This window comes from Haemaphysalis longicornis, unplaced genomic scaffold (genome assembly GCF_048455015.1).
Source record: "Haemaphysalis longicornis isolate Haplotype H1 unplaced genomic scaffold, Haemaphysalis longicornis Haplotype H1 scaffold_11, whole genome shotgun sequence".
Classification (NCBI taxonomy): Eukaryota; Metazoa; Arthropoda; class Arachnida; order Ixodida; family Ixodidae; genus Haemaphysalis; species Haemaphysalis longicornis.
The window spans coordinates 42,300,159-42,876,874 of NW_027526214.1; the positions used below are offsets into that span (position 1 = coordinate 42,300,159).

General features: G+C 46.4%; 1 protein-coding gene and 1 long non-coding RNA gene across 2 annotated transcripts; one reads left to right on the forward strand and one right to left on the reverse strand.

Annotated features, from left to right (window-relative positions):
- Positions 1-116,162: 116,162 nt before the first annotated feature.
- On the forward strand, positions 116,163-127,391 carry LOC144160845 (uncharacterized). Its single transcript, XR_013320407.1, has 4 exons — positions 116,163-116,354; positions 117,166-117,217; positions 121,154-121,290; positions 127,312-127,391. It is a non-coding gene; the product is annotated as an uncharacterized LOC144160845 (long non-coding RNA).
- A 240,694-nt stretch (positions 127,392-368,085) lies between these two features.
- Positions 368,086-368,538, reverse strand: LOC144160627 (uncharacterized). The gene has a single exon (XM_077691860.1). It carries the CDS (start codon positions 368,536-368,538, stop codon positions 368,086-368,088), a length of 453 nt encoding a protein of 150 aa, XP_077547986.1.
- Positions 368,539-576,716: the final 208,178 nt, after the last annotated feature.

The following is a 576,716-nucleotide window of genomic DNA, read 5'->3' on the forward strand; positions in this document are numbered from 1 at the left end:
CCTTGTTTCGTGCTACGTAAGCCTCTGAGAATGATAGCGAACCTGCAAGCGAGAAATGAGCAATCTTTCTATTTTCTGTTGCCCATATACAGTGGTTCAATGCATTGAGTGAGGGAGCATGAGTCCCCAGGTTCTATTGCTGGTTTGAGTGGCGTCTTTTCTTCTGGAGTCGGAAAAACAACAATGTCTGAGTTTCGCTTGTTAACTACCGTGGCCATGGTCTTAATTAATCCGTAGTCTTATACTCAGTGCAATTCACAGGCCACATTTGGCTGCACTACATAAAGCGTTGGTTTTGCTTCTTTTTGCTTTTTGAGGTACTTTTTACAGATGCTTGTTAGGGCTGCTGGAAACTGTGTTTTTCTCAATTTTGGGTCCTACCATGAATAACACTTGTTTTGTTGCCCTATTTATTTCCTGCAGGAGCGTGACGACATACGCCCGTTGCCGACAGCGTCACGGAGGATGGCTGTCTCCTCTCAACGGACAAGTACCTCAAGACAAGTGGAGCACGCTTGCGCCAAGGACAGCAGCCATGTATACCCGGAATAGCCCAATACTGGGCGCATCGCCTCAATAAGGTGTGCCGTACAGGCCTTCGAAATAGAGACTCCAACGTCACGAGTAGAGTACGGTTTACTTTTGTTGTGTATGTTGCTCACACAGTGTTGCAATAAAAAGCTTGAAAGTAACATTTTCTTTGTCGTGAGTACTTTGTCGTGAACAACTGGCCAAGAAATACTGCTTCTGGTCTCTTGTGTTTACTCCTGTCTTCTGAATTGTCGGTCTAATGGAACGACAGTCACTCATGGAGTACTTGCACTAGCCAGCACATCGTCTTTTAGTATGCACGGTTAATCCAGAGGGGAGCATTTGCAGGGATGAACATTTAGTCTTGAAAGCATCAATTGGTCTAGGGAGAGTAATGGGAAAGATTAACGATTGATAGTCAGAGGACCAACGGTTGGTCTCCAGTCGACTAACAGGGGTGACTAACAGTTGATCTGCAAGGGACCAATAGTTAGTCTTTATGGCGGACCTACAGTTGAACCATCAAGGGACTAAGTGTAGAGGGACTACCAGTTGGTACCCTTGCCGTAAGTCCCAAAAAGGACTAATTCTAGTGGCAACGGAGTTAGTCCCCAAAAGGACTAACGCCGATGCCCCGTTAGTCCTTTTTGGCTAAGAGTGTGAGTGCGCGTTTCTTTGGGAGCTCGCGCTGGGTTCAATTCTTCAGGCTTATTTTGAGTTTTCCCAAGCTCCACGGTTTTTGATTCCTAATCACGGCTCCCTTTCCCGCATTCCTTTGTGTATCTTGCTGCTACAGTGTGTATAGGGTGCCGTGACATGTTACTGTTACGTCCCAAATTATGATCTCTAAAATGGGGGAAGGATGAACAAGTGTGGTGGTCGCCAATTTTAGTGTAAAATTTTATTTCCGACAGCACCATTTTTTATTGAAAGTACTCACCTCGAGAAGGTATTTTTCATGGCAAATGCAGTAAGTGTATAAGTTAGCATGCTGTACTTCTTCCCCAGATTTTGTTAAGTACGTCTTGTGGGTCCGAATGCACACTTGTTATCTGTGTTCATTCACGTATCAGATATTCACGCCAGATTTCAATTTGTCAAGCAGCGAGCAACATCGAAATAATAATTGAATACCAGTTGTTTGAAAATATACAGATTATTCTGGCAAGCAATCAACAGTTCTGAACAGAGATGTACCCGAAACGCTGGAGGGTGAGGTGATGATGGGAATATTTAGATTTAGTGAGGCGCTTTTCGAGTGCGGTGTCTGGACATCACGCCATTTTCTGTGTCCGTATACAAGCTGTTGCACGTTTTTGCTGCATTAGCAATGCCACCGCACTTCAGTTTCGTGTGGTTTGTTCTAGGACCCCATAGAAAAAAAGGTACATTCGCAAGTTTTGCGTACGTGTTCTAAAGAGGGCCATTGTTTGTAGTGAGATCAGTAAGAGCAATGGGGGCAGCTGGTTGAAGGAGAGGTGATGGCGAATGGATCAGTGCCGAAGTTGCCTGCTGCCATTTGAACCCTTAATGCTCTCACAAAGGCTTCCTTGTCTTTTCGCTGGATTTCTTGGCATTAGTGCTAGCGGTAGGGTGCGAAAGTCAGATGCCTGCTTCAAATTGCCGATCAGTAGGGGATGACTTCGTTATTAGCAGCTAGGTTTCGGCGCGTGTTCAAGAAACAATGAGGCTCTTTTGGTATAGTGGGGGTACAATGGTGTCTGCAGTTGTATGGTTCAATAAAGGCAGCCATGTTAATAAAAGTAGTTTTATGTGTTCGCCAAAACTTGCTCTACTAATAGAATGCACTTCAGGTATCCCCTACTACTCCTAATGCTGTGTATATTGGACCCGTTTGTCAGGAGCGTTGGTTTTGTGCGGTTGCTGAGATTGCTACCAAAAATTATACCGTGCTGTTGTGATTGTTTTATGTCTATTTCACCTTTGTCGGAATTAGGGTTGCTTTGATGATTGTACGTTAAGTATTGCAGTCATTTTATTAGGTAGTACAACTCACTTTCTTTTGTTGATATTTCCACCGAAACGTTTCAGGTGGTATGTTGGTCACACCTACACTCATGGTAACATCCGCAAGGCATTTATGGTGCAATAAATAAACAAACCCTAAGGTGGTTTTACATGCCAGCCGTGCTTATTTTGAATTGCTATGTTTCCAGCATTGTGTTAATACTAGCTAAAAACCTAGCCTGCTACACTTTCTATAAGCACAGCGTCATATTGTAAAGTAGCCAAGTACGACCGAGACTCTTTACAGGGAACACAACTTTTGTGGAACGAAATTTTTCCCCACTAAGTCAAAATATTACACACAGGCGACGAAGCTTTCAACGCTCTGAGATACACAGGTGAGTATCGGCGAACGAATTGCTGCGGTGTTTGCCTGGGGTACATTTATATTTCGCAGTATTCTTTCTATAACAATGAAAACAGTTTAAAACATTGGCGACATATAAAACAGTCCAAAACTTCTAACTAAGAACAGCTGGGCCTTGCAATATCTTGTCAATACAACACAAAAAGAAACACACCAGAAGGCAATGATCGTGACATTGCATCTCTTAACAAATTCATTGCCTCGGTAGCAAAATAAAGAGCACATAAAATAAAGAGCAAATTTTGCTATGCAAAAAAAAATTTTGCATAGCAAAGACTGAGACGAACCACATGGATAATATCGAGCCACTTGCTTGGTAAGCAAGTGCGTAGGCTGCTTCCGGGACGTCATCGTTGTTATGTTGGCTAACACAACACTGGATCCGGAAAAGTCCTCAATACCGCCAAATTAGCTTCCCGCTAAATCTATGTAGTCAATTTTCTCCCAAACCCATTCAACGTCATCTGGGTGATACTCGGTGTGTCGCCAATAGAGGCAGTAGCAGCCGGAATTCACCAGCTGCTGCTCCGCTATCCGTACGCGAGCAAGCTGGTTGGCCTGCACCGCCTGTTGTCAGTATCCTCCGACGTCGGCTTGGATATAGTCGTCTGTAACGTGTGGCAGGACGCCGTGAAGCTTTCTGGTTGGCTGTGGACAGTGGACCAGTTCAAATAGGGTCATTTGCCTTGTTATGGTTGGAGCTGCATTGTACACAACCAAAACAGAAAAAAAATTTTGTCTCGGGTCTTAATTTTAGCGTCAAAATAGGTAGACAGCATGTTCGCGATCATTTCAAATCTCTTTGTAGTGGGGCAAGCAGTCTGTTGCGAACATTTTTCTTTTTGTGGCCGCTCTTTACGTCAAGGTATGAGCCGTCCAACAGTTGACACTGGCTTGTGATTGACCGCCAAGCCTACGAAAACAAAGTTCGATACCTCTTTGATTGCTCAACGTACAAAAAACTGAAAAAGGACCCAACCCCGCATCTTCAAAGGGAGCTTGACAAACTCCTGGCCAAAACTTTCAAGAAGTACCCCGATTTCCGAAGCCTATATCTGCGACAGATCTGCCGGAATGGCTCAGCGCCTCGTTTATGGGCTACCAAAAATTCATAAACCGGATGTGCCCCTCCGGCCTATTGTGGACTTCACAACTTCACCACTTCGAGCCCTGCCCACCTTCCTTCATCAGGTTCTCTCCCCTCTCGTCGGCAAAACGTCCAGCCACGTCAACAACGCCAGCGACTTCGCCGAACTTGTTTCCGAGATGCCGATTGCCCGTGAGGACAGACTTGTCTCCTTTGACGTCATGTCGCTATTCACCAGCGTCCCTGTTTCCCTGGCCGCCGTAACCGCCACAAGTGCCCTCGAGAGCGACGACAGCCTGCGCTCCAGGACCTGCCTCAGCTTCGGCGAGATAACGCAACTTCTGCAGTTCTGCCTGCAAAGCAAATATTTCTGCTACAAGCACGAATATTTCAGGCACGTAGGTGGAACTGCGATGGGGGCAGTTATTTCCGTGACCACAGCCAACCTTGTAATGAAAAAAATTGAAAAGACCGCTCTGGAAAATTTCCCCGAAAAGCCCCCCCCCCCCCACCCCGAAAATGTCCCCCAAAAAACAGCACACAACTTCCTGTCGCAGCTAAATTCTATTGAACCATGTATCCAATTCACCATGGAAAAAGAAACGAACAGCCCCTTACCATTCCAGTACCGTTTGATAAAAAGACAGCCAGACGGACTAAATTTCACAGTATATAGGAAACCCACCCATAGCGGCCGCTACCTGCAATTTGATTCCTGCCACCCAAATTCTCACAAATCATCTGTGGTCTCAGCTCTCTTACTTAGAGCCAGAACAATATGCTCAACAGAAGAGGACCGGAAGAAAGAAGAAAAAGCCGTAATCGCTGACCTGCAAAAAAATGGATACACGAGCAACTTCATATGACGCGTTTAACGCCGCCTCCCTCAGCTGGGCTGCAACCAAGGAAATTCCTCTGCACTGACGCCGCTAGTCAACAACCCCTCTCCTGTCTCCGCCATCTGCCCCCACACCCCCTCCGCACGCCGACCCACCCGTATTTCCGTCCCCTATGTTAAAGAAAAGAGTGAAACTTTATCCCGCATTCTTCGCAAGGAAGGCATTGTCATCTCCCAGAAGCCAGTGTCAACTCTTGGACGGCTCATACCTCGACCTAAAGAGCGGCAGCCAAAAGAAAAATCGCAAGGGGTAGTCTACAAAATTGCTGCGCACAATGCCCCACTAGTTATGTTGGGGAGACAATGAACTTCCCGGAACGCCCCCGCCAACACAAAAACGACGTTCGCAAGTCCGACACTCAGCACAGTGCATTGGCCGAGCACTGCGAAAAAGCTGACCACAGGATTAACTTTGACGGCGCGCAGGTGATTGGCCCCGAAACTAATTACTCACAAAGACTACTGCTACAAAGAAAACTAAGAAAAAGAAGACACCTATATAACCACTGCTTCTTGTTTGTACATAGTCACTCCTGATGAACGAGCCGAGTTGGCTCCGAAACGTTGGGACCGCTTTGAATACACGCTCTTGGTTGGTGTATTTGCCTCTTAAGTTTAACCCAACCAGACAGAGTTACGTTCAAGATGTTCACACAATACTTCTAGGCACCTTTTTTTAAAATTTTGTTGCAGAGGTCTTCGGAGATGGCGACGAGTTGCTCTGTTTTTTTTTCAGGTTCGATGGTTTTCTCTATAACTGAACTATTAATTAGGCGCCACGGTGGCGCAGTGACGCCTAAACGTCTTAGGCTTGTCCTGCAGTTCCCAGGTCTGGGTCGGTGTGCTATAGTGTATCTAGCAAGCTAATCTGCCTCGATAAAGAGGAGTCATGCATCTTAGTTGGAGTCCTGACGTGGTCGGTCGACCGGAGGGCATGACAGGCAACTGGAATTGGAATGTTGCCTTCACAATTTTAAACAATGGTCACGTGAAATTCCCGAAGGCCCAGGCTCCTCAGGGACATCTGGTATGACAGTCTCAGGGCTCGTTGTGTTTGCTGACCAAGACATTGTGTTACCAACTCAAAACGTTTGTCAGAAACAAACGGCCGAAACTTAGAAGTGACCCTCATTATGGCAATGCACTCTTTTTGAGATTTTGACAAGTTCTTGTTCTCTTTTCACAGACCTCGGCCGCATAAGCGATTACATTTGCGGAGCCGTTTTTATTTTGTATGAGGGCACTCCCCAAGACTACGGCACTGGCATCTTTGTGCATTTCTATTTCAGCTTACTCGTCAAAATTCACAATGACAGACGGTCTTTGTAGCCAATTTTAACCGCGCGAAAATCATTCTGCGGCTCTTCCTTCAAGAAGAACTAAACACTGTCTTTCTTCGGCCTCGTTAGAAGTTCAGGTATAGATTGAGAGCGCCTATAGCATTTTCACAACATAAGGTACCTTCGCAAGTGATTTTTTTTCGCGCCTGAGAAAGTTCGGGATCTGAAGTTTTAACACTATCAGGCGGGACATCCTCTGCATTAACGAAGTTGTCGAAAAACGGACAATTTTCTTACTCGAAGGGGCACATTTCAGGCTTCAGCATTAATACAGTTGTTTAGATTGCCCCAAATAAAGACTCAAACCAGATTAGATGGTCCTCAAAGCTCAGGGAAATATCACAACGTCGTGGAGGTACACGAGGCAAGTGCGTTTTTCACTTAAGCTAGCACAGTGCCAATGACTTATTAAACGTTTCTTCTGCTGCATACACTCCCAACAGCATCACGCTCGACTCGAACAGCTCATCGGGTGGTGTAAACGCTGTCTTCTGTATCAGCGCCAAACGCCCAATTTCTTTTGCGGAATTGCGCAATTCGCGCAAACACGATGTTCCAGATGCAAGCTTTGGTGCCTCTGCACAATTGATGTGCTTCAGAAGCACAATATCGATTGTAGACTGCGATTATTAATCTTGCACGGGGACCTAGGAGGACGTGTTAGTTGGCGATTCTTTGAATAGGCTCACTGTTCTGGGATTTGTTTCGAAGTGACCGCGTGATTAGGAAAGGCAGTAATTGACTTGGCCTGCAAATGAATATTTACCCTTCTGCCGGTGAAAACATTCAATCCCAGAGTCACTTCACGGGAGTAAGGCAGTATGGCCAAAAAAGCAGATTACCTGGCGCCATTTAATGTGATGCCGTTGTGCACAATCCACTTGACATGTCATTATGACCTCCTTTTGTGCGGATCTGCAGAAGATCCGAGCTGGCCATACTTTCTTGGGGTTTGTTGCCCGGGATACGCACTATATAGAGTATGCAGCACCTCTTTCTACAAGTGAAAAGACATTACTGCCGTAAACAAACAACTGGAAGTTTTGAGTGCTTTTAGGCATCGTATCACCGCTGATTCGCGTCGACTGTCGTCGCGCTTCACTCACCTAAATTTTTAACGCACGTTATCGTGTTCGGGAGGCGTCTAGCTATGCTGCTGTTGGTGTGTCCGGGCTGCACCTGCGTTTTCCAACTGGTAGTCGGGTGGCCTATTCATTTATCTGCGTCTTATCAGCGTCATTGCGTATTTGCAGTTGTATTTTGTTTTTCGAAGTTGTGCAACCTCAGTTTCTTTACTTTCGGATTTTAACTACCCGTTTCTGCTCTGCGGAACTTCCACGTGGAAACTCAGCGTTCTTCCGCTGGCTCGGTGATCCGTAATGATAGTGCGACGACAAACGGTTGCAACGCGCTTGGCCTTGAATACTGCGGTTAATGTAATCATGAATCTTGTTAGGACGCTCTCCGGGCAATGCACTATGTATGTAGACATGGAGAACTCGCAGTCCAAATCGCATTTAAGGGCAGCATCAGTATATCTGGCCGTCTTCTTCGCATTGGTAACACAGCAGACGAGAGTCGGTAGTTCTCCGCAAGTTGCCTTCCCTCAAGTGGTAGTATCCATCGCAGGTGGTCGTGCGGGCGACAAAAAAAAAAACAGCGGCACTGTCGGTGATCCTTACGAACTTTTCTAGATGGCCAGGGGCGACGAAAAGATGCTGAGAAGCCCATCGCTTTCGAATCCTCGGGTGCTACCCGCGGCGTAGGAGTCTCCAGCACTTGTGGCACTACTTCAACAATAACGTCATTCATGTAGGTGACTTTAAATTTAGGCATGTTTGGAAGACGTTTCGGAAGTTCCTACCGGACGACTGTATGGATCTTCTTACTGAGAGTGTCATTGCCAATATCCCCATCGGCGGACTTTGCTACATCACATTTTTAGGCGGTCGAAATGCTGTGTACGAATCTCAAGCGTCTTCCCCACTTCCGCTGCTTCGTATGGGAATTCCGCCAGTGTTTTGGGGGTTCTCGAACAAGGCAAGTGAAAAGCCCTCGCTTTACGCAAAGCGTTCAGAACAGAGCTCTTATCTTCTGTCTAACGGTGAAGCAATCTGTTTATCTCTTCGGCGAGAAGACCGACACCTTGTGTTCGTGTTGCGTTCCCGTTCTAATCCGTTGCGAATCAGTCTAACGTGCTCTAACGGTGAAGCAATCTGCTTATCTCTACGGCGAGAAGAACGACACCTCGTGTACGTGTTGCATTTCCGTTCAAAGCAAAACCGCAACTCGTCCAATTCTGAGCACGGTAGTGAAAGTCTCAGGAATTAAGGAACTTGCATTTCAACACGGTTTAGCTGGTCAAAGAGCTTTTGTTGTTCTAGAACCTGAATCAAGGTGCGTCTAGCATTTAAATAAACATGCCGTGGTATTTATGCATCATCCCACCTGTTGAGAATCCGCCTTCGTTCTGTCTGCTCAAGCCATTCTTCTCAGTGTTTAGTTGAAGCTCCCTGGTACGGTGGAGGTTTCAGTGGCTGCGGGAGCTGGAATAAATAAGTTGCTTTTTGCGCCATGGTAGTCTTGCATCTGTAGTTTTCATGGGCCCTTCTGGCAGGAGACAAATCTTGAGCAGCAAACCTTGCAATCAGCGGCTGGCTCAAGACACACTGGGTTAGCAGCCTCAGGAGGACGCAGAAAGCAAATGGGTCTGAATCCCGAACATCCACCAGTTTTCACGTAGCAAAGGGCGCAGGATTGTCTGGAGAACATAACTTTATTTTCGGCAACATGTGCACCGCGGAGTGCACAGAGGCAACAAAGTTGTCAATAACTTGACGGACACTGGCGAGTGCCGGTGAATTGAATATGGCGGTGTTTCCCTTGCGAACATTCATTGTTCAGCATTAATTCTTCAGGAACTATAAAATGAGATGTATCACATTTTGACAAAGGTCAAAGATTTTATTTCAGTGACGCAGGTGATACATTCTTTCTAAAAAATAAATTACCTGGGAGGCGTAGAAAAAAAGATGGAAACAGGGCATTTACTTCAAACCGAAATAGGATAGCTGGGCATGGTTACGCGCTGTCAACATGACCCAAAACTAAACAAACCAGATGGTATAGTTGGCGGCAATGCAATTGATATTGTCTGTTTACCCTTGTAGATAAATCTCTTTAAGACGACGTTTACCATCAATTTTTGAAGTTGGTGTATTAGTTGAGTTATGTGCCCTTCAGCTCTGTCCGTGAAGTTCTTAAACCGGAAATTCTGCTTGGCGATGTGGAGTGACACTAAGGCTAGGCCAAAAAGCGTGAGAAAAAATTCCAAGGAGACAAGGAGGCGACGACCAGGTGTTGGGAGTGCCCGCTTTAAGAACCAAAATGCTTCATGTGGTCGCAATAAAACGTGGGTTTCTCGCATTAGGAACCATTTTTTTGCGATTGTGGTATTATTGTATTCATGGCGCACAGCATTTCTTTTGGAAAAAACACTGCAAAAAGGGCAAAGACTTAAAGAGAGTCACGTGGCAAGGACTGCCCTCACTTATGAAATGGTTTTATTTCACAAGAGCTACAATATATAGATGGTCGTCAAACCTAAGAATAATATGATCATACGCAGAACAATTAGCTTTTTCTCAGGCAAGGGGATAGAGGACATGCTGACGCATGCCTTAGCAAGGGTAAAACTCGTTCTTATTAAGCAATTTTGCTAACCCTCACGCATTTTCCCCATTGTTCGCCTGCTTCCTCAGCCTATCTTTTAAGTATCTCCTATTTTGATAAATGTACACTTGGCCGCACGTTAAAAGAATTTGGTGACTTAGCCTTCTATTATTTCAAAAAAAAGGTCGCCGATGGTTTATGCCGCAGACAATTGGCAGGGATGCCTTAGTCTCGGTCCTTCTGAGTGGTTAGAATGCTTGTGAGGGGCAGAGAAGACCATATCCACTTCACACCTCTGGGCCACAATTTTCAGGTTGTGTGATATCGTGTTTACGTAGGGTATCACAGATTCCCTCATGCCAAACTCGCCGCAGGCATTACAAGTTTGAAGATTGGTTGGAACTCCCTCAATAGGGCTCTCTGCCACTAAAACCAAAAGTTCATGATGGTATCCGCCACTCAGCGGTCTTTGGGGTTGTTGACTGCATGTATCTGTTATACGCGGTGGCCATAATTTGCCAAGAGCATTTTTTAGGCAAATAAAGGCTTATACTTCGTTTAACAACCGTTCAGTGCGCTGAGGGTGCAGCAGAAGTGATTTGTTACCTCTGGGACCACAGCTCCAAAAGATACGGAAATCCATGAACCAAAATCGAAACGAAGGACAAATTATTTATTATTGACTTCTAAAATACGATTATATGTTCACAATCTTGGGTACCGTAATATAATAGCGACCATCTTCCTTTATTTTGTTCGCATTTGATATGAAGCATCTACTCGTCCATCTCCTTCGCAGCATGCATCTGTATTGCATAAATATTTAAGGAGATGTTTAAAATTATGGGCGTTTTTGTGCAGGTCCTTTTACATTCTATTTATTTTGTGCACAGGCATGGACAATTGAAAGGAGAACACAGAATTATCTACAAACCATTTGTACGCCCAAAAATAGTCCTCCTAGGGGGTAAATTATGGACGGCTAACGGTATTTTGTACAGCCGAATTTCCCAAAATCTTAGTGTAAACATGCCTTTTCTAGTTTGAAAAGAAACCACTGCAGTGGCGTGTTCTTGTTTTAGTTTTCGTGAATGCCTTAGACTTTGCTTTAGCGTACGGTACTGCTTTGAGTAGCTACCCCCATATAGTCATTTTGTGTGTGCAAGTCATTCATACTTGCGTTACCTGTTGTTGTGGTGCCATACCGTAATGATTTGTTCATTTACCTATTTATTCAGAATACCATACAGACCCATGGAAGGGCATAGCTTAAAAGGAATCACATAATTTTTAAAGAGGAACTAACCACAAGAAAACAAAAAAGAGGCACAAGGCAAAAACCATAAACACAGGTAAGGAGTCAAAACGCAGCAAATATAATATTTGAAGAATGAAATACACAACTAAAGAATATAAACTAAAGTAACAAAAAATGGTATAATACGTACTGGAAGTAGGAATGTATACAATGAAACGTAGATTAATCCTGAATGACACAGCCAACATGAACACTTCAAAGATCATGAATATCGCCAAAGGTCAGAAACATACGAAATTAAAAGTACACAAAAATGGAAGTTCAGGTTAAAAACAACGGTGCGTAATAAGATTTATTTTTTTTTAACACTAAAGGCCCTCCGGGGAGGGTATTTCGTAGGGTAAAGGTTGTTGCACTGGTGTCATAAACAACTACAAAATAACCAAAATATACACAAGAATAAAAAGGCAAGAAATATAAATTTGCTAGAGTGGAAACAAGTAGGAAAAATTCAGTAGAAACAGTAAGAACAGCTATTGGTGCAGTAACTGAAATGAACTACGCCGAGTAATACTTTACGAAATATAGCTACCCGTCATTTGACAGCGCAAGAACTGAGGCAAAGAAAGCAGAGAAATGATAAATATGTGTCTCCCGTTTCCTCAAATTGCGTGCTCTGCTAGAAGATGTGGGGAGTCGACTCAAGCGAGCAAACAACCCAACCGAATCTACACGCCACAGGTGACGAAGGGGGTGGACCTCTGATGTGCGGCTTTCGCCGACCAGAGCGGCAAGATTGAGTCAGAGCTTTGAACGAAAACAGCAGAAAGATTTATTATTAGACGGGTAAAACACTGCTCAAGCACGAGGTAATGTAAAGGTAATGAGCGCCAGCTTAGATCGAATTCAAATGTAAGAAACAGTTCAAAATCTCACAAACAGGAGCGTTACAAATGGCTATCACGAAGTAGAGCATTTAGTAAAAAAACAAAAAAGAACAGTGCGATGCATATGAGAGATGGAGTCCCACAATATTCACCGGCCAAACCGGACGATGCACCACAGTGGGAGGCGATTCGGCTACTTGGAAAGCGTGGCTTCCTTGAAGGCCGGGGCGTCCGAGACGATCACGGTAATTCGAGGCCCGGGATTATGTTTGAGTCTTCCAGGGTGCGAGTTGCCGCGTGTTTGATGCCCAAAGTGGCAGAAGCCGTTGTCAGAACACGACTTCCAAACGCAGCTGGTTTGCTTAGGCGCGGCTTCTCTTTTTATAACTATACCGGTGCGGAGAAACAGCGCGCAACACACAATGCGCCCGCCTTTGTCGACCGAACAGCTCCCCTGCTTCTCCCTTCTGGAATCACGGGCGCGTTTTACACAGGCAAGGCCATGAGTGTCCCCTCAAAAGCACTCGAATCTTCGGTGAAAGCTGAGCGGTGGAGCTTTAATTTTGGTGTTTTCTTGCCGGCGAGCCAGCGAGTGGTCGTGTTACCGCCTCTTCGTTCGAGAGAGTTTCAGCTTTCCCCGTGGCGAATAGAACCGAACGGAATGAATCGGACTACTTTAACAAGAATTAGGCGCTGTAAAATGAAAGGAAAAGATATACGGTACTTTTAGGGGTCGTACGCTCGAGTTTGTGATACAGCCCCCCGGTATTGAGAATATTTTGCACTTTATTCTCAAAACTCAGCAAGACTTGCGTACGCGCCATTTACACTTAGCCAACAATGTTGCAGTTTGTACAAACGCAGAATCAAGTACAGTACAATATCTTAAAACACATAATTGACACGTACTTATCTCGCGTACGGTCCAAGTGGTTATCATAGATTCTCAGCAAATACACATCCTAGGGACAACTGATAAGTTTGAGGACAATACAGTTCTAGTATTGAAAATAAGCTAGTGACCATAATAAATGTCTGCACAGTAGCCATTACAATTGTGAAACTCATAAAAATGCAGGCTGCGCTACAGTGCGAAAGTCTCGTAGGCCTAAATAAAATGAGTGGACGTCAGTTCCCAGAAATACATACAATGCGCTAGTACAACGAAACTCATAAGAACTATAACTAATATGCTATTCACAAACAAGAGGATGCAACCGCAAAATTTACGAATGTCACAAAAGTAATGCCAGTAATACACAGCAAATGTACTGTACAAGAGTGAACGTCAAGTTTACGCAGAACGAACTTAGTACGTGAATGCCCACCGTATACCGATTTCCTAACGGTATTCACAACCGGAATGCTATCGCCATTCCCAATCTCTGAGTCACGATCCGTAGGATCATCGCCCTTCGATATCTAAATGGTGCGCGTTTGCCCAATTCTGGAGGTGTTTCTTCTGTGCAGATTGCGGATACACCCGCCTCTTCGTTCCCGGCTGTATACTTGCCTTCTTTTGACTCCTCAGTGTTAGCACGTAGGCCACTAATCTCTTCTCTGGAATTTTCATCATCGAGTTCATTGTTCCCTTTTACCTCATTTTGCCCTATCTCTGAGCTCCTATTTGTATCTTGCGACATGGCAGCAACAGCTGCCTCTCCAGTTGACATATCGGGGCGTGGTTCCTCAATGAAGGGCTGTTCCACAGCCACGGCGGTTGGCTCTTTTTGGACGGTTAAAGCTATCGGGTCGTCGGGCTCCCTGATTTCGTCGATGTTGCCAAGGATGAGGTTCTACATGGACCCCTAAATACACGGCGGTCGCACTTCCGCTAAAGAAGGGATTTTCCATCTAGATCTGGGCTACCGGCAGCTCTCTCAGTGAGCCGTCAATAAAGTACACTGTTTTGCACCAGTGAACTCCTTCTCTCGAACTCAGTCCGTTCGCACAATACCTGTGCTGGTACCGGTGGAGCGCAAAACGCTAACGGCTTTGCCTGACAATTTTGCCTCAGCCACCGGCACTGACTTCGAACCGACTGTCAGAATGGCACCCACGACATAAATTTTCTTGCCCCCATTTTCCTCTTCACAGCCATCGGTACTATCGTGCTGCTTGGGGGCCCGGGGATGTGCGGATTTACGCAAATCCTGGCGCCTTTCTTCTTTGCTCTTTCTGCATGTCGCAGCATGTTCAGCCCGCCCGCACTTAAAACACCTAGAAGCACGATTTCTCTTAAAATTGCTCCAGCAGTTTTTGGCGATATGCCCAACCTTGTTACACGCATAACAATTGAGCGGGGGTTTTTGGATGGCCCTCCTTCGGCCCGCTGCCGCGTTTTCGAAATCTCTCTTGACCTCTTCAAGATTGGTACTGAGACACAGGCGCCTATTCTCACTTCTCAGGCTCCGATCTGCTGACTGCACCTTGCGATCCTACTATTTCAAGGTCCTCTTTGTGTGCTTTCTGATTCCGCTTTGCATTCTCTCGTTGCCATCGAAGTTGTCTCCGAAATTCTTCCTATCTTTTACTCTCAGCTCTTTCGGCCTCTCCTCGTGCTGCCTGTCGTGCTCTCTTAACTTTCTCGTTATCTTCCTTTTCTTTCTGGGCCACCCTCTTTCGCAGTTCGGCTCCTGACATGCCCAGCTGGCAGCCCAACGCTGCATTTTTCTCTAGATACATGACTGCAAATTTTTACCCTAATCTAGGCAGATTACTCTAGCCTACAGTTAAGTATATGTACTCATAGAAAGTAGAGAGAGCACCAACTTAAAAGACAGAAGCAGCCTAAGCCGTTAAAGTTCCAGTCTTTTTCTCTTCCTTACCGCTCACATCAGACGTCCCGCCATGGACGCCAGAAATTGTCACCGTTTCCATGAATTGGGTGCTCTGCAAGAAGATGTGGGGAGTCGACTCAAGCGAGAAAACAACCCCAATGCACCTACAGGGCACAGGTGACGAAGGGGGTGGCCGTCTGTTGTGCTGCTTTCGCCGAACACAGTGGCAAGAATGAGTCAGAGCCTTGAACGGAAGCAGCCAAAATACTTATAATTAGACAGGCAAAACACTGCACAAGCACAGGGTAATGTAACGTAATCAGAGGCAACTTAGATGGAATTCAAATTCAAGAACCAGTTAAAAATGATAGTATTAGGAGCGTTAACAAATGGATAATATGAAGTGGAGCAGTTAACTACAAAATAAAAACGAACAGTTGGATGCCCATGAGATACACAGTACCACAATATTCACCGACTGGGACGGACGATGCACCGCTGTTGGAGGAAATTCAGCTACCTGAGAAACGCGACTTCGTTGTAGGCCAGGCCGTCCGAGACGATCACGCTGATTCGAGGCCCGGGAGTATGTTGGAGTCCTCCATGGCGTGGTTCACCGATGGTGTGGTGCACAAACTGGCAGAAGCCGTTGTCACATCTCGACGTCCAAACGTAGCTGGTTTGCTTAGGCGCGGCTTCTCTTTTTATACCTATGCCGGTGCGGAGAAAGAGTTGTCCTTGGGCACAATACACGACGCACCCGCCGCTGTCAACCGAACAGCTTTCCTATTTATCCCGTCTAGAATATTCGGCGTGCTTTAGCACTGGCAAGACTGTGAGCACCCCCTCGAAAGAACTCGAAGCTTCGGCGAAAGCTGGGCGGCGGAGCTCTTAATTTGGTATTTTCTTGTCCGCAAGCCGGCAAGTGGTCCTGTTTTCGTCTCTCCGTTCGAGAGAGTTCCAGCATTTTCTCAGGGCGAATAGAACGGAGCTGAATGAATTGGACTACTCTAACAAGAATTAGCACCGTATAATAAAATGAAAAAAAAAATACGGTACTTTTAGACGTAGTACGCTAGAGTTTGTGACAACATCATACATTGGTATTTTTGCTCAAAGCAATAGTAAATTTCATGGTATTCGATTCAGTACAATGTTTGATGACAGATTTGTCCAGTTCATTCTGCTACTTGGAACAAATGATTCGGAAAAAGCAAGGGTGCGACATGTGATGCGTTTGATTTTGCATGAATGATATGGAGGCGGAAAAATCGCTGCGGGTTCAGCGATAAATTTGTTACGAAGGAAAACATGGTAGTATAGCCTATGAAATAATGTTAAGCGAGATATGTTGCGACGATGCGATAAGGCTTCGAGTTCCGCACGATTTTAATGCTGTTGTGCTAGTATAAGGTGAGTAATCATAAAATATAAAGCAGACACCGCGGTTTTGCAAGGCTTCTAAGTTTACCTATTAAATATGCCTAAAGGGGGTCCCAAATTGATGATACATACTCTAGGTTAGGGCGTATTAGGGTAATATAAGCTAACTTACCTAAACGCGTGGGGGCATGTCTTAGGTGACGTTTGAGGAAACCAAGTGTACGGTTAGCAGAAGCGACGGTATGTTATACGTGAGTATTTCATGTCCAGTTACTTGTTAGATGTACGCCATGGTATTTACAGGCAGAAGTTCTCTCAACGAGGCTGTAGTTTAATATATCAGATGCGGAATTTTGGGAGCCTTGATTAGTAAAAGACTCTACTTTTGTTTTAGCAAAGTTTAGAGGCATTACCCAAGTTGAGCACTGTGTTAATAGCGTTTGGGACTGATTTAAGAATGCCGGAGTCATGGTTGTCTTGAATGTTACGGTAATGTAGGCAGTCGTCTGAAAAAGCTCTGATGTTATATTTAACGCATTCTGGTAGATCATTAAAATAAACTAGAAAGATCAAGGGCCTGAGTACGCTTCCTTGAGGGACACCAGATGTTACAGGGACTAAAGATGAGTTGTGATTGTAACTGATGTAAACTGCACCCTGGTAAAAAGAAAGTTTGTTATCCACGTGACAACAGTAGGGTCGATGTTGAGTAGTTTAAGCCTATGAATTAGCCGATCGTGAGCTAATGATCAAGTGCTTTTAAGAAGTCTGGAAAAATTGCGTAGACTCTAGTTCCGCGTCTACAGGTAAATGTAATGTCTGAGTGAAGTCAGCTGGTTTGATTTCACATAAATGCCTTTACGAAAATTGCGCTGATGCCGAAAAAAAGGTTTTTATTTTTGATGTAGCTACTGATCTAGGAGTGTATATTATGTTCGATGAGTTTCCGTACAGTACTAGTTAGGGAAACGTGGTGATAGTTTAGTGAGGAGGTACGATCACAAGATTAAGAAAAGGAAACAACCTTCGCATTTTTCCAGTCATGGCGTATAATGCCGTCTGGTAAAGATTGCTGAAATAGGGCGGATAATAATGGAAAGATGCTTTGTGCTATATTTTTAAAAGAGTTTTGTTTAAACCAGTGTTGTCAGCGGAAGAAGAAATGTTGAGATTAGTCAAAAACGAATATATGGCAGTGCCGGGTATTGTTATTTCTGGCTTAAATACATCAGTGTGACCGCGTATGGGTATTTGTGGGTGGAAAGATTCAACTGTAAGCACCAAGCAAAATGTTTTGTTTAGTAGTACCGAACAGTCCCTGCCTGTAATACTACTCCGTTCTGATGAACAAAGACAATGTCAGGATTATGCTTGGTATTGAACAAATGCCAGAAACGCCGAAGGTTATTTGTTCGCACCGATAATAAGTCATGTTGTAAAAACTGAAAGCGCGTGGTTTTGAGGAATTTTTGATATTCTCTGTCGCTTGCCTTATACCGATGCCAGGAAACCGCTAATTGTTTTGTCACTTGCCCGAGTAGTCTTTTCTTCTCCCTGTATAGGTGGCGAAGTTTCTGCGAAAACAGAAGAACAGTATTATCAGATATTATAGAGATTACCGGGATGTATTTATCTATCAGGTGAGGACATTTTTTAGTAGTACCAGTTTTCGCTGACGGTCTGCGACCGGTTATCTTCTAGAAATTCAACGGCAAAAACTGATAGTTCGTGGTTTAAATTGTCGAAGTTATCTTTCTTGTAGCAACGAATGAACTTGCCGAATATTTACCCTTTGATAAAAGGTGGAACTATGCGACCGGTTAATGCGTTGTGATCAGATAAACCATATAGACCGGTTGTATCAGAGCATTAAACTGCGTTGTTAGTAAAGACCAAGTCAAGAATATTGGAACAGTGGGTTAAACGTCGTGTTTGGCTTGTGAATAATTTTGTGAGGTTGAACTCAATACAACATTGTAAAACACATTTGATTCAGACTGTGTGCTAGAAGTTAAGTGAGTAAATCACGCTATGACACGGAAATAAAGTCTCCGAAAATTATTATATTTTAATGGGGAAACTAATGAGCATATACGGCAAGAGTACGTACGAATATTGCAGTGAAACCATACAAGAATAAGATGGAATTTAGCAGTGAAACCATGTGTACAATCAGGCGGGCGATAAAAATACTCATAATAAATTACCCGATTTGAATTTTAAAGACAAAACTCAAAATTCTCGAAAAGTGCGGAAGATCACTGGCACAACCAAGTACTGTCTGCTTACAGCAAGAAGGACACGCGCACCTCGGCGGTTTTGCCTGTCACAACAAAAAATATTGAAATCTGATTCACAAGTGAATATGCTATTGCTAGGAATAGAATCGTTTACCCGAGTTTCAGTTAAAGCTATGTCGGTTGCAGATGTCGAGTCTATTAGTGAAGACAATGGGACATTTTTACTAGTCACACTCTTAACGTTGGCGAATAAAAAGTGAAACTATCATCAATACTAATATAACTATTTGATATTTCTTGTACCAGTTAGCTGAGGATGAAGGGCTGACGTCGGGTCAATTTCCAGAAACCACAGTGGAAACAAACTTCGAACAGTTGGCTTCGGTATCCCATATGTAAACATCACTATTAATTTTCAGCTTCTTAAACAGAAGGTCGATGTGGTCTTTTTCTTCCTTTATTGTGCTTGAAAATTGCCATACTTCCTAATTTTTTCACGAGTGGCCGCACAGTAATCTCGTGAAATGCTGAATTCGGTATCTTTCAACTGGTGGCCATTACTTAATTATTGTGTCAATTTCTTTTTCATTGAAAAACTTCACGTATATGGGTAGAGTGCGCTCGCTCGAAATCGACCAAGGCGATGCACACGTGTAATTGATGCTTCTGTTACTCACAGCTGGTCCTCCCAGAACTTTTTGACTATTTGATCGGACGTTTCCCAGACTTCTGAATCGCCCGTGTCTTGAATTCAATAAAAAGACAATTAGAGTTTCTGGAGCAGTTTTCTAAGTCCTCTATCTTGTCCTGCATCAAAAAAATGCCACGCTGTTGCTGCTGGATGGGTGAGTAGAAGCTCCTGATGCACACTTTGATTTTAAATCTTTGATTTGAGTTTGCATTTTTGTTAAACTAGCTTCCGTCCGTACTCGATAGTAATCTCTGTGCTGAAAACGATTCCAATTTACGTTCTATTTCAGCGACACGTTTGGTCAGCGATTCTAGGCCGTTTTTCTGTTCAATGTGAGAGCATACCGCTTTGTTCGCCGTTTCCAGTAGGTAAAATTACTGGCTTCCCAACCTTGCTTGACAGTAAACACCATATCAATTTTTTCCTCTTGCCTTTTGGTCATGAGCCCCAGATTGATTTCAATGTCGCCCCCAAGCAACAAAACGCGCCAAATGTACACTGCTCTACATGCCAACCCATTGAAGCGGTTGGACAGCTCATAGGGCCACGACACCGCAATGAGGCAAACATTGTTGCTACAGTAACATGAAGTTTCAAGGTAACAATCCAGTGCAACTGCAAGCGGTGAGTGCAACATTTCAACTGTGGTGGCGCGGCCCGAAGTGCCGAAGAACGATGCTTGATTAACTATAGCCCGGTCACCTGACATGATTCCGGGTTGCCAACCGACTGAATGAAAATCCACCAGGCTGGCTGGCACGACATCCGGTGGGACTGATTCGTTTAGTATAGTCCGTGGGTCGCCGCTTGCAAATCTGAAGTCGCACCATCTGCCCAGACGACAACCAGGCTGTGGTGCAGGTGATGCTGAGGACGGAGGACCGAGTATCCACACGAGCAGGAACTGTGCAAGCGCATGCGGCGAGTGCAACTTTCATCCTGTGGTGGCATGGCGTCGGAAGGTTTTATGGCGTGAAACAGACGCGACAACGTCGGAGAGATCATTTCATAGGTTTATTGCACTTGGGAGGGCGGTTCAATTAAAGGCAAGCGTGGTACCATAAATGCGTGAGACGCAGAACTGGTTCTACAGTCCACGTGAAATGTATTACTCGAAAATTTCATTAAACTAAATTTCAAAATTTTATTTCACCTTAATAGCTAGTGGTTGAAAACTTTTTCTCCGAAGTAATATCTCCAGTTTATTCACTGTTGTATTAAACGCCATTTCAGCACGATGTGATGACGAGGGTGTCCTAAATATGCAAGGTGCTGATTGTTTTTGTATGGGGAAGGAGACAGTTGCGCCCAACGGGCATGTAAAATGTGCGGGGAGTGCTTCTATGGTTTTGTGGCGGCGCCCCAGCAGCTTGCGTCGTCTGCAGCCGCAAACGGGCACGCTCCAGGAACGATGATGCTGGGGCTGAGCCACGAGTGGCGAGTGCTGACCACGCGCTTGCGGTGGCGCGCTGCGCACGAGCGTGGAATAAAGCGGGGCCCCCAGTTTGGGTCCATGGCGCTGCAGCGTGCAGACGTGTGTCTTCGCATCTCTCTGTCGTCGTCGCGACATTGGTGACCCGGACGTTGCAGCGGAGCCACGTATTCAGAATGGACCCTCCCCGCGACGCCAGCGGTCCTTCTGTGTCCTCCGCTGCCTCTTCACCTGGCATCTCCGCCGTCGCTTGCCGTTTGCCCCCCTTCAGCGCTAAGCACCCCGACGTGTGGTTCCTTCCAGCCGAGGCAAGCTTCTGAGTGAGTCACATCACGTCGCAAGAGACCCGCTTCAACCATCTACAACAGTCACTGCCTATTGAGATCGCGGTTGAGGTTCGTGACATCCTTGCCAAACCGCCTACCACGAACCCTTACGACACGTTGAAGGCTGCCATCTTGAGCCGCACGAGCCCTTCGGAACGGCAGCGTTTCCAGGGGCTGCTTTCTGCAGAGGAGTTGGGTGACCGTCGACCTTCGCAGCTCCTTCACGAACTGCAAACCCTGCTCGACGACGCACCTTCTGCCGCGGACTCCCGTTTGTTGAAGGAACTTCTCCTGCGACGGCTTCCCTCTTCTGTGCAGATGATCCTCGCGACTGCTTCTGACCTTCCCTTATCCGCGTTGGCCGCGCATGCTGACAAGATAATGGAAGTCGCCCCGTTGCATCTGCCTTTGTCCACGGTGGCATCCGCTCAATCTTCCGACCATACCACCGTGGCGGCGCCTGCTACTCCTTTGCCCTCACCGCTATCCGACGACCTCGCCGCTCTCCGAGAGCGCATGCAAAACTTGGAGGAGCTTGTCGCCTCGGCTGGTTACAGCTCGCCGCCGCCTCGCAACCCTCGAGCTCGCCGTTTTTGCCCTTCTCGCCCTACCCCTTTCCGCAAGTATTTCGCCAGGAAGGCACAACGCGCCAGCCACCTCAACACCCTGATTCATTGTGCTGGTACCATCGCCGCTTCGGTGCAGCGGCGCAACGTTGCACCCGTCCTTGCGGCTGGCCGGGAAACGGGACGAGGGATCGTTAGCGGCGGCGACCGATTCCCAAGCCAGCGACAGTCGCCTCTTCTACATCACAGATGAAACCAGTGGTCAACGTTTCCTAGTTGACACTGGTGCTGAAGTGAGTGTGCTCCCCGCTAATTCCTGTGACCGCACTCAAGCACCCCTGTGCCATCTCCAAGCTATTAACAAGTCCAGCATTCCCGTGTATCAGAAAAAATCCCTGACGGTAAACATCGGCCTACGCCGTGCGTTCCGCTGGATTTTCCTCGTGGCCAACGTGAGTCACGCCATTCTAGGAGCCGATTTCCTTTTTCACTTCGGCCTCCTGGTTGACATGGCTCGAAAAAGAATCCTGGAAGCCACAACCGGCCTTTCTGTCATCGGCAAATCGTCTCCAGTCCATCCGTTCGCATTTACGCTTCTTTGCGACCTACCTTCTCCGTACCGGGAATTGCTGAACGAGTTTCCTTCCCTGACTGCCCCTCCTGACTGGAAAGAGCCAGTGAAGCATGACGTCGTTCATCAGATCATCACCACCGGTCCACCTACGCACGCCGTGGCGCGTCGACTGGCTCCAGAGAAACATAAAATCGCGGAACAGGAATTTCACCACATGGTTGAAATCGGCATTGCTCACCCGTCATCGAGCAACTGGTCCTCGTCGTTACACATGGTCCCGAAGAAATCAGGAGCCTGGCAACCCTGTGGTGATTACCGCTCCTTGAACGTGGCCACGGTACCCGACAGGTACCCCCTACCTAATATACAGGACTTCACCAATAACCTCAGTGGATGTACCATCTTTTCAAAGCTTGACCTCCAAAAAGCCTACCACCAAATCCCCGTAGCCCCGGATGACGTCAAGAAAACTGCCATCATTACACCGTTTGGCCTCTTCGAATTCACTCGGATGCCTTTCGGGTTACGCAACACAGCTCACACTTTTCAGCGCTTCATAGACGTCGTCCTCCGTGGTCTACCTTTTGTTTTCGCCTACATAGATGGCGTTCTTGTCGCCAGTTCATCGCTATCTGAGCACCTGCACCATCTGCGGACAGTTTTCGAACGCCTAGCAGAGCATGGCCTCATCCTTAGTAGCGAAAAGTGTGCGTTTGGTTTGCCGTCGTTGGAGTTTCTCGGCCATTTCGTTGACTGCAATGGAATTCGCCCTCTGCCAGACAAAGTGAAGGCCATAATCGATTTTCCCTGACCTGAGTCCTAGCGCCAACTGCGCCGTTTCCTAGGGCTGGTGAATTATTACCAACGGTTCATCCCGCAATGTGCGGCCATTGTTCAACCTTTCGAAACTTTCCTTCCAACTTCCAAGTCTCCCGAGTGCAGTCTTGAATGGTCGGGAGCTGCTGATCGCGCATTCACTACCACCAAGGAGCGCCTGGCCTCTTCTACCCTCCTCGTGCACCCGCTCCACAACGCTCCTACATGCCTGATGGTAGATGCTTCCCACTGTGCGGATGGAGGTGTACTTCAGCAGCACATCCGCGGCAGCTGGCACCCGCTCGGTTTCTTTTCGAAGAAGCTTTCTCCCACTGAGCAACGGTACAGCACTTTCGGACGGGAACTCGTGGCGGCATACCTCGCTGTGAAGCATTTCCGCTTTTTCTCAAAGGCCACAGGTTCGTGATCTTCACCGATCACAAGCCTCTTACGAACGCCTTCAAGTCATCGAAGACTACATATTCTCCCCGAGAGACGCGACATTTGGCTTATCTTGCAGAGTTTACGACGGAGATTCGGCATGTCAAGGGAGTTAACAACATTCCAGCCGATGCCCTTAGCCGTATTTCCGCCATACAGCGCTCCAGTGTCAGTTCTCAGGAATTGGCCCAAGCCCAAAGCGATGACGAGGAGCTCCGAACACTACGTTCTTTAAACAGGTCCTCTCTGCAACTCGAGGACATTCTATGCCCTGATTCGGGAATCAACATCGTTTGCGACATTGACCCGGTCTCAGGCCGCAGACGGCCATACCTTCCTGCGTCTCTCAGGCGCATTGCCTTCAACTCTATTCACCGCCTCTCTCATCCTAGAGTTCGTGCCTCACGGCGTTTGATTGCCGTGAGATACGTCTGGCCGGGCATGAATACTGACATACGCGCCTGGGCCCGTTCCTGCCTCGCCTGCCAACAATGCAAGGTCTCTCGGCATACCACATCGCCTCTGGCTACTTTCCCACTACCGGACTCAAGGTTCTCCACAATTCACGTGGACCTTGTTGGCCCACTACCACCAGCTAAGGGCTGCTGCTACATCTTGACAGTGATCGACTGTTTTACCCGCTGGCCAGAGGCTTTTCCAATCGACGATATTACGGCTCAGACTGTTGCTTCCACGCTTATGTCGACGTGGATTGCCCGTTTTGGCGTGCCGTCGGAAATTATCACAGACCATGGCCGCCAATTTGAGTCCACACTCTTTCGCCGCTTAACATGCCTAGTCGGTGTTACTCACCTAAAAACAACGGCCTATCATCCTCAAGCCAACAGCATGGTCGAGAGGTTTCATCGTCAGCTCAAGGCCTCGCTGATGGCTCACGAATCACCTGAGCAGTGGGCAGTTCACCTTCCTCTTGTGCTGCTAAGATTACGCACCGTCATCAAGATGATCTGGGTTGTGCCGCATCCCAAATGGTCTACGGCACGGCTTTGCGATTACCGGCAGACATCCTGGTCCTTCCACAGCCTCAAGATAACCCTTCCTCTCGTGGCCCATCCTACGTAAAAGGTTTAACCCGGTTTTTCCGCTATATCCGTCCCCAACCGCCACGGCCGTATTCCACAAAACCCACTTTCATTCACCCAAGTCTTTCTGTCAGCCAATACGTTTTCATCCGTGTCGACAGTGCCCGCCGGCCACTTCAACCGCCCTACACCGGCCCTCATCTCGTCATTTCACGCGGCGAAAAGACGTTTACAGCTCACGTTAACGGCCGCGGCACTGTCGTTTCCATTGATCGCCTCAAGCCCGCTTTCACCGAGGCCGAACCGCCTGCCTTCGACACCACCCCCCACCACTCCACCCTAAACACCACCGCTCTCCCCTCAATTCGCAGGCCCACCCGCGAACATCCCAGCACAAAGACTGTCCGTTTTGCCGACACTCCGTCTGAAGAGGGGGGGGCTATGTGGCGGCGCCCCAGCAGCTTGCGTCGTCTGCTGCCGCAAACGGGCACGCTCCAGGAACGATGATGCTGGGGCTGAGCCACGAGTGGCGAGTGCTGACCACGCGCTTGCGGTGGCGCGCTGGGCACGAGCGTGGAATAAAGCGGGGCCCCCAGTTTGGGTCCACAGCGCTGCAGCGTGCAGACGTGTGTCTTCGCATCTCTCTGTCGCCGTCGCGACAGGTAATTACCACAGATGCTAATAAAATAGAATAATAATAAAGAAAAGTTCCGTTCTTGTGACTGCAAAATTTTTAATTCAAGCACCCGCTGCTCTGAGCCCTTGTGTCGGTGCAGATTAATTGTGCAAACTTTCTCAAATCGGGTTGAACTTTCTGATAGTATAAAAGGTGAGAGAGCACGCCACGGGAACTTTCCGTTGTATAGAAACAACCGGTATACGCGTGCTGAATTCAAATCCTTCTCGCGCTATATATATATATCCTGTGGTTTGCATACTCGGCACTTGTAAGATTGCGCTGAGATGTCTGCGCAACAAGACAGCAGCTAATAATATAGGAGCTGGTGGCTGTTGCGTACCACAGTACAGATATTGTATAAAAGTATAACACAATTATGTTTGCCAATATCGAATTGAATGCAGACTTGAAGTTTGGACTGCCTCTACTACAATGTCAATAATAGGGCTCCCGTACCCCCCTTCCGACTCTTCAGTCGTTAGGCTACACATACACATCTGCACATAAACAATTACAACAAAGCTGATGTGTGAATGTTGCTCACAAGATGTGTGCACTTCGGGCCATGTAGTCTACAGCTCTATCGGAACTTTATTCTGTGTACAGTAACGATTCAATAACTTTCTGTGTATAGGTAAGAAGTCTCTAAAAAATTTAAAATTTAAACCTTTGGCCTAAAAATCCTACTGCTTTACAACAGCTTCTCCACAATATTAGTCCCAAATTGGGAAAGTAAATCGGTTTACGTGAAGGTCAGCGGTGACATGCCTTGATCACACCTGTTTTCAGTGACAGCAATACATCCCGCTGCACTTACAAATACAGCTTATCCATTTGCTGCCTGGACTAGCACCTTACCAGAGATATACCAAGCTTGGTGCAGAATAATAAATACACCAACGTAATAAAAATCCTTTATTTTATCTCTTTATTACAAAGACAATGAGCATCGTGTACTAGGAATGTGTTAAAATACAATTACAGCAAAACTTCAAATTTTTGCTTTGACTTTTTGGTAATCTTTTCAGTATAAACCCAAATTTTACAATAGGGAAAGTTTCTTTGTTACCGTAAGAAAGTTGTGAAATTTTTTCTTATTTCCTTAGGAGACAATCTGGGGATTGTGCGATGGTAATATTGTTGACTGAAAGAAGCTGTTGCAATTGCTTTTTTTCATTAGGTTCGTCCCAATAGGGATGCAGGCAGTTCAACATTTTGCCTGGGTTCCTCTAAACATGCTTATTCGTTTTCGTTACGTGCATAGCATTATGTACACAGTTTTATTTCCAGTAGCCTAAGTCAGCGTAGCTCAAGCAGAACTTGTAAATCTAAACGAACAAAATTTGGTATAGTAAACCCGGATTCTTATCAATGACCACTGATATTAAACTGTACCGAATACATTTTTAAATCTGTGACGAGGGTATGCCAGCGCATAGTAACAAAAATAAGAATCCTGAAAGCAAGCATATGGAATAAAATATCCAGAGCTGATGCTTTTGTTGACGGCTCCGCTTTATTATATTATCACTTTTAAAAGTTACGCCAGACACGCAAGCACGAAAGTAGATTCCGAAACGTAGATTCACACTTCTTCTCTTGGTGTTTTATGTATTTATGATTGTATATGTGAATTTGTCTAACAAGCAGTATACATGAAAAAATGACGGTGTTAAAAATTAGCGTGTTTTTACTCTGTTCATCACAGCGTTATGGTTAAATTAAACAATAGAACTTCTTGTTCAACACATTGGGCCAACGCTATGGCAATTAAAACAGTGTGCAGTCAATTTTTGCATTTGCTGTTACTCTTCAAAATGTGTTTATATTTATGATGATAAAATTACTGATCATAGAGTTTAAATTTCTGATTATATTTAACCTGTACACTTGACATATTTTGGGCAGAGTAATGTAATGAATATCAAGTTAAGGTAAGCATAGCTTTGTGTATTTTCGCAGGTTTTGCTCAAGAGAGACCCCATGATATTTGCAGACGGCGTAGTAAACACCTCCGCTTAACGTCCATCGCGCTGAGATCAACACCCAAACAACAAAGAGTGAATGTGAACTTGTGAAAATAACATTTTTCAAGAGCATGCAATATTTCACGAACAGCAGTTGTTGCTGTCTCGTACATGTGTGTATAGCCAAGGCCTTGCGCAGAAACTATCAAATAATTAAGAGAGGAAAGTCTGCGCGAGTGTACAAGCTGTTTTAACGCCCGCAAATTTCAACCCTCAGACTCCGAAATTTAATATATATGAGAGAAGGACCTTACACTTACCAATATATTTAACTGCCGAGAAAATCGCGCACGCGAGTTCATACCGTCTATGAACATCAAAAACAAAAAAAATATAAAGTCCTTCATCTGTTTTACGGGTACAGTGCGGGTCAGGCTTGTCTAGGACCAGCGAGCGAATGGCTCCGGAGTGCCCGTCGCGGCCTTTGTTCGTGGTGGCGTCTGCAAACTTTCGAGGCCCGAGTAGAACGACTACCGGCCAGAACCTGTCAGCAATAAACGCAATGCAAAGGCGCGATATCTCTAACCCGGCCTCTATCAGCAGATGTCGCCAGCACGCTCAGGAGCCATGCGCAAGCTTGCCCTATACAAGCGTGACGGGCACTGTGGAGGAACAATACCCCAAACGCTGAAAAGGCATTAGCACTTCAAGTTTACAAGTACCCTCTTAAGACCCCACTTCATTATTATCCAACTGTCGTCAAAGCGACAGAGACATGAGCGAGGACACGTCCTAACGCTGTGCCATGCACTAAAAACTGCGGCCACGTTTTATTCCCCACTCGTGGTGTTCGTGGCGGCTTTCGCACTGGCAGCGAATGGCCCGCAGTCCTAGCTTTTCAATCAGCCCCCGCGCAATCACTCTTGCAGCACCTGGTTGTGGCCGCAGACGACCCGAGCCACTGGGGTGGCCCCAAAACGCCCCCTCACCTTGAGACGGAGTCACGAGGAGAAGTCCTTGTGGAAAGTGGCTTTGAGAAGTTCACGGGTGGTTGTGCGAACGAAAGGGATAGTGGTGGTCTTCAGCGTTAAATGGTGGATGGTGGAGTCGAACGCAGGTAGGGCAGCTTTGGTGAACGCGCGCTTGAGGCGATCGATAAAAACAATGGTGTCGCACACGTTGACGCGAACTGTAGGTGTCTTGTCAGAGCGTGAAATGACGAGATTCAGGCAGGTGTATCACGGTTCAAGTGACCTTCAAATGTCCTCCCTTTAAGGAATCTTTGGATGAATACAAGTGTGCTTAGTGGGACACGACCATGGCAGTTAGGGACGGATATAGCAGAAAAACCGCAATAAACCATTTACGTAGGTCGGGCCAGCAGAAGAAAGTTTATCTTGCGGCTGTGGAGGGCCCAGGCAGTCTGCCGGTAATCGCAAAGACGTGCCATATACCATTTGAGAGGCGACAAAACCCAGACAGTGCAATGACAGTGACAGTGCGTAATCCTAGCACCACTACAGAAGGCGACCTGTCCTCTCTTCAGGCGATTCGTATGCCCTTCAGTGTGGCCTTTAGCTAACGACGAAACCTCTCGACCATGATGTTGGCTTGAGGATGTTGGGCCATAGTTTTTAGGGGAGGAACACCGAGCAGGCATGCTAATCGGTAAAATAGCTAGGACTCAAATTTGCGGCCAAGCTCTGTGATAATTTCCGAAGGCAAACAAAAACGGGCGATCCACGTGGACTTAAGGGTGGAAGCAACAGTCTCAGCCATATTATCGTCGATTGTAACTGCCTCAGGCCAGCGAATAAAACACGATCACTCTCAAGAACAAAAGGTAACCCTTAGATGGTGGTAGTGGCCAACAAGGTCGACGTGAATGGTGGAGAACCGAGATTCAGGAAAGGAAAAAGGGGCCCAACGTGATGTTGTATGCCGAGAGACCTTGTATTGCTGGCAGGCGAGGCAGGAACGAACCCATGCGCGTGCGTCAGTATTCATGCCAGGCCAGACGTACCTCTCGGCAACCAAATGCCGTGAGGCACGAACTCCAGGTTGAGGCTATCCTGAAAAGTTCCATATATACGAAAATGTGAAAATACGGAGTAGTTTCCTAGAATGACACAAAGCCGCAACAAAACACGTAATATTTCTGAGAAACATACGTGAATAAAATAGTCAATATTTATCCAAATATTTTACACCGATTTTATGTCTGTACGTTTACTAGAACTGCCAAAATTATGTCCGTATGAATTTCGTATATACCGAGCATACCAAAAACATACGAAGCGTCATTTTGTGTATTTTAGAGCATAGAAACACTAAACCTGTGCGAAACGATTTTATTGCGGACAATAATGAGATTCCTTGTTTTTTATACTAACATCTACTTTCGGTGTGCTTGGCGGCGGCATAATTTGAATGAACTTCGTATTCTTAATATTCCGTATATACAGAATATTTCACTAGGGGGGAGTAGGTGAATACAGTTGAATGCATTGCGCCTTAGAGAAGCAGAAAGGTACGGACGTCTGCGGCTTGAAACCGGGTCAATGTCGCAAATGATGCTCTTTACCGAATCAGGGCAGACATTGTCCTGGAGTTGCAGAGAGAACCTATTTGAAGAACGCAGAGTGGAGAGCTCCTCGTCATCTCAATGGCCTTCAACCAACTCCTGAGTAATGAAACCGTGATGTTGTATTGCCTAATATTGGCTAAGAGCATCGGCTGAGATGTTGATAACTGCCTTGACATGATAAATGTCCGTCGTGAACTGTGCAAGATACGCCAAGTGTCGTATCTCTTGGGGAAAATATATAGCCTTCGATAACTTGATGGCGTCTTTAAGAGACTTGTGATGGGTGAAAATCACGAAGCTGCTGCCCTCAACAAAAAAAACGGAAATCCTTAACACCGGGTGTGCCCCCAGGAGTGGGTGCCACGTGCCGCGAATGTTTTGCTGCAGTACACTTCCAACCGCACAGTGAGCTGTGTCTACTATCAGGCTCATTGGAGCGTTTTGCACGGGTGCACAAGGAGAGTAGCAGAGGCCAGGCGTTGCTTGATGGTAGTGAATGCGCGATTGGCAGTTTCAGGCCATTCAAGCCTGCACTCGGGAGACTTGGAAGGTTGAAGGAAAATTTCGAGAGGTTGCAGAATGGCCGCACAGCTTGGGATGAAACATGGGTAATAATTTACCAGTACTAGGAAACTGCGCAGTTGGACAACGACTCGGGCCGAAATATGTCGATTTCAACGTTGACTTTCTCGGGGAGAGGTTTAATTCTTTTCCGTTCAAGGAGCTGACCGAGAAACTACAACGACGGCAACCCAAATGCGCACTTTTCACGGAAAGTCGGAGGCCATGCTGTGCAAGGCGTTCGAAAACTATCCATAGATTGTGCAGATACTCTGATGAATATGAACTGTCGACAAAAACATCATCTATGTAGGCGAAAAATAACGTATGCCACGGAGGACGACATCTATAGCGTTGAAAAGTCTTAGCTGCGTTGCACAACCCTGGCATCTGGGTGAATTCGAAAAGTCCGAACGGTGTAATGATGGCAGTTTTTTTATATCATCCCGAGCTACAGGGATTTCTTGGTAGGCTTTTAGGAGATCAAGCTTTGAAAACATGGTACATTTGCTGAGTATATTAGGGATGCGGTAGTTGTCGGGTACAGTGTATAAATACAAGGAGTGGTAATCACCGCAGGGTCTCCAGTCACCTCATTTCTTGGAGACCATGTGTAGCGACGAGGACCAATTACTCGAGGACGGGCCAGCAATGCCGATCTGGACCATTGCATAAAATCCCTGCTCCGAGGTTTGATGTTTCTCCGGATGCAGGCCACGCGCTGTGGCATGCGTTTGGGTCTGGTTTAAATGTTCCGATGAACAATGTCATGCTTCTGTGACTTTGCCCAGTCAGAAGATGCAGTCATGGAAGGAAACTCATTCAGGAGATCCCAGTACGGGGAAGGCACGTCGCACAGAAGCGGAAACGCGAACGGGTAGACGGTTGACTATTGGCCTGTGACAGAAAGGACGGCTCTGCAAGGTAGAGACTCTGTTTGTAATTGACGCCAGAGGCGTTCTTGTTCTAGAGTGAGGGATGAGTGCGTGGGAGAAGTTTGCGGGGGGAGAGGTGGTAATTCTGCGTGAGCTGTCTCAAGGACGAAGTGCTAAAGAAAATGGGCTCCTAGAATGGCGTGACTCACATTGGCCAGAAGGAAAATTATGCGGAGCGCACGGCGGCAGCCGATGTTTACAATCAGAGATTTTTTTCCATTACACACGGATGCTTGACTTGTAATAGCTTGGAGATGACGCTATGGTGTTTGAGTTCTGTCATAGAAATTAGCCGGAAGCACACTCACTTCAGCACCAGTGCCAACAAGAAAACGTCCACTCATTGCGTCCGCAATGTAGAATAGGCGACTTTCCCTTGTTGGGGAATCGGTCGTCGGCGCGAACGATCCGTTGTCGCCTTTCCCGACCAGCCACAGAAACGGGTGGAAAGTGGCGCCGCTGCATCGAAGCCTTGATGGTACCAGCACAAAGAATAAGTGTGCCGAGGCTGATTGTGCGTTGTATATTTCTGTCGGTAAACGTGCGGCGACGAGAGACGAGGAGAACGACAAAACCGACGAGTGTCGCACCCTTCTGACGAGCGGTAGCCCCCCGACGCAAGAAGGTCCTCGCGGTTTTGCTTGCCCTCTTGTACAGCGATCCCGTCATTGGATACTTGTGAGCGAAAGGGGGCAGGAGTTACAACGGTGGTACCTTCGGAAGATCGAGGGGATCCACCCTGGTTGGAGACGAATGTAATGTGGTGACTTCAATTACCTTGTTGGCGTGCGCCCCCAAATGTGGCAAGGGAAGGTAAGAAATCGTCGCGACGATCATCGGCACGAAACGAGGGAAGCTGTTGCAGGAAACTGTCCTTCAGTGTCCGGAGTCCGTGGCAGAAGATGTGTCGCTGAGCAGCATTTGCAGTTCGCAAGGGAGCTGCCAAGGTCAACGATCACTCAACTCCTTCTCAGAAAGCAGCCACTGGAAACGCCGCCATTCTGAAGGCCTCGCGGGGGTCACGATGGCAGCTGCTAATGTGTCGTAAGGATTTGTGGTAGGCAGGTTTGCGAGGATGTCTCGAAACTCGACCCCAATCTCAATGAGTAGTCACAGTTGCACATTGTTGAAGCGGGTCTCTTGCGACGTGATGGGGCCATTTTGGAAACTTGTCTCGCCTTGAAGAAACCACACATTGGGGTGCTGAGCCCTGAAGGGGGAAAACCGCTGGCGACGGTGGAGATGCCATTTGAAGGGGCAGCGGTGGGCGCAGAATTACTACCGCTGCCGCGAGGAGGGTATATGCTGGCTCCTTGACTCCGCCGCAGTGTCCGGGGTTCCGTAGGCACGAACGCGACAGAGAGATGAGCCCAGATATGTCCGAACAATATGCCGTGCACCCAAAAACCGGGGCCCCGTTTTATTACACGCTCGTGACGACATGGCTGTTTGTGCGAAAGCGGCGTTTCGCGCGCACACCTTGCTTGTGACTCTGTCCTAGCGTCACCGTTGTTGCAGCCCATGGCGGCGGTAGCCCACAACCTGAGCCGCTTGGGCGCCGGGAAAAACAAATAGTTCCGGCTCCAAGTAGGCCCTAAAATATCGACAATAAACCGCGACCAAGGATATTGTCACGAAGCCAAGGACGACGCAGTTGTCTTGAAGAAGAAACAAGTTTATTGGAGCAAACTTGCGCTCTCCTAACAAGTCAAAAGAATACAGAGGTTGCGAAGCAGCGGTCAACAAAGGGACTGGCGTCGGCGAGGGTCGCAGAATCGAATGCCGAGGCGTCTGCTCTACAGGCTTTTTATCTTTCGGCGCGAGTGTTTCTAGAACCGTCGATTCGAATCCAGAACATTGTAGATCACCGACGATTATTCTGGGCTAGCGACGTTAGGGCGAAATAGTTTGCTTATGTGAATTTGATAGCCCGTGCGGCATAAAAATAAAGAATGGACGACGCGCTATGCTTGGAACGCAGATAACACAGCCGGGCTTGGCCCGGCAGTAAAAACAAACTATAGATACGCAAGCCCATACATGGTTCGCAGCATTACCCCCCTCTAATAGTGCATCGACCCGATGCTAAAATAAAAGACAGTCCGAACAAACAACAACAAAAAAGTCCATCATCTTGCAAAGTAAGGTTTCAAGCGAAACACGTGGACGACTTCGGGCCGCGTCCGTCGTTGTGACGTTCCGAAATCACCTTCAGGGATCACCTCGTAGGTAAGTTGGCGGACACGTCGTAGAATTCGGTAGGGTCCAAAATATCGTCGCAGAAGCTTCTCACTGAGTCCGTGTCGTCGGATGGGAGTCGAAACCCAAACACGGTCCCCTGTGTGGTACTCGGCGCCTCGGCGTCGGAGGTTGTAGAACCCGGCAACCACGAGCTGCTTTCGCGTTGTACTAACTCGAGCCAGCTGGCGGGCCTCCTCCGCACGCTGAAGGTATCCTTGGACGTCGGCGTTGAGGCCATCGTCTTCTACGTGCGGAAGCATGGCGTCGAGCATCGTAGTTGGCCGTCTTCCGTAGACAAGATGGAACGACGTCAGCTGCGTCGTCTCCTGGATAGCCGTGTTTTACGCAAACGTGACGTACGGGAGCACTTCGTCCCCAGTCTTATGTTCAACATTAACGTACATGGACAGCATATCTGCGATTGTCTTGCTCAGACGTTTGTTAGTCCGTTCGTTTGGGGGTGGTACGCCGTCGTTCTTCTTTCATCCGTGTTGCTGTAGCGTAATATTCCAGAATCAGCTCCGCAGTAAAGGCCATTCCGGGGTACGCGATTAGGACTTCCGGGGCTCCATGTCGCAGCACAACTATGCTTATGAAGAACTTTGCGACTTCCTGTGCAGTCCCCCTCGGAAAACGGCGGCCTCTGCGTAGCGCGTCATGTAGTCTGTCGCTACAACAATCCACTTCTTCTGGGATAGTGCCGTAGGGAATGGGTCCAAAAGGTCCATTCCAATCTGCTCGAAAGGCCTCGACGGGACGGAGATCGGCTGCAGAAGTCCGGCGGGTCCCGTCGGCGGGGTTTTTCGTCGCTGGCAGTCTTGGTCGCTCCGGACGTAGTGGGTGACGTCGGATGTAAGGCGGGGCCAGAAGTACTTCCCCTTAATTTTTGCAATAGTGCGAGCTTTGCCGAGATGTCAGGAAGACGGGTCATCGTGGCACGCTTCCAAAATTTCGTCACGGAGCTCTCCAGGGATGACAAGTAGGTAATGTGTTATCGTTCCGGGGCTGATATTCTTCACGAGGACAGAGTTTTTGAGACTGAATACTTCTGCTTGAACGCCCTAGACACGGCGACATTTCGTCCTTCGAAGTATTCGATCATGACGCGCAAGTCGGGGTCGGCACGCTGCTGGGCGGCTAGGTCGCTCTCCGTAACGACTCCGAAGAACGGGCTGTCTTCACCGGAGTCTAGTGGTTGCGGGTCGACGGGGGCGCGGGACGGGCAGTCGGCGTCGGAGTGTTTCCTGCCGGATTTTTAGACGATTGTAACGTTGAACTCTTGCAGGCGCAAGCTCCACCGCCAAAGACCGCCAATGGGGTCCTTCAAATTGGCGAGCCTACACAGCGCATGGTGGTCTGTGACAACCTTCAATAGTCTACCATATACGTATGGGCGAAATTTTGAAATGGCCCAAATATTTGCGATGCAGTCGTTTTCAGAGGCTGAGTAATTTCTCTCCTCCTTAGACAGACTACGGCTGGCAAAGGCGATTACTTTTTCGCTACCGCTTTGCTTTTGGACGAGAACGGCTCCCAAGCATATATCGCTGGCATTGGTGTGCATTTCTGTTTCGGCGTTTTCGTCGAAATGAGTGAGCACGGGAGGGCTTTACATGCGTTTCTGCAGCTCCCAGAATGCCTTTTCTTGGTCGTTTCCTCAGCTAAAAGGCGTGCTATGTTACGTCAACTGTGTGAGTGGCTCTGCAATGCGGGCGAAGTTTGCGACGAAGCGCCGGTGGTATGCGCACTGTCCGAGAATTCTTCGCACTCCCTTCTGTCTTTCGGCCTTGGGAAGTTCGCAATGGCCGAAGTTTTCGCTGGGTCAGGTTGGACTCCCGCAACGTTGACGACGTGGCCCAAGAACTTCAGCTCCTCATACGCGAAACGACACTTTTCCGGCTTCAGCGTTCACCCCGATGTATGAATGGCCTCGAGTACAGACCCAAACCTTGCAAGGTGTTCGTCAAAATTCTGGGCGAATACCACAACGTCGTCGAGGTATGCGAGGCAAGCGTGCCACTTCAGGCCAGCTAGCACAGTGCCCATGACTCTTTGAAATGTTGCTGGCACCGTGCACAGCCCAAAAGGCATCACCTTGAACTCGTATAGGCCGTCCGGGGTTATAAACGCAGTCTTTTCCCGGTCTCTCTCATCCAATTCAATTTGACAGTAGCTGGTCTTCAAATCCATCGATGAGAAGTACTTAGCATAGCAGAGGTTTTCAAGGGCGTCATCTATTTGTGGCAGGGGATACACGTCCTTTTTGGTGATTTTGCTTATTGGCCGGTAGTCAATGCAGAACCTTAATCTGCTGTCTTTTTTTTACGAATACGATCGGCGCAGCACAGGGGCTTTTCGATGGCTGTATAATGTCGTCGCTGAGCATGTCGTCGCCTTGAGTCCGGATTGCTCCCCGCTCAGGGGAAGACACGCGGTATGGTGACTGTCGGGTAAGTCGGGCTCCATCTTCAGTTATATTACGGTGCTTCGCTAGGGGTGTCTGACGTAATTTTGAACTCGACGAAAAACACTCGCTGTAGCGAAGCAGCAAAGCCAATAATTTGTTTCGTTGTTCTTGGGGTAGCGGCGGATTGTCGTCGAAGTGCTGCGGAAGCTTGAAGGTGTCATCGGGTGTTTGTTCAAAGTCGGTGACCGCGATCACGTCTCTTGCTTCTTGCGTTTCTTCGAGGAACGCAATTGCAGCTCCCTTGTATAAATGCTGGTACTCTTCGGTGAAATTAGTGATCAAACGTGAGGTTGGTGTTGCTTAAAGTGCGCAATGCCTCTGGCGACGGAGACACCACGGTCAAGAAGCAACCTTCGATCACTCGCTACGATAGCGTCGATGTCAGAAGCAGCATCCTCACAGTACACGGCGATCATCAAGCTTGCGTGGGGTGGCAGGGTGATGTGATCGTCGGCGATCCTGACAGCAGCCCGGTGATCGGGGTTCGGCTGCGGCGTCGTGGAGTGATCGGAGAAAAAAGTTATCGACTTGGTCTGCAGATCAATTATTGCGGCGTTGTCCGTCAAAAAGTCCATTCCGAGAATTACATCACCGGAGCAGTTAGGCCAAATAATGAACTCAATAGGGTACGTGGTGCCGCCTATGGTTACGCGTGATGTGCACGTTCCACTTGGCGTTACGAGATGGCCTCCTGCTGTGCGTTTATGCGGACCTTCCCATGTTGTCGTAACTTTCTTCAGCTTCGACGCGAATGAGCCGCTCATTACCGAGTAGTCGGCTCCCGTGTCGATGAGGGCGACTACGTCGAAGCCGACGATGGACAACTGGACGTCGGACGGCGCTTTCCTTGAGTTTCTGGTGCGTCTGGGCGTTGTATCTCGGCTTGTGTGTGTTGACGGTCGGGCACCATGCGTCGTCATTCTCGTCATCTTCTCAGCGGCAAGCTCTGTCGTTTCGGGTAAGCCTCGCGTCATGCCGTCATCGGATTCGGGAGTCACGTCGGGGTTAGATCGAGTCATAGGGCTGCGGGTACGGTGTTTGGTGCGGCCATGCGTCGTTGGAGGGTTTTCGTTTTTTCGCCGTTCTGCAACTTCACCTTCAGAAGTTGCTGCTTTTAGATTCCCCCGCGTGGGCTGGGGGACCTTCCACGTGAGAAGTCAGCGGTGTTCTGGCGGTTCGGCGACTGGTACCGGTAGGGCGACGGCGAACGGTTGAAGCGGGCAGGTCGTCGGTTCGTGTTGGACAGGTATTCGTCGATCTCAGTAGGGTGTTTGCCGGGTCGTGGGCGTGGTGCGTCGACGGAGAATCCTTGCAGACCGAGCCTCTTGTAAGTGCAGCGATGGTAGATGTGGTCGGCCTCTCCGCAGTGGTAGCACAGCGGGCGATTATCGGGCGTTCGCCACACGTCGGTCTTCCTTGGCGTCTGGTATTGGTCTACAGGGCGTCGGGTGGGCGGCATTGGACGGCGGTATGGCTGGGCCTCTTGACGATGGGTTGGAGCAGGGCGGGGTTGACGAAGAGCTGCGGAGTATGTCATCGCTTGGGGCTGACGGGGTGCTTCGTAAGGCATAGAAGTTCCCAGCGCCTGTTAAACCTCTTCATGGATGACATCAGTCAGAGAAGCCACTTGAGGTTGCGGCGTTGTTGGAAAAAGCTTCTGAAGCTCCTCCTTGACTACTGCTCGAATAGTCTCGCGCAACGTGTCGGAGCTTCCAGTTGTGGCACCGATGGTCTCCGAGAACAGCGCGTTCACAAGGCGGTCGTACTGCCTCATTCGAATTTCTAGCGTCTTCTCCATCGCGACCGCCTCAGACGCGAATTCAGCCACCGTCTTCGGCGGGTTACGGACTAGACAAGCAAAAAGCTCTTGCTTCGCTCCTCCAAATGAAAACCTGAGCTTCTTTTCTTCGGTCATTTCGGGGTCCGCACGGCGAAAAAGTCGCTTCATCTCCTCAACGAAGATCACGACACCTTCGCTGGGGTGCTGCGTTCGAGTTTCAAGCAAAAGCGCAGCTCGCTCTTTTCTCACAACGGTAGTGAAGGTCTTAAGAAACTTCTTTTTGAATTGAGTTCACTCGGTCAACGAACTGTCATGGTTCTCGAACCAAGTTCGAGCAGCATCTTCTAAGTTAAAGAAGACATGCCGGAAAGTTTCTTCATCGTCCCACCTGTTGAAGATGCGGACGCACTCTAGCTTCTCCAACCATTCTTCAGGGTCTTCAGCGGAACTCCTCGGAACGATGGCGGTTCCCGGGGCTGCTGCAGGACGATTGGCGACGTTATTTCTTGCACCATAGTGGTGGTTGCAGCGTTCCTTCTCTTCGGCCCTTCTGGAATGAGACCGCACTCGGGTAGCAATCCTTGCAGTCGGTGGCTTTCTCTGTTGGGCTGGCTTGGCGGCTTACAGATGTCGTAGAGAGCATAAAGGGTGAGTACCCCGCACCTTCACCAGATGTCACGAAGCCAAGCACGACGCAGTTGTCTTGAAGGAGAAACAAGTCTATTGGAGCGAACTTGTGCTCCCCTAACTCAAAAGAATACAGATGCAGCGAGCAGCGGTCAACAAAGTGACTTGCGTCGGCGAGCATCGATGAATCGAATGCCGAGGCGTCTGCTCTGCAGGCTTTTTATCTTTCGGTGCGAGTGTTTCTGGAACCGTCGATTCACATCCAGAACATTGTAGATCAGAGACGAATATTCTGGGCTAGTGACGTTAGGGCGAAACAGTTTGCTTATCTGAATGTGATAGCCCGTGTGGCATAAAAATAAAGAATGGAAGACGCTCTTTGCTTGGAACGCAGATAACACAGCAGGGCTTGGCCCGGCAGTAAAAACAAACAATAAATAAATGTGTGGCTTTTGTTATTTTAATAAAGCCATGTCAAACTAACACCAGAGTCCTTCAATGCTTTACTGGTCACGAAACTGCTCCGTCACTCAATGGGAGAGCTTCATATGCTGCGTTTGGCCACCGCGCGGTGGCGCCACCCTCTCACTGAGGTCACTCCTCGGGCGGCGTTTCGCTGGCTCGAACGGCGGAGCCGCGGCGAGTTGTGTTTGTTTTGTGCGGGAAAAAAATGTAACGTGCATATCGCGCTCTCGTGATCCGACTTAAGTAGTTCAATGACGTTGCCGAACATGTGTTGCGTCCCGGGATGTCGTTCCTTGTACAACGATACCACAGAAAATGTTTCCTTGTTCTGTTGACCGAGCGACGGGCAGCTGCGTGAGAAGTGGAGGGGCGCCATTCCAATGCAAGCAACAGGAGATTTCAGCTTTGATAATAAGTGTGCGACAGTGTGTGGAAATGCACTGTGTGTGAGAATGGAAAAAGCAATGTGCAATTTTGAGAGCATCGTGGACCTAGAATTGTACAAGGCTAACTTAAAGCCGGATTTGTGTCATATAAGTCAGGTTGTAGCGGTGCTTCATTACCTGTTGGCAAACTTGTATTACCTTGCGCTCAGGCTCGCGTATAAAAAAAGCTTTGTGACGTCCTTGGGCTTTTACTTTTCATATTTCCGCGAATTATCCCTTAAGGTTCGATTTGTTTGTTCTGTAACCGCGCGTGGGCGATTCTGGTTTCTAATCTTGCGTTTCAACTGGAGCGCCCGTTTGCTCTGTCGTACGTCCAGTCGGGCAATATTGTTTGATATGGAAAGGGTGCCACCTTGTCGCTAACTTGATTTTTTGTTTCTTGGACAATGTTCTCGATTCTATTTCCATGGATCTGAAATTATAACGTTCCGAGAGTAATGCATGCATAGCAAACGCCGCGCAACTCACTTTATCGACGTTGATCTGTGCACGTCACACTGCGGACTGCTTCTTCGCCGTTTGTGTTTCATTCTAGTCTTTTGTAGTGCAGGAGATCGCTAGCTTGCTGCGTTCAGAAAAGCTTTGCTTCGTTCTTGGCTACGTGGAAAAATTCTGTTTCCTCCATGTGCTGCACATCGCTGCGCGAAAAAATAAATTTTTGCACGCTGGACCACGCTCTTTTGTCTCCCTTCGTAACATTGAATTTTTTTGATGCATGTGATATAATCAGTTTTATTGTTCTTTTTTCGCTACCTGTTTTTGCAAGTATTGCAAAGTGTGGATGCAGAAAGACACATTGCTGCAACATATGTTTCTGCAGCGTTTTTAGATGTTCTCAAGTATGTACCCACTCATCGAAACGACAATGCTATTGGGCTATCTCTTTTATCGTTCTGTGCATACCAGAGCAATCGACGGATTCATTAAGCGTAGTCGGAACGACGCGTACTTGGTTTCTTTCAGTTTTTTTATTGTATTATCGATAGGCCCGCAGCTATCCGTGATCACACAGCTACTGTATATGTGATAATTACAACTTTGCTTTAAGAAAACAAGCAAAGTAGATTTAAAAATCCGTAAACACGACGGCGCAGCGCTTGTGCCAGAGCACACAGAAGCCGTTGCCGTTCGCGGCCGAAGTCTACGGTAATTTACTTCGACAAATTTAAACCCCATTGAAGGCAGGTGATATACACAATGACTGGACTATTCATCGCTAACTACTACCAAAAAAACACACTTAATCAGCGCGCAAACACCAAAAGCAGCAAGCGTTTGCATGCCAAGAGCTGGCCAATACGCCGCACGCGCGGCAGCTGGATGACCTTCGTGCGGCGGTGGCGCCTGTAGTGGCGCGCGCGGTCCCTATATGAAACGAGCGCCGAAGTTTCGTGACCAGTAAAGCATTGAAGGACTCTGCTAACACCTAAGCATATTTTTCTATAACCGTTGCGTTGGTAACGTAAAACGCACATATATAGATAAAGACCCAGCATGCGTAGTTCTGATTTGCAATAAAGTGTTCGCCTAAGGTTTATTTTAAATGTAGATAATCTAAGTGGATCATTTAGGCCTCCCAATGTTATTGACATTCTCATCCGAATAAACATTCCTTTATCATATATGTACTTTATTTTGTGAATATGAGTAAAGTGTACTCACCGTATCACTCTTTCGCTAGAAAAGGTATAGTAGTTGAAAATTGATGTATCAAAGCTGCATGTACTTATAAAAACCGAAATTTGGTTGCATTTGCTGTCGACGCTTTGCATATGGAAGGGCAACTTTTAACCACTGTTTCGTTAATGCAAAAATATATTTATTTCCTGTGACGGTTTTTGTACAGCCAATGCATTACGCTCGAGGAACAATGGGATTGATTGACAACGTTTTGGTGTGCTGGGCACCAATATTTTCAATCGTTCATACACCCATCGATAATAGAACTTTACCGTTTTCTTGAGTAAGCTCCAAAATTGAGAATATTTATTTACCCTGCCAGATGTATCGAATAGGAAGGTAGGCAAAGCGCAACAAGGTATCCTCGAGTATATTTTGTGTAATTCCTGAGATATGTTTGTTCCCGAACGGCTTATTGACGTCTAGACATAATGGTTTGTTGTAGAAAACACGTAAAAGTAATAAATACTATTTGTATTTTCAAACACGGACAGGACGCCTGGGCAGTTCCCGTGACAACCAAATAGAAACAGCATGCTGAATGTTGATGTATGGGCATATAATCAGTTACGCGTTTTGGAAATGCAAAACGTGTAACATGAGGGTTTGGCATAAAATGAGGGGGCACATACGCTCGCCCGAGCAACTATTTACCGTGAATCTGACCAGCTCTGATCAACTTTAAGTGATCGACAGCCGTCTTTTAGTCCGCGCGAATACCTCGAGTCCTTTCGCGCGCTGCGGAAAGTACATTCCTCCCCGCATCGTAAACTCAAAAGGCGTTAGTCCGCCCTCCTCCGACGGTACAGACTAAAACATTACCCACTAAATAACTCACAAATCGCTTTCGAAATTTACGCGCCACCCCTACTCGCTGGTTCGGTGAAGGTTATCCAAACATATTCCACACAATATGGGCCTGTGGTGGACATCCAAAATGGACCTGCATCCAGAATCAAATTCTGGTATCTTTGGAGGCAAATCTGGCAGACCCAAGCGCTGCGACAAAGCTCCTGTGGATGTCCAGAGCGAAAGAAGCCAAGGCGGCAGCTCGCAATACGGCGCGCTGGACTAACTGTTATAGGAAAATAAAGTTTGCTTCTGTCCTTCCTCCCTTTCTCCATTAGGAGCATCCAACTATATAAGGGAGACACACCAAAACGTCTTTTTCATTGACAAGTGTAGCGCCAATCTGGACAGTATACGGATTTAAATAACTCTGAACTTTGCTGCGGTTTACTTAAACACGGTGATCATCTTACAATCAAGGATCTTTAAAAGAGTCTCGCATTGGACATTTATTTTAATTATGGTAGACACTTTATCTGCCTTATCAAGGTGTCTGGGCAACCCTGGAAAACTAGACGGTAACACAGACACTTCTGTACCTAAATCCACCTAAGCAACAATGGGTACTGCGTTTATCCCACTTCTGACACCATGTCGAGACACAGCCCGCTAGTTCGAAGCGTCTGCGAAAGCAAGAGGGAAATCCTCCAGCCGCGCTGAAGGTTCCGAACTAAAGAATGCCTCGTTTATTCCGTTGGATAATAATATGCACCTTCAAACATCCCCTGACATACAGCTTGGCGGATGCAGCTTGCGCCCGCTATCTGTTGTGACGGTACACTTGGAACACCGGCGGGTGACAACAGCACATCTTCACAAAGTCCTTGCAATGATCTACCCTCCCCAGTGGTTGGAAGGCGGGAAAGGGGGTGCTAATGCCCAAGCAAGGTAACACTTCTGACCCCTTGAACTACAGTCCCATTTCATAATTTGTATATCGGGCAAAATTCCCAACTCAGCACTTTCCTTGAATTTACCAACTTCTTCCTTTAATTCCAACATCGGTTGTGAAAGCGCTACTCTTGCGAAACACAGGTACTACTTATCACTAATGATCTGTACTCGACCTTTGATCAGGCTTCTGTCACCGACCGCATCTTTATTGACTTCCGGAAGGCATTCGATTCTGTGTCACACCTCCTTCTTTTTTATAAACTGAGCAAGCTAAGCCTTCACTACAGCCTACCTAAATAAATAAAAGCTATTCTAACAAATCGGACGCAGTATGTCACCGCAAATAACTGCAATTCACACGTGCGCCATGTACAATCCGGGTTTCCCCAAGGCGATGTGTTGGGCCCCTTGCTTTTCCTTATTTGTAATATTGATCTTGCTGACCACGTTTCCTCTTCAATTCGACTTTCCGCGTATGTCTGTGTAATCTATCGTAGAATAACCAACCCCGTAGACGCTTCTTTACTATAATCTGACCTCTATAACGTATCCCCGTGGTGCAACAACTGGCTCAATAAACTTACCCAAACAAGTGCAAAAATATAAGGTTCTCTAACACCAATATTGGCCGTAACCTGCCTGGATGCTTTCTTAACTCAAGACAATGATACACAGTTCTCTCCTACAAATACCCAGGGGTTCACATAAGTAACAACGTATCATGTGACAAGCATACCGATTACATCCCTAACAACGCTAAACGCATGCTTTGCTTCACCCGTCCTAATTTTGCTCTAGCTGTTCTCTTTAAAACAACTTCTTTATAAGACTATTGTAAGAAGTAAGCTCCAGTACGCTTCAGCGATTTAGGACCATCATCAACTATCTCTGTCTTCCTTAATTGAATTGATCCAGTACCTCTTAGCTCGTTTTATTGTTTCCAACTACTCCCGCACCGCGAGCGTATCCATTATAAATCTAAACTTGGGCTTCCTGACCTTTCTTTTGGAAGAAAAGTGTCTCGCACCAATCCGGATATTAAACACGACCTCTGCTCACCACCTTCTTACATTTCCGAACGTATTGATCACAGATTTAAAGCTAGCGTGCCCAGCTCTCGAACAAACGTGCACTTCAATTCATTCTTACTAAGGACAGCCACCGACTGGAAACACCTTCCCGCCTTCATCGCCAGCAACCCTGACCCATCATCGTTCAAGACGGCCATTATAAACTTTCTATATACTTCACCCACCCCTGCTGTCGAACGCCCTTCGAGGCCTGGAGAGTGTAGTAATTATAAATAATGTAAATATATAAATAAATAAAACAAATAAATAAATTAGGGAGGCATGACAATCCCATTTAGAACGACACTGAGAAAAGTTTTGTTTAAATCCAACAGTTCGTCAATAAATTTCAAAATACTACTGGAAAAAAATTGGCCGCGTATCTGCTCCTTTTGTTGCAAATGTCGTCAAAAGACGTTAGTCTTGGTAGAAAATTACCAGGAAATGCCCCCCTTTGCTTTCTCTCTCACCTTTAATGCTGTTCCTGTACCGTCCAGCTCATTCTAGTGCAAACACAATAAATGTTTCCGCAAGGCGATTTGAATTTGCCGCGTTCCAATGCAACAGGCCGTGTTCCTCGATGCCAACGCTGCAGTACGGCGGAGACGCGCGTGAACGGAGGTGGCCGACTAGAAGCTTTATAGAGCCACATGGCCCTGCTCCACGTGCATTCCAAGTAGAACGTGGAACCCAGCTTGAGGAACCTTTCCTTGCTGTTGCCGCGTGATTTTCCATATGCCGCCAGGAAGCGGCCGTTTTCTGCAGTAGATGTAGAATATCATTTGCTATCGAAAAACCCAGCATCGATAAATTTTAAGTAAAGGAACACTGTAAATATCCATTTTGTACTAATTTCCTGTCTTATAATTACGTAATGTCTTGTTCTTGCTCAACAAAGTTGAAGAGTATCAACATATAAACTGGGCTAAGACGTTTACATTTGGCTGTGAGTATATAAGACTACTGTGCAATGTCGGTTTTACTTTGGCCGGGTGGCTCAATCGAGTCACAGACAGACAGATGGACAGACATACGGAGAGACAGACATACAGACAGACCAAAATTTCTTGGGTTAAGTAGCCCAAGAAAGACTATCGTCTTTAAAAAAATTTCAAGGGGGGTTATTCCAGTCGGTTATACCTCTAAGATAATCTGAAGAGTTAAATGTGTTGGTGCGCACTGAGGTACGCGCGAACTTTGAACAGGTATAATGCCTCGTAGGACGCGATGATAACGTAGCGAGTAAAGCCGATGCCACAGGTTATATACTTCCTTGGGCTTAATGAAAAAGTAATTTTAGCTAGGGTATTTTTTTCAAGATTACAGGGTTGGGGTTAAGTTTTATTTGTTAATTTTTATTGGGTTGTTTGGGGAGTCAAGACGGCGATATCGATTATATAAATAAGGGAAAGCTCATTTTCTGAATTTTTAAAGTATTATGCCTTTTTGTATGCGGGTCTCAAACTTCTGATGGTAATTCTGAACTCTGCCATAATATTGTGTTATTAACAAGGAGCTTTATGTTGGAAAATGAGCGTTTCGCTTTATGTTTTTGTAAACCTTGTTTTCTCCTACCTGACGCGTCAACTTTACGGATGTATGTACACCAAGTAAAATTCACTGTGTATCATAACCCCAAGGGGTTTAAAACTGTCGCTTTAAGACATCAGAAGGCCAATAATTTTGGTTAGTATCACACAGAATCCGGTTTTGTCAGGGTCTATTTTCATGTCACAACGGTCGCACAATTTATTCATTGTTTCAAGACTGTAGATCAAAACTTGGTGACATTTTTTGAAATTGATAGTTCAGGAGAACAAAAAATCGCCCGCGAATAATCTTCTTGTAACACGTTCGTTACGCAGTTTCTTGACTCATTGAAGTAAAAAAAAAATCAACGAAAAAATGTTTTGTTATGCTTCTTATGGAAACACTACGCCAGACTGAGGTCAAATTATCTCCGAAAAAATTATACGCGTTCCGTGAGTCATTTTTAGCAAAAGTATTTTAGCCGAAACTTCTGCGCAGTTTTGGAAGATTGTAACAAAGAGCCATTTCCGTTGGCTACGGGGGCATGGCAGAGCTCGCGTGATAATGACGAGTGTTGCGCAGATACTCAGTTGGCCAGATTGGCAAGAAAACGAGAGTTTACTGTGAAGGGGTGCTTGATTCGTGTTTTTGAAAACTCATTGCATATGTTGAATTTTCCGCACGGAGATATGGGCGTAAGCATTCGGATTTAAAACTATTATGTAGGACCAACGACAATGTTTTTAGCCCAGAGAAAGCTTAGCTTTGAGTGAACTTGAGCTTCACTAAACTAATCCTCTTCGGAAAGAAAGTTGACTTTCCTGCAGTATTTTTTTGGGTGGTTACGGCTGCAAACCAGGATGCAATGGAACCTTCGCTTAAAAACAAACTCCTTGCACCATACAGAAATGGCGAAACTGGACAAACGTCAGCAATAAAAAGCGAGGGCTCAGAATCGATTACAACTTCTGGATGCGTGTTTAACAGCCAAGCTGTTTACACCGAGATTTGTCAGTCCCGCCACACCAAAAGCCTCGAAGCTTAAACAGCAAAAATTCGATAAGGATATTCCGACAATCTACCCCGAACACTTTACGGCACTACCTCGCGTTATAAAATCCGCGTCTACCCGATTGTGCTATCATTGATATTTTATTTATTGCTGTTTTTAGGAGTAAAATAAAACACCAAGATAAAGAAAAAAAGAAACAATCAATAATGAGACCGCCATGCCACGGTGACCTGTCATTGTCTTTCAATATTTTCTTCTGCCGCTTAGGGTTCCAACCCTTGGCTCCAACTCAGACACAGAACACTTTCCGCTCTGTGCTTCAGTAAACAGGAAACTGCTTCGCGGAAATACTGTGGAGTAGGTCCCGCGTGTATGTCACTTTTAAGGGACACTGAAGTGATTTGTAAACATTGCGGGACTACGAGTCTAAATTGTAGTCCGGAGTCTTTACGCATTGCTTCGTACACTCTGATTGCGTTTACGCGAGTTCATTTAGTTGAAAAATCAATTCGGAAATGCTCTCCTCCTCACTGCACCATCGCCCATTTTTTGTGGCGTTTTCGTGTGACTTCAGGGGGAGATGAGCTGGCAATTGGCGGCGCTACTGCACGGCTCACCGACCTACCGACAGAGTCAGTCGGCCAAGCGTTTCGGCGCCGGCAGCCGAGGGGTCGTCGACATTCGTTCGCTCAGTTGAAACGCAGCCAGGACACGTTTGCGAATAAAAGAATGTACCTTTCTTTACGTTGTTAGTTTGTACAGTGTATTTAGCTCCAAGTCAAGGTCGCTTCACATAAGCGCTGCAGAAGCGCGCATGCGACACTTCGCTGGCTGGTACACCAGTAGGAAAATATAAGGCGACTTGAAAACGGCAGAAGAGACAAAGAAGTCAGTACAGGTACCAAGGAAATAAAATCGACTGATACTTTAACCATACATCGTAAAATTAGTTTGCAGGAAGCACTTTTTTTGCGCTAGCCGAACAAGCACAGCGGTCAGTAGCATGACAACGCATCTGCGAACGCTTTTCCGTGTGAGAAATGCAATCGCTAGACGTGAGGTACTGTGAAAACTTGGGGGACGCTTGCTGCACGAGCGCAATCCAACAAATAGTCACATAAGCTGCTTGAAATGCTAAAATAAACAAAAATGTAAATTGCTTATACATTATATACGTTGTATTTCAGGTCAGAAGCGCTCGCCCGTGGACGAGTATTCAACTTCCGGCCACCGAAGCGTGCTGAAGCGGGATCATGAGCTCCGTCAGAGCGCTGACAGCGGCCCAGTCTGGCCACGGACACAGGTTTTCTGACGCCGAAAACGGTAACCAGGATTATCAAGTGAGTCTTCCACAACTGCCAACCGGAAAATATGTGACCAACACAGTGTTTTTACGCGGTGATTAGCGTGCCAAGCCCTACCGGGTAGAAGATTTCCGACACGCCCTCACGAGTTTGGCGCTGCTCCCAGAAGTGATTTCTCTGGGGCCGTACCAAATCAACCACGTGTGAGACATCGCCTTCAGCAGCGCGGACGCTGTGAAGATGCTGGCTGCCGGAGACGTGAAGGTGAAGGAGCGAAAGTGCCTCGTAATTGTTCCGAATAACCAGGATCTGCGGTTGAAGCTGCACTAGTTGCTGCGCGGTGTCCCGGATGACGAGGTGCGTTCGGAGTTTGCTCAGCATGGCAGGGTGAGCGACGTGTCTAGAAAGCGTTAGCTTGTGCCAGGTTGCGTAAAAAAAGGCTGCACGACGCGGCACGTGACTATTCGTCGGAAGGCCGGCGTCGTGCTGAACAATTTACCGCACCAGCTACGTGTGGGCTGGGAATTGACGCTTTTGCTGGTTCAGGGCAAAGCGCCAGTTTGCCTGCGTTGCCACAGGCAGGGTCACGTCAGGCGTGAGTGGCGCGTGCTGCGTTGCTCAGTTTTTCGGCGCTTCGGACATCCATACAACGAATGCGTGAAGACGTACGCAACAGTTGCTGGTCGTACTGTGGTGGAGGAGAAGTCCGAACACCTCATGGATGAGGCTTTCGCAGAGGAGGCCGCGAGCGGAGAAGGTGCTGGGGCCTTGTTTGAACCCGAGCCAACTGCTACCTCTGAGGATAAAGAAAATATCGCAAAGGTGACTGAACCGCACCGGTTGACGAAGGGTTACCCTCTGCTGCATCTTCTGTTGCAAATAAAGAACACAGCCCGGAATGCCATGACATTGCCGATGAGATGGAGGTGCCAGAAACTGTTGAAGACAGCTGATCCGGTGCTGTGCTGGCAAAACAGCCACGACACAGCGACGACGGCAGTGAAGAAGAAGTGAAGGGAGCGGCAATGGGTGAATGCCGCTTAGGTTAGCGCCGTCAAAGATAGCTGTGTTACGCCGAGCTACCTTGAAACTAAAGCCCAACTATCAGAAGGATCGGAAAGCTAGCGATACATCACCGCCGTAGAAACGTGGATCGTGTGGAGAGTACCGATCTTGGTCGCATCGAACATGTTTACAAAAATGCTTTCGTTTGGAAGGGCGGCCTTGGCCCCACAAAACTGTGAGACTCTCGTTGACCCGTTGATACAAAGTGTAAACATTATGGTTTTCGTTTCCTCCTGATGGTTTTCAATTAACAGCAAATTTATGCGTAAGCATGATTAACGTAAGAGAGCTGGCCTCGAAGAAAAAACAGTAGCAGCTTTCGCGCGTATTCATGAAAAAACCTTGATGTGAATGCTGTTCAGGTGACAAAAATAGAAAGTGAGGAACAAACAAATCGCATCATGCAACCTTTCCTGGAGCGTTATAGTGTTTATGTCTCTCATGCTTTGGGTACATCGTCGGGATGTGTAATATTTGTGCGGAATATTAACGGCATTATTGTGGATTGAAGTGATTACTTGTGAAACAGGGCGCGTGCTTTTTTGCGACTTTAAGTTTTCAGGTATTGATTGGCGTGTTATCTGTGTTTATGCCCCTAACATGCAAAGTGAACAAAACATGTTTCTTGATCACCATGGCCGGTACCTCAAGAGCGAGAGACATTTTGGTATGTTAGGCGACTTTAGTGGCGTATGTTGTCCTTGCGATAGCGTTGGGAAAATATCTGAACATAACGCAAGTGCTCTACTACTAAACACAATTATTCATGAACGCAGTTTAGAAGACGTGGCGCTCCTAATAGCGAAAGATAAACACACCCAGTTCACTCATTTTTAGGGCGGAAGTCATGCTCGTTTCGACCGCGCATATGTAGATACAGAGCTAGTTATCTTGTGCTGAATTTACCAGGTGGAACACGTTGCGTTTATTGACCACAGTCCTTAATTATTTGATATTGAATCTCAACCAAGAGCTGGAAGGTTTCAGTGGGATCAGTGGAAGTTAAATACGAAACTTCTGCAGGATGAGGCATTAGTCTATAAAGTAAACAACAAGTATAATAACATTATCGAGGGAAAGGTCGAAGATGTCATCTTTTTATGGGAACGCTTTAGAGAAGAGGCCAAAATCGCAGCAATTGATAGGTCCTGCGCAATAAAAGTTAAATACTAAAACAAGGAGAACGAAATGAAATGTCAGTTAGACTATTTGGTATTTGTAGACAGCCTACAGCCAGGAACCCACCCACGCAGTTTTAGAGAGGTAAAGATAAAACTAGAGACGCTTGAAACCGAAAAATATAAGGGAGCGGTAATACTGCCCTGCGCTGAAAGATCGGGGTTAGGTGACATGCCTACGAAATGCTCTCTCGGAGATGAAACGCGATACGCAGCCAAGAACAATATAGTGGCGATTTCATACGCTGGTGCTGTCACTCGAGATAAACAAAAGATTGAACGCGCATTTGTGAAGCACTATAGACATGTCCTGAGCCAACTTCAGCCATACAAAGACGATTTAAGGAGCAGTTTTTACCACTCGTGCCGAAACTGGAAGAAGACGTTAAAGCAAACTTGGAGGCTCTTATTAGTGTTCGGGAAATATAACAGGCCATAGATGAGCTAAGTCGAGGAAAAGCGCCTGAGCCGGATGGTCTCAGAGCTTCCTTTTACAAAGCGTTTATATGTGCAGTCGCAGAGACGCTTTGCAAAGTTATATGGTTTGTGCATATAGAAAAGACGTTGCCCCCATTCTTCCGTAGATCACATCTAATCCTTATCCCAAAAACAGATGATGAAACACAACTGTTATCAGTCGAAGCATGTAGACCAATTACACGTGCAAATTTAGATTATAAGGTATTTATGAAAGTACTGGAAAATGTTTACAATGTGTTGTTCAGTCTCTTGTTGGCCAACACCAAACCTGCGACCTTAAAGGTCACTTAACAACAACAAACATCCACGTGTACGGAGTCTTTTAGAAACCATTTATTTATTGGGAGGACGAGTTCCTATCTTGCAGTTAGATCTGGCTAAGGCCTTCGATCGTGTAACACATATTATCCTCTTTGCAGTTCTTAAACAGGCGAACGTTGGCTCGAATATTTTAGAGGGGGTGAGGATGAGTTAGGCAAACACTTTCAGAAGCCTGATAGTAAATAAAAAAGTTAGCGAGAGCTTTAGGGTGTGTAGGGCGTGAAGCAAGGATGTCCTTTGTGTGCCCTGCTGTTTGCCATTTACCCGGAACCATTTTGTCTGAAATTGGTAGATAGTAACCAGACAAGATATTTTACGCTACACGAGAGTGAGGTAAAAATTCTTTGCTATGCTGATGATGTTTCGGTCGTGTGTTGTGACCAAGAGCAACAGTACAGCGGTTCGAGTAGCGGCGGAAGTTTGTGAGCAGACAGGAAGCGCTATCAGTTTGAGCAAGTGCATAGGCACTTGGCATGGAGACTAGGAGGGCATGCCAAAGTTAATTTGCAAAGGTCAACTGGAACACCTCCATGCAGGCTAACACTGGCGGGCTAGTGTGTCCTTTTTGGCCTGCTGTTGCCATAAGCACCGACTGCTTGCGGGCAGTAGGCCCAGGCCAGAATCAGCAGACCCTTGACCTTGTGCGAACATGCTTTTTACGATACAGGCGTGAGTGAGGCAAGGTCCAAATATGGGGGAAAAGCACATGGCGGCTTATCTTATACAGTTTACAGGCGAAAACATGGCAGATGCGCCGTACGACGATTTCTGAGACATAGAGAATGTCCATCCAACGATGCCGTCGGATGTGAAGAAAGTTGTTTTACAGAACCGAAACCCCAACTTGTTTGAATGCTAACCTTTGACATCATCCAATCGCGGTGCGTCTCGTCCCGTCGTCACAGCCTTTAGTTGGTGCGGCCGCCGCAAACCGCGCATAGTAATTTTTCTTCTTTCACGCTTTGTAAAACCATTACCGACTTGTCAATCAGATAAACCATGAAAAGTGTATTCATTTGAGCCAGTGTACGCAGTGAAACCAAAAAAGGGGAGCTTGACAAGTTCACCTCAGTGTCCCTTTAAGCAAGGCCTTGCACTACCGCCAAATACTGTATAGACCCAAAAACATCACATATTCTTATGGTACCTCGTCCTCTCTATGTTTGTACAAAAGGCGTACTCAGGGGAGGCTCAGAGAAACGCTCTTTCAAAGTGTGAAGTGTGCTTTGTAGAAAATTGTATAAAAAGCATTGGTCCCCAATATTACAGAAAGACATGGTCACAACTTCAGATTGTTCGGAAAGGTAACAGTCACTTTGTAAGGGCATAGAAAGCGCAATATATTTATTTATTTATTTATTTATTTATTTATTTATTTATTTATTTATTTATTTATTTATTAGTTAGCTTTGCCCTTACGAAGACACAATATGACCGACTGGAGACATTACACCGCGAAAGCCTCAGAGTAATTATTGGTTTACCTCGGCACACCCGCGTGGAAGAACTCTACCGCTATTCCCAGCTGCCCCCCCTCCGCGCTATCATAACGGAGAGGGTCGAAGGCCACAACAGGAGACGCGCCGCAACCCGCGCGGGGCAGCTTGTCCAAAAATTGGCTTCCGGTCAGAGCGATTCGCTTTTCCCGCAACTGCCGGCTGTTCGAGCCCCTTGGGAAGATGTCTTGGTTCGTGTGTCAAAGCCTCTATCTCGCCTGCGTGGCCGAAACCATAACCACCATGAGCGCGCCGCTATTGCTGCACGCGCAGACCGCCGAGCCGGCGCCATCTTTACAACAGCAGTCCTAAATGAAACAACATCTCGCGCTTCACTTTCCTGTATTGACGGCCAAATGCGCATTTCCCGCACAATTCAATTTCTTCACCCTCCAAGCCCATGTCAGACCCGTCTTGCGGCAGTTCTTCTCGCTGCGGAGCACATTGAGGCAACTTACGGCGCCGGTGACAACCACCACTTCACAATATTTACGGACAGCCCCCAAGCCCTCGATCGACTTGGCAAAACCCCATACGTCGGAACTACCTGCGACCTCATCAAGACCATTTGTCGCAGACTGCGAGACACACGCAATATAGTCGTTCGGGTAGACTGCGTCCCGGGACACGCAGGCGGAATCGGCAGCGAGACCGCTTACGCGTGCGCGAGCGAGCACTTTGAACTCCGCTCCAACCCGGCGTTGCCCGTCCCATTTGCACAACACGACCCCGACCCCTCAGAAGCAAAAGCGGCAGCACGGCACGCGTCCAAACAGTCGTTGCGAAACTTGGTTCCACCAGACCCCGCCCCCCTGCCCGCTGGATTGCCCCGTGGCGCACAAGTACTTCTGCACAAGGCACGGGCTGGTGCCGCGCTAACCGATGATGTGTTGGCCAAGTGGCGTGCGTATGAGCCAAAACGTCACCACCGTGCCGTCGAGGTTGCGCAATCTGTGGCCACAGTTGCCTGCACCTCTTGCTCCACAGGAGCCACGCCCACTGTCCACCACATGTTGTGGGACTGTCCCGGCCTTCAAACGCTCCGTTTACAGAATCTTCCGCCCGGCGTCCAGCGGCTTGTGGAATAGACAACCCCGCTGCAACCCGCCACTGCAAGGCAGACGCTGCTTTCTCTGTGGGAGTTCGCGCGCTCTTCAGGCGTCGACCGCAGAATGTAACATTTAAACTCTCCTCCCCCCCACCTTCCATTCTTCCCCATGCTGACCGACGCGTCCACCTTCTCAAATAAAGTTTTGTTATGTTATGTTATTTATTTATTTATTTATTATACCTCAAAGGCCCCTGTACAAGGGTTTTACATGACGGGGGGGCATACATTAATAATACAGTGGTGTAAAGTCAGTACAAAATTTCTTCGATGGCTTGGTGAAAACGGATGGGACTGGAGTGGACCACGGCGTCGGCGTCAAGGTCATTCCAGTCTTTGGCTGATTTTATAAAAAAAGAATTGTGATGGGCAGAGGTGAGGGTCTCTCCTGGGTAAACATCCAATGGGTGTTGGACGCGCTCATAGTGACGCTGTACTTCTTTAATGACGTTGGGAGCTGTTCGATAATGATAAAACTTATGAAACAAGCAGAGCCACCTAACTATGTGCCTTGTTTCTAGTAGAGGAAGATTTGCTTGACTTTTTAGATTAGTGACGCTCGTGTGATAGGAATATTCCGAAAAAATAAACCTTGCCGCACGGTTTTGCGCAGATTCAAGCGTATTAGATAAGTTAGAAAGGTGGGGATCGCAAATTGCACATCCGTATTCGAGTTTCGGTCGTATAAGTGTTTGATAGGTTAGCAATTTGACGGATGTAGAACAGAAACGTCAATTTCGGTGCAAGTACCCAAGAACGCGATTGGTATCATTGGTCACGTTAGTAATGTGAGTTGTCCAAGTAAGATCCTGGGTTAAAGTTACACCTAGATACTTATAGGTTTTTACGGACGAAACATTACAATTGCCAATTACATAGCAGTGCGAAATGTAGGCCGGCATGCGATGGAATGACACTGATGTGAGTTTAGTAACGTTTAAAGACATTAACCGTGTATCGCACCAATTTTTAAGACTAATAAGGTCGCGCTGGAGAATTATATTATCATTGCTATTGTAGATGGGACGATATAGGACGCAATCATCAGCGAAAAGACGTATGTTAGACTGGATATTAGTTGGCAAGTCGTTGGTGTAAATTAGGAATAGCAAGGGTCCCAAAACTGTTTTTGAGGCACTCCTGAGAGAACGGGAGAGAGGCTAGAAGAGTGTGAGTTTGCGAATACAAACTGCTTATGGTTAGTTAGAAAATTTTGCAGCCAAGCGAATACAGCGGGTTCAAGGTTTAGACGAGATAACTTTAGAAATATTCTGGTATATGGGACATTATCAAATGCCCTCTCGAAATCTAGAAATAAGGAGTCTACAGGTACATTAACGTCTAGGTTAGTATTTATGTCGTTAATAAATAAAGCTAACTGGGTGTCGCATGATAGTCCTTTAGGAAGCCATGTTGATTGGGGTGGAAAAAGTTAAGGGACGTTAAGATTTTTGTAATGTGGGAATAAATAACATGTTCCATGAGTTTACACGAGATCCTAGTAAGCGAAATGGGACGGTAGCTGTTTTGTTACGATGGATTACCTTTTCTTGGTACTGGAATGATCTTGCCCACCTTACAGTCCTGCGGGACCACTCCAGATAATAGCGACTGTTGGGAAATGAGCGATAGTATAATACTGGATATGTGTTTAGTATTTTTGAGGATTTTGGAATTGATGCCATGCACGCCTGATGAAGAAGAGAGCTTGAGCGATTCAATCAGTTTCAAGATACCGTTAGCCTCAAAGGTAATGCCGGGCATGATTGGGTGATCTTAGAAAGGAAAGTTCGATAATTCTGTGTCGGGCTCCTTCGTGAACGCCGAGCAAAAGGTAAAATTTAATTTTCGGGCAACATCAGATACTGGAATCGGACAATTATGTTCGTCATACAAGCAGATGGGTTTCCAAAGGTTCCGATTTATTGCTTTCCAGAATTGTGTAGGGTTATTCAGTAGCATGGTGGGCAGAGATGTAGCGAAGAAAGACCGTTTAGCTTTAGCCGAAAGTGATAGGAAAAGTTTCTCAGATTGCCGATACCTGTCCCAAACACTAGCATTGTATTTTATTTTAGCTGCTTTATATTGCCGCTTCTTTTTGTTCTTAAGGCGTTTCAGTGATTTATTAAAGCAAGGAGACGTTGATCGTTCAATCACAGAAATATCGGGGATGTATTTTTATTAGAGTGTCTAATTTATTTATGAAGAGTGACCAGTTACTTTCAACAGAACGGTGAAAAACGTTTGGAACAAATTCTGCATAAAAATCCTGAAGTTCCGCATTCATACTACAGTAATCGCCTTTGTTGTATAAGGTTATCGTTTCTCTAATTCGCGCCTGACGGGCACATCGCCTTCAACTGAAACGTGGATGATAGAGTGGTCCGATAGTCCTGTGTGATATGTAATAGACGAAACGCTATCGGGGTAATGAAAGCACAAGGTCAAGGATCGATGAAGTGTGGTCCGTGTGTCTTGTCGGATTTGTGACGAGTTGAGTTAAACCAAAAGTGAGGCGCGTGTTAACAATGTCAGCTTCTACGTTATGCCTCAGAGTTGACGCTGAAAGATTTGACCAATTGATTGCTCGAAGGTTAAAATCACCGAACAAAAGAAAAGAAGCCTGGCGATGGGAAGAAATTAAAGAGCGAAGCGCTTCATACAGATAAATGACAAAGGAATGGTCAGCTTCGGGCGGGCGGTAACAAACGCCAATGGTAATTAGGGGATAGGACGAATTGCAGCGCACAAATAGCAGTTCAAGTGGGGAACGAACGTTTATTACGGAGCACTGTAAGCTGCTGTGAGCAGCTATCAGTACGCCGCCGCCACGTTTACGAGAACGATCGCAGCGAAAAATGTCAAAGTTAGGAAATACAGATTCAATTTCGGAGTCGCTCATTGAAGCATTGAGCCACGTTTTGGTTAGAGCAACGAGAATATATTCCATGGTATCAATGAGGGCATGAAGCGAATCACATTTGGGTAAAACAGTCCTGATATTAGTATAAAGACACGACAGGGCAGTAGCATTCGAGGGTTTTTTGCTCTTGATTAGTGGCTATACTTGGCGAGGAACAACACTGTTAGAGCTGTGGTCAAATACATAAGTTGTGTCGCTGATCGTAAGCTTGTAGTACGAAGTTTAAAAGATTTCTATTGAGGGTTAGCAAACTGCAGCAAATTTTACGCGGTGCAAGTAAGGCAAAGCGAATATTTACCTGCGTGAAAAGAAAGCGGGAACTCGTTAGAGCGGCGCATCCTGTGCATGCTGCCGAGGCCAACAAACGGTGCCTTTACTGTGGCTAGCTTTATCCAGTGGTGGTCTGGTGTCGTTGACGAATCAGTCACACGTGATGCTGACGTCGACGAAGACATGCTGGGTGCTGACTCGTGGAAACGACCAGGAATGGAGCAGAATTGGTCAAACCATGTAGCGGGAGATGAAACGTTGAACTGCCACACCGCTGGGTCCACAAGGGGGGAACATCGGTACGGCACAGGGAAAGGAAGCAAGGTTTCGCCAGCTGCGTGCGACACTCCGACCAAGGAATGCGTGGAGCAGAAAAATGCTGCAACCTGCGTGAAAAGTAGCGGGAACTTGCAAGAGCGGCGCATCGCGTGCGTGCTGCCGAGCCCAACCAAACACCAAACTGATGGTAGAGCTATCATTGACTTCTTCCTCGGTCCGTAAAGTGAGTTTTATCTGCAGTTCCAACACCACCATGCCCGCATCACCGAAGCCTGGGTTGCTTATGGCCCGTAGTCGAAGTTGGGAGGGCGGACATGCTACCACTTCCGCTCCATGCTTGGAGTCTAGGGCACTTGGATTTGTAGTGTGGCTGTAACTGATGCGTGTCACTGTCACTGCTGTCACAGATCTAGGCCGAGCAGGGTTCTTAGGGCACGTCGGATGTTTTAGATGCACATGCTGCAATCAAGCACCTATGAATGTGGCGCGCCTATATGGAACGGCCTGAAGGCTCGAACACCGGGAAGACGAAGGTATCGCTAAAGCGGAAATGGCGTCGCAGACGCCTTACTCGGCGCTCTGGGTCTGGCAATAACGGGCTTGCCCTGCGGAACAAATCCAGAGAACATCGAACGTGCTGAACACGCCTGAAATTAACAAAAATCATACCAAAAAATTTGATCCCCCCAGAATAAATAGTTTTTACGCTGTGGAAACCACCTGTTTCCGGGAAGGTTTTGGTTTATATTCCGAATCTGGAAATGGGACTGCAAGGGCCAGCAACATTCTAGTGATGCTTGAAATTCTGCATAGGAACGTAATTCAGCATATGGTTCTTCAACGCTTCCAATGCTGATTTTACGTGTCCAGGTGTCCCGAAATGTGCGGAACGCTTGTCGGGTCGTTGTAGCCACCCCTCTAATAGAACTTCGGCATGCGGCTAAACCGTCATATTTTCGAACAGCAACAAGCTGTCAGAGGTGACGTGGCAAAGGCTGGCCGCATTCGGAAGTGCGGCAGCTCTACTCCCAGTCGCTGCTAAGAAAGAAAAAACGTGTCATTCCGGCCTGTTGAAGTGGTTGTAAAGCAAAGCTGTAAATACACCCAGAAAAATTACCCGTGCGACCTTATTTTTATTAAAACGCCCTGGAAAAAGTGAAACCAAAGACAAGAAAAATATACTGAACAAAACAATTTTTCTTCCGATATATTCTTCCCGAAGGTTAAACCAATGCATGATTCATGAATAGTGGTTGGTGGAGTTGTATTGGTGAAGCACATGAGTGGAAACGTTTTTTTAGTTTCAAAAGAATATCAACGCCGGTGTTAGACAATCTCACTCCTCGTTCATCTCTTCTACAGCCAAAAGTGGCGACGACATCGTCTGTAGAGACAGACGAGAAGCGAGATTCCACGGGTTGGTGACAGGTTCCTTTATTTTTACTAACAGAGTATGCGCAAGGGGCGCACACTGCCGCTACACGTGCCCTTGATGGAGACCACAGTGGCGCGAGAGGCGGCGTAACGCTATCATGTGGCATTAAGCGAGGGCGCAGGGGGTTAAGCCGCAGCTGTGCTCGGTAAGTACACAGTAGGTTTACCCATCTTCTGCGTGTGCTCGTAGTTTATTCGGCAAACGACGGGCCCTTGCTCTGTTTTTGTGTTTGTTCCAGGGTAGGATCCTTGCAGAGCTAGTAACTTCTTTTATTTGTTCGCGGGAGTTTTCTGTTGTGACCAGTCGCAACATATTCGTGGGAGTTGGAGGTTAAACCACTTTGCTTGAAAAATTCACAGCAGCGAAAATTAAACATTACGTACAATCATGGACAACCGCTGAAGGTCAATGCAATGCGAAGTTGTGGGTCACTGATGCAGGTATTCCTGCCTAGAATACTGTTTAGGCTAGAATGTTGTCAAAACAATACTACAATGACCTCTCTTATAAATTCTGGATCATCCTTAGCAGCCTAAAGACATAGAGAGGGAGCCAAAAGAACAAAGAAAAGGGTACAGGAGTGACCAATAAAGTGCACTGTTGTACGACGGGTCCGCGTGATTTCGCTGGACCTTGCCAGCTGGCGAAATCCGTGGTTCATGACTGTCCCGGTAACAATCGCTGTACTGACCACTTCCTACCAAAACCATAGTTGCGCTTTTGTTGCGGCGAATATAACAGTTCCCCTCCTACAATAACTTCATTTCAGCTTACCAGCAATAGATAGAGCTGGTAGCAGGAGCGTGGTTGTTTTAACGTGGTCTTGTTTATATTCGAGGTTCTAATATTAGGTACAATGTTATACTTGAGCCTGGCTCATCTAATAATTTATGTAATATATATTGGCAACCACCTATTGATGGGAAAATGGGGAGTTGGTGATACTTGCATACTAGCACCAATCTTACACAGCAGGGACCATGGCATCGTCTTTGTGGCCTTTTGTGTGGTTTTTAAATGGGCAATTCAATATTAAAAACCGAATATTTTGCACTACGGAATGACGTGGCATTTACTGGTTAGTTCAGTGGTTTACTTGAACAATTTCATCCCGATGATGTGCGTGTACATTGAAACACATTCAAAATATGTGCAAGTTTTGTTTACATTGTTTTATACTCCACGAAATTACGAAAACGAACACATCCACCTCTTCAATCAGTGCAAAGAAAAAATGACTAATGTTTAAAGCCAAAAGGCTACGAAATAAGCACCCCGCTTCTTTACAAATTCATAAAATTTCCTCGGCACTTCCCCAGACATCTGCAAGCCGCAAGTAGTTGTTTCAATACTTGGCTTCACTAATATATAATAAAGAAATATGAAGAAATTTGAAGGTTGGTCATCGAGTGTAAGAAGACTATTAATACTGATTCACACAGTGCCACTTTAGTCCCAATATCACGGCGTATTTTCAAGCTGAGGAGTTCCCCCTCAAAATATTCCCAGTAACCAAGGTAATTATTTATTCCCTCACAATTGCGCCATCAGCGCGCACCTCAATTTGATTTAAAATGTTCTGCTGTTTAAACATTTTTTTAGAGCCGGACCATTTGCCTATTACCTATAGCAACAAAGAATGCTTGGTGACCGGGGGAGGTGTGCATGGTGAAACAAAGCGCTAATAAAGGACAACCCGGATGAACAAATACAAGAGAGAGCATTAGGTCTAGTAATATATGTTCCTCTCGGTCGCCGGTTGTTCACTCCGAGTGTCAGCATGCAGGCTATAATCTCCCTCTCCATTTTCATCCTTCGACAGGGTTTGTCCCCGCACGTAAGGACGTGAAAAACAGGCAGGTTGCTCCTATTTCTAAACACAGTGACTCTGTTTCTTTCCGCTATTGCCCAGTCTTTTCTGGTTTTCCTAACAAAAACGTATTGAATATATGGAAGGAATGCTTAGCTCAAATTTTCTCGATAAGGGCAAGATTTTATCTTGCTTGCAATATGAAGAGCCAGGGGTTCCTACCAACCTAATTGTGTGGATTTTTTAAATTTTTTGCACCAACACTGGCTGTTATCAAGCAGGTCGATGTATTTATGAAAGTGCACGAGACGGTTAGCTACGGTTTCGAACTCATAAAGAATTAAGAAATTTTATCTTATCCTCTGATTTTCAGTCTTTCTTGCATGCGTTTTCGATTGTTTTTTGAATCAAAGCCCATGTATGAATATTCATTGTTGTCATCTAGAGCTCTTTCTTCCACATCAGTAGTCCTTCAGGGCTTTAGAATTCTAAATAACGGTTTATGATTTAGTTTATGATTAGCTGATGAGTGCGTCATAATTAATAATTCTCACTCCAGTAGTGGCCAAGGAACTCAGACCTTGGCAATCTCTGACATCCACCCCTGAAGACAATTCTTCCAATACTTTTTCTATGTTCTATATAAAAACTTTTTCTATAAAATAGAAAGCCTAACTGGGAGAACAACATCCGCTACAGCAACCGTACGGTAGGTTTGCAGCCAATCAAAAATAAATAGTGGTTATAACCCAAGCTCACTTTTTGCAGAAAAAGCAAATTTCTAGAATCCAAAATAAATGCACCGACATAGTGGTACACTTTCAGCCAGTTCAGAACAGTTTGGCCATTTCGTACCCGCACGGTCACGCACGTCCATCGGCCCTACCACACGCGTACGAAACGTGAGCGTACACCACACGAGAACACATTTCCACATGCCGCTAGAATACGAGAGGGTCCCCAGTCCTGCCGTGACCAACTGTATGCTCGGGAAACCTAGTCTCAAATCACGAACGACGCACACTGTTTGACCACATGACAGCAAGAGCACAGCACAAAGGATAAGCGCCCTGAAAAAGTACGCAGCGGATGACTGCACCGACACAGTTGACCAAACGAATGTCACAGAAGCAGTAAAAGACCTTGAGTTCCCTCTTCATCACAGGCTTTGCGTTTTAGCTTCGCTCAAAGGTCGTAGAGTAAGGCATATGTCATGTGCTGAGCAAACAGATACCGCCTACTTGAAGGCCAGACTCACTGTCGCGAAATGTCCGGCATGCTATTACCGACAAACTACACCAGTCCTATTAAACTCTTCACCGCTTCTGCGCGGTCTAGTTGCTGGCGAACGGCGCGTCTTAATCGGGACACAAGGGGAACTGTTTTTTGCACAATCCAGAAGATAGTGGCTGACGCAAGCAGCAATATTTCAGTCAACCATGTGTTGTTATGCAGCAGATCAACACAGTGCAAATATTGGGGAAAGGTCGGTGTCCTGTTGAAAGATGGGTGAGTCTTCGGTAAGAAGAAAATAATGGAGGTATTGCAAGAACACTTCGTACTCTTCGAAACAACTCAGTGTCTGTGTTCTTCGAGCTCTACCTCTGTCACTACTCCAGCCGAGCTGCCTTCAAGAACCATACTCTTACAATTTCCTTTGAAGTACCCCTATCCGCTTCTGCACACCTAGTTCCCCACTTGTAGCGACGAGATCGGCGAGCGCGTTGCCCCACACCCCGCAGTGGCTTGGAACGTGGAAGAGGGAGACTCGAACGGAAGAAGGCAGCGATTGTGTCACCGGCTTCTTTAAATTAGGGTGCACTGCCAGATAATATGGAGAGTCGACTCAAGAGAGCCAACAAACCCCACCGAATCCGCAGAGCACAGGTGACAAAGGGGGTGGCCGTCTGATGTGCGGCTTTCGCCGACCAGAGCGGCAAGAATGAGCAAGAGCCCTAAACGAAAAACAGCACAAAGACATATTTAGACAGGCAAGTTACAAACACAAGCACGAGGTAACGGATCAATAATGATAGACAACTTAGATGGAATTCAAATACAAGAAACAGTCCAAAATTAGTCAAAATGATACAAACATGAGCGTTAACAAACGAATATTACGAATCGGAGCAGTTAACAAAAGAAAACGAACAGTCCGATGCTTAAGAGAGACAGAGTCCCAGCATATTCACTGACCGGGCCAGACTATGCACCGCTGTCGGAGGTGATTCGGCTACCTGAGAAGCGTGGCTTCGTTGTAGGCCAGGCCATCCGAGACGTTCACAGTGATTCGAGGCCCGGTAGTACGTTTGGAGTCCTCCAGGGCGCGGGTCGCCGATGGTGTGATGTACAAACTGGCAGGTGCCGTTGTCAATCACGACGTCCAAACGTAGCTGGGTTGCTTAGGCGCGGCTTTTATTTTTATAACCGCGCCGGCGCGGAGAGAGAGCGCAACACACAACCCGACCGCCGCCGTCAGCGAATAACTTCACTCTTCTCCCTTCTAGAATCATCGACGCTCTTTTGCACTGGCAAGGCCACCGGTGCCTCCTCGAGAGTGGTCGAAGCTTCGGTGTAAGTTGAGCGGCGGAGCTTTTCATTTTGGTATTTTCTTGCCGGCGAGACCGCGAGTGGTCGTGTTACGGCCCCTTCGTTCGCGAAAGTCCCAGCCATGTCTCCGGCGAATAGAACCGAACTGAATGAATCGGACGACTGAAGAAGAGTTAGGCGCTGTACAAAAAAATGAAAAATGTATACGATACTTTTAGACGTCTTACGCTCGAGTTTGTGACACAGCCCCCCAGTTTCAGATTATGCAATAATATTCTCAAAACTAAGAAAGTCATGCGTTTGCGTCGTTCACACTTAGTGAACAAAAGAGGCTGAGCCTGCTGACAGAAAATCAAGCACAGCCCGATGTTCTTCATAACAATAATGGCAGATACAGAATTTGCGTACGGAACAGTGGTTTGGCGCAGATTTCTCCACAAATACACATCCTAGGGACAACTCATAAGTTTAGGAACAATACAGTTCTAGCATTCCAATTAGGCCAGTGCCCATAATAAATGTCTGGCCAAAAGTCATTACAAGTGCGAAACTCATGAAAATACAGCGTGCCCTCACACAGCGAAGGTCTCGTAGGCTGAAATACAATGAGTGTACGTCAGTACTTAGAAATACATACAATGCACTGGTACAATAGAACTCATAAGAAACATAACAAATATGTTGTTCACAAACAATAACATGCAACCGCAACGTTCAGAAAAGCCACCACTAGTAACGCCAACAATACACAACAAACAGAAAACGTTCTGTACAATAAGTAATGCGAAAGCTCACGCAAGAAGGAACTATTACGTGAATATACACTGTACAGCCAGAGTGACAAAGTAAGTACAAGTTTCGCGTACATTACGACCGAGAAACAAGGAATAATGTTGAGGTATACAGTACTCGACGTGAAAAAAGAACTCTGTCTTACACAATTCCATTCATATCCCACGTGTATACCTAAATTTGCATTCTTTATGCTTAGCCCGTGTCTATCGGGCGCTTGCATAACTGCGCCTGCTGAATTCTTCTCTTCAGAGAAGATCCTTTCCAAATGTCGCGCGAAGCGACGAACTTTTTCGCCGTGATACCGGGCCCGTGAAAAAGCTTCGGTGTCTTAGACTTCGTCTGGCGAACATCAGAGCGCCTAACAACTTGGCCTCCCCTTACTTTTCCTCGTGTAGTAACTGACCGGTGCTTCTTTACACCTGTCTGCTTTCTGCAATGCGGGCGCACACGTTTGCTCCTAAGCCTGGGCACAAACCTGCACTCTTTATTTCGGCCGCCCGGCTGTTTGCCGAGTTTCTGAAGGCCGGTTTTCGAACGTTTGTTCTTTCCACGACCTTCGGCACTTATTTTTCTTCTGTGCGGCTCCATTGCAGGGGCCGCAGACTTTGAGCACCAGGAAATGTGCCAGCTTTCCCTTTGCCGGTGCTCGCGTTACGACGAGCACGGCATCGCCTCTCTCCGAGGCATCGAAGCGGGGTTCTTTCGAAACAGCGGGTGGTTTCTCTCCCACCACTGAAGTCACAGGATTGTCGCCACGTTTATGTACGGTGCCTTCCCTCCGCGGAGTGCGGCTCCGCCTGCACGGGGCTTCAAACTTGACCTAGAGTCAGTCTCTTTGCTCCTCGAGCTGTCAGTTTCGAAAGCGACGCTAGTCTGCCCAGCGAATTCGCAGTCTCGAGCTGGGTCTTCTTGCACAACGAGCGCGCAACTACCCGTGTCTTTCGGAAAGACAACGGTTTCCTCGGACACTCTCGATGCAATATCGGGTACCCCTTCGTCTAGGGGGTTCGGCCCCGACGTCATGACGGCATCCACAACCGTGATGTTATCTCCATCCTCAATCTCCGCATCACCTGTAGGATCATCGTCCTTCCAGGTCTGAAGTGGTGCGCTTTTACACAATTGTGGAGGTGTTTTCTTTGGCCACTATTCTCGTCTCTCAATTTTTTATCATTGAGTTCATCTTTCCGATGGAAGTCATTTCGCACAATCTCTGTGCTCCTATTCATATCTTCAGACACGGCAGCCACAGCTGCCTCTCCAGCCGACTTATCGGGGTGTGGCTCCTCAATAAGTGGCTCTTTCACCTCCACGGGTGGCGGTTCTTTTCGGGCAGTTAGAGTTATCGGTTCGTCGGGATCCCTGACTCCGTCGATGTTGCCGAGGATGAGGTCATACATGGACCTCTCCATGCAAAGGGCGGTTATTCTTCCCGTGTAGTAGGGAGTCTCCACCTTGATGTGAGCTACCGGCAACTCTCGCATTGAGCCATCCATAAAGTACACTGGGTTTGTTTCCCCAGTTCACTCCTGTTCTCTGACTAAGTCCGTTCGCACAATAACTGTGCTGGTGCCGGTGGAGCGCAAAAGGGTAAGATTTTTGCCTGACAATTTTTCTTCAGCCACCGGCGCTGTCTTCGACCCGAATGCCGTAATGGCACCCACGACGTGACTTTTATTGCCCCCTTTTCGCTCCTCCGAGCTATCAGTAGCATCGTATTGCTTGGGTGCCCTGAGAGGTGCGCATTTGCCCAAATCCTGGCGCCTTTCATCGTTGCTGCTCCTGCATGTCGCAGCCTTATGTCCAGCCCACCCGCACATAAAAGATCTCGAAGCACTATTTCTCTTAAAGCTGCTCCAGCAGTCCTTGGCAATGTGCCCTAACTTGTTACAAGAGTAACATTTCAGCGGGGCTTTTCGGCTGGGCCTCCTTCGGTCCACTGCCTCGTGTCCGATATCTCCCTCACCCTTTTCTAGGTTAGTACTGAGACATGGGCGCCTTTTCTCTCCTCTCATGCTCCGACCAGTTGATGAGACAGTCGAGCTTCAATCGTTGAGCATCCGCATGTGCTCCTGCTTTCTCTAGCTCATCTTTGCTTGCTTTCTCCTCTCGCTCCAACCGAACTAGTCTCTGAAATTTTTTCTCTCCTTTCCTTTCAGCCCTCTGAGCCTCTTCACGTGCTGCCTGTCTTGCTCGCTCAGCCTCTTCTTGTGCTGCCAGTCTTGCTCTCTCAGCCTCTCTCAACCTCGGGGGCAGCCACCGGCGCTGTCTTCGACCCGAATGCCGTAATGGGACCCACGACGTGAATTTTGTTTGCCCCCTTTTCGCTCCTCAGAGCTATCAGTAGCATCGTATTGGTTGGGTGCCCTGAGAGGTGCGCATTTGCGCAAATCCTCGCGCCTTTCATCGTTGCTGCTCCTGCATGTCGCAGCCTTATGTCCAACCCGTCCGCACATAAAAGATCTCGAAGCACTATTTCTCTTAAAGCTGCTCCAGCAGTCCTTGGCAATGTGCCCAAACTTGTTACAAGAGTAACATTTCAGCGGGGCTTTTCGGCTGGGCCTCCTTCGGTCCACTGCCTCGTGTCCGATATCTCCCTTAACCTTTTCTAGGTTGGTACTGAGACATGGGCGCCTATTCTCTCCTCTCATGCTCCGACCTGTTGATGAGAAGTCGAGCTTCAATCGTTGAGAATCCGCATGTGCTCCTGTTTTCTCTAGCTCATCTTTGCTTGCTTTCTCCTCTCGCTCCAACCGAACTAGCCTCTGAAATTTTTTCTCTCTTCCTTTCAGCCCTCTGAGCCTCTTCACATGCTGTCTGTCTTGCTCGCTCAGCCTCTTCTTGTGCTGCCTGTCTTGCTCTCGCAGCCTCTTCTCATGCTGCCTGTCTTGCTCTCTCAGCTTTCTCGTTGTCCTCTTTCCTTTCTGCGCGATCCACTTTCGTAATTCAACCCTGACAGGCCCAGCTGACAGCCCAACGCTACAATTTTTTCTAAATCCATGATTGCAAATGTATCGCAATCTAGCCCCAATACTCTAGACTCTAGCTAGGTATGTCTACGCAGAGAAAGTGAACAAGAGCACCCGCCTATAAAGGCAGTAGCAACCTAAGTCAAAAAAGTTCCAGGCTCTTTCTCCTCCCTACCGCTGACATCAAACGTCCTGTCGCGGAGGCCAGAAATTGTCACCGGCTTCCTTAAATTAGGGTGCACTGTCAGATGATATGGGGAGTCGACTCAAGACAGCCAACAAACCCCACCGAATCCGCAGGGCACAGCTGACAAAGGGGGTGGCCGTCTGATGTGCGGCTTTCGCCGACCAGAGCGGCAAGAATGAGCAAGAGCCCTGAACGAAAAACAGCACAAAACCTTATATTTAAACAGGCAAGTTACAAACACAAGCACGAGGTAACGGATCGATAATGACAGACAACTTAGATGGAATTCAAATACAAGAAACAGTCCAAAATTAGTCAAAATGATACAAACACGAGCGTTAACAAATGAATATTACGAATCGGATTGATTGATTGAAGAAACCTTATTCCAAACAGCAAGCGCGATTTTAGGGCGCCCGCCCAGTGAAATGCGTCCTCAGTCCAGGATGCCTTGGAAGTGACCTTCTCGCGTTGCCCTCTGTGCCCGCATGCGCTGGGTAGAGGGGTCGGAGCTGGCCAGTACCTCTACCACTGCTGTGTGGTGATGTTGGGGAGTGGCGGTTGGGTAGGGGTGTTGGGGCATTCTACGGCTATGTGGTAGAGAGTTCCCATGTTTGGACAAAAGTGACACGTGGCTGGGTATTGGGTAGGGAACATGGCGTGGTACAGTGTATTGGGGGGGAAGATGTTTGTCTGCAGCTTGCGTAGTGTAACTGCGTCGGTCCTGGAGAGAGTATGGTGAGGAGGTGGGTATTTCTGTCGTTGTAGCCTATAGTGGGCGAGGATATCGGTGTATGTGAGGAGAGGCGTGGACAGGGTTGGGGGCGGGGCGAAGGGAAGGGAGTTATTAGGGCAGTTGGCAACGGCCCGGAGTACATGTTCGCGGGCCGCGGCATGAGCCGCTTGATTGCCCTCTAATCCCATGTGACCTGGAGTCCATACGATATGTGCGAGGGGCAGATGGAGATTCTGACGTAAAATTCGCAGGGCTTGATGAGAGATGCGGCCGGTGAGGTAGTTGCGGCAGGCTGATTGGGCGTCTGTTAGGATCGTGATATATTCTTCTGTTTGTAACGCGAGGGCAAGAGCGACTTCTTCCACTGTGGTGGGCTGTGAGGTGCGAATCGTAACGGCGGTGAGTTCTTATCCCTGGTGATTGGTGACGCTGGAAACAAAAGCTTGGGGATTGTATGCCGTAGCATCTACGTACCGATTGGTAGATTGTTGGGCGTATGCAGTCGAATGGTGGTGAGCTCTGGCTTGATGGTGGGTGGTGTGGTACTCTGGATGCATATTGCGTGGTATGGGGGCGATGCGCAATTGCTGGCGGATTAAGAGAGGGATTCGTTCCTTTTGGTCATGGCGAGCTTGAGCTGAGTAGCCGGGTGTGGTGAGTAGGTTCCGGCCAGTGGGTGTAAGGGTGAGCCGACGTAGTTGTGTGGCTTTGTTGGCTTCGATAAGTTCTTGCCATGTATTGTGGTGTGAGCCAGCGCACCGACTACTAGCGACACCTGCCCGACACATCAGAAGCCAGCGCCGCAAGCGCACAGACTACGGCGACACCTGCCTGCCACATCGAAAGCGAGCACGAAGCCGAGGAGAGCGAGTGTGCGGCGCGCGGCCGGCGGTTAGTAGCTTGAGGGGCTCGTCGAGGCTTTTTGCCTCGCTAATAAAGTTAGTTTTCTGCCTTCGAGTGCCTTGGTCGCGTCTCGGGCCCTCGCTGGCCCGCGTCGCCCCTCACAACTGGCGCAGTCGACCCCGAACCGTGCCTGGAGCATCGCCCCGTGAAGTTTCGTCGCCCAGCGCTCCCTCCGTGTGCAGGTGCTACCGCCCACTTCGCCGGAGCCATTTCGCGCTTCGCCCTGTGTTTCGCCGAGTGTCGTGTTGGCGCCTGCCCGCCCGATGAAGTAACCTGCCTTCAGTGCCCAAACCGTTCGCCCTACTCGCCCTCTCGTCTCGTAACCAGTTTGCTGCCTTGTACCGCCATGCCGCTCGTGAATTGGAACGAAGCTACGCCAGAGGACCTCGCAGGCTTTACAGCAGAGTATCTCCGTGAAGAGTTGGCTCGCCGAAATCTGGACGCTAAAGGGGCGAAGGAAGAAGTAATAAACCGCCTTATCGCCGACATCGCTCAAAACCGCTCAGCCACGCCCACTTCCCCAGACTCCGCGGCGTCCACCCAGCGCCCTGACACAGCACCGCCTCCGCCGAGCTCCGATGCAGCACAAACTACCGAGTTGCTGACAGGTTTACTTCAGCAGCTCTTTCATGTGTCGCAACGCGCTGCAGTCCCTGTTCAAGTCACAACTCTTCCAGACCTGTCCGCATCGCTTCCTACTTACAGTGGGGACGGCGGCATTTCAGCGTCCCACTGGATTGAAGAGTTGGAGCGAACTCAAATCCTTGCTTCGTGGCAGCCTTCAACACTACTCGCCGTCGCCATGGGCAAACTTCGTGGAGCGGCCGCTGATTAGAAAGCCGTCATTGGCCGTCAATGCCCGACATGGGAAACGTTCTGGCAAGCGTTCCTAAATCAATTCCGCGCCAAGCAGACTTTGCTACAGTGGCAACAAGCAGTTACTTGTCGCGTGCAAGCACACGAAGAGAATCTTGTCAACTACTCTCTGGCAAAGCTGAAGCTCATCTCTGGATGCCCAGTCACTCTCTCGGACACTCAGCGCATAGAGTACGCCCTTCAAGGCATTGCCGACTCGAACCTGGCCACTACTATAGCAGCACAACGCCCAGCGACCTTCGCAGCATATATGGACATTGTCACTGAGCTTGATCAAACACTGAGCCATTCGGCCATTCCATTTTCACGCCCAGGGTATCTAAACACCACACCACCCACTCCAAGCCTACAGCCGCCTTCCCGCAACTCAGCGTACATGAATCCTCAGGCTGTGTCAGACAGAACGATCCGGCCACAGCGAATTTCAGCCCTGCCACCAGACCAACAAGACTTCCGATACCACACCATCTCCGCTAAACATGGTGCTCCTGCCTACCCTCCTGGACAGAACTTGGCCGAAGCTGTGTGCTTCCAATGCCGCCAAAAAGGACATCTCGCATCCAAGTGTCCATCTAGAGCTACCGCTCCAACGTCTAGTACACATTCTTCCCCAGCTCTCCACAGTACCCCTTCGGAAACCCTCGATGGATCACTGGTCCAGTGTGCCCTTGTTACCACCACAATTGCTGGGATTGGTCAAGTGGATGCATTTCCCGACAGTGGGTCGAAAGTGACGCTTGTTTCCCGCTGCCTGGTCAGCTCTTTGCCCCTTTTGCCCTGGACTACACCCCCTCTAGTCGTCGTCGGTGGAGAAACAGTAGCTCCAGCTGGTGCCGTATGTTTGAAGGTTTCTGTCGGACGTATCACCGCCTTGGTTGAAGCAGCCGCCCTCCATATTAATGCTGTGCCACTTATATTAGGTGAAGACTGGTTTTCTGCAAGCCATGCACAAATGGTGTTTCAGCCACCCATGGCAACTGAAATTCGCCACGCACCCACAGGAACGATTGTTCGGTGCCATGAACGACTGTTGCCCAGGATGTCGAACGCTGTTATGATCCAGGGGTCCTTGTTCAATCGCCATATGCCTGGACACCACATCTCAGCAGGACTCCAGTGTTTGCCACTCCCAGGACCAGATGAGCCGCCGTGGATATCACTATCTTGCCAAGACGATGTTCCCAACAACTACAGCCCCTCTTCTGAATGCAAGCAAGCTGCTTCTCCAACAGTTGAGAAAACTAAGAAGATACCGAAATCGAAGGAAGATCTCATGCAAAACATCCTGCACAGCAGCTCTGAGCAAAGCAGTGGAGGAGAGGACTCTGCCTCGCCGAAGAAGAAGAAGCCCAAGAAGAAGGCATCAGAGGGCAAGAAGTCAGACGAGGAGCCAAAGAAGCGAAAAGCCACAAAGAAGAAAATTATCTACAGTGATGATGAAGACCTTGTCAAGGACAAGTCGGAGAGCCGCGCGACATCGAGCGACCAGAGCTTATCGGAAGCCAGTTCCTAGGATGCGAGCTTTAAGGCTGCTTCCAAAAAGAAAAAGAACAAGAAGGGCGCCAAGCTCGGATCGCATGACTCCGACTATGTGGCAACCAAGTCCAAAAGGGGCTATTCGTCCGCTTCAGATGCGAACAAGCTAAAGAAAAAGCGAAAGCGGATCAAAGTAGCTTGCTCTACAGCTGAAGAGGACAACGACAGTGACTGCATTGCGCTCGACGAGGAAGGGGAAGATGCCACCAGTCGAAAGAAGATTCGCAAGCCAGTCGAAAGAAGATTCGCAAGCTCATCTCGACCCCAGCGCCAAAGGCGCCTACCCGAGCGCTTGAAGGACTATTCCCTCTCGCAATGAAGGCAGCAAGCAGTGCCACTTCCGTGACCAAAGCGACTTGGTCCAACAGAGAGGAGCCGGATGTGAGCCAGCGCACCGACTACTAGCGACACCTGCCCGACACATCAGAAGCCAGCGCCGCAAGCGCACAGACTACGGCGACACCTGCCTGCCACATCGAAAGCGAGCACGAAGCCGAGGAGAGAGAATGTGCGGCGCGCGGCCGGCGGTTAGTAGCTTGAGGGGCTCCTCGAGGCGTCTTGCCTCGCTAATAAAGTTAGTTTTCTGCCTTCGAGTGCCTTGGTCGCGTCTCGGGCCCTCGCTGGCCCGCGTCGCCCCTCACAGTGGAGGCCCAGTTGGAGTAATTTCTTCGTTGCTGTAGTAGAAGGAAGGCCGAGTGCTGTCTTGTAAGTTTTGCGGATTAGAATGTCGAGCTTCTTGATTTCTGCAGTTTTGAGGAGTAGGTACGGTGTGCCGTACGTGATGCGACTTCTTAGTAGTGCTTGGACGAGTCTCGTGGTGTCATGTTCTTGAAGGCCGTGTCGCCTTCGTGCTACTCGATGTAGGAGGTGTGTTAGCTGGGTTACGGTGCGCTGTAATGGTAGGATTGTTTGTGACCCGGAAACGTCTTGTGCGATATTGAGAACTAATATGCGAAGTTGCGAAGCATGGGAGATTGCTTGTCGTTCAAGGTAACTATCGGGGGAGGAATGTTGTCCTTGACGCGATGAGAGGTCCGTTTTGTGAGAGTCAGAATCGATGATTTTTCTTGTGCACTTGGCAGACATCTGCGTTGCATGTAGTGTTGAATGATGTGGAGAGCTTTCTGATTGCGGATACTTCCTCCTCTTCACCTCCGGAGCAATCCTGGCATTCTTTTACTTTATCACGGTTAGTACTTTGGCCACTATTCTCGTCTCTCAATTTTTCATCATTGAGTTCATCTTTCCGATGGAAGTCATTTCGCACAATCTCTGTGCTCCTATTCATGCCTTGAGACACGACAGCCACAGCTGCCTCTCCAGCCGACTTATCGGGGTGTGGCTCCTCAATAAGTGGCTCTTCCACCTCTACGGGTGGCGGTTCTTTTCGGGCAGTTAGAGTTATCGGGTCGTCGGGATCCCTGACTCCGTCGATGTTGCCGAGGATGAGGTCATACATGGACCTCTGCATGCAAAGGGCGGTTATTCTTCCCGTGTAGTAGGGAGTCTATACCTCGATGTGAGCTACCGGCAACTCTCGCATTGAGCCATCCATAAGGTACACTGGGTTTGTTTCCCCAGTTCACTCCTGTTCTCTGACTAAGTCCGTTCGCACAATAACTGTGCTGGTGCCGGTGGAGCGCAAACGGGTAATGGTTTTGCCTGACAAGACAGCCACCGGCGCTGTCTTCGACCCAAATGCCGTAATGTTACCCACGACGTGAATTTTATTGCCCCCTTTTCGCTCCTCAGAGCTATCAGTAGCATCCTATTGCTTGCGTGCCCTGAGAGATGCGCATTTGCGCAACACCTCGTGCCTTTCATCGTTGCTGCTCCTGCATGTCGCAGGCTTATGTCCAACCCGCCCGCACATAAAAGATCTCGAAGCACTATTTCTCTTAAAGCTGCTCCAGCAGTCCTTGGCAATGTGCCCAAACTTCTTACAAGAGTAACATTTCAGCGGGGCTTTTCGGCTGGGCCTCCTTCGGTCCACTGCCTCGTGGCCGATATCTTTTCGGGTGCACTTGGTAAACATCTTCGTTGCATGTAGTGTTGAATGATGTGGACAGCTTGCTGTAAGGTGTCTTGTTGTTCTCCAATAGAGCCAGTGGAGGTCCACAGTGTCAGATCATTCGCATAGATGGCCTGTTTGAGGTGCGGAAGAGCTTGTAGCAGCGGAGGTAGGTCTTTCATTGCCGGGGTAAATAAAAGAGGGGAAATTACCAATCCTTTCGGCGTGCCTTGTGGTCGTGTAGGAAAAGGGGCAGTGCGGAGGGGGCGTAACCCCACTGTGGCTGTACGATTTGTCAATAATGCTTTAACGTAGTTGTATGTATGTTGTCCACAGTTTGTCGAATTTAGTCCGGCGAGTATGGCTTCATGGGACACATTGTCAAATGCGCCTTTATTATCAAATGCCAGGATTGTATAGCGATTGCGAGAAGTAAGGTGGTCGAGGAGGTCTTCTTTTAGGTATAAGTGTATGTCTTGCGTTGTGAGGTGGGGACGGAAGCCAAATATGGTGTCGGGGAAGTGGTTATCATCTTCTAGGTATCCAGAGATGCGGTTCTGAACGAGGTGTTCAAAGTGCTTTCCCAGGCAGGAGGTCAGGGAGATGGGACGGAGATGGTCCAACTTGAGGGGTTTGTTGGGCTTAAGGATAAGGGTGATGTCTGCATGTTTCCATTCTGGTTGGATAGTGCCTTGCGCCAATTGTTCATTGAGATAGTCTAGAAGGTGATCAAGTCTAGCATGGTCCAGGTTTCTGAGGAGCTTATTTTGTATCTTGTCTTTGCCAGGTGTTGTATTGCGTGTAAGTTTGTGAAGGACGGCTTCGAGTTCGAATAGCGTGAAGGGGGCGTCCAATTCTGGGTTAGGTTGTCCTGTGTACATGGGAAGGGGGGGGAAGGAAGTCAGAGTGGGAGCTTGCATAGTGTTGCATGAGGTCGTGAAGTATCGCTTGTTCCGAGCCCGGGTAGTTATGGATGAGGCGACGAAGTTGATGAGTTGTAGTTGCTTTCGTTTCTCGTGTGCCCATCAGCGTGCGGAGGATATGCCATGTTTTTCGGGTCCCAAGTGTACCTTGTAGCTTGTCACAAAATTGATTCCAGTTCAGCCGGCTTAGGTATGCGGCGTACTCGACTGCTTCCTTTGTTATGCGTTCGATGCGTTGTTTGAGCTTTCGATTAGTGCGGTGTTTTTTCCAGCGTTTAAGTAGTACTGCGCGGGCATCCCCAGATGTTGCAAATGAGTATCTATTGCAGGGTAGTCAGGGGTAAGGGAGATTTCCGTGGTTTACTTGCCGAGTCTGGTAATTAAATCTTGGCTCCATTGTCCTATGTCTGTAATTGGTACATCTTATTGATGATCGCGGAACTTCTTCCAATTGGTTAATCTGGCAGTGCCAAAACGGAGTTGTGCGCATTTCGGATTGGTGATCATCAGCGCAAGGAGGTAGTAGTCACTGCCCAGAGTGTGTGTCGTACATTCCCGATGGGCGTCCTTGATATTCTCGGTAAGCGTGATGTCAGGGGTGGTGTCTCGGGATACGCTATTCTCTATTTGAGTTGTTGTTTAAGGGTGGTTTTAATCGTACAATTTAATTGCTGGATGGCCTCTTGCAGTTTGGTGCCTTTGATCCAGGCCATGTGTGGCACATAAAATCACCCAGGACAATCAGCGGGCAGTTTTTCGCACTGATCGTGGCGCGTTTTAGTAGGTCCCAAATTCCGGTAAGCATATGCTTTGGAGGACTTTAAATGTTAAGTACGAACAAGCTGGGTTGGGACTTGTGGGCAGGGAGAACTTCTATAAACGTGGGGTCTATTGTGCTTGGTAGGGTTAGAATCTGCGCAGTAAGGATCATGCGGACAAGGATTGCAGTGCGGGAGTTTGAAATTGACAAATAAGCCGTGTAGTCGCGGAGCTGAACATGGGGAGTGCGAGTTTCTTGTAATGCGATGATGTCTGGTCTGCCCTGTTGAGCGAGCGGAAGAAGTTGGTTGCGTTTATTGGTATACGAGCGACAATTCCATTGTCATACAAGCAGTTTGTTTGGAGCCATGGTGGTCTTCTGGTCGGGGGGGAAATTACAGGGAGTCCTCATCGTCGAAATCAGGTAGTTCCATTTGTTCAGGGTCAGGAGACAGGGGATTTTGCTTGGACTTCTTGTGCTTTTTGCCCAGGGGGTGTTCTAGTCGCTCTAATCGTTCTTCGCAGTTTTGGAAGCAGTGTTCTATTCGGTCTATGCGGGAGTTTATGATTTTGACAGCGTCTGACAGAAAGGGCTTGATGCTCTCTGTGGCGAAGTCTATCAATTCTTGTACTTGCGGTACGGTGGGGGGATAGGTGTAGTCATCGGGTCATTTCGGATAACATCACCATGGGAGGGGGCCGAGAATGAGGGTTGTGAGTTCTGCACTGCCTTGGAGGTGTTGTTCGCCGTGATGAGTTGTTTCAGTTCAGTGATTTGGGCTTGCAATGCATTAATGTGGTGTGTTTGGTGAGAGAGCTGATTTTTGAGGCGTGCATTTTTTTCTCGGAGGAGGGTTACTGTTTCAGGTTCTGGGGAGGTAGTGTTGGTTGTGTGGAGGGTGGTTGGAGCAGTATTTTGTGGCGGGGCAGCAGTGGGTGGAGGAGAGAAATTTGCTGACCAGCTCACCTTTGTTGAGTCAGCGGGAGCCAGTCTTGGGTAGTTAGCTTGCGTCAACGAAGGGGGCGTAGGCAGGTCTTGGCTGATGACGTTTCAGAAAGCAGGTGGGGGTGATCCCTTCAGCTTGCGTTTGCACTCCTTGCTGGTGGTAGTGTGAGTGTGTCCACAGAGTTTGCAGCAGGGCACACAGTCATGGGTCGGAGTGGGGTTGGGGGTGTGGCAATGTGCGCTAGTGTTTCTGTGGGGATCAGGGCAGGTGTCTTGACGGTGACCAAGTTCGCCGCACTGAGCACAGCACTGATATGTATGGCGGTAAGGGCGACAGCGAGTTAAGGCACTGTACGCCCTCAAAGAATGGAACGTGAGGTCCGTCGAAAGTAATAAGTGCTGCATGCGACTTCCCGAGCAATCTGATGCCCAAGATTGGTGGTCCGGTGGTATGGATGGCCATGCGGAGTTCATGCGGGTTGGTGCCTGGGGTGATGCCCTGAATAACGCTCTGGGAAGTACCCGGGGGCGGCTTCATGTAGGCCGTAACTTCCTATGCAGTAGAGCCGAGTTGGATAGCTGTAAGGAAACGGATGGCGTCAACGATGGCTTCATTGGGAGTGCTTACCGCAATGAGGTGGTCTTGGGCTTGGGGTTGTACCGTGACTTGGGAGTAGAACTGTGCGGCTGGTATATTGTTGGCGACTTGCAGGCTGTTGGTTATTTGGTTGGTGGTCCAAGCTCCGACCCGAAGGCCCGAGCGCGGGTGTATAATTATCTTGTAGTCTGTGGCAGGCAGTCGGGGAACAGGCGGTGCACGGGAAGCGGCAGGGGGAACGCTGCGTTCAGGGCCTACTTGAGGCGTACTCGGATGGTAGTGGTTCTTGAGGGCTTGTCTTTGGTGTAGTACGTGTCTCCAGGGGTCGTCGCGTGGCAACCACCGTCCGCTCAGGGGGTCAAATGCTGGTGCGTCGGATGCTGATGCCATAGTGCTTGAAGAGGGCTGCATACGAGGCGCTGGATGTGCTGCTCGCGCAGCTGCCGGGAGCCGAGCGCGTGCCAAGAGCGCGGCGCCGCTGGGGCTTGCGAGCTAGTCCTGACAGGCCTAGGGAAGTGAGCGGCGTGGTCCGATTTCGAAGGGCGATTTCTGACCAGTGGTAGTACGGATCCTGTTGTGGGTGGTGTCCAGGTGATCCGCGTGATGTAGCGATCCTCGTGGTGTAGGTTTTACCGCGATAACTGGAAATTACCGGTCGATAGAGCAATCAAGGCGGGAGCCGATGGGGCGCATGTGTACATAACGCGGCCCCGTTAACAAAAGAAAACGAACAGTTCGATGCTTATGAGAGACAGAGTCCCAGCATATTCACCGACCGGGCCGGATAATGCCCCGCTGTTGGAGGCGATTCGGCTGCCTGAGAAGCGTGGCTCCGTTGTAGGCCAGGCCGTCCGAGACGATCACGGTGATTCGAGGCCCGGGAGTACGTTTGGAGTCCTCAAGGGCGCGGGTTGCCGATAGTGTGATGTACAAACTGGCCGGTGCCGTCGTCAATCACGACGTCCAAATGTAGCTGGTTTGCTTAGGCGCGGCTTTTCTTTTTCTAACCGCGCCGGTGCGGAGAGAGAGCACACAACACACAACACTCCCGCCGCCGTCAGCGAATAAATTCACTCTTCTCCCTTCTTGAATCATCGACGCTCTTTAGAACTGGCAAGGGCACCCGTGCCTCCTCGAGAGTGCTCAAAGCTTCGGTGTAAGTTGAGGGGCGGAGCTTTTCATTTTTGTATTTTCTTGTCGGCGAGCCGGCGAGTGGCCGTGTTACCGCCCCTTCGTTCGAGAAAGTTCCAGCCTTGTCTCGGGCGAATAGAACCGAACTGAATGAATCGGACGACTGAAGAAGAGTTAGGCGCTGTACAATAAAATGAAAAATATATAGGATACTTTTAGACGACGTACGCTCGAGTTTGTGACAGATTGGTAGGTTACTTTGATTTTATTGAGTTCCTGAGGGGCTCGATAGATTTCCTAACCCCAAAACAAAGACAGACAGTCAGAATAAATGAAAACGGGACAGGAGTGCCGGTTGGTGTCGAGTTAGAGGAACAATTGGTGTGAGGCAATAGCTTCTGTGCCAGAGGAACTGGTCGGCGCAAAATTCGAAACCTTTGGTAATGAAAACCTCATCACGCGAGATGAGCAAAACGAACGCTGCACCGGCAGATGTCGTGGTAAAAGAACCGTCCATGTACACTTGTAGTCCAGAGCTCAAATTTAGCCTCGCAGTAGTAGGGGAGCATATCCCGCGGTGTGGAATCGCCAAGTGCACAGTGTTATGGCAGCAGTCCAACGAAGAGGTTGTTCCACCTCACCCTGGGAAATGCGTGTTCTATGCAGCTCAATGAACTGTCGCAGGTGTGACAAGTCGAAAAGACCTGTCTCGATCTCTAAGACGATCGACAGCAGCAGAGAGTTTGCCGATACTTCCTGCGCCATGGTTGGGATTTTGGTGTAAGCTCTGGTCACTAAAATCAGTAATGAACAATTCAAGGAATCAATTTTACCTTTTATTATGTGGTGCTAATGATCGCCGCACCATGCCGCTATAGCATAAGTTAAAGTCGGCACAACTGCTCTGTTGTAAAGAAGGCAATGGTGGCTGCGGTCTAGAAAGAAATGACGACGTACAAAACCTGCTCGTGACTCCTGGAGCAACAAAAAGGTATGGTTTAAACGCGACTACGCCGCCTGACTTTTCCTCACAAAAACCTAATACAAACCGACATTTCTACTTGCTTGCCGGCAATTTTGCACTACGGAGTGGCATACAAATATTTCATATAATTTTTGGTATACCTTAGAAATAACCAAAACATAAAGAGCACGTTGACAATGCTTCTTCGTGTGCATTTGGGAAATTTTCTTTTCTTATGCGTGGGCACTGACACGTCTCGCTTAAACTTCGTTTAAATTAGGCTAATAACGTTTATTAGGGTTATGCTTGGCTGCTTTTAACCGTTACACATCAAAGAAGATGTTAGAGAAAATTGTAAGAGCTGTTGGAATTGTTTAGTAAAAACATCGTGAAAAACATTCCGTTTCCAACCTAATGGGACAAACAACAATAATATACTGGAGTCCGATAAAAATTTTCAACCCGTGAAATGCTTGTATAAATTTTTGACAGGGTCTATATTCACAGCAGCTGGGAAAATTTCCGCGAGAAATTTTTCAAGGCAGCCTACCTTCACAGGATAAACTCGCCACCGGAGATTCAGAGGGGAATATTCGCCTTCAGCTGCTCTAGTGGAGCTTGGGTATAGCACCTGATTACAAACCAGGTGGCTCACCTTCTAGTCCATCACGGGGAGGTCTGGCTTTACTTTTTTTGCTAATCGTAATTTTGTTGTTTTTGTCAAGATAATTATAACTGTATCAAACTATCGATACACAAAACTTCCAGGGCGTGTTTTATTGGATTTATACAGCTTGTTCTCCGTTTCTTGAAGCTGGGATTTTAGTTCTATTGCATTTAGGCTAGATTAGGGGACGTTAATAAACGTTGAGTCTGTGGAAATATTTGAGTAAAGTAAGTTGGGTTACGGAAGGTTAAAGCGATGAGGGTAGCATGTGTAAGGGTAATTTGGGATGTTATATTATTAAGCAAATATTGTGCAAGCCAGCTTTTATTGAAAGAGATTTGAGAATTTTCTGCAGGTAATTTTTGCGGCTGACGAGAGTACACAGCCCTAGTAAATCTATGGAAACTTGGATCTGACACGAGTTTCTATCTATACCGTTTTCCTCCTCAGTGAATAGTTCATTAAAACTCCTATTTTTTACACCATTCTTCACTGCCACAAATAGGTGTAAATTTTCTTTGCCCCCTCGCCAACACCATTTGGAACAATTCATCAAAGACAATTTTAAACGCTATGGGCCTATTATAACCCAATATTTTTTTTGTGGTGAAAGCTTTTAGGTTCTTTTTTCCTTGTTTTGTTTGGTTATTTTTTCCAATTGAGTTCTGTACAGTATGTTATGTTAGATTAGATTTTGTTAGAACTTTGTGGCCCTCTTTTTTGGTTCACTGGCCAGCAGTGCGTTCCTAAATGAATCAGTCAATTTCCATTTTTATCAACTGTAGGCCCAATGTCTTGTTTATTTCAATTTATGTATACGGGTATGTTCCCTAACCTCAACGTCATCTTGCCCAATTCGACCAGGGTATCTCCATGACTGTTGCAGCGGCCTGTTCCAAAGATCCCCATTGGGCTTTATCTGATTTTCTTCTCACCCACATATCAATAAAATATGCATTTACGCTCACGAAATTCCTTGTTCCCGTATTCGCAAACGTTTCAACGTAATCGTAGGAGCTGCCTACGGCTTCATCAGGTAAAGTTGCCCTTAGAGCAAAATTTTTTAACAAGTATGCCTTGTTGCGCAGAATCACAGCGACTGTGTACTTTTTTATACTGAACACTCCCTCCAATTTTCCTACTACATCCACGCGGAATACAAGAACACCTCGTCTGCGATTTGTTTTCGAGGCCGTTGCAGGAACAGACTGTTCTCACAGCAAAGCTGCATGATGCCTTCTCCTGCTGTTCTGGCAGTAAATATTTTTATAATATTTCAGTAATTGTACGTTACTGCCTTAGTATAGCTGAGCTTCCCTCGGTAGGCAGAGTTACGCGTTTAAAGCTGTCCGAACGAAGATTCTTATGTGTTCTGTCAGACACAGAGATCCTCAGAAACCTCTGTTGTACCACTGGCCCGGCCATGGTCGGAATATGAAGGGGGGGCTCTACCGGCGCCTTCGACAGCTGTCCAGTAGTTCCATTGGTCAGTCATTGGAAATACGCCACAACTACTGGACGCAAACGGAAGAAAAATATAGGTTAGCCAAATGCGCAAATAATTTATAAATAACAGAATATCAGTTAACCGAGCTTTTAATAAGGGGAGGCAGTAGAGTAGTTTATGGAATAGTGGAAATAAATACAAATTCACCTGGGTGGCCCACTTAGTGGGAAGAACTGACAATCAGCGGACCTACAGGGTAACAGAGTGGATACCATACAATGGGACTGAAAGAAACAGAAAAGAAATATCTTCATCGAAGACGTAGCAACAAACTTGGTGGAAACCGTGCGCTCGACCAGCGCAGGATTGCACCAGTTGTTGGAATTGGGAGAGGCCTTTATCGCGCAGTTGGCTAATGAATGCTGCTGAGGATAATAGAGTGGAAGAATACCGCGATGACATAAGCACCTATGAAGATTATGTCGGAACGCCAATCTTTTGCAAAACATTTGCATTTAAACCAAACGTAGGATGATATCTTCATCTTAAATATTATACATCGCTGTATTTAAAATTTTTGCTGTGCTATTTCTGTAAATCTCTACATGTGAGATCATTAAAGACATTCTAGTAAACGTCTGTTGTAAAAGGCTACAGCGAAAATTGATAGTGCCAGGGCGTACGTACGAATATAGCTCTTTTAAATGTATAATTCAAAGCTAAAGCCATACCATAAAAGCTGTAGTGATAGTTTTCAGTGTAAAAATTTTTTATCAAGCAAGCAGATTGCTATATACTAAAGTCAACCAGAAATTTAAAAGTGACAGGTTCTGGCAATGTATTTGAAACGTTTTCTTCAAAGGGGTGTTAGCACGCTCTAGAAAATTTTGCTTTTATGAATACAGGTTTTGCGTACTTAGATAACCACTTCTTATTCGAAAATTGAGTATCTACAAAACTAATATTTGTTAGGACTGTTCTAGACATTTGGTATTCCTTAGTTAGCCCAATAACTGCCAGACGCGATTTACGTCCATCTTTGAAATGATCGATATACTTGTTTATTTATTTGAAAAATCACATCTCTTAATTGACAAAACATTGTGCAAATAACCAAAACTTGTGACAGTTTCTGACATCTGTCCTAGGCAAAATATTGAAGTTATATTACTGTAGTTAAAAAGCAATAGTACTGTCAGGAAGATTTGATCTTGTGAAATTTTAACATGAAAGAGTTTTATGCCCGGCTACACAAAGATTTTGGTAACGTGATATCCGTCACGGAAATGATGTCGCCAAAAAAGTGCCAACGTCGCGGCGCCACCCGGTTTACATCTCACGACTCTCTGGCTGCACCGGCTGGTGCGTAGCGCTCTTTCCACTGCGCTACGAACCGAGACGTCAGCATAAGCTACGAACGTTCGTTATGGCATTCCTTATGACTCATTCAGAAAATGCGCGAGGGGAAGCGAAGTTGCGCAGCATGACGCTAATGTGTTGGCTCTATTGTGTTGGAGAGTTGGCGCATTGATTCATGCGTCTTAGGCGCCTTCGTGTGTTGGGGACGCGCGTGAATTGAGGCACCCTCCCCTGTTTCTTGTGGCGTGAGTGTCGGTTACACTTCGTCTGGTGGGGTCAGGCTCGTGGGGTCAGGCTCGCAAACCCTTCGCCCAAGGAACTTTTTTTAACATTCAACTGCCCTTGTTAAGGCCCCTTTCACTTTCGTGTTTTGCCGATTCTTTTAAAAGAGGGATGAACGAATTTTAAATTTTGGTACTACAAAAATGTTTGTCACAGATACGTTCGTTTTCGCAGAGTAAAACTTCAGTGTTTGGAACAAACATAAGGTCACGTAGCTAAGTACAACACAGATAACTTCAAAAATAACCGTTTTTTGAGCACACTTGTTCCCACATTAAACTCAAAGAATACAGGAGCAGCGAAACAGAAGTCAACAAATTCAAGTGCGTGGGCGAGACTAGAAGAAGCGTGTGCCACATCGTCGGCCCAGCGAGCTTTGCTTTTGGTGCACTCATTTCAAGAATGGTAACATGAGATCGATAATAGGAGCGATAAAATTACTGCAGTCATATCCAGTGACATTACGGCGATCCAATCTCCGAATAAAAAGTGGAATTGCATAGACATAAATACAAATAAAAGGAAAGGATACACGATTTGCTTCTGACAAGATTAGATGCAGCGTCTCCGACATCCACAACGTCATGTCACCAGCATATAAACTATAAACTATGTAAAGGCCTGGCAAGGCATTGAGTAGCTGCGCAAGTTTAATCATGGCCACGTTGAACCCTACTGCCAATCGAAATAATGTCTGATTCCAATCCGCCAACGACGAGCCGGGCTGTGCGGTTGCAAAGAACGTCTTTAATGTAAGTATAAGCACGTTGACCCACGGAGAGGTCAGCAAGGTGGACCAGGTTAGTTTCGCATCAAACATTTTCAAAGGCCTTAGTTTGATCTAGCGTGAGAACGGCGCTAGTGTCCAGCGGAGAGAGCCGCAGCCATCGATTGTCTCGTGCTTCAGGCGTAACACGACGTCTTGCGGCGAAATTCCGGCACGAAAGCGCCGCACTCTGCTTTAGGTTTAAGGAGGGATACAGAAAAGGATTCAAGAGACGCTCCACCAAGCTGTTGACAGCATGCATGATTACTGAACCTCTCGAGGTTTTGCGTGTTCTTCGCAAAAGTGCAAAGTGCGACTCGATTAACCTTCAGTTTGCGGGCGCAGACGCTCTTGAGCTACCCAAGATATTCACCTTCAAGTACAAGGTCACACTATTTCTTCATTTACGTGCATCAGGGTACTAGGCCTCAGAATAAAAACTGCTGGCTGCAACTCAAAAACCATGCGATCACTACTCTCGGGCGCGACCCAAATAAGTTCTATCATCTCTCGGATTGCAAATAGGCATCATTGCCTCGAAGAAGTAAACCTCGTACGGCTTCTGCATGCATTTAATGACAGCTAAAAGTCTTATGTCGCGCCATTTCTAGCTCTCAAAAAAGCTGAACAAGATAAACTTACCGGCATTATTCGGAAGGCTTTCAAACAGGTGGTTGGAATTCTCATCACCGCATCTACTGAACATTTCGAAGCATTGGGTATGCATTAGAGCCCTCAAGAGCTTATTGAAGAGCAGAGAATAGCAGAACTTATGCGGCTCTGCGGTAAAGAAGCAGGGCGCAATTTCCTTCAACAACTCCACATTACTTACGCCACCAAGCATGGGGAAAAGCGATGCTTACTCACACCGGGCGCATATCCGTACATGTGCCCTTTCTCGACATATGCACCCGGTACACAACGTTGAGCGACTCATAGCCAGGCTGGCCGCTCTCCACCACCGCTTTCGAGAGGAGGAACAAGTTGTATACGTAGACGCCGCGGAATACCTAGACAGAGCGGCCATGAGCGTAGTGGCAGTAGATCAGCTGTGTAATTCAACGGCCTCTGGTTCACTTTGTACAATTCACCCATAGACCGGACAGAAATCAGCCATGTCACTTGCATATCATCCACAAAAATAAAAATAATTGTGACTGACTCGAATACAGCCATTACAAACGTTGAGTAGGGCAGAATTTCACCCCAATTGCAGCGCCTTCTTCAACTCCTTACTGCGACAAAACAACGCGACGTCCTTCTTTTATGGACGCCAGCACATTTGTCCTTGCCAAATGAGCATGCTCACGAAGCGGTCCGTGGTTTCAGCTACCAGGACCGCCTCGATCTTGAGCAGTTGGTACAAACGGGGCAGGGACAGGCCTTTGACATATAGGGACATCGGCGCTCATTATCGCTTAAGCAGACTGAAATACCCGGCGGCGCATCCCTTCCTTATTCGGTGGCAGTCTGTGACCTGGCGATTTGCAGGCCAAAACCTTTCCCAACCCTGAAGCCTACAGCCACCTTTACCTAGACCTTTACAAACAGCAATGTAGATGGTTCTATGAACGAGCTAACCTGCAGCACATCGTATGGGCCTGCCCCGATAAACCACAACACACGTCACATACATATAAGCATTATGGAGCATTGGGAGGCCGTGTTGCTGAGCTCCGACCAATACACTCGAGGCAGCCTTGTCCAGCTGACCGAAGATGCCTCTAAGGGTCACGGGCTCCTGGCCGCCATCAGACGGGGAAGGACCGTCGAACGCTCCCCTCCGCCCTCTTTCCTTCGCCCGTTTGCCTAAAATAAAGTTTTCTCATCATTATCATCAACGGATGGACAGACGCTCTGCTAGGGCGCCGCATTACAGCAGAGTTGTCTGGGGATTGCCGTTCAGAAAAAAATAACCACTATTTTCTGGGTGTTTGCTGATGAGGTCTGCTGTTACAATTAGTTTATGAGGGTTGGTCTTGCAAATAAAAGAGTGTACACAACCCCTATGACATCTATAGGTGGGGTTAATGCTTACCTTTACTAGCGACGAAGACACCCTATCGGAAGTCTCTGCGAGAAAGAAAAGGCTCAGAAATTGATGATAGCGAGACCACTTAAAATAAAGTAGACGATATACAGTGCCATTATTACAGCGGCTTAGTTTAGCAAATGTCCCGATGAGTGGCCTGGCGACCGAGCATAATTTTTTGGTGGGGCTGTTTCTATTTGTTGACTTGAAGATCAAGTTATTCAATCCTAAACCTATTGAGGAGCAAGACTTGCTTGAAATAGAGCACTGCCAAAATGCCTAATGTACAGTCGGTTCGTAGAATGTATTGTTCATGTCAATGCGAAGGAGAAATTGGCTGAGTGTGTTGAGGAACAACTTTTTCTTTTCTCCCATTTTTGTTCCTTTCTGATCGATGTCAGCGGTAGTCGCACAGTTGTTTGCAGCAGCGTCGTGGGGCGAGTGACCCCAAATTGAGACATATGCATATCCATGACTATTGAATGGCTAGGCAGGACTATGACAACTAGTGAAGGTTGCTGAACCAGGAATGCCTTACAAGCCGCGGTGGCTCAGTGGCTCAGGCGCTGCGCTGCTGAGCACGAGGCCGCGGGTTCGATTCCCAGCCTCGGCGGCCGCCTTTCTGGAGAAGGCAAAAAGCAAAAACGCTCGTACGTACGAGATTTCGGCGCAGGTACAGACCGTCAGGTGGTCAAAACTAACCATGAGCCCTCCCATACGGCGCGCCTCATCGCCTGCGTTGCGTCGGCGCGTTAAACCCTACAATCAACCAAATCACACAATGAATGCCTTGCACAATTTTTGGGGGTCGCATGTCCCCTGTCCAAACGAAAGCAAAAGTCATAAAGGAGTTCACACATCTTTTGGGGGCTAGACGTAGGTGTAACAAACGACCTACGGGGGATTTGGTACAAGTAGTTGGAGCGAGAATAGGTCGTTGAAGCTGATGCAATGATCCAAGTCAGAATGTAAGAGCCGACAGAAGGGCCATTTGTATCGAGTATTTCTAAAGCCGGAGTACTGCTTCAAGGTATATTGTCCAAAAAGTACTAAGAGAACAGTAAGTAGAGGCTCTCAAGTTGACTAAAACACTGAAACCTACCCTGTTACCATTTGTGAATATTTAACGAGTATGTTTGGGGTATTTTCATATCACTTGCTAAAGAAAGAATTTCAAACAATGCACGCCTAAAAACATACTTAGCTTGACATAGTGAAGTATTGAACTACTAGGCAGGCTGCTCAAAACATATATTGACTGAATTAGATCTAAAATGTTGCATATTGCTGCTAAAAACAAGTATATTTGACTGAAGTAGATTTAAAATACTGCAGATTACGCGTTACAAACTATGGTGCGTAAAGCAGATGAGACAAAGTCGCAAAGCTTAAAAATATTTTAATTTACGTTTCATAACTTTTATTGTTAGAGCAACCTCTGATGTGCCCATCCCGCTTTATGCTAAGAACATCTTTGCTCAAACGTTTCCCCAATTTCTCGTTCAGCATATGCAAAACTGAAAGCAGCAATAACATAATTCTTTTAGCACCCACCCCACATATGTCAAATACATGCGAATTCAAAATTATGATGATGGTTTGAGTTTAATTGCGCAAGGCCGACATGGCAAAGAGCACCAAACACAAAGTTACTTGGTGGGCAGTAAACCCTACTAAAATCATTTAAAGACTTTGAGGACGGCTGCTGTAAAGGGCCAAGGTTAAGAACAACAATGGTTAAAAGATAAATAAGGTGGCTGGTGTAAAAGACCACGGATAAAAGTAGGTGTGATATGAGATGACTTGTAAGAAGTTAACTTCTAAAAGGAACCCAAAGGTGGGCTGAACAGAAAACATGGCATTGTCTCATATGACGTGTGTGTAGTTGTGGGAAGTGTTTGCGTCGTGTAATTTCGAGTACGTTACATTATGTGAGGATGTGGATAACGGATAGGGCATCTCCGCACCTGCTGCACAGAGGTCGTGGGTATCCAGTAACAAGGTGCGAGTGCGTTGCATATGTGTGCCCAATCCGTAATCTAGGCAGGCCGACTTTATTGTATCTATTGCGTGTGTCGGTGGTGTATTGTCCCAAGTGTGGTTTATTACGTGTAACTTGTATGTTTGTTCACTCCAGTGTGTTTTCAATGTTTTGCAAAGTTGTTGTCTGATGGGTGGTTTCACGTCGTTGCAGGGTAATGTGGTTATGTCTAGTGCATTCAAGAGTGTAGCAGCAGCAGCCATTCGATCCGCTGCTTCGTTTTCGGCTGTACCAAAGTGGCCAGGGACCCAGCCAAGGTCCAGCTCAAATTTATGGACATACAAGGACATAATATCCTTGACTATCAGATTGACAACATGGTTTTTGGAAGACTTTGTTGAGGAATATGCCCGCACAACACTCAGAGAATCTGTATAGATAATTGAGAGTGGGTTGTGGCTTTGAAGTATATGATTAACAAGAAGTACACCATACGCGTCTGCCGTAAAGATACTTGCATCACTCTTCACTGTCCCAGTGGCATTAGGGTGAGCCCATGCACCGTGCAGGACACCGAGGTGGAAGTTTTGGGGTCATCCGTATAGAATTCAGAACAGTGATACTTCTGCTGAAAATACAAGAAGTGCTTCAGAATTACACACGTGGTAGCTCAGTTTTGATCTATATATGTAAAGATGGGTCGCATTATACATGGCGGAGATGCCTTGGTGCTATAAAATCTGTTACAGAAGTTTCGATGGTGTCTAAAAATAAGACAGCAAGCTCTGACGCTTCCTCTCCAACTTTCTAAGTGAAGGGCGCAGAGAACGATGATCGATTTAAAAGGAGTTCAGTCATGAATGTATTATGACAAACTGATTGAACAGGATGGTGTGGGATGGATGAAATTTTAAAAGCATGAAAGAGATCTTTGTATACTCACTGACCTTGTAGGTTACTTTTGTTGCACTCCACATAAAGGCTTTCAACCAGGCTAGTGTGGAAGGCGCCACGCGCCAGGCATAGCCCCAGATGAAATACCGGGTCCAGAATTTGAGGAATGTTTTACTTGTTGACCCATAAACAATGCTACCATACTCCAATCGTGAACCTATCTGGCTGGTAGAAACAGTTAAAAGACAGTGTGTGTCAGCGCCAAAAGAAATGTGCGAGAAAACTTTCAGGATAGTCATTGTTTTTAAGCATTTATGTTTTATTGTTTTATATGTGGCATAAATGCGAGCTTTTTGTAAAAGATTATACCTAAAAACTTGTGTTACGTTTGGACAGAATTCCAGACACCATTGATTTGAATGTCTAGATCTGGCCGGATGCCATGCCTCTTGGAAAACAAAACACCAGTGCACTTCTCGGGATTAAATTTAAAACCTTTGCTATCCGCCCAGCCAGCTAACTTGTTAACACCAAGTTGGACTTGGCGCTCGCAGATAGACAGGTTACGAGACTTAAAGGATAATTGTACGTCGTCTACATAGATTGAGCAGAAATTCAATGGTGGCAATGCCTTCCTAAGGGAATTTTTTTTCACAATAAAATGTGCGCAACTGAGAACTCCACCTTGCGGCACTCCATTTTTGTGCTTATGGACCCTAGAGAGTGCTGTTAAAACTCGCACGCGAAACGTTCTTTTCGACATGTAACTGGCAAGCGTGTTCATCATGTTACCCGACTTGCCAAACGACATTAAATCGCTTAGGATACATACCTCCAAGCAGCGTCGTACGCCTTTTCAAGATAAAGGATACTGTGATACAGAGTTGCTTGTGGAGGAAAGCATCTTTTATATACCCCTCTAATGCAACGAGTTGATCGTTTGTAGATCGCCCCGACCTGAAGCTTGCCTGGAAGCTCTCGAAAAGACTATTGTACTCTAAGAAGTACACGATTATCTGGTTTATGATCTTCTCAAAGAGCTTACACAGGCAGCTTGTCAGGGCAATGGGACGATAACTGGCCGGGGAGGAAGGGTCCTTCCCTTCCTATAGGCAAGCCACAACTAAGGCCTCCCTCCAAGATCGTGGAATATGCCCCGAAAGCCATATTCTGTTGTATAGGTGTATGAGTGTTTCAAGGGTGTCTGAGGTTATGTGTTGTATCATGGTGTATGTATTAATATCTGCACGTGGACCTGAAGGTTTACATGTGGTCAGAGCAGCCTTCAGCTGATGAACTGAAAATGCCGAATTGTAGGAAGTTTGGTACTCCTTGGTATCACGGAGGGACTTCTTTTCGGCAGATGTTTTGTTTCCTGAAAGTGTTTGTGTAGTGTGCTGAACTGGAGACGTGTTCGAAGTGTTCTGAAAGTGTGTAGGCCTGGTTTGGAAGTGTGTCCCCTGTTGTGGTAACCAGGGAAGGCTCAGTGTCTTGTCTTTTGAGCTTACGTATATGAGTCCAGACATTGTGTGTGTGTGTGTGTATGAATAATGGATGTCAAGAAGGTGTGCCAAGTCTCGATTTGCCTCACGGCGCGCACGTTTTCCTAACGCCTTGTCCCGTTTGAACAAAATGAGGTTACCCGATTTGACATACCGACGAAGGATATCCCACGCGTTCTTGTAGGCCTCTCACGCCCGCCTACAGTCCTTATTCCACCACGGCCTCCTCTGGTTGAGCGAACACCAGAGGCGTGGTAAATAAACTTTTCGGCTGCGTCGAGGATGTGTACCATGAGGAGTTGGGTAGCTTCTTCAACGTGTACGGGTGCTATAAATGTGTAGTGTAGTTTGGACGTCTGTCAATATTTGTTGAAAAGTGCCAGCGTAGATTTCGGCGTCTCAGCGTCCATGTTTTGTAGTATTTTAATTGTAATTCTGGTCTTGTTTGCGTGGTAAAGTTCTGTCGGGCAAGGGTCTCTTGTATATATTGAATTGTAAAAGAACGTGCTTGCTCGCGTTAGGTTCGCCTTTGCACGGAAGGTGATTCTGTTGCCAGTATTCATTGGTGAATTATTTATTTTGTATTGTTTGCAATAGTTGGTCCACAGGGTCGGCGTGGGTGTGCTGCAGGGGTTGGATCTGCGATTGCGTAGTTGTCTTGTATGGTTTTGAGAGCAGTGCGTGTCGTAGTACTTTCCATGTTCTTTGGCTACTGAACATGTAGCAAAGTTCACAACAATATGATCACCGATTTATTTTGCGGTGGCAGCTCATACTACGCCCCGTTTTAGTAAATCGAGCAGGTTTTAATATGCAATTTTGTTTTTTTCTCTTTCGTTTTGAACGCAAACACAATCTTGACACAAGCCATCGACCGAACAGGAAAAGTGGTTCACCGTTCACACAAAAGTTCATGAAGAGCAGCCACGAGCAAAACTTGTCGAGCCCCCCCCCCCATGTTGCATTCCATCCTCGGCCGCGGCCGTGGATGGAATGCAACTATTGAGCGACATGACTATCTTGGTGCAGGGCAAAAAAAAGAACACCGAACTCCCGACTAGCTTGCACGTAACGCCAGCGCAAAGTTTACCTAGCTACAGACGCCTTTCCCGAAACCATACCTCTCCATTTACAGAGAGGCACAACGGTACCAGTTTTTGACAGCAGCCAGGTATTTTTTCCCCTAGTCGTTGTTTTCATACTTGAGAAGAGGGGTTTCGTCAATTATGCTTATCAGCCTGGAATAGTAGTGAGCTTTGATGTTGTCGAGAACGAACGCCTCATTGAGGCACGCCAGCTATGCCACATTCACCACCTTGTTACATTTTGGAGAGTTGATCTTCTGAACGTATTCTCTCACGACAAAGCACTCACCCCTCTTTAACACCTCCAGTTAGAGATCATCGCTGCGCTCCTCCTTTATTGTGGCCGCGACGAAGCCCTGTTATTCATGAAAAACCTAAATGAGCTTCGTGGCCGTGGATTCCGACGACTTCGTAGGGTCGTACACGTGGCCCGTGCCCACGATCAGGGACTTCAGTTTGGGGCTGTTGAATGTATCCATATCCGCGGGGTACGTAATGTTCGCTGCCGACTGGGGATTAGCTCGAAAAGTCCTAGTCTGCACGATGGCCCCGGAGTTGTTCTTTGATGGGCGATGTATTTCCACGTTCAGCCAAGCGTCGGCATGGAAATCAGAACCAAAATGCCTAAGGTAGAACAATACCTGCTAGAGGCATGCCTGCTCAAGAACAAGTAAGCCCATTACAGAGAAATCCTGAAGCGTCTGCCGTATTAGAAACTTCCGAGGCTACAAATTGAGAGAATCTGTGACTGCATAGGTACACGAGTATCTCTCTCTGAGACAGCAGCCGCTCGTTATCAACGGTTGCTCTTCTGTATGAGTTCCCGCGTCTTCAGGAGTAGGTCATGGCTTTGTTATGGGCCCTCTTTTGCTTTGTTATATATAATTATGCTAATATTGCCGTCAAATATTTCATCTGAATGTTCGTGAAGGACTGTGTTGTTTAGAGTAATTTTAAAAAAAAGCTAATTCCGTATACCTGGTGCATTATTTGAACGTACTATAGCGTCCTTTTCTGTCCATTCAGAAATGTCGTTGATTATTAAACAGTGTGTTTACGTAACCTTTGTATAGTAACGTTCATACAACTTAAATACGTTTAGACTGAATCTTTATTTTAGGTGTGGCCAGGGAGTTTAAACTCCTAGGAGTTTATACTTCATGTGGTTGTTTATACACTTTGTGTTTGCCTGTGTTTTTTACGTTTTCGAAGAATAAAGTTCAAACAACTTACACCTAACTCAAAAGACGGACCGTATTCTACTGAAGTGCCCTCTTTCTTAAGTACGTCTGTGTTTGCCCGGATTCACATACCAAAGAGCTTGCCGATATGCTTGAAAATACAAAGTAGAGCAGTGAAATTTATTATACGTAATTGGGATCCCCAACTTTGTAGGAGTGGAATCAAAACTAAGCCTAAATGGGAAGGCCTCAAGAATAGCAGACGAAACATCAAGTAGGATTTTTTTTAATATCTGCAATTATAAAATTCGAATCGATAAGAAAAAGTATATCCAAGCGCCATCCTACATTACCGAAGGATGGGTGCACAACGTTATTGAATTTTTTTTAAGGATCACCTCTTGCCTTATTCATTTTCTGTTAGGTGAATACGCTTGCGCCTAGGATTGTATTCATTGTTTCTCATGATAATTTTTACGGCACTTTCTGCAATAATATTATTGGTATTTGGTCTGATATTTGATACTTTTATCTGCATACCCTCTTGTTAAGTCTGCTAAGGCGCATCAGATATCAAATAAACTAATAAAATATATTGGTTACTCGTCCGTCTACATCAATGTTCAAGAAGAGATAGGTGATATCAGAAGAAAAAAGTCTGGGGGAGGATCGTACTACTATAGTTGGTGCAACGGTGGTGGGATGACTTTGCAGGGCTATCTGCTTTGTGTTGCACTACAAGAGAAGCAGAGCAAGAAACGCTCCACAAAACAAAACAACGGCTTCAACAGAGCCATGGCTGGGGAAAGCTAGCCGTGCATCGTCATATTTGGCTATGGCGGTGTTGTGCACCACGTAAAGGTGTGGGGCTTGATGCGGTGCTGCAAATGAATTGATATGGAAAACAAAGGTATATATGAGAAATTGATGAATGTAAAACGGTAAAGAACACAGTAGAAGTATCGGGTGGGTGGGGTTAGAGAGGGACGTCTTCGTCTTTCTACTCGTGCATCAACCCCCCACCACAGCCAGTCTCAATCTTTTCATTGCTCCTCTATTTGGGGGCCAATGTCTCGGTGTCTACTTTCCCATCAGATGATCCTTAGGAGTCCGGTGACATGTTGCCCACCGAATGACATTTATAAATAATGGTATATTATAACATTGTCCACTTAGCAATATGGTGATTGAATGCAAAGTGAGGCTGCATAACAAAGAGAAAAAGAAAACTAGCTAAAAGAAGTAAAAATAGCATAAAATCAGTACAGCGTTGGGGCAGATGTGAAAAATACCCCTTAAAACGACTTCGAGTTTCTAGAAGTCGAGGGTGCCAAACAAGCAAAGCTACCGCAATGTTTTTTTTTTCTGAGAGATAAACTAAATACTTAAGAGACACATACCCTTTACGTTTTTAAGGAAGTGATTTTTGTGTCGTTGAAGAACTCAGTGTAGGTCTACATTTTTCTCAAACCTTACACGGTATTCTAAGGTAGAAAATCTTTCGAAATTCCTATCTCCAACACGCCATTGTGTCCTTGTCCTGTCATAAACCTGGGAAATATCAAAACACACAATTTATACCTTGTTTGTAGCCTCAAAAAACTAGCACAGTTTTTCAGTTATATATAAATAATTTACAAACAAGATATTTTTTTTTTCAAAAAATAATACGTAATATCAGTAATCCTAAAACTTGACGCCTATAGTTACATATTTTTGTATATAAAGCTACAGCTGATATGATGTACAATCAACTCAACTAAATATATTTCTTAGGCCTTCCCCATAGTTGCACCATTCTCAGTCCGATCTTTTAATATGGCGTGATAACCATCTTGCAAACATGCCATCGACACGTTTTTCAACCGTAATTCTTGCAGTAATTTGACATATCATTTCTCCTAAAAATATATGAAAATTATGCAACTCTGGACAAAATAGGTTGGTGAAATATTTGCGAGAACATAGTGGTGAAGTTTTCTTTCTTTTACAGTATTTGCTTTTTCCCATCATGATTGTACACGTTCGTGTTTTTTTTTTGTTCTATCTCACTTCGCCTTTGTTTCCCGGATGTTGTCGCTTTTTACGGATAATTTATGTGCTGCATCATTTGTACCTTTGTAGAGCTATTTATGAGAAAAGGCTACTTCTATTTGTCAAGGGACACAGTGCACTGGTTGCACTGTTTTCTTCTTCTTCGGTTCCCAGGGGTGGTAACACAGTAGACGGCGTTAGCGGGATCCCAACACATCAGTCTTTTCTGTTATCGTGATTTGAACCGCGGAGAAGGTGTCATGGTGGCCCTTTTGATTAAAAGTTACAGCTAGCTGGTGGGGATGAACCCTGCGGCATAGGCCCTACCTTGGGGCTGGCAGCGCACTCAAGGGGGGAGTCGAAGTCCATTGTGCCTTTTGAACCTCTTCACGTGTCATGTCAGTAAGACAAGAGAATTGGTTGTTGGCTGACCATGAAAAAGGTCTTAGAAGGTTCTTTCTGACTCTAAAGCGAATGGTGTATAGGGACATAGACACTGGTCGTCGGCTGTCACCGACGCCCCGCCTCTACAAAGCCGTCGTATTTCAATCTGGAAGTTTCAAACATCGTCCCCTTCGCGACCGCCTTAGTAGTAAAATAAGCTTCCGTGTCCGGTGGTTACAGACAACGCCACGGAAGAGCTTTAATCGGATCTGTCCAATAAAAAGTTCGCAGTTTCTTTTGCTGAACCATTTCTGGTCTGAACTAAGAAGCAATATCTACGCCTCCTCGACAAAGATCACAAAACCTTCGCGGGGGCCCTTCGTTGTTGTTTCCATAAATTGCGCTGCTCGTCCCTTTTGCAGAACGGTCGTAAACCCCTCGCGAAAGTGGTTCTTAAAGGGAATTGATGGTCAGGAAGGTCTGGAGGACTTTCGTGAAATTGAACGATACGTTATAACCGAAAAGAACACGCCGAAAGGTGTAGTCGTAACTTGAGCGGTTAAGCATATAGGCGTGCTTTATCTTCTTCAAACTCTGTCCTGGTTCCTTACAAAAAGATTCCGGATACATGCTGTTATAGTTGCTTTTAAGAAATAAACGGGGATAAACCAGCTAAAATGGTGAGTGTAGCTAGCCCTAATAATAATGCAGCAATTTCATTGAGGCAGTACTTTGAAAAATCACCACGCAGGCTTTACGATCTGGATTCACGCACCATTCTCGTCTACCAGACACTACAGGGCCCATTTATGCCATCAATAATGTTTGCTGTAGTGTAGGTGGTCTTCGCAAAGAATGAGAATAAATATTGTGTCATCAAAAAGGCAGTAACTGAAGCCGGTTGCACCAATGAAAAGAATGCCGCGACGTGTGGTGTGCCAGCAATTATCTTTATCATTTTCTATCCTGAAACCTCCAATTAGGCTATGAGCACTGGCGATCAAGGCAGACCGTTTTAGAATCGCGACAGCGGGCGAAACAATTTTTTTTGTTAATCAAATATGCACAAAGAGTACAAAAGAAACAAAATAAAGCCGCGATTTGCAGCCTCTGGCTTTCCCATGCGGTGCTAACTATATACACAGGCGAACACTGCAAAATGAAAGGTTTTCAATAAAAGGATAGGCATTGCACAGTGTTTTCGAAGTGTGCCTCGAGATAAATGCTTAAACAGAACTTACCAGTGCACACTTTGTTTCCTAAAGAAATGGTGGAAAAATAGTGAAATGAAATACGATATCTGACAAAGAAAAATCTTGATATGGCTCAAAGGTTTACGTTTAAAAAGTGGTGCCCCATGGAGATCAAGTATATTTAGAGTGTGTCATATAAGATTAGGTCTAACAATAAAAAAAAAAACTTCAGTCGCTACTCCAAGCGTGTGCTACCATGCTTAGGTATTTTGCTTACATTTTTCGTCAAAACTAGCTGGAACTATTTATTAAAGCTCGCCAGCGGATGCGCATATCTAACCAGTCAATGCTTTTCAAATCGACGGCGTTTCAAGAAATAAGGCACACGAAACAGTTCTTGCGCTTTATTAAGAAATACCATCGGAATTGTTTCAGTCACACAAAAAACGCTTTTTCTTGAACAACCCGCAACTTGTGCACGTTAAACTTACAACGCAAAAAGCGCTCTGAAAACAGTGCTCGAATAGATTACACAAAAATACTAAAAGCTTTTTTTTTAATTTAACCACGAGACTAGAGATTTTGCTTTGGTCTCTTCACTTGCTGCGAATTCGAGCAAACCTTTGAGGCAACGTTTTTGCGCTAGGTCACTCACTACTATTTCTATATTTAGGTCACTCGCTACTATTTCTACCAAGATACTTCGGTTGTTCCATGGATCACAAGCGTGTCTATGAAGCGATTTATTCATTCAGTTATGCAAGTTTGGCAGCTTAAGGAGCAGCGCTGTATTGAAAAACTCATGAAGGAATGAGGCCAATAACTTTCCAGATGCTCCTCGCGAAGTCAAGAGTAGCACCATTGCGGAAGGTGACCTATCCACGCTGAGAGCTGATTGAAGCCCTTGTAGCAGCAAGACTTGCATGACTCGAAAAGTTTTAAAACGTCACTTCGGTGGAATCGACCGCATTTTTTTGCGTCAGCAGCAACCGACATCTGCGATATCCAGAATTTTGAACACTATGAACATATTGAGAGTACAGGGGAAGAAAGTACATTACCTTCAACCAACATAGGTCCCCTCTGTGCTGTTCCCAATATCAAATCATGCAGCTGATACAACCGTTTCGTACGAGTAACTGCTTGACTGAAGAGGTTCATTGATAACTGCAGAAACCCAATGTTTAAGTGTACTAAAAATCTCCAAACAAGTGAACCACAAACAGCTGAATTGCACGGAATATGGTGAAATCGACAGGATGTATTTGGATCAACTCTCACTGGAAAGACCTCGTCTCTAAACGCTTGGACGCCTATTTGGACAAGTAAGGAATACTAAGGGGAGAGTGGCGACTTTAATTCAGTAACATAAGAGAAAACTCTAAGCCCCAAGTCTTGCTACCTCCTACATGCCCTTTCACAAGACTCCTGGTTGTTAAGGAACAACGCGGGCATTTACATGTAGGTGTCAGCCTTGTGCTTGCTTAACTGGGCGAAGTTTTTTTCTGATAATCAGGGCAGGGCAGGTAGCGAAGAAGGTCATTCCCGAATGTAGACGATACTCTGCCAAGCCCTACCGTGAAAGACTTGCGCCCCTACCAGCCAACAGAACTGTGCCTTCTTCCGATTTTGCGATAACATTTATAGACTTCGGCGGGCCTGTAGTGCACAAGCGGAACGGAATGATGTAGTTCCACATACTGATTTTTACCTGTGCAGTCATCCAAGCTGTTCATTTTAAACTACTTACTAACTCGCTAGCGCAAAAATTCCTTCGCGCCATCCGAAGATTTGTTTCTCCCGACGATTTGTTAATTAACTATGCATGCATACAGAAACATATTGCAGGCGTAGACATCAATACATACACAATGATTCCACACTTACACGCACACCCACTGAGTAACACTCCTTCCCCTCTACAACCAAATATCTCTTTTGGGGCGTGGTACAGGGTCTTGGAGCGAGTCGATCATATTGGCATTTCTGAAGGAGGGAAAGAACCATTCCTCTCCCGCAAGTTGCCGTCCCATCGCCCTGACAAGCTGCCTGAGTAAGCTGCTGGACAAGATGATAAAGAAGACACTCATGTACTTCTTAGAGTACAGTGGTCTTCTTGAGAGCTGTCATTCTGGCTTCATGGCACGAACATCCACCAATGACCAACTCGGTTGATCGGAATCGTATATAAAAGATGCCTTCATCAATAACTTGTTTTGCGTAAGTCGTCTTCGATATGGGAAAGGCTTATGACACGGCCTGGTGAGGCGGCTTCTTGAGTGACCTCAAATCTTTTTGCGTTTCCGGCATCTTATAACCAACCTCTCTAAGGACATTTCTCATATAACCTTTCGAGTGAGGGTTTGCAGGGCACTTTCCAATGTACATGTGCAGAAAAATAGCGTCCCTCAATGTGGGTGGTTGAGGTGTACACTATTTATTTTTAAGATGATTTCGCTGCGGAAGAGATTGCCACCAACCATTCCGGGTTCCTTATATATGTGTGATGAAAGGCAACGTGAGAGAGCGGCCGTGAACCTGAGCCAGCTAGAATAACCGCAATGACGGCAATGAAGAGAGGAGGTGCGAAACAGTGACCGAAGAAGCTCGAACGAACACGGCGGAAGCGAAGCGGTAGAAGAGGGCGCTGATTCTTCGAACTGACCCCGCGGGACGGGCGGTCATCGGGACTACCTGAACACCACTGTCGCCTGTCTCCGCGAAGGCTCGGGAGCGCGTCTGGGCGCCGTCATAATGGATCTAGTGCGCCGAGTGCTGACAATCCATTCTTGCTTTTGGGGCTGCCGCTCTAAGCTCGAAGCTTCCGCAGGCTACACGCTTGGAGCTTCCGCAGGCTACATGCTTCATCGCTATCTGTTTAATCATCCAGAGTGCTAGAAACGTAACCCAATGGAAATTCAACGGTTCGTTGACTTTCCATGTACCAGACTATGTTCCCCTCCCTCGTCTTTCATAGTCATCACGTCTTGTGCTTGTCATTCATCCGGTGAAACATAGAATTCAGTGTGTTAAACAGGGCTCATCTCTCTGCCTGCGTGGTCTTTGGCCCATTCCTTACAAAAATGAAGATCACAGTGCTGGCTGAGCGGGCGCCCACCACCGAAATCCAGGTGTTGCTGGAGACATATGGTTCGTGTGGATTTGAACTACCCTGTCTGCTGCCTGGGGCACCATCAAATTTTCGAGCTCAATAATGTTTTCTCTCTCTGTGTGCCCACAACCGCTATGGTGTGGCCAGACAAAGGCCGAAAGCCAGCGCCGACCGACAACGCTAATCCATCGTCTGTATTGTGCAATCCTCCTTTCCTGATCCAGGCCTTCCCAGACACCACCACTAGGCAGTTGCGGGCAAAGAGAGAGAAAACGTTATTGAGCTCGAAACTTTGATGGTGCGCGCAGGCACCAGACAGGGTAGTTCCATTTCACGGGAACCATATGTGTCCAGCAACACCTGGTCCCTGCCCGTCAGTGCAGGCTGAGTTGGCAGGGGGGGCTGGACAACAAGGTCGCCCTTCGCTCGGGAGGTTGGGGATTGGAGTGTTGGGGTGAACTGGAGGGGGGGGGGTTCTTGGGGTCTTTGCACTCGACTAATGTGTACCAGAGGGGCTTTTTCCGTTTTGCAGAAAGGGCAGAGTGTGTCGTGCTCCGCCGGGTATTTTCGGTGTAGCCCAAAGAGATGCGCTTGCGATCCCACCAGCGTGTGCCGCAGGATCGTCTGCTGTTAATCGTTTCCCGGGTTAAGTGCGGGTGCGTTTAAAGAAGTTTGCACCTTGCGTCTCTGTACATCTGCGTAATGTCGTCAAAGCTGGTCACGGAATACGCTAGCTAAGCCGGCTCATCTTCGGCCTGCATGTACAGTTATCGGGTGTGCTGGTCGGCCAGGGCGTTTCCTTCCACCTTCGAGTGAGCCGGTACCAACACGAGCTCGATGGCTCACCCTGGAGGCTTGTGATTGGAGAGAATGGCTCTCGCTGGGGAAGGATCACTCCCCTTCGGAAGCTTCCGTAGGCTGACATCGACTTTGTGATTATGGAGGCCATGCTCGGTTACATGAGGGCGAATGTCATGACTGCTTCTTCCGCAACGGCTGGGTCTGTCGTCCTCGGCGACGCATTGACCATAAACTTTTCGATGGATGCGGCTACCGCCGTTCTTGGGAAGTCGTGCTATTGGAGCGAGGCCCTAGGGTTCTCCTTCAGCTGTCGGGCCAAGGCCTTGTCTCGCGCGATGGTTTTATCTGCCATTCTATTTCCGTAGGACGACCCCGCCATCCTCTGCTTGGCTTAGCCGTACCATTTGGGGGGACAGGTGAGCTTAGATCAGCTGATTCACCGTGTTGTGGACGCCCATGTCCAGCAGTTTCTGCATAGACGAGTAGATCAGCAGGTCCACCGCCTGCTTGGTTGCTTCCCGCAGCATCGGTTTCAGAGCATCGCCGTTTGCCTTCGTTAACTCGATGTAGAGTAGGTCACCCTCGATACGAGAAAAGCCAGCACTAGGCGCATTGTGTCGTCTTTATTTAGGCTTCATTTTCGGTTAGAGACCCTTCGGATCATGCCTAATACTGTTGCGAGGTATTATATATCTTCGGGACGGCAGCGTACCCTCGGCCGTCGCTTTGCAGCAGCAGACCCAGAACTGTGATCTGGTGTCTTGGTTTAACTGCCGTGCAGTAGATGGTGATCGTTATGTTCGGAGGCAGTTCCTTCTTCCGTCGTCCGGGATAAACCATGAGCACCTCCGATTTCAGCGGAGCGCTGCTCATCCCGGAGGCATTTGGATATTCGTGTACGGTCGTTGGCACCACCTGCAATGCTTCCGGCGCCCAGGCATCGGAACCGGCTCGGTTCGTCCACACCCGAGTATCGTCGGCATACAGCGCGTGGTCCACGCCTTCGATATGCTGAAGTAGATTGTGCCGGGGCAAGAGGGCCACATCGAAGAGCAGGGGCGACAAGATTGACTCCTCAGGGGTGCCTTTGTCATCGAGCTAGCCATGTTACGAGTTCTAGTCCCGTATCCTGATGGTCTCTGTTCTTCTCTTTAAGAAGTTACTAACGTAGCCCAAGATCTTCAGACCGCATCCGGTTTTGTTTGGATTTTGCAGCACGATCGCGTGGGAAATGTTGTCAAAGGCCCCTTTTAGGCCTAGGGCGAGTATCTCCCGCGGCACATTCGCCGTTGCCTTCTGGACGAAGAGTTCTTGCAGTTGGATCAGGACGTCCTGGGTGCCCAGGTGTTGTCTGAACCCATAAATGGTATCAAAAATTTGGTTTGTTTTTCCAAGTGTTTTTCAAGTATCCGAAAGATCATACGTTGCATCACCTTCCTTACGCACGACTTGAGGGACACGGACCGCATTTTGTGGTCTATCGTCAGTGCTTTGCCGGGTTTCGTAAGTAATTGAACCTCGGGCTATTTTCATTCTTTCGGCAGTCGCGAGCTCTGCAATTTTTCGTCGATGTACACCACTAGGCCGCAGGCCACCACTTCACTCATGTTTTCGAGCATGTACATGGTCGCGTCCCTGCCATGGGCACTCTTTCTGTTGCTTTCGTCAATGGCCGACCAGAGGTCTGTCATGTGGAACAGTCTGTCCAGCTCTTTGTTTTCGGGCCCTCCGTACCTCTAGGATATCGGGTACTGGCCTCACTCGGTCGCGAGTATTTTGCCTTTTGGCCTCCCAGTAGCCTGCGGCCGTCCTGATTCTTCTGGTTGAAAACCTTAGTTAAGTGGCGGTTGGTTGAGGTATTTCTGCTCAGCCTGTCCATTAGTTGCCTAAGTTATCACCGCGTCTTCCGTGCCGATAGCTTACCCTGCAAGCCGTGGCACGTGCTCAGCCAGTTTTCCCGGCGTAGCTTGGCTGAGTACTCTGTGGTCTGTTTGCTAAGGACCGCGATACATTTGACGAGCTTCTTGTTGTGACGTTGGCGCTTTCACGTTCGCGTTATTGAGTGCCGGGCCGCCCACATGTGAGCCAGCCTGGCGTCAACGAAAGGTGTCTGTGGCGTCATCATTATTTTAGGGGCGAAGCTCTTTAAGGCGTGGGTCTGTCCATTCTCGACGTACGTATGTAGCCACCTCTAGTTTAGTTCTTGGATTGTTTACTAGATGGCGTGGCTACCTCTAGTTTAGTTCTTGGATTGTTTACTAGATGGCGGTACTTGTATATGATGAAAAGATGCGCTTGGATTGTTTACTAGACGGCGTGGCTATTTGTAGTTTAGTTCTTCGATTGTTTACTAGATGGCGGGGAGTGTTGTAATAAAAAGCCGTTCGCTGTTGGCGCGCGCTCGGAGTCGCCCGATGGATAAGCTTGCAGATGTGCGAGCCCGCGAGGCAGAAGCGCTCCGTGAAGCTGCGCGACGCCGCCGCCAAAATCCTGCCGTACGAGAGCGGGAGGCCGAAGCGTGTCGTCTGGCTGCGCGACGACGCCGCCAAGAACCCAGCGTTCGAGAACGAGAGGCCCAAGCGTCACGGCAACGGCACGAGGACCCTGCCGTACGTGAAGTGGCATGGCTGCGGCGCGAAGAGGATCTCCAAAACCTCAGAGAACGGGAAGCGGGGAGAAAGCGCGCGTATCGGCAGGCAGACCCCGATGCAGTGAGAGCTCGTGAGGCGTCTGCAAAACGCATCAGGCGAGCTCAGCCCCAAGGGGCCGACGCGTGGTTTAAGCGAGACTTTCTAGACGTTACGTTCGGACACAGATGTAGTGGGCGAACTTTCACTGAAGAGTCACGGTTTTACCGATGATTTCCCCTCAGGAGCTTCGCCCACTCATCATCATTCACCCCGTGGATATGCTGTGAATTTTTTTGCGTGAGCTACTCGAGGGCCTTTCTGTGAGCCCTTGCTCATTTGGCGTACGTTTGCTTTCTGTCGGCTTTCTCAGGGTTCTCCGAAGACTCTTCTACTGCTTCTGTGTATTTTCGGATGTTATCATATTCCCTTACCCGTGCCATTGCCAGCATTGCGCGGTATTGGGGTCCCCTGATGGTAATGGTGATCACGCTGTGGTCAGAGCCCAGGTCCACGTCTTCGTTTCTCCAGGCCACGTCAAGTGTTCCCGATAGCGACGAGAGGTCCGGAGTTGTGTCCCTATTGGTATTGTTGCCCCTTCTGGTGGCCACGTCCGTATCCTTTGACAGGGCCATCTCATGGTCCTCCATAATGTTGGCTAGAGCTTTGCCCCTCTTCGCCTAGTACTTGTATCCCCACGTTGTGTAAGGGTGTTGAAGTCGCCGAGTGTCAGAATCGGCCGGCTCCCCACCAACGTTTTCGCTTAGCTCACCACTCGAATAAAGTCGCATTGCGCCTGCGACGGGCGGCAGTACCCGCTCATGACATGTAAATGTCCCCATTTGCTCATTGTTTTCGCGTGAACCTCGACGATCGTGGGCTGGCATCTGCCCTGCGCCGTGACGTTTGGAGTAGCCGCCACGTTGCGGCAGACGAGCACCGCCGTCCCTTCCTCCATCGAGTCCGTGTACGTGACGTATCCCGGGAGTCTGGACTTGCTATTCGTTTCTTGTAGTGCTATTACATCAGGCTTGTGTTCGAGCAGGTCAATGTGGAGTAACAGTTCTGCCTCCTTGTCGCAGATTCCTTGGGAGTTCCATTGATAAATTACTGTGACGACCCCCGCTTTGGTCTTCTTGTTCTCATTTGGTTCCTGCTTCATCTTCAGATGTTTCTATAAGCCACGCCTACAGGCGATCGATTCTTTAGTTTTTCCGGTCGTTCACTCTTCAGCCATGGGAAGCGGTTCCTTACGGTAGGGCTGCTACTTTGGTCGCTAGCCGTTCACGTTTGATCGACAGCGTCCACACTTTGCCTTCGAGGGCCTCGCATCTTGCTTCTATCGCGCTCAGTTTCTTGTTGATTTGGATCATGGCCGTTAAGATAGCAGTTAGCTCTCCTCCTTCTGGAATCTGTCCGAGGCTGCCACCGTCTCGTGGTTGATGGTGCTTTCTGCGGCGTCCATTGCTTCTTGGTGGCTCGGCGCCTGTTGCGTGGGCCGTGCCGTTTCCCAGATCCTGCAATAAGCGGGCTTACTGTGGATCCCTCCACGACACGTCGCGCATTTTCCCGGCGTTCTTCACCGTGCTGTTATCGCCTTGGGGCCTCGTGTTTGGTGAGCTACCCCTAGCTAGCGCATCGATTTAGCCCAATAAAGCCCTGATTTGGGCGTTCTGCTTTGGTATCCGAGCGTTCTGTCGCTCTATGATTTTCTTAAGTTCAGTTACATATTTGCTATCTTGTTGTGGGCCAGGTCTTGGGTTAAGGGGTTGGGAGCGAGTGAGGGGTGGGAATTCAGTTTCGCTAACCCGAGTTACACAAGACCTGCCGGTCCAGCCCACCTTTTTCACGGTGGTTGCACCTCGTCGTTCGGTAGACGCGGCCTTACATCTCTCTCCAGCCTGGGGTCTCCGTGATCCGTCCCGGGGTCTCAAACCCGCCCTGGATTTCGAACGGGCCTGGATGTGCCACTCAACCCTTTCCCCGCCTCCGGATTGTAACTTCGATAGAGAGCTGCTCTGGTGGCTGCCGCCGTTAGTTCTGAGGACCGGTGTCAGGAACCGGCCCCGTTGCGAAGAGGTGCCACTGTGTAGGACCTCTTTTGCCTTGCTTTTTGTCCTCGTTGTCTGCTTCCGCCCGGCACGGTTTCCAGCGCCGCCGACAGACGACGTAAGGCGTTTCGAATCTTGCCCTGGAGGCCTTGTCGGTGGCGAGTTGTCCCCCCCCCACAGGCAACACTTTGGTATGTACTTGTGGTCTTCTCCAGGGTTGGCGATGCCGCAGCTCCGGCTAATCTTGTATTGAGGTTTTGGCACACGTTCCTCCTGTGCCAAACTCGGCTGCATGTGTAGAACATGTCAAACTGATTCCTATGCACGGTGCACTCTACTAGCTGGTTCCCATACCCGAGGTAGTTGGGCACAGTTTCCATGGAAGTCGGTGACCACCAGCCTGGTCTTCCCGATGCGGTCCACCTACAATGCCGTGCGACTGTGCTTTTGCATGACCAAATCTTGTATATATTGGGCGGTGTCCTCGAGTGGGATGCCCCATATTTCTCCTTTCACGTTTACGTGACGGGCCGACTCCTGCGCTCTGACTTCGAGGAACGTTCCCCGAATGTTGATTTGCTCCACCATGGCGTATCTATTGGCTTGCCCCCTCTTCGAGGTACTCATTACTATGATATTCTGTTGGTGGTTGAGGCATAACACGTCATCTCTTGCAGCAATTGCGTCGACTTGAGCCGCCGCCTTTATAGCTCGGCTTGTTTCCATGCGGGCCACGTCGCTTACGCGGAGCCCTCCTCGTGGCCGCATGACGATCTTATCTGCCCGCGGGAGCTCTGGCGTGCACGTGCCCTTCAGCTGCTTGCCCTTGTTTACTCGTTTCATCGTTGTACTCTGACGTATATTTTCCGGTTGCGCCACCTAAGTCGTTACACTGACCGTTGATGTCACTCGTTGCCTTGGCGCCATCTTGGCTCGCTTTGAGTACGGGCGTTAGGCTTAGAAAATCTACACCACCTTGCTTCACGTATTTGCCAGCGGTTTTCCACCCCTGCGCTCTAGTGATCTGATCCAGCGAATTGACGCCGTCCACTTCTACTTGCGTGGCGGTAGACTTCTTGGGTCGTTGCACGCTAGCGTTGCAACCAATAAATTGATGTTCCAATTTCGGCATCGGCGGAGCTCGGGCTAGGCCTTCCGCTTCCCTAGGCCGGGGCCAAAGCTGGTTAGGCTTAGCGCTCGCGGGCACACAAACAGTCCTCAAATTTCCAAAGTGGTCCGTACCTCGGAACTTGGGTTCCCGGTGGTCTATGCAACTTCACACATCCGTTTGATGAACTTTGATATGGCTGCGGCTCAATTACCTGCGCAAACAGTGAAAAATGACGGAACGCTTGCCAAGCTCTCCCAAAGTGGAACGTGTCCGACGGGCTAGAGCCGCTGCTGGCACAGCGAGGAGAGAATATTCGGCAGGAGGAGGGCGTGCAGGAAGCTGCTCAGGCAGTCGAACCTACTTCCCGCTGCGAGCGAAGCTGGTGCCACTCTCTCACGTGGCCTTTCATCCGAATATGTACACGACATTTGAATATATTTGAAGTGTTGTAACTTCGGTATTTGTAAACGCAAACTCCAGCTTGGAGTCAACAAACCCGTAGCTGGGTCGGCACAAACGGCTTTGAACAGAACCTTTGAAAAAGATAGTGTGCTTTGTCGTCCGAAACCCCAGGATTCATGCGCACCCTAATATCTGTCATATTGGTGTCCTATTTCGTGCCAAAAAGAAACAGAAGTTTTTAAGCGTTAAAATCGATAGTAAACTCTCTATAAACCCTGACTTGAAACCGGTCAACACAAATGCCTAAAAACAATGAACATTCCTTAAGTGCTTTCCCACTTATCTCACTGTGCGGATTAAAAACTCCTTCAACGTCTGTGTAATGCTCTAGTCGTATCCCCACTGAACAATGGCAGTGTTGCCTATTGGTCCGTGACTAAAACATTCCTGAAAATGCTGAACTGAGTGCTGCACCCTAGCCTCCGGCTAGCATGTTGGGCTTTTCGTACTAAACCAGTTGAAAGCCGGTACGTAGAATGCCTTAAGTGAAGCTTCGAACATTCGAGAATTGCATGAACCTTATTTATGCTTTTCAATTCTCATCGATTCGTAACAATTAGTTTAAGTCGGTCTTTTATTATAAAGCAAGATTCCAGATTCTGGTAAACCAGCCATCTATTTCTTCTCTCTTCTAAAACAGATCTAGAGCGGAAGCATCAGAACTCTCAGACTCCTTTTTGGATACCATGAAAACTACTGTTACTTATTCTATAGCTCCATGGCATCGCTCTCCTATACCATGTAAAATATATTTCATTGATATTGACAAAAAAGTAGTGCCAAGAAGTGTTCTCCTAGAAAACCTCTCTCTTCACGAGAAATACAAGTGTGCCAAATTTTATACTTACCCCTCAAAAACTGTCAGCACTCACTCACCAAGCTTCAAGATTAGTAAAACCATCAATGTGGATACCAGTATCTTTACGGCCATGTACCAAGGTATGCTTCCTGTCGTTAAAAATATCATCCAAGCTAAAATGCCACAATTCGAAGTCTATACTCTTTCCCTAAAGGTCTAAGTGCAGCACAAACATGTTCTAAAAACCACGTATTAAATGTTCTGATTAGCACAAGTATGTCTTTATATGTTTTGGACCTCTTAGTGACTCTGTGCTGGGTGCTGCCAGGTCACTCTTGGATCGCAAGAAACGAGACCGCATATAAAATGGCCGCTGCTGTTGCACTAAGTGCAAGCTGATATAGCCACAGTACCCTACACAGAGCTGAAGCCACACATCAGCAAACGACATCGAAAAACGTAGAAAACACACTGGAGTTAACAGATAGACAACAAATTACTCGTATTAAAACCACCCTTGAGACCCTGAACTACTGACACACCCCACAGAAACAGATAAGTTGCTTTTGCCAGGCTATGGATAGGGCGCACACATGCAACACTCTCGTATCTGCTCACGGGGTCTTCAATACATCTGTGTAGCAGTTGCGGAGAGGCTATATCCGTAGTCCAAATACTCCTTCAATGCAAAGCACTCTACACAACATGATGAAAACACTTCCCAGAACTATACAGAGTACACATACAGAGTACAGAGTGCACCGAGCTGTTCTCCTCTCTGGCAATCCCATGTTTTCTGTCCACTGTGTTTTTATATATTTAGCAGACGCAACATGTTCAGACCTAAGTTTATACAACGCATAATCACAACCTGGTCTTCTACACCAATTAGGCTGGTTGCCTTTTACTGATTCTACTTTCCATCTTTTTGAGTAAGTTTAGTTCTGAGATCTTAACCCCTCATAGTAACCAGTTTTGACGCTCTTTGCCACTGTTTACCTTGCGCCATTAATTACAATCATCATTATCATCACCATCACCCACCTTCCACCTTGTTGCCTCGATGGAACTTTCGAAAACAGTTCAGAGTCCCGATTGCAGCGTTATAACCCAGGTAGCACGGAAAGTCCGTTTCTTGACCGGCCAACCTATGGCTGTTCTCCGGAGTGCTCGGCAAGAGGCAACAAATTGGCTGCCGTTGATAATAAAATGGACGGTACGAGTCCGGCTGCCGTCACCTCGGAACGTTTTCGGCAGCCAATGCTCATCATATGTTGGTCGCCTTTCACTGGTTTGCCGTAACCACGGTTTCTCCCCGGCGAGGGTTGCTTATAAATTCTCTGGTAAGTCACCCGCCGCCGAGGAACGGCGCTTGCTCCCGCAACATTGATCACAAGACGTGCGGCAAGCTTGCGGCTGCCGAGTACTCTTTTTTTCTTTGAAAGCCGGTCATCAAAAGATGAGCAGCAAGTACCCGTCTTCCGAGCGGCCAACCTCTTTTCGCCTGCCGGAGTATAAAAGATGAACGGCTATGATGCCGTAGTTGAGTACTCGTTTTTCCTATGGCAGGTAATGTTCAAAAGTCGACAAGAAAACGTCTGGCTCCCGATCGCATTTATCCATTCGAAACCAAATATATTATTCACGCTCCTGCTCTTCGAAAGGTGAACGGCTGATGTCTGTCACAGGTCTAGCACCGCCCCTGCCCAATCACCGGAATTCCGAAGGTCATGCGTGGGCTAGCGCTTATCCATGGAACACAGTGTGCTGTGTATACATGTACACTCATGGACGAATGAATGAAAACACGAAAATATTAAACGGAACGCTCTAGAGGAAAGAATATGGATAGTGAATGCAAAATAATGGCTCGCTATTGGTATATTTGGAAAGACACAGTTTCAATCTTTGTTACTGTTATATAGCGGCGCGATTATTTCACTTGCATGGAAAGAAATCGCGCTATTTGTGTGTTCCGGTTCATATTTTCGTGATCGCGAAATAAATGTCACTTTTTTGGACTAAAGAAGAAGTGCGCGTAAAACAATTCGTGCTTTGCGATCCTGCATAGACACTGACCGCATTGGTACAGACGCTGACCTCATTGGTATTGCAATTTTTGATACAAGTTAAAAACGTAAGGTTTGGGACGAACCGCGACGCCGAGGGGGTTAAGGATCAATGCTCCGGTAGCACAACGCATATTACCTAGAGTAAAAAAGACCGCCCTTTTGGCGTTCTCTTGGCATTCTTTTTTCCTTGGGACGTCAAAATTGATTGTTTGATTGTGGGGTTTTAACGCGCCGACGCTACGCAGGCGATGAGGCGCGCCGTAGTGGAGGGCTCCGGATTAATTTTGACCACCTGGGGATCTTTAACGTGCGCCGAAATCTCGTACACACGGGCGTTTTTCCTTTTCGCCTCCATCAGAAAAGCGGCCGCCGCGGCCGGGAATCTAACCCACGACCTCGTGCTCAGCAGCGCAGCGCCTTAGCCACTGAGCCACCACGGCGGGTTGGGACGTCAAAATCACTGTACGCAGAACGTTTGTCAGCAAGCTTCCTTGCTCGTACAAGCGACCTAATACTACTATGCGGAAATATGTGTTCTGTAGAATCTGTATTTTTGAGCAGTCATCGCGATAGCAGTAATTACATGCAACTGGCCCATGTCGTGCCATCAAGCAACCCTTTTCATTCGCCGTCTGTGTTGATGGGAAGAAGCAAAAATCGTATGTGCTATTGAACGAGCTCCAGGCTTTAGCACCTAAGTAGCAGTCAAAAAATGCACTAACATGAGCCCGAACAGCGGCGAAAGCTCGTGGCTTCCTGGACTGAGAAAAGGCCAGCAGCTATATGCAAACAAATGTGCCGCTCGGCGGACGCTAAACCGGCTAAAGATGACAGCAGATCAATGTACCGATAAGAACTCCCGCTAAAAAAATTGCCGAAATTCAGGTTAGAGATAACTTTTCTTTTTTCACGTGTCAAGAAAACGAGGATTTCACCCACCGAAGCCATAATAGCAGTCTAAATATGAAGGCAACGATTCATTATTAGACCACGTGGGCATCCTAAATTTTAGTTCCCTCATTGTTTCTGTGGAAGGCGAAGTGGTCCCAATCTTATGTTTACAACCCCTCAGACGTGACCAGTAAGAACGGTGCATAATTTGAGCTTATTTTGTTACAGCCCTGAAAAAAAATAAACTGGTACGTAAATTTCTGATTGGTTGATTTATTATTGATTATGTGGCTTAACGCGCCGACGCTATAGATACGCAAGCGACGAGGCGCGCTGTAGTGGAGGGCTCCGGATTAATTTCGGTCACCTGGGGATCTTTCAACGTGCGCCGAAATCTCGAACACACGGGCGTTTTCGTTTTTGGCCTCCATCAGAAGTATAGTTGTATGACGGCGTCAGCAATGCATGCACGTTTCAGAAGAGCTAGCTCTTTATATTTGATTTCTAATATTTTTGATTGACGGTATATAACTTCGTTTATACACAAAACAAGCTTTAACCAAAGGTAATTGTTTAGAGGAACTCGTTCGTATGGGGTCTATTACCTAATATGCGCAATTACGGGGTGATTAAGCTGTCATGCACACACAAAAAGCCACAGCTAGCCGCCGCTGCAGCTACAACTGCCAACCGACCACTACAGAAATGACCCCGTCTGGGTTTCCCGAATGCTGCATGGACCAGTTCCAGTTACTTCAGCATGACCTACGGAAACGCGAGGAAGCCTCAACATCGCTTTCGCCAAGGACTACCTGCATGCATAAGAGGAGACGAGTATCACCTCTCTGTCACTCTTGTAGTGTTCGTTAGGACATTGAACCTGCCCTGTGTGCTGAAACTCAGCGTTAGCATAGGCTCACAGCATACGACTGCGTCTGCGACAAGGGCTGCGAAGGCCTTGCCTTTCTCCGTGACCGCGCTTTGAGGAAATTCTGTGAACGTTTGCACTGTGTGCGCGTTTGTGCGTCTTTCAGATTTGCGTTTCTAGAGTACTGATAGTGTATGTGCTTTTTTTTTGTTCTGGTGTATGCATTCCTTGTCGTCATTTTCATTCATCAAGGTTTCCAGGCTGACTTCTCCGTATCATAAAGGTATTCCTCCCTCCCAGTTTTCCTCGCAGAAGTTACGAAGAAAACACCCGACAAAAAAAGAAATGCTGGTGAATAGTCCTGTGCGAGTACAGTAAAGACTCACATAAACGCTGTACCTTTTACGAGAAGTTATAGATTTACCAACCAAGTGGTTGAAAAAGCGTAAGGCGAGAGACACCTGCGACAAAGATTTCCCTCGGTAATGATTACGCACCCTGAAGTCTCAGATCACACCTTCAAATGATTGATGCAACATCACGATCTGCAAACGCGCAAGCCGAATGATTCAGGACTCCCTGACTCCCGTGCTAGCCTGCGCTGAAGCAGGCCGAACGCCAAATTTTGTCCGAGCTGAAAAGCATTGTAAGGCACACGTGAATTTTCATTTGTCTGGTTATGACCGAGACAAGTCCACGAGACCGCGTACGGCGCAGGGAATCAGAGCCAGAGATAGCGGCAGGTGAAACGGAACATGCCGCCACCCCGATTCAAAGACTTTTACTCGCCATCATCATCCGCGTTCGAGGTTTTTTCAGGGCGCTGCCATGCGCCAAAAATACAGCCTGATTGACTTAGATCTTCTGGCGGAAAGGGGGGCGCTGTGAGCGCTGTGAGCGTGTGGACGTGTCTCTGTGCTGCTCCCTTTTGCATTGACTTTCCTGCGCCCATACAACTCCTGGTGCACGAGAACGGACACCATCAACGTTCTGAGTGCTCCTGGCTTCGAAACCGGTACCTCGGAGGGCGCTTCGGCGCCCACCGCCTTCTGCAACGAATGCCTTGCCGGTCGCTCGGCGGCTAGGCCTAACTCGCCTCTTCAAGATCCGCGAACGCCGCCCGATGTCTGCCGCTGCTGCACGTGCTACCAGTTCTCGAGCTGGCTGCTCTGGCACGCGGGCGGGCGCACGTGGGCTTGCGCCGCCCTTGTTGACTCCTCCACCGGCGGAACACGGCTCGCCTATGGACCATGACTCATCGACGCCGGGCGTGGCCCCGGAGTCCTCGACAGCAATGGATTGTGTCTCGTTGAATTCCGGTCAGCTACGAGGTACGCCTACGGTTCCTGCTACTACGCCGCCTCCCAAGAGGGCGATGCAACGCCCTTCGGTACCAGCATCTGACCTGACACCCCAAGATTGCAGCGCCAAGCGCCAGTGTCCGACTCTCCCATCAACTGGTCTCCTGACATCGACATCTGCAGGGTCGTACAAGGTGGTTGTCAAGCCACGCTGCGCCTACGACATGTCAAAACTGCCCAATCAAGTCATGCAACGCACTCTTGATGGTTGTCTCGGCACCACAGGGTTTAGTGGCTACACTTACCACCGCCCCACCAACACGATCTCTGTGTGGGTGCCTACCCTGGAAGCCACCGCCAAACTGCAGACCCTCCAATCGATACCGGTCACAGGAACATTTACCCTCCCAGTCCAAGCCTACCTCACCTCCGGAACCGACCTCAAAAGGTACGTCGTGAGTGGAGTAGATGTCGGGCAGGATCAAGCGACTCTAAGTGCGGACCTCACCTGTCCAACTCATAAGGTGGTGTCGGCGCGATACCTAGGGCGCAGCCGTACATGCCTCGTCACCTTAAGTGGGCCTTCGGAACCACCTTCCTGCCTTTACTACTTTGGGTGTATCCTTCGGGTTCGCCCGTACCGGCCGTCCGCGATATTCTGCTACCAGTGTTTACGTCCTGGACATATGAAGGCCTCTTGTCCGACTCCTCCAAAGGACGCCGACATGGAAGCCCCGACAACGCCAGAATATCGCTGCTCATTGTGTCGCAGCAACGACCACGACATAACGTCTGCGAAGTGCCCAACAAAGTGCCGCGCAACAGAGAAACTGCGGGAAAACCGTCGACAAACGCGCCAAATCAAAGCTGCGGCAGACACTGGCAATATGTTAGCACTGTCGAACAGGTATGAAGTATTAGCAGAGGAACAGGAATGTGACGAATCTACGGAGCCAAATGGGAGCCAACCGCTCGGCGACCACACCTACGCTACTGCGGTGAAGCGGCGACGTCAACCACCAGGCAATACCCGCAAGGAACCATTGCCTTCAACTACGGATTGCGCGGATAGCGTGGCTGCTTTGGACCACCGTTTGGCGGAGCTAGAAGCAGAAATGACGCGTATCCGGCAACGTCGTGCAACCTTAGCGCAACGGGCGAAGCACCAGGAAACACCTGTTTCAACAACTGCCACATCAGTGCAACGTCGCGCGACCTTTGCGCAACGGGGACAGCACCACGATGCACCTGCTCCTCCACCTGCCACTTCAGCGCCGCTTCGGGAATTACATCCTGATTCTTCTAACCTTACGGCCACAGAACTTCTCACTTTGGTAGCGGAGCAACTGCAACATCTGGCGACGGTTCTCGTGGCGCACCTACGTCCATGATGGCTTCAGTGGCCCCTCAAGGTGCGAATGCTTCCCCAAGCCCGCTACAACACAAGTGTGTACTCCAGTGGAACTGCAGAGGTCTCGCGACCAAGGTAGGGGAGCTGCAGTCTCGTCTCCGCATGGGCACACTTCAAGCGTGGGCTCTGCTCTTGCAGGAGACAAACTCAATGCCACGCATTAAGGGATTCACTGCGTACTCTTCACCTACCATTCCGGACCGCCGTTGTAGCAATGCATCTGGTCCACCTGGTAAAGTGGCTGTGTACGTAGCCACCTGTTACCCCCAGACTCAAGTGCCGTTGGTGCCTTGGTGCAGTGCGTGGCAGGAAGTGGTTGCTGTATTGGTTCGCCTACCCCGCACAGACGTGATCCTGGTGTCGTGCTACGTGCGTCCGTACAGTGGCAGTGCACCCCGACTGCGAATGGGCTGGCTTGCTCACCTTCGCCGCACGTACCCCGGACGACCTGTGCTAGTCGGTGGGGATTTTAATGCGCCTCATGAGGCATGGGGTTACCCTTCGTCCAGTGCGCGTGGTGTGGCAGTCTTAGATACATTTACAAGCCAGCAGTTTGTGCTACTCAATGCTCCGCACATATCGACACGTCGCTGGGATCATCCTCGCGCGCCCCCCTATGCCCCGGACCTTTCCTGGTGGACAGGCGTAACTCCGGTCTCATGGGACCGTGAGCCGGACTGTTGGGGCAGTGACCACTATCCCTTACGTCATGGTTTAGCTCCAGGGTCGCAACGATGCCTACGGCGCCGCTGTCGTGTGACTGACTGGGACTTGTTTAGGAGGGTGTTAGACAGCTCCCTACCTGGAACCCTATGCGATGCAGTGCCTATTTTATGCGCCGCCCTTAAGGACGCAACGCGGACAGCTTGGGTGGACGAGTCTAGGCCAGTTCCTGACCTGCATCTCCTTCGATTATGGGCAGCTCGTCGTCGTGCTGAACGGGCTGTGAACCGGTATCCAGGATCTCCAGAATTGCGAGCTTCTTTAAATCGTGCCACAGCCGCTGCCCGCCGCCACGAGAAGCGCCTTTCTGGACAAAGGTGGTTAGATTGGTGTGCGTCCATTGGGCCGTCCTCAACGACATCTTCCATCTGGCGGACATTCCGCAGCATGGAAGCTGGTGCACGACCACCGGACCCTACCACTAGTGCGTGCCTTGCCTCTGGGAAAACGCCAAAACAATTTGCCCCAGAGTTAGCCAAAGCATTCTTCCCGGCGTTCGACCAGGCTCCACCACAATTCATCGGCCAACTTTACCTCCCTCCTGAAGCAGGTGCGTGCCCAACTCAGGTGGACATTGATGGCATACAAGGGCCCTTTACAATGGCGGAATTTGTGGCCGCCATCGACCAGGCCAAGTTGCGCACAGCTCCGGGACCAGATGGTATCACCTATGAAGTGTTCAAGAACGCTGATGGCCCAGCTCTTCAGTGGATGCTTGACTCACTCAACGCCATCTGGGCCTCAGGGGAGCTCCCAGCTTCCTGGAAACATGCGGAAGTGGTTCCGATACCAAAACCAGGCAAGCCAGTGGACCGCATGAGTAACCTTAGGCCGATTGCATTGACATGCACTATCTGCAAGCTGCTGGAGCGTATGCTCGCTACTCGCCTGTCCTGGTGGCTTGAGCGCTACCTGTGGTATCATCCAGCTCAGATAGGCTTCCGCCAACACCTCGGTACAGAAGATGGCCTGGAACATCTTTCGAACATGGTACTTTTGGGTGGCAGAGCTCGCAGCATACGAACGCTCCTAACCATGGACGTCCTAAAGGCTTATGACCATGTCAGTCACTCAGCGATCCTTACCATCTTACGTCAGCTGAAAGTTCCAGTCATGGTCTGCAACTTGGTGCGGTCTTTCCTCGACAGTCGTACCTTTTCTATACGAATCGGCAAGGAAAGTGTAGGGCATTTCACCTCAGAGCGGGGAGTACCCCAGGGCTCTGTGTTGGCACCACCAGTGTTGTTTAATGTGGCACTCCTTCCCCTCGCGTGGCAGTTAGCTACCATTCCGGACATTTTCTTTCTAATCTACGCCGACGACATTACAGTCTGGTCAGTACATGCAGATTTGAACAGACAGCAAGCAGGCCTCCAGGCGGCCCTAGACAAAACGGCGCATTGGTGTGCCAAGATTGGATTGACACTTTCGGCTGCAAAGACGACCTTCATGTCGATCACAAATAGGTGGGGCCGACGTCGTCTTTCCCAGACGCCCCTCTCCTTGGCCTTAAACGGCCGTGCCCTCAATCCCGCATCGTCAATGCGAGTGCTTGGCGTAGAAATAGACGCCTCTGGGTCCGCTGCTCCATGGATCCGCTGCGTGCGCGGCAAAGCCTCCAAGACGCTTCATCTCTTCCGACGGATCTCACAAAAGACCGGCGGTGCCTGTAGTCGCATGGCACGTATCCTAGTTCGATCTGTCTTGCAACCCCGGCTGATATACCAAGCTCAGTTTCAGCATCTCACACGAAGGGACTGGGACCTACTGGAAAGTGTAAACCGAGAGGCTATGCGAGTTATCACAGGCCTGCCTCGTATGACCCCAATTCCGACGCTACAAGCGGAGGCCCAGCTGAACACCCTCGACGAGCTTGTTGAACAGCGGAGGAGGGCACGTCACCTGAAAACTCAAACAATTCCCGTTGCTGCGGCATTGGCCCACTACTTCGATTCCAAGTCACCTGTTATATTACGAAAATCACCTGACCTTCCCCCTTGGAGCCGAAGCCAATCCACAGACAACCGGCCACTGACCCGGATACGCCGTTTTCATAATCAGTCCCTGCAGCCCAACCCTTTTCCCTCGGAGTCGGATGGCGCAGCCGAGGCAATGCAAGTGTACGTCGACGCAGGCATGGCCCCAAATCTCCTACACACCAGCCTTGTGTGCCCCACTCATCCAGAACTGCAGCAGACCTGCTCATACCTCACCGAGGCACCTCTTCCCTCAATCATGGCAGAACTTCTGGCGATCCGGGATGGGTTATCCTCATTAGAGCCTCGATTACGCATAAACCCGCCGTCGTGCCTTCACCTGTACACAGACTCCACACAGGCAGTCCGGGAACTCCGACGCGTCGCCAAGTCGCTCGACTTGACCTGCGATGTGCATCGCATTGTGAACTCTTTTCCGTGTCCCGTGCGAGTTCTGTGGAATAGACGTTCAACACCTGCCCACACTGACGCTGACGCGGCCTGCCATCCCCAGAGGGTAACTGGGCCGCTACCCCTGCTCCAGTTGTCGCAGAGTGACACCCTCATCATTCACAAGGAGTCTCTCCGGCGCTCCACGCGTGCCCTTCTTCCCCCGCGTGGGTCGGACCTTCCTGGCGGTTTAACCCGCCGCGAGGAGGTGGCGCTTCGGAGAATCCGCGGGGGCGCAGCTTTGACCCCGGCGATAAAGGCCTCATGGAGGACGCAAGTTCCCCCAGAAACATGCCCTTTCTGTAAAACCCCTGCCACTGAAGCGACCCTGGACCACCTCCTTGGTTCATGCTCGGGCCTCCAGGCAGCACGAGTTCGTCACATGAGGGCCCTTGGGTACCACCCAGGACGACCACCTGACCTTCGCCGCTGGACGCACGGTCCCCAATACCGGCCCCTCCTCGACTTCATTGTGGAGACGGGACTGCTGGACTACATCTAGTTTATGCCAAAGGGCGTACTTGCGTAAATAAAAAAAAAAAAAAAAGATCTTCTGGCCAAAACTGGCAGCCAATCGGAAAAGACCGGGAGCAAGAAGGCAGCGATCGGGAAAGTTGCAGTCAGGAGCCTAATTAAACGGAAATACTTGTGAACACAAAAAGCAATAATAATTTTGAATGAATGATTCCTTAAATATTGACAAATTTTGCAACGTTGTGTCATCACTTTGCATGCAAATACAAAGAGTGAACTCTGCTATTTAATTCGGCGCTGCAGTCACTTCCGATCAGGATTCTATTTAAACTGGAATACTTGCGAACACCGAAAGTAATAACAATTTTCAATAAATATTTCTTTGAAGATTGAAAAATTTGGCAATGTTGTATGATCACTTTGAATTAAAATATATAGTCGTAACTCTGCTCATGTATTTGGCCGTTTCGGCGCTGTGGTCGTTTCCGATGTAATTTTTCCATGGAGTGCTGGCGGAGAGGTCGACCGTGGTTGCGCATTGTCCGTGTTGTTATTCATGTTTTTTGTGCGATATACCGTCGTAAATTGTGTTCGCCCTTTGTGGATAAAGCCTGCTTGCCACGTTGGAAACACGTGAGGTTAAGGATAAGCTGAAATACAGCGGCAAACGATCGAAGAACGGCGGCGTTTTCCTGTGCCCGGACAAAGAAGTTCGGTAAGTTCTTTTTTGCTGGACCTTTTCTAGCGCGAGTAAGGTTCGGTGCCAGAAACGTGTTATTGGCTTAATTTCTCGTTTCCGCGTCAGTCTCACGCTGTGGTTCGTGCAAGCTACATGCAATTTGCTGGTGCTGCTCGATATGTCTAGCGTTGCTGACGGACAGGTGGTGGGCGCAGCGGAGGGCCTTAGGAAGCTTCAAATAATTGCCGGTGCTCTTGATAACATCGTGAGGAATCGATGTGTTTTGTTTCGTATGCGGTTTTTTATCGCATAAGGTCTATTTCTATATGCGGCCGTGCGGTTTCACCGCGCTTATGTTTTATTTCGATAGCTGTGCCACTTTGAACAAAGCAAAATATCATGTGCGACTGCTTAACTTATCGGACGTAAAACTTCCCTTGAGAAAAATTAAAACCGGAAATAGTTTGAAAAGCTTAACTTGGCAATGAAAGTTTTGATATTTTTTTATTGTCTTGTTACTGGCTGAAAACCTTTCCTGACCCTTTTTCGCGTTCTCTTGCTTTGGAAACTATTTGTTTTCTTCAAACAGTTTGTAGTTCAGGAGCACCTAGGCGGAGTATATTTCACATTGCTGTAAACGCTATCTACGCTTACATAGCATTGGTTTTAAGCACCTTTCATCAATTCTGTGGTTAGGTCTTTTGACATAACTGTCTTGATAATAAAACAATCATTGAGTGAGTGTTCTTACTTCTCGAAATGTGTAGTGTACTGTGAGCTTTTAACTTTGGCAGGTAACGACGTTTGTGCTTATGTAACTTTTCTTTGCAACCTTTTCATTTAAAAGTGGCTGGAGCTTCAGGACGGGGGCTGTCTGGCAAGATGAAAAGCAATAGCAGGTACGTACTGCATTTATGTGACTGATATAGGAACCCAGAAATGGAAACTGGACCTAGAAGTATGCGTTTGAGTGATGTGGGGCCTTTACAGCAGGATTTATGGCCAGCTAACTTGTGGGAGTTGTTTATTGTTGCATTACCACAGGAATAATAGTAGTAGGTAGCCCTTTCAGCGGTAGGGTGCTCTGCATGTTTAGGACATTTGAATTATGTTGAATGTAGCTTTTTATACAAGCAGAAAGTGAATTCCTGTTTTAAATTTCTTTTGCACACGATGTAGTGCCTGTGCAAACCAGGTTTTCTGGGTGAAGAGTCCTTCAACATCTGCTTGAAGCTGGGCAGCTGTTAAGTCATAATGCTTGTAATGTGAGTAAGCACAAGGTCTTGCAGGTGCAGTCCCAGTGCCGCAAGAAGTAATTGGAATGCTGGAGCTGGGGCCAAACTCGGGTCTGTGTAGCTGCACCAGTGGTAACTGACAGCAGCATATCATATATGCATGCATATCGGCCACAATATCCCCTCTATACCTATGGACCCTTCTGTATTACCGTGTCACTGAGCACTATGCATTGGATGTTGGATGCCGCGCCAGTGGAGTGATGGTGCTCTCAGCAGACACTTCTGGCAGCATAGCCTGCATGCTTCCAGTGAATGTGAGCTAGTCAAGTTTAATCTCTTGCAGATACAGGAACGCAATGTTCTTTTCTGTGAATACAGACTCCTGACATTTTTTGGCGATATCTATGCACTGAATTTACATGGCTTCCTTGTCAGTGGTCAGTGAATCAGCCGGCTGTTTTGCGATGGGTTAAGCAAAATAAAAAAAAACTGGGGAAATTATCGTGGGTGTGCGTGCAAGGTCCCGAAGTTATTTGTGAACTTGAGTTGTAAGTTGATCTGTCGAATGAATTTCTTTCGCTTTTTTGCATTCAAGCTCACCCACCCATTTCTCTGAAATAAGATCATGTCTATGCTACTGAGCTGCACTGTTGGTGGCACCGGGAGTGAGGCATCTTTATGCTTCATTTCTTTATGTCGACTGCATACTGTGACTGCTCAAAATGCTGTGAGCAAAGTGCTTACATTATGCGCACAGGCTCAGTTGTTGTGTGAGTTCAAATTCATTTCAACCAAATAACCTGCCGCGGTGGCTCAGTGGCAAGGCGTTGCGCTGCAGAGCACAAGGTCGCGGGTTCAATTCCCGGCTGCGGCGGCCGCTTTTCTGATGGAGGCGAAAAGCAAAAATGCCCGTGTGTATGAGATTTCAGCGCACGTTAAAGATCCTCAGGTGGTCGAAATTAATCCGGAGCCCTCCACTACGGCGCGCCTCATCGCCTGCGTTGCGTCGGCGCGTTAAACCCTACAATCAATCAATCATTTCAACCAAATAGATTTTTGTCGAAGCAAAACTAACCGTTGTGTTTTCTTAGCCATATTTTGTTTATTCTTGCTCATTAATTAAAAAAAAATATTTTTTTCATCTATATAAAATAGCTTTAGTTCCTCTAAATATGTGCAGACAAAAGTTTACATGCTGGGTTCTGTTTTTAAATGAGGCATAGCCCCATGCTACTCAAGATCATGAGTTCGCTTTCTCAAATCATAAGAATTGACGATTTAGATTCTTTCGGGCCAGTAAAGTGACCGCACATGCTGATGGGGTGGTAATTCTGGCGAGGCATCAACCGCCTGGTCATCATATTGAACATATATTTGGCTAGATAGTGTGCGAAGGATGTGAAAAAAAAAACAAATTGTACCAAAACAATGTAAATTAGGTGCAGTCAAAAGTTTGGTTCTTTGCACTATAGGGTAATGTTAGTACCTAAGCAGCATTTACTGTATTCGAAAGTTTGAGACACTGACAGCATAATGCACCCACAGCTAGGCTCAGTGGCTAAGGTGTGGTGCTGAGCAGCATATGCAGGTTTGATTTTGGCCGTGGTGGCGGCTTTTCTGGTGGAGGCGAAAGGCGATGACTCCCTTGTCTCGAGATTTAGCATAAGTTAAAGTTTCCCAGGTGCTCAAAATTAATCTTGAGCCCTCCACTACTGCACGCCTCATAGCCCATGTGCAGCTTGAGCGTGTTAAACCCTGCAATCAGTCAATCCGACGGCCTAACGTAATCACGTGATTTTTATCAGAGCCTTTTGGTGGGATGAGGGGGCAAATGTTGATAGCCCTGGCAAATAAAATGCATCAATGGTACGGATGGGTAGATGATGATGATTGATTGATTGTGGGGTTTAACGCGTTGACGCAACGCCGGCGATTAGGCGCGCGCCGTAGTGAAGGGCTCCGGATTAATTTTGGCCACCTGGGGATCTTTAACGTGCGCCGAAATCTCGTACACGTGCGGGTTTTTGGTTTTCGCCTCCATCAGAAAAGCGGCCGCAGCAGCCGGGAGTCGAACCCGCAACCTCGTGCTCAGCAGCGCAATGCCTCAGCCACTGCGGCAGGTACGGATGGGTAGGTTTACCTAAAGTAGCCCATGCTGGCTTGTGCTACTGCATGGTCTACTATAGGTAGATATTGGGGCAGCAAGGCAGTGCTCCCTAATGATTTGGCCGCAACCCCCTGTGTACCAAGGGGTACCTGAAACAGTCCATCATTTTTTAATACCTCAAAAGCTTCTCTCATTGATGATCGGGCACAAATAAGATTTCATTTTGTTGTTGGTTATAGTCTTGCTCTTCTGATCAAGATCGGTCTAAAAAAAGCACAGAGAACATAGTGTATGCTAATATTGAATTTTGCCCTTCCAATAATAATGCCAAAAACAACCACGTACCGTGTTTACTGAATTGTAATGTGACCACTATTGTAGTGTGAGGGGTGACTTCATCGCATCCAGAAAGAAACATTAAAACCACTAAAGTAACTCAAGGGGTAACTTTCTGTCGTGCCAAAAAAAAAAAAAGAAGGGCCGCCAAAGTACTCACGTGAGGCCAGTGGAATTATGGAAAAGCACATTTATTTTTCAAACACTTGGGCTAGGCGCCCACCTTTGACACTTATAACTTCGCAGGAAGCCCATCTGTCGAGCGATATCACTTGTTTTGAGCTGTATCAGCTCAACACTGACCGCCAAAAGGCGGTTACACTGTTTGGTGACAAAATCAGCAACACCCTTTTGTAATTCGACGTGGCAGCTGTAGCAAGGCCCTCGGAAACTTTTTGGGCAGGGGTCTCATGTAAAAAGGCGCTCCCGCAGCAGCTGCCATCCACAGACGGTCGATGTTGACTCTTCGGGGAGCTGCCGAATTCCCGATTTCTTGAGCCATTAAAATAGCATGGGTCATACTGAGTGCAACACGATGCCGTAACAAGGGGAGCTGAAGAGGTGTTTATGAAACACTTGAGGGCAATGAAAGTTACTTATGCCTGAATACAAACGTACGGCGCAAAAACAAAGGAAAAACGGTGCGCACGCTGTCAACCACCACAGAAAAAAAGCAAGGAAACGGAAAAAGTCGGTCTTAGCTTGTTGTGGACCCGAACAACTCTGACACATCTTGCTGACATAGATTGCGAAATGGTCAAAACTGTAGCCATTGATGACAATTGGGTGCATCATTGCAATTTTAGGCAACTTCAGTTGTGGTGTTAGATTGCAACGCGCGGGTTGACTTCAGGTTGCAAAAATAAAACGCGTTATAATCGACTAAATACAGTAACATTCGTATTTGTATTTAAATATTTACATTCAATTTAAGAAATGTATGATATTTGTTCACCTCCTCTATTGTTTTGATCAGCATACTTGATCATGACAGCATCATGTGACGTTTTCAGACTGCCTAGAGATGGATGAACTCATGTTGCTCATGGCAATTCGCTGAAGCACTGATTGAAATTTTGAAAAACTAGGAAAATTTTGACGCATCAGTTTGGTAGGCGCCCTGACTATAGACCCCAATTTTCCAACCTTCTCAGGGTGGCGCCATTTGCCCGGGATTGGTGTGGAGCTGTGCAGGCATTTCCCGGGGGACAGCGGGAGTAGCCACGGCCCCAGCCGCATTGGACTGCGTATCGTATGGCTGATTCGGACACCTAATCTGATTTGAAAATTGGTAAGTTCATATTCAACAGTTTGCAACCCACAGTATAACAGTGTAGTAGAAAGTGGGTTAAAGGCGAGTGAAAGCTAGTTGCAGGCGAGGATTGCGTATGCTGTACACAGGCTGCAAAGTGGACCATGCTGTGCATGGTTCTCACCGAAATCGCGGTTTGTGGAGCTATATTTCTCTGTGCCACACTTTTTCCAGTCAATTGCTGCACCCGACTCCTATACCCTACGAATTAGCTGTGCGTCTCACCGTCCCCGCAGAGCTGAGCTGTAGCACTAGAAAATGGTTGAATTTTGTTTGTTTCTCGTCTATAAAATGAACACTGCTAACCTGTAGGGAACAAACATTAGCTATAGATAATGGGATTGGAATCAATAACTGGGCTCTAAAAACAGCGTACGACAGCGCGTATTGTTGCAAAGGTGCTACATTCAAATATGTTCAATTGGGCGTGGTAATCTATTGGCGTAAGCACTCAGGGACCCCCAAAATCTTAGTTATGGTTTTTAATGCAAAACGATCTTGCGTTTGTTATTTTTTTATGTACTCAACAACTGTGCAGTGACGCTCGAACAAGCAGCCTTTGCACATTTTCACTCATTGCATGCCGACCTGCATGCTGGAGGAAAAAAAAAGTGAAAAATGTGGGTACAGCTGTTATATTCAAGAGGACTTCCAAGACAAAATATACCACTCAGAGTCTTATCATGCGACACGGTGCATTTGCAGCCTGTGTACAGCATGGGCAAACCCGCCGTGCAGTTAGTTCTCGCTCACCATGAGTGCGCTCTTTAGTGCACTGTTAAGCTGTAGGGTGCTGACTCATTGAATAAAATTATACTTGCCAAAACCTTGGTGCTGAGACAAATCGTCTGGAATGCAATTGAGTAAGCACTGTTTGATGGTAATGGCACTATCTAACCTCATCGGTGCTTTATTTTTAGAAAGTTCATAGCATTATCGAAAACCATGAAAGATGCAGCTTCTCGCACAAGTTCACGATGTGTGCTCTGAAATCGAGTCTGCGCTTAAAAACTTCCTTACTTGGGGGCAGCTGGATGAAACATAAATTATAATCGTACAAAGAAATAAATATTCCCAATGTAAATTCAACATAAATTCGTCTTTATTGTCTTTTAAGCAGCATTTATTTATGCTTCCTCAGAAACTTCACTGCAGCAACCAAGCACAAGTTCAGAAGTTCTTGTACTGTATAGACAAGGCTTGCTCAGTTTTTTCAGTATCCTGTGCAAGTTTCTAACCTCTGTTGTTGGCTAGAAGCTTACTGTGTTAATAACCGTGGAATAGAACAAGCTGACAATGTTCCTGTCACTGCTGCGGCACTAGCTCAAGAGGCAGCTGCTTTTTTGCCATTTACTATGCCGATGTGGAATAAGCCATCTGTGCATTTCTCCTGGCAGGTCCCTGGAGACAGGGGTGCCTGAAGTAATGAATGAGTGCTGAGGTAGATAACGTTAAGCAATTATCACAACACAGACCTCAATCAAGGGCTTCTAAGATGTCGAGGTAGGTATCGGTTTGTAAAGGTCCAGTTAAGATAGTAGGAAATTGTAGTGCATTTTCTTGCACGAAAGGAAAAAAGTATTTTTAGATGTGATGACATTTCTCAGAAGATTTTGCTCCAGGAGCTTGTAGGTATTTTGCTTGCACACGGTGGTGCGTGCATGCTTCCCAGCTTTGGGCTAGTGCATGGGCCGCCGCTATCCTGTAAGTACCGCCGCAAAGACGTGAATATTGTCGACTGTTTTTTTTTTTCCATTGTGAACACAGTACACTGGTAACCTTTAAATGGAGGTTGCAAACCTTCCTTAGAAAGCTGATATAAAAAAAGAAACATTCGCGGAAGCCGTTTCTGCAGTACAAATAAACCACTGTTTTGAAAGCAGTAAATATGATGCCGAGTGAAGCACTGCGGCAAATAATTTGTTCTTTGCAAAACAGTATTTCTGGTAGAAAAGTTCAGAATGCAGCCTGGCTGTAATTTTAGAGCAGACGTAGTTATTAAGAAAGAAGCCGTGGCTTTTTACAGTGCTGTAAACCTCTTATAAATAAGTCGTCAGTGAACAGTGGAAAGTTCTGTACGGCTAAACAGTGAGTAGTCAAATGCATTCGCACATTTTATTTTTTGAAGAAAATAGTTTTTCTACCTTTAGTTTCAAGACAACCGCTGGTGGCTTTACTGAGCAACTACTGATGCCGCCTCCTCACCCAACCCCGCCCCCCCCCTACACACACTTACGCACCTTTTTTGGCATCTTTCTTTGTCAACTGCGACTGCACACTGCAATTTCTGTGGCTGCAAAGCTCGTGCGAGCGTACTGAGTTTGTTACCTGCCATTTCCGTGGACTCAACAATATTGGGGCAGCCGAGTTTTACAATCTAGGCAACTGACCATTCATAGCCGTGGTGTAAAAAAATTGGGCCTGTTTGTTTTCTTTTTTTTTTTTGAGGTTCAACACTGCGAGGACACCTATGCGCAGAATTTTGCGGTGTGTGCTTCTTGCAATATCCTCGCTTTATTACACAAGACTAAAGAGGAAATGCGGTACTATGCCGTAATTGAGACAACTGAAATAAAGCCAATGATATGTAGGCTGTAAAAAGTGCAATAATGTAAGTACGAGGTCCAGGTTTTGTATTTTCATGATAGAAGCATTCCTTTCCCGTCATTCGCACAAGCATTTTTACTCAGTGGCTGCTATGAGGCTTTTTGATCTTAGTGATTATTCGAATAAATGCTAATGTACTGCAGCAAGGCTGAGATGCACTGCTTTAATTTGATAAAGTTACAGGGGGGGAAATGTAGTATGATGCTTAATGATGACAGAACTGTATCAGTAAGTGTTCTCAAAATACACATTTCATGGGCTTTGTTTTTCCAAATGAGAGATTGAAATGGCCTATTTTAACACACACTTCAGTTGGTTATGTAATGAGTGAAACTCGCCTGATAGTTTCCCGCAGTGGACTGGGACACTTATACCCTAGTTACACGGGCACAGTTACCCCGCTAACCATGGTTAACACAATCTGAGCTTGGCCACCTCAGTTCGGTTACGCTAACCGCAGTTGCCGCTGCCGCAGTGTTCAAAAATCGCACAAGTTAGTTTGCACACAAGTGACGGCGCATCAGCGTAGGCGAAAAAAATCACCTGGCGTTCGCAGAAGACGAAGGCCTCAAATAGCGGGAGCCCCTGAAGCTGCCCCTAAGAGGAGCTTGTGCTCTTTGCGTCGCTCTCGCAGTCGGCACGACCGCGCGTGAGCAGCAGCTCGTTTCCCGGACCACCCGATCAACTATGAGAAAAGCCTAAATTTGTAAATTCCGCTGATCGTTTGCCAAAAAAAATAGACAAAGCAGGCAATCATGAAGCGTTTTGAGCGCTCAGAAACGATCCGTGCGCACGTCGGCCGTTCCTGCAAACATGCCGGCTTGTCTGTCCGCACGGCACTGAAAGCGGCTCGAACCAGCCCAGACCACGGCAGCAACAGCTTGTCGCCCCTCTTCGAAATCAATCTGATCGCGGAAAAGAAGTTCCACATGCGACAAAGTGGATATTATAAAGGTTAAAAATTGTGCTATGTATTGTAATTCGCAGTTGTAAAGATAGCGCCGGTCAAATATCGACCGCGGTCCCAAGTTCCCAACATCAAACCGACCCGAGAACAAGCCGGTCGCGAGCTGATGGGGAAGCCCCTTTTTCGCCGTGGGCGAGTGCGTCGCGTTTGGGTCTGAAGCGACTGTTTAACGATATTTTATGTCTACACTGCTTCGCCTTTGGTTTTTATCGTAAGGTTAAAAGTTTGTTACTTTATTTTTGTTATGCTCGCAACCAAGTGACCGCTGTCAACACACTTGGAATTTCCCATGTAACAGCCAAAACTGCAGTTTGCGATAACCGCAGTTAAAATTTAGTAACCACCGTTAAACGCAACTACAGTTACTTCCGCCATGTAACTAGGGTATTAATCTCAATTAAGGGATGGTGTGGGGACAACCAAAATATTTGAATATTAAAACAGTTGTGTTGACTTTTTGCTAGAACTTCTAGGGCTCCATGTCAAAATTAACAATATTTTCTGATGATAAGATGACGGACAACAGCTGCAATGCAGTTGCATAAGGAGAGCAGCATAAAATGAAAGAAAGCTGTTTTGCAAATGGTAGGATGTTGCACCATTCTTTGGATGGCTCTTCAATTGCATGGCAGCTTTTAAAGTTGAAAGAATTTTCAGCAAATCATGTAAATAATGCCTGGCATTCTCTTGGAACTCCCTGAGGGTTCAGGTGAGCTTCAGTTGCCTGCTTCTACTCAGAGTGAGCACCTAAAGCAAGAACGAACACCATGGCTATATCATTTTGCACTTAAAACACTGATAAGCTCTGCAAGGTTGTTTGATCAGTGATTCCAAAGATTTGGTTTCATCACAATGGTGAGGAATCTAGTTTGCTGACTGCCCATTTTTTTGCTGCTGCCTTCCAGTGTGTCACAGGGCCCTTGCCACATTATAGTGTGGGGAATAATGAAAACTTCAATCCTCCCCTTAAAGGAGTGCTGGCACAAAATTTCAAAGCACAGATGACTACATAAAAAAGCTTTCGTTTTAAATAGAGATACCCCTCAGGAAGGTTAACCTGTAAGTGTTCGGAAGAACATATTTCAAGTCAATTTTAATATGTGCAATATGTGCATGCTCGAAAAAGTTAAGGAAGGATTTCCTTTCGACATCGAGATCAGTGTGATGCCATGTGTGCCTCTCCTCAAACTGCCTATGTCAGGGCTCCCATGACGTATCCAAGGTGGCCTACTCTGCCTGATCCTTCTGAGAAAACGCAGATCCTTCAGTGATGGTGCCAGTGTTTTCTATTGAACACAATTGTCGAGAGCCATAAGCTACAGCCCAGTCTTAAAAAAAATGTCTGCTGTCGTCTTAGGTGAAAAGGAAGGAAATGCCCAAAACAGGCGACACAAAAGACGAAGAAATAAGTAGAAACAACAGCACTTGTGTTTTTTCTCATTTCTTTGTCTGATGTATCTCGCCCATTTTGCAGTCTCGTCTTTTTCAACTTAGAATCAACTTGGCCTAGCCTCAACCCTAGCAAGACTTCATGGGCCCTTCATTGAAATTACGAAGAGTTTAATGGGTTTGTATGCTCGCGTGATGCATACAAAGGAGAGATCTTACTTATTTTCATTCACTTCGAATTGAACAAGCAGTGACAGGTTAAAAATTTGCAAATTTTGCTGAATAGCAGGGGTCAGCAAGCTTTTAAGGCGGAGAGCCGGGTTTAATGTAATGGACACGGAGGGGGCCGGAGGGCACATTGGTTGGGAGGAGAGGGGGGCTTTGCAGGCAAATAAATTTTGGGGAGGAAATTGAAAGCAGTGTACAAAACTAGAATAGCAATCCTTATCATGTTTATTTCCAGCACGAATGTCACGAGCTTTCATGCCAGTTGAGGTCAAAACTGCCATGTCGGCCTTCAGGTAGAAAGTGACAGAGGAGAAGGGGTCTACCATTGTGCCGGGGGCCACATAATACTCCCCCTTGGGCTGCGGGTTGCCAACCCCTGATTTATAGCATTTTCGTATATCGTCTGAACATGAAGCACTGGACAACCTTAGGTTGTCAGTTCTAGATGCTTTCATTTGTGACAGAGATGGGTGGCATCTAGGAAACTTTCTGGGTGTTGCGAACAACTCAAGGCAGGTTTTCGTGGGAAGATTGACAAGCATGCTCTCATTACGTTGCAACACTTGTGGGAGGAAACCCCTGTGTCAGAGGACCTGTTTACAGACTAATTTCCTGGTGCTAACAAATTCCAAAATTTTTATGGCTGCTGCAAAGATCTTAAGAAAGAATTGTTTTTACAATTTCGTAACAGTTTGTGACCCCGCTCAAGCATTCAAAATGCTTGCCCGGTTTTCTATTCGTTTTGGTTGCTTGTCCATTTTTCATTTTCAAAGTACCATAAATTATGTGTGGTCTTGTTTTTTTTTCAGTGCCTGGCATGAGCTCCTTGCTACTGATCCTGCCACAAACGCTGTGGATGAGAGTGGGCGAAACATGTGCGTCACTGCTGCTAATCTCACAAGGTTTGTGGGATTTCTGCATATTAAAATCGAGGATATTGACATGCAGTTTATTAGGCTTTAGACAATACCTGCTGTTAATAGTTACTGGTGGGTTCTTTAGCATAGCCGTGAAGCACAGTGTGATTGCTTTGTGTTTTAGGTTATTTCATCCCTTCTTTCAAGCTTAGAAAGACGTGTTTGGCGAGTTGGTGCATCTTAACGATACTTGAACTTGGCGTGAAATATTGACAATCACAGAAAGTAGCCGGTGAGAACAGGCAATGACTAGCAACTAACTTTTAGGCAGCGTAAGAACACATAATTGCAGGCCACAGGTATGTGGCTCCACTTGCATGCAAAAAATAATTGTGATATGGAAAGTTCACAGCCTAATAAATACGCTCTTTCATATGAAGACCCGTTGAAATGTCACTGACACAATCGAATCCGTTCTTTCCTACGTGGTAAGCTTCCTGTATCTCACTGCACCTGGACAATTTTCACTTGCTTTTTAAGAGCGTCATGTATGCGCTTGCAGAGCTATGGATGGGGTTATGCCCACTTGTGCAGTTCTCAACTGAGAGGTTATGTTGATGTTCACGCAATCGCACGTTCACACACCTTCCAGTGTGCCCAATGCAGACCTTTCCACATGAAAGAGGTATCTCATCAGCAATGTCCCTACACAGCATCTTGCGTAGGCATTGGTGGGCTTTTTCTCGCACCCTTGCCTATCGAAGGGACCCGCAGCACTTTCCCTCGACTACTCGTAATGTATTTTTGGGTAAAGTCTATCGTCCCAGCAATCACCTCCTACAAGAATCATGAAAATATGTTCGCTCTGATGGAAGGTATGTGCGATGCAAGGTCGCACATAATCATTCCCTCTCAACTCATTGCGCAGGGTGCTCTTTAAACCTTTAATTAAGGCAACGCCCCAATTGCCTATATAAGACATTTTGCAGGAAAGTGGAATCTTTCTATCACTCATGATTAAAATTCAATTGGTAGTCCGTCAAATCTCATTTTGTCTGCTTCCTTTTTGTGTGTGTGGATTTGCCCCTCGTGAATTTCTCGAGCAGAGCACATTTCTTTCCGGTACTTTTTGGGCACTACATCTGTTCTTTGTGTCGTGCAGAGATAGATGCAAAAAAAATGCCAAGATCCGTGTAGAAATAAAAAAGTTGTTTAATTTTAAATTTAAAAATACAAGCAAATAGAGCACTGCCCTCTTCTAGAAAACTGGAAATCCGCTGCTCACTTTCTCACTGACCCTGATGTCATATGGCGGGACAAATGAGGGCGGCAAAAAATACGTCCTCGAAGTTTTAAGCCCATGGTGGCCTGACCTGGGAAGCTCCTTTCTGCGCTTCTTGACGCTGTCGTTCGGTGGTACCGTGCCGGCAAGTAGGAGAGGACAAGCAGCCACACGAGACCAGCAAAGTGACGTGCCTGCCGCTGCGTCGAAGGGTGTTGCTATGCCTCTTTGTCTGAACTCTGTGCCATCTTTACCTCTCTTTATTTAGTGTGAAGCCATGTTCAGTGCTGCCTTGCTATTGAGGTTTCATGTGAACGTCACTTGTGGGTTCAAAGAAAGGTTAAAGAAACAGCTGCATATCTGGTAAAAAAAACCTTATAGAACGCTCACAGCAAAAACAAAAAAAAAAACGCGGGATTAGAACCACTGACTTGCAAAACAGTACTCCAGCTTCTTACCTCTCGACCGTATACACAAGCTGTGAGGCTTGCAAAAATTGAGCACAGAGCTATATAGTCAACAAATATTGCCAGGTGTGTCTGTTTCTTGTCATGTTTGAGAAATTCTGGCAGTGAGAATGCTTGTGTCTCACGCACCAATCTTGCAGACAACCCCCATCTTGCTAATACTAGAAGCAATATAGCTAGAGCTTCCATATTTACCTCATGACAAGCATCACGCGATCGCAATCTCTACGACGCAAGCAAAGGTAGCGAAGTACAGAATGTGCCACTAGAATTATATCTGTCTCCAAGAGATAATAGCTTGCCAACAAAAACAGTTTGGTTCAATTTGTCTCAAGGCAGCCAATCACTGCTAGAGAAAAAAAATGTTGGTATTTTTTAGTGAACGGAACAGCATTTCCCAGTGCTAAAACATGTCCCCAGACTTAGAGACGGACTGATAACCTGGGACCTGCCGTCCACTTTTGCTATGCTCCCTGACCACGCCTCCTCTACCATCGATGCCAATATCTGCCGTGAATAGACATCAGCATACGGCGCGCGAAGGAACGAGTTCGCGTGTATTTCGGCGATGCGCGCTGACGCCAGGCGATGTCAACAGTGGTGCATCGTAACACGCCATGGAAAGGCACACGTGCTCGAAGCGGAGCCATAGGCTCTCTGTTACTGTCTCTATAGATTTTTGTATTCTTTGAGCCCACGGTTAAGCTTTTATGCTTACTTTAAAAAAAAACAAGCAGTAAGGCAACATTTAGGCTCGTTTGGTCAAAATAATGGCATATACACTTTCAAGCTGAGCCAACTGTAGGGCCGCCGCTCTTTGTCGTCATATCCGGAGGCCTCAAGTGTGACGTTGCCAGTACTGCATGTGCTTGTATTTTTAGACTAAAAAATAGAACTTTCTCATCTGCACCGCTTTGATCATTCTTTTTCCGCATGAGGAATTTTTTTCATAGAATGTGGACTTAAAAACCATTATGAACAAAATTGAGGCGTGGCTTTGCTATTGCAAACAGCAGTGACCAGTGCAGCTGAGGGGAAGCCTCAGAAAATGGCACACCTTCCTAGTCTACCTCGACGACGCCGTAGTATTTGCCCGGAACTGCGATGAGCAAGTTTAACTTGAGCGCGGCCCGACGAAGCGCGTTCCGAGAGGGAAACGAATGTCCCGGGGTTTTTCATCCCTGCGGACTCGCCATCCAAATAGTCTGCTGCGGGAAACTTGGTGTAGACCCACGAAAACGATCTGAAGCCAAGAAAAGGCGTGGCTTTGCTGTCGCAAACAGCCTCGCGAAAGTTATGCGCGGAACGCTGATGTCCTTGCTAACGTCATACCATTGCATTAAGCAAGCTTGTAATACTTTTTTTTTCACCCGCCGCGGTAGCTGAGTGGCTAAGGCGTTGTGCTGCTGTGCTGAAGGTCACGGGTTCAATCCCAGCCACGGTGGCCGTTTTTCTGACGGAGGCGAAAAACAAAGACGCCCATTTGTTGACATTTCGGCATGTGGAAGATCCCCAGGTGGTCGAAATTAATCCGGAGCCCTCCGCTACGGCGCACCTCATAACCTGCGTAGTTTCGGCGTGTTAAACCTCATATTCAATCAATTGAATTTTTTTTTTCAGGAAGGGCATTGTGGATATTTTTACAGTGTAGTATATTACTTATTTGTCTGTTTTCAATTTTCTTTCAGTGTCAATACAGCCCAGGTACCCCGACGCAAACAAGGTCTCTGTGGTAGGTGTTATTAAGAAATGGCTATACTCCGCCAGTGACCGGGATGGTGACCGGGATGGCGGCCCCACGAAGCGGAAGACACTGGACACTATGAACTGAGCAAAATAAATTAAGTCAAAAAACCTAATCACCACAGGCTTTGTAAATCATTACATTTGTCCCTGAAAAGGGCAAACAGTGCTCTTTAAAAGGGCACAAATGCTTATGCATGCAGTACGAACTTACAGCATGTCCCGTTTTTAGGAACCCATGTGCGCAATTCGAGCTGCTGGGGTTGCACAGCCGGGATGTAAATGGCAGAATGTCTACTATGGTTGAACGGATAGTATATACCTAAAGTTGAACAGCCAGGCACCAGAATATGTTCAAGAGCCGCTCACCAGGAGAAGCTGACTGGCCGTACTTCGGCAAAAGCTTATGGGCCATTGATTAGACTCATTTCAACGGCCGACCATCGGCATAAGGTCAACTGCTGACCTCCTGCAATAGTTAAACAGCCGGCCTTGGGCAAAGGTTCATCAGCCAGCCATCGGCAAAAGTTAACGGCTGATCTGCGGCAAAGTTGTACGGCTGGAGACTGTTGTGGACCCCTCTGCAATGAATTGGTAAAAGGAGAGTGGCCATTGGGTGTACAGCAGTAACTTTAAACACACGGCAGAGGCCCACCTTTGAGTGCGCGCTTTACACTTTGACTGGAGAAAGGCCGGGCAGAAATTACCCGGCTGAAGTTCTTAGGCTGATTATAAGCCATACAGGCTTGTGCTGCTTGGGAAACGACGCGGTTTCTATTTCTTTCGTCGCCCGACTATCGTTTGTCTTTTGACCTCTAGAAAATTGAGTTGAAATAACGTCAGAAATCAAGCATTTAAGAAATCAAGAAATCAGAAATCACTTCAAGAAGAAATCACGTTGCGTTTGCCGCAAGTGTGACAAGGGCTTTAAACTTTGCATCCTCAATGAAGAAGTTGGAAAAACCTGTTGGCTTTGGGAACGAAACATCATTCATGTCACATTTAGGTTTAGCATCATTCGTAAAAAAATCACATGGGCATTTGTTTCGCGAAAAAGCATGATAGTGAATTAAATGCAATGAAAACGTATCCCATTTTGTCTTTATTGTTTTTTTTTATTTTTATTTCAAAGTGCTTTCATTTCTTCACTATTGGCTGTCGGCTTGGTTGCAAAGGTGTTGTGCTGCTGGGTTTAAAACTGCGGTTTCACCGATTACTCCAATTTAGATGCACACCTCTTACATCTGTGAGAGTCCCTAAGAGCGCTAACTAAGCGATGGAGAAAGCACAAAACAAATCGAAAAATGCGTATCAGAAAAGCTAAACTAACGCACGAAGCAGCTGAATATGCTAAAACACTAAGCCAACAAAACTGGGCTCAATTCTGTACACAATTGCAGGGTACACTGGGTACCCGTAGAATATGGCATCTGCTTCGATCCCTTATGAGAAACAAGGAATCTAAATCATTCATAGCCAATCAATGTAAGAGACTTATTCATAATTATCCTGGAAAAGAGGCGGAACTCCTCGAGGAGCTACAAAAGCCATTGAAAGACAGCGCCCAACTTTCGCTCCCTCTCCCACCGTACAAGGGCGCCCCTAACCCCGAACTGGATGTCCCCTTCACCCGTGCCGAAATAGAAGCCGCTGCACGAAACCTCACTCGGAACACTACACCTGGAAAGGACAAAATTCCAAACAAGCTCCTCTGACATCTCGACTCTGAAGCATTAGAAGCCCTTCTAGACTATGTAAATAATAACTGGGTAACAGGACAAATCCCTCCGCAGTGTAAACATGCCGATGTAACACTATTACTAAACCTGAAAAGCCACTAACAACAGGAAACTTGACACCCATATCGCTTACATCCTGCGTAGGAAAATGTTTGAACATAAGGTGCAAAATTGTCTGTCCCCATTCATTGAAGACCATCACCGATTTCTCAACGCTATGTATGGCTTTCGACCACACATCCCCTCAGGACGTACTCATTGAAATTAAAGAAGACATTCTTGACCGGCTTCCCACGAACCATAAGCGCTGCATCCTGGCTCTAGACATAAAAGGTGCTTTCGACAACATCAGTCAGCACGCTATCCTTCAGGGCCTTTCATTCATTGATTGTGGGCAGAGAGTGTACAATTACATCTCGGTCTTCCTTCGAAAACGCACCGCGACCATTGGAATTGGACAATTACGGTCTGCTCCTTTCAAGACGATCGCTCGTGGCACCCCACAGGGGTCAGTCATCTTTCCACTTTTGTTTCACCTTGCCATGAAGGACCTGCCACCATTATTGCAAGATAATCCCCAACTTTATCACCCTATCTAGGCAGATGATCTGACATTTTGGACACATACAGGATCCATGGATGAGTAACAAGAAGCACTTCAATCCGCTATAGACAAGGCGCAAAAATAACTTCGAGACGAGGTCTTGAATGTGCCCCAGATAAATCGGCACTTTTGACACTTAGCGCTGGTACCCCGAAACAAAACAAGTCCACCGTCCCAGACCCGGACCTATTCACAAACGAGCAAAGCATCCCAATTGTGCCTCACTTGAGATTTCTTGTACTTGTTGTCTCTAAAAAAGGCTCTGGGCACCACACAATCGCTCCCCTCCAGAAGACTGTCACCCAGCTGGCACACAAAATTCAGCGCATGGCACATCGTCGATATAGCCTCAAGGAACCTGACACGCTCAAAATATAACAAGCAGTACTTGTAAGTAGAATCACCTATGGCACACCGTACTTGGCCCTTAAAGGGAACCAAAAAGCCAGTACAAATATAATCATTCGCCACGCATACACGACTGCACTCGGGCTACCCTCGAAGGTATCGACATCAATATATTAGAATTTGGCATACATAACAGTTGGGAGGAATTACAAGAAGCGCACCACACTTCTCAGATAGAGCGCCTGAAGAAAAAAACTACGGGGCGCCCAACTATTCACCGATTAGGTTATACCACTCCATAGGGGAAAGATCAGAAAACAAGCATACCTTTAAAGATTGGACAGCACATACGAGTGGCCCCAATACCAAGAAATATGCATCCAGAGTACAACAAGGCCAGAAGAATTGCCCGAGCACGAGCTATGTCTGCCAGATATGCAAACGACCGAAATACCTGTTATGTGGATGCATCCCCTTATCCGCACCATCCCGCCCACGTAACATGTGTAGTGAATGGACGGGGCCAAGAAATCACATCCTGCACCGTCAATACCATAGCGATTGATACTGCCGAAGAAACCGCTATAGGCCCCGCAATCATCACAGCCCAATACCTAATCACCATACGTACCGATTCTCACGCAGCGTGCAGAAATTACCCACAAGGTGGACTTTCTAAAACGGCACTTCGTCTTCTTTTAACAAGACAGAGCATTCCCGAAATTTATAAAGTTTGGGTGCCAGGACACGAATCCCTTGAGGGGAATGAGGTGGCTCACGCCGTGGCCGTGATTACATACACCGGCCCGTTTCTCTCACGGGGCAGTCACTACCTCTTCCACCTAATCCGCAACCTCTCTTGCGCTACACAGATATCTTGGGGGACTAGCGACACAAACGGCCAATTTCCCCATTCCACACCACCAACTCACAAGGGATGAAGCAACAACGTTCAGGCGGCTTCAAACTAACACGTATCCACACCATACCATTTTTCATGCCATTTATCGGACAGACTATCCAGCCACCTGCCACTACTGCCCAGCGCCCGGTACCCTATACCATCAGGTGTGGGAGTATATTTCAGTATATTTCAGGGCAATGATTGTGCGTTTTGTTTGTTTTGTCCTCTTCAGTCTTGGGCGTCGCAACTCATTCCATGTGATACGGCGCTGTCTGAATCGGGGTGGCATCAATGTTGCCATCGAATGTGGTTAGGAGTGGTCTAACAAATCGGGCTGCTTTGACCATGAAGCTTGCTGGGGGCCCTTTGCGAAAGCCGGCACGAGAGTCCATCGACAGTGCCACAGGTGTGTATCACGTAATGCGGAGGTTAGGGTGGTGCAGGGCCCTATACCTTTGCTTCAAGAGTGTCCACCAGTGCACTGAGGGCTGAAGAAGTTCAGGCCTAACGAGCAGCGTCGACTCCGTTGGGGTATGTTGGCACCGCAGCCATTACGGGAGTGCCCTTGGTGTTGTCGCGGGTTGCAGCCAGAGGACACCCAGTGTTGGGAGATACCCCATTATTCCTGCAGACCTTGGCTGCTGCCGACCCCAGGCCCTTTTCTGACCACGGAGCGCTGTGTGAGCGTGCTTCTCGATTGGTAACAAATGCACATCTTTGGTCCCACAGCTAATGGCGATGATCTTGCTTACCTGGATGTTTTAGTGCTGAAGCTCCTCTTGCTCGGGCCCTGTATCGGCCGTACACGGCCATTAATGGTGATTGTGGCAGGATTATCCTAGGAATTGGCCACCCAAAACTTGACCGAGAAGTGAAGACGTTCAACTTGTTCGTTGCCACCCAACAAAAAGGAGAGGAAGAAGAGGGTGTCGTTCGTCGCCTGCAAGCTGAAGACACGTAACGGGGGCACGCGAGACAGGACGCTCTGCAGAAGGCAACGGCAAAGGTGGCTAAAATGTCGCACACCGAATTCGCCAACTTACACATGGAGATTCTAATCATCCCAGACAAGGCCTACATAATCACCCCAAACATCGACGTCGTCGACGGGCTTGTCCACAGAGTGGTTGAAAGGTTGACGTGTCGAGTCTTTATATGATGTGTGGACGAATGTTTCACGGTTTACCGATAAGCATTTTAGCTTCGCCCATCCCATTATCATTCACTTCGTGGAGATGGCGGGATTTTATTTATCTTCATTGCTGAAATTTTCACATGTTCCTAGATAATTGGGGTAAGGTGTTTTGAGGGTTGACGTGTATAACGTTTTGCGAGTGACAAGCACCAGTAGGAAGATTGCGTGTCTCATCCTTAGGGCAAGTTATTTGGGGTCAACATAAGATTGTTATCTCCCCAAACATTTGAAGCAACTACGCTCGTTAGATATATGAGGCCGGACTGTGGATTTGAATAAAAACTTTGTTGATGTATTCTGGTAGTCTGCAGTTGTTGAAAGTAAGATAGACGTGTTTACAGGCTATACGTCTTTTTATCGAGTAACGTGTTTTTGCGCCTCACTTATCTTACGGCTTTGTGTTTTAAGCCTGCGAACATATTATATCTGATTCGTATAGAAGACCTGTATTTGACAACAAACCGTAGTAGCTGTTGCAGTTCTCCTGCAGTGTGACTTTGATAAAAAAAATCCACGCGAGACTTGCTAGCCCGCTTCTCGTTATTCACCAGTACCAGGACCTTGCCGGTCCTGGGATATTTCACGCTATATGATTTCTCTAATGCGCATTCCATAAACTCTGAAATAATGAAGGTTGACTGAAAAATAACAAGACGTTTCACGTTAGACGGTTGCATCATAAGAAATTTATTACATGTATCTGTGTTCTAGATTAAGAACTTTTTGATTGGTAGATATATTAGAGCACAGCGAGACTGTGAAGCTGCCCTGCATTGGATTTTTAAAATATAAAAGCGATACGCCTGAAAACGGCAGGGAAGCAGAGTAGCTTGGTAATTGTCTACAGCCTTATGTACAATTCAGTCCTGGAGCTAAACGCCTGCTAAACAGACACTGCACTTGCTTTGGGAGCTTTACCAGCACTCTGACCACAACCATTATAGCCTTTTACCCCTTCCATGAAAAGTCGCTCACAAGGTCAGTTACAGAGTGAGAGTGAGGGCTCAAGGTTCGCATTGTTGGTAATACCGTCGCCATGAATACACAGGGCTCCCTGAGTGTGGCGGGCCCTGTGAAAATTAGGGGTGAAACCGGTAGGGGTGGCGATGTGCTTCGAATATGCTTTTTTTAATTTAGCGTTCTTGTTGCCATAATGTGGGCATGCGTAAAAAAGTACTAGGGATCAAGTTGGTGTTAAGGGCTGCAGTGAGAGGTGTGACCTGCAAATTATGTTAGAAAAGAAGAGGTTGTTTCGTCCAAGTTTCAAGGAAATCTGCTACGAAGCAACAAAAACTATGGTGACTCAGCGAAACCTTCTCGTGGCACGTTTCCACAAGGTGTAGACACTCAATAATGTAGTAGGAGTGTTTGCACAGTAAACGCTCTACATGCTTCACACAGCAAACGCTCCAGTTTGCTGTGTGAAGTGATCCAAACTTAATATGTCGCCTCTGTCCTCTTCAATCCGCGTTGATATGCCCAAATTCTGGTTTCTGCCGAGAAGGGTTATATTATTCGAACGCCGGGCTTTTATTGAAAGGTCGTGGTATTGGGCTGTGCTACCAAAGCCATAAAAGCGTACTCCAAGTGAATTGGGCGTAGCCTCACCTTCACCAGAAAATTTCACTAAAGAAACTTCTGTCGTCGAAATGGCGAGTCTACAAATAATATTAACAGCTGTAAACTTCAAACTGTAGTCGAGATTCACGATGCCAAATGCTTGCTCAGGAGTTCTTGTCTGTTTGCTCGCTTTCTTCTGAAAACATTGGCTGCTATAGTTCCCCCTCCACTCTTTTTATGGATAAATACTTTTTGTGTAAACAGTTATTTCTGAAAAGAGCGAACAAATCATACAAACGAAATGGTCTTGCCTTGAAGTTATTGGTGTGCAGAACAGCTAAACTTTTTACCGACTGCAAATTGCTTGTGCCAGTGTGTAACATTATTCACTTACTATCCCGTAAAGAAAATAAATATGAGTTGGTGGTTCCTTTGGTTCTATGAAAAAAAGTGTATTGCTTTTATAGTCGTTCGTAGTACACGTCTCTGGAGACACAATTTTGGTTATTTTTTGCTGCATTGCCGCAGCAAAAACCGCCACAATTCTTTGCTGAACCTTACGTATATCTCCTGAAGTGTGATATCATGGACGTGTCCAAGGCGATTATGTACATCGCACGTAATTCTCAACATATTCATAACTACCCTCTATGTCCGTTTTGGCTTGTGTAACGTTTCAAAATTAACACAATTATTTGTCACATTTGTTTTCGGTGTTTCTCTCCCTTATATCTTATCACTTCTGTGCCTGGATCACAACAAAGCGGTTTTTTTTGTGGAAGGTTAAATTTTGGTAACGCCATTTCCTACCCCCGGGCTTGCGTGAGCACTCGTACTAATTCATTGCAGATTTTTATTAAATATTCATTTCTACAGAATATTTTGCAACTTTTTAAAACATTTTTCTTGATGTTTGTTTTCAGAATTGTCTCAGAGAATATGTGATCTTTTACTCGTTCAATGTGTACCGTTCAACTTTGCTGTTCAGTATCGAGGAAATGAGCAGTTCAAAGCTATTTATTTCGTCAAACCTTGTTGGGGCATGCTTCGGGAAGAACGTATGTTCAATTCAAGCAAGAGAAAATGCATAATCTGGTTTTTACGACTACCTAAGTTCAGTGTGTAACTTTGGAATACTTATACGTGAACAAAATCTAGCCAGGAAAGAATAGCTTTCAAGGAAGGCAAACAAATTGTTTACTCACGCTTGTTACCTGAATGTGAAGCAGCACAAAACTTGTTATATTGCACTGCTATTGCTTCAATTACACCCATGCGTTTTGCTATCATGACCGACATGCACCATTTCTGTAATTCGTGTTGAAAGAACCAATCAGATTGTGTATTCAAGGTGGCAGTAGTCGAATAACCGCGCCCTCCGTGTACGCACACTCACGCTGTTTTCACACGCGGCAATGAGTTGTAAGGTGATGAGGAGAAGGACCTAACGGTGGCCGTTCAAATCGTTATCAAGCTCCAGCTGATGGGCTCCCTTTGAGTCTCCTAAACCGAGAACTCCTTGACCCCTCACGCCATAAGGGTAAAGCCAGGGAACAAGAAACCCCCGTCCTCGGCTTTATAATATATCATGCCGTATTTTGTTAACACCCTCGAACAAAATCGGCTCCTGAAAAAGGGGCAACATCATTTTCCTTTCCATCCTTTCTAACCGTCACACTTCCGAGACCTGAAAACTATCATAGCTTGTTTGTTATTGAGGCCGCTGACAGCTAAAGGCCTTTTTCTTCCCAGTCTGTACTCCTAAGCACTAAATTTTTTAATCAGCTTCGAAATGTGATTTGATGACAAGAAACGCCATTCCGGTGAAGTACCAGTGAATGTCAACAGTCAGCAACAAGCCACAACCCTCCTGAACCAGGCCCCGTGGTAGATGTAGAAATCAGAGGCAAACCCCACAGTATCTTCAACGCCTAAGAGGGTGTGAACACTAATACACATTTAATAAACGAGAAGGATGCCGATCTACACGAAGTCTCCAAGATTCGTAGTGACAGTAGTGGGGTGTTTCACCACAAGGAGAGATAATACCCCAATGTCAACAGTCCATATTGTTGGCCTTTTCCCGCTGGACCCCTTCGGTGTTTACTGTAACGGGATTCTTCCGGTGCTCAGTCCGAGCGTACATCCAGAATCCACTGTTCTGTTTGAACTGGCAATGGATCGCACATAACCCGACATCGCGTGATGGCAACAAGTCCGCGCCATGTGTACCCAACAGGATCACCGGCAGATAACACCAGTACACAACAATTTCTTTACAGGAATCTGAATAGCGCACACGTGGCCTACTCCAGGATATGCGAAAAGTTTCTACTAGCAAAAAAACAATTAAGTATCAAAATCAAGGTAAACATCTTGTTCTCAGAGGCGTACAAAGGTCGCCTCCATGATCCCTATTTGATTTGGTATGCTTCTCCGAGACATTGAAAGGAGGGTAATCGTTTTTTTAGGTCAAAGCATGAAGATTAGAGCGAGCAGCCAACCAGGGTTCACGAACCTCTACTGATGTGAACATGACCCTAGCTGCCAAGGTCCGCTCTTGCACTTCGGGGGCCCAGGTTTGCGCATACCTGATATGGCCAAAAGGAAGAAATCTGGAGTTCACGGTTCAAGTTTCACAAAAATACGGCGAGGTTTTTGTCAGCGGTAGCGGGGAGGCCGTATATTTCTAGATTTGACGACGTGATTTACTGCATTGTGTCATTGAGGTGCGATTGCACACTTAGTATAGTTTAAGAATGTGATAATATGAAGCCTCCAAGTGAATCAACAGGCTCTGTCAGTGCATTTAAGAGCGGCATCATGGGCCTCCGCGTCGGGCACTTAATGGTCGCATTTTTGGGGCAACGCAATAAAGAACTGAAACCCACCGACGACTTTCAGTTTTTCTACTCCTGGCTTCAACGTGCCAAGGTAGTCTACCTTCATATCAAATGATTGGACGGATAGAATTCGATTTTCAATAGTTTCAAGCATAGAAAGCTTGTGATCAATCTCAGGAAGAAGGGCTGCGGCGTTCTCATAATCAGGCTGGGAAGAAAGCGAGTTAGACAAAGCTTACAGCGCCATCTCTCTCGTATAATTCTGTAGCAGCAAAAGTAGATCCTAGCACTCCTGATCTTCGATGGTGTAAACAGTACTTGCGAGGCCAATCCGAACATACCTTTCATGGCGGTACAAATGAGTGGGCAGTATGCAGTAGGCGGCAACATAAATACATGTTACAACTTAACGCGAGAACACTCACCTACTGGGACAGAAAGGACGTCTTCAGCGCAGGCCCGAAATGCGGCGCCAACTGCATCTTGGGTGCTGGCTTTCATAAATGTTGAAGTGTTCGACGGCACAACGAAGCAGGGTGTGCTCCAATACCAACAGGGTATGATATGGTAGGGCGTGCTCCAATATCAACACGGTATGACAAATGCGAACTTGCATGGCGCAGACTATCCAAAGTAATCAACATTGACTGAAAGAACGAGCTCAGTGCAGGTTCGAAATGCTTTGCAAAGTGGCCTGCTTTCCAAAGATTTCGAAACAAAGATCCTTATTTTTCTTCCTAACGCGCAGAAGAGTTCTCACCATTCTGCATTCAGGCGCTTTGTTTCTACAGTGTGTATGTCTCTTTGTAGAAGCGCGTCACGAACATTTTCAGAAGGAGTGCGAGCGGAATCTTGTTACCCGAATTACTTGCGGTGGGGCGAATTACAACGAAAGTCGTGGTGGTGCCTCATGATATTCCAGTTTTTTCCCGAGGCATCCATACCTTCAAATTTTTGTCGGCCATCTATATCCACACAATGGTCTCTTCAGTACATATACTACTGAGGCGTTTGAACGGTTTGTCTCTTTGCACGTGCGTCGCACACCTCCTCGATCAAAGGAGACTACCCTATATCCCTAGTGAAGTTCGATTGATCATTAGATTGTGGCGTTTAACGTGCCGATGCAACGTAGGCGATGAGGCGTGCTATTTTGGAGGACTCCCTAATATTTTGACCAACTGGGGCTCTTCAACGTGTGCCCAAATTTCGTACACATGGTCGTGTTTGCTTCTCGCCTCCATCAGAAAAGTGGCCGCCTCGGCCGGGAATCGACCCCGGGTCTTCGTTCTCAGCATCTCAATGCGTTATCCCCTGGGCCTGCACAATGCGTAGAGAACTTGCGGCGATAGTATAAATTTTAAAGCAATAGGTAGTATAACATCAATTTTATTGCTTTTCCGAAGAAGCGAACCCTAACTCCTTGTCGCGCTTCCATACACGCACAAGAGGTCTCAGCTTTCCGCATTCGGGCATTTCTTGTGTACAGAATGTAGGATACTTTGTGCATGCGCGCCGCAAACTGTTGTGCTACTAGTGTGGGCGTAACACATGTCTATAGAAAAGCCGCAGCGCAAAAACGTAAAATAAAACGCGTTCTCTAACACTACAGTTGTACCGTGCTCGCTAAATGTCTGTCTTTCTTGTTTCGTTTGATTTCCTGCGTGCAGTTCTTGTGATCCGGAATTAGGTCCGGTAATTCTAGAATTTTTTTTGCCACTTTAGGCATGGAAGTTGCACAGAATTGTCTGAGATGTACGAGTCAAACCTTTTTTATGAGGACCGACGGATGGCAAAAGGTTGAGAACCTGCGCACTCACATGGTATCATTTTATTGTGATTTGTTGACTTCGTTATTGGCAAAACTTCTTATGTGACTTTTATTTGTGCACAGAGTCTCAACTTTACGCATACGGTCATTTTGTGTTGTCTCAGAGATATTATTAGTAATAGTTAGAGCGTAATCTTTTTTGCCGAAGAAACGCTTCACAAATGGATAATAAGAAAACGCGTCGTTTTCCCCCATCTAGAGCCGGTGTTTTCCCGAGGTCGTCAAACGGCGAACCTTCTTGTCGCACATCTATTTCCAAGAAAGATGTTTTTTATTCACCAGTGCAGGCTGCAGTTTCAGAGTACTTTACGCCGCTGTGTGAATACAAGTCACACACTTTGGTCGTACGAGTCCAAGTGTAAGTTATTTTGTATTAACATCGCGGCGGATAATGGTAATGTTGACGCGCATAATCAACTAGATCAAGCCAGTGTTCTCACGAGGTTACTATACTGCTCACCTTCTTGTCAATCTTCCAAGAAGCCAAAAGAGTCCCAAGGTTGTGCAGTTGAAACGGTAATATTTATAGTAGGTTTATTTCTTTGTGCTTGCTTGTCGTACGAATTGTTAGAAAGAGTGCGACCGTAGCCTTTTTTCATAAAACAGCTTTGATTTCCCAAGATAGCTAAATGATGAAACTTCTTGGCGAGGTTTTACACCCACAAAAAATTCTCACCAATTTACATTGTGATGCCTATAGTTAACCATATTGTTATGTCCAATATGAGTTGCGAATTTCTTGTAGTAAAGATGTGAATGTAATCTATTTTCGAATAGACAGTTGGCGGATCAAAATATTGTAAAAAGGTCTTTGTATCACACCAATAGGTACTGTTTCGTCGTGGTCATTTAAATGCGAGCCTTCTCGTCGTTCTTTCATACCCGTGCCGCAATCTTCATATTTTCTATCCCACCAGTATGCGGACAGCATACGTCTTTTTGTACAGCATTTTCACACACAATATTACAAGGTGTGCAACCATAAGCTGTCTGAGTAAAACCGTTCCAGGCGCGCTTGTGATAATTACAACACGTGGTCGCATACATGCCTGGCAGTGTTCTCGATGGTGCGGACTGGAAAATGTTGTTATCACTCAGCCGTACCGGCAGGTGAGGACTCTACATTTAACAGTCCACGAAATTTTATTTCCAATACATGTGTTCTAATTCATGCGCTTAGAATATATACGTTAGCAGAGTGCGGCTATAATCTATTTACGTGGAATAGCCACAGTAGTGGGTGAAAATAAACACTTAAAAAATTCCGTCAATTACCATTGTTTTCGGGACGTCGCATTAAGCGAACTTCTTCGTTTTTAATACATGTACAGGAGTACCATAGGCTGCATTCGTATTTGTGTGTTTTTTTCAGTATCTCTGTTCACGTGCGTAACACACAGTTGTATGACAAGCGCTAACGCAACCCATATTTAAAATGGTCACAGCGGAGCATGTAATAATAAGACCCATGGCCGTTTACACCACTTGGCGCAGTGTGTACGACGGTGTTTTATGACGAATCTTCTGATCGGTCTTGGGTAGCAAGAGAAGTCTTCTTCACACTCCGAAATTGGTGCGGTAATTTGTAGTTTGTTTCTGTTCGTGGGCTGTACACACACAGACGTAAAACGAATGCGATCGTAATTTATTTTCTCAAAGTCGCTGCAGGGCAATTTGTGAAATAAATCCTATTTTGTGCACATAATGGCAGACTTTTCTTTATGTCACTTAACAGCACACGTTCTAGCCTCCCGTCAATACTAGCAAATTGCACATTTTCCTACATTTCACATTCCGATCTTTTTTCAGTATGTAATACAACTGTTTACGCGGGGCGCCCACATTGGCAGGACGAGTGCCAGAGCGAGCTATATTTGTAGAGGCAAAGTTGCAGACCATTTATTAACAAAACACTCTTTTGCGTGACGGTTTATCGGTAAGCGTCCTCGTTCAATAAATTGGAGCTTGTTTTATTCGACAAATAACGAACCACTGGGCAGGAGAGGCTGTTTTACATGTTCTAACACATGCACCCAAGTAGAGGTTTGTGTTGGGTGCGATGTGGTGCCTGTGGCATCCGTTGCGGGACGCTATTGGACACGAGGCCACATCGTGCAGTACATTCGTTTAGGAAATTCGTATCCGAAATGGTCTCAGGGCAGCATTGATTCAAACAGACAAATTTTACAGGGCATTCCTCTCCGAGAATTTCTACCAATGTGTTGCCCAGTCCACCATGTGTTCCTAGTTGTCCATCGGCGTTAATCATATGGTGGCTGTTCCACTTCGTTGTACTTTGCAGGGGTGGCGGAAAAGTTTTCCATTTAAAGCTAAGTAGGCTGCAACACTTTCAGTTAGCCCTGTTCTCTCTTCCTGTATACGCTGACGGAGAGGTTGTTCCACAAACACGAGTTAGCGAAACAGGCCTGCAGGCGTCGGCATGCCCACCTCAATGCGTGTTGTGGAGGTTGTTGACTGGTTTAGCCGTCGGCACTACCACGTCCAAGGACACGCCGTACTCTCTGTAGCTCTAGAGAAAGGCTTCGTCAGGGAGATGATCGAAGAAGTGAAGTTGTTGGACAGTGAGAATGACATATGAGGGTAAGAGTAACAAGCCCAACTTAGTCATAGAAGGTCATGTATAACTGTTATGTTGGTTAATAAACATAGCTGACATAAATTGGAGGCGCAAATGAAATGGCTCGTGTATACTAACAGAATGCTCTGATAATGCACGAAAACAATTTTTGTAACAATATTTTTCTCAAAAAACCGAGAAATGAGCTTGAGATAAATCTTAAGATGCAATTGTATAAATGGTCGGGAATGTAGTGGTGGGTGTTGTGTTTAAGTATCTGGAGGCAGTTGCAAAGCCAGGGCGATTTTTTGGCGTTGTTATACACTACCCAAATAACCTAAAAGGAAAGTTTCCCTTGGCGAATTACCTTTTATGTTATTTTGTAATAGCATTTATTTTCATTTACGTTTGGAACTGGCTTTTGTTTTACATATAATTCAACCATGCGAACTGTGATTAGCGTCGGTAAACGGGGCAGAACAAAGGCGACCGAGGAGGAAAGGCCCAAATCAGAAAATTTTAGCCGGTGTTCTGACAAATAATTTTTCTCTTGGCTACGCCCTCGCTAGGTTTGTTAGGGTCACTTTAAGTGCTTTGCATTGTGTTAAAATTTCAAATATGGATCAGTTATCTCCATACGTTTTACATAGTGGTCAAAAAGATTTCGTCAAAAAGATTGGAATAAATACATTGTTTTAAAGATAAAGTAGAGTGTAATGCATTGACGTTATACAATCAGTCTATGTAAATAATGATGTTTGATTATGATGTTGAACGATATGACATTCAATAAGAAAACTTTATTCTGTTCCCACACCACAATGCTAGTAGTATATATAACCCTGGTTGTAAAACTATGCAAAATTTGTCCGCTCGCTGCATAAGACGTCACGGTGGAAGTTTGTAACCAAAAAAATTCCTGCAGGCTGGTATCCTGGCTGACCAACATAAATTTCTGCAAAACATGTATGGTGCCCTTATTGTGGAAATAATGGAACACTAATGGCACGCAATGCCGAAGAATGATCGTTGATACTAAATTCTAAATATAAGCGGCTTTATGATGCCACTAAAGACAGAGAGCTAGAAATCCTTGTCTCTCACTCTCATTGAGTAAACAGAAAGAGACGCCCGGTGAGTCAATGACAAAACTCTGTAACAACGTAACAAGTCAAGGCGCTTTCGCTTGCTGCCCTAGGCATCGTTGGGCCCCAGGCACGGACCTATTGAGTTTGCACCGGGTTAGCGCCAAAGCAAGACGGAAGAAGCTGCCCAAACTTGCAGGGCTGGTTCGAATGTTTTAAGGTTGCGTCTCTTGCCTACCCAGAAAGCACTCCCACAGCAAACTTCAGCCCCACCAAGCTAGTAAGAACGCGCTTCAGAAATTGTCGGTTACTAGAGTACTGTCGGCATGAAAGGAATTTATAATATTGATGTTTCAGCCACCCTTTTTGGACTGTTCAAAATGCGAGATGATTGTAAGTGTTTCGTGAAGCCCTACGCCCAAAAACATCTGATTTTGGGTGGTATGCGCACGCAGTTCAGAGTACAGCCTGGATAATGCCGCCTCCCACGCCGGTTTGAGAACCTAACACAAGCACTTATACCTGTGTTGCGCCTTAATCTATTCATGTTCACCTAGCAGACAAATATTTTTACACCAAGCTTGCGTTCACCTACGGGCAGATTACATTACCTAAACACCTCTAAGAATCGCCTGGACACAATTTACATCAATTTGCCGTTTCACTGCCTTACCTAGCGAGTTCATTTTGATATACATTGTACATCTAGCAACCCCACCTTAAAGAACGCCACGTTCCTGAACGGGAATTTTTGGGAGTGCTCATGCGATTCGGCGCGAGATGTTTGTTCCTACATCTAGCAAGTGCTTGCTTCAACATGTTGGATTTAACGACGAATTACCTAAGGTCGCTAAGATCCCGCAGTGCCAAGCATGGTCCTCTGCCCTAGCAGAATCCTCGCCCAAATTCCTGAGGCTGAACTCACCGCTACACACAACTGTTCATAAACGCAAATATCATTGATATTCGACTAAAAAGAAGCAAATTCATCGTTTGTGGATCATGCCGCCCTAAAGGCAGCGTGCACGTTCTCCAGGAAACAATTGTATCTAAGTCTCTGACCACTTTCTGGAGAAGCTTGCACAGACAAATTGTGAAAGAGACGAGACTCCGACTTAAGACAGAACGAGAGTCTTCCTTCTCGTTCAGGTGTAGCCACTACGTTTGCCTGCCATACAATTGTATAACTGTATTGGCTGGTGTTGAAGTGTCTTCTGTTCAAGCAACCTGAAGCCGGCACGATTTCGCGTATGCTTTGAGTTTTCTTATTCATGTCTATAACTACTGGTTATCTGTCTAACTTTTTTGGATAGAAAGTTGCTCCAATCTACCGTTTTGCCTCTTGTTGCACATGTTTCCCCAAAATTGTCAAACTTTTTATATAATATGAGGCACTCCATAGTGATCAATCTCGCAAGTCTGGCTCTGGGCCTCGCTATCATTGTCCTCCTTTGTCTCGTTGGGTTCTGTGGGACACCGGATGCCGGTGGAATAACGTTTTTGATGGCGGAGTAGGCAGTTCATAATGGTTTTTTCTTGGTTGTATGGTTGAGTGAGTGAGTGAATTAAGCGAATAATATTTACTTAGATGAGCATAAGGCGAGGATGGTTGTGCGTCTGGCCGGTGCGGAAGCCGCTCTAGACTGGGAAGCCCTGGTCAGTGCTGTCTGCCATGGCCTCTCTAAAATGCTACGCTGGTTGGGGATGGCTGGCTGGCCCACCCACTGCTGTTTATTTATTAGGTGTATGGGAAGGTGAATTGTTTATCTATTTGTTTAAAAATGCTAAGGTATTAGGGAAGGGATCGTTAAAATATTGGTTTGTGTCTACTTTCCACTGAAGGTATTAAAAAAGAAGAGCATTGCCAATGGGCAAGACACCTTTCGAATAAGGGTTGTGTGCGATGTTATCTTTTGTAGGCAGTTTTTTGTTCTATACGCATGCTCAGGATGTTGTTCGACACGTTTCTATAAGGCAACCTCACGCATTCATTTAGAAAAAGCGAGGCAGAGCGTTATTAGAATTCGAGACAAGACGAGGGTAATTTTTAAGTAGCTTTCACATCTCGGAATAGGATTGATAGAGCGGGAAGTCAGGAAGTATTTAAACAAAGCCTAAAAGTATTTTTAGAAAAATATTAGTGAACGACTCGCTACCATGTCATGCACAGTGTGTAAAATTATGCAGTGACATGTGAAGGCTATGACGTGCCCAATACCATTGAACTATTCTGGAAGATTGATGCCTCCCTATAGAGGTGAAAGTCTTGTAGACACAAGAAACTTGGCTAATAGCATACGCTAGGTCAGAGGGCCAGATACAGCGTGAGTGTGGGGGCTCGAAATTTGTGGTGTCGCCAATGCTATCACCATCAATACACAGTGTGACTGGGCGACGGCCAATGGTGTGCATTAGGTGCAACCTGTAGGAGCGGCGATTAATTTCGACTCTGTTTTTCTTTGAGCGCGTCGATGGCAGTAATGTGGTCATGCTGAGAAAGATGATGAAGTTCCACTTCTTGTAACGGCAGCGGTGAAAGCTGTGATCTGGGAAATGATGCTGGAAACACAGCACGCACTTTTTTCAAGTTTCCCAAAATTTTGCATTTTCTACACGCAGCTGCTGTTTACCAAGCAATAAAATTGATGGTGACTCAATGAAATCGTGTCGGGGCGTGTTTGCGCAAGGCGCCGTCACTAAAATGCAGTAGGAGTGTTTGCACGGCAAACGTTTCGAACGAACGTTCGGAGACAACTTCAACAGGAATTCCTGTTGCAACTGTCTTGAGAACTTTTTTCGCACTGCTTGCCGAATCAATATTCTTGCAGCACTTCTGCAGCTGGGAACAACTTTTGTAGCCTTTCCTGAAATATAGCATAGAGGGTCTGCCACTGGCACCTCTGATTGGTGCAGTCCCGGTCGATTTGATTGCGTATAAGAATTTAGGCATTCTGTACGCCGTTACTGCTGATTTAGTTTTGTGCGTACTACATCGTGTCCACAAAAATACTGAATATTACAATGCGCAATGGGACGGTGTATAATTTTAGACCACTAGCACCAGTTTATTGTTCGTCATCAACTGAACTTCACATCTCGGCTGCGACCTCTTGAATCCGTGATTAGATGCCCTCAATGCGGTTTTTGGCCGTCGAAAGGTCAGCTTATGCGAATTCTGGGTTGTTATTGGCCGGTCGTGGTATCGGGGTGGGCTACCACGATTATCACAGAATACTCAGAGTGAATTACACATAGCCGCTCCTTCACCACAAAATTTCACTGATGAAACTTGTGACGTCGTAAACGGTAGTCTATGTATACTCTTAATAGCTGTACACTTGCTCGTGAGTTCTCGTTCTCTTCGCTCGCTTTCGTCTGGAAACCGTCGGGAGTATATTTCCCCCCCACCCTTTTTAGTGGATAAAGACTTTTTTTGTGTAAACGTTATTTCTGAAAAGAGCGAAGAAATCTTACAAACTAAAGTATATTGCCTTCGAATTACTGGTGGGGAGAACAGGTAAATTTATTACTGAGTGCAAGTATCTTGAGCTTGTGTGTCACATGGTTCGTCTACTATCCTGTAAAGAAAATGGGAAATAATTGGTGGTTTTTTTTTTATTCTCAGAAAGAAGCTAAGCATTCGTCGTAAACGGTAGTCTATGTATACTCTTAATAGCTGTACACTTGCTCGTGAGTTCTCGTTCTCTTCGCTCGCTTTCGTCTGGAAACCGTCGGGAGTATATTTCCCCCCCACCGTTTTTAGTGGATAAAGACTTTTTTTGTGTAAACGTTATTTCTGAAAAGAGTGAAGAAATCTTACAAACTAAAGTATATTGCCTTCGAATTACTGGTGGGGAGAACAGGTAAATTTATTACTGAGTGCAAGTATCTTGAGCTTGTGTGTCACATGGTTCGTCTACTATCCTGTAAAGAAAATGGGAAATAATTGGTGGTTTTTTTTTATTCTCAGAAGGAAGCTAAGCATTCGTTTATTCTCGTTTTTAGTAGACGTCTCTTTAGACACATTTGTGCTTGTGCGTTTGCTCAATTTCTGCAGCAAAAAAATGCAACAACTTTTTTTTTTCAAACACACATATATATCCTGATGTCACTGATGTGCCACAGCCGATGACGTACATAACACGTAAATCACAAGACTGATAACTATCCTGTATGTTCTTATTGGCTAGGGTAATGTTTCCAAAATAAACACAATCATTTGGCATATTTTTTGTTCGTTTCTCACCGCGTATGTGATAACCGCTGTGCCTGCATCCTAACCTGAACGGTTTTTTCGTGGAAAGTAATAGTTTGTTCAAGGCATCTCTGAAATCCTCCCTTGTGCGAGTACGTTTAGAGCTTCATTGATGATTTTATTGTGCAGTTATATTTCTGCAAACTTTTTGCAAATTTTCTTCAATTATTTTATTTCTTTGTTTTGACAAATCTCTCAGGAGAATAGGTGGTTCTTTACTCAGACAATCTCAACCGTTCAAAGTTGCTGTTCAATAGAGAACAAATGAGCGGTACCAATTTGTTTGTTTCGTCAGATCTCGCATGGGTATGTAGGGGCAAGTACACACCTGTAATACAAAAGTTAGCAGTTGCACGGTCTGGTATTTACTACTACATAAGTTGTGTGTGTAATGTTAGTATACGCATATAAAAAAAATCAGGTCCGGACAGAATAAATTCCAAACCAGGTAAAAAAAAAATTACTCACTCCATTTAACTGAATTGAAAGCCGAAAACAGGTATTATTTTGCGCTGTGAGGCACTTCAATTACACCAGTATATTTTGCTGTCGTGAGCAAAACGCACCAATCTTGTATTTTCTCTTAAAAGTACGAAGCACATTGTCTACTCCAGGAGACGGTCGTGACAAAACCGCGCACCCCGAGTGCCCACACTCAAGTTTTTTTTTAACCGTGGCAATGAGTTGTTACGCGAAGAGTAGTACAAAGCTCTAACATTGCCCGCTGCAATCCTCATCCAGCTCCGGCAGATGATATCCCTCTCTGTCTTCCAGGCAGAGAGCTCCCGGACCCTCATGACATCTGCGTAAAGCAATGGAAGAAGAAACCCCCGTCCTGTGTTTATAATATAATAATATATTTTTGTTAACCCTCGTCGATAAGATCGGCCCCTTGCTAGGGCCGCACTTGTTTTTAGTGCATCACCTCTACCACCTATATTTCGAAACCTGAGGACTGTAAGCGCTTTTTTGTTTTCGTGGCCGCTTACGAATCAATCCCTGTTTCTTCCCGGTATGTATTGTCGATTACTAAATGTATGGAAGGCGTTCTCGAAATGTGATTTGATGCAAATAGCCCCCCCCCCTCCGGTTGTATACTAGTGAAAGTCAGCAGTCAGCAAATACCAGTCAACAATGCCACATCTCGAAATCAGAGGGGCACCCCATCATAGCCTCAAGAGTTAGCAGGATGGTATTATGAAAAAATGTTCAATAAACGATATGGAAGACATTATTATAAGTGAGAGAGAAGCGTATCTGCTAGAACGCCTTAAAGATTCAAGATCCGGACGTGATGGTAGTTAGGCGTTTCACCCCACGGCGAGATAATGAGGGAATGACCACAAGGCATATATCCTCGACTTCTTCCCGCTCTGAATGTTTGTAATGCATTCTAACATGCTTCATTCGGCGCTCCGTCCGAACGTACATCCCGAATCCGCGGCGCGGTTCAAGTGGCAATGCTTCTGGCGGCATACTCTAGGATCTGCGAAAAGGTCCAACGACAAAAGAAAGCATTTAACGTCCAAATGGACGAGCAAATCTTCTCGGAGGCGCAGAAAAGGTTCGCCTCTTTCCACACGAAAAAGTACGCCGACGCCGCTAGCCAGGTGTATCAGTGCCTTGTTTTCGCGGGGGCCTTAGTCTTTGAGCCTCACTTAGGCTGACTGCACCTGCGGCTGGCTTTTCTCCGCAGCCTAACCAGGCGCAACACCACCTGCATCGCCTCTACATGTTGCGGTGGATAAAAACGATTCTGGGAGCAATTACAATCTGCCAGCCCACCACGCACCTCAGGGCACAGCAGAGATGGGCACGGGAAAGCCCACAGCATCTCCAGCCTTCGCGCTACCACATTCCCAACCCGAGGCGCTCCGAATGCTTATGGTGGGGAAGGCGAAGAGATAGGCACTGAAAAGACTGCTCATACTAGTTGGTGTAGCTGGCCAAGCACCCACCTGATATCTGATGATTAGAGGTTTGTGGGACCATTGCTATCTCCTTTGCAGCGGAAATAACGGGTTCCTTCATCGTAACTTTATGAGAAGATGAAAAAAAAAACAGCCAATGTTAGCAGGCCCGCAAACCTTAGACAAATATTCACCATCCAGTAGGTCAGAACAAAAAAATGGAAGATAGCACATATTTCAAAAGAACTTTAGAAGGCTTTCTGAGATTTTATACAATGTGTACAAAATACTTCATACTAAGAAGTTAGTGCAATTTGCATCCAAGAAGCACATTTGAGCACAAAGCTACCATCCCAATTGTAATTAAAAGTTTCCAAATTTGTTCAATAATTTTATGGTTTGGAGAAATGACTGAAATGGCTGCACACCCTCTTCGAGCGCTGTAGCCTTAATTCCTCAGAAGTACTTGGTGTGCATTCAAATCACCTTGAAAAGTGGCCTTCAGTCTGCAGCAAATCGCACAATACGTTTTGGTATGTTAAAGGTCAGCTTTCATAAACTTTCTTCTGGTTGTGCACTTTTGAGATCAGAATTCCAGGTGTTGGTTGTCCAGCTGCCACAACCATACATCTTCATAAGCTACCTGGAACGCACAGTGCTTTTCTGGGCTTGTTCCAAGACAGATGCCAAACTCGCCAAATGCAGACGTTTTTCACATGCTCGGGGTTATTCGTTTCCAGTGAAAACAGCCTACATTCCATAATATAGGACACGATGCATACTCACATTTTCAATTTGCCATTGTGTCTGCAGTTCTCGTTCCATAACTTCAGTGGGGTGTGGGCGCGAAACCACACGGCAATGACCACTTCCCTACTGATGATGATGACGACGAATCTCCTGCCCCTTTGGTATTGTTGGAAGGTTGTGGTAGACGCATAATACTTGGCCAAATAAAATACAGTGTTCAGTGCAAATATTCGCAAACTTCCGATAGACCTCTACAGTTTTAATGGGGGATGTATTTCACTTCCCATTAATATATAATTAGATACACTGCATCGTGTATCTTGCCGTGTTGTCTTTCAGCACAGTGTCGTGCACTACGCAACTCGTTCTATCTGATGCGCCGCAGTCTTGAACGGGCTGGCGTCTATGTTGTTATCAGAAGCAGTAAGAGTTAATAGAGAAATTCTGGTCCTTGGACCAAAACCGAGTTTGTCGATGGAGCCACAGGTCCACCAGCCGTGCTGCGGAGGTTGAGGCGCTGCCGGTCCGTGTATTTTAAGTTCATTAGTGCGACGAGTGCAGTGCGTGCTGGTAAAATTCAGAAGAAATGAGCAGCATCGGCTCCGTTGGTGTTTGTTGGCACCGCAGTCATTGCAGGCTATACCTAGATGCAGTCGTGGGTTTGGTGCCACGGGCAACTCAGTGGAGAGCGTTAACCAAATATTCTCGCCGACGCGGGTTGCCACTGTTATCAGACACTGTTCCGCCTCGCCCGCCCTCCGGACGGGGGTGACAACGTCATTCTCTGAGGATTGCAGACAAACCTATTTCGGCCCACCGGAAAGTTCACAATCCTAGATTTGTTAGGAAAACCAAGGTCATCTTAAAATTGTAAAATGTAGATTTGTTGTTGTTCAAACTTCTCAGCGGTGACTGAGAAATCCGGATTAGGCCTTTTGATGGTTTCTACTGATAAAGTTGTACTAGTGACAGTTTTTAGTAGGATGGTACAATTGCACTAATTTTGTGGTAAATATTTGGCATCGAAAAATGCTTTTTATGGTCAAACAGGTGACATTCAAAGCAAGGCTGCCAGTTATGTTTATGAGGCGTGAGTGCGCAATGACAGAAACTTCAGTTGATGCATTCTGGTATTCGTCATTGTGGAAATTGAGGACGATGTGTTTACTTTGTATTTTTGGTATCAGTTTCCATGATTTTGCTCCTTACTTTGGCAACGCCTTGATGTTTTATGCCTTTAACCGGATGGGTGTCTGGTTCGCTTAGAAGATGTGGATAAGCAACACACTGTGGTAGCAGTTGTTTGTTTTTTGTGTGAGCTTGACCATACGACGTGACCACTTTCCTTCCTCACCTACATACATTGCTGAAGGCCTAAAAGTTCAACTATTCCTAACAGGCTCAATCAAGCAAGAGCGAAGTGGAATACATTTACAATTTCAATAAGCAGCCCAACTCCTCACGGATAGAACCTTGATGGTGCCTAAAAGTCAGTTACCCTGGTCTGCTCTGCCCCGCGCAAGCGAAGGAGGCAGTTCAAAAATCAGGATTGTAGGCTATCGCTAGAGGGCCTGACCAAGGCGTTGGTCATCTTAGAGCGTAACGTAAACAGCGGGAGTGGAGACGTCTTCCTCATATCTACAAACTCTTAGACAACCAAGGTATGGCAAGTATTCCAAAAACTGAAAGGACAACAGACACAATGGTCACCCGTTGTGACCGCAACATAGGAAGCCATCGAAGACCCAGCTAACACGCTCGCACAACACAGAAAACGCGTGTCCAATTCCGCACACTTCGCAAACACTGCCCTACAAAACAAAACAGCCCCAGAAAAGAAGCTATTATATCACAACTGCAAATATACTCATCATGAGTAAAATGCTACCATGACCAAAAGTAAGCTTTCATCGTCGGCTGGAGGCAATATTACATACCCTGTGATGCAACACCTACTCGCCTACACTCTTCTTCACGTATGCAACAAAATATGGCTCTCAGGGCGACTTCGCATATATTGTAAAGAAGCATTATTAAACTTCCCTAGTAGAAAAATGACCCAAAAATACCCGCGAGCTATCGTTCCCCCGAACTGACACTCTGCCTGTGCAGACCTGTTGCGATGATTAACAGGATACCCGTTACCATTTTTGCAGTACAAAGGTATTCTTGGTAACCGCCAGGCAGGCTGCAGGGTGAGGCGATCCACCAATGACCAATTTGTGGGCTTCTAATATTATATTAAAGATGGGAATCATCACAAACGTTAGTGCATGGCCATAGTTTCTGATATGAAAAACATGCGTATGCCAGGGCACGGGGCTTCGGTATCCTCAGAGATTTGCAATACCCTAAATATTACGAAACCTTTTGAATACTCTTGAAGGCTTCATGTCTCAGAGGGCGGTTCAGGTGAGGGTCAGTTCTTCCCTATTTTACAGTTCATGTACAAAAAACAGTGTGCCTCAGGGCGGAGTAATGAGCAGCACATTGTTTATTGTAAAAATAAACTCAGAGAGAAAAGCTCTGCGTGGAGCAATAGCGTGCTATATGTATGTAAACGTTGTGCAAATGCCTTTCCAATCCTGTTGTCTGCAAATGTGCGAATGCTAATTCTAGCGCGGCATTAAAAACCTTTCTTGTTTGGCATTTTTAAATATGTTTAAACTTATAACAGCAAAAAGCACTCGCGTGGTGTTTCTGTAGAGGCATGTGATCAACGCAGACCCTGAAATGAATTTAATGCTGTCTCCATCCCTGTAAATGAGAAACAAATGTTTTACGAGTAGTGTTGCACGAGAAATACAGTTACACCTCACAACACAACCAAACAGACTTACGTTAAACCGATGAACATACAGAAGGTCCTGTAGCAGCAATACTACGGGGCGCAGAAACAGCTACTGCCTCTAGATTTTACTGGATTCGTAAGCTCTCACTTGGAATATGCCAGTGTCGCCTATGGGTCTGCAACAAAAACAGCAGTTAAAATGCTTGAACCAGTGCTGGACTTTAGGATTCGCCTGAAGTTACGTGCATTTAGCCATAGCCATTTTACAGAGCGTTATTGCCCAATTGCGACAAATGATGGTTAGGTCAGCAGCGAATATTCATTGGCAATTTATACTCTTTTAGGGTTACAGAATCGGACCACCATCCTTTCAATCCTCTCATCTGTAATATGACCCCATCTCAAGCTCTTCTATGCCACCGAATAAATTCTTCTCTGTTGCCACATTCGGTGAGATATGAAGAATCTAGAATAGCGGACAATTTAGCAGACACCTGCAAATCCTCTCTTTCCTACTTTATACGGCTAATGCAGATTCACGCCGTGTAGTGCGACTTGTCGTTTGTAGAAGTGCATAAAATACGTGCCAAACACTGCAATTCTGTCGCACCTCTTACTTCATCCATAAAAATATGACTGACGACGCTTTTAGCCACGCATCAAAACCCGCCCTTACCATGTCGTATGCCGCTCACGAACCGGACTTGAGGGTTTATAAGACCCTTAACTGAAAAAGCAGCATTTTGCTGCGGAAGCCTATGAAAGTTTTGTTGTTTGAAATGACCTAAAACAATATAAAATATTCGTCTATGATTTTCGAGGGTATGCAAAGTGGTGCGCATTCATTATCATGGAACACGTCATAAAAAAAATTGTTCCTTATAAAGTACGTAAAACAATATTGTCAGCGTATGCAATCACCTTTGTACTCACAATCAGCTGGGTGCAAGCTCAACCTCGGATCGCAAGAAATGCGACCGCAGATCACATACCCGCTGCTTCTGCATTTTCAAATACAGTTAACTTCATTATCCTGCCTCTACCTCAAGGCATTCATAGCGCAACACTTCCAGAAAACCCGGCAAGCAAAATAAATTGAACGGACAACATACTACACGCTATAAAGCAATCCTTACGACCCTGAACCACCGACACTTGCAGTAGACATACTGAGGTTACCTTGGCTAGAGAACAAATAGGACACGCAGATGTACCTCACCCGCACCTTTTCCAGGATCTCCTACACCCTGTGTTGCATGTGGGGAAACCGCCTATCCTATACCCACGTACTACTCAAATGCGAAATACTCAAAACAACATGACACAAACACTTGTTTTTTCTGTCTACGGATGCAATGTTTTCTGTAAATGGCATTTTAAAATATTCAACAGAAATAAAATATCCAGACCTAATTTCATGCCACGCATAACACCACTTGGCCTTCTTCACCAGCCATCCTCATTGTCGGTGATTGATTTTACTTTCGTTCTTGAGTACCAATTTTAGTGTTTACGTCCCAATATCTGATAGATAACTACGGTTTTGGCACTCTTCGCCTTAGTTGCCATTGCATAATTACTAACCAACCATGATCCACTTAAACGCAGATGAAGCAATAAATCCGTGAAAAATATTAACATCGGGAAAAAAGGCCTGGAGACCTAGCATCGGTTTAAATTTAAGAGATTATGACTCTCCTACAGCGATTTTTTATTCTTTTTTGACGCAACTGTATACGCGGATCTATCACACATTCATTAAAAATATCTTAGTAAAAAAAATGAACATACACCGTATTAAGAGAATCCTGGGTAGGTAGTAGGCCTGTATTTATGCAGCGACATTTAGGTTCTTGTGTACAGCCTATACTTAATATCCCTGTGAAACTAGGCACTTGTCAGAGGCAATTTTTAGCAATGCTTTTAATGGCATCTTAAAGGGCTCTGAAATAGGGCTGAGAATGAATCGGTAATCTCCGCTACGCCGCCCTAATTCCATCGAACAGGTCAATTAGAAACCCACCCTTGCGCCGAAAAAGGGATCATATTAAAACTCCATCAGCAGGGCATTCGCTGGCTTGACGGGTTCCTGGATACGTTTGGCTGGTCTTCATACCAATACAGCAACGATGCGCTGAGCCGGACTAAATCCCGAACTCTTCAAGCAGCCCCACACCACATTCTATGAAGATAGCTGTTGCCACAAAAAGTGCAACTTTTCTGTGCTAGGTGCAGATTTTTGTACCGTTAGAGCCGATTCTAAGTGTTTCGGCGTTATTAGTTGGTGTTGTTTGCTGCCACCTTGCCATTTTTAGAAGGTCATTTTCACGGCATTTTTCTTGGTGGTCACTTGTCAATATAAAAAAAACTAAACCTTAAAAATATACAAGACATACAATGACCATGGCTATGCCCCGAACAAAGTCATAGGCAAGCATAGCCGAAAAGTAACTCAACACAATACCGCGGAAACAATGGCTCTGCTATCACAATTTTATACACCAAACAGCAACCACTTACTTAAATATTCACAAGATGAACCTCGAATGCGGTATGATGATAGGTATTCCTTGAACCGTTTGGCGCTTTTATCCAACTAAATCGACCAAGAAATGCGTATACCACACATTTTATGGTCGAAAAGCCCCACCTAAAAGTCTCCGACACGAATATGAAATCTGCGTGCATTCAAAGACAAGCTGACCATAAAACGCGACCTACTGAATATTTAGTGGGCTTGCAACAGGCTCGCAAAGCGCAAAGACAAGTGAGGCGATATAGAAAAGTTAAACCAGCACCGTTGGCGTGATTTCTTATCAAAATAAGATGTCCACAATCCAATATCTAGGATATGCCGCAAATAAAAGGTAGGCACAACCACAACCGGCCAATGTATTCTTTAAAGGCGCTGTCCTTCACAAAGATATATCAGAAAAAGCTTCCCGGAAAACTGATGCGACATTGACAACAATACCGCTCTCGTAGTTTCTCTGTACGAACTACAAAGTAGAGATATACCGACTGCAGTGTTTCTTGACGTAAAGTCAGCATTTCATTCAGTCAGCCACGCAGTAATGCTACAGTCACCAGCGGTCTTTGGTCTAGGTAGAAGGATGTACGCCTGCATCGCGAGGTATCTCAAAGCAGTGCTGTACAGAACGATGTTCCTGGATTTCGTTCTTTTTTTGAGGAGCGCAGGAATGCCCTTGTGCCATGAAGGGTCGGTGGAACTGTAGCGGTGACTCGTTAAGTTTATGAAGGAACGACAGGAACGGCGTTCCGTCTTCAAGCGTTACATCACTTGGATTTGGCTGTTTTTGCTGCAAGGCCGGAGTACAAAAATAAACAAGTCACTACTGTGTTTTCCTTCCTATGGGCTGGCCAATTGTCCCGCCCTTCAGCGGAACTTGCTTCTGTCAAGGTGAACGGCAGAATTAAAACCACGCAACGGGCCGCAGCTTCAGCTTTCTTTCTTGCCTCTTCAGCTTACACGGCTTCGTTCGACCGGTGAATAGGCAAACCACGAGAATGCTTTTCACCTTTCATCATTTGTATCGGCAGGCAGAGCAGGATGCGTGTCTAGCCGATAGAATTGTTCCCTGCCGGGGAAAGGTCGTGTAAAACCCTAGGAGCGCTGCAGGTCCCTCCTTAATAATTACCGCATTAGTGTTGTTGAGGAGCGGGAGCGTTGTTGTCTAGGGTATGGCGCTCGCTGTGACGTGATTCGGAGGATCACTGACTATCAAAGAGCCAAGGGCACAGCGCAGTATCTCGGGATGCTGTACGGCTTTACGTTACACAGTACGCGCGCAGTTCACCACTGCGCGGTCTATCACGAATCTGTAGGGAATGTGTGGACGGGAGTGCCACGTCCGCGCGGGTCCTGTTGAGGAAGGACAGGAATTATGTCATTCTTGGGCATAATTTTGCCGCGCGTCGTATGGACAATACCTGAGAGAGGCCGGAAAAAGATCGATGGCCAGCGTTCACAGGTACTTTAGTTTGTCGGTTTCAACGTCTGTTATACTTGTGCTCTATTGAACACCTACAAGTGAGAGTGAGAGTGTGGATCGCGGGATTGTTTGGGTACAAATTGTTTTTTTTTTGTTGACGTGGTCACTTTGCGGCCCAGTTTGCTTTAGTTAGTAAGTCCTCGAGGCGTGGTTTTATGTAATAATACTGAAGTTTTTGGTGTTCTTTGATAGTACGAGCGTGAGCTAGAAAGTCTATCTAAGGAAGCTTCAGTATGGTTAGTTGACCGAACGATAGTGAACAAGCAGCCCATCGTGTGTTAGATATGTTTAGCTGATATGATTTAAGCATTTCTCTGTTTTTATTTCAACCCAGTATATCAGATGCGCAGTTAAACATGTCGGGCGTTTGTCTGGTACTCCATGCAAAAATTTATACAGGACCGTTTCTTTGACTTTTTTTATCTCCACACAATCTACTGTCGCCGGTGTTCATATTGGTATAATAAACGTAGTTCGGTGTGAGTTTTAATTTTCTTTCTTTATTTCGCCTCACGTTTACCTGACACCATATTTTATTTTTAAAAATGATGCGTAACGCCAATGTAACTACACGTTCCAATGTTCGAAGTGGAATGGGAACATGTTCCTTTCGCGATAAATAAACTTGTAACATGAACTCGTTTCGGAATAGCGAAGGAACGAGGAGCGACATGTCATTCCAGTTTTAGAGGAACATGTAAAACGCTGCCTCAATGGACGTGAAATTTTCATGTGCACGCCTGAAGGCCCTACTTCTTATCACAGCATACTGGAAGGAGTGCCTCAAGCAGCCGTCCTAAAGAGGCCCTAAAGAGGCTTGTCAAAGTCGCCATTTTAATCGCGCAATCGCTAGAGCACCCCTTCACGACAATTTATACTAAATATTACCCTTCTGCGTAAAGCAGGTGCCGCACAAATACGCCAAAAAAATGCTTTCATTCTTTCTTGCTCCCATATCGCTTTGTTACCGCCACATGCCGCGCTCTGAGGTGCAACAGACCGCTTGAGGCGCACCACCGTGACGCACGAAGCCCTCAACAGTACGGCTGCGCTATTGGAGGGCCCCGTTAAAAGCTGTAGCCAATGAGCGTTGCCAGCTCTAGGGAAAACGCGGTTCGGAGCAGCACTTCAGCACCGGCGCCACGCCGTTTTCGTCCTGCACCTTTGGCACTGACGAATGTAGATCGTCGCCATGTGTTACACGTGCTTAGCAGAGTTTCTTGATATAGCACGTCGTTTACAAGGTATGAATAACGCTGAAAAGCACGGAGCATCTGCGTGCACAAACGACCTCTACACGCGTGACCGGGGCAAGCATCTGCCTGCACGGTCGACAAGCAGCCCACTGTGCGGTGTATGCACGATACGGCATACACCACCTCAGATAAAAATTGTCACCGCCCGCCAAAGCGTGGCTATTGCTGAAAATCAGTTTGCATATACGCGAAAGGGTGATAGTGTAGTGAAAGATTGCGCTGCAGATCGTCGTCGTCGGGGCCTCGCAAAGCAGTGTCTGGGTAACTGGGGCGATGTTAAGCCTTTTCCAAGAACTGGGTGGGACGAGTTCACTGGGACAGAGCCGCATGCTGAAACGCTAGCGAGCCGCTATAGTCGTCGTTGGCAATCTTCAAATATTGTCGTTAGCGAGCATGTTGTGTATGGAAGCCCCCTATATTGCTTTCAAACGCTCATTTCCGCCTTTTTCCGTTCATTTGAGCCCACTTAGGCACCGCCGGCAAGACGAGCCATTCGTTGAGACCTGGCCAACGACCGGCCCCGCTGAGCAGTAGCGGATGTGGTAGGCGGAGCTTGGCCGTCGCGTGCTAAAAATGAAGCGTGACGTACCGCCGAGCGGAGCCAATGTCTGCGCGCTTCTCGAACCGACACTGTTTCTCTAGGTAGTCGCGCGCCTTTTCCTTGACATTTCCGCTTCCACAGTGCTTTATAGGCGCGGTGAAAGATGATATGAGCGAGGCCTTTTTACGGCCCTTTTTATGACCAATACCACGGCTTATGCTGAACGCTTTTAAACCATTTTTGCGGAAGGACGTTCTTTGGTTACTACTCCTACAATTGCGCACGTAAATCGCAACATTTAGGGCCCTGTTCAGGGCCCCTTTGACTCCTCTGTTATTCAACCTTATGCTTATCCACTAAAGCGTGTTCTCCCTCTCGCCGTCAAGGTCACACTTTATACGCATGACATCTGCCTTTAGTGTGCGGCAAAGTCACGTCGTACAACGCAACAGCGAATGCAGATAGCTTTGAGAAATGTGTCTGCGTAACTTGCGTCCACGAGTCTCCGCCTTTCTTCCAAGTGAAGCATTTCTTTTACGTTCACCCGCAAGCGGATGACCCTATACTGTAATTGTTTTGGTCGTTGACTCCAATACGTTCGAACCTGAAAATACCTTGGAAGCTTCGTGGATCAAAGCCTTTCCTGGGTGCCGTTGTCAAGTGATTAAGTACTCGTATCTCTGCGGTGGCACACATTAAAGGGTACCTTTCCGGAAGTCGACGGGGTAGCGGCTGTAGATTTATTGTTCTACTCTGCCAAACCTCTGTAGACAGCTTGCTGCAATACAGTTTGCCTGTTCTGGAACGGCTGTCGCCAACAAGTAAAAACAAGCTCAATGCGGCCAGCAATATCTGTGCGTACCTGTCTCGGCCCCCCTAAGGGCTCATCCTGTTTTGGCAGTGTCACAGAGGCTGGTTGCTTGTCTTTAGATATTCCTAGATTGCAGAAAACCTCTCGGACATACATGAGGCATACGCCAGATGCAAAATCCAAGTTCTTCGGAAATATTTTAAAATGAAACAAGACCTCGAGCTTCGCATCAACTATAAGTATTATAAACATCCCTGCACCTAAACAACTACGACAAATCATGTCATGTAAATTGCTGCCTAGGACTCTAGCACCCCTATGTATAAAATGTAACTATCTTGACTCACCTCAAAAAAGGGTATGCCTCAAGTTTGTCTCCTTCACTTAACACTAGCCCACATAACTAGCCAATTCTCACATATGATCCACATTTTTACTGACGGATCATACACGCCTAACTGCCATTTTTTGCGCTCTTCATTTCATCAACCAGTTGATTACCCTCATACCGTCTTGAGCGTTAAACGTCATTCACATCTGCTAAGCTTCATGCCATTAAACAAGCACTTCGCTATATTCTTCTCCAGCAGCCAGCACAGTTGGTTCTCTTTACAGATTCGAAGACAGCGCTACTAAGTCTTATTCATGCCAGCTCCTTCAACTTTGACGAACATATATCCCCTGATGTCTGCTATCTAAATCTGCTTGTCTGCGTCGTCGAGCACCGCGTGGTACTGCTGTGGAGCCTTGCACACTGAGGCACAATAGGAAAAGAAAAAGTAGATGAGGCTGCCAAGAGAGGGTAACGACTGTAGAACCGGAGGGACATCTTGTGCACGAAGTATAATCCAAAGGAGCTTCTTTTCAGTGAACGAAGCACCTTCTAGTCTCTCTAGACCAGCACTCATTCCTGCATTACGTTTATTTTACTTTGGCACTGATGTTACCGGAGCTACTTCCACGTCAGGTAGAGTCTTTGGTTGATCGATTACGTCTCAACGTATCGCTCCCAAATACCTACCCGTATTGCCTTGGCATAACCTCTACCCCACACTGCGACAACTGCGGTTCACCGAAAACAGTCGAGCATATTTTACAGGAGTTGCCTAATTTAGTGAAGCACGGAACGACCTCGCCCAGAAGATTGAGTTCCTCAAACACGGTGGCCTAAATTTAAAAGTACTTCTGGTCCCACGGCTACCTCCCTCTTCTTTGCGTAAAGTGCTAACCGCAATATCTTAATACCTTAATGACAGTGGTGTCAATGAGATGATATAGAATCGGGACATACTTGCGTGTGCAACCGTCTATAGACGTTTCTCGTATTAGACTGACGGTCCCCAACACACAAGCTACCTGTTTATGCTGCAGAGCTGTCTATATCTAACCCTTCCGCCACATTTTTCATTCATGTGTAACCAATTTACTTGGCGCCACTCCGAGGCACCTCCTCACAACCGCTGGCGCCTCTTTCACAACTATTTTCTCCCTCACCTCCACTGCTGCCCTTCGAGCATTTCCGCAGATGGCAAATAAAGACGCTATGCGGTTATCAGATGATTTCGAAAAAAAAGCTGATGCACAAATGGGCGTAAAAAGTGCACATACGATTACTACATTCCCTAATATGAAATTTGTGTGACGCGAGGTGCACTATTCTCGGTCAAGGCTCATTTTTACTGCGTCTCAGGAAGTGTCCGCGTGATCAGCGAACGTACGCCGGCGTCCGCCGTGAGACGGTCCCGCGCAAAGGTCACGTGGTTCGGATTAGCCGAGCACAAGGGAGCAGCGAGCATATTGTTACATATCTTGTTTTAACCTGCTGCTCAAGGGCACGTCTTTTGGATTATCGGAAAATGAAACAGCACCAGGGGAATGTGTCAGTGGGAGGCCGCTCCTTGGTGGTGACGCATGAGACATGTGTGAAGAAAAGGCAGTGAGAGAGAAGACGCCGTAGCCGGACGTGTCGTGCTCAATTTCACCCTTCGCTAGACGGTCCTTTCTGTTTTATTTTTTTCATCGCTGCTGCGTTCGCTAACTAGGTTAGCCGGACACAAACAGACGTCCGTCTCCCAAAGCCCAGGTAACGGCTGCCAAAGGTCTGGCCTCTGAAACGACCGACACCCAGTCGCCGTTTTCGCTGAAATTCACTTCGCCAAGTAGCTGCGAACCCCTCCCGTAGAAAACCAACTTCCCCAGTTAAAACATCGGCTTAAGCCCATATTTGTTTCAGCTTGAAAGGCCCTCAGAGCGCGAGTTTCGCCGGTGTCTTTCACGCCTAAGTGTGCTCCAACACCGGTTGCGGGTTTTCCGCATATGGTTTGCGGCTAGAAAATAGGGGGCGTACACGCACAGCTAGGTTACAGCCCACTACCGATAAAATGCTGGTTGTGCTGTTGGGAGATTTAAATGTCAAAATTAAATGGCTTCGATTGTTCAGCCGTCCTCCTTAAACTACTGGTTCGGCTTAGGTTGATGTGTTACACAGGTATGTTACACACACAGTAAGACACTTACGAGAGGGAGGAAAACAGACGGCCAGATGTTTGTCGACGGGTATAGAGCTCAAGGGCTTCCAGGCTTGAAATATTTATGGGAGGCATGCATGCCGTTCATTTGGAGGAAGAAGAGCACGAATTGAAGAGTTTGCCCAAACAAAAGCGCGAATGGGTACAAAAACAACGGAATGCTCCTGGCGCCATTGTTACCGCCTCACAATCAGCTCTTCGATTAGCGGCGATGCCGTCCCAGATGAACCGCAACTTGTCCGCTTCGCGCGCCGGCGTTAGCAAATATCACCTATTCACAGGGCTTTTAGGGAATATTTTCGATGGGATCCTTGTTATGATTTCGCGGAAATGACTTGTTACCAGATTATCCGTGCGCAGATTTGTAGTGCATAATATGGGGATTCAAAAGGATCGTGCACGCGCAGCTATAGGTTTTGTGCGCGTAGTGATGAATAGCATGTGCTTTGTGCTTGTAGGAGGTTTAAACCCTGACTCTAAAAGGCCCAATGGAACCGGTCTGGAGTCTTTATTGGTAGAGCGGATTGGGTTTTTGAGTTAGGCTACCGACGCAAAAGCCGTATCGTGATTTATAGACGTAAAAAAGCATGTCTCGGAGTTAGGTTGGCTGATACGTGAAATGACGTCATTCTTTAGAGGTATTACGATATCTGTGGCAACAGTCTGAGCCGGACCTCACACAAACAGTAAAAGGCTTATGACGCAGAAGGGACACATGCAGTTTCATGTTTATCTGCAAGAACGAAGCTTGGATCCATCAGAAGATCATGCAGCTAATTGGCTAGTGAGTATGCTTATCGCAAATCGCGACAAACGTGTTTTGTTTCGTGCACTCAGTGGACTGCGTAAAGCTTTGCAGGTCATCCTTTATCACCCAGTGTAAGAGCACTAAATTTTTACTGTTTTCTTTCCTTCTTTCTTCTCCGTCTTCAACCTTACTTCTTATTGCAACTTTATTTCCTTCTCCAAAACCCAATAGAGTAGGACGTAGGCATTAACACGCCTGCGGACCCCTCTTCTCTCCCCACATAAATAGCTTCCTCTATCTCTCTCTCCGTCCTACTGTGACCACAAAAACGATAAATTTATATAGACAGAATTATTCTCATTGTACAAAATTTACTGGAACGCGGTAGAGTCAGTGCCCAGCCGTGTCACAGCAGGGTCGCCGCATTTGGCTCGTTCGAGGGCAATTCTTTTTCAATGTGTGCCTGCAATGTGTGCCTTCATGGTGTATGAAACACCCTTTTATAAATGTCTTCCTCTCTATTATACCGCACGTTCCCTGTAAAAACGAATTAGGTAAAGATACAAAGGCAGTTCATAAGAGTTGTGGATAGAATAACGTGTATTTGAAACCGCAAGACCATGTGCTTCGGCCCAACGCCTGCGTTCCTGAATGGTTGCTTCCTTGTGACTTGAAACAATTTTCTTCATTGTATGCTTCCGCATTTCGGTTTGCAAGGGTGTAGGACCATTTTATAGCCGCTCTTGCAACCGCACGTTACTTAACTATATACGGAGATATTGTATGCCTCATTGGTTACCCACGCTGAATAAAATAATCAGGTGGGGATATCAACAATTGTGTGAAATGCAGGCCTAACATATGGCTAAATAAATAGTCCTGATAAGATTGGCTAACTTTTTTTCAAGGCTGATGAGGATAGTACCTTAAGAGAACAGAAAAAACAATGGCATCCATATAGTTAGATTTGCCAGCAGGGGCACCTTTTTATACAAGCTGATGGTAGTGGCGACACAGCGGACTCCGAGCCCATGTGGATTGAACTCACGAACGCCCTCGGCTGTGTGTGGCTTTGCCGTGTCCGGGGAAAAGGGAATACTGGTGGATGAGCCAAAGCCAGGGTTATTTGGGACCTTCATGGCCCGCTGGCAGAGGCAACTGACCACTTTGGCCCACGCTTCATGTAGGCGGTGCCCCCAGTCTGACCCGACATGGGGGGAATCAGCCTTTTCCAGTCTTCTCAGACTTTCCCATTCTTCTTCATTCTCTTCCTTTCTTATTTTCTTTCATAACCCTGTCAAGTCATCTTCTATCTTCCTCATTTCTTCGTTTTTTTCTCCAGGCGGCGAGGTTTCACCCTGTGCGAAGGCTTCAATTCACCCTAGATTCCTTGCAGAGCGTTATATCGGCAACGTAGAGTTAGCATGGCCTGAAAAGCCACGCTCCTTGTTGGGCTCCGTGGTGGGTGACTCGCCTTGCCACCGAATTAATTCCATATTTTATGGCATTCTTCTCCATTCCTCCCAAAACGTCTCATTGGCCCCCAAAAAGAGGTAGCATCGAAGAACTGTTGAAACCAATTTCTAACCTCGTTTTCAAGAACCTTGACAACTTCCCACGCTTTCTAATCATGCCGTCAGCTTATAAGGCAACCCCCGTCACAAGCAAATCTGTGTTTTAGTTGCAAAATTTATTAAACGTTTCCGAGGGAAAAACTATGAAGCGAAAAAGCTCACTTCTGGGGACCTGCTGGTCGATGCCAAGAGTAGAGAGCAGTCCATCACCCTTTCGATAACAGTGACTCCCCACCGTACCTTTAACAGCTGCCAAAGTGCCATCTGACTCCGACTTGTTTGACGGTTTTTGCGAGCAGGGAGTAACGGCTGTGCGATGAATCACCATGAGACGCGACAGAAACGAAATTGAGACGAAGCACGTATTATGACTTGTGATCGCTTCACTTCGCCTGAGTACATAAATGCAGGATTTCTGCACTGCAACACCAGAGCATACATCCCGAACCCGCGACGTTGTTTCATCTGTCAAACGAATGGGCACGGCAGCAACTCGTGCCGAGAAAAACAAACTCGTGCTCCCCTAACAACACAAAGAATACACAGGAGGCAAAGGAGCAGGCGACAAAGTGATGTGCGAAAGCGACTGTGGAGAATTGAAGGCCGCGGGTTCTGGTCTTCGATCATATATCTTTGGCAGAGGGTGTTTCTCGAACCGTCGTATTACATCGAGAACACTAGATAAAAGAAGGCTATTCTATACTAGTGGCGTGAAGGCGAAACATTCTTCTTATGAAATGAGATAACCGTGTAGCATAAGAAACAAAGAATGAACACGCGCTTCACTCGGGACAGAGATAACACAGCTCGGAACAGCCGGGCGCCGTATACGAAAGCATAAATAAACAAATCCAATGCATAAACTTACCGACTAACACTGCATCGACACGATACTAAAATAAAACGACAGTTCGAGCGAACAACAAACAAAGTCTGTCATCTTGCATAGTAAGGTTTTACGTGAACCATGTGGACGTCTTCGGGCCGAGTAAGTCATCGTAATGTTCTGAAATCACCATCGGGGACCCCTCGTAGGTAAGTTGGCCAACACTTTCAAGGATATGGTGTGGTCCGAAATACCGTAGCAGAAACTTCTGTCTCAGTCCACGTCGTAGGATTTGAGTCAAAGGTTACACATGGTCCCCTGGTTAGTATTCGGTGTCACGGCGTCGGAGATTGTCGCGTACGGCATCTACCAGTTGCTGCTTCGTTGTACGAACTCGAGCTAGCTAGCGTGCCTCCCTCCCATGGTGAAAGGCTGTACCATAGGATTCCTTGCATAGGCTCCGCAGTAAAGGCGATTCGGCAGACCCTGATCAGGACTTCAGGGGTTCCACGTCGCAGCATAGCATTGTTTATAAAATCTTCGCGATTTTTTGTGCACATCCTTCGGAAGATTGGTGATCTCTTTGTAGCTCGTCATGTAGTCTTTCGCTACGGCAATCCACTTGTACTCGCATCGTGCCGCAGAGAACGGACAGAAGAGGTCGTTTCCACTCACTTGGAAGGACCTTGATTGGACGGCGATCGGCTGCAGAAGTCCGGAGGGTCTCGTGGGTGGCTTTTGTTGTCGTTGGCAGTCAGTACAGCTCCGGACGCAGGGGGTGAAGTCAGGTATAAGGCTGGGCAAGTAGTACTTCGTGTTATTTTCCCAATAGTGAAGTTGTGTTGAGATGTCTGGAAGACGGGTCGTCGTGCCAGGTTTTCTAAATTTCATCCAGAACGTCTGCACTAATAAAAAAAAAGAATTCGCTCTCGTTCCGGGGGCGGAAATTCTTCGCGAGGATGGAGAATTCATGCTGAATCCTGGCAAGTTCCGCTTAAACAGTGTAGCGACGGCGATGTTACGTCCTTCGAGTTACTCGATCATGGCTCGTAAGTCGGAGTCCGCACGCTGCTTTCCGGCTAGGTCGCTTTCCATCAAAACTCTGAAAAACGCGTGTCGTCATCGCAGTCCTGTGGCGGTGGTTAGACGGGGGTTCGAAACAGGCAGTCGGCGTCAATCCGTTTCGTGCGGGATTTATAGACGATAATAACGCCGAACTCTTGCAGTCGAAAGCTCCACCGGCCAAGACATTAAGAGGGGCACTTCAAAATAGCGAGCCCACAGAGCGCATGGTGGTCTGCCACAATGTTGAATGGTTTACCATATATATATGGTCGAAATTTTGAAATGACCCATATAATAGCGAGGCACTCTTTCTCGGAGGCTGAGTAGTTTTTCTGTTACTTCGACAGGCCACGGCTGGCAAAGGCGATTACTTTTTCATAACAGCTTTGTTTTTGTACGAGGATGGCACCCAAGCCTATATCAGTGGCCTCCGTGAGCATTTTCGTTTCGGCATTTTCGTAGAAATGAACGAGCATGGTTGGGTTTCGCAGGTATTAACGCAACTTGCAAAATGCTTTTTCTTGGGCGCTTTCACACTTGAAAGCGAACCTATCTTTCTTCTAGCATTTAGGTGGCTCAGCAATTCGTGCGAAGATTTGCCGGTAGTAGGCGCCGAGTTCAATAAATTTTCGGAAGCCCTTCTTGTCTTTCGGTTAGGGAAGTTGGCTGTGGCTGAAGTTAACGCGGGGCAAAGCAGGACTCTCGTGGCATTGACGACATGGGCCTAAAACTTCAGTTCCTCTGTACGCAGACTGCCACTTTTCAGGCTTCAGCATTAACTCGAGGTGCGAATTAGCTAGAGTACACACTCACCCCTCGCATGGTTGTTCATCGAAAGTTCGCGCGAATTACAAAACGTCCTCGTGGTATACGAGAGAGGTGTGCCATAATAGGCCAGCTAGGACTGTGTCTATGACTCTTTGAAACGTTGCTAGGGCTGTGCACAGCACGATTGGCATCACCTTGAACTCGTAAAGACGGATTAAGGGTTATGATAACAGTCTTCTCTCGGTCGCTCTAGTCCATTTGTATTTGCCATAGCCTGTATTTGCATCCATTCATGAGACGTAGTTCTCGCGGCAGATGGGGTCCAGGGCGTCGTTGATTCGTTGCAGGGGTGGACGTCCGTTTTTGTGATTTTGGTGAGTCACTGGTAGTCAATGCAAAACTCTACAGTGCCATCTTTTTCTTCACCTGTTCGACCGATGCAGAACGAGAGCTTTTCGACTGCTCTATAATGCCGTCGCTGAGCTTGTCTTCCACTTGTGCCAGGATGGCCTCCCGCTGACGTGAAAACATGCAGTACCGTAACTGTCGGGCAGGTCGGGGTTTATCTTCGGGTATTATTCGGTACTTCGCTAAAGATGCCCGGCGTAACTTGAATTTAACGAAGCCCTCGCTGTAGCGTCTCAGGAAAGCCCAAAATTTGTTCTGTTGTTTTGCGGTAGCGCCGGTCATACGTCGAAGGGATGCGGAAGCTTGAAGGCTTCTTCAGATGCGAGTTGAAAGCCACCAACCGCGATCACGTCACTTGCTCCTTGCGTTTCATGAAGGTACGCAATATCAGTGCCCTTGTTTAAATGCTGGTACTTTACCTTAAAATTAATTAGCAAAACGCGAGGTTCGCGTTGATAAAAGCGCGCAATGCCTCAACAAACGGAGACACCGTGGTTGAGAAGCAACCTTTGGTCACTCTCTACTATAGCGTCCACATAAGGAGCAGCATCTTCGCAGTAGACCGCCATCAGCAAGCAAGCAACCATCATCAGCATGGTGACATGATCATCCGCGATCCTTAACGCAGCACGGTATTCCGGGTTCAGTTCCGGAGTGAAGGAGTGATTGAAGAAAAACGTTAGCGACTTGGTCGGCAGATGGATGATTGCACTGATGTTGGTCAAAAAGTCTATTCCAAATCTTATGTCACGGGAGCACATAGGCAAACTGGCCAACGCAGAACTGTATGTCATTCTCTGAATCGTCAAGCATGATACGAACGTTACACTTGGCGTCACAAGATGGCCTCTTTCGGTGCGTGTGTGTAGACCGTCTCATGTGATCGCAATTTTCTCCAGCTTAGATGCGAATAATCCGCCAATTACTCAGTAGTCGGCTCCCGTGCTTATGAGGGGTAATACATCAAAGCCGTCAATGGGGAAGTGGACGTTGGATGGTTCCTTTCACGAGTTCGGGTCTGCGCCGGGGCGTCTTTTCTCAGCTTGTGCGTCTTGATTATTGGGGATTATGCGTTGTTTTTGTCGTCTTCTCAGCGGCAGGCTTGGTCATGTCGGCTGTCCGTCGCACCGTTTCATTGTCACCGCGGAGTCATGTAAGGGTTACATTGGGTCCTCGGGTTGAGGGCATGTCGTGAAGTCTGGTATTCGCCTAGTGGTTGAGTCGTCAGAGGGTTTTCATTTTTCGGTCTTCATGCAACTTTACCGCCTGAAGTTGCTGATTTTAGTTTTCCTACGTGAATGAGGACCTCGCACGCGTGAAGTCTGCCTTGGTTCGACCACTTGGCGGGCCGTATAGGTAGGGAGATGGCTGATGGTTGAAATTCGCTGTACCTCTGTAGGTGGTGGATAGAAATGCTTCAATCTCAGTGGGGCGCAGGCTAGATCGGCGCGGCGTGTCGGCATTGGGGCGTGGTTCGTCGACGGAGAACCATCGAAAACCGAGGCTCTTGTAGGGCAGCGACAGTATATGTGGTCGGGCTCTCCGCAGTTGTAGCACAATGGATGATATTCAGCCATTCGCCACACGTCGGTCTTTCTTGGGCTGGGAGTTGCACTGGAAGTTGTCAGGCCGGCTACAGGAGACGACGGTACGGAGCCGCTTAACCATTGGGTGGAGCTGGGCAAGGCCGATGGCCAGCAGCCGAGTGGGGCATCGCTTGCGGCTCGCAGGGTGCTTCTGGCATCGTTGAAGTTCCCAGCGCTTGCTGCACTTCTTCCGTAGTGAAGTCTGTAAGGGTAGCGACTTGGGGCTGCGGCAGTGTCGGGAGATGTTTCGACAGCTCGTCCCACACAACTGTCCGGATAGTATCTGCCGGAATCCGAATGCTGTCGAAGCAGTTCGCATTGGCCGCGCAAACAACGTCGTGGCCATACTGGTTTACACGCATATTGATGACCTTCTCAATCCTGCTAGCTTCGCTCACAAATTTGGCGACAATTTTGGGCGGATTGTGGACAAGTATAGCAAAGAGTTCCTCCTTCACACTGCACATTAGGAAGTGCAACTTCTTTTCATCCGCCATGCGAGGGTCAGCACGCCTGAAAGGGATCTTCATCTCTTTGGCAAACACATCTCCTTTATAAGAATGTTGTCTCCACGTTTGCAGAGAGAATTAAGGCCTCTTTTTCGCACAACCGTAATGAAAATCATCAAAGATTGTGAGGGAGATCCATGCTGAATCTTCAGGGTTGAGGAACACTTTTCTGAGTGTCTCTGCGTCGTCCCATCGGGTAAACAGCCTGATCCGTTTCACATGCTCCAAGCTCTCTGCGTGATCTTCCGAAGGTGACGCACGGAATGATAGGGCCTTCCTGGGTTGTTAAAGAATGAGGGCAGGTTTTGAAGTGCTGGTCACGGTGCTTGCGTTGATCAAGGTGTTTTTCACGACCTTTTTTTCACGTTATCCGGAAGAAGCCGAAACTCTCGCTGAATACCGTGCTGTCGGCGAGTGACACTAGTTGGGCTTCCTTGTCGGCTTGACGATGACTTATGGTGCATGTCCCTGAACGAGATATCAGGTTGCCAATGACGACACAGTCATCTTGACGAAAAAATTAAGTTTATTTAGCCTACTTTTGCTCACCTAACTACTCAAAGAATAGAGAGGCGGCAAAGCAGCAGTCAACAAAGTGACTTGCTCAGGCGAACGTTGGGAATTGAATGCCGCGGAGTGTGCTCTGGGGGAATTCACATTTGGCAGTGGGTGTTTCAGCTACCTTAAATTTACACCGAGAACACTGTAGACAAAAGAGGAATATTCTGAGCTACTGTAGTTTGGGTGAAAATTTCTTCCTACCGAACCCTAGTATTCTGCTGAGAATAAAAAATATTCCGTGGAGCATAAGAAACAAAGAATTTACCATGCGCTTCTGTCGGGACAGAGATAAGACAGCCCGGTGAATGCGGACGGTAAAAGCAAAAGCTTAAATGAAGAATTCGAAAGCACGATACGCCAATTTATTATATGTTCTGTTATATATTGATTTAATTTCAACGCTCTCTACCATTCCTGGTTAACGGGGGGATACAACAGCCAACCACAAATTAAGGTTACGAATTTGCTTCAAATAATTTACACTATTTGTAGTTTGAAAAAAAAACATATGCTGTTCAAGTTATAGGCCTTAAAATTTGTTGTGATAATGTAGGAGTGCTTCACTTCATAAATTGTAGGTCCATATGCGTGATTGTTGAAGTCTGAACAGGTCGCGAGGGAACTCTTCAAGGCGGCTGAAAAAAAAAAACTAGAATTTAGGCTCCGCGGTGCTTTGTAAAGTGAGAACAGCAGCCTAATAGGTGTGATCATTTGCTATATACCCAACATGAGTTGACGATCCCTGGCAAGCATCAGTGGTGTATCATGATTTTTTTAATAAGAATATAAACCTCGCCACCTTACACTGAATATATTCTGTTAAATCCTCTGCGAACTCGGTATGAGGTTCTCGAAATATGCAAGCGCCCTCGAAGGTTGATTTATAATGGATAGTATAGGTTTTATGCTTGATCTGAATCCCCATGTACTTCTTTATGGCGTAGGAACTCAAGCTGGCTCTTGGCTGATCCGCTTGTTTTGAAAATGATGAGTTTTGCTTACGTTACTAGCAATTATTTTGCCAAAAGGTTTTATAATGCAAAACGCATAAATACATTGTAAGGCGCAGCGTAGGAAAAACTTTTTGGGGTAGTCGTCAAGAATAAACATGATTTATTTTTATTCCGGACATGAAGTAGTTCTCGGTCACAAGTGATTTATGGTTTGGCTTTATTGGCGCTAGTCCGAAAAGGGCAAAGAGTGCCAAACAGGAGCGTGATGTCAAAGATGTAAAAGTGACAATAAATTATCTCAGCAAATACGAAAGTGGAACTACTCAAAATTCATTTAGCTGGCTAGGGTATAGAGCCACGACGATTATACATGTCATAGAAGGACCTGTAAAAACTTTACGCCTGCTAGAAACTGAACCACTCGTTTATAGCAAACAATCAGTCGCCGACCAACAAATGTGATGGGTGTAGGGGGGTGGGTTGTCTGTATAGTTGAAAACACTTTTCCGTCGTATAGTGTTGAGTGATTTGTGTTAATTGAGTACGTCAACTACGGATACGGCCCCTACGCACTCGCTTCTTTGGGGTCTTGAAGAACCCTTGACCTGATACCAGTGCGTTTATTACGCATACCCTGTCCGTACCATAACAATTGCAACGTTTCTGTCTGTGTTGTGTTTGTCAGTGTTCTATGGTTCCAAGTTTGGTTTTATCATGTGTAACTTCTTCTATATCGGTAAGCTGCCCTCTGCTTGTCATGTTTTACAAAGGCGTTGTTTAATGTGTAGCTTAAGTTCACTGTGGGGTACAGCTGTTATGTGTCCGGTTTTCATGAATGTAGCAGCAGCGACAATTTTATTGGCGGTCTAATTGCCGGCAATCGCAGAGTGTTTGAAAACCCAAGAGAACTTTATTTCAATGTTTGATGCTTGTGCAGACATAATAGCCGTAAAACAATATTGATGGCAGTATCTGGTGCGCTTCTCGGGTGCAACCGCGGACGATTCTAAGAGAGTCCATGAATAAGGTTGACTTTGAAGTTGGAATTCCTGCAATATGTAACAAGACTATTAAATACCGTTTGCGTCAGCTGTGAATATATCTGGATAACATTTATTGTTTTACTACAATGAAAGTTTTGCCTTTGCGCACCACGAGATACAGCAGTGGCAGACTTAGATGCATCACATAAAACAAGCACACCCGTAGTCATCAAGAAGAAACAAGAAATTCTGTAAAATTTGTATTCTTGGTGACCCGTTTTTAAAAAGTTGCGTGAGAGTTAGGTTACACAACACATGGTGCAGCTGCCATGGTGGACAGAAATCAATGGCGTCTGTCTTCTGGATGTATGGAAACGAGAATCCTTGCTCTGAAGATTCTTCTCTCACTTTGAATGGGTCGATTCATTTTGCTGAACTCACAACAACGCTCCATCAAGGGAAGCCTAAATCGGCTCATGGCAACAATAGAATTCAATGTATCCACTTACGCTATCTTCCTGAACCAACCCAGCTACGCCTCCTCGAAAACTTCAATCACTCGTGGGAAACCGGACTCGCAGCCAAACACGTGAAACTGTCGCTGATATTTGCAATACCAAAAACAAACATGAAGCAACAAACTCCAGAAGACTTCTCCCATCTCCTACCAATATTCCTTACTCCCGTTATCTGCAAACTAATAGAACGCCTTATTCATAAACGAATAGAGCGCTATCATGTATTCGTAAGGCGCTATTTTCTCTCCTCACAAGCAGGTTTTTGCCCTCTCCGCAACACTGCTGACCACGTCTGGCTCTTCAGACAGGTGATTAACCGGAAATACTCCCGACAACCCCCCTTCAACATTCTCGCACTAGACTTACAGAACAAATTAGACTGCGTTAGGCAACAAGTAATCCTTCAAGAACTTGCTGAGGCATTTGCCAGGGAGAAGGCTCGAAACCGGATACGAAACTTTCTGGAAGCACGCCCCATTCAATTTCACAGAACCTACCCAGGCTGGGCTCCCCGAGTCTTTTGCCTTGACAGGGGTGTACCACAAGGCTCCAAAATTCGCCAATGCTTTTCAAATTAGCTATCACCAGAATGGCAAGAGGGATCACCACGAAGTCGATAGACCGCTCTACTATCTACCCTGATGATGTAACTTTTTTAGAAGAAGACTTCAATTTTCCGCAGACGTTTTTACAATTCCTGCTACAGGGGCAGGACCTTAAGCCATTGAGTGCCTGACGAGGGCTCCTGATACTCTGGAGTTCAGCACACAGGCGTTCACAGCAGAGGACATGTTCAAATCTAATATACGAGCTTAACAATAGGATCCAGCAATACAGAGAGACAAAAATAAGTATAGTAGGCAAAATACAAAAATTGTACTTTTCAAATAATGAGAATCCCAATTTACAATACACATAAAACTTTTTTCTGCAATGCTTGTTACCAGATATTAAATAAAACACGACGCATTTCTTGACTGATTGTTCGTCATGTGTGTGAAAAAATCACGTCTTTACAAAATAGGGTTTATTTCTCTAGAATGAGACACCCCTAGTGATTGTCATATCGAACTTTCTTTTATATACACATCACCTTGGTTTCAGTCTTAATTACGGTTGCACTAGTGTTAAATTTAAATTATCCCATAGGATGTTCAAGACATGTGGTACCTAATACTTCACCGATTGCTTGACGTAATTAGTTTATGTTTTAGAAGTACGTCATATTGGATGACGTACACAGTAACGACGGTTTTCTGCATCACCATCCACATATACCTTGTTTTTGTGTACCATCTGGAGAAGTTTAAAGTATTGCAGCTAATCAGCTCTAAGTATTGAGTGTTTTGAAAACATAGGTGTAGCTGGCAGGTCTTGGAATTATCCTTGAAAATTTTGAAAACACCGTAATAACTTTTTGCAGGACGCAAGCTTATAGTAAATATTTTGTGAGGTTTTCTCCCACAACAAGATTCCTTACGTTAGTTTTGAATAGAAGAGGAAATACTACATGTTTCTTTTCAGCCATTGCAGTACTAAGTGTTATATTTTATAAATTCCTCCAACTGTTCATCCCAAAACCGTAACTAAATAATTTACGTGTACTGACCAGTTTAGGTTTTCTTAGAACCAAACACCAATGAACTTTTGCTCATGTACCCGTTCAGTACCATGACCTTCGTATTTGAGTTTGATGTCTTTGTTTAAGGGCTCATTGATTAGGCGGAAACTTATATAGGTTGTCGTTTTGGCATTATTCGCAGCTTGTATATATTGTAAGCAGTTTGAAAGATGCCCTAGATATTGGTTTAGAAGATATTCTAGAAATGTTAAACTGTTCGGTGAGAAAAAACATTCGTGTCATCTGTATACATATTAATATCAGAAGAACCTGGTATTTTAACAATGCCAGTTATGTACACACAAAATATTAACGGGCCAAGGAGGGAACCTTGTGGGACACTTTGTTCCAATTTCATTTCGGCAGATACGTCATTGATGCCAAATATTTGATATTGATCATGCAATTAGTTATCCAGAAATTGTAATGCGCTACCACGAATTCCACAGCTACATATGTTTCAACGGCATATCAAAATACATTGACTCAAATGCCTTTTGAATATCTAAGAAAGACCGAGTGTGTAAGACTGAGTGTGTATTTTCTGTTTTCCATATTTACGATTACCTTTTCCTTGATATATGCCAGAGCTTGCACAGTTGACCTATGCTTTCGGAATCTGTAATGATCGGTTGCTATTATTTGACGCTTGTCAAAAAAAGAAGTGAGTGGCTCATGAATTACGCCTTCGAATATTTTAAATAGAGTTTGAAGCACCGATATAGGGCGATGGTTGGACAGGTTGGTACGCTCATAACCTTCGAATATAGCAGTGACTTTGGGAAGTTTTAACGGTGTCGGAAAAAATGCCTGTGGTCAAGGTGAAATTGCTAATGAAGGATAAAACTTCACATATCAATGGTAATATCAGTTTTAACTCTGCGGGCGCTATTTCATCTACGCCAGATGCTACATTGGTTTTAAGCTTGCAGAATTAAGTTTCCAACCTTAACTACGTCTGTTGCTCGCACAAAGATGAACTGAGGCCCACCCGGGCCATCTGTTAACGCGTTGTCTGCGCTAATGTGTGTGTTTTGTACGAGCCCACATTTATAAAGTGGGCGTTGAAAGCATCGGGTAATCTCTTTCCTGTGAGAGCTTCATCGTTTACTGTTAATTCTCCGATACATCCACTACTTGCACGTTTGCTGTCAGAGCGTTCACTACCTTCCAGATTTTGCGTTGGTTATCATAGATCCTTTCAAAGATCTTTTGGTAATTATTTTTCTTTGCCTTTTTCAGGTCTGTCGTCAGCGTATTTCTGTATTTTTGGTACTTCGAAAAATCTGCAGGTTCCCGTGAATATACAGAGGTGAAGCAACCTATTTTTATATTTATTTCTCTCGTAAAGAATAGTGGTTATCCGTGCCTTTGGGCAACTTTTAATGGTCCGGTGGGAGAGCCTCTACAAAGGGAAAGCTTCATTGTAGCTTCTACGCAAGAACCCGAGAAATATATTATATGCATAATCAGGATCGGTTTCGTTATGAACGCAGTTCCAGTCATGCGCTTCTGCTAATCTATAAAATTGTTCGTGGGCCTTGGTATTCTTTTTGCGTCCAAGGCGAGTCCGAGTTCGGACTTCACTTTGATTATGTGCTGACGGAAGAACACAGACTACCGGAAGGTGGTCACTTAACTCATACAAAATTATGACGCTTGTAACGCTATCCGAGATATTTGTTGCACAAATTTTAAGGAGAGTGGCACTTAGATTGGAGGGCCTCATAAGCTATTTCAACTGTTGAATATTCTTGGCTCTAAGGGTCACCCGACTTCATATCGATATTTATGTCGGCAATAATCATGTAAGGAGCATTGCAGCAAGTGACCGATGCTAGATTTTTGTTTAAAAACTATAGAAAATTGGCTTTATGTCCATGCGGTGGTCTGTACTCCATACTGATTGTGGTCTTTCCAGAACGCATCGTCAAGATGTCAGTGTCTTCATTGATAAGAGAGAAAATATTCTACTATTTTATAGTTTAGAGTATCCTTAAAATAAATATGAGCCCCCCACCTTTCTTTTTTTGTCGACAGAGGAGTTCGAAACGGTAGCCTGGAAAATAACGCCCATCCGCTTTATCCCTAATACTGGTTTCAAAGAAAGATATTACATCAAAATTTAGTGATACTGACTGCAAAAAAAAAATTGTGATGTTGTCACCTTTTTCTTATTATACTTTTAGTTTACATTTTGTAAGCACGACGTCTTGGTAGGTGATATTTTAGAGTTTAATTCGGGAATAGTGCAATACTTGCAAGAGTCATTCAAATCCATCAGAGCAAATTCTAGTAGCTATTGTTATTCCTATGCTACCAATTTAGTATCGAATCAGGGCCAGGTTCCCTTCATGAGCTATGTGAATCACAGGCGCGTCTTCGTCTTTTCGAACCAGCACCATTTCATTCGTTGTCCATGCAAATTTGCACCCTACGTCTTTCTTTTTTGAAGACGATAGTCTTTCTTTGGCTACTTAAACCCAGAAATTTTGGTCTGTCTGTATGTGTGGCCGTCTGTCTGTCTGTGACTCGATTCAGCCACCCGGCTAAAGTAAAACAATGCTGGTGCAATAGTCTTATATGGTCACAACTAAATCTACCCGCGTAAGTCTGGTGCAATATTCATGCTTGTCAACATTGTTGAAGAAGAAGACATTACGGAAATATAAGACAACAAATTAATACACAAGTGTATTTTCAGTGTTGCTTTATAAAAAGTCATAAATGCTTGATTTTTGTGAAATTAAATACTTCATCAACTACAGGAAAAAAATTCACTCCGCCGTCGCCTGCGGTCGCCCAGGCCAATATTGCTTCTAGCGGCATTTTAAGGAATCAACCAGCAATAGTTACGAAAGGTTCCCCTAGATAGTTTCCACGTTCGGTTTGCAACGCACGTGGAGTAGGGAAACTCGGTTCAATAAACGTTGAAGATAGGGCGCCTAGACTCACGCGCGTCTTCGCTGTACGGCAGCTTTGGTACGAGACACCCGGCCTGGAGCTGTCGAACGGAGGAAATATAAAATATTTTAAGCAAACCTTTGGCGTCTTTACCTTCAGAGGAGCGCGACGCAGAGGAACAAAATGAGAAGCGAGAAGGAAAGCGAAGGGAGGGAACGAAAGGAGCAGATACGCGGCCAATTTTTATTGGCAGCCGAAAGCAAAGCTTTATTTTTTTTTTGTCAGATGTTCTTTCACAAAGAGCGGCGTTTTTGCGTGCATTTGAGGACAAAGCAGTCAACTCTCTTTTTTCTGCACTTTGCCAGCACGTCATTGCGCTTGCTCCATCGAAGAAAGCACACAATTACGTTTTTCACGTACCGCTTTGGGGTGCTAACCCTGTGACATATGCCGATTTGAGTAGCATCTATGCTCTTGCCACTGCCACTCCTATTTTTTTCAGGACGATCGCGGGGTGACTTTTTGTGGGCGCGCCCTTTTCCTCGAGATTCTTCAGGCGCTGATATTGCTCGAGTTCATCACATCTTTCGGATAGACCTTCGTTCTCCTCTCTCAGCTCAATGTTCTGCCTGAGAAGCTTTTGATTTCCAGCCTCAGGTTCTTTATATCTGTGGCAGTGTTCATGACGTCATTGCAAATATCACTGCAGAAAGATATACTGTCATAAAGTTTATGCATCTCGGCAGGAAAATCCTTCCTAAAATCCTCAAAAGTATTTACCACGTCACACAGTTTGTGTACATCTGTCACCTGCTTTTCAGCATCCTTTCCAGCGTGCTTGCCAGTATCCTTCTTAGCATCCTTGCAAGCACCCTTGCCACTATTTTTCCCCATCACAAAAAAAAAAAAAACAGTTTACGCTTTGTTCGGCCGCAGTGCTCAACAACAGCCAACATAAATCACTTATGCTTTTTCTCAACTGAAAACAGATAAACATGATCGGCCAAATATAACAATCAAGACAGCATTTATTACCGACCCTTAGTGTGCAGTGACAGGACTCGAAAAGGTCCTCCGCGACCTTAGCCTGTCCCTCGCACCTCACAAAACGGAATTCCTCACCACGTTCTTCCGTTAATCCCCCATTATTTACGTGCCTCCCTAAATCAGTGTCGCATGCACATCGGTCTCAGGCAGACTGAAACCAATTAACTCGTCGGTGTGTACATTGGAACCAAGTACAGCCCTGCAATGGGGCTCAATCGCCTTAACCAAACATAGACGTTCGTACAGCATACTCTCCGATGGTTCGCGAACAAACATTGGGGAGCCAAACAAAACACCATCACATTCCTCGGCAGAACAGTAGCGGTGGACATTCTTTTGAAAGAAGGGACACATTATGACACAATCTGCACTCTACGGCGCATGCTACAAGTTCTTCACAATTCCACCCTATGCACCATCACTGGCCTCTCACGTCATGCAAAAATTGCGAACCTCTCTCAAGCAGCAACTCTCCCAGGAATCGACTGCATCGTTCAGGAACAAAAATGGATCAATACGATTTTTAAAGGTAACTCACGCCCCAAAGCGTGCTCCTCAGACGTGGTACCAACCAACTCATTTTTCCTATCAAATTTTCCCGCCCAAACACCCCCCTGGAAGCGGCCCCACTTCACTCAATCTGTCACCTCGCTACCCGTCGCACGCAGGAAGCACAGAAGCAATGCTGCCGAGGCTTAGCCTCAAATTGATGTTTACCCAGACGCTACCCACATAAACCCGCACCTCAGAACAGCATGGAGAATGCAGCCAATTCCATCATTATGGGAGCCCTTTATAACCGTATTCCCGTTATTGCCTTAACAGACGCGGTGCTCGTCGCTATTCATGATTCTGTCTTCCACTTCCTGTATGATTACAATCTCCCCATTCCCCCAACCACCCCATTTTAATGGACTCATATGAAGCTCTTCAAGAACTTTCTCGTGCCAGGTCCAACCAACTTCTATCCACCCCACTATTATTCAAATCACTGCGCTCCTACCATCAGCCTGCCAAGTACGAATCGACCGGGCCCACGGTCATGAAGCAGCCGCTTCTGTGAAATAATCCGCTCAACTGGTTGCACAGGAGGCTGTTTTAACAATAGCCTCAGATGTACGCCCGCCGCCCCCCTTCTCGCAACAACCCCGTGTCCAACTGCCCTGTCTAGAACCCAACACTCGCTCCCGCCATTCGGCTGTGTAGATTCACGCAACTGAAAGAACAACGCCTTAAGGAATTCACCCCTGCAGGCCAATAAAGTCCTTCTCCACCGTAACCCGAGCATAAAAAATCTTTTTGAACAACTTCCTACCCAACACCTATTTAGCACCAGAGACCGTTCTACAATTGTATTATACACAGCACGTCCCCTGGTGTCCGTATTGCCACAATTTCATCGCAGCCGATCTCCACCGCATCATGTGCACTGCCCCAAGATTTCTCGCTTTCGTACATTAACACCTTCTCACCACGACCACTCAACTCACATCTACCCAACTCGCCTTTCACACGAGACCTCTGCGGAATCATCTTTTATGAAACATAAAGCGGCCTAGTGTGGGCAATGTAGCAGTGGTCTGCTCAAAGTAGGAAGAGATCCCTTGAAGACGACGTCATAAGGACTGTATTCCTTCCTACCCATTCCCATCTTACCCCCATGGCGTTTGCCCTTATTTCTAATAAAGTCAACAACAAAACTAACAAGCGCTGCCCTGCTGCGGTGGCGCCAGCTCCCTCGGCTGACACTGCCGAGGTGCTACAAACGTTTCGGTGGCAGGGAGGATGTGCACCGTGTTGAATTCGGTTGCCTGTTCAACATCGCGTAGTTGGGCTATGGATATGTAGTAAAGTTAAAATGTGTCAGTAAATATATGCCACTTCGCTCTTCACTCAACCTCTTATAAGACGGTGGACTGCTTGGTCCTGAACATACATATGTTAGTTAATTTACGAAATGGTCACTGCAATACGGCAGTGGCCCCGCTCAAGACGAGGAAAAAGAACTGCAGAACCAATAGCTTGTCAGTATAACAGAATGTGTTGTGTCCAATGTTATGCTATGAAGGCGGTGTTGTTGAAAAAGTTTGCTCCACATGACGTTACCAATTTCTCAATAAGACTACCACGGGCGTCCATGCAAGCTGAGACACAAAGAGAAATATGTGCATTCTGGCCGCTTATGAAGATGTATGGTTTGAATAGGTTATCTACGGAGCCCTAGAAATCTGAGCTTCACAGCTTGAAGTCAATGGGGAGAGAAAGAGAAACATTGATTGACCATTTACCAAACTAAAATTCTGTCAGCTAAGCGATGGAGGTTGAGCAGTCACTGTCTTCAGAGAAGTCCAGAATATTCTTGTAGATACCCTCCACATGAAGGCAGAGGGCCTCCTGGACGGGCCGAACGTAAGGTGTGGCCCGGCTAGGCTACCAAGTGCCCCGTGAGGTAGTACGGAAGAAATAGGGGAAGGTTCGAGAATGTAAGACCCAGTACGAGTGTGGAATAAAGGGGCATGGGCCGCAAAAGAGCAGGCTGGGGGACCGGAGTACTTGCACATGCGTTGTAGAATGTGATGAGAAGGGAGGTAGCGGGTATGAGCCCGGCAAAAAAGAACGTGTTGGGCGCGAGTGAGACGCGGGTTTAAATAACGGCAGGCTTGGCGGGCGAGAAAATAGGAAAGTTAAATGAGTGTACGGGTCGCACGGCCGTGAAGACAACAAGAAAGAGGATGGTATGAGGTTGGCCAGAGCATAGACGGAACCGGGGATATATCTTGGGAAAGCGCGTTTACTCTTGTGTTTGCGTCCATGTTAGTGAGGTCCGGGACGGATGTAAAGAGAGCATAGTGTTCTAAGCCTTCTGAAGAATATAGTTCGAATGGCGAGAGCCTTAAGGATGGTCAGTAGTTGTACCGTGGGACACGCCAATGATTTCTAGGCAATGATTGCCACAACACCTGTGGATGCACCACCACCCCTTCTGTCGTTCTCAACACCAATATTTTATTCAAGAAATGTGTCTGTATGGGGAATAACTATGTTTCATGAAGGCACGTCACACTAGCTGATTGGAATGTAAAATTTATAGACATAACCAATAATTTAAAAGACGCTTTTTCAGTTATACTGAATTATATTTTCTCTTCCTATTATAGACATATAAGTGCACCAGAATATATGTGTGTGTGTTTATGTTTTGACTTTCGGCGCTTCTACTCTGAGAGAGGGTTTTTTGGACATTTCCATCGCCTTAGAGGTCGGAGCACGTTCCTCGCAATGCGTTGCAGGGAGCTATGCCCAGACGTTCATTTTATCGCCAAATTTCCAGCGTGAGCCACAAAACCTGGGCTTTCAGGACGTGGTTTTGGCACCCTTTGGGTTCTTTTTGGTTCAGCCACCATCGCCGAGGGCGTCGCAAGCACCACCGACAGTATAGCTGGTGGAGCGAAGATTCGAGAGTTTGTGGTTTGTTACGTGTTCATATTCAAAAAACTCTTGTTTGTAATTGAAGCCTGCGAGGGGCATGCATATTACACTGGTAGTAGCGGAGTCCCTCAAGCACCACCGGTTCGGGAGGTAGATTGTCAGCTGATCCAACAGCCGCCATTTATTTATTTCTGCCCTTCCCCTTTAAACTCGTTACGACGGCTGCTTACAGAGTGAGTATGGGGGCTCAGGGTCCGCGCTTTCGCACATACCGTGACTATGAATACTGAAGTTGCATTCGCGCGGGGCTTGATCACAAGCTCTTTTGAGCTTCCGAAACCGGCAACAAATATTGGCCAACAACCGCTGTGAAATCATCGAATACACAAAACTTGCGACTTTATTATTTCACAGGAGAAACAAAATTTGGCCCAAAGGCGGACACTTGAGCAACATTGGATATTATGGGAAACAATGAGGAAGAACCATTTTCTTCGACAAACGGTTTTCTATTATGTGAACGGCACGTTTTATTCGCTTTATATTGATATACTGAGCAAGCTTGTTCAGAACCTCTTTGTTCAAGCTGAAAAAAATTCTGAAGAAGCTTGTTTAGGCTAACCTTTTCACATGCTTTTGATGAATGAAATGCGATGACATCGTTAGGTTTACGAACACTATGTGCCTCAGTAAAACAGTGAATGATAGTCATATTTTTGCGTTACATTTCACCGGTACCTTTGAAAACCATTGTTTCTTGTCACGAATATTATTTTCAATATATTCACTGTTTACAAAATATCTGCTTCAAGGTTTCGCGAACCGTACATTTGTTGGAAATAGTAATGTATATTCCGATATTCAACCTGTCTTCAGAAATAGAAAACATTAAAATTCTCCCTAAAACTAACAAATTTGCTGTGATCGATTTTTTATTCATAAATATTTCGAGGCGCCCTGATCGTTTAAAGTGGTTAAATTATATGCCCGCCTATTTCCACTTTGCGGAAGACTTCAATGAACACAAGGGAGCGCCACGCGAGGCACTTTGATATGAGATATTTATCATCCGGTACCTGTTACTTTTTCATTTATGTGGCGCCCCCTACTTGTAGAAGACACAACCATCAGGTATTTTGATGCTTTTAAGTTCTAAGCGATCTGAGGGCGGACAAGGATTTACGGTTTTAAAGAGCGTGCGCAAGCGCGCACCGTTTGCCGACAAAAAATGAATTACAGAAAAAAGTACAGTGCCAGTGTCCGAATAAGCGAAAAAGTTGCATATTTTGCAACACCCATCGACCGCATGTTTGGTGTCATCTACTCTAAAATGGTGCAGTGAAAGTTGTGGTATTGCTTTTAAATCCCTCAACGTCCAAGGGTGCGAATATTGCTTTGTTCTTTTTTACATAGAAAGTGCTAACGTGGGCTGCTTGCGAACATGTTTAAGGAGCATAAAGAAGCACAAAGCGAGGCACTTTTTTAGACAAATTGGCATGTACGGAATACTAACTTTTTTATTTCATTGATGTCACCTACCAGAAAAAGATACTTGGAAATTCTATATTTTAAAGTCGAAAAGAGCTTAGGGCGCGAAGACTGGTGATGGCTGCTACTACGAAGTGCACGGCTTGTCATCTCGGGAAAGATGATGTCAAGTCAAACGCAGGTGCAGCGCGACTCACTTTCATGCCAAATGGGTAAGGTGTTGTGGCTCCTAAATATTTTATTTTGGCACCATCGCATACTATCAAGTGAAATGGCGACAGTTGTTTTGGCGTCGCTTTTAAATTCTAGAAGACCTTAGGGTGCCAATGCTCCTTATAGTTGTAAATACAGGCTGCGCACGCTTGGTCAGGTGACGAAAAAGGTGAAGGTAAAGGAGTAGTGCAGTGCGGGTCGCTTTGCTTTTGAACAATAAGCAGGTGGTGCCTACTACTACCTACTACTTCGCTACTACCAAGGGATAAATGGAAGGTGGTTATAGCATTGCTTTATGGCTCTAAAATATCTAAGCGTACGAATGCTCTTCCTAGTTGATAAATATGATGGGCGCAACTGGCCTGCTTGCGAATAAGAAAAATGACAGAAAACAGGGTCCAAACCAGTAGCCCATATATAGAAAAATCGGTGTAGGGTATCGTTACTTTTTCTACTCTGGCAACTTCTCCTACTAATAAGATATACAACAAACGTTACATTGGTATTCCTTTCGAATGGTAATTTGTATCGGTGTGCAAAAGGTGTTGATAGAACATGCAATATGGTCGAGCTGTCCGCACGTGAAAAATGCTAAGATAAAAACACGTGCAGCACGAACCTGTTTTATCACGTGCAGCATGAACAATCGGCAAGTGGTTAATTTTATTTCTTCTTTTTTGACAGAATCACCATGTAGTAAGCAATGTTGCGAAGGTTGTATCATTTATTTGAACATTTCATTAAATTGAGACTTCAAATGGTATTGATGCCGGTTAAGATGATGGGCAGGGGTGTTCGCGTCATCAAATATTAAAAATAAATAAGCAAGGACTGTACGTGTCGCCAATATATTATAAACAGCATGTAAGGTTTGGTACTCCCTTCATCTTGGTGGCCTTCCACACTACAAAAAAATACGCTTAAGGCTGGACTATTTGATTACCATTGCAAGTGATCTGAATGAGCGAAACAGCTGTATTGTGGGTAAATAATGCACCAACGCGGTGCCAGGTAACAAATAGGTTTAAAAGTCAAGCACAAACATAGCAAGGGTCAGTTTTAAATTGAACATTTAACACTTGGTGCACATTATTCCTTCAATTTTGTGACGTTGTCTATTAATAGAGATATTGCAAAGACCGTGTTCGTATTGCTTTTGAATCATCATCATCATCATCATCATCATCATCATCATCATCACCAGCCTATCTACGCCCACTGCAGGGCAAAGGCTTCTCCCATTATTCTCCAATTGCCTCGGTCCTGTGCGAACTGTGACCAATTTATCCCCGCAAACTTCTTGATCTCATCTGCCCATCTAACTTTCTGCCGCCCCCTGCAACGCTTGCCTTCTCTAGGGATCCACTCGGTAACTCTGCTTTTGAATATTCCAATATTAATCAGGTCGACAGCTGTGTTTGCAGCTCGTATTAGGAATAGGACGTTTGACCACAGAACAAGTGAAGGGTCACAAGCGGTCACTCTGAATTGACTACAAATGAGATCGCTGGTCAAAGATCCGTGTCTTCTACACCTGATTATGCAGTAAAAATAAGGACCTTATCTTCACGCACCAACACACAATCCACATTCTAATTCAAATTAAGGCACGTGACACAACACGGCACAAACACCTCCTTCAACTGTACGGACAGCATACCCGACTAGTACCAAATTGTTTTGTATTTGGAGACCCCATGATATACGTTGGCGGGTTTTTATATACCCCCCAAGAGTTAATTTTTCCAGCTGATTTCTTGTCAGGCGTAGTCAAAAATCTGCATTCTACACTAGCCATTTAGGTCGCTTTCAAGTGCTTTCACCGTTATTTTTTTTAATTTATTTTGTAAAGACCATCTCGTGTTTATTATTTATCACTTTGGTTTTGTTTCTTTGGTTTGGCGGGGGGGGTGGGAAGGGTGGCATTTTGCACCGACCAATTCAAGCCACGAAAATTCCAGTCATATAGCAATTGAGAAACGTGTACACCTTCAATAACTGTACATGTAGCCCTTATGGTTGAAAGAAACGGCTATCTCTAGTTGTTTCGGAAACTATCTAAAATCAAATTCTATTCCAGTTTCCGTCAACACAATTTTACCTTAAAATACAATTTGCTTCAATGTACAACATTCTACAGAAAGTGAAAAGAGAAAGACAGAGAGAGAGACTTTTTTCCTGGCCAGACTAAGGTGCCTTGTTCTTTCGCTTTTTACATACGAAGGATATTATTGATTTTTATTTTCCATTAGAACATTACTTTTTTCTGCACACATGCTATCACACCTAAGTGACATTAGGAACCATATTCACAATTTTCTCGCACAGATGGACCTATCAACTGTTTTATCGTGAATTGATAGTTTTTGTCTTTCCGGGTGACAAATAGTGACAACGAAGGGAAGATCCTGGTAAACTTAAAACGAACTATGTGCTTACACTACAAATAGCCGTTTTGTCTCGCCGAGAACGTATATCTGATCCTTCGTGTTTGACACGTAACCACAAAAATTTTATATTTTTTTTTAGACTGGTTGTACAAGTCGTAAATTCCCCATTGCTGCAGCGAATACGAATAAAAGTCTGATCGCTGTGAGCGCAAGCCTCGTAGCGACCACCAAGCGTCCTCGGAACGCGCATTGGCTGCAGAAAAAAAACACAAAAACTGGTAGAAACGACAAGGTGCGAGAAATTGACGACCAATTGTGAACGCGTACCTAGGGGTGGTCGCCGAGACCCGGATAGGGCAGCGGCTTTAGCAACAAGCAGGTCCAGTGCATTCGTCAAACCTTACCGGCGAAGTAAGAAAATACTCAAGATTTATAGCTAACAAGAAAAAGGTCATGCTTGTGAAAGGCCGCCGCATGCACCGTATTCTTTTGAAACCATTCTCGATAAGTTAGGACGTGACTGCGAGTGTTCGAATTCTTTCCGAATCGACTTGGATCCTGCAACCGCTGCCTCCAGTCCTTCAGGGGTATGTGCTGAAAGGCTACAACGCTGCAAATGAAAGTACATCAACCAATACCCGTGAAGAACAACATTACTTCTTTTACGTATAAATCGACGATTACTAGCGCCGCAACTACACAAATACATCAGGATACTAAAACGAATTGTTTTACACGACAGTGCAAGCTTTTCTGAATTTTATTACCATTTTATGACAATTCAAGTCTCTTTCACCATCTACGTAACACAAGTGATAATATTAGAAGTAAAACGTATTCTTTGCCCCTTTTTGCAGCAATAACTGCAAACCAAACACGTCTGTAAAAGGAGAAAAAATTATTCATTTACTTACATTCCATTGCTGCACATAAATAATTACACACATAGCTATTCCCTTCAATTTAACCTAATGAGTACATAAATTTGGTGAGTTGGTATTGATTCATTATATAACTGAGCGGCAAATCGAGGACACAGAAAGTGGCACGTGCAATACAGGACGCAATGCAGAATAACAGCTGATTTCATTCGAGAAACATGTAATTATTAAAAACAGGCAAATTCTCCATCGTCCGAGCACTCACCGCGTCCAACTATCAAATAAAAATCAAACAGTTCAAAAGTTTATGCTTAACCAAGCTGTCTTCTTTTTACACTTGCGCGACGCCTGCTTTTATCTTCCCTCCCCAATTCCGGTTTAACCAAAATCAAGAAGTCCAATCTAGTTCTTGTGTAGGCAGATGGCCGGATACCTTACACACTTGGCCTGGTATTTGTACATTTAAAAGGCCTGCATTATTTATCTTAACAAGGGGTCTTTCTTTCGAAACAGCACAGTTGTCTGGTCGAGCAATAGACTGAAAGTGCTGTCCCAGCAATTCTTGCAGTACGCCGCTAAGAGCGAGTTTACGATGACTGGTTTCTGATTTTACTGCTGGTTGCTCATACTTTTGTTTAAACCTATCGTGGTCTGTCCGACATACATTAGTTGCATGCGAGGGCAATCTTGTACAAGACACCAAATGCACAGTTGACGAAATATTCACATGTTTTACCATGCACGCTTACCGCAGGTGATGGTTTTCTCCTTTGAACCACTTTTGAAAAAGTTAACAGATAATGGTGAGCCTGTTTTTACCAGGAAAACCACCATGGTCCTCTACCGAATTCCAACCTTCTTATGCCAGTGCGAAAGGCCAGCGACGGCCATTTTTCTGCGTTGTTCGTCCTCGCACCTCGTTGTGTCTGTTTGTGTGCTTGTTTATATCGTTTCAGGTTATGCTTTGCTTTCATCTGCACATTTCAGATCGGGTTCATGGGTTCAATCAGTATTTTTAACGGCTGCAAAATACTTTCCTCTCTGTTGTGCATGCAGCTCTTATTAGGCTTTGTCACAATGCACGAATTGTTTATGCCATTCCTTTCAATCTTGGAGTGTGCCGATTTTTAATCGAGAAGCGCTTTTCTGATCTCTGCGCTACACTTACAGCACAGATGTGCGTCCATGAATTCCAGCTTGCTATCCAGGATATGGATCCTTGTTACTTTGCGGGACTCAAAGGCGAAGTTCGCTCCGAAATCTTGATCCTTGAACAGTCGCATAACCGTTTCCAGGGTCTTGTTGAACTCGATTCCATCCACCAGAACAAGATAGTCGTCCATGTACCTTAAGGCTTAGTTCACTTCGTCCATGGGTCGCTGTATTCTTGCGTCCACCTTTCTGGGGAAGATGGAGCTAAGCGACATAGCACCCCTGGACCGAATAAACACAATGAAGAGTTGGAAAAACGCCGTACCGTTCCAGTTGATTGCGGGAATTTTAAATAGGATTCTGGGACTTCCAAGACACATCCCACGACAATTCCGCACTGGTAATGAAGGTGTGTTTGTCGTTGTCCTTGCATGTGCAGTCCCAGCAGTTACGAATTCGTAGTTCTACGGCATAGAATAATAGAGGTCCTCGACATCAAAACTGAACGCCTGAATACCCGGAGGGGACACCAGGTGCAGGAAGAAGCACGAAGAAAAGATAAGAGTGTGTTCAATCACTACAGAGTTTTCGTGGAACAATTTGCGACCAACTTTGCATAAAAAAAGATGAACATAAGCGGAAAATTGATGAATATTGGGGATATTCAAATGATGCAATACCACAAAATTCTAATCAAACGGGAACCAAGTTGTGTTTAGAGCCTACGCCGAAGGTATTAGAGACTGACGACGTCGAGGGAAATCACACGACGGCCGCCAGATGACCACATGATAAGGTGCGCTTGGGAGCGCGTTGGTGTGGTTGCTAAGGCACTGACTGCACCAAGCGAGGAAAAAGCCTACACACAGCAATAAAGCATCTTGCCAAAGAAGGGTTGCTCCTGTTGGTGTCGGATAAAAAAGGGCAGTCTGTCTTTCTTCCAGATGGAAAGTTCCAGGAGGTTGCAGAAACTTCGATACAGAAAAACTTCATGGAAATTTAAGACAAATCCGCAAAACTGAAATCCCTAGCCTTGGAATTGCTTCGCCTTGGCTTGGCTTTCGGACCTCGAAAAGGCAGGTGGAACTTGGTTGATGGCATTTCCGGCGGCAAAGACGCTCAAGACAAGAGAATAAATGGTTGTGGTTTGTTTCCCCGAAGTCCGGTGTCGATCAGGAACCCGATTGCCCGGGCTCCGGTTGATTTGGCAGGAGGCTGGCAGGCTGATGGTGTTGAAGGATTAGAGATGGCGGTCGAATTGATGAACTCGAGGCGTTGAGCTTGATTAAGTGAAACGAAAGTTTATATACATCTTTTTACAGTAGGATAAATGGGTACATGAGTAGAAAAAAGAAAAACCTCAAACTTCAGCTAGACACTAGCTTCGCGTGCGCACAAATCACTCGAGCTCCTCAACTTCGTCTAAGTCTCCTCTTCTCGGAGCGTACATAAACCGCTTGAGAAACGACGGCCGAGTTTCCAGGTACAGCGCTGTACCCTACACTTCCGACGCGATCTTAACCTGTAGCCTAGGGGACTCAAAAATCCCAACCTAGCTTTAACAGTCGAGACTCCTTGTCCCGCCGGGAACTGCAACGATCTCCAACGGCAATGTTCGGGCTTATAACACCTCGAAATCACCTTCTCTCGGGAACGCCCCTGTAGCGTTCGTACACGCGAAAGAAAGTGCCCAAATTCACATATACAGTGTCACTCGGCACGCTACGGAATATTCAGTGAGGCGCCGCCATCTCTGGGTCAACGGCACGCTCGCGAACGAGCAGGTGGGGGCGACCCCGCGGGGTGAGAGCGAAAGGCGGCGACAGTGCACCGTGCCACCCGCGACGCGATAAGAATGGTGTCTCGCGCGGCGCGCGCTTCGACGTCGGTAATTCCACCACCTCTGCGCGTCACGTCGACGGTTCTCGGAATTCGGCTGCGCCTTCTACTTTCTCAATAGCGGATTAACCCCGTGGTATTCCGTTGACCAGACAATCCGTCCCCCGTGCGCTCCGTAAAGAATTGGCGATGGCTGCAGCGTCGAGTCCACAGTGCTGCGCCTCCAGACAGAGTGGCGGGTTCTCACGCGCAGCCCGGGCGCCTGGCCGCTGATCTCATAGATGGACCTTACAACTCACCCCTTTAAGAGGTTTACTGGACCTCATGGTTTAGTCAATTCGAAAAGAATTTAAATGTGTCACTCGTTTCATCTCTCCGTCAGCAATAACAGCGGAACAAACAAACAAAAAAAAACACGTGGAAGCAGCTTGCTATAACCACAAATGAACCCCTATCATTTCAGCAGTTCAGCTTATCTGAACTCTCTCTCACCTAAGCTATAAACACAACCTATTCACTAGCCGTTCAAAGAGGACGGAATACTCTAGCAAGCCGAAAACGCAAAAAATGCTGAAAACACTAAGTGCAAGTAAACAGAAATTGGGTCGTGTCTCCGGGGCGCGTAAACGCCATGAACAACGAGACAAATCAACCTATAACACTGATGCGTGCTATAACAGAAACCACGCACAGACAATGCGGTACCCGACAACAAGAACAAAATGAATAAAAACTGCCAAAGAACACGGGAAATTTGGCAGCAAACAAAAATCAAACGTCAAGAAAGTTTGCATTGTCACTATGCGAACGCACGCAAATGTCCTCCTTGACGGCGTAGCCTGATAACGTTCCTTGAAGATTTTTCGGCTGTGATTTCGCTCACTTGCGGTGCACACAAAGTTCGGTTCGGTGTGCGGATGGGTCAATTCTGTGCACGGATCGAGCACAAAAGGAATCTCGTCGCGCACAGCCACGGTACACACACACACCACCAACGAGAAAAGACGGGTGAACGGGAACGTTCACGTCCGTTCTGGCGGTGTTAAGGCTAGGAGGCAATTCAATGGTGGCCCCCCAAGCAACATTGTGAAGGCGTGAAAGTGCGTCCGCGTTCGCGTTGTTTGCTCCCTTCCAGTGGGAAACCACAACGTTGTAGCATTGCAAGGCTAATGCCCGCCTTGACAATTTAGCCCATGAGGCGTACAGGCCGTCAGGTAAGACAGACGGTTATGGTCGGACACGACATTGACTTCTGCCAAAAAAAAAAAACCCTAACCAAACTTTTTAAATGCCCAAATGATGGCAAACGCCTCGCGCTCGATGGTTCACCAGCGGGTTTCGGTTGGAGTGAAACGATGGCTGGCAAAAGCGATGAGCTTCTCGCGGCCCGCTTTCCCCATCTGCGCCAGGCATGCCCCGGCTTCCACCTCAGACGCGTCAGTAAACAGCCAATAAGGCTGGTGCGGGTCAGAGGTGTTTAGCGGCGCGGCTAAGCAAAGGGACTCCTTTAGCTGCTCGAACACCCAATCGGCCTCGCTACTTCAAGGAATCGGGTTCGGTACACCCGGCTTTGTCAGGGATGTTAGCGGCTCAGCAACCTCCGCGTAGTTGTTGGCGTACACTCGGTAATACCCGCGAAGGCCAAGGAGGCTTCGAAGCTGCTTCTTAGACTTTGGTTGTACGAGACCTCTTACTTACGCCAGATTTTCCGGGTCAGGACAGTGCGTTCCGCTGCCCACTACGTGGCCGAGGTACCTAATGTTGCCCTGAGCTACCTGGCACTTCTCAACGCTCGCCTTTAACCTCGCTTCCGTCAACAAGTTGAGGATAGTGTTCTCGTGCCTAAGGTGTTCTTCCCACGAAGAGGAGAAGACGGCAATGTCATCCAGATAGGCCGTGTCGTAGGACCGGTGTTTGGCGAGCAACGTGTTCATCATCCTCTGAAATATTGCTGCCGCATTTCTGAGACACAACGGCATCACGCGCCACGCGTACTGCTCTCGTGCTTGACATAGGCGGTTAGGTGCTGGCTTTCCGGCATTACCGGCACCTGCCAGTAGCCCCTCCGTAAGTTTATGAGTGTGACAAACCACGAGTGACCGACTTTGAGGATCAGCTCCTGCGGTGGAGACATAGGAAATGCATCGGCGCGAGTCACCGCGCTTAACCTGAGGTAGTCGATGCACATTCTCCACGACCCGTCTTTGTTTCGGACGAAAAGGACCGGGTGGGCGTGCTCACTTTCAACTGGGTAGATTAGGCCCAACTCCAAAAGTTCGTCCACCTGGTGTGTGACTTCCTCTGAGCAGCTCTTGAACGCGGTAACGAAAAGCCCTCTTCTTCTCAGATGTTCCTTGCAGCTCGATTCGGTGTTGCCCCACCGCGCTGAGTCCTTGCGTTCCATTGAACAGGTCAGCGTGTTTTGCAAATACGCTTGAAATCCCAGAGCCCTCTTGCTCGCTTAAGTGTGAGAACTTCTTGATCGGTAAGGGGAGGGTACTGCAACGCGGCGGCATAAAGCATGGGGCACACTCTGCATCCCAAAACTCGCTATCTTCATCAAACACTACTCTACGTGACTGACGCGACAGTAGTAAGATCGCAGGAAGTTCGTGTGCACCAGCGAAGTTCTCTTTTCCTCCATGTCGAGACGGTATGAATGCTGCCTCTCCTGTGCAACAACAGTGAATGGGCCCAACCACCTCGGGGCCGTCTTACGTTTACCCTCCGTGTCGAACAAAAGGACCAGTTCGCCCACGCTGAACGTTTTGTTATGCGTGGCTCTTTTTTACGCCTGCGCGTAGCTGCCCTGGTGCGCGCTCGTCGTGAACCCCGTCACTTCCGCCGCTACCTCTAGTATCTCGCGCAGCTGCCTTAGGTATTTCGCAGGCTCCTCTTTTAATGTTCTCGGTACGAGCAGTTCCCCTGTCCAACTGTGCTGGAGGATCGCCAGCGGTCCTGTGGGGTTCCTGCCATAAAGCATGCGAAACGGTTCGACTCCGGTTGTGTCCTGCGGAACCTCTCGGTAGGCCCACAACACGGATGGCACTAACCTATCCCAGTTCTTTGGATTCTTCTCGATGACGTGAAACAGCATGTTCTTAAGTACCCTATCCTAACGCTCCACCGTGCCATTGCTCTCCGGGTGTTCCGGTGTCGAGAAGCGCGGCGCGCAGCCCAACCTTTTCAAAAAGCTTTGTGTCAGTTGTGACTTAAAGTTAGTACCATGGTCAGAGCATATTCACTCAGGGATGGCAGTCCTGCTAAATATTGTCGGGAGAGCCTCGCAAGTTGCTTTCGCCGTAAGTGACCACCAGCACGCGACTTCGGGCCAGCGTGTGCAGAGGTCCACCAGACAAAGCGCATACTTGTGGTCCCGACCCGACGGTACGTCCAGGGAACCGATGATGTCAACGTTTACTACCTGGAAGGGGTGGGCTGGCCTTGTTAGCGGAACAATAGGGACCCGGTCGCTGAGCCGTCTATGTGCCCGTATTTGGCAGCCATGACAATTTTGGCAGGGATTGGATATGTCTGCCTCTAGGCCAGGCCAGAAAAAGCTATATTTTATCCTAGCCTTCATCTTTTTGAGGCCTAAAGGGCTTCCCAATAGTCAATTGTGGGCCAAAAAGAGTAGCTCCTCGCGTCTCTCTTAGAGTAGCACAAGTTGCGTCACCTTTGCGCCGGCTATAGAGTCCCTGTGAAACAGCAACCCGTCAGAGAGAAACATGCCGGCTGTCCCTCTTTTCGCGTCGGCCAAACCTTTATTTGGGCTGTCATCAGCCAGCTGAGACGCCAGCAGCCTTGCCCGTGGGCCATCAACTTGGACTGCCTCATCAATATCCTCAGCCGGTGCTTCGGGTGCCGTCTCTTCCGCAATGTCCCACATGGCAGCCGCCGGTTCCGACATCGCCACGGTGCCGACCTCGCGGTCCCCACTTGAGGAGGCGAAAGTTTCAGCCTTGCTGTTCGCTTCCCCGTTGGGGTGATATTTCGTCAGCAGCTCCCAATCCTCTCTCGAAAGCAAACAGTCTAATCCTTCGTCAAGATTGTTGGTGACAGCACAGATTAGCTGCACGTCGGGGCACCCAACCCCCGACACAGCCTGCCTCAAACTCAAAAGCAGGCTGACCACTCTCGCATTAACCGACTCGCCAAATGCTGGAACTAGCCTTATAGTGCCCGATGGCTGTATAGCGTCCTCTGGGACCAGACTTTCTCGTACCACTGTAACTTCACTTCCCGTCTCAACCGTCGCGGTAACTGTCTTGCCTGCACAGTCGAGTTCCACGTGCTGTAGTCTAGACTTTATCAGCCCATTATTGCATCCGAGCGCATTAACTTCGGCCACGAGAATTCGCTGCCCCCCGCTTGTCAGGCTGGCATCCTGAGCCTGCACTGCACTTGCGCCCTTTACTATCACTCTCTGCAGGCGCGCGCTGCGCCATGCGTTTACTGACTTCTCAGCAATTTTCGGGCAGAGCCGGAAATGTTGACCCTCTCCCTTACAGACGCTAAGCATCCATTATCGCTTGCCACTGTTGGTATTAGGTGGAAGTACTTGATCTCTATGGCTAACAGAGAAGCCTCTTCTCTTGGCCTGCTCGAAGTCTTGCAGCACGTTTGCTATCTGTGGCGGCTTCAGCCACGCCTCTGCTTTACGCAGGCAAACGTACTTCAGTCCCTTAGCGCTCAAACTGTTCTTAGTTCTATAGGCCACCATGAGGGCCCCTATCTCCCCTTTTGTTTTGACCTTCCTCGATTTCAGGTAGTAGTCAAGCTGGGTGCCAACGCGGGAGGCAAATTGCTTCCAGGTTTTGTCGTTACGTTTCGCTGCCTTTGCAAATTGGTCGAGGTATTCTGCGGGGCATAGCGTAAGCTCCAGCAGCACGGCCTTTTTTACACTTCGTAGTCATTGCACTCACTGTCCCCGAGTCCACGTAACATGTACCTCACCCGTTCCGAGAAGGCCGGTACAAGTAAATGAACTCGACTCGACTCCCGTTCACCGTCGTCACAAACAACCTTTCAACTTCGTCGAACCACAACGGAATGTCCGCATCGCACGGCAGCTTAAGCCCTTTCAGGACCTTTGCACACGGAGTGACCGGGTCTAAGCCCGGCCGCATACCCTCGTCTGACTCCGACGCCGTAGGAGTTTGCATGCCAACCCTCCTCTCCAGCTCTAACCTTCGCAGCCGCTCATCTGACTCGAGCTTCAGTTTTTGTATGCGTTCTTCCTATTCTGGAGCCTCTCTAATCTCCCTGTCTTCCACTTCGCGAGATTCTCATCTCTCTCGCTCCGCCGCCTCTCGCGCTCTTTCCTCCGCTGCGCGAGCTTCTTTTCTCTCTCGCTCCGTCGCCTCATGCGCTCTTTCCTCCGCTTCGCGCGCTCTTTCCTCGCTTCGCTCTTGAAACTCCAACTGCATTCGTCTAAGAATAATTTCCTCAGACTCCGCTTGGACTACCCCTCCTGCCACCGTTCCTCCTTGAGGTGGCACCTCATGTGTCTGACCCATTCCGTCTCCTTCCCACATGTTCGCCAGCATACTCCACGCGACTACCATGCAACCCCAGACTCAGCCTACACCGCCACAACGAAGCGCGAGAAATCCCACTCACCCGCACCATCAGTAGTCGGCTGTCGCGTCATTGCCCCGTGCGCTGACTTAGCTCTGCCGCTCCACTCCGCGCGGAGCGCGGCTGGTGCCGACGAAGGTGGGCTTGCGTCCGCTTGCAGCACTTGGCTGTGGCCTGGTGTTCTCTTCTGCCAAATTCTGTTGGCTGCGCCAGTGAAGATGGTTGTGGTTCGTGTCCCCGAAGTCCGGTGTCGATCAGGAACCCAATCGCCCTTTGCTCGGGTTGAATTGGCAGGCGGTGGGAAGGGAGACGGTGTTGAAGGCTTAAAGATGGCGGTCGGATTGACGAACTAGAGTCCTGTTGTTGATTACGTGAAACGGAAGTTTATACTCAGCTGTGTACAGTAGGATAACTGGGTACATGAGTAGTAAAAGGAAAAACTTCAAACTTCAGGCAGACGCTAGCTCCGAGTGCGCACAAATCACTCGAGCTCCAAAACTTTGTCTAACTCTCCTATTCTCGTAGAGTACACAAACCGTTCGAGAAACGACGGCCAAGACTCTGTCTCGCCGCAACATCCGTCTGGTTGGAACGGCGCTGTACCCTAAACCTCCGACGCGATCTTAACCTCTAGACTAGGGGGCTCACAAATCCCAACCTAGCTTTAACGGTCGAGCCACCTTGTCCCGCCAAGAACTGAGCAGCTCGGCGCTCAGACGAGAACGATTTCCAACGGCCATGTTCGGCCTTATAACACCTAAAGTTCACCCTCTCTCGGGAACGCCCCTGTAGCGTTCGTACACGCGTAAGGGAGTGCCCAAATTCACGTAGACATCTGTCACTCAGCGCGCTGGGAATATTCACTGAGGCGCCGCCATCTTTGGGTATACGGTGCGCTCGCGGACGAGCAGGTGCGCGCAACCCCGCGGGGTGAGAGCGAAAGGCGGCGACAGTGCACCGTGCCGCCCGGGGAGCGTTAACAATGGTTTCTCCCGCGGCGCGCGCTTCGACGCCGGTAATTCCATCACGTGCGCGCGTCACGTCGACGGTTATCTTAATCCGGCGGGGCCGTCTGCTTTCTCAATGGGGGATTATCCCCGTGGCATTCGGTGGGCCATACAATGCATCTCCCGTAAGCGTCGTGACGAATTGGCGACGGCTGCGGCGTGGAGTCCACAGTGCTGAGCCCCCAGACAGAGTGGCGGCCTCTCATCTCATAAGTGGATCTTAAAACAAGGATACCATGAAGAAACAACGTATCTGAGCACCAGTTGGCAGGACGCGGTTTCGGGGTATCCTAAGACGCACTTACAGTCACTAACAGTCGTCTACTCGTTTGTGGTTCCAGTTGGCAGCGGTAACGTTTTCAAAAAGATCAATTCACGTTTAGGAGCACGGAATCATACTTGCGTCTTCAAAGTACACAAAGTGCGATACTTATAAAACTAAAAAAACAATGGCTGCTTCAAACTCCTAGTAAACATGTCAAAAGCCTAATAAATTGCTTCCAAACCCTTTTTCTGCATACAATGAGATCGCGACACCTAATATTGCAGTACTGATTTTTCTTTCTACTCTACGCAAGGCGAAATTTCTTTATTGTGACCCAATTTTGCTGGATTTGTAAACCCATGCGCGCGCCTTGCTATCACGAACCAGAAACATTCGCTTGCTAAATAGTAGAATACGGCGGAGGTTTCGGACGAAGAGTTGGTTATCTTACCAAGCACTTGAAATGATAGGCGCAAGATTAGGAGTAGTTGGTAAGCAGCTTCTTAGTCCCAGTGGATTCCTATTGCGAGACCCAACGCAATATTGAGAAATTCACCCGTTGGGAAAGAACATTAGAGGCATTGTTTTCGGTGACCGGCAATGAGTCCAGGCGAGATCATGCAAGCTAACACGCTCAACAGACACGGAAATTGTGTGCACATTTACTGTTTTAATGGGGACAAGGAATGACCTATTTAACCCACTCAACATGAGGCCCACGGTATAAAAACCAGCGCACGAGTGGGTACGAAATCGTATTTTTAACAGGCCACTCATAGGAGGATCGCAGAGAAAGGAGGAGAGTCTACCCACCGACCATCCTTAGTTCAATGACATTCTTTTGACAGGTATTGCGAAATAAGAAACTTTTCCTAAATACAATAAAACTAGAAGGAAGACTGATTGAAGTGGAGTTACAGCTCTAAAAAAAATCGCAATAAGTGCTCGCGACGTTTTTGGTTGGTGTTGTTCGAGAATTCAGACAGGGAACATGCAGCATTCACTATAACCTCCTAATAGATTTAAAAACTTTACAGCATTGCAAGGGAGGCTTTAACGTTCGTAAGCAAGTACACAAAATCCTCATCTAAACACACAAACCAGAATGACCGACATCCTGTGTCCAAACCCGAATTTTATGTTTTTACGCCACATCCCGCGAGTAGCACTGTTTTTCTTTCTCCGCAGCGCAATGCCTAACCTACACAGGGGGGGGCGGGGGGGGGGGGCAGAAATAGCCCTTTGAGTGTAAAGCGGGCAAAGCATTCACGACTGTTTCAGCGATAACTGGGGTCTGATTGAAAAACAAGACTACTTGTGATACCTAGTAGAATACCTTGGGGGCAGCAGAACTCAGCAACGTTTTCTTTTTTGTGAGAGAAAGAAGCGGCCCATATAAATCACTGAAATTTGCGACAAATATAAAAGTAAGAGGTCAAGAAAATGAACATTCATAAGAAAATATTGGTGAGTAGTGACCACTAAATTGCCTGACTGCGTTTTTCTTGAAAGTTGGTTCAGACTCAGTAGAACGAAAATTGTGGCATAGAATGGTGACCTGGGAAATACAATGAGAAAGTTCTACCAGTTATGCTTGAGGTACACCCCGCATAGTGCCGATAGAGCAAGAGAGAGGCAGTCACAGTGGCATTTGAAGGAGAGGTAGAAATCAATTTGTTAGTTTAAATAGAAAAATAAGGAAGTTATGGAAGTGAAGTTTTATGGTTGTCCTCCTATTTATGGGCACATCAAAGCGGTGAACGTTATTTTGATCTTTTAATTGCTGTGTTTCCGTCAATCCACGCAATTTTTTTTTCAAATTGCATAGAATGCATATGCGTAGATTTCTGGGAGAGGTTGGAAGTCCTCTTGAAGTAAAAAGAACAACGAAATACCTCAGTGGCTATTATTTGTCGGGAGTAAAATTCATGGGCGCATTTGTGTTTTTGTCAGCCTAAAATAAGACTGATTCATAGCTTCATCAAAAACTGCAAGGGGAGGGAGAAAGATTCTTATTTCAGTACCAGAGGATGACAATCCGGACAGCCTTTGTTCAGGCTGCCTACTTAAATGCAGACATACAAAGGCTTCTTGATGTGTGTTACCAGAATGACGTGGATTGAAAAACATGTTACCAAGGGAGTGGGCGGACGGTCGGAAGTTTGCTCTGCTTTGTTGATGGGTGGACTGACGATATTTTGGAAGTTATAGAGCGGCATTTCCCAAGTGCTAGGCCAGCATTCGGTAGAATCTTATGAAAGGTCAAATGAATGTCAGCAATATGCCATCTGCCAGGAGTGAGTAGAATGTTTACCCTGTGAAATAGTAGTGTTGACGACGATAATGATTAAAATAGGCAGAGCTGCACGGGCAGTGAGTAGGGGCCTAGCTCGTGCCTCGTGCTGTTGGCAGTTGGGTTCCTGATCAGGGCAGCGAAAGGGCGACAGCCTCTCGGGCTCCCTTCTTGCGTCGCTATCCGCGGCATTCTGGTGCCGTTAAACCAGGAAGTCAACCCACGAGCCGACGTGAGCTGATGGGGCGCATCTTCGAAGACGCTAAGTCCTTTGTCCGCTGGAAGCTACCGAATTCGGAAGCCTCGTCATCAAACGCTGTCGGCCGCTCGGGCTCGTGCCTAGGACACCCGGTCACCCGCTTTCCTGCTGTCTGCCATTGAGTAGCACGGTGCATTGTGAGGGAAGCCATCACAAGGGGTGTAGCTGCTATTCAGTCATTCCTACAGGATCCACTTACGTTGACCGGCCAGATGCGCTCGCACCTGCGCGCCGTCAAAAGCAGGTTCGAGAAACTGAAGTCCCTCGATACGCGCATACATAATACCATTGATTGAGGCCAGTTTTTGTTATTGCTACGAGTACGACGAAAAGGATGTCACGATCAGTACATAGGTGTACTTCGCCAGAATATCTGGGGTTCCTTCGCTTGTCGCTGCTTGGAGCACCTGAGCACCAGACCATTACTCAGCCGCCATCCGTCACGGCAACACCGCGGCACCCCGTCAATACCAGGTGCGCTTCGCCGCTTGCGGCATCGATCCAGGGCGGCCCGCAGCTCCCAGAGTTTGATGTCACCACTGCAAATGGGCCCCACTTGCGGGTCCTGAGGAGCCACCAGAAACACGTGCACCTGGACTTCAGCGGCGGGTACAGCCGGGGGGAACGGGTTGGCTAGCCGCTCTGCCAAGGCCTCCTCAGTGATGCGCAAGGAAATGGCGGAGGCCAGCAGGGGGTGCCGGTTGGTGACGGAAGGGACCAGGGCGGGTGAAGGTGGGGCCGCCTGTGTTGGCCACGAGCAATCCGCAGGCTGTGGTAGCATCGAGTAACTCTCGTCCCCTGCGGGTGGTGCGGGGGCTGCCGCAGGCTGGGTTGTGCGCGTCAAAATCCCCGCACACGACAACGTCCTGGCCCAGGTGGGCCCGCAGCCGTCCCACTGCTGTGGCATCCCAGGGCCGCGTTGGACGGACGTAGACGCTGGCCACAGTGGTGTCCGTGGACCCCATGCGCACTGTGACAGCGGGACATTCCATGGGGCCATCCACGATCGATTCCAGGTTCACTGGAGCACTGTTGAGCACAGACCTAACGTAGACAGCTGCCTGGGACTTGCTTGGTGGGTGGGTGGCGTCTTGGCACGGATGGCTGGTGCAAGAGCGCAGGCTGCAGCTGGTTGCGCTGGGGTGGCACACGTACCCTGGAAGCTGCAGGGTGCTGCCACAGACGTTGGTCTCCCGCAGCGCCAGTACGTCGAAGTGCTCCCGCAGCAGCTGCTCTGCCAATTCCGCGTGGCGAGGCCCCAAGTGGTTGCAGTTCCACTGCAAGATGCGTGGCCGCTGGCCGGTCCTACAGGTATCCTCTAGTATTCTTACATATTGCTCATCTACCCCCTGGTTCCCTAATGCCTGAATGACTGCTAGAGTTTTGACCGAGTCAAATGCTTTCTCATAATCTATGAAGGCTATATATAGGGGTTCAGTATACTCAGCGCACTTCTCTATCACCTGATTGATCGTGTGAATATGGTCCATTGTTGAATAACATTTAAGGAGCCCTGCTTTTTCTTTAGGTTGACTTAAATCTAAGGTAGGAGAAATTCTGTTAGCGATTACCATAGTAAGTACCTTGTAGACGACTGGCAGTAAGTTGATGGTCCTGTAATTTTTCAAGCACTTCATGTCGCCTTTCTTATGGATGAGGATTATGTTCGCGTTATTCCAAGAATCCGGTACCATTGCGGTCCTTAGGCATTCCGTATACAGGTTTGCCAGTTTTTCAAGTACAATCCCTCCGCCATCCTTCAAGAGGTCTGCTGTTATCTGATCCTCACCAGCCTCTTTGATCCCTTTCATTTATATGAAAGCCTTCCTAACTTCTTCGGTCATTACTGGTGGCATGTCTCTCTCTTCTGAGCTACTGTCTCGTTCGCCATTATCCTGGATGTCCCGGCTACTGTACAGATCCCTGTAGAACTCCTCGGCCACTGTGACTATTTTATCTCTATTTGTGATGGCATTGCATTGTTTATCTGTAAGTGCAGGCATCCAATTTTTTCCCCTCGCCAGGACACCTCTTCACAGTTTTCAGGCTACCTCCGTTCTTTACGGCGTATTCGACCCTCTCCATATTATACTTCCATATGTCAGCTGTCTTACGCTCATTGATTAACTTCGAAAGCTCCGCTAGTTCTATTCTGTGAGCTTCGGTGGAGATTGTCATGGTTTGCCGTTTCCTAATTAGATATTTTGTCTCCTGTGAGAGTGTGCCAGTATCTTGTGTAGACATTGTGCCCCTGACTTGTACTGCACATTCCATGATAATTCGTGTAAGGTTGACGCTGGCTACCGGTGTCGTAAGCTCGGCTTCCTCGTTAAGAACTGAATATCGGTTCTGCAGCGCGATCCTTAATTCTTCTACCTTGCGTATTACTGTTAGCTCATTTATCGGCTTCTTTCGTACTAGCTTGTTGCGGTACCTCCTCAAATCTAGCCTAATTCGAGATCTGACCATACGGTCGTCATTACATCTTACCCTTCCGAGTACTTCCACATCCTGCACGACGCCAGGGTTATCGCATATTATGAAGTCTATTTCATTTTTATGGTCCCCATTTGGGCTCCTCCAGGTCCACTTCCGACTCTCCCGTTTACAGAAGAAGGTATTCATTATGCGTACGTTATTCCGTTCTGCAAACTCTACTAGTAGGTCCCCCTGCTATTTCTACAGCCCAGGCCATAGTTTCCCAACTGTCTTGTCTCACGCCTGATGCTTGCCTACTTTAGCATTTAGGTCTCCCATAACTACGGTATACTGTTTTTACTTTAGCCATTGCCGATTCCACATTTTCATAGAAGCGTTCCACTACCTGGTCGTCATGGTTGGATATGGGGGCATAGGTACCACCTTGAGGTTGTACCTCTTATTGAGCCTCATTACAAGACCTGCGGGCCTTTCGTTAATGCTATAGTATTTTTCTATGTTGCCAGCTATGCTTTTATTGACAAGAAATCCAACTCCCAGTTCTCTTCTGTCCTCTAGACCCCGGTAACATAAGACGTGTTCATTTTTCAGCACCGTAGAGGCTTCGCCTGCTCTCCTAACCTCGATAAGCCCTATTACATCCCATTTATTGCCCTCTAATTCCTCGAAAAACACCTCGAGACTTGCTTCGCTAGATAAGGTTCGCGCCTTAAATGTTGCCAGGTTCAGATTGCATTGGCGGCCTGTCCGGATCCTGGGATTGTTAGCACCCTCTGCTGCATCACCGGTCTCGCCGCCGCCGTGGTCACTTGCTCTGCAGCCACTGGGGATTGAGGGCCGTGAGTTAATTGGCGTATTCATGGGAGGTTGTGGCCGTCACGGCACCCGGGTGACAATGGTCGCCGGGGTCAGGCCGCACTCCAAGACCCTTTTTTGCAATTCCATTAATACGCGGATTTTTTTTATATCCGGTGGGAATTGTCCGGCCCCGGGATTTGAACCACGGTCTTTCTGCACGCGAAGCGGATGCTCTACCTTAACTCCATCGCTGCATATTTCACATTTATCGCTGGCTAAATTGAGCCAGGAAACTGTTTTGATGCCTCAAGGCTACAAAGTAGATTACGCAGCACCGCCGCGCCTTACCTCATTTGCGGCGACTTTAGAGCACACCAAGAGATCTGGAGCAGTGCAAATACAAGTTTCGACGGAATGAAACTACCCAAGGTAATGATGAGACATTCTATTGAGCCACTTAACAATGGCAGCATCACATATGTAAATAATACCACCATTAGCAGCTGCATCTACGTTTCATTTGTCTGAAGCATCACCACTCAAACATTTTCGTGGTGCACAGACTGAGAAACTAGGGGTGCCGACCACTACCCTCTTCTACTATCTTACCCGGGTAAAGATGCGCCCTGACTGGGAATTAATATGAATTGCACCAGTTGAGACACCCATGAATACACTGTAGACCAACTGATTACTTCTGCAACTACAGATGATGACCTCATTCTAACCATAGCTTGCTGCCGTAAGGAAACGTCGTATTTGATGCAAAGGCATTTGAACATCGAGACGGATGAGGAATACGACAGAGTACCAGCCATTCATTGTCGCTGAAGAAGAAAGTGTATGACAGCTGCATCTTACCGGTACTCGCCTACGGGGCAGAAACTTGGAGGCTCAATAAGAGGGTTAAACTTAAATTGAGAACGACTCAGCGGGCAATGGAGCGGAAAATGATAGGTGTAACATTAAGGGACAAGAAGAGAGCGCAGTGGGTCACGGAGCAAACTGGTGTTAAAGACATATTAGTAGAAATTAAGAAGAAGAAATGGACGTCGGCAGGGCATGTAATGCGAAGGCATGATAACCGCTGGTGATTAAGGGTAACAGAGTGGATCCCTAGAGAAGGCAAGCGTTGCAGGCGTCGGCAGAAAGTTAGATGGGCAGATGAGATCCAGAAGTTTGCTGGGATAAATTGCTCACAGTTGGCACAGGACCGAGGTAATTGGAGAATAATGGGAGATGCCTTTGCCCTGCAGTGGGCGTAGATAGGCTGTGATGATGATGATGATGATGATTATGATGATGATGATGATGATGACCAGCCATTTGCAGGCGTGCGGAGTGGAAGGCGCAGCACAGCTGAACTTTAGAAGACCTGCAACAAGCCCGCAAGGCACAGAGGCATGTGAGACACCATTCGTAGAAGTTACAAATGCAGCGATGGCGAGACTTTTGCGCAATTTTATATATTCCCAATGCTTAGTCGCACGTCTGGCGTTTTTAAAGGGCGTGCGCAACTATACCTCGCAGATACACCCAATCAGTGCGGTATCGCTGCATGAAAAGATTTCCCAGATGGAAGCATCTGAACAGCATTGCCAGCTCTAGCCGGCAAGCTCCTCGACGTAGATGGGATCACCGACGCAGATGCGATATCGTTCCTCCACCAGATGCTGGACCTGCCTTGGACGTAGCCTTTACAGCAGATGAACTTAAATCAGCAATTTTTGACACCAGAAAACGCTCCCCTCTGGGTTATAAGGAAATTACATACGACGCAGTCTCTCACCTCTCTCAGCAATACCATCTACGTCTTCTAAAATATTATACATGACCATAGCTACATGGCATCCTCCCCTCTGGTTGAGAACTGTCAACAATCACCGCTGTCTTAAAACCTGGAAAACCATTGCCAATTTAGAACTCCTTTCGACCAATGGTTGTGCTCAGTTGCGTTGGGAAATAAATAGAAAACATGGTTTTTAAGAGTATGAGATGCTACAAGAAACCAAAAACCTTTTTCCACCTCAATTGAATAGATTTCATCAAAAAGGATCGGCTATTGACAACATCATTTCTCTCGTATCGTATGTGTTAGATGAACTACATTCTTAACATGTGCCAGTTGCAGTGTTTCTAGACTTTAAATCAGCTTTCGGCTCAGTTTATCACGATGCCTTACTAGCATCGCTTTTGCACTTGGACTGGGCGGAATATTATACGCATGGATTTCAAATTGCCTTCAAAGTAGCAGAAATTACAAAATAATATCACAAAATAAAAAGAGGAGTACCTCAAGGAGCTGTATGAAGACCTCTACTGTTTAATCTAACGCTTAACCACCTGAAGCGTGTCCTCCCCGTGGCGTCAAGATCAATGTCTATGCGGACGAAATCAGTATTTGAAGGGCATCAAAATCTCCGAGGATAACGCAAAGTTGAGAAGGCGCTTGTAATAATACCTGCATATCTAGTGCCTACAAAACCCCATCTTTCCTCAGAAAAAAGCGTCGCCATGGCATTCACTCGCAAATGCATGAATAATATCCTATATTCCTGGGTTGCCGGCCTCAGCATTACAGACAGACCCAAAGATATCTTGCTATTCTCTTAGACAGAAACATCTTCCGGGCCTCTGATATTCAGAGAATACGGAACCGAATCACCCCAGCATCACAACTTATTGCATATTTTGTTTGCAACCACTGGGGCAGTGATTCCCGCTCTATGGTTTTGCTTTTCAAGGCGTATGTGTATGGCATTATGTGGTATAGCCTCCCTCTCTTGTAGCAACCGACACTCCAAAGCAAAACACAGCTGGAGGTGGTGCAGAATAACTGTCCCAGAAATTGTCTCGGACTCCTAAAGGAGAGTCGCGTTCTGGGACAACCGCGGAAGCAGGTTGCCTCCCGTTGGACGTGCTACGTCTTCACGCCCAGTCCATAGCACATAGCCGTATATCCTCTTCTGGAAACATATATTGTTTTCCCCTTGGACGCGCTTCGGCTCCAAGAAACGCTCCGCGTTCATATGAGGCATACGATACATGCACGAACCCATTGCGTCTCCTGTATTGCTGTTCAAAATCAGAATTCTAGCTTTGGACAAACAACAAAAAGTGTTACTACTTTAATGTTAATTTAAGTGCTACGGACCATGCCAAGGAACTTCCCCGCCGGAAATCTGACGCCTCTACACATAAAATCACTCATACCTACAATTGGTTAAAAAATTATATACCTGAAATTGGCTGCTGCAGATGACGCCCGCACATATTACGAAATCTTACTCTACATCTACTCGTATTTATAAAGATGGATTGGCAACACCTGCGTGCAGCTCCTCGGGATCTTTTATTACATAAAATGAAAAAGCATTGTCATATCTGCTGGAGAGAGCGACTTCACGGCGTCGGCGGAGCTATAGCCGATCAGAGAAGCACTTCATTACATACGGCGCCAGGTGCCGATATGTTAGACCATTTTCTGTTTTTCAAGGGCAGCACTTCACAGTTTACAACGCGGTAAATGCTGCAGCTTTCAAGAACGTGTCCAGGGCCACGTCAAGTATTTGCACGCCTTAGATTCTAGTGGCCTGCAGGCCACAGCGGCTACGTGGGAAACGACAAAGCGGACGAGGCTGCCTATAGAGACCTACAATTAAGAAGAAAAAAGAAGATTTTATTTACGAAGCACGATGCCCCCACAATGACAAAGGCATTACCCCGTCGCGAAGCCACCGTTCATGGTCTTTGGAGCAGCATCATTACGGTTTTTTACATTCCATAGACCCATATCTGAGAATGCGGCTGCGAAAACGTCTACCTCGCCATATGGAGACTTTTTTTCCATAGGCTTAGTCTTAATGCAGCACTAACAAATTTTTATCTACATCGAATTGGCCAGACATCTAGCCAAATTGCGAGAATTGGGGTTCAATGTAAACTGTTGCAGATATGTTACTGAAGTTCTCTGCCTAAGCAGACTCAAGCTGCCGTTTGCAACATAAAATTGATTGTTTCCACCCTGGACCATTGACACTGAGATTTGCACGTGGACCATGGCCATCTCCCTCAGCTCAGCGCAAAATCTTGTTGACGCCATTCGAATTCCTCCAGGGCATTAGTGTGTCCACGAAAGTGTAATCGTCCCTTTATCTCAGGAATCATTTAACTCCATGCCTTCACGAAGGACCATGATTTATTTTATTGTTTTCTCTACTATTACTTTCCTCTCCTTGGCTACACATAATACTTTTTCCCCTCTCCTCCTTTCCCCGCCGATTAGAATGCCAGCGCACTGATGTCGGCAATCCGCTCTGCCACTTCCTATTTATTAAAAAGTTTCTTTCTCTCTCTTTCTATCTCTCTCTGTGTCGGTGTGTGTGTGCCTGTGAGCATGGTGGATCGGACTGGATTTGAGACGCTTGTGCAGGAAACACCCAAAGTACAGCGCAGTCAACAACACGATGGAAGGCCAAATGACAGGAGTTATCTTTGTTTTTCTAAAGTACTATCACTGTTTCATCAAACGGAATTGTAGATAGGAGCAACGTTTCCTCCACGAGTGCGAATTGTGCAGAAACAGAGGAGCCGGTATTGGCAGGCTGGCGGCAACCTTTCAGAGACTGGAAGTTCACTCAAACGCCACTCGGTGCGGTATGTACGTGCTTGAAGCTGACTCAGGTAGGTATGACAAATTATCGGTGCATATCTGTCTAGTGGCACCTCGCCATGCACCCAGGCGCGCGAGCCCAGGCACCCTGCTGGACGACTTGAGCATCATCTTAGAAGAACTTCTGTTGTCGCTGGAACGAAAGCACTGTCGTGGGCCGAGAGTGGACGCGTAGGGCCGAGGTAGCATCGTTCTTCACGATCGTCGCACGCCAACTTTTCATTTGGCTACCGTGTTATTTGGCAATTTCGGTTAATCAGTGACCCAGTCACGCAGAGCCAGGGTCATTTACATAGCTGCGGCGAAGCAGGCGTTGTAAAACCAGGTAAAACCACCCCCCGTCATTGTCTAAAGCTACAATATCGAATGCCTTCTGCCCATTGGGCAAAATGTGGAGGGTTTTTTATTGGTAATAGTTTTATCCGTTGGCGATCGGAGCTGTTTAAATCGTTCATTCCACGACGTGGTTTGCAACGGCAACAGTACCGTACAATGCTACCATACTCGCTCAGGTGATTCGCTCACCGCGCTTGTCGATATTATAAACCAAATAACGTCAATCATCAGTCCTAAATTTGCCGGAAGCGAGCAGTCGTTAAGTTGCCGTACTCGACTGGGTGTCTGTATTGCATTGAAACTACAAAAAGCACTTACTAAATTCACATCGTTCATTAGCGTGGACTTCGCGGCCCAGAATATTGTGTACGCAGCAGAAGAGGGAGATTGAAAATCGTTTTACATGCTGTTATTTGTGTTGTCTCGAGAAGCACCCAGCTAGCATCTGGTCAACGCATACAGTGCTGTTGGTTCGTGCCCGCCCACGAATACGGAGATTTCACGACACTAGATTTCTTTCTAGACCTTCACGAGTACGGCACGCATATCACAGCGCCCGTCATTGGCTGGCGAGATAGAAGATTACGGCATGCATATCCAAATGCACTTCTCGCGGCAAAGCGGGCGGTCGCTATGGCGAGAAAATAAAGCAAACGACGCCCGTCTGCACAGAATTGTTTTGTGCAAGACGCTTTGTGCGTAAAAAGTGAACCGATGACATGGTGTGGCTGCTAGCGACACACATATACATCACCAATAAAAACATCGCAAAAGGCCGAAACTTATTGGTAGAATGGAGAGAATGCTGGTTGGCAACACTGAGTCTTCAGTGGGAAACGCTGCAGTTCTCGATGGGGAGTGATTGAACGTTGCCTGCTAGGCTCAACCTATTCACAATAGCACTCGCTGTGGTATGTATGCACGGTGAGCTGATCCACGAACATGTGCTAGCTTCATGATGCGTCTATGTTATTGGCACGTGAGCACCTAGTTGTCTTATACCCCGCGCGTGCTGGTGGCTGTGCATTATAAGAGAGCAGCGAACACCGTGGAGCCGAAAATATGCACCACGGCATTAAACTCAGCACACGTGCAAGTGAAACTGATATTTAAGAAAGGCGGTATTCCTGGGAGTGTACGAAAAGAGACCACGTCATTCAAACCTTCAACAGCCACGGGCCGTGGGATAGTGCGATAGGGTAAAGGCGGCGAGGCAACACAGAACGGCCCGACAGCGATGAGTAAACAACTTCTACGTCGTATGAGCATCACCAAATGATGCTCAAGGAATTGAAGACACCGTTTTCAGGAAACAGCCTTATTCCTTGTATTGATGTACAAGCAGTAAATCGTTCGGCACACTGTTTGAAGTACACGCGTAATACTGCCTCCCAAGTTTCCTTCTCGCATCTTTATTCTTGGATTTGACCTGAATAAACCGGTGATTTATTTCATGCCAGTTAGATTGACTTTTAGATGCGACGCATCTCTTTAACTGGCCTTGTCCCTCTATGCATGCATCCGGCGTCCATCCGCACGCCTCTCCTCCATTGTCCTCGCCACGCCAGCTGCGCGGTAACGCCGCTCTCACTGCAGCGCCATCTTGCGTTAGCGCTCGCTCCCCTCGCCATGCCAGCTGTGCGTCAGCGCGCGTTAGCGCTCGGTCAACACATGCGCATGCGCTAATTTCTCTCATTCGCCTCACCGTAACGCGCGGTACACAAAAATGCAATAACTGCGCCGCTCCGTTCAGTCGCCCTACCGCCGCCTCTTCGATGACATCCGATGACCACCGATGATTTGAATGGAGACTAACAGTTCTGCTACCGCGATGGTCGGCGCAACCGTAACAAGCACCGCCCAAATGCGTCGCATCCCCCCATGGTTTCCCCACGCCGAAAGATGTGGTAAATTTTTTCGCGAGGGTGCTGCCTAAAACGACTCTTCCCGCTTGAATAACGTGCCCTCAATATGTAGTGCCAGCGCGGCGCATTCCCCTGCAAACGAGTTCATGTAGGAACTAACTAAGGCTTGGACCGTGGCCTCCGCGATCAGCTACCGGCGGCGCGCCATTGCTCCGGCCGTTCCAATCGCCCGGAGAGAGCGTAATTCCGAAGAGGCTGTTTCGCCGTTTTCCGCCGCACCGCGGCGCGCGTAGCCTATGGTCGTTTTTCCTGTCTTTGGCGGGTGCAGAGGACGAAAACTCGGCCTTTGCAGCCAGTGTGCGACGTTTAATAAAAAAGTTACCGCACACCAATGCAGTTGAAAGGTAGGTACTTGTGTCATTAGGGTAGTTACTGCTGCTTTGAATTTTTGACGTAGACTATGCCCAGGTCGATGTATGAATCCATTGCACAGCAGTATTCTTTTTTGTAGTCACGCATGGTTCCAAAACACAACACCGTTTCCGGTTTTGTTTATAAAAATCTCGTACATTTTGTTTGGAACGCACGGAACGCATATTCCGTGCGTTCCAAGCAAAAAGAAAATTATGGGAATTCAACCGACCGAAATCCAACCATTAGTAAACACGAAAACACCCCCAATGTCGTTTACGTTTTTCTCCATTAAACGTGCGGTCTTTGACAGATGAAGTAGATGACATGGCAACACTACTTGAAACGTTTGGCGTAACTTTTACCGCGATACTATTAACAGAGACGTCGTATACTTCAGCATCTCAAGTGTATACTGTCCAAATGGCTATCGGTATTTCTTCCGCAATAGGAGGGTAAACATGCTGGTGCCATTTATTGGCATGCATGCTTGCATATACAAACGTACAGAGATACTTCCAGTCTACCATAAATGGACGTGGTCTAAGTAATGTAATAAAAATCTTTACCAGATTTACGCTTGTTATAGTTCTCCACTTGATGTGTTTATTCACTAATATTCCAAACAACTTACTTACAGCCGATGTTGTGCATACAGATATTTGTGATCAGCTTAACTGCTTACCGGAAAAACTAATGCCCTTATTATGTCATGACACCAAATTAGCACATCTACCAATTCAGAGCAGTCTTTCGAAAAAATACATATGTAGAGTCGATAGCGATATAAAGGCATCGCGGAATATTATGACTTTCTCACTCACGGCAAATAATTTGGTAGCGTGATTGCAGTAGGTACTTGAAAACCCTAAGCATAATAAATAAATCGTAAAAATATGATTTATTCGTACCCGTCGAAGCCTAACAGATTATTTGACTATCGTAGTTGCCTGCCTATAAACAATACACGAGAGCTTATCGGTATTACGTTGTTTTCGTGCACGCCCGCACATACGCTCGCACACACACACACAACGGATATGCAGAGCGTTCGAAACAACTTAAAAGGCAAAAAATGCATATTTTCGCGCAGCGATACCGCGCGAAAATGATGTAACAGCGCAAAAAAGAATTCAGCACGCTGGCATTCAATCTGCCCGAGATGACAGAACCCTTCTCGGCATTCGCCTTTTAAGCAAACGACCACTAAAGCTGCGTGCAAAGGCAATCGTGGGTGTTAAACAACGTACGTTAAACAACTTTGTACATGTAGGATATAGTCAAAATACATGGACCATATATTCAAGTTTTCAATCCCAAAAACGCGACAACTAAGGCTGATTTACAACTCAAAGCGCAGGCAGCGTCGGCCAGACGAGCCTGGCTTCAACCTTGTGCTAACGGCGCCGCCTGGCGGCGTGTGTCGGAGTTAGCAAAATTACACCGCTCCCCTTGCGTCCGCGCCGAATGGCACGGCCGGAGCAACGGCGCGCCGCCGGCAGCAAATCGTGGAGGCCACGCTTGGACTTACGCTGTTTGGCTATTTATAAATTGAACAAACAGCCTTGCTTTTCCTTTTCTTGTTTATTGATCGCGGAGATCTCACATCACCTGTGTTTTTGTATATATCGCAGGTCACAATAAAATACATTCAGTTGGTAGTCAGCAATTGTTTTGTCTTTTCTCATTGTTTCGTCCGCGTCCTCGATATGTTTGTTCAAAGAGATTGAGCACTTGAAGGCATCCGCATTGTCCGAATAGCGCTTGTATTCCCGCGGTAGTGGGCCAAATAGTGTGCCGGTGGTTGGCACATGCTGCCGAAAGAGAATGGCTCATCGTCATCGCGTACGGCAAGCTGTCGGTTGAGTACACCAAAGGAATTTGGTGATTGAGGACGCGTGTTGTAACCTCCTTAAGGTAGGATGGTTGCCCTCAATGCCACTCACCCGGCCGGTACCCATTCTCAGCTCACCTACGTAGGTCTAGTAGTTTGTCGGTGCGGACTTAGGGAGTTTATTACTGACCACCTAGGGCCCATGTTCGAAGCTTGCAATCGCACACTGGACGAATTTGAGGTGGTGGCACCACTTGTCGGCTCCAGCCGGTGCCTTCGTCTGGCGTGACGGGTATCATAGACGGCAATTGCGGTTTCGAAAAGATCATCACTGTTGTTACACCGTTTGTAGAGGTAAAACAATGATAAATATTCATCTCTTTAGGAACAATATCCAAACCTGATGAGCGTCGCCACGATTTTCTATATACGGAAAGAGAGAGAAGGCGAGGGGAGGCGCAATGGTGCTCGGCTGGCTTTGGTGTGGAGGGGCAAGTGCCCTTTTGCACCACCTGCCAACACCAATGCCGTACCTTGAACACTTTCCGAAAATGGGGCACAATGTTAGTTCAGCACACATAACTCCTCTAATTCAATTTAAATTTGCTTGTTTATTTTAGAATGTTCAGAAAACCCTACCCTTACTATTATTATAAATACGACCACTGTCTTTGATCCACCATTCCGAGTCCCCATGCCGAGTGAAGGGCTTTACAAAGATATAAAGATAATGCTTACGGCTTGATCCTGAAGAAGAACAGGCTCCCAAATATTCAATCGAAACTACGAAACACAGAAAACACTATACAATTTTAAAATTGGCAGAGGTGAGGCTTCTTAAATGCAATATTGCAATGAGAACCAAAAGTATTGTTACGTTTTTGTTTTAGTGCTTCTTTTCTTGCCCTGCATTTGAAGCAACGTGAAATGTAGCGCGTCAACATTTTTCGAATAGTGCAGGGGTCAATCTTTTGTGGTTAGCTCGTCCCAAGCGGTCACTGGGCAATAGGTAAGAGCTTCATTGTATTTTCTAAGCATAATACCCCTGCTGTGTACTCATTTCGCGGATAAAATTGAATTTCCTGCTAATTCGGGTAAAACTGTTTGTAAAAAATTATCTGTTAGCTGGTGAAGCGTTTTGCCCAGAATGCCGCCAATAAACTTTAGAATATGCATACTTTCAGAGCATAGTCAGGTAGGCTCGCCCCACTAGTGCACTGATCTAGCTCCATGGTTGAAAAAGTGCACAGCGAAGAAAGGGCACAGCAATAAAAGACCAAGCCACCGATCAGAGCATTAAGACAGAATCAGAAAACCATGTGCCTTTAAAAACCTGAAGCGCAGGCTATAAGAGTGCCGCGGGCCAGTATGGGTATACAAGCGCCTATTTCCACAGAACGCCAAGACCATGCCGTGCTAAGCATAGCCCTATGAGCAGGCTGCCCCCAAATGGTACAGTTGTGTTAATGTAGGTGTTCGCTAGTACCATGGGAATACGCAAGAGTATGTACACTTTTTCACAGCCTTTATCACATTATTCCAGAATTACTATACCTGCAGTCACAACTTAAGGCAGCGATGAAGTATTGCTGGCCCCTGAATTTTTTTGTCTTATACCTAGTTGTGATAACTATATTGGTAAAATCAAGATACGAAGGCTGTTTTGTACCCAAACAGAACCCTATCACCAGAGAAAGATCTATCCATCTTGGTATGGTACTTGGTCTCATCTTTCAACTCTCTGTCCTCAGTCTCCAGAACCTGGAAAGCACCCGCCTACGGTGGCCATGAGTCCGGCGCTGAAACCCAATTTGCTAAGAATCTCTAGGTCCGCAAAGTAGCCTTCCGAGGTTGAACCACACTATATCGCTGCCCTTCTCTTTCCAGTAAGGGTAATATGGGTGTTATTTGGAGAAGTTGTCGAACACTATGTGGTCATTAAAAAAAATACGCGAAAATATAAAAATAAGAGAAAATTTCTTTCAGCAGACTGCAGCATTTCTATTGACAATCAAGGTGTTGTGCAGGACTGTGAGCTTCGAAGCGAAATTTGGAAACCAGTGAAATAATGGCTAGGGGCTATGTAGGGCTGAATTTCAGAAAAAAAAATAAAACTCGTAAAGAGTAATATACATCAAATGAAGTGACAGCCACGACTCTACAAATAAAAATACCTAATCGACACAATTTGGCTCTACTAAAAGGGGAGAACAAGGGCCATTTATATTGTATAAAAGACAACATAATAACCCCCATCATAGAATCAGCTGCAGCAATGGGAGATGCCACATGTGAAAAGAAACTCAAAATCAAACGCTGAAACAAGGCGAATATTTCCGAAACAAAAGATCATAGAAGTTCCGAGTGCTGTGAACCAGATACAATGAGCAGAGCCGTCGACATTGATAACAAAAAAAAAAACTAACCACGTTCGTGGAAGTTGTCAATAGAATGATGGAACTAGGAGGAACCTAAAAAGCAACCGAGACGAAACTAGCTATCGGCAAAGACAGACTGCAGCCTAGACAGGAGCACGGTAACTTAGCACTCAATATGAAAACGATAAAAAAGCAGCATATATATTCTAAACCAGGCTACGAGCCAGCAATGACAGACCGTGGTCTCATACTTATTGTACAAGCTTAGTTTGTATCGTTAGACTAACTACAAAAGATTAAGCTTGATTACGTTTAAAGAGAATTAGAAGAAAAAAAAGGTGCAGGTGGCAATGTTAACACCCTGAGTATTTTAAAACTAAAGAGGGTATTGTAAAGAAATAATCGGCGGCACAATTTTTGGTTTTTAAGGATGGACAATAAAAGTGCCCAGAACGGAGCCGGCTGATATATTTCGGATTCACAAGAACAGCGGTTTCAAAGACATCCCTAACTACAAACCCTCAAGCCTATTCTTAGTTGTAGAAAAGCTGTGTAGCAAAGTATTATATAACCGCATAATCGAAGGCCTAGATTTCGACAACCTAGATAGCAAACTAGGTACAAATGGATAGTAAGTAGTCGAGCATATTTATCCAGTCAGTATAGTAATAGCAAAATTTGTGGAGAACAAAAACGTTTTATTTGATGTGTAGAGACAAAACAAAAGCATTGGACTTACACGTCCCGTGTAGTGATGAAAGAACCACAAGACTAGGCAACACAGGAAACCTATATAAATATGTATATTGGAATTGATAATAAATGTGAGAAAGGGTGCTTCTTCAGCAGCATAGCGACCAATTCTCGATCAGATAGTGCGTAGGACAGACAGCTACCATCTCGCATAAACTTTTCACAGCAGGTGTGTAGGGGTTATTCAGGAATATTTTCTCGACAAATGCAAGCTTGGGGAAAAATGGAGACTGCATAAGCCTCCGTCAACACATACTCTTTTTATGTGATTCTGGAGAACAACGACAAAAAGTCTCAACAAACCATTGGGGTAAAAATATATATAATACATTTTTATACGATAAACTACCATACCCAATGGGCCCTGTGTAGAATACATAAACACATGATAAAACAAGATGAAGGATTTACCTACCTCGCACAAAAGGTAAGAGCTGATTCCAAACCGCGAAACAGAAATACGGTGCATAATTGTGTGCAGCGAATACGTGCTTCCGGTAATGACACTGTGAACGCAAACGTGGTATTGAGCATTTGGAAAGCAAACACATCATTGGGTCTTACTGCCACCATCATCCTCATCCGCGAACTTTCAAAATCATAATCACTGATTCGTGAACATGCGCGTCATCTGTATCACGCGACATAAACGTTTGAACTCATCCATGTGCCTAGATCGTCCCCTCTTGGGTTCACTCTTCCAGTACTACCCACACTTCCTCACCAATAATAAATGCAAGAATCCACCGAATAACCGTGTGTACGGTTCCTTCCTGCAAATTGTTACGTGGAAGTTCCGCGACTGGGACTCGGAAACGGCACAGCGGCATGCCATAGTGGGACCCGAGAAACTGGACTTTGAGGCACGCTACCTCAAAGATTGGCCCTTCGAGATTGAGCGTACATTGTAGGTCAACAACTAACAACACATACACTCCAACACTCAATGTTACAGAAAACGCTTCCATTCGAGCTCCACTGCGTACTCATCACACCATAGGCGAGTGAAACCCCCTAGGAACACCTTCGCGCTAACGTGTTCCCACAATACGGCTTCAGAGATGGCCTGCCTTTCTTGCAGCGGGACAGAAGGTACCCGCACAATACGCGCGAGCTTTGCTGCTACACATTGTACCCTCTGAAGCTACGGCACCGTCGCGTGCCACAATGGTCTGCCCCTTGCACCCTATCTAAAGCACAGCGACCGCTCCTACACAGACGGAAGATACCGCCGACGACCTCACAGATGCCCAACAATCACAACTTATCACGTTTTCTTGTAGGAAACTGTGCGTCAGCTACTGTGAGTGACTTTGCTCTGTGACCGTGCAGATTATGGTCACGCACGTCGAACCTCTCATGCACCGTAGTAAAGATCTGGTCATAAGAAGCGCATCAAAACTCCTTTTGGAACCTTTAAAATCCCCTACAGCTCCCAATTTATGCACATTTTTACAACTATGCACACAAAATGCACCCCGACGCCATTGACAGAGGCTGCGGAGCTTTCCTACACAAAAAGTAGCCCCATATTCCCGAAGGGAACGCTGAGTAGATGCGGAGCATCTCTAGAGTTCCGATGTGTTTCCGTTGTGTTCGTAGAACTTCATCAGAAGAACGCAATGAAGTGGAGGCAACCGCAGCAAGCGCTGAACAGAACGCGCGCAGAGCGCTACCCGATGTACATGCAAGGTTGAAGGAGAGGGGACGAAAGGAGGAGAGATAAGCAATCACCGAGCATTCGCGCCGACGACGCTCGAGGTCCACCGCTCGGTTCAAGCGTTTGCGCTCAGCGTCGCGTGCCCTTCGCTGCGCAGCTTTGTCTTCAGTGGACATAGCGTTGCTGTTAGTTTGTGGGGTGGTGCAGAGGCTTGCTTGCGCCAACTCACTAACTATGGGACTGTTGCTTCCATCACGCTCCATCGGAAGAACGGTGTGAAGTGGAATCAACCGCAGCAAGCGCTGAACTGAACGCGCGCAGCGCGCCACCCGATTGTTATTTAAGGTTGAAGGACAGGAGACGAGAGGAGGAGAAATGCGCAAGCGTCGAGCATGCGCCGCGAAAGCAGAAGCGAGAACGCGGGAGAAGCGAAAGCGAAGTGCATGCAGCTGGTACGAGAGAACAAGTGGCGGGGGTATCGCGCAGCTGTGGGAGAGAGGGTAGGAGGAGAGTTGCGCATGCGCAGTGTGAGTGCGGACGCGGACGCGGGACATGCCCAGAAAATAAGATTCTCCGCATCTGAAAAAGACCTCCGGGAAAACCCACTCACTTACACTAGCAATGGGTTACGCTGTTAAGAGAAATAGATCTTTTTGGCGTGCGAAAACGTGCATCGGCATGTGGTGGGTCATTTCTTTGTTTCGCTCGTAAGTAGATGGCATTCAAATAAATGTGGTAACGGCTCGGAAACGTGTTGTCTGGGTTGGCTGGGTCAGTCAGGTCTGCTCCTGCGGTATTTTGATGACACCATCATTTAAAAATCAGGCTCAAACTCTCAGAATCCGAATCGCCATCACCCCCCTCTGTCCTCCTCCGCCATAGAACTCACACGAACACGCCGCAGTCATTGACCTCTTGACGGAATGCGACCTGGCCAACTAGCACCAAGGAGACTCCGAGTTTGTCGTTATGATTGCGTACGCAGAGGTTTTCGGCGTAATGTGGCTATATTCTGCCTGATACATTCTGTGAAAGTGAAGAAAAACTGTTGCCACACAACAACAGGGATTTCATTTTTTCTGCGCCACCCCCTCCCTTCGAGTCACAACCATGTAAAACCAAAAAGCCAAAGACACAAAGCCAAAGACTACATGACACCTGACACAGTGATCGCTTGCCGCCTTCGGGTACTAATAAAAAGCCTAAAAAAACTTATGCCCGAGGCTTTGCTGAAAAATGGGGTCCCTGACGTCCTTATTCCTGATCGCTTTACGACATTGATGGCAAAGCTCATGCAAGGCATGCCCCCCTTTCTTTCATGTTTTTTCGCCAGCGGACGGCACCACGAAGCGGTTCCGTCAGTATTCGAAGCAAAACGTGCATTTTCTGCCTTTTCTTCGTTAAGCCACACAGGCTATGTAATTTTGATAGGGGCAATACTTCGACCTGTTGTTGCTGGACATAACCTCTATAACATAACCTGGACATAACCTCTAAACTGTCAAGGTGGCAGAGCAGATGAGACTAACAACGAGGGATGGGAACAATAAGTTTACAGTATTTACATGGCGGCGATCAAAGAGCCAGCGCCGGGTTTTACAGCACTTTCTTATTCGTCCTTGTCACTTGTATTTTGTGATTACGCTGTAGGGTATATCCCACATATAATTCTTGTGACAACACCCCCCGGTCGAAGGCGACCGTCCCGGTTGAAGCTGCGGCGCGATAAGGATGTTGATGCCGGTATGGTATGCGACAAAATGCAAGCCAAACAGCGTGTCCTACCCGCCTTCCTCGTCGTCGCACATGCTCGTGCGTGACACTACACGCCGCTGCCATCTTCCTCGCTTTCGATGGGTAACGTAACCTTCTCCTTGAAGGCGACAGTCCCGGTCGAGGCCGGAGTAGGATGATGAGCTCGGCGAAGATTAACGGCGTGATGAGAATATACAGTGAAGAAGCTTTTGCCATAACTTATGTAAGTTATGGGTTTGTTGAGCAATGTTTTGCAGCAGCCACGTAAGCAAAGCAGCGATGAACCCGTGAGGGCTTGTAACCACGTCGGACCACTGGGCAGGGGACAATTCATTCGTCATCTCGTCACAGTTCGTCGGGTCTTGGCGACTCTGGATCGGTTGTTTCGGGCTGGGAACATGGGGAGGGGGGACGAAGTCCAGTGCTTTTAGCGGTGGGGATTGGGCTGCACGACACGGTTCACGCACCCTCGTAAGTTCGCCGATGCGGATGAGGTGCGAAGCTGCGGGCAGGACGGAGGTGACGAACAAGGAGACTCCACCAAGTGTCACGGGGTGGCAAAGCAAATGAGACCAGCAATGAGCAATGTGAAAAATCCATTTACAGTATTACATGGCGGCGATAAGACAGCTAGCGCCGGGTCCACCAGCACTTTCTTCGTCGTCCTCGTCGTCTCCTTCGCTGGTATTTTGTGATGGCGCTTTGGGGTTTATCCAACAGATGTGTCCCTTGACAATATATTTACACAGTTAAAGAATGAGTTCTTCGCGAATATAAGCGATCGACGGGAAAGCGCTGCGGTATATGATTCGTCTACATTCGCCTGGGAAAGCAGTGTTTTTGGCTGCTTTGTCACTGCTCGTTTAATCATACAGTTTTTAGCACAGCAAAACTTCGCATCAATACGCCTTTGTTTCTTTTACAGCGAAGATGTATACCTCTTGTAGGTGGGAAAATGGCGTGGCGTAAACACAACATCCATGGCAGGAAAGTCAACTCTCACTGGCGATGGTGATGATTGTGGCTGAATTGAAAAAAAAACGGTTCCCGTTTTTCAATTCGAACTTGGGTCCCTCGCGATATGTAGCCTACGTCAGTACGATTACCCCATTCCGACGTGGTCGAAGTAGTTCGGATTTGGAGAGGGGTACATGGACGTATCAAGTAAATAAACACAAATATGCACCCCTCCGTCCAACCACGACGATGGTTTAAAATTCATTTCAATAAGCATCAAACAGCATATGATGGTTGATATGGTCCTGTGAACAACTGGAACACCCTCGCACGCGTTCCTTGTAAAGGTTAGGTTGCAGCTGCTTTCGAAAGGACCCTTTGACGTCATTCGAAAGTCTCGTGTGAAGTCCAAACTGCATAATGGTTTGTAGCCGCGTCTGCGGCAATGAGATCACGTTTCTATACCCCGCAAATGTTTTCCGGTTGCATAAGAGTGTAGAAAATTGGTCGCGGAACCAATCACGGTCTACTACAGCTACCACACAGCGATTAACACAACCATTACTTTAAAGTTTAATAAAACTTACCCACTTCAGCATGTGCGATGTTTGATACAGCTTCGCTGCACATTCACGTTCGCAGGGCGAGATGGAGGCCAATTTTTTGACAAGTATGTCGTCATTCGCTTCTGTACAGTACAATTCACCATTGCCTTCCTGGATGAAAATGAAAATACTTCAGTTCGTTCGGGGGAAACACACTTCATGTGTTACATAAAGATGGCAAAATGTAAATGGTAAATTATTTCCAGCAGTTGTGGTAGGAAGTAAATTTTGTTGTAGCAATAATAACACAAAAAGAAAGGAATACTACAGTTAGGTAATAGGACCCGTTCAGTAGAACCCTAAGAAGCCAGGAGGCGCAGTCGTGGTCAGGTCGAGAGAAAGTTTCAAAAGGCAAAAACAAGCAGTGCCAGGGGCACTTTCGTATAAATAAATTCGATTTTGTGGCTGATGCTTCCTCTATTTTCGCAGCGCGACGTACGAACATAACATATTGTGAACGCTGCGTTGCTATCACTTTTGAATTCCAATTTGTGTAAGGTGCGAGTATAGGTGATGGCGGATACTGTACTCCAAACGTGGGTTCAGCCCATTTACAACTTGTAGGAACACACAAGTACACCGCTGGCAGCATTTGATATAATAACTACGCATGGTATCTGTTGCGTGGTCTATAGCGGTGAAATAGTAGACTAAATATTTGCCACCTGCAAAAAAGTTGAATGGACAAAAACAATAGCCCCACAAGTCGCCTTTATATCTAAAACTGAGCGTATGGTATCTATTACGCCCTCCAGTTTGTTACCATCAGCTACCAGCAATAAAAAGAAGTAAGGATATTGTGCAATCACATTATATTCTCAAAATAAACAAGGTATTCCGGCCCTGAAAGCATTCGTAGCAGATAAATAGGCCGGGCAGACGCGGTCACGTCACGAACAAATTGATTATTTACAAAAACGTTAGCCTGGTATTGGGCGACTGGTACTTTATTTTTGTGGCGTCACCTCCTACCAAGGAATATATTGACAGCGTTGGCAATATTTTTGAGATTTTACGACTTGCTAGTGCGATGCTATAGATATCGGTTTATTTTGTGCACACGCGTGGTCAGGTTGTAAGTACGGCCGGAGACACACACCAGCGCAGCAGGAGCATCTTTTAAATGAATAATATTGAGAATGTGGTGCCTGGTATATCTTCCATTTTTAAGGCGGTGCCTACGTAGAAAAGTAACGTAATGGTATTGAGAAACCATTTTTAAATTCCAAAAATCTCCGGAACGAATTTTGAACTCAAATGTTAGATATGATGTGCATGCTTATCCAATCGCGACCTAGGTAAAGCGTCACAAACAAGCAGGACGCGCTTGCATAAGATATTGAATATTTATCGTGTGGCACTTGTTAATTCTCCCATTTCTTTGGCACCGCCTGCAAAGATAATACATTGAAAATGTGATTGTATTTTCCATCCCAATATTAAAACATCTTATAGCGAGAATAGCGTTGATAGCGAAAAATAAAATTTTCATGCTGGCCACGTCGTCAATGATATGACGAGATCAAAGCAAATGTAGCGCCGATTTTTTTTATATTGCAAATTGGGCGTGCATTACGTGGTACTTCCTTCATTTGGGCAGCGTAACCTTCTAGAAAGTCATTTAGAGATGTTTGATATATTGATTTTCCATTCCAGGGGACCGCATGACAAGGCGTGATTTTATTGCTAACAATGAGATGTGCACCCCTTGCCCAATCGGAACAATATAAAGGAACGCAAATATGCCCCGCGAAGCCGCGTTGTCTTGAAATATTATCAAGTCGGACCTGCGACATTTTTTATTGCTCTCGCAAGACCTATTAGATAAGATGGAATATTGATTGTATTTTATACGATTTCAGGGTAGATTAGTTGTTAAAGTAGTTAGACCCTATGCGTACGCGATGTCATCTTGTGATCAATTAAAGGTACTAAAAAAACCGCAGTGTTAGCAACTTTGATAGTAAACTTTTTGCATGTTGTATCTGCTCTCTAAAAATATATGCTCCCTAGAGGTTTTATATTGCATGTCCTCCAGTGATCCCCTTCAAGGAGTTTTTTTATAAATGGGCCATGGAGGTTTACTCCATCAAAACAGGATGTTTTATGAGAAAAAAGGGTGGTATCTAGGGAGTTATAAAAATGCTTGGTGAATTAGAGGAGGTAAAATGGAGTGTTTATGAATTCTTCAAGAGCGCTTATAATTAATGTTTATGATATATTTATGTTCGTTAGTAGAATGTAAAAGCTTCTTTGGGGAGCATTTGGAGGTGCGTGTAAAAGGGTTTCTGGGGACCATTTTATTTTTTTAAGTTTTTACCTAGGTTTGGGAGCTTATCAGAACATTTTAAAGCTGTCTTGGGGAGCTTTTAGAAACCCAGAAAGGCGGTTTTTGTCCCCCGAGAAAGAATTGAGCGTTCCGAAGTGCTTTTCCTTTCGCACTCACAAAACGCTTTGGAGCCGCTACTGAGATAAAGGCCAGTTTATTCACCAATAAAGAGCTTTACTGAAAGGTGCATATTGGGGATGATACTTCGAAGGATATTGCCCGCTTTGAAAGCTTTAAATTGGGTACTTGCCTTCTTTTCTTTATTGGACTACACCATCGGTGCGGTTTGGAGAATAAAATACATGCTCGATATCTACCCTTGTACTTTGGTAGTTATGAAATATAGAATTATCATGCAAGAATAAAAAATCGTTTTGACGTTATTAATGAAATTTATTTTGGCATAACGGACAAATACAAAGTCGAAAATATTGTTGTTTCACACAAAAGCATAGGGGCTAATAAAATAAAATAGACCCTTACTAAATTAAGTACAGAGATTTTTTTAATTATAAAACATCACTTTACAGCCCTAAAGAGTACCTGCATGGCTGATGCGACCAAAACTAATTAGATCTATCGTCTTCCCGCAGGGCTCGGTAAATATAAGTGCTAAAGTATGCTAAAAAGTCTGAGAACTGCCTGTCCTCCTTGGGTAATTCACATTATAATTACAATCAATTCGCAAAAACACTACAGCCGTGTAAACAGTTAGGCTGCAAAAAACAAATCTGTGCACATCTTTCCACGCAAACAGCGTCATTGGACAACTTCCGGCAGGGTGCGAGGATAACTTTCCTTCTGAAAAAGCAACAAAACCGAAAAATGAGCCAGATCCACAAATAGTTATGTAAAACATGCTCAAACATTTAAGAGCCACGCAAACAAAACACAATACAGATACCACGAATAAAGCTAACTAAAATGACTGCAACGATTTAGTGTAGTAACCAAAGTTATTAAACTTGGTTTGCTATAAAGCTTAGCAGAATCAAGAATTCAGCAGTGCTGAAATCAATTATGAGAAAATTGAGAGCTCGAGGCCTTTAGTTTAAGCTTGGGCCTGCAATGAAGACAATGACGCTGCTGCTGATTATGATAATGATGATAATAAAGAAATACAGTAGAAGCTCATTATTTCGAACATGAAGAAGACGAAAACTAGATGAAGTTAAGTGAACTTCCAATAAGGAAGCTGGAAATATAACAGTGAGTTAAGCTTTTTTTGGCCTCTTCTGCACCTGTAGCTGGTCACAAGCCAAACGATCAGATACTGCAAAAACCTGAAACAGCTTGAGGGGAACGATGATAGCACCCATTGTGGTCGTCAAACAAAGCTACGCATGCAACTAGCTGCACAGAGCAATGGCGGGCTGGCTCTCCCAATTCAGAGAACTTTGAACTAAGTGACCACCTGCTTCTGCTTCTCAGTAATTTTATTGATGTTTACTAGATTTCGTTTTGTTTTGCAGTGCACGGTGCTCACTATGGGCCAGTGTTGCACTGGAAACTAAAGATGGGGTATTACGGTTTTGTCTGGACCACAGAAAACTCAACTAGGTAACAAAAAATTATGTTTGCCCGTGGCCTCGAATTTACGAGTCCCTCTACAGACTGCGACGTGCCCCCTGTTTTTTATCTATGGACCAAAAAAGCGGGTATTGGCCAATCAAAGTCGATGAGCACAACGGTGAGAAAACCGCTTTTGTGACGCCTAATAGACGAGGAATTTACGATGTCTCCTTTCGTGTTGTGTTCAACTCAATCTAATTTTCAGACTGATGGACACATCGCTGTTGGGTTAAAAGCGGCAAACTTCTTTAGTGTATCTGGAAGACATGCTCGTGTTTTCCACCACGTTTAAAGAACACCTTAAAATGTCACTTCCATCCTCCAGGCAATACAATCAACCGCATAAAGATATAGACTGGAAAGGCTCATTTTCGGCACAAAAAATTCCAGTTCTTTGGAAATTTAGTTAGCAGCGCCTGAGTTCGACACAATTTTGATCTGACTGAAGTGGCATTCAAGTTCCCCGTGCCGACCAACAAGAAATCGGTCCACCGTGTTTTCTGTACATACTCATATTGCCGACTATTTATAAAGCACTCCACCCGCATCCCAGCTCTGCTAACCAACTTTACACGGAATGATGCCGCATTCCCTTCTAATGACGAGCAACAAAAAGTGTTCGAAGAGCAGCAGGAACGTTTGCAAACACCACCAGTCGGGACCAAGTTCGATGAAAACGCCACCAACATACTGAATCCCGCCGCTGGTAACGTCCGACTCTGAGCTGTTCTTATGAAACGGGCAGACGGCACCGAAAGCGCGATAGCGTTTGCATGCCGAAAGTTGTACTCTGTAACTAAACTATTCGGCAACCAAAAACAAGTGCCTCACCGTCCGCTGGACAGTAGGGTAATTTTGACCACACCTGTACGGCCGGCCGTTTAGAGTGGTCAGTGATAACCAGTCACTCTGCTGGTTGATGAGTCTAAAACACCCGTCTGGACGGCTAGCAAGGTGGAGGCTTCGACTTCAATAATTTTACGTCAAACTCTTCCGCTATTTCGGCCAAGAGCATGTAGATACCGAATGCTTCTTGAGAGAACCAGCTTTGCCTACGCCAGTGAAAGCGCACACCGATGACGACGGTTTCCTTGGCGTGATGTACGCATCCTCCTTGTCGGAACAGCAACGAGCCTACTAGAACTACGGCCGCTGGTTGATTTCTTAGATTGGACTTTCCCCCACAGTGCCGTGCCAATTTTTAAGCCCGCTCTACCTTTTCTCTTTCGGTGGTGGTGTCCTCTATAAAGCGAACTTATCTCCCCCTGCCCCAAGCTATCTGTCTGTTGTTTGCGAAATACTTCGTGACAAGGCTCTGCAGGGATAACACAATGAGCCGCCGGCAGGTCCTCTCAGCATCAACGAAACTCTGACTAGAATCTAGCAGTCATATTACTAACTCAAACCCTCACCTGCCAGGCGAAATTACGTGTACACGTGTCATAAATGCCAATGACGCCAACCACCACCACTCTAGACAGCGGAACTAGTGAGCCCCATCCAAATCTCTTAGAAACCGTTATGGGTGGGGATAGACATCCTTGGACAATTACCAAAGTCGTCCGTTGTAAAAAAGAAAACTATACTGACCATTGACTACCTCTCTCTTTACGCGAAACCAAAAACTCTCCAAGAAGGAACCACATTCGAGGTTAGCGGCTGTTTTATTATCATTGTTCTCCACCACCGTGTCCCGGCCATTGTTATTACAGACCGAGGAAATCGTTAGTGCTGGGGTTGTCGATGCAGCGATGCAACTCAGCGGTAATTAACACTGGACGCCAACAGCGTACAACCCGCTGACGAACCGGTGGACTTAATGTCTCAACAAGACAATAGCGGATATGCTGGGCATGTAAATCGACGCGGAGCTTATGACTTGGGACTCCGAATTTGCATACGTTGCATTCACGTACCATATTGGTAAACAAGACAAAACCCGACGACACCAGCCTCTTTTTAATGGCCATTTGCGACCCCTGTGCTGCACTCAATTCTGCTTTTTGACCCTAGAGACGGCAACAAGAAACTAAATCAGTTTACAGACAAAGTGGAAGAGGTGCGCCAACTATCGCGTTCCAGAACAAGGCAACAATAGCGCTATGACACGCACCGTTACAACCTCCGGCACTGGACAGCCACTTTCAAACCCGACAAACCAGTCTAGGTATCGGCGCCTGTCCGACATCGATAACTCTCCGAAAAGCTTCTCAAACGTTACTTTCGCGCTTATAGAGTCTCGCGCCAGGTCAGCTACGCGACCTACGGTTTTGTGGATGATGGAGTCGTTTATCAATGCCATTGTAACCGCCGCCATTTTGTCGTGCATGTCGTGCGTAGGAAGCTCTACTTCACACTTTGACGGGGAACGCTGATGGCGGATTCAATTTATTAACGGCTTTGCAAGTGTCGGGACGATGCTATCTCAACCTGCGTGGGTGCAACTATCGCGGGGATATCGGTCAAGCCGCACTCCCCTGTTTGTGGTGTGTCATCACCATGCAGTGTACAATCTCTAGTGAAGCATACGTGCCGTGCTTCTTGCACAGCTAATTTTTCAAAAACGGCTGCGCAAAGGGGTGGGCGATGCGCTCGCGCACATGACTGATTCAGCCATCGTCGCTGATAGTCGGCGTCAGAATACCTTTCCGGCCTGTGCACTTCTGTGTAGCGGTTTCCTATAAAATAGGTACACAGCCATCCTGATGGCTACCTTTCGCCTTGTAAGCCACAACCTTTCTGATGAGCTTCCATCCCTTCTCGGAGAATAACGTTTTTAAATTAACGCAGTAATAAGAGTAGTCACAAATTTTCACTCGGCAACAGCAACTTGCATTGCTCTAAAGTGGTTTTACACGTATGTGTGCATGCCGGAATTAGTAGTAAATTTCTCTTGTCCACCAGTTACTCACTTCTTTTCGGACATTTAGCCCAAACCACTTGAGCGCATAAAAATACCTTCATCATCATGATGGAGAAAACAGGTAAATGGTGTAAACATTTTAATGGAGCCAATAGGGTTAAAGAAAACGGGTGTAACAGTAGTTTTAACAGAACTGCCACGAAACATTAAATGAAAATTACCTGGTCAGAAGATTTTACCATAATGCAGCAACGCAACGCAAGAATGCATTTTCTGCACGCCTTTTTCTAGTGTTATACATAGTTGAATTTTATCATCAATTTTTAGTATTTTAGGTACATATGCTACAACACCTAAATGAGAAAACAAAAAGCCTCGGTCAAGCCTTGAGGGACAAAAAAGATTAAGAGGGGTTACCTTAACTGGTATTTTACATCTTGAGAGAAAACAAATAGACAGGATTAACGGAAGATCCTGTATATGCATATCTAACTTCTATACCTACACTACTGGGTAGCCCTTTTGTCTATCCGAGGAAAAATTTGTAAGTTTCGGCGATGGAAACGCAGCCCTAAATGTTTATTTTTTTATACCCTGTTGACTGCACTTGTAGAACTTTTCGGTGTTAGATGACACCCATGATTATCAATAAAAAAAGATATATCTTGGAGCCAGATTATTCAGTAATAGGGACTATACCAACATGTTTTTGAAACAAAGAACTTTAATAATTTACTCACATAAAGATTCTGCAAAGAAATAACTACAAACTTCGCCATTCTATTCAATTTACGTGTTAATTCGAATATAGACTGTAGAAGAAATACATGGCATTTGCCAATACTTAGCGTATCTAACCACAAAGAGCAAATGCGAATGTCAAGCATAGTTGCTTGCAAGCCGTTGCGACCCAATATTACAGACCAGGAGTATAGGAACCATGACTGTTAATGTGATGACTGTGCCTAAATATGAATGAAACCACCTTCTGAACACGCTCTATTATTTTACTACGAGATTTGGATATGCTGATACAGGAAACAAAAGCATTGTCTAACTGAGGCTTACAAAATGTATAATATAGGAATACAATGGGTCTACAGAAGAGAATTGCATTCATATCATACACATATTTCTAAGAATGCGGAAGCCTCACCAGTTGATGAGTCTAATATGAGAACAAAAAGAGACGGTATTGTCTAAAAGCAACCTAAGGTTTCTAATCTCAACCCTTGAATAGGAGCTCCCTCAATACTGTAGAAAAACAGTACGCGATGGGTTTTTCGGCTCTACGTAATAACCTTTGTTTTGGCAAGGTTCAAAATTACAGTTTTTACTGCGCCAGACCGATAACTCAGATACATTGCTCTGCAAGGCTCACCAGTGATAAATACCGCTAATGTGCCTAAATTGTTTGACATCATCAGACTAGAGAAGAAATCAAATTTTGCTAAGGCTTTTTGCGCATGGTTGATAATGATAGAAAAGAATAGTGCACCCAGCACGGAACCTTGGGGTACCACCTGTTGCACTGTACACCAGACGTTTTTTTTTCTACATCTAATAAAAGGGCCGGTCAAGGAGATGGTTGGACAACAAGGCAACAAGGGCTGCATTTACAATGGACGCAGTAACGTTGTTAATATTTATTTGATGGTTAACCACAAGAAACACCTTACTGAGGTCAACATAAATGACGTATAACTGGTCCATTTTACAAACTGCAGCTGATGCCTGTGTAAGAAAGCTGGAAAGATTTGCAGCTTTCCACAGACCGCAGAAAAGCCGTGCTTATTTGGTATTAGAACGTTTTTGCCGTAGGCAGCAACAATATTGTTTAGTGCTGACTCAAACAGTTTTGACGCGACACAAAGGTGTGAGTGCGGGTATGGTTTGTATTGGCTGACATATCGCGATACTTAACAATAGAAAAAAATTCGGGGATCTTCAATGCACGAGTAAGATTGGCAAACGTAAACAGAATAGCAGTTGAAACAGGAACAAAAATGTTGCCGCGAGCTTTCTTGAGTGCTGCTGGAATTCCATCTGCACGACGAGAAAATGATGGTTCTATCTGTCTTAAGTGTATTCATCGGTCATAGGTGTATTAAAAGTAGACGTGGTATTGAACGATAGGCGTTAATCGTTAGCATCAGCAAGCGGAAAGACTAAATGAAAGTGCTGAGCAAAGCTGGTCGCAACATCACCAAACTGTTTAATATCGCAATTGGGCCGGGTAATCTGTTCTTTACGCGCCTGACAAATTATGCGTACATTCCTCCAGAAGTCTGCATTTTCTAAAATGCTGCAGCCTCCAAGGACTCTATAAAGAGCTCGTGGTCACGAACGCAGAGCTTTTACATAGTAGGTCATAACGACTAAACTTCTCCTTCCACTTCTCAAGCGCAGAACGCTTCGCTTTTTTAAGGCGCTGTACTTAACTATAGGTGAAATTTGATATTCTTGAGAGAACAGGTGTAGAAGTTTAGAATAAACAGGCCTATGAAGACTGATGTACTTACGCCCCTTCTGAATATTTCGGTAAAATGTCGAACCTGTTCATCAACATCACTGTCATCAAACCCGAAACACTTGATCATTCAGCTGATGAATAAAATTCATACAGGCCAGTTCAATCTTCAACCTTGAAAGAATATCGCACGAGTGCACAATTACCAACACCACCCTAGCGATGGTGGTTAGCGATAGACAAAGATAATAACAGAGGGGTGAAACCTGATGGGGGTGTACAAGAGATATATCAGAGGAACACACTTCAACGTTTTCGTGTTTGAAAAGACCACATCTCGGACACTACCACAAACGCATTCTATGCTGCAGAACTGCTGCATGGAAGTGAAAGATTCGACCTCTTATAACATGCTGGATTTCTGAAACCGTACATCTCTCCGAAAACAAAAATACGAGCAGCAACAAAAGACAAAAAACACCCGTGAAACATAAGGAAAGCTTGATCTATGGACGTGGTGAATTCTATGGTCTATATCAACATATAATAAAAAAACTTCTACAAAGTACTTATGTTCCCTTATCCTGGCTGGCAAGTGTAGTTACCAATGGTTATACATACCGCATAAATCAGCAAACGTTAGCAACAGTGGGAAACGGAAGAGGTAAAAGTCCATATACTAGATTACACAGTGCATTTTGGGTAGAAAGAAAAGCACGTAGATTAATATTCCAACTACAGCACTATCCGCTAATATAAAACGCTTCATGGCAGAAGACATTTGTGTGCTGCTTTCACATCTTCCGATAAAGCAATCCCAAGAACAGCACCATGAAATTTATTTACCCGGCGGCCGTATATATTTCTACCAACGGGTAATTTCAAACAATTATGCCTCGCCGCTCTTCTACTAAGCACCGGTAACTCAAAAATACTTTTTGGTAGAAGGTCGCTACGTTTTATAATTCTGCCTATTATATCGGCAACGCTTATTCCGTCCAGAGAGTGCTACGGAACTACGCGCATGTGTTGGAAAAGAGGTTTTCTGGTATCAATCCTGTTTGAAATTGTAATAATTACTATTTCCCTCTTTTTTATTTTAACGTTTCACAGCAAGAATATATGGTTTGTACAAATGTCAAAATATTTACACCCCGCACGGGGCACCTTGAGCAGTCATGGTGACGGTACTGGCGATACCGCAGACCCCGAGCACCCAAACATAAGCTGCATCCAACCGTGGCGATGTGTTTATAGGTGGAGGGTTAAAAACCCCGAACGGTGGCCGTCGGAGCCCAGGTCAAGCTCCGGCGGATGGGCTCCCTGTCGGTTTACCAGGCAGAGAGCTCCGGGACCTCTTTGACTACCAGGGTAAGGTCAAAGAAAAAAGTACACCAGTCTCCATGCTTTTATACTATGCCCTATGGTAATTAGAAAACACCCCCCCAAACGTGATCGGTCCCTGAAAAGGGGCCGCACCGAAGTATCTTTTCCTTCATTGGCATCTTTGACATTTCCTGAACCAGATCATTACTCTCGATTTCTTGTCATGGAGTCCCTCAATCCAACCCACCCTCTTGCATCTCAGTCAGTCTACTTGATCGCAAAATATCTTGAAGCCATAATAGGAAAATCATATAAGTGCAAGAAACAACGGTCTGGTGAACTACTAATCGAGGTAAATGACAAGCAGCAGTCCACGAAGCTTCTAGCTCAGACTAGACTGGCTGATCTAGACATCAGGACTGGCTGATCTAGACCCCATCGGAGCCTCAACAGCTCGCAAGGTGTGATATCCGAGACGGATCTCTTGAGCGAAACGAATGCGGATCTCCTTGCCGGCTTGAAGGATCAGGGCGTCACTGCCGTGAGATGCATCACTATCCGCAGAGACGACAAGGACATTCCCACCAAACACATTATCTTAACTTTCGACCGCGCAGTTCTTCCACAACACATAAATGCAGGTTTTATCCGTTGCTTCATCCGTCCCTACATCCCGAACCCGCGGCGCTGTTTTAAGTGCTAGCGGTTCGGGCACGGTACAAACTCCTGCCGTGGCCGAACGACGTGTGCAAAATGCGCGTCGCATGACCATCCGAGCGACAACTGTCCATCCGACACCCTCTCTTGTGTAAACTGCGGGGGGTGCATGCAGCCTACTCCCGCAAAGGCGAAAAATTTCAAACTGAAAAAAAGATAATCAACATCAAGGTAACTGAGAACATCACCTTCCCAGAGGCGCGAAAGAGGTTCGCCTCTTTCCCCCTGGGGAGCTACGCCGACGCAGCTCGCCGGGGGGCGGAGCGGCGTCTGGTTTCCACAGGGACCCAGTTCAGCGAGTCTGACCTGGTCCCTTCCCTACCCCCCACCCTGGGTTGCCTCAGGCAGCCCAACCCGACACCACGCCGCTTGCTAAGGCAGCAGCGGTTGTGGTTCCAACCTCTTCCGTTGGGACCGGTGCCGCTCACGCCGCTTCCTCCACGTCCTCCAGTGCGTTGGGCGGTGTCGAGGGGATGGACATCGGGGGCCCCGCATCGGATCCCACCGTCACCGCACCGCCCGTGCCACTTCTGGAGTCCCCGACGCCCGCGGCGGTGGCGGATCTAACGAAGGGCTCCCGAATGGGGACCATGTCTGGGGGGGCCCGGTTCGACGAGCACCCCCTGGACATCTGATGACGAAATGGACGTCGCGCCGTTCCTGCCTGCAACGCAGCGCAAGGAGCGGCCGGCGACAGCCAAGCCAGTAGAAAGGCATAAAAAGCCTAATCCAAGAGTAACAGCCCCGAAAGACGACACATGAACACACACAAACACATGCACTCCAGTCATTCTTAAATTTAAATAATGGGAACAGAAAACATCATCCAATGAAACTGCAGAGGCCTCCATAAAAATCTTCACGATGTGTATGAAATTCTGCATGCCAGTCAGCCAAGTATCATGTGCCTCCAGGAAACCCACCTCAATTAAAAACAAACAAATTTTAAATAAGTACATGGTATTCAGAAAGGACAGGGTTGGCTGCACCCACTCTTCAGGAGGTGCGGCCATTATCGGCCGGAAATCATTAGCATGCCACCCTGTCACTCAGAACACTGTCCTCGAGGCTGTAGCAATTCGAACAATAATATTAATTAGGTTGGTAACGGTACGCTCCATTTACATTCCCCCTGATCATGCACTTCTGAGCTCTGATTTCGAGGCACTGGTTGACCAGCCGCCCGAACCATACATACTAACAGGCGACCTTAATGCGCACAACTCTCTTTGGGGCTCCTCCAGAACGGATGCCCGAGGTCGCCTGATAGAGACGTTTCTTACATCATCCGGAGCATCCCTTTTCAACAAAAAACAGCCTACATACCATAACTTAGGACACAATACACACTCGCATCTTGACTTGGCTATTGGTTCCGCAGTTCTCTTTCCATGTCTTGAGTGGGGTGTGGGCACAGACCCATATGGTAGTGACCATTTCCCCACTACATTAACGTATATAGGTAGAGGCCCGAGCAGTCCATCTTTCCATAAAAGGTTTAATGAATCACAAGCAAACTGGAGCACATTCACACAAACATCTCAACTACAGCACACATCCAGAAAACTATTACACGTGGAGGAAGCCCCCCAACTCGTAACGGCGCACATCCTCGACGCCGCCGAAAAGTCTATTCCCCAGGCCTCCAGTGGGTCCCGCACACCAAGGAAGCCCTGGTGGAACGAGGACTGTAGGCGAGCGCGAGAGGCCCAGAACAAGGCGTGGGGTGTCCTTCGCCGGTACCCCACGTCAGATAACCTCATTTCTTTTAAACGGGCAAAGGCTTTTGCGAAGCGAGTGCGTCGTGAGGCGAAAAGGGAGAGTTGGCGCAACTTCCTCACTTCCATCAACTCAAACACTGACACACACAAAGTCTGGACACCAATACGAAAACTAAAAGGACAACAGACACACAGCCTGCCCCTGGTTAGTACAACAGGGGACACACTGGAAGACCAGGCTAACACACTTGCACAACACTTCGAACACGTGTCCAGTTCAGCACACTACACAAACACTTTCATGAAACACAAAACATCTGTAGAAAAGAAGTCCCTGCGTGATAACAAGTCGCACACCTCTTACAATTCTCCTTTTTCAATTAATGAGCTGAAGGTTGCTCTGAGCACATGTAAGCCTTCAGCTCCAGGTGCAGACAAAATCACATACACCATGATACAACACCTACACCAGACACTCTTGAAACAGTCCGACATCTATACAACAACATATGGCTTCCGCGGCACATTCCTCGCTCTTGGAGGGAGGCCATAGTGGTGGCTTTCCTGAAGGAAGGTGTGGTAATCCGGCAATAGTGGCGGTGGACAATCCCGCGCGATGGACATGTTCCGGCGGAGTATGAAGATGTGGCGCGAGATGGGATGGGATGGAACATGGCGGACTCGGCTGGGCTACGTGTGTGCAGCCGGATCGGCTGAGCAGTGGACCTTGGCAGAGCGGGACTCCAAGTGAAGGTGTGATTGAGGGGGCTCAGTGTCTTTCTGGGGAACCGCGGCCGGGTGCAAGAACCCCGGTACCACATTTGGCGCCCAACGTGGGGAGAGTGTGGTAATCCGGCAATAGTGGCGGTGGACAATCCCGCGCGATGGACATGTTCCGGCGGAGTATGAAGATGTGGCGCGAGAAGGGATGGCATGGAACATGGCGGACTCGGCTGGGCTACGTGTGTGCAGCCGGATCGGCTGAGCAGTGGACCTTGGCGGAGCGGGACTCCAATTAAAGGTGTGATTGAGGGGGCTCAGTGTCTTTCTGGGGAACCGCGGCCGGGTGCAAGAACCCTGGTACCACAAAGGAAAGGACCCGTTCTCTCCCGCTAGCTATCGGCCCATCGCCCCCAAAAGCTGCCTGTGCAAACTCCTCGAGAAGATTACAAACAGGAGACTCGTGTACTTTCTTGAGTACAATGGTCTTCTCGAGAGTTGCCAGGCAGGCTTCAGGGCGGGGCGGTCCACCAACGACCTACTCGTCGCGCTCGAGTCCTATATAAGGGATGCTTTCCTCCACAATCAATATTGTATGACGGTATTCTTTGATCTGGAAAAATCGTAGAATACGCGTGGCGGTATGGCATCCTAAGTGACCTCAAGTCCTTTGGCATAACAGGTAACATGATGAACCCACTTGCCACCTACTTGTCTCAAAGAACCTTTCGTGTGCGAGTTGGAACTGCACTCTCTAGGGTTCATGTGCAGGAAAACGGCGTGTCGCAAGGTGGAGTTTTAAGTTGCACCCTTTTTATTGTGAAAATTAATTCTCTTCGGAAGGCGCTACCACTCTCGATTTTATGTTCAAGTTATGTAGACGACGTACAGTTATCTTTTAAGTCTTGTAACTTGTCTATCTGCGAGCGGCAAGTCAAGCTTGGTGTGAACAAGCTTGCCGGCTGGGCAGATAGCAACGGTTTTAAATTTAATCCAGGAAAGTGCACTTGTGTTTTGTTTTTCAAGAGGCGTGGCGTTCGGCCGGATCTAGGCAGTCAACTACACGGTGTCTCTATTCCTGTAAAAAAGGAACACAAGTTCTTAGGTATTATCTTTGACGAAAAGCTCACATTCATCCCAAATATAAAACAACTAAAACATAAATGCCTAAAGACAATGAATATCCTGAAGGTTCTGTCACACATCTTTTTTTGTGCTGACAAACAATTTCTTTTACGTGTTTTTACCAGCTTGATAGCTTCACGATTGGACTATGGTAGCGTTGTTTATGGGTCAGCAAGTAAAACATCCCTCAAAATGCTGGACCCAGTGCTTCATCTCGGGATCCGCCTGGCGTGTGGCGCTTTCCGCACTAGCCCGGTCGAAAGCCTCTATGTGGAGTGCAACAAATGGAACCTACAACATCAGCGAGCATACACAGATCTCCTTTATGCTTTTAAAATTTCATCCATGCCTCACCATCCTTTTAAATCAGTTTTTCATGGTACGTCCATGACTGAACGTCTTTTAAATCGACCATCGTTCTCTGCGCCCTTCTCTTACAGAGTTAGAGAGGAAGCGTCAGAGCTTGCTGTCTCCTTTTTAGATAGAATCCAAAGTTCTCTAACGGATTTTATAGCACCATGGCATCTCCGCCCTGTATCATTCGACACATCGTTCACACATTTATATAAAAACTGGGCTCCAACATGAGCAATTCTGCAGCATTTCTTGTATTTGCAGCAGAAGTATGAGTGTTCTGAATTTTATACGGACGCTTCTAGAACTGCCACCTCTGTGTCCTGCGCGGCGCATGGGCCTGGCCTTAGTGTCATTAGAACTCTGAATAGTCATACTAGTATCTTTACGGTAGAGGCTTACGGTGTACTTCTTGTTGTCAGTCATATACTTCAAAGCCACATCCCAGAATTCATTATCTATACAGATTCCCTCAGTGTTGTGCGGACACTGTCGTCAACAATGCCTTCAAAAAACCACGTTGTCAATCTGATCGTCAAGGGTATTATGTCTGTGCATGTACGCAAATTTGAACTGGTTCTTAGCTGGGTCTGTGGCCACTGTGGTATAGCCGGGAAAGAAGCAGCGGGCCGAATGGCTGCTGCTGCTACACTCTTGAATACAGTAGACATAACCACATTACCCTTCACCGACGTGAAACCACACATCAGACAACAACTTCGCAAAACATGGCAAACACACTGGAGTGAACAAACAGACAACAAGTTACACGTAATAAAACCTCACTTGGGACCATACACCACCGACACACGCCATAGATACTCTGAAGTCGCCTTGGCCAGATTACGGATAGGGCACACACATGCAACGCACTCGCACCTTCTTACTGCATCTCCAAGACCTCTGTGCAGCAGGTGCGGAGGGGCCCTATCCGTAGTGCACATACTAATCACATGCAAGGCACTTCACACAACACGACACAAACACTTCTACCTCTACAGACAACATATCCCACTACATCCATCGCTGTTTCTAGGTGACGATGCCAGTGTTTCTGTGAAACGTGTGTTTGATTATTTGTCAGATGTTAAGTTTTTAAACCTTATCTCATATCACGCATAATCAAATCTGGCCCTATAACCAGCCATCACCATTACCTTTAATTGATTTTACTATGTTTGGTTTACATGTTTTTATACCTACCTTTTTGTGGTAATCACTTCGCTTCATTATATAACTTATTTTCTGGCGCTCTTTGCCCTCGTTAGCGTTGCGCCATGAAACACCAACCATCATCATCACCATCAAAATATATACACATGTGTTTTCCTAAAATTTCATTTTTTTGCTTCCTTTTATATTTTAACAGTTTTATATTTTTCCTTTTAACAGTTGTATATTCAAAATGGATATTTATTGTCCAATGTAACTTCGCAGAATTGTTGCTTCCGTCCTTGATTGTACAATTACAAAGAATTCTCTGCAACACACGACCTGTTTTGATGTACTTATGACTGATTTCAAAAAACGCATACAAAAATACCACTTTCTGGGTTCTATGTATTTTCACCCTACCTTGATTACCATATAGCCGATGGTACGATCTTAGTTTGTCGCACAACACCATTTTTTGCTACCTCTTCTGAAAAGTTCGCGCTTCTTGCAAACCATTCAATAGTTAAGAATTTTACCATAATGGCCAAACTTGAGGTATATTTCACAAGCACATGCTTTAATATTTTATTTTCTAATTTTTACTTTTTAGTATCATACAAGATGGTCCATTTTAACGTTGATATAAAATAATCACTTACCCGTTGAAACTAATAAAATTGAAAAGTGGGGACACAAAAAGTCTTTTAAGACACAAAGTATGGTCTAAACATAAATTGGCATCCCCAGAAAATAAATAGAGTAGAGCTATTTGCGGTAACATTAAAATGTAATAGAAAATATATGAGAATAAGTATCTGAGTTCTTCAGCGGAGATGACAAAAAGGGCAAACTGCGGATATGCCACGAGCCACGAAGCGCCCACGCAGAGTCCCGGAAAATGCTTCTTTGCAACTTATACTCATGATTAATAAAAGATTACAAATAAATAGGTATAACTCAAGCCATGGAGAAATTCCGAAGCAGCCAAGCTGCGATGCCGGTGGTGGTTGCGATGGTTATGGTATGTTCGGTGTAGAAACCTGCTTGTTGCCTCAAACTCTGCATATACCAATGTTGTTCTGATCGAGATAACCTATCGAACAGTAAATTTCAATAGTGAGTTTCAGCGTAAGCATACGCACGCAAAGAAGTAGCGTACGTTATTTTTGTGTTCATCGCGAGTATGCTAGGAGCATTGCGTATTTTCTTGTTTTCACCATTGCCCGTCAGCTCTTCATGATTGGACTGCTTTGTGGAGAGTAATTCGCGTATGATAGCACAAGATCGTTGCCCGGGTGGTTTTTAATGCGTCGCGTGATTTGCACATTTGCCCCTAATACGCAGAAAATATGTGCTACCCTTACCACAGGCAAGAAGCAATAGATTGTCTGTTATTTCGCGAACAAGCCTTGAAGCGCATGACCAGCCATTGTGTTCGTTCGAAACGCAGTTATGGATTTTTTGATGTTGAATAAAAAGTATGCGTGCAACCCTTTTTTTGTTCATGGCACTCTGTGGTGGCATGCTTCCACTGCGGCGCATACATAGTTTAGGATTTACGGCCTGGGACCCGTCTCGCCTGGAGGAGTATATCCATAGATAAATGCGCTTGGTTCAGGGCCTTGTGTGGCGCTACAGTTCCACTGCTCTGCATATCTAAGTAAAATATTATTTGCATCATGTTGTGCATGTTTTTCTTTCAATACCGGTGCGAAAGCGTTTGTTAATTCTGGTTTGTGTGCTAGTAAACACTCCGCGTACTCTTCTTCCAGCAGATATATAAACGACCTTGCTGCATAAAACCTTCAAATACAAGCCGCATTAGGCTTTACCTTATTATTGTAAACTGATCAAATTTTCCGGTAAACTCACGTTGCGGTGTCGACGCAGAAGACCCCTAATATCTAGCGTTGCACGATCGTAAACGCCGCAAGCGTAACCTAAAATACGCTGATTTGTTTTGCAGATTTTGGATGAGCATGGACACGTACGCTTGCTAGTAATAGCGGACAAATGCAAAGTTACTATCCTTCAAGTGCTCGAAGACAAGGACACGTTGGGTAGTTTCCATACTAGGTGTTTCCTGCCGTTACCATAAAACAACAGATGGCGCCCCGTAGTAACCCATGTGCTATGAAGTCACTAAAATGCTACTATTCACAACGAGGATGCGCAGCCAAGAGTGCACTAGATGTCACTTTCTGCGCAATTGCGCCGTCCACTAGACAGTTTTTGGGGAGGGGTTGAAGTAAATGGCCGCGAGGAACATTGAGATTGTGTAACACTCGTCTCACGTGTCTTGCGGTCCCCAGATCGATGCACAAAACGTCACGGGCATGTTGTTTTGTCGCATGCGCCAGGAGAGCTAGAAGTGTTTTCTTCGGCCGCGATGGTTAGCTAAAGAAGTTTTAGTTTTCTTGCTGCACCACACCACTTACGCACTCGCTTTTGGCCGCATTTTTCGGTCACGCTAAGTGCATGAATTGGCGACAGGGAAGGTACCCCTTTTTAATAAGTAATTTCTTGGCAATAAAATATTCTGTCGCCACATAATAAACCTTGATAGGTCCACGGGACAGCTGAGCAGTCGACTGAGTCCCACTTGCCAGTTCCCTTGTGTGCCCCTTAAAATATTATTGCAAGTTGCTACAGCCGCAAGAGAGGTATAAAAATTGATGGGACGCCGGCCAAGTATTTGGCGTGAACGATTGCCAGTCCGCCCAATATTTTTAAAGTAATGCCGGCATTTGTAACTATGTAACCATTAGGAATGTATGTCGGTTGAATAATTAGATGAGCTCATCTCCGAACACAGACACTTGGCACGAAGAATCCAATTTGTTCTAATAAGCATAAAGAGTTTTCATAGGGCCTGTACGGTTTCTTTGTATCATATGTTTTTTTTTGCAATTGAAGGATATTTATGTTATTGCAGCATATTTTTATATATGGTTGTTTGGCACAGTTTTTTCTTCGTTTTTGGTTTTTCTGAAAGCTTGTACGAGGGAAACCGTTCTTTGCGCTGCTACGCAGGAAGGAGCGGTCTGATGTGTATGTCATCGTTGGACGCAACGGGCTCCTCCAACTGCACATTCTTTGTGTTGCTGTTTGCTGGCACCGAAAACCACAATGGTGTCAAGTATGCCATGAGTGCTGACGCGGTGACGAAGGGGTTGGAGCTAATGTGGGTCCTTAGGTATTTCTCTGTTCCGGCCCTCAGCCGAATTGGGGTCCGGTGGGGCAGACATGGAGCAATTAGCATCGATTTAAAAAGAGTCGGGTTTAACCCCCACCACATCCGACAAATTAAGCTGAGCGGTGAAGAGTTTGCCTGGTGAAGGCGATGCTGACCGGGTGAAACCGGTAATACAGCGGTCAGGTATACGTGGGTAGCTGCTAAGCCAGGCGCTACTCCGCAAACCGGCGGTCTACGTCGGCGTACTTCTTGGGGGGAAATTGTGAAACACCCTTTTCACCTTTTGGAATTCCATGTTGGTTTTTACTTTATTTTTTATTGTTTCTTTTAATATTTTACATTTCTCCTACGTCAGTTAATATTGGTGGCGCCACTTTGGGAGTTCATAGAGCTGAAATTCCGCTTGGTCCTGTTAACAGACCTTGTTTGTATTGGAAGCACCTTGAACGTTTTAGTCGGCCGATCTAGAAGTGTGCTCCATGGTCGAGTAGGAACCATACCAAACAGGGCATTAAATAAAATCTGCGTTTATACATTTGGAGTGTGTTGAGCCGTTTAGTTGAAATGAGATATTTGTACAGATTTCTTTATATTCTCTTGGCGTCGTTAAGCGCATTACTTCTGCATGGCCCTGGCCACACAGGCCTTCCAGTTGGCAGGCTCCACAGTGGTACAGTAGATCCCGATTGCCGTGATGTCAAGATAAAGGATGTATGTTTCGCTCAATAGTTTTTCAGCGCGGTAATTGCTGTTAGCTTGCCAAGGCAATTCCCCTGGATTTTGGGTTTAGATTTCAAGTATTCAAAGATAGTGTTGTTCAAAAAGCCTGAGGATAATACCGCGGGCTATGAAGCAAAGGGCTTTTTTTCAGTAGTTTTACTATGAAGAAGCAGGGGTAGTTATCGGGTTTTGCAGAAGTCATTGTATGGAGGAATGAGGAGACACTGGCGCGAACCTTTTCAGGGTCCGATCGTGTTTGTGGAGCCTCCAACTAACCTTGTCTAACGTAATAGAGAAGGAAACGATGGTTCTTTTCATCGACTTCTACCATCGTGAACAATGGCGCCTCACAGCTTCCTCTCTCTAACACAGGCTGGGTGGCTTTAAGCAAGAGCTTGACCGTGGCTTGGATGGCCAGTGTTCTAGTTTAATACTATGCACCTATACACTCATTGCCATGGTGGTATAGCGTAAGTGAAGGTGTCAGGGTCTACAGTGTGTCCAATCCCACCTTCTTTCAAACACAGGTTGACCCATGCGGGCCTGTAACATTGTATGTATCTCAGAATTAGTATTGCATGGTAAACGTTGTATAGGATGGACGTTCTAACCAGTAAACCTAGGTCTGAACGGTCAGTGGAGAGACACTCCTATACAAAGCTGAATAGAGTGCATGTAAATTTTAGCCTACCCGGTTAGTTTCGATTCAGTGAAATCATGCATACTTCAGTGAACAAGTAAGGCCTCTCAAGGATATAACCCACAAGAAATCCTACAAATTTCCAAATTCAACAGTCTGCAGACAAGTCTACATAAATCTTTTAAACACTACAAATATTCTTTGCGATAACACCAGCAAATATAGCAATTGTCATTTACAGCAATAACAAACAAACATGGCAGCGATAAACATTGACCGCAATAACCAAAGCAAATTTCTCCTATCCACATGTCTCCAGTTTCCTGTTTTAAAGAACCTCCAATTTTTTTTCTTTCTATTTGCGCAAGAAAGGGCAGCCTTTGAGCCAAGTGCCCTGAATATTGTTTTTTACCCCGCACGGGGCACCATGAGTAATCTCGGCGACGGGGTTGGGGACACCGCGGACCACTAGCTCCAAAACCCACGCTGTAACCGAAAGTGGTAATCGGTTTTTAGGTGAAGTGTAGAGACCTCAAACGGTACCCGTCGGAGCCCAGGTCAAACGCCAGCGAATGGGCTCTCCGTCTGTTTACCAAGCAGAGAGCTCCGAGACCTCTTCAGCTATCAGGGTAATGCGGACAAAGAAAGTACCCCCATCCTCCTGCTTTTATACATTTGCTGTAGTATATTCTCTTGGCTCCCCCTCCAATGATCGGCCTCCAAAAATAGGGGGCACCGAAGTACTTGCTAAAAAGAAGACAGAACATTTCTATAACATCTTGTAGTTCATTCCACAGTGGATACCCCTGTTGGTAAGAAGTTAGTCATTGTTTTGGCCAAATGTAGTGTGTCTGATGTTGGCTCAGACTATGATGCTAAGAAGCTTTCATATGGTGACCTACTTGTTCAAGTACAAAGAAAAAATAAACGCGAAAACCCCCTGAAACAGACCACGTTGGCTGACCTGTCAGTTACTTTGACTCTACAAAGAACGCTAAACTTCTCTCAAGGTGTAATCTCAGAAAAGGAATCACAGTCTGGGACAGAGGTGGAACTGCTTCAGGCGTTTGAATTTCAAGGAGTAACTACTGTGAAACAAATTGTAATCCGTAGAGCAAATGAAGAAATCCCAACAAAGCATCTTGTCCTAACATTTGATTTCACAACCCTACCCGAAAAGGTCAAAGTGAGCTACCTAAGCTGCAGTGTACGACCATTCGTACCAAATCCCAGGCGATGCTTTAAACTCCAACAATACGGCAATGGAACCCTATCATGTCAATCAAAGCTGACTTGTCCTAAATGTTCAGACACTGATCATTCGTCGGATGACTGTCAAAACCACATAGTGAAATGCCCGAATTGCAGTGGTCCACACGCTTTTTATTCGCAAACCTGACCGAAATTCAAAGCAGGAAAAGAAATTTTGTAAACTAAAGTAACAGAAAACCTCAGCTTCGCTAAGGCATGCCAAAAGCACAAGATTCTTTCGGCCACATCTTATGAAGACGCTGCCCGCCGGAGCCTGGGGCGGCGTTTAGACAGCACAGCGACACAGTGCAGCCTTGTTGCTGATGTGTTGTTGTCCCAGCGCACAGGTGAGCAGCCACCTGCTGCCTCTACAAAACCTGTAGAGGCTGCGGGGGCCCCGACGCTTGCTGGACTGCCGTCGGTTGTCCAGCGGTGTCAGGAATCGCCCAGTGTGGCGACTAAAGCGAATGCGGTGGTTGTGATAGCCGCTGGAAGCTCTGCCGCTCTCACTTTTTTCTCTCCACCGGTCCTAGGGACACCTTAGATCACGGAGATGAAAACGGGAGGGCCCAGAGCAGCGCCCATCGAAGCTCCACCGCCTGCCAAGCCCACGGCGCTGTCAAAGAACACCCCAAATGGGTACCAAGTCAAGGGGGCCCAGTCCGCTAGGCACCCTCTTACCTTCAGATGACGACATAAACGTCGAGCCCTTCCCGCTTTCATCGCCGCGTAAAGAACAGGCTGCGACACCCAGGTGAGTAGAGAAGGTCAGAAAACCCGATTCATGAGTCCAATCCCCGAAAGACCCTACATAAATAGTCACACTCCAGTAGCTCGAAACACATCATAATGGGAAGCGAAAACCTAACACAATAGATCTTCAGAGGCCTTCTGAATAATCTTGGCGATGTGCACGAAATACTGCATGCTTATCAGCCAAGTGCAATGTGTGTTCAGGAAACATTTGAATTATAAACATACAAATTTCTTGAGCAGACACTGGTGTACCGAACTGACAGGGATGGCTGCACGCACTCTTCTGGCGGTGTGGCCATAATCGCCCGGCATTCCTTAGCATGATCCCTTTCACTCTGAACACTGTCCTTGAGGCTGTTGCAATTCGAAGAATAATTTTTAATGGGTTGGTAACGGTATGCTCCCTATACATTCCTCCTGATGTTGGACTTTCAAGCTCTCACTTCGAGGTGCTGGTCGACCAGCTGCCCGAACAATATATCCTCACAGGCAACCTTAATGCTCAGAACTCTCTTTGGGGCTCATCTAGCAGGGATACCTAAGGTGGCCTGATATAGAAATTTCATACCTCTTCAGGAGCATGCCTTTTCAACAGTAAACAGCCTACATACCATACCATTGGACACAGCACATACTTATATCTCGACTTGGCGATTGGCTCCGCAGTTCTCTGTACTCTTCTCGAGTGGGTTGTGGGCACTGACCCATATGGCAGTGACCCATATGAAAGTGAACATATATGGGTAAAGGCCCATGCAGTCCATCTTCAACAAAGCCGGTTCAATGAAGCAAGAGCTAACTCGAATACATTTACAGACATTCAAACTACACCACACATCCATTGGACACCTACACGTCAGAGACGCTAACCAACTCCTCACGGCGCACATCCTCGATGCCGCTTAAAAGTTTATTCCCACCGCCTCTGGTGCACCTCGCAACCAGAGGAGGCCGTGGTAGAATGAGGACTGTAGGTGAGCGCGAGAGGCTCAGAACAAGGCGTGGGGTATCCTCCATTGATACCCCACGTCAGGTAACCATTCTTTGTTCAATAGGGCCAAGGCGTTCGCAAAACGTGTGCGCCGTGATGCAAAACGAGAGAGTTGGCACTCATTAATAACATCCATAACCTCATAGAGAGACACACGAAAAGTATGGAGACGTATACGCAAACTCAAAGGACAAGAGACACACAGCCTGCCCCTGGTCTGTACAAAAGGGGACAAGCTGGAAGACCATGCTAACACACTCGCACAACACTTCCAACACAAACACAAAACGTCTGTAGAAAAAAGTCCCTGCGTGATGAAAATCGCACACTTCTTACAATTCTCCTTTTTCAATTCATGAGCTGAAAGCAGCCCTGACTACATGCAAGCCTTCAGCGCTAGGTGCAGATAAATTCACATACAACATGATACAACACCTACAATCAGACACCCTGGCAACATTTCTATATCTATACAATAACCTATGGCTTTCGGGGAAACTCCTCGCTCTGGAGGGAGGCAATAGTAGTGGCTTTCCAGAAACAAGGGAATGCCTTCTCCGCTCTTGGAAGTTACCAGCCCATTGCTTTGACAAGCTTCCTGTGCAAGCTCCTCGAGAAGTTGGTAAACCGTAGGCTCGTGTACCTTCTTGATTACATTGTTCTTCTCGAGAGCTGCCAGGCAGGCTTCCGGGCAGGGAGATTCACAAAAGATCAATTATTGCACTGGATTCTTACATTAAGGTTGCCTTTACACACAACCAGTACCGCATGACCATACTTTTTTATATCGAGAAAGCCCATGATACGGCATGGCGTTATGGCATTCTTGCAGACCGAAAATCCTATGGTGTAAACGATAACATGCTGAATACTCCTCTCCTTCCAGTTACCTGTCTGAACGAACATTTCGTGTCAGAGTCGGTTCGGTACTTTAAAACGTGCACGTGCTAGAGAATGGCGTGCTTCAAGGTAGTGTATTGAGCTGCACATTGTTTATAGTTAAGATGAAGTTTCTCCGATAGGCACTGCCGCCAACCATATCCTGCTTAATTTATGTAGATGATGTTCAAATACCTTCCAAATCACGTCACATATCAATTTGTGAACGTCACGTCCAGCATGGAGTAAACAAACTTTCCCGCTGGGCATTTGAAAATTGATTTAACCTAATCCTTCTAAAAGAACCTGCGTTGTATTCTTAACAGGCGGGGCATCCTGCCAGATCCTGACGTAAAGCTCTTGTGATTCAATTCCACTAAAAAACGAACACGAGTTTTCGGTTCTGGTGTTTGCACAAAAACTTACATCCAACCCTCCCATAAAACGACATAAAAAATGCCTCAAAACAATGTATATTATGAAAGTCTTATATAACCAATCATCCGGTGCAGACAAACAACTTTTGCTTCGACTTTATGCCACGTTGGTGTGGTCACGGTTGGACTACGGAAGTGTTGTGTATGGGTCAGCCACAAAAACAGCACTTAAAATACTCGAACCAGTGCTTCACTTGAGGCTTCGCCTGTCTTGTGGGGCATTCCATACAATTCCTGTCCACAGTCTTTATGTTGAGCGCGACAAATGGCGCTTAGCGTACCAGCAAATTTATGTTGATCTTCTATATGCCTACAAATTCTCATCAGTGAATAACCCTCCCTTTAAACCGTTTTTTATTGATACGTCCACAACTAAACACTTTTTAAACCGCCACTCAGTTTCGGTCCCTTTCTCGAAGAGAGTGAGGGACAAGGTGATTATAAAGAGGTCTCCTTCTAAGATACATTCAAGTTCTCACACTGATCTTGTAGCCACAGGGCATCTCCGTCCTGGGTCATGTGATCTGCATTTCATACGATTCATTGGGAACAAGACACCAAGAAGTGCGATTTTGCAGCATTTCCTGTATCTGCAGGATATATACAGGCCTGCAGAGATTTTCAGTGATGTATCTAAAACATTCACTGCGGTATCTTGTCATGCGCATAGACCCAATTTTGAAGCATAAAGAAATACGAATGTTAATACAATTTTTTTACGGCAGAAGCATATGGCATTTTTCTCATTGTAAGTCAGATAGTTGAACATCATATTCCTAAACCCGCCATCTATGAAGATTCACCAAGCGTCGTCCGTGCATTGTCATCCGGAAAGTCATCAGTCATGCTCGCGTATTCTTCAATCCTTGAGGTGACTGTGCATTGGGTGTCAGGCCACTGTGGCATCGCAGGAATTGAACTGGCGGATGTAGTGGTCCCCAATGCTGCACTCCGAAACACAGTCAAAATAACAACACTAGCTTACACAGACCTCAAGCCACACATAAGGCAGCAACTCCGTAAAACTTGGCAAGCAGACTGGAGCGAACAGACAACCAACTACACGTAATAAAACCACACTTGGAACAATACACTACAGACTCACACGACAGGTACAAAGTTACGCTAGCTAGATTACGGATAGGCCATACACATGTAACGCACTCGCACCTGCTCACGGTATCTCCAAGACCCCTGTGTAGCAGGAGTGGGGAGGGCCTATCCTTGGTCCACATACTAATACAATGCAAGGCACTTCACACAACACGACACAAGTTTTATAAAACTCTACAGAAAACATATTCCCCTACACCCATCGTTGTTTGTGATTCACGATGCCTTGGTTTCTGTGAAACGCGTGATTAGTACTGGTCAGAGGTTAAGTTTTTGAACCTCATTTCGTATCACGCATAATCAAATATGGCCCTATGCACCATCCATCACTATTATCTAATTGATCTTACTATGTCTGGTTTACACGTTTCATACATACCTTTTGTGGTAATCGCCTGTTTTGAATAAATAACTTCTGTGGCGCTCTTTGCCCTCGTTGGCCTGGCGCCATTAAACACCAACCATCATCATCATGATAATTATTTTTTAGCTGAATCCCAAGCCTCCGGCATTCCGTGAACGTGATTTTTTCGTGTTAATGTACAGAGAAATTGCTCTTTAGAAATTTTTCTATTAAAGATACGTGCAAAACGTGAGGTATGGTTTAGCCTGCGCCCTCAGACAACTGTTAATAAACAATTCCTCGTACAACTTCTTCGACTTTCTGCATTCTCGAGCACTTTGATTATAGTTTGGCGTGCCCTCGCGTAGGGCCAAACATAATCGTCTACCCTCTCCCATAATTGCCACAAAATTTCATCAAACCCATACCTTCCTTTTATCGATTCCACGTAAACACTGTCCTAGGTTTTTTTGTCCTCAACGTCGCTCTTGTCTTACATCAAACCAATACTGTTTCTACAGTTCTGTTATTTTCTTTCACTCGATTTTAAACTTTGCTACCTACCCTATTATTGTGTACAAATGATGAGCAGGTTAGGATTGACAAATTTCAGTTTCTTGAAGAAGCATTTGCCATGTTCCTATGTCAGTATCTGGTCCAACTTTTTTTTTAAATTATCCTCCTTTTCAAGTTTGACTTTTTTAAAGTATTTTACGACCAAAAGAAACATAACAATGTATATCCTAACGTTTCAGCAGGGACAGGCATTTCTCTAAAATACAGGTAGTGAACAAAAATTGCATTTTATTTCGTTTCTCTTGTGGGTGCAGAAAAAAAATGTCTTCTTGCCCAATACACCATGTACCCAGAAGCATAAAAAACGGGATACCTAGGGAAGGGGAGAAGGAAAGATGGTGTAGTTTCAAGTGCGTCCCCAAAACAGAGGCTAATAGGCGTACACAAGAAAGGTAAGGCTTGGGGGCAAGGGACACGTCTTTGGGCACCGCGTGAACGCAAGAGCGTGTGAATCCTAGAAGTGGGTTGTGAATTCAGTGTTCGATTGCAATGAGCTGGATAGGCTTATGGGCGTGCAGTACGACCATGTGCGGTTCTTTTCAAGAAAACACTATTGCCTCTATGTAACGTTGAAATCGTTACAGATTGCAAGAAGCCCAAACATACAAAAAAACAGAAGAGGTTTTTTGAGAACAATATCATTGGAAGGGTCACCGGAAAAAACGGAGGTGAAGGGTAATTCTATATCACAAATGTTAGGCACTCCCCAAAGGCATGCAGATTTACTTTTCTCCCACCACCTCCAGTATGCCACTTATGTTGATGCTTGTTGCGTTCCATTTTAGGGAAGCACCTAACCACATATTAAATGTTGTTACAGAGTGCGATACCTAATATCCACAGAACATTCTTTGTGGGAAATTAGATATAACAATAAAAACTCCTCGGCACACCTAGATTAATAACTCTGGAACGTTTTTGATGGAAACTAAGCGCGCCAAGTAAGCAATGCAAACAAATAATGCTGCTTCGGGGCATTTTAGCACTGCCTGCTGATGAAGTTAACGTGTGTTTTTAATCTCTCGCAAACCTCGAAGGCGTTGCTGTGGAAATCGCATCACTTATTACAGAATGCAATGAATGAACCTTTTCGACGCCGTACTGACCGATGATGAGAGCGCTTGATTGAAATGATTTATTTTGGTTGCTGCGACCTGTAGATGAGAATAATTTTAAGTCTATACGGATATCTAAAACTCATCTGGGACACCTATGCGAAGCAAACAAAAATTTTGCAAATTACAAGTTCTAAAACACACACTGAATTGCTTTGTTATGGCCTTAGACCCGTCTCTCACAAATGGATAAATGCTTACACATAATATTTATAGCGTGAAAACTGGATTACCCATCTGAGCACAGAAATCGGTCTCCGAACCAAAAAATATTAAACAGTAAAATTCAAGGCATTGCAAGATTTAGGTGGATGCTCGACTTCGTCATAAGAGAGCGTGGTTTTCATTGCGCATAAAGGGGACTATGACAATGTGGCAAAACATCAGCTTGGCAATAAAGCATTATATACTACAAGTGATAAAAATATTGTCACAGAATGCCCCATCAAATTGCGCTTATATCAGTGATGCTGGTCGGATACAAGAAAAACTACCAAAAATGTAGTATCTACCTAAATGCTTAGTACGATTTTTTATCATCTTAAATGTTACTTAAATACATCCGAAGGAAATACAGGCAGAACCAACATCATCGGCATTTGGACTGTAACGTAAACGAGAGCAAGTTTTCTCGATAGCCTATTTTTTAGTTATTAAACCATATCAGCACAATACAATGAAGAAGCTCATATTCCAATGGTGGCCTGTGAAGATATCATCTACGTGTAATAGCATGTGATATCATCACTGGCCCGTAGGCCCGCTGCACACGTCACACAACATCACAGCAGTTCAAAGTGGTGTATATAGTACATAGAATATATGAATATTATAATACACACCAGATGCTATAATAACAAGCTATAGTGAAATTAAAATACAAAAAAAACAAGAAGTGCTGCCGCAGTTTTTGTCAAACCTCATTTGAAGATAGAGAGAAGCTCGTAAAGAAGCTCCAACTGAGAAGCCACAAGTAAACGTTTCATACCTACCTCATTGGTTTAAAACCTGACAGACATGTGGAAAGGTAATGCCATAACGTGGAAGTGTCGTATACACTGGAGAAACGTAACAATGTTTTTGTTTCTGAGGAGAGGCATGGATGGGGATTTGTATATAAGGTTGATTACTTCCGGTTCTTGGCTGAGAAAAATTAGCAATTCTAAGCTAAAGTTCCTATGGTACATTTAGCTCTTTTGGTCAGTTTTTCAAACCTAATATGTAATGCGATATAGTGACATTCTCTATTGAAGTACTTTAACAAGAATGAATCAGGGTCACTTCTTGTTTATGACAACACAATTAGCAGGTTACGTAGCTTCTACGTCATGATGTGGGCGGATCCCAACTGTCCAAATAAGGAGACGTACGCACATATATATCCTGGATTGAGAGGAAACAGGTTTCTTTTTTCTACATGATGTTAAGACTGCCAATGTTGTATTATTTTGAGTTCATTTATTCACCTTTATTCACTTTTGTTTTACATAGTTTTTTTTCTGGTCTGCTAAGCAGCGAATTCTTGTTGGCTTTCCAGGCAGTTGATGTAAACATACACAAAACAGACTAAGCACGGTCTCAAATTTGAATGACAAATATTAATAACAGAAATTCACATAGCAGAATTATGCATTGCAACACAATATAAACAGCAAAAACGTACTTGTAGACAGCACAAATGTATTGTACTCTTCACCCATATCAGCTACCTGAGACACAATATTCGCGAATTTCCTTAAACATATTTCTCGGTGTTTTTATATGATATAAATAGTTTCGGAGAGCGTTGAAAAATTCTGGCACGTAATATTTCCGTATTTTTTCCCATACTTTGTGGACACTCGCGGCTTCACGAACCTTTCTGTTTTTCCTAGTGTTCTACTTTTACTAATGGGAACTTTGAAGTGGTTGTAGAAGTAATATCGAGTTAGTACCTCACACCAAAAAAGCTGACGCACCTGAAGTATACCTAAATAAGAATACGTGTCCTATATTTTTGCATATAAAAACTTTGTTCCTTACGCAATACTTTTTGCTATTCGCTTAATTACTTGGTTTATACATTGTTGTTTACGATCTGAGCAGGAACCATACATGGTATTTCCATATTTCGAAATTCCTTCCGCCAGTAATTTATATATAGTTTTTCTTAATTTCAAAGCGGCCTTGCCAGTCAAGTTGTGAATCATAGCTGCTACACCCCTTATTTTATTTCTTATATACAAACAACAGATGTTTATTCAACGTGAAATGTCGGTCAAAGAAAAGGCCTTAATATTTTACTTCGGGCTCTGATTCAAGGGGCCTACATTTAAAAGAGCTGCACTGCGACGTATGCAAATACATAGGCATATCGAGACAAAAAACATTATTTGAGGTCCTGAAGCATACCAATTTCGTTGTCTGTAGATTCGCAAAAATTGAGTTTTCTTTGAACCATTCCATCACTTTGGGAATGTGATTTTGAAAAGTGTTTGTTCCGCAAGAGGAGTCGGTTGTTTTCATAGACAGAGTAGTGTCATCTGCATACTGAAACACGTTAGACTTCGGTGGGACTAAGCTAACATAGGTAACGTATATATTGAAAGGTATGGGCCCTAGCATGCTGCCCTGAGGCACTCCACATTGTATTTCTTTTTGTCCACTGTTTACTCAATGGATTTTAACGCATTGAATTCGTTGTGTGAAATAACCCTTTAGGAACTTATGAAATTGCCCACGAATCCTCAAAGAGCTGAGTTTTTGTAACATCAATTTTTGGTTAACTGTATCGAATGCTTTCGATAGGTCTAAAAATACAACCAAAACGGATTCGTTATTTTCAACACAGGCGTTAACAAGGTCCGAAAATTCCTCTAATAGTAAAATACTCTTTCTATTTTTGGTGAAACGAAACTGTGCAGGGTTAATTAACTGTACTTTTCGCAAAAGGATCGCAATACAGACGCTATATGCTTCTGCACAACTTGAGGCAACACTGATAATATTACAATTTTTCTGTTGTTACCGACCTCGTCTTTTTTCCGTATTTGTAAATCGGTCTCGCAATGGAAACTTTTATTTCTTTGGGTATGTTTTCCGTTTCAAATATTTCATTAAAGTCTTTAAAAGCACATGTTTTAATCTGGTGTAGTGACGCAACAGGTCTTTTAGTCAAGTGTTGCCAAATTCTGGAAATTTAAACGGTTTCATTCCGCAGATGATGTTCCATAGCACTGCTTCGGTATTCAGCGCCGGTTAAACTGTGCTAGCGCACGCGCGTAGTGGCTTGTACTCTTCTGTGCGCGTTCCACCGTCGCCCCTCTTTTCCGGCAACGCCTCCGCTGTTTGTAGAAACGTGTCGTTATATTAATTGCACAACTCACGCGTGTTTCCCTTCGGAAAGTTATTTCTGATGGTGTCCTCTACGCTAGCTCTTTTATTTCTTTGTTATAATGCATTCGCCATCCTACACGTTTTCTTACTGTTTTCTTATGTTAGAAAAATTGGAACAAGTTCCCCTATACTAAGACCCCGTAGTCAAAGGGATTTACCTATTGTGAAATAAATTCTGCAATTTGGATTTGCAGGTAGCAGGGAAGTGAGAGAGTGAGAAACATTTTGTTGAGCCAGTGAAGTTGGAGTGGTTCCTTATTCCAGAAAGCCATGCAATGATCCGGCAGCCTTCACTCTGGAGGCCAAACGTGTCTGGACGTCCAGATCGCTGCTGGTCACCAGGTTCTCCCACAGCTCAGGGGTTGGAAGGGGGGATGGAAGAGGGGGGAGGTTGGGTTTGTGCTTGCACTCTAATATAAAGTTGGGAAGAGTACCGGTTTGTAAGCAGAACTTGCATGTGGCCGAGAATTGCGTGGGAAACGTGCGATGGAGGCGGACTGGGTGAGGGAAGGTATTGCTCTGCAGTCGGCGAAGTACGGATTGTTTTTCTTTTGAGAGTGTAGGATACGGAGGAGGGAGGTGCTGTCGTTCGAACCGGTAATATTGAGTGATGTCTGGAAAATTCAGCAGAGGGACGGACGGTTCGGTATCCTCAGTAGCCTGGAGGGACAGGGCCCAGGCTTGCTGTTGAGCAAAGTTATTCCCCGTCAGTGAGGACTGGCCAGTAGTCCAAACGAGGGTGACCTTCCTGCAGGGTTGATGCAAAGACAGTAGTTTTAAAGTTGAGCGGGCCACCCTTCCGGCTAGAAAGCTTCTGTAGGCTGCTTGAGAATCTGTGATGATTACGGGGTTTTTCGTATGAATGAGGGCTAATGCGATGGCGAACTCTTCGGCAATCGATGTTGACGTCTCGATTGTCGCTGAAGCTATGAGGGTGGTCTTGATGGTGACTACAGCTACTTAATGCTTTCCGTGGGGGAAGGTGCTAGAGTCCGTGTAAGAGACATCTGCATGTTTTCTATACATGGTCTCGTGCAGTTGACTTCGCGTTTTTCGGCGGCCGGGTTGTAGGTCCTGGTGCATATTTTTTGGCAAAGGGCGAACCCGGATAACACTTCTCCAGTTATGAGGAAGAGGCTTAGATGCTCTGGATTGGCATGGGACGGGAAGACTTTTCAGGAGGGCTAAGCCCGCCGGTGTTTGGGTGAGACGGAGGCGTTGACTAGTGAAAGGCCCTTCAGTAAGTTCTGAAACAGTGTTGTGGAGGGCCAGTTGTGAAAGACGGGCCGTGGCGCTGTTCATAGGAAGATTTAGTACTTGTTTGAATGCGTTCCTTATAAGCCTGTCAACGGTGTCCGTGTCACTTTCGGCGAGGATAAGGTACAGTGCGACATACGTGACACGTGAAATAAGGAGTGACTGGACCAGTCAGACTATGTCTTTTTCCTTCAGGCCACGGCTGTGGTTAGAAACACGTCGAAGCATGTGGGAGATTTGGTTAAAGGCCTTGGAGGACTGAAAGTTTCATTGTTCCGTGTAATGGCCTGGTTGGTGAGCCGTAAAATCTTAAGGGAGGAGCTGGGCTGTACAGTATGGCCGTCGAGGTGGATGCAGACTGGTTCTTTCTTTAGAGCAGGTGGATGTTTACGGATTATGACAAGCTCAGATTTTGGGGGGAGCATTGAAGTCCTACAGAGGAGGCATAGTTGTGAACGACGTCGGTAGCCTGTTGGAGGTAGTCTTGGATGTTTCCCATGTAGTCTGTGTCTGTCTATATGGTGATGTCGTCTGCGTAAAGTTCGTGATGTATGTGAGGGATGGCGTCAAGCTTCTGGGGCAACTCCAGGAGGGCGAGATTGAAAAGGAGTGGAGAAAGAACTGAACCTTGAGGTGGGCCCTGGTCCCCCACAGCAATAGGCAGGGACTAAATGTCACCGACACGAATAATAGCTTGCCGGTGAGTAAGAACATCTGCAATGTGTGAGTACGTATGGTGGCCGCAGCCTGTTTGATTGGGGCGGGATAAAATGGAGGAATGCCAAACATGATCAAATGCCCCTTTTAAGTCCAAGACGAGAATTGCCCGAGGTGAGCAACCAGTCGCTGGAGGTACTTCTTTAATTCGAAGGAGAATATCTTGTGTGCTGAGATGCTTCCTGAAGCCGCACATGGTGTCGGATATCAGGCCTTTTTTTCAAGGAAGGGTTGGAGGCGCTTCAGTATCATTCTTTCCACTAACTTGCCCACGCAGGAGGTCAGAGAAATCGGTCGTAGGTTATCAAGATGAGGGGACTTATTTGGTTGGGGATGAATCGTATTTGAGCCGTCTTTTACTGGGGAGGGAGGTAACCTGAGCTCCACTGCGAATTGCTGTGGTATAGAAGGTGGTCCAGCGAGCCGCCATCCAGGTTGTCAAAAAGCCGGTAAGTGGCTTGGTCTGGTCGCGGGGCGCTATTTTTATTGTATTCGAACAAAGCTGCTTTCATTTCGTAAAATTGAAAGTCCTTATCTAGGTCACTGTTTGTCGATCCCGTGTAAGCAGAACTTGCATGTGTCCGGGAATTGCGTGGGAAACATGTATTTACCCGTGAGTTTTTGGTTGAGATCTTGGGGAGATCATTTGAAGGAGCTTAAGGTCCGGGTCAAATTGCGTTGGGTCTCACTCTTGCTTGAGAGCGGGTCAAATAGATGCCTAAGAAAATACCATGATTTTCGAGTGGTAAGAGAACCCTGGAGGCTGTCACATATTTGAAGCCAATTCTCTTTGTATAGGTGAATGGCGTATTCACTTGCTTTTTTATTAAGCGCTGCAATTCTGAGCCGGAGATTGCGGTTTCGTCTTTGGCGTTTCCATCGCGCTGTGAGGCTCCTACGGGCCTCCCAAAGGTGGAGAAGTTTATCATCCACGCTGGGGGTCTGGAAGGAAGTGATTATGGATTTTGTGTTTACCCTCACTGTTTCAATAATGTCATCGATCTAGTCGGATAGACGTTGGTTGGGGTCTATAGGGCGAGAGGAATTGGTCTTGCGGAACGCATCCCAATGAGTGAGACGGGCGACTCCTGTCTTGACGTTGTATTCGAGATTACGAATTGTTAGTTCATTAATATCATGGTGGGATCTAAGGTTCGCGCCAGTCGATGACCAAAGCACATCCAGGGTTACCAGTAATAAAAACAGGTCTGAGGAAGTGTCCCTGGCTTTGATCATTCCCATTCGTGTTGTTAAGCAGGAATGGTTTACAAGCAGGAGGTGAAAATCTTCAATCGCTTGCGCCAGAAAAGTGCCGCCTTTCCTTTTGTAAGGATAACCCCATTGATGATGACCAGCGTTAAAATCCTCAAGAATAAGCAGCGGTTTCGTTCCAGCCATAATAATAGTGTCACGAAGTGTTGATGAAATCTCGGGATCCTTCTGGGTTGGGCGGCAATAGATATTGAGGATGTAAAGGCTTAGCTTGTTATTAGGAGATCGAGATAGGAGCTCTGTCAGGATGTGATTACATATCTCTGTGGGGTGGCATAATTAACAGCAGCTATAGTGCTACGAATAGGCGTGAGCGTTGATTAGTTGTCCGAGGAACCGTAGGCGATGTATCCAGGGAGTTTCGTATGACTGTTCATTTCCTTGAGGGCAATGACCACTGGTTTCGAATCAAGGGTGGTGAGGAATTGAGTAAGGAATGCAGCTTTTTTTTAGGCCTTTACAATTCCATTGGAGGAGCGTCGTAGAAGTTGGATTAGGTTGCTTTTGGTTCATCAGGTAACGAGGCAGAGATGGCGTAGTCTGTGTTTTGATCGTTTGGGACGGCACGGGTGTGGTTCCTTAAGGAGCCATTTCAAGTTCTGTCTTGTCGGATGGGGCCGAGGTCATTGCTGCGGCCGAGGGAAGTGGGTGAAGTTTTCACAGAGATTGCTTCCTGCCTGAATGTGTGATATCCCGTGCGGAGGGACTTATATCTTGTTGTTGTTTCTGGTCTTCTTGCCGAATATTCTGGAGGTCTTGGTTTATGGAAGCAAGCTGCTTAGCTAGGTAAGTAAACATTTTTTCGATCTGCGGTGGGCCGACGGCGGCTGGGTCTGTTTCTGCGGCGTCCAATTAGGCAGTTCGGGGGTCTAAGCGGGGGGTTAGGTTTTTTGCGTTTTTCGCCAGCTGTAGATTCGTTGTGCTCTAGTGCATCGAGACGAGCATTGCGTGATGCTATAAAAGCATTTTATTGTTCCAGAATTAGGGTAATATGCTTAAATTCTATGGCGGGAGTTGTATTCTGGGACTGTTGTGAAGGCGGGGGCGGAAGGGAATTAGTTTGGGCTCCCGGAAACTTGTCACTTGTTTTGGCTGGGTGATCTCGATGTCGGGTGACAGCTGCTGATCCTGCGGATCCTGGGATTGCGTTGGTGGTTTGCTTCGACAATGGCTGCGTTTTCTTGACGAAGGAGTCATTGAACGGTCCCGTCCACGCCCACGAACCGGTATGGAGACCCGGGCTGTTTCAGGAGCGCTTGCGGGGGCTTGTCTGAGCCACCTTTGCTGGAGAATAAACAGTTCGACATAACGCTTTGGGCAGCCTGGTGCTCCGGAAAGGTGGGAACCACCGCAGAGGCCGCAGGTGGACGAGCACGTGTGGTTTAATGTAGGTTGCTTGATCCAACATTCATTGCAGACCGGAGTGGTAGGGTTTGGGCAAGCCGTGGACCTGTGACCTACGGTATGACATGTAGCACACACGGCAATGGTTTTCTTGTAGATGGAGCATGGATATTCTGCGCCGTAAAGTCGGACGGTGTAAGGCACCTTGGGTCCCGCGAAAGTAAAAACGAGTGTAGATCACGTGCCAAGTCTTCTACCTGTGTACACTTCATCCGTAGTCTGATCAGTGTTGTTAAGAATGTCTGCTTCAGACAGTCTAGCTGGGACACCACTGACGACGCCTTTAACCGAGTACTCAGGTGCCAGGCCGTAAAGTTGGACGGGGTACTGCTTTTTATGAAGTTGTACCTATTGGACTTGACCAAGAGCTCGTGCGGTCTCGGAGGATTGAGTACTGACAGCGGCCGTGTTTTGTGTTACATGTTGTGTTTTGTGTTACACCACGTGACCTTGATGGCGGTCAGTAGCGTCAGGGACAGCTTAGCGTACTCGATGTTGCCGAGTGCCAGCCCGCCCTGTGGACGCAATACTAGTTTGAAGTCGTTCTTCGGCAGTGGCTTAGGCTTGAGAAATTGTTTACTTGCGGGCGGCAAGGCTTGCTTGGCTTGTTGTAGAGTCGTGGTTGTGGCAGTGTTGGCCGCGCCGGGACTGCGCTGTCGGCGACGTTGGGCTCGGGAGACTACCTCAAAGAAGTCTTGATGGTGGTCTTGATTTACGGCACAGTGATCTTCTGTGATAATTTAGTCCATTTCGGTGTCTGCTGAGGGTTGGATAATTGCTGCTGGTCTTGATTTGCAGTCGAGTGACCTTCTTGTATGATATCAGCATCCATATCTGCATCCGAAGAGGTGTTGCTTGTAGGCCGGCCAAGTGCCGGCACTCAAGGTGCTCGAGGTGTCTTGCATGACGGGGTCCTTGGCTGCGCCTAGCGCTCGGCGACAGGCATGGTGCGGGAGTCGTGAACAAAAGTAAATCAAGGAATATTTCACCCACAGGGTCGAGGCGGGTGCTCCGGGGATCGGTAAAGCTTGTAGAATTCAGTATCTGGGGATAAAGGGTGGAACAAAACAAAATTTTTACACATTGCTGCGCGAAATTCTCCGGAGCCGATGAAGGACACGTCTGATCAGCGCAGCACTTCTTTTTCTTCCTAGCAGGTAACGAAGGTTGTTGAATGGAGCGATAGAATGGGTTTTATTAGGCTGTGGAAAATTCATATAAACTGTACACTTATGATTTGCATCAAATCGCACAGCCAGGAATTTATCAAAATGCGTTCCAGTACCTGTGTTTGAAACGCCACGTTGTCAATGTCAACGGCTTTGTTAATGGAACAGAACAGCATATTTTTGTTGCATATTTGAAGCTGCTTCACAAGTAGCCAATTTGACAATACTTGAAGAAACACGTCAGCTTTATTTTCAAAGAGACCATCCTCTGTATAGAACCCAGCTGTATCATTGGCATACAGAACAATGCGTTGTACCAACATTAGCTGCAGTACCATTACATAGAAGATAAAAAAAAATAAACCTGAAAGAGATCGCTTTCGTACACCAAAGGTATTTTTACATCAGATTTTGTGTTAACAAGAACATCAAAAGAATGGTTTTATAAGTATTTCTGCAGCCGATTGGCGGAGATATCTAATATGCCATACTTAGGTGTGTTTGCTGAGATATGTCATGCCTAACGTAGGTCATCTTATTCAAAAACCCTCAAAGCCCTAACGAAGGCGGTCAATACAACATAAACAGATATGCACAGTGATAAATGAACCACTGTAAAACAGCCCACGCACGAACACAAACACGACAAGGTAATATTAGCTCCAAAGAAGACGTAAAATAAACATAAAAGGTACATCAGCAAACCAATCGCAGTTGAAAAAGAAGAATTGGCCAGATTTATACGATAAAACGCGATAGTTCTGTTTTCAATTTTGCAACTTGTGTATCTATTAGTTGATGAACTTAAACTGCACCAAAGATAGTGGCAATGTATGATGGTAGTGCGTTCCAGTAACCTATTGTACGTGGAAAGACTGACAACGAATAATTTAAAGTATCAGATGCTGAACTCTTCACTTTACAACTATTGTGGCGTCTAGGAAGGATGGGTGCCAGTTAGGAAAGAAGTCATAAATTAATGGGTGCTGGAGAAGATTAATAAAGTGATTACGTGGAGCCTATGCATAGTAAAGAAACGTTGAGCTGTTCTGTACAAATGGTCAAGTCTTTGACACTGCAGTGCGGGAGTAGACAAAAACGATGAGGCGCACTCCGCGCTTTCGCAGAGATTCGTTGTTTTTAACTAAGTAAATTTGATTAGGGTCCAAAATTGCTAATGAATATTCCATTTTTGTCGTAATAGTGTGATGTCAGCAAGTTTACTTCGGCGTCGTGGGGTTTCTTCCACGTATGCTTTAGGAGACCTGGCGACTTGTTAGGTAATGCAAGTACGACGCTATTGTGGTAATTCCAGGCTCAGTCCAAGCAAAGGTACGTACCAAACTTCTTGTAAATACTTGCACCTTCACCTGCAGTATTATTTATACAGTACAAGGTTCAAATTCCAGATTCGCGTTTAGTGAAGGATATCAACTTTCGTTTGGAATTTTTAAGGCGAATTATTCGTTTAGAACACGAAGTGGTTATACAGAAAAGCCCGCCTGGATACCTGGTCATCTTTTTTCCACAAAATTTTGCGACACATCACGCAGTCGTCTGTGAAAAGCCAGATTTGAGAAAAATCCTCTAGGAAAATATTATTCAACATTAAACAAAACCAACGGGCGCTGCAGGCTGCCCTGGGGGACATTTGAGCACACTTCCAGAAAAGAACAGAAACTGTTATTCGTGATTAGAACTAAACTGGTTTTGAAAGGAAATATTTATATATAAGTAGGTACAAGTGGGTGATAAAAAGTTTTTAATTGAACTAGTAACCTGTTTTGAAGTACCTAGTAAAGACTTTGAAAACATTATAAAAAGCGTCAGTTTGTACTCCTGCATTAACATAAGAATATAAATCATGAACGAACCCCACGGGTCGAGTGTCCCACGAGTAGCCCTTGCATAACCTGTGCAGTTATTTGAAAGTCATGTTATTTTCTTCTAGGTAATAAACTAACTGCTATTTAGAAACGTTTTAACTTGCAAATCGTGCTTGGTAACAATATTAATGGATAATTAAGTGGGGAATAACGACCGCAGGACTCAAAGTTGGGAATTACTTTACCTCTTGGGCAGTAATTGGGGATTTAACCAGATGAAAAGCATTGTTTTAAAAGATCACGTAAGATGTAGTTAGTCCCCTTAGGAACATTTTTATTATCTTGTTATTCAATCGAAGCTGATAACATGCTGAAGTTGTATTATGTTTGGTGATTCAAAGAACTACACTGGTCTCGCTAATAACAATTTCGGGGCATGTGATAATGGTCGAATTGATAAAAGCTGGCGTAGCTGTGACATCCTCTTGGCTAAACACTGAATAAAGGTTCCAATATGGAACTGCACGCACTTGGCCAAGGGGATCGTGTCGCCGGGTACAGTTTAAAGGGCGACGTCGGTATGATTACAAGGGTTCATTGAGCCCCCGGGGTTCTCTGGGTTGTTGCCTAGCGTTGTCGCCTAGGTGCTGAAAAAGAATGGGAGGCTCAGGGGCGGGGGGGGGGGGGGTCTTGTTTTCGCGCCTTTCAAACCGAAGGCGGAGTATCAACTGCAAGGGACTCAGTAAAGTTACCAGCCCACCTAAGGAGGAAAATTTGTAGTGAGGGACGGGAAGCGGTCCAAAGTAGGTTACGAAAGCAGCAGTCATAAATTATCATTTCAAGTACATACCCAGAACCCTCCCCAAATAAAAAGGGAGTGATGTATCTTAGAACGCGGAACTGACCGATACATTTAGTTTGCTGGTGTTCATGGTCACTGTTGCTTTAAGTGGTTCAAACAGAGCCCCAGAGGTCACAAAAAAGGTTGATATTCACCACAAGCTCGATTCTTGCAGTTAAGGCCTTGTATTTTGGGAAAGCTTGGCGGAAAATTAAATGTACAATAGACTCCACCACGCAGCTTCAGAGCAGAATATTTTGCAAAAGAAAAATGCGCAGGATCCATCCTTTAAAAACTGTTGCCACGGCCCTTGAGTGGCTCAGGTTAGACGAGAGGGTCGTTCCCAGAGAGTCCAGGTGTGGTGAATCCGTTTACGGAGAACCTATGTATAGAATTCATCTAATGAAAAAGCTTAAGATTTTCAAAAAATGCAAAAGGTAGTATTAGCACTGTAAATGCTACTAGTGGAGCCTTGCTTACATCTTTGTATATGGTGGCTAGTTGTGTGGACGTCCTCCCCCCCTCGTTTTTTGACACTTCGTCACAACGGACATTCTAAAAAGTGTCTGATCATCAATCTGAGCGGGAAAATTGGCAATGAGCAGAGGAGAACACGCGCTGAGGAAGAGGAAGGAAAAACGCGGGAAGTTCTTGGGCGGTGTGATGAATACACCAACTAACCCTCGGCCCTCAGTCCCCAGCGGCTGCGAAGCAACTGACCACGGCGGCGGTCAGACCTGTGACGCAGCAGAGGGTGCTAAGAATCACTGGATCCGTACAGGCCGCCAATGGAATCTGAACCTGGCAACGTTTAACGTGCGAACCTTATCTAGCGAAGCAAGTCTCGAGGTGTTATTCGAGGAATGAGAGGGCATTAAATGGGATGTAATAGGGCTTAGCGAGGTTAGGAGGGCAGGCGAAGCTTTCACGGTGCTGAAAAATGGACACGTCTTATGTTACCGTGGTCTAGAGGACAGAAGAGAACTGGGAGTGGGATTTCTAGTCAATAAAAGCATAGCTGGCAACATAGACGAATACTACAGCATTAACGAAAGGGTAGCTGCTCTTGTAATTAGGCTCAATAAGAGGTACAAGCTCAAGGTGGTGCAGGGCTACGCGCCCATATCCAGCCACGACGACCAAGCAGTGGAACGCTTCTATGAAGATGTGGAATCGGCAATGGCTAAAGTAAAAACGCAGTATACTGTAGTTATGGGGGACTTCAATGCTAAAGTAGGCAAGAATCAGGCTGGAGACAAGGCAGTTGGGAACTATGGTCTGGGCTGTAGAAACAGCAGGGGGGACCTACTAGTTGAGTTTGCAGAACGGAATAACCTACGCACATTGAACACCTTCTTCTGTAAACGGGAGAGTCGGAAGTGGACCTGGAGGAGCCCGAATGGGGAGCACAAAAATGAAACAGACTTCATATTATGCGATAACCCTGGCGTCGTGCAGGATGTGGAAGTACTCGGAAGGGTAAGGTGTAGTGACCACCGTATGGTAAGATCTCGAATTAGGCTAGAGTTGAGGAGGGACCGCAACAAGCTAGTACGAAAGAAGCCGATAAATGAGCAAACAGTAAGACGTAAAGTAGAAGAATTCAGGATCGCGCTGCAGAACCGATATTCCGCCCTTAACGAGGAAGCCGAGCTACGACACAGGAAGCCAGCGACAACCTTACACGCATTCTCACGGATTCTGCAGTAGAAGTGGGGGGCACTATGGCTAGACAGGATACTGGTAAACTTTCACAGGGGACGAAAGATCTAATCAGGAAACGGCAAACCATGAGAATCTCTACCGCAGCTGACAGAATAGAACTAGCAGAGCTCTCGAAGTTAATCAATAAGCGCAAGACAGCTGACATACTGAAGTATAATATGGAGAGGATCGAATACGCTGTAAAGAACGGAGGTAGCCTGAAAGCAGTAAAGAGACGTCTTGGCGTGGGGAAAAATCAGATGTATGCACTTAAAGATAAGCATGGCAATGTCATCACAAATAGGGATAAAATAGTCACAGTGGCCGAGGAGTTCTATAGGGATCTGTACAGTAGCCGGGACATACAGGATAATGCCGAACGAGACAGTAGTTCAGAGGAGATAGACATCCCACCAGTAACGACCGGAGAAGTAAGGAAGGCTTTGAAAGAAATGAAAAGGGGAAAAGCACCTATTGAGGATCAGATAACAGCAGACCTCTTGAAGGATGGCGGAGAAATTGTACTTGAAAAACTGGCAAACCTGTATACGCAATGCCTAATGACGGCAATGGTACCGATATCTTGGAAGAACGCGAACATTATCCTAATCCATAAGAAAGGCGACATGAAGGACTTGAAAAACAACAGGCCGATCAGCTTACTGTCACTCCTCTACAAGGTATTTACCAAGGGAATCGCTAACCGAATTTCTGCAACCTTAGATTTCAGTCAACCTAAAGAAAAAGCAGGGTTCCGTAAAGGTTATTCAACAATGGACCATATTCACACGATCAATCAGGTTATAGAGAAGTGCGCTGAGTATACTCAACCCCTATATATAGCCTTCATAGATTATGAGAAAGCATTTGACTCGGTCCAAACTCTAGTCATTCAGGCATTACGGAACCACGGGGTAGATGAGCATTATGTAAGAATACTAGAGGATATCTATAATGGGTCTACAGCTACTATCATCCTCCACAAGGAGAGCAGTAAAATACCTATAAGGAAGGGTGTCAGACAAGGAGACACAATCTCTCCAATGTTATTCACAGCATGCTTACAAGAAGTATTCAGAACGTTGGATTGGGAACAGGTGGGAGTAAGGGTTAATGGAGAATACCTCAGTAACCTCAGATTTGCTGATGACGTTGCCTTGCTAAGTAACTCGGGGGACGAATTGCAAAGCTTGCTTTCCGCACTGGGCGAACAGAGTAGAACCGTGGGCCTGAAAATTAATGTGCAGAAAACTAAAGTAATGATCAATAACCTCGGGACAGCACAGCAGTTTGAGATAGATGGCGAAGCAGTGGAAGTGGTAAGCGAATATTTATACTTAGGCCAAGTTGTTACTCCAGATCCCAACCATGAGGCAGAGATAATTAGAAGGATCAGAATAGGGTGGGGTGCATATGGCAGACATTATCAGATAATGAATAGCAGCCTATCATTGTCGTTGAAGAAGAAAGTGTATGACAGCTGCATCTTACCGGTACTCACCTACGGGGCAGAAACTTGGAGGTTCACTAAGAGGGTTCAACTTAAATTGAGAACTACTCAGCGGGCAATGGAGCGGAAAATGATAGGTGTAACATTAAGGGACAAGAAGAGAGCGGAGTGGGTCAGGGAGCAAACTGGTGTTAAAGACATATTAGTAGAAATTAAGAAGAAGAAATGGACTTGGGCAGGGCATGTAATGCGAAGGCAAGATAACCGCTGGTCATTAAGGGTAACAGAGTGGATCCCTAGAGAAGGCAAGCGCTGCAGTGGGCGGAGAAAGTTAGATGGGCAGATGAGATCAAGAAGTTTGCGGGGATAAATTGGTCACAGTTGGCACAGGACCGAGGTAGTTGGAGAATAATGGGAGAGGCCTTTGCCCTGCAGTGGGCGTAGACAGGCTGGTGGTGGTGATGATGATGATGATGATTATGATGATATGAGGTGTTGGCGCAGGTTTTGCACATTTCTGCCGACGTCAAGAAAAACATGGTTTACGCTTTTTTTCAGGGTTCAATTTCAATCTTGCGGTTTTACATCATTACTACGGCACATCCGGCCGTAATATAACGTAATGGTAATCTCTACTCATCTTGTGCCCCTGAAAGGTCATCAGTGCTCAGAAAAACCCTATATCCTCGCCGTACTGCACTTTTGTAGAAAAGGCAAACCTATGCTGCCTTTTGACAAAAAAACTAACAAGATATATGTCTCTACGTTATTCAAGAGCTTCGAATGAAGTTTGAGACTGTGGCACTAAGTGTAAAAGATTCGTGGTGTTGTGGCGGTGGTGATGGTTTTTTGTGGTCCATGTTTAATGATTCATCCGCGTTGCTGGAGCGCCGTTCCATTGGGCTTTTTTTGCTGGTTACACTCTAATTGAAGAAAAAGCGTGTTCAATTCATTGTTTGGTGTGTTTAACACTGCGCCCATTTTGTCATAAAAAGCCGGCTGTGTCAGCGCAGGCGTTTGAATGGTTTTCTAGGACAGCCCGAAAATATCTTGTAGGAGTGATCCACTCCTAGCCTTTGCCGGCAACGAGTATGTTATCATACTGACGGCTCACCCGCCGCCTCTTGTGTTCACTCGGCTGAGAAATCTTGTTGCACGAAAAAACAATGGCTGGTAATTATTTTGAAACAAGGCGAGCATTCATGACTCTTTTTTGGATGGGACCGTAGGCCTATACTATAAATCGTACACATCATACATTGCTTAGCGTTGTTTTAATAAGAAGCTTTCTTTTACGTGCAACGCCATACAAGGTTTCGGCATTACATTTTTATTTCTAAAAAGTTAGCATTGTAAATTTTCTGAATTTTACACATTTGAACAAAAAACAAGCACCTCTATTGGGTGTACGCCATCCACTCATGTTCGTAAGGCAAACAACATTTCACGGGATAGCTTGCTTAGATTTCGGAGCTCGAAAACCTGCTCTTCCCGACTGACATGTTCTTTTAATCACAGGGCAGACTTCGATGTTTAAATGCAAACATTTTTCGACACGGTAACATCATTCAGGATTCACTTCACCAGACAGAAATGATTTGTCTGGTGTGACGTACTGTTATTGCGGGAGACCGCATTCGGCGTAAGAGGACGTTTTAAAGGCACAACATTGCACCCGTTTGACGCAAAAATCGAAGAAACCGATTCTACGGTCCCTACATCTGATGCTTAAGATCTGATGGTCTTTGAGAATGACGCCATATGCCTGGGAAAGGTTGCATTTGAGCATTGCTCAGCCCTGAGCAAGTTTATTACCGGTGTTCAACGACAGCTTCTGACACAGTAGCCAGATAGAAAGGGCAGGTGTCCGAAAACGGGGCATGAAATCGGGCAAGGCAACATTAACTAAGTGGTAGGAATACCGCCACACCAACTTGAAGCGTCCGGAGCAGGGCCTCCTCCTAGCGAGCGAGCCCACTGGGGACGTCAGTTCACGCGGTGTAAGTAGAGCACGCGTGGCGCGGAAGAGGTTCTCCTTTTACCCAAACAGTTCTACGGTGGGTACAGGAAGATGATATATGCAGTTCGCTTGCATAAACTGTGTTGACCCTACCGAGCAAAGCGTGGCGTCAACGTCGTCATTCTTACATGTATACATGCAATGTGAGGTACAATCATGAGGCGAACCCAAAAAAACAAGGTGTGCTCTTGTGCGTGTGCTCATTACCCGCCCCGCAATTTCTTTAGCAGTGTAACATTCTTACTAGTTGGTTGCAATGGCATAATGAGACGTTATGCTTGTGCCTAAGTGAGCATCTAAAAAGTCGTAACCAGTCCTCGCACCCTTTGGACCAAAGAATGTGATGGTATAGTTGAAACGCGAGGCCACAAATTGGTACGAACTTTAGATATTTACAGGCTCACGTTTATTAACATTGTTTTAGTGTCAGCCACGTAGGGATTTTTTTCTCTGACCTTCAAGGTATGACAACAAAGAAAGTCGTAAGGATTGTGTCATGCATACACTTCAGCCCAAAGCAACTGAGGCTGAACGTTTTGTTAACCTACCAAAAACGTCTGTTCTATTAGAGCCAGTCTTTAAGGGTTTTATAACGCTGCATATATGTAGCTTACGTAATGCTGGAACTCCAATTTTTTACTGAGCCTGTTGTATGGCATCGATATGTATGAAGTTAGCGAGAACATAATTGGGTAGCTCTTGTGTTCTTCTATCCTGCGCAACCTCAAAAGTGACAAAAAGTTTCTTACGCCGATGACATGTAAAAAACCTCAGTTTTGAATGGTCTCTGATAATGAAAACCTAATGAAGACGACTGCGGCATGCCTGCGTTAAGTTCACAGTAATATTAAAATACAGGAACAATGCAAAGAATAGGAAAAAAAGAAACAGATCAGCGTATTACACATACGCATCGCTTTCTTATTTCTACTCAGGTGTCTACGATTTTCTTACTGAGGTTTCTACAGTCGCGGGGCTACAAAAACGACAAGGTGACTTTTCTTGGGAAGCGAAATAAATCAAAACTAGCTTTTAAGACTTTTACTTAAAGTTGGCATACGGGTTATATTGGTTGCTCAATTCCATACGCAAAATAATTAGATAAATTTTCTGAAGTACTTCACGAGAAACTTTGCATAAATATCAGTGTATAGCGTGACTTTTTTAAGCCTTTGTTCAAGTGTAATGAGTCTCACTGTTTGTTGAACCTGTTTAAAACGCCTAGTAAGAATCCCACAGCTACCTAATGTAGCAAATATGATCCTGATCGTACACTCGTAATAGGCAACTAAGAAATCCTTTGGCAGTTGCGATATGTGTATCCCAATTTCTTTGCAATATTTGCATGTAGCCTTGGACACATCGGGGTTTTTGCAGATATCTATTTGAGACGAGTAAACTTGTGCTCCGCAAGAAAGCCTTAAAACACCAGCGTAGAAACACTGGTTACCAAAGGAAAGAGCGCATACTAGCGTTGGTGAATTTGCTCCATAGCCTTTCTTTTGCCCTGAACATTTCCGAGAATTGTGAACACCCGCACTCTCGACTCGGTACGCTGTTAGCTCTCGGATATCCGCTCGGCCCTTCAACGACATCGCGGTAATCATGCGCTTTAGGAGGGGGAACGCACGTAACTCTGCCCGTGAGCGGATGTAATATCGGCTCCGCAGTTAGTAGAAAATGAAAAGTGTCAATTCGTGGGAAGACATAATCTTTTATTGCCGAGGTGTTCGGGATGGCGGAAGGCATCGACTGACACCAACATCGACTAAGGCAAGTGTTTGTTCGTGAATTGGTTGCACTAAGTCAAGTGTTTTTTTGTCTATTTGTTGAAATTTGAAGGCTTCGAATGGCGGAAGGCCGCTAAGCCAGGCGTGGTCACCGAGGTTAGGCCCTGCGCCATTCTGGTCGGGGTTGGCAGAAACTAGAAGCTGACAATTTTATATGCAGAAATGTAGCCGCCCATTCCGTCTACTAGCAATTTCGGCAAAATGACCGTGCAAGTGGAGGGCGAAGACATTTCGCCAGAGACAATGAATGAAACAGGGTAGAAAGTTGCCAGTGTCTGAGTCTCCCGCAGCCAGCAACGAGAGACCACGTTGAGAGTAGACAAGAACGCTACTGAAGCTAGAAAAACTGCGAACATTGCAAGAACAAGGTCATCAGCAATCAAAGTGGCAAGAATGCCAGCGTTACGGAGGGATAATATCAAAATCGTCATGAGGTCTAGAGGCGGAGCCAACGTGACCAAGTTAGGCCTCGTCGATGTGACCGCGGCCATTCTCGCGGCGGCGATAACCGCCAATGAAGGCGAATACAAAGACACCCTTTGCATGAACGCGCAGCAGAAAACCATCGTGGTATGCACAGAAGAAAAAGGAAGAGCCAGCCGCCACAGCCAAATCAACGAGATCACAGTGAGAGGGCAGAAGTACGAGGTGTCGTCCTACAGAACCGTCCCGCACTTAACGGCGACGACCACCATCAGAGGAATCCCGACAAATGAAACTCCCGAGGACATCGACGAAAGGATGCTCGGATGCTCAACCGACGCAACCCGTTGGTGCTAGGAGCCAAGAGAATCGGAGACACGACGATGGTAATCGTTATCTTCAAAGTAACGAAGGTGTCAAACTATGTTACTTACGGATCGGCACTGCTGCGATGCTCTTGCTAGTTCAAGATTGTTGACGTGCGGTATCAATGAGGTAGAGTAGTCCAAGAAATCAATTGTGCCAGAACCTGAACGAAAAAAGATGTCTGCGCTGCGACAAACTTGACCCGTGGAAGAACACCCGTGCAAGCCGAAATGCAAGGCATGCGGTGGAGGACACGTGACCCGCGACAGGGCCTACAAGGAACGCTTCAAAACGCCCTATGTGGTCAGGAAAAGACAGTGGGAGCGGCGCCTCGTGTCCGCAGAAGGTAATAAGCTGCCGATGGAGCTACAGTTTCTGGAACTGAACTCTGCAAGCAACAAAAGGTCCCCATCCAGGGGGCCCTCGCAATCCACGGGCAGATCGCCCTCGAGTGGCGGCATTCTACGGAGGCAGACTCAGATTCCTACCGTCAAGCGGAATGGAAGGTCTCCATCGAGAGAGCACGTGAGCTGGGTGGACACGGCCAAGTGTACCAAGAGGACCGGCGAAAACAGCCTAAGCAGCAACAGCGAAAGTAGAGGAAAGAGAACGAAGCCATGGAGGCCCTTCGAGGCGAGAACCGAGAACTACGTAAAAGGTGGAAAAGTTGAAAAACATACGGAGCATTAGGTAAACCAAGAGCGGGGATGTTACCCCTAGCCCGCCGGTTGCGACGACGGCGGAACCCCACCAAATGTGCAGCCAATAGATATTACCAACGACGTTAAGGAACCCAGAGAGCCTGCCCTAAAAAAAGAAGAGAACCATGGAAAACCGCGGCAACCAGGAGATTAGTAGCTTCAACACCAGCTGCGAAGAAAGATTGAGCGGCATAGAGACGCGCATGGACGACCCGTGCAACAAGTTTGAAGCGAAAATGAAACGGATGTTCGTGAAAATAAAGGCGGTCATCCCAGACAAGAGCAGGCTGGACCAAGAGCGGCTCCGTCCCACACTCACAGAGCCACATGGCAGCAGTTATTTAATATCAGTACCCGCGCATCGCGTCGCAGGGAGGCATCGCTAGAACGGAACAAGCATGGACAAAGAACCAACAGTCACCATGTGGCCGTAGAACTGCCGCGTCCTAAAAAGAAAATGAGCGGCACTACTGCAACGTGTCGAGAACAGCAAGTAGAAACCGCACGTGACCTTACTACATGAAACACTGGCGACGCATCGGCCGCTCCACGATACAGAGCGATCAAGTGCGGTGATTAAGATAGCCCGGGATTGTGTATGATAATCAAAAAGGAGCACACAATGCTAGAAATTCAACTCAAAAACGTCGCAGTCAATCACGTACATGCTGACGTGGTAATTGGCAAGAAGGGGAAGGAGAGCGTGTACATCTTCAATGTGTACAGCAACCCAGCAAGCGAATTTACCACTTCAGGGCGCTCTTGCACAGGGCGAGCTCGCAGGAAAACAGCTTCAAGCGGCTGGTCTGTGGCCACCTAAATGATGAAGACCAGTCTGGGGGTACGCCAAGCGCCACGCCAAAGGTAGGAACCAGGCGCAACACGCGATCGAAAGCGGATACGTCCTCCTCACGAGTACATTTCAGCACAAGACGTCGTGTGGAGAAACGCCAGGACGAACTTGGGCAGCGACCACATATTCGCGGATTCTACGATTCGAATGAAGAGGGTAGAAGTGGCGCACACGCGAAAATCCCACGTGGATCTACTTGGAAGCGTTCAGGAACCATAGAAAGGAAAGCGCGGAGGCAGATCAACACGACAAACGATATCAGGATTTGGTTGGAAAGAATCCCCTTCGACGTCAGGGCAACCAAGGGAGAGATCAAATTGCTCGACTACGTAGACGGCGCAGACAGCAGGCCGGTCCGCCTTATCGAAGCGAAAAAGTCATACAGGAGAGGTGTAGGACGCAAAGGCTTAATAGGAGGCTACGAAAGAAGGTCGCTGAACTCAACCGCAATATAGAGGAGCACTGGCACATGCTCGGCACCCAAAAGTGGACGAGACCAAGTCTGGACAAGACCAAGTCTCCCCAGAGGAACAGGTACGCGGAAATCAAGCAGAAGAAAACGGTGGTGGTGGAACAGAAGCTGCTGGAGTACATCCCCACCATGCAGAAAATCTTTTATGGAGAATACCTCGGGAGGCTCAACTTGAAGCTAGATTGAGACAATAACAGAGAAGTGCGGACTGCCCTGCAGGAGCTAACCCACAGGTCGGCGCTGGGTCTGGACCGCGTACCGATTAGAGCACTCAAGAACATCCATGACGCATCAATAAATGCACTGACGAAACGGGAGTCCTGCCATAGGAGTGGATGCACTCGGACATGATTCGGATCCCCAGGCCAGGCAAGCCGCTGGGCAACCTCCGTTCTATTTGGCTCAGGTCGTGCGTGAACAAAGCATTGAAGCATATATTGATGTCGCGATTGCAGGACAACCTGGGGACAATGACCTCTATTCCAAGTCCATTAGTGGTTTCCGAAGACACGTATGCACACAGGACGCTATGATCCAGCGGCCGTGATACAGCCGGCCGCGAAGGCCCTCATGGTTAGCGATCTGCAGGAAGCATTCGAGAACGTCAACCGTTCGGCGATTCTTAGTCAAGTATTGAAGCTTAGGGTTGGACACAGAACCCATGAACATCGATGCTTCGGACAGGTCGAACAGCGGAGAGAACCACTGGTTGTATTGCAACAGAAGTGAAAGCGTTCAGGAGCCGAGGCACCAAGCAAACGTCGGTGATCTCGCCGCTCCTATTATACCTAGTCATGGTCAAATTCGCCAAAATATTCGCAGAGGTGGAGAACAGCGGTTACACTATATATGCCGATGATATCATGCTGTGGGTCGAGGGCGGCAATGATGCCCGAGGGGTAGAGGCCCTGCAGCAGGCGCTAAGGGTGGTCGAGGATAGCCTGGAGGGCGCAGGCCTGAAATGCTCACCGAAGAAGTCCGAGCTGTTGTTGTCGAGACCCAAAGAAGGCTCGCGTGCGGGAAGGAGATGGGAACGAGACGTATTCGACACCTAAACAAAAATCTGCTCGCCGATCCCCAGTGTGTCAGATATCCGCTTCCTGGGCATGCAGGAAGACATCAGGCACACTGTCGCTCCAGGAGCCGTTGAAAAGGAAGCGTCCTCGTATAATGCCGGTCCATCAAGAGACCGACCAAACTGTCGCTCTAGGAGCCATTGAAGGGTAAGACAGCACCGAGCGTTCAGGAAGCCGAGCATGCCCAGTGGGGGTGTGGACGGTGCAACAAGGGAGGGACATAGCCCCGATCATAAGATGCTTCGCATCTAAAAGAGAGGGCTACGCTGGGAAAACATCACAAGACTCGTGCACTCTAGCTATTTATTGGTATGCTATGTACCGGAATAGGGTGCACGTGTCCATGAATGGCAGAAGACGAAGTCCCGGCGCACCAGAGCGTGCAGCTGACAGGACGCCGGTTTTTAGCTGCAGCCAGCGGCTGACCTATTTCTGGTTCCTGCAATAAACGGCATCGAGACGTGATACTGGCGACGAAGATGACCAGTTTTTGGAACTTACGCATCGTACCACAGCGACAATGTGACGCACGGCCCCATCAAATAGTTTTCGAGTACGGGCTGGGCTTCATGGTCGGAGCGGCTTCAATTCTACTTCGAAGCCAATGGCATCTCGGAGGACGCTCGGAAACGTGCTATTTTGCTGACGCTTTGCGGACCATGTAAGTACGAGACGGTAAAAGCACTGGTGGCGCCTGAAAGACAAAGTAAAGTTTCTTCAGAGAAATTCGTCTCCCGCTTGCGAGACCACTTCTACTCGAGGCCTTCGGAACTCTGCAGTCGCTGTCGTTTCCAAGAATGCGGCCAGCTAAGAGGCGAATCAATCACGGCTTACGTCGCCACCCTTAAGATTTTAGCGTCGCAGTGCAATTTTGGCACAACTGTGTTGGCGGACGCATCGCAAGCAGACGGATCGCGGCCGCAGGCAACCATTTTCTCCCTAATGTCATGTTACGCGACAGATTCATTTGCGCTTTGCAAGATGCTTATCTGGAACAACGTCTTTTTGCCGAGAAAGATGTGACGTTCCTAAAGGCGCTGGACATATTGCTACGCGCAGAAAGCGCGAAGGTGCAACAGCAGAGCATCAAAGGCCGCGTCTCAGAGGTGAACAAACCGTGCGCAAAGGCGCCTGGGATGAACTCAGTGGCACCCCTGACATCGGACAAGGGCTGCTACCGCGGCGACGAGCTGCAAAGTCCAGATTCCTGCTGTAATCCATCGACGCGTTGCCGTTTTTGCAGGAAGGTTGGAAAGCTAGACCTCACAGTGGTAAGCTACACGCCTGTTTTTACACCTAAAACGTGCGATACAGAACCGTGTTATCAAGCCCGGTGCTGCTACCTTCAACCACGTCTTCGCTGCGTTTATGCCTCAAAAGAACCTGGTCGAACTTGAAGTACACGGTGTGAACCTGGTTTTCGAACTGGATTCGGGAGCATCGCCATCCATCTTCAGTGAAAAACATTCCGCGACGCATGGACAAACAAGCCACCCTCTCTTCTGGACACACCTGTGGCTCTACGCACGTGGTCGAAAGAAGGCCACCAAGCACTGGAAACGGCTGTTGTCGAGGTGCAGTAACAGAATACGAACCACAGCTTACTTTTCTTAGTATTAAGACAGCTGGATACAATCTTTTAGACCGCAACTGGCTCGAGCCGCTGGACGTCAGCATCCGTGACATTAACCTACTAACCTGTGACACCAGCATCAAGGCCATCCTGGAGCGGTTTGGTCCCGTTTTCTACGACAACCTGAATATGTACAATGAGCCATTGGTTAAGCTGGAGCTCAAGGACCCAGCGTCACCGAAGTTCGCCCGTGTTTCTCTTGTGCCGTTTGCCCCTAAAGAGCGTGTCGAGAAAGAAATCGATCGGCTAACCAGGCAAGCCATCGTCGATCCAATACAACACTCCGAATAGGCCACTCCCGTTGTCATCATTCTGTAGCAGGAAGGGAGCATTCGTTTTTGGGGTGACTATCGAAGCACTGTCAACAAGGCGTAGACAAAAGCTTCGCATCGGTTAACCATTGTAAGTGAGGTGCTGGCAATGTTTAAAGGCGGGAAGATTTTGTCGTCATTGGACCTGGACCAAGGCTACCAGCAGCTCAAGAGTACCATTGAAGCGGCCAAAATTTAAGGACCGGTACGAACCTGTAAAAGGGATGAAAACGGCAAGACATAATAGGCAGCCGGCTGAATGTGCACCCCAATTGTGTAACCAAAATAGCTACGTATGTGCGACGGGTTTCAGCGAACCTTCTCTGCGAAAATAAACTCGAGCCTTCCACTACCCTCTTAACACCAAATGTACTCGCCAAAAAATGTAACACGCACGCCTAAAAACTTTTAGGACAGCAAATACCTGATGAAGGTCCCCGAAACCAAATATTTGAAAACCAAAAAGTCGCGAACACCAATTCCCGGATATGAAAGAAATGAAATTCCTAGCTTCGACTGATCCTTCGCCTGTGGGGAGGGGGTAGAAGAAATCAATGCGAGCAACCAAGCTAGCACCTCAGGGAAGGACACCATAACCTACAAACTACTGAGGGATCTGATTGAAGACAGCTGAAGCGACCTCCTAGGATTCGAAAACAAGTTGGGGAATTATGGGTCAGTGCTCAACGAATGGTAGGATGGAAACGCAGGCTTCATACCAAACCATCACAATAGTACACTCCTCGATAACAAGAGGCCGATCTTCCTGAAGTCACGCTCGGCAAAATGTGGTCAATCCTATGATACCGAAAAGGTTGCAGAGACGCGTTTATGGTACGGTCAGATGCCGTCGTTCATGTACAGTTTAAGGAAACACATCTTCACCTCAGATGTCATCATTTAAACTAATGAATTATTCATGCAAAATAAAACAAACACAAGCCAGAGAGCAACAGTAGCCTTGGACCTCAGGAGAGCCTTTAACATTGTGAAACCGGAGAGCACGGACTGTGGGGAAAAAATCTCCAGTCACTTCAAAGACTTTCTCAGCTAGAACCTTGTTATAATCAAGATTACAGAGGAGAAGTCATAACCTGTAGCTCTAGGAGAGAGGAGAGCTGCACAAGGGTCGCTTCTGTCTCCGCTGCTTGTTAACCCGGCGCTTACACCTCTACCAGCAATACTTGAAACATTGAAGGAAGAGAGGTTGCCGTTTGGAATCTCAGCAACTCCTGCCATTTTCCAGCGTTGTATCGCAACCACCTTGGCTGTAATCAAAGGCTTTTCGTGTACCTAGATGACATCACAGTTACCGGTTCGACGCAGGAGAAGCACAATGAGCGCCTGGGTTTAGTCCTTGCAAGACTACAGGCTCAGAGACTACGAGCGAGAATGCCGATGTGCTGTTTCGAGCTGCCGGATGTTGTTTACATCGCACGCAGGTTTGACGCCAAGGGGATTTCTGTGACAGACGAGAAGATTAAGAGTAATAAAGAGTTGCCGGAACCTAAATAAAAAGCTACACTGCAATCGTTTCTTGCTATGGTTTTCCTTTATGCCCGGTTCCTGGAGCATCGCCCCACCATTGCAAAAAATCTCTACCAGTTACTCACCAAGGAGATGGAAATCTAAGCATGCCGCAGCTTCCGAACGGCTGAAATAGCTTGTGATGCAGAGAACTGTGCAGGCTCACTACGATTCATTGAAACCGTTGATCCTCTCATGCGACCCTTCTCCGTATGGCATTGGCGCAGTGCTTGCACAGAAAGAAAGCCAAGGCCGGGAAGCCCTCTTTTATTTAGCGTTCAGGAGTCGAGGGACAGCAGAGAGGAACTATTCGCAATTGGATAGACAAGGCCTTGCTGTCGTTATTAGGGCCATTCACTTCAACCAGTACCTGGCAGGCCGGCACGTCATTATCTACATGGATCATAAGCCTCTAATTGTGCTTCTGATTCCCAGGAAACTGGTACCGGCGGTTGTGTTTGTTGACGACGTAGATGACGGGAGCACTAGGGTGTTTTGAGAATAAATCCCATGGGATGCTGCCGTCGGCTGCATTTATCTTTTGCCTGCTTCCCACGTTGGCGTCGTTTACACAGCAGCAGCATTGGGAGGACAGCCCCAGTGATACCTAAACCACACAAAAAAATCGTTAACATTTTCAGTAAAAAAAGCCAGAATATTGAACACGAATAATCAAAATTTTGCTATCAATTAACGCTGCTCGGTGCTGACAAAGTAAAATAAAAATAACGCTCCGTTAAAAAAAAATGTATGGTTCCAAGGTTTGTTCACGTGCTTGTAACAATACAGTAAATAAACAGAAGTAAAAGCCGTGGTTGGGGACACTATCAAGATGCATATATATATAAAAAACTGCATTATTGCCCAACAGTATAAACTGGCTTTCGTTTAGTCATTGGAGTGCGTGATGCGAAGTAGTGGGTTCAGTTAGTTCGTTATTCGCATTATGTAGACGGCCAACTCCATCAAATCTTGTGGGTTAGTCACCCACTATCCAAGGAATTAAAACGGCAAGACATAATAAGCAGCCTGATGAATGTGCACCTCAATTGTGTAACAAAAATAGCTACGTAAGTGCGGCGGGTTTCAGCGAACCCTCTCTGCGAAAATAAAATCCAGCCTTCCACTACACTCTTAACACCAAATGTGTTCGCCAAAAAATCTAACACGCACGCCTAAAAATTTTTAAGACAGCAAATACCTGATGCAGGTCCCCGAAACCAAATATTTGAAAACCAAAAAGTCGCGAACACCAATTCCCGGATATGAAGGAAATGAAATCCCGGACTTCAACTGATCCTTCACCTTGGGGAGGGGGTAGAAGAAATCAATGGGAGCAACCAAGCTAGCACCTAAGGGAAGGACACCATAACCTACAAACTACTGAGGGATCTGAGTGATGACAGCTAAAAAGACCTCCTAGGATTCGAAAACAACTTCTGGAATTATGGGTCAGTGCTCAACCAATGGCAGGATGGACAGGCAGGTTTCATACCTAAACAGCACAATAGTACACTCCTCGATAACAAGAGGCCGATCTTCCTGAAGTCGTGCTGGGCAAAAGGTTGTCAATCCTATGATACCGAAAAGGTTGCAGAGACACGCATATGGCACGGTCAGATGCCGTCGTTCATGTACAGTTTAAGGAAACACATGTTCACCTCAGATATCATTTAAACTAATGAATTAGTCATGCAAAATGAAACAAACACCAGCCAGAGAGCAACAGTAGCCTTGGACCTCAAAAGAGCCTTTAACATTGTGACACCAGAGAGCACGGACTGCGGGGAAAAATCTCCGGTCTCTTCAAAGACTTTCTCAGCTAGAACCTTGTTATAATCAAGATTATGGAGGAGAAGTCATAACCTGTAGCTCTAAGAGAGAGAGGAGCTCCACAAGGGTCGGTTCTGCCTCCGCTGCTTTTTATCCGCCGCTTACACCTCTACCAGCATTACTTGAAAAATTGAAGGAAGAGATTACGCTTCATATGCTGACCACATTACCATCAGGACAGCAGAAGCAGGCTAAAAACGTTGGATGCAGGTACCCCTCCAAAGTGTCGCGGTCACAGTCCACGAATACCAAACATACGCGGTCTCAGCTGCTCACCTAAAAAATCATAGCTGTTGGTGATTCATTGAAGACACAAAAAAGAAATAGAACAATCATAAGGAGAATAATAAACGACTCGAGCGTGAAGCCCCCGACTTGCGTCAAAAGCCTTAGCTTAATAATGAAGGAGAATGGTAACGCTGGAATCTCGACAATCATCTGCAAAGCTCGCTATTTCCTCATTTGAAAAACAAAAAGGTCTGGAGGGACACATGAAAAAAAGGCAGGCTTGCGCTTTGCATTCCGATCAACAAACCTTGGAGATGGTACTGGGTATGGCTAAGGTTTATACAGCCGCAGGGCTGACCGAAGCGGGCATTTCAACTCAAAGGGTGCGACTTTACCAAACAAAGGAAGTAACAACAGTCGTTGCTAAAATTGAATGGAATCAATGTTATCGCTAAAAAAAGGCGATACACCATCCGCATGGGCCTAGACAGCGAATAGCCTACCGCTACCGATGTACTTGGTCCTCGCCCTTCTCCTTCTCGGTAGTATTCTGGGTGTACATTTGTCGGTTAGGGGCTCACGCGTATGTTTGCGCGCGTTTCTGGGTCGAGTTCTTGCAGTTGTCTTCCCATAGTTTGGTGTACTTGACCCAGTGTCTGGAGAATGGTTCTGCGGTCTTGGTTGACGATAGCCGCTGTCGCTGCGCCACAAGTTGCGCCTTGATGAGCTATTTGACCGTGTTGTGGGTGCCTAGTTTCAGGAGTCTTCTTGTACTCGTTGACTCGCTCAAGCCCAGCTCTGGCCTGTACATCCTCTGTATCATGACGTCGATTTCAGGCCTTTTCCGTCTGTGTCCACTGGTCGTACGCGACCGTGTAGGTGACGTGGCTTATTGCGAAATACTGTACCAGTCTCGTTAATCCGGATACCCGGAAACTCTTACTAAAAATGCACCGCTACAATTGCTTACGCATTGCGCTAGTGAGCTTCGTAGTTCATTGAACTTTTACAGTATATATTTATACCTATACCCCCAACGGTTTCAGCTCCGTTGGCAAAAACTCCAAAGCACCAAGAATACACTTATGCACTGCAAGCTTCGCCCTAGCCATGGTTGCACGTAAGTGGATGCGGCCGGGATTTTTTTTTACGTTTAGTCCCTCTTTTGTTCCTTTGTTCTCACAATGGGAGTGGAATAATTGCAACTGTTTGATATTCGTGGAGACTGTATGAATACCCCTGATACCTAGCTGAAAAGTCAAAACAATGTTTAGTTCGGGGTGACGATGCCTTTGTAACAGTATTTCGTATTTGATGTTGTTCAGCTCATTATAACTATTTTGATCTATACTGTATGGCTAAGATTACCACCAAGAAGTTGCAGGTTCTTTATCAGTCTACCTGGTTCAGTTCTGTATGAGAACACTCTCTCATGGTCAAACGAATAAACATTATATTACCTACATACGTGCATTTTACCCCTGATGAGCAACCATTGTGTTTATCATTTCAGGTTCAAGAGTGTGCAGCGCCCATCCAATCCTGTGAAGGGGGAAGATGGGGAGACTTCTGGAGTTACATCTGGCGGTACTATTTATGCATCAAATCAGATCAAAATCGGGAGCTTCACACGAGCTGTATGTTTTTCATGATTTTTGTGAGGTTGCTCTTAAAAAATTGAACCACACATCATCATCCTCATTTAAATACCCCCAAGGGCCCTGTCTTGGGCATTACATAAGAGGGGGGCAGAAACTACAGCTTCCGATGGTCATGATAAAACAAGGGGGAAACACAAAGGCAATATCAATGCCCCGTAAACACGACAACAGCAAGAACAATGAGACTACATAAACATGACAACAGCAATAACAGGAGTATTGCAGAAATGGGGGGAAGCAAAAAACATGAAAGCGTATACATGTTCGGAGAAACAAAAGAAAAAAAACAAGACAGGAGGAAAACCAAATGGAACACCAAAGAGAAAGATCAGGCAACATTTGAAGCAGGGAAGACTTTTGGGGGAGAAACAAGAAGGGACTCATCCCAGCAGCCGTTTGACTCCATTTGGTAACAATGGCTTAGGAAAAAAAACGAGGTAACAATGGGGTAACAATGGCTTAAGAAAAATAAACGAGGGAGAAAATACAACCGATTTAACATCATTCATGAAACGGTGAGCCAGAAGTATGGAGCACACACAAGCAAAAATGGCACACAACAGGCTTGTTGTGATCTCTTCAGTAGTTTCAGCACATGTAGTCACAAGAGGAAATAACGAGGACACGACACGTGGGGCGCCGTTAGGAGGAAGATGTGTCAACAAGAATCAGATTAGCGCATGAGTAACAGCGACAAAAAAGAGCAAAATGAACACCATACATGGAAACTAGACACTAACACCTGAGATTGGTCGTACTACATGCTGTTCGGACATGGGGTCTAGTTGTATACGAGTACTGTTAATGACATCTTGAATTTGTTAGGGTCGCGTTCAGTTGCTATAGATTCAGGCAGGTTATTCCACTCGTCTATGGCGATAGGAAGAAAAGATTTGTTGAACGCATCTGTGGAGCCATGCACGCGGTCCTTGATCATTGAGTTACGTGGGCGGCGTGAGGTGCGCAGTTGGACTAGCAATAATGAAGGTGAATGTCGGGAAATGTATAATATATTTCATGAAAAAGACAGAGCCTCGCTATTTTCCGCCTAGAAAGAAGTGTGGGGAGACCGAGGGACCACTTTATAGCTGAAATGTTTGAAGGAAAGCCTTACTTAGAAGAATTAAAGCGGGCTGCACGATTTTTAATAGACTCAAGAGAATTAATCAATTAAGTTTGATAGTGGTGCCAAATAGCTGAAGCGTAACCAAGCTTTGCGCGTACAAAGGTAGTGTATGCCAATTGGCGGACTCGAGCAGGTGAGCATGATCGCGATCTTTGGATGTACACGAGGATCTTAGAGGCATCGGCACAAGTTTTTGGATGTGGTCAGACAAGGTTAGATAGCTGTTTAAAAGCACACCGAGGTACCAGTAGGTCTCCACCCGTGATAAGTCAGTTTAGGTAGCCGAGTATGTAAAGCGATCGGGAGAGTGTTGGCGGGTGACGTGCATAAATTTACACTTCGAAACATTTAGTTGCATCATCCATAGTCAGCAGCAGTTTTCTAAGTGGATTAGGTCGTTTTGGAGAAGCAGCTGATCATTTTTACTAGAAATTTTCTTGTACCGAACACAGTCTGCGAAAGGCCGGGTGGAGGAATAGATGCCTTACGGCAAATCAATAATATAGATTAAAAATAAAAGGGGGCTGAGGACTGAGCCTTGCCCTACCCCAGACGTTACCGTGGTTGTGCGGGACTGACGTCCGGCGACAGTGGTGAACTTGGAGCGATCTGTTAAAAAGCATCTATTCCACGATAATATCAGTGGGTGCAGGCAAAGGCACGAGAGTTTACTAATGAGTCTTTAGTGAGAGACACGTTCGAAAGCTTTTAAAAGTCAATAAAGATAACATCTGTTTGAAAACAATATTCTAGATTGAGGTTGAGGTAAGTAGTGATGTGGAAAACCTGAGTTTCACATAAACAACCCCGGCGGAACCCGTGCTGGTTGTGAAAGTGGAAATTGTTAATGTCCAGGTGAGCAGCGTTATGGGAATAAATTATGCGCTCAAGTAGCTTGATAGTGATGCAGGTTAGCGCGATGGGGCGATAGTTGGATGGGTCGGATTTATGGCCGGATTTAAAGACTGGGGTAACTTTGCTCAGTTTCCAATCGTCCGGTATGGTGCCTTCAGAAATGAACTGAGTGAAAATAATTTGGAGAAAGCGGCTTGATGCTTTGTTGGTAGCTTTATATCTTTGCTGGAATATTGGCTTGACCGGGAGCACTAGAGGACTGAAGGTTGTTGATGAGTTTTATGATACCCTCTGTAGTTATTTCAATGTGAGAAATCACGCTATAGTCCGAGCGTCGTAAATTGGGACTATCGAGGCTAGGTTCACAGTGAATACAGATATAAAATAGGAGTTAAGGACATTAGGACACTGATCCTACGGTGTTGGCGAGCCATGCGAGTCAAGTAGAGGGACGCTGTTGAAGTGGGCATTTTTCGTGCCAAGTAATCTCCAAAAATTCTTCGGTTTTGTGCGTAGGATATCCCGGAGGTCATTGTGGGAGTATTTTTTTTAGGGCGCCTGAGCTTTGCAGTGTATTCGTGTCAGCTGTGAAGGTATTTTTCCCATTTAGAGAGAGAGGGAGATTTGTTTGCCGCCCGAATGAGGCGTTTTTTTACGTGATAATTTTCTTGTGGTGTTGAAGTACCAGGGCTTATCCTTATCAATGAAGACGAGGGGGACGTAGCGGTTAACTAGGGTTAGGATTTTATTTTTAAACAACAGCCAGTTATCATTTTCTGATCTGACAAACGCACTCCGGTTGAATGTTAGGCAGAATTGTTCAAGTTCTTCGTTAATAAGAGAGAAGTCAGCTTTATTGTAGTCACGGATGTACTTATTAAGAGGTTGGCACCTTGGTATCTGACTCTAAATATTGAACAGTACAATGCTATGATCACTTAGGCCGTTAGCACACGACACAGATTGGATAAGTGCCGAATTTGAAGTGAGGATAAGGTCCAGCGTGTTCAAACCTCTAGTTCGTTCATTGACTGATTCTGTAAATTTATAAAGAAGGGTGAATTTAAGAAGTCCCTAGACTGCTGTGTGTGGGCCGTGAAATTAGTCCATTCAATATCAGAGAAAAAATAAGATCTCCGCAAAGTATTAAGTTTGCGCGCGGGAAGCGGGTAACTAAATCGAGCACGACGAAAGAAATATCTTCAATGAAAAAACGGTCGCAGTCGGGGGCCCGGTAGCAGGCAATCAGGATGTTCGTGCATGTAAAGAGAGATATACGGATGCAGAGAATTTCATGTTCACAGCTCGTAGTGAGGTAGTTGGATTCTATACTGGATTTCACAAACACCAGAACACCTCCACCTCTCCGACCAACTCTGTCGCGTCGGTACGTGGTAAACAACGAAGTGCTGTGAAGAAGCTCGTGATTGTCGATATCGGGGGTCAACCAGGATTCAGTGAAAACAGCGAGTTCTGTGCAGTTATCCTCAAGAAAGGCCTCCACAGCCTCCTTTTTCGGCAAAAAGCTGCATACGTTTGTGAGGATGGTAGACATAGTATAAGAGCTGGGGTTGCAGCTAGGAATAGTCGGACATGATGACTGGGGATCGCAGAGGTAAAGGCTTGGAGGCACTTTTGAACCGCTATGATTTCAAGTCAACAATGCTATCGGACTCGGCATTGTACATGAAATGTTTGTCCACTACCATTGCACTGCCTGACTTTTTCTACGCGTAGTTGGCTGTAGGGAGCTATTATTTGACAGCAGGCAACAGAACTGAAACGGTTTGAGCTGCTTCCGGCCTTTCGGTGACTAGCCACATGAAGAATGGAAACAAACTGTAAAATCGAAGAATGCCGAAATTTTGTGGCCAAACTGTAACACAGAGGACATATACAGGACATACACAGTGTATCCCCTTAGGGACACATGTTGTATCCTGACTTGATATAGAAACCTTATAAGGAGCAACAGCACTTCAGGAAGTCATTGGTCCTTTAGACAACCTGTGGTTAACTTGGCAAAGAAGAAATTGTTCAACCGACTTCCTGTTGTTGCGAGGCAATCAAAGAAAATTTATGTCCTTGTTTTTTTTAAACAAATCGTAATCAGTTCCTTTAATGCCTCATTTTGACAGAGACAAGCACTTGTTTAATATATTTGTCGCTGTTCTTTGAACTCCCAAATGATGAACACAGCGTCAATGTCACCAAATTCTTGGAACAACTCAAACCAAGCTAGAAAATAAACTTCCAATTTGGGAACATATTTCCTCAATGGCGTGGCTTTCTCGCATTCATGCAGAAAGTATTGTGCTAATATGGTGAATCTGGCAATCTCACGGCAAACAGCAAAACGACACATTATTTCACACTACATAAATTTTTATTTTACAGTTAGAATATTTTCCTCTAATTGCAGAAACTGTATTCACTAGGTAAAACACTTGAAGAATATTTTCTGCAAACAATATTTATATTATCCCGAAACCAAACATCGTATTTTTCATAACTGGATGAGAGTTACCAGAGGCAACCACTAAAACCATGAACATGTCTATTGTTTGTCATCACTGATGTTATTTGACATAGAAATATGTATATTTGTATTTAGAACACTCTATTTCAGTTTAGAAAAGCCGAATTCACTTTTGAGACAAAAGGAGCGCCAAATGTGCGAACTTCGTGTATCAACTTTGCGTTGCGGAAGATCTCAGCATTGAAGAGTTATGCACTCGCATGCGGGTTCAAACTCCGCCAGGTTTCACGAAGGCCAGATGCTGGGAAATTTTTTTTAGGTTTATATGTAATGACGTTGCAGGCAGTCAATACACGCTGTGGGACAACCTTTACACTCAAATATTGAGCGAAATTCCAGACATTTGATAAGGAACCGGTATTTCTTAGAAATGCCATTATTAGCAGCGAATGACCCTTCAAAAACTCAAAAACTGCATGTTTTCCGCCTCTTTTTTGTGTTGACCCCGTATTTAAATAGTGAAAGACTGTTAAATATGTCTACTCCAAAGTAGACATGTTGAAGCAAAATGTGAACCAGAGGAGACCACCTTTAGCGATTCTGTAAAATTTACCTCTTTCTTGCTCCATTGATTCGGTGCTCATTTAACACAACTAGATTATATTTATCGGTTCCCAAGTAATGTTTGCTTCCATTTTATTGTTAATTTGATCTTTGTAATTCAGGTGCCGGCGCACAAGTGCACGGCTGGAGTTCAGGCTGTGCAAGAAATTTTTTTTTTACAAAAAAAAATTTTCAATAATTACCCTAGTCCGAGTGGTGTCTTGTGACGAAATAGAAGAAAAAAATGCAGTCGAAAAATTTTTTTCTTTTTTCAAATTGTTTTGAAGTTGTAACTTTCTATGTTCTAGGGACATGAAGGAGATATGAAAGAGAGCCCGGAGTGCTGAGCAGAAAGCACCCCCGTGCTTTTCGTGTAAGAGCTTGTAATGTTTACACAAATCGAGTTCTTCTTTAATTATGATTCGAGAAATATGTGAAGATGAAAGCTGACCTGGTTTTATTGTTTAATTAATGAAATTGAACAAAAACAATGAAATGGTTTTGGCGGTCTTTACTGAGGGCAAGTGTTTTAAAACTGTTTTTGGGAAATATTATTCAGAGGTGTTGTCATCTCAGTGCAACTTGAGTAGCATCAAGGCAAGCAGTTCTTTTTTCCTTTGCTGAATAAACAAAACATTTATAAGATTTGTTTCGGTGAAACAAGATTTTTAGGGAGCATAACAGGTATACACTGTCTAGTAGGTACAGCTGAAAAAAAAACACAAATGACTTAAAATATTAGAGAAAAAATTTCAAAGCTGATCTCACCATTTTTATATGTTGGAAGCTGACACAATAAATTAAATATAAGCATCTAGAGACATCTTATACTTGCTGTTCCTCGGTCAACTTGTGCCTGGCGTACGGCGAAAACGCGCAGTCAGTAGAGAGTGGCCAGTATGGAGAACGGCGATGCTTCAAATCGTCACCCTGACGGAAGCTGTTAGCCTTTGCGCATTTTTTTCTAAAATATAAAAATACACATCACACGACGCTATTGGGAAAACGAGTTCATCTTCATCTCATTTTCTCCAACGAAGCAAAGGAAGGCTGAACTCATTCGGCAAAAATGTGGGGTTTACTCAGCAACCTAGAGGACAGGACGGTGGTGGTGTGCAGAAAATTCAGACCGGGATTTTATATAATCGAATTAGTGCGCTACGTACGTGAACGTTTTCTCGCCCTAGTGTCGCTGCTATCTTGCTCCACAAATGAACCTGAGTAGAAACTTTCACGACTGCTGTGTGAGAAGATATAGGTCTGAATGGCGAATGATTTGCAACTGGTGGACCATCTCGTATCCGAATGACACTACACATTTTGTGCCTAAAAGTAATAAATGACCCCCTCTTCGTTCTGCACAACTGTTTTCACTATTTTATTACTGTGGCTGATTCCCATAACAATATTTATTGCCAGTCATTGACCAGCCTTTTCATAGCTTCAGCTGTAAAGTGGGCGACATTGTGAGCGTCCACCATGAATTGCGTTTGTCGTTGCTAGAGTTTGGTGTTGGTGTGCTTGGGAGAATTCTACCGCTAATTCCCACCTAAAGTTATGTGCAGAATAACACTGCTACCATCTTGCTGATCTAACCTCACAAGTTAGTGCAATATATTCATCAGGTAAGTGTTAGCATTAGAGGAGAAAAATTTTTCGAAGATCCGGTATTCACGATGGCAGTGCTTTGCATAATTAGATTTTGAGTGCGTGTAAGACAGATTCAAACTTTATTCTCTTGTGCCCGTAGATTTCTCCCATTAGGAAAGCGCTGTCAGCCAGTGAGGAAACAATCTACCGAGCATGGATATGCGAATAGAAAGTTTCCTTTGTTAATTCTGAAAAATTGTACGCTTGCTTTTACACGCGTATTATATCAGGACCGATTATTGCAATATATTGCTTAACTATTTCAATGTTTTTCAAAACGTACAAGTTTGGGAATCCCTTGGAAAAAGTTGCAACGCTGAAGGCTTAGTGCGGAGTCCGCGCCGATGGCTGCTATATTGTATTATTTTAAATTAGAATTCACTGACAAATATAAGATGGGAAGATTGGTATACAACGCAAGTTAGCAATACGAGGGAATTTATCTCATTATTGTAGCTAGCTGCCCTGTTCCACACAAAAAGGTCTTCTCACGCAGCGTGCAATTGAAGAATGCCGCATCGATAACATATTCAGGAACATTTCTAAAGGGTGTCGATTTATGGTTTAGGGTAACAGACAATTTCGTTCATTTTTGTAGTATAGCCCTTTCTTGTGCGTTCAAATTGCTGTTCTGAAGTTTCTCGTTTCGGGCTTCTATGCGGGCATAATTTTCGCCCATTTCTTCCTTTTGTTAAAACATTAAAAAAACCGTATTATCATGTAGAAAAGTTGATGACATAACACATGTCTCATCTGCCTGTCTTGGAGTTTTTGACTGCCTAGACCCATTTCTTTCTTCACTAAATGAGTTGCTCGTTTTTATGTAGTAGATATATATGTATGCACACGCACTCACACAAATACACACACACACACACACACACACATATATATATATATATATATATCAGAAAATATGGACACCAGGGTGGCGATCGACCTGTTTACCTGTGTATTATATGTATGTAGACGATCAGCAAAAGCTGCGAAAGCAAGGGTATTTGGAAGGATAGTATAAGCGAGGATGGCTGACTAAGTCTTCCGCGCTAGCGCAGGCGCACATATTCAAATCGTCATTTTCGAACTACAGGGCTGGCAAAGAAGCACTGCACGTATCATTCACTGCGAATCGTGCACAGCACAGCGATCATGCACACCAGAGCGGAAGCCTGCGGCTCGGCTGACATCGATGCGACAATTTCGCACCCTTCAAAAGAGCAGCGTCCCAATACCGGCCAAGCTGTTGAGAAAATGAACACGCTTGTGGCATTGTTTTTCAACGCGTTATCCAGAGCTCCGGACGCAGACATGGACGACACCAGAGTGGCAGTTATGATGGCATTGCGATACTACATTGTGCACAACTTCGTGGTTTATGTCAATAAACTTGCGCAAGACTGTACAAGTACCAAAGTTACCTTTGAGGAGGTTTTCGAGAGCAGCCAACGTCAGACGGGAGCACATACTCAGACATGTTAGCCGGGTTTTAAATATTGCCGCGAACCATACATTGGGTTTGTTTATTTGTGTTTTGCTTTTACCGCCCGGCTGCGCCGGTCTGTGTTATCTCTGCGCCAAGGGAAGCGCGTGTTCCATTTTCTCTTTCTGTGCTGCATGTGTTATCTGTCGTGATAGGGAGAGCATCCCGATCTAACGTGAACAGCCCAAAATAATCTTCTTGGATCTACTATGTTCTCGATGTGAATCGACGTTTCGAGAACCACGCGCGCCGAAAGATAAAAAGCCTGCAGTGCGGTCGCCGGAGCATTCGATTCGACGACACTCGCCTGTGCTAGTCACTCTGTTGACCGCTGCTTCGCCGCCTCTGTATTCTTTTGAGTTGTGAGGGGAGCACAAGTTCGCTCCTATAAACGTGTTTCTCATTCAAGACAACTGCATCATCCTTGTCTTCGCGACATCTGGTGGAGGTGCTGGGTACTAAGCCTTTATGCTCTCTACGACATCTCGAAGCCGCCAAGCCAGTCCAACCAGAGAAAGCACCCGACAGCAAGGATTGCTACCCGAGTTCGGTCTTCTGCCAGAAGTGCCCAAGAGAAGGAACGCTGCAACCAACACCATGGTGCAAGAAACAACGTCGCCAATCATCCTGCAGCAGCCCCGAGAACCGCCATCGTTCCGGGGAGCCCCCGCTGAAGACCCCGAAGAATGGTTGGAGAAGCTGGAGCGCGTCCGCATCTTCAACAGGTGGGACGACGAAGAAACTTTCCGGCATGTCTTCTTTTACTTAGAAGATGCTGCTCGAACTTGGTTCGAGAACCATGAGAGCTATTTGACCGACTGGACTCAATTCAAGAGGGAGTTCCTTAAGACCTTCACTACCGTGGTGAGAAAAGAGCGAGCTGCGCTTTTGCTTAAAACTCGAACGCAGCACCCCAACGAAGGAGTCAAGATTTTCGTTGAGGAGATGAAGCGACTCTTTCGTCGTGCGGACACTGAAATGACCGAGGAAAAGAAGCTCAGGTTTGTAATGCGAGGACTGAAGCCAGAGCTTTTTGCTTGTCTAGTCCGTAACCCTCCGAAGACAGTGGCGGAATTCGCGTCTGAGGCGGCCGCGATGGAGAAGACGCTAGAAATTCGAACGAGGCAGTACGACCGCCCTGTCAACGCGCTGTTCTCGGAGACCATCGGTGCCGCAAATGGAAGCTCCGATACATTGCGAGAGACCATCCGAGCAGTGCTCAGGGAGGAGCTTCGGAAGCTTTTTCCAGTGACGCCGCAACCTCAAGTGGCTTCCCTGACCGACGTAATCCGAGAAGAAGTCCAAAACGCACTGGGAACTTCTACGCCGTCGGAAGAACCCCGCGAACCAAAAGCCATGACCTACTCCTCGGCTGTTCGTCAACCCCGCCCTGCTCCAACCCGTAGTCAAGAGGTCGAGCCATACCACCGTCCAATGCCGCCCGCCCGACGCCCTGTAGACCAATACCAGACGCCAAGGAAGACCGACGTGTGGCGAACGCCCGATAATCGCCCGCTGTGCTACAACTGCGGAGAGGCCGACCACATCTACCATCGCTGTCCCTACAAGAGGCTCAGTTTGCGAGGGTTCTCCGTCGACGCCCCACGCCCTCGATACTGCCAGCGCCCTGCTGAGATCGAAGAATACCTCTCCAACACCAACCGAGGACCAGCCCGCTTCAACCGTTCACCGTCGCCCTACCCGTCTCAGTCACCGAACCGCCGCTGCACTGCTGACTTCTCACGTGGAAGGTCCCCCAGCCACGCGGGGGAAAGTAAAAGCAGCAACTTCGGGAGGTAAAGTTGCACAACGGCTGAAAAATGAACACCCTCCAACAACGCAGCGACTCGCTGAAGACCATCATTCACGACATGCCCTCATCCCGACGACCCGACCCAGCCCTGACGAGACTCCTGAACACGACGACAGCTACAGGGTGCGACGCGTACCCGACCTGACCGAGACGTCCGTTGAGAAGACGACGACAATGACGATGCACACTGCCCGAACGTCAACACGTACAAGCAGAGATACGACGCCCCGACGAACCCGGAACTCGAGGAAGACTGCATCTGACGTCAAGGTGTCCATCGACGGCTTTGACGTACTCGCCCTGATAAACACGGGAGCTGACTATTCGGTAATGAGCGGACCATTTGCGTCTAAACTGAAGAAAGTTATGACCAGATGGAACGGTCCGCACATACGCACAGCAGGAGGCCACCTCGTGACGCCAAGTGGAACGTGCACATCGCGCGTCACCATAGACGGCACAACGTACCCTGCGGCGTTCGTCATTCTGCCTAACTGCTCCGGCGACGTAATTCTTGGAATGGACTTTCTGATGGACAACGGTGCAATAATCGATCTGCAGACCAAGTCAATAACATTTTCCCCCGGTCACTCCATGACGCCGGAACCGAACCCCGAACGACGGGCTGCTGTAAGGATTGCCGATGATCATGTCACCCTGCCACCCCGCGCAAGCTTGATGGTCGCAGTCTACTGTGAAGATGCTTTTCCCGACGTCGACGCTATCGTAGACACTGATCAAAGGGTGCTTCTCGACCGTGGTGTGTCGGTTGCAAGAGGCATTCCGCGCTTCAAGAAACACCAATCCTACATTTTGGTTACTAATTTAACCGGGGAGTAACAGCATTTAAACAAGGGCGCGGCAATTGCATTCCTCGAAGAAGCGCAAGAAGCAAGTGACGTGATCGCGGTCGCCGAGTTTGAACGCACACCCGTAGAAACCTTCAAGCTCCCGCAGCCCTTCGACGTGAATCCGGCGCTACCGCAAGAACAACGAAACAAATTATTGGGTTTGCTGCGTCGCTATAGCGAATGTTTTTCGTCGAGCGCAAAACTACATCAGACCCCTCTGGCGAAGCACCGAATAATAACCGAAGATGGAGCCCAACCTACCCGACAGTCACTGTACCTCGTCTCTTCACACGAACGGGAAGCCATCCGGACTCAAGTTGACGACATGCTCAGCGACGACATTATGCAGCCATCGAAAAGCTCCTGGGCTGCGCCCGTCGTACTCGTAAAGAAAAAAGACGGCACATTAAGGTTTTGTGTTGACTACCGGCGACTGAACAAAATCACGAAAAAGGACGTGTACCCCCTCCCCCGAATCGACGACGCCCTCGACTACCTCTGCCACGCGAAGTACTTCTCATCGATGGACCTGAAGACTGGCTACTGGCAAATTGAAGTGGACGAGAGAGACCGAGAGAAGACTGCATTTATAACCCCAGACGGCCTATACGAGTTCGAGGTGATGCCGTTTGGGCTGTGCACAGCACCAGCGACATTTCAAAGAGTCATGGACACTGTTCTAGCTGGCCTTAAGTGGCACACCTGCCTCGTATACCTCGACGACGTAGTGGCATTCGCCCGGACTTTCGACGAACACCTTACAAGGTTGGAGTCTGTACTCGAGGCCATTCGTACGTCGGCGTTGACGCTGAAGCCTGAAAAGTGCCGTTTCGCATACGGGGCGCTCACGTTCTTGGGCCACGTCGTCAACGCCGCGGGAGTCCTACCTCACCCGGCAAAAACCTCAGCGATTGCGGACTTCCCAAGGCCGAAAGACAAGAAGGGCGTGCGAAGATTTCTCGGGCTGTGCGCCTACTACTGGCGCTTCGTCGCAAACTTCGCACGCATTGCAGAGCCACTCACGCGCTTGACAAAAGATAGCACCCCTTTCAGCTGGGAAAACGACCAAGAAAAAGCATTCTGCGAGCTGCAAAAACGCCTGCAAAGCCCGCCCGTGCTCGCTCATTTCTACGAAAATCCCGAAACGGAAATGCACACGGACGCCAGTGATATAGGCTTGGGTGCCGTCCTTGTCCAAAAGCAAAGTGGCTGCGAAAGGGTAATCACCTATGCCAGCCGTGGTCTGTCAAAAGAGGAGAAAAACTATTCTGCCTCTGAGAAAGAGTGCCTGGCTATTATATGGGCGATTTCAAAATTTTTCCCCCACGTGTATGGAAGGCCATTCGAGGTTGTAACAGACCACCATGCGCTGTGTTGGCTCGCCAATTTGAAGGACCCCTCTGGACGACTTGGGCTGTGGAGCTTGCGCCTGCAGGAGTTCGACGTTACAGTCGTTTATAAATCCGACAGGAAACACTCCGACGCCGACTGCCTGTCCCGCGCCCCCGTCGACCCACCACCACAACACGCTGATGAAGACAGCGCGTTCTTCGAGATCGTGAAGGAGAGCGACCTAGCCGCCCAGCAGCGTGCCTACCCCGACTTACGCGTCATAATCGAGTACCTCGAGGGATGCAACGTTGCCATTCCTAGGACCTTCATACGCAGCTTACCAGCATTCAGCCTCAGAAACTCCGTCCTCATGAAGAAGAATTTCAACCCCGGAACAAGAGCAACAAGAACCTTCTCGTCATCCCGGCGAACCTTCGTGACGAAATTTTTGAAGCGTGCCACGACGACCCGTCTTCCGGACATCTCGGTACAGCCCGCACTATTGGAAAAATCAAGGCGAAGTACCACTGGCCCGGCCTTACCTCTGACGTCACCCACTACGTCCGGAGCTGCCGTGACTGCCAGCGACGAAAAACTCCGCCGACAAGACCCACCGGACTTCTGCAACCGATCGCCGTCCCTTCGAGACCATTTCAACAGATTGGAATGGACCTTTTAGGCCCGTTTCCTACGTCACGATCACAGACCAAGTGGATTGTCGTAGCGACAGACTACATGACGCGCTACGCAGAGACCGCCGCTCTTCCGAGGGGGACTGCACAAGAAGTGGCAAAGTTCTTTATAAGCCAACTTGTGCTGCGACATGGAGCCCCGGAAGTGCTAATCACCGACCGAGGAACGGCATTTACTCCGGAGCTGATGCAAGGAGTATTACGCTACAACAACACGGATCACCTAAGAACGACGGCGTACCACCCCCGAACGAACGGACTAACAGAACGTCTGAACAAGACAATCGCAGATATGCTGTCAATGTACGTGGACGTTGAACATAAGACTTGGGAGGAAGTGTTCCCGTATGTCACGTTTGCGTACAACACGGCTATCCAGGAGACGACGCAGCTGACGCTTTTCGAGCTTGTCTACGGTAGAAGGCCGACTACGATGCTCGACGCCATGCTTCCGCATGTAGAAGACGACGATCTCAACGCCGACATCCACGGATATCTTCAACGTGCGGAGGAGGCCCGCCAGCTCGCTCGAGTTCGTATAACGTACCAGCAGCTGGTGGATGCGGGCCGCTACAACATCCGACGCCGAGACGGCGAGTACCAACCAGGGGCTCGTGTGTGGGTTTGGACTCCCATCCGACAACGCGGACTCAGTAAGAAGCTCCTGCGACGGTATTTCGGACCCACCAGATTCTACGACGTGTCGGCCAACTTACCTACGAGGTGATCCCCGATGGTGATTCCGGAACATCACGACGACGCACGCGGCCCGAAGTCGTCCACGTGGTTCGCTTAAAAGCTTTCTACGTTCAATAACAAATTTTATTTTTATTTTAGGACTGTCGCTTATGTTAGCATCGGGTCGATGCACTCTTAGAGGGGGGGTAATGCCGCGAACCATACATCTGGTTTGTTTATTTGTGTTTTGCTTTTACCGCCCGACTGCGCCGGTCTGTGTTATCTCTGCGCCAAGGGAAGCGCGTGTTCCATTATTTCTTTCTGTGCTGCATGTGTTATCTGTCGTGATAGGGAGAGCATTCCGATCTAACGTGAACAGCCCAGAATAATCTTCTTGGACCTACTATGTTCTCGATGTGAATCGACGTTTCGAGAACCACGCGCGCCGAAAGATAAAAAGCCTGCAGTGCTGACGCCGGAGCATTCGATTCGACGACACACGCCTGTGCAAGTCACTTTGTTGACCGCTGCTTCGCCGCCTCTGTATTCTTTTGAGTTGTTAGGGGAGCGCAAGTTCGCTCCAAAAAACGTGTTTGTCATTCAAGACATCTGCATCGTCCTTGTCTTCGCGACAATATAGCAGTCTTGTGGCGAATATTGTAATGAAGTGGGTCCTAGCACTGTTGCTGCCTTCTGTGAGCTCAATCAGTTGCATGTTGTCGTTCTGGTATTATGAGGCAGCGTAGCGTAAAACATAGTACTCATGGGTCAGCCATAATGAACAAAGAATGGCGTCATACCGTTCGTGTCTGGTTGAGCCATTATTAAGTCAATCCTAGGTATTATGTTACGGCGTCCCAGGTCTTGCAATCGGCGACGGACTAGATGCTCAGCATATCCGCTGTTGCCTGTTTGAGACATTCAGTAACCTTCTTTCTATGACGGTGTTACGCTGTTGAGGTATGAAGGGAAGTACTACTAAGTTGCATAGTGATGTCGACAACCAGAGCCGAAAACGCCTTCTCAATGCAAGTAATAACAAATACAGGGGAACTGGGTCGTAGGACAATTTTGGCAATGCAAAACCCGAACACCTCGGATGCGGTTCCTCGTTTCAGATCTTTTGTTTCCGCGTATCAAGGAAGTTAGTCCGTGGCCACAATATTGCTCCTGTTCCCACCAACGACGAAGGAAATGCTTCCAAGTATTATATACCGAAGTGTAATGGTTTCTCGGACGTTTGAACGGGGTGCAGTAGTCCCGCTGGCCGGTGTCGTGTCGCTTTGCGTCGTTCGCATTCATTACACGTGCGCATGTAATGCCGGCCGGCCGGTAAAAGTGCGGGCCAGTAGTAAGACGGCTAGATCTTAGCCAAAGTACGGGTGAAGCTGAGTTTACCTGCAGGTGCTCATTGTGGCAACCAGCAGAACCTTCTCATTAAGTACTGCGGGAACAACGAGCCTGTAGCTTCGGCCACGCCAAGAAAAAAATTTATTTAAAGAGAACACCACCGCGGAGCCAGAAGGGTGACAGCGCTTTTGAAAGCGCTTTCCCCACACTGAGCGAACATCCCTCCGAGAAATCAAGCACCGGCTTCAGCTCGGAGCCTCCTCGTTGCTTCTTCTACATGGAGTATTTGTGCAGGGCGGCCACAAAAGCAACGTTATAAGCGTTGTAATTTGCCCGTGCAGGGAACGAAGGTGCTCGCGAACAGCAATCGGTTTCGGGATGCTTTTGGGCAGTCTGGTCTTTTGGCGGTCTTGTCTCCATCATACTAATCGCACAGACAGGTATTTTAAGCGCATCGGCAGCACAATATGTGATGGTCACTGACCACTGTAAATCAATGGCCATACAGGTAACGTCGAAATTTAGGTACTGCCCAAACGACGGTCACACAGTCGTTTTTCGTGGCCAAATTGTGGACTTCGAAAGAGGACAAATTTCGACTGCATAAGCCATCACTCTTTCGGTGCGGTCTTGCCCTTCCAGAAGAATCGCAACGACTCCAAGGTTGTTTGGGCCGCTATGAGGTGTACTGGTGGCATTTGCATCCTAATGTACCAAGATCGGTGATATTTGCACCGGTTATATGCGCACTGCAGCTTGTCATTCCGAAGGAATGGTTCATCATTTCGTGTAAGGTTTGTCAGTGAAGCTAGGATGCGACCGTAGTTCTTTAATATTCGTCAATAATGCGAATATCGACTCAAAATGCGGCTATCGGCTTCCTTGGTATGCAGGGTAAACTTGGAGACCGCTACAGTCTTACCAGGATTAGATCAACCTCCAGCACTGCTGAACACATGGCCTCACAGCAGGACTACTTTTCTCCTTAAATTGCACTTCTCAGGATGTATTGCAAGTCCGGCGGATCGTATTGCCTCGAGGAGCGACGTGGTGCGTTGGATATTTCTTCAAACGCAGTGCAAAACACGACATCATGGTGTGGGTACACCGAGGAAGTTTCCCAATTTATGCCAAATCGCGTGGTGTGCACCATTCGCAGATATGTGGTTAGAAGGGAACACAATACGAACGCAAATCTTTAAATTCGTGGAGCACATTAGGATTTAAAAAACTGCTTCCCGCGTGGTCCTGTTCATCGGCCTCGATATGCCCATACCCAGTTATAAATCCACGTGCAAAAAATACCGCACGTGGCGTAGTCCGTCTAGGGAGTCGTCAAAGCTAAGCAACGAATCAACATCCTTTTGTTGGCCTGGTTGATTTACTGGCAGTTCAAACACAGCCGTAATGTCCCATCCCTCTTTTTCACTAAAATGTCTAATGAGGCCGAGAGGCTTTCGGTGGTGCGATGATGTCGTCTTCCACCATTTGCTGTCCTTTTCACCACATTGCATCGAGCTCGTTGGGGCCACGTAGTAAGTGTCGTGAGGTAGTTTTAGGGGCGACAGATGCATTTGCGCTTTGCAAGATGCTTATCTGGAACAACGTCTTTTTTCCGATAAAGATGTGAGGTTCCTAAAGGCGCTGGACATATTGCTACACGCAGAAAGCGCGAAGGTGCAACAGCAGAGCATCAAAGGCAGCGTCTCAGAGGTGAACAAACCGTGCGCAAAGGCGCCTGTGATGAACTCAGTGGCACCCCTGACATCGGACAAGGGCTGCTACCGCGGCGACGAGCTGCAAAGTCCAGATTCCTGCTGTAATCCATCGACGCGTTGCCGTTTTTGCAGGAAGGTTGGAAAGCTAGACCTCACAGTGGTAAGCTACACGCCTGTTTTTACACCTAAAACTTGCGATACAGAACCGTGTTATCAAGCTTGGTGCTGCTACCTTCAACCACGTCTTCGCTGCGTTTATGCCTCAAATTAACCTGGTCGAACTTGAAGTACACGGTGTGAACCTGGTTTTCGAACTGGATTCGGGAGCATCGCCATCCATCTTCAGTGAAAAACATTCCGCGACGCATGGACAAACAAGCCACCCTCTCTTCTGGACACACCTGTGGCTCTACGCACGTGGTCGAAAGAAGGCCAGCAAGCGCTGGAAACGGCTGTTGTCGAGGTGCAGTAACAGAATACGACCCACAGCTTACTTTTCTTATTATTAAGACAGCTGGATGCAATCTTTTAGACCGCAACTGGCTCGAGCCGCTGGACATCAGCATCCGTGACGTTAACCTACTAGCCTGTGACACCAGCATCAAGGCCATCCTGGAGCGGTTTGGTCCCGTTTTCTACGACAACCTGAATATGTACAATGAGCCATTGGTTAAGCTGGAGCTCAAGGACCCAGCGTCACCGAAGTTCGCCCGTGTTTCTCTTGTGCCGTTTGCCCCTAAAGAGCGTGTCGAGAAAGAAATCGATCGGCTAACCAGGCAAGCCATCGTCGATCCAATACAACACTCCGAATAGGCCACTCCCGTTGTCATCATTCTGTAGCAGGAAGGGAGCATTCGTTTTTGTGGTGACTATCGAAGCACTGTCAACAAGGCGTAGACAAAAGCTTCGTATCGGCTAACCATTGTAAGTGAGGTGCTGGCAAAGCTCAAAGGCGGGAAGATTTTGTCGTCATTGGACCTGGCCCAAGGTTACCAGGAGCTCAAGAGTACCATTGAAGCGGCCGAAATTTAAGGACCGGTACGAACCTGTAAAAGGGATGAAAACGGCAAGACATAATAGGCAGCCGGCTGAATGTGCTCCTCAATTGTGTAACCAAAATAGCTACGTATGTGCGACGGGTTTCAGCGAACCCTCTCTGCGAAAATAAAATCGAGCCTTCCACTACCCTCTTAACACCAAATGTGCTCGCCAAAAAATGTAACACGCACGCCTAAAAACTTTTAGGACAGCAAATACCTGATGCAGGTCCCCGAAACCAAATATTTGAAAACCAAAAAGTCGCGAACACCAATTCCCGGATATGAAGGAAATGAAATTCCTGGCTTCGACTGATCCTTCGCCTGTGGGGAGGGGGTAGAAGAAATCAATGCGAGCAACCAAGCTAGCACCTCAGGGAAGGACACCATAACCTACAAACTACTGAGGGATCTGATTGAAGACAGCTGAAGCGACCTCCTAGGATTCGAAAACAAGTTCGGGAATTATGGGTCAGTGCTCAATGAATGGTAGGATGGAAACGCAGGCTTCATACCAAACCATCACAATAGTACACTCCTCGATAACAAGAGGCCGATCTTCCTGAAGTCACGCTCGGCAAAATGTGGTCAATTCTATGACACCGAAAAGGTTGCAGAGACGCGTTTATGGTACGGTCAGATGTCGTCGTTCATGTACAGTTTAAGGAAACACATCTTCACCTCAGATGTCATCATTTAAACTAATTAATTATTCATGCAAAATAAAACAAACAAGCCAGAGAGCAACAGTACCCTTGGACCTCAGAAGAGCCTTTAACATTGTGACACCGGAGAGCACGGACTGTGGGGAAAAGAACGACGGCGTACCACCCCCAAACGAACGGACTAACAGAACGTCTGAACAAGACAATCGCAGATATGCTGTCAATGTACGTTGACGTTGAACATAAGACTTGGGAGGAAGTGCTCCCGTATGTCACGTTTGCGTACAACACGGCTATCCAGGAGACGACGCAGCTGACGCTTTTCGAGCTTGTCTGCGGTTGAAGGCCGACTACGATGCTCGACGCCATGCTTCCGCATGTAGAAGACGACGACCGCAACGCCGACGTCCACGGATATCTTCAACGTGCGGAGGAGGCCCGCCAGCTCGCTCGAGTTCGTATAACGGACCAGCAGCTGGTGGATGCGGGCCGCTACAACCTCCGACGCCGAGACGGCGAGTACCAACCAGGGGAACGTGTGTGGGTTTGGACTCCCATCCGACAACGCGGACTCAGTGAGAAGCTCCTGCGACGGTATTTCGGACCCACCAGATTCTACGACGTGTCGGCCAACTTACCTACGAGGTGATCCCCGATGGTGATTCCGGAACATCACGACGACGCACGCGGCCCGAAGTCGTCCACGTGGTTCGCTTAAAAGCTTTCTACGGTCGATAACAAATTTTATTTTTATTTTCGGACTGTCGCTTAAGTTAGCATCGGGTCGATGCACTCTTAGAGGGGGGGTAATGCCGCGAACCATACATCGGGTTTGTTTATTTGTGGTTTGCTTTTACCGCCCGGCGGCGCCGGTCTGTGTTATCTAAGCGCCAAGGGAAGCGCGTGTTTCATTCTTTCTTTCTGTGCTGCATGTGTTATCTGTCGTGATAGGGAGAGCATTCCGATCTAACGTGAACAGCCCAGAAAAATCTTCTTGGACCTACTATGTTCTCGATGTGAATCGACGTTTCGAGAACCACGCGCGCCGAAAGATAAAAAGCCTGCAGTGCGGACGCCGGAGCATTCGATTCGACGACACACGCCTGTGCAAGTCACTTTGTTGACCGCTGCTTCGCCGCGTCTGTATTCTTTTGAGTTGTTAGGGGAGCGCAAGTTCGCTCCAATAAACGTGTTTGTCATTCAAGACAACTGCATCGTCCTTGTCTTCGCGACAATATAGCAGTCTTGTGGCGAAGATTGTAATGAAGTGGGTCCTAGCACTGTTGCTGCCTTCTGTGAGCTCAATCAGTTGCATGTTGTCGTTCTGGTATTATTAGGCAGCGTAGCGTAAAACATAGTACTCATGGGTCAGCCATAATGAACAAAGAATGGCGTCATACCGTTCGTGTCTGGTTGAGCCATTATTAAGTCAATCTTAGGTATTATATTACGGCGTCCCAGGTCTTGCAATCGGCGACGGTCTAGATGCTCAGCATATCCGCTGTTGCCTGTTTGAGACATTCAGTCAACTTCTTTCTATGACGGTGTTACGCTGTTGAGGTCCAAAGGGAAGTACTACTAAGTTGCATAGTGATATCGACAACCAGAGCCGAAAACGCCTTCTCAATGTAAGTAATAACAAATACAGGGGAACTGGGTCGTAGGACAATGTTGGCAATGAAAAACCCGAACACCTCGGATGCGGTTCCTCGTTTCAGATATTTTGTTTCCGCGTATCAAGGAAGTTATTTCGTGGCCACAATATTGCTCCTGTTCCCACCAACGACGAAGGAAATGCTTCCAAGTATTATATACCGAAGTGTAATGGTTTCTCGGACGTTTGAACGGGGTGCAGTAGTCCCGCTGCCCGGTGTCGTGTCGCTTTGCGTCGTTCGCATTCATTACACTTGCGCATGTGATGCCGGCCGGCCGGTAAAAGTGCAGGCCAGTAGTAAGACGGCTAGATCTTAGCCAAAGTACGGGTGAAGCTGAGTTTACCTGCAGGTGCTCATTGTGGCAACCAGCAGAACCTTCTCATTAAGTACTGCGGGAACAACGAGCCTGTAGCTTCGGCCATGCCAAGAAAACAATTTATTTAAAGAGAGCACCACCGCGGAGCCAGAAGGGTGACAGCGCTTTTGAAAGCGCTTTCCCCACACTGAGCGAACATCCCTCCGAAAAATCAAGCACCGGCTTCAGCTCGGAGCCTCCTCGCTGCTTCTTCTACATGGAGTATTTGTGCAGGGCGGCCACAAAAGCAACGTTATAAGCGTTGTAATTTGCCCGTGCAGGGAACGAAGGTGCTCGCGAACAGCAATCGGTTTCGGGAAGCTTTTGGGCAGTCTGGTCTTTTGGCGGTCTTGTCTCCATCATACTAATCGCACAGACGGGTATTTTAGGCGCATCGGCAGCACAATATGTGATGGTCACTGACCACTGTAAATGAATGGCCATACAGGTAACGTCGAAATTTAGGTACTGCCCAAACGACGGTCACACAGTCGTTTTTCGTGGCCAAATTGTGGACTTCGAAAGAGGACAAATTTCGACTGCATAAGCCATCACTCTTTCGGTGCGGTCTTGCCCTTCCAGAAGAATCGCAACGACTCCAAGGTTGTTTGGGCCGCTATGAGGTGAACTGGTGGCATTTGTATCCTAATGTACCAAGATCGGTGATATTTGCACCGGTTATATGCGCACCGCAGCTTGTCATTCCGAAGGAATGGTTCATCATTTCGTGTAAGGTTTGTCAGTGAAGCTATGATGCGACCGAAGTTCTTTAATATTCTTCAGTAATGCGAATATCAACTCAAAATGCGGCTATCGGCTTCCTTGGTATGCAGGGTAAACTTGGAGACCGCTACAGTCTTACCAGGATTAGATAAACCTCCAGCACTGCTGAACACATGGCCTCACAGCAGGACTACTTTTCTCCTTAAATTGCACTTCCCAGGATGTATTGCAAGTCCGGCGGATCGTATTGCCTCGAGGAGCGACGTGGTGCGTTGGATATTTCTTCAAACGCAGTGCAAAACACGACATCATGGTGTGGGTACACCGAGGAAGTTTCCCAATTTATGCCAAATCGCGTGGTGTGCACCATTCGCAGATAATACGAACACAATACGAACGCAAATCTTTAAATTCGTAGAGCACATTAGGATTTAAAAACTGCTTCCCGCGTGGTCCCGTTCATCGGCCTCAATATGCCCATTCCCAGTTATAAATCCACGTGCAAAAAATACCGCACGTGGCGTAGTCCGTCTAGGGAGTCGCCAAAGCTAAGCAACGAATCAACATCATTTTGTTGGCCTGGTTGAGTTAGTGGCAGTTCAAACGCAGCCGTAATGTCCCATCCCTCTTTTTCACTAAAATGTCTAATGAGGCCGAGAGGCTTTCGGTGGTGCGATGATGTCGTCTTCCACCATTTGATGTCCTTTTCACCATATTGCATCGAGCTCGTTGGGGCCACAGAGTAAGTGTCGTGAGGTAGTTTTAGGGGCGAAGCTCCTGTTGCTCGGGCCCTGTCCCGTCCCTCGGTGTTGCTGTACAAGGCACAATAATGATGATTGTGGCAGGATACCCCTAGAGATTGGCCAACCAAAGATTGGCCGAAGAGGTCAATACGTTCAACGCGTTCGTTGCTATCAACAAGGAGGAGAGGAAGAAGAGGTTGTCGTTCGTCGCCTACGAGCTGAAGACACGTACTTGGGGTACGCGACACAACACGTTCTGCAGAAGGCGACGGCCAAGGTTGGGAAAATGCCACATACCGAATTCGCGAACTTATCAATGTAGATTGTCATCGTCTCAAACAAACCCTACATATTCACTACAAACATCGACGTCGTCGATGGGCTTGTGAACATAGCGGTAGTAAGATTCACGTGTTCAGTCTGTATATGATGTGTCTTCGATAGTTTCACGGTTTTTCGGATAAGCATTTTATCTTCGCCCCTCTCATCATCTTTCACTTCTTGCCGATGGCAGGACTTTTTCTGTAGTTTTTCTGTAAATATACAGAGTTTGGTCAGATACGTCTGATGGACATGTGATCTTGACGAAAAACCGTCCTAATATTGTTTTAGTAGATAGCGGATCGCGCGGCGTTTTTAAGACGAGAGGTTAGAACTGACATATCTTGCACTGTGAGTCCTCACTATTTGTTTTTGCCTGCTTGCAGCACAAAATAGCCTTTTGGGTTCTCGATACCTTCATAAAGGCTACGGGTAGTCCTTTTCGCAATGTGCTAGCATTAGGTAGCGAAATTGGTGAGCAGGAGATTTGTATGGCCACCAGAAAGGTGTACCAGATCTCTCGTGACATCGTAGCCGTCGTCAGGGAAGAGCAAATTATGCAGCTCAGCACTGGCGGCGGAAGTGCAAGGATCGTCTGTTCCCTACTGTTACATATGTGCAGGATTCTGTCGGCACGCTTACTGTGTCATGGTCAAAACGTCAAGGCTGGCGTCGCTGTTCGGTGAGCTTTTCTGAAGGCACATTCCTGAATAGGCTCATACTGTTATCACCGATGTCTATATTTCCGAGTATTCAAGCAAGATCTTCATGCCCAACAATTTGTCTACGCAGCATCGAGTTAGAATGATGAAAGAGCCAACAAATTCACTGCCTTCTAGACGAATCCTAGGCATGAATTTCACGACCGGTGTCATGAGGTGGCCTCCGGCAGACGAAAACCGTGGACACTCGGACGGATTCTTTACCTTGGCCAAGCAGGCTGTCAATTGCTTGCTCAAGATGGAATAATCTGCGCCTTCTGCAAAGCGGTAACCTCCTGCCCGTCGATGGAAAGCGTGAGCTCCATACTGGCGTTTTTTTCGCATTAAGAGTTGTCGTTGTTGTGCATTCTCACTGCGGCAAAACTGCGCTGGTGCTTGTTCTCGTAGAATCGTTGTTTCAATTCCGTTGTTTGGCGTCTGCTGCAGTCGAAGGTCTGCGGAGCTTCCCCGTTCACTGCCCAGGCCTCCTGATGTTCCTTCATCTAGTTTCAACGCCGGGGTCTGGGAAAGCGGACTTCGGGGCCGTCTCGAAGGTCGCGACGGGTCGGTGAGAGGGGCGGTGCTGGAGAAGCGGATAGGGATCGACGAGTTAATGACGCCGTTTGGCGTGCAGCGAGGTAGTCAGTTTTTTTTTCGTTATGCTGATGGCTAAGCAGTAGAGCAGAATCAGCCGAAGAGAAGCCACGGAGCCCGATGTCGTGGGTGAAGCCTGGCTGTGGACATGGCCAGATTTACTGCAGTGCTGGCACAGTGACTGCGAGTAAGCTTCGCGCCAGAAATTCGTTATACAAACACGGGTTGGTGGTAATGTTGACTTCAGAATAGGCCATGCCTGTATAGGTAGGGGTGACTGACGGGGTGGGACCGTCGGACAGATTGAAGGCCGCTGACACATTGCTGCTGCGTTGTTTCCAGGGGTCTGTTCAACGGGTTCGCTGGGAGGAGAAAAAGCTTGGCGCAGGTTCTTTTGCACAATCTTACACTAAGAGAACACTGGTTGTTCAGTCGAAATTCCAAGCATACCTAGCTCGCCGAGCGAAACCGTCTTTATGAGTTTTTGGCGAGCACTCTCGTCACCCATCGCCGTGGCACCAGCCCCCGAAACGCTGGTGGATCGGCGAGAATACTGGCAACATCGCTACTACACAGCGCATTGATAACCGTGGGCTCTATTGAGAACTCTTGTGCAAGTGCTTGGCGGTGTTCGTAAAACGCCGCCAAAAACCAGCTCCTTTGCGCCATGCGCAATGTCGCGGATTTCCTTTGAGTGAGACAAGGAAAGGACCACAGTGGCAAAAAAGTTTTGCATGGCTTTGGTAAGCAATCACCAAGACTCCTTCAAACGCTATGCTTGATGACGACAATCCATACTCAAAATCTTTTCTACAGCTGCTCGCAGAAGTCGGTCTTCGTTGTTGAAGTGGCGTAATTGTTCTTGTACCAAGCATTCGCACCATCTTGGCTTGCGAAGTACACATACCGAAATTTCAGCGATATGAAACACTGTTCAAAGGGGGCCATAGGTTTGGTGTGCGCAACCCACTCGTTAACGTCCTCGAAGACCTCCCAGTGGAATGTATTGGGGTTGCGAGGCTGGCGAATCGTCACCTGTTATTTGGCCATAAATGAAATATGGGTACCCTACAAGTGGGGGCATTTGAAAGAAGGCCCGGAAATTCAGGTATGATACCAAACCACACCGATTCCTCTGATGGATCTGGAGGTCGATAAGACAGGGATTTTGTTTTCCGGCGAAGGACTGAGATCCAGGCATCCTGAAATCCGACTCCACCACCAGTGTTAGGTCTTAGTAGACGCAGGTGTGGACAGCCGTATAGCAACCTACCGTATTATTAGATGTAGAGCTTCACCGGAGACTACACACAGCAAGACTACACACAGCAAGATGGCTAACTTAGTCTGAACGCAAGCGCAGGCACACACTAACACCATCTTCTTCGAACAGCTTGGCTGCAGGACAAGAAGCACTGCATGTATCAATTACTTGCAATCAAAGGACTGCGGCTTGATCGATATGCATGCAACAATATACAGGGTGTCCCATCTATCATGCACCAAAATAAAAAAGAGCACTTGCGTAACTCGAGAATAAACCCAGGGCATAATTTTTGCACTACTGTGGAGAAGCAGGCAGCATTTTTTCTTAATGATAGTTAACTAATAATTGTGATTATTGTCTAAATCGAGCAGTACTGACCTAATCACTCAAGTGTCTATGAGCCACTTTAAGGTACCTACGAGTGGCATCTAACAGACGTAATTTCAGCGAGGAACTAATTGCGTAATCAGTTATTCTGACTGCTAAAGAGAACCCACGAAATATGAAATATACCACTTGGCCGCGCCTCCGTATGATTTATTTACCGCTCAGTCTTTATATTATTGCTGTCACCATTGCAATTCCTTGTGCGATAGCTATACCGGATGCGCGGATTACATTCAGTACGTCATCGTACCTCCTCACCCCCTGCCATCGTTCCGTGTGCTACATTCTGAAATGTTAGAACAGAATATGCCGCTACAAAATCAAAGGAAAACTTCACGCGCGGAGCACGACCTGGGACTGTTTTTGTTAGACGTTCTTTAATTCTTCCACGGTAGTAAAGCCCACCGGAACGAGTAGCAGTAGAAGTAAGGTAGTGAGTTCGGCAGTCAGTGAAAGTGCATTTTCAGAAAAACTAGATCTGAAAGAGACAAATCTGCAGAACAAGCAGAAAATATGATTGCTCTGCGAACGGGACAGTATGAGATACCGGCGCGCCCGTTCGGCAGCGTGCCATCTGCTTTATTACTGTTTCTTCTTTAAAGACAAGGTCGAGGGCCGCCATTTCTTGCTAAGGGATGAAGTGCACACCTTGACAGTTTTTCCTAAGCAATTGTTGTATTTGTACCAGTAAAAACGCAACTTGTCCACTGTACTGTCCACAAAAAGAGACCACGGAACTACCTTTCTTCGCATTGATGACACGTTTGGTTGTGAATATCAGTGCAAAGAAAAGTATGTAGCAATATCCACACTTTGGCGCTAAGTTAATCTTTTGTTTTACTTACTTTTTCTTTAATATTTTAAACACCGTGATTCGAATTTTATTTTTATTTTTTTTTCATTTAAACACATTTAAAAAAAAACTGTCGCATTTGATGCCCTGTGCTATATCTCTGCTGAGAGACGCATCTGATGTTGCAGGTCGGTAAACTTATTTTAAGCAGCTGGTCGTATTCAACGTGGATCAAAATTTCGATACACGGGCGTTCTCGATTTGCATGTACTTCATAAAAACAGTCGTGGAGAATAAAAATCGAAGCCACTTGTGCTCAGCAGCAAACGGTTTAGCCTCTGAGCAGCTCCTCTGGTCACACTTGTCAAGTGTTAACAAATAGCAGGTGTTGGAGCTTTTAAACCAATTATGAAATGCTAAAAGTTGTGACACATCGGGTGTGCGCTTTTGCTGTGGCGTATTGGAGAACTTCTGCAGCCTGATGGCTCCTATTAAGTCGCAGCTAGGGAAGGGCAAGTTCGTTTTATATCCCCTGCAAGCTGCTGAGAACGACATTTTGTTTGGTCAGCTTGCAGTACGCTCGTGCTTCCAGCTGCAACAGACGATTGGTAAATCGGTGCTGATTCGTAATTGGTGCTCATTGGTGCTCATTCCTAGCGTAATAGGGCTCCATTAACTGGAAGGGAATATGCGCGATCGAGTTCGAATTTGATGGTACGTAACAAATGCCTGAATTGCATTCCCTATGAAATTGTAACAACTGATAGTCGAAGCGTTTCAACACCCTAATATATATATATAAAACAGGGTGTTGAAACGGTTCGACTGTGAGGGTATGCTCTGATTTGGTGGCCATGGGCAATAATAGGTATGTTTGAATGGGGACTGCGAAGACGACGAGGAGATAGCACTGCAATCGTGGAGAACGCGCCAATATCCCTCATAGCTCGCTGCATCGTGATCATCGCCCCGCCTAGTCTTCTCAGAGCCTACCTGAATACTGTCACCTGGAACGCTACCATTCCCTGCCAATAAACATGTCTTCAATTTGTGGAGTGTGCGCGTTCCTGTCCTCACCTCAGCCTGGAGTTACGAAGAAGAAGTCCCCGTCGCCTCCTGTCCATCGACGACCCTCGGGAAATTGCGTCACCTTTACAGCCCCCATCGTCTGTTCCAGTAGATTCCGCGAGCAAGACCACCCATGTTTTATGGCGATGACTACCAGGACGTTGAGGATTGGCTCTCATCGTATGTAAGGGTGAGCGCACATAACAGATCGGATGACAAGATGAAGATGCACAATGTCCCATTCTCCCTCAAGCGACTCGCTGAGACGTGGTACCTGAACCACGGAGCCGACTTGCAGTTTAGGTCAGCTTTCAAGACCAATTTTCGAAAAGGATTTGGCCGTCCAGCCATGGAGAGACTTCGCGCCGAACAACTTTTGCGAGAACGGGCCCAGAACGCAGGCGAAACACATTCACGAGTTACATAGAAGACGTTTTCGGCCTGTGCAAGCGAGCAGACCCTTCTATGAGCGAGGCTGACAAGATCAAGCATCTGCTCAAGTGAATCGACGACGACGTCTTTCAGATGTTGCTGAGTAAGGATCCTCAGAGTGTTGGGGACGTCATCAACTGGTGGCAGAGACTTGACGAGCTCCGTAAGCAGCGGCTTCTCACGCGGCGCTCAGCGCCACAGCCGGGAGAGCCCTTACGGGATTGATCGTTGGCAGCGAGAAGTCTTCCCTTATGCCCCGAATTCAAAATTTTATTCGCCAAGAAATCGCGCGTCTAAAATCTCTTCTATCGTGTGTGCCCGCTGCGGTATCAGCGCCCCCATTATCTTCAACACTTCAGCAAGCGATATGGTAACAAGTCGCTGAAGTTCTCCCTTCGGCCTGTCCATAGGGGCCTGTGGCAAGCTCCCATATCGCCATCGCTAACCTACACAGCAGCATTGCTACGACGTTGCCAGCCGGCACCGCTTTGCCCCCCACGATCGCCGCAGCTTCCATCAATGTCGCCGGTCCAGCCAGTAACTCATGCGGCAAACGTGTGGCGAACGCCTGATAATCTCCCATATGCTTTGTGTGCCGTGTCGCCGGCCACGTCGGCCGTTACTGTCGCCGCCAAGCGGTTTTAACGACCTGTCGTTTCAGTCGCCATCCTACGTCGTGTATGAGCCGCCACTTTGTCATCAATGCACCTTGCCATCGTCGAACTCGCCTCCTGCTGCCCAACCGAAATTCAACAGCCGCAGGTCCTCCTCGCCGGGAAGCCGATCTATCTCGCCTATGCTTCCCCGCGTTGAGCCAACACAGGAGTAAAACTAGTCGCCGCACTTCCTGAGGCAAGAGCTGCGTCCACGTCAAAAACCTTAAGTCCTCGATTTTCACCCCACAATGAAATTGATGTTACTGTTGAAGGACTCATCGTAATCGCCCTTGTCGATACCGGAGCTGCCGTGTGAGTAATCAGCAAAAAGGTCTGCCGCAAATTACGCAAAGTGGCGACGCCAGCGTTCGACCTCACACTTCGCACCGCCCGCGCACAACATAACTGGCCCGTTGCTGCGTGCACAGCACGGGTAACCATTGAACACATCACTTACCCCATTGAATCTATCGTAATCACTTCCTGCTCCCAGGACGTCATTCTCGGTTGGGATTTTCTGTCGACCCACCACGCCGTCATCTATAGCGCCCGTGCTTAGCTGGAGCTATTTCCAGTTCAAGACGCCTCATCGGAAGAGCCCGCTGCCTCTTTTCGCCTCGTTGTCGCCGCAGACACAGACGTTCCTCCTCTGGCGTACTTGTACCTGTTCTGTGCGACTCAGTTCCCAACGCCACAGTGCTGCTCAGCCCTTCCCAGCTGTTTTACCACCGACAATGCTTCCCGCTTCCGTTGGCAGTTTTAGAAACGCAGCGTGGGTTCAGCTCCATGTTTATTTGTAACCCCTATTCCTCTCTAGCTAAACTGTTTCATGGTGAATGCCTGGGTCGTGTAGAAGAGATTGACGGTCTCCTCGTCACCGACGTTCCCAATAACTCATCGGACGTTTCACTTGCCCTCCTGACCCCCCCGCTCCAGCCCCGGATACCTCGGTTTTCCTTCTCTCAGTCGACGAGAGCCTTCCTGCGCCTGAACGAAACCTTCTTCTTGCCATGCTTAAAGAGTTCCTCTCGTCTTTCAACTGCCAGACACCCTCCTTGGGCCGCTCGTCTACGGTTACTCACCACATTGACACAGGAACGTACCCGCCAATATGACAACGGCCGTGTTGTGTGTCAGCCAAAGAACGTGCCGTTATTGACAGTCATGTGGACGACATGCTTGAACGTGGCGTCTTACTGTTTTCCAATGCCCCGTGGGCGTCACCGGTTCACAAAGAAGGGCGGATTCATTCGCCTCTGTGTGGATTATCGCCGACTCAACAAAATAACACGCAAGGATGTTTACCCTCTTCCCAGAATTGACTACGCCCTCGGCACTTTGCAAGGAGCCGAGCAGTTCTTTTCTTCTCATAATTTAAGGTCTGGCTACAGGCAGGTCCCCATGGCGGATGCTGATAGTGCGAAAACGACCTTCGTACCACCAAACGGCGTGTACGAGTTTACTGTAACGCCTTTTGGTTTTTGCGACGCGCGTGCAACGTTTGAGCGCAAGATGGACAATATTTTGCGCGGTCTAAAGTGCAAAACCTGCTTCGTTTAACTTGATGATATTGTCGTCTTTTCTTGCAATTTGGACGCGCATATTACCCGCCTTCGACAAGTCTTGACATGACTCACTGATGCAGGACTACAGCTTAACCTCCAGAAGTGCCGCTTTGCTGCCCGCAACCTTAAAATTTTAGGTCACGTTGTGTCCAAAGATGGCGTCAGTCCTGATTCTAGAAAACTTCGTGCGGTCGCCGAGTTTCCTAAGCCCACGACCACCAGGCAGCTCTGAAGCTTTATCGGCATCTGCTCGTACTTTCGACGATTTGTGAGGAACTTTGCGTCGATACCGGCACCTTTATTGGATCTTCTAAACGCGTCCAATGACATCGATCATTGGAGTGTGACGAGGCTTTCGTAAAGCTCCGATCTCTGCTTACGTTTGCGCCGATCTTTCGCCATTTCAACCCGTCCACCCCTACTGAGCTTCATACTGACGCCAGCGATGTCGGCCTGGGCGCTGTGCTCGCTCAACGGAAATCTGGCTTCGACGAATACGTCATTGCTTATGCGAGCCGGAGACTCACAAGAGCGGAGGAAAACTACTCTGTCACAGAGAAAGAGTGCCTGGCAATTGTGTGGGCAATAAGCAAAATTCGTCCCTACTTGTATGGCAGGCCCTTCACCGTATTCACCGACCACCAAGCCCTATGCTGGCTATCTTCTTTGAAGGATCCGTCTGGTCGTCTTGGAATGGGGGCCCTTGGCTTACGAGAGTACGATATTCGAGTGCTCTATCGTTCTGCCCGCAAACACACCGGCGCCGATGCACTCTCACGCTCTCCGGTGACCGCCGACAGTGCCTTTTGTCATCCATTGATGGAAGTCTGTCCTCTCTGTCACTTAACGACATGCCTAGTGAAAAGTGCAAGGATCCTTGGATCAGTTCTCTTTTGGACTTTCTGACAACCCCTGCTTCGCCAAACGACCCTCGAGCTGTGCTGCGACAGGCCACTCACTTCGCTATTCGTGACGAGCTTCTGTACCGCCGAAATTATATTGCAGATGGCCAGAAGTGAGTCCTCGTTATTCCCCGCCATCGCCGTTCAGACATTTGCGCATGTTTTCACGCCTATGCGCAGTGTGGTCATGCTGGTGTACTGAAGACATACCGACGTCTCCGCATGCGGTACTACTGGCGTGGAATGTACACTTTTGTCACCAACTTTGTCCGTTCCTGCGATAAATGTCAACGCCGTAAGTCACCACTAAACAAACCGCCGGCTCCGTTGCAGCCCCTCCCATGTCCAGTACGACCGTTCGACCGCGTAGGAATTTATTTGTATGGACCGCTCCCCTACCCGGTTTCAGGAAACCGCTGGGTCGTCGTCGCGGTAGACCACTTAACGAGATACGTTGAAACCGCCGCACTACCAGCCGCCAACGCCCGTGAGGTCACCTCATTTCTCCTATGCTGGTTCATTCTTCGTCACGGTGCCCCTAGAGAGTTGCTCAGCGACAGAGGCCGTGTGTTTCTATCCTAAGTAATTGAAGCCATGCTCGCAAAGTGCAACGTTATCTACCACACTACCACTTGTTACCATCCAAAGACCAATGAGCTCACAGAAAGATTTCATCGGACACTGGGCGATATGTTGGCAAACTATTTTTTGGCAGACCACACCGAGTGGGACCAAGTTCTTCCGTAGGTACTTTACGCGTACAACAACGCCACTCAAGCAACTACGGGGTTTTTCACCTTTTTTTCTCCTCTACGGCCACGATCCCTCATGTCCCTCGACACCAACCCGCCGTACCGACTAAATGGATCTTAAAGTAAACCCGTGTCACAGGCATCTCGGCATGCCAGAGAGTGTCGCCAGCTCGCCAGGGCCCTGACTTCCCAGGAGCAATCTTGCCAGTAGCAGCGTCACAACGGTGGAACGCCGCCCTCTGATTTCGCAGCCGCTTCACTTGTGAGGCTGTGGATACCCTCGACTGTTCCTGGTCTTCCTCAGAAGGTACTATCCAAATATAATGGTCCTTACCATTTATTCGAGCGCGCATTCCCAGTGTACTACGTACTTCAACCGCTCACGTTGTCTCCGGACCTTCGTTGTCACGGTCGCGAAACTGTGCACGTTGACCGTCTGAAGGGTTACCACAAACCAATAGTTTTATCTTGCCCTTAGGTCACCAGGATGGCTTCTTTTATCCGGGGGGTAATTGTAGTGCAAAAGATTCGCCCATTTAGAGTATGCTATCAGACACTGCAAAGGACGCACTGTGCCCCGTGAGGGTATCCTCTGATACGGTGGCCATTGGCAATAATGGGTATGTAGTGAATGGGGACTGCGAAGACGATGACGATATAGCACCTGCCTTGTGGAGAACGCGCCAAGGTCTCTGACAGCTCGCTGAATCGTAATCATCACTCTGGCTAGTTCTCTCAGTGCCTACCTCAATACTGTCACCTGGAAACGCAACCATTTTCTGACAATAGACAGCTCTTCAATATATGTATACATGTACATATACCTTGAAATATATATATATATATATATATATATATATTTATATATATATATTGTAGTAAGCATGTTGCGCCCATGAGAACTGTGATGAGCATCAGCCACAACAGGCAAATCCCCCTACGTGGACATGCTGCGCCGGATGCCGCTCGAGGAAGAGGACGCGCTCGTTCACCATCTGTCTCGCGAAAATCTGGTCGTTTCGGCTCACCCCGTCTGCGTCGACGCCTCATTCGTGAATAAACGAGCCCAGCCTTCTACCGGAACGCCGACTATCTCCTTTACAATTTTTGGTGGAGGTTGCGGTGCTGCTCGGGTCCCCATTTATCTATCCTGGAGCTGCGCAATCGGACACTTCCCTCGAGGATGTCTCAGGGTGGCCACCACGAATCCACACCTCCTGTGGCACCTATCATCTGCCCTGGCACGGTCCGTTCGCGGGATCCCCCCTTCTTCAACGGCGCTGATGACCAGAATGCTGAGGATTGGCTCACCACCTTCGAACGAGTGAGCACCCATAACAATTGGGACGATAAACTCAAACAGAACAACGTCAGTCTCTCCTTCACCGGTGTCGCAGAGACCTGGTATAAGAACCACGGGGCTGATCTACGCACATGGTCGAACTTCAAGAGTGAATTTACAAAGGCCTTTGGGCGCCCCGCTGTTCGGAAACTGCGCGCTGAACGGAGTTTGAGCGAACGCGCTCAGCGCATGAATGAGACATTTACCTCTTACATCGAGGACATCCTTGACTTGTGTAAGCGGGCAAACAACGCTATGACCGAAGAGGGCAAAATCAAGCACATTCTTAAAGGCATAGCCGACGATGCCTTCCAGATGTTGGTCGCGAAAAACTCTCGGACGGTTGCTGAAGTCATAAACGGTTGCCAAGAGTTCCATGAACTTCGCAGAGAGCGGGCTCTCACTCGTAAGCCCGTGAAACACGACCATTCCCTTTGCAGCTTGGCATCTGAGGATAAGGGTGTTCTCTTAGCCCAAATTCAGCAGTTTGTTCGCGAAGAGGTGGCTCGTCAGCTGTCTCTCGTTAGCGACGTAGTGAAGCCACCTCAGTCGGATTTAGCCCCAACCCTCTGGAGCGTTATACAACAACAAGTCGCTGACGCACTACCAAGCACTGGACCGCCGAATTCCGCGGTAGCTCCAGTGGTATACGCCGACATAACGCCGCAACCTACGATGCCAGCCCCTTTGACCTTCGTCTGCCCAGTGCCACATAGGCCTTTCACCTATGCCGAGACCGTGGCACAACCTTACACTGGAACTATGCCGGGACCCTTCTTTGCGCCTGCTGCAAGCCGTGGGAGTCATGCCACTGCCGGGGTTCAACGCGTCCGGTCCATGCGTGTCGCCCCGCATCCAGTGTCTACATTCGCGAATCCTTGGCGCACCGTTAACCGCCCTATCTGCTATTCGTGTGGGATTGCCGGTCATGTTGCACGCTACTGCCGTCGTGGCATGACGAGTTGGCGCAACGCATCGTGACACTTACCCTATACGCCAACACCGCTCATGGAGCACGCTCCGACCCGGCTGCCGACGACTGCTCCGTCTGATAACCGCGATTTCGTCAGCCGTCGTTCGCTTTCCCCACGACGCCGCTCACTCTCTCAGATGCGCCATCGTACTACCAACGATGACCCGGAAAACTAGACGCCGCAGTTTCGGAGGCACAAACTGCGTCAACGTCGAAATGCCTAAGTCCTCATTGTTCACCGTCCAATGTAATCGAAGTGTGTGTTGATGGTGTTGCTACCCTGGCGCTTATTGACACTGGAGCTGCGGTGTCTGTTATTGACGCGAAACTTTGCCGAATGCTACGAAAAGTGACGACACCTATAGGTGGTTTTACTCTCCGAACCGCTTTGCGCAACCGTTAAAGCCGCTGGCCGCATGCACTGCTCGGGTTACAATTCAAGCGGTTGTATATGTAGTCGAGCTCATCGTTTTATCGGCGTGCTCTCACAACGTGATTCTCGGATGGGACTTTTTGTCGCGCCACCACGCCATCATTGACTGTGATCACGCCGAAGTTGAGCTGTTTCCAGAGGTAGAAAACCCGCAGGACGAGACAACCGCAAAGTTGCGTGTCAATGACCACACGCACATTCCTCCTGGCTCATCTCCACTTGTGCCGTTGTCGTGCAACGGTATTTCTGACGCCACCGTCGTCTTCGAGCCATCCGGTATGATTTGTGCTCGCAAAGGGTTGTCGCTGCCGTTCGCCGTTCTTGATGTTGCAACTGGTGCCGGCACAATGCTTATTTCAAACCCGACGTCGTTCCCTACCACACTTTTTTCGCGGTGAATGCCTTGGCGTTGTAGAAGAAGTGCATCCCGGTCTACTTGTCAGTGTATTTGAGGAATTGGCGCCCGTTGACATCACCGCACTAGGACTTCAGTCTCCACCTGATGACACCCTTTTGAGAAGCGCCATTGACGACGACCTTCCTTCCGCCGAACGTGACGAGCTACTTACTCTTCTACACCGCTTCACTTCATCCTTCGACTGCTACGACACCGCTGTGGGCCGCACATCGACTGTGTGTCATGAGATCGACACTGGCACGCACGCACCGTTGCGACAGCGACCATATCGCGTGTCCTCCACCGAACGGCGTGTCATTGATGACCAAGTCGGGGACATGCTGAAACGCAACGTCATTCGACCATCCGTGAGTCCTTGGGCTTCTCCTGTGGTTCTCGTTAAAAAAAAAGGACGGTTCTATTTGATTCTGTGTGGATTATCGCCGCCTGAACAAAATCGCGCGCAAGGACGTTTACCCGCTGCCTCGCATAGACCACGCGCTCGACTGCGTGCAGGGAGCCGAGTTTTTCTTCTGATTAGACCTGAAATCCTGCTACTGGCAAGTGCCCATGGCCGACGTTGATCGTTCAAAGACGGCTTTTACGACGCCCGATGGCCTTTACGAGTTCAACGTCATGCCGTTCGGACTCTGTAATGCGCCGGCCACATTAAAACGAATGATGGACAACGTACTGTGGGGCTTGAAATGGAAAACGTGTCTCTGCTATCTAGACGACATTGTCGTGTTTTCGCATGATTTTGCAACCCATCTCACAAGGCTCGAACAAGTGCTAACATGCCTTGCCTCCGCTGATATGCAGCTGAACCTTAAGAAGTGCCGCTTCTCTGCTCGAAAACTCACCAATTTAGGACACGTTGTCTCGAAAGACGGTGTCCTCCCGGACCCGGGAAAACTTCGTGCCGTGTCGGAGTTTCCGAAGCCAACAACGCTGAAGGACCTGCGAAGCTTCATCGTCCTCTGTTCGTACTTCCGCCGCTTTGTACGAAACTTTGCCTCCATCACTGCGCCTCTCACAGCTTCTCGGCGGAAGTAGAGACATTTCCGAATGGTCCCCCGAGTGTATCAGCGCTTTCTTAACGTTACGTCGGGTCCTTACGTCACCACCGATACTGCGGCACTTTGACCCGAATGCGCCCACTGAGGTCCACATTGATGCCAGTGGTGTTGGCTTAGGTGCTGTGCTCGCTCAACGAAAGGATGGATTTGACGAATACGTGGTGAGTTACGCGAGCCGTACACTCACGAAGGCCGAAGTCAACTACTCCGTGACAGAGAAAGAATGTTTGGCGATTGTATGGGCAATCATTCGTCCTTACCTGTACGATCGCCCTTTCGACGTCGTAATGGACCACCACGATCTGTGCTGGTTATCGTCGCTGAAGGATCCCGCTGGCCGTCTTGGCCGCTGGGCACTCCGCCTTCAAGAGTACAATATCCGTGTTGTGTACCGATCTGGACGGAAGCATACCGACGCCGACGCTCTTTCTCGATCCCCGCTTGCGTCAGATATAGATAGCTTGTTCGCAGCAGACCACAGCCTGACCTCTCTGGCCATGACGGACATGGTTGCTGAGCAGCGCAAAGACCCTTGGGTTTCTTCGATCCTCGAGTATTTGTCGCACTCACGGGCAGCTTCTGTGCCTCGATCACTGCGCCGTCAAGCTGCCCACTGCACTATTCGTGACCAGCTCCTATATCGCCGGAACTACTTCCCCCAAGGTCGAAAATGGCTACTCGTGATTCCTCGCCACTTGCGCAAGGACATTTGTACCACGTTTCACACCGATGCGCAAAGTGCTCACGCTGGAATCCTTAAAACCTACCAGCGCCTCCGACTCCGCTACTACTGGCGCGGGATGTACACCTTTGTCGCCGAGTTTGTTAGATCTTGCCCGGACTGCCAACATCGCAAGTCTCCACCGCTTCACGTCAGTGGCCCACTCCAGCCATTGCCCTGCCCAGCGCGGCCTTTCGACCTGGTAGGCATCGATTTCTACGGCCCACTCCCAAGCACAGCCGCCGGTAACCGCTGGATCATCGTCGCCGTTGATCACTTAACGCGGTATGCCGAAACAGCTGCGCTACCGGCCGCCTCGGCTCGGGACGTTGCGTCTTTCCTTTTACACCGTATTGTTCTTCGGCACGGTGCTCGTCGCGAACTACTGAGCGACAGAGGCCGCGTCTTTCTATCTGGAGTTGTGGAGGCCCTTTTAGCCGAGTGCCACGTGGTCCAGCGAAAGAGCACGTCCTACCACCCCCAGACAAATGGCCTGACCGAAAGGTTTAACCCAACACTCGGCGATATGATCGCCATGTACGTCTTCTCGGACCACTCTAACTGGGACCTCGTTCTTCTTTTCGTTACGTATGCTTATAATACGGCCATGCAGGCGACCACAGGATTCTCGCCGTTCTTTTTACTCTATGGTCGCGAGCCCTCCTGCATGCTAGATACAGTACTCCCGTACCAACCTGACGCCTCCGAGTACGCACCACTGTCTGACATCGCTCGACACGCCGAGGAATGTCGCCAGCTAGCCCGACGATTTACATCAGAAGAGCAGCAACGCCAAAAGGCGCGTCACGATGACTCCATTACAGCTCCAACATTTACGAAAGGATCACTGGTCATGCTTTCAGTAGCGTGCCCGGCTCCCGGTCTTTCGTCGAAACTTCTAAACTTCTTTCTCAATACCAAGGGCCTTACCGAGTACTGGAACAAACGTCACCAGTGAAATATGTTGTTGAACCCGTAACGTCCACCTCGGGCCGCCCACTTCGTGGTCGCAAGACGGTTCACGTCCAGAGGCTCAAGCCATACTATGACCCGCTCGTCTTGCGTTGCCCGTAGGTCGCCAGGATGGCTCCCCTTTCCGCCGGGGGTATTGTAGTAAGCATATTGTGCCCATGAGAACTGTGATGAGCATCAGCCACAACGGGAAAATCCCCCTACGTGGACATGCTGCGCCGGATGCCGCTCGAGGAAGAGGACGCGCTCGTTCACCGTCTGTCTCGCGAAAATCTGGTCGTTTCGGCTCACCCCGTCTGCGTCGACGCCTCGTTCGTGAATAAACGAGCCCAGCCTTCTACCGGAACACTGACTATCTCCTTTACAGTATATATATATATATATATATATATATATATATATATATATATATATATATATATATATATTTATATATATTTATTTATATATATACAGAGTATAGGGTAACAGAGTGGATCCCTAGAGAAGGCAAGCGCTGCAGGGGGCGGCAGCACGTTACATGGGGAGATGAGATCAAGAAGTTTGCGGGGATAAATTGGTAACAGTTGGCACAGGACCGAGGTATTTGGAGAATAACGGGAGAGGCCTTTGCCCAGCAGTGGACGTAGATAGGCTGGTGATGATGATGATATATATATATATATTTAAATATATATGTGAAATAACGTCCAGGGAAGCAAGGGAGGAGGTCGTCGTCTGTAGAAAGCAAATATATTCACACTATTTACAGAGAACCGTTCAATGCACAGCCATCTTGTTGCCTCGCCTGGTCGTCTTCTTCTTCGTCGTCCAGGTGTCTGTTGAGCTTGGTGCGAGCTTCCTCTTCGTCTTCTACAAAAGTTTCTACATCTTCCCGCCCCACAAGAGTTCGTACGAGGGGTGATGGTGTCCAGTCAATTTGCCATTCGTGTCCATCAGGTGTCCGAGTTTTATCCTTTTCTTTCTTATCTCTGGCCTTCTCCTTCTCCGGGACTTCGCCTTTCTTCTGACTTTTGATTTGTGTTCCTTCATGAAGGCCACGACAGGCGATGAGCTACATGCATATTTTCCTGCATAGTTTCTTGTGCGCACTGACCTCAGATATTGGTTCATTGACGTATTGCACTTGTACCGCACACGCCGATTGGAACTACGAATGTCTGCATCTTGTGTAGTGTCAATTGTCATGGTACCACAATGTTCTCCAGGTTTCTTCGATTTCAGGACATAGCTGGTAGCCTTCTTAGTCGTAGTTTTCATCATTCCCGCGGAAGCATTCTTATCTGGCCTCTTTCCTGGAGAAGGGAGTCTGCGATCTTCGGCTGCGTCCCTCAAGCCGACATGGAGGGGAACGGTCATCGAGGGGTCCATGAGTTTACAAAGATCACAATCGGACAGTTGTTCTTTTGTTGCCTTATCTTCGTGTAGTTGTAGCTGCTGCACTTTTGGTGTCCTTGTCGCCGGTCTTATTCCGTGCGCACTCCTGTTGCAGTCACACATCTCCGAAGCATGGGCAGGCTTGTCTCGTAGTGATGGTGTTATACAGGCTGGGGAAGTTTTGCTTGGGTTTTCGCGGAGTTCTTCGTCATCTCGATTTACATTTCCTCTTTTGTGGAAGTTCTGCATACAGTCTGTAGGAAATCTCATGGCTGCATACCGGCACGCAAAGCAGCTTTCAAGCTCTTTAGTCGCGTAGACTTCGCCGATGACACCTTCCAAAGCTAGCCCCTCGTCCAGGGTGTTTTCCTTTGTGAATGATGCAGGCGACGTGGATTGAGATGACTCTTGCTGGGCTTCTTTCCGCTGCTGGTGTGGTGTTTCCAGCATCATGTCGTCTTCCGTTTCGATTGAGGGAGGTACATTCGTCTGTCGTATGCCAAGCGCCGTCGCAGCCGAGTGGTTATTCAAAGAGGTACATGTCATCGTCGCGGCTGATGATCGAGCCATGCTTGATTGTTCTTGGGGTCGATGATCGATTACCCAAATTTGCTTCGATGTCGTGGAAGCATTTTGTGCGCGAAGTTTTATTTCCAGTAAGGCCATAATCCTGTTCGATCCTTTTACCGACTCTAGAGCGTCGTCATGTTGGCCGTCAAGTTTGGCTCCTGTAACCAGTGCTTCCAGCTCCTTATTGATTCTCTCAAGTCGGTCGGCGCTGTACTGGAGCCTGGCTAATGAAACAGCGGCTTCGACGTCTTTCGTTTGCTCCAGAGTTGGCGTAACTTCGGCGATAAGCTTCTCACTGAATTCAAGAAGGCTTTTCTGGGCATTCTTTAGGCGGTTCCTTTGCCTCGACACCTCCTCCTCGCTTCGGGGTGAGCAATGCGGTCGAAGAGTTGATTTCCGCCCCATGGCTCACCTCGTCGTGTCCCTTGACGTACCTTGACGTATGTATATATATATATATATATATATATATATATATATATATATATATATATATATATATATATATATATATATATATATATATATATATATATATATATATATATATCTGTATATATATATATATACACACACATAAGTGGCAGACTATCTGACTGTCTCGCCGACTGACTAAATGAACGCCAAGCCAAAACGGCTAGGCATTGAGGCCTGAACTTTCAGCAGTAATTTGGGGCCTCCAGTCGAGGTTGTCCAAGTTGGGCATTCTGAAAATTGTACTCGAAATCGAGACAAAAGAGGAATTTTTTGTTGCAAGAATTTGTGACTACGTCGCTCACCTGTTCACAGAATTATCAAATGCTTTTTTCTTACGTGGGCTTTTTTAAATTCTAAAAACTAAGTTCTATTGATTGATTTTGATTGATTGTAGGGTTGAACGCACCGACGCAACGCAGGCGATGAGGCGCGCCGTAGTGGAGGGCTCCGGAATAATTTTGACCACCTGGGGATCTTTAACGTGGGCCGAAATCTCGTGCACACGGGCGTTTTTGCTTTTCGCCTCCATCAAACAAGTTCTAGGGTTCCGACCTTGCCAACACTATTTGGACATGCATAAAAATTTTCCAAGAAACGAACGTTCCTTAACATATTGCAAAAACAATTCCTTGGTCTCTTCATTCATTCCTTTTTTGCTAATACGTGTTACTCATACCAACGAAGAATAAAATTTTTAGCAGTTCGCCCTACAACGCCACTCAAAGGGAAAACGCATTGTTTACATTTGCTGCAACAGTAGCCCGAATGGTCTCGACGTCGTGTGCGACGTTCAAGGTAAACTGCTGTTTGTAGAAACCTAAAACTTAAGGAGCGCACCCCAAGTATGGCGTACGAGATTATTATTGCTGAATTTGTATTGAATTTTTTCACCTCAAATAGTACAAGATTTAAAAAATTTGTAAATATACGCATGTGTGTGGGTATAGACGGTGGACATCGGATTGAAGACCGAACGGAAGGGGCAGTCCTTAACACCATCGAAGCAAAGCGACAGGATTTATCGTTTTTTTAGCTAAAGTACAAACATTACTGGAGTAAACAAAGTTTGAGGAAAAAGTAACGTTCCCTGCACGCTTGTGAAATCTACTGAAACAGCGATGTTGACTTTGTAACGCTGGCGGCCACCTTTCACAGATGCGACAGTCACTCAAACGCCACTCGCTGCATTATGTACGCGCGTGAACCTAAGCCACGTAGATTTGGTAGGTTATCCGTGCATATATGTGGAGTGACACCTCGCCGCGAACTCCGTCCCAGGAGACCAGATAGCGTACTGAGAGTCCTTATCATGGTTTTTGAAGCAGGTCCATTCTCTCCGTAAAAGTGTTAATGTCGTGTTGCGACTGCGGGTGCTAACAAACGACGTTACACTGTTCTTCACTATCGTTCATGCCCACTTTTCAGTTCACCACATCCTTGGTATATGATAATTTTGGACACCCAGCGGCCTCATCCGACCGAGCCATGGTCATTCACAGAGCTCTGGCCTGTGGTAAGTCGCCTTCCCTCTAAAACTGCAAAAGAAGTAGCTTTCCCCTTAAACCGCAAGGTTGCCAACTTGACTTCGTCTCGTTCTGAGAAATGTATAGGGATCTTGAATTGTTAGTAATTTTATCTGTAGGCTCGGTAATGCTGAAAGCAACCATTTTTAGTTGCTCCTTCCATGAAGTGATTTGCAACCGAAAAAAGTATGTGCAGCGCTGCTGTTCTCCCTGAGGTGCAGTCGCTCGCCGGCGCAAGCCAACAGTTAAAACCGTATCGCGTCAATCAGCAGTCACGACATTGCCGCGTCACTAGTCGTTGCGCGCCCCGTCTTGGTGTCGTGATACGCATGCCGCACTCAGGAATATCACGTTCAGAAAATACGTCTGGCAGCACCCGTATAGTCTCAGGGGCCCACATCCGGCATTATGATATCCGTGGCTTTCCCGTGAAGCTTAACAACAAATTTAGGCGTCGCGAAACTGCCGTAATAGATTGCGGGTGATTGTTTGCATTGGAAATGAAACGTCCTTTGTAAATTCTCACTGTTCATTACTCAGGACTTTGGTACCCAGAATATTACGCACGTGACAAAAAAGGGAGGGTGAAACTTCTCTTAGGTGCACTCTTTTTTCTTTTTCCCAGAGTCACTCAGCCAGTAGCAGGACGACGCGTACAGTGCTGGCGCGTGCGACGGCGCAGGAGTACAGTAAGTTCACGACCCCAATTTCACGGCGAACTTCAGGAGTACGGCAGCATATCACGGCGGGCAAATATGGTCAAACGGCCAACGATACAAATCTGCGCGGGACTGTTTTCCTTGCACGACTGTTCGTGCGAAAAAAAAATAAATAAAGATGCAGTGGCTGCTGGCAACAATATTTGCTGTCAACCAAAATAAAAAAAAGCTGACCCCTTTGAAAAAACGGCAAGAATGCAGGTTGGAAACATTTTGTCTTCAGAGAGAGCTGGGAATGAGGACTGAAAGGCCTTAGCATAGTCCCGAGAGCACATGTGGTCCCGCGGTAGTGGTCGAATTGTGGGGGCTGGCGGCGGGTACGTACTGCTGAAGGAGTATGACCTGCTCCCATAGCGTAGAGCAATGCTATCATTTGACTACGCCGAAGCTATCTGGCGTTTAAGGCCCGCTTGAAGTAACCTCCCTCAGGTGTGGTGGTTGCCCTAAACGCCACTCGCGGTGTAGGTACATAACGCGAGTTCACAAAAAGGGGTGCGTTATTCTATCGGGGCGGACATACAGAGTAATGTGCGCCCGTGCCTCTATGCACCGGACAAAATTGCCCACTGGAACGGCTTTTAGGGGGAGGCACCACTTGTCCGCCAACGCGGGGGCCGTCGTCTGGCGTGAAGAGTATGATTAACGGACATTGTGAATTCTAGGCCTCTCTACTGGTGTTACACGGTTTTTAGAAGCAAAACAATGATAACAAATCATCTGTTTCGGAACTGTAGCTGTTCCTCAAACACTTTTCGAAAATTCTGGCAAAAGGTTGATTAAAGTATACATGATTACTTCCATAGGTACTTCTTTAGTTTCGAAAATTCAAAACCACCCCCCTCTCCAATCTTGAACATAAAGCAACCCTTTTTCTCCTCATTCTGAGCAAATGTTCCTTGTTATGAAAATCAAAGATATTACTTACAGGAAGTGTCTAAAGTGGAATAAAGCACCCACATATATTAAGATGCAACCAACCATAAAAAAGAAGCCCATCAGTAAATTTATATTATTGGCAAAGGTAATGTTTAGTAAATTTATGACTACAATTACATTCCAAAGGATTGTTACATTTTATCACTTAGTTGCTTGTGCTGCTTTTAAAAACATCTTCAAATGCAGCGGGTAAAGCTCTGTGTAAAAGCGTTATGTGGCAAGCCGCCATCCTTAGCACCTCTCAAGCGTTCCTGCGCCACCATATAACCGCTTTATCTTATAGTCTGACAAGACAACCCTTCTGATGCATTCACAACTCTGCTGTAATTTCTTTTCCTGCAAATACGGTTGAATTTGCTGCAAAAATTGAATATCAGTCTTTGAACGTTTCTGCACGGAATGTCTGCAATAGTCTTATGGATCGCTTTTTTTTAGTTGAGCCAAAACGACTCGCGACAATAGAGCAATAAACTTACAGCACCCAACAAAAAAGCACGGCGACGAAAGGTGACACAAAACGCAACGCAGACAAACCTGAGCACCAAAACAACACAAAGAAAAAACAGTGCGCGTTTATTAGGCTGAACCACAAGCTGTAGCAGTGATCAGGGCTAGTCTCGCTGACAAGAGCCTCTGTAACAAAAAACATTAAGACGCTGCGGGTCAAGCAACCCCTCGTATGAGCCGCCCCCAAACCCAAAAGTGACTCTCGTCTTCCTGTAGCCTTTCACAAGTACGATTACAATATAAAATACGATATACACATTCTCACACTGTTTACGCATTCTTTTTCACTGACTCGACCTTAGGTCACTTTTAAAGCAGGTACAACGTTTTACTAGGTCAACAAGTATCCATAGATTCAGATACATAGGGGGAATAACTGGATAAGGAAAACCACTCTAGGAAGGCTGTTTTATATCCAAACAGCACTTTCACTAGAGGAGAATCAGGACACCCTGGTGCCGTAAGAGTTCCTACCGTTCATGACTCACCACCTCAACACTCATTCCACAGTCCACAAATGTGGAAAGCACCTGTCAACTGTGGCAGTTAGACCAGCGGTAGAACCGAATTTACCGAAGTGCTCTCGGTCTGGAAAGTCGCCTTTGGAATTTGAACCGCTCAACGCTCAACGCCCACCCTATTCTTTCTAGGGTAGCGCAGCTATTATTTATAGGATTCCTCGAGAACAATATGGGTCGTTATAGGGTTATGCAAATATACAAGAAACAAGAGACGCTTTCATGCAGCCGACTAGCGGGCCGGTTCTGTGCTTCAGAGTACTTAACTGGAATAGAAAGAACGGCATTTCATTTTATTCAACTAAAAAACAGCAGGGAAAGATGAGGAATTCATGTTTCTTAATGAATGAGTCGAGCAAAAACAAGTTATGCAGGGTAAAAACAATGAACGTGTATGCTCCAATAGCTACCTATAAAGTTGCAGCCATAAAGAGTTCTTAAAAAGATGTCCAATCAGAAATAAGGATCAGACAACTCAGTGCAAAAAGGCTGTGTTTCATTTCAATGAAATTGAGTAAAATGGCAAATGGAGCAAGGTTAGTTGGAAACTTTGGACCAGGGCGTCGCAACAGCCAAGGAGGAATGCGGTTAAAATTTTAACAAAAACATTGTGTGAGGATATCGAGAGCAATCTACTGCAATTTCGAAAGCTACAAATGGACATGACAAATAACCACATATAATAAAAATTCATACGATTTTACACTAGCTTACATACAAGGTATCGTGCAGGACGTGGAGTTTCTGGGATCACTTTTGAGTAGTAACGACACAATGGTTGGTGCGAACTTAGCGGTGACTCTCAGAGGAGAAAAAAAATAGTTTTTAAAATACTAGCGATGCATAAAGTTCCACCCTAAACTCGGAAAATAAAAATACCAACACGAAACAACTTCACTCTAGAAAAAAGTTTGAACAAATAGATAGGAACAACATGGATCATTAGCAGTTGTGGGGGGGTCCGTATGTAAAAATGCAACTCAAAAACTAACTCAGAAACGGGAGTAGTATTTTGGAAACGTGAGAACATAAATGTTACGAGTGCCATACAGCAAAAAAAATTAGCAGAGTTTTCGACATTGATGAACAGAAATTTACCTAACGAGATTTGTGCGGACAACAAGGAAGTTTTGAATAAAATGGTGGAAACAGGGGGAAGCTCAAAAGCAACATATACGTAGCTAGCTATTGGAAAACCCAGAATGTATGACAATGTATCTACATGTACGCCGCGCTTCCTCTGGAAGACGCCACCGAGCCGAACGAGCACGCGAGCTGAAGCTGTGCCCGCGCACCACTGCCGCAGGGAGCAAGAAGAGCGCTCCCTGATGGGCCGCGCGAGCCACCGTTGTAAAGAGAATCGGTTAAAAAACCAGTTGTATAGTTCAGCCAACAGCTTTGAATAATAGATAACAGTTCAGAAGCGGGATAATCAGCGTCCAAACGAGAGAAGCTCCCCCTGCAGTTATGATGGGGCTTGTGACGCAGAAGCGCAGTATCTTCAGCGACAACGAACGACGATGGCGTGAGCCAGGCGAGCGGTGACGATGGGGCGCGCAGCGACACCAGATCCGAAAACAAAGTCCTGAGTGACTCCATGACACCACAGCCATCGATGGACATGGGAGCCGTCATCGAAGCAGCTGTACAGGAAGCCGTGAGGGAAGCGATAAACGCTATGCCGCTCCTTCAAACGCAACAGACGTCTGCCACGCCCATTACGCCCGCGGCAGATACGTCGCGTCTGTTACCGTCGACGTGTGGATTCGGCGAGTCGATGACTTGGCTAACATTTACGGTTGGTCGGACAGGCTGACCTCCTGACACGCACTATGCCGATTCGAAGGCGCTGCCAAGACCTGGTACAATTCCCTGTCATCAGTGGACAAAACGTGGGTGCATTGGCAAGAGAAACTAGAGCATGCATTTCCGTCGACATCTGGTGTGCAACGCCTCTACCGTGAAATGGAAGCCCGTTGTCGTAAGCGAGGTAAGCCCATTGAATCTTACTATTACGACTACGACAAGCTCGCCAAGCCTCGCCGGTGTAATATCAGTGACAAAGGCTGTGTGGAGTACATCATCACCGGGCTGAACGATCCAGACACAATTCGAGCGGTGAGCGTTCGCACGTACAATACTCCCGAAGAATCGCTTCACTGTCTCAACCGTCTAGAAAATCGTCTAGGAAACGTAGTCTCGTCAGCTTCCCGCCAAAACGCCAAGCATTTCACCGACTATTAAAAGGGGGTCTCCGAAGGGGCCGATCACTTCACCAAGCCAACCGGAGCCGACATGGCTGACGATCGCCGAGACTCCCTCTCACGCAGACAGAGGATAAAAGCCTCTCTCCAACGAGAAAGGGGAACCGCTTTGCTTCAAATGCAACGAATACGGCCATTTGTCTCTTTATTGCCCCTCTCCCCTACGAAAAGCGCGATGCGGCGCTTCCGCACGAGCGGGTCACGAAACGAGAGACTACAGAGCAAAGAAGGAGCGAGAGCCGCGCGTCGCTCAAAACGTTGTGAAATCCTTCCGGAGCAGTGAACTAGAAATATTTCATGCCAGCAAAACTGAACGCATATGAAATACGTGCATACGTCGACTTGGGGAGCCAGTGCGTAACCCTAGGTCAGGAAGATTCAGAACGGCTGGAAATCTCCTAATCAAAACTCAAAAAACCGCTCTCTATTGAACTGTATACATTGGGATGTGTGACGCCTTGTTGCGAAGGGAGTGCTACCATCACGGTCGACCTAGCTACAGCTGATGTTCATCTGTAGGTGGTACCAAGCACCTCGCACTCCATACCACTACTTGTTGGTCGGCCGTTCACGGAACAGCCTCAGGTAACGATTGTAAGGCGGCGACAGACTGTCAGAATATTTGAGGTGCGCAAAAACGTGCAAGAAACCGACGAAACGCTGCGTTCCATTGAGATCCCCGATCTGCCCGAACGTTCAGTCTGCCCTTGGGCCAACGAGACAACCGTTGTTCCGCCTAAGTATGTGGGATTCAACAAGCTCTACGCCACAGGTTGCATTCCCAGCACAGATGTGTTTGTCGACGCACAATTCAGGTGTCAGGAAGGATGTGAGCACTGCATACCACGCTGCGTCGTAACTGTCGACGAGGCATACGAGACACGCCTACCCATGATGAACATTTCAAACCACAACTTGGACATCAAAGAACACGATCGGGACGCACGGCCGGAAATCTTGTCCAGACGAAATGCAGGAGCGAGAAATAGACGTCCACGTCACTCCGCGACAGTAGATGCCACGCGAGGAGATAAAATCTGGATCTGCCGTCCCTCCGCACCAGCGAAAAATGCAGGAATGCCTTATCGACGAGTATCGTAAATGCTTCGCAAGCAACATTTAGGATATAGGGAGACCAGTGCAGCGGAAATGAAGATCGAGCTGACGACATATGAGCCAGTGAGATTCCGTCCCTACCGACTTTCTTTCGCAGAGAGGGCTCACACGAAAGACATGATCGAAGAACTGAAGCAAGCGGGAATCGTTGTCGACTCGACTTACGACCACGCCAGCCCTATTCTTCTCTTGCGAAGCAGGACAGGAGAACCGCGGATTTTGTCGACTACCGTGCACTCAACCGTGTGACGAAAAAGGACAGATACCCGTTGCACTAATTGATGATCAGCTGGACCGCCTCCTCGGAAAGTGATTCTTCACGTGCCTCGACTTGGCGTCGGTTATTAGCAGATCCCCATAGAAAAGGAGTCCAGACACAAGACAGCGTTCGTCACCCCTGACGGGCACTACGAGTTCGTCCGAAAGCCGTTTGGGTTGGCGAACGCCCCAGCAGTATCCAGCGGTTGATCAATGCGGATCTGGGACCTCGGCGATACTCTGTGGCACTCGCCTCTGTGGGTGGCATCTTGCACCCAACGACAACTGTAGACGAGAGACTCGAGAACCTGCGAAAGGTTTTGGAGGCTCTACGAAGAGTGGGACTGACGATACAGTTGTGCAAGTGCTACCTCTTCTGCGACCGAGTCGACAACCTTGGCTACGACATTTCTGCTGAAGGTGTGCAACCAGGAACTCTAAAACTTCAGTGTGTAGCCGAATTTCCGAAACCGACAATTGTGCATGAGGTCGGCTCATTCCTGCGACTCGCATGCTCTTTCCGGTGGTTTTTCAAGGGGTTCGCCACTATTGCTAACCCTTTGATGAAACGGACTTTCAAGGACGAAACTTGGAAGTGGACTGCCGAACAAGACTTTGCTTTCGCCGAGCTGAAAAAAAGGTTAATCGAAAAGCCTATCTTGGCTCATTTCTCGTTCGACGCAAGAACAGAAGTTCGCACAGATGCTAGCAGAGATGGGCTCGGATCTGTTGTCTTGCAATAGCAAGCTAACGAGCAGCTCCATCCCGTCGTGTACGCCAGCCGACGGACAACCAAGTCTGAGGACAGATACCACTCCTACGACCTGAAAACAATAGCAGTTGTGGTGGCGCTGGAGAAATTCCGGTATAACCTAATCGGATGAAACTTCAAAGCGGTGACTGATGGCAATGCCGTGCGGTCAACGATGAGTAAACAAACACTCCTACCTCGGATTGACATGTGGTGGCTTCGACGGCAAGAGTTTGCCTTGGATGTCGAGTATCAAAAGGGCACGACCATGGCGCATGTCGACGCGCTCAGCCGCACACCACACGACCCTCCCGAGGCGACCGATGTCGTTGGCGGCATTTAGATCTTCGCTACGAGCGTGGAAGTAGAAGACTGCCTTGCTGTCGCGCAAGTAACGATCCCAAAATAATGTTACTGAAGGAGAGGTCAGAAAAAAAAAACAATGCCTCTCGAAAGAAGATCGGCGCGTGCAAAGCGAATACCAGTAGCACAACGGCAAGGTATTGAAGACGTTTCAAGACGGAGGTTCACAGGAAAAGTTCCTCTGGGTCGTCCCACGTCAGACACGTTCGAGAGAAGTAAGTGCTTATCACGACGACATCGGGCAGTTCGCTGTCGAAAAGAGGCTGTCAAGGTGAAGAGAGAACTACTAGTTCCCAGGCATGAGGCGCTACTTTAGGCGATACATAGCCGATTGCGTTGAACGCCTTTTCCGCCAGACACCCGCCGGAAGAAAACCAGGCAATCTGCATACCTTCGCGAAGGCGAACAGGCCACATCGTACAATTTCATACAATCCACATCGACCATCACGGCCCATTTGCTCGGAGTTAGTCGGGCAACGCTTAAATTTTGGGGGCTGTTGATGGCTTTACGAAGCCGTCATGTTGCGAGCTGTTCGTAACACCTTGGCTGGACCAGGGGTGCTGTGTCTTCAGGAAATAGCCAGCGTTTTCGGGCCACTGAATGTGGTAATTACAGATAGAGGGGCTGCATTCACTCATGTTATGTTCAGGACAATGTGTGAAAGCTTTTGAATCACGCACGTCAAGACTGCAACTGCCACCCCACGAGCAAACGGTCGAGTGGAACGGTACAACCATATGTTAACTCCGCCGGTGACAAGCATTACCAAAACAGAAGGCGGTCTGGATTGGGAATCGACCCTGCCTCAGTGCAGTGGTGTAATAATACCACTGTGCACCAGGCCACGAAGACTATGCCGTTTGGACTTCTGTTGAAGTTTAAATCACGGAGCATTACGTGTGACTGCGTGGAGGACGCCCTCACGGAACATTTCGAGAGAGAGTTAGAGGAGAAGAGGGCCGCAGCAATGAAAAACATTCTTGAGGCCCAACATAGGCAGCAACACGTTACGACAAGAAGTTAGCTGAACCGTCTGAGTTTCTACCTGAAGACATCGTTCTAGTTGAGAGAGAACCCACAGCGAGCGGAGAATTCCGCAAACCTAATGTCAAATACAAGCGACCGTACTTCAAAGCCGACAAGCTTTTCAATGACCGCTACCGCCTCATAGACGTCCAACACACCCGGAGGACACGAAGACCATATTTCAGCGTCGCTGACGTTGACAAGCTCAAGCTTTGGGCGAAAGACATTGACACGGAAAGTTCAGGATTGGACGAAGACAAGAGTGTCGACCGGGATGGTCGTTATTGCAGGATGGCCGAATATACGCGGCGCTTCCGGCGGATGACGCCACCGAGCCAACCGAGCCGGCGAGCGGAAGCCGCGCCAGCGCACCGCCGCCGCTGACAGCAAGAAGAGCGCTCCGCGTTGGGCTGGGCGAGCCACCGTTGTAAAAAGAATGAGTTAAATAAAAAACGAGTTGTTTCAGTTCAACCCCGGCTCTGAATAATGGATAACACACAAGAGACGAGCAGGGTAATGTTACACCCAATAAGACTGATTACAATACCATCCAAGTGTTTCGAGACCAGGCTATCAGCACGCGATGGTAGCCCAGGGGCACCACCTCAGTGTACAAGATTAGGTTGTGACGTCTCACTAGAAAGAAAACACGAAGTAGGAAGTAAAAAGCAAAGCTGCAGGTGACGATGGCCTGACCCTAGATTTTTTAAAATAGCCTAGATATTTCACTGAAAAAAGTTGCTGCACTATGTTTTGACTTCTTATTAGAAGTCAGAAAATTCTTAAGCAATGTTTTCCAGTACAATGGGCGCTTTTAGAAACCTTATAACGATCCTAAAGCACCCAAACCAAACAACAATAAAAAAGTTATTATAAGGAAGTTTCAAAATTTTATATAAGGAAGTTTCAAAGACCCTACTTATTACGGATCAATCAGCATAATTAGGCAACATTTAACCTCATTTTTGACGGACCACAATCAGGCTACACCGAGAGAAAACGGGGTGTAGAAAAGATAGGCAACATATAAGCACATTCCGGCAGTGAATCATATATTGGAAAAGACGGAGGGTAATAAATACTTCCTTGTTTTATGTTTTCTGTCTGGTAAAAAAGGTTTGACTGGGTACACATCTTGTAGTGTCTGAACAAATTGCAAGATCAGGCAATTGAAAGACCTATATAAGTGTTTTGATGACGGATACACCGAATCTGAAAGGAAAATACGACTTCAAAAGAAAAGCTAAATTTTCTGGATCTGAATGGGCTTACGTCAAAGAGTTGGCATCTTGACTCAACTGTTCAGAGCCTCTATGTGGGGGAATTCAGGAAGCGTAAGTCAAGAAATGCAACATTGCGGCCAAATAAAGAATATGTAACCCCTTGAGCTGACCACATAAGCCTAATATGTGATTTGCAGAGGACCTACAAATCACCATGGCTTAAGCGCAATGCTAAAAACACTTATGAATAAATTTACATCAGAATAAAATACCATGGCGAAGTCGGCATGTGCAGCAAGCGTAAAGGCAAACTTCATGAAGTTGAAGGATATAACTTCATCTGAGAAACTGTCAGTGCCAACCCAAAACCGCAAGAAAAAATACTGCTCAGAGGAGGTATGCAGCGAATGCTTGCTGGCTGTTGTGACATTGTGAGCTCAAACGTACCGATCACATAGTTAGATTGTAGCGATGCCTACATAATGTGCCGTTAGCACCACTATCACCATCGTTTTTGTCCTTCCAAAATCATCGTCACTGAGGCATTGACTGGCGCGTTATCAGCGGCATGCGAAATCACTGTTCTAAGCCACCCGTGTGCCTGGACAGTCCCCTGCTATCGCCGTTCTCCGTGTTCCAACAAAACTTCGGAGCCTACAAAAAATATAGGAGGCCAGCGCACAACTGAGTCCACCACTACTTCCTACCAGTGCTAACCCGGATGCTTTCGACTGTGAGCCACCATACGGCCCATGGGCATGCCGATGTGGGACCTGCCACTTTGAAGCACGCTACCTCACTAGTTGATTTTCTAAGGTTGACGCTATATTATGAATCAACAACTAAGAATACAGCCTCCTAAGAAGCAATCCATCTTATAGAAGACGCTTCCGCTCGAGCTCCGCTGCGTGCTCGGCACACCAACACAGAGAGAAACCCCACAGGATAAACTTTGCGCTTCCGTGCTCACACGATACTCTTCAGAGACGACCTGTTTTGGCCTGCAGAACTAGAGGCACCTGCACTGTCCGTGGAAGATTAGTCGACACTAATTGCACTATATTGCCGCGAACACTTTATGGGTTTGTTTATTTATTGTTTGTTTTTCCTGCCGGGCCACGCGCGGCTGCGTTATCTTCGTTGCAAACCAAGCGGGGCTTCCTTTCTTTATTTTTATGCCGCACGGGCTATTACATTCAATTACGCCGGCTGTTTCACCTAACGTCGCTAGCCCAGAATAACCTTCTGTGATTTGCATTATTCTGGATGAAAATCGACAGTTCCAGAAACCCTTGCGCCGAAAGATAAAAACCTCCAGAGTAGACGCCGCGGCATTCGAATAGCCGGAGCTTGCCTGCACATGTCACTTTGTTGAATGCCACTTCGCCGACTCGGTATTGTTTGAGTTGTTCGGGGAGCACAAGTTCGCTCCAATAAACTTGTTTTCCTTGAAGACAACTGCGTCATCTTTGAATTCGTGACAGCTGGTGCAGGAGCGGGGTACATGAACTCTAATCCACCGTCAAGCCGACAAGAAAGCCCAACTCATGTCAGCTGGCTACAGCAAGGTCTTCAACCAGAGTTAAGACTTCTTCCGGACAACGTGAAGAAAGAACGCCACGTGAAAACCACCATGATCAACGCAGGAACCATAACCAACAACACTTGTATTCCTGCCTTCGTCCTGCGACAGCCTCGGGAACCACCATTGTTCCTCGGATCTCCCAGAGAGGACCCTGAGGAGTGGTTGGAGAAAGTGTAGCGCGCCCGCCTCTTTAACAGGTGGGATAACGAAGAAACTTTCCTCCATGTTTTTTTCTTTTTGGAAGCTACAGCCCGAACGTGGTTCGAGAACAATGAAAGCTCGCTAACCAATGGACTCTCCTTAAAAGCGAGTTCATCAAAACTTTCGCCAACGTTGTGCGGAAAGAACGAGCCGCACTTTTGTAGGAAACGCGCACGCAGCACCCCAACGAAGGGGTCGTGATCTTCCTTGAGGAGATGAAGCAACAATTTCTCCGCACGAACACCGAATTGACTAAAGAAAGAAGCTCACGTTTCTAATGCGAGGATTGAAGCAAGAACTCGTTGCCTGCCTTGTCCGCAACCCCCCTAAAACTGTGGCTGAATTAACGTCTGAGGCTTCCGCATTGGAGAATATCCTCGAAATTTGAACGAGGCAGTACGACCGCCCTGTCAACGCGCTGTTCTCGGAGACAATCGATGGCGCCACTACAAGCTCCTATTCATTGCGTAAGACCATCCGAGCTGTGATCAGGGAGCAGCTTCGGAAGCTTTTTCTAACGACGCAGACTCCTCAAGCCGCGCCTCTCACGGACGTCATCCGAGAAGAGGTTGCACAGGTACTGGGGGCTTCTACGCCATCCGAAGCACCCCGTGAGCCACAAGCGATGACCTACTCCGCAGCTCTTCGTCGACCTCGCCCTGCTCCAATCCGTCATCATTGAGGCCCCGCTATACCGCCGTCCCCTGTCGCCCGCCCGACCCACGGTAGTATAATACCATACGCCGAGGAGGATCGACGTGTGGCGAACGCTGGATAATCGCCAGCTGTGCTACCACTGCGGAAAGGCCGACCACATCTAATGTCGCTGCCCTTACAAGAGGCTCGGTCTGCGAGGATCCTCCGTCGACGCACCACTCCCCGACCCGGCCAGCGCCCAACTGAGATCGACGAATGCCTGTTCAACACGAACCGAGGATCTTTCCGCTTCAACCGTTCGCCGTCGCCCTACCCCTACCAGTCTCCAAACCGCCGTAGCACTGCTGACTTCTCACGTGGAAGGTCCCCCAGCCCAAGGGGGAAACTAAAAGCAGCAACGTGTGGATGTAGAGTTGCAGAACGGCGAAAAAACGAAAACCATCCAAAGACGCATGGCCGCACTGAACACCGTACCAGCAGCCCAACGACTCGATCTAATCCTGACGTCACTGCCGAACCCGACGACGACACGACGCGACGCGTACCCGAAAGACAGAGCCTGCCGCTGAGAAGAAGACGACAAAGACGACGCATAGTGTCCGGCCGTCAAACCACCCAAGCCGAGATACAACGCCCCGACGCACCCGGAACACGAGGAAAGCGGCGTGCGACGTCCAGCTGTCCATCGACGGCTTTGACGTAGTCGCCCTCATTGCCATGGTAGCCGACTACTCGGTAATGAGCGGCTCATTCGCATCGAAGCTGGTGAAAGTTACAACATGGGACGGCACGCATATAAGCACAGCAGGAGGCCTTCTCGTAACCCGAAGTGGAACGTGCACATCACACGTCACCATAGGGTACGGCAGGGTACAGCATCACGTACCCTGCAGAGTTCGCTATTTTGCCTAACTGCTCCCGCGACATAATTATTCCAACCGCGCCACAATAATTGATCTGCAGACAAAGCCGATAACTTTTCCTCCGATCACTCCACGACGCCGCACCCGAACCCCGATCACAGTGTTCCTGTAAGGATCGCCGGCGATCACGTCATCCTCCCACCCCGGGCAATCTTGATGATCGCCGTCTAATGTGCGGATGCTGCTCCGGACATCAACGCGATCGTAAAAAGTGATCAAAGGTTGCTTCTCGACCGTGGTGTCTCCGTCGCAAAAATGATTGCGCACTTTAGGCAACGCCAATCTCACGTTTTGGTCACTAATTTCACCGAATAGTTAGAGCATTTAAACAAGGAAGCTGCAATTGCGTTCCTCGAAGTAATGCAAGAAGCAAGTGACATGATCGCGATCGCCGACTTCGAACGCACACCCGAAGATACCTTCAAGCTTCCGCAGCCCTTCGACGTGAATCCGGCGCTAACGCATGAATAATGGAACAAATCATTGGCTTTCCTGCGTCGCTACAGCGAGTGTTTTTTGTCGTATTTAAAATTACGTCAGACACCCCTAGCGAAGCACCGTATTATAACCGAAGAAGGAGCCCGACCTACCCGACAGTCACCGTACCACGTCTCTTCACACAAGCGGGAAGCCATCCGGAGCCAATTCGACGACATGCTTAGCGACGACATTATACAGCCTACGAAAAGCCCCTGGGCAGCGCCGGTCGTACTCGTGAAGAAAAAGATGTCACATTAAGGTTTCGCGTTGACTACCGGCGACTGGGCAAAATCAGAAAAAAAGACGTGTACCCACTCCCCCGAATCGACGACACCCTCGACCACCTCTGCCGTGCCAAGTACTTCTCAGCGATGGATCTGAACACCGGCTAGGGCAAATTGAAGTTGCCGAGAGAGACCGAGAGAAGACTACATTTATAACCCCGAATGGCCTATACGAGTTGGAGTCTGTACTCGAGGCCATTCGTATGTCAGGGATAACGCTGAAGCCTGAAAAGTGTCGTTTCGCACATGACGAGCTGAAGATCTTGGGCCACGTTGTCAACGCCGCGGGTGTCCTACCTGACCCGGCTAAAACTTCAGCCATTGCGAACTTCCCAAGGCCTAAAGACAAGAAGGGCGTCCGAAGATTTCTCGGAGTGTGCGCATACTGCCGGCACTTCGTCGCAAACTTGGCCCGCATTGAAGAGCCACTCACACTGTTAACGAAAGATAGCACGCCTTTTAGCTGGGAAAACGACCAAGAAAAGGCAATCTGCGAGCAGCAAAAACGCCTGCAAAATCCACCCGTGCTCGCTCATTTTGACAAAAACACCGACACAGAAATGCACACGGATGCCAGTGATATAGCTTTTGGTGCCGTCCTCGTCGAAAAGCAAAGTGGTTGGGAAAACGTACTCGCCTATGCCAGCCTTGGTCTGTCAAAGGAGGTGAAAAACTACTCTGCCTCGAAAAAAGAGTGCCTGGATATCATATGGGCCATTTCAAATTCCTCCCATACGTGTATGGTAGACCATTCAAGGTTGTGACAGACCACCATGCGCTGTGTGGGCTCACCCATTTTAAGGACCCCTCTTGCCGCCTTGGGTAATGGAGCTTACACCTGCAAGAATTCGATGTTACAATAGCCCATAAATCTGGCCGAAAACACTCCGACGCCGATTCTCTGTCCCGTGCCCCCGTCGATCCACCACGGCAAGACTCCGATGCCTACAGCGCGTTCTTCGGAGTCGTGACGGAGAGCGATCTTGCTGCTCAACAGCGTGCCGACCAAGAGTTACGCGTCCTGATTGACTACCATGAGGGACGCAGTGTCGCCGTGCGTAGGGCCTTCAAACAAAACTTACCAGCATTCAGCCTGAAAATCTTCGCTCTCGTGAATAAAAAATTCAGCCCCGGAACGAGAACGAATTACCTCCTTGTCTTCCCTGCAGATCGTCGTGAGGAAATTTTGGACGCGTGCCACGACGACCCCTCTTCCGGACATCTCGGAACAGCTCGCACAATAGAAAAATCAAGGAGAGGTACTACTGGCCCCGCCTTACATACGACGCCACCCAATACGTCCGGAGCTGCCGTGACTGCCAGCGACGAAAAATGCAACAGACGAGACCCGCCGAACCTCTGCATCCGATCGCCGTCATGTCGATGCCCTTCCAACACATTGTAATGGATCTTCTGGGCCGGTTCCCTACATCCCGATCCGAGAAAAAGTGGATTGTCGTAGCAACAGACAGCATGACGCGCTACGTAGAGACTGCTGCTCTACCGAGGAGGACTGCAGAAGAAGTCGTGAAGTTCTTCATGAACCAAGTTGTGCTGCGACATGGAGCCCCGGAAGTCCTAATCACCGACCGCGGAACTGCCTTCACGGCGGAGCTTATGCAAGGAATGTTCCGCTATTGCAACACCGACCACCGAAGAACGACGGCGTACTACCCCCAAACGAACGGACTAACCGAACGTCTGAACAAGATTATTGCAGATATGCTGTCAATGTACGTCGACGTTGAACATAAGACTTGGGACGAAGTGCTCCCTTATGTCACGTTCGCGTGTAACACGGCTACTCAGGAAACTACGCATAAGACGTCCTTCGAGCTTGTCTACAGAAGACTGCCGACTGCGGTGCTTGACGCCATGCTTCCGCATATAGAAGACGACACCCTTAACCACGAAGTCCAGGGATACCTTGAGCGTGCGAAAGAGGCCCGCAAGCTCGCTAGAGTTTGTACAACGGACCAGCAGCTCGTGGATGCCAGGCGCTACAACATACCACGCCGAGACGTCGACTACCACACAGGGGACCGTGTTTGGGTTTCGACTCCCATAGGACGAAGCGGACTCAATGAGAAGCTTCTGCGACGTTATTTTGGACCCTACTTGATTGTCCACGGTATTGGCCAAATTACCTAAGAGGTGATTCCCCATGGCGATTCTGGAACATCACGACGACAAACGCGGCCCGAACTCGTCCACGCGGTTCGCTGGTAACCTTACTATGCAAGATGGCGGACTTTTTTTTCTTGTTTTTTCGGACTCTGTTATTTTAGCATAGGGTCGATGCAGTCTTATAGGGGGGTAATACCGCTAACAGTGTATGAGTTTGTTTATATATTGTTTGTTTATACTGCCGGGCCACGCCCGGCTTAGTTATCTGCGTTGCTAACTAAGCGCGGCTTCCGTTCTTTATTTTTATGCCGCGCGTGCTCTCACATTGAGATACGCAGACTGTTTCGCCCTAACGTCGCTAGCCCAAAATAATCTTCTGTGATTTACAATGTTCTGGGTGTGAATAGAAGGTTCCAGAAACCCTTGAGCCGAAAGATTAAAGCCCGTAGAGCAGACGCCGCAGCAATGGAATAGCCGGACTTCGCCTGAACACGTCACCTTGTTTACTGCCGCTTCGCCGCCTCTGTATCGTTCGAGATGTTAGGGGAGCACAACTTCGCTTCAATAAACTTGTTTTTTCTTGAAGGCAACTGCGTCGTCTGTGACTTCTTGACAATATGCACCGACGAAGTCGTCTCCGGCCACAAGCGTGGACCTCCTTGGCCCAAAGTGGATCGCAGCCGCCACATCTTCACAGACTGGCACCCAACGCCAATGGTGACGAAGCTACATCTCATATGCTCCTGCAGTCAAGCCGGTATCCTAATCGTCGAGGGCAGGGGAACAATAACCATGGCGACTACTTATCGGTCTCCCAACCACCAAAGGACTATACTAAAACCTCGTTATAACGAAGCGGGATATATTGAACTAATGTATGTCACAAAGTAATCGTAATACCTCCTAAAAAACCCATATACGCCCTGGAGGTTACGTGCTCGTTTTAACAAAGCTATTATTTCATAGCTGTGGGTATTACGTATATTTGTATTCCCACGACATGCAATAACAGACCGTTTGGTAACTGTCATGTCAATATTGTTGGATCAGGTCAATATCGTTACGCCGGCAAAATCGGGTTTCGGTGTTGCACCAATTTATTAGGCGCGGCGTCTAAAAGAGAATGTCGTGAGAGCACTTCAAATCTCAGCGAAAATGGCTGGCGGAATCAACCGCGCGAGGCCCGGTACACGCGTGTGTGTCCTAGTCTTCGTGCAAGCCGGTTGACCAGGAAACACGGCACGTATTCATCACTGAAAGATCCTACCAAGTTCAATAACCGGTACACACTTTCAACAGGTAATTCCCCTGCTTTGCACGTAATCCACAGCATCAGCCCAATGCATGTACCGTAATTACAAATGATAGGTGCAGTTACGGTGTTATCCAAATGATTCTGTAAACGATCGAAGTAGGGCACATGCGCACTACATGAACGACGTCAGAGCAGGGTTTACGGTGGCGTCGAGACATAAGGCCATCATGGACAACTTCTTAAGCTACGTCTGTAGCCTGGCGCAGCACTTGATATGATCCAAAGTACCGCTTAAGAAGTTTTTCACAAAGTCCTCGACGTCAGGGGGGAGTCCATAAGCAGAGTCTGTCGCCAGGTTTGTACACGGCAGCCCTGTTGTGTTGGTTGTAGCGGTGGCAGTCATACAGCTGTTGCCTTCTTATTCGCAAGCGCGCTAGGTGCCGCGCTTCCGCTACTCCTTCCGTGAATTTGTGCACATACACTTTGTCCCCGGTGGTGTCATGGGGCCACATTTCATTCAGCAGGGTGGTGACACGTCAGCCATAAAAAAAAGAGAACGCCGTCTTCTTTGTCGTGTCTTGTTGAATCTTGTTTAGGCGAACGTGACGTATGGCAACGCAGCATCCCAGGTCGTGTGCACCACGTCGGGGTACATGCTGAGCTTGTCCGCCATTGTCTTGGTTAGGTGCTCAGTAAGGCCATATACCTGCAGGGGATACCCTGTCGACTTCCAAGAGGAGGTATCACTCAGTCACAAGATTTTCTCGAGGAGGGCAGCAGTGAATGCTTTTCGTGGGTGAGTTGTAAGGATAGGAGGGGCATCGTGGCGGAGAAGAATATTCGTAACAAAAACTGGGCAGGGTTCAGTATATCCGCTGGTCGGAGTGGCGGTGCTTTATGACGTTGACACTCGTGACACGTGCGAACGTAGCGTCGCACCGTGGCTGCCTTCTTGAAACAGTGATAAGATTGCTGGATCCAGGCCCGAGTGCGGGTGCAGCCTAGGTGATCTGCTGTAAGATCGTCATGGCAAGCCCGCAAAACGTAAATCCTGAGGGCTGCGGGAACACCAAGTTAAGTGGAGGTATTACTTAGGCAACATTATACATTTAGCGTAAGTACGCTCGTTGCACTCGCCACAATGTAGAAACGTCTGTTTCCATTGAAAACGCCGGAGCAATGAACGCACGCATCCTCTAATATAATTATTAAATAATAATAATATTGTTGTATCAATAATAATAATATTACTAATATAATTTTATTTATATACTTGTTATATAATTTTAACAACAACAATATTGTATATATAAGTTGTATTAAAAGTAATGATTCAATCCATCACCTCCATTTGCGAACTCAAGTTTTGACAGACGTCTGTGTGGTGGGGAGGTTACATTTCAAAGGAAATATTACGATCATACGCAACAAACAAGGATGTTTGCGAAAACTCAATCACCACTAACGTATGTGATCAACGGAAACCGGTATTGCTAGAACAAACTAGGTTTTCAAAGCGAAATAGATGTTGTATTGCCTCGTCAATGAACACTGCACTATAAAGAGAAAAACGCCTTAGTTATCTCTCTGGCAATATAGGAATGGGCACTTTTTCCCGAACAGAAAACACTTAACAATTACAAATTTACATATCGCCAAATAACGCAGCAGTACACAAAATACAAGACATATACGCATGATACAAAACTTCCTTCTACAGAACGTTGCTGGTAAGAAGGATGAATAACTATAACAGCAAGAGCGCATGACTGTTCTGTTATTTAAAGCGGTTTTTGCGTTTTTTTATTTCAAGGTTTGTTCAGTTTTAATGTTTATTTATTAGTAATTGTAGGGCGTGTGTGGTTCTTATTGTTAGAATAAACCACGCCATTTGTTTGTATCTTTCTACTTCAGGCAATATCGCTACAAAATTTGTCAACTCCATTTGAAACGTGTTATTTTTTGTGTATTATTTATATGTCATAGAGAAAAGAGAACTGCACATTTCTACATATGGTTATATTTTCTCAAATACAGAACATGGATTTGTTCACTTTATAATTAGGAAGCCAAATAAATGGAAGCTACTAATAATTTGGAGAATGGGTTATTTTAAATTAGGAACCAATTATCATGAAGAAGTGCTGATTTGATAGGAAAACCCAACTGCCCGAGACGGCTTCGTATATGAATATGGCATACGGTCCCCATATAAAATCAATTATTAAGCTATCACTCCTGATACATTCAGAAGACTATCTAGATGAAAGGAAAATTGCAGAAGATTACTTCATACCGCATAGGTCATATAGTCATATTTTGAACAACATATTCCAATGTCTGTCATTCACACAAAATCTTTAAGTGAGGGTGTGTAAAATGTCGTTTTAAAAGTCAACGTGAAACTGCAGCAATTGTGTTGTAGTTTAAGAGCAACAAAATCGCGATATGCCTCGAAAGTAGAATTCACTATGTGCTGGATGCAACTCAACCGTGGGTTCACTGCGAAAGATAACGATTAAAATTGCCGCGGCTTCTGTACGTATGAAATAAAAAAACCATGTTCATACAGCCAACTCCTACCACAAAACAGACAACTTCCTACAAAACAGCAAGTAGACTGCAGTAAAGAGACAGACAACAAACCAGAAGTAATACCATACTATCGATGATACAAAACTTACTCGCCCCACAGAAACACGAAAGCCGAAATAGCGAGAAAACAGATAGGCAACGCACACAAAACAAAATAACCGTTGCTAAGTGGGGCTTTTTAATATTTGTGCAGCAGGATTGGATACCACGCATTCGTTCTTCAGAATATAACTTTATAAACGGTAGAGACATCACATGTGACCGGTCCCAATATCCTTCCTCCTTTGATATTTCAATGATGTCTTGTTTTCGGGTTTCTAAGGACGTTTTAGATAATAAATGTTTAGAGCTAATTTCTTATTAGCTTATTAGTGAAAACCTTATTAGTGAAAACCTGGAACTCGAGAGGAACCATCTTCATGTAATAAATGATGATACCTTATTCTTGACTACGTGGTTTAGCCGTTATGTTTGCTTCTGTCTTGGTTAATCATTGTATTTTGGGTACTTTGCACTAATTGCCTGATTTAATAAAAAGGGCGCCTTTATCAATATTGACCAAACTGTCTGGGTTTACCACATGTGTGCGCATTTAACACGGTCACAGAAAACAGCTGCAACCGGGAAAGAAGTTATATAGAAGATTACCCGCTCAGACTGTGTACCCATATTGCATAACACTTCGCTGGTCATCCTTCTGCACAGGCTGAACGAGAGCAAGAGGAAGACAAACACATTATTTCCAGGCAACAATAAGACGGTTCGTTCTCTCGCCTTCATAAAGCCAAAGATATTTGATTTTTTCGGCACATTTCGCACTACTCTTTCCGTAGATACGCGATCGCAGATAATTGACAAAGCAAAAAGGGTTTGCACAACACTTTATGGTACAAAGGAACAATTAAAATTTATTATCCTAAATTGAACTTATCCTCGGTGACCAAAATCCTCGGTAATCCTCCTCGGTAATCGTCGGTGATCAAAAAGTAACCATAAAATTTATTTATATTTTATTACGCCGCAGATTGCAATGCCCGTATTTGATAACACCGTTATTATCAATAAAAGTATGACGTATCTTGGAGCCACATTGTTAAATACATATCCAACGCATGATTTATTGAAATATGTTTAATAGGATACTTACACAATTATTCTGCACAGAAAGAAACATACGTGTCGTTATTTCACTCAATGTAGGTACGTATTCGAAGCATCATGTAGGCTGCACGACTAGTTCACGGAATTTGCGAATACTTGACCTATTCAAAGCGACACAGCAAATGGAAACGCCGCGGTTACGAGCTCGGAAGCAGGTTTGACTCAATAACGAGGTAAACTATCTTACGGAAAGCTTTTAGCCCCAAATATATAACTAAATAAATAAAATAGAGTTACGTCACAATATAAACAATTTATGTTTGTTGTGTATAGGATATTCATTACAATATTAAGATGAAATTGAGACTGCGTGCACAAAAAGAACCACTCCTTCGGTGAACAAGGCTAGCCTAGTGTCACACTGATATGGGTAGCCATGGAGCAAGCGATTTTCAATTTTTAAACATTATTATCAGACAGCGATTCACGCTTCAATATAACTAGAATTCAGGTGTTGAAGAGCAACAAAATGATGCTATCTGCTACAACTACAGAAACAAATCTGGGTAGTCAACGTAGTATTATTTCCCAAATTAGAGAAAAAACCCACTGTCAGCGAAGACACGCCGTGAAGAAATATTGCTTTTTGAAGACATTCTGGCAAGGAGTTACTGTTGATTGGTTCGAGATGAATAGCGGGCAGTGTAATCAGCAAAACGATCGTTCAGTTGCAATTTTTATTTTTTGGCTTCGACCACCAAAGATAGAACACGGTCTGTAAGGAAGACACTTTTTTGAGACCAGCTTTTTTTTGTAATGAAAAATTTGGGTTTACATAAAGTGCACACTGGTTGCAGCAATAAAAAACACCACAACTACCCACTGACAGCGAGAAAACCGCACGGCAGTTCACGCAGACATAGGCATACACAGATTCACGTCTATGGCTGTTCCAGGACTGTAAATGCACATGGACATATTTAGATAAAAGATATTGCCGTGGGGAGCTCTCATTGCTCTATTATGGCTCACCGATATTCTATTATTGTGCCGGATAAAAAAATACAAGTGAACGAGGTGGAGAAGAAACACATCACAACAAAACGTAACTAGACGCCTATCTTCTCTCACTACTAGGAAAAATACACAGCGCGCAAAATTCTGATCAGACCATTGAAAATGGGCACTTGGTGAACACAACCAATGACCTAAGTGATTTCTAAACACAAACTCGGTTTAAATGGTGTCTTCGGAGCTTGAATAGTTTTTATAAATTCCCCTCATTCGTCCACACGGCTGAACTGAGGAAATTGAAATTATCTCCTACTCCTTTGGTAAAACAAACATTTTTTATAAACCAATAAATGTAACTAAGCCTGCAATCATTCTTAAAAAAATAAAAGTACACAATAGAATTAACATAAAAGAAGATTTTCACATTCACCAGTACCTAATTAACGTGTGACCGGCTGAATTAACTGCTTTCGAACTATTCTTCTGCCTACAGCAAGATCGGCACACCTCAGATTGTTGTGAGTTTTTTCCTTTGCTTTAACCTGGACCATTCCTCCATTATTTGGGACAACTCTTTGCTTGCTTTAGCTTGCCTCTAATAAAAAAACAATAGCTTGATTTCGCGAATGCTTATACTAGGAGGCCATTGTAGGTGTGGGGAAAGAACTTTTCATGCCGGACTGAAATTTATCGTCAGCATTACATCGAGAGCGAGAGTATATGGCAGGGGAGGTGTTGAACATAATTCTGGAGAAGCACTCAAAAGGATACGAGTACGACAAAGCCTATGTCTTAGTAAGATTGTTTGGGCAAGTTGGTCTCTGTTGCCAGACAATGGAAAATGGTAAGAAATGCACCAGTTTGTGACAACTATTGTTTAAGTTGTTTGAGGTGACCAGGGATGTATTTGCGTAATAACACGCCAGCTGACGCGTTCAATAAACCCGTGTTGTTTGCGACATCTGCTTTTACCGAACGGGACTAAAAGCACATAGAAAATACAGCTCAAGCAGCTCCCAGTGGTTTGTTGGTGTTAGCAGGTGCTATCGTGTTGGCACTGGTTACATTCCCAATTGCAGCACTATGCTGAATAATTATACCCTGTCTGGGAATTAGGCCTTGGTTTAGGCATAAGAGTTGTACCAGCGTATTATTATTCACCCGCTAGTACATCGTAACAGCGAGAATCTCTTGATTGATATACATGCGACAGGTATGTCAAGTAGAGACCCTTCTTCACGACAAAGAAGAAAGAAGTCTTATTGAATTGGAATTTTGGCTATCAATAAAATGTAGTTGGGAGTGCTCGCGCCAATGCTTGTTGAAAGTTTCTGAGGATTCCGACATGTAACATGCAAGTAATCTCCCTCTGTGTATGGCAGGTTTACGAGAATACAAGAGAGGCTGGAGTGGCCGTAATCAAGTGGGCAGAATTGCTGACAAAAAATGGAAATAAGAGAGACAAACCATCTGCGACCAATCTTGTCCGGTCAACAGCATTGTTTAGCTTTCCCCGTCAAGCAATGCCTTCAGTATTCAGGAGTGAGAAGCTGGCCTGTGGACCATGAAGGGTAAAGAATTTGCTTTCATTTGTACTGTGACCGTGTTATGATACAAAAGAAGAGAAATTCTTGTACAAAGTAGGTTACCTGGATTACCAAAGAATGCCAACAACGATACTTTATTGTATGGCAAGAATGCGGGCCATAGGTCATCTAGGCAATTTTGGGAACTCAAAAAGTAGGAGCTCAGTTAAGTGAACCTTTGTGAGGAAAAGTTGTAAAGTAGGGACAATTAGGTAAGGACCAGTAAACTTTCTGACGGGTGATACGACACTGTGGCTCCACCCAACGGCACTAATCGTCAACCTTTTGTAATTCAGGTACATTTCTCCGCCATCCCGCTTCCTGCCGACATGCCGTCAGATCGCCTCTTATGCCTGCCCCGGCCGTGCGTCGCTTCTTGTGTGCGCCGAGCAGCCGATTTCCTCTCCAGTGAGCTTCCTGCTGTGGACAAAAAGTGACTCTTGAGCAGCCGGCGGGACCTTAAATTCTGCACCACTCGTCGACTGCCTTCACTGACTGACGGGTGATCCGACACTGTGGCTAGCACACAATAATACTTGTCAAGCTTTTGTAAATCAGGTAAATCTCGGTTCTGTTGTTTTTTAATTGAAGCTGCAGTTGTCGGATCGCTCAGTCGGTCATTACCCGTAGCGTTGCAAGCATTTCAAATGAGTCTGAGAACTTCAAATCGATGGTGCCAAAACCTTAAGAGCTCTCTGATGACTTAGGCACTGTTGAGAGTGCATTGACGCCAGCCGACACTGATGAATTCTATCACCTGAGGAATAAAATTGACGAAGTGAAAACATCGAGGCATTTCATGAACACTAAGTGTAAAGGCACCAAGGAAGAAAACAAAATTCTCGTGGAAAATAAGAAACGCTTCGCATAGTTCAATGCCCAACTTTGGGCTGGCGTAGCCCATCTAGACCAGTAGTGACCCCTGAACAACATTGAGATTTTGAATGTGCCCATCCCAAAAGCAGAAAATTGCACCAAAATCCTCGAGCTCTTTGCAGACAAAATTGAGTGTTTTGTGACTTCACATGACTTTGAGACCGTTCACCGAGTTCCTGCTCGCACCCCCAAACAAATGGACAGCAGTGCCTGCTTCTGTTCTCTTGACAAGAACTTTGACTTTTCGCCAAAGCAGGTAAAGCTCGCTTCACGTGTTCCGTTTTGGCTTTACTGCCGCTGAGTAATTCGCAATTTTTATTAATGAGCACCACCCCCAGGAACACAAGGCGGTGCTTTCAAAATGCAGGTCCCTAAATGGAAAATAACTGGGCGTATGCTTCGACAGAGAACAGTGTAATTAAGGCGATAAAAACAAACGACAGCCCCCCTTAAGCCCTTAATAATCCTTCGTTGTTTTATATGGCGCGATAGCGTCCAGAGAGCCCTTATTGTGATTCTAGGATCTTCCCAGTGGTGCGAAGCCTCCTGCCCCGCCCATAACAAAACGGTTTCTGTTGAGAAAGTGCTGGCTCCCCTCGAAGATGAGCAAACTTCGATTTGCGGAGTTTATAAGAGGCGTCTGCGAACGGAGGGCCTCTAACCAATGTCACTCAAACTTTGCTGCTAGAAGACCAGCGCGAATGAACGGAAGGAACCGAGCTGTCAACGCCCAGGTGCTTGCATAACCATAACATGCGTTTGCTAGTTGAGGAAGATACGAATGCACAGCTTCACAACCTGTAGGTCCGAAGCTAGTGACAATTTTTTGGAGGTAAATGGCAATCAACGAACGGCCAAAAATAGACAAAACAAGCACATTGCTTTCACGGTTCTTCGCACACAGCAACACTGACTAGAATACACAAGCACTTAAAAATATCTATATGAACGTCACCCCTAGTGACCACCCTTAACTAAAATTCCGAGCAAGAAGTGTCTTCACAGAGTTTGCTAGAGATGAACGCTAATGACTAACAACGATCACATTGACTCCGCAACCCCACAATTCACCTGCTTTGCTTAAATTTCGAAAACTCTTTGGCGACGAAAAGAACAACACAATAGTTTTTAAATCTTGTCGCCCGTTCCTGCAAAACAAAAGGATCCTCGAAGGGTATCGTCTTTAGATTAGCAGCCTCCTTTATGTACGTTTCATGAACAAGCGTCGAGATAGAAGGATACTCTGAGCCATGCTTCGATTTCGCTTAATTCAAATTCTAGTAACCATGTCTAACAGCAGACATGTGTAAATGAAGATAACAAGTATTTTTTTTCGGAGCAGGAGAAAGTACTAATTGTTATTTTATTATCTGCCTGGTTCATCTTTCTTCAATAAGTAAACACTGGAGTTTCCAAACTACCATAGTCGCATGCGAGATACAGCTGTCAGTATAAAAAACCTCCTTCCGGACATTTCTGACTATGGGATATTGATTCATGTGATGTCCCCCATCGGCACTGGAAGGCTATAGTTGAATCCTCCCGCTGATAATCAAAATGTACAATCCAACCTCATCAGCAGTACGTTTACCAACGTCTTATACTGTGCGCCATGAATATCTGTGAAAAGAAATACGATTTACAGAAGCATGTACCTCATTTTCACTCGGCATAAAATCTCAAGATTTTTTTGAAAAAACAAAACTATACTGACAATTAAGAGCACTGAAACCACGCTCCGAGCAGTTGACACCAGGTAAAAATAAATCTCCCTAATTCTACCTGTATAAAAAAACAGTAACCTAAATAATGTAAAATGTCAAAGCAATCAATTACGCATTCGACCTCATATTCAGCAGAAAAGGTTGCCTGAATAACCTAGCAGCTAGAACAGACATCGTCATTGCACCTCGCAATTAAGGTGGTAGCTCAGTCGTATTACAGATAGTGAACTATATATAATATAGGCTTCTCAACAACCATTGCCAGAACAGGAATTTAAATTACGATTCATACAGGAATAAAGTCTAAATACTTCATAAAGTCAGAAATATGCTGTATGTAGAATTAGTCACGTTCACGGACCTAAACTTAGAAACAAGGATGGTTTGACCCTGTTCCAAAAATCTTACTCCCCTTACAAACATTGTTTATAGCCCAAATTTTAGCGCACCAATTGTTTCTAAAAACACCTGCCTACAGTCATTATCTGTTTATCTGTATCTGAGCAGTTAGCTTAAAAATGCGTTTATTTGTCAACACTTCCTGTGTTCATGATACTTTTTACCACATTCTTTACTGTTCGACCTGCTGTTTTGTGGTGGGGTTTCTCAGTCTCTGTAAATTATGTGTTGTATATTTTTGTTTTTTTGGCCTGTTCTCTATATTTCTATTTGTCTGAATGTGTTACTTCATTGAATGACCTATATGACTCCTTTATTTATTCCTGCCATGTTATTTTGTTCTCGAGGTATTTCTCAACAAACCCAACCAAAACTTAGCGGACCGCAAATCCACCGCAGTAGCTAAATTCTCAAATCCATAAATAACAAAAGCAATATCGTGCAGAAACATTTTTTTGGTTTTCGCAGGTAACAACCCACTCAAAAATACGTTTCCCGAAGCACCCAGGTGTACCTACAAAAGAAAAATAGGAAAATTAAAGGTGTGAAAGGTAATCCAAAAATTGCCCGTTCGAAACAACACGTCAAAATCTCGTTTTTACGTGTAAAATGCAAGACAGGCGGAAGTCTACAGATGGATGCATTCTCAAGAGCATGACCACCAAATATCTTCACAAGGTTATTTCAGCTTTCACATACCATTCTTTAAGCATTGTGATTCTACTTGCATTATATTATCGACCTCAAGGCAAGTATTACAAAAAACGTCATTATAGCGGCTGCAAAGGGAAAGGGTAAATTCTACAAGAGGTGAAATAAAGTGCAATAAAAAACAATAACACACTAGTATGATGGCTGCTGTAGAAAGCTGGGTTTCGGGTGTGTTGTATAAACTGAGGGGTAGAAATTCAATTTCAATAACTACAGTCAAGCCCGCTTATAAAGGATACTTTGGCAAACCTAAATTGTGTCGATATATCCGCTCTTAGATATATCTGGTCACAAAAATTTACGTATAAAATGAGTAACGGGACGAAGATTTGTTAGTTATAGCCACTTTTTTGTAAAAAACAGCGTTTTGCTGTTACTGGGCTACAATATATTGGAAACGCATGTTGCACAAAACATAAAGCGGTGGCCAAAACAAGCCGCTGCTAGAGTGAAATGTTGTAATTAGAGCTGGGAAACGTGTTTCTGTCGTGTTGTTTGTATTGCCTAATATTGGCCTAAAGCGTGCGTAAGCTCATTGTTCTCCACAGATGCTGTACAGTGCTCTTGAAGACCTCGTGAGCGGTTGTGATGCGATACGTGTATGTGACCTGCCCCTAGTCTAGGTATCATATATTCTAATATTGCGCTGTGGTGTCAATAGTATATCTTAACGTTGGGTTTTATTATGTGTACTACGCCGTCTGTCTCTGACTCATGAATGCTTGTCATGTTTTAGCTATTTCTTTGCTGTTTGGTTCAAAATCTGTGTTGAATACTGTTGCATGTCAACCATGCACCTTACAGAAGCAGTACAAGAAGATGTCTTTCTGTCACCTCATTTCTGGATATCCCAGAAGGACCTGAAATGCACCGCACTGCTACATTCAGATTTGATATATACTGGGATATGAAAAGCTTAAATGGAGAATAATGACATAAATTATAGAATGGATTGGGACTTTTATAGATCCAGGGCGTTCAGCGAATTTGTTGAAAAGACAATCTGAAGATTATAATGTTTAGCCAGATGATTTCAAACAAGAAAGTAAGGCCACCGGCATCTGCACAGGAAGCTTTGGTATTTGCAATTCTGGGTTTGCGTGCATTACATGTTTTCTAGTGAACAATACAATACAGCACAAAAATTCGGCTGTATATTTCTCCGGAAAATTATTCAAACTCTACAAAACCCAGTTCTTTTTACCCTGTTTCCCCTAAATTGATGTTTAAACAAACAAGATACAAGGCGACGATACTATGAGGCTACCAAATCAAGGACACATGAATGCAAGGCATCTACAAAGCAGACAGAAAGTCAAGGCGCGTAATTCTATACCCTAAATAGAAAACGCATAAAAAGAAATGATTAATATTCAAAGAGAGGTGCGATGTGGATTTACAGTTAAAAACACATAGGAACAAGACTAACTTTGGCTAGTATCCTTGGAAGCACTTGCCACTCCCGACGTACATTTCCTGCACGATCTATTGTGAAGAGAATTATACGCATGCCCAAGCCCCAAATCGTGCACTTACTCGAGCATTTTGCGGCTGTCTCCCGAAACTGACGTGTATATATAAATATATCAATATATATATATATATATATATATTTATATATATATATATTGAGAGAGACGGGTTGTTCCTTGAGGCCGCGTTTATTAGCTGCTGACTCCGACCGTTCCGAGGAGGCCGAACCCACGATGATGATTATCCGCCGATGATAATCCCGATGGGCGGCTAGCTGTGAGTGATTGAGGAGCATACCCCTTGGTGACCAGAATGAATGATGATGATGCCAGGTTCACGGGGAACAGTCTCAATGCACATCCCTGGTGCTCACACTTTTCCCCCCGCGGCTGAAAGCGGGCGCCTGCCCGCAGTAGGTCACGTTTGGCGACGGTTGAACGGTTTCAAGCGGGAGACATGCACTATCTCTGTCCCACGACAGCGACGGTCTGAAGAAGGGTTAACTGGTGACACGCGATAATTGACTGGAGAAGTCTGGTCGATGACGACGTACGGACCAATGTACCGGTGCAGGAACTTCTCGCAAAGTCCCGGTTTTCTAACAGGTGTCCAAAGCAGGACCTCTTCACCTTTCGAGAACTTAACGGAGCGATGGGTGTCGTCATATCTGCCCTTTCGTTCTTGGTGGCTCGCATCTGTGTTTTCTTTCGCCATACGTCGATAATGGGCGATCCGATCGATGAACTGCTCATGAAGTGGCGAAGTAGCGGAGACTGGGGCAGAGAAAAAAACGGTGTCGAGCGCAAAAGAGGGGAGGCGGGCGAAAACGAGAAAGAAGGGCGAGTAACCGGTGGTGCGCTGGACAGCGGTATTATAGGCAAATGTAACGAAGGGAAGAATGATGTCCCAATTTCGGTGGTCGGGGCTGACGTACATGGAGATCATATCAGAGAGCGTGCGGTGGAACCATTCAGTAAGTCCATTCGTCTGCGGATGGTAGCTAGAACAAGTTTTGTGGATGGTATTGGCAGCGCGAAGAACTTCTGCAACAATTTGTGAAAGAAACGTCTTGCCGCGGTCACTGAGCAAAACTCGAGGTGCTCCATGTCGCAGGATAATGTTGCGCAGGAGGAGGTCGGCGACTTCGTGAGCACACCCGGACTGTAAAGGAGCGGTCTCTGCGTACCTGGTAAAGTGATCGACAGCAGTCACAATCCAGCGGCATCCAGTCGATGTTACAGGTAACGGCCCGTACAGGTCTATGCCTACTGTGTCGAATGGAACAGAAGGGCAAGGAACCGGCTGCAGAAAACCGGCAGGAGGTGTCGTTTGTCGCTTGCGCCAAGAGGCGACGTACTTGGCGACGCTCGTGGAGAGGCCTGGCCAGAAAAATCGACTCCGAACACGGTCAAAAGTCTTCTGGAAGCCAAGGTGCCCAGCTGTTGCGTCATCGTGAAAAGCCTCGAGTATGCGAAGGCGGAGCTGACGAGGAACGACAGGCACCCATTTATGACCGGAAGGATGATGATTGGCGCGGTAGAGCACGCCACCAATAACCCGAAAGTTGTTCAGTTGGCGTCGCAGCCGGCTATTGGGTGGTCGCGCCAAGCCACTCAGGCGGTCCATTAAAGTTCGGCAGTATGTATCGGCCCGCTGAAGCGAAGGCAGCTCGGTGGCCGTCTCTACTGCAGCATGGTTGAGGGGTGCCATGGGTACACGTGGCGGCCGTGGCCCGGAAGACGCAGCTTGCGATGGGGAGGATAACGGGCATCGCGAAAGGGCATCCGCATCCGAATGCTTTTTGCCGGACTTGAATGTAACCGCGAAGTCAAACTGCTGCAAACGCAGTATCCATCGGCCGAGGCGCCCAGATAAGTTTTTCATCGTGGATAGCCAACAGAGGGCATGGTGATCCGTAACGATGGTGAAATGACGACCATAGAGGTACGGGCGAAACTTTTGTATAGACCAGACGACAGCGAGGCATTCCTGTTCCGTGATGGTGTAATTCTTCTCAGCGGGCGTCAGTGAACGACTGGCATACGCTATGACTCTTTCTCGAAGCTGAGCATCGCGCTGGAGAAGAACGGAACCAATGCCACACCCACTGGCATCAGTGTGTATTATAGTAGGCGCTGAGTCGTCAAAATGACACAGGACGGGGTCAGAGGTAAGTGAATCTTTCAGAGCTTCAAATGCGGCTTGGCAATCATCCGTCCATATAAAGGGCACGTTGGCGCGCAAGAGCTGATGCAGGGGAGACGCAAGGGTGGCAAAGTTGCGTATAAAACGCCGAAAATATGATGCCAGGCCAAGGAAGCTTCGCAGATCTTTTTGTTGAAGGGGTCGAGGGAAATTAATAACGGCACCTGTTTTGTCCGGATCCGGGCGTATTCCATCTCTGGAGACGACGTGTCCCAGCACCTTTATACTCTTGTTCGCAAAATGGCATTTTTTGTGTTAAGTTGAAGTCCCGCGTTGGACAGGCAAGTAAGTACCTCGTCAAGGCGCTCAAGGTGCTGTGAAAATGTGGACGAAAAGATAACAACATCGTACAGATAGCATAAGCAAGTTTTCCATTTTAGGCCACGAAGCACAGTGTCCATCATCCGTTCGAATGTAGACGGGGCATTGCATAGTCCAAATGGCATTACATTAAATTGTTAAAGACCATCGGGGGTGGTAAATGCGGTTTTTTCTTTGTGAGCTTCATGCATCGGGATTTGCCAGTACCCCGACCAAAGGTCCAGACTAGAGAAGTAATCGGCCCCCTGTAGACAATCTAAGGCATCGTCTATGCGGGGCATAGGGTAGACGTCTTTCTGCGTGATCCTATTGAGTGCCCTGTAGTCGACGCAGAACCGTACAGAACCGTCTTTCTTCTCGACGAGTACCACTGGGGAAGACCAGGAGCTAGTCGACGGCCGAATAATATTGCGCTTGAGCATGTCAGCGACGTTGTCTTCGATGATTTTCCGTTCAGACGAGGAGACGCGATATGGCCTGCGGCGGATCACGGCTGAACCATCCGTTTTAATTCTGTGCTCGGCTGCAGATGTTTGTGAGAGGCTACATGAGTGTGCGTCGAAAGACGCTTGGTGCTTCGTTAGGACGTCCAGTAATGATTTTCTCTGATTAGGCGTCAGGTCTTGACTGATAGTGGACGCAAGAGCTGAATTATTACCAAGCGGGCCAAATAAGTTCTGACTGGAAGGGGGCACGTCACCGGAAACTACGGACGCAGGGGCAGGGGCATGGTCGGAAACTGAAGCTATAGTGGTTCTTTCGGCCAGTAATATCGCCTCATTCGTAGTGTTCAGTGCAGCAAGCACCGCACACCCGCGCGCAAACCGAACAAGGCAGGTTGGGATGGCGATTCCCTGGTGTAAGAACCGGGTAGAGGGCACCACCACAACATCACCAGCGTTAATTTCGTCCGAGGAGACCGACAGAATTCCCTCACAACCAGCTTCCAAAACATGATCACATTTCAGCTTGAGTGTGTGCTGTGGCGAATCTAGGCAACTGGAATTTTCAGTGTCGTCAATACTGATGGCGGGTTCACGGCAGGAAGTAACGGCAGAGGCAGAGGAAAGAAAGTCCCATCCGAGGATAAGCTGGTGAGCACATGGTGAAAGAACAGCACATTGAATAGAATGGCGGAGTTCTCCAATTAATACGCGCACGGTACAATAGGCGGAGGGCCTGATGTCCTGATTATTTGCGCCATGTAAATAGGGACCGCCATACGGAGTCTTGACCTTTCGCAGACGGGAACACAGATCAGCATCAATCACAGAAATACAATCTCCAGTATCCACTGACGCTTCCACTTCAATTCCTTCAACGAGAACAGATAACAGGTTACACGGAAGTTCGGGAGGAGTTGTAGTTGGTCCACAAAATGCAGTTTTCCCTCCAAAAACTACATTGTCTAGTTTTCCTGGTGTTGGTTGGGGACATTTGAGTTGGAGACAGGACGGAGAGGCGACAGAGCACGACGGAAGGGTGAAGGGGAACGACGTCGTGTCGGGTGGGAATCGCGAGGGAAGCTTCTGGCGTCATAAACGGGCGAAGGCTGGCGCGGAGGTGGCGAGTACAGGCGCTGACGGGGGGCGTATCCAAAGTAGGCGTCGCGCTCATACAGTGCGTAGCCCCGGCGTTCGTCCAGCTGGCGTCGCCGAGAAAACCGCGAAATGTGCCCTCTGGTGCCACAGTAATAACACACTGGCCGCTCGCTTGCTGGACGCGGTGGTCGCCACGCTGGGAATGGAGGGGGCGACGGCGAAGACGCAGAAATAGCCGTCAAGTGGCCATGAGTAGTAGGAGGGGGAATTCGCTCCATGGGCAGGGATGGTATCGTAACAGCTTCGGAGTACGAATGGACGTGCGTAGGATCAGGGCAACAAGGCTGTGGAACGTCGCTCATGCACGCTAGCTCCTCTTTTATTAAGTCACGCAGCCCACGGGCTTGTACGGGAGTGTTCTGGGAGCAGGTAGTGTCACGCTGCTGTAGCTCCTCTCGTATGATTGTTCGGATTAGAGTACGGAGCTCTGAATTCGGAAGGGAGCAAGAACGCGTACAATCATGTTGGAGGCGAATAGACTGCAGGTGGTCCAAACGCTGGCAGATCGTGCGTACATCCGCAATAGTGGTAGGGTTTTGAACCACCAGAGCATTAAAGGCGAAAGGGGCGATCCCTTTCATGATGTGCTGCACTTCGTCTGTTTCGGACATGTTACTGTCAGCCCGACGGCACAATGCGATTACATCTTCGATGTACGACGCTTACGCCTCGTTCGGGAGCTGGACACGGACCGCCAGTTGCCTTTTGGCTTCACCCGACCGGCTCGCGGACGTCCCAAAAATACGACGCAGCTCTGAGACAAAGTAGGCTCAATCAGACATGTCTTTCTCATTATTGCGGAACCAGGTCTTCGCCGCTTCGATCAGAGAAAATGAGACGATCTGAAGTTTGAATCTGTCGTCCCATCGGTTGAATGCGCTTACCCGGTTGAACTGATCAAGCCAGTCTTCAACATCGTCACCGCGGCGACCAGAGAAAAACGGAGGTTCGCGCTCACGGCCGGTGAGGGCAAAAACTGGCTGGACCGGGGCCGCAGCGGTGCTGCCCGACTGGCTGCTCTCGTGCTGCATGGGGGTGGTGGGCAGAAGCAACCTCCGACCTGAACGGAGCTCCAGTGGTGCGACTGCGAGAGGTAGACAGCGGGACGAAAAGCACCCTCCACCACTTGAGAGAGACGGGTTGATCCTTGAGGCCGCGTTTATTAGCTGCTGACTCCGAGCGTTCCGAGGAGGCCGAACCCACGATGATGATTATCCGCCGATGATAATCCCGATGGGCGGCTAGCTGTGAGTGATTGAGGAGCATACCCCTTGGTGACCAGAATGAATGATGATGATGCCAGGTTCACGGGGAACAGTCTCAATGCAGATCCCTGGTGCTCACTTATATATATATATATATATATATATATATATATATATATATATATATATATATATATATATATATATATATATATATATATATATATTTATATATTTCGACAGTTTCTTGTAGGTTGGTGACCTGAGGGATACTTGTCACTTTTATGCAAGACAGGTGCATAAAATCTTTGGCTCCTTTTTCCTGGAATAGAGACACCGTTCCGTCGTATGTCAGTATCTGGCCAATTCTCACGTATTGTGGGGAACACAAGACTAGTGTGTTCAACTGGGTTGAGAACAGAACCATTTTTACTCGTCAAACCACCTAGTTTCTTGGCACCAAGGTGGACGTGCCACCCGCAACTTCTGATATTACGCGACTAAAAAGATATTTCACATCGTATAGATACACATATAGAAATATTTGCGGTGATGTCTTAAGTACTGAGTTTTTCGGATCTATCAACAATGCAATGCTTAAAACATAGCTAATGTACGCCATTCTCCTTGAAGTGGACTTTAAGAGTGGGGCCGTGATGCAAAAAAAATGTACATTCAGACATACAACTTGCAAGAGTGTTTATCATGTTTCCACATAGCCATAATTTTAGGTCGCTGATGATGTCGTAAAGTCCGGCGGTGACCTAAACTTTCTCCAGCTAAAAACGACTGTCATCTAGTAGTATCTACGAAGGAAGGCACTCCTTTTATACCAGTCTTGATTCAAAAATTGATCACCTGTATATTGGCTAATGCTACAGCCTACCTGACAACTCTGGACAATTTTATTGTACACCTAAAAGTATACGATACTTATCGATAATCTTCTCGAGAAGCTTGTCGAAGCAGCTTGTCCAACCGACGAATGAAAGCTTCAGAAGAAATGCTTCTTCGCGTCGTTTGAAAAGCACTTCAACATTATGTCAGTCTCCCCAAAAGCTGTGTTCGGTTGGAACGGTGGATAAGGATATCATATTAGATATAGTATTGTCTACAACGCGAGCTGAAGGCCTAATAGTGCACAGAGAAAACCTCAGATCATGAAGTGAAAAGGCGAAGTTTTTTCTTAATTTTGATTTATTGTTGTTGCATAAAGACTTCTTTATTGAATATTTCTGTTGCATAAACCTCTTTGTGTAGTGTGCAGAACTGGGCAACAACAGACAACAATAGAGAGCAGTGTGGTGCAACCAAATACGAATAAACAGCCGTTCAGTCCAGCATTCTATGAGAAACGGGGAGCATTTTACCATATGTCAACGCTTTCATAAAATTTCGGCGAGATCAACTCAACTTTCAATTGTACAGAAAACCTACACATACGTGTACGCTAACTCTGATCGAATTCTAACATTTGAAATTGTCACAAACCTTCTGCAGTGTCAGCTCTGTTAAAACAAGACGAGTGAAAGTAAAAGAAAAGGTTAAAACGGTGGTTTGGGCTAGTTGGTCCATACTAACACAAACTAAAAATATAGCAAAAAGACGGGACAAGAAGCGACGACAAACGGCGCCGTGCGTTATCGTTCCTTGTCCCTTCTTTTGGCACTGACATGACTTTCAGTTGAGAAAAGGTTGTTACAGCGAACGGGAATAAAATGTCTACTGGAGCAACATTTTATTGTGCGTCAAACACAGTCTCAGCCGTTCCGTCAGCCGGCACCGGTACCGACATTCTCGGCACAAACAAGCTGGTGTCGATGGTGCGATGAATGATGCCCTTACCAAAACAGTGCGTGTCGACAAATCAACGCAGGAGTAACTTGCAAGATTTCTTGTACGCAGTTCCAGGCCAATTCCTTTTCCAAAACTGGAAATTCCTAGAACATTGAAAAGTTCCCAAAAATATTCTTTTCTGGTGCGCCCACCTGATTGTCAAAGGAACAAATATCGCACGAGCAATGTTCTTCTATTCCTTTGCCGTACAAAGCACTCGGATAGGAATCAATACACCCCAGGAAGCCAATCCCACCATTTACACTCGCAGTTACCACTCGTAGTCGCAAAAAACGAGCAAAATGCGTCCCGGTGAATGTTATCTCATTGACCACGTACAGCTACGAAATATCGAGGCTGCGAAATGTCGACACCGGTTTTGTATAAACTCCCTTAGCTAATGTATTTGTCTTTTCTTTAAGTTTAACCTAACCAATGCGACTTTTTTGAAGACGTTTACATAACTGGACACGCCATGGACGTGTACTGCCAAAGATTTTGCCTATATTGTCGGTGTTTTCGTAGTTGTCTAGACGAGAGACAGGCTATGTGTATGTAGCCTATTTGCATTTTTGGGGCAGTCTGTGTGCCTGTGTAGGAGTTTGCGCAGGTCAGAAACACTCGCCAACTAAGTTTCGCCGCCGCGCACACGCTTGCCGAGTCTCTTGGGCTATTGTCGGAGATGAAACTATCAGATGTCTCGTAACGATGTGAGGAAGCGTTCATCACCGTACAGCTGTCGGCGGATAGAAGTGACGAGCAAGAATTGGGCGTCTGGTTGCGAAAAGATCTCGTAGAGGAGAAAGCGAGGAAGACGAGTAAGCCAGACGGTCTTGGCATGCACACTAGAAGAACTAGGTTCGGGGAGCTACCCGCCCTACGAGAACGGTCGGGGAACCTTTGTTACAAGCTGCATAATCCTCGTTGACGTCAAGGAAGCTCAGGCCAGATGGTCCACGGGGCACCCGGGCCGAAGAGCTCATCAGCTGCAGCACCAGCATCGACAAGGGCTTTGCGAAGCTCCGCGAGCCTGGCGCACGGAAAAGAGGGTCCCGACTTTGCAACGGCCAGCGCCAACATAAACGAGACACAGCCCGTGCGACCATCAGAAGGAAAAAGTGTACCGCCGAAGAGCACTTACGCTTTGTGCTACCAAACGAACACTTGTGACTTAAGAACTTTGTTTTGTAGGGCATTCACTGTTTTGGCTAGTGTGTTACGGTGTATTTATGTATCTGGTCAGTCATTTCTCCCTTCGACACATTGTCCTTGTCTGAAGTCACGCGCCTCCCGTCTTTTATGTAGCTTAAACATAACCTCCTAATATACAAAACAACCACCATTAAACCAAGTGTCGTCCACGACAGGATTCTCTGCGTAATCTCCAGATAATCAACCAGAATTTTTTTCTGGCGGAGGCTAGAGCATTTTTTGCCCGAATGGACCGGGTCAAATTGCTTGTGGTGGGAAAAGAGTTAGGACTGGCGGGCAGTGAGCTGAAGGATTGGCTTAAGAGAGAGAAAAATGGGGCCAGACAGGAACGTTCGCTTTCGACGGATGCCGAGCGTGAGAGACTCGAGCTGGAACGGGATGTGGTAGATCGTAAGCAACGACTCGACGAGACCCAAGCTCACGCTCTAGACGCTAACGACAGTTCTAACTGAGCAGCTCGTGGTGCGAGGAGCTCAGATGTTATCAGCCCCCATACGTGCATCCCTGTTTTCAGTGACTCCAGAGACGACTTGGACGCTTACATCCAGAGGTGTGAGAGCATCGCTACTTGTCCGGTGTGGCCAGAAAAAAAGTCGGCAACCCCAATTACTCTTTCTTGCTAGCGAAGCCCTCAGTCTATTCGGTCGCACGTCTCCAGAAGATTCAATACACTACGGAAACGTGAAGGGCACTCTACTGTGGAGATTTTTCTACACCGCACCATGCCACACAGGGAAGTTGTGATGATCGCTGCCGGGGGAGAAAGAAACTGGTCACGAATTTGCCGCATGGATCTTTGGATACTTTTACAGGTGGTTGGAGAGAGGCCTAGTTGGAAACGCTTATGCGGGCCTGCGAGAGGAAATTATCAGCCAACAGTTCATGAAAAGGTGCCTTAATATCCTGGTAATCTTCTTAAAGAAAGAAACTGCGTCAAGGTGGAAGAAACGGAAGTAGGTGCCCATAATTACCTAGACGTGCAAAGACAATGGAGCCTTGGGTCATGGTCAACCTGCATGGTGAACGCTGAGGACACCCCTAATACTCAGTACCGCGCAAACATTTCCACAAAAGAGAGCTAACTCCCTAGCAGAAAACGAATGTTTCCTATGTGACAAAAAGGATCGCACAGCTGTCTAGTGGTGGAACCGCACGAGAGCATATAGGAAATGCGGGCAGGTTGGTCATCGGGCTGATGCGTGCTATCAGCAGAAATACGAATAATAGCAAGCGTCGTAGGTAGTACAGCCCAGGGTACATGTTCGAAAATTTGTTACTCCAGAGACTGGCGAAAACATTCTAGTTGTAAATATGGTCAGATAAAAATGTCTGAAATTCGTCTGTGACCTGCCTATTGGTGAAGGACGCGTAGGAGGCAAGACTGTTAGTGTGCTTCGAGACACCGGGTGCAACAAGGTAACAGTTCGAAAAGATTTGCTTCCTTCCTAAATATTCGCAGGAAGGACTCGCGCTGTCGTCCTCCTAGACAGAACCATCATGTTCCTTTCGGAGGCAGTCAACAAAACAAAAACTCCATTCTTTTTGTAAAATTTCATGAAAAATGTACTGAAGATCTCGTCTATGACTTTGTAATGGGAAATGTGGAACGTCTGAACATTCCTAGCTCCTTGGTTCCAATAGCCTGGCACCTCCACACGGCACAGACTCTGGCTTGGCGAACAAACGAAAGCGCATAAACCACCAGTAAAGATGTCTCCACAACCTGATACATTTAATTATTATGGTCGCAAACCTCATCTGATGAATACCATCCACTAAACACCAACGAATTGAGTATAAAACGGCTTTGAACGTGAACAAAAATAATTTCATTGCGCAGGTTGCTTGACAACACTAAAAGATTTCTACTAGGGACACTAAGTACCCTCCGGATAAAGTCTTAACCAGTTGGTCTTTCCTAAGTCACATCAAGAACACCCGAATGAATTTGGACGGGATAGTATGATGGCAGGTAAACAAGGTGCCCAAATAACCGTATCCAGAGTTAAGATCGAATGTTATAGACAAGGCGTGCACGATGCCGTAAGAGCTGTGGTTGTACTATTAGTGACTGGAAGCGAAGTGCGCGTGGGCAAACAGACCAGCATCACCATGGACCGTTGCCAGCCGTCCAACCGCTAACTGGAAGTGTTTTCAACCACACAGTTGTTTCGAGGGGGGCAATTGGGAGGAGGCGATGCTCCCCGGACAGGAGTAGACAAGTACAACTGACGAGGCGGAAGTGGCCGTGCGGGGAGAAAAAAATCTCGGGGGGACGAAAGCAAAGAAGACGAGGAAGCCAAACGGTCGTGGAACGAAAGATGTAAGAACGAGGTTTGGGAAGCGAAATGCCAGGGACGAGAACATTCGCGGAACCTGCGTTACGATCCCGAGAACGTTCGCAAAGCCTCCAATACGAGCCGCATCTTTCCTGTTGACGTCGAGGCAGTCCAGCCGAGACTGGCAACAGAGCACCCAGGCCCAATCTCTCATCAGCCGCAATACCTTCAGTAACAAGGGCTCCATGGAGTGCCCCGAGCCTAGTGCACGTGCAAGAGGGACACGACTTTGGACCTGTAATGGCACTTGGAAGAGGGACCCAGCCAGCGCCAAAGTCAAAGAGACCCAGCGCCTGGGCCCATAACACCGAGAAAATGTACCGACGCAGCTCACTGACACCGTGTACTATCACAAGTGAGGGCAAACTGTTGTGAGTCAAGAACTTCAATTTGTATTACATTTATTGTTTGGGCTAGATGGCGTTACTTTTCATTGAGGTATCTAGTCAGGTATTTCTCCCTTCAATACATTGCCCTTGTTTTGTCACATGCTTTGCTTCTTCTCCATTAGTTACCTTCCTGATCTACAAAACAACCAGCATCACAACCGACATAGAGAAGGGGGTACCACTTCCCGTTGTCGTTTAAAATTGCCCTTCTAGGTCTTCTTTTAACAGCTGTGTAGTTTGGTGGCGCGTTGCAGCTGGGTCAAGGGGAACGGACTTTGCATTAGCATCCATCATGTGCGCTGCGAGGTGCTTGCCCAGTAAGTGGTCCACGTGTCTTCCACGCGTGCATGTGATATGGGTGTGTTGTTCAGCTTAGATGTTTCGCTGCAGTTGCTGTAGTTCGGAAGGGCTTATTAAGCCTTTTATAGGAAGGTCAACTGCCTCGACCTCAACATATGTGTGTCAATTTTTGAGAAGTGGTGTTGAATAAACTGGTTCATGCCTATGTCCCACTTAAGAGATGAAAATAAAACTACAGAATAGCCAAGACAAAATATGTGTAACGTTTCGGTCCTATATTACGACATGCCGGTTGTTTTTTGTAGCCGAAGCTACAATGGCCGAGATTGAGCAGTTTCGCGTGTGCCGTGAAGGACGTTCTGCGCTTGCTCGAGGGACTTTGGATTTGATTGAATGGCTTGGCTTGTCTTGGCTTGACTTGACATGGATTGGATTGGGTTGGATTCCATTAAAGCAGATTGTGTTCGATTGTGTTGCGTGATAGGTCCGGCAGACCCACTAGCGCCGGCGCGTGCTCAGGTGTGCGCCTCGATTGCGCAGTAGCTAAGTCTGGCGCTGCACCGGAGACGCTTCATATCCGTTTTGCCTTGCTCGTAAAGAGCCGTGCTGAGCACGCGCGAGGAGCAGTGACTGGACCGGACTGGACTGGATTGGACTGCATTACTGTACCTCACCCCACACTATGTATATGCTGTCATAGCAGAGCTAACCCACTACTAATTTCAATTGAAACCGCATGGTACCGACATCTCTGGAGGAAATAACCCAAAGTAGTCATACGCATTCAAGTTGCATTTAAAACATCGTCCCAACACCTGAACTACTGGGAGCACCTCCGAGTCAGAACTGTAGAGATAAAATTAAACTGGCATTTAAAAGGTACTTTCCTTTAGATATCTTGGGAAATGTTCCCTCACACGTTTTGTTATACATACCCAGCTTTCTCGCTTTCCCAGCTTTCCGACCTCTCAGAAACCTAGAAAAACCACTTCATGAAAGTGATATTCCGCGTAAAGCAAAACGTCAGTGTGAACATCGAAATACTCAAACAGCATTCCAGGATTCTGAATATTTTGTGTGTAACTCTTTGTCAGATCTTACTCCCCATGCATTTCTAGGGGACAGTTTGTATGGTTCAGAAACTGCGCACAAACCAAGTTTTCTCCTCCAATGTTACCTGCGAAAAATAGCTTTACATTTAGCTGAAGAACTACGGAGTAATCGCTGTTGTAAGGACTGCCATGAGGGGCAAACCTACCCATGAATTTAGCAATAGCTGTTTTTAGTACAATTTCTGGTTCATTTTCGAGATCTCCCAAATATTCTGAAATATTTTGCTGAAACACACATGTTCTTGGTTCGATTATTCAAAAGTTATAACAAATATTCTGAGATATGGTGCGTGGTTCTCAAACTGAGGGTTGTGTAGTGCAGTAACAGAAACTTATACACAGTGAATATCAGCAGCGTATCTGAAGCTGTTTTGAATAGCTTCTACTCCGTTACTCAAACAATATGCCAGAAACATTGATGCTTTCTTTTCATACAATGCATAAAATTGTAGAATGAAAGTGTGTAACCCCACAAAAGTCTCTGTTCATGACATTGAGCCTGCTTTATGCTCCTGCTGGGAATGCTACCGTGTTTGATGTTTTTAGGGGTATTATTCCTAATAAAAAGGTAAACATTGACCATACATGGAGATTTTACGAAACGACAAAGTCAAGTCCAGTTTGAAAAGGTGAGAGAACCAACAATTTTGTTTAAATAGGTACACAGTGAATGCTCCAACCGAAGATCTTGTGGACGTGAATGCATTGGTTAGTGCTGCAAAGCTTTGGAACTGGTTAACATTTTCCGGTAGCCCTTCGAGTAGCTTTACGCCAAAAATAGAAATACAGGAACGCGCAGACTATGATGTGGTTTTGCACAATAACCCTGGGTTACAAAATACGTCTTTATGAGACTGCTCCTACTAATATTTGGTATAAATTACGCTTTTTGGCTCTCCAGCGATAGCCATGTAAGTTTCATAAATAGTTTTATAGATGCATGCATCCAACCTGCGCACCACACTGCGTGGAATGTTGTACCAGTGATTAGTACTAAGTAAAAAAGGGTAACCGCCAATCAAAAGGTGAGACAAAAGCATCTTCGCAGAAAATTCCGGCCGCCACGCAAGCCAAAAAAGCGCTCCTGGCATATGTGGAAGGCTAGAGTAAAGAACTTGGTAAATTTTGTTTCATAACCACATTATCTGGTTTACGCGATACTCGAAAGTTTCTTCTAGTTTATCTCAAAACTTCATTTTTTCTCGTTCTTTTTGACAGAACAGTTGTAACTTCGAAATGAACAGCTTTTTGTGGAGGCAACTTCGACGCTCATTGTTTCATTTATTTATGGCGCAATGAACCAAAATGTTTCAATACGAATTTAGGTTTTGATGTAATATTGATTGATTTCAAGGAATGCTAATAAAATTTAAGAAACTTTTGTATATTTCGCATTTTCGCAATATCGTGATTCCTATATATCGGATGGCAAAGATCCCGAATATTTTCACGGTGCTGTTGGATGCCTAGGACGGCACAAAATTTTGCAATTCCTTCAAATATATTCAGTAGTTATCAGTGTTGCTATAGCGGCAGATTTACGAGTAATATTTGTAAAATACATGCATCCAAATATTATTTTTCTATAATTTTATGTCTTGAATATCATCCAAGATAGTACTTTAGAGATTCGTGCGAAATCAAAACTTACTGGTCGATACTTAAAAATGTTTTGAAGAAAGTCGTGGCTTACCTCAAACAGACCGTGAAGGCAAAATGAAGTATAGTCTAACTGGATAGATTGGAATTCCCAGAAAACCAATATTGTAGTATGCGGGGCTCTAACTTCCAAATAAACACGTAAATAATACAGAATGAAACATTTCGTCGCTCAGCAGAGATGACGTAAACGGCTACTGAGCGGATGCCTAAACAGTAACGTGAGGAAAGAGAGAATAAGAAACAGGCACACAAAATCTGAAAGAAACACGTAACATGTTTTTGCACGTCACTTTCCCGCTAATAAACAATCGTAAATAAGTAGCTATAACTGAACCCGTGATCAAATCAGCGAGCTGCAGGGCCACGGTGCCGGTGGTGGTTGCAATTGTTATTCCAGGTTCGGCGTTGTCAGAATCCTGTTCATCGAACTGTAGATTTACCGCCGCTGCGCTTTGTACCATTCCTCGAGTCGTAAATTTGAAAACAATTTTAGCGTGCACACACACATGCAAAAAGGTATCGTACGTGTTGTCTTGTCTTGTTCACGAGTACGCTAGGATACCTGCGCGTTCTCTTGTATATAGCGTGGCCACAAGTAGAGCATCGGCACTCCATGGTTCCGCTCTTCTGGGGACAGTACTTTGCGCATAATAAAACACGTAATTTCGCCTGCAGATTTTATTGCATCGCGCAGTTTTCACGCTGCTCTCGTGTGCGCTGAATTTCTCTGACAATGCAGACTGCTCATTCGTAGCTTTCGAGCCACACTGAAACTGTTTGCATGTTGTGTGACGTCGACATTTTCGCTTCGTGAAGAAATGCGACTGCGGGCTGTTGCAGGTAGACCTTACTATATGAAAATATTACGAGTGACAATTCAACCCAGCTAGGGTATGTAGAGAACACGCAATTGATAGCACGCCACAATTATAACAGACTCTTTATCACAACCAGACGCTAAGCGATACTTGGCGTCAAGGTCGAAATTTGCAAGATCGGGGACTTCCAATATACGGGCCGTATCATTCTTCTATTCCAGAAGGCATTTGTGCTTTTCTACAATCCCTCAAACATCAATATTTTGTAGACGCCTGTTTTGTGCAGGTTTTGAGGTACTTAATAACTTGTTTGATCTGAGGTTAAAAGGCAAATCGGGACAATCGACCCTTTCCTTATGCGAAGTACATTGTGTCACTGCCTGTGAAGCTCTGCAAGAGCTGTTTCATACTGATGAGTAGAAGAACGACGGCTTTTTCAATATTACTGATATCCTAATCACTTCCCACAGAATTTCTGTGTTGCTGAGAAGGAGAAGAAGCCGCTAAAATCTACCATTTAATGCTTTCAGTTTTCAATATGTACTTCCCCCAGTAGGTTCTCTTGTTGAAGCCCTTGAGCCACTCTGCCTACGGGGTGCCTCACACGTTGACATAGTTTGAAACGACCTAAGGGAGTCACCCTTACATCTGAAACTGGCCGGTCTAACGCAGGAGCACTTTCGAAGATGATAGGTGTACTGACCTAAAGTGCATTGCACAAACATGGCATCATCAGAAACCTGCTCATGACTCTCTAAAAAAAGAGTTTGCAAAAGTGGGTAAATCAATTCGCGATGCCACGCCAGCTGAAGGGCAGAAAACTGGTAGTGTTAATTTCACTTCTCCCTGCCCCTTTGCAACTGGATAAAAAAGATGCAGACTGGAGGGTGCATGACTTCTTTGCCTTTCCAACGAATGCCATAAGTATCGAATCGAGGCCATTCAGCGAACTCGCGCCTCCAAATACGGACGACAAAAGGTAGCGAGATGCGTGAAGCGGGGCCGTAAGAGATTGCGAATGTCGCAGTAAGCAAATATCCTTTCGAGGACAAACCCGTCAGCGCAATTCCTGAGTTTAAAATTCGAGAGAAACATCTGAGCACCCCGCAACTGACACTTCCCTTCATTTTCCTGTAGCTGGTTGTCGCTATCCGTTTATGGGCAGAATACGGCTCAAGCCTGCGAGGTTTCAGTAAAACAATGTATTCACTACCTATTTTTTATTCGTCAAGACGTTCTGGATGATGATGATATTTGGATTTTAATGGTGCAAGTCCAACGGAGGGCAAATAGCGCCAAAGGAAGGTCATCTCATGAGAGTGTGATGAAAGTGAAAGTCGAGCATACAAGTAAAAAATCCCCCAATCTCCACGAAGTGAATGATGATGAGACTGGCAAAGCTAAACTGCTTATCGGTAAAACCGGGATAGATATATACAAGCAACTTTATTTATTCGCCTGCAGAGCGACACCACCATTAAAGGGCGCCGCGACGTGGTCCCTTACGTCTTCTCATCGGGTTGTTTTTACTCAACTACGGTGCGTGCTACTCCACCTTTCGGTCACCCTTGACGGCAACGTTCCGGCAGTTTCGCTCGGCCTTTGTCTTTCAATAGCCGCCGAGACCTAGTGGGCGGCCAGGTTTGGATTTTTTGGTCGTAGCACTTCGCCGCAGCCGCAAGCCGGGTCGGAATCGTTCTGCTTGTCGACGATTCGTCGGGGAACTTGGTGCAGTCCCATAGGATGTACGTCAGGGTGGCCCTCTCACGCTGGCAAACGCGGCACGCATCACTCGCACACACTTGCGGGTACACATATATTATAAATACTGTGGTGCGCAAAGACCGAGTCTGCAGTTGTCTGTACAGCATCGCGTCCGACCGACTCATTCGCGCGTGCAGGGGTGAGAGAGTCCTTCGAGCCAAGCTCTGGAACTGTGTAAGTTTGTTGAATGTCGTCATACGTTCCTTGGCGCTACACCACATTGGACGGTCGGTTGCAGTGGCGCGTTTGGCTAGCGCTCGAGGCACTGCGTGTTGCCGTTACGTTCTGGTTGTCGTGCTTGTCCGACGCATAGTTGCCCACGTACGCCGAGAACCACTTCAATTTACACACCTGTTCTCTCCTTCGAGGTCGGCCGAGCACAGAACGCAACCAGCCTCACCGCACACTTTGCCCTTGGCATATTTCCGCACTGCACTCCTGCAATCACACAACACTGTCTGGACCCGGGGGTCAGCAATGGCCAGGGCAATGGCCACCTGCTCCGCCTAGCACGCCTTTTGGAACCCGAACGCTCACCGCAGCTCTCGTCACGCCGGACGACACCTCGATGACCGTAGCCACGAATGCCTCGCTGTTACTGTGGTATTCGGCCCCGTCCACCAAGCTTGCGTGCTCGTCCTTGGCATACAAGTTGATGAGGGTCTTGGCCCTCGCCGCTCTTCTCTACTTGTGCAACTCCGAAACTATGTTCCTCGGGATGAGGTCTACCCGAATCCCGCACCGTGTCTTGTCCGGGACAGGGGCGTTGCTGCTCGCCTTCCACGCCGCAGTCGTGAGGGCCAAGTCTTGCAATATGCGCCTTCCGGTGTCGGTGTGGAGAGCCGCTCCAGCTGGGCGTACCGTTGCACTTCAGCAATTTCCTCGTGTGTATTGTGTACCCCTGGCTCAGGAGCTGGTCGGTGCTTGTCCACTCGAACAGCCCGAGCGCCGCCTTGTATGCTCGGCGTATCAGGGCGTTGACCCTATAATTTTCACACTGCATGCAATTGTGGAAGGGTGCAACATACGCGACGTGGCCGATTACGAAGAAGTGCACAAGCCAAATCAAGCTCTTCTTCTTCATCCAAGCCTTTCGGTTGGCTACCTGTCTGATGCAGACGCACTGCGTGTCTGATCTTGGCTGTAAGGCGGGCCAAGGTCTCGCCGTTTCCGTGACGCTTGTCTATAATCATGCCAAGCACCCGTATATTGTCGACCCCCTGGATCACCTGGCCGCTCCTCGCCACGATCTTAATCGTCTGGTAATCCCTGGGCTCGCTCTTGTTTCCCCGGACGTATTTTTGTGGTATCACCAGCAGCTCTGACTTGCTTGGCGAGCAGATCAAGCCGGATCCGTCTAGTTGGTCTTCGATAGTGTCGACGGCCTCTGGCAGCATTCTCTCGAAGTGGCCATCGCTGCCTCCCGTAACCCAAAGAGTGATGTCATCGGCGTAGATGGTGTGCCAGACCCCCTCAACTCGAGACAGCCGCTCAACCCCACCGATCATAGCGATGTTGAATAACAACAGCGACATGACCTAGCCCTGGGGTCCGACACTGCCGAGCGTCTTCTCTTGGAGTCGCAGATTGCCGGCGCAAAGCTCGTTGTTCCGAGCTGTAAGAAAGTTCTTGATGTAGTTATAGGTTCTTCCGCCCATGTTGAGTCTGGGCACTTGGGCTAAGATCATAGAGTGCTTCACTTTGTCGAAGGCGCTCTGTAGGTCAAGCCCCTGAACGGCCTTGTTGTGTTTCGTTAGATTGTCTTCAATTAGATCATTCTTCAACAGAATCATCGCGCCTTGGGTGCTAAGGCAACGCCGAAATTCGATGATCGTGGCGGGGTACAATCCTGACTCCTGCAGGTAGTCCTGCCATTTACACATGAGGTTGTGCTCCAACATCTTGCCCCCGCAGGACGTGAGCGAGATAGGCTGTTCTTGATGAGGATGTTCTTGGCAGTCTTCCACTGCAGGCGAAGTGCCCTCACCCATTAGCACGTGTAACCAGTGAGGTTCTTGATGGCCGCATCACTGAGGTTATTGAGCGCTCTCTTCGAGATGTGATCCCGGCCGGCCGCCGATTCGCTGTTCAATTTATGCAGGGCCAATCGCACCTCCTCGATGCTGATGCCGCGGTCGAGCTTATCGTTGGCTTGACCCCCGTACTCGGGATGCCTTTCTGTTGGTGTGACCGGGAGGTACTTGCTTTCAATGCGTCTTATTTCTTCTGGTTCCCCGTGTTCCTTGACTTCTCTGTGAATGATCTGTGCGGGGCGGTCGCGTTGGTAGGTTTTGTTTTAGTCTCGTCGAGCAGATGACGTATCAAGTTCCAGGGCTTGCCACAATACATCTGCCTGTTCGCTGCGCTGCCGATTTTATTTCACTTCCGCGTGCATAGCACGCGACAGTAGGCTTCAATAGCGTGATTTTGCTCCGCTACTTTCTTCCTCAGTCGCCGATCCAGCCGTTGTTTCTTCCACCTATTTAGGATGGATTCTTTCGCGTCAAATATGTGCGCCAGGCGACTGTCTATCTTGTCAACGTGCGCGTCCGTTTCTACGATCTTGGTCGCTTCCTTGATCTTCCCCGCGATGACGCAGATCATTCTTCTATGTTCTCGGTGTCCTCCTCCTCCCTCTTTAACAGGCTACAGAAGGCATCCCAATCAGTAAATTTGTGCTTTCTGGTGCCCTCCCAGGCGTTGGTCTCCTCCGGTATGACGACCTCCACGATGTAGTGGTCGCTGCCCAGCTCGGACCCCGTGTTGCGCCAGACAATCTTGCCTTTCTTGTCTTTCTTCACGAACATGAGGTCAGGAATCTTGTCCCTGGCCACGGAGTTTCCGAACCTCGCAGGATCCGTCGGGTCTGTGATGAGGGTGAAGCCCAGGTCTATTGTGTCTTGAAACAGATATCGCCCCTTGGCCAATTACCTGTTACATCTCCAGGCAGGGTGTGCCGTGCTGAAGACCCCGCAGGCGACGAGCCTTTGGTTCCCCGCCGTGGTGCTGCCTCTGTGAGTGTCTTCAACTTTTTTTTCCTGTGCGAAGGGCCACTGTAGACGTTAAGCAGAAAGGTGCTGTTCTTGTGTAACATTCGCCCACACATCATATACAGACTCGACACGTCAAGCTTTTCCCCGCTCCTGTGACAACCCCTTCGATGACGTCGATGTTTGTGGTGATTATGTAGGGCTTGTTTGTGACTATGGGAACCTCCACGGTAAGTTGGCGAATTCGGTGTATCACATTTTAGCTACCTTGGCCCTCGCCTTCTGCAGAGCGTCTTGTGTCGCGCACCCCCGCCGACGACAACCGGCAACGTCTTGTTTTTCCTCTCCTCCTTTTTGGGTAGCAACGAACGCGTTGAACATTTTGAACACTTCGGCCAATCTTTGGTTGGCCAATTCCTAGGACAATCCTGCCACAATCATCAACATTTCGTCGTGTATGGAAGCAACGAGGGACTTGACAGGGCCAGGGCAAGAGTCTTGAGCTCACAGGCGACGAACGACAACCTGTTCTTCTTGCTGTCCTCCTTGCTGGGTAGCAATGAACGCTTTGACCTCTTCGGCAAATCTTTGGTTGGCCCATCTCTAGGGGGATCCTGCCACAATCATCATTAATGTGCCGTGTGCAGGCAGGGACCGGGCCCGAGCAAAAGTAGCTTCGCCCCTAAAATAAACGAAGAAAACGCAAGGTAATAAAGAATATTTTTGTAGAGGCCTATGTTGTCAAGATGCATGAGAAAAATGACATTTAAAAACTTTAAACCAGTACGAATTTTAAAACGTGTTTGATTGGCAACATGGGCTGATCCCCTAAACAATACGACGTGGCGCTGTTGAATATGTTGTGCGTATTCTTATGGAAAGTGTTTGCATCGTGGTCTGTCAAGTGGCTTGCATGGAATGAGTACGTGCATTCCAGATAGACCCTCTCCACACTCGCTGCATATGGGTTTTGGTGTTTTAGTGAGCACTGAAGAGTGTGCTATATGTATGTCGCCTATCCACACTCTTGCTGAGACAACTTCTCTGTGTCTGTGAATCGGTTGTGTACCGTGCGAAGTGGGGTTTTACAATGTGTGTAAGTTGTCTTTCCGTTCACTCCAAAGTTTTTCCATGTTTTACGTAGTTGTTTTATTTTTGGCGTGAGGTAGGTGTAGTATACTCTCATATGCACTCTGTGAGTACAGCTGCAGCGGCCATTTCATCAGCCATCTCGCTTCCCACAATCCCCGAGTGGTCTAAGAACCAAAGCAGGCAGCGGGATCTCTCATTGGGGACGAACGGCTAGCGCAAAGAGTTGTGGTCGTGCGAGAAAGCGACCTCCGCATTCGTCGGGTGCGGGTGCCGGTTTTTTTGGACCTACCGACATATTCTGCTTCCCTTCTGTGTGAAACTCAAGCCAGTGTACCGCGTTTGTGTGCTTATCAGGCGAGCTACGCGGAACACGCATCATACGGTGAACGCTTGCGGTGACCTGTCGTGGGGGTGACGTTTGTTGGCGCGTTTGTTTACGTGAGGGTTGGGAAACACTCGTCACCAGAGCGGCATCATTTGAATACAAGTGGGGTCATAAATATGGATAAGTGTAGGAATCGTATAATCCCCTATCGCCACTCGATATGCAGTTAGCGCTACCAGTCCTGCGTGTCCCTTCGACAGTGGCGAGGGTAATGTTGGCAATAGATGCACCTACAGGGGCCTTGGCTTGCGCCTTACGCGATGGTGACTCTAAGTTGCATCCACGAGCATAGAGCTCGGAGGTTCCCGCTGTTGGAGACTTGGAAACGGTGGTTGGCACTGCCTGTCGGCTAGAGCAGGCAGGGAAGTGAGCATGACGACGTGCGGTGGCAGCGTGATTCGGCCTGTTACCCTCCATCCCTTACCCACCATCGTCCGCTGGTAGCAGTGGAATTAAACGAATACGATAGCGGAGCAACACGGGACCCACACTTGAGCTACGATACGACAGCACACGAGTGGTTCTTGAAATAATTCCCGTCGTATGTTGGCGTCGGTAAACTTTTGTCTTGTCTGGCTCCCACGCCATTGCAGTTGACACGGAAGCCATGTTTGTAGGACTGTCCCAGTCCAACCAACCTAATACAATATAAATTGAGGCCTTTTCAGTAAAACCAAATAAACAAGGATAATCACCCCAAGGCAAAGTGATTTTCCTGTCAGTAAAGACGACTGCTGTGGCCTACAAAAGAAAACAAAAATTCCAGCTTCACCTTAAAATGAACATAAGTTTGCTGTGATTGGCCCGACGCTTGTAATAAAACAGTAAATACACACATCAAAAGAAACGGTGTCGGGAATATCACGTTGGTATACTTAAAACTGCAATATTCACAAATTTGTTTAAATATTCTCTTAAGCGCAACGGCTTTGCCTAAAAAGCCTTTGGGTGCACGTTACAAAGAAGTCCCTTCCGTTTACTCTCCGCAGCATGTACACAGCAAAATCTGTTACATATGGGAGACCAGACGCACACTGACAGAGCGATCGAAAGAGCAAAGGGAATTGAAAAACTTCCAAAGCGCATAGACGAATCAATACGCAGGCGACAGAATACCCAGCCAAACTGTGTAAAAAATTGGCTCAGTACGGCTGACGAACCATTCCAGGGAGGAAATCATGGAGCCACCTTCAACATACTATAAATCCTCTCAACAGGAAAAGTACGAGCAACTGAAAACTCCCAAGCAGGAAATATAATTTTAAAGAAGACAGGATTCGCCTTATAGATACGCTCAAAACTGAATATTTGAAAACAGGAAAGTCGGTAACACCGATACCCGTATACGAGGGAAACAAAAACATGGACTTAGATCGACCATTACCCTTTTGGGAAATGGTAATAGCGATCAATGAGAGCAACCAAGCCAGCGCCTCAACCAAGGACGCCATTTTCTGCAAATTGCTGAGCACTCTCGGTGACGTGTTTTAAACGAGCTCTTAGGACATATAAAAACGGTCTTGAAAGAAGAGACACTCCAGAAAGAATGGAAGAAACCAAAGAAATGTTCCATAGCAAAGCAAGGCAAGACTCCACATGTCGATATTATGATTCTGGTGTCCCTGACGTCCTGTGGGGAAACATGGTCATACAAATGATCCTACAAAGGCACCGTTCACCTTTTGATGGCACGGATAAGGTGCTGTCTTCTATACACGGTCTTAGAGAACACCTGAGCAACATGGACGTTGTCCTACAACTTTATGATTATCATAAATCATCATCGCAAGCCTAGCTACGCCAACTGCAGGAAAATGCCTCTCCCACTAGTCTCTAATTATCCCGGTCTAGTACCAACTGCAACCAATTTATCTCCCTAAACGTTTTATTTCATCTGCCCATTTACTTTCTGCCGCCTCCTAGAGCGCTTGCCTTCTCTAGGGATCCACCCTGTCACTCTTAACGACCAACGCGAATCTTGCTAGGATTGCATACCACACCATTCCCATTTCTTCCTATTTCTACTAATATGTCCTTAACAGGCGTTTGCTCCCTTCCCCACTCCGCTTACTTCTTTTCCCGTAATTTTACACGTATCGCCTTCCATACACTGCGCACTCAGTCGTTCTCAATTTTAGTTGAACCCTCTGAGCATCCAAGCTTCTTCCCCGTAAATGAGTACCAGTAAAATATAGCTCTCATACACATTCATTATCACAGAAAATAGTAGGCTGCCATTCATTAGCTTAAAAGCTATAATTGCTTACCACTTCCACTGCCTCGCCTCCTATCTCAAACGGGTGTGCTGCCCTGAGGTTATGGGTCATTACTTGAGTTTTTCGCATATTAAGCTTCATGTCCACGGTTGTACTCTTTGTCCAGTGCGGAAAGCATGCTTTTCAATTCGTTCCTCGAGTTAGTGAGCAAGGCAACGTCATTAGCCAATATGAGCTTACTAAAGTATTTCCATTACCTCTTACTCCCACCTGTTCCCAATCCTATGTTCTGAATAGTTTTTGTTAACCTGCTGTGAATAACATTACAGAGATTGTGTTGCCTTGTCTGACGCCCTTCCCTATATGCATTTTACTGATGTCCTTATGGAGTATGATGGTAGCTGTACACCTATTGTAAATATCCTATAGTATTATTACATATAGCTCATCTACACCATGGTTTCGTATGGCCTGAATGACGGCTGAGGTTTCGACCGAGTCAAATGCTTTCTCATAACATTTGAAGGCTATATATAGGGTTTCAGTATACTCAGCGCAATTCTCTATCCCCTGATTGATCGTGTGAATATGGTCAAATGTTTGAAAGCCTTTACGGAACCCTGCTGGTTCTTTATGTAGACTGAAACTTTTTTTGGCGCAATTTCCGCTGTCTATTACCTTGGTATGTACCTTGAAGACGACTAACAGTAAGCTAAACGGCCTTTAGTTTTTGAAGCCTTTCAAATATTCGTTCTTATAACTTAGGATGATGTTCGCGTTCTTCCAAGATTCCGGTACACGTGTGGTCTTTAGGCATTGAGTATTTAGGTTTTACAGTTTTCAAGTACAATTTACCACCATGATATAACAGGTCAGTGGTTATCCTAATGTCAGCGGGTGCTTTGCCCCATTTCATTTCTTTCAACGCCATCCTTACTTCTGCCGTTACTAATAAGATGTCTTCCCCCTCTGAACTACTTTCTCGTTCGTCATTATCAGGGATGCTTCGGCTACTGTAGAGATATTCATAGCAGTCCTCGTCTCCTATAGGTATTTTTGTATAGTTGTGATGGCATTTTCTTGCTTGTATTGAGGTGCATACATCTGATTTTCTCCCATGCCTAGACGCCTCTTCACTGCTTTCAGGCTACCAAGATTCTTCGCAGCGTATTCGATGCTCTCCAAATTACACTTCCGTGTGTCAGTTGTCTTGCGTTTATTGAATAACTTGAAAGGCTCCGCTAGTTCTATTCTGTCGGATGAGTTGGACATAGTTGTTAGTTACTGTTTCCTAATGAGATCTTACGTCTTCTGGCCCCGGCTGCTACTGCACACTCCGTGATAATGCGTGTGAGATTGTCGCTGCCTTCCTGTATCGTTAACATTGCTTCCTCGGTAAGAGCTAAATATTGGTTCTCGAATGCTATTCTGAATTCCTCAGTCTTACGGGCGGGTGTTCGTACCTCCTGAAATCTGGCCTATTTTGAGACCTTAGCATGCGGTGGTGACTACACATTACCTTTGAGAGTACTTCGACATCCTGCACGACGCCAGAGTTATCGCTTATTCAAAGTCTATTTAATTTTTATGCTCCCTATTCGGGCTGTTGCATGTCTAATTTCTGCTCTTCCCTTTGCAGAAGAAGTTATTCATGATGCTTTCGTTATTCCTTCGGCGAACTCTACTTTTAGGTCCCCCTTTCTATTTCTACAGCCCAGACCATAGTCCCAACTGCCCCGTCTCCAGCGTGATCCTTGCCTACTTTAGCATTGATGTCTCTAATATCGGCGGTATCTTTAGCCAATGCCCATTCTATGTGTTCATCGAACCTTCAAGTAATTGGTCGTCGTCGCTGAATGTGGGCGCTTAGCCCTGTACCACCTTCAGTTTGTACCATTAATTTGCCCTATTTACATGTCCTGCTATCCTTTCCAAATACTATTGTATTGTTCTGTGTTGCCAGCTATGCTTTTATTGAATAGAAATCTCACTCCCCTTCTTGTGTCCACTACACCGCGGTAACATTGGACGTGTTTTTTTTCAGCCCCGTAAAGGCTTCACCTGTCCTCCTACCCTCCCTAAACCCTATGAAATCCCTTTTCTGCCTGTTAGTTCATCGAACAAAACCTCTAGACTCCCTTCGCTAGATGAGGTCGCCGTGCTGAACGTTGCCTGGTTCATATTCCAATTGCGGCCTCTCAGGGCACAGCGATTCCTAGAACCTCTGCGGCGTACAGGCCTGACTGCCGCAGTTTTCAGTTGCTTCGCAGTCACTGGACACTGATGGCAGTGGCCTTATTGGCGTATTCATGGGAGGCTGTGGCCGTTACCACCGCAGGGTGGCCAATCCTGCAATATTGAGGGAGTGCGTTACCGGTAACGGTTCTCGGGGTCAGCCTGCACGCTATGCCTCGTTCTGCAATTCCATCAATACGCGGATTGGTTTTTTTCTGGGGGGAATTGTCCGTCACGGAGATTCAAACCACGGTCCTTCTGCACGCGAGGCGGGAGTTTTACCTTTACGCTACCGCTGAAATAGATACCTTCCTGTTCTACTCCGTAGGGGGAGGAATGAACCACCAGACGCAAAAGCAAATCTTGCCGTGGAGTTCAGGGGGGTGTTTTACAACGGGACACATAAGAGCAATCAGAGCAGTCTAAACCAGATGGACTGCAAGGAAAAATGCTCAGCTAGATCAAAGACTTCCGCAGCAGCACGACTGTTTCAATCAAGATTAGGGAGCAGCAGTCACAACATATACCCCAAGGTTTCAAAGGAACTGTGCAATTGTGCGTTCTGTCACCCCTGGTTTTCATTCTGGCTCTTCTACCACTACCACGCATACTAGAGCTTATAGAAAGAATGGATCAATCTATATGTGTGGGCCACATTACAGCGTGGAAAAAGGAAGTACGGTGATAAGGGTGGATGGAGGTAACCCTCCCATGCGTGGAAGACACAGTCTAGAACTGTGATGACACCTGCGGTCTCAGCTGTTCACCCAAAAAGTCATAATTATCTGTGATACAGCCGAAATACAAGAAGGAAGACAAAAAGAAGCATCATAATAGTAATAAATTACTCCAGCATCATGCCCAGAACACGCTGAAAGCATTGGACTAATTATTAAAACAAGACAAGCCAACTCAAAGTGAGCAAGCACTCCGGCTTTTCCAAGACTTTGTGAACCCGAGAATATCAGCGCAGCTCGCTACATCCCAGATTTGAAATACTAATGGCACCAGCTGAATACAGCTATTAGAAAAGCTACAAATCTCGCGCTAGGCATTCCGATACACTAATCCTCGGAGAAGCAACTGGGTATTTCAAAGCATGATACGGCCGCCCAGCCGACGAAAGCGGACATTTCAACCCAATGGTGGTGACATAGCCAAGCAAAAGCAGTAGCAGCCGTCTTGCAGAAATAACTTGGCAAAAAGCTTAGCTTCAAAACAAACGTCATTCAGCAACCGCATGGACCCAGACAATGGATAGCAAACCGTCCCCCAAAATATGATGCCGAAAAGGAAAGAAGATAGACGACCTTCGAGAGCCAAGAATTAGAGCATGTCAGCATAAGAAGCAAAAGGTGTCTACACAAACGTCTGACTTCTCGCGCACTCGATGAGAGCAACTTTTGCAGAAATACAAAGAAACGGGCTCATCACATGTGCCGCAGTTAACACACAAAGCAAAGAATATGCTATATGAATAAAAATTGCCATAGCAGTGATCCAAAGAAAAGCGTAAAAAAGTCACTGAGTCGTTAGACCATTATAAAACTTCATAAAACAGTGGGTATATGGCAGTGAGAATCGTATAAAAGACCTGGCCACCAAGTCACAAAATACAGCTAGAATGGGTCAAGCCCACTGTACAGTGTAGGGCAAAAAGTTACCAGTAACTAGACTTGGAAATTTTCAGTCTGGTACAGGGGCAGGAACAGCAACCAATTTCGCGCAAAAAAAGCACAAGCAATCACTATAAAAAGAAGCAAGCGATATCTAAAGCAGAGAATTGCTTATGCAGAGTGCACAAGCAATATATAGGCAAATCCAGCAGAGTCCTTTCTTCGTCCACATATCCATAAACTAAGGACATGAGTAAGAGCTCATAAAGCCTCCTCCTTTTAGGATTTACCCTCAACCTCTCGGTACCACGCGCCGAATGCGCTTTGTAGTTGCCGGATTTATTACTTACTCAGGCTGATTCCTGTCCTTTTGTAACATTATAAGATTGTATTCCCTCTTTCTCTAATGCGGGGTCCTGTCACAAGAACCACACCTCCCTTTTAATCTCACGTTGACCCACTCTCCCGTCCTCCTTCCGGCCTCGTTCTTAACAACCTCCCCCCTCTCTCTCCAACTCAATCTGTATCAATAAAACAGTGTGCCAGAGATGAACCCTCATGCCTTGAAAAAGACAAGTCTCCTTGTCGAAACGTTGGCAGAGGTTTTATGCCGATACCTTCTCCAAAAAAATTTTTCTATGTGGTGACCATCTTCGAAGCCCTCACGTGCTCTCTCTCTCTCTCTCTCTCTCTCTCTCTCTCTCTATATATATATATATATATATATATATATATATATATATATATATATAGAGAGAGAGAGAGAGAGAGAGAGAGAAAGAAATTCAGGCAGTGTACAACGCCAAAGAAGGCACAGGGGAATGGTTGGACTATTTTTTACCGTTAGTGAAATTATATATTTTTTTAAATAATTCAAGCGTGAAAGAAAGAAAGAAAAACAAACACGCGCCCAGAGTGGGGGGGGGTTTGTTTTTCTTTCTTTCTATCTTTCTCGCTTCAATTATTATACAAAAATATAATTTAACTAACGGTAAAAAAAAGTCCAACCATTCCCTATGCATTCCTTGGCGTTGTAGACTGCCAGCATTTCTTTGTGTATTTCCTAACGAGCCCCTCATTTCCTAACTATACATATATATATATATATATATATATATACATATATATATATATATATATATATATATATATATATATACATAAATGTATATATATTTATATATATATATAAATATATTTATGTAGTTAAGAGAATAGGTTCCTGGCTAAAAGGTTAACTGTACGATAGAGTTGTCACGTTGAAAAACATACCAGTTTGTATTCTAACGTTTCGACCTGGGGCCAGTATTTTTCAAAGGTACAGATAATGCAGATCAGTTGTGTTTAAATACATATCAGTCGTGGGCGGGGAAAAAAGATGTATCAAGCAAAACGTAGGCTCTTCGCTACACTGAAGCATATATATATATATATAAAACAGAAAACATCCCCCTCTCGAGGGGCACGATCAAATGCAGAGCATTTTCGCGGAGGGCGCGCCTGCAAGTCGTATGAATTACGTATTGGTTGTTGTCGTTGTAATTGTTGTCTTCCAGCGTAGACATTGTCGATGAAGTTGATGGTGAAACGTGAAACGTGTCGTGAACCCCCTGCCGCGGCTATGACGCAACGTGACACGGCTATGACGCAACACAATTCCAACGCAATCAACTTTTTTCCAATCCAATCCAAATCCAAACCAATCCAATCTAAGCCAAGCCAAGTCAAGCAAAGCCAATCCAAGCCAATCCAATCGAATCAAATCCAATGCCCCTGGCGAGAGAGTGTTATAGCGCCGAAATCGCGCCACCACACGAACGCGTGATGTTGACGTCACAATCACGCCACAGATGTAAGCGACCGGAGCGCGCCCGGACGACTTAAGTGGTTTAAGCGCGATCCGACCGCGGCGAGAGAGCGCGATGCGCGCGCCCCCACCTGTTCTTGCGCGCGAACCGACTGTTGCTCAGCGCGAACTCAACACGGCGAGAGAGGGTGTTGCGTACGTCACCACCTGTTGTGCGCCCGAACCGAACGCGGCCAGAGAGGGCGTTGCGAGCGGAGAGAAGGCGAGGAGGACGCAGGGGAGAGGGCGCACCTGTGGCCGACGGTTGAATGAGTCAAGGATATAAGGTGTGTTCGTAACCTTCGATTCAGTGTCGGCTTTGTGGCGCAGTGGGTAGAGCACCATGTACCTTGCGTTCCGCCCGCAAAATCGTTCGATCGAAACCTGGCGCCGGTAGGTAGTATTTTTTTATATAGTGTAGAGGGAGCGATGCGGACTACGACTACGGACGTCACGCGGGTGACATCATCAGTTACGGAAATACTCTGCATTTAAAATATCGCATGAATTGTGTGTTAAGCAGGGCAATGCTTGTTTAAGTTGTGTACAATGGATTGCACTTGGAACAATCTCCAAGTGATGGATACATGCGGTCTAGCAAGAAGACGACCAGACACACCCGTGCCCCGGGCCTCGCGCGCTTGATTCGATCATCCATTTTCGGTAAGATCGGACGTGCTCTTTCGCCTTTCTATTTTACCCGCCTCGCCCAATAAATCAGTGCAACAGCGTAAAGCCGATTTTGCCTGCGTCTATCGTGACGTAACAATATATATACCCAAGCAGTAAAAAGATATACGGCTAAGCATAACCTGTTTATCTCTGGCCGTGTAATATCTGCTCGGCCGTTGCTCCATCGGAGTGTAAAGCCCGTACTCCATTGTGGGCCTTGGCCGTGTGCTGAAAGTTCCATGGTGTAAGCTGAACAGCTGCTCAACTTTAACCAAAGCATCGCCAAGTGGCCTAAAACCGCTCTTCTGCCGCCAGACTTTGCCGTCGTCTGCCGTTGTTTTATTGGCCGGTTGCCGTTCAACCTTTAACAACCCATGGCCGTTCAACTTTTACAGACGACGGCTATTCATTCTTTCTTGGGGGCCAGGTGTTGAACCAGAGCCGCTCAGCCATGGTTGAACTTTAGCCATACAACATAGTCGTCCGGCCATTCCACTGCAGATGGTATATAATTGTGGTGCTGCAGCTTTCATCCAGCCCTACAATGGGTATAGTCGAGCTGTTTCTACAGCCAAGTGCAGGATTTATAACCTCGTAACAGCAATCTTACATGCTTTTAAGTACAATCAAATCCTGCAAGTGACAAATACTGTTGATCAGAAAATGTGGTGCAGATTTATTTTCTCAATTCCTGCTCCTACAGTGATGCTGCTTCCATTTGATGCAACGGCTGGTGCGGTCATGGACAGAGTTCCAATGGAAACCACAGCTTCCACGCTCAGGAGCACCTTCAGCACAAAAAAAAGAAAAAAAAGGAAAGTTACAACTCTGCACAGCTCACACTGTACCAAACTAAAAAAGGCAGTTCGAGGCACCTACAAAGATTTACACTGCTAATGTGCAATGTATCTTGCTTTGAAGGGACACATAAAAACTCTTGGAGCAGTGGAAGTAAACCTGCACGACGTTTAGATTACACTGTCAGGAATACCTGAGACAAATAATCCACGTGCACCTGAAGAGGTGGGCGCGAAAATCGTTGTGAAAAACGCGGAAAAACCAACCGCACTCTTTTCTACTTTGCTCATTATGCACTCCTGGCATGGCCTAATCAACGTTTATACAGCCATGGCTGTCCTATTTGCTGTCGGTGGTCAACTTCGTGGCTCATTTCTTGCATTTTCTGTTCGTCGGTGCTGTGTACCAACCTTTTTGGGGGTTCTGTTGTGTTTTGAGTGCGCAAGGAGGTTCAGTGACGACTAAATAGTCCCCGTTCAACGAGATCACTCGAATACAAACGTTCATTACTGTGAAAATGCCCTACGAGACTGAGCACGCGCTTGCGACTAGGCAGCGATGCCTGCTTTTTTTGTGGCACCAGACGGGAAATACACCGCTCCACGTTGAGGATAAACGAAAAAAAAACTCCAGGGCCTGTGATATAGCGAAGGCCCCCAAAGAGGACACCGTGAGCCGCACCCTATTCAATGTGAGAGCGCACAACTTTCGCGCGTTCAGCCGAGGTGCTCCTGAATAACAAATTGGTTAAAGAAAAGAAATAGTTTCCAAAGAAACAGAACTCGAGAAAGCATTTGAAAAGCTTTTCAGCCAGAATTCAGATAAAAATGAAAATGAGAAAACGCTTTATTGCAAACTCAGATTTTCAAACTATTCCCGTGTTTCCTTTTTCCTTCAAGGGCAGTTTTAGCTCCGAAAAGTTGAGCAGTCGCATGTTGCATTTTTCCTTGTCCAAAGTAGACCAGCTATCAAAGTCACACGATAGTGCGGGGAAACTGCTCAGCAGAGAGGTTTTTTTTAAATAGGCCCTTAGATTTACGCAAAGGCGACGTCTGCAGTGTGGTTATGCGCCCAGGAGGACACACAAATAGGGGGTAATTATTGATTTCAGAGGCTTAATTAACTAAAATTTAATGATTGAATTTTTAGTGGCTACAGTAACCACACGTACTGGGAAGTTAGACGCAATCATATTTCTAGGCAGTTTCAATTGGAAGAATGCTTCTGGTGCATCCGTAGTCCGAGATGTCAAACGGCGAAATCTAATTGCCGTTGGCATGATAACGCATACAAGAGAGTCTGCACCGGCGCAAAGCTCCTCCCTTCTGTGACGTGCGTGCTGTGTACGGTGTTTAGTTCGTCAAAGGGGCGGAGGCACGTGAAAAAGTGATAATTGGCACGCTTTCATTTTTGGCTGGCGGTATTGCAATCTGCAGTACACGGAACCGCTGTCGAAACACAGAATAAAAGCGAGGAGCTATGCGCCGGTCTTGACTCCTAGCATGCCTAATCATGCGAACGACAATTAAACTTTGCCGTTTCATATCTCGGACTACGGATGCGCTAGAAGAATTCTGCCAATTGAAACTGCGTAGAAACACGATTGCGTATAACTTTCCAATACAAACATGCCTGGTTACTGCAGTAACTTAAAAGGTAATAATTCAATTTTAGTATATAAATCACCTACATCAATATTTACATCCTAATTATGTGTCCCCCTGGGAGCATAACCTCACTGTAGAGGTGGCCTTCACGTAGATCTAAGCGGCTATTTTTTTTTTAAATTGGCGGCGTGTCTGCTCCTTTCGTTACAAATGTCGTCAAAAGACGATAGTCTTTGTAGACATTTGCCAAAAAAATGCTCCCCTTCGCTTTCCCGATCACCTCTCATGCTGTTCCTGTTCCGTGGCACTCATTCCAGGGTAAACACACTAAAGGTTTGCTCAAGGCGATATGAATTTACCGCGTTCCACTGCTACATGCCGGGTTTCTCGATGCCAGCGCTGCAGTACGACGGAGACGCGCGTGAGTTGATGCGGTCGACTACAAGGTTTATAGAACCGCGTGGCCGTACTCCACGTGCGTTGCAAGCAGAACGTAAAACCTAGGTAGTGGAACCTTTATTTTCTGTTGCCGCGACATTTCTCATATGCCCCCAGGAAGTGGCGCGGACAACAGCAGGTGGTACACGATGTTCTGCAGTAGATGTAGAATATTATTTGCTATCGAAAAACCAAACATCCAGGAATTTTTTAATAAAGGAACACTAAATATTCCTTGTGTACTAATTTCCTGTCTTATATTTGGGTAATGTCTTGTTCATGTTCAACTAAGTTGACAAGTACGAACATATAAACCGGGCTTAGACGTTTGCATTTGGCTGTGAGTTTATAAGAGTATTGCGCTGTAAGCCTTTTACTTTGGCCGGGTGGCTGAATCGAGTTACAGACAGACAGACCGAGAGACATACAGACAGAGAAAAAATTCAGGGTTTGTGTAGCCCAAGAAAGACTATCGTCTTTAAAAATATGCCCACTTAACTCTGACACCCCTGTATAAACAGAATTCGCGTGATAAAAACATGCATACGGTACAAAACACCTCCATTCCTCGCGATGTCATCCAGAGCACCGGCAATTATTTCAGACTTCCTTGCCTCCTCCGCTGCGCCTACCACCTGTCCATCAGCAACGAAAGACATATCGAGCGTCGTCACCATCAGTAAATTGAATATAGCTTCCGCGAACCACACTGTGAGACTGAAGCGGAAGCATGAAATCAAGCAGTAACACGTTTCTGCACCGAACCTTAGTCGCGCAAGAAAATGGCCAGCAAAAATGAACCTACCGAACTCTCTTTATCCGGGCACTAAAAAACGCCGCCATTCGTCGATCATTTGCAGCAACATTTCAGCTTGCTTATCCGTAGCCTCACGCATTTCCAAAGTGGCAAGCAGGATATCCAAAAAGCGCGAACACATGTCACACCCCAAGACTGAAAATGTGCCGTTACAAATATACCACTAGCAAGTCATTATTTCGTCTTCACTATTCATTATCATTGATTAATAGCATTCAGTTAATATTTTTGTGTCCCGTTCATTTGTCCATGAGTGCGAATGTACATACAGAACACTGATCGGTGGCTGGGTGCGTGTCCACGCATGACCTTCCGAATTCCGGTGATTGGGCACGGTGATTGGGCAAGGCCTGCGACAGACGTCAGCCGTTCACCTTTCGAAGAGCAGGAGCGTGCAGATTGATAAGCGGATCGGATTACGTACGTTTCCAAAAGAACTTTTTGAACAACGGCTGCCTACTCTAGAACTGGACAACAGCCATTCATGATGTGTTCCCCTGCAAGCGGAAACAAAGCGGTGGCCTGGTGGCCGTGCACAAGCTGATCATGTTTTGTAAACTCGCTTTCATACAACACGCGAGTACTCGGCGGCAGGAAACCTGCCGCCCGTCTCTTGGTTGAACGTTGCTGAAGCAAGTGCCGTTCATCGCCGGTGGTTGATCCGCCAGATAACTTCTGAGTAACGTTCGCCGAGGAGAAACCGTGTTGACGATTAACGAGCAAAAGCTGACAAACTTAAGAACATTGGCTGCCGAAAGCGTGCAAAGAGGATGGTGGCCGTATTCAAACCTTTTATCTTATGTTCAACACTGGCCAGTTTGTTGCCGAGGGCCGAGCATTCCGGAGAACAGCCGTAGGTTGGTCGGTCAAGAATCGGACTTGCTGTGCTGCCTGGGTAAATATCTATACTTATAAACTTATACATATATATGTATATATATATATATATATACATCAATATATTTATAAATTGGAGCCACCACGAAAAACATAACAATATTTATTACGACGTTTCGCCTGGGATACAGCCTTTTTCAAGTGAAGTACAAGGGTCAAATAGCGCTGTGAGCACGTGGACACATGAGTTCAAAAGTGTACAAGAAGGAAGTACAGCCTGAAACAAGTGGAAAGAAACGTACTGCACGAGTGGGGGCGCAGGTAATTCATATCAGTATACAACGCGGCGAAAAGCAAAAGCGAAAACTTAGGAAGCATGTTTCCTTCAGCCACCACCCACCCACGCACAGCAATATTACGAAAAGTAAACAAATGAGGAAGGGCTACTGGGCATCTCACTCCAAAGTAGCGGAATCAACCTGCCGAAAAAGCCAGAAGTGTAGGATCGACAATTAGTCATCCAGACTCTGGAAAACGCAAAATGGCAGTAAGCGACGTTGAAGTTTAAGAACCCACGCCGGCGGATTAGCGAGGGGGCCGCGTCCTCAAAGAAAAATGCCATCGCTTCACGAGGAGAGCAGATAATAGCCACAAATGGCTTATCCGCGGCCCGCATCACCGGCACAAGACGGACAATGACGACCCCTCGATGGGCGCCGACGCCGACAGAGGTGTGCAGGTGCCACCCTAGAAGAGCGCAGGTTGTGTGAGTGTCTCTAGAAATGACGCACAAGGCAGGAAATAAACGAAGAAACAGCACACACAAAAAAGCAGTTGAACGAGCCCCCGGCTCACGACATGAAATGAATAGATACAACGAATTGTTAGCTTACATTTGACATTTTTGCAAGTACCAAAGGCTTGTACATTATGAAAAAGTAAAACAAAGATGTTCCGCACTTACGAGAACAAGTCTCCAGTCATCTAGGAAAAAATGATACTTCGTAGCTAGTCACCAATGCCAGTATGCATTTGCACGCAGCATTCTTTAAACAAACTGACAAACGAAAGAACAAAAAATACACGCGTACAAATCTTATGACATGAGGAACCATAGAGGTGAACAAAACTTGCTTACAAAGTGACATTTCGGGCAAAAGAGCAATGAAGCATACGCAGACAAAACCTTATTCACAACATTACACCGAATAGTGCTTCGGTGCATGAGAAGCAATTAAGCCCACGGTAAAGTAACCTGCTGACAACGATGAACCATCCATCGCTTGAGAAGTGGTAACATGCGATACGTGCCGCTACAAGGTCTAGGTTTGAAGGTACCACAGCCTTCCCGGAGACGATACCTGTTGTGGGAGTGTTGTATTTGTGGATCAGATAAGATTCTCAGGCTTCAGTGTCGAAATGGGTTTTAAATCTCGATTGGATCACTGTGACCTTTTATTGGTCGAACGGGTGTTTCAAAGAGTTGACATGTTTTGAACGGGGAGATAGTGTTGTGTTTTTGCATCGGATCAGTGATTATTGATGCGAGTTCTAAAAGAATTTTCAGTCTGTCCAATATATTGGCCACCACAGGCACCTCATTCAAAGAGGTAAACTATATTTTCAGTGCCACAAGTAAGGCTGCCGCTGATCTGCATGGCAAAGTCAGAATCCTTGCTCTGAGCGCTTGTTGTTGGTGTAATCATCAGACACAATTTTCACCGGGGTTTTCCACATGGTGTGGGACCTGTGAAACTAGTTTCTCTTGATCGAGAGTATGTTACAATGTGTCTGATGTTTGGTGCCCGGCGATACACTATGCGTGGTGGGTCACGGATGACGTGCTTCATTGTTTCACTCTGGAGCAAGATGTTGTGGTGTCTTCTTAAAATTTCATTGGCGTTTGGGCCAGATGCCGAATATGTCAGAACCATATTGGTTTGTTACCTCGAAGTGGAGGTTTCATTGCCACTAAGAGGTCTAGAACGCTAATGTTCTGATGCCGTCCTGATTGAACCTTCAATGAGTGGTAGTGGGTATTTTTGTCATGCGAGGTCAATGCGGAGATGATGACAATTAGAAGCGAAGCCATTTTGGTTAGAGCAAATTCTGCGGAAGTGTAGAGTTTGGCTGTATAGAATGGCAGTTTTGCATTGTCTCCCATGGCTGCTGTGCAAGTTCAAGCATTGGTGTCAGTCGGTTAGTTTTCTGTACACCGAAGTATCCAGTCTGTGTCCATTAGTTGATATGTGCACGTCAAGGAAATTAATTGTAGAAGTTGAATACTGATGTGAGAACGAGAAATCACTGTGAGCACTGTTGAAATCAGATATGACTTGATTCAGGGTTTCCTCACCGTGAGACCAAGCAAAAAAATGTCATCGATATAAATCTTGTAAAACAGTGGTTGTAAAAGGAAGTTGCCCAAGAACTGTGTATCAATGGTTCCCCTGAATTCTTTTGCATAATTTGGGCCTATTTTTGTCCCCATAGATATGCCACTTATTTGGACATAGGGCTGGTTAATGAATTCAAAATTGTTTTATTCAAGTATTAAAGTTATTAGTTTGGCCAAAGTGTTGCTGTCAACTGGTTTTTCCCCTTCTGAATTTTCGTAGGCTCATATGACGAATTTGATTCCACCAGCGTGAGGTATGTTTGTATACAAAGAGGCTACATCTAATGTTACAAGGAAGGACTTATCCGGTATCGTGTGGTCTTTTCTTTCACTTGGAAAATGAGTAGTATCCTTCAGGTAGGAATTGAATGTGGGCGGGATTTTCTTTATAATGTTGTCGACATAGCTACAAATGTTCTCGGTCACGGTTCTTATGCCAGAGCAAGGAGGTTAAAAAAAATTGCTGGAGTGTAAGGGACACCCGTAAAGTAAAGCACCGCAACGCCATCTTGCTAAAGGAGAAGACGTGTAGTGGTTGCAGCACGCGTTCCTTGTGTGCACGAAAAAGTTTTGTTGATTCGTGTGCGCGCCATGTAACGAGATCAAAACAATTATGGTTGATTGCGGTGTGGCTTACGGTTGTACAAACAGTTTGAACCCGGCCCCGGGAGTCGCATTGCGCATGTAACTTGCACGCGTGCAAGTTGACTCCAAACTGTGGTCATGCTCGTTGCATTGTGTAGCGCAGTAAGAGCCTTCAATGTTTAATTTCTTTGCCTCTTGGCTTCCGAATGATGTTGAGTCACTGTCCTTTGTTCGTGTCTTTTGTTTGCCATTTGAGAGTATGTTTTAGCAGGTTAATTTACGTCTGGTATTATATGTCTGCCTTCTTTAAAAAAATAAACAGTTCGTTTCCGAAAATACAAATTGGTTCATCTTTTTTCGGTAGTTCATGTCACTGGCAATGTAACCTCATAGTGTGATTTACCTGACAGATTGTTGGTTCTTTTTAAATGCAGAGCATTTCTTCACCTCACGATGTTACCCAGTGTTGGCGTGCCTCGGCGTCCGCAACAGCCGTTCCAGGTGCGCCCTCTCCCCAACTCCTTCTCTCCCACATTACGCTACCTTCCCCGCTCTCAACAACAGGTCCGCACCCTTCCCCCTACTCTATATAAAAAATGACACTTACCGGCACCTGGTTTCGATCCCATGACCCTGCGGGTGGAACGCAAGGTACATGGTGCTCTACCCACTGCGCCAAAAAGCCGACACAGAATGGAAGGCTAGGAATACGCCTTATATGCTTGACTCATTCAAACTATGTCAAGAAGCTGCTGATACAACGCATTCACTACCTGTGGGCGGAACGCGAGGTACATGGTGCTCTACCCACTGCGCCACAAAACCGACACAGAATGAAAGGCTACGAACGCGCCTTATATCCTTGACTCATTCAAACTACGTCAAGAAGCTGCTGATACAACGCATTCACTACCACCAACTCCCCAAACACTACACGTTAACGCATACACTCACCCCCTATGCGACGCATTTACTCGAGTCCCCCTCCCGGGGAAATTGACCCTTTTTGCAGTTTATTTGTGTGTTAGGTTGGGCACCAATGCAATAAACGTAATAGCATTGGTTGCTATCATACACTCATGAAAGTTTTGTGTATTTGTTTCCTGTCACTCCCTTATGTCTATTATCACAGTAATTCTGGGCGTTTCCTGTTGTTTTTCGGAAAATGCTGCATTTTCTGGTCATGTCTGCTGGTTTTCACATTACAGTAGTAACAGTATTTCTTTTTGTTGTTTTTTTGTTCTTAGAACTTTAACAAATATTTTTTCTGCACTTAAATAGTTTAGAATAAAGAAGATAAACGAGTTCCTATGTATTTTTACATTGTGGCAGCTGCTTATCCTAGCCATAGGGTGAAAAAAACAATGTCCCTGTACTCGGAGATCTGACGTTTAACAAACGTTCTGTGGTACAAATCAATACAAAGACGTCAGACATGGCTCTCAGTGTTGAATTAGAGCATGAGAATCGGTTACGTAATTTAAAACCTCTGGAAAAGTCGGCCAATACTGCTGCAAAGAAATCGGCATCTGGTTTCTTTTTCCGAGCAATATAGCCGCCGGCGCCTTCAGCCGAGCCCGTTGGTTGGTATAGGTGACTTCCACTCCAGCAATTTTTTTTAACCTCCTTGTGCCAGAGACTATGGGCCTGCCCAGATTGTTCAATTTGTGAATTTTGGGAAGGAGGAAAAAGCGTCCTGGCATGCAGTGCAGAAAATAAGAGCTGGCGCAGTTCTTTTGTCTATCAATTTTTCATCCTTAAGTTGAATATGGTACTGCGGCCTCGTTCTTTGTATTCTTATGTCGGATCGGCCGCGAGGGGCTGGTAGAAAGACGTGTCACCTAATTTTCTTTGTGCTTTAGTGTTATAATCCGTTTCGTTCATGACAACAATAGCTCATCCTTTATCAGCGGGCTTTATAATGATGTCAGAGCGGGTGAGATACAGTCTGTAAGAGGTGCACTTTCCTGTGAGGTACAGTCGGTAGGAGGTGCACTTCTCCAATGACAAAGGAGGCATTTGGAAATGGTTAAGCTTTTTTCCGACAAGTGAAGCTAACATTTTTAATTAACATAACAAAGAAAGAAAGGGAAACATGTGCCCAGAGTGTGGGCCAAACCTACACCTTTCGCTTTTATCTCGAACGCCTTACCAATTCTTCAATATGGGCTACTGTGTCCTCCCGGAGTTCTGGTTTATTTATATTTACTACAACTGTATCGGCCGCTTGACGTTGGTAGCCAGCGCCCCTCAGACTACACAGAGAGAGGGGACCATTCTTTTCAACCCCCTGGTCGTGACTAGAACATCTACAGCCGGTCAAGAGCGGGAATATTGCGGGAGGCCCGCTTGTGCTACCTTCGCATCAAGGCTGCCAGAACCAAAGCCCTTGATAGGATTTCGCAAATATAAATATTGGGAAATTAGGGGCTCATTGAGAAAATTCAGAAAGAAAGGCAAGCAGCCTACTTCAAAGACAACGGAAGCATAGAGGAATGGTCAAGTTTTTGCCATTAGTGAAGTTACCATTTTTTCTGTACTTATGAAAGAAAGAATGAAAAACACGTTCCCAGAGCGGGGACCTAACCTACGCATGTAGGCTGGATCTCGAATGCCTTCAAAAAAGGATATTTGGCCGACTGTGTTCTCCATCACTCTCCGGGGTAGTTATGTGTACTACAACTCTATATGATCCTTGGCGGTGGTAGTCAGTGGTACTCAGACTACACCAGTGGTAGATGACCTTCTTTTAAACCCCCCGGGGCGTCACTCGAACGTTTACAACTTGTCATGGGCGGTCCACTGGCGGAAAGCTCTGTTATGCTAACTTGGCATCAAGGCTGTCAGAACTGAGGCCCTCGTTATGCTTTCGCACAATAAATTGGTAAGAAATGAGGGGCTCCTTGAGGAAATACAGAGAGGACGCCAAGCCGTCTGCCAAACCAAAGGACGCATAGGGGAATGGTTAGGCGTTTTTGCCATTTGTGAAGTTACGTAAGAAAGTAAGAAACAAAGAAAGAAAACAAAGAAAGAAAAAACAGGCGCCCAAAATGGGTAATAAACCCAGACTTTACATTTGATTTTGAATGCCTTAGCAAGTTGGCTATCTGGGCGACTGTGTTCTCCCTCAGATTTTGGTGTATTTATATAACTACAACGGTAGCTTACGCTTTAGGGTGGTAGCCAGTGCCCTTCAGGCTAAACAGATAGAGAGGGTCCATGTTTTTGACAATGACTGCGTGACTCGAACATCTTAAGCCTGTCATGTGCAGTCAACTGGCAGGAAGCTCTCTTGTGCAACCTTGTCATCAAATCTGCCAGAACCGAGAACCTGGCTAGTGTTTTGCAGAATACAATGGTTGGAAATGAGGGGCTCGTTGAGGCAATACAGAAAGGAGGGCAAGCAGTCTACAAAGGTAAAGGAGAGATAATAGCATGTTTAGTCTTTTTTACCGTTAGTGAAGAGTCAATTTTTATGTTACGTAAAAAAGACAGAAAGAAGGAAAAACGCGGCCTCTGAGTGGGTACCGAAGACAGACCTTGCGATTCATCTCGAATGCCTTACCAATACCGCTATCTGGGAGACTGTGTTCTCCCAAATTTTCTGGGGTATTTATATTTACTACAACTCCCTGGGACGCTTCAAGGTGGTAGCCAGTGCCGCTCAGACTGCACTGGGAGAAGCGGACCTTCTTTTCAATCCCTATGGGCATGACTCGTACATCAACAGCCTGTCATGAGCGCTCAACTTTATCCCCCTCAAGCCCCCTTATTTTATCTTGGCATAAAGGGCGCCAGAACCGATGTCATTGCTGCCTTTGGTAAAATAATATGTATGGAAAGTGAGTTGTTCGTTGAGGAAATGCAGAAAGAAACGAAAGTAGTCTAAAAGGCGAAAGGCGGAATAGCGGATTGCTTAAGGTATTTTACCGTTTGGGAAGCTAATACTTTCAAAGTTAATGGGAAAGAAATCAAGAAAAACACCCGTTTAGAGCGGTGACTGAGCTACCCTTTTGCAATTGATCTCGAATGCCTTACCAATTCAGCTATACAGATGCTCTGTTGTTCCTCACTTTCTGGGGTCTTTATATATACTATACTCGAGAATGTTAGCCAGCGACTCTGAGAATGAAAGGGGAGAAGGGGACGTTCTTTTCATCCATCTGGGCGTGACACAAACGTTCACAGCTTGTCATGAGCGGTAAACTTCTGGAAAACCCTCTTATGCCACCTTGTAGTCAAGGCTAGCGGAAATGAGGCCTTCGCTCGGCTTTGGCAGAGTAATATGGTATGAAAATAGCAGGCCTGTTGAGGAAATACACAAAGAAAGGCAAGTAGTCTACAATGCCAAAGAAAGCATAGAAAAGTGGTTAGGCTTTTTTACCGTTATTGAAGTAACTTTTTGATGTTATGTAGGAAAGAAAAAAAAACATGCAGCCAGACTGATGCCTGAGCCCATGCCTTTCGATTTGACCTGGAATCCCTTACCGATTCGTAAATCTGAGCGACTGTGTTCTTTCACAGTTGCTGTTCTATTTATAGTTACTACAACTGTATCTGGCTCTTGAGAGTGAAGGGGCACGTGCGATATCTCAGAGTACTTGACGTGTCTTCACATCGCTCCTTCTTACTCCACCGAAATACCCAAACGTTTTTACCATGAGGCAAAACCATTTGCACCAGGAGACTCAGGATACATTCCGGAACAAGATGAAACGAAAATTTTCTTGTTTCACCGAAAAGTTGGATTTTTAAGGCAATTTATGACCCTACACTTTGGAGGGCAACTGGGTCAACCTCCGTGATTCCGACCCGGCCACGGCAATGCCGACTACGCCCAACCGAGCAAGGACTGCCATGGCTCCGGAAAGAAACTACCGACTACATAAAAGCAGATGGGACCATCACCTTGCCAATGACCAACACCCGAGGGCCCGCAATAGTGTGAAAGAGAAGCGACGCATGACTCATCAGCTTGCTCCGAATTAATAGTCTAACACCACCGTGCAAAAAGAAGCCATGAATAACATAATTGTTATAATCACACTTTCCGTTACCGCAAAAGAGAAAGTACAGCGGGTAAAACAGTTAGAGTTTTCAGGCCAGCTGTATTCAGTGAGCGTAAGCCACGCAGCAGAGTGGGACACCTGTCGAGGAATAATTAACCAAACTCCAGCCAGCACCCTTCAAGACACACTACGCAATATATCAGCCCCAGAATATAAAATCTTGGCCCCACCTATAATGGAACGAACCACTTTAGCCTTGATTACATTTCCCGGCACTTACGTCCCTACCACCGTCCGATATGAGTACACACAAATAAGATGCTACACTCATCGCCCAAAGATACAACAATGCTACAAATGTCTATCGTTGGGCCACCGAACGGATGTTTGTACCCAGCCAACAGAGAAATGCCCTGAATGTGGCTTTCAGAACCAATCGGAAGCACACTATTGCATAATGAATTACAATAACTGTTCTGGCTCTCACTCAGCACTGGATGAGTTATGCCCGGCTCGTAACGAGTCAAGCAAAATTACACGAAAACCACAGTATGCAAAAGAATTAGCCACCCCAAAATTCCAGCAAGCCCAGGCGGATCGGCAGAGCAATACCAAAATTGCACAAAACTCTAGACCTAACACCTTGAAGCGCCACAACAAACTTAGCTACGCACAAGTTATTCGAACGGCCGCATTCAAAAAACGTAACTACACCTTCGAACCGTTAACAAAAATCCCGGAACAACCACCACCGCCGGATACAGCTGAACATTTTTCGCAACTTTCTCCTGCTTCCAAGAAGCCCCACACGCCCTCACTATCACGAAGTGAGCCCAACCCGCCGCAAGTACCTAGTCCAATGCAGCCATATACCGAAAATGTACAAGCATCTCAAGCGCCACCGATATACAAAAGCGCTGCGTACAGCCAGCACATCACCCCGATAGACACTCATAACACAGAGCACACATCCCAGAAGAGAACAAGGAAAGAGCTTAAACAAGGCAAAACTTCCCCAGAGCTAGATTTCATTCAGAAAGCCATTTGTTTCATCCAGTCCCCTATAGAGACACTCGCTTCATTCGTTCAAGAGATAAAGAGAGGAAATTGCATTCTTCAGCAGAAGCAAACTCAACTGGAATGCATCCGTTCGTCCATCCAAAAATAGGTAGAAAAAACGCCCAATTCTCACAACGTATCAACAACCTCGAATCAAAAATGGATTCCATTCTACGCATTCTTCAGGAACAGCACGGCGGCACAACCGCTTAGAGTTTTACAACGGAATTCCCGAGGCCTACCAAAGAAAAAACAAGATCTCACGGCATGGCTTTACACACAAGTTAGAACTTCGCACATCATCGTCCTTCAAGAACCATGCAAAACACCGAACATCAGAGGATACGTACCGCATCAATACGACTCCAATCTTGCAACACTGACAAGCAAGCACCTCTCAGCTCACACCACTCAATGTTACGAGCATGTTCTCACGTTACAAATTGTCATCCCTAAGCAGATGCTAATGATTACAGATATCTACAGCCCCCTAAACACCAACTGCAAGACATCGCCTCCCATCTGTACTAGTAGGAGGCCCAATACACTTGTGTTGCTAGGCGATTGCAACGCTCCCCACAAGTCTTGGGGATACATAAGAGATACTAAGAAATAATTGGTGAACCACATCACTTCCAATCACTAAATGCTGCACAATGACCTCCATGAGCTCACACGTGAAGGGAACTCGGTACAGCGCGATACTTTTCTAGACCTCACGTTCTCCACTACAGGACTACACGTTCGATGGTTAAACACTACAAGAATATCTCGGTAGTGATCATAACATGATCCTAATCGGCATCGACTTTGCAGCACTTTGAATCAAGTGGAGAAGACAACAACTTACCTAGTAAGACAAAGTCAGAGTCGCCCACTCGCAAGTTTCAGGGAAAGACATCATGGAGTGGACAGATCAGCTAGACGAGCGTGGAAAAAAGTTACGCAATATCCAGTACAACACGAAGGAGAACCAGTTGGCATACTCCACATAGCTTAACAAAACGCTGGAAAAGGAACAAAACGATTCGCTTGCTCCGTATTCGTACCAACAAACTGAGCAATTACACTCAGCAATACACTTCAAAATGATTAGCGCAGCAATGGTATGATTTATGCGACAGCCTTCAAGGTACGCTTAGAATGAAGAAGACATGGACGCTACTTAGACACCGGCTCAATTCAGCAATTTACATATGATTGGGCACTCAGATGATCGCCCAACTGGTGAATGAACACGGAAAGCCGAAAAAACTTTTTACATAAATCCGGCAAATAGATATTCCACCAATGGCCTCCCCCAAGTATGTAGACTATGAACGCCCTGTAAAGAAATACATGGACGCAACCTTTAGCATGAATGAAATCAAAGCGGCCATCAACACTGCAAAGTCTTCAGAACTTCTGGGCCTGATCCGACCACCTCTCCGGCTCTCTGCAACCTTTGCGATGCTGATCAGGAATTTCTTCTAGAAAAAATTATTCACAGTTGGACCTGCAAAATTTCGCTCCCCGACGAGTGGAAAACGGGCCACATGATCTTCATACCAAAACCTGGAAAACCCTTCTCCACCACAAACCTCAGGCCCATTACTTTAACCTCCAATGCGGGAAAACTATTTGAGACGATGGCTCTTAAATTACTTCTGGACCAACTTGAAGACGGTTTCCACCTCCCAATAAATTTACTTGGCTTTCGGCCCCAACTGTCGACCTGACGCCCTGCTGGCCCTAAATGAAGTTGTCACAAAGGATCCCAGCATGGCGCAACTAAAAGCCATAGTGGGAGTGCACCTAACGAATGCCATCGATAACATAGCCCAGAACGCCATTCTATGCAAATTGGAGGCTACGAAATACGGGCCAAAATGTATATATACATATCCGGTACTTTCTCGGGGAACGTTAACTGAACCTACGGGTAGGAGACTACTAAACGCCGATTATTCAACACTCACAACGAAGAATTCTCTAATGAGCAGTGATCCCACCGTCACTGTTCACGTTGGCCACGCAATGGACATACAGTGCTTTAGAGAATAGACATTCCCTCCAACTACTCTTTTAAGGAGACGATGTAACGATTTGGACCTCGAAAGGCTCCCCAGGACAAATTCAAGGCACTCTACAGACAGCCCTTCTCGCTATCAGCTCAGCCGCCAAAGAAATTGGTGTCCAATGTAGCCCTGAAAAGTCCCAACTTCTCCCAGTTTACCACCCACGATAGAATCCCCAAGTATTCAACTGCGCTTGAGAACCAACCAATCTAAACCAGCAAGGAGATTAAGATACTTGGACTCCACATACAAAGCAACGGCTAAGCAGACTCGGCGGTTGCGCACATAATAAGACAAGGAGTGCAATTAATAAATGTCTGCAGAAGAACTGCAAATTTAAACCACGGCCTGAAAAAACCTTATCTCCTAAAACTGCAGGATGCCCTTATTATCTCCAAATTAGATACGCGCTATCATACTGCACTCTCACAAATCAACATCACGACAGAAATAACGCCCTCATTCGAAAGACTAATAAATTTGCTTCAGGTGTTCCTGTCAGCACGGCGGCCACCCACAATGATAACACGGGGATCTATGTTACATGCAAAGAAATCATCGCGTCCCATCGCCACAATCAACTAATACGGCTTTGGAACTCCAACCAGGCAGAAAATATAAGGTTCTTTGGAGTTTTCCGCTCATCAGGCTACCACAACAAACCTCAGCATTCCTTGCGAAGACCATTCCCGCATCAGGGTAGCACCCTTACCTAGGCACATGGCTGCTCGCAAAAGCGACAAAGGACGCCCAATCCGAGATATTATTTTTATATAATGACGACTAAAGCCCTTGATGAAAAACACGTTTTGACGGACGCGGCATGCAACCATAATAGAAACATCTGATCCTGTACAGTAAGTACGGGTGAGGCTCGTTTCTCCTCCTCCGTAATATGTGGCTGTACACTAATGCCCCTGCCTACGCTATTGGAAAAGCCATTGTTCACCACGCATCACCACACAGTCCCCTTAACATCTATATTCACTAACAATAAGCATGCACCCGCATGCTACACAACTCAATCACACTTAGCGGACACAGCCTCTTTCAAAACATCAAAGGAGAAGTAAGGATTTACTGGGTGCCTGGTAATGCAGGGCCGCAAGGCAATGAAGGAGACAACCAGCTCGTCGGTAACACCACTCTTCTGGCTCCCTGCAATCGCAGCCAGCCCCAGAAACCAACGCCCAAAAAGTCATTACTCTCCACGTCCTCCGCGATCACCCTAACCCGTACGTTCACCCACATCCACACCTATCAAAACACAAACAAGTACTTTTTAGGCAAGCGCAAATGGGCACTTTCCCCCCCCCCAGCCTATAGGGCTCTAAGGACCTCAACTAGGACCACATCTTCGAAGAATGCAGCCCGTTCCCCGAAGGGAGAGCAGCACTCCAATCAACCTCCCTAAACGACAAACGCCGCCATGCAGATTTCTTGAAGAAATTTGTTAGAGGTGGCCTGAACTTAGGGCGCCTATCCCGGCAGGTAGTTTTTCAATAAAGCTTTATTCATTCATTCATCATTGGGAGTGGTAGCCAGCGCCCCTCAGACTACACGGAGATAAGACCTTCTTTTCAACACCCTGGGCGTGACTCAATCATCTACAGCCTCTCTAGTGTGCTGAACTGGTGTTACGACCGCTTGTGCTACCCTGACATCAAGGCTGCCAGAACCGAGGCCCTTGCTAATCTTTCGTATAATAGTATGATTGGTAAATGAGGGGGCGTTGAGGAAATAAAGAAAGAGAGGCAAGCAGTCAACTACAATGACAGAGCAAGCATAGGGGAATGGTCAGGCTGTTTTACCATTAGTGAAGTTAACATTTTAATTTACGTATGAAAGAAAGAATGAAAAACACGCACCCCGAGCGGGGACCAAGCCCACGCTGGTCGATTTGACCTCCAATGCCTCACCAATTCGGCTATCTGGTTGACTGTGGTAACCATCACTTTCTGGTCAATTTATATTTACTACAACTGTATCCGTCAGTGCCACTCAGACTGCTCGGGGAGTAGGGGACTTTTTTTTAACCCTCTGGGCGTGACTCGAACGTCTATAGCCTGTCAAGTCCGGTCAACTTATGGGAAACTCACTTATGCAACTTGGCAACAAGCCTGCCAGAACCGACGCCCTTGCTAGGCTTTTGCAGAATAATATGGTTCGGAAATGAGATACTTGTTGAAGAAAAATTAAAATGGGAAGTGTAAACAACGCCAAAGGAGGCATAGGCGGATGGTTAAGCTTTTTTTGTTAGTGAAGTTAACGTTTTTATTTTTCGTTTGAAAGAAAGGAGAAAACGCGCCCACGGCGGGAACCCAGCCCAAGCGTTTTAGTTTGATCATGAATAATCTACAAACTCGTCTATTTGGCGAATGCATTCTGCCTCACTTTCTGGGGTATTGATATTTACTACTACTGTATCTGACGCTTGACGGTGGTAGCCAGCGCCACGCACACTACACGAAACATAGTTTTTGCGGGAGTTTTTTATGTCATGTCAGAGAGAGTCAATACCGCAAGCACTTTCATGATTGTATTCATATTATATGGGAAGGAATATTTTGAAGATTCGTAAATTCACCATTATATTTTCCACCAATTCGTACATATAATGCACTGTTTACTGATATGCATACTCTGTAAGGATATTTGAAAAATTAAAGCCGTTCCACTCAACGTGAAGCTGTCGCAGGCAGGGTAGTGATTCGGCAAAGGGCTTCAGCGCCATTATCCTCTCACTGCTACATCACAATGCAATTCAGATTTCCCGCCTTCACAGTGCTCGCGCACCACCTTCCCAAAACTGCGCCAGCGGGTGTTCTGTTCTTTTAAAGACGATAGTCTTTCTTGGGCTACTTAAACCCCGAAATTTTGGTCTGTCTGTATGTCTGTATGTCTGTCCGTCTGTCTGCCTGTGACTCGGTTCAGCCACCCGGCCAAAGCAAAACGATGCCTGTGCAATAGTCTTATATAGTCACAGCTAAATCCACCCGTCTAAGACCGGTGTAATGTTCATACTTGTCAACATTTTGAAGAAGAACAAGACATTACGCAAATATGAGACAACAAATCAATACAGAAGTGATATTTGCAGTGTTCCTTTATAAAAAAATCAAACATGCTTGAATTTTGCGCAATTTATTACTTCATCAACTGCAGAAAAAGAATTCACTCCATCGTCGCCTGCTGTCGCCCGCGCCACTATAGCTTCTGGCGCCATTTTAAGAAATCAACCGGCAACAGTTACGCAAGGTTCCACTAGATAGGTTCTACGTTCTGCTTGCAACGCACGTGGAGTAGGGAAACGCGGTTCTATAAACGTTGAAGTAGGGCGCCTCGATTAACGCGCGTCTTCGCCGTACGGCAGCGTTCGCATCGAGACACCCGGCTTGGAGCAGTGGAACGCGGGAAATCTGAAATGATTTAGGCAAACCTTTGGCGTCTTTACCTTGGGAGGAGCGCGACGCAACAGGAACAACATGAGAGGTGAGCGGGAAAGCGAAGAGAGCCATTTACTTCGCAAAAGTCGATAAAGACTATTGTGCATAATAAAATTGCGGCCACTGACCAAGTCAAAAGAATAAAATTGACTTAAATAAAATAAAAAGAATAAAATAAAATATTCTTTTGACTTGGTCAGTGACCGCAAATTTATTATGTACTTACCACCTGACCAGACGGACTTCCGTCGAACCCTGGACTACAAAGACTATCGTCTTTTGACGGCAAATGCAACGAAAGGAGCAGGTACGCGGCCAATTTTTTTTAAGCTTACTGTTCCTCCCACACGTTCCGGTGTTGCACTGGCATTTTTCCTACTATCGTACCAATCAACGCAAGAGCATTCGAAACAACAGCAATCAGGCGCTGCAGGGTAATTACATATATTTTGCCTCAAATGTACCTTCAGATTTCCTTGCGCTAAACAACGGGGAGGTTTATGACAAGGACCAGCGGTTCACGAGTTTCGAACGGTCTCGACAAATTTAACCACCTGCTGGTCAAAGCCTCTGCGGCACACCGTGAAGATGGAACGCCGATTCGCTACTTGGGTCTGTTATCTGGCTGGGCCACCTGATTGTGATAGTCGCTTGACACCGAAGTGTTACAACGAGCTACTACGACAAGGTGAGCCCTTATGTTGGTCTGACGTAAACGTAGTTTAGCGGGGAACACCGAAACAACAGAGAAGACTTTTGCCCGCTCGCAGCTGCCTTTTCCTGAAGCCAGTCACTCAAATTTCACTCGGGGCGGTATTCACGTGCGGGAAGTTTACCCACATAGGTCTGATAATACGAGAGAAAGCATGGCGTTCAGCTCACTGCAGCCGTATGGCTGCAAATGAAAGCTCTGTAGTTTTCTGAGGAACTTGGCAGGTTAAAAAATTCGTCCAGGCGCAGGAATCGAACCCGGAACCACCGCCTAAGCAGAGCAGTAGCTTAACCAACTGCGCCAACCAGCAGGTTAGTCGCTTGTAGTGCGAGAACTAATGGATCAACTAGTCGTAGTGTTGGACATGTGTTAGTCGAGCAGATTTAGGGGAAATATCAAGGTGGGGTATGTTTCCTCTACGGTAAAACCACAAATACTGCCTTCCAGCTTATGCCCATCAGTCCGCAAGCGTGTACACTGTAAACCGACTCGCGGCAATAAATAGTCGCGCAATAGCCGCCCTTATTCGCAAAGCTTGTCGCCAGGAAACACAGGTGCCGGCGCCCGTACAGTTGTGATGCGGGCCTCAAATCCGGATTCGAGATGTGTGTGCCATACTCCTGCAGCTTTGAAACGACGTCCGGATTCGCGAAAATGCGTACTCGATTGTTTACGTTTTTCTTGCATTGGAACTATAGAAGTCCTACCTAAACGGGCTTCCATCATTACAGTGTACTTTGGTACCCAGAATCTTGTGTACATCACCGAAGACGGATGAGAAAACTTTGTTTTCCGTTCAAATGTTTATGTTTTCCCAACAGTCATAGAGCCAGACCCCGTCCATGCATCTCGCGACGGTCGTCGACGGCTTGCTAGATGCAAGCCTACGGCAAGCATAGCACAACGCCCTTCGCGCTGCGCACGGGGAGGTAGCGACGGTGAGCAAAGGAAATACAGAAAACGACGCCAATCTGCACGAATCGGTTCTGGTTGAAGAGGGTTCGTGGGTAAAAAATAAATAAATAAAAAAGCGGTCACTTCTAGCAACCCACATTTACTACACCAAAAAAACAAGAAAGAATGCCGACATGTGTAAAAAGCAGGTCGTAAACATTGCGCCTTAAATGGGAAACAATGGCGCTATAAGTGGGGGAATATTCGGATGCTTGCTAGTCACCATCCGTTAACAATGTCACTCGCGGCCGTAGGTACCAACTGTGCTCTGACCAACTGAGGTCTGGTAGCTTATGGTGGCATATATTTTGTGGGCATGTGAACTCATTGGTGTCTTGTGCATTGTGAGAGAGAAGCGAACATGGGGGGGGGGGGTGCCGAGAAGAGGCGATGGCCCGGGAGCCTGTAAAGCCCAGCACATGCGCAAGTGGACCTGATGGCGCAAAAAAGTGGACCTCGTAAGAGTGCACGAAGAGGGAGCACGTAGTGACACTAAATAGAAGCTTCAACGCCTGCCGGAGAAATGTGTCAACCGGTGGGGGGCGTTGAGACAAACAACGTCAGCACGAGGAGGAGTAACCAACTGCCACGTTCGATGCCCATCCCCAATATATACCCACGGAATTCAAGACACCACCTTGACTAAACAGCAGCATGCTATGTACTGTTCTATAAGCAGTGCTTCGTTCGGAACAATATTAATTGTACACGTGTGGTACCCCCTCCCAACATAGCTTTGCTGGGCCTTTTATCTTCATTTTGACCAGAATACAAAGGTTATTTTCTTGTTTTCACCAACATCGTCCAGCTGTTTCAAGCGCGCGACTTCTTTGTGCTTGAAGGAGGTTCCTTCAATGTGTAGCGGCGGCGCGGCATGTTCTGAAGTGAGAGAGTTGCGATTCAGAACTAGAAGACCTAAGCTTGGTCTCGAGAGCACTTGTTATCCCACGGTAATTGTCAATATGTGGGGGCGGTGGTGGGAACATAAGCTTACAGAGTATGCATTCGCGCCATTGCATATGACAAGATATCATTTGATTACGCCAGAGGGTTTTGGCTATTATGGCCCGTTTGCAGGTACCTCCTCTGGCATGATTGAAATCTAGTAGTTTATCAGTGCCGGCATAAAGGGGTATATGCCCTCCGCATGACCATGTGCGGAGGCCAAAATTGCGCACCGGACCGGCTTTGAGACTGTTATCAACGGCTTTGAGGTAAAGGGCATCATCAGCAGACATACTGAATTGCTAAACTGCTCCACTTGTATTACACTGTCTGTAAGCGTAAAACAAGAAACAATGATTTATCAATTTAGGAACGGTAACCGTAACTCAAACACTTTCCTAAAATTGTAATAAAGGTTACTTAAAGGCACATAGCACTTCATCTGGTGCGTTCTCTATTTGCTTCTTTGTTGTAGAAAGTTCAAAAACCAGCCACACTACCACCTCTGAAATAGGGCAACTCTGTCTCCTCCCTAACTCTGAGTGACGGGTCTTGATAAAAGTAGAGATAGTGCTTACTAATAATTTCTGAAGAGGAAAAATGTTCCCAAATTTATTAAAGTGCAAACTATACTTCCCAGAAAACATGTCACTATGTTTTAAATAGTTGCTTTGGCTGTGTTTTCTAGGTGTATGACTACGATGACAGCCATAGGTCGACAAAACTGAATGCCACACACTCAAACTCAATAAAAAAAATATATTTAACCTACCACACTCACTCGCACTCTCACTCGGCACTCTGCCCTCCCCACGAGCACTCACTCGCACTCTCGCTCGCCACTCCGCTCTCACAACTAGCACTAGCTCGCGCTCAGGCTCACCCCTTCACCCTCACCACTCGCACTCACTCCCGCTCACGCTCTCCAGTCGTCTGCACCACTCGCACTCACTCGCGCTCACGCTGACCCCTCCAACCCACCATTCGCATTCACTCGCACTCACGCTCGCCCCTCGGACCTTAGTACTTTCACTCCCTCCCGTTCACGCTCGCCACTCTTCGTCACCACTCGCACTCGCTAGTACTCACACTCGCCACTCCACCCTCACCGCTCGCACTCACTCCCGCTCACGCTCGCCACTCGTCCTCACCACTCGCAGTCACTCGCGCCCATGCTCACCACTCCCACTTATCAGCGCTCACGCTCACCACTCGAATCCGCCGCTTACACTCCCTCACACTCTCACTAACCACCTACAATCGCCCCTCACACTCACTCACAATCACCACTCGCTTCCTACAATCACCTGCATTCGCAAATATTTTCAGGCATGAAATACACCCTGATTTGAGCTAAGATTTTATTTTCTCAGCCATGGGGTCTTCCTTTTTGCTAAACTTTTAAAGCGGTATTCGTCACAGGACTCTTTTACGAAATGAACAACATCTCGCAAATTCACCTGAAGCCATTCATAACTTTTTATTATCTATGCTATTTCGCTCAGTTTCTAGAAAAGAAAAGAAACACGTTAAATATTTAGAGCGGTGGCAAACATAAAAGAAATTGTCCAGTTCGGAAGAAAAGATCTTGCTATCTGTTAAAATACTGGCTAGCGTGCCCAAATATTCCTATCTCGAAGCGCGCTATCCGCGCCACTTAAACTGCGTAGTCAATTTTTCTCTGGACAACCCTCCAAACGGTTTATAATATGAGTAATCGAATGTGGAAAGGGCGCATAGCGAGAGTGTGCTGTAAAACACGACTACGAAAATATTTAAAACTGCAAGCAAGGTGTAGGAAGGCTGCCGTAGCGCCTGGACTTGAGAGCTCGGCACAGGCAAGGCGAGGGAGTGAGACGGCGCCGCGTGGTCGCGTCCTCATGGAGACGAATTGCCTGGTGCCCGCCTCCCTGCTCGTTCCCCTCCTTGAAGGGCGCCAGCCTGCCGCAGAGCAAAACCGCAGCTTGATCCTAAACTTCATCGTCGTGCGCCCGCACCGGGCACCGAGACAAATTCACGTCAAAAGTTTATACGAAATAATTTGGAGAGTAAGTCATCGCCCACAGACCCTCACGTACGCACACGCACGCACGCTCGGAAGCACACAAGTGCACTCATGCACACACGCACGAACACGCACGCAACAAACACGAACAAACACACACACACACGCACACAAACCCTTATGCACGCACACACATCAACGCACTTGAACACGCGCGCGCACGCACACACATCCGAATCCACAAGCACTCGCGCACACATGCTGAAGCACTCACATGAACACGCAAACGCACGCACGCACGCACTCATTCACTCACTCACCTACTCACAACTTACGCTATCCAACTGCAGAGAACGCTTTCTATTCATCTCACCACTCAGGGGTAACAGTAACGCTACGCCATCGGCACGCGGTTTACGATCTACATATGGGGCACAAAACTCGAGGAGCACTAGACTGCGCAACCCTTTTCAGCGAGTCAGCTCAGCAAGCACCATGACGGAGACTTGTGTTTGGGCTGACCACAACGCTAAATACCAAATAAATCAGCAGAAGCAATTTCTCCATAAATAGCTGGTTGGCGAGCGTGAACAGCCAGAATGAAAAAAGCAATATGCGGGAGCCTAAGTCCCAATTTGAAATTTGCCATGCAAATTTACAAGTGTAATGGTAAATGACCGTCGATAAACAAAAATTGGGCCCATCTCCCCACGACGGGGACTCTAGTAAATGCGTCGCGTAGGGGGTGGGCGTATTGCGTTAACGTTAGTGTTTGGGGGGTGGTGGTGGGGTGGTAGTGAATGTGTTAACTATTATTGCTTATTACTATTAAATATTATTTCGTTAATGTTTAGTATTGCGTTAACGTTTAGTGTTTGGGGAGTTGGTGGTAGTGAATGCGTTGTATCAGCAGCTTCTTGACGTAGTTTGAATGAGTCGAGGATACCAGGCGCATTCGTAGCCTTTGATTCTGTGTCGGTTTTGTTGCGCAGTGGGAAGAGCGCTGTGTACCTCGCGTTCTGCCCACAGTGTCGTGGGATCGAAACCAGGCGCCGATAAATATTATTTTTTTATAGTGTAGTGGGAGGGGTGCAGACGGACAACAACGCTGCACCTGTTGTTGAGAGCAAGGAGGGTTTAGGGGAGAGACGCGACCCGGCGCCTGGCCGCGACGCGCATGCGCAGTGAGCGTGTGGATGCCGCCGCCGACGGTCGAGGGACATCGTGCGACTAAGAAACGTTCCGCGGTTAAAACAGAGCAGCGCGAACAGCGAGTACCTTACCATTCTCGATCTGAAGATATGAAATATATATTTCACAAAATGCACGACGGAGTAACAATTCGAACTCCGCGATTTGGTAAGGCGAATGAGGAGTCAGACATAACGTGCGATTCTTGTCAATCTGCCCAAACAGATACACAAATTGCTGAGGGAGTCAGCGAACTAAACAAATGGGTGCAGTGGGCGAGTCATTATGAGAAATACTATGTCAGGTGATGCTAAAGCGAGCCTACTTGGTTTGCTTGCGATAGGTACGTATATCGGCGTATATGAGTCAATGCAACATTCACGCAACATAACAAAACCTAAACATTTTAGTGAAGTTTGCAATAAAACACCAGCAGTGAAGTCTTCAGGTATGTCAAACACCCGAAGCAAATCACTTGCCTCAAGGCACGCCCCGTAACTGCCGTAGAAGGATGTGTGACGCCAAGTCCGCGTGAAAGCGAGTATCATAACAGAGCTCCGCCGTAAGAAGTAATGACAAATACTGATACGTTTAATACACCGAGGCCTCGAATATGAGCTACTCCTTCCAGAACGCGCAACTCGCCCATCAGAACCGTTTCGCCATCCTGATACGCGAATCTGTGAAAATATGCGATACCTTTTCAAGCAATAACGGGCACTCACAATTTTCGCTTCAGAACAGCGAGCCATTTGACAGCTCCAGCAAGCCGGCCAATTAAGTGCACTAACTACTATGGCACTAGACCACGGTCCTTCCTAATGCCTCCATAGCACCGCTCAACGGTAGCGAAGTGATGAGTGGGGGGTGCGTGAGTGCACACATGAGTGAGTTTGCCGACCTAAGATGACAGCAAAATATTGCTACACATTTTTTATTAGTTATTTACCAGGGGTGATACAATTCTCTAATCCCAGCAATGGCCACGTAAGGCCGAATTACTCACCGGTAACTCTATCGAGCTGCGCACGACAGCCTAGAGGCTACCAGCGTCGACTATCCTGGCAAATTGCATGTGGTACACGCACATCGCATTGTTTTGCCCACACTGAATGCAACATGCTGCATATTTGTTAACATAAAATGCTCCACCCAAGGTAAGGGCCAGAAATTGCGTGAATGTCACTTGCTCTTGGCGCCAGTGTATTCGTCATTCGCGTCCTTCTATAATTATTAGTAAATACCAAAACCTGTGAGTAAACGTAAAGCTTAAACGAACCGAAAGAGAGTTCAGATGATTGGAAATGGGGCCAGGATCATCTTCCGCGTTAAGATAAGAGTTGCAGAAGATTTATCCCCGCTAAAAACTCGAAAACTCGTTGGGCAGAAAGCATTGGTTGGTCGGCTAAAACGTATGATGGCTGGATTATAATGGTACAATAAATACATGAAAAAGCACTGCTTACTTGATAGTATAAGACAAAAACTAAAACAATTCACAAAGTTGCATTTCACATTGCTTCCCCGAAATGGTAAGTGTTAGTATTGAAAGCCTACAAACCAGGCGGGTGGCTCACCTCACGGCACGTTTTCGGCAAAAAAAAACGGGTGAAAGTAAGTGATAGTGTTTTGTTGTGGGATACGAACTTGGTGACTGTGGTCAAGATGTTCAGACATAATAGATCGAGAAAAACACTTTATTTAAAAGCATAGATAAGTGTGTATGGTCACGGTAAGAAACTCCGTTTGCCCGCTGGCCCAAACAACGGGGGCGCGACAACACTTATTTGTATTTGCAGGGCGGCATGCCCGTGTGTGTGCATGTGTGCCGAAGTTGCTGGAGTGAATAAGAGGGTACACGGGGTCACGAATACGTTTTAAAAAATATTTTTACTGCATCAACAACAATAGATTACGCGGGGACGTCCAACACTTGATACAAAAACAAAGGAAAACACCTTTAAGCGGACATCGCTTTGGCCGCGCAGGCACTAACTGGGGGATGCCATACAATGTGTGCACGTGTGCGCTGGGCGGCTAATGCACGAATTTACAGAGACAAGCAACAACTAAAAAAACAAATACACAGTGGGGGTATGCAGAAAAACTCAATCTAAGGAGGCTTACATCTTAGCACTAGGAAAGAACAACGACAAAAACAGCAGGTACGGAAGGTCTACGCGACAAAGGCAAAACAAGGGGGAGGCTTACATACTAAACAAAGGCGTGTTATGGGTAACCGCGACCTCAAACGGAATGTGATGGCGAAGACGAGTCGGCTTTGCCGTGCAGCCGCTTACATTTTTCGGGGATCCAAGGTGCAGCGTCAGGTCAGCCTTGAGACCCGCGATGGCGAGGCGAACTAGATCGCATACATGAGGCACTGGTTGTTCCGCTGCGGGCCTACCGATGGACATCTTCTAAGTCCGCGTCCCCTTCCGAGCGTATTGCACGTTCAAAATCTCCATTCGACTGCCACTAGCCCCAGCACGCACCCCCTTAAATAAACATCCCCCTATCGGCCAACTGTGCGGCACGTCTATTTTGCTAAGCTACTACCACCACGCCGCATGCTGGGCTGTTCGCGCGACTGTGACGTCCCCTGCCCGCAATCGGAGACGCGGCGAGCGGTTCGAACTGCCGCAACCCCGATGTGTGCCCTCTTCGGAGCAGTGACAACAAAAGGCAGGAGAAAGGAAAAAAACAAACGCCTAAAAAGTAGCAGGGGTGACTCGGGTGCCGAAGCGTGACAAAAAAGGCCGTCCCTGCTACGGAAGCGTCCTGTCGACCGCCTGAAGGAAAACAATTGACGCCCAGGCCGGCCGTTTCGGAGAGTGACCGACAGCCGCAGCCTTCCGGTGACATGACAGCGATTTCAACGAGATTCTGCTGGGTCTGCAGAACCAAGCTGCGCAGCGCCTTCTCCCTGAACTCGACTGAAGGGATCAAGTTTACGGGGTCTCCAGAGCACGCTCACATGAAATGAGCGATTGTGTCCCTCGCAACATCCGCAGGGCAACTAGTTGAAGGATGTAAATTCGGGTGATTTCGGTGCAGTCTCGAGAGACATGACAGAGTGTTTGTCGTTAGTATGTGCCACCGACGTTCTTCGCGATTAGTAAGATCCCGGTGCGGGCGTGTACCTTCGGCGGGAAAGGCGGTAGGGTGCGCTGATTTCTTCGCAGCGTAATTGGCTTTCTCAGACTGATCGGGCTGCATGTGAGGCGATGAGGTTGGGTACTGCTGGGGTGGCGAGCCTTCCAGCTGCTTCGTGGACCACCTCGTTACCCCCCAATCCTGGATGGGCAGGAGTCCACATCAATTCCCCTTCTTTGTTAGGAGGGTTTTGTACGACAATTTTGAGTGCCTGAGGGGAAATAGTTGCTTTGGCGAAGTTTTTGATGGCCGTTTTGAGATTTGAAATTATGATTGCAGGGGTCGGCCGGTGAGCTAGTGCCAGCACAATAGCCGCTTCTTCTGCCATTGCCGGAATGCGGGTGCGTACAGTAAGATAATTTATAGGTAGAATGTTGGGGTCATATAGAGCCGTTACAGCATACGCGTCGGTATGCCTACAGTTGGCCGCGTCCATGTATTTCATTATTAGGTTTATTGGGTATTTTTCGGTTTGAGTTCGGGCTCGGTGTTCTCTCCGATTTTGATTGGGCGCCTGGTGCATGCATCGAGGAAGAGGGAGAAAGACAATTCCGCGTTAATTTAATGGGGCATAAGGACTGGCTTCGAATGTTAGCGGGGCTCGCATATTCAGTCAGTGCACGATTTGTTGGCCGGTTGGGGATGCCAAAAGTCGCGATAGGTGAATGAGCCCGAGGGAATTTATTATATACTCGGCTGTATTATCGACGCCCAATGGTTTTAATCTGACCGTAGAAGTACTGTGGGGTATTTTTGGGGTGGTCTGATGATTATGTTTGATGATGTGATTTGAAACGAGGAAGATGACATACACTTCTGCCGTGTAATTATTGTTACAAAAATTCATTGCTTTGCTTACTCTATAATTTGGTCCGTGTGCTTCCCAAGAGCCAGTAATAGCAGTTTTCGAGCGTCGTTGAAGAGTTCGGGGCACCTGTAGTTGTACTGAACAAACACGAATGCTGCATAATCGCACTCCTGGGTACCCTCTTTGTATACTTGTGTGAACGACACATCGCAGGAAATAGGGCAGAGGTGCCATGGCAGAAATAAATGATTGATGGGTGTGTTAGGCGTGTCATTAGGGGACATAAATTTCAGACGCTTTTCCCCTCACACTACAGTAAAGGGTAAAGAAAGAGATAGCAAGTGTAAAAACAGTTGTATTTATTTGTCACTGATAGGATCGAACGAGTGGTTAGTGAGAAACATAATTTTATATGCATACAACAATTCAACATAATCCGGCTGTTTCTCTAGGTGCCATTTTTCACAATCTGCATTCAGGATCTCGATAAGACTCGCTCGCCGCACCAAAGGAGAAGCCTGGGATTGCAGCAGGGGGACTATTGTTCTTAGTGCTGTTTTTCTCGCCGACACATACGGGACAGTGCCGTAGTCTAGCAAAGTCCCCACTAAGACAGCATACATGCGCTGCAAGAACTGTTTATCGGAGCCGTAAGATTGGAGGAGAGGACGTTCATATATTGATTGTTTTTCAACATTTAAATTTCGGATTTTTAATAAGAGTAACAAATGACAGCTTTTGGCCGAATAAATAGGCTAAAATATATTGCTTCTTGTTTAAGGAAATCTTGCCACTCTTGAGAGTATTGTGCATTAAGGGTGGAACGCCCAAGTTCTGGAGACGACTACACAAGAGCTTTTTCCAAGATTTATTTAAAACCATTCGTGTCTGCGAAAATGGAAAATTGTTGACACCAAGTTGGAGATGATACTCACAGATTGCTCTAATACAAGATTTAAAAGATAGTTTGACGTCGTCTACAGACATTGAAGGAGTGATTGTATTAGGCAGTGTCTTCCCAAGGCAGTTCATCTTGACTATAAAGTGTGCAGCTGAAAACGCCCCTTTGAGTCGCCGTTTTCTTGAATGTGTGTCTTGAAGAGTTCATTTCCAACTCTCAAACATAAGGTTGTCTCCGACAGATATATACAAAGACTTTTCGAAATGTTGCCCGAAACACCGATTGACTTCAGGTCATTAGGGATGTCCTGATGCCAAGCGGAGTCCTGGGCTATCTCGATTGTCTGAAAACACGGCAAGGCCAAACGCTTGATGCACGAAGGCATCCTTGATACATATATGATTCAAGAGCATCAACTAGATCGTACGTGGGTCGCCCCACCCTGATGACTGAAGGACCACTCTCGAGATTAGCATTAAGCTCAATAAGGTACGCAAGTTCCTTGTTGATCCTCTTCTCGAGAAGCGTGAACAAGCCGGTTGTAAGAGAGATGGGTTCAATGCTGGCTAGATAAGAAAGGTCCTTCCCCTAACTCAAGAAATCTACAACTACAGCCTCCCTCCAAGACTCTCGCATTTGCTGCGAAAGCTATATCTGTTATATAGGTGGAGCAGTATTAGAATACTGTCGTCGTGTAGGTATTGTATTATTGTAGTTGTGATGTTGTCTGGGCCTGGAGCCGAGGATTTGCGCGTGCTCAGAGCTTCCCTCAGCTCATCAAGCTAAATATCATAGTTACAGAAAGTGGTTGATCTGTCACTGTCATGTGAAAACCTCTTTTCGGCCAAGTACTTGTGTTTCATGAAAATGCGTAGTTTGCGGAACTTGACTCGTGTTAGGAGTGTGCTGTGTTAAACGCTCTTCGGGTGTTTCTCGCTGTGTTCACCAGAGGGAGGCTTCGTGGTTTTTTTTCATTGAGTTTACATGTACCTGTCCACACCTTGCATGTGTCTGTGTATGGGATTATTGATTTGATGAATGAGCGCCAACCATCACGTTTTCTGAACGCCTTTGCTCTTATGAGCAATAAAAAGTTACCCGACGTGGCGTACCGACAAAAATACCATACGCATTTTCCTGGACCTTTCGCGCCCGCATACATTCCTCAGTCAACGATGGCCTCCTTTGGTTGCACTGGGCGAAGAAATGTGGGGAATAGACTTTTAGTCCGCGTCGAGGAAGTGCGGTGCGAGGAGATGGGAGCTTTGTCTAAGTGAAGGTGTCGTATGGACGTGTACGGTAGTTCACATGTTCATGTATATGCATTCTGGTTTGCTATCGGAAAATTGAACTGGTTTTCTTGGAAGATGGGCTGATACGGCCTTTACCTATATGTTAGTGACGTGGGGAAGTGGTCAGTCATGACATGGAAAGAAAACTACAGAACCAATGGCCCTGTCAAGATATGAGTATGTTTTGCGTCCTAAGTTATAGGATGTAGGCTATTTTTTGATGAAAGACAAGCTCCAGCGGTTAGAAATTTTTCTATCAGGCGACCTCGGGCATCTGGACGAGAAGAGGCCCAAAGACAATTGAGTTATTATTACAATATTTTTCATATTTCTAAATGAAAGAGCACAAAAGATGTCAAAAGCAAGCGCCAAGTGGTAACCGATTGTACCCACAAAAATATACAACAATGTAAAAAAACTTGGTAAATCGAACACCTTAAACCAATTCATTAACGCAGTCACACTCGGAGGAAAAGAAAAGCAAACACGAAATGTCCATTGTTTACCGTAAAAGAAAACAAACAGCCGATCTGCGCAACAATACCATGAACTTAAAATAAACTATAAAAACACCAAAAAAGCATCCTTGCTAGAAAGTATACGACCAAAACAAAAACAAAGAAAACTAGCAGAAATTTGTATTTGACCTTGCTTCCCGGAAATGGTCATGGTTAGTAATGCGAGCCTATAAAGCAGGTAGGTAGTTCCCCTCGCGGCACGTCTTCGTGAAAAAATGATTGAAAGTAGGTTACTGTATTTTTGCGGGATACGAACGTTGTGACCTTGGTAAAGGCGTTCAGTTATGACAGAGAGATAGAGGGAGACATAGAAAACACTTTAATCAAAAGCCTGCTAAATTCCCATTGGTACTGACAGCAGCAGCCTTCTAGTGACATGGCAGCTCTTTCAGCGAGATTCTTCTGGTTCTACAGGACCGAGCTTCCCAGCGCCTTCTTTCAGAGCTCGACTGAAGGAATCAAGAGAAAAGGGTCTCCAGAGCATGCCTAATGACATTGGCGACTGTGTCTTTCACACCACACGCAGCGCAATCAGGTGACGTATATAAGTTCGTGTGAATATGGTGTTTTACGGGGCGACATGGCAGCGTTTTCGTCCGTAGTAGGCGCCGCAGACCTTCTTCGACCTTTGTAAGGTCCCGATAAGTGGGCGGTTACATTTAGTGGGAACAGTGGCAGTGTTCGGTGATTTCTTCACAGCATGATATGCTGTCTCAGGCTGATCACGCTGCGTGTAAGCGGACCAGGCTTTGTCCTGTCTGTGTCGAGATCTCTCGAGCTGCCTCGTTCACCACCTCGTTACCTTCCAAACCTGTATGGGCAGGATTCCAGATCAGTTGCACTTCGTTATCAGGAAAGTTTTGTACGAGTCTGTTGAATGCCTGAGGGGAAATAGTCTCTTTTAAAAAGATTTTGGTGGAACTTTTCGAATCTTAATTGATGGTTGTTGCGTTCCTTCGTAGAGCTAGTGCCAGCGCAGTAGCCGCCTTTTCTGCTGTTGCCGGATTGCGGCTGCTTACAGTAAGAGAATTGATAGGTGGAATGTTGGGGTCATATAGAGCCGTCACAGCATACGCGTCGTGATGCCTACAGGTCGCCGCGTTCACGTATACCGTTTTTGGGTTTATATGGTATTTCTCGGTTTAAGTTCGCGCTGGTGTTTGCCTTTGCTTTTGATTGTGTACTGGTTTGAAGCTTCGCAGAAGACGGAGAATGAGAAGTTTAGCGTGAATTTATATGGGAATGGGGACTGGTATCGTCAGTTGGCGGGGCTTGCACATTCAGTCTGTGCATGATTTGTTGGCTGGTAAGGGATGCCAAATGTCTTGATAGCTGAGTGATCTTGTGGGCCTCTAATATTTAGTCGGCTGTATTGTGGACGCCGAACGATAGCAATGTGGCAGCGGAAGTGTTGTGGTGTATTTGTAGAGCTTTCTGGTAGAACTTACGAAAAAGGCAAGTTATCTTGTTTAGTTCACTTGGGGAGGGATTAAGGTATGGTAGCGAGTGTGTAATACGGCTGAATACATATGCCTAGATTAGTGGGATTCTGTCAGCATCCTTGCTTCTTATTTCGGGCTGCTACACGCCGTATTATACTAATTGTTTGGTTCACTAGAGTCGTGAGTTCCACTGTGAAGCGAGTGTTTGCACGATTGGTCGGGATGTTAACCCCAAAATATATTCCTCGTTCCAGTCGGTATATCAGTATCGCAATTAGGGGCTGTTATGTTTGAGGGTGGTTGGGATAATCCCTTTTTTGGGAGCACGAGAAGTTCTGATTTAACTGGGGAGCATTGTAAACCTGACATGCTTGCCCTATCAATGACAATTTTGGCTTCAATCTACAGGGTACTTTCTACTTCAGCGGCACTGACTCTCAACGTCCAAAGGGTTCTAATCGTCGGCGTAGAGACCGTGCCGCAAGTTCGGGACCGGATCCAATTTGCGTGGTATAATATGCACAACGAGATTAAATAGCAACGGGGAAAGGACTGCTCCCTGGGGTTCACTTGTTGAGGGTAGTTCAACGATTTTTGACGTGTTGCCACCAATTTGAAGTATTGCCGTACGGGATGTAGAGAACCTTCTAACGTAGTACATGTACTCTGGACGGGATCAAGATATTCCAAGCAATATGGTATGGCCATACAGGAACCTAACTCGAATTCCTTAATAAGAACTAGTGTGAGAATGACAGCGGAGTCCATCTTTGAGGGGGGCGTAATAATGTCATGAAATAAGTGCACGTGCACATCTTCAGTACGCAGTCCCGCCCGGAAGACTGTCATGGTAGGAGGGATGATGGCCGGTTTTACGAGGTACTTGACCAATCATGCATAAAAGACATGCTTCCAAACTTTGCCCACAAACAAGGTAAAAAAAATTGGATGCAGATGGTCCCGAGAAGAGGCTTCCCCGGTATTAGAATAAAAGAAATTGCCGCGTGCTTCCAGGGTAAGCATAAGGCATTGTTGCGCCAATAATAGTTTAAATACTGAGTGAGGGTGTAAAAACATACTATATCTACATTTCCAAGCATTTGTTTAGTTATGCCATGAATTCTGGGTGCCGACCCTGGGCGGAGGTGAAGAAGGAATGCTCGGTCTTCCGCTTCTGTTGCACCTTTGTTTATTTCTGTGTTTTCTTTTTCTCATGAGTAGGTAGAGTGAATCTTGCACCATTAGCCATGTAAATCGTTTTTGTTCGTTCTAGAAGCTGTAGATTCGTTCCTGGGTAGCTCCTAATGCTTCGAGACAGACGAAGTTTTGCACCGTTTTGTATTATACGGGGTCCAGCAAGTGTCCAGCAAGACAAGGTGAGCGGCATACTATGATTCTTTTTCATTTGGCCACAGGGTTATCCCTGTTTGGGTTGAGCAAGATCTGCAGCGTTGGTTTCGATTGTTTGTTCAAGTTCCGCTAGTTTTTTGGATGTCCATGTTGTACATATCACCTCCGATGACTTCCTAAACATGAGCGTGTCATTTGCATCGGCGTCTTTGCCTTCCTTCTCGTTTTTCTTTTCCTTTTGTTCGGAAAGCTGCTAAAATGTATTTTTCAGTGACCCCATTATTTGAAAAAAAACTCTAAAGATTTGTTGTTGTTTATTATTTATTGCAATATTTAAAGTATTGGGAACAATAAAGCCTTTATTATAATTGTTTTCAAGATACATTTACGGTTGACATCATAGCCCAATTGAATAATTGGCTGAAAGGAGAGGTGGGAATTGCTATTTATTGGAACTACGTTATTTGCTTGCTTTTAGGCTGTAGTCGTGTATTCGACGTCGGATGCGCTAAGACTTTTTATTGGTGCCTTTGCGTTACGGGGCAAACCATCGGATCCGTGGAAATTTCGTGGGTGAGGTGATGGGCTACAGCACATGCTCAGATCGCTCAGATGGACAAAGGAAAAGCAGTCCTGTAACTAACAGCGCTTTTGGCGCGAGAACTCGGCAAGCAGCGTTTCAGGGTACAGTCCAGCCATGATACCTGACGACGGCCACGACGCTGCCTGATGACGCTCCACTGGCGCGCGCTTTATTTCAAAATTGAGCACAAACCACAGAGGAAGATTGCAAAACCCATGTGGTGTCTTTTGGTTTCGGGTTTTGATTTGGTGTCCAACGATTATAGAGAGGTTTCGTGTTTATGTGAATGGTACAGGGGTGTTTTGTTGAGATGAACGGATGTACAACATGCAACCCCCCACAAATCTATTTATGAAGAATGATAAAAAAATTCCGTGCTGCAAATTGGTTCCACCTTAACTTCCAAATTAGCAAGCGAGTTCTTTTATGCTAATTCACCCGACCATAATTTCGCGTTTTCGTGTGGCCGGCCAGAAATGCAAGCCTCGCTTCGGACGAAAAAACGCAAGAAAAGTCTTTGGCCTATATTTGTTGCTCGGGAATGAAGTTAGTAGCGGGAATGTTGCGCAGTGATAATTGTGCTTGCTTTCTCTCTTTGGGGAGTTCTTTGTGTTATCAATTCTAATCCTGAAAGTTGCGCGTTGTTCTAGCTTGAGGTGCACTTCTTCGTTTTTGGTAAAGGTACCTTTAACCTGTTTTCTACTTAACCCCACACCAACCACCAGCTTTGTGTGGCTCCTCTTTAAAAAATGTGCTTGGTTGTTGTCTTACGATTACGCCTTGCAGAAAATTGGGTGGTACACTTGAAGTTTTGTTCTTACGTGTACATATGTACGACGATTTTGAGGTCTGTTTAAAATATTTGACGGCTAGCGCTGGTGCAATGGCCACACCTTAGCATCGAAATTTAGAAGTGGCACCCTAAGGGTCAACTTTACTGATCGGAGCATTGAGCAGTCAAACATTTATTTTCTGAATTATTGCACTTCCAACTCGTCCTAATGAGGACGTGTTACATAAACAACGAGGGTTCACTTTTTTTCAAATTCCTGCAGAGATGAAGAACGTAAGCCCCGCGTTTTGCCAGCGGCGGCAAACCCCGTTGGAGCGGGCAGTTAGTTGGAGCACGGCATATTTGATTTAGAGCGGGGCGCGTCTGGTTGCATGTGTCGAAAAGTAGCGGTAGGAAAGAACAAGAGACCCACCCATGCAATGCAGACGCCGCGGCCCTAACGAACTTTCAAACATCGACATGTCTACTGCCTGACACGGGCGGAGAACCTACTCTGCATGCGCACCGGGCATGCGCTTATGGGAATGCCGGTGTATTTGGCAACCAGGGGCTCTTTTTTGTGTAGTTCTATTTGACTGAAACTTTAAACTTCAGTGTTGTGCGCAATGTTTGGCGGTATAATTTCCAGGCATCATTGACTTTTGTGGCTAAGGTTTCTGCACATTTCGAAAGATTTTCGAAAGTGTTCCTATGCAGGTGGAAGCTTTTGATTTGCCGCGCCACAGCGTGCTAAATCTGTGTTTTTTTACGTTCGCATTATCAAGAGGAACTCCCTAATAAAATTCTAGCCATTACGAAGCCAGTGACAGAGGGATGCGAGACAGGTCTAGATCTCAACACTCACAAATGTTGCCACAGTTAATATTACGAATGGTAATCAAACTGTACATCTTGCATTCTAGTCTTTCTAAGTGTCTGAATTTATTAAAAGTATGTGGAATGATGGTATTTCTATTATTCAACACACTTTTAACAGTGGGATGGAGTGCATAGCGTCGTACTTTGTCGCGCGCTACGCGGTTTCTGTTATTTAGTACACATTGTCTTAAATACCGAGCACAAAAAGCCTATGAGGGTCGCTTATAGGGCTACTTTAATGCAGCCATAATCAAATAAATGACACATTTTTAAGGTACCCCACTGACATGTTTTAAACCAGGATTTTTCAGGCTTTTACAAGACGAATTATATGCCAATTTAGTGATACATTAAAACGAATTTCAGTGGTCCTGTATAATTCATACTGTAAACTGTATCGTTCTCGAAGTTTACTAAAGCTGATTTAGATGTTAACTCCGCCGGACATTATCAGAGATTTAAGACGCTTTCGCCACTGAGGGCATCATTTTATATTCGTTTTGTAGCAATTATTTTCGTCTGGGATAAACGAAGCATATTCGCTGCGTACTAATTTTGTGCTAGTTGTGCATTTTCCCGAAGAAACCATGGCAGTGTCGTTGATTGGTGAATCACAAGAACAGTGCTAAAATTGGCCACCTAGTAATGCCCTTGGGGCTTCGGGTTTTCTTACCCAGTAAACCTCGTTAACGTGTTACCTATACTTATACTTTAACTATTCTACTATCTAATATAGCGGTTTTCATGATCCATTCACAACACAGTTTCTTTGAAATCGGTAATTATTTTTTTGCTTCCTTCATTTACATTAAAGAACAGGAATCGAAACTGGCCGTCCTCACTTTCAACACCCGTATAACATGTTGTAACTACATTTGGCCACCGTGGCTACAACGCCAATTCGCAATTCAACTTTTCATGTCTAAAATTAGGGAATTTCAGGCACAAAAAATACAGTTCTCAAGCAATTTTTTGCTTTACATGGCAAATGTGTATGCGTAGAGTATTGAGGTGACGTTTTCAAAATGTCATTCATCGTTACCGTTGCTGGGCACTATAACACTGTTACCAGCTACGAATATAAACGCTAGAACTTTTACGAATATAAACACTGGAAATTTTAGGGAATGCATGTCTCATTTTTGTTCTGCAAGTCATACTTTAAAACAACGTATACTTATCACCGCCATTTCCACAGAAATTCTAAGTGTGGTGTGTTTAGTTTCATCCAAAGCGTCAACGTAAAACCACGTCATTTTTTTTTGTTTTCACACCAATAAATCAGCATATGCCTCGAATGCAGTATTGACTGTGTGTTGGCTGCCACGGCAGAGTGTGTTGAGTGGGATTGAGAACGCTGATAAAATAGCCGCGCCTCTGTACTTACACCGTGGAAATAACAAAGCGACCTACACCAACATTAAACCGCACATAACACAACTCCCTAACACAAGGCAAGTAGTGTAAAGTATACAGACATACAAACAACTACCTATTGTATTACATCCCTAATTGATACAAAACTGGCTCCCACAACAGAAACACGTAAGCCACAATAGTAATATACAGATAGAAAACACACAAGTAACACAATCACACCTTCTCACGGATTTTTTTTGTAAAATTTTGCAGCAGGTTTGGAGACCACGTATCTGTTCTCCACACTCTAAGTAATCGAAAGGTACTTGATAGAACGCTCCAGAAACACCTCGTCCCACTGTAGAAACATCACATGTAAACCGTCCCTGCATCTTTCATGAAATAGGTGCAGCAAGTTTGGAGACCACGTATCTGTTCTCCACACTAAAACTCTCCACAAACAACTTGCCGAATTGTAGAAACATAACAACGTACCCTTCCCAGCATCCTTCGTTTTTGAAAATCTAATTATATCCATTTGGTGGGTTTTTAAGCCGCTATCGGAGAATACATTTTAAGAGATGATTTTCGATTACGCTTTAATGTCAATCTGGCCCTTTACACGACCCATCTTTCTAGCTTAAAATTGCTTTTACACCTCTGGTTGATTACTTGTATTAGTAAAAAAACTTCTTGTATATCATTTATTCACTCGTTTTTTAGCACCTGGCGTAACGGCCTTGCGTCATAAAAATTCGCTATAATCATTGTGGACAAAACATTCTGCTTTGAACACAAGTTTATGAAGACAATAGGTTAAAGAAAACAGCTGAAAACGTTCTTTCACCGGAACTGTCCGGAAAAAGATTTTATGAATATAAACGTTGAGGGGATTTTACCTTAACACACCCTAGCTTGGGTTGTCATCCCTCTTCACAGGGTAAAGAGAGAACGAGAGAGGGAAATACATTTTTTGCGGTCAGAATGAGAGGCATTGTTCTGTCGCCTCTTATAAAGTGAAATTTCATCAAATTTATTCGACGATTTTTACACTAGTATTTCTTGTAGGCACGCAATTCCACTTATACGACGTAACAAAAATCTTACGCACACGAGGTAATGTTACCAAAGAAAAAAATGAATTTTAATGTCCTAAACTGATCTTTTCCGCTTCCGAGATAGCAAATAATTTGGGCAAGGGAAAAATCCTCTTAAGGGAAATATAATATTGTACCTAGATAATTTGGTTGAAGTTTTTTCCGGCTGATACAGAATGTATGGGTATACATAAAAGAAACAGCAATAAAAGATGTTTTTCTTTTATTTCACTGTTGATTGCACCTGGGTACTTCACCGTGTTAAAAATTACCCGTGATTTTCAGCAAAAAACTGCGTATCTTGGGGCCACTTCATGAAGTATTACAAAACAAAGCAAGCAAATCTCAGAGAGAGAGAAATTTTGAATTTACTTACACAAAAGTTCTGTGCACAAATAAATGCAAACGTCGCTATTCCACTCAATTTAGGTGTGTATTGTTTATTCCACTCAATTTAGGTGATTATTGAAGAACGCGGGTCTAGTGACACAAAAAGAGTTTGGCAGTAACAGACTAAGCACTCCTCAATGTCTTAATCTATTTACACACATCGTTTTTCGTATCCCGCGAACGGAGACTGGAGGCAGTCAATAGCAGTAAAATAATGCTTTCTACAACCACTACTCAAACAAATCTTAGCGGTCGGTAGAGTAATATTTTGGTAATTACAAAAAAAAACCGTCGTCAGCGACAAATGGCTCTAAGGAACATTGTTTTCCGAGAAAATGCGGCGAAAAAAGTGGGTTTATTGGTTCGACAGGCATAAAGGGCAGTGTATTAAGCAAAGCCAGAATGAAGGTATTTTTATTCTTGGGCTTCTGTGAAAAAGAGAGCACCCGGTCCTCTGTAAGATATTTTCTTGTAATCAGTTGTTTTAAAAATTAGCGAATTGGGTTTATCCAAAGCTTCGCTCTGTGTCGGAACCTAAACAAAAACGTCACACCGCACCCACTGACCGTGATGAAGCAGCACAGAGGTGCACGCAGGGAATAACAGATGAGGATTCATGCCTATTGCCATCCCGGGCTCGTAAATAGACATGGACAGATTTAAATAGGCAAATATTGCAGCACACTGTTCTCGTGACGATGAGAAAGCTCACAGATATAGTTTCTGTATTTGGTGCAAGATATACAAATAAAAATGATCATGGGTGGAGAATACACACATCAAAGCAATTAGTATCTGGGCGCAATTCTTCTACCACTATAAAAACAATACACAGTGAGCAAAATTGTGATGAGTTCATTAAAAACAATCACTTTTTTTAGGTCAAAAAGGATTCGTCGGGACAACTAATCGCCACTTCGGTAATTTTTAAACACAATCTCCCCTTGAATATTGTCTTCGGAGCTGGAATGGTTTTTATGGATTCACCAATTCCGGTCATGTCGCTCAACCGAGTAATGACGGGTATGGCGCTCCAACTCAGTCGGTACCTCACACATTTTCTATAAAAGTAATTGTTGTTACCTCGCACGCACCATGCCTTATACTGCTGAAGCACACAATATTATTCACAAAAAATAAAGAGACGAATTTGACAGGCACGAGGATCTAATAACGCGTGACCCGCCAGTTAAATCGCTTACTAATAATTCTCCCTCCAGCGAGTTCGGGACACCCTATATTGTTCTATGTTGTTTCTTTTCCTTTAGCCCAGACAATATCAACTTTATTTAATGCACAACATGGATTTGCTTCACTTGCCAAAACAAAAAAAAATTACCTATATGTCGCGTATAGCTTACACCAGGGGGTCACTATACGGGGTGGAACGTTTTTCTGACATCGGGCGGGATTGATCGTCAGGATTTCATCGAAAGCAATGGTGTATGACTGGGGAGGTCTTGGACGTAACTGAGGAGATTTTACGAATCACTTGAAAGGATAGGACTAAGATCAAGTGGATGTCTTGGTAAGATTGTTAGTGCAAGTTGATCTCCACTGCCAGACAAGGAACAACGGTGAGAACTGCACCACTTGTGACGAAACATTGTGGAAGTTGTTTTCGATGGCGTGTGATGTGTCTCTGTAAGCACACGCAAGATGCTTCATTCAGCACACCCGGGTGATTGTGACAGCATCTGCTTTATCGGCTTTCCATGAATAAGTACTAGAAGCCCGCTAAAAGACCAGATCAATTCGAAACCTGTTTCGGATTTATTTGGCTGTCAGTGGTTTATTGAATTCTTGAAGGTGGTTTATTGCGTTTAGACTGGTCACATTCGCGATCACAGCACTGTCATCATCACTAGCCTATCAACGCCCACAGCAGGGCAAAGGCCTCTCCTATATTTCTCCAATTACCCAAGTCCTGTGCTAACTGTAACCAATTTATCCCCGCAAACGTATCCATCTCATCTGCCCATCTAACGTTCAGCCGCCAACTGCAACGCTTGCCTTTTCTAGGGATTCACTCTGTTACCCTTAATGATCAACGGTTATCTTGCCTATGCATTGCATGCCCGGCCCACGTTAGTTTCTTCTAGTTAGTTTCTATTAGTTAGTTGGTTTCTATTGTATCCTTAACACGATTGTGTTTCTTGAACCCATCCGTAATTACCTTGTCTCTTAATTTTGCACCTATCATCTTCCGTTTTATTGCACAGTGAGTCGCCCTCAATTTAGGCTGAATCCTCGTAGTGAGCCTCCAAGTTTCTGCCCCTATGTGAGTGCCGGTAAGATGCAGCTTTCATACACTTTCTTCATCAGGGAAAATGGGAGGTTGCCATTCAATATGTGAGAACATCTGCTGTATGCACTTCACCCCATTCTTATCCTTAGAATTATCTGTGCCTCATATTTGTGATCCGTCATCCCAACCTGGCATACGTAGATATATTCGCTTACCAATTCCCCTGCCCTGCCACCTATCTCAAACCGCTGTGCTGTCACGAGGCTATCGAATATTACTCTGGTATTCTTCATAAAAAATTCCAGGCCCACGGTTCTACCCTGTTTGTCAAGTGCGGAAAGTCACACAGTGCTGAGTGATTAAGCCAAGGTCTAAGAAGCATGTCAAGTGGAAATCAAAACTGGTAATTTTATGCCCAGGCACATGAGGATCTAGCTGCGATCTTAACAAATTCAACGGCTGGTACTTCATTTTGGCGACAATACCTCCATTCACGTTCTTGCGGCAGGTATTCCAGTGTAGTAGGCCTTTCACCACGACAAAGAAAGAGAAAGAAGTTAAGTCAACCAAAGTTCTAGCTACCAATAAAAAATTTACGAAATGCTCGCGATCTGTTTGTGAATATTATTCGAAAATCAAAAGCAGAGCATCCAAAATTCAGATTCAAAACTCTCTCTATGAGTTAGGGAGGTTTAGATTACTAGTTATGCTGGTACGATTGTATTGCAAGCATATAGAATTGCTCACAGAAAAGTGAAAATCAGAGAGACAAATAACCTGTGATTAAAAGTATTTTGAGGTCCTAATGACCACGTCCCGCTAATAGCATTGTTTTGCTTTATCCGGGGCGCTATGATAACGCATACGTGATAGCTTAACCGGCATGTTGACAATTAGGAAAGCAAAGCAATCGCGCTCATTTGTACAGTCGCTGTGCTATGAAAGAAAACAGGACAACCAGTTGTACACAGTAGGCTAAGTACATTATTGAATAAAGCCCCAATTCGTTTTTTTATTGTACGGCTGAAAAGAGGGCCATACATAATCTGAAAATGTTTGACAAATAGAAGAAATACCAGCCCAATCAAATGAGCCTTCGTACGAAAAATGTATTAAGAACCACAAAATTGTCTGACTGCAGATTTTGTCAATATTGCGTTGAACTTAGTAAAATGAGCTATGTTGGTGAGAATGGTGGCCTGGGATATACAATGCGGCATTTCTACGAGTTATCCTGAAGGTCAACCCGGCAGAAATCCAATCGTGTAATAAAGTGGCGGTCAAAGTGGCAGTCGAAGGATAGAGAGAAACTCATCAGCATTAATCAACCCATTTCTCGGAGCATACTTGATACGCTTGTCCCCATAATTATCCGCACACAATTGTGACCAGTTCACTTTTAGACTGGTTAGGGTCATGTTTACCTGTATGCAGGTAAATGATTTTCTCATTGCAGATAATTTTGATTTGTAGATGCGTAGCTGAGGGACGAAGTCTTCTTTAGGTAAGAATAACAGCCAGTGGCCGTTAAGCTTTGACCATTAAAACTACAGGCACGATTTTTGTCTTTCTCAACCAAATACAATAGGCGTACCTTATTGCTTCCCGCATAGTACACATCACTGCATGCCTGTGAACACTCACAGTATGCGTATGGGATGTTTATCCGCAAGTCATACTACCGAATTTTGCAGCTTGCCACACTTCCAATGTTATTTTATTTGCATGTCCATGCTCCTGCCATGAAATAATGTGACTCAGTGTGTTTACATTTGCTTTGTTATCAGCATAGGTCAGCATAGGGTTTAGTTTTATCGCGTTAACCAAACCGAGGCAATTTTTTCCATGGAGTATGTTGGGATATTTATAATTCACCTAGTTTTAGAGCCAGATAATTTATTGTACGGAACCCAGGAGCTTACATCCGAAACTCATTGCCGGGAACCATTAAATACGTTCTTTTATGTGTGTAAAATTCGCACCAGCAAAGCGGACGTGCCATCCATCATTACAGGCATATAAATTATAGCTGCTCGTGCATGCCCCCCACTTCCCTCCTAAAACCCTACGCCCGCATAAGCCGGCCATCACTCATGTGTGCGTGCTTAGAAGTGACAGAAGGAGTTTAAAGTATCCCCTGAACTTCCTTTCTAGAAGTGATACTGGCTCAAGCAGGCGTTACAAGCTGACGAGTTGCTCTTCTTTCGGGAGGGATTAGCTGCTACTTGACGAGCGGAACTTGAGGTGGTAACAGCGGCACCAGCAGCTTTCCGTACTTCTTACCCGCATTCGCGCTTGTATTGTTGCCAACGCTTCAATTCGTGCTCTTCTTCCTCCAAGCGAACGGCACACATTCGTTTCATAACAATTGAAAACCTGGAAGCCATTGAGCTCTTTCTCGTGTACAATCTTGTTATTGTACGTTTTTTTCTCCCTCGTACGCTTCTTACTGACACATCAACCCACACTCGAGCCAGTCTATTCAGTAGGACAGCTGACTAAGCACAATAGGCCAGGGAATTTTGACATCTAAATCTCCGACCAGCCCAACTTAAATTTCATCGGTAGTTGCATGAAGCCTAACTTCGTGTGCACGTCCCCCTTTTTACACCCACATACCATACATGCACATCTGGTAGACGGTGATTGCGCATGCTTAGGCGTGAAATACAGCGGCGAAAATGTTGCACAGGAGGCCTTCCATGCTGAAAAAAAATAGACTCACGCCGTCGTTCCAACCGGGCAAGTTTCTCTTCAACCGAAAGAGAGTCGCACCTACTTGGCGAAGCGTAATTTCAGCGCAACCAGCGACGGTGGGTTTCGATAGTTTAGGGGGCAGCCCTTTGGTAGCCGTTACCAGGGCTTCGCGGAGTGGCGTCTGTTTATGTCCGCGCAAGCGAGTGAGCGAACGCACCAGGGACGAAAGCAAACGGAAAGGAGCATCTAGTGAAAGGTGAGATCGAATACGACACGTGCGGCTACGGCATCATCCCTCTCACTTCCTTTCTCTCACACATGTCTCAAATGTCACCCCCAAGGAGCGCCTTCTCCTGAAACTTTCCCGTGACGCTGTTCCGCTCATCTAAACCGCGTCACATTTGCGCGGGATGTTCAAACACGACTTGATACAAAGTGTTTACTGCTCCCTTTGCGGGGCTAATACGAACCACGTGACATTTGTGCGGGAGGTTCAAAGGCGATTCGAAACATACTGCCCGGCGGCGGTGGCGCCCTGCGACGTGCAGCATTGTAGCCGACACCGCTGGCCGTTCGCTCATCACGGGAATACTTCCCGAGACGCAGCAGAAATGCGCTTTGACCGAGAAGACTGCAGCTCGCGCTGAGCACGAATTTCTTGTTAGGGAGTATTGTAGTCTGCAATGCATTTTTAGCGCCCATTTGTGCTACTGTTTATTTTTCACAATCATCTGATAACCGCACTACCGCTGTTAGCTGCCGACTGCGCAACTTGCCAAAGGGGCATCGTTTGAGGAAAGGGTAAAAGAGTTGCGAAAAAGGTGTCAGCGGGGGCTAGGAAGACTCCCGAAGCGGCGCCGAGTAAATTGATGACACTGGAATGAAGACTGGAGGGGTAGACATATACTGCTTTGCCGTAAAACGTTAGTGGCTTTGTGACTCCGATGAAGTGAATGTTTTGTTCGACGTCGAAGCAGCAACTTAGTACCCTCGCGAACCACCGAGTTGTCACCAAAGATGGAGCCCGACCTAAGCAACAGTCACCGTACCGGGTGCGCATGCGAGCACAAAGAGCTATCCGGACAAACTTGAATACAAGGTATGCGGCGACATCATACAACCATCAAAAAGTTCGTGGCCGGCCCAGCTGTGCGCGTGACAAAAAAATCACGCCATATTCACGGAATGAATGATGATAAGTGGGGCGAAGCTCGAGAGGGGGAGATCATCGGTAACCGTAACTCTCCCGTGAAAGTTCGCCCATTACGTCATTAAGAAAGACGTAAGACTGTGCGTACATTTTACAAATCAACTTTTGATTTCGGAGTCAATGCTCCCAGGCCCCGACCTGGTGAAAGACCCCGCGCCATCGAGTACTACCCCGCACCTCCACCACAATTTGTCACGTAGGATGGGACACAACGGCAAAGAAAGAACTTTTATTTAGGGCGAACTTGTGCCCGAACAAAACAAGAGGAAACGAGCAAAGGTCCTTGCGTCTCGTTCGATCTCCGAGAACGACTGCCTGCGTTCGTGGCGTGATCTCTTGCGTGATCTCCCCCTTGCAGTGCACGTGCGCTCGCGCCTCCGTTGCCGAACACAGACAAGCTCGCGCTCCCGGTGCCGAGTTTGCGCTGCCGGTTGCAGCCGCTTCTTGCGCGTGCAACGCGGCCCACTTTGCGACATCTCCCAAAGCATGCGGCGGTCACGTACCACGAGACACAAGGGATGGACTGACCCATGGCTTTAAAAGCTTCGCCCCTAAAACACTACTTTTTGAGGATATTTGATTATTTATTTCTCCATTTCACCTGTAAGCCACTTCAGGTTTATACAGGGTGGCAGTAAAAATATACACACGCGCGTACAAATCAAGCAATATTGCGCGTACAGAAAAGAACACAATCCTAAGATGTTGGTGAAAATACCACTTAAGAATTATGGTTTAGCAAATATTCATGGCCATTTCGGAAAACATCGTCGTTTCATCCGCAGATGATACATTGACCAGTGTGTTTGGAAGCGCTCACATAGAAAAAAGAAAACCTCCATCGCATGCCCCCGTGCGAGGGACACGAGTAAATGCAGAGCATTGGGGATGGTCACGTGGCGTAGGTTGTGGTAGTTGGCTGTGGTAGTTGTAGTTGTTGTTGTCGTAGGGGTTGGGTAGTTGGGTTGTGAGACGAGAGAGAGAGAGAGACGAGAGACGTAAGTACGTAACGTGTTATTTATTGCCATCGTTTACACACCACCCTCTCTGCGGGGCAATTGGTTGGCTCTTTATTATTATTCTTTTCTTTATTTTCTTTTCTTTCTTATCATCCCTCTCGGGAGGGCAGTGCGCCATCGTCGAAGTTCATAACTGATGGAAGCAACACCTTCAACCAGTACCGCGACGCGAGCCAACGTCAGCATTGCAGTACCAGTTCAAGACATCGTGCCATCCTCTTCATGGATGGCGGCTGAAGACAAGGCGGCGAGACGGCGCGCTGCCGACGCCGAACTTTGTGCACGAGAAGGCGCGGCCAAACGTCAACGTCGGGCCGCGGATCCTTCGCTCAGGCAACGAGTATATTCGTAGCGAACGCAGTAGAGGGAGAGGAGGTAGCACCTGCTGCTGCAACGCCTCTTTCAGCGCCGGAGCACGCGCATGCGCGCCCGCACCTGTTGTTGAGAGTGAGGAGTAGCGGGGGAGGTGCGCACGTGCTGGCTGGCTGCGGACGCCGATTGCCAACGGACGGGTGACATTCTGAGTTAAAAAAAATGCTCTGCATTTAAAAGGGAAACTTACTCTTGATCAAACAGCCTTTCTACATTTTTAACAGATGCATCTGCAGATGAATGATTCACGCATTTACGTGACAGTTTATTCCACCCTCGCTCTGCTGACGGCAAGAATGAATATTTGAAGATGTTACAGCCTGGCATGAATGGTCTGATGCAGTTATTATGATCGGTACCAAGGAACTGGTTATTAGGTGGCTTTATACCATTGTCATTAAAACTGTTTAAACCGCTTTTATATAAAAGAAACAGAAACTATAAGGAACAGACACGGCCATGGGCTGCAAAGGTCGGTATGCATGCCCGCCTGCAAAGGTCAGTGACACTGTCATTCCACGAGTACTTCGAATAGATAAATCGAAGAGCCCTGTGTTGTTCGTGTTCTAATTTGTTAAAACGTTCTCGCGGAGGGTTCCAAACACTGCTGGCATGCTCGAGAAGTGGCGTGATGAGAGATTTATAAGCTTTCAGTTTTACATTAGAAGGTGCCAATGCAAGTTTTTGATTTAGAATTCCCAGCTGGCTTTTGTGTATGTGCGGCCTAATGTGCCTCTCATATCCGTTTACTCGTTATAGCGAAACGCAGGTATTTACAGCGTCGTATCTTGCAATGCTTGTAACAAATAATTTTTTTATATTACCATATTTTTTCACAATTTATGCTAAGGTAAGCTGTTTTGGCAAGGTTAATATCCATTTCTCACTCAAAGCACCAACATGCATAATTAGCTAGCGTGGTGTTTAGTCTAAGCTGGTCATGAATATTGCAGTTAGTAGTGTATATCATCCATTCTTCACCGAATAGTCTTATTTGAATATTATCTCAAAGCATGTATAGATATCCTTGACAAATTTGAGGAACAAGATTGGTCCTAAAATGGTACATTGCGGTACTCCAGAAAAAAAACTTCCAATGAAGGAGAGGCTCTGTTGTTACTGTTAATACCAATTGATACAGTTTGTTATTTTTTTACTGTGAGTCACGTTATCGAAAGCTTTCGTGAAGGCTATAAATTTGGTTTTGGCGTGCTGTTTTGAGTTAAGAGCAGTTAAAAAATTATGCGTGATTTCCATGAGTTTAGTAAAAGTAGAGAGATTTTTGCCGAATCCGCGTAGCTATTGAAATAGGTTCCCATCTTGCATATATTTCACTTCTGCCTTGTTGTATACATGCTCCAATACTTCACAGCAGCAACTAGTTAGTGAGATGAGCGTGAGGGTTTCTATAAACAGCTTGCTTCCGTTTTGATGAATTGGAAATATTTTTGCACACAACCAGTCTGCAAATAAAGAAGCTCGTAGCAGGGATACTTTAAAATTACTTCAAGGAAAGGACAGAACTGCTCTGGGTAGCGCCGAAGAAAACCGTTTGAAATATTATCAGCAACAGCTTATTTCTAAACATCGATCTCCCATAGCAGGTTCAGAATAACGTGCCTAGTGACAAACACGTCGGGCAATAAAAAAGATTCAATTCGCTGGAGCAACAGCGTGCCTTGCCGCACATTGGTGCCTGGGTGCAGACTGAAAATATCTATTGCAAGCATTGGAAACAGTCACCGCGTGATTTACAATAGTGCCCTCAATTACTACTTCGGTTGTTTGGTTTTGAGGTATTTGCAAGTAACGCCAAATTTTTGTGTCTGTTGCATCATGAAGTGCGATAATGTAGGTGAAAAAAAGCTTGGATTGCACTTTTAGGTTCTACCTTAAGCAGAGAGGCACGTTTCGTAAATTTACTGGGTTGCTCTTGTTCTTGGGCGTTCTCTGTACCTTCCTTTTTGGTGAATAATACGGCGATTGATCCATAGTGTTTTTCTTAGTGTACGTTTTAGTTTTGTTGGGATAAAAATTCGTTCGCAATAGGCGAATTTTTTTGCATGTGCATTGACATAGCACTATCCTCACATTCCTTTACAGAAGAAGCCTCATGCTGTATCGAGGTAAGCAATAACACAAACATCATTAGCTCCGGTGTACTCGCTCACGGCTATCAGTAAATTTGTGCCAAAGGGTTTGCAAATTAAGCATTCACGGTAAAAGTTAGAATTACATTAATGGCCATGTGTTCTATTTTCTACAGTGGCTTCACCAGATGGGTCATCAGAAAGGCGGTTGCATTAGTTTGGTTAACGCGCCGATGCAAAGCAGGTGATAAGGCGCACCGTAGTGGGGGGCTCCGCATAATTCATGACCACCTGGAGGTCTTTACCTTGCGCCGAAATCTTGAACACACCGGCGTTTCTGTTTTCAGCCTCGCGAGCAAAAGATTGTGTACCAAACGCTTCCATGACATTTGAACATCAGAAAATAAGACATTGAACATAAGACGTTGGAAAAACTTGTCGTGTATGTCACGTTTGCATACAACGCCCGTATCCAGGTAATTGCAGAAACGACCCCGTTCGAGCTTGTCTACAAAATATGGCCAACATATATGATTGCGTCATGCTGCCGCACGTAGAAGCGGACGACTCCACCGCCGACACCCAAGGATACCTTTTGCGGTTGGAGGAGGCCTCCTAGCTTGCTCGCGTTGGAGTGCGGTGGATGCCGGACGGCACACCCCCAACGCCGAGACGGCGAATACAACAAAGGGGACCTTGTGTGGGGTTTGACACTGATGCGACGACCTGGGCTAAGTGAGTGGCTTCAGAATTGGTATTATGAATTTTGCCTTTGATCTTGTGGATACGCTCGATAAACTTGTACGTGTAGTTTTGCATTAGAACTAATATCCGCCTCCTCAACATCGGCGCAAGCATTCAGTAAACCCCTGTTTCTGTCTTGGGGTCATAAAACTCTTACATAACTTATTGGCCGATTTTGCGAAGCCTACTGTTCCTGTAAAATACTATTGAGCAAGAGTACTACTCTATTGGCGCTCTTTGCCCCAGTTGGCCTTGCGCCATAAACATCCATCCATCATCAAGAGTGCTACTCATAACCCAAGCTGAGCAAAAGAGCAATAATCACGTATTCAGAAACAGCAAGGGAAGAGTTAAAGACAACTTGATTCAGGATTAGATGATGACAATTCAGACAGCCCTTTTCCAGGCTGGCTTCTCAACTTTGGACATTCAGTCTTTTCTTGACGTGGGTTACCAGATCTAGCTGACATAAAGCATGTAACCTGATATAAAATATGAAGCATAGGTCTGCGCACCTTTGCTAGTGGATTTACTGGTTATATTTTGGAAGCTATACAGGTGAATTCTCGAAGTAATCAGCCAGTGTTCCGTATCATCTGCATCAGTTTCAAAGAGGTGGATCATAACCACTATTGTTGACAATGTGCCATTTATTGTTTCTGCTTGAGATAGTCCTATTTATATCTACTAAGGGCGTGGTATCGCGAATCAAACTAACGTAGACTTGGCGATAACATATCAAGTACGTGCGGAATGTTGCGGATTTTTTATTGTAAAACATACTGCGTGCGGATTCTTATCTTGCTAAGAAGCAAGTCCACTTTTTATATTTATTTATTCCTTCAGCAGTGGACATGTTTAAGAAATAAAAAGGGATAAAGGTGAAAAATTTATGAAAGTGCAGCATTTGAAGTGTGCACCTATCGGTTTCGACAAACTAACACAATATTACTAAAAATAAAGGTGAAAATATGAACTTGAACATTTTTCAGTTTACATATGCCTGTCCAAAATACTCCGTAATTCATGAGATATAGAACGCCAGACGTGCGGTTAATAACAACAGCTCCGCCCGTTGTTCGATGTTTTATGTTGGTTTCCAAAATTGTTCCTGTGAGTCTTTGAACTAGAGGAGTTGCATAGACTTTTTAATTTCATCGTGAATTCTATTTGAGCTACCTAACGACCCTCGCAATTACCGGAGCTTCTATGTCTGCTGCTCAGAAGAAGCTGCAACTACAAAGAATGGCTAGAACCGTTGGGTGGAGTTACTCGTTCATACTATCGACTTCAGTTTTCTGTTTACGGTTCGACATGATGCGACGTGATGCGTTTACTATCGAGGAGCGGTTTAAGGTTCACCTGTGCGTACAACTTCCGATGAAAGATTGCTCCTCGCATTGAATTCATGTTTCTACGCAGTTCTTCTTTGAAGAGGGTTCAAACCTTAGCATTGAAGAGGGAAAGTAATAAAGGCGGTATTTTAGTCCTGCGATCATCAGCTCAGCAACGTTGTGCAACGCTTCTACTTTCTGAAAGACAGTACTATATATGACAATCCTTCTTAGCAGATGTATAACTTGGTTACCCTGCTTCAGCAGGTCTGGGGTTGTTAACAATACTCGTAATAAAGCAAAAAACTTAGTAAAATATATTCTAGTAATATTTTAAGCAATCAATAAATCAACTATTAATTTCTGTGCCTGTGAAGAGCCATGCGCCTTCCTGCTTACTCACGAAAACATAAAAAACACACACACAGGAAACTAAATATAAATGGTCAATACTAGTGGCTACAGATGATAAAACTGCAGATTGTGTCAAAAACAAGCACACACACAAAACATTAGAAACACCCACTCCTATACACAAAATTCAGGCCGAGCAGTGAGGCACATCCTAGGGAAGTGAGGAGAGAATACTAAGTTGAATAACAAAGAACACAAAATTATAGAAATCGTCGATAGTTCCGCCGTTCAAATTATGACTATGATTTAAATACTGAAGCAACTCCCACAGTCTTCAAACAAGCGGGAAACTTGCTGGTCCTAGAGGGAAGTTGAAAATATACACGTCAAGACTGGAATAAGCATATCACTAAATGCTTCCAGTACTGCAGAAGGAATGCCTTCAGGCCTGTGCAAAAATAACTATTTAACTTTAGGGTGGCTTTTGAAAAATTACTCTTGGGAATTACAGTTGTGTCTATTCAATGTAACTCATAGATAGTTGAAGAGGAAATGATGCAATTTTTTGCAGTACTGAAAACAGTATTGTTCCGCAAACACGTTAGCAAAGTTCTATCTGTTTCATGCCTCTTCATCCGTCATATCATTCTTGCAGGTGAACGTTTAGAGGATTGTGAACGGACGTGGTCCCAGAAAGCTTTGGCATTGCGTGTTACATCAGCACCAAGCTCAGCTATGTAACTAACCCTACCACGCTTGACAAGATAAATACAAAGAGATTTGAGTTATGAAACTCATTCTGGTACCTCTTTTCTCTCCCTTTATACCTTGCTTGTGAGCTCAATTTTTCCCCATCCGAGGCAACGTTCAAGTTTAGAAGAAAAAAAAACGCGGGAAATTGACTCTGTTTTTGATTTCTTGAAGTAAAAATCTTCAAGCGCACTGCGGAGAACTTTCTTAAATATTAGTCGGTTCATTAGAGTTCTTGAGGTTGTATATTGACGACCACTAAAGGTCCTCGAGAAAGTGAATTAAATAAATGTAGCTGCCTTGAGCAAGCGAGTGAGTGTTTCTTCCTGGTGTGCCAACAGGGGGATGGTGATTAACAAGTGATACGGAATGTACTAGAATGTAGGATAAAGAATGCAACTCGTCAGGCAGTACAAGTTCAGTATTACTACTTGAGACCTCGACAGCTTCAATGTCTGTCAGGCACCAGTTCCGAATAAACAGACATGTCTAAATGTGAATAATTGCTCTTCCCTAAATGATGCTATGCAGGCTCTTTCAAAATGAAGAGTTATGCACCTGAGGATATTAAGTATTTTAAATGCGGAGCATTTCTTAGGCTCGCGATGTCACTCGTCGATGTTTTCGGCGCCGTCCACACGCTCACTGCGCATGCGCGTCGCGTCGAGGCGTAGGTGCGCGTCTCCCCCCGTACCCTCCTCGCTCTCAACAACAAGTGCGGCGGTGCGGGAGGAGTGCGTGCACCCCGTGTGCTCCGTCGCTCTCAACTACCGCTGCGGCGGTGCGGGGGGAGGGCGTCTGTGCGCGCATGCGTCGTAGATACCCGTTCGCTTCGTCCCGCTCAACAGTAACGGCGGCAGGGCGTGTACACCTGATAACGGCGTGGTGGGTGCGTGGAAAGTTCGCGCGCTTGTCTACGGAAGTGTGCGCATGCGCGTCTCTCCCCCGTACTCCTCTCCGCCGACCGCGGGCGGTGTGTATATAAGCGGCGGAGGGAGATTCTTTGCTTGGCTTTCGCTTGACTTGACGCTTTGCTTGACGGCACCAAGCAATAAAGACAGACTTTAACTTTACACTCCTTGCCTTCGCTTCTCCTTCATTTAATAAATAAGAATAATAAATATGAAATAACAATTAAGCATTCCCAAACCATACCAAATTACGCAACATCCACGCGATACCCCCACCACTCTGCGACGCATTTACTCGAGTTCCCCCGTGGGAAGATGCGGGCGGGTTTTATGCGCCCCTGTCACACGAGAAACGGCCCCTAACAGCATTTGGATACGGCGACAGCTGTGGAGAGCTCGCTGGTAAGTGGTCGGTCATCAGTCGATGCGTTTGTCAAACGTTTAGATAGGGTTAACAGCGAAGTACCCGGATACCCGTGCCGCAAACAGCACGTACACGCACGGGCAAAGAAAAAAGAGCACACTCCATTTTATGAGTTGACCTCCAGCTCTGGGTCGGAATAGACTAATAGGAATTGTGTGCATTCAACTCGCTCTTAATAATTTATGGTTCGGGCCGCCGAACTACGAGCGCCGCGAAATCTGAACTCGGGAGCTGTCCACCTTTAAAAGGTGTTATTTTATAAAATACACTCGTTATTGTTGCTTTGTAAAACTTCAGAACAATCTAAAATCTTGTGAACAAAAACTCATGTTTATGTATTATTATTTCAAAAGCTACGGTCCATATTCTAACAACTGGTGAGTGGTTTTGAACCGAACTTTATGTGGGCAGTACCTGAAACTGATAACACAGCAAAAAGTAGCGGATTCTAAAACGTTTGGAGTATCTTTGAGACGGATTCGGGAAAGATCTGTGAAAATCTTCGGTGACAAATCTTCTGCCTTTTAGTGAACATAAATATTCTCCGTTTTTCTAAACAATTTTAAAGGCACCTGTAACCCGACCACCGCCTCTGTTGCTCACGTTTAGCCTGATTTATGCTATTGCTCTGAATGCTACCGCGTTCGTTCTTTTTACAGGTATTCGTTTTATTCAAAACAGTAATAGCAATGGCGATACCCAGGCGTTTTAATAAAAAACGGTGTACTCAAGTCCAGTATAAAAGGTGACAGAACCGAAAGCTTCGTTACAATGGGTGCACAATAGACGCTCCCACCGAACACCTTGCGCACGTGAAAGTATCGGTTAGTGCTGCAAAGCTTGCAAATTTTGAGAACATTTGTGAGGGGCTGCTGTTGGAACATCTATTGCAAAAAAAAGCTTCGTCTTTGCACAGCTCGCCTCGGTTGGGCAAGACGCAAACATGGGCCTGCTCATCTTACATTTCGGTATATATTATACTGTACTGTGCTTAAGCGATAACAAAAGAAGTAAAACAGCTTTTGAGGGACCTGTGCATTGAATCTGCGCACTATACTACAAAGAATGTTTTACCAGTCTCCAATGCCAAGGGAAAAAGGGCAAGCGCCAATCGATCGGTGAGACAAGATACCCCAGCTAGAAAATACTGGCAACCAGACTAGCCAAGCAGGCGCATGTGGAAGCCAAGGAGTTTCTACAGGTAAGAACCAGGCAAATTTTGACCCTCCAGAGCAAGAATATTTGGTTTATGCACTGATCGAATTACTTTGTTCTTGCTTTCCTTAACACCATTTTCCTCCATTTCTTCTTGCGCAAACAGTCGTAACTCTAAAATCAATTTTTCTGTTTTAATGAAACTTCGCAAACTCGATACGCCATTCCTGTACTGTTCAATGACCCAGTTGGGAATACGGATGGTAAGTTTTTATGTTCTCGTGGTGTATGTGAAGAAATGCTGAAAAAGTGACATTTTTTGTGTTTTTTGATTTTCACAATAACTTAATTATTAATGTCTGAGAGCGAACATCCTGTTTTATTGCACAGTTCTGTTACTTGGCTGCCCATGTACCAAGTTGTTTGCTATTCCTGCAATCCATTGATGTGCTGTGAATGTTCCCGTAATGGCCAAGTTAGGGGTATTTGTCGGCAAATACAAGCATCAAATATAATATTAACTCGATGTAACTTTTCAATTCCATCCCATTTGGTTCTTTTCAAGGTTCGTGTGGAATAAAAACTTACCGGTCGAGGCTTAGAAAGATTTGAAATTGTGGTTACGAACTCTAACACGACAGTGAAGGCAAAACTTAAGAATGGTCCTAATTCATAGAGTGGCATACTCATAAAACCAATAAAGTATTCGATGGAGCTGTAACTTCAATATGGACACCTAAATAACAAAAATTAGATTATTTCGCTCAGTAGAGATGACATAAAGGGTGAATGAGCAGATGTACCAAAGGTGACGTGACGAACATGATAACAAGGAAAGGGCACACAAACTAAAAAAATACGTGTAAAGTATTTCCTCCCTTTTCATTCGCGAGTAATAAGCAATAACAAATTAGGATGCATAACTTCAGCCGAGCTGAAATTCGGAAGCGGCGAATCCGCGATGCCGGTGGCGGTTACGGTGATTGTGGCATGCTCGGCGTATGTGACATGCCGGCTGCTTTAACTCTACGTATAGCAACAATGCTCTGCACGACACTGGCTGTCAAGTCGTAAATTTGAATAGATAGTTTTATTGTATCCACTGTACGCAAACAGGTAGGGTGTTGTTTCGCGTTATTCGCCAGTACACTTGAATTCGTGTGTGTCTATTTGGTTACACCGTGGCCGTAAGTGGCGCGTAGGCGCTCCACGGTTCCACTCTTCCGTTGACAATAATTTGCCTATGATGGAACAGTTTTTGCTTCTCTTGTTTTAATTGTAGCTAGCGGTGTGCGCGTTCCTCTCGGATGCGGTCAATTGCTTGGGCATCGTAGTCTGCAAGAACGGAGCTTAGCAGCCAAGCGGAAGCTGTGTGTTTGTTGTGACCACTTCCCGTGTTTGTTTTGCGATCAAATCGACCGTGCGCTCCTGAGGGTCGAGTGTGATTACTATAATAAATTTATCACTGGCGCCAATTCAAACCTGCCCAGGTATATAGAAACGCGTAGCTTAGAATACTATACAATTACCAAATAATATTTGCCAGAACAAGACGGTTAGTCAACCTCGGCGTCAAGGTAGAAATTTGGAAGGTAGCACAGGTTCAGTTGATGAGCCATATCGTTTTATTACTCCATACGTTTTCCGTGGTGTTCTATATCCCTTAAACCTCCTTATTTGTCAATCACTATACTGCGAATATTCATTGAGCTATGTTCTCGTGGGTCTGACCTGAGATTGGGGCAACCATTCGATACAATCAACCCTCTTGCTAGGCGATGTTTATTTATTCAATTTTTTATTTATTTATTTATTTTTTTATTTATTTATTTATTTATTTTTTTATTTATTTATTTATTTATTTATTTTTTTTTTTATTTATTTATAATGCCCTCATTGCAGAATGGCATTACAGAGGGGAGGGGATTACATTGAATACAACACATGGCACATGGCGGGGAGGAAAAAAATCAAAGTTAGTACGATTACAAGCAAAAGTCAGCATACAAACAAAAAACCTTAAATAGATCCTGCTTATACAATGTTAGCTACCGTTTCCCGGAAAAGATGGTTGTCATGAATAGCAAAAATTTCAGGGGGAAGGTGGTTTCATTCGCGAGAAGAACGAGGCAAGAAGGACTGCGCAGCTGTGTTAGTTCTATAAGCGATAATTCCAACCTGGTGATGTTGATCGACGCGGTGGGTAAAAATACTGGGGCTGCGAAATTAGTTCGTCGCGCAAAATCGGGTGGTGATACAAGTTACGAAAAGTTGATAGGCGGGATACTTGATAGGCAGGCACAGAATAATTTTTATTGCAGATTGAAACAATGAAACAAAATATTGTTTCATTGTAGTTCGAAGCATTGTTTCAGTGATTGTGAAGCTTTGCTTGAACTACATCGCACTGATTAGACACATGAGTGACAGCTTGTTCAAGGCGATTTATTGTCTTAATCTTTTTATTTAACCCAGCAATGTATGGGACCAGGAGGAGCAGAACCGAAAGCCTATTGTTATACTTTTAAAGTTGTTATTTGCACTTTCCACTGTTGATGCTCGTGATGGAGACCCCAGGCCACTCTGTCTACAAGGTGCCTCGCACGTTGGCCATGATCGCGAAGGCTTAAAAGAGTCACCCTTACTTCGAAAAGTGACCGGTGTTAGGCAAAGCACTTTCCAACACAATAGGCGTACCGATTGCCGGTACATTGCGTAAACACGACGCCATCGGATACATCCTCATGATACTCCAACTGAGAGTTTGCAAAAGTGAGTACTTCACTTTGTGATGCCACGCCAGCTGGAGGGCAGAAAATTGATGCTAATAATTTCGCTTGTTGCTGCCGGTTAGGAGGAGAGAACGAAAAGGGTTGGAGGGGAGGGTGCGTGACTTCTTTCGAAGCGAAGCCGCAAGAATCCAGTACAGGCTTCTCAGCGAACTCGCGGGTAAAAGTAAGGAGACCTGTGGTATCGAAAAGTTAGAAGCGGAGCCACACAGTCAATTGAATGAATGAAACGACGTTTAATCCAAATGATAATGTGGTAAGGTAGGGGGTGCTATAGTAGAGGGAAATGGCATGACTGTCACCGTTTTATGAACGCACATTTAGGAGGCGGCAAAGTGAGGACCGCATGAATCTTAGGGCTGTGGAGGAGCCGATAACCAACCGGTGGCATCACTGGATCTTGAAAGAACAGAAGGGGTGCTCGCCAGGGCTCGGTGGCTTGATTCGGAGACTTGAGATCCGGACAGGCCCATGTCCGGAGAGAAGAAAGCCAGTGTTCCCGTTTTCTGGTGGCCAGGGCACAAAGCCTAGCTGGGATGCAGAGGGGGCACTCCGAACAAGGCTGGTTGAGATCAGCAGTACAGTTGCACGCGACTCGGGTGCCAGTTATAGCGGTGGTGTGGCACCCTTGTGAAAACAGTTCAACAAAAAAGTTGTTGAGCGAGCCTTACCTAATTCTCCAGAGCAGGGCAGACTTTCGCCGTGTGAATTCCATCGAGGTGTGCGACGGTAGCAAGAGTGTGAGGTACGCCGCACGTTGTTGCTTGGTCTAATGCTTGTGTGCCATCGGATCTGCTAGCTCGCGTAGGGTAGCTAGTAGAGGGAAAACAGTTTCGTCGGCTCTGCATAGCGCGATACAACGATGAGCGCACGCCAATCTGAGCCTTCTCGTTTCCGGGAACACCACAATGCGCGGGGCCCCAGAGGGTGGTAACATCGTGACTGTGTTCACGGTGTAAGGCACGCCTGGTGCCGGATCTTCGGCACTACATGATATATGTAAAGAACATTCATTGCCGATGGGAAGCCGGAGAATCAGTGTACACACGATGGTGAACGGCGTCAGTTTCAGATGAAGTTTCGAGGGCCCACTCAAAATAATCTAGAATGGCAATTAACTCTGCGCGGGCGCTGTACATCGCCTCCGTCGCTAAACAATGGCGTGTGTTCTGAAAGCCATTTGTCTGGTCGTACCATGCAGTTGCATAGCAATTGTTTCTAGTACCGTCTACCGGGAGTGCTGCGGCTATGTATACGATGCGTAAAGACAAGGCGAGGGAGCTCGTAGCCTTAGCATGCCTCTTGGCATATGGAAGGCGCCGCACTCTCTGAGTAGGGTCCATATTAGGCGGAAGTGGCGTGCCATCGGTGAGTACAGTGACTTCCAACGGAAGCGTTTTGTTGCGATGAGTGGGCAATGTGTAGATGTGATACCGGAGTAGGATGAGCATGTACCGCACGGTATTTGTCACGTGAAGCCTCGCCTCCTGCGTACGGATGTGCATGTCGACGAGCTCAGAAAGGTTGTTGAACTAGCTACAGCTCATGAGCTCATCGCGGTGTCTGTACCTTGAAAGTCTAACAGTTCTTTTGGCCTCGTTACGTAACTGGTCGAGCGCCAGCATTTGCGTACGGTTGACCGGATGTTATAGCAGTCCATACATGATACGAAAGGAGAGAAAAGGTGGATCAAACTGTCTCATTCCACGTTCGTTTACCCTTCGAGTGTAGTTAGAGATTCTGCATAAAGCGTGTAGAATTTGTTTACTGGCCCTCGTAACGTGTTGCAACCATGTGCTCGCTGTACAGTTTTCGTCAGGGTCCCTACCAAGTATTCGAATTGAAGATTTTGGAGTTGAGGGTTGATCCCCGATTTAATGTTTTAAACAACGCCTTTTTTCCTGTCTCATAGGGTTGTGTCCGCCACCAAGAATGACGACGAAGTCGGGTTTGTATGGGGTGGTGTGTAAACCTGTTTCCATCGCGTAGTCGTGAATAATGTTGAGGGCTCTTTATAAGGTGTCCTCCTGATCACCGATAGATCTTTGATGCATCCACACAGTAACCACGTCAGCATAAACCGAGTGTTTCCGTCCCGGTACGTCCTTAGTCGTCTTAGTAACTGGTGCACAGCTGTAATAAACAGCGTGGGTGAGATCTCCGAGCCCTGCGGAATGCCTACCTGATTGACTTGTACGCACTGGCGCTTTGATCAATTTGTAATTGGTAGCTTCACCCTTCTAGAAGGCCCGCTATGAAGTTGTACTTTTTCCGACTGATGCCATGGGCAAGTGCTTAGGTCATGATGGTACTGTGTGGAACGCCATCAAATGCCATGCGTAGGTCCACTGAAACCACTGCCCATGGGTGCACTGAATGAGAGTCGAGGACATACTTTTGAAGGCGGAGGAGCATATCTAGTGTCGATAACCCAGGTCAGAATCGGCACATAAAAATGGCCAGATGGTCGCCATCCACAAGGTTGCGATGGCGTCTCTTCCAATCAGCGGAAAGAACGTGCCCTTTCAAGCATACGAATCCGTTGGTCACAATCAAATCAAAAGCATTATTAGAAACGCTGTGGACATGACTTCTGAGGAACTAATCAACTCATCGCGCTGTCACAAGTGAAGAATCCTAAGGCACGCCCACTTGCTGACAAAGGCACTGTCAGGATCACTTTTGAACTGAAGAGATGACCCTATAGAGTCTCTCTGTGGTCATTTACCATTCGGGTTTTTCCGTAACGCTCCCCAGTGGCTGTTTGTGATATTTGCCACAAGGGCATATCACAGATCGCGCATCAAAAGGAGCAGTGCACCAATACTTCATCAGCCTCACGCCCTAATGCGGTCTGAAACAACACGAACAGGTCACACAGTGTCCAGGCGCAAAACCGAAGTGCTGCAGCTTTGGTGGTTCACACTTGGCCAGATCCACAAACTGCCAAAAACGACGAAAACTAAACTAGAAAATAGAACAAAAACAATAGCCGGCTCAGAAAGGGAAGAGGGGAAGAAGCAAACGAATGTGCGCCAGCGCCGCAATCCTGAGGCAGAACATAGTCTCCGCAGACCCATAAACAGGACAACACGCCAGAGTTTTCCCAATGGGCCACCTGTACAGCCACCTGCACATTCTGAAAACAGCAGAAAAGTCACCCTTGCGGAAGTAGTAAACAGGTGAACGGCCACCTAACCATCGGTTCTAGCAACAGCACACCCCGGCTACCATGCTCGACACTCACTTCCTCCGCGCCGCAATCTGCCTCGGGTGGAAGAGCAAAGCTCATTCGAAAGAACGCAGCTCCGTCAACGCATTCCCCCCTCCTGGAGATTACCCACATCCTCCCGCCACAATGACACTACAGGATCCCGAATGCCGTCTTGAAAACCTTATGGCAGAAATAGAGAAACTCATTCATGAAAAGGTTGACCAGCTCATCACCCGGGCCTAAGAAAAGTGCGCCCGCACCATCGTGGAGCGTATCACACTTTCCAGCATGCTCCCTTTGGGCACAAGTCATCCGAACAACCGTAGGAGCACATGTGATGCGTACGCCTCCGGCACCATTAAACCCCATTTGTCCTGACGCAACAACGCCCCACTATGGCTACCTTTTCAGAATCGTCGCCATTGACAACTGTCTTGCACTGAAATTGCCGCTTGCTTCGTAGCAAGAGAGCTGACATCACTGCCTGGTTTATCAGCAAGGAAGACAACAATCTAGAGGTCATTACTCTTCAAAAAATCTACGGCACTGTGCTGAAAATACTGGGCTATGATGGTTACGCTGCATTCAAAGACCTAGCTATACGAACGAAGATGGCACTGTACTTGTGACTGGAAACTACACATGAAAAATTATGGCAGAAATAGAGAAACTAGAGAAAATGGCGTACTATCCTCGTCTTCTGTGCCTTCGTTGTTGACCACGAAACAAGGCCAAAAGCCAAAAGGGCGTACTTAGATCACATTTTCATCACCCACTTAAACTCGCTTTACCCACAAGACGCTTATTAGCTGGGCAGGCCTTGAACTATCAGCACGTCACCTGAGAATACCACGTGAAATCCGACCGGCAGTCGCATCCCGCAAGATACCTCGAAGTACGGCTAATACTTCCCAATATTCCCCGAACACACATGAGACTAGGACAGACAGTTCACCAAGCAGACACCTCACCAGATCTCACGTGGAGCACCCACCACCACCTGTTTCAGTGGGACGTGCTGGGCGATTGCATGGGAAGCGATCACTTTCCGATACTGATACGTTTTCGTACAAGCCCCACCAATACGAAGATTAAGTCAGACGCCACTACATGGCTATGCCATATCATACACTGGGACAAATACCGCGAGTAATTTTTGTAGCAGCCTCCTGCCAATACCATTGCCCTTGTAATATCACAGATATGCACAGCAAATCGTAAAGCCACCAATAATCTACGGGTTCCGTCTGACCTTTCCAAATCTGATGTACATCTGCTCACCTTATCGAATAAAAAGCTGTGTTTTCTCGCTCAATACAGGTAATCTGGCCGCACTTCGCACCACAAAGCAAGGTAGCGCAAAATACAGCTATCTATTGAAGAGTCGACGACTACGCTCGCATCAGACCACTGGATGTGACTTTGTGAATCTATAAATGGGCAGACCCACACGCCCAAGGTATGGGCCATACTGTGCCTAATCTAGGGCCAACGCAAGAGCGACAACAATGGCGTGGCTCGTGTGGCCGTCTGGCCAAGCATCAGCGCTCAGGAGACCACCGAACAGGCCGCTCACGTGGTTTTCCACCAGAAGTCTCGCCCTACAGACGCACGTACCAGAAATATGCAAGTTCTAAAGACAGCAAGCCACTTAATAGTTCCTTCACTCTGCTCGAGGTGGAGTAGCTTGAAATGCACGTAGTACTAGAGGAGCCAAAGAGGTGTGCATTTTCAACCCTTTTACCCCTGAATTTTTTCTTTCTACTGAAAAGATTATTTCTATTTTTTTCTTTATTTGTACCCTATTAGTTTACAAACAAAAAATTGAGCTTGTGATGCATGTAATTAGCAATCTACATGTAGTTGGTCATTAGGCAATTAAAATTTTAAAGTTGAATAGAAAAAATATTTTTGATTGTTTTCCTAAATTTTGGAAAGAACCTAACCCACATACAAAAATTGAAGCTGCTACTGCAAATATTTTCCGATTGACAGCCATGTAATTTAACTATGACTTCTGTCCTTGGAGTCATCCTGACGTCAATTGGTCTACACTGCAATGCCTTCCTCTTTCATGTAGTCAGCTATAGCAAAAAAACGAACAATCGTTATATCAATCAGAAGGGGCATCCCTAAAGAACTATTTCCCAGAAAACTATCTGTTTTGGTTTTGTTCTCAAATTTCTAGCATACTTATGGTTAATGTACTAAATATAGGACACCAGGGCCGAAAGGGGTAATTTATAGAATATGACCTACGATTACAACATGCTCTTTTTGTCGAGTTCAACCGAGTTTAGGAAGCAGGACTAGTGTTCTCCACATGCGCGTTTTCTTTGTTCAAACCCATTTCGAAGCGTGGTAAGCCACCGCATACCTCATAAAACCTCTGTCTGATCTCTTTAGCTTCTTGTGAGGGTAAAGCAATGGAGAGCATGGTGAACACAACCTTGTTGTGATACGTTCAAGATCGCGACCTTTTGGCCACTACAATGTATCGATTATTTATTGGGCTATCAAACCAAGGAGTTTGCGTACATTGCAGTGAGTATGTATCTTTTCGAGGACATAATAAATGTATTGCCTAAGGTTCAAAAATATTGGATGCATCTGAGCACCCTGTACCTGACGCACGCATTTATTTTGCTCATGCTCGTGGTCGCTGTGGCTATTGGTGATGAATACGCATGGTGCCGGCTGCGTTGATTCGGCCAAACAAACAATTTTCTAGAAGCACTGGTAAATATCTTGTGTGAGTGATCCACCTTCTCGCCTTTGCTAAAATGTAGTGTGTCATCATGCTGATGGCTCAACTGCAGCCTGTTATATCCATTCGGCCGCTCAGGCTTGTCGCATGAATAAAAAAACACTGCGTAAATATCAAAAAACAAAGGGCTCTTTCATGAGTCTTTGGTGGCGCAGTAGAACCGCACTGTAAATGTTCCAGTATACCCTGCTTAGTGTTGTTTGGAGCGGAAACTTTCTTTTACGGGAAACGAAATGTAAGGTTCCTCAATTATATTTGTAGTTATAGTAGGTCAGCGTTGTATTTGCGTTAAAGTTTGAACAGTTCAACCTAATTATTATAAACTTTCTACGCTTTACTGAACTGAAGCTGTTTAGGCGAATAAAATTTCGCCAACTTGCACGTCGTGGCTTAAAAACCTAGTTATGTAGCCTATAATCCTTTTGAATTCCCTGGAAAGCTTTTATGTGTAAATGCTACAAATTATTTCAACTTTCTATGGTAATTTAACAACGCCCGGACCCAACAGAAATTCTTTGTGTAGTTCGGCATTTTCGGCAGCTGGCTCGCATAAAATATGTTGACCTTAATCGAAACAGCACGGTTTCAGTGTGTTGATTCTCGCATATATGCATAATATATGCGGTACAATCATAGGGTGAAGCACAAAAATTAGGTGTGGTCTTGCGCGTGTGGTGATTAACCAAATATATTTTTTCTCGGTTATCTGTGGGGGGTATTGGCACGCGGAGACATTCTCGATGTGCCTCTGAGAGCAAGTAAAAGCAGTAACTTCTCTTTCGCACCATCTGGTCTAGAGAATGTGATGCATAGGTCATGGATATCGCCACAATTGTGTACTACCTAAAGATATTCATCCGTTTTAGATTTGATAACACTTTTTCAGTGCAAAGTCATGTGGAGCTGTTTCTGTACTCGTCGAGGTAAGGCCGAGAAGCTTGCAAGCGTTGTGTTTTGCATTTTCCTATTTTTTAATCTGTAGCAACTGCAGCTGACATTTATTTTCACCCCTCAAAACACTTATTCTCTGTCAGAGCCAGTTGTTCAAGGAGATATAACGCTGCATATATGTGGTATATTTACTTCATAAATTACTTTATTTCGAGAGCCTGGTGTATTGCATAGAAAGAGTATGGAGTTTGTGACTAAAAGAATTGGGTACCTACGGTTTTGTCTATCATGCATAACCTCCTAATTATTTCATAGGTAACTCAGAAAAATAATATATCGTAAAATTATTATTCAATGCATGGTTCATGTATGCAATCCTGAAGAGCGAAAACGTGACGAGATGTGTCTCGCTATCTTTTGTTACCCATAACTGAGTAAGCGCCACATCACCCATTTCGAGCATGTCGTTTCTTTAAGGCTGGCCGAGTTTTTCTGGTCAGGAAACTGATTTTACACGGAAAATGTTGCTTCCTTGATTGTTATGAAGGAAAATTCGTAGCATGTTTCATGGTCCGCCCCAAAATATTGATGATGTAAAATTTTGGGACTTTTTATTTGCGATCAGGTTGTCCCTAACTTCAGTTCCGCTTTCTTAAATTTAAGTTAGGCTTCCTAAGAAGTTTAAGAAACCTTGGATGAACCAATCACTTTACTTAAGGATAAGGAAGGAAAAAAACATGTATCTCGATTTTCTCAACAGCTGAAACCTAACTCTACTTGCGGAGTATAGAAAATATCCAAACAAACTCAACAAAGATCTAAAAAAACGCGAAATCTGACTACAGCATAAACAATTTCTCCCGCATACGAAATAATAGTCCTTATTTTTTGCGAGAGGTCAGCAACTTGATCAATCAAACCAAATCTACGCAACTAAATGAAATAATCACAGCAAATGGTAAATAACTGGTCACGAGCAATCACACACCCTGAATGACTACTTTATTATTGTCGCTTCTCCATATTCTGTCACGCAAACTTTTGTAAATAGCTCGCTGAGCCTCACCACTCTATTACACAATTCTATAGAACTCGCTTCCACATGTCCCCAAGAAGTAGCTACATTGATCCTTTCTTTAAATAATGACGTATCTGCGCGGTACGATGATATTGTCTTAAAGCCACAGACGACGCAGTTGTCTTCGAGGAAAATACGTTTATTGGAGCGAACTTGTACTCCTCTAACAACTCAAAAAATACAGAGGCGGCGAAGCAGCAGGCAACTAAGTGACGTACGCATGCGAGCTACGGCGAGTCGAATACCCCGGCTTCTGCTCTGCAGGCTTTTTATCTTTCGGCGCGCATGGTTCACAAACCATCGATTCACATCTAGAACACTGTAGATCCAAGAAGATTATTCTGGGCATTTCACATTAAATCGCAATGCTCTCCCTATCAGAACAGATAACAGATGCGGCACATAAAGAAAGAGTGGAACAGGCGCTTCCCTTGGCACATAGGTAACACCGGCGAAGCCAGGTGGTGAGCAAAACACAAATAAACACAATGCATGGTTCGCGGCATTACCTTCCTCTAAGAGTGCATCGGCCTGATGCTAACATAAGCGACAGTCCGAACAAATAAAAATAAAAGTTCGTCATCGTCCATAGAAGTTCGTCATCGTCCGTAGTCACCATCGGGGATCACTTCGAAGGACAATTGGCCAACACGTCGTAGAGTCTTGTAGGGTCCGAAATAACGTCGCAGAAGTTTCTCACTCAGTCCGCTTCGTCGGATAGGAGACCAAACCCACACACGATTCCCTGGGTGGTACTCGGCGGCTCGTCGTCGAGGTTGTAGCGGCCGGCATCTAACAGCTACTGGTCAATTATACGAAATCGAGGGATCTGGCGGGCCTTTTCCGCACGCTGAAGGCATCCTTGGACGTCGGCGTTCAGGTCGTGGTCTTCTACGTGCGGCAGCATGGCGTCAAGCATTGTAGTCGGCCGTCTTCAATAGACAAGCTCGAACGGTGTCATCTGCGTGGTTTCTTGGATAGCCGTGTTGTACGCAAACGTGACATACGGGACCACTTCGGCCCACGTCTTATGTTCAACGTCGGCGTACATGGACAGCATAACAGCTATCGTCTTGTTCAGACGTTCCGTTAGTCCGTTCGTTTGGGGGTTCTACGTGGTTGTTCTTCGGGGATCCGTGTATCTGTAGCGTAGTATTCCTTGCATCAGCTCCGCAGTAAAGGCCGTTACGCGGTCCGTGATTAAGACTTCCGGGGCTCCATGTTGCAGCACAACTTGGCTTATGAAGAACTTTGCGATTTCCTGAGCAGTCTCCCTCCGAAGAGCAGCATTCTCTGCGTAGCGAGTCATGTAGTCTGTTGCTACGACAATCCACTTGTTCTAGGATCGTGACTTAGAAAACGGGCCGAGTAGGTCCATTCCAATCTTTTTTTGAAGGGCCTCGATGGGACGGCGATCGGCTGCAGAAGTCCGGCGGGTCTCATCGGTGGCTTTTTTCGTCGCTGGCAGTCACGGCAGCTCCGGACGTAGTGGGTGACGTCGGATATAAGGCGGGGCCTTGATACTTCGCCTTAATTTTTCCAATTGTACGGTGTGTGCCCAGATTTAGGGAAGACGGGTCGTCGTGGCACGCTTCGAAAATTTTATCACGAAGGTCTGCGGGGATGACAAGAAGATAATTCGTTCTTGTTCGGGGGCTGAAATTCTTCTTTACGAGGACGGAGTCTCTCAGGCTTAATGCTGACAAGCTGCGTTTGAAGGTCCTAGGAACGGCGACGTTGCATCCCTAGAGGTAGTCAATTGTGATGCGTGAGTCGGGGTCGGCACGCTGCTGGGCAGCTAGGTCGCTTTCCGTCACAATTCCGAAGTACGCGCTGTCTTCCTCGGAGACTTGTGGTGGTGGGTCGATGGGGGTGCGTGACAGGCAGTCGGCGTCGGAGTGTTTCCTGCCGGATTTGAAGACGACTGTAACGTCGAACTCCTGCAGGCGCAAGCTCCACCACCCAATACGGACAGAGGAGTCCGTAAAATTGGCGAACCAACACAGCGCGTGGTGGTGTGTCACAACCTTGAATGTTCTTCCATACACGTATGGGCGAAATTTTGAAATCACCCATATAATTGCCAGACAATCTTTCTTAGAGGGAGAGTAGTTATTCTTCCTTCGACAGACCACGGCTGGCATATGCGATTACGTTTTTGCAACCGCTTTGTTTTTGGACGAGGATGGCCCCGAAGCTTACATCACTGGCGTCCGTGTCCACTTCCGTCTCGGAGTTTACGTCAAAATGACCGAGCACGGGCGGGCTTTGCAGGCGTTTTTGCACTCGTAGAATGCTTTTTCTTGTCGTTTTTCCAACTAAAAGGGGTGCTATCTTTCGTCAAGCGTGTGAGTGGCTCTGCAATGCGTGCGAAGTTTGCGACGAAGCGCTGGTAGTATGCGCAAAGTCCAGGAAATCTTCACACGCCCTTCTTGTCTTTCGGCCCGGGGTAGTTAGCAATGGCTGAAGTTTTGCCTGGTCAGGTAGTACTCCTGCGGCGTTGACTACGTGGCCCATAAACTTGAGCTCTTCGTACGCGAAACGGCACTTTTCGGGTTTCAGCGTTAACCCTGACGTGCGAATGGCCTCGAGTACAGACTCCAACATTGCAAGGTGGTGGTCGAAAGTTGGGCGTATACCACAACGTCGTCGAGGTATACGAGGCAAGTGTGCCACTTCAGGCCAGCTAGCACTGTGTCCATGACTCTTTGAAATGTTGCTGGTGCCGTGCATAGCCCAAACGGCATCACCTTGAACTCGTATAGGCCGGTCAGGGTTATGAATGCACTCTTCTCTCGATCTCTCCCGTCCACTTCAATTTGCCAGTAGCCTGTCTTCAGATCCATCGATGAGAAGTACTTCGCGTCGCAGAGGTGGTCGAGGGCGTCGTCGATTTGTGGCCTGGGGTGATCTTGTTCGGTGATCTTGTTCAATAGCTGGTATTCAACGCAGAACCTCAGTGTGCCGTCTTTTTTCTTCACGAGTACGGCCGGCGCAGCCCACGGACTTTTCAATGGCTGTATAATGTCGTCGTTGAGCATGTCATCGACGTGAGTCCGGATGGCTTCGCGCTGGTATTAAGAGAAGCCGTACGGTGACTGTGGGGTAGGTGGGGCTCCATATTCGGGTATTATTCGCTGCTTCGCTAGAGGTGTCTGACACGATCCTCTCATTCTGCAGGCTAGCCAATAAAGTTGTCTCTCTCTCTCTCTGACATAGTTTTGTGCTCGACGAAAAACATTCGCCATAGCGACGCAGCAAAGTCAATTATTTGCTCCGTTGTTCTTCCGGTAGCTCCGGATATTCAAATTCAAATTTCAAATTTATTAATTTATGTAGTTACATGTCACGTTGGAAGGGGAGGGTCAAAAAGCCAGCACAGGCGCTGGCTTGACGAGGACCCTACCCCGTGTACACACGTCGACGGCTGCGCAGCACTGCCGTTCTCTAATTATAAAGCAAGTGTCATATGTTAAAAAAAGGGGGAAAAAATGAAAAGAAACAAGTCGAACCTCAGTCGACCAACCAAGTTCGAAAAACAAAAAAAACAACCAGATGAAACGAAAAATGAGCAGAACAATTTCTAAATGGTACAATATACAATGCATAGTTCATACGAAACAAATATGCACCTTATTTACATCCTAGAGAATTTCACAACTTGCGCCATGGTACAACATAAAAACAAGCATGAATGAACGTACAGATAACACGTATGCACATTTAGCTCAAGAGCGCCATATCAACATTGTATTGCTTCCACGATTTAAGCGTTAGGTTTTCTGGCTGTACTTTACATAGGTATACATATTTGGTTTAGGTGTTAAGGTAGCTGATATTGCACTCTTTGCTTTCCTTAGTTTGTCCTGGAAAAGGGGGTAAGCCAATTTGGGATGCGCCATTCCGGCGCATCCCAAATTGGCTTACTTTCCTCTTACCCCCCCCCCCCTATTCACGTCGAAGGGCGGCCGGAGCTTAAATGTTTCAACGGGTGTGCGTACAAAGTCGGCGACCGCGATCAAACACTTGCTTATTGCGTTTTTCCGAGGAATGCAATTGCCGCGGCCTTGTTTAAATGCTGGTACTCGGTGAAATTAGTAACGAAAAGATAAGATTGGTGTTCTCTGAAGCGCGCAATGCCTCTTGCGACTGACACACCACGGTGGAGAAGCAACCTTTGATCACTGTATACCACAGCGTCGACGTCAGGAGCAGCATCTTCACAGTAGACTGCGATCATCAAGCTTGCGCGGGATGGCAGGGTGACATGATCACCGGCAATCCTTACAGCAGCACGACGTTCGGGGTTCGGTTCCGGCGTGAAAGAGCGATGGGGAAAAAGGTATTGACTTGGTCGGCATATCAATTAGTGCACCATTGTGCATCAAAAAATTCATTCCAAGAATGACGTCGCGGGAGCAGTTAGGCAGAACGATGAACGCCGCAGGGTACATTGTGTCGTCTATGGTGACGCGCGATGTGCACGTTCCACTTGGGGTCACGAGGTGGCCTCCTGGTGTGCGTATGTGTGGACCGTCCCTTCTGCTCATACCTTTCTTCAGCTTAGACGCAAATGGCCCGCTCATTACTGAGTAGTCGGGTCCCGTGTCTAATAAAGCGACTACATGAAAGCCGTCCATGGACAGCTGAACGTCGGACGCCGGCTTCCTCGAGTTCCGTGTGCGTCGTGGCGTTGTATCTCTGCTTGTACGTGTTGAAGGTCGGGCACTATGCGCCGTCGTCTTCATCGTATTCTCAGCGGCAGGTTCGGTCGTGTCAGCTACGCGTCGCGTCGTTTTGCTGTCGTAGTGTTCGAAAATCACGTCAGGGTTATATCGGGTCGTCCGGCAGAAAGCAAGTAATGAATCCCGCTCTTTTAGCGAGTCGCTGCGTCGTTGGAGGGTTTTCATTTTTTCGTGGTCCAGCAACTCTGCCTCCTGAAGTTCCTGCTTTTAGTTTCCTCCGCGGAGATTGGTGGACCTTCCACGTAAGACGTCAGCAGTGCTGTGGCGGTTTGGAGACTGGTACGGGTAGGTCGACGGTGAACGGTTGAATCAGGCTGGTCCTAGGTTGGTGTTGGACAGGTAATCTTCGATCTCAGTAGGGCGCTGCCCGGGTCGGGGACGCAGTGCATCCACGAAGAAGCCTCGCAAACCGAGCCTGTTGTAGGGGCAGCGACTGTAGATGTGGTCGGCTTCTCCGAAGTGGGAGCACAGCGGTCGATTATTGGGCATTCGCCACACCTCAGAATAGCTTGGGGCGGGGGGTCGCACCGCTCGTAGTCAGGCCGGCGGCAGGGGGCGACAGTACGGAGTTTCGTGATGGTAGGGCGCAGTTGGGCGAGGTCGGCGAACAGCAGCCGCGTATGACATGGCTTGTGGCTCGCGGGGTGCTTCTGACGTTGTTGAGGTTCCCAGCGCTTGCTGCACTTCTTCCTTAATCACATCGGTAAGGGAAGCGACTTGCGGCTGCGGCGGCGTGGAGGGAAGTTTACGCAGCTCATCCCTCAAATGGCGCGGATAGTCTCACGTAGGCTGTCTGCCGGAATTGTCATGCTCTCGACGTAGTTCGCATTGGCCGTGCAAACAAAGTTGCGGTCATGCTGCTTAGTACGCATTTCAAGAGCCTTCTCAATTGTGCAGGCTTCGGTCACAAATTCATCGACAGTTTTGGCGGGTTGCGGACAAGTCCAGCAAACAATTTCTCCTTTACTCCGCGCATTAAGAAGCGTAACAACGTTTGTTCCCCAATGCACGGGTGAGAACGCCTGAAGAGCCTCTTCATCTCCTCGACGAACACAACAACACTTTCGTTAGGGTGTTGTGTGTGCGTCTGCAGCAAGACTTCAGCCCGCTCTTTTCGCCCGACCGTGGTAAACGTCGTTAAAATTGCGTTCGGAAATCGTTACAATACTCTAGGGAGCTCTCAAGGTTTTCGAACCAGAGCCGTGCTGAGTCTTCAAGCTAGAAGAACACTTGCCTCAGTGTCTCCGCGTTGTCCCATCGATTGAACAGTCTGACCCGTTCGACTTGCTCCAACCAGTCTTCAGGGTCCTCCGATGGTGACCAATGAAATGATGGGGGCTCCCTGGTTTGCTGAAGAACTAGGGCATGACTGCGAGCGATGGTCATGGTGCCTGCGTTGATCATGGGGGTGGTCATGACGTCTTCTTTCTTCACTTTATCCAGAAGCAGTCCAAACTCCGGGTGAAGAACTTGTTGTCGGTGGCTGGCACAAGTGGGACTTGCTTGTCGGCTTCAGGAGGGTGTAGGGTTCATGTACCCAACACCGCAACCAGATGTCACGAAGCCACAGACGACAAAGTTTTCTTCGAGGAAAACACGTTTATTTGAGTGAACTTGTGCTCCCCTAACAACTCAAAGAATACAGAGGCGGCGAAGCAGCAGTCAACAAAGTGAAGTACGCATGCAAGCTACGGCGAGTCAAATGCCCAAATTCTGCTCTGCAGGGTTTTTGTTTTTCGGCATGCGTGGTTCTCGAACCGTCGATTCACATCTAGAACATTGTAGATCCAACAAGATTATTCTCGGCTGTTCAGTTTAAATAAGAATGCTCTTCCTATCATAACAGATAACACATGCGGCACAGAAAGAAAGAGTGGAACAGGTGCTTCCCTTGGCACAGAGATAACACCGGCGCAGCCGGGCGGTAAAAGCAAAACACAAATAAACAGAAGGCATCGTTTGCGTCAATATAAAAGTGGTTCCTTTAAAGCACGTTTGCACCGGTATAAGCGATGTCTTCTCACATATTGTCAATTTAATGTTGTCGATTGGTGTTTTTCCTGAGAATCTCAAATTGGCCCGAGTCGTTTCAGTACATAAAGGAGGCGATATAAATGAACTGTTGAATTACCGACAAATTTCGGTTCTGCCTGAGTTGTCAAATTTTTTAAGGTAATATAAATTCTAGGATAGCCAGTTTTCTGCACAAATACAAAGTGATTCTTTTTTCACGATATGGATTCACGAAAACTAAAACCACAGACCAAGCACTATAATTGTAAAGATAAATTAGTACATAATATTGAAAACAAAAAATATACCCGTGGAATATTTTTAGATTTTCGCAAGGCATTTGATTGTGTACTCCATGAGACCCTTCTTCATAATATTGAAAAGAAAAATATACCCGTGGATTATTTCTAGATTTTCACAAGGCATTTGATTGCGTGCTCTATGAGACCCTTCTTAAGAAACTTTGTAACTATGGGGTTCGAGGTATTGCGTTTAACCTATTGCGGAGTTGTCTGAGAAATATGTCCGAATGGGTTCGAACAAATAACATATTCTGTGATATACAGGTGGTTAAGCATCGTTACCCACAGGGATCAGTTCTAGGGCCGTTAATATATATTACATATATCAATGACCCACCTCGCATACAAAACTCTACCGATCTGGTAATCTACTCTGATGACACTTATCTTTTCTTCTCTTTCTGTTCGTTGCCGGCGCTTCAAAGTATAGTCAATGCCTATTTATTTAACCTTCGTGATTGGGTACACAAAAATAAGCTTAGTTCAAATATCAGTAAAATGAAATACACTATTTTAAAGCCCATCAACACCATTAAAACTAATTGTATACCTATTCACTAGGACAGTACAACAATCCATCAGGTTTCTTCCCAAAAATGTATCGGTGTGTGGTTTTTATGAAAATCAATCGTGGTCTGTGCATACTTCGAATCTTGCTCCTGAACTAAGTAAAATTGTTGGCCTATTTTATAGAATTTCTAACCTACTGCCTGCTTTGTTAAAAGTGTCTATGTATAATGCCCTGTTTTTTTAATACTTTCATATTGTAATCTTGTTTGTGCTACGACCACCTCCTTTAATTAAGAAAAATACTTTTCCTGCAAAAAAGAGCCGGTCGGGCTAATGAGGGATATTATGGTGCACCACGAAGTTTACGTATGCAACCATTGTTTGTTAAACACTATATATTAAAAGCCGACCAAGTGTATTAAAGGCGGCTTCTTCAATACATTCACCAGAATCGCTTGTACTTTTCCTGATGGCCACATAGGTTACAATCTTCGCGGGCTAAAACTATGAGTTCCGCGAACGCGAACAAATTATGGTGAAGAAAAACTGATTTGCGAAGTACCCAACGCCCTATAAAATTCCCTTTCCTGATGAGTTTTTTTCTATCTGGAAACATGTTCAAGAAAAATACCAAACATCTCATTGAAGGAGAACTTGTAATGCAAAAATGCAATTTACCGTTTTTGATATATATGGCTATGTCTTTGTAACTGTGTACGTGGTTTTAAGTGTATATACCTTTATTTCTATCTTGTGCACACATGTACTTGAGTCGAATGATTAAGTTTATTTCATCCGTATGTACGAAATGGTACTTGTACAAGTATCAATTGGTATTCGCCCATTTGTGTGCACATGTTTTGTATTCTAGTAGGTGTTACTGCTTATATATTAGTTTTGTATTTTGATTGCTGCCTTTTCTATGTATTAGGTGTTTTTGCGTGTGTATCTGTACTTCTTACAGGCTTAGTGCACCGAGGCCTCGTCACGCTTAACTGTCTTTTGCCGCGGTACCCTCTTTTCCATGAAAAAAAATCAACTTCACTTCACTTAAAACAGGGATTGAATATTCTTAAATGAAATCTTCGTTTTTCACTTGTACAAAGACATCTTTTAATTATGTGCAGAGTTTGGAAATTATTACCGATTTGTTCACTCCGGTAACCTCAAAAAGGTTGTGAAAATGCAATGTTTGGTGTCGCGAAAATAAAAAGTCCTTGGCTGAAGATGTTATATAAATCTGTTGCGATGCAAATTCACCTTCTAAAATTATCGATGAGTAAGTTTTGAACGGCAAAATGCAATTTTATGCCGTACAAATTTATTTATTGTAAAGATGTTTCTTGTCCGTGATAAAAATGGAAACACCACGGTACCAAAAAAATTTTTCGTGAATGCGATAAACCTTGCTAATGGGGAAACATCTTCCGAAGCCAGAATAACTTACCGCCATCTACCATTCATTATTTGAGATTTTTGACAAACAAATTATACATGTACGGGTTACGCAGCTGCTCACGCAGATACTGATGTCTCAGTTGAAAATGGTGGCACTAAAAACAATAAATTTATTAAAAGGGAAGGACATGCACAATGACTTATTTGGTCGTGTGCTCGCGAGAAACTGCGGAAATGAATTCGATTTGTCCTTTTAATATGAGTTGAGTTACCCAAATACTATCAGAAGGAAAGATGACCTCTGCAGCGTTTTTGCAAGACGTGCTAATTTAAAAGCCGTATAACGTAAAGGATCTTGTGTAGCAATAAACGTTCAATAAAAAAACTCAAATGCGACTCTTTCGAGAGTGTTTACGTCAAGCTCTTGAAATGGCCACATTAAACGTTTCTTCGTCATAGAACGCTGGCTATAAAGCATATTTGCCTGGCGTAGAAAGGCCTTACCACAATCTTAAAAACCAATTGCTTATAATGTCAAAAAACATTGACGTAACCTAAACTAAAGATTACTACGTACAGAACTTATTGCGAAATAAACGTAACAGTAAATTTAGAATAAATGTGAAAACCCACGTTTTCATTACTTGACATCACCTAAAACCTCCAACAACCCCTAAATACCAAAAAGCTGCCTTTGATTTCAGTTCATGATGTATATTTTTTGAAAATGTTTACTTTACACCCAAAAACAACGCAAAATTCAACCTATGAGACAGGGACAAACTAGAAATCCCCAGCTTAGTGTTTGGGACACTTTATCGACATCACCTGAATGCATTGATGCATATTACGCAGAAAGGAAGATAAATGGTTGTTGGTGGCTTTTTCTGATAATCTGAGCGAGAAGCCCGTAATGTTCCAAACAATGGGTAACCAATAAAAAGGCATATTTGAGAAAACAAATTACACAATCTTCCCGTAGGGGAACCCTGAGTAGTATGCGAAGCAGGCATGGGATCGATTAAGGTGCCCATTCGCATTCAGTTCATCATTTCGGTGAGGATGAGGTATGTTGTTACTGTTATATTTGCCATTTAGTTTCTATGGTAATTACCAAAATTTTCCCTCACCGGAATTACGAAATCGAAAATTGCGTAGACCCCATGGCTGTTTCGCGTACTACTCAGGGTTCCCCAACCGGAAGATTGTGTATTTTATTGGAGGTGGTTGGGGGCGTCAGAGTGGAGAGGCACAAAAGAAGGAGAGAGAGACGTTGTACGTGGTATGCGTTTGTCTTTATTTAAGCATTATCATTATCATGTAAAACCTTGGCGACATCGCGCTGTGGTTGCCGTTCCTCTTTGATTATAACCGCCCTATGATGTGTGAAATGTATAATCAAGGGCTGTGTAGTAGAAGAACCGTGAAGTTGCTGAATATGAGGTCGCTGCACCTTCCCCGGATGGTTGTGGGCTGCTTGTAATCACGGCCCGCCGGTTCTCTCCAAAGCACGCCACTGACGGCGCTGATGAAACGCTGAAGGCGCGTGAAGCGTGCTCGTCTCGTGCCGGGCCAGGAAGGCACCGGCAACACTGACGCACCCGGAGCCACAGAAAGGACCGGGCACTCAGCAAGCCGAGCATGCACAGTGGGAGTGTGGACAGCACAACAATGACACCGACAAGGGAGGAACATAGCCCCGAACATGAAATGCTTCACATCTAAAATGCTTCGATTGCTTACACATTCTGGTACCGAAATGTCCGAAATAAAAAGTGGAGGATTTTTCTATAAGTTGATTGGTGAAATTTACATTCGCGATAAAACCTATCAGTATGTCTTTGTAGAGAGCAAGTGTTTACAAACTGTTTTTTTAAGAAAAATTAGAAAAAAGGGTATCTATGTAGGTCGCTTTGCTTTGTTGATTTTACCATATTTAGAAGCTGTTGTTACGGTGAGACAATTCATGCTTTTTGATATGAAGCGCCCACAAATATACGCTGTCCTGTAAGTACTCCTAGGAAAAGATTCCCTGATGATATGCAAAACTAGAGAAATCAGTGTAATGGTAACCTGACAATGTTTAGATGTCGGAAGCTGCCGTAAAAAATTTAAGTATAGTACCGTCAAGCATCCCGGTGTTATGGCCTGTTCCCTAAGAAGGCTTGTATGTACCCCTCAAAATTTTCAGCTGTTTTTGTCCTGCTGCCTGTTGTAACTGAATGTACTCTCTTTCCCATTAGAAAACCCGTGTGACCACCATTGGGTGCGCCTTCCTACAACCACCACTATAGCCGATGAATTGTGCTGTCGGACTGGATTCTGCTTATAGGGGCACCGTTGCATGTGGTCTGGGGTGCCTAATTTGCGGTGCCTCATGTTTTATTTTACACATTCTACACACGTGGTGCCACCCGACAAATAAACTAGCTATACACTTTTAGTATTTACTCTTTTTCCCTCTCTTAGGATTGAAATACGTTATTTTCATTGTTATCTCTCTCTCTTCCATCTCCCATTTTTCGCATTTTTTGCTACCCTCAAACCATAAGGCTGTATGTACAGGCCTTTTCTTTTTTCCTGCCCTTTTCGTTGGAAGATTTGGTATAACACTTTTATTTAAGTTTTACTGCACTCTGAAAAACGCCCCCTTTCTGAACCATCAGTACAATTCATTTTTAATGTTTTTGTTTTGTGTCTCTTTAAATAGAGATAATACCAAACCATATTTTGTTGCATTTTTGTGAGATGTATTTTTAGTTTACAGGGTATTATATATAAATAACATCATCATCATCATCATCATCATCACCAGCCTATCTACGCCCACTGCAGGGCAAAGGCCTCTCCCATTATTCTCCAATTACCTCGGTCCTGTGCCAACTGTGACCAATTGATCCCCGCAAACTTCTTGATCTCATCTGCCAATCTAACTTTCTGCCGCCCCCTGCAACGCTTGCCTTCTCTAGGGATCTACTCTGTTACCCTTAATGACCAGCGGTTATCTTGCCTTCGCATTACATGCCCTGCCCATGTCCATTTCTTCTTCTTAATTTCTACTAATATGTCTTTAACACCAGTTTGCTCCCTAACCCACTCCGCTCTCTTCTTGTCCCTTAATGTTACGCCTATCATTTTCCGCTCCATTGCACGCTGAGTCGTTCTCAATTTAAGTTGAACCCTCTCAGTGAGCCTCCAAGTTTCTGCCCCGTAGGTGAGTACCGGTAAGATGCAGCTGTCATACACTTTCTTCTTCAGTGACAATGGAAGGCTGCTATTCATAATCTGAGAATGTCTGCCATATGCACCCCACCCGATTCTGATCCTTCTAATTATCTCTGCCTCATGGTTGGGATCTGGGGTCACTACTTGGCCTAAGTATATATATTCGCTTAACACTTCCACTGCCTCGCCATCTATCTCAAACTGCTGTGCTGTCCCGAGGTTATTGATCATTACTTTAGTTTTCTGCATATTAATTTTCAGGCCCACGGTTCTACTCTGTTCGCCCAGTGCGGAAAGCATTCTTTGCAATTCGTCCCCCGAGTTACTTAGCAAGGCAACGTCATCAGCAAATCTGAGGTTACTGAGGTATTCTCCATTACCCCTTACACCCACCTGTTCCCAATCCAACGTTCTGAATGCTTCTTGTAAGCATGCTGTGAATAACATTGGAGAGATTGTGTCTCCTTGTCTGACACCCTTCCTTATAGGTATTTTGCTGCTCTCCCTATGGAGGATGATGGTAGCTGTAGACCCATTATAGATATCCTCTAGTATTCTTACATAATGCTCATCTACCCCCTGGTTCCGTAATGCCTGAATGACTGCTAGGGTTTCGACCGAGTCAAATGCTTTCTCATAATCTATGAAGGCTAAATATAGGGGTTCAGTATACTCAGCGCACTTCTCTATCACCTGATTGATGGTGTGAATATGGTCCATTGTTGAATAACCTTTGCAGAACCCTGCTTGTTCTTTAGGTTGCCTGAAATCTAAGGTTGCAGAGATTCGGTTAGCGATTATCTTGTTAAATACCTTGTAGACGACTGACAGTACGTATATATAAATATACGCATATAATATACACATATATATGTATACATATATACACATATATATAAGATAGAAAATAAGGGTTGGCAGTCAAGAAAACCCCGGAGAGCGAAGGGGTGGTTGTGGGGCGTCATTGAAACTGGTGCGGATTTTTTTTAGTCAGAAAAAAGGGGTAAAAAAATGCCCGCCGGGTGAATTGTGCCCACCTGGCGGGCATTTTTTCAACCACTTTTTTCTGACTCAAAAATGTCTGCGTAAGTCTCTGTGACTCACAACAAGCTCTCCTTTGCTTTCCAGGGTTTTCTTGACTGCCAATCCTTATTTTCTGCCCTATTTCGCCGAGCGCCTCATTTCTCATTTTCCGATTCGCTATATATATTTATATATATATATATAAATATATATATTTATATATATATATAAATATATATATATATATATATATATATATATATATATATATATATATATATATATATATATATATATATATATATATATATATATATGAATGTGCAAGGTAAGTAAATTATATAAAAAAAACTTTACTGATGATGCACTAAGAGGACATCTTTTTTTCCGAGTACAAGGTAAGCTGGTTTCAGTGGTATAGATGTGGGAATGTCTCAATTGAGAGGACAGGGAAAGGGAAGAGACAGTTCGTACAATCGTGTCATGATTGGAGGGCAACGGAAAGAAATGAGAAGTGGAAGAGTGGAGAAAAAAATATCGCACTCAAGTGGTACGAAGATCAACAAGTGTGCCGTAGCCACAGGGGCAAGAGGGGGGTCAAAAGAAGACATGGCCATGCACGCATATTGTACACAACAGCCCCCCCCCACTTCCATTCTCAGAATCGCAGTCACGTAATTGAAACATTAGAGTCCTATACTTGGCTTCTGTGGGCGAAAGGAAAGGGCAGCACGCACATAAACAGTCAGCCAGGGACGTTCGACAGGAAATGAGTGTACTTTCCTATACAATGAAAAGCAACAAGCGGGAAAAAAGACAGGTTCAAACAGGTCATATAAAGAAAGATGACAGAAGACAGGTGCACACTCTTTAAGCGCATCTAGAGGTACACATCTGGTCGGCACATGGTGGCATTAGAGAACGCCGTGAAGGTCAGCAGTGAAAATTAAAAAAGATGAATACAAAAAATAGGAAAGAAATCCCACCCGCTAGCGTGGTCAAATCGATAACGCGGTGAGAGTATCAATGTTAACAATGGTACCGCAGCATTCTACCCTGAACCTAATGTTAGACTTGCTGGTCAGATTTGGTTTAGTGAAGCTTAAGAACGCAGTGCTAAAGAACGCGGTGCTAGGACGTAATTGTGACCGTTTTTGGGGGGGTCGCTAACTAATCGGAGAATATTATATACGGAAATAAATCAACAGGCATAAGACCAGTCTGAGAAATACAGAATTCCAGCATTGAATATAAATAAGAAGGAGTAAGAGAGAGCAGAAGGAAAAAGCTCAAACTTTATTCGGAGGAGACATGTCAGTTTCCACAAATTTCATTGATGCCAAACGACGCGGCCTTAACCTTTAGATAAGGTAGTACTTCGAACCTCGCATTCGTGCTGCGTATAAAAAATAGATTGTAGAATTGTAGCCTACAGCTGTTCAAGAAATGGCATTGAATGGAGTGTTCACATGCCTTGATAGAGGCGAATAACGGCAGGTATTTGCATGAGAGCTGTGATTGTTAAACCTCAAACGGGGGGGTATTTCTCTCAGGCTGATGTATTGTTTTCCGAAGAAGGTGCATTGCAGATGGTGTACGAAGTTGGCGGAATCACAGTAATGTTCCATTTTACAATAACATAATATTTTGAAGCCGTGCTACCGTCGTGCTGTGGTGATAATTTGTGGGCATAACTTCCACCCTGGATAGTTACAGGGCATGCAACCGGTATTCTGTGGTCGACTGATTCTGGCGTTGGTGAGAACGTCTCCCAAATTGTTTCACCTTTCACTAACAACACGTCGGGGATGGGGAAATGTTATTTCTGCGCATTCACTTTGAACAGGAATACTGTGATATTTCTTTAGTATCGCTGCACCTTTCAGAGCCGAGGCCATATGGGTCAAAACGATGTTTCTGTGGATTAGGTTTCGGAGGTTTTTAAGGAAATTTCGGGGCGGTTCAACTGCTTATCTCGAGTACCCGTGTCGTCGATGACTTGGTATGATTATTTTTGATTCAAGAGCACGGTTTTAAGTTATCTGCAGTTAGAATCAAAATCGGTTTGGTTTGTGCAGATTGGCTACGAGGTAACGCGGTCTTGCAGTGTCTGACTTGGCTGCTGTGGAAGTGCAAATATTTGCGCGTGTCCGTAGGTGTCCTATAGAGATAACTCTGAAGCCTGGCTTGAGAAACTGTCTGTAATATCGAGGAAAAAGTATGCTGTGGGTTGCGTACGAATGAGGAAAGGAGATACTAGGATGTGCAAGGTCAAAATCGCCAATAAACCTAAAAGGTTCCATTTCACCTTGCTGCCATATTATGAATATATCGTCTATATGCCTTTTTGTGCAGTGTCGACAAATTTTGGGTTTCGAAGAAGTTTGACTCCAGACATCCCATGAAGATATTCCTGTAGTTGGGTCATAATTGTATTCCCATTGACGTTCCGCAGACTTGCACGTAATTGGCGCAATAAAACTCCAAATTGTTAGGCTCAAGAATAAGGTGAAGGAAAATTTCAAGGGTGAAAGAATCAATAGCTTTTTCTCACACCCACTGCTAATACGCTCATGAAGCAGTGGTGATTCCATCTGCATGCGGAATGTAATTGTATAATGATAAAACTTCGAGGGTAACAATTAATCAAGAATTTGTGTGTTCTCATGTATGAGAGCAAATTAATTGTATCTATAGTAAAGGATGGAAAGCTGGGGTTAATATCGTGAATAATGAAGTCGACATAGCGCGAGAGGTTCCCGGTGGCAGTACCAGCACCAGAAACAATGGGCGAACCTAGGTTTTTATCCTTATGAATCTTAAGGAGAGAGTAGAATCTACCGGCTACTGTAATTAAAATGATAAGATGACGAGTGGTTGTTCCGTTAAATGCGTTCTTTTGACAAGTTCCGAGAGTTTCTCTCTTCTAATTAGCATATAATAATTAGTGTGATCACTATTAAACACTTCGTAAAACGGCGATTTGGTAGTTGCCTAGTAGCCTCGTTGACATAACTTTGTTTAAAATCACAATGGTGTCTCCTTTATCGGCTCGTGTGATTACTATTTCGGGGCAACTTGTTATGTTCCTCCACGGCTTTCGTCTTCTAATTAGTGATGGTAATGCCGAAGAAGGTTTACTTTAGGTATGATGCCCGTAAATAGTGAGAGAGAGAGAGCATGCTCTTTAATGTAGTGATGAACGATGTTAGCGTACACGTCGAGGCAATAATCGCGTTGTGTAGGAGGGGTCCAGTGCCCATGGCTAGGTAATTCAATTTGGGCTTCATCGGCTGCAGAATCGTCAAAGAAATACTCTCGCAGTATCTTATTCCTGCCGAAGTTGTCTAAGTGATAAAAAAGTTGGGAATTGGTGTAAACCTACAGTTGCCAGGCGAAAGTAGGACCTTTTAACAAGGCGCTCATCGCATCTTGTGATAGGGTAATACTAGAGAGGTTCATCAATATTCCCCTGAGATTTTTTTTTTGCATTTATAGACTCGGAATATTTGACATCAGGTGGATAAAACATTTGGTTTGCGTTAGATGTCTGATTAGTACCGAAGCTTGTGTTAGCTTGTGAAGGGTCATTATTTCACTTGTTCACTGCGTTTAGGGGCAATCATGATGTGCGTGTCTAGATGAACAGCAATTAGTAGTGGGGCTAACGTTTTTCTTACGGGTGTAGTCAGTGCTAGGATTAGTACCTCGGGGAAATTTAGGAACTTTGTAGCGACTTTTGTTGGATTCGTAGCTGAGTAGACAGCCCGATTCTTTTTCGCTTAGCTCCTGACTAAGAACGTATTCTTCCGGGTGAGGGAATGGGACATCTGTTAGTGATTTAGAACAACCTGCGTTAATTGCAAGGATGCATTATCAAGTACCTGTTTCTACTTCCTCATGCTGAATATGAAGAGTTCGGCCGTTGCAGGCCTTATCCTAACTCTCTAAGCCGGGGGAGATAACTCGGCTTCAAATACCGTACAAGTGCAGAAACGTGCAATTCAGAACGTTTGCGTTTTTCAGTTATCCATCATAATTCAAAGAACTGTTTTGACAATGCTTAGCAGGCGGCGTTACCGGGTTTTCTCGGACATAATGAGTTTCCTGGCTCGGAAGGCACTTCCTTGGAGAGATTACTGAAAGGGTATGGCTCCTCCGCATCGCAAACGGCAAGCTTTTGTTTCAGTACCAAAAATGTATTTGGAGATTTCGGACAGCCTGCGATACTTCCCGCAGATGTCTTCTCCAAAAGTAGCCACATTCTACACGCTCGCCCACAAAAGTCTAGTAGGGTATTGGTTCCTACATATGGAGGTTATTAGGAGCGACGTGTCCCTGTGCGTAAGCTGACATCGCTCAATGGACAGGCTTTGGGCCCGTGACCACATGGCGAATAAGCCGGAGGTCTTCACTTAGCGTGAAGGGCACCGTCAACCGACATTATGAAGTCCTCAACCGCTCGACGGTCATTACTACGTAATGTTAAAACAACTGCAATGATTCAGCTCTTTTGGAATCGTAACTGTACCTTAAAATTAAAGCACACATAACTACTCTGGCCCGTGCTAAATTTGCTTCTGTCTTTTGAAGGTTCAAATGACGTCCAATCTACCACAATTTACAATAAAGAAAATCTCTTTTATCCAGCATTGTGAGCAAAAGGTTTTAAAAAAAATAAATATATTGCTTACCGTTTCTCTCTGATGAGAAATAAAGATCTCGAATACCTTAAAATGTCTACCTAACTAAACACCAATTACATGGTACTTTTACAATCTCCAAAGGTGAGGTTTTCTAAATGTATTACTACAATCGGAACCAAAAATAAAACAACGTTACTGTTTTTATAATTCCTTTCTAGAGCCGCAATAAAAACAACTTCAAGTGTAGTGGAACCACTTTTGTCCGAAGCTTTATGTGGGAACTGGCAGTGGTTTGCTCTTACCAAACAGGTTGGGGGATACTTAAGAACTTGATTCAATGGTCTACGTAAACAACAGTTGTGTACCAACAGCTGCTAAAATTGCTTTTCCTGCTAACGGGCATTAAATTGTTGTCGAAATTGCCCGTGAATCGCTGTAGTCTTTGGAACAGAATATATTCAATAAACTTTCGTTTATGTTTTTTTTACACAGCGCAGTAAAAAAGCTCGCGACAATGTAGCACCCACGTAAAAGCACGCAAGAAAAGCACGCAGAGAGAAAAGGCTACAGCCACAAGCTACCAAGCAAACATAGCACAGCAGCAAACATTGACCGTGAGTCTATGATGTCTTTGGCACAGAATGTTTCCAATAAACTTTTCGAGAGGTTGAACCACAGGTGAAACGAATAAAAAGCTCGCGACACTACAGCAACGACGTAAAGCATACAACAAAAGCACAGAGACAAAATGCTACACCCATAAAACACCGTGCAAACAGAGTGGAGCATCCATACAGCACATCGAGAAAACTGCTGATTTTTAAAGCTTAACCAGAAGCGGTAAGAGCGCGTGGGCTAGTAAAGTCGACTAACGCCCATCTTGCGCAAAATATGAAGTGCCTGCCGGGCCGCACCAACAACTGGCTGTTGTATTCCTGTATTCTTTTGCAAGTACCATGGAAATATACGCGGCGATGTACATATTCTCTCAGCCTTAACCGCATTATTCTACAATTAGTAGTCCTAGAGTCACCCCTTATGGCAGGTATGAAGCTTTGCCAGCTCCTGAAGAATTCATAGTCCCGGATACTTAAGGGGCATAACACTTTTGGTAAAATAAAACTAGGAAGAGTGTTTGGTAGCCAATCAACACTCCCTCACCAGAGAAGGATCTGGCCCCCTTGGTACTGTAGTTGTTCCCACCTTTCTTAACAGACCAAATTAACTCTCAGTCCTCATTTCCCAAAATATGAAAACCACAGCCCCACGGTGGACGTCAGTCCAGGGCTGAAACCCACTTTGCTAAGAATCTGAACGTCTGAAAAGTAGACTTTCGAGCTTGAACCACACATTGTCAATGGCCAAGCCTTTTTGGCAAGGGTAGCATAGCTGAAAAACGGTGTACTGGAGGCTTTATGGTACGCACTTAGTTTGATAACAACGCTAAGACGGGCACAGCACCCAGTCTTGTGTCGCCTCTTCTGTTCCTGTCCTATCGCTGTTATCAGACTAAGTTAGCATGGCTATTATTTTCAGACGTTTTCCAACACTTTAAGTTTTATATACCGGTTAAGCGAAAATATAAGAACAAGAGATATTATTATGCAGCAGACTAGCGCACATATTTAGTGTTGTCGGCTACCTGAACGAAAAAAAAAATCACTCCACTTGATTTGCATTCGTCTTACAAATTTCCGGTAAAAGAGATGAATTCTTCGTTTTTAAAAAATGAGTCCATAGATTAGAGGGATACATATTAAACAGATGCCAAGTTTGTTGGCCAATAGCTACCTACGGAGTTGCAGCCATAGACAGTTTCTACAAAAATGTCGGATGAGTAATCAGGAAAAAATAAGTGATTTTAAGATAATGATGACACATTTTAACGCAAAGGTACTTCAGTAGCAAATAGAAAAAACGTCATTGGCAAACTTTGGAATAGGCCGACCTAACAGTCGAGGAGCTGCAACGTTGGCATATGCATAAAAACAACCATACCGTAATCAATAAAATATGCTGCAAACACAGGTTGTATAGTGCAAATAAAACTACAAACGATAAAAAATGAAATTTACTTCACTTCAACTGACCTTGAAGGTATAATGCAAGACATTGATGTGGGAGGCATAATTTCAGCAGTAATATAATTAATGGTTAGGTGCGAGAGGAAGGGTGAATTTTCGAAGAGAAAGACACAACTCGAACAGAGGAATAAACACCAAATGAAGTCAGAGCAAGGCTCCGAAATTAAAAGCACCTCATCGAGACAAATTCCCTCTACGAAACTGGGTAACCTTAAACATGTATATAGGATAAATCAGCTGGAGCAGAATCAGCTTCAACAGTTGGAAATGTCGCATCTAGAAAAAAAGCAAAAAAATCAAGCTCATAAACGAGGCAAGTATTTGCAAAACACAGGAACATGAAACTTCAGGTTGCCTTGCATCAAACAGAATTATCATAGTTGTTGACATTGATCACCACAAATAACTAACAGCATTTTAGCGCAAAACAACCAATTGGTCAAATAAATGACGGAAATAGAAGGAAGCTTCCAAGCAACATAGAGGAAGCTAGCTATCGGCAAAGACAAAATGTACCTACTATGTTGGAGCAAGGTAACATTGCGCTCAATAAACACCGGGTTAAGAAGCAGCATATTATGCTACAAAAGGCAATGAGCCATCACCTTTACACCAGAGGCTCCTGTGAGCGTAAAATCTTACCTACTGACGTTCTACTAGTAACAAAAAAAAGTTGGATTAAATCTGAAGAGCAAGACAAGGTGAAAGGTGCAGGAGAAGATGGTATAACTCTGCACAGTTTTAAATTAAAGCGGCTAGTGTATTAAAATGTCTGCACTAGTTTCGTAACATTTAGGGACACACAAATTACCAAAATATAGATGAACGCTTGATCATTCCTATTCACAAGATAACGGGTTTCAAACACATCGCTAAAACAAACCCGTCAGCCTACAATAAGTTGTTAACAAGTTGTACAACCATTACATCAGAGCCTAATTGACAGCCGTGATTCCGAGTACTTAGAGCACAAGCTGGGTGTACACAAATTACTCAATAGTGGAGCGCATCTACAGAGTCAACCAAATAATATAAAAACCACCACAGGGCCCTATACCTTTGTATTTGATATTTGCCGGAAATACAACAGTGTTTGACTGAGCGCACACCGTACAGTGATGAAAAAATTACAATACCGGGCAATGGAGACGATAAAACGTCTTTTAAATGATATATATAACAAAAGTGAGGGCACAATTCTCTTTCTCCAGCATCGCAACAATTTCTCGATCCGCTAGGTCGTGCGACATGGAGTTAACATATTGTCACGTAGCCAAAGAAGACGCATGTGTCTTGAAGGAAACGCCAGTTTATTGGAGCGAAGTTGCGTTCCCCTAACAACTCAAAAAGTACAAAGGCGGCGAAGCAGCAGTCAACAAAGAGACCTGCGTAAGCGAGCGTCGGCGATTCGAATGCTGCTGCGTCTGCTATGCAGGCTTTTATATTTCTGCGCGAGTGTTTCTGGAAACGTCGACTTACATCCAGAAAATCGTAGATCAAAGAATATTTTAGGCAAGTGACGTGAGAGTGAAACGGTCTCCTAACAGAATGAGATAACCAGTGGGGCATACAAATAAAGATCCCCGCTTCGCTTGGGACCCAGATACCAGAGCGGGGTTGTGGCCGGGCAGTAAAAACAAAACAAACAAACCGAACGCATGGTTCGCGGCATTACTCCCATCTAAGAGTACATCGACCCGATGCTAAAAAACTACACTCCCAAATAATAACAGCCACAACAAAGAAGTCCGTCGTCTTGCCCAGTAAGGTTTGAGGCGAACCATGTGGACGACTTCGGGTCGCATTCGTTTTCGTGATCACCATCGGGGATCACTTCGTAGGTAAGTTGGCCAATAGGTAGTAGCATACGGTAGGGTCTGAAATACCGTCGGTAAAGCTTCTCACTCAGTCCTCGTTGTCGGATGGGTGTCCAAACCCACACACGATCCAAAGTGTTGTATGTCGGCGTATCGGCGTCAGTGATTAAGACTTCATAGGCTCCATGTGGCAGCAAAACTCGGTGTATTAAGAACTTCGCCACTTCTTGTGCAGTCTCCCTCGGAAGAGCGGCCGTCTCTGTGTACGCGTCATGTACGGTGTCGCTACGACAATCAACTTGTTTTCGGATCGTGACGTAGGGAACGGGCCCAGAAGGTCTATTTGAATCTGCTGGAACGGTCTCGAAGGGACGGCGATTTGCTGGAGCAGCCCGGCGGGTGTCGTTGGCAGCGTTTTTCGTCGCTGTAAGTGACGGCAGCTCTGGATAGATTAGGTGACGACATAGGTAAGGCGGGGCCAGTAATAACTCGCCTTGATTTTTGCAAAAATCGAGCTGTGCCGAGATGTCTGGAAAACTAGTCGTCATGGTTCGCTTCCAATATTTGGTAACGAAGGTCCGCGTGGATGACAAAAATGTAACTCCTTCTCCTTCCGGGGCTGAAATTCTGCTCCATGAGGACCGAGTTTGTAAAGCTGAATGCTGGTAAGTTGTGTTTGAACACTTTAGTACCGGCGACATTGCGTCTTTCGAGGTAGCCGATCATGACGTGTAAGTCGGGTTCGCCATGGTGCCGGGCGGACTGGTCGCTCTCAGTCCAGGCTACGAAGAACGCGCTGTCTTCATTGGAATCTTGAGGGGGTGGGTCGACGGTGGCACGGGACAGGCAATCGGCGTCGAAGTGTTTTCTCACGGATTTATAGACTATTGTAACGTCGAACTCTTGTAGGCACAAGCTCCGCCGCCCAGGACGCAAGAGGGGCTCTTCAAATTGACGAGCCAACACAGCGCATGGCGGTCTGTCACAACCTTGAACGGTCTACTATAAACGTATGTGGGAAATTTTGAAATGGCCCATATGATAGCCAGGTACACTTTCTCAGAGTGAGACAATTTTTTGTCTTCCATCGAGAGACCATGGCTGGTGTACGCGATTACCTTTCTGCTACCGTTTTGTCTTTGGCCGAGGATGGCACCCAAACCTATATTACTAAAGTCCATGTGCATTTCCGTTTCGGCGTTTTAATTGAAATGAGCGAGCACGGGCGGGCTTTGCACGCGTTGTTGCAGTTCGCAGAATGCTTCCTGCTGGGAACTTTTCCAGCTGAAAGTTGTGCTATCTTTCATCAAATCTGTGAGTGGGTCTGCAATGCTTGCGAAGTTTGCGACGAAGCATCGAAGGTATGTGCAAAGTCCTAGAAATCTTTACGCCCTTCCTGTCTTTTGGTCTCTGGAAGTTCGCAATGGCTAACATTTTGGAAGAGTCAGGCTACCTCCCACCGCGTTGATGACGTGGCCCAAAAACATGAGTTCGTCGTACGCGAAACGGTACTTTTCAGGCTTCAGTGTCAACCCCGACGTACGAATACCGTCGAGTACAGACTTTAACCTTCGAAGATATTCGTCGAATGTCCGGGCGAATACCACAACGTCGTCGAGGTATACGAGGCAAGTGTGCTACTTCAGGCCAGCTAGCACAATGTCCATAACTCTTTGAAACGTGTTTGGCGCCATGCACATTCCGAAATGCATCACCTTGAACTCGTATAGGCCGTCGGGGTTTATAAATGTATTCTTCGCTCGATCTCTTGCGTCCACTTTGATTGGCCAGTAGCCTGTCTTCAGATCCATAGATGAGATGTACTTCCGAAGCGGAAGCGGTCGATGGCGATGTCGATTCGTGTCAGGGGTAAACATCCTTTTTGGGGATCCTGTTCAATCGCCGGTAGTCAACGCAGAACCTCAGTGTTTGGGTAAATCGGGCTGCGTCCTCGGTTATGATTCGGTGCTTCTCTAGGAGTTTCTGAGGTAATTTTGAGTTTGACGAAAAACACTCGCTGTAGTGACGTAGCAAATTAAGTAATATGTCCCGATATTTGGGCGGCAGCGCCGCGTTCACGTCGAAAGGATGCGAAAGCTTGGAAGAATCTGCGTGTGCGTGTTTAATGTTTGCGGCCACGATCACTTGACATTCTCATTGTGTTTCTTCGGTGAACGCAACTACTGGGTACTTCTTTAGATGCTGGTACGCCTCAGTCAAATTGGTGACCAAAACGTGGGATTTTCATTTCTAAAGCGCACAATGGCTCTCCCGATGGAGACACCATGGTTGAGAAGCAACTTTTGCTAACTCTCTATAATAGCTGAGGCGTCAGGAGCAGTATATTTACGGTATACGGCGATCGACAACCTTGCACGGGGGGGCAGGGTTACATGATCATTTGCAATCCTTACAGCAGCAGGGTGTTCGGGGTTCGGTTCCGGTGTCATGAAGTGATCGGAAAAAAGTTATCAACCAGGTCTGTAGATCAATTATTGTACCGTTGGCCGTCAAAAAGCTCATTGCAATAATTAGGTCCCGGAAGCAGTGAGGCAAAATGACGAACACGCCAATGATGTGCACGTTCTACCCGTCGTTACGAGATGGCCTCCTGCTGCGCGTATGTGCGAAAGTTCTATCCGATCGTAACGTTCTTTAGCTTAGAAGCGAATGATCCGCTCGTCACTGAGTAGTCAGCTCCCATGTCTACGAGGGCGACTACATCAAAGCAGTCGATGGACAACTGGACGTCGGACGTCGCAATTCATGAGTTCCGGGTGCGTCGGGGCGCCACATCTAGACTTATGCGCGTTGACGGTCGGCCACTGTGCTTCGTCATTGTCGTCGTCTGCTGAGTGGTAGTCTCGGTTACGGCGGGTACACCTCGGCCCGCATGGCAGTTGTCGGGTTCCGGAGTCTCATCAGGGTAAGGTCGGATCATCCGGATGTGGACCTGCCCTGAGTCATAGTCGTAAGCGAAAACTTGTGTCATTGGAGGGTTTTCGTTTTTCCACCGTTGTGCAAATTTACCTCCACAAGTTGGTGTTTCAGTTTCCCCAGCTTGGGATCGGGGACCTTTCACGTGAGAAGTCAACACTGCAGTGGCGGTTCAGCGACTAGCACGGGTAGGGTACGGTGAACGGCTGAAGCGGTGTGGTACTTAGTTGGTGTTGGAGAGGTATTCTTCGATCTCAGAAAGGCTCTCGACGCGTAGGGGGCGTGGTGCGTCGACGCAGAAGTAGCACAGCGGACAATTGTCGGCCGTTCATCACAGGTTCCTCTTCCTCGGCGTCTGGTTTTGGACTACAGATGGTCAGACGGGCGACATTGCACGGTGGTACGGCGGGGCCTCCTGACGACAGGAGAAAACTGGGAGGGGTCGAAGAACAGCTGCGGAGTAGGTCATAGCTTGTGGCTCACGGAGTGCTTCGAATGGTGCAGAAGTCCCAAGCGCCTGTTAAACCTCTTCTCGTATGGCGTCCGTCAGCGAAACGATAGGAGGTTGCAGCGTCATTAGCAAAAGTTTCCTGAGCTCCTCTCTGACCACTGCTTGGATAGTCTGCCGCAATGTATCGGAACCTAAAGTTCCGGCACCGATGGTGTCTGAGAACAGCGCGTTTAGAGGGCGTTCTCATTGCCTCGCTCGAATTTGGAGCGTCTTCGGCATCGCGGCGGATTCGGACGCGAATTCGGTTACCGTCTTGGGGGTGTTATAGACAAGGCAGGCACAAAGCTCTTGCTTGACACGTCGCATAAAAAACGTCCGCTTCTTTTCTTCAGTAATTTCCGGGTCAACGCAAAGCTGCCGTGGCATCCCAATATTGTATATTTAAAACTGACAAATTGGGGATAAATTACACGATAGCGAAACAGGGCGAAAAAAACGATGCAGGAACTATTGGGATGGCCTCTCACTCAAACAAATTGTGGTTGATTACTCAGTCGTAGGAATCGGTGAAATACCAAAGTGAAATGTGCAGCGAAATTTGCAGCTGAGCATGATGTGCGGGTCGGCGGCTGTCTTGTGGGTGCACTTGGCGATTGGCGTCCTTAGCATAACGCGCGCCGTATGCAGTTGTGCTTCTATCTTTAAACGCTCGTTCGTTACTTCCATTGTTTAACTCAATATTCTATTGAGTATAATAATAATATGCGTTCAATGTAAACCCAATGAGCTCGTTCTGCAAGCTCGTAATCCCTGTTTAATTTGGTTAGGGTTTTGTAAACACATCATCACATAATAAGTAAGTTTTGTTATCTGAGTCACACTGAACACCTTAGATCGCGACCAAGGTGCAAAGTATGGACCATACACTAGGTGAATTCATCACGTGATGAACTCCGAAGGAATGATGGTGGTAAATCGCATCGATATGGGCTGCGTACATGGTTACAACTGAAGACCTTTCACGTCGTCGGAGGGCTGCACTTTCTGCGTTCCACCATCTGAAGTTGAGGAATGTTTCCTTAGTTGTAGCTGTAGTCAAGGGTTTGACTTGAGTTCGTCTGGTCACGAATTATACAAAAAATAGAAATGCAGTCAATGATGAAGTAAATAAACAATGCGAAACATTCCCTTCAAGTCCTCAACAAAGATCACGACCCCTTCGTTGGGGTGTTGATTGCGCGTTTCCAGCAAAAGTGCGCATCGTTCTTCCCGCACGAGGGTGGCGAATGTTTTCAGGAACTGTCTTTTTAATTTAGTCAAGTTATTCCAAGAGCTCTCATGGTTCTCAAAATTATTTCAAGCTGAATTTTTGAAGTAAAATAAAACATGCCGGAACGTTTCTTCGTCGTCCAACCTGTTGAAGATCCGGACGCACTCCACTTGCTCCAACCATTCTTCTGGGTCTTTTGCGGGGGCTCCTTGGGATATACTGCAGAAGAACGGAATGTTGGGCTAGTTGGTATGTGTTTTCCTTCGTCCCTGTTTTTTGAGTGTTTTTGTTTTCCTCCTTAGGATCATGACGGTTCCCGGGGCTTCTGCAAGATGATTGGTGACGTTGCTTCTTGCACCATAGTGGTGGTTGCAGCAGTCGTTCTACTGGGTCCGTCTGGCAGGATACCAAACTTCGGTGGGAGACCTTGCTGTCGGCGGCTGGCCCTAGCTGGACTGGCTTTGCGGCTTCCAGATGTCATTGGTAGCTTTAAGCATGCGGACTCCGCACGTCTAGTAGATGTCACGTAGCCAAAGACGACGCAGATGCCTTGAATAAAAAACAAGTTGATTGGCGCGAACTTGTGCTTGGCAAGCATCTAAAAAAGAACGCAGGCGGCGATACAGCTGTGAAGAAAGTGACGTGCGTAAGCGAGCGTCGGCGATTCGAATGCCGTGACGGCTGCTTTGCAGGCTTTTATATTTCGGCGGGAGTGTTTCTGGAAACGTTGAGTTACATCCACAACATTGTAGCTCAAATATTATTATTCTAGGCAGGTGACGTTAGAGCAAAATGCTCTGCTATCAGAATAAGATAACCAGTGTGGCATAAAAATAAAGAATGGAACGCGGGCTTCACTTGGGATACAGATAACCGAGCTCGTCACGGCGGGGGAGTAAAATTATAACAAAAACAAACCCAACGCATGGTTCGCCGCAATATGAACAAAACTCTTTCGAGCATGTTTGTCACTTTCTTTTTCAATTTCAATGCTATTAGGCGTCATGACACTTATGTGACCACACGCTTTCAGCAAAAAAAAAATTATTAATGCCATTTATTCTTCTAATTGATTCACGATCAATTCGATAACTGATCATGAGGCAGCGTTGAATACATCCACCACACTGTTTTTGAAGGCGGTGTGAGATAGTACTAAAACCGTTCATTGCAAAAATAAATACAAACATCTGTGTAACCCTTGGATGCCTAGTGTATTACTTACGAGCCTAAGAAAAAAGGATAATCTATACAAAGAGACAAAAGACAACCATTCAATGCCACAATAAAACTTAGCTATAAAACTTCGTGCACTGTTTTGACGAGTTTACTGAAGCAACCGTAAGGCGTTATTATGATAAAGAATTTACCATTGATAGCAATATCCCTAAGAAGGCCTGCAACTGATAAATCCCAAAGGCGTTATTAGGATAAACAATTAACCATTAATAGGAATATCCCTAAGAAGCACTGGCAACTAATAAATAATTTTCTAAATAAACCATCGTCGTCTATTCCACTTTCAAGAATTAATTTTAATAGCATCACCGATCAAAAGGCTTCCCAATTTGCCATAGCTTTGAGCAATTTCTTCTTCTTGTCCTCAAACTGGCACTTCGCAACCTAACATGCCAAGTTTACCCCACTGTTTTTTCTCGGTCCTGTCACTCCACATGAAGTTTATTTGACTAGCGGCAAGCTCCAAAACTTCAGCTCTGGTTTAGTACGTAATAGGTGCCCGTCATCTAAAACTGGTTGCTAATTGCACTTATGAAAGTATTAGCAATATAACTAAACTTATCTTCACAACTGGCTGTTTTCCCAATGTTCTGAAACACTAAAAAATTGTACCAATTTTTTAAAAAAAGGAGACAAACTTTTATTACCAATTATCGTCCAATAAAAATACTTTCTACTATAAGCAAGATTATTTAGTGGCTTTTTGTAAAGCGGCTATCTAGCTACACAAACAAAATTTAAGATTCTTAAGCCTTGTCGGTTTGATTTTCGTCCTGGCCGTTCAACCACTTTGGTCCTGCTTTCATAACTGATTTTTTTTTAGCATTAAATCGATCGTGGTGTTATTGCTTGTTCGGTGTTTTTGGACTTTATTAAAGCCTTTGATACTATTAACCACCGCATTTTTTTACAAACTTGAATCTTACATTGTAACTGGCCCAGCCTAAAGTTTTCTGAAGGAATATTTGCTGAATAGAACCTATACAGTTTGTACTAACAGCCCTCTTTCAGAGACTTAAACAGTCAACCAAAGTGTCCCTGAGGGCTCAATCCTCGGACCACTACTTTTTATACTACACATTAACGATCTTCCCAACATTCTGTCTTCCAATTGCTGTGTCTTATATGCCGACAAAATTACCATATTTTGTTTGGGTGGATCCCTTGTCTCCGTCACATCAAAATTAACAACTCGTTACCTAGTGTAATAAACTGGTTTAAGGACAACTGCCTTATAAATAATCATGCTCAAACTCATTATATGCTTTTTTGTTCTAGCCATAAACATCTGCCTAATCCTTCGAGTATGACGATTGGTCCACATCAAATTACTGTGTGCGAAGGCGTTACATTTTTGGGTTTAACACTCGATAGTAACCTTATATTTTCTTCCCACATCAATCACTTAAAGAAAAAATGTGCATTCGGTATTGGAGCTCTGATAAAAGCACGGCCATTTTTTTTTCATTTATTGCACTGATGTCTCTATATTTTGCTTTTACTCACAGTCACATTAGGTATGAAATCGCCGCATGGGGCAACACCTACCAATGTCACCGGTCATCCATTCAACATCTTCAAAATCGAGCTATACATATTATCACCTATTGCCAATTTCACTCAAATCCGTCGGTTCTGTTACATGAACATAACATCTTATGTCCAAAAAAACGTTTCATTATAATTTATCACTTGTGTTTTTCAAGTTGCTTAGTGCTCATTTGCCAATTAGTTTTATAGATTCACCCTTCCTGCTTAACACCAACTCCACCAGGTTTTTCTTTACTCGAAATCTTTTATTTCGCTTTGTTAAGTTTAATTACGAAAAGCAAACTTCACACGTCGCTGCTGTTTCATTCTGCCATTCCTACCACCAACTGTCTAGAGAAAATGTTTCATTATAATTTATCACTTGTGTTTTTCAAGTTGCTTAGTGCTCATTTGCCAATTGGTTTCATTGATTCACCCTTCCTGCTTAACACCAACTCCACCAGGTTTTCCTTTAACCTAAATCTTCAATTGCCCTGTGTGAACTTAAATTACGAAAAGCAAACTTCACACGTCGCTGCTGTTCCATTCCGGAATTCCTTACCACCAACTGTCAAATCCGCTACGCACTTGTCTTCTTTTAAAAGATCTGTTAAAACGTTCCTTTCCGCGTAGCAATCTCGAGCACACAAGCGTGTTGCTCTGTATTTTGCGCCATGTTGTTAACATAGGTGCCACTATGATTTGCATTGTTCCAATTACTTCCCCGCGCTTGCCCACACTGTGTTAACTGTATGGTTCCCCCACTTTCTTGGTTCCTTTCCTTTCATTTTTGTTGTCTTGTAGATTTTTTGCTGTCAATTACCCGACGGTTGGTTGTTTTTTGTGTTCATGGTTTGTATCATTTTTTATCGTACATCCCGGCCGATTAACTTTGTTTATTTGTTTGTTTAGCTGACATTCACTGAACTTCTGTACACTTGCAACGTTTTTTTGTATATGTTTTGGCGTTTTCTTAATGAATTTGCAGTCATTTCTGTACAGATTTCATTTTGTACAAATTTAGAAGACATGATTCGCCTATGGCGACGCAAGGAGGGTACGATGGCCCCCAAGGGAAACGACACTCCTGGCCAAAAACAGATGGCTCGCTCTGGGCATGCTCATCTAGGGGGGTGGCTAGCAAGTCCTCGAGCCACAGAACCAGCAAGCCCCATTGGCGACCGAAGCAAACGCGCTACATTGGGCGCAATGAACTCATTCTGATCGGCAACCCGAGCCCAACACTGGATTTGAAGGTAACTTTTGCTGCAAGCCAATTCAGATCCACAGTGCGCCTTCTCTTACGCAAATTATATATATATTTGTACGTGCATATATTTGTACGTGCAAAGCCCAAGTTGGTGGATTCTGGTCCAGTCATTATGGTGTCGTGGGGCACACTATTGAAAGCCTGGCCAAATGTAAGGCAACGATAGCCGAAGTGTTCAATTTGTTTGGGGAGGACTAGGACTTCTCGGGAGATTTGGAGAAGGACGTCTCCTGTGTGGGCAGGGCTTTGCGTAAACCAATTCTGGAGTGAGGGAGCACGCCGACATCTTGAATGTGCGAAACCAAGCGTGCATCAATATGCTCAAATAGTTCTCACAGGCACGAGGTGAGGGATGTGGGCCAGAGGTTTCTAATGCAAGGGGTTTCCGAGGTTGGGAAGAAATTTATTTTTAGCATGTTTCCAGGATTGTGGCAGCGTGCGCTGTTGCCAATAATGGGTAAAACAACTAGTAATGGATGTGATGGAGTAATCGTCGAGATTCTGTAGCATTTTTGGTTACCTCATCAGCGCCCAGGGCCGAGCCCGATCCCAGCTTGAGTAAGGCTCCTCGTACTTCTGCTTCGGTTATGCCCCTGTTCCTGTAAGAATTTGGTAGACCGGTGTATCGGGGAGCGCGATGGTAGTGCCTTTGGGTAATACCACGTACTTTATCCTATTTAAAGTCTGCATCGGTCCTGGGAGTCTCTCAATAATGCTAATTTCGCGATGTGTTCGATCTTGTTTTGACTGGTTTGGGTTGAAGAGGTGTTTGAGAAGCTGCCTTTTCCATTTCATTCCCAGGTTCCCACGTATCTGGTCACAGACTTCGCGCCATTGATCCTGAGAGAGTTGTTGTGTGTATTTTTGAATGTTCGCTTCCAGTTATGCTAGTTTACGGCGCAACCTGTGGTTCTGTTTGTTGCTTCTTTAAAGGTTTTGTATGCTCTTATATTCGTGCCACAGGTGTTCAGGAGAATATCTGTGGTCTCCGAAGGTATGTCTGGGTCAAATGGTTTGATTACGGCTCGAGTGTGCGCAAACAGTTGCTTTACGCTCTTTTATAGATCTAATGGATTATATATTACTGATGTTTTTTGTGGGCTCTCGACAACTCGTGAAGTCTTCCCAGTTCGTGCGCTGCTAATTTCGGGGGTGAGTCATAATGATGAGGGCAAGGGTCAGATCAGTTTGGATTATGAAATGCTAACTTCCATTTGCGCGGTCAGTGATACTCCATCTGGCGTTTTTGGCATGTAGTGTAAAGGTGTGATCTGTGGTGGAGTATTGGGGTGTGATTTTAATGTAAAATGGTGGGTCTGCGCCTGGTCACAAAGGTCTGTTTCCTTTTTTGTGCACTTGGAATAATTGGAATAACCACAGGACGTGAGCTGTGCAATAAAGTCACCCACTACATTTAGGTCACTGGGGCCGGATTCCTTCCTGGCAAGGGAAAACAAAAGATTGCATCTGTTATTCTACTCGCGGAGGCTACTATATACGTTCATAATAAAAAGCTTAGAACCTCCCCTCTTTATGAGAAGTACCAGTTATACTTCGCCTCTCCATCTTCTTGGCGAACGATGATGGCGAAATGATGAAGTTCTTCACGAAGCTCGAGCCGAGAGGACGATCTCGACTCGCTCCGATAAACGTCGTCCGACGCTTGGAGCGGGTGATGGACGAAGGCTGGCTTTCTTGCTAGATATTAGGTTTAGTTACACTATTTACATTACTCCAAGTTTACACCAGGTTCGAATGACGGTTACAATGTCACTCGGCCACCAGCAGCCTCTTCCCCCGAGATCTATACAAAACTACACCGCTTTCGACCGACCCTCGACAAAGCCCAACACTCCGGATTTGATGCCAAAAACCACGCCTCCAAATGGAACGTTCAAGGAAGAGTAAAAAACCCTTTCAAAACAATAATACGAACCAATGATTGGCCACATAGACCAGCCAATCCCCCACATGTCCCCGCCAGCGGTCACGTGACCCAACACTCTCTCTCATGCACTCATAGTGCGTTTCCCACGCACGCTATTGCATCCGACAATCAAATACAGAACATCCGCTACCTAAAGTCACTGACCATGTGGAGAGGACACACCATTACGTTGAGCGGGCGGCATCTGCTCAAAAGCAAAACGCCGAAGGCTTGGGGCAGTCTTCGCGGGACTAACATCCTCCAGCGTGCGCCTTGCCCCGTCGTCTGCGCGTGCCGAGACAATGACGGAGTCGCTGCAAATCCCCTACCACACTAAAGAACGCCGCCCCCCGCCTGAATAGGCCACGGGAAGAGACGCTGCAAGCCCAGGCGACCGCCTTTGACGCGAATGACCCGTCAACTACCAGCGCTGACGGCGGCGTCGCTTAGGCCGCCAAGTCGAGCATACCGCAACAGCGAGACAGAGGTACTTAGGCTAAGCACCCCATTTTTGATACACAAAGGGACGGGACACAAGATAGCAGCTACAAGCGGAGGGAACGCCGATACATGAGCCACCTGCGGCTTTCAATAATAAAATGAAGAGCCCGAACTTAACAGTTCCGGGATTATATCGCGGGGGATTTCGACGGTATCGAATGGGGTTCTCTCCGCCGCGATGTTTCCTTGGGGTAGTACGGCTGTTTTCGGATCCGCTTCGCTTTGAAATGCTATGTAACCGCATAGTTTAACAGCTTTGCCCGCCTCACAGATGGCTATAATGTCTGGGGGGTTTCGACCGACTGAATGTCCGACTGCAAGCTGCTTCGCTTGTACTGAATCCCTGCCGTTCCACTGCCAGACAAGGACGACCGCAGTGCTTCTACTCGAGGTCTGGTCTATATTGGTTGCCAATTTGGGGAACAGGCCCAGACAGCTTGTTCACGCTATTGAGAACCTCTCTTATGTTTGTTAGCAGTTAAGCACGGAGGTTACATATGCTAGCAAGGAGATTGGATGGAATTGTTAACATATTAGCCTGCAGAGTTTGGTGGTGTTTCTAAATCTCGACAAGATCATTTTTCTGCTCGTGTAGGAGGTTCCAGGCTGACGAGAATTTTGCTCCGAGAGCAGCGATTCTCTTATCATGCTGCACTTTATGCGTGGCATTCTCAGCTGCGGCGTGGCCGGTTTAACTGACTGCCCTGCGTTTTGTTGCGGGGGGTGTTGGGTTCGGTTCTTGTAGACTACGGTTTCTAATTTGCGACTTGAGGAATTTGTTTTACAACGCAGAGCGACATTCACCTGTCTGACCAGGTTATTCTGTGCTCTGATTGTAGAAAGGTTTTCATTAAGTTATCGGGGGGAGTGAAGGGGGGTTGGCGCAGCGAGGATGAGTAGTGCGAGGGAGCACTATAGCCGCTCACGTTTTATTCGCCGCTCAGCTGTATTGGTTGTTTCTTGAGCACCTGAAGTCCTCCAGGTGATTTCTTTTGGCTGGAAGAGGGTGGGTGGCTGCTGGCAGGGCGCTTCCCTTGACGGTACATCGCGGCATGTAACGGCATCCAGATGGGTACGCCGTTGCCCTTAAAGGGGATCTGGGCATTACTACAGCTTTCGGCCCGTTTCGAAGCGATAATCTGAATCGGTATTGTAGTCGTTCACGCCTCGGAAAACAACTTCGGATGTGGTGTTTACGGGGATGTTGCAAATTACGGCAGTTTCCGTGTTGGCGGGAGCGCAAACATGTGCAACGACTTCGTACTGCTGTCCTTTGAATGCGAGGGACTGGATGGCAGAGTACTTTTTACCACGTTCTTCCGAAGGGGGTACTTATACACAGGTAGTCCGGCCCGTACTGGACCCGTATTTGGTCTACTGGGTTTTCAAGGGAGCCTGGCTGTTTTAAAAATGTTATTCGCAAGAGTGGCTTGAGCCACATACCTTTGATCGATTCCCCCTCTCGATCGAAGAACGATATTGATGTCCGTTTCGGGAGGTGGAGATTCCGGTGGGTTGCGCCACGTAGATTCGGTTGCGAGCGTCGTGGTGGGCTTGGGGTCGCTAGAAGTGGGTTCTTGCAAGGGAGCGTTCCTGAGGTCAAGTTAGTTTCCCCGTCGGGGGCGAATATCCGTGTTAGTCGCCTTGGGTCGATGCAGCCGTCATAGGCAGGATTGATGTTCTCTGCGGCTCCGGCGTCTTCCAAAGCCACTGTGGTTGTAGGGAGCTAGACCTAGTGACTATATAAAGCTCCGATGTGACGAACAAACCAGGTGGGCTTCTAACCAGAAAAATTTAGGAATGTCCAAGAAAACGTTCTCCGATCGTTCCTTACACATTCCGGCGCTCGCTGCTGCAGCCCTTCTCAATCCAAGACGAGGATTTTCGCTCAACACTCGGAAAACTGCGGAGCTCATGCGGGGCACATCCATTCAAATTGAGCGACAAGAACGCCCCACCCCCCTAAAAGCTTCGATATACAGAAACTTTATTGCAACCTTCGAGCCCGCATCAGTAAACAAACTGAAAAATCGGCAGAATAAGCTGGCCAACTCGGCGACGCACATTTGATAGAGTGTGTTTGTCAAATGGGATCAAGGGGGATATGGTGCCTTCTTAGTCTCATTTACCCATCTCAGACGAGATGGGAAACGCAACATAAACTCCCTACAAGTGCCCTAGACGGGTACCAAGGTACGACGACCGAACTTCCGGGTACTCTAGGTGACATATATATACGCCGCAATAAAGACCCCAGTGAACGTATGTATCGCTTCGCATCCAAGAAAAACTCAGACATGAATGCGCCCTTTCCTCAACAAGACCTTCAGGCAGCTTTAGCTAAGATGCACAGATTTACATCCCCGGAAGAGACCTTATAACAGTCCATCTATTGGCGAACCCCTGGACTCGCCCTAATTCCAACGGTTAGAATGCATAAATCAAATTGATGACATAACAATATGGAGCACCGAAGCAGCCTTGAGGAAATAGAGGACCTCCGTCAAAGGCCTGACAGCATTGCCGAGAGCTATGCTGAACGACGGCGGCCTCCAATGTGCCTTAACAAAATCTAAGCTTTTGCACATCAAAGCCAATCATAAAGACAATACAATGGCTTACATCTCTTTAACCAGTGGTCTTATCTGAGAAGTACAAAAAACCAGCATTCTGGGTCTGCCTATTCACAACTTACCTAGCGCAGAGACCACTGTTGCCAAACTGAAGCGAATAGGTGAACAGTTCGAACGGATGATACAACGCGCATCCAACAAGCGCGGCGGATTACGGGACAGCGGCCCGATTCGGATCACCCATGCCTTTGTCACCACCAGAATTCTCTTCTCCATACCCTACCTACGTACAAGAAAACAACACTAGAATTGCATTGACGTCATCATTTCAAAGGACACAAAACGAGCCCCTGTCCGCCCGGTGCCTAACTCTAACACCAGGTTATCGGCACTGGAAGTGCTGTATTTAGGTCAAGAGCTGAAATAGGCTCATCTCCCAAAGCAGTACCCAGATTAGCACCGACGCCGTCGGGAACCCTCTTGCTTGATCGCCTACAAATCGAACGCGAGTGCACTCCAGAGGAGGCATGCAAACTCTCCTAGTTGTGGAGGAAAAGCACACTGCCGAAAGCAGGAGAGAAGTACGCGCTAGAACAGTGGAAATGAAATACAGAAATAGGCGAGGTGTGTTTTATATTGATATGGCAGGACAGTCGCCGCTAGGGTTGTTCACTGCCGCTGTAATTGACAGGGACCGGCAAGTCGAAGGGCTCTCCTACCGCGCTGCTAACCCCACACTAGCCGAGGCGATTGCCATAGCGCTCGCCGCCCCGGTCCCGAAGTCAAGGTCTATAATAAAAGACTCTCCGTGAGCCTGTAAAAGCTACTTAGCGGGCAAGATATTACCCTTGGCCTACAGTATTTTAAAGCTAATGGTGTGGTTCGTAGACTACGCACCTAAAGTGATTGTGTGGTCTCTGGGGCATCACAGCCTAACAGGTAAAGAGGCCGCACACGCGGCTGCCCGAGCGCTTACCCACCGGGCGTATCACCCATGCTCTCCTGGCACCGAGATAAGCAAACCTCATCGGCACTTTAGAGACATAATTATACATTACTGCAATATTCCCGGCTTTACCCAGCCCCTGCAAATGGTCTGAGCAAGGTCGATGAGCGAAGGCTGCAGCGCTTCAGAGGAACACATTTATGTACCCGGTTGTAGCAAAGCATTTTGACTCTAAGACAGATGGCAGGTGTCTGCACTGTGTGGAGGTTTTCGATTCCTAACACATGACGTGGACTTGACAGAGCAACCCTGCACCTTCCACCAGCCGTTCCCCTACCAGAGAGGCTTGGGATGAAGCCCTGGTCAATTGCTCGGGGCTGAAGTCTGAAAGGGCTCTAGCTCAACAGGCAAAAGTGGCGGCGTTGACCAATGGGGTGTCGGGATATTGACTGCACCTGTGCGAAGGGCCTCAGCCCCTGTCTCGCTTTTTTATTGTCATAAAATAATGTTTTACTGCTTCTCCTTCTCCTTGGAGTGGTGAGGTGACCGTATGTTGGGTGTCCCCACGAATTATATCCCCACACATAGGAAACGATTAGTCAATAAGAAGCTTTGACCAGGAAAAGGGGCAGAGGGAGCACTGCCTGGAGTGGTGATGTAGACAGATTTCTACGACGGGACGTTTTGTAGGTGGTTGGTTGTAGGTGGGTGGGTTAGCGAATGTATGGAGAGCAATCTTGGCGAAACCAGCAGTCCATAGCGGAAGATGATCACACAGTTCCTCCGCCACAAGGATGCGCTGGCTGCCGCCATCGAATAATTTTTTGGCGCATCTGCCGGCATTTTCACTCACGGCTCAGGCTCAAAACGTTTGAAGAACAGAGCTCAGCGTTTCATCGACCAGACGTTTGCCACATTTAAAATACGTGCTCACCGTCGTACTTGCATCGGGTCCACCCGTTTCTCGTCATGCTATTGAACGGCTTCTGTCGGGATCACACATACTCGAAGCATGACGACCGGCGCACTAGCCACATGACACTTTCGGACCACAATCTCAGGCTCTGCGCCCTTTTCTTTTGTAGCGGAAATGTCGTACCTCTGTGGCAACACGTTGCTTCTTTTGTTGAAAAGAAATATCTGCCCTGCAGGTTTGTGTCATGTGTTGCGCCGACTTACAAAATGCGCAGCAATCGGCGCTCTTGTTAGAGTGTTTGTGCAATATGGACGACGTTGTTTGTGGTCACAGAAATGGAAGCGCTTGCTTTTGGTATGACCTGGTATATTCTCCTGGCCCATGCTGTTCTTAAAATTACTCTTTTGAGGCTTTCCAGCTCCATGCCAAGCAACTTCAGCCGGCGGTCGAGTTCAGTTTATTCTTGAGAGATGTCTGTAGGTTAAGTAGATACTTGAGCGGAGCACGTGTGAGGAAAATGTCGCAAAACATATCGCAGAGCTTTCATGAGAAGGATGACAATACACACCCATTCTCGATGCCTCCTATGTTAACGAGCACATATTCGTAGAGCTTGCGAAGCACCACTGTTCCACTGTATGTATCCGCCGGGTTCAGCATGCGCAGCCTGGCGAAGTACTCTTGCTCTAAGCGCGTGTTTTCACGAAAGCACCTTTTTATTATTCCGGTATCATCCTTGTAGCAAGCGCCGGTCATTTCGAAGCCACTGACAGCCGTGGCAGCCTCTTCTTTCAAAAAAGAGTCAAGTATATTTGTATTTCTCGGAAGCAGTGACACCGCTGTTTCGGTTCATCCTCTGAATAAATTGCTCCCAGAATTCTTTCCATTTGAAAAAACCTTCGTTGAAGGAGGGCTGGCTAGTTTCAGATGGCTCGCTCCGTTTCTGTGCGGAGCGATGACTTGAGGATTCAAGTTCTCAGCGGTAGTTGAAATGACCGTGTCAGACTGTGACAGGCGAGCGCTCCTGCTAAGCAGCCTGGAAAGGATGCCAGTCGCGTTGTCTTGATACTCAATCATGCTGTTGTGCTCAGCCTGGAACGCGTCGTCCTCGAGGTAACTTTCTGGCTCATTGTTGAGCTTATTGGGTTCGTCGTTATAGATTTGAAGTCTCGTATAACGACGCCAGTTGGTCTATCGCACCTCAGCTGCCCGTCACCAGGGCAGTTGTTCGTTGATGAGCATGGTATTGTGTGCCCGCCTCGATGCTCGCTCGAACTTGAGTTTCTCCATGACGCTCACTCTGCTTGAAGCCCTAAGTAGGACCCGGCCATTGTACCGGGTTTGGGCACCAAACATACTGAGCCACGTGGGCCGCAAAAGGGAAATTTAAGGTGTAAAAATTTTATTTATTCGAAATGAGGCAAGCTTCCGGACCGGGTCCTGCCAAACTCCATGCAAAAGCTCCACCTTTTCACTGCTCTCATCTTCGTGGTCACAGGAGAGAGCGTGCCGAGAGATTGAGCATAGTTTGTGGCAAAGCTGAGGTGCAGAGTTTTTGGAAAATTTTCGGTTTAGCTAAAAAAGCTATTATTCGCCTGAAAAGACACCATAATAATAACTAATGAACTTTTTCTTGCCCAAATAATCCCCAAGCTTGTGTGCTGTGGAATGAAACTGAATGAGGCGTTGAGCGTTACCAAAATTACGAACTTTTTTTGGAAGTAATACATCCTCTCGTGCGTGTACGTTTTAGGTGCACAGCACTTTATGGGCTGGCCACCTCTTCGTAGCTCCCTAATGGTCAATGCGACTGCTGGACACGAGTGGGGAAGCGAGATAATGGACTCAAGTGAAGCCTGATGTACCACGATAAAGGGGGTACTCGGCGGAGTCCAAAATTGCGCGGTTTAAATAGTCCTAACCGTTCCAACCTTGTGAACCGCTGGCGCTTGACATACGTGTCCCCATTTTTTATCGCAAAGAAAACTGCACGTACGTTTCAGGCAAAATATGCGTCTGCAACCGGCAGCCGCCGCATTCATTTAATTAGGAACCCTTTTTGGGTTGGTTTATAAATATTAGGGAAAGAAAGCGGTCACGCAAAAAAAAAATGGCACCATTTGGAATGACACAGAATTGTTCTACCCACAGAAGAAAAAGAAATCGGGCGTTCGAAATACTGCAGAAAGGGTCCAGGCACGCAAAAAAAATATTGGCCGTTCGAAATTACCCAAAACAGCACCAGCACACTAAAATAAAGCAAGCACAAAGAGAACTGAACTCCCTATGGCGCGGATTCAAACCGGGGGTGCTTGAGCACTGCGAAGAAGGGAAGTTTGAAATGCATTGGGGGCAGCAGTGAGTGCATAACAACGTTGGAGCCCTATACGGCGTATCACTGCTTTTCACTCCCGACAGTTTTAACATTGAGTGGAACGGTATTAAGTTTTAGGTATTAGTGGACCTTCACTATAAAGGTGTAACGGGAATAACAAAATAAATACTACTCCCCTTGGTCTTCGTTTATAAGATGTTTTAGTCTATTCACAAGCCTATGCAGAAGAGCTGGTCGAGAGCACACCCGAGATGACTTCGCTGGTTCCAACCCCCCAAGACCACTCTCTTGCTCTCGCTCAGTTTCTACAAGAATTTGAAAAGGAAAATTTTGTCACGTGGGCATCGTTGCTGCACAACCACAAGCCGCCAATAATAACTTGCGCTACCGCTTAGGAATATACCGGTGCGGCGGTCAGAAATAGCCGGCGGCGGCACGCCGGTGTTTCCAACTCCAGCTCTGGCAGACGCGTGAACCGTGCGGAGGAAACTGGGTCAGCGTCGGTGTGCCGCGGAAGAGCAAAGAAGAAGGGCGTGTAGATTAGAGAATGAGGGGATCAGAGAAATCTACCCCCCAAAAAACGAGGGCGGCAAAAATACAAAGCCCGGGAAATAATGACTGAAGCGCGAATTAAAATCATACTAAAGGAAGCACTGTGCGACCCCCTGCATTTACTTTTTCTGCACAGAAATACTTAATTTGCGTATCAACACCCTTAATAGTAGTAATAACGTAAACAGAAGGCATTGATCGAACGGAAATAAAAGAAACTCCGTAACACAAATATACACCGAATAAATGGAGCTTTCAATAGCCCCCCAATACCACCGTAGTACAAGCGGTTTTACCCAATAGCAACAGTACCAAAGTGCGCCAACCGGCAGAGAATTTTTTCCTCCCGAAGGTGAGAGAAAAAACGGGAAAGGCTATCTTGCGACCCACCGCCAGGGGGACAGGCCCGGGTGGGACCCCCTTGTCCCCCTTAGGAAGAGACCGGATGGGGTGTGTGGGGAACGAAAACTTGGGCATCGGGATGGGTGTTGGGAAAAAGGATTGGAATGGGAGGAGCAATTTTGCTTCAATCCAGTTGTCTGACTATTTTTTGAGAGAGAGGTAGAGAGAGAATAACTTTAATTTCAATCCACTTCGAAAGGAGGGTGTACAACTTCTCTTCCTCTGGTGGCGGCCAGGAGCCCGTGGGCCCAAGTGGCACCGTTGGCCAGCTGGGTCATTTTCTTCTGGATCTCGGGGTCTGTACGGAGCAGCGCGGTCCCCCAATTCAGCGGTCCCGTTATGCCTAGCGATGATTCGACCTTTTGTCGCTCCTTATATTGTTCTACCATTGTATTCGCGTCGTCTTTGCGTGAGTGTGGGGAGTGAGCTTGTGCTATGTCATTTGACACCCTGTTATTGTCGGTTGGGCACGAGCAGGCCCAGAGCATATGAGGGAGATCCGCCTTGGCTTCTTTACACAATTTACCTTGTGAATCGTACATTCCGCGGTAGCACTGGTTGTAAAACGCCGAATTTGGATACCTGTTCTTGTGAAGGAGTCGTCATGCCACCGCTTGCCCCCTTTCTAGTATTTTGTCCACCGGCGGGTATTAGAGGCGGGAGCTTCTGTGATGGTCCAATATGTCCCTATAAGTTTCCAATCCACCACTCGCGGAAGGCCAGAGGTTCGAAGGAAGATTGACTCCGCCATCAGCCTGTCCGGTTCCCTCCGACTCAGTCGCGACGAAGGCGCCCCTGTTCTGCCGTCTCCGTGTGCACCGATACACGCGGACTCACAGACGCGAGCTCGGATTGTAATACTCGAGCTGCTTCGTGAGCGCGTTCGTTGCCCGGGAGGCCAGAGTGGGCCGGCCCTCGTAGCAAAGTAATGGGATTCTTGTTCAGTCTACTGATTGTGCTCTCCGATAGAGAGACGAGTCACCTTTGTAGCCTCAAGCGACACGCGGCATTCGGTGAAGTCCTAATCGCCGCATTCGAGTCACTGACAACAACGACCCTGTCTATGGGAGCTGTGACATCCTTCTCCCCTATTGACCATGCGGGAGCACTGGTGGTGGCCGTCTCGAGGGTGAGTTGCAGCGGTGTGTCGTCCTCGAGATGCCCTTCGGCGACTGCAGCTCTGATTGCCAGGGTGACTGCCACCTCCCTCACCACCTCGGGGATCGTCGTCCACACGGAGCCGGAAGAGACCAGGTTCCCCTCATGATGCACCACCACAGCCGCCATTGCGCCGTACTGCTCGGCGATCTTCGCGTGATGTGATAGTCCGCAGCGTCCACGTAGTAAATTCAGTTCAAGACTGATTGCTCAGCGAGGGCATCAGACAGTGCCAATTTCCAAATATGCGGTCCCTGCCACAGGTAACGGCCCACCCTTAGGGTCCGATAACTGGGACCCAACCGTCGGAGACAGGAAGTACCCTATTTGGTGGCGACGGACGCATCTCCCCCCAACCCCCAACTCCGCGGCCGATGCGTTCTAACGTCCTCGATCGACGGCCCCGCACCAGGTACTAACGAATCACCAGTTAAGCTTTACACTATACACGGGCACTTGCAACACCTGCTTTTGACATTCTCCGGACACCGGAAGTTTGTATGTGCACGGTACCTCAACGGCCCGTTCGCAAGGACCCTTGGGCACAATAAGGGTCTAATCCCCCGTCTTCCTCTTTGCCTACTCTTTCGCTCATAGGAACAACAGGTCTTCAGGCATTGCCTTGCATATGGCAGAGGAGATCGGTCCGGGCCTACTAGCCGTTACTAAGCCGGGAGAGTTTCCAGGTCGGTTTACTAACCTAACCTTTCCTTGTTTTCCCCGTGCGGGACACCAAGTAGCTCGTGGTAATACGTCCCTGCGGCTTGGGAGACCAGGTTCGCCTACGCCTCAGCTAGAGAAGATCAGTCTATACGCCACTCGCAGCAAAATTGCAGGGGGGCGGGATACCCCCCCACCGGCCCCATACGGACTGTACAACATCTAGCCCCCATTGACTTTAGGTTACAGGGGTATGTCACCCCCCTACTTGTTGCGATCAGACTGCTGGCCCCGCCAAGCTTGCGGTTACACGGGTCGCCAGTCCGCCGGCGCGTAGTGGTTTCCAGACTATAAATCGGTACGGCCAACTACAAACGACTGTATGATGGCATCACTTGCTATATGCAAATTGACTCGCCGGCCTCCTCTCACGCGGGATTACAGGGGTGCATTACTTCCCCCGGACACACGAAGTCATAGTTGATCGATGTCGACACGCCTTCCTACTTCAACCGAATTGCCAAGTGCCGGGTTGACACCCGACCGCCCGACCTCCGCGTAGGACCTGATTCCAATTGACAAAGAACCTCCGCAGTGGCGGCCCTTTTGCATGGTCCACGGGCAGGTTTTGTGCGGCCTCCCCGATTCCGCGAGGAAGTTCTGTGGAATTGCCGTACCGCCACGCTCTGGACCCTATGACATTAGATTACAAGGGTTTGTCACAACCCCTGGCCTGCAGACTAGCTCGCAAGTTCAACCGAACGAGCCCCAAGCTATGGTTACAGAGGTGTGCACGCCCCCGGCTCGGAAGTGGTTTACCCATTGCTTCAGCAATATTACACCAACACTACGTGCGAACTGTACCGCTTGAGCGCAGTCATTATTTCGCAACATTGACCCGCTGGCTTCCTTTCACGCTGGAATACAGGGGCGCGTTACCAACCCCAGCCCTTGTCCTCCTCCCACAACGGATTACGGTGGCGCGCTACGTTCCCTAGCCAAGAGAGTCATAGTTGCTCCACAAATACCACCTTTCGAAATACACGGGATCGTCTTAGGAACTCCCAGTAGCTCCATATAGAGCAAAATATATATGTCCGTGACCATGGCGGCTGTGAAAAAAAAACTTCAGTGAAGCTAAAACAAGGACTTCCAGCCGACGCCACCGTTCGCCTTCCTCCCGCTGCAGACAAGCGCTCCAGGATAGTTGTTGAATCCCAAGTGGCTCAGCCATTAACCGGTGAAACATCAATCATGCGCTTCAGGGGATCGTTTTCCTGGCTTTGTGGGCGACATCTTACGCGCGTCCCTCCGAAAACGAAGGCGAAAAGAACAAAAGTAAAAAACTCGGGAATCTACAATATTAATTGTGAAATGGACCCAGCGCGCACCGCCCTGCATTTGCACAAAATTGCTAAATTTAATTGTTAAAATCCCGAAAATGAAGATACTTGGTCGCACTAAATTTGAAGAAACGAATTAGGGCAAAAAATATAATAACTAAAATATTACAGAATTTAACTTTTTACCAAAGCAAACATATGCATCTCCCTACAGAAACTAGACAAAAAAGGGTCGGCGACATTTCGGTGCAGGAAATTTCGTTGCGGACATTTTGGAGCGCGGACACTTCGGTGCACACACATTTCGGTGCACGGACATATCGGTGTACAGAGTTTAACGGTGTACGGACATTTCAGTGCACAGACGTTTCGTAGCGCCATTATTTTCGTGTAAGGATGATTCGGCAAACAAATTATCGCGTGCACGTCTGCTTGATTATCTGAAACAGCCGTTACGCCTTCATTTCCGCGTAGTGTGTGTTGTGAAAATCAATCAATTAATGGCATATTTAAATTGATGCCTCATTTAGAAAACCTCGGTCAGAAAACTCCTGTTATTCAGCCAACAGAATAATTTTTTTTACCAATATTCCTAATTTTTTATCAATTTATATTAACTATTTAAATGCCACACGCACTTCAGCCGATGTTTACGATGGTTTAAGGAATTTAATAACTATTTTTAATTAAGGCAACCTCCAACTATATATTCAAAGCAGCCTTTCAAAACGGGCGGTTGCTTATTAGGAATTGTTTTGTATGGGTTGTGCCTACACGCTGCTGCCACCAGTTTCCTTTTTTACGGACACGTCTAGAATATCGTCGTGTTCGTTCTGAGAGTGTAACTCAAAAAAGTGCAACGGCTTGATTGTCCCACTCGTAGCTGGTGTCCGGGGTTCCTCCCATCCCCTTCCCCGGACTTCATCTGTACAGATTATTCGTTTAAACGAACCTTCAATAGTTATTTTCACACCTATTTTCATCTCATCATAAAGGTTCGTCCAGCAGTCAGCTCCCTTCTTCAAATTTCTGACTTCCACGGATTTTGTTTCAGTGTATTATTGTCGGTTGCCCCTGCAAATTTGACAGGCCGCGTAGAGTTCACGATCTCCGATGCGTCATCGCAAAGACGCAAGAAAAGCTGTTCCCCGCGAGATCGACGTGTAAGTGGCGACAGCGTGGCGCTTCTTGTGTGGATGCTCCGCTGAGCGGCCCGGGAGAATGCACACTGTGGGCGCGATTCGCGCCTTTCTCGGGACGTATGTGCGCAGGAACTCGCAAACATGAGTAGTATGCTGTAGTTCGGTTTCTCAACGTTCCACGTATAGCATAGAGGCGACAATAGGTTTTCATTATTACGCAATAAAGCGGTGACACAACGGCAATCTCAGGAGAGCCACAATAGGGAGAATGAACTTGTACGCCGTGGATGGTAGCAAGGTCGATCTTTACAGACTATGGCTTTGAGCGGTCAATTACATCATAAATAGAAACAAGTCAGGGCGCCTTGCTCTCGGAATTCAGGCTACAACAGCAGTTTCAATCGCTTTCACTGGTAGCATGACGCATTCTTGCATTTGTTGGATGCACTGAATGGTAACACCCCTAACTACCCCGACGTTTTTGTCTGAAAGCTTGCAATATTATTTGTGTATTCGAAAGGCAACTCACAATTACTGAATTTTAACCAGCGCAGAGATATAAATGCAACTGTTCTAACAGGTCTTTTGCGCGCAGCTTTAGTAAATGAAATTATAGCGGCTGACGGCAGATTTCATGAATAACGGTGTCGACTCACTTCTTTCAGGTTTTCGTCGAAGTGCACTTGCGAATAAAATGCTCACGCGCGCACTAAAATCAACATCTCTCGTTTAGCTAGAATTGAAAGTGACAAGGAGGTTTCCAGTGTGCAAACCAAGCTTCTGGAAGCTCACAGTGAGCACAAAGGTTCTCTTGCAGGTGCTCTGTTGACCTTTTGCGTTCAGTTTAAAATCTAAAAGGCGCCTAGAAAAGCAAGATGTGTTTGCAGTCTGGTGTAATCGGGCTTATTAACCATAAAGATGGCAAATGAAGTTGCCCTGTTGCAGTTGTAGTAAAACGTGATTTTTGTATTTCTTTTTACGAAACAGTGCAACGTGTTTCTGGTAACAACTTAGTGTTTTAAACGAATCCTCCCTTTTGTGTTGGCATTTATTAAAAAAAGTTTTTCTCTGCATTTTGTTTTCTCGGAGGGGAGGGCAGGGTGGGGTTGTCAACGTTCCACACGCAGTGAGAGGAGAAAGCATATAAAGCGAAAAGCCAAACGTTGGTTATCAGTATTGCTTGCAATTGAAAGTACACTAGGCGTCGTGTTGCGGCAAAAAGCAATATTTTAACAAGTGAACGCCAGTGCTATAAAAACTGATTTACCCCCTTTTGTCCCGAGATTGTCCAGGAATTGTGGCTCGCATTTTTCTAAATCCTCTTGAAAGCGAGCGTTCTCGAAAAAATACAAAAAAAACCGTGAGTCACAAACACACTCGTGGCACATGTGGGCAACAACGTGCATTACACTACGCAATTTTTCCCCCTTCTTCAAACTTAGGTCCACCTTAAGAGGTTAAGACGGGGTCATATTAAGAATTTCGTGATATTGAGCGAAGCACCTTTCTGGAAAAGTGATTCATATCGGGATTTGAAACTAGGATATGTAAAAATGACGCACGAAATGCCGCAGGACAGGCTCAAACTCACAACTGCCTAATTTTACCGAGAAATCCCCCAAAATACTCTCCCGCATCCACAGAAACGTGTTTGTTTAAAAATTACCCACTATTGTAATCGCAGAGTTCTAAGCAGAGCACATCTTCTCTCCAATAAATTCTTCCATGAAGACACCGGCGTCGTCTTTTGCTACTTCACCATTTATTTCACGCTGATGAATCTGCAGGAATATTACACTTAGAGAATCGGCTTGAGACAAAGATAAAAGATACTTCGTACCTTACATCGGAACAGGAAAAGGTAAAATTATTAATATTTTGAGCAGTTCTCGTCGCAACGGAACCCTGTTGTTGCGGTGGCCTCAAGCAAAAAAATTACGCCCAACTCCCTTGGCGGGAACCGTGGTGTGATGCGACGCTGAGGGGGGTTCAAGCGCAAGCTGAGAACAACCGTCGACCGAAAGGCCGCCGGAGAGCGGCACACCAGTTATAGGCGCAGCGCGCCCGAAGAAAAGGAGACCGCAGAAGAGAGAGTACTGCACATACGCCGGCGCCAGTGTGTCTGCCGCGGCTATGACGCCACACAATCCACCACAATCCACTTTCGTCCAATCCAATGCAAATCCAATCCAATCAAATTCAATCTAATCAAATCCAATCCAAGCCAAGCCAAGCCAAGCAGCCAATACATTCGAATCCAATCCAATGCCCCTCGCGAGAGAGGGGCATCGGAGAGGAGAGGGGGTGAGCGAAGGAGAGCGCAGCTCGCGCTGCGAGGAGAATGTTGGAGGGGCGGACGACAACGCCGATGACGATGCATGGACAAGGCGAGTGAATGAGATGCAGTCGCATCTAAAAGGGTTGTGTAATATGGTATTGTACGTGTTCAAGAGAGCTGTAAGCGTACAGGTTGCATAAAACGGAGTGCTGGGTTAATCCCCTTCACACTACAAGTTTCCTTTACATGGTTATTGTGCGATCGAAATTAACTCGAATGTGTTTTTTAAGGTGTCACCCTAACTATATTTCATTATGTTTTTTATTACTATGCCGATAATATTGTTTAACGTAAAAGCATGCTCTTTATTAGAGATATTAGGGGTCGCAGTTTGGCGTTGTTTAAGTTTCGTAGCTTATTTCGTATTTTTAAAAATACTTGCTAGCAATTATTTCTTAGTTTGTATGGGTCGGGAATGGTAAAAAAGAAGGCAACTACAAACGACGGGGGCAAGTCACCTTTAGTTCCCATATACACAAAAGCTCTGAATGGTGTCCTCGGGTAAAAGATGCATAACTCAGCCTATTTAACAGGAGACCTGGGGCTCTTTCCATGCCAGCAGACAATGCAACGCGCACACAATCGACAGAAAGAAGATAAAAATTCCTGCAGGCTTACAGCTCCCTGAAATCAATCAACAAAAAACATATACAAATTCTCATTCGTGTTAGCAACGCTTATAAAATCAATGTGTACTTATCACAGCATTTAGATTTAGGGACAGTGTCCTAAGATATTTATACATCACAAGCACGCACTCTAAAAAAACAATATTTTTATGCAAATACATCAACATTTACATGGCAAGATAACAAAGGGCAAGCGTAAACGATTGCAATTACGATACTTACATTTGTATACTTATTAAGCAGGACGAGCATGCTATGAGGCTAATATTTTGAATGACCATTTTGTCAACATCAAGGCACCATCCTACCACGTACCAGGAAAACCTTACAAAAAATTCATCTGTGCAAACAACCCGAATTCCATATAGCAGTTCCCCACGGATGAGAACTACATTTTGTGTATAATTTCTGGCCTGAAAGATTGTTACACTGCTGGCCCAGATGATGCAATATAAAGCCACAAAACTTGTTAGCAACATTGTAAGATTGATTCTTTTTGATTTGATTCTTGCGGTGGCGGTCAAAACGGGTATACTGACAATTAAGGGTGTCTTGACAAATTTAGATTCGTAGAGGAATTTAATTTTTGCGGACCTATCTTCTTCTGGTCGGTTTTTGGAATATACTGAAATGCAACATCTACAATAGCCTGGTAGGATTCCCAACAGCAAATTCGTTTATAGCGAAGGGACAATTTGAGTTCTGTAGGCATAAATCACAGAAGCGCTTCCTTTAAATTAGGAGTAAATACTTGAGAGCATTGAAGCAAAATGTTTTGCGCTAGGTTTGCCTCTTTATTCAAAGAAAATATTTACTGTGTTCAGAGCGACATTCTTGAAAGAAAACTGCTTTTATATGAAATTCTAGGGCTCACGTTATCACTAATAAAAACTACCTGTACTTTGGAGCCCAGTACACAGTAATGAATGATGTAAAATCAGAAATTAGGTGTTTAAATTGTGGTGCACCTAAGGCATAGGTTTTTGGGCCTACACTATTCCTTTTGTACATGAATGATTTAGTAAACATAACAGGTAACGCTAAGTTAATATTGCACGTGGATGATAAGAAATATTTTTTTCTGGAACCAACATGCAAGACCTATTTGTACATTCTAACAGCTGGATGTCACATCTAAGTGGTGATGTTTACCTAATAAACTCCAATTATATGTAAAGAAAACCACATATGCATTGTTCTGAGTGAGAGGGATATCTGTAACGTTCAACCTCCACAGACAGTTTTGCGGTTCCCAAATCCAGGATGAAACCTCAACCCCGTTTTCATGAATCCTGTTCCAAGAAACTATTGTGGACATCACACGTAGACTCACTTAGATCAGATCTCTGTAGTGCACTTAGAATCTCAAATAAATATATATTACCTACCAGCAGTCATAAACGTGATTTATATTATATGCTCATTCTCTCAAATATCAGTTGCTGTCGTTTAGTTTGGTGACCAGAACTCAGACTAACTTAAAAAACACTTTAAAACCACAAAAGAAAAGAATGCAGGCCATTGCGAACCTGCATAAAACTCAAAGCGTAGCGCCGTATTTTGAAACTTATAAAGTGCTCAAATTCCGTTTTCTACAAATAAAAACTAAGCATAGAGTTTTTCCGCCAGCATAGGACCAATGAAGTGTTGTTTGGAACTAGCTACTGCATACAAAACACCTGTTAGAAACCATTAAAAATGTGATTCTAAACCGCGCTTCCGAACAAATCATAGTACCGAGAGATTAGCATCATAAACACCTGATCTACTGAATGAAAGCCCAATTTCGATGCAATATTTAAATGCCTATATGCATGCAAAAACTTTCAGATTGATTATAAAAAAATACCATTTGAAGCGGGGAATCTGAAAGTTAATTTAGAGTTGAAACATTCGACAACCCATTCGCAGTGTTCTATTTGATATACCTCCAAGTCGTGTTTTGTAAGGTTGTGTTAACATCAGTTGATATACACAGCATTTCCAGTTATACTTGCCTTGTTTATGGAATGCCATGAACAAAAATTGTGTTTTTACCCTGATGTGATACAGTGTGTTATTTAATTTCCGAAGTTATTTACATTTATTGTTTTGTTTTGTGTGAAAATTGCAAACAAGTCTACGATTTGATGCCGCTGCACTTGTAGGGTGGCATGCCGCAGTCACCCATGGTTTGGCCTTTTGTCATGTCACCCAACAGAACTGTGAAATTGTGTTTAGAGGAATAAAGGCAAAATTTCTTTAACGTTCTCTTTCAGTACATTTATTCAAAAATAAAAAAAAAGAAATTGTGGGGGCCACAATTGGAGGTCAGGTGTGACTGATTTATATGCTACATTCCGTGGTGTCATGAGAACATTTCCTTGAGTATTTTAATAGTTATACTGTTAAATATATTCTTCGTACCCGCCGTGAGTCCAAAAAAAGTGTTTGCATTGACGGTGTTCGAGAAAACATTCCTTTGCTAAAGTTTTTCTTCGTATGTCACAGTCACTGTGTTTCCCATACTATATAACTGTTATCATTACACTGCTTTTTAGTGATTTGTCGTTGTTTTATATAACCAACAATGCAGCAGATATAGTTTACGTACGCGGCCGTTTGGTATTTTTTCTATTAATAACTTTATTCACTTGTTGTTCAATGTGGTTAGCTATAGCTGCTGCTTTTGTTCTACATCAGGTACAGGGCTCAATCTTGCTCGACCAAATGGGCCCGTGTACCTTTCTACAAGATTGCAAATCACACGTTTTTGCGAAATACTTGTATTCTGCATAAAAAACAAACAAACAAACAAACGATTACAGTTGGTCTTGTTTACAAAAGCAAAGAACAAACAAAGGTTTAGAATCTCCATAGCTGAAATTTGTATCGTGTGGTGCTAGGGACTATTACTGTCACGATTGAGCCCCGCGTTCGTGAAACTGGGAGGGTAGGAGTACCCTCCAGCCGAGAGACAACATGCAGCGTGCTGGTGGTGCCGGTGAATGACCGCGAGCAGCCGTGCTCAGCGGTGTGTATTCCCCAGCCACCCACAATGTGGTCCACCGAGCCTGGTGGGGCCACTGAACTAAGCGGCCAACGAATATCAGGGGGGGGGGGCGCCACACACTTGTCACAATTACAGTATCCAGAAGTCAATTAAATCACAATGATACAAGAAGAACCACTACATTATTCAGTAGGTATACTTCTGTTCAATAGGAACTGTAAAACATTTTGGAAATAGTTCTTGGGGGTTTGACATTCAGGCAATCCGTGCTATATGGTGTAACTCTGCCTTCTCAATTACAGTACTTTAATTTATGTTGGTGCTACGAACAAAACCCAACAATGCTGCACTAAGCTTCAGATGCAAATGCAACATACAGTTGAATTTTGAGTTTAAATGGCGTCGATGCTCAATTGCACGATAACGCCACACCGCGAGAGATAGGCGTCTAGCGAAAGAATTTAAATGACTATTCTATTTAAGATCACAAGAATGTGTAATTGTAAGGACCTTGTGTTCGTCCGCAGGTTCATAGTCTAGGTAACAAAGAGATAATTGGTGCTGTAGAGTGAACATTTTATTTCTGTGCCTTCAAAGGCTAAGCTTTCGTTTTAGCAGTTTCTTGTATTAGAGTTTGCTTTAAAAAACTTGTGTAAATTCTTCACAGTATAATTATGTTGGGTTATTAGGAAGTCTTAGTGACCGTATTAGAGCGTAGGGTTCTGTAATCTCCAAATGTAAATTAATGTGGAGTAACGTCGTTACTTACTATATGATAAAAAACACATCAGAAAAAAAGCATATCCAACAGTTCCTTGTGGTACATTGCTCAGCGCTGGAAGAGGGGATTACTTTTGATGGCCCAAACAAATGTATTTAGTGCTATTTTTATGTAATATGGCATTCAAACACGGGGCTTCCACGTATGCCGCGAAACAGAGTTTGTTAGGATATCGTGACTAAGACAATTGAACTCTTTATGAAATCGATGCAAAGATCAAGAGAAAATAATCTAGAGTCCATATTTTGACTACACACTCCTTCAGTGCTAATGGCGCGGCTACTGTAGATCATCCTTTGCAAAAACCGAACTGTCAAGCACGAAATATTTGATTGGTTACACGACGAAGAAAACTTTTTCTAAACCTTCAAAAAATGCGCAACCCGGACATCGGCCTATATTATTTTTATCGTTTTTTCACCGCCTTTATGAATTGTATGAGCCTTAGCTCCCTTCATAGCGTTGGGAAAGGTGTTCAATTGAATTATAAATATTGAAAAGTACTGAAGCGATTACTTCAGGACATACTTGACATGTCTGATTTTTATGTCATCCTTACCCAAAGCTTTCCGGATGGTTAAACATCTCAATGTTTTTTTTCTTCTGTCAGTTGAAGGAACAAGCCATTAATGGGACTATGTTTTTGTGGTTGTGAATTGTAGATGATATGGCTCATCAGATGAGGCTGCTTTGTCAAATTCCGAGTTTAATAGTCGGCAAGATGTAATCTGCCAAGGCAACGGCCACTGACGTTTGCCGTTTGAGGACACTGGTTTTCTCTAATACGGGCAAGAATACTCTACATAATTTTGCATACGTTGTCAGGGCGTACTTTCTTATTACTTGTGATTTGGTTGTTATTATACAGGGTTAAGGCTTGCCTTGGCGTCTGTTAGGATTTATTTTGAACTGGTTTCAATTCCTTCAGTTTTCCCTGAGAACCTACCAGCAAGATGATACGAACGAACAAAAGAAAAATACGAAGGAACAAAAAGGAATGATACGAAGAAAGCATGGTAAATGCGGTTCTTTACTCTGGTATCTTTTTTATGCATATGCCCTGTCCACTGCTTCCTTAGTTTTTTCGTGCATTTAAAGGTAGCGAATGCAAAATTGTCGCTATAATGTACATAAAAAGTTCGATTAAACATGCGTATGCTCATTTCTGCATTTCTTCATTTCTGCATAATATTATTTGTGCAATAATACGGGCTTATCTCCTTCTGAAATATTCAAATTGTTTTCGGCAATGAAGGCAGAAGCAAATAAATATCTGAATTTTGTTATTGCATAATGGTGAGTCATAAACACCAAGAAATGGTCACTAATATCTTGCAAACATATGTGTGCAATTCAGATATCAGTAATAACGTATGTAATAAGCAGGTGAAGACAAGACAAGCCCAAATGTATAACGCGCGTAGGCGTTGTGATCGTGCTCGTGAAGCCAACCGAAAAAGAGCTTGGTAATGAATACTTGCGAATAATTGTTTTCATAAAGGATGTCGTTTATAAAATTGCCTCCACATAAAAAAAGAAAACTGATTACGGATTTATTGTGCAGAAGGCGGTCAAAATATCCAAATCTTCTTCAGTGTTTCCAGTTGGAGGGCGATATACTGTATAAATAATTTCATCGCCAGTTTTAACGTTTTTCCTCGGGAAATTGTACACGAAACCCTAGAACTGTTCACGGTGACGACAATTGCCGCGTTAAGTGCTAAGCCAACTCCTGTGGTACTCGTTCGGTCAACGCAAAAATGTCGTAGCTTTGGTGGGCAAGTCAACATCCTTCAGATACCATGTTTCCGATACAATTAAGAAATCAAATTTGATACTGTACTGATGTAGGAATAGTCATATTGGTTCTTCTTTGTTTCGTACTGAATGTGCGCTGAAGTTATTGGATATTTATTAGGATCTCAACCATCTAACGCGAGAGTAGAACGTAGATTCCATGCGGCCTGTTTAGAAAGAGCTCAGAGTGACTGAATCAACGATTGAATGAAAGATGAACAGATCTTTTTAAGGTCCCTTCCGTTCTTAATATACATCATGCACAGTAGCCCCTTTTTTGGAAAAATCTTTGCAATAATTGACAAAGCCGTCTTTTACTTATATCTCATATTCTCGTTTACAGCTGACGATCATGCGTAGAAGTTTCGGAGAACCCTGGCGGGGCTGAATATATACATATATTGGATCCCTGATTGGCCGTTCTAAGTTCTCACTTGTCAGGCGTGACTTTTTCTCCATGTTGAATCTCGAGTTTTGCTTTTCTTTTTACAAGAACTCCACAATAATGGTGCCATTATCGCAGTTGCGGAGCGGGTAAAGGTGACATGCTTCAACGTGTATCATTTCTCTTGGTTCTTCGATATCTTCTACCATTGCTCTGTTCGCGAACGTATCGTCGTTCTCGCACTGCACTGGACTTCTACGATTTTTATGTTCTTCTTTCAGGAGCGCCAAATTATTGCACAAAGCATCTCCTAAGCCCTTCGGTTTTACCTTCTAGGACATGGGCCCGTTTTTAGAGCTTTTTTCTACTTGTCAGGTGCCAGCTTCTTTGTTTCCTCTTTCTTTAAATGCTTCGAAGCTCCTTGACTGGTGTGGGCAAAGTTTAGACTTTGAGTGATTGGTTTTTTTTTCATTATTTTTTCGCTTATTTCTTCCATATTTCTCTTTAAACCTAATCTTAAATGCATTGATCTCTTGTTTTGTTTCATCTTTGTGGCGAGAATATTTAAGCTTTTATTTATTCTGTAATTTCGGCAATTCTGTAACTTATTCATTCTGTAACTTCTGTAACTCATCTTAAACAGTGGTTATATGCGACACTTTAAACAATAGAAGAAAAAATAATGGCAGCAGCAGCAACGCGAACATTAACGACAAAATCGCTCCAGGAAATACACTGACCTCCGCAATGAGCTTAATCGTGTACGTCGCCGAAGGAGCACCTGAAGGAGAACCATTTTCTTTCGGAAAATGTTGCGAAGGGGATGGCTGAAGGTGATGCAGAAGGTGATGGCCAAGCTTACATTATAGCAACTTGATCGCAGCTGGGCTATCGCTGTTGCTTCAGTTGACACAAGCGGCGGCTGCAAAAACTTGCACCTTTCCCGCAAATGTAGCAACCTGTGCCAGGAAGAGCGTAAAGCATGTCCAAACGTTGCGGTGCTGCTGCATCCAAATAAAGTTCAGAATTATGAAAGAGAGTATCGATGCTGTCATACCCACTTTGCTAAAAAAAATTTTCCTGTTCTCACGGAAATGGCATTCATCCTAGCTGTTAACGATTGCCACAATCTCCACTCTATACAAGGATACAAATTCTAATAAACCCCATTGGTAAAAGCTATTTTTTTAAACTGCTGGTTGCATAGAATATAATGGCACTACATATTTTTTAGGCACGGGTTCACGAAAATTTCGTCTAAGTAGACAGCTCCCCTGAAAATGGCAAAGCAATAAGAACATCTCTCCATTGTTGAAGGAACCACTCAACTGCCTATAAACCCTTTCTCTGTTTGGAAATCAGTTCGGCGGAAGTGCGCAGTGAACACCATCTAACCCTGCACTCTTCGCAGATCCTGCGACACGCCAAGTTCATTCTGCGCAACGAACTGCCTCTCCAACTGCAGCAGGCGCAGGCGGACCCGTTATGCTTCACCCTAACCCATATCAAGCAGCGGAGAGCACTGGAACCTGACCGTAGGATGAGCACAGAGCGCCTCTTGCAACGACATTGGCTATAAGAAGGCACCACCCACGGGAGTTGGCATCAGTTCGGCGGCAGTGCGCAGCGAACAATATATAACCGTGCACTCTTCCCAGATCCCGTCACGCGCCATGTTCCTTTGGCACAACGAACTGCCACTCCCACTTCGTGAGGCACAGGAGGACCAGTCCTGCTTCACCATCGGCCATACGAAGCAGCGGAAAGCACCGCAACCTGACAACAAGATGAGCACAGAGTGCCTCTTGCGCATACATTGGCTATATGAAGGCACAGCCCACTGGACCTCACTTCAATTCGGCGGCAGCGAACAGTATTTAACCATGCACTCTTCGCAGATCCGGTCACGCGCGAAGCTCCTTCCGCGCAACGAATTGCCTCTCCAATGGCAGCAGGTACAAGAAGACCCATTATGCTTCGCCATCGCCCTTATCAAGCAGCGGAAAGCACCGGCACGTGACAACAGGATGAGCACAGAGGGCCTGGATTCTGGCGCATTAACTACCAGGATCCCTATCCCTATTGTCACATGTTTACTGCGGTAGAAAGATGGGATCTGCAAAAGTTAAGGACATTGGCGAGTAGCTTGGGGTTCACTAAGGAAGAGATGTTGGACCTGTAGGAGAGGGTAAATAAGAGACGGAGAGAGGAAAGAGCAGCAGTGCGAGAGGTGAATTGAGAAGAGGAAGAGAGACCGAAGGGCATGGCGGATGTTGGAAAAGAAAAGCTAGCCCAAGAGAAAGCGTTGGTCGAGTTAAAGCTGCCAGCGCATTAAAACAAACAGGTGAGCACTCACCAGTAACTGCAGTACAACAGACGTCCAAGAGTCCAGAAGTGTGCTGAAGAAAGCGCCTGGCTCCATTTTATGACATAAGAAATGACCTAAATGCTTATCTCCATCGCTTCGAACGAGTAGCAGTAGGGCAAGGCTTGGAGAAGTGTCAGTGGGCGACCGCACTGAGTCTCTGTCTGGCTGGCGAAGGAATTTGTGTCTTTGATAAAATGCCGGCATCAGAGTCTATGAACTACAACACGGTAAACACAGCATTACTGCAAAGATTTAGACTTACAGCTGACGGCTTCCGCGAGAAATTTCGCAGCGCAAAGCAAGCCGATGTGGATACAGGAATACAGTTTGGTTCACGTCTCATGAGTTACTTTGACCGGTGCTTGGAGATGTCCAACACAGAAAAGACGTATGAAAAACTTCAAGAGCGAATGGCGACGGATCAGTTTCTTGGTTTGTTGCAATTCCAAGTGGGCAGTATTTTTGAAGGAGCGCAGTCTGAAGACCCTTGAAGAGATCACTACTGCCGCAGCTCAATACTGCATAGTTCAAAGGCTAAGAACTTGGGCAAAGTGAGGGAAGAGGGCATGGTGACGAGCATAGAGGCACAGAAAAGTATGACACCAATGGTCACTCCGAGGGCTCCTTCTCGTTGTTTTCTTTGCAATCGCGTAGGGCACCATTCCGTTGATTGCCGAACTGTTGCTAACTCGATGCAAGCACCTTCAACTTGCCAGGAGCGCAAGAGAAGAGGGCACACAACAGAAAAATGCCGTTTTCAAAACCAGTAGAAATCAGCTTCTGCAATAAAAGCGAGCGAGTTCGGCCCAGCTCCGAAAGCCAATCACAAGCACCAAAGAAAGAGACAGAACACTGAGAGAAGGAGAGGATCGGGTGACACAAAAATGCCAAATGCCTGTTGTAGATGGCGAGCTGCGGGGACAGCGAATCTCAGTTCTTCGGGATACCGGAACGAGCGTGCTACAGGTGAGGGGCAGTCTTGTCCCGGAAAAGGCGTTTACTGGACAGGAGGCGCAAGTGGTTCTTGTAGATGGAACGGTAAGGTGCTGGCCGGAAGCTATCATTCAAGTTTCCACCCCTTACTACACGGGCGAGTTAATAGCCAAAATTGTAGATAAACCACCGTATGACTTGATTCTGGGTAATGTGACAGGCGTTGGAGAAGTGAATAAGCCTGACACGAAATGGACAGGCAAGTTTGCGGAAATAAATGGCGAAAGAAGACGCCCACATGAAGAAAAGAAAACTATAAAGAAACAACAAAAGCAACCATTTCAAAACAGAGAATATGACAACAAGTGGAATGCCCGCAATTAGGAAAACAAAATCGCAACGTGAACTCGCTGATCCAAGTGCACCAGCGTTGGGCAGGTCACCCGAGAGAATCAGGCGACAACAAAAGAAGTATCCATCTTGGAGAAATTGGTGTCGAAAAGCTCACTGCAAAGATCCCCGGCGACATTTCCAAAGTACCAGAGGACCAGGTTGGAGCGCAGACAACATTAGAAGCAGTACGTATTACAGTCCCTCTCACCAAGTCAGAAGATTTTGTCAAGATAAAGTCATGCCAGAAGGTCACCGTTACCGGAGCGCGAACAAAATCTACTCTGGATCACGAAAGTCATATAGCCAGGAAGAAGAATGAAGGAGATGGTGAAGAATGGGTAAACATAGCCAGGAAAACAGTCGACTCAGTGCTTGTGGCGCAACTCAAGGGGATTACCAAGCTTGCTGGGGAAGCAGACACGCAGGTCAACAGAATAAAGAACTCTGAGGACACAAAGAAGTTCGAGGGACCGGGTGGTGCCACCCGAAGCTTTATATTGACGAACAACATAATGCCTGACAAGCTTATGGACACAAAGAGTTTGGCAAGCCGAAAAAAAAGGCGGTATGGATCTTAAAGATGGATTCTCCCAGGAATGGCAGAATAGAATCAATTGCTAGGTTAACAGAGTAGGGTGAATTGGTAGAGCAATGAAGTAGTATTGTGTTTTGCTGAATGTTCAAAATTAGAAAGATCAGTTTTATTAGCAGGCCAGCAGTGCACTAGATAAACGACTATAAGATGCTCCAGCAGATTTTGTGAGTAGAGTGCTGTGATTAACCAAAGACTAGCCTTAGGAATTGCTAGAAATTGCTGTTAGAAATGTGTTAGGAATTGCTGCCATAATACGTTACAGAAAGAATGTTTTGTGAACTTGCACTAACGCCCAGGGAAAGTGAAACTTTGGCGAAATTTCCAGTGAATATATTTTATTGTGATAGATGTTGTGCTTAGGACTCTACTGCACTGTGCTCCTAGAAAGTGACTGTGATTTGTGATATGAGTGTTGGTCATTGACGTCAAACGTCGAAGCACTTTTTCACAAAAAACTCTTGAACACGGGGGCAAATGTCAGGAGTCAAGGTGTGACGCGGCGGATACGACGAAGAAGGGACTAAGTGGCGAAAAATTTATGGAAGCTGGAGGAGGAAAGAAGAGGAACACGGAGAAGGAAGACGGGGAGCAGGTGGACAGGGTGATCGTGGTTTGAGGTGACCGAAGGAGGCGCGACCCGAGGTCTAGGAACACGCAAGGCACCAGCGGCACTGCCCTGTTGGCCTTCTCAAGCATTTGACCTGGGTGCTCCTGGGCAATGGTGGCTCCGCTTCGCTGGCTTCAGCACCGCCTTGCACGGGCACACACAAACCAGTGGTTTCGCCCCTCTGGCCCCGTCACCATCTTCGCGGCACTGCGCTCAGGGAGCCACCTCAGCGACAACGGACACCCGACTGCCTCAAGGATACGGGACGACGGGACAACATAAGGTCCGCAGGGAAATGGCCTTTAAAAACCTATAGGGACGAGTAGATAGAGCGTGAAGACACTGTTGTAGTTTATGAACTGAAAGTAATTAATGATTTTTGCTGCATGAGGCGTATTTAATCACTTTTATTGTCCTTTCGTTTCGCCTGCGCAATACCTTTACCAACCTTAAAGTCTCGTGTTAAGTTCATCCTTTGTGTCCGGAATCCATTCTTTTGCCGAGGTGACGCGTGAAACTTGACTTCTACCTCCTTCACCTATACTTCTACCGCTTATCCTGCATACGAATATTTCAGCTAATTCCTTGAAGCCATTTTTATTCCACATAATTAGCTGGTTACTTTTATTTAAAAAATCAAAAGCTACTTCACAATGTGGGGTCTACATGATCAATTCCAAATTTCTCGTGAACGCAAAATTCAAATCCCGTCAACGTCTTCAAACTAGCTTTATTGAGAAAATTGAAAGATCGGGTGGATGGTTCCCCTTCGCTAGTGTGTGGTTCAGCATACACCACCTAAATTTTTATCGGTGTCATCAACTAGCCTTTGTAGAAAGTTCACGAAACAGGTTACACATTCTGATGTACCCAAGCGTTTTTAGGACAACCCATTTTTCATTGTTCATCACTCGCGTTTAGAAAATAATTGGGAGGTGAAACGCCTACTAAGTTTTATTCGGGTCGATTACGGTGTGCGCCTTCCTTTATTTTGCAAAAGCTTTCAACACTAAAATGTGTTAAATAAAAATTGCTTGGGAGACCTATCCATGAGACTTCAGTATTGTCGTGCTAGCCTTGTTACGTTGCTTCATTACTAACCGTTGCCACTTCGTTACTATAAATTACTTCGGTTCTCCTCTATCTGCCGTTTTCTCGGTTGTTCTCTGACACATGGTAGGTGGGCCATTTTTCATATACATAAAAATATTCTCCAGAACCTTTTTTGCCAATATGCAGGACAACCGTGACAGTTTTTGTACACTTTGCTTTGTCTAAAGCCTTCGATGTGGTCCGTCACAGTCTTTTATTTCTGGAATAGAGCAAAGTAAACATTAATCATCACGTAAACATAGAACATTCTCTCCATTGCGAACCAAACCTGATTTAGTAGACGTAGCGACTTCAACTGGTTCCATTCTCCAGATATCTTGTGTGTGCTACACAACTATGTACGGTACTTTCGTCTTTGTTTGTACCCATTCACCTATATGACTTGCCTAATCTCGTTAACTCCTCAGTTCTACTATTTGCTGATGAGTGGTTTATATAGCATGTACTTTGTAACATAAGTAATACTACGATGCTGCGTACTGCCGTGGACTTTAATGGTGCCTAGTGTAGATAGGTCGCATCAGCCTCAAAATTAACATTTGAAACTATCCAGAAATTCGAGTAATGCTGGATATACTGGTGTTTACAACTTTTGCCTGGATAATTTATTGGTACTAAAAGTAATCCCGTACATGACACTTTCATTAAAGTAGCTTTTGATATATCAGACACCTGTAGCGACAAAGGCCAGTACGCCTTTTCGCGAGATGCCAGCTCTAATATTACCGTACTTACCCTATTCTAACGCACCCCCGATTCTAACGCGCACCCGATTTTCCTTGCAAAAAAAACAAAAAAAAATTGTATCTCCGATTGTAACGCGCACGGAACTTTATAACCCAGACAAACGAATGCGGGAGAAATGGGCGATTTATTTCCCCAAGTCTCCTCACTCATCTCACTCCTCGTCGCTTTCCGCTGACCAGAACATCTCGTCCTCGGTGTCGCCAAGAGCGTTCGCGATGCCACACTTCTGAACGAACGTTCAACCATGGTCGACGGGATCGTGGCACACGCCTCGCGCGCCCATCCCTCGAGCTTCTCCAGAGCCCCATGCTTCAGTCGACCATTCGTTTCGAACGCGTGATAGCCGCTGCTGTCATTGCTGTTATCAAGTGCGCAAGTGGAACGATTTGACGATTTGTGTAAACGCCAATCGAAAACCACAGGCGCCTATGCTTACTCCGTTCAAAAAGTGTTGCTAAACATGGACGAAGTCTTCCTTCATGTTGCTAATGGCTTTGGCACCATCTTGAAATGGCGATGGCGATGGGTGGGAACAAAGTTTTGAGGTTTAGGCAGTTTCGGTTTCGTATCAGATTCTAACGCGCATGCGATTTTTCGGCCTATTTTTTCGGAAAAAAGGTGCGCGTTAGAATCACAGAATTACGGTATGTCAATCACATTAGAATGAATTGATGAGAATCCATGAAGCTATCACCAATCTTGCCTTTTTTTTCTTCACGTAAGAAATGGTATCACCTCAGTTCGTTTCACAAAATTGATCATCACAACCCAAATTTTAAACCCAAACTTTTCTTCACCCACAAACCTAAGCGCGCTTACTGCGCACGCAAAGAAGTAAATGTTCATTTGGTCCATACAAATGCTGACAAACAACTTCTGCTGCGGGTGTTACAAGCCTGGTAGGCTTGTCCTTATACTATGGGAGTTGTGTGTATGGTTCAGATATGTAATTTGCTTTGAAAATGGTCGGTCTAGTCCAACACTTGGGCCCTCGACTTGTGTGTGGTGCTTTCTAGACTTGCCCGGTGCAAAGTAGGTACATTGAGTTGACAAATCGTGCCTAAGGTACCAGGGCAAGTATGCCGATTTACTATATGCTTTTAATGTTTCATCAATTTCTCACCATCTCAATGACTTTATGATGAACAATACATCCACATCTCAACTTTTTAAATCGTCAATCTTTTTCTTCTCCGTTCTCTCCGAGTGTAACGGAGGAGGCTTCCCATGTTTCTGTATCATTTTTAAACACAATCAAAACATCGGTCATTGATTCTGTTGGCACATGGAATCTTCTCCCTGTATTGTGTGATTTGTCTTTTACGCAATTTAAAAAACACGTTGCCCACAACCGCCATTTTGCATCATTTCGTGTATTTCGAGGCCAAATATGGATCGGCAAAATTTTTTAGTGATGCATCAACAACACCCACTGTAGTAGGCTCTGCTGCACTCGGACCAATCTTGAATGCTTGCAAAACCGTGAATTTAAATTCCAGCATTTTTACGGCGGATGCATCATTATTATTTCTTGTTTTAAATTACATTATCGAACACAATATTGTTAAGTCCATCATTTTCACAGACTCCTTTATCGCCGTACACACATTATCATCACAAAGGTCTTGCAAAAATCATATTGTCAATCTCGCTTTTAAACATATGTTGTTAGCTTATGCCTTAAACCTGAATGTGACCATCGGCTGGGTTTCAGCCCACCCTGGGATCGCTGGCAACAAGTTGCCTGATGAACTAGCGGGTTCCGCTGTACTCAGAAGCACTCTAGACATAGCAACAGTACCCTACACTGACCTAAGCCGACTCATCAAGCAACACCTGCGTGAAACATGGCAAACACACTGGAGGAAACAGAGAACCAACAACATGTAATAAAGACAGACGTGCGACGATACACTACTGACTCACACAACAGATGCACCGAAGTGACCGTAGCAATTGAACGGATAAGGCACCCACATGTAAAACACTCCCACCTGCTCATTGGATCGCCAAGACCCATGTACAGCGGGAGTAGAGAGGCCCTATCCGAAATTCACATACACATTCAAAGCAAGGCCCTTGACACAACGCGACGCACACTTCGCACAGCTATAAAGACAACACATCCCATTTCACCTATCACACTTTTTAGGAGACGAGCCAAGATTTTCCTTCAAGAGTGTTTTTGATTTTAATTTTGATTTTAGGTTTTTAAATCTCATCTCTTATCATTCAACATGACTTCCTGGCCTTTACATATATCATCTTTATAAGCTTGGTTTTTATTTCGTTTATTTTTACTGACATGTTTCACTCTTACTTTTATGTCAATCAAATGAACTAACCATCATTTGGCACTCTTTTGCCCTCAGCCGGCCCTGCGCCATAACAATTGAAACAACGTCATCATCCATACAAAATTTTTGTACCACCATTTTCTGGTAAAACGTCTAAAAATGAACTAACCTGTACTCCTCAAATACGACTCTTACTAAGATCCGGCGTTTAAAACCATCGCCAAGATCGTTTATCCACTTTATTCACTGTACGTTTTGTTATGATCTAGTAATAGTATACTTTCCGTGTTTTACTTTCCCCTTAAAATGTTGAGTTTATCTGTCAGCGTATGCTCTAATTTTCAACGTGCTTTGAGATTATTGTATATTCAGAAAAACAACCACTCTCTAGAGTAAACCCTACGGGCCCTTAAGAAAATCGATTAAAACAGTTGGGAGCTTTGTTTGAGGCCACAGCTTGTCTGCCACCGTAGGTAGCAATTGCTCACAATGATCACAACCGGTTCGATGGGATCACTTCTTCATTTCTTGTGCATAGTCATCATCATCGACGGTCCGGCTTCATCAGAGATCATCATCAGTGTTGGAGCTTGATCGCCTTCTTGGTTTCTCTTACACTCGCCTCCGAATAAAAGAGCTATGTACCACGGTCTGGCCGCCTGCTATCAAAGGCCTCACAAAGTAAACAGCTCCACATCCGCTCATAATTTTGTATTTTGCTGGGCATTGTACCATTTATTATAAAATGAAGAAAACACGACATTACAAATATTCAATCTGATAATATTTAAAATATAGATTGGTGCAAGTAGTGCTATATGAATCCAGCTATTGATGCAACGAAGGCGATTGCAGCATAGAGCCAGTCTGCCCAATCATATAGGCGGCCAGCCACTAGGTTCTTCTACATCGTGCTCTTTCTGTCATGCGGAAAATCACGAACATTAACCGGCCCGTGGAGCATAGGCCAGTCCAGCATAGCGTTCAGCCTGAAAACTTCCCAAAAGGCACACGAAGCTCCCGGAGCGAGTCAAACAGTACAAGTGAGCACCGCTTAAGACGAGGAAGAGGAAACACTTGCGCCTTGCAAGAGCGGCGGTCAAGCCTCGTTGCTTTCGCAAGTTCGTAATTAACGTCCCTTAGTTGAGCAAGTTCAACGAATGGGGCAGAGCACGTAGCCGGGAACTTGTGATATAAGGTACGCTTTCATGTTACAGTCCAAAGCAAAAAGAAATAGCCGGCAACGTATAAAATGTGCCGATTGCGTTGGTAGTGCGTACCTCATCAGGATTTTGTGAGGCGAACGAACGTATGCCACCGAGTCGACAAGCCCCTTCTTCGCGACTCTGAGACGTGTTGTTATGCTCCGATAAAGGCCGCACGGGGTCAACAAAGCAGCGGTTGTTACCTGAAGTCAGTGTACCTCATAACGAATATCCAGAGGGTCGCGTGCTAGGCCGTTGTAAAGGCATACGAGATATGCAAATTTTTGTGACGGTAAACGACAGGTATGAGAAGTATATGAGAAGCATAAAGTAGGTTCGTCATTTCTGTCGGACCGGTCGTCAGTCCGAACTTGCTACGGCGGACTTTTTCGGAACTATCGATCTACAAAGCCGGAGCAGTTTTTCGATGATGTTCGCACTAAATTATCGCCAACTGACTCTAATAAGCCTGCCAGGAGCACCGTGCAGAAAAACTATGAAGTGGAGGAAGAACAGCACAACATCCTTAGCTGCAGGTGAAGCACAAGCCGCCGTTTGGCTTTATCGGGTCAAGTGGTCGACACGGTATACTATCAAGCGAAGGCTACGCAATCATTTCGGAAAAGAGCCCAGTGTGGCGGTTCCAGTTTTCTTAAATGGTAAGATCGAAACAATCACGGGATGGAGCGGGTAGGCGAAGAAAGTGACAGATGCTTACCGCTCTACACCGCTCGGAGGTGTCGACATATTTCGCGGTATCTTTCCATTCGTTCAGAAAATAAAAACGTTGTGGAGGCTGAAGAGTAAACGGGTGAATCTCAGGTTGCCTGATGTGACGCGGCCATTAGGGACGTAAAATGTTTGCTGGAGGCGATTTGTTAGCGCAAGAAAAAAAGTGCGCCGTTTAATGAGTACTTTTTCTGGTCCCGTCGACAATAATGCACAATGAAAAGTAAAGTAGATGGTTTGGAAGATGGTCAAGTACCTAGAAACAGCGTAAGTTTTGTCAACGCCGCCTGTATAAACAGTGCCTAACGCGTGAGCGAAAAATGGCCAAACAGCCACTCTCCTGTTGCTCTCTCCTACCCTTCCCCGCTCCGTAGCCTTCCAGCGTGCTTTCGTGTCCGCCAGCCAGCGCCGCTTCTCGGAAACTATGCAAAATAGTGGAAAGTTTGTTTAGCGTTCCCGAGGCGGCGCTCCTACGCCTTCTTGTTTTCAACCATGCCTGTCTGTCTTGGTCTGTCACTGATAAAACTTCCTTTGACACGAAGCAAAAGCCCTTGCGCTGCCGCAGGCTGATGCCGGCTTTGCGCGCTTATCTACTCGGATCACAGGCCCTGACATTTTCTGAGTGGGGCATCCCACCTCTATCCCCTCCGCATTTAGGTATTGTTTTGACCCCCCTGTTCGCACTCTGCATCGGTACGCACTGCTAAAATTGAGGACTGTACTGTAGAAGCGCCCGGACAGCGTGGCGGGATCGCAGCTGCTTATCCTTTTGTTTCCTATAATTTTCTGAAGTTTACAAGCACGTGATATTATTGGAAAGTAATCGTAGAAGTGAGCGCCTGAACAAAAAACGTGCACGCAATTTTTTCTTCTCTAAATACTCCAGAAAGAAAAATATCAGTAAAATAATTGCTGCTCCATCCGAAAATATCGTTTTTCTGTTAGCTATATGTCTACACGACAATCAGAATGTTCTTACACTATTTCAGCCCGTCTCCGTCTTTATCTTTGGAAAAATGCAGCAAGTATGAAACGAGCGACACGTTGAACGAGATCCCCAGTGCGCCACAGAACTAGCGCCCCGTCACGGCTAAGATGTAAGCGAAACGGTCTTTGAAGCCCAACAGGCAAGCTGACAGACACACGTCGTAGAAGTGGGTGCAGCGTTCGCGACTCGCGAGGAGTGACGTAAGGCGAGATGTTCGCCGGCACGCGCCACATAGCGGATCAGTGCCTGAACTAAGCGTACCTACCCTTCCCATTGAAAAGCGCGCGACGCGTCAGGCAATGTTAATACAGGCGGCGTTGGTTTTGTTCCTGCCTAAATATTCGAACGTCAGAAAAAACATGCAAAGATTGGGGATTTTTATTTATTCAAGTCTGCATTTGAAAGCATCGTCGCTTGTTGGTTAAAACAATACAAACGCACGACGTCCAGAAGATTCACGTATCATGTCCAAATGCCAGTGCGTGATGGTCGGTTATGATTGCGAAAGTATTACCATAAAAATATGGGCGAAATTTTTTGACGGCAAACATGCACAGTAGCCATTCGAGCTCCCTGACTTATTATTCTCTGACTTTGTGAAGGAACGATTATTCTCTGACTTTGTGACGGAACGATTTGCGTAGGCAACCATGTGCTTGGCGCTTCTGCGAACGAAACAAACACCCGTCGAATTTCGATATTGCTTGCGTCAGTTGGCGCAAAACCCGGCCGCAGGTAAAAAAACCTAAGCTGCTCAAAGGTGGAGTCACATTCGGGAGTACATTCAAATTAAGAGTGTTTACAGAGACAGGCAGTCACACGTTATGAAAGATGTACAAAGCCCGGAATAAAATCGTCAGAAGTAAGGGCACAAACCCGCCGAGCTCTGACCTCTTGAAATTGTTTTTTTTTTTTTTGAAGTTGCGGGGAGCAGCAATTTTCTCTGTGACCGGCGTCATTTTGTTTTCGACAACAAGAAAGCCGATCTCCAGAGTTTTCCAGTGCACGAAATGAGATGGTTTTTATTTATTTTAGATTGGACCAGCTTTATTTCAGTATTTAGGAACTATGGTAAAAAGTTCATTGTGTTCGCGAAGTTTTCTGACGTAGCTAATCACGTCGTAGCATGCGAATGTCCTATTTAATTCCGCGCACGACAGTGTCCATAGATCGTTCAAATGTAACAGGTGCGTAACATAAACCAAAGGGCATTACGTTAGTTCGAGCAGGCAATCTTGGGTACAAAAACTATATTGTTTTGGCCTCGGAATGCATCAACATCTCAGGTCCTTTCGGGAAAAACAGTTAGGGTCCTTTGAGGGAAAGAATCACTGATAGTTGAGGCAATTTACAGCCTGAACTAACCGCGCAAAGAAAAAGGCCCTTTGGTGTGACGGCGTTAAGCTTACAGTAATCGACGCAAAATAGCGAGGAATTGCTTTTTTGCCGCAAGGATAATGGCGTGCCGAAGTGGCTGATCCAAACCCGAATAACTGCTTTCTGAAGCATTTGCAGGGTCTACCTGTTGATGACCATTTACTCAGCATGCGACACTGGTAAGTGCTTCCGGCCCAAGGGCAAAGTGTAACCTGTGTCGATTCTTTGCTATACCCTAGATTGGAGAATCGGTGATCACAGTTCGTCGTGCACACTGTAGAACACAGCGTTATTCCAAGCGAGAATTTCTCAAAAGGCATTTTCCTGTGATGTATAGAGGAACTTATTGATTATGCCTAACAGCTGGGTTCTATAGTACTGCTCGAATTTCATCAGCCTCGATGACATGGCAATGGTTCTAACTGGTGTAATACATACCTAGTACGTCACCGGAGCTTCACAACAGAGGGAAGGTGCAATAGTTTGGCCGATGCACTGACAGTTCGAGCTTGGGCGCAACCATCCTCCTTGTCATCCGAAGCACGGGGCAAGAGAACGCTCTTTTTGAGAGCAGTTTTGAGAACATGAACAATTCAAACGTCGGCTCCGCCTCTTGGTAATGCAGACGTCGTCATAGTAACGATTATAACTGGCATGGCCGCTAACACTGTGTCTTTTGTAATGCAAAATATACCACTGGAAATGTGCCATCTATACATTGAATAAGGGAAAACTTTATTCTGAAAATAAACCTCTTCACTTCAACACTCCACAATTGCTCAACAACCCCTGATAAAATACAAATCTAGGATGATGTCATGCGGTTTTTGCTCTCCACTATTTATTTCGGCCTGAAATATTGCCGCGCCAAATGCAGTGATAACTGCACAAATTCAAGTAGGCCTTAAGGTTTCTCCTGCAAAAGCCCCTGAGCTAAGCACTATGGTAGCAAGAATCATAACTTTGCCCCCGGCGACATTGAAGCGCGACGCTCAAAACAAAACTAGCTGCCCCGTGACCAGCTTATAAGTTGCAGCCACACTGTATACAGAAACACTGACTTGATTGTTTAATATCCTAATATACATGGGATTTGGGAACAATGAAGGTAAGGCACTCTCACCCCAGTGACCGCTCAAGTTAGTTGCTCAGCGGTGGGGAGGAAAAATGGCGACGATATGACGAGGAGTTTTTTTTTTCCGCGTTGGATGCATTGGAGGGGGAATAAGGTGTGATGCTTCACTCGCACACTGTCAAGTTGTGGTCGACGCTTGTGTGTGGTTTGCGTTAAATATAAGTCTCTTGGGGCTTATCTTAATAACAAGGGACTTTATAAAACAGCGATTATCAAAACGAGTATGCTGCTGCCATCACCCCGCACGGGGCACCTTGAGCAATCTTGGTGACGGTACTGGCGATACCGCGGACCCCGAGCCGCCAAACATACGCTGGATCCAACCGTGGCAATGTGTTTATAGGTGGAGGGTTAGAAACCACGAACGGTGGCCGTCGGAGCCCAGGTCAAGCTCCGGCGGATCGGCTCCCTGCCTGTTTACCAGGCAGGGAGCTCCGGGACCTCCTCCGCTATGAGGGTAAGGTTGTGAAAGAAAGTACCCCCGTCCCCTGCTTCTATACATGCTGTATGGTATCATCAAACTCCCCCTCCAAACGTGATCGGTCCCTGAAAAGGGCCGCACCGAAGTATCATTTCCGTCCTTACCAACGATCTCAACCCCAAAGCCAGCCATCTATCCCCGCTTCCTGATCATTCAATCCGTTCAAAAAGAAAAGCCTGTTGCCTCTCTGTCCGTCTTCTTGGTCACAAAGTTCATAGAAAGTATAATAGGAAAATCGTACAAAGCAAAGAAACAGAGAACAGGAGAACTGTTGGTCGAAGTCAATAACCAGCAGCAGGCAACAAATCTCCTGAGCCAGACACGCATTGCAGATCTTGACATCACGGTCACGCCCCACCGAAGCCTTAACAGCTCACAAGGCGTGATCTCAGATCCTGACCGCATGACTGAAACTGAAACCGATCTGCTGGAGGGCCTGAAAAGTCAGGGCGTAACAGCAGTGAGGCGCATAACGATACGCAGAAAAGACAAAGAAATTCCTACTAAACATCTCATCTTAACATTTGAACGATCAACACTACCAGAATTCATTAACGCAGGATACATTCGATATTTGGTTCGGCCATACATTCCTAACCCCCGCCGGTGCTTTAAGGGCCAGCGGTTCGGGCACGGCACCAACTCTTGCCGCGGCCGTCTGACCTGCGCAAAGTGCGCCCAGCATGATCACTCATCTGACAATTGTCCATCTTCAACCTTCACCTGCGCCAACTGCCAGGGACCCCATGCCGCCTATTCTCGAAAATGTGAGAAGTTCAACCAAGGAAAGAAGATAATCAACGTGAAAGTAACTGAGAACATCACCTTCCCAGAGGCGCGGAAGAGGTTCGCCTCTTTCCCTCTGGGGAGGTACGCCGACGCAGCTCGCCGGGGGTGGAGCGGCGTCTGGTTTCTGCGGAGACCCAGTACCGCGAATCGGACTTGGTCCCGCCGCCGCCTTCCCCCCCCCCCCCTTGGGTTGCCTCAGGCAGCCCAACCCGCCTCCGCACCGCTCGCTGAGCCAGCAGCGGCTGTGGCCGCAACCACGTCTGGTGGAAGCGATGCTCCATCCTTCACTTCCACTCCAGCGTCCCAAACCACAGGCGAGGGCGCAGAGGAGGTGGACTTGGGGGAGCCAGCGGCAGCTCCCACCACCACCGCACCGCCTGCGCCATCCGAGGCGTTCCTGAATCCCTCGGTGGTTGCGGGCAAGGAAAAGCGCACCCCAAAGTGTTCGCGGTCCAAGGAGCCTGATCCCTCAGGCGTTTCGAGGACATCCGAGGATGAAATAAAGTCGGTCCGTTCTTGTCTGCGGTGCACCGCAAGGAACGCGTCCCGGCGCCAAAGCCTCCCGACAAGCCAAAAAAGACGATAATCACAGCCCCGAAAGACGACACATAAACTACACAGTCCAGTAGCTCCGGACACTTCATAATGGGAAGAGAGAACATAGTACAATGGAACTGCAGAGGCTTCTTTAAAAATCTTGACGATGTAAATAAAATACTGCATGCTAATCAGCCAAGTGTAATGTGTGTTCAGGAAACACATATGAATTCTAAATACACAAATTTCTTGAATAGTTACCTGGTATACAGAAAGGAAAGGAATGGCTGCACACAATCCTCTGGGGGTGTGGCCATAATCGCCCGGAAATCTTTAGCATGCCACCCTGTCACTTTGCACACCATCCTTGAGGCTGTAGCAATACGCTTAATAATATTTAATAGGTTGATAACGGTATGCTCCATATACATTCCTCCTGATGTTTCACTTTTAAGCTCTGACTTTGTGGCGTTGGTCGACCAGCTGCCCGAACCATACATCCTGACAGGCGACCTTAATGCTCACAACACTCTTTGGGGCTCTTCTCGGACGGATGCCCGAGGTCGCCTTATAGAAAAATTCTTTACATCTTCAGGAGCATGCCTTTTCAACAATAAACAGCCTACATACCATAACATAGGTCACAACACATACTCATGTCTTGACTTGGCTATTGGCTCTGCAGTTCTCTTTCCACTTCTCGAGTGGGCTGTGGGCACTGACCCATATGGCAGTGGCCACTTCCCCACCTCACTAACATAGAGCTTGTGGCTCGCTGGATACTTCGGATAGCGTACTGATTCGCAATGCTTGGTGCACTTCTTCCCTAATCACGTTGGTAAGGGAATCGACTTGGGGCTGCGGCGGCATGGGGAGAAGTTTCCGCAACTCCTATCTCAATACTGCGAGAATATTCTCGCGTAGGCTATAAGCCAAAATCCGCATGTTCTCCGCCTAGTTTGCATTTGACGCGCCAACAAAGTTGCTGTAGTAGTGCTTAGAACGTATTACTAAGGCTTATCAATTGTGCTGGCTGCGGTAACGAATTGGACGACGGTTTTTATCTGGTTGAGGACAAGTGCAGCAAACAGTTCCTCCTTCACACCGCGCATTAGGTAGCTTAACTTCTTTTCATCTGTCAGTTCGGGGTAAGCGCGGAAAAATATTTGCTTCATTTACTCAAACCACCTTCAGGCGGTATCTTCTTAATAGAAGACAACATGGCGGAAAGTTTTTTCGTCATCCCACTTGTTAAAGATGCGGACGCGCTCCATTTTCTCCAACCAGTCCAGGGTCTTCTACACGGTATCCGTGGAACGATGGTGGTTCCGAAGGCTGATGCTGAACGAGGGCAAGATTGGTAGCGCTGGTCATGGTTCCCGCGTTGATCATGGTGGTGGTCACGACGTCTTTCTTTACTCTGTCCGGAAGCAGTCCAAACTCCGGCTGAAGACCTTGCTGTCTACCGCTGGCACGAGTGAGGCTTGCTTGTCGGATGTAGGAGGGCATAGGGTGCATTTACCCCGCACCTCTACAAGATGTCACGTGGTCAAAGACAAAGCAGTTGTCGTTAAGGAAAAACAAGTTTATTGGAGCGAAGTTGTGGTACCCTCACAACTTAAATTATACACAGGCGGCGAAGTAACAGTCAACAAAGTGACGTACGCATGGGAGTGTCGGCAAATCGAATGCCGCGGCGTCGGCTCCGCGAGACCAACGAAGTACATCAAGTACAAAGATTATTCTAGGCTGTTCACGTTAGTAAGGAATGCTCTCTCTCTGAGGAGAGATAACAGACGCGGCATAGAAAGCGAAAATAAAACACGCGCTTCTCTTAGCACACATGTACCAAAGATAACACAAGCCCGCGTAACCAGGCGGTAAATGCAAAGCATAAATAAACAAAGACAATGCATTGTTCTCTGCAATATCCTCACGGGTGGATTGGAATACTTGTCTAAATGGGTGAAGCATGCGCGCGGCACATACCTTGATGGCCTCATGTGACCATAATTTTCGCTACATTCATCCCTGGCCGACAAACAGCCATCCTAAAGAAACTTAGGATGGCTTAGAAACTTAGAAACCAAACTAAAGAGACTTAAAAAGGCTTCAAAAGTTGCACACGGACTATATCACGTCCGACCGCCGACGAAACCAATGTCGATGTGGTTGGTTCCGCGAAGTGTTTGCAAGCGATGTGAGCTGTATGGTACTTGGTATGAGCTGCATGGTACTTGTATGGTATGACCTGCGTGGTACTTGGCTTGGGGTTTCAGAGAGCGGCCAGCTGTTGGGCAGCTACCCAAAGCCCCGCAACGTAACAGGGGTGATAAGTGGGCGTTTGGTAGCATCTTAACCAGGGTGTTTCTGAACAGTTGAATGGCCGAGATAAGCGAGTGGGCCTATTGACAGCATTCTTCGGGATGGCGGGCAAGCTGCGAAACAGGTGTAAATACAGTGGCGTCTCAATTTTATGGGAGAATGGTGTCAGTCGTGTAGAGCGGCTCAAGTCCATACAACAAGAAAAATTGCGAGAAGCCTGTGGTGGTCTTCCTCAACATATTGAAGGCGAACGTGACAAAGGGCAACCGATGTGCCTGTTAGGTTGGATGGAAGACACTTACATAGAGAGCATGCCACCAAGTGTACAAATAAAGGTTTCCACGAGCCTATTTATTTGATGATGGTTGACGTGGTTGTCTGGGGAGCAATATGCTATTATCCGAATAGCGCTTCAATACTGTCGGGTAGGAACAGCCTTCCTCGATCACCGAAGAGTTCCCGAGTCGCCCGTAGCGGTGACAAAAGTGACTCGAATCAAGTGGTTCGAGTGGCTCCAATCAAGTAGAATAAAGCAGGCAACGTATCGTGCAGTTGCAGGAGGGGCGCTATGGTTTCCGGTACGGGGCAAGGTGGCCCACAGCTACTGTACTTCATGGGTTTCCGTCCGGCGTAATAAGCAGTGGGTCATGCAGGTCGATTTCTGATGCCCCGGAAAGGCCTTGCAAGATTGAGTAGAGGCTGCTACGGAGGGCTCATTCGAGATGGCGGCGACTTGCTGCTTGTACATTCTGGACACTAGCCGATGTGCTTGGAGAAGACGTTGGCATTCTTTTCTGATATCTTTAGTCTGTCTTAATTCAACAATCCCCACATTCCCTATTGATTTGCTGCATGCCTAGCGAGGGTCTATGTACTGGCACTCACGGTGCAATAGGTAGCTTAACAGGGTTCCACTCTCGTCTACCACTGTCAACATGTCATTGATACTCGCGTTATGGCGAAGGGTTAAAAGGAGGTCCCCCTCACCTCAAGCAGCACTAGTGGCGCGGCCTACCTTCCTTCGAAATTCTTAAACTGTTTCAATTACCTATAAAACATTCTCCGTGTTGCTTCCGGAGGCATTCTTGACTGCCAACCCTTATTTCTGTCTTTATTGAACGAGCCGCTGATTCCCAAATCTGATTCGCTACATGGAACAGCGAAGTCCCCGGTTCTTGGATTCTTTGTTGCAGAGGTAGCTGAGGAGGGTGCTAGGCTGGTGGAACGCTTTCAACATGTCGTAGATACTCTAGTCGTAGCCTGAGCAATAACAACAAGGTCCCCTCACCAAGAGATGTCCCATTGGTGCTGCCTACCACCCCCAAGCGCAGGAAACAAAATACCTTAACATAAATACCCACGCAAATGGAAGAGAAACAGCGTCGCCGGTAGTGTTCGCGTTATTGCTCCAGATTCGTATTCTGGAGGTTATGGGTTTGGATTACACCAGGTGGGCATTTTTCCTCCACTTTCTTTTTATTTGGGAATCTGTTTCACTGACCTACCACATTCTCCCCTTTGCTTTCAGAGGCATGCTTGACTGCCCACCCTTATTTCTGTAATAATTCAATAAGCCCCTCATTTACAATTCTGTTTCGCGACTTCCATATCGAGGGTATCTGTTCTGGCAGTACTGGTGCGATAGGTTGCTTACCAGGGTTGAACGCTTGTCGCCCACTTTCGACATGTCACAGACACTGCAGTCATGGCCCGGGAGTTAAAAAGAAGGCCCGTTATACTTCGAGTAGTCTTGTTGGTGCTGGCTACATCCCCAGCGCGGGAAGTATAATACCTTGATATAAATACCCTTTTAACTGGAGGGGGAACAGCCGCGCCAGTATTGTAGTTGTCATCAGCCGAGACACGTATTCTGGAGGTTGTGGGTAAGGAGCCAACCCGGCGGACATTTTTTTCTTCACTTTCTTTTCGTCTTTCAAAATTCTTCATCTATTTAAATGACCTGCCAGGTTCGAACTTCAGGAATTCAAACTTCGAAGCTTCTATAGCCACGGTAATCCCTCGCTGTACATTTAAACGCAAACTAAGAAAGCAGACCAGCATTCGCGGTAGCCAGGCCTCCTGGGCACATCTCAGTTTCCACCACGCGAAGGAAATCAGCTGGGTGTGCAGAGACGATTTCTGCGGTACGTTCCTCCAGCCGACCCTTATTTCCCTCTTTCGTGGTAGGCCTTCGTGCCAGCGCGAATGAATTCCAACTTCGATGCATCTAGAGCCAAATTAATCCCCCTCTGCGTATTTAAAGTCCAACTCAGAAATCAGAATAGCATTCGCAGTAGCCAGGCTTCCTGGAGGAATCTCAGTTTTCGGTGCGCGAAGGAATTCAGCTGGAAGGTACCCGTGCAGTGTAGCGTTCATCAGCTCCTCTCTCGCTGAACGACGCTACCGTACTCGCGTTCCGAGGCACAGAAGATCTCGCCTCCGTAGCAGATGGCCCTGCGTATTATATTCAGCCTCTGTTGTTGTCTGTGCGAGGTTGTCATTACTTGCGGAATTGTAACACTCTTAGAACCTATATGTTGGGACTTCCGCTCTATTTTTTCGGGTTGGCGATGCGAGCAGTGTTCAGTTTGCGACCATGGCGTGCGTTAGCCTCCCGAAAGTTGTGTTTCAAACATATAATGCTAAGCTAACTGACGCATACTTTGAAACTGGTAGAAACAGCGGCTGCTGCCAAATGCAGTTCGTTAGGCCCTCTAGGGTTTTCAAGGAACGACTAAAAATGGTTTATTTTTGGTTTTTAGAATTTTGTATGATTATGAAAGCTCCCACAAACTCATGCTTTCTTTCGTTTCACCCTTGAAGACCTTCTTATGCTAATCACACCAAACAAAAGTACCATCACACTGAATACCTTATGATTGTGCGACAAGCATGACTTTCTCCTCTGGACAATAGCTCTGTCCACTTTTATTTGCTCACTCGCTCACCTCTACTGAAAATCGCCCGACACCATGAAAGACACTAAAAGCTACGATGACCAAAAACAAATGCGACTTTTTAAGATTGACGCAGAATCTTTTCCGTAGCACCGTAGGAGCGTTTAACGTGCCACTTAGGAGCATATTTATAATGAAAACACGCACGCTACGGTTGCTCCTTTTCTTTTCTTTCCTTTCTTTTTTGTATTCGCTTTTTTTTCATGGAACATATCCAAGGAATGAAGAGCTGCCTGGTCCAGAAGTAAAACACCATCCTGGATATCTTGGACGCTACACTAGAAAGGTTCAACCATACTCGGAAGGTTCTTGGTGACACAAACAGCAATCCCTCACAAGAGAAGGATCTGGCCACCCTAGTGTAGTAGTTGGCCCGAACCACCTCACAAGTGACCAACCCATATCTCGGTCCACCGTTTCCAGCAGCTAAGAGGGTGCTAAGCGGACGGTGCTAAGAATTTCTGTACCTGGACAGGCCGCTCAGGGAACTTGAACTTGGCAACGTTCTACGCATGAACCCTCCCTAGCGAGGGTTGATCTGCTTTTCTATCAGAGCAACTCAAAGACGTTAGGCGGGATATAACCCTTTCAGTACGGAATTATTATATTCACTCTAGAAAAATTTTATACTTGGAGGTTTAGCAGAGTTAGGGGCTAGGGGTAAGAAAAAAAATTGTCTCTCTAGAACACTTATTACGCAAATGGCGTGGCGTCCTCATACAAAGACACCATTACACAATACTGATATTCCTGATAAAAAATAATAAATATTCTGAAGCAGTGTACAAACAAGGAGGTGAAATAATAATTTCTGCAAATGAAAGAGATGTTTTTCTTCTATAAATGATTTACGGCGCAGTAAAAGGCAACTTAGGAGAGCAACACACTGGAGTTCCCACAAAACTTGGTGGCATCCATTTTTAAACGAAGTTTGAGTGCAGTTCCACCATTCCACATCTCATGGTGTTACCTTTCACTTTCTTAGTTTTCGAACATCACCGCAGCAATCTGCAGCGTCAACTATTTTCGCTTTAGCGAGAAAAACGACGAAGAAAGTCGCGTCTTCATATCAAGACACGGTGACTGAAAGGAATATTTGGGCTTGGACTGGGTAAAATAACAGGAGAAGGCTGCATAGAACTGACCAGTCGGAATATTCTGTGCTATCGGGGGCCTTACAAAAAGAAAGAGCAGGGGATAGGAATTTTGGTCAACAGAGAAGTAGCAGGAAATGTGGAATAATTCTTCAGTGTTGACAAAATGCTCGGAGTCGTTGTGATCAAGCTTAGCAAGCGGTATATAAAACATATTAGAAGCATATGCGAGAAGAGCTATTTGCGAGAACGAGGCCGTAGATAGTTTCTACGAAGACGTCGAGTCAGCAATCAATAGGGTAGCCGGGCAGTTCACAATTGTAATGGGAGACTTTAACGCTAAAGTACGTGCAAAAAGAGCTGGAGAAAAATCAGTGGGAAAATTTGTAATTGGAACTAGCAACTGTCAAGGTGTCACACTGGTTAAATTTGCATTGAGAAATAACCTTAAACTACTCAACACATCCTTACGGAAACGCAAAAGTACGAAATGAACTTGGAAAAGTACTGAAGGGATTCAAAAAAAAAAATCGAAATTACTTCATTCTGTGTGTCAACGCCGGTATTGTGCAAGAGGTGATGTACACAGCTAGATTTGGTGCAGTGATCATAGGATGGTTATGGACAAAGTAAGGCTAAATCTCAAAAAAGAAAGAAGGAAGCTCGTAAAAAGAAAGAAGCATAACTTCAGGTTAGTAAGAGACAGGACGCATGAGTTTAAAATAACCCATCAGAGCAGGTACGCACTTCTAAATAGTCAAAACGATAATAGTGTGGACACTCTAAACGATAACCCAACAACAGCAATCATGGAGTCATCAGTGGCTACTGGAAAAACAGCATGTAAGACGGAAACTGGGAAACTAACTAGGCAAACAAAGGAGTTTATTTCGCAGTGCCAGATGATAATTGTCGAGTGGTAGATCAAAGTGAACAAGCGGAGCTGTCAAAATAATAAACAAAAGTCAAAGAAATGACATTGGGGCGTAAAACATGGCAGCCATCGAGGAAACATTACAAAGAGGAGAACGCTTGAAGGCAACAATGAGTAAGCTTGCTATTGGCAGATACAGATTGTGCGCACTTAGAGATGAACAGGGCAACTTTACGCAAAATAGGGAAGAGATATTAAAAATTACCGAACAGTTCTACACCAGGCTATGCGCCAGCGACGCTGGAACTCGAGAATGTACCGAGCCTACAAGGGTTGCTTGCGAATATTCCACCAGTAAGAAAGAATGAAGTAGAAAAAGCACTTAAGGGCATTTAAAAAGGGAAAGCTGCATTCGACGATGGCGTAACCATAGATCTTCTAAAAAAGGATTAAGATATATTTTGAGAAAATTTTGCTGAAATATTCTCAGTATGTTTAAGCACTTTAAAAGCCCCAAAAGCGTGGAACAATGCCAACATCATTTTAATTGACTAGACGGGAGATAACAGTAATCTTAAGAACTACACACCCATCAGCCTTCTGTCGGCAGTATACAAGATATTTACTAAGGTAACACTCAGCCGCATAACCGCCAGCATAAACTTCCAACAACCCAGATAACAGGCGGGATTCCGAAAAGGATACTATACAATGAGTCACATCTATGTCATCAATGAAGTAATAAAAAAATTCGCAGTTTAATAAACCACTTTACATGATATTTATAGACGACGAAAAAGCTTTGCATTGAGTAAGCACCACCACACTCTTGGACGCCTTAAAGGTCCATGAAATAGAGAAGACCTACCTACGACTCTTTGAAGACATATATGAGTAATCCGCACCGGCAAAATTACACTTCACAAGCAAGTGATAAATTCCCGATCCTAACGGGAGTGCGAAAAAAAGATTCCATCTCACCAAAATTGTTTACAGCATGTCTGGAGAGTGTATTCAGGAGCCTTGACCGGGAGAACGTATGCTTACGGATAAACAGTGAATACTTGAGGCATTTAAAGTGTGCAGATGACATAGCCTTGCTGGGTGAAACTTCAGAGCAACTCCAAAACATTATTAGGAAAGTTATGTGACAGAGCTTTGCTCTGGGGTTAAAGATAAACATGAATGCAGCTAAAGTGTTTATAAATAAACATGCAGAACGCGCCTTTTATACTATAGATATAAACACTGGAACAGGTGCAAGAATATCACTACCTTGGCCAGATGGTCAGTGCGGACCAAACCCACGAGAAAGAAATCAGGTGCAGAATAGGACTGGGATCAGGTGCCTTAGGCTAGCACTTGCAAATAATGAAAACTAAGATGGTTCCTTTCCATAAAAACACAGGTATTCAACAATTGCGTCCTGCCGGTGATGACATACGGACCGGAAACTTGGCGACCCACAAATGATTGAGAAAGCAAGCTTATCTCCGCTCAACGTGGCATAGATAGAATATTGTTAGTAACGTTTAGGTACTGAAAATGAGCTACCTGCATTAGGGAACAATTTCGGAGAGACGATATAATACTCCAGGTTAAGAAAAAGAAATAGAATTGTTCTGGCCATGTTGACAAACGGACAACTGGTGGACCAGAAGAACAACCGAATGGACACTACGAGGTGGGACTAGAAAATGAAGGCCATAAACTCGATGGAAAGATGAAATAAGAAAACAAGAAATGGACACTGCAGCACTGTACAGAAATAGATGGACGTGAATGGGGCATCGTCTTTCAGTGGCCCCAAAAAGGAATGTTGATGATGATCTCGACAATTTGCTGGTAGCCAGATCGCAAGTAACTGAAGAGAATTACTAAGCCAAATAAACATAATCTACTGAATCATCTATGCGGGTAAGTGGGGTGACGTCTTTTTTAGTAATTTTGTTCAGGCACAGTAGTCAACGAAGAAGCATAATGACCCGCCTTTCTTTCTGCCGAATATTAGCGGCTCTGCCGAGGCAATTGAAGACTATCAAATCACGCCATTCTGCAATATCTCTCGCACCTGTTCATTATTAATGCTGCGCTCGGATGGTGAAACGCGGTACTGCTTAGCCGTCAGGGCCGGGCTGCACCAGTATGGATTGCATGGTGGGTTCGTGTGGGCGGTATTGAGTAGCATCGATGTGTTTGCCAGAAGTCAAATACGCGTGAGTATAGTGCATGCATGACAACCAATGCGCGACGTTTTTCTGGTTCATTAGATTCGTCTATGAAGCTTTGCAATTTCGCAGGGTCCACCGGGCAACAATCAGCTAACGGTTTGATGGCGTTTGACAAAGCTGCTACTCAGGTTGAAACACATTAGATCATTTCAGCAAGTTTAAGCCCGAGCGGAAAAACAGTGTAATGGACTGAAGAGGTAATGGTCCACACGGAGATTTTTCCCTGGATTACCATAACAATTGCTCGCGGCACCAAAAAAGTTTTCTGTGCACAGTTTTGTTTTATCTGTCCTAGCAATGATTAAAATGTATCAGGATTATCTTGAAAGAAACACACACAGTGTGCAAAAAACCAAGACTAAAGACGGAGGGATGTAAAACACAAGCGCTGAATCTCAACTAGTTTTTATTAGAAACGCAAAGAATATATACACACAAGTGTGCACACGCGCAGAAGAACCACATACGATTAAAGCGACGTATCACATCGTAATACGCTAAAAGAATAAATAACAAGTACACACTCCAACCTAAAAGACGCATGTGCCGAGTAACTGACAGTTTACGCGAGCATATGGCCACCGATGTTTGCTTCCTTTTCGGGGAGTGTGATAGAAGTTTGGCTAACGCAGTCATCTTGATAGACGTTAATGTAGAAGGCATCTCCTGTCTCCCGAACCTTCTGATTTCTGGGCTTGAAGAGCACTTCGTGATCGAGCACTTGGTGATCAGATAATCCACCTTCAGGCAGCAGAATTTCCGAAATATGTTATTATTTCGGTGTGTCAGACCTTAATCCGAGAGATTAAGCGCGGACGGAACGAGGTACAGAAGTAAAAAGAACGGGGGAAAAAACGAGTCGCCATGTATTACATGCACAAGTTGGAACACGGGCTGAAAAATGTCGGGTCGAGATATGGTGTAGAGGTTATCTTCTAGGCAAAGAACAATATAGGCAGGATTTGTTTCATGGTGAACAAGACACGTCCACATCGACCTAGCCAGAACACGTTCGCAATCAATCACAAGCGAGCCGTTGTGCGTTGGAAATTAGGTGTTATGTACGGCATTCCGCTCTCCTGCAAAAGAGTGTATGGTAGCAGACTGATTAGAAGAATAGTTGAGCACGGAGGGACAATGAAATACTGCACGTAGGCAAATCTGCCGGCAAATTTGTTAAAGTGTGAACCACGTGGATGTGAAGCTCTTTTCGCTGATACAGAGGTATTCTTCGAGCACAGAAATCAGAAGGTTCGGGAGATAGTAGAGGACTTTACATTAACCTTTATCAAGAAGACTGCGTTAGCCAGACTTTTATCACGCTCCACGCAAACGAAGCAAAGATAGTTGGCCATATGCTCGCGTGAACTGTCACTTACTCAGCACGTGCCTTATTTACGTTGGAGTGTGTGCTTGGTATTTATTCTTTTAGCGTATGACGGTGCGATTTGTCGCTGTAATCTTATGTGGTTCTTCTGCGCATGTGCACACTTGTGTATTTATTATTTGGGTTTCTAGTAAAAAAATAGTTAAGAGTCAGCGCTTGTGTTCTACATCCCTCCGTCTTTCGTCCTGTTTTTTTTTTTCGCGCTGTGTTTGTTTCTTTCAAGATGATTTACCAACTCGCCCAACTTTCAGTGTTATCTTGAAGGTTTCGCTCAATACGCGTAGTACGGGGTTGCTATGGCCACAAGAATCCCCGAGAAGGGCAAATACGGCAGTCTGTTGCGCATATATCTCCTCGTTACCGCAGTCAACCGTGGCACCACGCTGCTTCTAGAAGTCGAGACCTAAAATAACGTCGTGAGTTGACAGTGCCAATACTGCAAACTCCGACTTGAATGTGTGGCCGCCAACCGTAACAGTCACTGAGCAGATTCCAAGTGGGCACAGGGACTCCACACCAACACCTCAAAATGTTACCCTTTTATCCCAGTGAGAGATTACTTTGCGGGTAAGACGGGATTTGACGCAAAATTCATTACGGACACTTGCGCCCGTATCAATCACCACCATTGTTCGTCTGCCATCGACTAATACTTCTACTGTGTTTTTTATGGGATAGATACAGGCGAAGCTAGTTCTCATTTAAGCTGTCCAGTAAGAGTCGTTTCACGCGACAGCTTTGCCCCAGACTCTCGTTCATTGACCGCGCTTGCTAGTTTTCCGGCCGCGGTGACTGACGCTGAGGTAATGATGAACGGCGCTGTCCTGAAGTGGGTGTGGTTAAACGGCGGTCAGCAACCTGTAAATCGCCGTGCGGGGGTGCCACCGAGAACAAAGCTGGTTGCAGGCGGGTGTCGTTGCGGACATTTAGAGAGTTCGGGCGGTGCCTATAAGCTTCATCTTTCTATTTTCCAAACAAAACTACAAAGATGAAGCTTACAGCCAGCTCAACAATCTACGGGAAAATACAAAGGTAAACCTTAGAGTCACCTCAACAACCCTTGCCCCTACATGTTTTAGATAACGATACCAGCAAGGAGTAGAGCCTAACAATATCCCAGAGCCTCACAGATCTGCGATGTAGAGAATTATTATCGACCACTGAATTAAACTTTATGAAACTGAATATTAGGCAGCCAGGACGTTTTTATCTCCTCACAAGTCTCCACAAAGTCCCCGAAGAATAATTGTTTACTGCCGACAGTCCTGGGAGAACAACAAATCGAATAACAATACCCAAACCGAAGCATTATCTCGGTTTCTGTATCCATACCTATCCGAGTTTCCAGCTTTTCTTCGTTCATTCGTTCAGGACACCCCCAGTTCCTCCGAATAATAGAAAAAATACATAAGGGTACGCGCCTACCCAGTGGAATCCTCCTTCTTGCTCTGGACGCTGCGGTATTGTACACAAACGACTTTTGTCGAAGGAATAGAAGCTTTTTCAAATGGTTTATGAGATAATCAGCACCAACATTCGCCAGTGCTGAACCGAACTCTGTTAAAACTAGTTTGAAATAATATATATTTTAAACTTGGCTGGTCTTACTTCTTGCAAGTTTCTGTACCCAGCATGGGTACTCCTTTCGCGCCGACCAATGATAATATTTGATGGGGCAAGTTGAAGTCACCCTGTTAAACTCTTTTCTACAGAAACCTCAGGTTTAACTTCGCTACATAGACATCGTCATACTTTGGGAACACGGTTGCGCGACTCTAGAAATGTTATTTATCTCATCACAATTCTTCGCATCCGACCATTTCTCCTCCAGAATTCTGAAAACGAAGTGACCTTCCTACATACTACCTTCATTCTAGACAATGGTAAACTTAAAACCATGCTTTTTAGAAAACCAACAGACAGGCAGCAGTATCTAAAATATAACAGCGTTAACCCGAGGCACTGCGAAGAAGGGATCTTTGTAGGACAAGCCGCCAGACTTAGAAGATTAAGCAGTGAAGGCAGGGACTACGTAAAGCATCTAGACAAACTCAAGTCCACCCATATCAACAGTAACCACTCCAAAAGATTGCTCGATCTGGCGTGCCAACGTGCTTGTAATCGCAACAATTACGACGTGCTCAACAAACAGCGACAAAACAAAAGGGCAAGCCGCCTGCCTTAATAACTAAATTTTAAAACGCTTTCCGTAGCGTAAAGAATATCCTGCGGAAATGCTACCCCATGTTAGCCAGTAAAAACCAAAATAAAAAGACGTTTGCCGAAGCACCAAGGGTTACCTATGAGAGAAATAGGAATATCAAAGATATTCTCACGCAGCAAAGGACGACGCAGTTGTCTTGCAGGAGAAACAAATATATTGTAGCGAACTTGTGCTCCCCTGACAACTCAAAAAGAATACAGGTGGGGCGAAGCAGTGGTCAACAAGGTAACTTGCGCAGGCGAGTGTCGTCCAACCGAATGCCGCAGCGTCTGCTCTGGAGGCTTTTACCTTTCGGCGCGAGTGTTTCTGGAACCGTCGATTCACATCCAGAACATTGTAAATCACAGAAGATTATTCTCGGCTAGCGACGTTAGGTTGAAACAGTCTGCTTATCTGAATGAGATAGCCCGTGCGCCATAAAAATAGAGAATAGAACACACACTTCGCATGGGACACAGATAATTGAGCCGAGCGCGGCCGACCATTAAAAACAAACAATAAATAAACAAACCCGTACATGGTTCGCGGCATTATCCCCTCTAAGAGTACATCGACCCGATGCTAAAATAAAACGGCAGTCGGAACAAACCTCAACAACAAAACAACCACAAAAATACGTCATCTTGCGAACTACGGTAGGAGGCGAACCGCCTGAACGACTTCGGGTCGCGTGCGTCGTCGTGATGTGCCGGAATCACCATTGGGGATCACTTGGTAGGTTAATTGGCCAACACGTCATAAAATCTGGTAGGGTACGAAATACTGTCACAGAAGTTTCTCACTGAGTCCGCGTCGTCGGATGAGAGCCCAAACCGACACCCGATCCCCTGGGTGGTATTCAGTGTCTCGGCGGAGGTTATACCGGCCAGCATCCACCCGCTGCTGGTCCGCTATACGATCTCCAGCGATATGGCGGGCCTCCTCCGCACGTTGAAGGTAACCTTGGACGTCGCCGTTGAGGTCGTCGTCTTGAAAATGCGGAATCATGGCATCGAGCACCGTAGTCGGCAGTCTTTCGTAGACAAGCTCGAACGGTGTAATCTGCGTAGTATCCCGGGTCGCTGTGTTGTACGCAAACGTGTCAGACAGGAAGACTTTGTCCCAAGTATAATGGTCAACGTCGACATACATAGAAAGCATATCCGAGATCGTCTTTTTTGGACGTTCCGTAAGTCTTCGTTTGGGGGTGGTACGCCGTCGTTCTTCGGTAATCCGTGTTGCTGTAGCGTAATACCCCTTGCATCAGCTCCAGAGTAAAGGCCGTTCCACGGTCCGTCATTAGGACTTCAGAGGCTCCATGTCGCAGCGCAGCCCTCTCGAAAGAGCGGCCATCTCTGCGTACCGCGTCACGTAGCCTGTCGCTATAACAATCCAATTCCTCTCGGATCGTGACGTAGGGATCGGGCGCAGAAGGTCCATTCCAATCTGCTGGAAGGGCATCGATGGGACGGCGATTGGCTGTACAAGTCCAGCGGGTCTCCTCGGCGGCGTTTTTCGTCACTGGCAGTAACGGCACCTCCGGATGTAGTGGGTGACGTCAGAGGTAAGGTCGGGTCAGTAGTACCTCGCCTTGATTTTTCCAATACTGCGAGCTGTGCCGACATGTCCGGAAGACGGGTCGTCGTGGCACGCTTCCCAACATTTGTCACGAAGGTCCGCGGGGATGACAAGAAGGTAATTCGATCTTGTTCCGGGGCTGAAATTCTTCTTCACGAGGACAGAGTTTCTCAGGCTGAATGCTGGTAAGCTGTGTGTGAAGGTTCTAGGAACGGCAATGTTGCATCCCACGAGGTAGTCGATTATGGCGCGTAAGTCGGGGTCGACGCGCTGCTGGGCGCGTAGGTCGCTCTCCATCACGATTCCTAAGAACGCACTGGCTTCATCAGAGTCTTGTGTTGGTGGGTCGACGGGGACGCGGGACAGGCAGTTTTATACACGAGTGTAACCAAGAACTCCTGCAGGCGCAAGCTCCACCGCCCCAGACGGCCAGAGGGGTCCTTCAAATAGGCAAGGCCACACAAGGCGTGGTTGGTCTGTCACAACCTTGAATGGTCTTCAATAAACGTATGGGCGAAATTTGGAAATCGCCCATACATTCGCCAGACACTCTTTCTAAGAGGCAGAGTAGTTTTTCTCCGCTTTCGACAGACCACAGCTGGCCTAGGCGATTACTTTTTCGAAACCGCTTGGTTGTTAGACAAGGACGGCACCCAGGCCTATATCACTGGCGTCCGTGTGCATTTCTGTTTCGGCGTCTTCGTCGAAATGAGCGAGCACGGATGGGCTTTGCAGGCGTTTTCGATGCTCGCACAATGCTTGGTCGTGGTCGTTTTCCCAGCTGAAAGTGGTGCTATCTTTCGTCAAGCGCATGAGTTACTCTGCAATGCGTGCGAAGTTTGCGACGAAGCGCCGGTAGTATGCGCACAACCCGAGAAATCTTCGCACGCCCTTCTTGTCTTCCGCCCTTGGGAAGTTTTCAGTGGCTGACGTTTTTGACGTGTCAGGTAGGGCTCGCACGTCGTTGACGACGTGGCCCAAGACTTTGAGTTCCTCGTATGCGAAACGGCACTTTTCAGGCTTCAGCGTTACCCCCGACGTACGAATGGCCTTGAGTACAGACTCCAACCTTGCAAGGTGTTCGTCGAAATTCCGAGCGAATACCACAACGGCGTCGAGGTATACGAGGCATGTGTGCCACTTAAGGCCAGCTAGCGCAGTGTCCATGACTATTTCAAACGAAGCTGGTGCTATGCACAGCCCAAACGGCATCACCTTAAACTCGTATAGGCTTTTCGGGGTTATAAATGCGGTCTTCTCTCGATCTATCATGTCCACTTCAATTTGCCAGTAGCCGGTCTTCAGGTCCATCGATGAGAAGTACTTCGTATGGCAGATGTGATCGAGGGCGTCGTCGATTCGTGGCGGGGGGTACAGGTCCTTTTTGGTGATTTTGTTCAGTCGCCGGGTTCAACGCAAAATCTTAATGTGCCGTCTTTTTTCTTCACCAGAACAACCGGCGCAGCCCAGGGGCTTTTGGATTGCTGTATAATGCCGTCTCTGAGCATGTCGTCGACTTGAATACGGATGGCTTCTTGTTCTTGGGAAGAGACGCGGTATGGTGACTGTCGGGTAGGTCGGGCTCCATCTTCAGTTATAATACGGTGCTTCGCTAGGGGGGTCTGACGTAGTTTTGCGCTCGACGAAAAACATTCGCTATGGCGAAGGAGCAAAGCCAATAACTTGTTTCGTTGTTCTCTCGGTAGCGCCGGATTCATGTCGAAGAGCTGCGGGAGCTTGAAGGTTTCTATGGGTGTGCGTCCAAAGTCGGCGACGCGGATTACGTCACTTGCTTCATGCATTTCTTTGAGGAATGCGATTGCCGTGCCCTTTTAAATGCTGGTACTCCCCGGTGAAATTAGTAACCAAAACGTGGGATTGGTGTTCACTGAAGCCCGCAATGCCTTTTGCGGCAGAGACAATACGGTCGAGAAGCAACCTTTGATCACTGTCTATGATAGGGTCGACGTCAGGACCAGCATCTTCACAGAACACTGTGATCATCAAGCTTGCGTGGGGTGGCAGTGTGACATGATCATCGGCAATCCTTACAGCAGCACGACGTTCGGGGTTCGGTTCCGGCGTCATGGGGTGATGAGGGGAAATAGTTATTGACTTGGTCTCTAGATCGATTATCGCATCCTTGTCAATCAAAAAATCTATTCCAAGAAATACGTCGCGGGAGCAGTGAGGTAGAACGACGAACGCCACAGGGTACGTTGTGCCGTCTATGGTGACGCACGATCCGCACGTTCCACTTGGCGTTACGAGGTGGGCTCCTGCTGTGCATAAGGTTCGGACCGTCCCATCTGGTGATAACTTGTTTCAGCTTAGACTCAAAAGGCACGCTCATTACTGAGTAGTCGGCTCCGGTGCCTATGAGAGCGACTACATCAAAGCCGTCGACGGACATCTGAACGTCGGACTCCGCCTTCCCCGAGTTCCGGGTGCGTCGTGGCGTCGTATCTTTCCTTCTATCTGTTTACGGTCGGGCACTATGCGTCGTCGTCGTCGTCGTATTCTCAGCGCCGGGTTCGGTCGTGTCGGGTACGGGTTGGGCCGGTCGCGCCGGTCGTCGGGCTGAGGGCATGTCGTGAATCATGGTCTTCAGCGAGTCGCTGCTTCGTTAAAGGGTCTTCATTTCTCAGCGGTCATGCAACTTTATCTCCAGAAGTTGCTGCTTTTAGTATCCCCCGCGTGGTGGTTTAGTAATAATGCATCCAGCGCAACTTGGAATCCTTGCGAAATTCACAGAGAATACTGTATTAAAAAATGTTGCTTATAACTTTTTTAAAGATTATGCCTCCCTATGCTGCTTATGTGACCACCTTATTCAGTTTGTTTTTATTCCTTTTCTTCCAGTTTAGTGCACGCAGGCATACCTCCAACATTTTCTCAGAAACTCCTTTTTTATTTGTAGCTTTTCCTGTTTATTTTTCCCGCTTTGTCTTGAGCACCGTACGTTTCAGAAAAGGCCTGTTCCAGGAGTCTTGCTGTTGAAGAAACGTGCGATTTCAATTGTGCGATTATTTTTTTTTCTTTTTTCTGTCTGTGCATGGTTTTTCTTTTTTGTTTTGGGATACCTAAATTTTTAGCCCTACTCTACCTTTCTTTTGATCTGGGGCTAGCCTGTTCTGCTTCGAGCATTTTTCAGAATATTTCCGTTGGCCGCGCGGCGGCGCAACAAACACCCTGTCATTCTTTCTCTCCAAGAAATTCTGGGAATATTACCCCCACTGACTTCTCACTTACGGACTTTGCGGCTCGAACTCTACAACCGTCTTTCCCCTCAATATCTACCCCTATATACTCCTAAAGCAATCTGCTTTCTCAACTCCACTTCCTTCTCTGCTCTCACCTGGGGACGTACCCCATATAAAGCGTGGTAGCAAGGCAAGGACTTTGCCCTGACGAAGGCAAATCTCTTTCCTGAAACATTGGCAACAATCGTGGTTTCTACCTTGTTTGAAGTTTTCTTTTCTTGTGTTCTTTACCATCTTCGAAGTTTTTTGCTGCATATAAATATAAATATGCATATATATATAGAGTTATATTTTTTATATAATATATATATTTATAAAGATATAAAAGCGTCGAACTGGAACTGAATCGTTATTTTGCCGGAACTGAACTCGAACTGTTCTGTCCTGAGTGCGCTGAACCCAAAGTGGTACTAAAACAATAAAGAACAATCCGTTTTGGGTTCACGACCAAATTTGTCGACCATACAGTTGTCCATAAGAGGCGGTCATTTTCATTCAGGGCTTCTCTCCTCCATGCATAATCAACTTTGAAATCTTTCGGACACTTTCTCTTCAAATAATTAGAAGGGATAAATGCTCTCATCGTGGTCACAACATGGTGAAACAAATGCGACCCAATATTCCAATTGTATATTGCTGCTGGTCGAGCAAGGAGGGTGCAAGGCTGGGAGAAATAATGTGGCAATCTTGTCAGCCTGCAGGATACTCGCAACATTTACTTTGTCATTCCCTCGCTGGGACTGTGCAGGGGCCTCGCAGACGCGATATTGCTGCACTGTGAACCGCCCAAATGTTCAACTTCTACATGTGTCGACATGTTGCACCACAAACGTGTTGATATTTTAGCTGATCAGGGGACCATCGTAATATTCAAAACATCAGCGCTATGGATGGGACCCAGGAAGAAACGAATGCATCGTTGTGCTGACAATGTGAACCATGTTATTTGTGAGTTCAGGCACCGTCTTTATAAAAGAGAGGCGTACCATACGCAAAAATATGGAGAAAAATACACCCAAGAGGGACATCGTAAAAAAGGTTTCTAAACTGCACCCCTATGGAACAGCATTAGAGACGTGAAAGGCAGAATTTCCTGTGTTATTGAAAAATTTGAGAAATAGTATTCTTTCGATTCGAGAGTGGTACCGAGCATTGGGCACTACATGCATGTTCGAGTTCGTTGGTTTTAACAAGTGTCCTAAATTTAGTGCTATAGTCTCTGGTACAAGTAATTGTGTTTTTCACAGAAAATGCAACGCCGTGTTGTGTGTTTGCGATTTATGTGGATGCTTTTTGTAGCTTGTCTAGTCATAAGAATGCAAGAAGCAATCGATCTGGGTTCTTGTGGGGGCAACCCCGCTAATGCCATGGAGTTCACTATTTCTCTGCTGCGTCTTCTTTCCTTCTTGGCTAGACACGCAAAATGGGTCATTAAACAAAGCTCCACTTTTCCCTACTTACAAGAACTCATAATGGCAAAGAAAAACAACAACGGCAACAACCGTCATTTTAAGTCCACTGGAGGACGACGTCATCCCCCATTGAGCTCCACCCTCTTCCCTGCTGCGCTACCGGCATTCTTTGCCCGAAAATGGTCTTCCTTCGTCTCTCCATCAACTTAGTGGCCTTTTCCTTCTTCTAGTCGCGTCTTTCGGTGTCCACTCTGTTGTCCTGGTTGTCCACCTGTTTCAGTTCGTCCTACTTGGCGCGCGGCAAATACATTTTTTTACCTAAATCAAACTGTGTTGTCTTCTATTCGGGTTTTCTCACATAACGAATTTGCTGGTTTTCTCCCCTAAGCGTTCCTCCTAACATTATTCATTCCATGGCATGTTTGGTGGACATTTATTTGCTTTTTGGTTGTCAAGGCGCCAAGATTGCGTTCCGTATATCATCACCGGCAAGATGCATCGGTTGAGTACCTTTCTTTTATAAACTGGTGTTTGTTAACCCACCCAACCCGATTATGACCTCAAGACCGTTGTTTTCACAATACAAAAATCATAAGTATAAAAAACGTTCCCACTTTCGACTCTAAATCATCATCAGTCACAAAAAATAAGTAAACAAAACGGGCCGTTTCTGAAACTCGTTGTCAGCATCTAGGTGATGGAATAATACAGAGCAAGAGTGGCCAATAAATGTCGCACTCTTGTATCTTGTGGGTGTCTTTATACCGTCTCTACCACCACCTAAGGGGAAGGGCGAAATGTGGCTTTCAATAATAGTAAGTTTTCATTGGAGCAGACAAAACAGAAAAAAATGCGGTGGGGAAGCGTTCCTTGTCCTGGATGCCTCTTAACTGGCCTGACTCGATGGCTCGAGAAAAGTAGGCCCTCGGCGGATCGGTTCTAGTCTGGTCAAGTCAGTCTCCCACTGCTCCTGGGTTGCTAGAACGGTGGGGGCTGGAGTATGCGAGGTGGCATGTGGTGAAGGGGGTGTCGCAGCTTTTGCATCGATGGGGTAGATGATGGGTGCGATCTGGAGGGATGATGACGTAATTGTAGAGGGTACCGTTCTGAAGGCGACGATACCTAATGGCTTGCTGGTATGATAAGGAGGGTTCCTGAGGGGGATTAACGCATCGGATCAGGGTGCACTATTATAAAAGGTCGTTCTACCTATTATCAAGAAAGATATTTATGTGGGGCATGTTCCTGTGGGAAGGTGGGATCACTTCTCCATCGGGGGAGGATTCCTGGAAGTGCAACGCACCGGTACAAGTTAAAATCTAGCCTAATATTTTAAAGTTGACTCTGATATAGTACAACCCTTATTAAAAAGGAAGCCATTTGAATTAACAAAACCTGTATTCGAGTTTCATGGTAAATTAACACCAAAAACGTTTTACACTTCGCTAGTAATAATTATCTGAACATCTTCTCCGAGCTCTTTAGGCGTGCAAACTGTTGCGTGAACCAGCTCGGAGTATGATTTAGTAGAACCAACTCTGAGCCAGAATTGCAGGAATTTATTGGAACCCGAACAGTAAACCAGCCAGTTATTTTTTCAGTTCGATAGACGGATATAAATATATATATATATATATATATATATATATATATATATATATATATATATATATATATATATATATATATATATATACATATATATATATATTTAAATATATAGTCTGAAAAGATAAAAACTCACACCGAGCGCGAAAAAAATAAGGTTAGTAGAGACTCCCTTTCTGAGAAAAAAGGGAGTCATCTCCCTGAAACGTCAGTAAACTTATTTTTATTTTCTTCGTCTTTCTCGTTTGTCTCTGTCTCTCTGTCTCTGTCTCTCTGTCTCAGACATCGCGAAAAAAGCTGGAGGGACGATTCCAACATCCTTGTGAGACGTACGCGTCGTACATTGAGGATGTTGTGGCCCTGTGCCGAAAGGTCAACAAAGACATGAAAGGGATCGGCCAGTTCGCCTTTAATGCACTGGCCCTTGAGAACCCTACTACCGTTTCGGATGTGAGGACCACGTGCCAACGCCTGGACGACCTTCAGTCGCTCCGTCTCCAGCAGGGTACCATGGCCCGGAACAGCGGCGATGAGGACCTCCGAGCTCTAATACGCGAACTCATCCGTGAAGAACTTGACGGCCGCACCTCTGTGCACGTCTCTTCTATCAGTCCCCACTCGTCTACACCTCACCTGCGAGAGATCATTAGAGAGGAGCTTGCCGCGTGTACTTACGGAAGACTTCCCGTAGATCTTACCCCTCCTCCAGTCACACCATCTTATTCCGAAGTGGCTGGCAGGCCGCCTCTGTCCGTGGCAGGCGTCCCCGCCCAACCAGTTACTGGCTATGTGGCAGCGGTCAACCCCGTCCCTGGGCCGCAGCCCTACTATCCAGCATGGCGACCGCAGCACCCTCAGCCCTCTTTCAACCGTCCGGTGTGTTTTTACTGCGAAATTCGCGGGCACAATTCGCGGTTCTGTAGGAGACGTTTAATTGATGAGCGACGTGGCTACGACACGTACGATCGTGACCGACCAAACCTTCGTTACGACTACCGCCAGAGGGGTTGCCCATCTCCGCAACGGCGGTCCTCTCCTCGTCCCACTTCCGAGTCCCCAACCAATTCTCGTGCGTCGCGACGTCGTTCCCCATCACCATTTCGACGATCTGTGTCTCCGCTTCGCCCTGTCGTGCATGACCCCACCCACCTCTCGGGAAACTAAGTCATACAGTTTTAGGGGCGAAGCTCCTTAAGGCACGGGTTGGTCCATCCTCGACGTATGTATCTAGCCACCTCTAGTTTAGTTCTTGGATTGTTTACTAGATGGCGTGGCTACCTCTAGTTTAGTTCTTGGATTGTTTACTAGATGGCGGGGAGCCTTGTAACAAAATCGGTTCGCTGTTGGCGCGCGCTCGGAGTCGCCCGATGGATAAGGCTGCAGATGTGCGAGCCCGCGAGGCAGAAGCGCTCCGTGAAGCTGCGCGACGCCGCCGCCAAGATCCTGCCGTACGAGAGCGGGAGGCCGAAGCGTGCCGTCTGGCTGCGCGACGACGCCGCCAAGATCCCAGCGTTCGAGAACGAGAGGCCCAAGCGTCACGGCAACGGCGCGAGGACCCTGCCGTACGCGAAGCGGCACGGCTGCGGCGAGAAGAGGATCTCCAAAACGTCAGAGAACGGGAAGCGGCGACAAAGCGCGCGTATCGGCAGGCAGACCCCGATGCAGTGAGAGCTCGTGAGGCGTCTGCAAAACGCATCAGGCGAGCTCAGCCCCAAGGTGCCTACGCGCGGTTTAAGCGAGACTTTCTTGACGTTACGTTCGGACACAGATGTAGTGGGCGAAGTTTCACTGAAGAGTCACGGTTTTACCGATGCTTTCCCCTCAGGAGCTTCGCCCACTCATCATCATTCACCCCGTGGATATGCTGTGAATTTTTTTGGAGAGGAAACTGCATCTATCGGTACTTTAGCAGCTCCTCCAGAACACCCATCGAACTGGTTTTTAGTATCAGTTAAAGGTAACGATATCGGAGCTTTGGTGGACACTGGAGCAAGTATTTGTATTATTCGAGCTGACTTTTGTAAGAGACTACGAAAGGTAAAAACCCCATACAGTGGCCATTTATTACGTGGTGCGAACGACACGTCCATCCAACCTTCTGCCTTCTGCACGGTACGCGTTTCTATCGACGGGCTGTGTCATCACATTCTGTGTGCGGTGATCTCGGAGTGCCCCTATAAGCTAATTCTTGGTTGGGACTTTCTTTCGTCGACTTCCGCTGTTATTTATTGCCGCACTCCTGCTATTAGCATCACAGACGTTCATCACTCAGCCCTCCCGGAAACAAGTACGCCTCGTCTGGTGCTACGTACCAATCACGTTGTGCCCGCCCGCCAAGAGCACATTCTTTCAGTTTCTGCTGACAAAATCATTGACGGCGATGTGCTGGCCATTCCGTGCGGCCGCCTCCTTTCACGAGGTCTTGCAGTAGCCGCTTCTGTGCTACGATTTTCCCGAGGGCGCGCCTTTATCCCTGTGCGTATTACGACCTCCGAAGCGATTCTGCTTCCGCAAGGCTGTGCGATTGCTTCTGTTTCTGCCGACGACATGTCCATCCTTCCCTCTGGTACTCTTTCCACAGCGAGTGGGCCTTCCACGACCATTTCCTCTACGTCGTCTCTTGCGGTCACCATCGATCCGGACCTTACCCCATCACAGTAATCCTCAGTAATTGAACATTTACACAAGCACCGTGCCTGGTTCGACACCCATTCAAAGTTCCTTCCTCGCACCCCTGCAGCTACGCATCGCATAAAAACTGATGGATCAACTATTGTTCACCTCTGCCAGTACCGAGTCTCCCCATCAGAACGGCAAGTAATTGAGGAGAACGTGCATAACATGGCGCAGCGTAACGTTATTCGGTCCTCATCCCGTCCTTGGTCTTTCCCAGTCGTCCTGGTGGAGAAAAAAGATGGTTCCGTGCGTTTTTCTGTAGATTATCGGGCCCTCAACAAAATTACCCAAAAGGATGTGTATCCTATGCCCCGGATCGACGACGCCCTGGACTGCCTACAAGGAGCCGAGTACTTTTCGAGCATTGACTTGCGTTCTGGTTACTGGCAGATACCGATGCACGAGTCCGACAAGGAAAAGATGGCGTTTGCTACTCCCGACGGCCTATATGAATTTAATGTCATGCCGTCCGGCTCGTGCAATGCCCCGGCAACTTTTGAGCGGATGGTGGACTCGGTGCTCAGAGGACTAAAATGGAAGACCTGTTCCTGCTATCTTGACGACGTGGTTGTCTTTTGCTCGACATTTGCTGAGCATCTCCAACGCTTGGACGAAGTGCTTACGTGCATCTTCAATGCTGGACTACAGCTCAACTCTAAAAAATGTCGTTTTGCGACCAAAAATATCAAGGTACTCGGCCATGTCGTTAGCAAGGACGGGATACGACCCGACCCCGACAAAATCGCTGCTGTGTCGGATTTCCGCGTCCATGCCAACCAAAAAAAATCTGCGCACTTTTCTCGGGTGGGCCTCGTATTTCCGTCGCTTTGTCCGGAACTTTGCCACCATTGCGGCCCCCCTCAACCAGCTCCTACAGTCTGGCGTAGCTTACGTTTGGTCGAATGAGTGCCAACAAGCCTTTGAGGCACTGAAAGCCGCCTTAACGTGTAGCCCGGTACTCTGCCACTTTGATCAAAGCAAGCCCGCTATCCTCCACACAGACGCAAGTGGCCACGGAATCGGCGCTGTTCTCCTTCAAAGTGATGCTCAGCTCCGGGAGAGGGTCGTTTCCTATGCTAGTCGTTCGTTGACACCCGCCGAGAAGAATTACTCCATTACAGAACAGGAATTCCTTGCCATCGTTTGGGCTGTTAAAAAATTCCGGCCTTACCTCTATGGCCGTCACTTAACAGTGGTCACAGATCACCATGCACTATGCTGGTTATATTTACCATGAAAAACTTGTCTGGGCGCCTTGTCGCTGGGTTCTCCACCTCCAACAATATGATTTTTCCATGACGTATAAGTCCGGAAAGAAGCACACGGACGCAGACGCTCTGTCTCGTTGCCTATTGTCTTCTCCGTCGACTGCTCTCCTAGAAAGCCTCGACCACGATGTCCCTTTGGCACCCACCACTTTCCCTAGATCTGCTGGACACGGTGACTTGCCCTCGCTACAGCGAGCAGACGCATACTGCCGCCTTATCATGGACTACCTCAACGGCCGTGTGCCGCCTCCGACCAGCCGTGCACGTCGTCAACTCGCCAAGTTTCAACTCCTCCATGGTGTCGTTTACCGCCAAAATTACCATCCCAATGGCAACAAATGGGTCCCTGTAGTACCTGGTCCACTTCGACGTCGTATCCTCGAAGAATATCACGATGCGGCAACCGCTGGGTACCTTGGCGTCGCAAAAACATGCGAGCGAATACGTAGCCGCTACTTTTGGCCTGGCCTCTCTGCAGCTGTGGCCAAGTACGCCCACTCGTGCGCCTCTTGCCAGCACCGCAAACGTTCGAGTACTCCTCCGACCGGACTACTGCAGCCTCTTCCTTGTCCTTCGGCTCCCTTTGAAACCATGGGCATCGACTTGTGTGGACCGCTACCGACGACCCAATCTGGGTACCGATGGATATTTACGGCTGTAGATCATTTTACTAGGTACGCCGAAACTGCGCCTATTCGCTCTGGCGCTATATTTTGCGCAATGGAGCTCAACGCGTCCTTGTGAGCGTCCGCGGCAGGGTTTTTCTCTCAACCATTGTTGAAGAGCTTCTGCGTGCTTCGAACACGGCCCACAAAACAACGTCCAGCTACCATCCCCAGACGAATGGTCTGACTGAGCGATTTCATTGAACAATGTCGGTCATGCTCTCCATGTATATTAGTCCTGATCATCGCAACTGGAACGTTATCCTACCCTTTGTAACCTTCGCTTACAACTCCGCAAAGCAAAAGACTACCGGCTACACACCGTTCTTTCTCGTCTTTGGCCGCTCCCCATCGATTACGTTTGAATCCAGTTTTTTCTACGCTCCTGTCGTATCTGATGCACCATCGCATGAGCAGTACGTTTCGCGGCTGGCCCACTGTCAAGACCTCGCGCGACGTCGAACAGAAATTCGGCAGCACGAACGGAAAACCCACTACGACGTGAAGCATCGCTCTGTGCGGTTCCGTCCCGGGGATGAAGTGTTGCTATGGGAACCCGTTCGCGTCCGCGGACTGTGCGAGAAGTTCCTCCACCGTTTTCGTGGCCCATACCAAATCTTAGAAGAGATTTCTCCTGTTCATTATCGCATCACGCCGGTAACTCCGCCTACAGACCGCCGTCGCCGTGGCACTGAAATCGTTCATGTATCCCGCCTGAAGCCATTCAACCGCCGTACCACCGACTGACTTGCGGCCAGGAGGCCGCTTCCGCTCACGGAGGGGAAATTATGTGAGACCCAGTGACTACACTCCCAGTTCTTTGGCTTATGTTACCGGCGCTTCTTCGTAATCACCCACTATCATCAGTGCTAGCCCCGATGGGCTCGGCATCATCATCACTTGTAAACAATCATCATCACCGCTTGATCTTCTTCCTAGGCCCGAGCGTTAGAATAAACGGCCACGCAAACCGTCGTCTCTCAATATACATACACATATATACATATATATATATATAAATAGTTTTCGCAGTGTTCGTCCCATATTACAATATTACGTAGCAGAAAAATAGTCTGGACACGGACACAGTTCGATAAAATAAATTCAAGTGCAATTCGTCGGTTTTTTAGTGTGAATAACCACAAGTTACGGACCTGCGTAAAAAGCTGCCTAAAGGCAGTAAAGGCTCCATATTTCTTCGGGTCTGTTTTTTTTGTTTATTATTCCAAAAGTTTTGAAAACCATGATGCCCTCCATCCTGTCAAGGTTACTAATGCATTTTGAAGTCGCATTTAACGTAGTCTTTTTGAAGAAACAATATTATAATGCTTACAGCACGTTGCTGAAGGGAAACACAACAAAACAAATAATTAGTAAAATTTAAAAATCAAAATGGATATAGGTATTTCAAAATATTCAATGCGGTGCCAATATTTTAAACTTTTATAACATATTACCAGCACAAATATTGTTACGTTTTCTGTTACATTCATTACACGGATGCTGTCTGTATAGTCATTTGAAACGTTCCGCGTTTAGATGTAATACAAAAAACGGCAAGGGGACTGTGCTTGGCTCCTCACATAGGTTGCAGACAGTGATACAATCACTGAGGAGAATGTCCAACGATGGTTCACCTTTTTTCGCTACTGATGTAGTCGTACACACACACTGGAGATTGAGTATTCAATGAGGACTGATTGGGTCTTGTCAAAACAGAAACCGTTACGACAAGCTGTTACGGGCCACACATATGCACACATGGATGTCCCCTCGTCACACCAAGTGGTACATATACGTCGCCCAACATTATAAACTCTCCTACGTACAATTTTGCATTCATCATACTGACAAACTGTTCCAATGAATAATCCGTGGCATGCCAGTTTTGACCAACACCGGCGCAATTATCACTTACAAGCACAGTCGTCATTTTCCCAGATCGCGCTATGACGACAAAATCAATAGTTGCGTAATCTAGTTTGCTAACGATTAGCCATGACCACGTCAGACGACCTTTCTGTGCCAGCCTTGAGATTGCTATCTACACTACAGGTCTACATTACTGTCTACAGTTTGAGATTGCTGTGTACACTACTTGACACCTCTGATGTTGTCGAGAGTGGCCAGAGGTTTTTTCGGGAGAGTTGTGTCTTGGTCGCTAAAGTTTTATGTATGTAGAGCGTGAGGAAAGAAAAACCCAAACTTTGCATGACAAATTTTACAGAGCAATACAGGCCGATATGCAAGAGTGCTGCAATAGCATTCCTCGTGGATCTTCAGAATGAAAGTCACGTGATCGCGGACACAGACATTAACCGCGTATCTGATGCCACGTTCATGTGAGCTCATTTATTCGACGTCAACCTGGTACTAGAGCACGATAAATAATAAGACCTCGGGGTTTTGCTACACCTACACAGTGACTGTTTTAGTCGCCTTGGGTGCTACGTTATACGAATATACGATTAACCTTATACGAAGCACCGTATATTCGCCAAGGACGATGCTCAAAGAATAAGACAGTCAACTCACCGTATGTCTTCACACGAGGGCGAGGCTATCCTGACGCAGGTTGATGACATGCTGACAAACAAAACCATACTTGCCTTCAAACGTCCCTGGTCTGCTCATGTGCACGAAAACAAAGACTGCCGCTGGAAGGTTGTGCGTTTAATACAAACTGCTTACCTGAATCTTGAAAAAGGACCTTCACTGTTTTCTTCGAAAGCAGGATGCCCTGGACAACCTTTGCCACGGAAACAACTCCTTGACAATGGAACTGAAACCACGTACTCGCAAATTGTAGTGGACAAGTGAGACCGTGAGGAGACTACCTTAACAACACTTGAGAGGCTGTACGAATTTAAGATGGCACCCTTTGGCCTGTGCACGGGCAAAGAGTTTTATGAACTTTTTAACAGTCTGCTAGCCGGCCTACAGTGACCCAGCTGCCTCGTTTACCGCGACGACTACGTCATATTCGCAAGGAGTTTCGAAGAACACCTCGCAAGGTTGAATTCGGTAGGTACTCGAGAAATTGCCATAACCAGGATAACCATTGAATCCTGAAAATCTGCTCTCCGGGTTTGAGGAAAGAAAGTTTTTGAACCACACTTTTGGATCTGAGGGGCTCCTTCCTGACACCACGAAAATGACCGCCGCCAGCAACTTCCTAAGAACAAGAAATCCTTTCGAACGTTCCTCAATTAGCGAGTGCTACCGTCGCTTCGTCATACAATCAGAAATCCCCAAGGCTTTAGAGTTCCTTAATAAAACAGCGTGCTCTTCTGCTCTTCATTGCCAGCGATGAAGCTTTGCTTACTAATCCTGTCGAAAACCAGAACGACTACGAAAGGTAGTGGTTTACTGCAGCTTGGTCTATCAAAATAGGTGTGCGTGAATCTCTGAGAAAAAAAGCTCGCGCCGTTTCAACACACCCCTAAACGGCTTGGCGGAATCTTGCATCACGATCTATATATCTTGGGAAACACGCACGAAAAGTTGGGAAGTGGCGCCGAAAGTGTACTGCACTATCCCTCCGCTGTGGATCGTCTAAAACAGCCCCTTCGCCTCCATTCGCCGAATTTAAACTATTCTGAGTGTAGAGTCCAAAGTGGAAAAAGTTGAAGTGCTCACTTCTGGAATGGATTCATTGGGGAATAAAAATCAGTGGCACAGGGGCGAGAGCGGCTATCCACAGGGGTCGTTTAATGGAGGCATGTACTCGAGTCGCGCTCTCTCTTTTGTGCGAGGCATGTATGCCCGTGTTACACTTATCCATATTGTGTATACACGGTGCTTCATATCACTATCGGCTCGGAAGTTTTCTCACTTTGCTTGGGCACTAAGGATGGGAGATTATCAAGCAAATTTGCAATAATGGATTGGAGCTGTGGGATTGACCTGCTTCAGCTACCCAGAATGGTGATTCCCGAATGTCTTTCTGTCAGTTCAGTTGGTTTATTTATCAAGAACAACGTGATTTACAGAAGGAGTGTGAGAAGCTGTGTGTAAAGGTTGCATTGTTTGAAGCATATAAAAAGTGCTTGAAACCAAAGGCAGTGCCGATAGTCAGACAAAGTTCTGTAAACAATTACTTGAGCGTATTTTACTAGTAGCTCGATAGTATAGGGCTTCTGCGGTGGCGTTTTGGCAAAGTGCAGCCCCCCTCCTGTCCAACGAGTCTGGGAAATAGAAAAGCAGACGATTTTTGCAGCACATTTGTTTTCACTTACAAGCCAGAACAAATCGTGGTTATTCCGAATTGAATCACGTTGCGGTGAATTTAACGGATTCCATAATGAATAAAATAGTCCTTAAGGTGTTTGCGATACGCGTTCGCACAGTCACCCAGGACCCAGCTCATGCAGTCTCCTCCACGTGAAGATAATACACTGCCTGATTCGAGGAAAAGGTTACGGTATGTGCCCCCGGGTAACTTTTTTTTTCTCTCTTTGTAGGCCACTGGCCCATCAGCAAACAAATTCTAATGACGAAACTTTTCGAACGCGTTAATCCACAGACGTGTGTTTAAAAGGCAACTCAGAAGGCACGTGCGCATTCGCGTTCGCGCAGACACCCCGGACCCAGGTCATGCAGTCTCCGCTGAGTGAAGATAATATGCTGCGTGTTTCGAGAACAAGGCTACTGTATATGCCCCGGGGAAACTTTTTATTTTTCTCTTTCTTAGTAGGCCCCTTGCCCCTCAGCGAAGGAATTTTATTCCTGAAACTTCTCGAACGCGTTAATTTCCTGACGTGTGTTTAAAAGCCAACTCAAAAGGCAGTGCGCCTTTGCGTTCGCATGACAGCCAGTACCCAGCTCAAGCAGTCTCAGCCTGCGTGAAGATAATACGCTGCGTATTTCGAGAACACTGTTACGGTATATGCCCCCGGGCAACTTGTTATTTTTCTCTTTCGTAGAAGGCCACTGGCCACTCAGCGAATGAATTCTAATCCCGAAACTTCTCGAGCGCGCTAATCCTTTGACGTGTATTTAAAAGCTAACTCAGAAGGCACAAACGCATTCGCGTTCGCACAGACTCCGGTGACCCAGCTCAGTCACCGCGGCAGAAAAGAAATAAGCTGCGTGTGTTGTTACAATATGTGCCCTGGCAACTTTTGATTTTCCGCCTCGTGTGTAGAAAGACCGCAGTTTGAATCCTGCTGCCCGGCCAATTCCCCCCCCCCCAAGAAAAACCTTTGTAATTCTGGAATTGCAGTTGGACTTGGGGTGTGGCCTAACACCGGTGACCATTGTCGGTAACGCATTCGCTCACCTGCGCAGGATTGGCCACCATGGTGTAGTAACGGCCACAACCACCCATGAATACGCCAACAAAACCCATGGCCCTAAGTCTCCAGCGGCCGCAAAGCAAATGACCACGGCGGCGGTCAGACCTGTGACGCATCAGGTGGGGCTAAGAATCACTGGACCCGGAAAGGCCACCATTTAAATCTGAACCTGGCAACGTTTAACACGAGAACCTTATCTCGTTGAGCGAGTGTGGAGATGTTGTTCGAGGAACTAAAGGGCATCAGAAGGGATGTCCTACGGCTTAGTGAGGTTAGGAGAACAGGTGAAGCCTTTACGGTGCTGATAAATGAACACGTTCTATGTTACCGTGGTCTAGAGGACAGACGAAATTTGGGCGTAGGATTTCTATTCAATAAATCGTAGCTGGCAACATAGAAGAATACTTTAGCATTAACGAAATGGAAGCGGGTCTTGTAATTAGGCTCAATAAGAGGTACTAGCTCAAGGAGGTACAGGGCTACGCGCACACATCCAGCCACGGCGACCAAGTAGTGGAACGCTTCTATGAAGATGTGGAATCGGCAATGGATAAAGTAAAAACACAGTATACCGTAAAGTAGGCAAGCATCAGGCTGGAGACAAGGCAGTTGGGAACTATGGTCTGGGGTGTAGAAATGGCAGGGGGATCTAGTAGTTGAGTTTGCTGAGCGGAATAACCTACGCATAATGAATACCTTCTTCTGTAAACGGGAGAGCCGGAAGTGGACGTGGAGGAGCCTGAATGGGGACCACAAAAATGAAATAAACTTCATATGCGATAACCCTGGCGTTGTGAAGGATGTGGCAGTTCTCGGAAGTGTAAGGTGTAGTGACCATCATATGGTAAGATCTCGAATTAAGTGAGATTTGAGGAGAGACCGTAACAAGCTAGTACGAAAGAAGCCGAATAATAAGCTAACAGTAAGGCGTGAAGTAGACAAATTCAGGATCGCGTTACAGAGCCGATACTGAGCACTTACCTAAGAAGCCGAGCTTACGACACAGGATGCCAGTGACGACCTTACACGCATTATGACGGAGTGTGCAGTAGAAGTCGGGGGCACGATGGCTAGACAGGATACTGGTAAACTTTCCCAGAACACGATAGAAATAATTAGGAAACGGCCAACCATAACAATCCCCCCCAGCTGACAGAATAGAACTAACGGAGCTTTCTAAGTTAATAAGTCTAAGAAAGATAATACACGGAAATTTATTTTGGAGAGCATGAAATATGCTGTAAAGAACGGATGTAGCCTGAAAGCATTTAGAAGGCGTGTTGGCCTGGGGGAAAATCAGATGTATCCACCTAACGACGAGCAAGGCAATTTTTTCACAAATATAGTAACATAGTCACAGTGGCCGAGGAGTTCTATATGGATCTCTACAGTAGCCAGGACATCCAAGATAATGGCGAAAGAGAAAGTAGTTCAGAGGAGATTGACATCCCAGCAGTAACGACTGAAGAAGTAAGGAAGGCTTTGAAGGAAATAAAAGGGGGCAAAGCACCTGGTGAGGATCGGATAACAGCAGACCTCTTGAAGGATGGAGGAGAAATTGTTCTTAAAAAACTGGCTGTGACTAGTGTGTGGCGACCCCGAACCCTAATATTCGTTGGCCGCTAGGTTCAGTGTCCCCAGCAGGCTCGCTGTGCAACATTGTGTGTGGCCAGACAATAAACACCGCCGAGCACAGAGGATCGCGGTCAGTCACCGTCAACCCCAGCACGCTGCATGTCGTCTCTCGGCTGGAGGCTATCCCTACCCTCCCAGGTTCACCCACACGGGGCTAAATCATGACACTGGCGACGAGGGAAAAAGCCCGAGGAGCAGCCGAGGCCACCGAGAGCGCCGCCACCGCGGACGCAGAGACACCACCCCCTCAGGCCAGCCGCCATTACGCCATGACGCTGTGTGGGAGGCTCGAGCCGTTCGAGGGTGAAGGGTCGGCCTGGCCGGTCTACGGGGAACAAGTCCGCGAGTTTTTCCGGGCGAACGACACTCCCGAGGCAAAACAGCGCGAACTTTTCCCGGCCAGCTGCGGGACCCGCGTCTTCGCTCTCCTACTCGACCTGCTCAAGCCGGGCGCGCCGCATGACAAGTCTTTGGGTGAGCTGCTCGCCATGCTGCGCTCACACTTCATCCCGGCTCCGTCCACATTATTGGAGCGTTTTTGCTTCAACAACAGGAGCCGCCGAGACGGAGAGACGCTCCGGCAGTTCATCGCAGCGCTACGAGGGTTGGCGAGCGGGTGCGCCTTCGGGGAGCAGCTCGACTCGCTGCTCCGGGACCGTTTCGTCTGCGGTATCAACGACCCCGCCATGCAGACGGGACTGCTGGAGCTTCCCGACCCCTCGCTGGACGACGCCGTGAAGGCAGCGAAGGCGATGGATGCTGGGGCCAAGGACGCGGGCGAGATAGCACCTGCGGGCGGCTCAACGTCGACGGAGGCGGCGGAGAACAAGATGCTGACACGGCATGGCAGGTGCGTTCGGTGCATTGGCGAGCACCCCCACTCACAGTGGCAGTTCGCGCAAGCGGAGTGCTTTGCGTGTGGAAGGACTGGGCACATTGCTCGGGCATGCCGGATGGGCACGATGGCGAAAGGAAGGAAGCAGCAGCCGGCGTCGAGCGCATGTTCCGCGCCAGCCGACGGCCAAAGCAGTCGGCGGAAGGGTAGGCGGTGGGGGCGGGCCGCAGCAGCTTTGGGTTCATCAACGGCTAGGATTCACGTCGTTGCCGACGACCAGCAGATTTTCTACATGTGCACCTGGGAACAGTGCAACCGTCGGTGCCACCATACATGCTGACCGTCGAAGTCTGCGCGCGCCCCATCTCCATGGAGCTGGTCACAGGGGCCAGCGTGTCAGTCATGCCCGGGAAAGCCTTCATACGCACCTTCCCTGGCGTGTCGGTCGAGGCGTCGGGCGTCATGCTGCGCAGCTACTCCGGTCAGCTCACACAAGTCGAGGGTCAAGCCGAGGTCAGCGTCCGCCTTGGCGACAGGGAGGCCACCCTGCCCCTGTACCTGACCAAGGGGCCGTCACCGACGCTGCTGGGCCGGAACTGCATCCCGGCTTTGGGTGCATGGCTTCCAGAGTACCAGGAAGCAGTGCAGGTGGTGGAAGACGTCCCTAGCTTTCTGACCAAGTTCGAGGCCCTGTTCCAGCTCGGGGTGGGCAAATTCACCGGCACGGCAGCAAGCATTCATGTGCCAGGGGGAGCCCGGCCCCAATTTTTTAAGCAGCGTCGCTGCCATTCGCCTTGAAGGACGGGGTCAATATGGAGCTGCAAAGGCTGGAGCGAGACGAGATCCTGGTGCCCTTCAAATCTTCGAGGTGGGCTGCTCTCATCGTGCCAGTCCAGAAGCAAGACGGCAGTGTAAGGATCTGCAGGGACTTCAAGGTCACCATCAACCCGTCGCTACCGTGGAAAAGTACCCGCTGCCACGTATTGAAGATCTCTGGTCAGCTTTGTCCGGTGGAAAGAAGTTCACCAACCTAGACCTCAGAGATGCGTACCAGCAGCTGGTGCTCCAGGAGTCGTACCGGAAGTATGTCACCATATCGACAACGTTAGGACTCTTCCAGTACACGCGCCTACCGTTCTGCGTGGCCTCAGCTTCTGCCATTTTCCAGAGGGAGATAGAAAACCTGTTCAGGGGCATGAGGCACGTTGCGGTGTACTTGGACGACATCCAGGTGACTGGTACAGACGAGGAGGACCACCTGCAGAACCAACACAACGTTCTGGCACGATTGCAGGATGCCCGACTGAAGCCTAACCTAGAGAAGTGCATTTTCTTGGCCCCTAGTGTTGAGTACTTGGGCCAAGTCATTTCCCAGGCAGGCCTGGCCCCGTCCACCCCGTAAGGTTGCGGCTGTGCTCTAGACGCCCAAGCCCCAGAAGAAGAAAGAGCTGCAGAGCTACCTCGGCCTCATCAATTTTTACAGGAGCTTCCTTCCGAACCTGTCGTCGCATCTGCAGCCGCAGTATATTCTGCTTTGAGATGGACAGCAGTGGGCCTGGATGAAGTAGCAGGACTTGGCCTTCCAGCGCAGCACGAAGCGGATAACCAAGGCTCCGGTGCTGGTGCACTTTGAGCCTGCCGAGCCGGTCACCCTTACTGTAAATGCGTCGCCGTACGGCGTGGGAGCTGTCCTGGCCCACTGGAAGAAGAATGGCCCGGAACACCCTGTATCGTTTGCGTCCCGTCGGCTTCATGCGGCAGAATAGCGGCACAGCCAGCTTGACAAGGAAGGCCTTGCGCTCATTTTCGGGGTCGAGCTCTTCCACCCGTACCTGTGGGGCCGAAACTTCGAGGCGGGCACAGACCACAAGCCGCTGCTGGGGCTGCTGGGGCCTGACAAGGTGGTTCCAGGGCAGGCATCGCCTCGAGTTGTGCGCTGGGCCCTGAGGCGCGCGGCCTACAGCTAACGGCTTCGCTACCGCCCGGGAAAGGACCTGGCACCTGCTGACGCCCTGAGCAGTCGGCCCGTGCTGGCTGTGCCTGCAGCTATTTCTGAACCTGCCGAAGTGTTCATGCTGGAGCACGCTTACCCGCAGGTGCTGTCCAGATCGGTAGTGTCGACGGCAACCAGCCGGGACCCAGTCATGTCGCAGGTGGTCAAGGCGGTGTCCCGAGGGGAGGAGTTGGCAGAGCGGACGTACAGCCACAGGGCCGCAGAGCTGGGCCTGCCGCAAGGCTGCCTGCTGTGGGGTTCCACTGTGGTGATTCCACAAAGCCTGTGGCCCAGGGTCCTGCAGTTGCTGCACGCGGGTCATACAGGCATGGAGAAGACCAAGTTGGTGGCCCGGTCTCACGTTTGGTGGCCTGGCCTGGACCAGGACATTGCTCGCATGGTGCAGAGCTGCCAAATCTGCCAGAAGAAGCAGTGAGCCTCGCGCCATGTGGAGATCACCCCCCCTGGCCGTTCAAAGAGAGACGCCGGTCCCGCCTGCATGTGGACTTCGGGGGCCCCTTCAAGGGCCACAACTTCCTGGTGGTGGTGGACGTTATCTCCAAGTGGGTAGAGGTACTGCCAGTCACCACTCTCTCGGCAGGAGCAGGAGCAATCTGGGGCTCCGGTCTTTGTCAGGAACTTCCAGGCTGGTCCACCGTGGTCTGCCGGGCACATGGTCTCCTGCCAGTGTGTCGTCGCTGCTTTACCGCATGTCGGACGGGACCACGCGGCACCGGCACGCCGACCATGTGAGGCCTCGCCAGGCGACCTCATCCGCCCCTTCAGGAAGCCAGCAGGCAGGGGAGCCAGCTACACCGACCACTGCCCGCACAGCACCAGGGGCCTGTGCAACTCGCACCACTGCGTCGCCACGTGCAAGTCCGGTGACACCGGCAAGGCTGACAGATGGTGCGAGAATGACACAGGGGCACCCAATGCTGCCACAACTGCTTCGACACCTGTGCTCAGGTGGAGTGAGAGACTGCAGAGACCGCCGGATCGTTACTCGCCGGGGTGACAGGTGTTTTTTGTTTGTGTGGGACAAACAAACTTGGGGCAGAGGGGTGTGACAAGTGTGTGGCGCCACCCAACCCTGATATTCGTTGTCAGCTAGTTTCAGTGGCCCCAGCACGCTCGGGGGGCAACATTGTGTGTGGCCGGACAATAAACACCGCCGAGCACAGCAGCTCTCGGTCAGTCACCGTCCCCACCAGCACGCTGCATGTCGTCTCTCAGCTGGAGGGTATCCCTACCCTTCCAGGTTCACGAACACGGGGCGAAATCATGACACTGGCAAACCTGAATGCGCAATGCCTAATTACCGCAAGCGTACCGGAGTCTTGGAAGAACGCGAACATCATCCTAACCCATAAGAAAGGTGACATGCAGGACCAGAAAAATTTCAGGCCGATTAGCTTACGGTCTGTCGTCTACAAAGTACTTACCAAGATAATCGCTTAAAGAATTTCTGAAACCTTACATATCCGTCAACCTAAAGAACACGCAAGGCACCGTAAATGGTTTTCAAAAATAGACAATATACACATGATCATTAAGGTGATAGAGAACTGTGGTGAGTATTCCGAACCCCTGTATATAGCCTTCATACATTATGAGAAAGCATCCTAATCTTTCGAAACCTAGAACTTATTCAGGCATTACGGAACCGGGGAGTATATGCGCATTAGGTAAAAATACCAGAGAATATCTACAATGGGTCCACCGCTACCATCATCCTCCATAAGGAGAGCAGTAAAATACATACAAGGAAGGGCGCCAGAGAAGGAGACACAATCTCTCTAATGTATTCACAGCATCTTTACAAGAAGTATTCAGAAGGTTGGATTGAAAACAGGTGGGAGTAACGGTTAATGGAGAATACCTCAGTAACCTCAGATTTGCTGATGACGTTGCCTTGATATGTAACTCGGGGAACGAATTGCAAAGCATGCTTTCCACCCTAGACAAATGGAGTAGAACCATGGGCCTGAAAATTACTATGCAGAAAACTAAAGAAATGATCAATCACCTCGGGGCAGCACAACAGTTTGGGATTGGAGGCGAAGTAGTGGAAGTGGTACAAAAATTTATCAATTACGCCAAGTAGTGACCCCGGATCCCAACCATGAGTCAGAGGTAATTAGAAGAATCAGAATTGGGTGGAGTGCATACGGCAGACATTCTCTGATAATGAAAAGCAGCCTACCGTTGTCCCTGAAGAAGAAAGTGTATTACAGCTTCATCACCAGTACTCACCTACGGGGCAGAAACTTGGAGGCTCACTAAGAGGGTTTAAGTTAAATTGAGAACGACTCAGATGGCAACGCACCGTAAAATGATTAAGCGACAGGGAGAGAGCGGATTGGGTCTTGGAACAAACGCGTGTTAAAGACATAATGGTGGAAATTAAGAAGAAATGGACGTGGGCAGGGCATGTAATGCGAAGGCGAGATAACCGGTGGTCAATAAGGATAACAGAATGGATTCCTAGGTATGGCAAGCGCAGCAGGATCGGCAGAAAGTTAGACGGGCGAATAAGGTCAAGAAGTTTGCAGGGACAAATTGGTCACATTTGGCACGGGACCGGGGTAGTTGGAGAAAAAGGGAAGAGGACTTTGCCCTGCAATGGGCGTAGGTAGGCTGGTGAAGATGATGAATGTGTTTGCCCACGCTAAACATAATATTATCTGCTAAGACAAGACGACGCATCGAATTTTGTTTGAGTGAGCTCTTGCGACCATAGCGACGTGGGTGAGTATTGCCAGGTCGGTGAGTCTAACTTCCTGACGTAAATGTCTTTCTTTCTTCTTGCGTGTAGTAAAGAGAAGAGACTTCACAAGTACCATAGAACGCACAGCCTTGCTTTCCAATCGCCAGGGGTAACGTAAAAGGTTGTTTGAGCGGGAGCATGGAAGCGGACTTGATAACACTCCGGCTCAAGTGACTTTGCCGGCCCGGCACCCGTTTGAAAATGAGTGCAAATTTTGCTTGATTTTTTTTTTGAAATATTAACAATTTTTACTTAACCCTCTATGCCCCACGATTTACGAACCGGAGTTTATGCGCATAAGAGTGAGTAGGAGAGGCAATATTATCAAAAAAATAATTACGCGCCATTCTTTGACGCCAAACAAGCACCAAATCGAATGCGTGTGGACTGCAGAATTGTACATAGTTCCATTTTCACATAACACAGGCGCACACAGGGTGCGGAGCAGAGTTACGATCGTCACCGGCTGTGGCCGTTATCTTCCGGTGCTGCGGTCAGCAACCTACGGCAAGTGGACAGAACGGGGTGCGTGGGCTGTATTATGCAGCACCCAGCACGTCGTAAGAAGTCATACTCCTCCAGCGCACCGCCAGAATGCGCCCTCCTCCTCTATTAATGAATTATATGACTGCCCACGCACCATGTTTCTCATCAAAAAAGCTTTGAACGCAATCAAGAGCAGAGGACTGAAAGTCCCAGTTGCATTGTCACCCATCTTCACACTCAACCAGATTGTCATTTCTTGTTAAATCAATGTTCGACATTTCGCTGAATTGTGTATATTTGCCGGCATAACCCCGTCAATCGCCCAACGTCCACTCCGATTTTCCGTCCTGCCCTTTTCCCTCTAGGCTTCTTACAACTTGACCTTTTCCTCGAAACATTGTCGACCCCTGTTTCAGTATATTTAGAGAGAACGAGGCAGCAACGTGAATATCAAAAGTGAGATAAGAAAGAAAACGAATGGCCACTCAGTTCGGGCGGCTACCTTGCGCCTACTTTCAGAATCAGAAAACAGCTTTGACGCTGATGACGCTCGCTGCATTTTGTCACTGAGCCACGCTGCAGTAAAAAGCAAAGCAGTGCTAAATGAAAGAGCGCGGATAATGCGTAGCTGGCCGAAAACTCGTCGCACTGTAGAAGACGAGCCTGAGCAGTCCGCCGGACTCGCCGACTTTTGCACATGACCGTGACCAACGCCGTTACTCTTTTTGTTTTTGATCAGCGGTTGCTAAAGGTTCCTTGTCAGGAAATGTATTAGTTCTAACAAGCAGCTCTCACTTCAAATTTTTTTTAACTCTACCGTGGACCAGTGAACCCGCGAGTGGCAAGCGCCGCCACCGCCTACAGTTTTCGCGATGCTGTAAATGTAGCTAGCACTGCGAGGCTTCTTTCCCTTGCGCCAAGTTGATCCCTGGGAGATATCGGACGCGCAGGGTATAGGCTACAGGTCATGTAGCTGAACAATTGGGTGTATTGATCTCTATTTTGCTTCTGTCAACGCAGGATACAATTGGACCAATGTATTTTGTGCTACCCGGGAGTGCTACTTGGATGTCGGTTGTTCAGAAACCCTGGGCAGTGCAAGATCCCTCGAGAATCACAAAGAAATTCCAACGTAGGCGAGCAACAAAGGGCCAGTGCAAACAAGAAAAGACCTCAAAGTAAAGGAACTCATCAAAATTTTTGTAGGAGCACGGCCTATGAACCGCAAAAAGGACTTTTGGGCAAACAGGCAAAACGGGCTCGAATTCTTCTACACGAGGTGATTCCAACTTCTTCGAGGCGTCTCAGCCAAGGTATCATTTATGCAAATCGACCTCAAGACATCTTGAAGCTGTGCTAACACGGCGCTTATAGCCGTTATTTTTGTGTGCTTGCAAGAAGTGTACACTATTTCTTTCACTATTTCTCTACAACTCATTGTTGACGTTGAAGAAACTTCTTTTCAAGCTATTTCAAAAATTTTTTCATGAAGTTTCAAGAACGTCTTTCAAAAACCTGTATCTGCGTCACCGACATGCTAGCAACATTCACACGGACCAGCCTCAGATATTTCTATGTGCTGTATTGACACCTGACACATCAAGTGGCTGCTTTTAGAACACTCGCTTTAACGTCACACTGTTTTCGGAATACGTTTCTTTGGGTAAAGTGGCACACGGAAAAAAAATACCTAAGCAGAGTAAAAGGGCTGGTCGTTGTCGTTCTAGAATCAACCACCGGGCATATCAATTGTTCACAGGTCGCCGGAACATCCAAGGCTGGCCTAGGCGAACAGAGAAAAAGCATTAGGCAGTCAGCAGAGCCTAAGGGTGATGCTGCCACGATATAAATAGGAGTATAAATATAAATAGTTTATAAAAAAACTCACAAGAATAAAGCTTCTTCATCCCAACTGGTCCGGTTTGATCACAATACATACGTGTTTTGTGTCCTGCCCGCAGCGAACGGACAAAGTCAACCTATGTTCTTTTTAAAAATGAAGCCTTATTTTTGGTACAAAATACCAATGCTCATTACACTATAAAAACTACCAGAGAAAGTTCTTGTAAAATAGTGTGCCTTCAACAAGCTATTCTATCAGGAGCAGTGAGGGTAATTTCTTGCGGCAGGCACGAGCAGTGTGGCTTGCTCCCACGAATGCAAGCTTCCTCATTTCTAATGTCCAGCTGTATTGGCCCTGGCCAGAGAGGTATATGGTGAGATTATATGCACCGTGTCGTAACTTGTCCTAGCGGTGAGTAGTGACAGGTATCAGGCAGAAAGGCAGCTACCTATTAAAACACAGAGGGGTAACGTGTATCTATGTGCTTTATTATTACCAGTTATACAAAGCTATAGCTGAGAGAAAGCAAGTATAAGAACTAGGACTACAGATATATTTATTGTTCACCAGAATGAATGCATTCACAGGAAGATTGTCTGAAACGTCCACCAGCAACCGCAAATTTGTCACACCAAGGAATGGGCACCACAACGTCTGCACGTGTGGGGAAAAGGAAAACTGATGCCTGTGCTAGATAGCTAGCACAGGCAAAGGGGAGAGATGATATTGATTATGGGGTTTAATGTGTCGACACTACACAGGCTAAGAGGCGCTCCGCAGCGAACTTCAGATTAGTAAATGACCGCCTGGGCAGAATGACTGAGGTTGTAGCGCCACCATCATCATCTTCTTACGCACCACCATCATCATCAGCAGATTGGCCAGCTGGCACAGCGGAACACACTCGGCACTCAGCACACCTCGGGAACGGCACCCTCCTTCTATGCGCCTCGTCATGTCCATTGCGCAGCCAACGCAACCCCAATAAACGTGGGATCGGCCGGTCCCCCTTATCGGCCGCCTACAATTTGGTGACCCGGACAAGCGGCTCGCCATGGCATCAAACCGCTGCTTCCCCAGCCACAATGCGGACAACGGCACGCGACGAACGTCCATCGCCCTCCCACAACTTCCCTTGCTGATTGCGTTTGACGCCATCAGATACCACGCTGCATGGTTCGTCATCCTGGACAGCCATTTTTACGTTCACGATATCCAGTCCCAGGAAACAATGTACCTCATCACTTTAGAGAAGTTACCTGCTGACCTAATTGAGCCCATCCAGCTGCCGGCCCCAGGCCCTAGTGCATACGACAATCTGAAGGCCGCTGTCCTAAACCATTGCGGTATGGGAACCCAGCGGACGCGAACGACGGCTGAACCAACGCCATTGTCTAAACCACTACGCCTTCCAATGGCACCTGTCGATTCCAATTCGTCGGAATGTCCCGCATCGCCTGTCCAGGAAACACGAGTCCCTGCATCGACTTTCAGCAAGACGGAGTCGACCTTTTGCTTCGTGAACTCGACAGTACATCCCGTAGCCGAACCACCTCCGCAGGGCAGGTGTACGAGTGATTTTCGAGACCAATCCACTCCCGTTGTACGACAGCCGCCTTCCTCACCTCAGGATGTACGGCAGCCTCCAGCAGCCGACGACAGCCCGAGATTCACGGAAGTCCAACTTACCGTCGAAGCAGATCAGACTGCTCCCGACAATCCTGACGTCCTGCCTACGATGACAAGACTGGAACAAAAATTGCGCGACAAGCTTCCCAAGAAACGTGGCCGAAAGCAGCTTTACGCGTCTCCGTGCCATCGCGAGACGCCTCACAATCTGGCCACCAGACCTCTACCGATTACCTGCCGAAGACTTTCAGTCGACACTATAACATTAGCTCAACTGTGCGACTACGAGCAAGGCACACAAAACTAGCGCGCAAGACGGGAATGAGACTTCACGGCAGAGCAACCACAGCTCATCATCGAACCTCCCTGCTTGCAAAGGCTCCGCGATGCCGCCTCCCGTTTCGTGTGCGCAAGTTGCAAAGACAGCGATGCAGCCACCATTCCCACTCTAAAGACCACCCACGCAGGTATTTCAACTCCCCGTACACTGCATATCGGACGCTCCTGTGCCTCCCGACCCGTGGCGGGAAGTTATTTAATTTGGGCCAAACATCTGTGTGCTCGATATTTTGAAACACCTTGTAGGTGGCCGAAGAGGTGGAGCGGCGGAGCCCACGTTTATTACGGTTTCGTTGGCTGCGCCATGGATATGACGAGGTGCGTAGAACGATGGTGCCGTTCCCGAGATGTGCCGAGTGCCGAGTGTGTTCCGCTGTGCCAGCTGGCCAATCTGCTTCTGATGATGGTGACGCTACAGGGCTCCCCCCCTAGCGTGAAGCGTGCTAAAGTGACGAATGTAAATGACAATGCACGAAAATGCACTACGCACTATGTACAGGTATGTACAATTTGTCCGTTGTCAGGAAGAGTCCGTGGGCAGTCAGTTGTCAAGGGGTAGGGGTTGAATAACGGCACGGTCCTTGTCTTCGGCGAGGTCGCGTCCGGGATGTGGGGAAACCTCTGGTGGACGAGGCTGGGAGTGCGGCAGCGGATGAGTGGGTGGAAGCTGTGCTTGCTAATCACACCGTCTACGGAAGATCCAGTTGCACCACTTCCACCCACTCATCCGCTGCCGCACTCCCAGCCTCGTCCACCAGAGGTTTCCCCACATCCCGGACGCGACCTCGCCGAAGACAAGGACCGTGCCGTTATTCAACCCCTACCCCTTGACAACTGACTGCCCACGGACTCTTCCTGACAACGGACAAATTGTACATACCTGTACATAGTGCGTAGTGCATTTTCGTGCATTGTCATTTACATTCGTCACTTTAGCACGCTTCACGCTAGGGGGGGAGCCCTGTAGCGTCACCATCATCAGAAGCAGATTGGCCAGCTGGCACAGCGGAACACACTCGGCACTCGGCACATCTCGGGAACGGCACCATCGTTCTACGCACCTCGTCATATCCATGGCGCAGCCAACGAAACCGTAATAAACGTGGGCTCCGCCGCTCCACCTCTTCGGCCACCTACAAGGTGTTTCAAAATATCGAGCACACAGATGTTTGGCCCAAATTAAATAACTTCCCGCCACGGGTGGGAATACAGACTGTGACATGGTTTTAAGCTGCATAACGACTAGGCCACTGAGCCACTGCTGTTGGCAGTGAGAGTGCACTTGTAGGTAGTAATAACAAAAAAGGAAAGAAAGAACACTCGTACATAACAGAAGCGTTACAAGCAATAAACAAACCCTGAGTTCTTCTGTGTTTTTCCAAAGCACTCGGCCGAGATGCGAATGTTAGGAGAGTCGCCAAGTCGTCCGGGTAGGTGCCCTGGGCTACGTGGACTCCGTCGCCCTCCGTGTAAGAGCCCTGTGTTCAGAGCAGCTGGTGAAGCACCTGAGTGCTTTTAAGCGCGTCCAGCAGCTCGCCTCTCTCTTGTTAAATCTGGGCATTTGCCAGTGCTGGCAGTGATGGCTTCCAGCCACTTTAAGGCGGTCGTTTTTACTCGGGTGTCCACACAACCTCAAGCGGACAAACACACGTCCGAGGGCTGGTGTCATGATAGCCGTGCAGCCCCCACAGCTAGGCCAGACTCTTTAGAGACTCGGGTAAGCATGGTGCATGCTCACTTGCTGCACGATACCAAATAGGCATCCTCGGCAACTGCCTGAGCTGCCATAGTCGAGGGGTTAAGGTGGTCCTTCAGCTTGCTGTCCTTGAGCACTCCGGGTATGAGTACCCAGTGTGGCCGCAGCAAGGCACTCCGAGAAGGTACTCTCCGCTCTAAAAGTGAGCAGAGCTTGCCCTCCCTGATTCGCAGAAGAGCCACCAGGGTGTCGCACTAAACGTACAGTGCTGGGGGCAGGCTTCAGCTCAGCAGCAGATCCAGGCCCAAGCTGACGCCCAGCAGATTGGCCGTTGCTGAGGTCATGGTGCGGTGCAGCAGTGCCTGAAGGGTGGCCTACCAAAGTAGGTGGCGACTGAAGCCAAGCCCTGTCACTCGGAGCCGTACCAATAGGCCCTGCCGACAATAGGCCCTGCCAATAGGCCCTGCAGATGATGGCACGGACCAGTTGAGCTGCCCGCCCTGTGGCGTTCATCGTTTTCTGCGCGCACCCTGGATTTGCAGTCGTACCTCGTCTACTGCTGCAGGGAACAAGCCATGCCACCCCATATACAGGGCCACAAGTTGACAATAAAGGTGCGCAGTTTATGTCGTTGGGTGCACAGTTTCCGTCGTAGGGCGGTCCCTTTCTTACCTGCCGCAGCTTGTCGATGTGACCCACGGCCCACTGCTTTGCCGTCATCACTAGCGTTTACGACCAATCCTTGACTACTGCCTTGTGGCACTGAGATTCCACACTGGAATGCAAGTTAGAAATACACAGTAGAGGTCTTAGGGTGAATTGTATGCTGTGTACAGGTTTGTTGTCAATTTCTTCACCGGTTGTATTTACTGCTTTAGAGTGTAGCACAAGTTCGCTCCAATAAACCTTGACCTATAAGAAGGAACCAGTATTGCACTTTGCTAGGTGGAAATATTAAAAAAAAATAATTGTGGAGCAAAATTAGCAGTTCAAGATAACTTTATATTTCCCGAGTGTGCGTGAAGACATTTCCTAGGAATTCTGAACAGGAACCCACTCATGTGACATATTATAAATAAAGTTTTTTTGTTGAACACGAAACACAACTGAGAACAGAGAGCTTTTCAACAACTGCAAATGATGACCCCTTAAATAGCTGTTGGCACTTGTGGGTAAGGTGACAAGCACCACGCAAGTTCGGGTTTACTGCGTGGGCAGGGTCCACCTACCTGCGTAAACAATTAGTGCCGCACCTGCTGTGTTTGTTTAAAATAGTTCAGAGCCACCAGATTTCATCTTACCATATTGATGGAGACTGAATGGCTGCTTTGCTAGGGGAAAACTTTCGAATTTTTGGTACACCTTTCAGCAACTGCGAGAAAAAATTTGACATCCACTTGAAATGCAGCTGTATCGCTACACGCACATATAAATTACTCCTTTTCGCAACCTTATTCATCATGGAGATTTAATTTGCTAAACTCATCTACGAACAACGTTCCGCCAAATTTTTCGTTTTCTACAGCATTTTCTCTCCTGTTAGTAGTTATAAGCTGTACTTGGAGCAAGCTGCGACCTTCACAGCTGCCATGTACTACTGATGTTCAACTCTGCAGCGGCGCTAAAACACGAATTATTGGCGCGAATATAGTCATTTTTCTTTTTTAAGGTGCAGGTTTTATTGCAACCGACACCAATGACTCTGTGCATATTACTCACGCTGCAACAGGCCATTTATTGGGCAATATTATTATTGTAAAAATATTAGAGGAAGAAGAGGTAGCTTGGTATCTGCCTCCTACTATCACCATCATTGTGCATATCCATCCGCAATTCAAAAAAATCACCCAGGTTCGCTGTAACCCGCTTCCGTTTCTTCAACAATATGGCGCCGTGACCAGGATGGGAAGATATACACAGTTGAGGAACGGACTGTGCGGACGGCCATCAACAATGGCGTGAGTGACACGGCTGCAACGGCACTGAACTGCTGCTCCGGACCATCGACCGCGAGCGTCCGCGAAGGAAACCCAAGGAATTAAGGACGCACGAAACGGGTACCGGATACCACGCCTTCAACAACTTTTGCCGATTCTTGGCGGACCCCTCGCGTAAACAACTGAAAGTCAATGACAACGGCTGCGACCTTCCACCGACCGTCATCCTTTCTGACGACCAGTTAGACATAAACGACGTCAAGAATGAATCTGGAAGTCCTTTGCCAAGGACGCAACCTTATCGGAAGGAAGGTGAACACACTCATTGATGACGTTTTAAACTGAGATAAGCGCCGAGTAGTCAACATCAATCTGTAAGCTTGTTTTTCTAAAGAAACGCCCACTCGAAACACATGATATTCTAAAGAAGTTTCACAGCGGTATTGAAGAACTTGTTATTTTGATCATTTACCCGAGAAATATGAAATCGCAAATGAATGCGAAGATTCCGTCCTGTTCACCAAATTTAGAATGCAAAGACTGTTTCCCGAATGGAAAACCATTTCAACAATAACAATGCAACAATGTCATTGAAAACACAGGATTGTATCTCCCACAACAATGACTCGGCAATACAGAGCACTGACTCTCTCAAAAGTAAGATTGATTTGTTGACACCGTTCAAAGAAGCTCATCAGAAACACCAGTAACGCAACGGAGGGTTTCATTCAAACAAGGAAATATGGCATCACCTGACGAGACATCTGCTTCAGTTTCTGGTTCAGACAATTTGAGTCCTGAAAATGAACTTTTTTCAATTTGTCACCAGAGCAACGAGAACGCAGTGGGTGCACGAGAAAAGGCTTTGGCTTCGTGTAATCTTCATGAGGCCAAAAGAATCACAATGCGCTACGAAAAACATCATGAATACCTGCAAGCAGAAAACTTTCATCGCAAACCCCCTTTTCACGTCAATTAGTTGGGCAAACTTGAGGCAGACAAAACGAGACGTATAATATACAAATAAAATAACGCGCACGACTCCACACATCACAGCGCTCCTCACTGCAGTAGCGTAAAACGTTCGGGGCGCAGGCACTATACACAGTTAACTTCAGCTCACTTTCCGCTTGATGCCCGTTGCTGGTAGCAGCTGTAGTCACTAGGGTACGGTAGTCGATGACCACTTGAGAGGCTTGTCGGAGACGCTGCTACAGACCAGGGTCGTAGTCCCGGTGCCTTGGGGATTTTGCTTCGGGTGCGCAGCCCGAGCGTTCAAGCCAGCTCGCCACGCTGGTGGTCGTCTCTGAAGTCGCCAAAGGTGTGTTGTTGCGCTCAGGATCGTTGCCGCGCTCGCGAGGCCGGAAAGGCGCCGTTCCAGGTTTGGTGCCTAGAGCTTGCGTGCAGGCGTCCCCATTCCTCGATCTCCTCCCTCCACGCGCCTCTCTTCTTCCTTCCCTTCTTCCAGTCCCCTCCTTGAGGGGGTTGCCCATCCCCTTCTCCAAGTCTCCTGTTCCGACTCTTCTTCTGCTAGGCCTCCTCGGCAAGCCGGTCTCTTGGGGGGAATGCTCATGTCGTTACCTCCCCCTTTTAGCGTTTTTTTCCAAAAAACCGCGCCCTCGTTGCATGAGAAATGCTCACTGAATGGATCCTGGCATAGCACTGCCTCTTATCAGCACAAGGGGAGTCGAGTCTTCTCTCACAGATGCTGTCTTGCAGCCCCAGAAAATCCAAGTACACTCCACTCTAACGTACAAAGTTCACCTACACAGTTCATCACCCAGTTTAAAGACACACTTCAATGACCGTTGATAATAAACAAAGCGCGAGTTCAATGTCCCTTTATAATAACCGCACAAAGTCCACGCTACATTTAATCCGTTCGATACCCTAAAGGCTAAATGGTGAGTACACCTTTGCTTAGGCAGCTAATGTATTCATAAAGTCCACGCCTGCGTTCCCTCTTCCCAGTCACGTGGTCCACGTAAATTCTACTAAGCAGGGCAAATCTCTCCGTAGCTCTTCCTGAATACACGACAACTTCGTGCACTGTATTGTCCACTCGTATGAGGCTTGCTGTACTCCGACAGCCGCTCGGGGACCAGCTCTCCTCGATCCGCGTTCGTTGGGCTAACACGTCCTTTGGAAAACCATGCTTGCAAACCTTGCAGGACTTGACTTATCTCCTTGCGTCACTTTGCATGCGTGGCGAAAAGTAATCTTCAGCAATTCTTCTGATGGTTTCACACATCCCTCGATGGCCCGCCACGATGTTTTTGTGCGCTAAAGCAAGAGTTCCTGCCGCTTCTCTTGCGGTGCGTCAAGCTGCATGACTACTCGTCCTGAGGGGAATGGGCATCTTCGGTAAAGAAGCCTGTCGAGTATTTGGAACTCGTACACGGTACGGTTTCGTCGCCATCCCGCTCCGACGTGTCGATAACAAACTTGTAGGGACCTATCTTGCTCCTGTTGCTTTCCTAACTCACTAGGGGTCACTTGTAACTATCCGATGGCTGTGAATTTAAGTGTGGGTCTCTTCTGTTCTACCCTTGTCGATCGTTTAACGGCTGCTGTTTTTGCTTCGATGTTCTCTTTGTGCAGTGAACATCCATTTTTCTGTTGCCGTACTTCTGTACCGAATTCGGAACTGCTTTGTGTTAGAACTTGCGTCCTGTCTGACCATCGGGGATGCGGGCTGTCAACGCTTCGGACACCCGGAGCATTTCCCAATATTAGGTCGTATACGGGGTTGTCCAGGCACATGGCCCTCATCTTTCCAGAATAATAAGGCGTAGCAATTTTTATAATTGCTTCTGGCAAACACTTCACACTACTGTCAACTAACATGATCGAGGAAAACTCTCCCGTCAGGTCTTCATCGGGCACCAAGCTTCTTCTCACCAATACAGCATTGGCTCTACTGTCCCGAAGCACGGCAATCTTCTGACCTCGAAGTTCTCCGTCTACGACCGCCATTGTGTCGAATGGGTTAATTGCTGAGCTTGCTATTGCGACCGGTGCTTCCTCTTCCTTTGTTTGTTTGTCCTCCCATTGTGGCGCTGTTGTTCTTTCCTCAGGACAAACGATGCTACCCACTCTGTCTTGCTGCCTAAATCTACAGTCCTCCGTTTTGTGTCCTCTCTTACGACAGAGTGGACAAGTTAGGGTAATGTTGCCACCACTTGTATTATTGCGGCAGTCTGCTGCTAAATGTCCCACGCGGTTGCAAAGGTAACATTTCCTAGGTTCGTGCTGGCCGGCGGGAAGATTTCTCGGTCCTGACGAGTTTGCACTTGGGTTGGGCTGCGGGTCTATCTCTTCTCTGATACCACCCAGGTATTTTATGCCCTGTGCCTCCAGAAACCCGTCAGTCGCCTCGGCTAGGTCGTCGAGAGCTTGACGTCGCTTTTCTTTTAGAAAGACGACTAACTTGGGATTACAACATTTTAAAAACTGCTCAGCGACAACACGATTTCTGAGCGCTGCATAAGTTTTCTCGGTTCCGGAAAGCTCCATCCACCTGTCAAAATAGTTGCTTAGTCGGGCAGCAAACTGTCGACCACTTTCACGATCCTCTGGCTTAGAGCGTCTAAACGTTTTTCGAAAACATTCAGCCGTCAAGCGATATCGTTGTAGTAGTGCCATCTTCACCTTGTCATAGTCATGAGAGTCGGAAGCTGGCATTCTACCGTAGACGCTTGAAGCTTCCCCTGCGAAACATAAACTCAAGGCCGTAGCTCATTCGGACTTTTCCCAGCCCTGCCCGGTGGCTATTCTCTCAAACCACTGCAGGTAGATATCCAAGTCGTCTCGCTTCTCATCGAAAGGTGCCATCAACTTTTTGAGACAGATCTTTGGGGCTCGAGGTGATACGGACCCTGATGCTTCTCCAGTCTGCACTTCTGCACCTTGCAAAGCATATTCAGCGAGCTGCAGTTTGAGTTTCGGTATTTTCTGTTCCCACCCTGCCTTTTCCTGTTTGCGTTCGGCTTTCTTCTGCTCCTCCTGGGCTACTCTTTCATTCATCGCCAACGCCTCCTCCGTCGTCAACCCAAGCGCCTCGGTAAGGGCTACCAGTTCTTCTGGGTCCATGATCCACCCGGCCTAATTGAAAGTGACAATGTAAAGTGATAGATTCTGGCAGGCTCGCCAAAATTGTCACGTCAATTAGCTGGGCAAACTGGACGCAGAAAAAAGGAGACATTTATTATACAACAAAAAACGCGCACGACTCCACACATCACAGCGCTCCTCACTGCAGTAGCGTAACACGTTCGGGGCGCCGGCACTATACACAGTTAACTTCAGCTCACTTTCCGCTTGATTGCCGTTGCTGGTTGCAGCTGTAGTCACTAGGGTCCGGTAGTCGATGACCACTTGAGAGGCTTGCCTGACACGCTGGCAGAGACCAGGGTGCGTACCTCCGGGTGCCGTGGGGACCTTGTTTCGGGTGCGCAGCTCGAGCATCCAAGCCAGCTCGCCACGCTGGTGGTCGTCTCTGAAGTCGCCAAGGGTGTGTTGGTGCGCTCAGGATCGGTGCCGCGCATAGGAGGCCGGAAAGGCGCCTTTCCAGGTTCGGGGCCTAGAGCTTGCGTGCAGGCGTCGCCATTCCTCGCTCTCCTCCCTCCACGCGTCTCTCTTCTTCCTTTCGTTCTTCCAGTCCCCTCCTTTGGGGGTGCCCATCACATTCTCCATGTCTCCTTTTTCTCCTCTTCTTCTGTTAGACCTCCTCACGAAGCAGGTATCTTGGGGGGATTGCTTATGACACCCCTATTAAGAGCTGACATATCCACGCAGCCTAGGAGTCATACTCCAAGCGTTCAAATTTATGTTTACATCGCGGTAGCACTGGTACTGAATTGATTCTGTTTGCCGAGGCCAACGTTGAGTATTTGATAACCCCTACCCCAAAACGAAGATGGCCAAAACAGCGTAGCCGGAAAGGCCTACGACAAGCATGTACGCGTGTCCTAAATGAGGGTCCACCGAAATGCATAACAACCTGCCGATTGATCCAAAAGACAAGAAAGAATAAGCCTTACGTAGACAAATCGGTAAACACATCAAATGACCCAGCCCACACCTCAGTTCTTCTAAGACACGACAGGCAACCCCACGCTCATGTCACACGAAGTTTGGACGGGAACTACAATGTCGTTATCCAGGAGGGACGACGGTCCAGACGAGCAACTTATCCTGGTCGGATTCATCATTGCGCTGGTTCCACAGAAGCTCCAATCATCGTTGGAAGCATAGGTATAGAAAATTTGAGTGCGGCAAATACGGGCATGACATCGATCGGTGTCACAATAGACCACTCACATAAACTTGGACTAAAATTTTTTGCTGTTGTCTATTCCAAAAGCAGAAGCAATGGATAACTGCTGACAAGTGAACTTTTAGCGTTATGTCAAACTTCCTCCTCCTTATACAGCGTAGCCGGGAGGATGTTAAAAAGTTTAGAGGAAGAAGACCTAGCTTCGCAGCTGCCTCCTACTATCTCCATCATTGCGCATATCCATCCGCCATTCAACGGAATCACTCACGTCCCGCGGTACCTCGCTTCCCATTCTTCAACAATTGATTTTGGACAAATAGTTTTATGAGCAGCGAAACAAGAGCACACGAATGTACGCCAGGAAATATGGTTTAGTTTTTGTTGTGTGCAAAGCGTTGCTGAGCAACAAGTTTAAAAGCTATAGAGTTTGCCAGCTGGCCGCATTGCCCTAGAGCTCGCTGAACAGCAACCAGACCACTAACGTCAAAGCACATGATGTCCTAGGTATGAAGCTGAAATAAAAGCCGTTGCCATCACCTGCCTAAACATCACTTTCACGGCAATATAAAACGCACTGCCGAATGCTTTTACCAAGCTAGAACAAACCAATCAACGCCTATTTACAGATCCCTAGCGGGAACATAAATATACACAAACTAGACACAAAGTCAGCTATGCAGAGTCGAAGCAACAATAGCAGCATGTACAAATATTGCACAGCCACTCTCAATAACTGCACCCAAAATCGCGTGCCGCCTCCTGCCAAAACCTAATGCACCCACCATAAGCGATAATTGCGTGCTACAGAAGGCAATGGTCTGCAATGGGAATGCCATTTTCGACATCAGCAATACGCAAAAGGTGGTAAATTGCTGCAAATGAGAAACGTTGAACGCAACCGCTTGCACGCACACCTGGCCATGCTTAGACCTGGACATATGACCAGTAACACCTCCTAGGCAGCTTGGCTTACATTACATGCTAACAAAGGCGCCACGAAAGGGTGCACATGAGGCCGGAAAAACAGGAAATATTAACGTGGACACAAATTACTACACTACCAGGTTTAAACAAAGGCAAACCATACATTTTTTCTGAGGTAAACAAGCATGCAGAAGGTTATTACTGCTGGAAGAAAAGAATATCTCAATGCACAAGAAAAAAAACACAAGCATTTATCTTTTTATTGTAATAAAAATGCTAAACCTGCTACTGTGAAATGCTTGGAATAGATAAAACTGTAGGGCGGTGCCTTGAACATGCAACAGTATGTTGCGTAAATCTGATATAGTCCTTAGCCCAAATAGGCGTAGCAAAAATAAAGCACTAATGTTAGAAAGTAGCCACATCCGTGCAAACCTTCTCATAAGGAGCCGTTTCGCAGCTATATAGTATTCTACGCTCAATTTGTCATGTAGAGACAGCAATGCACACAATATAAATCTCAAGACTATCTCAAGACGAATTGGCACATCAATTGGTGATAATTATGTGGCGCAATGTGCCGAAACTGCCCAGGCTACGTCGCGTGCCGTTTAGGAGGGCTCCTTAATACTTTTGACCGGCCGCGGTTATTTAACATGGGCCCAAATCTTGAACAGACGGGCTTTTTTATTGGCCACGCCAAGAAAAACACAGATGTGACTTCATAATATCTGGGGGAACTTCAAGAGGCTCATCATGTCAAACAGGTGGAACGACGCAAGCTCCAACACTACGGCTGTCCCCTCCTTCGTCAACTCGGCTATCAATTACTGCCACCCATCACCCCCGCCAACGCATGCCTCTGGAACTACGCGATTGTACCTCCGTCACCCCAATACACAAAAATATGCACCCCATAATAACCAGGGTCGCTGACAAGCCCGGATTCATATGCTTTGCAAGATGCTTCAAGTCAAACTACTGCACACCCGCTACGTTGATGCCACCCAATATGCCGATAAACCAGCCTTCGCAATTTCAATATTAGGTAACGCAGGAATTGAAAACACTTCGACAACAGTAATTGGCAACTACTACACAATTGCAGAAGAAATTGCAAATAGCTGCCGCAGCCACATCACAAGACATTACCACCATAGTCACAGATTCACAAGCTGCATGTCGCCATTACGCTGCCGGTCACATTGCACCCTCATCCCTCCGCATCCAACAGTCCATCCCTAACCCTCCTTCACTGTAAATTCTCTGGACCCCGGGACATGAGTCTCTGGAGGGGAATAAGGGGGCTCATGCTGCCACTTGCGCGCATATCTACGGGCGTCTCCTCCTCACTCCAGCGTCACCGTAGGAAGCACACCATGCTTCACTTCAAAAACTCAAAGACTTCCTTGCACACTACCGCCTTGAACGCCGCATCTTTCCCCCACCCCACTACCAGTTGACTAAGGAAGAAGCCACCACGGACCGTCGCCTTCAAACCTACACCTACCCGCACTGCACCCTCCACCACGCCAACCATCCAACCTTCTACTCCGCCACCTGCAAATACTCTCCCTAACCGTGCACACTCAACCATATCAGTTTGGTGTGCTCCTACACATCATCCCTCCCTCCTATTCCCTCCCCCAACCATGCGCAGTGGGAATGCATGCTAGCCATCCCGAACCCCCACGATCAGCTTCGGCTGGTTGAAAGGGCCCGCCTGGCAGCTACCGCCCAGGGACTTCTGTACTGAGCACACCCACCTTTCCACTACTACATTAACAGAACTAATATAAAAATAAAGTGTATTCCTCATCTACGTCCTATTTTATGTTATAGGCCTAGGACAATTGCATTGTTGATATTTAGTTTGTAGGATGCAATTTGCGCCACGGCTGTTAACAACACCGGCATATATAAGATTCTTAGCACATCAAAGGGATCCTCCAAACGATTTAGAATTCAATGTCCCTTCACTCAAACGCTTTATCTGCTCGCTATTTTGTCAGACTTGTGGTAAACGTTGCGCTTATGCGCAGTCAACACAAACGTCTTAGTTCTCTTTATCAGAGGGTTATATTTGTACCAAAGTCACCACCCCACCAATTCGTGGATCCTTCTCGACACTGCTTCTCTGGTGAAGTTAATCTTACAAGCTGTATTTTCCTTTGTGTGTTCCAATGTGGTGGAAGCATGTGCGCAAAAATAGGACAAACGGGTTGCAAAATAAAATGTGCCATTAAAAAAAATTGTTGTGTTGCTACTCCCAACTCCAGCCATTTTCCTTCTCACAAATTTACGGTACACTCATTTCTCCTTGTTATTCGACATATACCAAATTCATGTATACTATATGCATTGCTCTGGATGTGCGCGAGCTAGGCTGATAATATGTGCCTTCGTTGTAAGGCTTGTTATTCCGTCGCGCAGCTTTCTGCCAGCAAAAAAGTGGTGCCAAAAGTTTTGAAGCCTTAGCGTGTATTTTTTTACAAATATTAAGCTGAGAACTGGTGTGTTGTCGCGCACAATTCCCCAATTTACGGTACCGCATAGTGATAGCTCATTAAGGACGAGCGTTAGAAATACTACCAGCAACAATTGTCCTTCGAGCCAAGTCTTTTCCAGGTCCATCGGGAAACGTGGCACTTGAAACGCATACAAAGGCTTTAGCAAGGCGTTTTACAAGTACACTTATAACACCATTTACCTATTTTTTCTTATAAAAATTACCTAAGATATCGCTCGGAAAATGGGATTCTATATCAAAATGACCAGGTCGCGTTAATAGAGTGGGCGTTTATTCGCGTATAGCACAGTGTAAAGTAAAAGTTGCACATTTCTCAATTAACAACTTTGTTCAATTAAACTTCTGGATATATGTGTTTGTTGGCATCTTGCACAGAGTTAGTGATTCCTCGTCGTTGATATCGCCGAGTGGCACGGAAAAGCATAGTTTTCCTAGGCGTATCATCAGGAGACATTCTCAATATTTTTCGGGGAGTCAAGTGCGGTAGTGCATGTAACACGAAGCACGGGGTGCGATTTTTCGTATATCTTGGTCAGTGGTGTCTTTACCTTCTAGGCCCTTTTGTCCAGATGTCGATGTGATGTGTTTTTTCATCATTGTAGATTTAGGAATCCTCCTCAAGCGATTACGTACTATGCTTGAAGAGCGGAGACTAATGGCTTGTTAGCGAATGTAACAACGTTTAGGTATGTATGTGGTAGTTCCGCTTGGTGAATTGGCAAGGGTATTTTCGATTTTCCGGGGGTAGGAGGGCAATGAAGTTACAGCGATTGCCCCGGTAGTTCATTATTACAACTAAAGCGGAAGACTGGACGAGTTGGTACTTGTTCATATTAACAGCGCTACCAACACAGACCAAACGAAGAGGTCACAAACACGGCGCTGTGTTTGTGCCGTGTTTGTGCCCTCTTCTTTTTGCCTGTGTCGGTAGCGCTGGTAATATGATCGTTAGTACCAATTTTCCTTCGTAATTTTAAACGCCCCGGCATCGGCGTATACTGTTTCTTCATAGTTTTGGAGCTTTTCTCCAATGAATTTTTTACTATAGCTGGTTGCTTGTCCTTGTTTAGGTTTTGGTTTATGAATTTGGCTAGTTGGATGGCTTTTATATACAGCTGCTGGGTCCGTGACACATCCAACATTATTATCCAGGCGTTTTGTCTCTGGATGTTCTGTATAGATTCTTTAAGTTGACTAGTCCCAAACTTTTCCCAAGGTCTCCTTTGTGTCTGGAACTGTGACCTTTCTGATTGTCCGAAGTTATAATGAGAAAGACAATATATATACTGTGAAGTATTATAAAAATGAAGTGGTTGGGCTGACCTATAGGCTGTGGTGACCACGGCGCCTACTTGGCTTTCTTCAGTGCGAGCAAGTTTTTGGTACGGGAGCATAACTTCTCACTGGCCCATGATCACTGCATGCATAATTTATAAATTTTCTCGTTTGCAGCTTTTATTTATAGTCTTCATTGCATCAGTATTTTAAAATGTACTCAAAATATTCAAGCATCTTTTGTATTTTGGTGATTGTTTGATAAACTCCGCGTTTTCTGCAGGACCATGCCAATAACTTTTACGGGACATTTTTCTGAGATCCCATGCGTACCTATTTTAAGGCTTTCTAAATTGGCCCCGTGGCATCATTATTGTTTAGTCGGACAGAGCTTAGCTGGTGAGAGCGGAGCGAACATTTTTCAAAGTAATTTTAAAATTCTTTTTACATAGACGCCATATAGCCTGTTTTATTTTTTTCTGGGATACAATTTCATTTGTTTGTGGTTTTAAACGATGTTTTCCTCTGCTAGCGCTGGCATTTTAGCACCGGCTGGTGGGGTGCTTTTGTGGGTTCCTAATTTGCCAACATGGCTTGCCACAAAGTTTGCGGTATTCTACGCATGGTGTGCACAACCAACTTCACTGCACAGGCGCGGCATCTGTTTATATCGCGCATCTTTCTTTCATCCGCGTATTAGCAGCATTATTGTCCTTCTTTAAACGATCTAATTACCGTTTCCCTGTAGCGCTATTCGGACGAGCCCTGTTATCTGGCTACCTAAGTTGTAGTTTCCGGTTAGCATGGATGACGAATTTCCGTCGATGCTTGATTAGCATGGCGGTTAGCAGGCGACCGGCAAGCACGGAGGAAAAGCGTAATGAGCTGTTGACCCTATCTCATTATTACGGTCGCACGAGCGAAAGCGAGAATCACTGGGGTCATTTGACCGCAGCATAAAGTTCTGCCATTCTCGCGCCATGGTGAACGCATGAGACCCCCTCGTTACCGTTCAACATTTCGTATACACATCCTGGTTTAACTAACATTCGGCTCGATTCCTTCCCCCTGATCTCTGTGCCGCACTGGGAGAGGCCTCTCAAGGCAACTTAGCAACAAGAATACATATTAGGCCTCGAAAAAAAGCGCATCGCTATAACACAGGCCATTACTGTGTTTCCCCAGTCTATCTGTAGCAGGCCTAATAAAGTTGTACAGACCTCCATGCGCAATGTTGGCTTTCAAAGTTAACGGGCCTCTCTTGCTGTCCTGGGAACTGGAGCCTGCGTATGCAGGAATTTAAAGTGACCTTCCTTTACAAATTTTGCAGAGAACACGCGCATGCTGAGGGCCTGTCGCGAGGACCGGCCCGCACACCTCCACAAGACTTGACGAAGACGCTGTGTGCCTCAGCATCGTAACGCAAAGTGACATAGCCACCCTGGCCTCAGCTAACTCCGACTTGCGCCGCATGATCCACAACCTGGGTTTCTTCTTCCGTTTTTTGCTAGTTTCACATGGTGAAACCATCTCATTATCTACGTAACAAGGACACCCCTGAGTTGTTTGGGTGCTGCGCGTGTACTTTCAGCAAATGCTCGGCTCGTTCCGTTCGCACGCTGGAATTCAATGTTCAAACACTAGCTTTTGAACCAAGTCGTGCCGTTCAGGGAGCTGTCAATGTACTTGAAGTTCAAGATGCTTCGTTTAAAATCTAAAGGAAACACAAGATCCCGAGAATATTCTTTGCTGACAGCCCTGTCGAAGACATGAAAAATCACAAACTTCTCCAACGAGTCTTGTGGTTCTTCTGCGGGGCACACTCTAGCGATGGCAGTTCCCAGTATTGCTGCAGACACGAGAGATTGAATTTCCTGTCCCTATCACCGCTTTCATCGATGTGTTAGTCAGACGATAGTACACGAGAAGACCTAGCGACTGGTGGCCTGCGCGGGATAAGCTGGCTTAGCAGCTTAGGAAGGGTTAGGATTTGTGGAGCGAGCACCTCCACTGGGAGGCGCTTAGCAAAAAAATGTGCAGGCTTCTTCAATGAACAGAAGTGTATTAAAGGTACGGGTCACCCCGCTAAGTTATTGAGTACCCATGTGGCAAAGCAACAATCAACCAAATGACGTGCGCAGACAAAAGTCTGTGTATGTATAACCTTTTTGCGAGGGCTTATCTGTTGACATTATTGTTTTTGGCAATGTCGATATAGAAAGTGAGCGCTAAATTTAAAAAAAAATTATTCTAGGCTACTGGCGACACGGTGAAACACTCTGTCTATGAAATAAGATACCTGGTGTGAACTACAAAAGAAAAAGAGAGAAACGCGCAATTGGTTTCAAAAACATAGAAAACTGGGGCGAGAAGGTGCTGACTAGTCTAAATCGCCATAGCGAACGAATTTTTTTGCAAAAAGACTCTGACGCAAATCTATTAGCGCTGTGACGAGGGTGAAGGCACCTTGAATATCCTTGATGCTGCCGTGAAACTTTTTGGTCTAGCAGTAAATGTTCCGGAAACGGGCACATTTGCGTAAATTCTCTGAATGGTTTAAGCAGCTACAGATGGAAAAATATACCGTGGGTGTAGCTCGTAATGAAGAATTTAAAACACACGAGTTTTGGAAACGAAGATTTCAATACCTTGGAGGTAAAATAATTCAAACCTGTTTAAAACATGTTAACTAGGAGATAATGATTCGCATTGTGGCTCGCAGCACTTTTGTCGACTACTGTCCCTTACAGTGGGAAAGTTTTTATTATCAGAATGCTTTTGTTATGGGAACCTAAAACAGCCCCAACATCGCCAAACTGTTTTGCTTCCGCAATGGATCACGCACCTGCAGTACAGACACGCAAAAAACGACGAGTAACAGTAGTTCTGCTATTGGCTCTCTACAGGTGCGGTAAATAATTCCTCAAAAGAGAGATCGGTATACCGCGTCTGCATTCCGTAACCCTAAATTTGGTAGCAAATATGATGAACTAAACGATGCCTGCTACCCTCACACAATCAAAGTGTAACATTTTATCTGGTCAACGCGTAAACAAGGTGTAGTTGGTTCGAACTGTGAAACATGGTTAAGTAGCGCGGTAAGGACGGGACAAAATCATAGGCCACACAGGACTACCGCTAGAGATTAACTGACTTTGTACTACACGTATCGAAATAAAAACACAGGAGCGCGCATGCGCCAACATGCTCAAAATACAAGACGAATCGTGACAGGGTCAAGTGGTCTATTCAGTTACACACGTGGCAAGTTCGCATTCAGATACTCTATTTCTTTTTTTGACAAATTAATAGATGCCGTGCTTACACACTTTTCACCGCCTTTGATGATGCACCACGCTTCAAACAATTCACGGCTGGCTTGGTCCTTAAAATAACGCAATATTTGTGACTTCTCGTAAAGTGGTACACAGTGTCGAACGTACCGGCAGTGGCGTCAAGGGTCAGCTAAATCGCCCCCCCCCCTGACCATTGCCGCTGATCCCGCTGACCATTCGACCCCATTTGACCATTTGACCCCATTGCCGCTTACTCCCGGTGAACAAATGACCCCCGCTGGCCATTTAGCTGACCATTGCCGCCGCGCCAGTGCGTTCGACACTGTGTTCCACTTTACGAGAAGACGCAAATATTGCGTTATTTTGAGGGCCAAGCCAGCCGTGAATTGTTTCAAGCGTTTAGCATTATGAAAGGCGGTGAAAAGTGTGTGCGCACAGCATCTATTAGTTTGTCAAAAAAAGAAATAGAGTATCTGAATGCCAACATCTCAAGTGTTTAACAGAATGCACCACTTGACCCTGTCATGGTTTTGTTTGTATTTTGAGCATGTTGATGCATGCGCGCTCCTGTATAGATATTTCGATACGTGTAGTAAAAATTCAGTTGACGTCTACCGCTAGTCCTGTGTGGTCTCTAATTTTCCCGTCCATACCGCGCTACTTAACTATGTTTCACAACATTCTATCTTATTTACGTTTTTTTATGGTGATCAGAACAACGTTCAATAAAATACCTTTCCCGGGAAGCAGAGTGGTGCAATAAAAAACAAACACCCTTTCATTTGATACGACAAAACGCATTTGATACGAATTAGTTGCATAGGAAAATGTCACATAAAAAGAAGCCAAGCTCTATTGCATAACTATTGCAAAGTTCTGGAGTTACCTATCCGATAACAAAAAGCCAGTGGTGTCAATTTCTGTCAAAGGGCGCACAGTTACAAATCGCCGTGACATCGCAAATCACTTGAACATTTATTTTCAGAGCGTGTTGGCCAATTCAGCAATATGTGTGCCAGAAACGTTTTTGTTTGAACCGTGTGAAGCGAATTTCATTTCTTATTCTGGTTTGATTTCAATGCTTTTAAACTTGAAAGCAAAAAAATGCTCCGGTCCTGATGACCTTCCGAATGTGTTTCTTCGGCGTAATGCCGGATGCATCGCCAAATTTCTTGTTGTAATAATCCAAGCGTCCTTGTTAACTGCAACACTACCACGTGACTGGAGGATAGCTAGAGTCATCCCTATCTTTAACAAAGGGGAAGGATTAATTCCGGATAATTACCGTCCTATATCTTTAACTTCAACATGCTGCAAATTAATTGAACATATCATAGCCAACCGTATTCTTGAATTCCTTGAAAGACACTCGATTCTAACAAGCTTCCAACGTGATTTTAGGAAAGGCTATTCGACTGTGACTCAACTGGTCACCGTCACAGACGAGTTTGCAAAGGCCCTTGATAATAATGTTCAGGTAGACGCAATTTTTTTTTTATCTTAGCAAAGCGTTTGACAAAGTTCCTCATGACAAATTTTTTCAAAAAATAAAAAATATAAATCTTCCGGACATTTTGGTAGCGTGGGTGTCTAGGTATTTGATGAATAGAGAGCAGTATGTTTTGAATGATGGTCATGCCTCGAGCTGTCTTCCTGTCACATCCGGAGTGCCTCAAGGTAGTGTTCTGGGGCCGTTGCTTTTCCTTTTATACATCAATGATATCGTCACTGTAGTTACACCCACCACTCATGTCCGGCTGTTTGCAGATGACTGTATTTTATTCCGTGAAATGTCCAGCATGCACGATCAAATAGAACTTAACACAAACCTGGACAATATATACAGTTGGTGCAGGGAATGGGGCATGGTTGTCAACGCAGAGAAAACTGTTTCCCTCCGCATAACGCGTAAAAAATCTCCATTCGAATTTCAGTACACACTCGGATCGTGCGCGGTGAACCAAGTCAACAGCTTCAAATACTTAGGCGTAACGTCCACTAATAATCTTTCCTGGAACTTGCACATAGACAACATCTGCTCCTCCGCTTTTCGAAAACTGTGTTTCTTGAGACACAAACTTCGTAATTCGACTCCAAGTGTTAAACTTCTTTGCTACTATTCATACGTTAGACCAAAACTTGAGTACGCTGCTGTAGTATGGGGCCCGTATACCAAAAATACCATTGATAAATTGGAAAAGATTCAGAGGAAAGCTGTTAAGTTCATTTT

Coding starts and splice junctions, on each gene's coding strand:
- LOC144160627 (XM_077691860.1), bottom strand. CDS start 368,538: ATGGGTGAGGGCACTTCGCCTGCAGTGGAAGACTGCCAAGAACATCCT.